Below are 576,716 nucleotides of genomic sequence, written 5' to 3'. Positions count from 1 at the left end.
CCGCTGACATCAGCCAAGCTGAATTCCGGATGCTGCTGCTAGAATGAATTCTGCAAAGTCCCTCCTTTTTTTTTTTTTTTTTTTGCATCCCTAGGTTTTGCCTCCATGTCCAGGCCCCATGGCTGATAATAACCACAGAGAATACATCCTGCAAAGATATTGGAGGCAACACCATGTGCTGAACAATTATATAACCTCCAAAAAATAAAGTAATTTTTAATTTTTATAATGTGTCACCACTGAGAGGAATTTAAAGTCACCAAGAACATTTCAATTAATTAGGCCCAGTCAAGCTGTAGAGATAATGGCCAACAGAAGTGTTTCCTCAAGGATGTATTTTCCATTCAGATCAGCAAAAAGTACCTTGAAAATTCTCACAGGAAGTGAGGCAATATCTACTGTGTCTACATCTTTCTTTGCACTGCAGAACGTTTCGCCTCATATGACGCTAATGGAGAAAAAATAGTTTGTTGTTTGAGTGAAAAGACTAAATAATGATAAATTGGCTGCCTGAAGTGCAGTAAAGAAGAAACAAATGGATGTGTGGCATTAGCAGAGTTAATTATAGATGCAGATTAAAAGGCAAGATTAAGTAGTGGAAGAAAAGCAGAGAGTCACCTTCGGCCCAGACCCGCCAAGCAGCGGCGGTCAGTCACCTAGCAACAAGTTTCCTATCCCTGCTGTGCTCTTTAATTCAGCAAATCTGCTCAGGATGGCGGGCTGTTCTCCTGACAAAACGCATTATGTAGGAGACCGAGGGATACAAAAATCCACTGTACACAGCACTCTGCTCCCTATTGACCACTGATCCTTTCTCTCAATCCACAAAAGAGGCTCACATAATGCCCTGAAAGGAGAAGAGTCTCCACAGAGAAAACATTTGCTTGTAATTGAGATTGACTACATAATGAAAATGATGTTCTTTTTAAAATTCTGCTTGTTGAGGCCACACTTTTTGTCTCCTGGCACTCAAAACACATCCCTGCTGGGAAAAGGGGCAAACATTGTAAAAACTCAAAACTGTGATTTTTTTTTCCTTTGCATTGAAAACACCCATTCTGTAACAAAATGGCCAGGTCTGTCTCCCTAGAACTTAAATAAGTGATAAAAAGGTAAACAGGAAAACTTCTATTCAGAGTTGCAGTCACAAATGCCTGCTTTGCTGAAGGCACACAGGCGATGCATGCTCATTGATTTGCACAACAGCTGGACAAAAATGACAGACAGGATTTTGATTTCTTGATTATGCCCTCTGTGACGAGGCCATAAATTGCTGGTCAAAATTCAGTCACCATTTCAAAGATATGCATTTAAATACCCATTAAAATTTTAACCTGGCAGAGAGGAAGGGGTAACGACAAGAGAGGGCAGAATAGCTCATCTTCTTAATCTAGAGGACACAATTAAAGTGACCTGCATGGGGCTTAAGTTGATTCCCTATAAAAAGATTATGCTGGCGTCTTTGTTAAGAAGCATCCAACATGGTCACACTTGTTTTAAAACCAGATCATTGGATTTATTAATTTTTAAATAATACTTAAAATATTTTTAAATAGATTAGTAAGCATTACTATATGTGTGAGTTTCTACACTTCAAGGATTTTATAATACAAAATGATTTTCACAAAAAATAAATGGTTTCCCACATATTAACAACATACTCTCACTGAAACATGCATTCAACAAATATTCACAGGACACCCATATGTGCCAGACACTGTTCTAGAAGTTGGAGATCCAGAGATAAAAAAAATATACAGCCCTGGCCTTCAAGAGAACAGAGGATTATCATACAGTTGTAGCACATATAAAGGGTACTGGGATAGAGTTTGGCACAGGGTCCTAAGGGAACACTTAGCATGATATATGGCCCAGAATGTAGGGGAAGGGTTATTAAGCTTGCAGGTAAAACTTTCTGGAGGAGATGACACCAAAGCTAATCCCTAAAGGATGTGTAGTTAATAACTGCCTAGATGAAAGGGAAATTCTTGGCAGAGAGAACATCATACAAGATTCTAAAAAGAGAAAGATCATGGTACTTTAGTGACTGAGAGTAGGGCAATATGGTGGGGGGTTGGAGGTCGGAGAGGTATTTGAGCACCAGACTGTACATAGCCTCACGTGCTAGGATAAGGACTTTCCTTGAAGAGCATGGGGAAGATATGATAGATACTACTCAGGGATGATTAGAATTGCAGTGGCATTAACAGGTGTTTGTGATTTTTATTTCCTCTTGCTGGGGAAAGCTCCCAGGTAATGAAGGAATACAAATCCCCTACTGTCAATTACAATTTTAGTTAGATGTAGAGTTCAGATTTTGCTAACAAACCTGATGGGAAAACGGCATTGTTGGTTTTACTGAGGAGTTGGAGGAGAAAAATACTTCAATTTCCAGGGTAGAGTCAATCCTTGATATCACTGAGGTTTTACCAGATTGGCACAGAGGATGAAACAAAGCAGAAAAGCAGTTAAGGCATTTGTCCATTATTATTATGCTTATTAATGAAATTGTGCCAGTGACTAAATCTGAATAACAGGGCAAAATGAGTTAATTTCTGGCTTGAAAAGTCTTAAAAATGAAAGTTGCTACGCCCCTGTGATTAAAACAACCAACACTGTTATTTGATTGGTTATATGCATTGTGCATCTGGAAAAATGTAAGAGTGTATGGGACACAAAACAGATCCCAAAAGACTCATTTATTACTTACACAGAGACATGATTAAAGACATGTCAATACCTAATATAGCAATTATCTAGTAGGTGTCATAGGAAGGCAGGCATATGTACTGTTTGCAATCATAAGCACCTACCTGCCCTTTTTACCTCCATCTCTTCCCACACCTGCTGGGCAGTTTTGTCTAGACAAGGCACAAGAGGGAGAGCCTGGTATATCAGAACCAAAGATAAGCCAGTTCTAAGTGATGATTTTATATCTCTGCTAGATGACATATCCCTATATTTGCCACATTGCTGATGGCACCCAATATAAGGCTCAGCACAAGGCATTCCAGGCACAGGACCTCTTGCTTGGATGGTCTAATGTTTTAAAAGGCATGTCAGAACTCAAGAGGTAAAAAGATCGTGGAAAGGTAACAAAATTGAAATATTGTGTGCTATAAGGACAGGAGCTGCTTTAATAGCCTACTAAGAGCCCTTCCATAAGCAAAGGAGCTCACCCTGTTTCCTTTGCCTGAGGAACGTTTGAAAATATATTCTGTGGTATAATTGGCCTAGAATTTTTCAGTAGGACCTTCCACCATTATATTTCAGCAGAGACACCCCTGGGATCAAAAAATTTTTTTATCAAAATAGAATTCATGTTTTAGGTTTTGCTCCTGTTCCCTTCTAGGGCCCAGTGGTACATGATTTTGTTGTTTTAGTAGAATTAAGTGGTTTTGAATATTTACTTACTTATTAAAATCAGAACTAGTTTCTTGAACAGGAAGAGGGTCCATTTTTATCCTTTGCTATAGTAAGTGGTTGCTAAACTGATGCTGATGGGCTCAACAAACTTCAGCATTCCCCTTGCTCCCTTTTCCCAAAGCATATCTTTGCAAAAGTGTCATAGTGGGTATTTCACGGGCTACTCCACAGTAGCTTTCTTCTTTATTAGGCAGAATCCACTGGGAAAACAGGGTCACAACCATGCTGACCTAGGGGAAGATCAGCTCCCTGGAAAAGGTAAGTTTAAACTTCCAAATAAAAATGGGCCATTTCAAGTGTGCATGATGAGCCACGTGGAATTTATGAAAGAGAATTATGTAAAGGGCTGTGGAAACGTAAGAGGTAGGGAGTCTCACTCCAGTAGTTTCTTTCAGAGAGCACACTTAATAATTTTGCAAATATTATCTTCTCACATTTATGTCTAATCAGTTAAACAACATTATCCACCCTCTTAGCTTTCTCAAAGAAGATTATGTGACATGTAGCATTCACCAGTTTTTCTGAAAAGGTTAATAGTTCACCAGCCGAACTTAGAACTAAACGGACTTGATCATTCCTAAAACCCTTGGTTGAAATGTGAGGGCTTTGTGTTGACAGCCTATGGGTTGTAATGAGTTTCTACTACATTCTTAAGGCTTGTTTCTTTTGCCCTGTGAATGGAGAGAGTAAAATTATAGTCTCTAGGTGTTTTCCACGGTTCTTTCACATGCAGGCTTCCCGACACCAATTAAAGAGATTATGTCATCAAGTGAAAGGAAAGCTATAACTTGTATGTTAATGCTGTGATTACTTGAGACAGGGTCACAGGACCCAATAGCATAGCAGCTGACCTTCAAAAAATTAACTTTGAGCTCAATTCCTAATTAACCTTTTTCAATACAAGAAAGTAGAATTTCAGGCCATTGGTCCTAAAAAATATCCACCTTTTCTTATACAATGAAATGTGTTACCAAAATCAACTTGTAATTGTCAAAAGATGTTTACCCTTGATAATGTTATTGTTAAGGATATATTTTTATTTCCACTCAAAATATATTCTCTGTATCTTCACAGTTAATAAAACTGCAGGGAACACACTTAAACCTACAAAAATTTTAGTGTTATAATAAATTAATGTTGGTGCACAAAAATGACAAGTATTGTTCTTTCCCACTGCATCCCCAAGAATGGGGTTATTAATCAAGCGGACATAAATAAAAATATGTAAATTTTAAAAGACTATGTTGAAATGAAAAAATTTTATCACTTTAAGTTAGTGTTCTCTGTAATTCTTAAAACTGTGTTCCTACTATATGATGTATATTTTATTCCAGAAATTGCTCTCTGATAAAAGTGTTCCAATTATATTAGCTGTTATTTAGTCAGGCCTGAAGTTAATAGCTGATGGACTTCACATTTCTTATAATCTCTAGTACTTCTGGCTGAACAAAAGAGTAAGTAATTTTTAAGGTAATGCTGTATGGTTGAAGAGTTTGGTCCTCGTAGTCATGCTTTGCCTCTGGAGATTATAAGGATTATCTGAATAAGTGATTTTTACACCATTTTGTAATTTCACTCTTATGACTTCTATATTAAAGCAGAACTTATCAAATTTAAAATCAAAATTAGTATTTTGTATACCATATAGTCATATTCTTTTCTGGGGGGTGGGGCCTCAATATGTTGCCCAAGCTAGTCTCAACTCCTGGCCTCAAGAGATTCTCCTGCTTCATCCTCCCAAAGTGCTGGGATTGCAGGCATGAGCCACCACCACATCAGGCCTATGCCACATATTTAGAAAATACTTTAAATGCAACTTGGATGTAGGTTCCACTAGCTCACTCATTTCTTCACTGCTTTTAATCCAGGCTGTAGATAACACAAGCCAAAATGTTGCTTTATTAATAATTATTCTGAAACTATAGTAACATATATACTTTTCCATTTTAAATTTTCCCTAGTTTTGCTATACCAGCACTTTTAATTTTGTTAGTATTGAGCACTGATGCACAAAATGCTATAATATTTAAAGGAAATGATTCATAATTATTGCCCTTCTGGCTAAATCAGCCCAATAGTCAGATTTGAAGTGGTACTGTGGTAGAAACAGACCAATGGATTTTTTTAAAGGGCCTCCCAAAATGCCCTGAAGTACACTGGCAAATATGAATTTTTCACATATTCATTGCTTCACAAACAATGTATAGAGGAATATACTGCTGTTTTGTTTTATTGGTTGTGTTTCTCTTGGGGCATTCATACCTATCAGGATTGAAAAGAAGAGCAAGAACCGGTAATAAGACACAATTAATGTCTTGCATAGGTTTCACTCAAATCAGAAAAATGACACCAAGGACATGGTAAGGAGCACAATAGAGAACAGTTAGGGCACAGCTGGAAAAGTTGCCTTGATATCTAAGTATACAATTGGCATTGATCCTTACGCTTTTAGGATGAAACAGGAAAAAAAAGTCTTCCAGCTCTCAACCCAATCTGTAAAATAAACATGTAATGTTGGAAAAAGCAAACAAAAGTGCACATTTTTAAAGCAAATTTTATGTGGGTATGACATTGTTCTTAAAAAAATAAGGAAATAAATAATCCTGGAGGGGATGGTTCAGGGTCTATGAAAAATATGTGTGTGTACTTGTTGATGGGGAAATTGGCACAGAAGGGAGTTTAACCTGGTTATGAAATGGAATTTGCAATTTCAAGGAAAGGCAAAATGACTTCTACAATTACCGTCAACACACTTGTTCTATTACTGGTGGATTCTTATACCGTTTAGTTCCTTTGAATTCATTTAAAAAGGAATAGTGTTATTACATGATTTGAGATATTCTAAATAAGCTCCATTCTTCAACTGCTGACTGCAGTGAATTAGAGAGCAAGTAGACAGCTAACTTGCACTATTAACATTTACCTTTATTTGGTCAGTTGAAATATATATCAGCTTGAAAAGATATTATGTCATTCTAGAAGCATCAGTTAATACATTTTTAATTAAATCTTAGCAGCTAATTGTGTAAAAATATTTGTAACCTGTAATTCTCTAAGTCCTTTTGAAACCTTTTTTTCTGAAAAAAAGACAAAGCATATATAATTAGATATTTATATGTATAATCTCAATGTGCTTTTTTAAGATCAATTGATTTATGGATGCCTATGAACATATGGCAAATCTCATATCAAAAAATTAAATTCAGATTAAACATTTTCAAGTTCTTAAGTTATGTGATAGTAGGTGGTATAGTTTCTACAACTTAGAACCTAATTCCTTTAATTTACTTAAAACATATTTGAAGCAGCAAAATTCCACGATAATATGGGAAATTAGATAATCCAATGAAATTCATTGTAATGAGATTTGATCCTTGTACAAATGTATGTAAATATATATACATGTAAAGGCAAATGCATGTATGTATGGAAATGAATGTATACGTATGGATACACTATATGAAGATTGTATTTTAAGTAAAAATCTCTGCAAATGTTTGGATGGAAACCCCTTTTAATCATTATTGGTCCTTGCTAAGAATGCATGAAAGCAGCTGAAGAAGGCATTAAACAAAGCATTTGGGAGCCTCAAGGTTTACAGATCCTTTAAATTACGACACCATGAAGTAAGATGCTATGAAGGAGAGGAAGGTTTTGATGAAGAGAGTCTTCTCTAATTCGCCTCCCTTTAGAGCCGCCCAGGATACAGCCAAGGAGTGCAATGTAATTTGAGCAGTTCCTCTGGGTTATCTCCCCAGAGCACCAGGCTAGGAGGAGTTGGAAAACTGGTGCTTAGTAACGAACCCTTAATAAAGACATTCCTGGACCTAGACAGAGCTGTACTGTTCGTGGATTCATGCCACATGCAGCTATTAAAAATATTTCCTTAATGAGAAAAGGAACTAAAATGAGTAGCAAGCCAGCATTTCTCTCTCACTAAGTAGCACAGTAAGAGGAAAACAGAACTAAAAACAAAAAACTACTTTACAACTGTGTTAGATTGCTCAGGGGGGAAAAAAAGCAAGCCATGTGTTAGAATCAGCTTTTAGTTTGACAGTGGTCTTAGGTCTCTATATTACATATTATAATTGCCGATATTTTAATGAAACCTTAAATGCTAAGCTTATTTGAACTGATAATGAAGTTTTCAGCTGTTAGTTTCAAATGATTTAAAACTACTGAAATAGATTTGGGACTAGGATTTACTCTGCCACCTGCTGGCCATTTAAAATTAATGCTGCTCTCAGGAGCTGGCCACTTTGAACAGTGAGCCTCAACACTGGTTTGTGAAAAGGCAGTGCTATACTGGAGAAGAATTCACCTGGCCTGGGTGGTGGTGTCAATAGCACTGGATCTGATGTCAAGAAACCTGGGGCGAGGGATGGAGGTGGTCTTGCAGGAGCCCAGTTTTACCACTTCCTGTATAGGCGGCCAGTTGCTTAAGTCCTCAAAGGTTCCCTCCATAACCGGAGATGCTCTCCTTCCCTCTCCGTGACTGCCTCGATCCAACACCTTAGCCACCTCGTTTCCAGGACAGGTGTTATGAGACCTGCCTTACCTCAAATGAGAAAATACTTATAAAACCATCAGGCATTATAAAAAATATACATTGGTCAGAATTATGGACGAAATTAACAGTATGTGGTAATCCATTCTCTTCCTGCAATGTATATTTCATGTGGGCATTGTCACAAAGCTTTTACTCAAATCCAGAGTCTAGCTGGACCAGTCACCTTAGATTATCTTTGAAAAAATGGAAAAGTGTAGGTGCATGCATATTTACTTAAATACTGAACTAGTTTCCTAACTCTGGCAGGTCCTCTGGCCTGTATCATCCTTGTCTTCCAAAATCACATGTTCCAATTAAAATGCATAAAGCTTCTTAAATTTGTGTTTGAGGCCAGGCACAGTGGCTCACGCCTGTAATCCCAGCACTTTGGGAAGCCATGGCAGGTGAATGGCTTGACCTCAGGAGTCCGAGAGCAGCCTGGGCAACATGATGAAACCCCGTCTCTACAAATAAAATAAAAAAAAAAAAGCCGGATGTGGTGGCGCGTGTCCGTAATCCCAGCTACTTGGGGGGCTGAGGTGGGAGGATCGTTTGAGCCCAGGAGGCGGAGGTCGCAGTGAGCCGAGATTGAGCCACTGTACTCCAACCTGGGTGACAGAGTGAGACCCTGTCTCAAAAAAATAAAAGCGTTTGAATAGAGAGGGAAAGTGCCAGTAATCATAAAAACAAAACTATCTTCACGATCTTTCCGAGTTATGCCAAATAGTATTCAACAGTTGCTTTAATGAAACTCAGGAAAACAAAACTGAGATACACAAAACATCATGGCCAAAATTGAATCAAATTGCCACATTGAACTTCCTTTATTTTTAAAAACAATTTCTTGATTTCCTAGCTATGGCCTATTTCATTTTTAAAAGTCCCAATAAAATTTCCACAATTTACCCTTGGGAGGGACTCTGTTGTTGAGATTTAGTATAAATTTGCAGGTATTCACAAAAGGCAGGTCAGGCAAAATTACAGTCTCCCCAGTTGCTTTATTTCCTCACATAAATATCCCTTAAATAGCTTTTTTCATGCTCATGAACAGCGCTGCAATCACTTTCACAAAACAAACATAGAATTCTGAACTTAAGCAAGCCACTGAGTTTGCTTGAGGGAAACAATGTCTTCCTTGTCACTTGGTTTTGTCTTTTTTTTTTTAAAGAAGAGGAAAGGTTTTTTCCCCTCTCCTGTTTTTAGACCACCCATGAACCTTTTTATTTTTCTCATTTAATCTGAGAAAGGGGAGAAAAGGAGACTTGTTGCCCTTAGCAGTGCTTGGGCTTTTCTTCCGATAGCGTCAGTTAATTATTTTAACCTACTGACAAGGGTGGCCAGGGCAGCAGGCGTGGGAGGGAGGGGAAACAGGTGTTTCAAACACCTGCATTTCTAGGCTTAATTGCTCTGAAATCTTCTGGGCTCTCAACTGCGTTCTCCTTTCTTCACAGAGGCTCAGAGAGAGGGGTTCATTTGTGGAGTCCTTAACTAATTGTGGCATAAATATGCAACCACTTTTGGCTGAACAAATTATTGTCTTTAAAATGAACTCCAGGTAAATTTAATTAGAGAAAAAAAGGTGATTGACAGGTATTACTCTGAATGCAATGATTAAAAGTCCTACTGTTGTTAAAAGAAAAAGGCTGAGTCAGGAGTCAGCCATATTCTAGATGTTTTCTTCTTGTGCCGGTGAGTTCAGGTAAGAACACCCAGATCAATGATTCTGGAATTCCTCATACTATGGGAGATGTCTACCACAATTAAGTACCAAAAACTGTTTTTTTAGTAGAATGCATGGAAAAATCTGCTTTTAAGAAATGTTGAGATAATTTGTGTACCAAAATGGGTATTTAATGTGGTATTTTATATTTAAATGTTTTCATAAACATAGCTTATAATAATTGAGTGCTTACCACATGCCAGACACTTTTTTATATGTACTGTCTCATTTAATCCTCACAGTAACACTGTGGGATAATTCTCATTATTAGCCTCATTTTACAGGTGTGGGAGCTGAGGCAAAAAGAGGTTAATTAACTTATTCAAGGCAGACAGTAAGTGGTTGAGTCAGGATTCAGACTCAGGCAGCAGAGTCTATGACCTCTGTTTGTCATTCAGTCAACAGAAGTCAGTAGCTCATAAGTCTCCCAATACTGAACTATTCTCTAGGAGGTTTGCTTCTTGATTCCTGAGGGTGGCTGAGATAAGAGAGTGATTAGAACTTCGGTACTGAGCAAAAATCTCTAAGAGATCCGTTGTCAAGCCCAGAGTTGTGAAAATAGCCCTGGGTCACACACTGTGTTATTTAATAAATGGTGTGGGAAGATTCTAGAAGCATGGGTGTCAGGTCAGGAAATCTTGATTGCAGTTCTTACTAGAAAAACTGATTATTCTGTAACTAGTCCTCCTGCTCAATGAATAAATAATCTGTGGTTCAGAGAAATTAATGGAGATTTGGTCAAGCTTTCACAATAGGGTCAGAGTCAGGTGCAGTATTATAACCCAGAAACAGTGCTTCAAGGACACTGACTTTTTATTCCCAGTGACCAATTTTTCTTCCTTAGGGGAGGATAATTATAACAATGAGTTAGACCAACAATTAATTGACCTTGCCATATGACTTACTTCTTGTATATTGGTGAAAAGGGCAACTGAAATGGAAATATAATCTCTTGCTGACATTAATGTTTCTCATTGGGCAGCAGCTAACACATGCTCACTTGGCACAGGAAATCAAGATCAACACTGGCTGACTCTGTCAAGTAAATATTCTAGCCTCAGACAAGGGAGCTTTAGTTCTTGCTTCCGTTTTCCTTTCTGCCTATCCATTTTCACCTATGCATTTTCAGGGCCTGGAGGTGTGGAAAGAGGGAAATGGGGTTGCCCACTGGGAATGCCTGGAACTTCCCTCTGCTTCCTGACAGCTGCCAGACACGGCCTTCTATTAGGCCTGGCTCAACAACCATTTCCCTTCTTGCAGCCTGTTCCCAGACTCCTTTAGAACCACACTGTCACATGAGAATGAATATCAATGACACATATTAGATTATGAAAGGGAAGAGGTGCACACTTGCAGCATGAATCGTGTGTCCAGACTTCCACTGAGACACACCAGGTCTTAATGTAGGAGGTTATAATACAGATTAAACGGGAAATTTCAGAGAAAGCCCTATGTTGCAAAGAAAGAAAACTTACGTGATTGGTTGTATCTCATCTGAAAGCCAGATGTCTGGTGTGCCAGACAAAATTTGAGAATGGAAAGAACTCACTCTAAGAGCACCTAGTTTAGTCTTGGGAGGTCCACCCAGGAGTTTTAATTTCTTTGACCTGTTACAGTACAGAGTTGTCACCTAATTGCCTTTTCCCACACTTGTATTACCGTACTGAGTATTGGAAATCAGTGTTCCTCAAATGTTAGATGTGCCTGCAAGCCACCTGGAGATCTTATTAAAATAAGGATTCTGACTTAGGAGGTTTCGGGTGGGCCTGAGAATCTGCATTTCTAACAAATTCTTAGCTGATTTTGGTGCTGCTGGTCTGTAGACCATACTTTGAGTAGCAAGGTGATAGAGTAACCTCAGTGGGTTTAGGAAGGCAATTCTGTCCTATTTTTTTGTATGAATAAATTTACAGTCTTAAGAAAGGTATTTTTAAAAATTATAATTACACTTTTATATACTAATGAGTTCTACTATCATTGTGTGCTCTTTGTTATGCTTGACCTGTGGTTTTCAGATAAAATAGTTAAGAGAATTTGAACTGCAGAATTGATGTCTAACTTACTAGATTTACATACTTAGGAAGCTTTTGTTGATTTTGATGTATAAATCTGTATTTTGGGTGTTTGAAGTATTTGAGATAATTAGATATACTCAACTTACAGTTGTGGTTTGAAAGGTCTAAGGGACTGTGAGTATGCAAATGGTATAAAAATTTAGGGGAATTTGATCTTTTAAATATGAGTTAACTGAACATTGAAGAATAAAACAAAGAAAGAAACACACTTAAATAACTTATAGGCCAAGTAAGAAATTATAATTAAAATGAGAAAATATTGAAAATGGAATGACAACAAAATACTACATTTCAAAACTTGTGATATAAAGCTAAATTGATAATTATGGGAAAATTTATAGTTTCTAACACTTATTCAGAAAAGAAGAAAGACTGAACATTAGAAGTCAGAAAAAGCAACAGAATAAATTGAGAAAGTAGGGAAAAATATTAAAGAGCATAAATTAGTGCAATCAAAAACAGATGGAAAAATATAGAGAATCAACGAAGCTGAAACTGACTATTTGAAAATACTGGTAAGTTGCAAACTTCCACAAAGATTGATAAAGTGAAAAAATGGAGAACACATGTAAGCAATATCAGGAATAAGAAGGAAACATAGCTGCAGATGCTGCAGAGATTTTTAAAAAAATATGAGGACATTATGAACAACTGTTTGCAAATACATTGGAAAACTTAGGAGAAATGGATCGGTTCTAAGGAAAAATATAAGCCATAAAACTGACTTAAGAAAAAATAAAAACATGAATGGTTCTATACCCATTAAGGAAATTGAATTAGTAGTTTAAAAATTCCACAGAGATTAAACACCAGACTTCCTCACTTTTAACAGTTTACCAAACATGAAAGGAGTGTAGAAAAAAAAGAAAATACTCTCATACCTACATCTAAATGAAATTTCAGGTGGATTAGAGACTTAAATGTGAACGGCAAAACTATAAAGCTTTAAGAAGATAAATATCTTCATAACGTGGTGATGGGAAACTGTTTCTTAAAGAAGAGACTAAAAGCATAAACTATGGAGGGAAAAGACCCACAATAAAAAGAACTTCTTATCTCAAAATACCATAAAGAAATGAAAATGTGAGATAACATTTCACATCCCCCAAGTAGGCAAAAATTTTAAAGTATGACCAAACCAAGCATTGGCAAGAATATGGAAAAACAGAAACTCATGCACTGCTGGTGGGGTGTAAATTGTCACAACCACTTGGGAAAATGATTTGCCCTTATCAAAAAAGTTGAAGACATGCATGTCACACGACCTAGCCATTAGATATATATATATACACAAGGGGAAATGGTATATATGCACTAGGAAACACATAAAAGAATATTCACAGCAGCAACATTCATAATAGTAAAAAAACTAGGAAAAAAGCCCAAATGTTCAACCATATTAGTATAGATAAATTGCGATATAGTCACACAATGGAATATTATATAGTATTAAAAATGAATGAACTAAAATTACACACCACATAGATGAATGTCAGGAACACAATGTCACAGAAGAATATCTAAATCATCAGCAAGCATTAGGCCCACAGTTCTTTGCCTGGCACTCGAATCGTTCCATAATCCATAAAGCCTATTTAATCTGCCCAATCTCATATCCTTCCCCAAAGCACATTAAGTCATTGTGTCTACTAGGCACTGCTTTTTTCACGGTTCCTCTGGTATGCCATGATCTTTCCTCCTCCCTTGACTTCCTTTAGGTGATCTCCACATGTGGAGTAGACCCTCCTTTCCTTCTCACTCACCAAATCCACCCAGGTAATCAAAGCCTAACCGAGTTCCACGTCCACATAAGCCTTCTGTAACTGCCCATGGTCTCTGAACTTCTGAGTTTACTGTCAAGACCATGAAGTTTTGTGACTAATTGTTTTCTAGGTAAATTTAATTTAACAAGTATGTACTGAACTCCCATTATGTGAAAGGGCTAGTGTGAGGTGCTGCAAGAGGGCATTGAAATTAAACAGAAAATAGTCTCCACTCTCCGGTTCTAAAGTGTGATCTGTAAAAACCGGTTGGGGAATGAAGCAAAGCTGTATGGCTAAGATAGCTCTTGAGAAAGGTCTAAAGCAGCACAGTGGTTTGGGCATGGAATCCACAGATCTGGGTTTCAGTCCTGACTCCAACCCACACACCAGCAGCGTGACCTGGTGCAAATTTACTTTTCTCTGCTTTAGATTCCCATCTGTAAAATACATCGTGGTATTTCCCACTTCCTAGGTTGTGGTGGGGATTACACAAGATGATGCACTATGATGTGCTAAGGACAACACCTGACACAGAGTAAGCAGAGAAAAATCGTGGCTCTTAACAAGGAAGGTGGCTCGGATCTTCACAGATGGAGATGGGGGCAAGGTATTCAAGATTTAGAGAGGAGGCAGAGCTTGTAGCAGGGGAAGTTGCCTCCTGTTCACAGTCCACTTTGCTGTGGTACAGAGCTGAGACAAAAGGAGTCCAGGTAAGGGGGGTGGTTCAAGATATGTCGCACAGAAAGAGACTGGGTCTGAGAAGTGTATGCTTAATTCTGTGGGTAAGTGTATGGGGCAGGTTGACAAATAGAACCATGCTTGCCCCTAAGAAGGCCCTGAGAAGTGAGAAGAGCCGGGGAAACTGATTGAAATCATGTAAAATTTTACGGTTTGGGCTGTGGTACAAAAATAATAATGCCATTAATGGTCAAAACTTGTAAAAATATTAAGTTTACATTTTGCTTCTATGAAAGCATAAAAAAGAATAAAAATGGACACAGGCCTATTGGAAATCTGTAGCTTAAATATTCACTTAACTAAAACAACAAACTTTTTTTTATTATACTTCAAGTTTTAGGGTACATGTGCATAATGTGCAGGTTTGTTACATATGTATACATGTGCCATGTTGGTGTGCTGCACCCATCAACTCGTCATTTAACATTAGGTATATCTCCTAATGCTATCCCTCCCTGCTCCCCCCATCCCACAACAGGCCCCGGTGTGTGATGTTCCCCTTCCTGTGTCCATGTGTTCTCATTGTTCAGTTCCCACCTATGAGTGAGAACATGCGGTGTTTGGTTTTTTGTCCTTACGATAGTTTGCTGAGAATGATGGTTTCCAGCTTCATCCATGTCCCTACAAAGGACATGAACTCATTTTTTATGGCTGCATAGTATTCCATGGTGTATGTGTGCCACATTTTCTTAATCCAGTCTATCATTGTTGGACATTTGGCTTGGTTCCAAGTCTTTGCTATTGTGAATAGTGCCGCAATAAACATACGTGTGCATGTGTCTTTATAGCAGCATGATTTATAATCCTTTGGGTATATACCCAGTAATAGGATTGCTGGGTCAAATGGCATTTCTAGTCAAGAACCCTGAGGAATCGCCACACTGACTTCCACAATGGTTGAACTAGTTTACAGTCCCACCAACAGTGTAAAAGTGTTCCTAAATCTCCACATCCTCTCCAGCACCTGTTGTTTCCTGACTTTTTAATGATCGCCATTCTAACTGGTGTGAGATGGTATCTCATTGTGGTTTTGATTTGCATTTCTCTGATGGCCAGTGATGATGAGCATTTTTTCATGTGTCTGTTGGCTGCATAAATGTCTTCTTTTGAGAACTGTCTGTTCATATCCTTCACCCACTTTTTGATGGGGCTGTTTTTTTCTTGTACATTTGTTTGAGTTCATTGTAGATTCTGGATATTAGCCCTTTGTCAGATGAGTAGATTGCAAAAATTTTCTTCCATTCTGTAGGTTGCCTGTTTACACTGCTGGTAGTTTCTTTTGCTGTGCAAAAGCTCTTTAGTTTCATTAGATCCCAATTGTCAATTTTTGCTTTTGTTGCCATTGCTTTTGGTGTTTTAGACATGAAGTCCTTGCCCATGCCTATGTCCTGAATGGTATTGCCTAGGTTTTCTTCTAGGGTTTTTATGGTTTTAGGTCCAACATTTAAGTCTCTGATCCATCTTGAATTAATTTTTGTATAAGGTGTAAGGAAGGGATCCAGTTTCAGCTTTCTACCTATGGCTAGCCAGTTTTCCCAGCATCATTTATTAAATAGGGAATCCTTTCCCCATTGCTTGTTTTTGTCAGGTTTGTCAAAGATCAGATGGTTGTAGATATGCGGCATTATTTCTGAGGGCTCTGTTCTGTTCCATTGGTCTATATCTCTGTTTTGGTACCAGTACCATGCTGTTTTGGTTACTGTAGCCTTGTAGTATAGTTTGAAGTCAGGTAGTGTGATGCCTCCAGCTTTGTTCTTTTGGCTTAGGATTGACTTGGCAATGTGGGCTCTTTTTTGGTTCCATATGAACTTTAAAGTAGTTTTTTCCAATCCTGTGAAGAAAGTCATTGGTAGCTTGATGGGGATAGCATTGACTCTGTGAATTACTTTGGGCAGTATGGCCATTTTCATGATATTGATTCTTCCTATCCATGAGCATGGAATGTTCTTCCATTTGTTTGTGTCCTCCTTTATTTCATTGAGCAGTGGTTTGTAGTTCTCCTTGAAGAGGTCCTTCACATCCTTTGTAAGTTGGATCCCTAGGTGTTTTATTTTCTTTGTAGTAATTGTGAATGGGAGTTCACTCATGATTTGGCTCTCTGTTTGTCTATTATTGGTGTATAGGATGCTTGTGATTTTTGCCATTGATTTTGTATCCTGAGACTTTACTGAAGTCGCCTATCAGCTTCAGGAGATTTTGGGCTGAGACGATGGGGTTTTCTAGATATACAATCATGTCATCTGCAAACAGGGACAATTTGACTTCCTCTTTTCCTAATTGAATACCCTTTATTTCTTTCTCCTGCCTGATTGCCCTGGCCAGAAATTCCAACACTATGTTGAATAGGAGTGGTGAGAGAGGGCATCCCTGTCTTGTGCCAGTTTTCAAAGGGAATGCTTCCAGTTTTTGCCCATTCAGTATGATATTGGCTGTGGGTTTGTCATAAATAGCTCTTGTTATTTTGAGATATGTCCCATCAATACCTAACATATTAAGAGTTTTTAGCATGAAGGGTTGTTGAATTTTATCAAAGGCCTTTTCTGCATCTATTGAGATAATCATATGGTTTTTGTCGTTGGTTCTGTTTATATGCTGGATTATGTTTATTGATTTGCGTATGTTGAACCAGCCTTGCATCCCAGGGATGAAGCCCACTTGATCATGGTGGATAAGTTTCTTAATGTGCTGCTGGATTCAGTTTGCCAGTATTTTATTGAGGATTTTTGCATGGATGTTCATCAGAGATATTGTTCTAAAATTCTCTTTTTTTGTTGTGTCTCTGCCAGGCTTTGGTATCAGGATGATGCTGGCCTCATAAAATGAGTTAGGGAGGATTCCCTCTTTTTCTATTGATTGGAATAGTTTCAGAAGGAATGGTACCAGCTCCTCCTCATACCTCTGGTAGAATTCGGCTGTGAATCCATCTGGTCCTGGACTTTTTTTGGTTGGTAAGCTATTAATTATTGCCTCAATTTCAGAGCTTGTTATTGGTCTATTCAGAGATTCCACTTCTTTCTGGTTTAGTCTTGGGAGGGTGTATGTGTTGAGGAATTTATCCATTTCTTCTAGATTTTCTAGTTTATTTGCGTAGAGGTGTTTATAGTATTCTCTGATGGTAGTTTGTATTTCTGTGGGATTGGTGGTGATATCCCCTTTATCATTTTTTATTGCATCTATTTGATTATTCTCTCTTTTCTTCTTTATTATCTTGCTGGCGGTCTATCAATTTTGTTGATCTTTTCAAAAAACCAGCTCCTGGATTCATTGATTTTTTTGAACGGTTTTTTTGTGTCTCTATTTCCTTCAGTTCTGCTCTGATCTTAGTTATTTCTTGCCTTCTACTAGCTTTTGAATGTGTTTGCTCTTGCTTCTCTAGTTCTTTTAATTGTGATGTTAGGATGTCAGTTTTAGATCTTTCCTGCTTTCTCTTTTGGGCATTTAGTGCTATAAATTTCCCTCTACACACTGCTTTGAATGTGTCCCAGAGATTCTGGCATGTAAAACAACAAACCTTTATTGAGACTGCACCATGAGCTGCCACTGTTCCGAGTGCTTTATCTATAAGTATTACTCTCATTTAAGCATAACAATCCATAACAATTCCATTAGTAGTCACAATTTCCAATAAAGTTGGCAACAACCATTTTTACTGCTAAAACCATTCAATACCAATATAAGAAGGAATTTCATCACCAAGGAAGCTGTGTGAGTGACTCACTGCTATCAGTGACAAACCTGGGTAGCATTTACTGACTCTCATCTCTATTCCGGGAGGTGGGCAGGGAAAAGGGGGATGTTTAAAAGAAGGACTTGAAATGCCACTTGGAATTGAAAATGGTTTCTTGCTTTCATTTTTAAATTATCATAGCAAATAGTTAATCATGTAACAAATTATAGTTATCATCTAACAAAAACATAGGCAAATTGATTTAAAGGGTAAGCTAAGTGCCTCCTAGTCTTTGCAGTATCTGAAAACCCAAACATGCTTCCAATCCACTTGTGTACCTAAACTAGATGAGAAAATCCCTTAAAGATCTTCTGGGTCTTATCGGTCAAAGACGTGGAAATGGATTTCCTTCCATCACATGTTCTTTACTTTTGGCCTTGAGTCCCTATGTGACTCTGCCAAAAAGTAACAATTCTAGCTAGAATATATTGCCAGGAATTCTGCAATAATGTAAGGTATATAGCTTCATTGACAAAGAAAAAATCCCTTCCTAAAAATAAGTTTCAAAAAGAGTTCTTACTTTTACAATACACTGTGATGCTATAAAAATAAATAAATAATCGCCATGGTTTCCTTTCTTTAAAAGAAATAATTTCTAGGTATTCCAATTTTTGCCGTCAAATGCCACAGCTTATGAGATAGTTCAAAATGCTGTGCAATTACTTGACTTCCAAAAATGCTTCCTTAAAATGGAAATAATGGGAGTTAATATTTCCTATCGAGGCAGGATTCTCAATACCACTGACAGCAGCTTTCATGTGTGTTTGAGAAGTGGGTGCTGGTCAAAACCATAGACAATCTGGGCACAGAAACATGCTGCCCTGTGAGAAAGGCTTTATTACTAATGGTGATAGCCCTGTTTGTCACTCTAACTTAAGAAGCACATATATATTATGAGAATATAGAAGTATTACAGTCTGTGTACATTCACTTAACTAAAACAGCAAACATTTATTGAGACTGCACCATGACCTGCCAGTGTTCTGAGTGCTTTATCTATAAGAATTTCTCTCATTTAAGCATAACAATCCAATGAGGCAGGTAATATTATCATCTGCATTTTACAAATGAGGAAACTAAGGCTTATGCAAAAGAATTGTCTATGGGTGACAGGTGAGTAAGAGGCTCACTCAGGGCATCAAACCCAAGTTTGCTTCTCTGATACCTAGACTCCGAACTATTGTGAGGCCCCACGTCCCTGAAAGCTCAGGTGCAGTCATCTTTGTTACTGCCAAATGCTGGCCTGGAATGCACCTTTACTTGGCATGGTAATAAGATTTCAGCATAAGCAGAGCTCATTCCATCCTGCTCCTCTTTCTAGAGAAGTGGGGTGCAGAAAGGTGAGGTGATGGAGTTGGAACTACATCTCCTTCTTTTCTCTCTGCTGCTGTTTGCCCAATACTATGCTTCTCTGGGCCATTTACAAACTTGCTGAGTTTATTGACAGCTACTCTAACAGCTTTACACTGGCAAATCTATCAGAAGGGGAGCTTTACTATTAGAGGTCTCAGCCCAAAATCTCCTTAAGCCGATAAGCAACTTGAGCAAAGTCTCAGGATACAATCAATGTGTAAAAATCACAAGCATTCTACACACCAATAACAGACAGCCAAATCATGAGTGAACTCCCATTCACAATTGCTACAAAAAATAAAATATCTAGGAATCCAACTTACAAGGGATGTGAAGGACCTCTTCCAAGAGAACTACAAACCACTGCTCAAGGAAATAAGAGAAGGCACAAACAAATGGAAAAACATTCCATGCTCATGGATAGGAAGAATCAATATTGTGAAAATGGCCATACTGCCCAAAGTAATTTATAGATTCAATGCTATCCCCATTAAGCTACCAATGATTTTCTTCACAGAATTGGAAAAAACTACTTTAAATTTCATATGGAACCAAAAAAGAGCCCTCATAGCCAAGACAATCCTGGGCAAGAAGAACAAAGCCGGAGGCATCACACTCTCTGACTTCAAACTACACTACAAGGCTACACAGTAACCAAAACAGCATGGTACTGGTACCAAAACAGATACATAGACCAATGGAACAGAATAGAGGCCTCAGAAATAACACCACACATCTACAACCTTCTGATCTTTGACAAACCTGACACAAACAAGCAATGGGAAAAAGATTCCCTATTTAATAAATGGTGTTGGGAAAACTGGCTAGCCATATGCAGAAGAAAACTGAAACTGGATCCCTTCCATACACCTTATACAAAAATCAACTCAGGATGAATCAAAGACTTAAATGTAAGATCCAGGACCACAAAAATCCTAGAAGAAAACCTGGGCAATACCATTCAGGACATAGGCATGGGCAAAGACGTCATGTCTAAGACACCAAAAGCAATGGCAACAAAAGCCAAAATTGACAATTGGGATCTAATGAAACTAAAGAGCTTCTGCACAGCAAAAGAAACTATCATCAGAGTGAACAGGCAACCTACAGAATGGGAGAATAATTTTGCAATCTACCCGTCTGACAAAGGGCTAATATCTAGAATCTACAAAGAACCTAAACAAATTTACAAGAAAATAACAAACAACCCCATCAAAAACTGGGCAAAGGATGTGAACAGACACTTCTCAAAAGAAGACATTTATGCAGCCAACAGACATATGAAAAAATGCTCATCATCACTGGCCATCAGAGAAATGCAAATCAAAACCACAATGAGATACCATCTCACACCAGTTAGAATGGCGATCATTAAAAAGTCAGGAGACAACAGATGCTGGAGAGGATGTGGAGAAATAGGGACGCTTTTACACTGTTGGTGGGACTGTAAACTAGTTCAACCATTGTGGAAGACAGTGTGGCGATTCCTCAAGGATCTAGAACTAGAAATACCATTTGACCCAGCGATCCCATTACTGGGTATATACCCAAAGGATTATAAATCATTCTACTATAAAGACACATGCACAGTGTGGCACTATTCACAATAGCAAAGACTTGGAACCAACCCAGATGTCCATCAATAATAGCCTGGATTAAGAAAATGTGGCACATATACACCATGGAATACTATGCAGCCATAAAAAGGGATAGGTTCATGTCATTTGCAGGGACATGGATGAAGCTGGAAACCATCATTCTCAGCACACTCTCACAAGAACAGAAAACCAAACACTGCATGTTCTCACTCATAAGTGGGAGTTGAACTATGAGAACACATGGATATAGGGAGGAGAACATTACACACTGGGGCCTGTCAGGGGGTGGGGGGCTAGGGGAGGGATAACATTAGGAGAAATACCTAATGTAGATGACAGGTTGATGGGTGCAGCAAACCACCATGGCACGTGTATACCTATGTAACAAACCTGCACATTCTGCACATGTACCCCAGAACTTAGAGGATAGACAGATAGATAGATAGATAGATAGATAGATAGATAGATAGATAGATAGATATATGTTGCTATATATATATATTTATATATATATAATAGAATGATTTATAATCTCTATATATATATGTTGCAAACTAAGGGCTTCCTAAGTTCAAATCCTCCTAGGTCAAGCATTAGTTATCAAAGGCAGCGTTATCACACCATGACTAAGTAAATCACAGACCTTCTGTTTTGAAGAGTAAGACTGCATTATCAACCAGTCTCTCTTTCACTGATATTGGTTGGAAGAGGAATTGAATTGTTTGCTAAGATGGTCCAAAGCTTCCCAGATTGGCTGTACCACAATTTGGCCATTTTGCTCACATGAACATGACTTAGATTAGAAGAAGATGTCCTGCTCACACAGCTATTTCTTTCCTCTATGACACGGAAGATTTCTGGAAAGTGGAGCTAAGCCACATCCACCATTCATTCAACAAATGGCAGTGAAGTTTCTGTTGGACATTAGGCAAGTGCTGGCTTTTCACAGTTATAGTTTCCACGCTTATGGGATGAAATCTTCCAGGGGAGAGAGACCATCAAACAAGTAAGCGCAACAAAGTATAACAGTGAGAAGGGACAGTTGAGAGGTTTCTGTGAGAACAGACGAGGAGCACCCAGTTCATAACTGGGGGGCAGCAGGGAGACCTGAAGGAACAATAAGAATTACTCAGTAAATGGCCTGAGGAAGGGAGAGGGAAGAGATAAGACAGGCAGAGGAGACAACATGGCAAGGCTCAGAGATGAGACAGTATGGTACATGCATAGAACTGGAAGAGGTAGCCAAGTTGTTTGTATTCACTGATTTACATAAGGGCTGGGGATCCTCCTGTGAAAAAGATTTTATCCTTGTCCAACTTGGGTTTGGAAGTATACAGCTATAATCAAAACCAAATTGCAGGAAATGTGGTGGGAGCGCCCAAGAAAATTGATCACCTCCTCACCAACTGGGGAAAGCTGAGAAATGTGGGTTACATACAGAAGACATCACTAGTATGCTTAAATATGATAAACTCTTGGAGCACAAAGGTGGTGTGTGGTTGAATCCTCTGTACTGTTTACTATATGTCTTCCCCAAAATAAAGTTTAATAAATATTTGACAATTTAATGACTGACTCTATGTCTTTCTATTTGATGTTCCTGGAAGAAAACCTCCAACCATGAAGGCATGAGAATTGTGGTGACCTGGAATGGGTTATGACCTCCAGGTATGCGCTTGGAGAGAAATATGGTGACTCTCCCTGGATACCAATTTTCCTTAAAGATTTTTTTGGACAAAATTTAAACATTTGACCTGCTATATAATTTAAAGCATTTTACATGGAAGGAGACATGACTATATTAAGGAATAGCATATTAAAAAGCACATCTAATCTATAGTGTATAAATGATTTGTGACATAATATAAAACAGAGGAAAGCAAGTGGTTTCAAAGAAATTTCAGGATTGCACAAGGACACCTGGAACCTCCCCTCCCCTTGATCCTTCTGGAGTCTGCATCTTTACTGCCTTCAGCCAGCAGAGGAACTTGAATGGAAAAGTCTGAAAAGCACTCAGAGTGGGGGTGAGGGTAGTCAGGAAATAGAAGCTCTAAACGTTCTACTTAATAACAGTATTAACAACAACCACTTTCTCTTTAATAATAACAATAGCAGCAACAAAAACAACAGCTAATGTTCATCAAATACTAAATGCTAAGTACTTTTAAAAAATAATTGTTTTTATTGATACATATTAGATGTATGTATTTTGAGGGTACATGTGATAATTTGATTCATATAATCAAGTCAGGGTAATTGGGATATCCATCATTTTAAATATTGATCTTTTCTTTATGCTAGAAGCATTTGAATTATTCTCTTCTAGCTATTTTGAAATGTACAATCAATTAATGTTAACTGTGGTCAACCTACTGATCTATCAAACACTAGGTCTTATTTCTTCTATCCAAGTGTATATTTCTACCCATTAATCAACCTCTCTTCAACTCCTCTTCCACTCTCACTGTCCTGGCATCTGGTAACCACCAATCTACTCTTTTTTTTTTTTTCTGAGTTGGAGTCTCTCTCTGTTGCCCATGCTGGAATGCAGTGGCATGATTTTGGTTCACTGTAACCTCTGCCTTCCCGGGTACAAGCAATTCTCCTGCCTCAGCCTCCCAAGTACCTGGGACTACAGGTGCACGCCACCACACCTGGCTAATTTTTGTATTTTTAGTAGAGACGGGGTTTCACCACATTGGCCAGGCTGGTCTCGAACTCCTGACCTCAGGTGATCTGCCTGCCTTGGCCTCCCAAGTGCTGGGATTACAGGCATGAGCCACTGCATGCCTGACCCCAATCTGTTTATCTTCATGAGACCCACTTTTTTAGCTTCACATATGAGTAAGGGCATGCAGTATTTGTGTTTCTGTGCTTGGCTTATTTTGCTTAACATAATGGTCTCCAGTTCCGTCCATGTTGCTGCAAATGACAGGATTGCATTCTTCTTTATGGCTGAGTACTATTCTACTGTGTGCATAAACCACATTTTCTTTATCCATTCATCCACTGATGGATACTTAGGTTGATTTCATATCTTGGCTATTGTGAGTAGTGCTGCAGTAAACATGGTAGTGCAGATATCTCTTTGATATATTTATTTCCTTTATTTTGGATGTAGACCCACTATTGGAATTGCTAAATCATATGGTAGTTCTATTTTTAGTTTTTTCAGGAACCTCCATGCTGTTTTCCATAGTGGCTGTACTAATTTTCATTTGAACTAACAATGTATGAGTATTCCCTTTTAACTACATCCTTGCCAGCATCTATTATTCCCTGATATTTTTTTCGTGATAGCCATTCTGTGTGAGACATCTCATTGTGGTGTTGATTTGCATTTTCCTGATTAGTGAGGTTGAACACTTTTTCATATACCTTTTGGCCATTTATATATCTTCTTTTGAGAAATGTCTATTCAAATCTTTTGCTCATTTTTAAATAGAATTATTGGGGTTTTTTTCCTATTGAGTTGTTTGAGCTCTTTATATATTCTGGTTACTAATTCCTTATCAGATGGATAGTTTGCAAATATTTTCTCCCATTCTGTTGGTTGTCTCTGTGTTGATAGTTTCTTTTGCTGTGCAGAAGTTTTTTAGCCTGATGTAATCCCATTTGTCTATTTTTTTTTCTTTTCTGCCTTTGAAGTCTTATACAAAAAAGTCTTCACCCAGACCGACGTCCTGGAGCATTTCCCCAACGTTTTTTACTAGTCGTTTCATAGTTTCAGGTTTTAGATTTAAGGCTTTGATCCATTTTGCTTTCATTTTTGTATATGGTGAGAGATAGGGATCTGGTTTCATTCTTCTGCATGTGGTTATCCAGTTTTCCCAGCACCATTTATTGAAGAGATTGTTCTTTCCTCATTGTATGTTCTCGGCACCTTTGTCTAAAGGTGGGAGTGCAGATATTTCTTTGATATACTGATCTATCTTTTTTTTTTCTTTCTTTCTCTCTCTCTTTCTTTTTCCGTCTCTCTTTCTTTCTTTCTTTTTCTTTCTTTCTCTCTCTCTCTTTCTTTCTTTCTTTTTCTTTTTTTATTTTTTTAAGACAGAGTCTCACCCTGTCACCCAGGCTGGAGTGCAGTGGCATGATCTCAGCTCACTGCAGCCTCACCTCCTGGGCTCAAGCGAGTCTCTCACCTCAGCCTCCCGAGTAGCTGGAACTACAGATGGACGCCACTACACCTGACTAATTTTTGTATTTTTTTTGTAGAGATGGGGTTTCACTATGTTGCCCAGCCTGGTCGTGAACTCCTGGGCTCAAGTGATCTGCCCACCTCGGCCTCCCAAATTGCTGGGATTACAGGTGTGAGCCACTGCACCAGGCCTTAATTTTTTTTTTCTTTTGGATACATACCCACTAGTGGAATTGCTCAATCATATGGTAATTCTGAAATGAGCTGTCTGTAAATGCATGGGTGGTATCTGAGTTCTCTATTCTGTTCCATTGATCTATGTGTCTGTTGTTATGCCAGTACAGTGGTTCTACATAAATTTTAAGAACGACAAAATAATTTGTTTTTTCTACTTGTATGAAGATTGTCATTGTATTTTGAGTTATTTTTAATGCCTTCTCATTTAAACTTCCTTCCCCTGCCAGCACACATAAACACAAATCTTTTGAAGTCATTTTATTATTAATGTGTCAATTTACAAATGAGAAACGGAGGCACAGGCAGCTGAAGTTACACAGGGGCTTATGGAGCTGGCTTTCAAACCCAGGCAATCTGACTTCAAAGCCCACCTTGAGTAGTGAACCTCAAGATGCCAACGAGCGATGCTGCCCCCTGCTGGAGAAAATAAGCTGTTGGCTCTAGCCCAAAGCAGCCTTGGATGGTACCAGCGGCTTCTCGGGTAGCCTGGCAAAAAAAACTCCGTTCCAAAGGGATTCTGTGTATTGGTGATATTTAATGATTCTGTTTGTATTTTCTTGAGGAAACTGTGAACGTAAAACAACCAGAAAGAAAGGAGTAGGGACAGAGGCAGTAAGGAAACAGTTTGAGGGGAAGCAAAGCAGAAAAAATAAGGCAGAGGGCGATGCAGTCAGAAGGCGGGATCTCCGGGGCCTGTGAGCTTCCGGCACGGGTGACAAAGCGGCCAAGTCCCCAGAGCAGCCCCTGAGACCTCACATCTGCTGTTGAACTTGCAACAGTGAGAAAAAGTCTTCTTCTTCTCCATTAGGCCTGGCTGGGAGATCCCTGAAATGGTTTTCTGGGTCTCCTCACCACACACCCGCCAGCCTGCACCGTGTAAACTTTCTATAATCCCCCCACATCTGAGATGGTCTGAACGCTTTCTTCTTTGCAGCCTGAAAGCCGAACACAATACCAGTTTGGTGTAGGTCTTGGGCAAATCCCTACTGCCCTTCTCTTCCCTGGGTCTCAGGTTTCTTTTCAGCATAAGGCAGTTTGGGTTCTCAAGCGAGGGCAGTACTGCCCCACTGAGGGCAGGTAGAGAGAGAGAGAGAGAGAGAGAGAGTGTGTGTGTGTGTGTGTGCGCTAGCGCGCGCACGTGCATGTCAGGGAGCAACGTTGGTTGTCACAAAGACTTGGAGGAGGGTGCCACTGGCATTTAGCACCCAAGAACCAGCGATGCTAAACATTCTGCCAATGCCATTAGCAACCCCGTGGAGAAACACTGGGTGATTAAGAGTATATACCATTGTTTCTTCATAAAAAATGTAAATAAATCCACTTTCAGTTTTGAAGTTCTGTTAAATGGGGCTCTTGGAGTAAAATGGTAGTGTATTAAAGGAAAGTGATAAATAGCTCATGATTTGTATGGAGCTTTTTAAACCGGGTTTTCAATTCTGTGTGATTTTCTAAAAAAACAGTTTTGCTGTGAGTAGATTTCTGGCATGTTTCTAATGCTTGTAAGCTCTGAAGATCTAAAGCCATGATCACATTAGACACAGATGTCCAGAGAGTGGACAGAGGGTGTCCCGCTGATAAAATTGTTTGGTAGAATTTTCCTGAGTTGTAGAAAAATAATTTTTTAAGTCATTGGTACCTGTTTTGATATGTCTGCTAGTGAGCGCTAATGGAACGTTGGGCAAAGGCAGACTGGAGCATACTTCGTGAAGGAGCCTTTCTCTAGGGCCAACCGCAGTGGACTTTTTTGGTCCCCCTGAATCATAGATGAATCTGCAACTTAAATTGTGGTCATCCCTTACCACTTAGGATATTTTTAATTTTTATTATTAATTTTATTATTTATTATTGTTATTCCTTGTGTTATTTTTGTTGTATCTCAGTACAATGTGACTTCATGTTTTTATTAACCCATTTTTAAAAACTTGCTTGCATCCTACTTTCTGTGAAATGATAGTCTGATAAACTACATATTTTTTCAAATATGTTTTAAAATATATGCATAACAATTTAAAAGTTTTAAAGTTCATCCATATGCTTACTACCCTAAATCATCTTGAGTAAGTGTAAACACAACCATAACTGTACACTGTAAAAATGATATGAGAGATTTTTAAAAACCAGGATCCTACATAGGCAACAGATGGCTTAAAAGAGAATGCAAAAATCCATGTTTGTAAAATGAGTGCACATGAGTTTATAATAGAGTTCATTGACTTAAGCACGAGTGTCAATTTGTGAGCTTGTATGTCTATGTGAGAGACAGAACAGTCAACTACACCTACTATTCATTGTGGCCTTATGTGGCATTCTTGTATGAACTTCCAAATACTCCTTAATGTAGTTGGGTGTGGTGGCTCACACCTGTAATCCCAGCACTTTGGGAGCCTGAGAGGGGGCAGATCACTTGAGGTCAGGAGTTCCAGACCAGCCTGGCCAACATGGTGAAACGCTGTCTCTACTAAAAATACAAAAATTAGCCAGGCGTGGTAGCAGAGGCCTGTAATCCCAGCTACTCAGGAGACTGAGGCAGGAGAATTGCTTGAGCCCAGGAGGTGGAGTTTGCAGTAATCACGACATTGCACTCCAGCCTTAATAAGCAATTGGTAAAATACTTACCCACTGTACCATAATAAATTACTATTGCTGTAGCCAAAAGCAAATAAATTTGAAAGGTAGGTTAGTTTCTTCTGGCTTATCTAAGGTGGATATACAATGACTTTCAGGCTTTGGAAATCATTGAAACATAGCTCTTGGATCCTGTGGCAGAGATAAGGGAATCATTCCAAAACCTGGCCACAGAATTGAAGCTGTGTAAGGAGGGAAGTGAGGACATGATGAGGGTGAGGGAGAATTTAAAAGGTGGTAGGGTTAACAGAACATGGTCCCAGGGAAGTTGAGTACCAGAGGCCCTGCATTTTCCATGTGACCTAAGGGTTCCCAGAAATGGAGACAGGAAGTCCATGTTTCTTAATGCCTCACAGTCAAACTCCTACTTTACACAAACCCACGTTACTGGGGAAAGGTTCGCATGTGGCCAAAGCACCCTCCACCAGATAAATGCATAAAAAAGGAATTAAAACTTTATTCTATTCTTTCAAACATAAGGGTTCCTCCATCAGGTATGCCTTTTTCTTGGCAATTACTGAATAATCACAATGATAGCTTCACATGTATGGAGGACCCTCAGTGTGTCAGAATTCTTGTTAAGTCAAAAGGAATAATTCTATTTACAGGAAACAAAGGCAGCCCATTGTCAGGCTGACACTGTCCACAGATTTTATCCATGTAGCTTGCTTCTTGCAAACTCCACGCAGGCAGGGATTCTTACCTGTTTTGTTCAGGTTCCAAGCACCTGGGCTTAGCACATAGAAGGCTCTTAAACATTTGTTAAATGAATGAATGAACCTCAACCTTTCTCACCTTCAGTGAAAAGCACTGCAAGGTGATTGAGGAGAAAATAAGGAAGCCTTAGTCCCTGACATTTGTTGAGAAAGGGGTCGAGGAGATGATGAGGGGTGGGGAGAGGAGGCTTTTCCCATGGAACTCTCCAACACTGCTGCAGAAAGCCAAGCACATGACATGCACCACACGACCCCTAGGTGGTGGTCCTTGCAGCCGATTTCAGAGACCATAGCCCCAAAAGTGCAGAGGGTTCCTCTGTTCCCTCTCCTTGGACAGTTCCCATTAGTCTGTCTGGCCTTACCTTTCTAAAGAAATTTGCCGCTTGAAAATCACAGTGATGTACGTTATTGAGTCCCCAGAACTCTCAATCCCCTCTGTTTTTGCCCATCCCAAGCCCAAACTGGCAAGCTCTCTTTCTGCCCGATCTTCCAGGAAGCTTCCCCAACTGCCACAGTCCTGTCCAATTTCACTGAATTTTATTATTTTCAATAGACATATTTTTTAAATGTCTCTCTAAAAGCGACTTAAGATTATTATGTAAGATTTTTATAAGATTATTAACTTTGTAAGATTTTGCCCATCTGAATCAATCTCCAAATCATAGAAAAAATGTTATTGACCTGATAATCGTGTTTCAATCCGGGGTTTGGAAAAGATGTTCACCACATGGAAATCATGGCTAAGACCCATTTCGCACAAAATGCACACTCAGGCATGGTTCAGTATCACGGTGCAGTGTGTGCGTGTCGGGTACCTCACCAGCCACACTTCGGCTTTGTAAAGGTGGGTTGGGGAGCCGAGTCCTCCCATCCTTTCACAGCCCCCGCAGGCCCTGGGTGAATGCTGGTCTAGTGAATTCACAGCTCCCGGGCAACTCCCAGCCGCGAGGCGGGGCGGCAGGGTGGAGGGAGCCACCCGCGGAGAGGCCTCGACCCCCACCCCAGCGAAGCCTAGGGCCGGGGAGCTGCACCTCGGCGCACCCCGCCTGGCGCCCTGAGCCCGCGTGGGCCCGGGCCGGGTTTGCGGGGAGGCAGCTCGGCTCCCGGAGGTCCTCCCGCAGGCGGCGCCCTCCGAGCCAGGCGCGAAGTGCACCCAGGCCCCGCAGCCCAGCGCCGCGTGGCCATCCAGAGGGATTTGTCAGCGCGCCCTATATAGCCGCAGACAGCTGCCATCTGTTATGTTTAGTAACACCACCACGCCGCTCCCCCTTCCTTGAGAATAAACCCGCCTTGGTCATTAAGCCACGAGGATATTTTTTTAACGACTCCCACTCCCTCTTGCAAGCAGTCTTAGCTCATCAGTCCGGGTCTGAGTCTTGAGCGCCCAATTCTGCTTCCTCACTGCGTCCTGGGCGCTCTCTGAGCTGGACGAGCCATCCACTGTGGGCTTGGGCCCCGGGCAGGTGCTTACAGGAAAAGGCGGAGACAGCGCCTCCCTCCATGGGTGCAGCGAGGAGAAAAATCCGTGGTGTGTGACCATTTTAATGCATCGCATTTCAGTTCTGCAAATGCAAAGTGTAAATTAGGCTAGAACATGATTGTGAATCAGACCAGACGTCATGATTAATTTATCACTGTGCTCCAGATACATCAGCTAAAATAATATGAATTTAAAGTAACGGTTCCTCCCGCCTTTGTGTTTGCTGGTGAACTCTAAAGAATAGATCACTAGAGAAATAAAGGAACTTAAGAGTCCACTCTATTCTCGTATTAGCGGAGCATGAACATAATTAAACATTCTCAATAAGGTTTCTTCCACCGTTTGAAATTAAATTTGCCCACCCACATTTTGTATCCGTCTGTGTAACACTCACTGATGCACCCTGAGCTGCTGATAAACATTGAGGCGGAGATTAGCTTTTTCATATTTCAGGTAACATTTATGATGCCTCAAGTTCTGGTTCCCAAACTGGCTGATTATCAAAATTGTCTAGGGCCTTGCCACTAAAAGTGTGGTCCATGAAGTAGCGGCACGGTATCACTTTTGAGATCGTTAGGAATGCAGAATCTCAGGCCCTACTCAGACCTGTTGATGGGAGTCTAAATTTTTTACAAGACCTGCCCTCACCACATCACCACCCCCATTAAAGTTTGAGAAGAATTGATGTAGTTTTTTAAAAACCACAAATACCTTTGCTCAGACATCTATATATGTTTAGTAAGCAGCCGAGTTGATTCTTATAAGTTGAGTTGTCAAGTTTGGAGGTCACTGGTCTTTGAGGCTCAAGGTTCAGATGACTTTTATGCTGATGACATGAACCAAATTTATTAAATCAGTGGAACTCTCTCTGAAAGTTTGGTACAGGTGAGTTTATCTGTTTAGTCATCCATGAATTACAAGAAAGCTTATTAATTATTTAGTTAAATAATGACACATTTAGTCCTCCAATTAGGAAAGCTCAACACTAGGAAGGAGGATTTTCTCCTTATGTAACTGGCTCATTCACTCCCAGACTGAGTGTAGGCATGAGGAAATCTTTTGCTTGGCCATCAAAGCCGCCCCCACCCCCTTCGAATGTTCTGACTTTCTTTATAACAGTACCTTTCATTCAGAAGAATACAAACATCCCTTGTGCTGCTGTTCAGTGATGTTGAGGGCTGTACTGGAGGACTGTGTCTAGTTCTGGACCTCACAATAAAAGAGGGATGTGGGGACCTTGGCAAAGGTTCAGAAGATATTTGTAAAGGTTATTTTTTAAATTCAGAATGAATCTTCACATTGTGTGGCATTATCTATAAAATGGACATGAAATGAACTTTGACTGTAGCTTGAGATTTTTACTTTAAGAGAAAAGCAATTGTAGAAATAAGTGGAGGAAGAAGAAAGAATGTCTCTTGAGCACAAGTTCTCACCTTGTGCATTAGTTACAATGACCTGGAGAAATTTTTTAAAACCCCAATGCCAGTTAAGTTGGGGGAGTCTTTGTGGTTGGGACCTGAGCATCAATAGTTTTTCAAGTACTCCAGGTGATTCCAATGCACAGCTCCTGAGCAGTGCTGCTGCAACTTTAATGTCATTGGCACCACCTGGGAAGTTTGTTAAAATGCAGATTGTGGCCGGTGCAGTGGCTCACACCTGTAATCCAAGCATTCTGGGAGGCCAAGATGGGCAGATCACTTGAGGCCAGGAGTCTGAGATCAGCCTGGACAACATGGCAAAAACCTGTCTCTACTAAAAATACAAAAAGTAGCTGGGTATGATGGTGCATGCCTATAATCCCAGCTACTTGGGAGGCTGAGACACCAGAATCACCTGAATTCAGGAGGTGGAAGTTGCAGTGAGCTGAGATTGTGCTACTGTACTCCAGCCTGAGAGAGCAAGACTGTGGGGCAAGAGATTCTGCAATTCTAAGAAGCATCTAAGTGAAGTCAAAGCCCTGGTTTTATGAACCAGGCTTTGAGTAGCAAAGGCTAGCGGGGTTTGAAAGTAAACTAAACTCTCTGCCAGGAAAAATCCATGATCTTATTTTCAGGCCATCTCAAAGTCTCCTATGGCTTTATGACACCTGTCAACATGCAAAAGAGATAACTCCAACCACCACATAAGCCAATGAAAAGAAAACCAAGCCAAGTGCGGGTGCAGTGGCTCATGCTTATAATCTCAGCACTTTGGGAGGCCAAAGTGGGAGGATTCTTGAGGACAGGCATTTGAGACCAGCCTGGGAATCATAGCAAGACCTCATGTCTTTAAAAAAAAAAAAAAAAAAAAGTTTAAATTAGCCAGGTGTGGTGGTGTGCACCTGTAGTCCCAGCTACTTGGGAGGCTGAGCCAGGAGGATCACTTGAGCCCAGCAGTTTGAGACTGCAGCTGCAGTGAGCTATGCACCACTGCGCTCCAGCCTGGGTAACAGAGTTAGATGCTGTCAAAAAAGAAAAGAAAAGAAGGAAAGGAAGGAAGGAAAGAAGGCAGGCAGGAAGGCAGGAAGAAAGAAAAAAGAAAGAAAGAAGGAAAGAAAGAATAAAAGAAAGAAAGAAAGGAAAAGAAAAGAAAAAAGAAAGAAAGGACAGAAAAGAAAAGAGACAGAAGAAAAGAAAAGAGAGAAAAGAAAAGAAAAAGAAAAAGCAAACCGGAAGCCAGGGTGAGGAACACTGCTTTGGATGAAAACATTTAACAATGAACAGTATCTCCTTGAATTGGAAAGTATTTATAGGAGAACTTAAAAGAGAGAACTTTTTCTGGACAACATTACCATCCCTATTCTCACAATTCCATTTCTTCAAGATAGCTTTAGTAGTAAACAGAGTTGTCATATGTGTAATGGGGCAGATGATCAAGTGCAGTGGCAGCTGGGGTGTAAGAGCTGCTATATCTATGCTAGTAACATTTGGTCCAAAGCTGAGCCAGCTCAGAACCTAGATGTTTCTCTGAATTCTGGAGATAGTGAGAACCAGCCACTTTGTCAAGAGATTCCATTCAGCTGTCAACATGATGGCACAAGTCGGTAAAGCAAAATTTAAAAATGTTTAAACTTGAAAATGTCCACAGTAATATTTATAGTTAGCCTAAATGAAAAGGCTTTACATGTACTATCTCATTTAATCCTTGCAATAATCTTATAGATAATTACTATTATTATCCCGATTTTACAAATAAGACAACAGAGCTCAGAGAAGGCAAGACACTTGCCCTACTTTGAAACTAAACTAGAAACTAGTGTTTCTAGAAACACTTTCTAGAAACTAGAAAGTGGCAGAGCCAGGATTGGAACCCATTCGTTTGATTCCAGAGTCCCCACATTAAGCTCAACAGTGTGATAACAAAGCTAGTTTGCCATTGGGGATTTTCTGTCAATATTCCTGCTGCTATAAGCAGTGTGTTCATGTTTTCCTTAGTGTTTGGTCTAAATATTTTTCAAAAGCAGTCTTTTAATTTTTTAATTAGCTTGGTTCCCCAACAATAAAGCTCTTTAAAGGTCAGATGTTAACTTAATCCTCTTTGGGTTATCGTTGAAAAAGATCAGCCGAATTGACCTTGACAAAACTGCCTCCAAGGCTTGGGGACAGACAGTCTCTTTGATATCAGTGAACATAGTTAACTGCTGTCATGGTAAGGGGCATTTTCTATGCCTTTGATAGCAGGCAGATTTGTTTTTCTTGACAAGACCCCGAGTAAAAAGACTTAATATCCATCTTTAATGTGAATCGAATCATGCCCTGCTGACATTAGATCCTCAGCCCCAGGGAACACCAGGCTGGCTGCTGAGGGGCTGCATTAGGCCGATTCAATGGCCAAGAGCATGACAGGAGCCGAATTGCACGGCCAGCAAGGGCGGGCTCATCACATGCTCATCTGCCAGCCTGCACCGCAGAGCCAACCCAATGAAAAAGACAGCCAGGTCCGTGGTTCACATGCTCTTCCGTGAGGACAGCCAGGACTGCCAAGGCAGCAACCTAAACCGCAGTTTGCCTGAGAACAGAAATGTATCAGCTTTGAGTCAACACTGTAACAAATAGCTTTATACATAAAAAACACAAAAAGGCATTGCCGCCCAGGGCCTGTGCTGAGACAAAGATGAAGGTGTGCAGAACCAACCTCAGGGGAAATGCTGAGGCGAAGGACACTCAGTGATTGATGTCTGTGCCTGCCGCCTCCTGTCCAAGGGGCTACGGCAGTAACAGCCATGACCCCACCCCTCAGCCTGGCTCCCATTGGCTGGGTATACACATGACTACAGCAGAGCCAGTCAGAGCCCTTCCCTGGAATTTTAAAAACTGGAAGTGAAAAAAGGAATCTGTCTTACCAGTGGCAAGGGTGAAGGGATTGAGGCTTGGGAGCCGTCAGCAGCCATTTTCCCTCCCATGTGGAAGAAGCTGATCTGGACAGTGCTGCAGAAAGGAAGGACAGGGAGAGTAGGGAGAGCATTCAGATGCCCGGCTCCAGTTGTTTCTGAGGCCCAGCCACATTCCTGACCAGCCACAATTTAGTTGTTCAGCCTTAGATACTCCAAACTAATAAATTCCCCCTTTACCTAACCTAGTTTGAATTAAATTTCTATCACTTGTAACCAAGAAAGTCGTACAGAGGAAGTGGGTGTAATTTTATTTTAGCCCCTCCCACTTCATATTTAGTATTCTCTCCTCTAAAGTGGACAAGTAGTACTTTTTTACAGGGGACACTTTTCTCCCATTTTAAAAACTGACCCATGATGGTCCCTCTCCTTAGGATCTGGGCCCTGGCTTTCTGTCACGTGGCTTTAAGAAAAAGCGATGAATTAAAAAAATGCTTCTTCGGGGAAAATCTGCATTTTTTCATAACAGTGGAAAAATAAATGCATTTCAACTCAATAAGTCGGAGACAGAGTTGGTCTTCTAGCTGTTGCTTGAATGACATCAGTGTTGATCCTAGAGGTACAGGAATGAAAGAGTGGGCATTTATTGAACGTTCGTTGTGTGCCTGACAATGTGTGAGGCACAGTTTCCAAAATACTGATTTTCATTAATTTTCACAATCACAGTTTGATAAGAATGTAGTTGAGAAATACTATGATTTTAACTATTTTCTAATTCTTTTATTTGTATCCTTTCTGCTACCATTCAAACATCCATGGAGAGTTTCTACGTGCCCTCTCTTTAGGGCACCACTAATATGCCTAGAAGAAAGAAGAAAATTCTTGGTGTTTGAGTTCAACAGTAGACTTTAAAAATCTATAGTAGATTAAGCTGATTTTCACAGACAGGAGCTTTTTTTTAAATTCTGAAAACTTGTTTCTAAATACTAAGGGCAAAGAGAACCTGGATCCCAACTTTATACTATTAATATAAACCAGAGGTCAGCAAACTACAATCTTTGGAGGTAAAGTTTTTTTGTAATTAAGTTTTACTGAAGCACAGCCATATCCATTTGGTTACCCATTGTCTATAGTTACTTTTGCACTTAGAACAGTGGGCTGAGTAGTTGCAACAGAGACCATATAGCCTGCAAAGCCTAAAATATTTGCTGTTTGGCACTTTTCAGAATTTGTGACCTCTGCATAGGGATGAAGAACACAAGAAGAGAAGGGAGATGTTTTGTCTCCCTAAAGGAAATAAGCATTTGACCTGCAGCAGATAGAGAGAAATGTAAGAATGGGTGACTAGAGCTTAGAGTTTTCTGGGCTCTAGAGAATGGGTGCAGAGACCACCATACTGAGCTAAGTCAAAGAGAGGGAGTGGGAAATAGAAACCACAGATTAATTTGAAGGGAATTAGAGAGTGAGGGAACTTTAGCTTGGAGGCAACCAGACAGAAGGGTCTGAGACCTCAATGCAGAGTAGTCTGAAACTTCAATACAGAGTAGTCTGCAGGAGTATCCAGAAGCTTTTTTTGTTCCCTGCAAAGTGCCAAAGGTGACTAAAAGGGCCAGCAGACTGAATGAAGTCTCTTAGTTATATGACATGTCAATGCCATCAACAAATAGGCTAGACCATACATGTCAGAGATCCCAGCTGGCCCAAGGACATCAGCAGAGATAGAACCAGCATCCAAATGCCTACAAGAACAGAGGATGTCACATGTCCCAGAAGCTAAACCCTTAATGCCAGGGCAATTCTTGGAGCCCGTATTTCACCCTCAGAACTTAGATTACCTTAGAGAGAAGGAAATAGAAGACAGGATCATTCACTAAGTGGTTTCCAAAAAGTGTTGAGTGAGCTGCTTGGAGGGTTTATATCTATCTTACTGTTAACTGTGTGTTTTAAATATCCCTTAGAAGTTCTGCCCCAATGAAGTGTCATCAGCATTAAGACTATAATACTGGTGTCTGAGACAGCACTGTCCAGTAGAACTTTCAGCTATAATGGAAATGTTTTGTATTAGTCTGTTCCCGCATTGCTCTAAAGAAATACCTGAGACTGGGTGATTTATAAAGAAAAGAGGTTTAATTGGCTCATGGTTCTGCAGGCTGTATAGGAAACATAGTGGCTTCTGCTTCTGGGAGACCTTGGGAAACTTACAATCATGGCAGAAAGCAAAGGGGAAGTGGGCACGTCTTACATGGCTGGAGAAGTGGAAGGGGAGCTGCTATACACTTTTAAGTGATCAGATCTAATGAGAATTCACTCACTATCAGAAGAACAGCACCAAGGGGGAAATCTGCCCCCATAATCCAATCACCTCCCACCAGGCCCTACCTCCAACACTGAGGATTACAATTCAACATGAGATTTGGGCAGGGACACCGATCCAAATGATATCATTCTGCCCCAGCCCCTCCCAAATCTCATGTCATTCTCACATTGCAAAATACAATCATCCCTTCCCGACAGTCCCCAAAGTCTTAACTCATTCTAGCATTAACTAAAATTTCCAAAGTCCAAAGTCTCACCTAAGACAAGGCTAGCCCTTCTGCCTATGAGCCTATAAAATCAAAAACAAGTTAGTTACTTCCAGAATACAATGGGGTATAGGTATTGGGTAAATACTCCCATTCAAAAAGGGAGAAATTGGCCAAAACAAGGCCCCATGCAAGTATAAAACCCAGCAGGGCAGTCATTAAACCTTAAAGCAACAAAATAATCTCCTTTGACTCCATGTCCCATATCCAGGACACACTGGTACAGGGGGTGGGCTCCCAAAGCTTTGGGCTTTGCAGGGTTCAGCCCCCATGGCTGCTCTCACAGGCTGGTGTTGACTGCCAGAGACTTTTTAGGCTGAGGGTGCAAGTTGTCAGTGGCTCTATCATTGTGGGGTCTGGAGGAGGGTGGCCCTCTTCTCAAAGTTCCACTAGGCAGTGCCCTCAGTGGAGACTCTGTGTGGGGGCATGAACCCCACATTTCCCCTCCACACTGCCCTAGTTGAGGTTCTCCATGAGGACTCCACCCCTGCAGCAGGCTTCTATCTGGACATCAAGGCTTTCCCATACATCCTCTGAAATCTAGGTGGAGGCTCTCAAGCCTCAACTCTTGCATTCTGTGCACCTGCAGGGTTAACACCATGTGGAAGCCACCAAGGCTTATGGCTTGCACCCTCTGAAGCAGTGGCCTGAGCTGTACCTGGGCCCCTTTTAGCCATGGCTACAGCTGAAGTGGCTGGGATGCAGGGAGCAGTGTACTGAGGCTGTGCAGAGCAGCAGAGTCCTGGTTGTGGCCAGGGCTTGTGATGGGAGAGGCTGTTGAGAAGTTATTTGAAATGCCTTCAAGGCCTTTCCCCCATAGTCTTGGCTATCATCACTTGGATCCTCATTACTTACACAAATTTCTGCAGCCTGCTTGAATTCTTCCCCTGAAAATGGGCTTTTCTTTTCTACCACATGGCTGGGCTGCAAATTTTTTTTTTAAACTTTTAGGCTCTGTTTCATCTTTAAATATAAGTTCCAGTTTTAGGTCATTTATTTCCTCACACATATGACAGCATAGGCTGTTAAAAGCAGCAAGGCTACATCTTGAATGCTTTGCTGGTTAGACATTTCTTTAGCCAGGTACCCTAAATCACGACTCACAAGTCCAAAGTTCCACAGATCCTTAGGCCAGGGGCACAATGCCTCCAAGTTCTTTGCTAATGCATAACAAAAGTGATCTTTACTGTAGTTCCCAATAAGTTCTTCATCTGCATCTGAAGCCTCCTCAGCCTGGGCTTCATTGTCCATATCACTACCAGCATTTCAGTCATAACAATTCAACAAGTCTCTAGGAATTTCCAAACTTTTCATCATCTTCCTGTCTTCTTCTGAGCCCTCCACACTCTTCCAATCTCTGCCCACTCCCCAGTTCCAAAATCCCTTCTGCATTTTTGGGTATCTTTATAGCAGTACCCCACTCTCAGTACCAATTTTCTGCATTAGTCTGTTCTTGCATCACTATAAAGAAATACCTGAGACTGGGTAATTTATAAAGATAAGAGGTTTAATTGGCTCATGCTCCTGCAGGCTCTACAGGAAGCATAGCAGCTTCTGCTTCTGGGAAGCCTCAGGAAGCTTACAATCATGGCAGAAAGTGGAGGGGAAGCAGGCACGTCTTAACATGGCCAGACAAGTAGGGGGGCCAGGGAGGTGCTACACAGTTTTAAACAACCAGATCTCATGAGAACTTACTCATTGTCAGGAGAAGCAAGAGGGAAATTAGCACCAAGAGGGAAATCTGCTCCGAGATCCAATCACCTCCCACCAGGTCCCACCTCCAACACTGGGGATTACAAGGGATCAACATGAGATTTGGGCTAGGACACAGATCCAAACCATACCATGTCTATATCTGCACTGTTCAGTATGAGAGCTGCAAGCCACATGTGGCTACTGAGCACCTGAAGTACAAGTAGTGCAACTGAGGAATTAAACTTTATTTTTTTTGAGACAGAGTCTCGCTCTGTTGCCCAGGCTGGAGTGCAGTAGCACAATCTCGGCTCACTGCAAGCTCTGCCTCCCAGGTTCACGCCATTCTCCTGCATCAGCCTCCCAAGTAGCTGGGGCTACAGGCGCCCGCCACCACAACTGGCTAATTTTTGTATTTTTAGTAGAGACAGGGTTTCACCTTGTTAGCCAGGATGATCTCGATTTCCTGACCTCGTGATCTGTCCGCCTTGGCCTCCCAAAGTGCTGGGATTACAGGCATGAGCCACCGTGCCCGGCCTAAACTTCTAATTTTATCTGATGTTCATTCATTTTAATTATAATTTAAATAGCCACAGTGCAGTCCTGAGAGATCAGATTATTTTCCAAGTACAAAATATACTAATTTCACTTCAAAATTAAAAGGAGTAACTGAAGAAGTCTAGTTTAAGGGATAGTGGACATCATGACTTCTGTTTTCTAGTGCCCTCAGTTATTGTCTCTGGAGTAAATTCTTGGAGTGTTCTGGTATGTTTTCAGACATAATACAGATCAGAGGACCCAACTGAAGAAGCAAAACACAGATTGACTTGAGGATGCCTCAAGAGCTTTTATTTTGATCATCACAGTTCATCTGGTGCTGTTATGGGAAGATGGACAAAGAGATCTTTGAGATCAGGAAAAACACAGATCAAAAAAAGAAAACCAAGGTAAGGAGCAGAAGGTGGGAGTGCAAGACTGGGGTGGGATAGAGGGAGATTAAAAGTACTTGCTCTATAACATCCTTCCGTTTCCTAGTCCTCTCAAATCCCCTCTGAGCCAGTCTCCCACACCCAGCTGTATTTGGCCTGCCTTCATCCCTTCTTTCCTCCCTCATTCAAGCCTATAATTACGGACACCAGGTGCATTGCTTCCACTCTTCTCTTGTGACTTTATCATTCACCAAGCTGTGAATGGTAATTTGCCAACCTCCATCGAAGTTTCTTTTTAAAAGCAGGATATGCTTGGTGTAATGTTACATCACTAAGAAGCCTGAGACAATAGAAAAGGAAATGGAATTTACCTAAGGAACAAAAGTGTCTGCAGCTCACTTCTCTGCAGCCCTAGATTACAGTGTAGAATTGGTTGCAGGGCTCTGGGGGAACAGAGGCCGTGCCCAGAACAGGGAAGGGGCTTCCTGCAGAAGCAGCCCATGGGGTAGGTGTTTAGTAGCCATAAGTGGGGCTTATATATTATATGCCAAATAGAGATTAGGGTAAGGAAGCAAAAGACTGTAATTCATCCATTCAACAGATTGTAACTGGGGACCATGGAGTGGTTAAGGCAGACTTTCTGGGTTCAAATCCTGCCTTAACCAGTTAGTGATGGCACACCCTTGGGCAGGTCATGCACCTTCTCTGAGCCTCAGTTTTTCATCTAAGTAATGCTGATGACAATGATGATGCCTACATCATGGTGTTATTTTGAAGATTTAAATGAGATGCTACACGGGAAGCACTTAGTGTGGTACCTAGCATGGGGTAAACACAGAGTGCCAGCCATGTGGTAGTATTAGTTTTATTTCCTTTGCTTAGCCCTATGCAAAGTGGCTGTGGGAGAGAGTAGCCACGTTCTTCTGGGCATATTCCTCTAAGCCTGTTATGTTCTAAGTCTTGAAAAGAATGATGCACCTGAGGCTGGTTTTACATGTCTCTTGTGTCTACGGGCCTCCATGCAAGTCTCTAGCCTTCAGAACATGCACTGAAAAAGACTGCTTCCTCCTTTCTCATCCTTACCAAGCTCAGGAAACCTACTGGCCTGAATTGAGAGGTTAGAAGGGCCCCTCCGGTGAATTAAAAGGGACGAAAAGGGAGTCATTAGTAAATAACTTTCATCTTGGATGACAGAGAGATGAACAAATTACGTGGTGACTCTAACACAGGGAGCCCTAAGCTCTGTGTGTTCAGGTGGGCACAGAAGTCAGCCAGAGCAGCAACAAATCCCAAGTTCCCCTGGCAGGGGAGGGTGTCCTGTCCTTTTGAGGTCAATGCATTTTCTAAGCAGCCAAGTCTGGAGTATTTAGCAACCCTGTTTTAGAAATCAAGTTTCCCTGCCACCCCTCCCCACCAGCTCTTCTGTGGCCTCCACTGGCTTTGAAGATTTGGTGGGAATGCTAGTTCCCTGGCCATGTTCCTTTCTCTCTCAGAGAAGGGGCTCAAGCCAAGAATTAGGAATAAAGTGGAGTGGCAATGTGGGGCCCCTGGGAAGGAGAGGGGCCGTGAAGGAGGATCAGATGCCTTCCCTCAGATAAGGAGTATGATGCTCAGCCACAAGCCCCTTCCCTGACCAGCCTCTGCAGTGGCTGAAAACAGCACCCCTCCTCCATTAACAAAATAAACAATCAGCCATGGTTTGCAAGTTAGAAGTTAAACCAAATTTAGTCACAAGGATACAATTCATATTCACATCCTTTGAAGTGAACTCTCCTGGCCAGTAGGAAGCAATTCCTGAGGACGGCCACCTCTGTCTAGCTCCTGCCTCCATCAGGGCTCTAAGCAGCATTGCTGGTGGGCCTGGTGGGCTGGTGGGCTGGCTTCTGTGCTCCTTAAAGGCTGAGAACCTGCCTGGATATATTTCAAAGGTGATTTTTCAAAAGTCATGGTGATCTTTTTTGCAGTGAAAAGATTAACTGGCCAATTGGACGTTGAGACCCAAATGAACTTTAGGAGCAGTGTCTGGTGTGCTGCATGAAATATTCCTTGCTATTCATTCAACTTGACTCACACGTATCTGGGGGGAATCACAATGTCTAAGAACAGAGGGTCACCCTGCCTGCAAAGCAGTGGGCGGGGGCCTCAACATGAGCCCCCCTGCTGCTCACAGTAATCACAAGGCCAGCTCTATAGGGGCTGGGGACAAAGAAAACAAAGCCATTTGCTGTTCAGGAAAAAGCTCAAGCAACCACTGTGGTTTATGGCTTTGAAGAAGTTGAAGGTGCCAGAAAGAAGCCAGCAAGAGTTCATCTGAATCCACAAATCCCAAGACTGCCATGTGAATCGGGCCCTGTTAAAGTATGGTGCCAGCTGGTTTTGCTGACACACCAAAGGACTGAGGGCACTGGAGATGTGAAACCACTCAAAGCTTCCCCAAGTTCTTGTTCCCAGGAAGAGAGGAGGAGTCCCACGTTGCGCTTCCCAAGGCTGCTCAGGGCAGCCTTCGGGGAATAGTTAAGAACTGTTTGGAATGACAGCAGCCCCTCTGGACCTTTCCCCTGCCTTGCTCTCCCTAACTTTACAAAAGCATTTGAATCACTACAGACTGGCTGTGCCATTTGCCAACGCTTCTTGATTCAGCATAACTGGGTGGGACTCAAGAATATGCCTGGGAGGCTCTGGGATGGGGGTTTATCTTCTGTCTCCATAGTAACAACTATCACTTACTGCGCACTCACTGTGTAACAGGCCCTGAGTTAAGCAATTGACCTGCATGTTTAACTCAGGTGGGAACTAACATTCCACATCTGCTTGCTCTGCCATTCTTCCACCCTGCCGTTCATTCTCTGGCTTGTCTCCTAGCTGTACAGCATCTATCACCATTCCTCAATGACATGACAGAAATCAAGTCTTTCCCATATCTTTATCTCCTAAAAAGATTAGCTCAGGGACTCGTGTGTACTGTTGAAAATGTTAAGTAAAATCTTCCACTTTTGTACTGGATGTGGGATACCGAGCACCTGCCACACTCACAGCCTCTTTTGGTGGCCTGGATGGATGATCTTGCTTTATCCCACATGACCTTGCTGCCCTATGTCACAGGTTGGCACCTGAGTCTAAGGTAGCCGTCTCACTGGCTGGCCCAACAAGCACACTTGCTAATGGATGTTGACTAGCCAGCTGATCAGATCTCATCTCTTGGGGAATTTGGTTAAAGATCCATGGAGGGAATCCATCAGTTGGTGGCAGCAAAATAGTAGAATTAAGTCACAAACACAGTGGAATCTTGAAAGTGAGCAGCAACAGATGCCCACGTGTAAGAGACTAGGCTGTTATATCCTTGAATGATATAACCCCAAGGCTTTCTTTGTCTAGCTAAAATTACATACAATATTCAGAAACACATTTATTCTTCTAACCATCATCCGAATGTATAAGTACTGTAAAATAGTTTGAGAACAAAACCAAAATGAAAAACAGCCAAACTGCTAGTTCTTAGTTGAGCCCATTGTTTTGAAATTCAGGATAAGACCAAGCACTCTCCATGGCCTGAATCCTCCTTCTCCCCAACCCCTCTTCCTTATCTACCTCCATCCTCCATGGTCCCCATTGCTGAGTGTGGAATGGGATCTCTGATGACTATATCTTTTTATTTTTATTCTTATTGTTTCTTAAGACAGGGTCATGCTTTGTCACCCAGGCTGGAGTGCGGTGGCACAATCATAGCTCACTATAACCTTGACTTCCTGGGCTCAAGTGATCCTCCTGCCTTAGCCTCCTGAATAGCTGTGGCTACAGGTGTGCATCACCATGCCTGGCTAATTTTTTAAATTATCATTTTTGTAGAGATGGGGATCACTATGTTGCCTAGGCTGGCCTCAAACTCTTGGCCTCAAGTGATCCTCCCACCTTGGTCTCCCAGAGTGCTGGGATTACAGGCATGAGCCACTGTGCCTGGCCCACAATGTCTAGACTGTAATCCCCTGTTTTGTTTTCTAGATGGGCTGTTGGCTGAGAAATCAAGGTCTTTTTGGAGAAGTTGTATCTCTAGTTGCTTGGAGAGGAGCATGTGGTCTGTCTACTACTATGCAGTGCCAAACGATAGATACGTTCCAATATGTAAGTATTTTTTTTTTACTCCTACTAATTTTTTTCCAAAATATCTTTTTCTATTCTCACTATAGTTTACTTATCCCAAGTTAATGGGAAGTTGAGTATACTCAGTGAATCCACATATATTCATATATAGCTATGTAAGATGGAAACGTGTTTACCTGACAGGCATTGTCAACAAATGTGACATGACAATGAACAATAATGACTATATTCTAAAAAATAAGTCTTAGGTTCAGCTTATAACATGAACAGCCTGTATAAAATTTTCCTTTTCCAAATCATTGCAGATTTGAGGACATCCATCCAGGGTGCAGTTAGAAAAAATAAAATGTCATTGAGCTTCTAAAATTATATGTTTATATAAATGTTGCCTGGAAGACACAGTGGTTCCTAAAAGTTTCTGATCACAGATTGGTGCCTTCTGGAGGGCAGCCTTCAGAAATCCCTGGTGGTCCCAGGTGGGCTAGGACTTAAAGGTGTGGTGTTGTTGAGAAACAAGGGACTTTTGATGCCACTCGGGATGGAGTATCAGGGACCAGATTAACTCTTCCACATGAAGCAACTAAGGAAACACACAAATTCTATGAAACACAGGTTTTCAAGACATTGCACAATCAGGCAGCGAGGCACAGGGATGCCTTTGAGAAAGGAAGTGTAAGCCTGATGAGCGCTTTGCTTTCCTGCCTGGGGAGATGTTCCAGGCGACAACGGCACAGCGGGAGGGAAACAGATAAAGCCTAGTGGTTTGTTGAACAGAGAGACTTGTGGGTCCAGGGAAGGCAAGGCCACTCAAGTTCTCAAAACAGAGTCCCTGAGAAAGCTGAAGAGGGAAAGAGCTGTGGAAATCTGCAGAGGTTCCTCCAAGTCTTCAGCTGAGTTCCGATCAGTATCACAGGAAACTACTTAAGCCTGGGATAGAACCACCCAATGCCGGGTAATGATGGAAACATGCTTCAAGTGACTTCGGTTTAACTGGGGGAATTTAAACAGTATCACTCTCTATTTGGTGAGGAAAGAAGACCAGTTAATGATAAAACTCTCTTTTGCACTGGCTGCTAGAAAGACTGAAGCCAAACGAAGCTCGCGTGACATGCATTTTCTATTCCACCCTTATTTCAGGCTTAATCTTACTTTTGCTATCCTTGCTTCCCTTAATTCTAGTCCTCTCTCTTAACAAAATTACTAGATTGTATATATTTGAAAAGTACTTTCTAGAATAAGGTGTAAACAAAGAGTAAAATCAGGACTCGTTTTAGGAAGAGAAATTCCAGTTTTGACTTTGGAAAAGCCAATGAGATAAAGATTAGGAATGGAAATTTGTCTAAACCTCTCAGAATTGATGAAAAATAGTAAAAATCTACAAGATGTAAAAAATAGGATAAAATGCCTACCAGGAGAGGAAGATTAATGTTCTCTCGGAGATAAAATGCTTTCAGTAGTACATTACCAACATCCGCGCTATTCTCCAGGGCTCATTGCCCAGACTCAAAGCCAAAGACAGAGTGGGGTAGACGGAGACAGGAAATTAGGATGGGTGAAGCTCAGAGATGGAGTAGGAGTCAGAATGGGAAGGCAGTGATAAACATTATTAGTGATAAACAAAATTATCTGGAATGAGGACCAACATCAGGTTGAGGTTCAGGATAGGGGAAGCCCGGGATGAGTGAAAATATGTTAGGCACATTTGTTAATTTTCAAAAAGCTAAAAGTGGGCAGGGCATGGTGGCTCACATCTGTAATTCCAGCACTTTGGGAGGCTGAGGCTGAGGCAGGGGGATCACTCGGGCTCAGGAGTTTGACATCAGCCTAGGCAACATTGACCCCATCTCTACAAAAAATAACAAAAATTAGCCAGCGGTGGTGGCACATGCCTGTAGTGCTAGCTACCTGGGAGACTGAGGTGGGAGGATCATTTGAGCCCAGGAGGTCGAGGCTGCAGTGGGCAGAGACCATGCCACTGCACTCCAGCCTGGTTGACACAGCAAGACCTTGTCTCGAAAAACAAAACAAAATAAAAAACCCAAAAATCTAAACTTTGGAGAGAAAAGGGAAAGCCCTTCTTTATAGTAGAATATGGAAAGAATGGAGTCAGAAAATAAACTGATGCTAAAACTGGTGGGTAAGAGTTTAATGAAGAAGGCTATTTACACAGTCTTGAATAATCTCCCCATTAATTACATGTTAATTGTAAAGAGAAAAACATTGACTTCACAGTGGAGAGAACCGGTAGGCATCACCTTAACTGAGGGAGCAAAGATAACATCACCAGTAATGGGACAAATAGATAACATGTGCCTCCCGATGTAATGTATTAAGGATGTGACGTCAGTTCTATTGGGTTCCTGCCAATGCTGCATAATCTGAAACTAATCAGAGAAAGCACTAGACAAACCCCAACTGAGAGATATGCTCAGACTAACTGGCTTCTGTGCCTCAAAAATGTTAAATGTAATAAAGACAAAGGCAGGCTGAGGAACTGTTCCAGAGTAAGGAAGCCATAGAGATATTACAACAGAATACATTTGCATAATCCCAGATTGAACCGTGGAGTGGAAAAAAATAGCTACAATAAACATTTTGAGGCAATTGATGAAATTTGAACAGATTATGGATAAGGTAACAGTATTTTATCAATGTAATATTTACTGGTTGTGGTAATTACACTGTGATTTTTATGTAAGAAAACACCTTTGTTCTCAGGAAATATAAATGAAGTATTTAGGGATAAAGAAGCATAATGTTTCCAACTTCTCCAATGGTTCAGAAAATTGTACGTGTGTGTGTATGTGTGTGTGTGTGTGTGAGAGAGAGAGAGAGTATGGGAGAAAAATTTTTAAAATGAGGCAAAATTTAAAAAATTGGTAAATCTAGGCAAATGGTATTGGGAATTCACTGTACTATTCTTTCACCTTTTTTGGAGGGAGGTATAAGAAAACATTACCCAAGTTAAGTTGAATTTTTTTTGGGGGGGGGGCACAAAATAATTGTAAAAATAAGAGAGTTTAGTGTCAAGATGGCAACACCAAAGCTCATGTGCCTTTTAGGAATCTCCAGAGCCCTATCTCTTGACCAAGCTGTTTTCAGTTTCCTTGAGGAAAACTACATGCGCTATACTGAGTTAATGATTTGTGTGTTCTGCTATGCCAGTGACGCTTTTACAGAGAGAAACAGAGGCAAGAAGGGGTGAATGAACTTCGGTAGAGGTACAACAGAAGGCTTTGCGGGGCCCCAAGATTCAATAGAGCTGAAGAATTAAGATCAGAGACACAGCCTTATCTACCTGACTTGGATGTTTTTATACAAGTCATTTACCAAGAACCCCCTCCCCAGAACACCTAGCTTTGAGTGGGGCCTAGGTTAAGAGAAAGATAACTTTGCTAGCTGGTCTCAGAACTCAGCAGAACTAATGGGTTTGGAGTATCTGAGATCTGCAGGGGTTTGCAGCAAAACCAAGGCCTCTTTGACAAGCATCTGCTCTCATGTTACAGCATAAAGATGAGCTAATGCTCTTGGATTCACTGGCTTTAACACACATCCAACAGCCAGAAGCATCTAGCCTTACAGAAAAGTTGATTGGCTTATTGAAGACCAGTCCCAGGAGCACCTGTGAGGTAGTGAGGTAGGAGGTAGTAATTGACTCAGGAGGTGGGACTCGGACACAAGGCCAAATTGAGAACAAGCTAAAACAGGGACAGGGCAAAAGCAGCTTTCCATAAGACACACCCACCAGCATGTCATATCAGTTACCATTGCCATGGCAACATCGACATTACTGCCCTGTTTCATGGCAACAACCTGATGACCCAGAAGTTACCACACCTTTTCTAGAAATTTATGCATAATCTGCCCCTTAATTTGCATATAATTAAAAGTGGGTATAAATAGAACTGCCTTTGAACTGCTACTCTGGGCACACTGTCTATGGGGTAGCCCTGCTTCATAAGGAGCAGTGCCTCTGCTGCTGTACACTGCATTGCTATCTAACACCAGCTCACCCTTGAATTATTTCTTGGGTGAAGACCCAATTTTACGGCTTACCTGGCCTGCATCAGAAGTACCTTAAGAATATAGGATGCTATCTTGCAGGATTCTATTTGTGTTCTGAACCAGTGACTGAATATAGTGCTCTTTTTTCCAAAGAAGGATATGAGGGTCTAGAACTGTGCTGTCCAATATGGTAGCCACTAGCCACATGTACCTATTTGAAAACTAAAAGTTAAAAATACAGCTCCTCACATTAGCTACACTTTTAAGTGCTCAGTAGCCACATGTGGCTAATGGTTACCATATTGGATAGTATTACAGAAATTTCTGTTGGACAGTATTGGTCTAGAATCAAAGTGGTTGATCACTTGTAAAAATTTTGCTTTCCATTCTCATGACTGCTGGTTTAGAAGCTTTAGTAATCAAAAGAGGAATGCTTACACCAAGGTAAATATATCATAGTCCCACTAGGTTGGAAGTTGACACTGCCACCTATTTGGAGCACCTTCTTCCAGTGTGCAAAATGAAAGGCTGGGGTGGGGGTGTGTGTTATTATTGGCTGATGTATTAGTCAGTAAAGACTTAATTGTGCTTTGACAAGTGCCTCCCAACTTTCAGTGGTTAACAAAGGTTTATTTTTCATTCACACTATTTGTCAATCATGAATCAATAGGTGCAGCTCTGCCCATGTACTCTTCTTTCTGGGACCCAGGACAATGGAATATAGAGCAGTGCCAAGCTCATGGCAGAACCATATGATTAAAGCTGCCTCATAAAAGTCACTCACATTCAATTGGCTAGAGCAAACCACATGGCCAGCCTGATAGCAGTGGGATGGAGATGTATAATCTTCCCAAGGAACTGTCCCATAGAAGTGTCCTTTGGGGACAGCCAAGGACTATTTTGAACAAAATACCATAGCTAGGATGATTGACCCAGACCATTAAGGGGAAATCATATTGCTGATACAAATAGGGGTGTGCACACATCTAAATTTTCAGAGAATTTACCTTATCCCCCTCCCCAACCCCCACTTGCCCACAAGCTACAGCAGGTTGTCGATTAAATTCACCATTTAGTATATAAGTTGCTGAATGGCAAGATGGGACTGTGACAGGAATAGAGTAGACATCACAGAGATATACTGGACTGGGAACAGTAACTGACAACATTTTGTGTTGTCTTCCCCTGGGGATGGGCTAATGCATTTTCGAAAACTATGTTATGTGAGGCAGGGGCAATTGGGAAAGTACACGAGTGAAAAGGATGTGGATATGGATACTGGGAAACCAACGAGTTGAGTTATAGCAGACAACTTGCCAGAAATCATTACCTAGCATTCATCCCCTCTTCCTAATTGCACTCTATTTTCTTTGGGAAGTCTCTTATACAGCATTAAGTATTGTCTTGGTGTTTGGTGCATCACTAAATTTTGGTGTCTGCCACACCACAGAAGCTAAGAAGATAGCTTCTTCCTCTAATTACCTTGGCTCCTTCCCATTTTCAACCTGGTTTTCAAGATTTTTTATACATCTGTGAGCTCCTAATGGGCTTGCTATAAATTTCACTTTTTGCTTAATTTAGTTAGAGTCCGTATCTATTGCCTGGAAACACAGTGCCCTAACTGATCCATCCACTGTGTGGTAGGCACTGTGCTAGGTGTCTTGTATACTTTGTCTCAACATTTCTCACTATCTACCAGCCTTATGGGGAAGACAGGCATGCGAAAGGCCAATTGCTGGTAAACAAGAACCACAGAACTTCTTTGTCTTGGCTACTTATTTTAAATGGGGAGTGCAAGAACCATTATTACTGTAGGAATCAGGGTTGATCCTCACCAGCCAGGTAACAGGGAGGGGAACGAAGCAGTTTGCAAGCTGCCTCAAACCTTTGCCCAGTGTTGTGAGGCAGAAAGAGAAAACCAACAACTCAATCTATCATCATAAGTAAAGCTGGAGATCTTTTCAATAAATGGTTCTCGGAAAACCGAGCATCCACATGTGAAAGTCTAAAGTTGATACCTTACATTTCACCACATACAAAAATTAACTAAAAAATGAATCAGAAAAAATGGATCAAAGCCCTAAATTTAAGAGCTAAAATTGTATCACTCTTAGAATAAAGTATAGCTGAAAAATCTTCATGACCTTAGATTAGGCAATGATTTCCTAACTATGACACTAAAAGCACAGGCAAGAAAAAAAAACAGATAAATTGGACTTTGCCAAAATTAAAAACTTTGTGCATAAACTGATACTACCAAGAATACAGTGGAGGCCAGGCATGGTGGTTCATGCCTGTAATCCTAGCACTTTGGGAGGCAGAGGCAGGCAGACTGCTTGAGCTCAGGAGTTTGAGACCAGCCAGGGCAACATGGTGAAACCCCATCTCTACAAAAAATACAAAAATTAGCCAGGCATGGTAGCACGTGCCAGTAGTCCCTGCTCCTTGGGAGGTTGAGGCAGGAAGATGGCTTGAGCCCAGGAGGTTGAGGCTACAGTGAGCTGTGATTACACCACTGTACTCCAGCTTGGACAACAGAGCAAGACCTTGTCTGAAGAAAAAAAAAAAGAGTACAAAGGCAATCCACAGAATGAAAGAAAATATTTGCACATCACATAACTGATAAGGGATTAATATTCAGAATATATATATGAAGAACTCATAACACACACACACACACACAAAACCCCAATTCAATTAAAAAATGTGCAAAGAACTTAAATAGACATTTCCCCCAAAGAAGATATACAAATGGCCGATAATGAAAAGATGCTCAATATCATTAGTCATCTGGGAAATGCAAATCAAAACCACAATGAAATACCAATGAAATAGAATGGCTATTATTAAACAAACAAAAAATAAGTGTTGTCAAGAATGTGGAGAGAAACTGGAATCCTCATGTATTGCTGGTGGAAATGTAAACCAGTGCAGCCACTGTGGAAAAGAGTTAGGCAGTTTCTCAATAAGTTGGACATAGAATTACCATATGACTTGGTAATTCCACTGCTAGATAGATACCTCAAAAAACTGAAAACATACTCAAACTTATACACCAATGTTCACGGCACTATTATTCACAATAGCCAAAAGGTAGAAGAAATTCAAGAGTTCATCAATGTACAAATAGATAAACAGATGTACATAGGATGGAACAGGTACATAGGATGGAATATTATTCTGCCATAAAAAGTAATGAAATTCTTATACATGCTACAACATGGATAAACTTTGAAAACATTATGCTAAGTGAAATAAGCTAGACAAAAAAGACCAAATAGTATACAGCAGGTCCTTGAATAACACTGTCTTTTTCAATGTCATTTTGTTATAATGGTAAGAAAAAAATTGATTCCTTGGCTGGGGCCACTGCCTGTGGGGATTGTCTCCAGGTGCTCCAGTTTACTCCTACCTCCCAAAGATGCACACATTAGGTGAATGGGCGTGTCTACATGGTCTCAGTCTGGGTGAGTGCAGGTGTGTGTGCCCTGAGATGGGATGGCATCCTGTCCAGGGTCAGTTCCTACCTTGAGCCCTGAGCTGCCAGGAGAGGCTGTGGCCACTGCAGCCCTGAACTGGAGTCACTAAGGATATCATGACCCTACTTGTTTTTATTAATCTTAAATGTATGTATAGCTGATATGGTTTGGCTCTGTCCCCACCCAAATCTCATCTTGAATTGTAGCTTCCATAATTCCCACGTTATGGGAGGGACCAGGTGGGAAGTAACTGAATCATGGGGGCAGGTCTTTTCCATGTTGTTCTCATAACAGTGAATAAGTCTCATGAGAGCTGATGGTTTTATAAAGGGGAGTTCCCCTGCACATGTTCTCTTGCCTGCCACCATGTAGGACATGACTTTGCTACTCATTTGCCTTCCGCCATGATTGTGAGGCCTCCCCAGCCATGTGGAACTGCGAGTCAATTAAAACTATTTCCTTTATAAATTACCCAGTCTCAGGTATCTTTATGAGCAGCGTGAGAACAGACTAATACAATAGCTCACATTTATTTCAATTTGCAATAGTATTACTGTTTGGGGCCTTTATTTACAAGTTTGATGATGTTTTTGTGACCAGAAATATGCCATAGGAACTTAACTGTTATTTATGTCAATTAGCCTGTGGTATAACTGGTTTCTTTATATGTTGTTTTGCTTAAAGTCGCAGTTTCCAAGAACCCGTCGATGATGTTAAGAGGACTTGCTGTATTATTCCATTTGCAGGGGATATGCAGACTAGGGAAATTCCTTGGGACAGAAAGCAGAATAGAGGTTACCAAGTTCTGAGGATAGGGGAGAACAGGGAGTTGCTTCATGGGTACAGTTTCTGTTTAGGATGAAAAAGCTCTCTTTATAGATAGTGGTGATGGTTACACACATTGTGAATGTAATGAATGGCACTTAATTGTACATTTAAACATGGTTAAAATGGTAAATTTTGTTATGCATTCTTTACCACAATAAAAAATTATGTAAAAAAAAAAATAAAGCTGGTGCGATCTTCCTTGAGAAGTTAATTCAGGTGGCTAATGCTGATCACAGTTTGGAAAAAAGGTCCCCCCCCCACCGCCAGCTTTTATATATATATACATTTTGTACAGGTTATTTTCAATTATGGTGGGAGATAAATCTAGTAAATTTAAATTAATCTTCATTTTATACAACAATCCATATCACTGACTTTTTCATTTTGAGACAGAGGCTCACTTTATCACCCAGACTGGAGTGCAGTGGTGTGAACACGGTTCGCTGCAGCGTCAACATTCCGGGTGCAAGCAATCTACCAACCTCAGCTTCCCAAGTAACTGGGACTACAGGAGTGTGCCACCAGCCTGGCTCATTTTTGCATTTTTTGTAGAGACAGAGTTTCGCCATGTTTCCCAGGCTGGTCTCAAAAGCCTGGGCTCAAGCCGTCTGCCCGCCGCAGCCTCCCAAAGTGCTGGGATTAGAGGCGTGAGCACTGCGCTTGGCCCACTTACTGATTTTGTCTTTCCCATGTATCACAAGAAAATGACTGGAAATACTGTCACCAAATTTGGAGGTTTAAGGTAGTCAAACTTAAAATATAGGCTCTGTGGCAAACATAAAATCCAGTCTACTGTGGCAGTACCAGAAGCACTTCAGAGATAAGGAGTCATTACCTAGAGATGAACCCACGGCTTGTGCCTCGGCTGATGCACAGCAGAATGCAGTAGATACAGCCAAGTTCCCCAGTTGAACTGCCTGCCAAGTCTAAAGGCAGAAACTCCGAACTGCAGGTGTGGGTGGCAACGAGGCCTTGACAGGAGCAGCTTCAGGGTTAGTGACAGCAGGGGTTTATTTAAGATTGGTTAATAATTCTCCCCAGCAGCTTTGGGTCGGAGCTGCAGCGGTAGCAAGACAAAGTATCTAGTAGGGAACAGAGCCCGCTGGGATGGGTTTGGTTTTTGGTGCTTACCACTTATATTCAGAGAATTTCTACTCCAGACTTACAGTCACCAAGAAGACATCACTGTTTTACCTCACGTCCTAGCCACAACTGGTGTAGGTTACTGTTTTAGAATGGAAGGAAGGAGAGCACATGGGGTGGAGGGAAGCTTTCTGATAAAACTAAGGGTTTGGCAATGTTTTTGTCCAAATTACCGTATTCTGAATGAATGGACTTTGTGTAATAGCTTCAGAAGTGGCTCAAAAATAGGCACATAAACATCTTACAATAGTTTCGTCAGAAATAAATTACTGATAAATTGGAGGCATTGCTTTATAATGTTTTAAAAATTATAAAATGTATGTTTGTCCATTGTGAAAAACTTGAAAAATGTGGAATATGACAAACTACCAAGTTCCTGAATGGTTTTTGCTCTAATTCCACCTTCTGAACATTAATGTTATTTTGCTTTGATTGGAGGATGAGAGGATGATGGTAGCGTCCAACAGCAGCACTGAAGCAAAAGCAAACGGGAAGCCTCAAACAGCCTTATGTGGCCCCAGTCTCTCTGCCCCCACGCACGCTCTCAAAGTGCAGTTAAAATTAGACCACTTCTCCTGGCACGTGCTGGCCAGATGCTAGCCAGGCCAGCTACATGGTACTTAGCTATGGTCATGAAGACCGTTTCCTATTGTGGACTCACAGGTCCGTCAGAACCACTGCCAAGTCTCTCTGCAGCCCAGAACACTCCACTCAGGTGAATCTTCCTGACTGGACAATCAGCCAAAATCATTTAAAGGCTGCTAGGTTTGGGGCATCACTGTACTGGGTTAGAGAACAACTTTTCCATGTATTATTAAAATGCCACTGGAGAGTAAAGCTGATTTGAGATAAGCAGCATCTATTCATAACTGGGATGCCTACAAACAGTGACAGCTCTTTTCAAAAAAGCAAAGGAGATAAAAAGCAGGCTTTTTCTTAGGGACGTACTTTATCTAAACTTCTCTCTTGACCCCCTTAGGGAACCTGAGTGCAGAAAGTTCCTGGCAAGAACACTATCATCACTGGCCTCTGCTGCCTTCTCTACGTAATGCACACCTGTTTCCTCTGCTGGAAAACTCTTTGTACTTAGCTCTGCATATGCAAATTTAACCTTACCTTCAAAGCTGGGTGTTCCCACTCCCCCACAAATGCAGGAACATGGACCTCCTCCTAATTATCAGTATTTATAATGAGACCATTTCATGTGGTCCCAGCCTCTCTACCACCAGCACTTATCTCAAATAGTCCAGTTCAAATAAGACTATGTCTCCTGGCAAAAACAGAATGCCTATCTCATCTTCTACAGATGCACACAGATGCACAATCTTCTTCAGTCATCAAATACACATTAGACACCACAGTAGAGACTAGGCTTGTTCACAAATATTCTGATTTGTTCTTTCAGGCCCTCCTGAACTGGCAATGTGACTTGCTTTGGCCAGTGAAATAATTCAGGTAGGGGGAACAGCTAGAGCAAGTGCCTGTAAGACCCTAGGGCTTGAGTGGGACAGGCATGTTCTGAGGTCAGCTATAAGACCAGAACATCTAAAGCAGACTGAAGAAGGTGAGTTCAAGAGGTCACAAGGACCACATAAGATACGGGGCTTTGCAGGCCACTATAAGGACACTGGCTTTCTCTGAGTGGCAGGGATTTGAAGAGAGGAATGACAATGATCTGAGCAGGGACAGGGAGGATGCAGGGATTCACTGAGGATGAGGGGAGGGGTAACTTTCAGTTGAACCTTCCAACTTAACCTTCACTGCTAAAGGATTTTTAAAGCTTCCCAGGTCACTCTACCTTGCTGGCAGGTTGAAAACCACTGCTTCAGAGAAGCCAGGGAACTGATAACAGAAGGGAAATCTGCAATCCTTTATTTTAAACCTCGTTTTAATCGCTTTCCTAATCAAACCTATGACAGGTGACAATCAAAGCTGCATTATTCCCTCCTCCCCCTAACTCACCCCTCTGGAAGGGAGAGTTAAAAACATAATGGGGGGATGGGGGGTGGGGAAGAGACATGACTAATTTTCCAACCAGTAATGCATTAGAGACTGCTATAAAACATAAGGATGATTTATAAGGTGCCTAATTTCATAAAAATATGATTTTCCTTTTAAAAAACACACCTTGTTTTTCACTTTAAACAACCCTCCTTTCTTGCCCTTAGTATTTATCTCCTTTTCTTCCCCTCTTCCACCTTCCCTTTTCCTCTTCCTCCCTTGCCAAACAGAAAAATGCCAACTTCATTAAATGACTTTAAGTCCAAGAAAATCACATTCTAAGATTAAAAAGTACATTTTCACATATCCAAATTTTTATACCCAAAGGATTTTTGAACAAAAGTGACATTCAGTCCAAGAAACTAAAATATCAAAGATAGTTCCAAGAGATTCAGAGAACTGACCACATGATCTTCAAAAATTGCTACTGTATTCTTCCTTATCTCAAATTATGGAGATTTGCCCTCCAGGAAGTTTCCTTCTTGGAACCCTGCTCCTCTTGGGATGAAGCTTTTACTGACACTGCGGTCCTGTCAGATGCCAAATCCATTTGGTCGTGAAGCAGGGAAACCTCTGAAGGTCAAGTTGAACCAATAACACTACTGACAGTCACTGTAGAGTTGACCCCGAACAAGGATATTTATACATGCGTATGTAATACACTTAAAACCAGATTGTCATTCAACAGTCTGGCTTATTTGATATGTTGCAAAAATCAGGACAGAGCACATGGCAAACAAATCCTTTATGAAATTCGAGGAGGCAGAATTTCATGACTTACTTTCCTAAGAGTATTTACAGAAGCCCTAAAACAGAATGTGGTCTGGGGACCTACACATTTAAAACAAAAACAAAGAAGACAACAAAAAAAAGGAAGCATCCTGATTTCAGACATAAAAGTAAATTCTAAGGAAGGATACCCAGGGAGCTTCTTTTCTGTGATCTGGGCACAAAAGCAGTTTCATTGGTCTTACCAAATGCTAAGATCTCTTTCATTTTATTAAGGATCATTGCAACAGGATATGTCTGTTAAAATACATCAGGAAAGGTGAACAGTTATAAAAGTCAAATTTATACCAAGTACATAAAGACTTATTTGCTATGCCTAATAAGTTTAAAAAGTCACTTATATGCCTCCACTGTATCCAATCACTAGAAAATTTTTTTGTTAGGACTGTTCTGGAAACTTTAAGTTAAAAAAAACCCTTTCAGCATTGTTAGTAAGCAGTTAAAAGTTCAATGGCTAAAATAATTGAGAATAGCTCTGCTCTTATGATATACAGTGGCTCTTCACAAAAATATTTTCATTAAATATTAATAGAATCAAATATACATTCAAGACTGTCACACTGAGAATTAGAAGAACAATCCCTGAATGGTTTCAGTATGCTAATGTAAGGTACACATCTAATCCCGTTGACCCAGAACAGTTACACTCTTCTAGCAAATGCTTTGCCTTTAAAATACTAGGTAATTTTTAGCTGTTACCAAGGCAGACACAAATAGTAAAATAAAATACAAAAAATATATTTAGAAAAGGTGCAGCATGGCCGTAGCCTAAGTCAGAGTTTGAGTTGACACCTAGAACAAAGTTAGAGCCCTCAGCCACCTTTAACAAAGACTGCACTTTAAAGAACAATTGTTTTCAGAGAATTACTCACTGATGTCTCTAAGTCACAGACTAAATTGGATCCACGTCAACATCCCAATAAAATATTAGAAAGGAGCTCTCTACTCACCTCAATTATGTAATTCAAAATAAATCCTTAAAATCATTTCCCCCATCTTTAGTCTCTATTATATTCCTCCCTGAACACTTAAATTCGGCATCCTTTCCTTTCCCAGTCACTGCTGGAATAACATTTCTCATACTGATGTTGACCTAATGCTAGAGCATCTGTATACATTTGTATATTATCCAGCCTCACATTTGGAAATTTGTCCAAATATGTATAGCTTTTCTTTAAACCTCTCATCCAGTTCTTAAAAGACTTAAAATATAAATAATGAGAGAAATACCAAATACTGACTTGCAATCTGATCATTCAAGAATAACAACTAATTTCAGAAACAAATTAAGCTAGATAAAACTGCCATTTTTGTAGATCAAAAATCTAAATATTGTAAATTTTGCTAGTTCAAATTGATTTCCAGAAAAACTTTTGTACAGCTATAGAGAAGTGCTTTGGTCTGGAAGACACAAGCCTGTATCTAAACTATCACAGAAACATGTTGAATGTTTAGCTAATTCACTATTTAGGCACTCTGAATCACCTTAGATAGCATATCAGAAGAAATACATATAATGCTCATGTAAACAACAGGCAGCCATCAGAGCAAAATCTTTTACCAACATCTGGTAAGTTGTTGGTTTTGTGGCAAGTAAGCAAAGTTCTATAGAGGGCATGCAAACCAATTTCCCAGGGTAATTTATCAAAAAATATAGCACTTTTCAACTAGAATAAAATTTGACTTGATGAGAAGTTTAATCTGAGCTATTAAGTGATGGGAAATTTAATTTGAACTATTAATTGATAAAAAAGGAAAAAGAGAAGGGCACTCCAATGTAAGTTTCTCAGTAATAAATTAAGAAAAAAGAAATAAAACAACTTAAAGTAGCTTCAACATTCAAAAGAAAAGCTCCAAAGCGGGGTGGAGGGGGAACCCAAACCCAAAAAAACCCATGAACAAAACTGCATGATACAATTTGATGAGTGAAGAGGTTCCACTTACATATAAATAAAATAAAACCTTATTTGCCTTACTTTACCTTACTCAGTTCTAAGATATTTTACCTTTGGTTATGAAGCTTCATTACTGTTTTATTACACATTTTACAATAAACAAAATGAGCTCTTGCGGCTCACAGAATTTCACTTTTATTAACAGTTCAACTCTAAAAATTCTCTAATTATGGAAGCCATGACTAGAATCAATTAAACCTGTTTAAGTCACTTTCAGACATGAATGAACACAGGATATAATATAGCCAATGATCAGAATTGGCAGAGGAAATAAACACCTCCTTTCTGCATCCTAGAAACACACACATTTAAGTGCCATTTTGAAGCAGGCACTATACCACAGATACCAGGTGAGGAAGTCCTTTCCCAGACCACTCCCAATTCCCAATTTCAACTCTTCAAGGGAGTAATCATCTACTAGAAGACAGACAAATGGGAATGTTCTTACCAAAGAGAAACTACTCTGGCTTCTTTATTTCTGGAATGTTTCATGACAATAACCATCAACTCAAACTTCTTGGCTTTCAGTAAACTTCCTAAAATTAGGAAGGAACAAATCTAGTTCAAATCCTATCAGATTTATTTCTCAGCTGAAAAAAACAATTCTTTTAAGGTCTTCCAACAGCTAATTTCAAATTCTCCACGTTTCTTGGAATAAAAATGCTGCTTGCAATATTAAACAATCATAAATACACACACATTATGTAATTGCCTGTTTATTTAGTGGCACCAGTTTTCCAAACTAGAAATTATTTCTACTTTTCATCTAACATACAATCTGCAACCATTCGCAGGCTGAATGCAATTTTTCAATGAACTTGAAAACAAACAGTACATTCTTAAAGTTAGAACTGAATTCACATATTTTCTTTGGACCAGGAAATAATACATAATACAAAATATACATTTATGGAATTTCTTTAAAAGTGTGGATCACATAAACTGCAAAGTGGGTGAGTTGCTACGGAGAATTTTGTTACACATTGTATTTAAGAAAAATATTTCTGCAATTATATTATTCTTAACATTTATAGAGTTTAAAAAATGAATATATAATGCAACATGCTTTTAACATGTACATGTCTCTCCACTCATAACATTTATACAAATTAAGTGATATAACTCATTTCAAGAGTGAAATCAATCACTATTGGGGCATATCACTACAAACAAGATATTTTCCTGCAGATATGCTATTTAGTCAAGGGATAACCAGGTAAGATAATGGTTTCTATGTTCCAGAAGTCCCACAAATGGGAATTAAATAAGCTGTCATTAAACATCTAATTTTGGCAACAAATGCAAAATTCTATACGTTTGTTACATTGTACTTATTATATTTTAGAAATCTCATTAACTGTGTGCATTGGTGGTGGTTGTCCGACTTGGATGTTATTTTAACATCCTGAATTAGTAAGTAAATAACCTAATTCCTTAGAATATGAAATGAATTGAACATTTAATGAATCCTAATACTAGAAAGCTCAAAATCTTAAAACCTGGAGATCTGACAGGTAAATAAATGTATTACTTGTTAATATAGTATATCTGCACTATGGAGGCCAAAAATGTTCCAGATACATTCCATTTCTGTTTTACCTCTTTTCTGTTGAATTTCTAAAGTGGCAAATCTTAGAGAAAGACATTAACCTCCAAAACTTCTGAATACTATGTTTTTTTTTCACCTTTTAATCACTTTCCCCACCCCAAATATAATATTTTTTAAAAAGTATATTTTAATGTCAGATTCTAGCCAGGTCCCCTATCTACCTCTAGAGTGAAACAATTCCTTAAAATAGACTCAAGTTATTTTCATGCCCTAGAAATATACTTTTGGGCTTTGCAGGAAAAGGGATGATGCCCTATTGTACTTTAGAATGGGCTCTTAACCAGGGGGCCCATGAACCACTACAATATTGTAAACTTTAGGGAGATATGTATGTTATATACGCATTTTCCTGGGTAAATAAGTCCCTAGGATTCATCAGTCTCAAAACGCCTGTGACCCCAAAAGGTTAAGAAGCATTGCTAAAATGATTTTGTGTCATTCACTGTACCTAATTAGGATATAACTAATTTTGTTCCGCAGCTACCCGATCTCTTACATCAATCTAACTTACTTTAGATAGTACCATACAAATGCACGTTACTAAATAGTCTTATACTGGATCAGGAGGACTATGTAAAAGAAAAAGAAAAACTCTAAACAACTTTTCTAAACATTTAGTTTAATGAGAAAACCATTAGTTGAAAACTGGGTTTTGGAGCAATGAAAAGAAATGAAGGGTTGGGTTTTCTAGTGAAGAAACATTGCATTAATTCTTCTCAGTTGTTTCTATGCTGAAGAATCAGTAACTTATTAATTTCCTTGCTGGAAAAATCAAATTATCTGAAGCAGCAAAGGTTCATTCTTGTTGGTTTATGTGACACAATAGTTCTTATAAATTTACAGCCACGTACAAGGAAGACTTTCCTATGGCTTTTAAAACAATTAAGAGTAATCCTTCCCTACCTATCCCACTGCCATTTCCCCATTCCTCCATCTCCCAAGTTTTCTCATTTTCAGCCCGGTTTAACACAGTATTAGCTGGCCTTGATGAAGTAACACACTAAGCTTTCTTGCTCAAGAAAATGGAATTGGCCTGTTTCTGTTTGAAAAAAAGAGAAAACACCAAGAGGAAAGTAGAGGAAACAAGGGCAATATTTCGTGCAGGATAAGGAAGAAAAAAAGTCCACTTTGTTGTTATATCAACTTAATCTTTTTTCTCCATCTCATAAAAATATAAGTTGTCAACTGTAATTTCAATACCATCTAAGTTTTTCTAATTAGCACTCCTACCTGCTAGTAATATAAATAGGAAAACAGTGAGAGCAGAAGCCACTATCTTAACATACAGAACAATCGAAAGGGAAAGAATCTGTGAACAAAATTAGAAAACGTTCATTTGACAATGAATTGGAACCAATGCCTCTCATCATTTCTATTGAGCATTTTGACTATCAGTAATAACAAACATTTAACTGAGACTTATTATTCTGATCAACAAAACAATACAGTATTATACATTTTGAAAATGTATTCTTAAATATTTCAAGCATATTCCAAGGAAATATACAATTTAAAACATATACAAACCAAAACACATGGCACATAATTGAAGGAAGTAAGAGCAAATTAGGCTTCTAAAATTTTGAACTCTAAAGAAGGCTTCCTAATGCCTAAAAGAAAAACTAGAAGACTAGATACTCAAAAAATGGTAATCTCACCAGCAGTTTCTGTGAGCAAAAGTATATAAAACTCTTTAAGGTCCCTTAGAAGAAAAACCTCAAATGAGAAACAATTATATACTAAGATATTTACACATCTTTTCTAATACCAAATCCTAATACAATACTGTACAAACAGCTGAGTTTGAACTAAAAGTATATACCATGAAATTCAAAATTAAAACAAAACGAAAAATGGAGAAAAAAAGCAGTACCCAATTTCATCAGTTCTTTCAGAAATCACAAGTTGAACTCCAAATGAGTTTGTCCAGTAAAGATGGGCAGTGAAATTATTTTAAAATATTAAAACACATAGTAATAATTTGGCTAAAATTTGATATTAACACTGGCAGTGTGTTACAAAAACACAGAGTTCTACTTAAGATAAATTTAGCTAGAGATATTTACATTTTTAAATGCCTTAAACTCAAACCCCACCTACATTTCCATGGCTGGATAATTTTCAGAAATCTACTACCTATTCCTCTGAGTTACTGCTGTCAGCAGGAAGAATAAAGGCCGTTGGATAAATGCAATCAAGGATACTGAATGGGCTTAAGCCTCTTCAGTCCAATTTTATTCTTATGCTAAGCAAAATTTTCTTCTGAATTACTCTTTAACTTTAGAGAGAAGAAAATAAACTGGAGAACAGTTTTCAGGTGAGTAAAGGAAGTATAAACAAGGTCTTTAGGGCAGGGGCCTGCCTTGATCAGCTAAGTACCTGGTAGATAGCAGGTGGGCAATAGATATATATATATATTTTTTGATGAGTGATCCAGTTATAATACTAACATACACTAGATTATAAATTGTCCAGATGTAAACTTGAAGCCAAGGATCTACTCATTTCTTTACAGTCCCAATGTGCTTAGCCTAGAACAGTGTTTTACCAATAATACTCGAAACATTTTGTAAAAAAACTGAGTTATTAGCTGGGTTAATATATAGTCCTATGAATGATCACTAAAAGTACTGCTGTAATTCAGATTACTTGAATTACATAACTAATTTATTACTTAATCCAAATTTCTTAATGTTGAGATTAGTATAAAAAATTAAGTGGCTAGAGCAGTTGCATTAAGTACTCTAGAAGCAAGTTAATGCACTATAAAGTAAAAATATGTTTGAGATACTTCCAAAGCTGAATTAAGTTATCACTTTGATTTTTTAAAGTATATGCTAATATTGAGAACTGCTTCTATTGTCTATAAAAGTATATTCCCAAGAAAGTGGAAATTAGGAGATTCTACCCTGTTAATGAAAGAAAGATCAGTGAAATTTTTTAATGTTAGGGTAAAACAGAGCCTGCTATACAAAATGTTATTTCCTATTCATAGCAGCAAATAAGACATTTAAATGATAAAAGTATATTTTGAGTACTATATTATCATCACATAAGAACTTTTTCCCTCCAAAGAACAGAACACATCAAACATTTTTGAGGCATTGCCCTGAGATGCTAATTAGCACAAAAAAAGGGGATGGGGGTGAAGAATTTAAGTGGTACAAGAATGAAGTGCACAATAGAGGTGCAAAAGTGCCTTTAAAAAGTATGGTTGGTTTCCCCCCACTATTACCTCCAGGAATCAGGAACACACACAGTCTGCTGTTATAATGTATACTTCCTTCCTGTATTTTTATAGTAAAAAAATTATTAGTATGGCAGTGCTGACTCATGTGGAAAAGATTTAGTCTTCTCACATCACTCAAATACGGTTCTCTCTCGTGTCCAAGCCTAATTTCAATACTAATAATTTTGACAGGAATATTTTAATTTTCTCTTGTTTAAAGACTCAAAAAAAAAAGGCTCTAAATATGCTGTTATGGTTTGAAATACAGCTTTCCATCACATACTCTACTTGTGACTTAAGTTTTGCATCTCAAAAGATTACACAGTCCAGTTCAAAGTTTTGCAATTTCTGGAACTAAAGTTGTCAGTCTACTTAAAATATTAAGGAACTGGTTTGTTATAATAGGGATTTAGCTTTCAGTACCAGTATGTCTGGTAATTAGTCTATACTAGAAGCACTGGTATTCATTAAATGCACATTTAGATGCTTGCAAAGCCATAACTTAGAACATTATCATACTTCGCACTCTACCACAGATTTAGACATTAAGTATTTATTGTAAGTATGGAATTGGTTCTGTAATTTCAACTGATATGAATTTCTAAATATAAATAGTACTTCAGTTTTTCCTCATTCATGCTGGAATAAGATATAAATTAAATACAATTAAGTTACATTTAATCACCTCACAAAATAAGAGGGATAATGAAAAGATTTTGCTGGTATTTAACTACTTAAATCTGAGACATTTCACATTACTTTCCCCACTACTCCCCTAACTTTACATTAATTTTAAGGCTATATATACAAATATGTATATTTCCAAGTTAGGGAAAAAACAAATATAACAAAATGGACTATACTGGTTTTTATACACAAAATTTTGATTTTGTATTCAATGTTGTATTTTAGTCTTACATTTCAACAGTTTTCTAGTGGGAATCTGCCTACTGAATGATTACATGGTGATAAATACAATATTCAACCTAAAGAGACAAAAATACAGAAGGGCACGGAACAGTAATCTTTTCAATGCGACAGATTTTAAAACTTACTTTCACATGCTTAATCAGAGGAATTTAAGCCTAAATTAAATTAGGTTATTTTTATATCTACAATTCCTTAAGCTTTGAAAGTTATTTGTAAAGGCCAACAGCTAAATATTATCAACATGCTATATTTCAAATCACAAATACATCTTAACCACTTGGATTCTAAAGACATGGGCCAATTAAAAATCACAGGCAAACACACACTCACAAACACACACACACACACCCCTACCATAGAGTGTTAGATTGTCAAACTTTGACAATAAATATTTTAATTAAACAGTAGGCAAATCCAAGCTGATACACATCTTAATGAAAAATAAGCAGCCTGAAAGAAACCTATTTAAAAAATAGATTAAGGTACAACCAAGAATTAAATCTTTTAGTCTTTCTAATGGAAGGAAAGTTTCATCTATGCCTTGAGTGACAGTGTTGTCCAATTAAAAGAGACTAACATCTTTCCCTATGAGAAACGTCTCATTACAACGGCACAGTGTTTTAAAAGGCCAGGGTAAAAGAGGAATTACACATACATGATTAAGTTTCTTGTTTGTTAAATCAAGCTTTATTGATAAAATGGAATTCAGAATATCTTACTAGGAACAGCAGCAGGCCCAGCCAATCATGATAGCAAAAATGTGGCAGTTTCCTACTATATGTAGGAAGCTGCTGCTTATCAATTAGTAATTAAATGTAAGGACTTGAAAAGAGGTGCAAAGAAACAAGGCATTTAGCCCCAAGATTGAGATTCTTATGAATACACTGTATTATTACCTGCAATACTCATGGAAACAACGAAGGAACATCCTGAAAGACAGTTAAATGAAGGGACTGGCTTTATCAACAATGCCAACTCCCCTACCAAGAACATTTAAGATAGTTTTCAATAACTCCTTGGATGTTCAGCTTTGTAAGATTTTGAGGTTATTTTCCATAATCATCTGCACATTTGAGCGTGTAGCTGACATGGCTGCTGCTCTCCCTGTTCCAACCCCAAGTCCAAACACAACATGACTTGAAAGGGCTATATATCTGTTGCATCACACAATAAGCCAAACATTTCTTGTAACTTTGATAGTGATTTAAAGCAGTTCATAATTAAATATGAGCATTTTGTACAAGGACAATTACACTTTACAAAAAAACAAAATCATACAACAAAAATTGCTGGAGTCTGATTTACAACACGAATTATGGTTTGAAATCACGCTTACATAAGTCTCAAATTTACAAAAAAAAAAAAAAAAATCAGTTCTGGGCTAGCTGTTGTACTGCTGAAGTTCTCTGATGTAATCATTCTCACCCATGTCATATCCCCTTCCTTAAAGTTGAGGATGGATGTTAAAAGTTTCAACAAAGTTGAGCTGTACTCTCCTTTGGAGGTGAAGGTAAACTCCATGGCTAGATGAGCAGTTTTACCACATATCATCTGTTGATGTAGAGTCCTTTGTAAAAGGAAGCAAAATAAGGAACAACGTTAAAATTTAGCGGTGCCAAAATACACCATACTTTCTGGATAATGGAGAAAGATAATGTTCTGTAAAGATGACTTTTAGAATATAAATGTTTTTTAAAGTATATAAGTATATATGTGTACATATGAAATAGCAATGTTTAATCTGTTCAAAGAATTGTTAATCCTTTGTTTTGTTTTGGAAAATATTTGAAATGCGGTTTTATGATGAGGCTGTCCAAATGTATTACTCAATCAATAAATCTACTAAAAAGAATTTTTTAATGAAATCCAATACAGTTTTAGAATACCACTTTTATAAACCTTTAATGCATCAGAAAAGATTAAGAACTCAATATGTGAGGAAGCTTCATAATGCAATACATAAAATATTTCAGAGCTGTGCCCACATGATCTTTAAGTTATCACTTTTCTATAAACATCATACAACAGAATTGCAACAGAACACTTAACTGGAGAGTATGGCATTCTAATGTCTATTTATGCAAACAATTCTCTAATATTTAAGTGAAGTATATACTTCAGGATTCCTGACAAAGGTATTTCCAACCATAAGAACTATTTAGTTGAGACAGACATTCCGAAGTTCTGCTGCAGCTGCTTACAAAACTCAGAATAAGACAATATTCTGAGTAGAGATAGTCCCAACTTCGGGAAAAAAAAAAAAAAAAAACCATGTAGTGGAGGCAAACCTTCTGAAGTTGATTGTTTGTAAAGACTTAAAAAATCTAGAATAATTCAAAAGGACTTTCTTCTTTTTTGAGAGAGGTGGCCACTCACCATGATTATGTCCTCAATCACTAGAACTGTGGTGCAGGCAGAGATCAGAGCAAGCAGAGTTCAGAGCAATCAATCAGGGGTGTGTGTAAGAGAATGGGTACAGTGAACAGCTCTGCAAAAACAGGTAGGAAGGATATGCATTTAGAGTGGAGGGGAAGGGAAAGCAGAGGGAGCTAAAATGCTACTTACAGTGTCGTCATTTTTGTAAGGATTCAGTCTATTGTAAACGGCTTCAATAACATTCCTCCTAAGTGTAAAAAAATGCAGAAAATTAATTCTTCAGAAAGCAAAACATTGCTTAGTAACTCATAGCCAGGTGTTTATTAAAATTTCTAAGATAATCTTATACTCAGATATTATTTTAGTTCTATTTCTTGCTGTCAATAGTGAGCCTCACTTTTAAGATATTTGGGCTCCTATGTTAAAGCAGAGGTGAGTCTACTCTAAAATGTGTTATAACACTCTACCAACCCAGTTAATAGAAGGCTAAAAATTACAGATTAAAAAAAAAGTCTATATAGTCTACTTCCATTTGAATTGGTTTAAATGGTTATGAGTCATCAATGGCAATGCCATTCTTAAGATATAATACTAACATAAGCTAGTTGAGTTGCATCGTAGTTTTGAAGTCTCAGATTATACTTTATATTTAAGCTTCTACTTTTCTTAATGCCCTTTTCAAAAGTTCTATTAAAACTGAAATGTCAAATAAGACATTTCCATGACAAGTCTAGGAATTAGTTTTGAGTAACACTTTATTAAAAATCTGTAGTATATTTATAAGTTATAGTCTCCCTACTTCCAAAATTGACTTGAAGCAATTTTATAGATCGTTTCATAGAAAGTCATATGGAAAAAAAAAGTTTCCAAAAAATAAAAGCTTCAAACAGGAGCTTTTACAATCACTATTTAGTGATTACAAAGAACATGGTCACACTTGCAAAACACAGTAGAGAATCGAGAAAATTAGTCAATAATATATCTTCACTGTAAGTACAAGAAGTCTTCACTTGTAGTTTTAGCACATTTACTCTATATCCAAATTCAAGCTAAAGGTATTTGCAAGTTTTATGTTTGTAAGTCAATTATATGGATATTTGAGGTAAAAATGTTTTAACCCTTGGAATTGCTTGAATTTTCCACTTTATTATGTAAAGGTGTAAGCTTAATATTTAACACAAAGTAGTCCAATTCTATGAACTAAAGTGGAAAGGGAAAAGACAAGAAATATATTCTATCTTCTTCCCTGACACCTAAAACCAACTAACCAGCAATCAACAACCAAAAATACTGGGAAAATCAGGCATAGAAACATGGTCCATATGAGGAAGGGGAATTTTCAGGGTGTTAAGTTACTCAGGGATTGACCAAATCAAATTATACTACTACTAACAACGACACTTAGAATTTTGTAAATTTTTATGTAGTGCTATGTAATTTAGTTTAAAAAGTTCTTTCAGTATATTATCTCGTTTATGCTCTATGAGGAAATCAATGCCAACCAAGCTTCCAATAAAGACAACCCTCACTGCAATTAGTTACAATGATACTGATACCTATGTCTAAACAAACTCTAGATATTCTAATACTAAAAAAAAATTGAAATCACAGGTTAAAACACAGATAACTGCATCAGTTCAGAAATTAGGCAAACAAACATTTTATCAATGAATACCTAACATTTTCATACACTGACATAAAGCATAAGAGTGTACAGAATGTAACTTACTTGCTTGCCAATTCACCCCCTGGTGGGAGGCTGGGGATGTTCTCACTCGCTAATGTGCGCATCACATGGACTAAGTCGGGGACGCCTTCCCCCTGCTTCTTTATGATTTCTGGGAATCAGAAGTACTTTTTTTGTAAGTGTTATCCAAATTTAATTGAAAAGAAAACCGAAACAAAGATAACCTAGCTTTTTAAAGATGGCATTTACCACATCTGAGATTTTTCTAATCTGGTATCATTTAAAAAAAAAAAAAATCAGGTTGACCTTTGAAGATTTATGACAAAAAATGCACAAAATGACATATAAGATTAACTTCAAATCAAAATTAAAATGTGAAAAAATATTTCATGTTAAATCAGCATATTATATAATCAAGGATATGTGTGCACAAGTGAGAATACCCTTTCTTAAGATGTCAACTAGTTTCTTCTTACATCACTCCTCTCTTTAGACTGGAAACATGTTTCCTGAACTTTGCCCTATATAATACACTGCGTGGAATTTTAAAAAATAAACAATTTCAAGATTTGAAAATAACAACCCTTAATTATAGGGGAATTTATAGATTATATACTAACTCAATTATTTTTATGTATATATTTATATTTGCAAAATGATACTTAAATAGCATGCACAGATTATGTACTTGAACATCACTGTCTCAGTTTAATTCTTCTCTAAAGTACCTTTAAACAATATACTGTATAGATATATAATACCATTTCCTTCACTGATTACTTCAACAAAGCCTTGAATAGAAAAGGTCTAAATTTCCTTATAAAATGTTTAAAAAGAGAACCATTTGATAAACCATACAACTGCATTTAAAATAATTTTAAAATATCCAGTTATTAAAAGGGCACAGCAATATGATCTGCAGTGTTGTCATGCAGATGCATACTATTATTCACATCACAAAATATAAAAAATTATGAACAAAGAACCTTACAAAGAACTCTACAACTATTCCTCTAAGTATAAAAAGTCTTCACTTGCAGTTTTAGCACACATACTCCACATGCAAATTCAAGTCAAAAGTATTTGTAAGTTATATGGTCAAGTTTTGTTCAGTTTGTTTTTCAATGTTTATGGTAAGAAATGGTATTTTATTTGTCATTAGTGGGGCAAGAAATCATCATTCTGCTTCTCAATTTGTAAATACCTTTGAAAATAACAATGTGTATAAAGATTCGTCCTTTGATCAGGCCTCAAAATTTTTAAAGACATGGCTACCCATAATATTTCTTTAAATGGTTCAAACTGTCCTTTTAGAATAAAGGCCAAATTTTTACCATCTATTATTTTTTGCCTTAAAAAAAAAAACAGTCTTAAATCTGAACAAAAAGCAAGGATCTCAGATTTGGTTTGCCAAGTTCCTTTATTGTGTAATCTTTAACATCTAGTATATTTGTTCTACATGGTTCTAATGCTGGAAATCTGCTGTACAAAAATAAAGGGATTTGATGTTTACCTAAACTGCACAATTTCACAATCTAAAACTAATACACTTAACATACAGTCTCCGCTAAGCCAATACAATTATTTGGATAGATAACTAGATACAATAGAAATAAACACTGATGATAAATTGAATCAATAGTTTCAGGTCTAAAAAACATTACCTTGAATCATCTATATTTGATGTATCTTACATCTCTTTTGTTAAAATATAAATTAGGATATTTTAACTGTGAAGAAAATTACAGGAAAACAAATTCTTGTAAAAAAATAATGTAAAGCTTTAAAAACAGTTAATATCTCCTGTTCCACGTGGGACAACGCATTTAAACTACCTGACCATTCATACTATACTAGCCTTGCTTCTGTCTGCTTTCAAAAAAGAAAAATAAATGAATTTTAAGAAATATTCCTTTAATTTCTGTTGACCTATACGTTTTACTTAGAATTGTAAAAAGACTGAACGCTTTTTCTAAAGAATATTTATATATAGAAGATCCATGTTTCACATACATATACACAAACACATTCTGCTCCTTTCCACTCCCCTCCACCAAGTTTCAGGGATTCTATCAGTCATCTCCAAATTAGCAACTTTAAAGCTAAGGTAGTCAGTAGCAAAGATTTTGAAAATATATACACAAAAGTATAATTTTAAATTGGCTTAGAAGGACCACAAAATTAATAGTAGTATAAATTATGAGCTGAATCTTTTCACACCCCCAGAGAGTCAAGTATTTAGAAGGGAACAAATAAGAGAAAAGGAGAGCTGGAAGGCCTTTGTCCTTTTCTATGGTGTGGACAGAGAAGCCAAAAATGTTCCAAGCAAATAAAATGAGGTTTAGTAGGTCACAGCAATCTAGTGAAGGCATGTATTTAAAGAAAGAAGAGAGAGAGAAAAGAAAAAGGCATTCAGGTGCCTGCTTTGGAAGCTGAAGGCAGTATTTTTCACTGAGGACACACAACTTTTACAATACAAACAGTTACATTCTATGTTTTAAAATAGCAGCAATTTTAATGTAATATTTATTCTCTAGTTGCAGTCTCATCAAATCTGAGTAAAAAATACCATATTTAATTTATGACAATCTCCAATTGAATGGTACAAGTATAATAACACTTTAACATATCAAAAATATTGAGTATCAATGTAAACTCTGTCCAGGTGGCAACTCTTGCTTGATAATAAGAAATATAAAACTTATTATTGTAACAAAATAACGTAAAGTGAATATTTCATAATTCCATCTAAAACTTAAAGTGTACACACTAAAGAGAAAAGTAGCAATTCATTTCTAAAATTGGATCCCATTTCATAGTAAAAATATTAAAATACTTATTACTTCTTTAAACCAATAAGAAAACATGTCTGCCCAAGTTAAAGTGCCAATACATTAAATATCAACTTATCCCTATACATATTATTCTTATGAATTTAAATTTTCCCATGAATCAATAGTTTGAACCAATGATTGTAGCATTCTAAATATTTTAAAATTGTACTATACCTATAAATAACTTATATTGAATGATTAATTTAAAATATAAAAATTCCAAGACCCTTGGTAACAGTAAGGAGACAAATTCGTTGAATAGTACGTCCAATGAATGCAATACTAAATAGTACAAACACATACTAGATGTATGACTATCAAGTGGCGGACAGCAATAAAAACAAAATAGTAGCTCTAGACAGTACTAAAGAACAAAACCAATCATGATTCTAGTATCAGACTGATTATGATTGGTATCAAACAGTAAAAAGGGGAAAAAAAATTAAAGTGAGTAGTAATTTCAATAATGCAGGCACAGTGGGATGTAGGTGTGGTAGGTCAATGCTTGCATGCGATTAGAGGTCTTTAACGTGCAAATTAACGACATTAGGAGCCTAAAATGCATTTTAACGCTATTTTTAAAATTTTTTTCTTGTTTTTTTTCTACCTCAGCTCACCAGCATTTTCATGTTTTAACACTATTAAAGTCATGTCAAGTTTTTCCACTTAGAGAAACTGCATAATATATACACTTTACTGCATATATGCAATAAACTGGAAGTCTCTGCAGAATTATGAGAAATATACTCCAGAAATGCTCAACTTATTTCTTAATCTTACTTGGCAGTTACTTTTCTGCCAGGTGGAGAAATATTATGTCTTTTATTGAGGTCTATCTTGTTTAGGTGAGACAGTTTATGGCTTAGGGAAGAAGCTCTGAAACAGTTTAAAGCAAATTTTTTAAAGCTGTGTATATAAAGTTGCTAATGATGAGGCTGTGATTTTCAAGTTATTGAAAAAAGGCCCTAGAGATTAAAATTAATATACACAGCTTTTCATAGAAAGATGGTATTCAAATTATCACCATCACAATCTCTTTGTAATTAAATAGACCACAAATCAGATTTTCCCGGCATAAAATTACTCATGCCAGTGAATTCATTAAGAATTTTAAAGCACACAAACATTTTAGCCTTTTAAAACAAAAGTATCCTGAACAGAATGTGGGTTACTTTCCACACTAGTTGTTATTTCTAATATAACTGTGATAGGACAACTGCATACATCTTAACAGCTACTACAGAAATGTCCTTTTCCACTTTCATACACTAGACACTAGCTGTCAAAGACACATAAAAATCTAAAAGCTAAAATGTTAAAGTTTGATTGTGTTGAAGATTTTTCTTTAATAAAGCTACTTATTTTTTGTTAAATGATCCACCTTCTACTCTGCATTCCAGGTACTTGTCCAACTCTGCCTCCTTCTTCACTGCTTCTGGCGATACTTTGGGTGCATTTGGAAAACAGATCAAAATCACACTCATGTTGTCTCGACTTCCCTGGGAAGAAAAAAATTTGAGAATATTTTAGTTTTCTTTTTGCTCTTCAAAGCCTTGAGAACCTTTACAGCTGTGCCAATTACAGTTATACTTGTTCTAGTGAAAATGTTACTTTCAGGGAGAAAAAAATACATATGTGCACGCATGCGTGCGTGTGTGTGTGCAATGACTCCCCCTCCCCCGAACAGTATAGAGAGAATACAGTATAACCAATACTCCAAAAGACAGGAGAGAAACATTACAGGTTAATCTCACTGTAATAATAATTTTTTATAATTCTATAAAACAATACTATTTCTAAACATTTACTGGTGACTTAATTTGAAGTGATACCTAATACAAATATACATGTGTACACACACTCCTTCCATACAACATGACAGAAAATTTTAGTGGCATTGTTTACAATAGGATTTGACCTGTAGTTATATGTACCTGATAAAATTACCTTTAAAATAAATTATAAATTGTGGGGCTAATACATTCGCTTCATAAGTAGAAATATGAAATAAGAGGTAAAACTACCTAAGGTTTATAAACCAGCTTTTAACTTGTATTAATTTTAAAAACTGACAACTTTTAGGAACTACATTCATTTTTAAAGACATCTAAGTATTCAAATGCTATAATTAAATATTTGAGTATCAAATATATACCCTCAGAAGAATTTTAAAAAGTCAACATTTGTTTAAAAAAACATCAAAGAATAAGTTAATAAGCATTATTGACAAAACAGAACAGAGTGTGGCAGAAAGAACACTGAACCCAAGTCAAGGGCCTTGATTTTCTAGTCTTAATGCTGTTAGCAATGTATAAAACCCTGTACACGTCATTTATAATATCTGTAGGAAAGGGTGTAGCATGTATTATATGCTAAACTAGGCATTATATATATATATATGTATATATATATATACACACACACATATATATATATATACATACGCTCATTAATTCCTCAACAGTCTTTTTTTTTTTTTTTGAGACGGAGTCTCGCTCTGTCGCCCAGGCTGGAGTGCAGTGGCGCGATCTCGGCTCACTGCAAGCTCCGCCTCCCGGGTTCACGCCATTCTCCTGCCTCAGCCTCCCGCGTAGCTGGGACTACAGGCGCCCGCCACCACACCCGGCTAATTTTTTGTGTTTTTTAGTAGAGACGGGGTTTCACTGTGTTAGCCAGGATGGTCTCGATCTCCTGACCTCGTGATCCGCCCACCTCGGCCTCCCAAAGTGCTGGGATTACAGGCGTGAGCCACCGCGCCCGGCAACAGTCTTATAAGATACTATTATCTCCATTTTAAAGCTGAGAGAGGTTGAACAATTCGTTCAGGAATGTAGAGTACAAAACTAATAGAGGTAAGCCTTGGTCTCAGGTCTGTCTGACTCTTAAGTTTGTAGAACCTTCTCTGGCTTCAGCTTCCTCATCTGTAAAATAAAGGGGCTGAGCTAGCTCACCTGTGTATATTATCCCATTTGATCCTCCTGACAACGCCATGAGACAAGATAATAATGTCTTATCCTTTTTATGATGAAAAAAACTGATTAGAGTTTAAATAGCTTACCTAAAACCATACACAGTCTCAGAGCAAGTTCTTCTGACTCCATGTACAAGGCTATTTCTATTACATCACGTCTAATGATCACTACATTCCTCTTTCAAGTGCTACAGACCATTAAACCTTAGTTTCAAAGGATTAGGATATCATAAATGTACTGAGATATCACATGGTCAAATATTAAAACTCTAAAATGCTTTTCATTTATAGACACTGAGGCCTAACCCTCCCCACCCTCTTTCTTTCAAAACATGCACTCTGATAAAATCTTTTTACCTTTGATAATCTTCCACATTATTACAAAGCTCAAGTAGTAAGACTAAACATTCAGCTTATAACTCTTGCAGAGATGGTAATTGGGTAATTTATTTCTACATAGTGGTCCTATGATATATTTTCATAATTGGTGAACAGTATCCTACAGTTGTGCCAAAAACTGGTTTCAGAATTACAGATTCTAAGATGATTAAATACTAGAGTAGTGATTAATATGGCATAAAATCATTTTATGTTTTTAAAAAAAGTCTAGCTACCTTATACAAACAGGTGTCGACTACTTCATTGCAAACTTTCTCAAGGTCATCAGTGACTTCAAGTCTGGATCTTACAAAATCACAGAGCTCTTCATTTCCCATAACATCCCAGATACCATCACATGCAAGGATAATGAACTGATCATCTTCTTCAGATCTTTCAATATCATGGACTTCAGGCTCTGGTGAGACAAGCTGCTCAGTAGGACCTTTTCCATGGACACATTTGTAATCAAAATCCCCAAGGGCCCTCGATACAGCCAGAGAGCCATTCACACGCTGAATCATTACAGAGCCACCTGCATTCTGAATTCGTTCTTTCTCCAGCGGATTACTTGGTTTGTGATCTTGTGTGAAGAAATGAACTTTCCTGTTCCTACAAAGTAAACCTCTTGAGTCTCCACAGTTAATGAAATAAGTATGTTGGGGAGAAATTAAGACACCTACAGCTGTTGACCCACTTCTATCTGCACCATGTTTCTTCTCTGACATAACTCTCATGTGTTCATCAATCTCCAGAAAACCTGTTCTGATTCCATTCTTTACATTTTCCACAGAAGGTGCTCCTGCAGACCCTTTAAAATCCTGGTTATTGGTGATGTGATCTAACAAATGCTCACAGCAGTATTTGGCAACCTGAGAACCAGCATGCCCATCATACACAGCAAAGAATGACCACGATTCAAGTCCACTTGGCAAACCGATCACAGCCGTATGTGCATCCTCCATTTCAACACGCCAGCCTTGCATGCTGCTTAGCCCATATCGCAACCCATTACCCTGCCCCTGGGCATTATGCTTTTCCATCTTTGGCTTGTCTAAAAATGCTCCCATTATGTCTTGATCCTCTAGGTCTGCAAAGGAAGAGAAACAGGAAAGTCAATAACTGTCTTATAAACAAAATATGTACCAAACAATCTTTTTAATAAGTGAAAGAGATATGCGGGAATTCACAACTCGCGATAAGCAGACATTCATTGTGTTGCTGACTTGGAATCTGGAGATTAACAAGGAGGAACTGGGGGAAAGCCTGATGAAGCACAGATCACAACAGACAAAAAGGCAGAAAAAAACTAAAGCATTGGGATAAAGGGGAGAAGGCAGAAAGGAGACCTGGCAGTGGCCATCAACTTAAACCAACCAGGCTAAATGTTTAATGATACAATGAACATGTGTAAGCTCAGGACTAAGTTGTATGTATATCAATTAAGAAAAGCCAAACGAATTCATGACATACCCAAAAAATCTACTAACTCAAATATATCTTGGTTGAACATTCAGGAATTTTCAAGCTTGATTCCAAACTCCCTAGTTTTATTCCCACTGCATGAACTCTGAAAAACTAAAAAATAATCTACTCACAATGCTCCAAATTTGCATGCTCCTTCAAGCCTTTGCTCATGTCAGTTTCCTTAACTGGAAACTCTTGCCTCATCCTATTTATAGAAAAAAGTATACCTATCCTTTTAAGTCTACCTTACATTCTACCTTTTCCATGAGGTTTTTCAGTTTTTGATAAAGTCAGTTAAGTTATTAAATTACTGTAAATGTTGTAGCCTCAAATTTCAAGTTGCAAGCAATTATATATATACATAACGAAGTGTACTGTATACATATATAACAAAATTACTACTAGTAATCTATTAATCATATAGTAATAACATGTACCATTATTATTATACTCTATGACCATTAGGTATATAAAGAAGATCAAAGGGTCTAGTGACAGCCCTGCTGACAAGCCTGAAGGCTCAGCTAATCTAATCCTTTTCCAATACTCAAAAGTTAACACCCGCTGGTCTAGAATGGGCCCACACAAGGCAAAGAGACAGCTGGTTAGAATTTACCTTGGCCCTTACTTGAACAATAGCTTAGAAATGTAGACACCTGGGTTCAAGTAATCAAGTAAGTCACAACTGAACTAAAGGCAATCCAAAAGAAGGATAGCATGATGAACAGAGATTTAATGGAGGTGAAGAGGAGTTAGGTAGTAGGGAATAATGGTGGAGAAAAGTATCTAGGTAAATCACTACGCAGCTCTGAAACTAGGGTATTGATGATGCTAATGATACTCAGCTCAGAGAGGAAACTGGGAGAAAAAGGGCAAGAAGAAAATCCTCCTAGGAAGGAAAGAAAAACATTTGTTTTCCCCTTCATTTTCCTTATAGGTCCAAACTGATACATAGGCAGAAAAGACTGGCTGATTGGCGTGATAAAACCATCTGCCTACTCCTCTGCCTCCTAGTACAGTTCAACTAACGAAAGGTAAGTAATGAAAACTAGCTATCATCCATCCCTTATGGTGATATTTATCAGATTATTTTTCTGACATCAAGTTGATACACACTGCAAAGGTGAGTATTTTGATTGGATAAAGGATAACGTAATAATGACACCTTATTAGCAGGCAATGTTTAAGAAGTATTCTAAGTCCCTCTGGTAAGTGTTTTACAAGCATTACTTCATTTAATCTCTTCAACAACTCTCTAAGGTAGATAATAATATTATCTCCAATTTATAGATGAAGAACCTTAGCCAAGATTAAAGAACTTGGCCAAGATCACTCAACTAATAAGTTTAAAGGAATCAGGGCTCTGATTCAAGTCTGCGTGACTCTAAAGCATCATTAACCCCTAAGAAAATGGGTCTCTACCATGGCTGTGCAACAGAATTATCTGTGGACTTTTTGAAAAATAAATATTTCCAAATCAGAATTTCCAGGGTAGGGTTGGAACCTAGGTATCTATGATTTTTAAATTTTCATATGTGATTCTGAGGCACAGTAAGGTTGCAAACTGCTGGAAAAGATTAGATGGAATGCCTAAGGCAGAAGATGGGGGCACATTAAGGGCCAACAAGAAATAATCAACCAAAATTGCAGTAACCAAGACCACTATCCTAGGTTACAAGACCACTATCCTAGACTAGAAACAACAAGGTGAAGTTTTACAGAGGAAAGACTCCACTACCTTGAGAAAAGGAAAGAAAAAAAGAGACGTGAGTGAAACTCAAAAAATTAAACACATTTAAGAGACAAACCAACAGAAAAGAATAGTAATGACAAACTTCCTTCCTCTACGAATTCACCAATAGCATGAAGTACTAAAGAAAATAAGTTATGAAATTAGACCAATGTGGGTTTAAATTCTGGCTCTACTACTTAGTAATAGTGTGACTACTGAACCTTTCCGAATCTCTTTCTCCATCTGTTCCTGTATAAGCATATAAGAAGGCAGCCAGGTGTGGTGGCTCACGCCTGTAATCCCAGCACTTTAGGAGGCCGAGGTGGGTGGATCATGAGGTCAGGAGTTCTAGACCAGCCTGGCCAATATGGTGAAACCCCGTCTCTACTAAAAATACAAAAATTAGCCAGGCATGGTGGCGCATGCCCGTAATCCCGGCTACTTGGGAGGCTGAGGCAGAAGAATGGCTTGAACCTGGAGGCAGAGGTTGCACTGAGCCAAGCTGAGATCACATCACTGCACTCCAGCCTGGGCGATAGAGCGAGACTCCGTCTCAAAAAAAAAAGTATATAAGAAGGCACTAACCTTACAAGATTCTTATGACGATTAAATAAAATAATGTATACAGTGCACAAAGTATAGTGTCTAGCAAATTATAAATACTCAATATAATATAGATATTATTATATAATTTTTACACCATTTTTTCTGCCAGAGGAGGCAGTCAATCACAATAATATTTCCTCCTTGCCGCCAGCTCTGATTACCATTAAATTAAACTTCTATGTGATATATTTTAAAAGACACTTTAAACACTTCATTAGTAAATAGGGGAAGGCACATTTAAAACAAATGCCATTTCTCATCCATCTGGCAATATCAAGAGTTGGTCAGAATGTGGAGAAACAGGAACTCCCCTAGAGTGCCGATAGGAGTTTAAATTGGTTCAACCACTCTGAATTGCAACTGGCAACAGCTAGTTGAAGAAGTTGAAGATACACTTAAGCAACTACTCAGCAATTCCACTTCTAATTATAGATCTCAAAACAACGTTTTAAAAATAATGAACACGGGTGATAAATCAGTTTAATCAGTATGGGTTACACACAACCCAATCAGCTGGGTTGTGTGTAAACTGCATTTGAAAAAGATAAAATAGGCCGAGCGCAGTGGCTCACGCCTGTAATCTCAGCACTTTGGGAGGCTGAGGTGGGTGGATTAATTGAGGTCAGGAGTTCGAGACCAGACTGGCCAACATGGTGAAACCCTGTCTCTATTAATACAAAAAATTAGCCGGGTGTGGTGGCTGGCGCCTGTAATCCCAACTACTCAGGAGGCTGAGGCAGGAGAATTGTTTGAACCTGGGAGGTGGAGGTTGCAGTGAGCCAAGATCATGCCATTGCACTCTAGCCCGGGCAGCAAGAGCGAAACAACGTCTCAAGAAAACAAAACAGAACAAAATAGAGTGCATCCCAGGTGATAAAAGTAAGTAAATACTGTTTCTTGAAGTTTTTGTCCCAAGTGTATATTTGTATTTACTAAGCTGAGGTGCACATAATTCTTACTGTGGTCACAACAAAAAGTCTGAAACATGCTGTCTTGAAGAAACTCTCCCATCCATCCATCCAAGGTGACATATTCAATGATCTTTTTGGAGAACCATAATAGTCAATGTTGGAAATAACCTAACTGCTCATTAGAAGGTAGGAAGGATAAATAACAGAATACAATTTATCAAAAACAGATCTAATTACATAAACAGATATTCCTAAAAAACAAAAGAAGACAATATGCTGAACAAGGCTGCAAAACAATTCTATACACATATTTGCTAAAAGTATAAAAACAAGGACAGGCAGAATACAGACAAACTTTAGAATAGTGGCTGTAAACTCCATGAGAGCAGGGACTTTTTGTTTTATTCACTGGTGTCTTCCCAGCACTTGGAGCACAGCCTAACACACAGAAGAAGTTCAATCTTTGTCGAATGACTAGTTTCTCTCTGGGAAGACAAAGAAAAGAGGATGGCTTCAGGAAAGGGTCTAACAATGGGATACAACTGTATCTGCAGGTGGTGTTTCCTGGACTTTGAAGCAGAAAGAGGGAATTTAGGAACATAATCTCTGCTTTAGTTTTTCTAAATTATCTCGGCTTTTAGCTTTCCTTTGGTTCATCTAAGGTAAGCTGAATTCCTTCAAAAGTTACCTGTACTAAGAAGTCAAAAAAAAAAAAAAAGAAACTGGGAGCCAAAGAAAAGCAAACCGCAAACCATGAAATCTTTTAAAAGCACATAGGATTATCTTAAAACTTAACTAAGATTCACTTCTATCTTAGACAGATTAGGAGCCTGGCTTTCCTCCTTATTCTTTCCTATAGCCTACATTTTTATCTCTGAACAACTACATGAGATAACAGGTAGTCACAGGCTTAATAATAACATCTAACATTTATGGAGAGATTACTACTAGCCAAGCACTGTTCTAAAGTTTTGTATATGTATTAACTTCTTTAATCTTCACACCAATCCTAAAAGATAGGTACCCTGTTTTACTCATGAAGAAACTAAGCCACGGTGAGGTTAAGTCATCTGCTGAAGGTCAATAGCAAATTGCCTTATCTCTGTGTCTCAATTCCCTTAACTAGGATGAGGGAGCAAGGTTGAGGAGGGAGGTATTATGCTTAAGACACTTCACACCTACTAATAAAGCATTCCTCAACTTCCTCATCTGTACAGTGGGCATATTAATACTTTCCTCTGAATGCTGCTGCAAGGTTTAAATGAGGCAATGCCTTGCAAGGCACCCATACAGAGCCTGGCAAAAATGAGGCAGTCAGCAAACAGGCACTGTTTAATTACTAACTCCTACATAAACAGCCACGTCTAGATTCCAGCCTCAACTAGCAGGGACCTCACTCTCACTTTTATAAAGAAGTACAGTAGTTATTTTCCAGATACACACATGAAACTACCAAATAATTCTTTGAAGATAGAATATACTTTCTAAAAACAAACCCCAGACTTTAAAAAATATATACAGTATATTATTATAGTATATAAATTAGTATATAAAAATGTAACAAACCAAGTAACCATCTAACAAAATTTTAGGTTCAGCTCCACAGCAACTGTAAAAATATAGTCAAGGGTAAATTAATAGTTTTGTGGCTGGACTTTTACATACTGAAAACAGGCAATATAAAAATCTTACCTCCTTGGGTTCTGAGCAATTTGTAGAGTCCTGGTGAAGCAGCCAACTATAAGCTACATGGATACAAGAGCTGATTATATAAATATAATACCAAAAAGTACTTACTTGCAAATACTATGTTTACACAGTCATCTTCCATAAGTGGACTAATAAAGAGTATTTTATTTAGTCCAATAATTAAATTGGCGTATATCCATAAATAGTAAATCCCAAGGGGATTCAATTTGTCCATGAAAGTTTTTAGTTAGTTTCTGAGAGAAATTTTAGTTCTCACCTAGTCATAAATCTGTTCTTGAGTACAAGCTGAGTCTCATCACAGCACTAGTATTATCAGTTGATCTGAACTTTTCAAAACAAAGTACTATGACAAAAAACAAGACTGAATTAATATTTGATATAATCAGAAAATTTCATGAACATTTTGTACCTTTTAAAAACCAAACTAATCCCTAAACTGAAAAATTCTAAGGCTGGGCCAAGAAGTCATTAATTAATGTTCAGTCTTGCCTTTTATTAAGCAAAGGTGAACTCATAGTAGAGTCTTGAACCCGGTCATTTGGTTTAATCCACTCAGAATTATAGTGAATAATTTTTAAAATGCTCTATATATTTTATTGTTAAAATCCCTATGCAACATGTTAGCCCCAAAGTAACAAGAGTTATTCAACTGACAATTTGAGCAGAAACCTTAAAAAGTTGAGTAATAAAACCCTACATATTTTTCTATTTACGTAGGGACACTTAACCTAATAGGGAACGCCCCCCAGGCTTTATAAACAAAGGACATAGATACATACAATGTGGAGAAAATTATATTCTCTTAGCAAATACCAGAGTTATTCTTACTCATATAACAAAAGAACATTGCTAAACAGGCATTCCAAGAAGGGTGGATACTGGTAACTAGAGGACCTTTGATGACCACTGAGATAATAGGTTTGGTTTTAAACATTTGGGAGAAAAATCTAGAGTAGACTTGCATTAGAGATAAGAAATCTAAAGGCTGAAGGGAAATCCAAAGAGAAAAAAATATATAGTGAGAGACTACAAGCTCCTCGGGGAAGGTGGGGAAAAGGAACGTTAACAAACAGCACAGGTCACAGTGGATAATATGGCAATATTCAAATTACTTGCAGTGGGATGTAGAGCGTAAACTCTCTACTGCTACCAAATCTTTATATTCTACATTGCTCACTAATGCTTACATATGTACGGGCTTTGTCCTCAAAGATAAGGACAAATGGTCAGCTGACTTCTGGAATGCATATTTATGGAACAATAGAGTATTAAGCAATATACTGCATACCTGGGGTTCAAAGAAGAAATGCTAACCCTTGCAGCTACATCTCTATAAAGGATAATTTAGGCTACACAAACTACACTTAATTTCCCAAGCTATGTGAAATAGTAATAAATTCTAGTTTGTAATCCAAGGCAGCCATCTCAAAGTTATCTATGGTAATGAGAAATAAGCACATTAACAAAACTGTAGCAAATCTGTAAAAAAAAAAAAAAAAAAAAGGCTAATCTTTGGAAATTTTTCTCCCATTTGGAGCTGAAATTTCCCACTGATTGTTGCTTTAAAAATGATTAGAGCCACACATGGTGGCACATGCCTGTAATCCCAGTGCTTTGGGAGACTGAGGTGGGAGGACCACTTGAGGGCAGTTCAAGACCAGCCTGGGCAAAATAGCGTGACTCTGTAAAAATGATTAGCGGGGCATAGTGGTGCATGCCTGTAGTCCTAGCTACTCAGGAGGCTGAGGAAGGAGGACTGCTTGGGCCCACGAATTTGAAGCTGCAGTGACCTATAATGGTGCCACTGCACTCCAGCCTGGGCAATAGAGTAAGACTCTGTCTCTAAAAAAATAAAAATAATAAAATATTACTCATTTATAGTTACAAATTTGATTTTGATAACTTGCATAATGAATCAGAGCCAAAATGCAGAAATGATTTGTGTAAACCTATTTTACAAATGAGAAGGTGCAGAGAAACAGAATAACTTGCCCAAGGTTACAAAGCTGGTTCATCAGTAAGGCTAAGAATAAGACTTAGGTTTCTGGACTTACACTCCAATTCTCCTACATGTGCTATCCTGTATCCTTGCAAATGAGGTAATGAAAATCTAAATGTGTAGGCTTTTTAAAGACAACATACAAGATAAGGAAGACTGTCACAGAACAAAACTAAAACTTCCCTCAGTGCCATATCTTCTTCTGCCTACAAGTCTATATATTTTCTTTTCTAAATCTCTAAAACTGCCAAAGATAAATGACCTTAAAAAAAAAAAAAAGGAAGAAGAGAAAAGAAAGAAATCTAAAATTTTTCTTTTTTGTCTGGGACTGAAAGAAAACAACAGTGAACTAATTGTAATTTCTAGCAAAGCCAATTTCAGATACTTAGGCTAAATAAAGTGTAAAAATGAACAGAGAAAAATAAGATGACTTTTTTTTTAATTCAGAAGTTGAAAAGAGGGAGACTCAGTATTCATTAGCTCAAAATTAGAAACTAACCAAGATATGAAATGACATTGAATGAATAAAACAATTGCAGACTGTCAATTAAAAAAGAGGTACTCTGAAAATAGTTTCATGGAAATGAGAAGCAATTTACTGAACTGAAAATTGCAATAGAGACAATGAATGGCAGATTGGATACTACAGAAAAAAAAGATCAATAAATGAGTGAACCATTTCAATGAATTCTTTCATAACCCTCCCCTCCTACTTTTCTGCTGTAATAGGACTCTGTCCTCTCACTGATAATAAATCCTCTACTAGACTAGCTTTGGTGCCCATGTTTCAAAGGAGTCTTAAATGACAGTTTTTTCAGGAATGTTACACTATTTTCCTTTTTCTCCTTTTTATCAACATTTCTCAGTTGGAGTGTGACTTTTAAAGCCACAAGTGTCACCCATGTTACCCATTAAAAATAACTTTTCATGTGACTTATTCCCCTCGAGCTACCCATGTGCCTCTCTTCTCTTTACAGTTAAACTTCTTAAAAAAAATGTTGATGCTCCAAAAGGCTGTCTGGCCATTTTACTAAATCAAGTTCCTCCAAGTCACTTAATCTAAGGGACATTTTTAGCCCTCCTCTAATTGACTGCTCACAGAAGCATTCAACTATAACACTCCCTCCAGAAACACTCTTCCCATTGGCCTTTCAAGATGCTACACACACACTCCCAGCTTTCTTCCTACCCCTAAGCTTTTCCGTCGTCTCCTTTGCAGGCTCATTTTCATCTCCCAAGCCATTAAACATTGGCATTCCTCAAGGGTTACATGTAGGCCCTTTTCCCATTCTATGCTGCCTCCCTGAGCACCCTCACATATCTGCAGCTTTTACCAGTGAATGGCACCATCACCCACCAAGGTGAATACAAACCAAGAACATTCACTGGGTGCGGTGTTGCATACTTGTAGTCCCAACTGCTTGGAGGCTGGGGCGGTAAGATTGCTTGAATCCAGGAGTTCAAGACCAGCCTAGGCAATATAGCAAGACCCCAACTCAGAAAAAGAAACAGAAACTAAGGATATCTTTGATACCTCTCTCTACCTCATCTCCCATCAGTCCATCATCAAATCCCATGGGTTATATGCTTCCTAAGCATTCTCAAATCTGTCCACTTTTTTCTACCAATGCCCTGGTCTCAAGTTACCATCATTCTCACTGCAGAATACTAGCGTCTTTAGTCTCTTCACGTGGATCCTGGCATCCCTCTAATTCATTCTCCAAACTGCAGCCTAAGTAAATCTTTCAAAATACAAATTTCACCATATCACTTCTGTACTAAAAGTTTCTCAATGGCTTTCCACTGCTGGGGGTAGGAGGTGGATAAATAACTGCTTAATATGGCTCACATGAAGGCCCTGGGAAGTCAAGCCCCTACGTACCTTCTCTAGCCGCATCTCACTTCATACTGTCCCTTCTCCTACATTCTCTACTCCAACCACAAGGGTTTTCTTACAGTACCTAGTACTCATCATACTTCCTTCCTCCAAATATATAAACAAATGCTACTTTCCCTACCTTAACAGCTGTTCTCTCATGTCTTAGATAATTCCTACTCATTCCTGAGATCTCAGCTCAAGCATCAATTCTTCAAAGGAGCCTCCTTTGAGTTCCCTAGGTCAACTCCCCAAGCACAGAGTATACAGTAAATCATTAATAAATATTTGCTGAATAAACTCAAAATCAGATGCAAATAACTCATTAACAAGGAGAGTGCACCCAAAAAGTAAATATGCATATAAAAAACAAGACTTTCTGAAGGAGAAACAGAGAAGCTATCATCAAAGAAATGAGAAGAAAGTGTTCCTCAGTTGAAGCCTTTTCAAAATTAACAAGCTCACTGAATTAATTGCTAAAAACCCACTCCTAGTTGTTCACAACTATAGAAATGCAAGGAAAAGAAAAAAAAATACTATAATGCAAGGTTCTAGACAAAAACATGAGCAATCATAAAAGGAAAGAGTATCAAATTGATATTAGCCATCTCAACTGCAAAACTGAATCCAAAAGATATTAGAGAATAAACCAAGTTCTAAGAGTAAAGGTTCATGAAACTAGAATAACGTATCACCAAACTGATAATGGATATGGATATAAAGAGCATCTGAGTGTACACTTAGGGTCTTCTGTGTCTTTTTTTTTTTTTTTTTTTTTTTTTGAGACAGAGTCTCACTCTGTCGCCCAGGCTGGGATGTGGCGGCATGATCTTGGCTCCCGGCTTCAAGTGATTCTGTGCCTCAGCCTCCCAAGTACCTGGGATTACAGGCATGTGCCACCACGCCCAGTTAATTTTTTGTTATTTTTAGTAGAGATGGGGATTCATCATGTTGGCTACGCTGGTCTCAAACTCCTGACCTCAAGTGATTCCCCTGCCTTGGCCTCTCAAAGTGCTGAAATTACAGGCATGAGCCACCACACCAGCCTCCTGTGTGTCTTAAAATGTCTTCCACCCTCATCCCCCCAACACTCCCCCTAGTGTACACACATTCCTGGATACAAAGTATACACTCATACCATCTTTATAAAAAACTTGTGAGAAAAAATTCCAGCCAAGCAAGTATCTACTCATTATATTTCAAAACCAAGTTCATCTCTATATGATTTTTCATTAGTTTAACTCTAATAACATGATTTAAAAAAAGAAGTAACCTGAATCTGTAAAAATAACACATCTAGAAAAACAAAATCAGGAATATAAAGTAAAAAGAACTTAGACTTGCCCAATTATCCAACAATAGGGAGACACTTCATGTCACATGACACATCAACATCAAAGCACATATGAAACATCAAAAAAAAAAAAAAATGGAAATACCTGTCACCACAAGATTAAAGTTAAAAATTATAGGTCTATCCAATATGCGATACTGGACAAGTCCTTTGGCTTAATGTCTAACTTTCCTCATCAATAAATAAGCAACCTTGATTATTTGTCAATTACCTTGTTCTGAGAAATGTATAAAATGTTACATGAGAAGACTAAAGTTCTAGGAATACCTAGGTAAATATCATTAGTAAAGTAATACTTTAAAATCATGTGGATGGAATTCCCATTAAAAAAAAAACCTCTTATTCTCAATATCAAGATTATAAGAGACACACAAAATTATTTTACTACAGCAAGACCAGCTTGTAAGAAATGAAAAGAAAAAAGCAGCTACAAACTAGGTTACAAACTGATAACCTGATAACCTGAATTTGACCTTCACGTATTTCCTCTCCCTAGAACAACATGCATTCTCGAGTCCCTAGCAATCCTTATTGACCACATCCAATTCAATTCATATACTTTTCCACCATGGCATCAGAGTTTGCATCATTCGGTAAAGAGGACAGTATCTGTGATTCTAACAAACAGCACAATCTATGAGGCTTTACTCTAATCCAATTTTTGACTAATATGTCTGCCTCACTCTAAAGTAGCAAAACAAAATGATACCTAGTAGGCTGAATAATGACTCCCAAAGATACCAGTCCTAATCCTATAAATGTTACCTTATTTGGAAAAAAAGGTCTTTGCAGATGTGATTAAGAATCTTGAGATGGAGAGAGGATCCTGGATTATCCAGAGACCTCTAAGTGAACCCACATGTCCTTAGAATAGAGAGTCAGGGGAAGATCTGACACACACAGAGAAGGTGATGTGAAGACAGAGCAGACACAGATTTGAAGACGCTGGTCTTAAAGATTCGAGTGATGTGGCTACCAGGCAAGTGATGAGGCTGACAGCCACTGGAAGGTGAAAAAAAGCAAGAAACAGATTCCTCCTTAAAGCCTCGGGAGTGAGCACATTCTTGGTGACACCGTGATTTTGTCCCCGTGAAAATGATATTGAACTTGTGGCCTCCAGAACTGTGAGAATAAATCTGTATTGTTTTAAGCCACCAAGTTCGTGATAATTTGTTATAGCAGCCATGGAAATTAGCAGAATGCCCAATAGTCAAGTTCTTCTGTTGGGAAAGAAAATCTGCCAAACTTGTAAAGATGAAAATGTGCAGTAATTTCAACAAGCATCAAGAGACAAATCAAGAAAGACAAAGTTTCTTACCTGTAACAGGTTAATAGGACAAAATCCCTATCATTTCTCTCAAAAATAATGAAATATGATAACTAAAATAATCAGTAATTTCAACAAGCATCGAGAAAAATCAAGAAAGACAAAGTTTCTTACCTGTAACAGGTTAATAGGACAAAATCCCTATCATTTCTCTCAAAAATAATGAAATATGATAACTAAAATAATTTAATATAATTCAGCCTGTTAAATTCCAAGGGGGAAAGAGGTAATGGTATCCTAGTATAATGACAGAACAGGCAAGGAGTAGCTAGTTATTTTTGGGCAAACAACAGAGAAAACTGCCACCCTTTAAGTAAAAAAGCAGAAAAAAATTTATAGAACCCATACAAAAATTCTGAAATAAAAAAGTAACTAAAAAAGTACTCAAGAACATGATGTCACAGTCTAAAAGATTTACCTTAGAAAACTAGGTGACAACTTACATATAAGAAAATTTTAAAAAACCTAATTTGTGAAACAGGGATGAAAAGAAACCAGAATATAAAAAGTATCAACAGAGCTTTTAAAAAAAGATATTTCAGAGAAAAAATATCATTGCAATATTTTAAATGTCATGAAAAGCAATAATGAGGAATGAAGACACTACAGCAAACAATCTGCAAGGGGTAAAAACGAACAGGACAAAAATCATCCAGTATGCAAGTAAGCATAAAGAAACAAAAACAAGTAGACTTGAGAAAAGATACAAACAATGCAGATCCAACAGCTCAATTAGCACATTGTAAATAAGAAAACCAAATAATGGAAGAAAAATTAAATTTCAAAGGCAGAAGAAATAAATCATAAACTAAAGACTGAACTTGGTGATTGAATGGCGTTTATCAAGTACTAGATACATTTAGTAGAAACTGACCAATACCGAAGCATAATTTGAAGATTACAAATTTTAAGAATACAATTCAGACAAAATAAACATGCCATCGGCTGGGCACGATGGCTCACGCCTATAATCCCAGCACTTTGGGAGGCCAAGGCAGGAGGATCACCTGAGGTCAGGAGTTTGAGATCAGCCTGGCCAACATGACAAAACCCCATCTCTACTAAAAATATAAAAATTAGCCGGGCATAATAACGCACGCCTGTAATCCCAGCTACTCGGGAGGTTGAGGTAGGAGAATCACTTGAACCCAGGAGGCGGAGGCTGCAGTGAGCCTAGATCGCACCATTGCACTCCAGCCTGGGTGACAGAGCAAGACTGTCTCAAATAAAAAAAATAAAATAAACATGCCAAAAAAGAAAAAGAAAAAAGAAATCAGGCTGGTCCCAGACTTCTTTGCAACATCAGATGATAGGCAACGAAGTAATGCCTATAAACGTTGAGGATAAAGAGGTTTTATTCCAAGAATACTACGACCAGCAAGGTTGTCATTTATATGTAAACGCAATAAGAAGACATGAAGAAGACATGATCAAATATGCCAGCACTAAAGTAGTGTTATCCATGTTTCATTTCTGAAAAAATAAACTATTTAAAGATAGATTCATGCAATCAAGAGACTAATCAAAACCAAGAAACTCAAAAATAAAGATGTCAGTATAAAAGTACTTTGTTGTGGTCGAAATACACTAGGCAAAAAAGATACCAAGAATTGCAATTTCAATTTCAGACAAAGTAAATCACAAGGAATAAAGCAATAAACAGAATAAGAGCCATGTTTTAAATTGGTAAAAGATGTGGTCCAAAATTTCAAGACTATATATTCTGTTCAAACACACTTAAAACATTAATTGAAAAATCAAATAATTATTGGATTATATGTTGGAAAGAAAAGCTTATAGATTTCTAACACACTCCCCCATCCTACCCCACAGACCAAAAAAAAAAAAAAGAAAATGAAATAATGAAATGACACATCTGAATTATACATTAATAGTAGATATTGATAATGTGTAAAGAAAGAAGAAAACCTCAAACGTGGAAATTGCTTAAAAAGTAAGCTCCTACACCAGTTTTTTGCATTGAGTTTACATATTTCTACAATTATAGAATATTTAGAAACAATAATGAGAAAAATCTCCTATCAAATTCTGAGATGTGACCAAACCTTATTAAGAAACCTCACCTTTAAGCCAGCAATAGTGTGTTGAAAATAGAAAAAAAAAAATTCACACTTAGTTAAAAAAACCAGTATACTAAAGAAAATCAGTATACTAAATATTCAACCTAAAAAGAAAAATGAACCACACACACATACAAAATAAAATAAAAGCTGAAGGAATATATTACGTAAAATTATAGTACATGTTATATGTGAAAAAAATAAAATAGGTAAGCCACTAAATAGTCTAACTAAAAAAATTATTTAAAATTAGAAGCCAAACAGGCTATACTCACCTCACAAATAGAATTTTATTGTTGTAAAATAAATCACTCTGTACAATTCTCTGTTAATAAATTTGAAAATATGGAGGAAAGTAACAGTTCTCGGAAAACAAATTTTTTTTTTTTCAATTAGTGCTAGAGTGAAGACCAGAAACCTGGAACAATATGAGAAAGTTATTAAAGAACTATCCCTCAAAAAACTTCAGAGCTCATGAAAAACAAAATGCAAAAAGACTAAAGAACCACTCCAGGTTAAAGGAGACCAAGGAGGTCACAACAAACTGTAATATGTGATTATGGACTGGCTTGGATGAAGGCAAAGGGTGAAGGAATGGGGAGGGGAAGATTGTTATAAAGGACATTACTGGGACAACTGATAAAATCTGACTATGGATTGTATATTAGATAATAGTATTGTATGAATGTTAAATTTCCTAAATTTGATAATTGAACTATGGTTATGTAAGAGAAAGTGATAGTCCTTGTTCTTAGGGGACACACATTTAAATATTTAAGAGTAAAGGTTCATGATGTCCATACTGAGTCTTAAATGGTTCAGCAAAACTAAAAAATAACAAAATGTGTGTGTGCATGCCAAGAGAATATGAATACATATATGCACATACACAGGGAAAAAAGTCTGTAAAACTAATGTGGAAAAATGTTAACAATTGGCCATTTAAATAAATATGGAAGTTCACTGTATTATTTTTGCAAATTTTAAATTTGGATTGTTCTCAAAATAAGCTATTAAAAATAAAAGTGCATCAGGCAAGACTATTTCAAAACAAGATCCTTCAAGCCCTAAGGAAACATGTAACTCTCAAATTACCTAAGTTATCTATAGATTACAGGAAAAAAATTTCCAATTCTTTTTACAAACCTATCATAATCCTTCTATAAAATTTGACAAAGACAGCACTAAAAAAATAAAACTATAGTCCAAACATACTTATTAATACAGATGCCAAAAAGTCAGTAAAATATATATTACAAATCACCAAATAGGGATCATTTTAGGAACGTAACAATGAGCCAACATTAGGCAGCTGACTAATGTAAGTCATCTTTTTAAAAGTTAAAAACAATCCATATGATCATCTCATCATATTCTGAAAGGGATTTGATAAAATTTATTCCTTAATATAATACTTACTTCAAGCCAAAGAGGAAATCTCAGTACTAGAACAATTCCCAGGAAAGAAAAAAGAACAAGGACACCAACTCTTATCCCTGTAACTCAGCAATGTGTAGAAATAATGGTTATTGAGATAAGCCAAGGCTAACAAAAAGAGGCATAAAATTATAAGGAGATCAACTATTTGCAGTTAATGACATGATGGCAAACTCAAAACCTGAAATGATAGGGAAAAAAATACTCAATAAGATTATTTGACTATAGAAAACCATATATGAAAATGATTAACAGTAATCACTTAGAAAGTTAAAACAGAAATAAAAGTATATCTAAATAAATAACAAGAAATAGAACCTTTTTAAGAAGAGGGCTTCAGAATAACACACACTTCTTTTTCTTGGATAGGAAGATTCAAAATTGTGAAGATGGTTATCCTCCCTTTATTTAATCTATAAATTCAATATAATCACAACTGGACCTTTTTGTTCCCAGACCTTGATTAAATCATTTCAAAATATATATGAATAAATGTGAATAGCCAAAACATTCTTAAAATCATGAGAATCTGCAATACCTGATATTTAAACTTGATTCCAAATTATAGTATTTAAGAGGCAATACTAATGCAGGAATAAATTTATCAGTGGAATAGAACTGAGAATCCAGAAAGAGCTCTCTGGGAACAGAGAGATTCAATAATGGGTGCCTGAAAGCTGATCTTTTCCACTCCTGCCCTCCAGTGGTGGGTAGCTGAATCCCTTCAACATCACACCTTAAAATAAATACCAAGAGATTAAAGATTGAAGTCTGAAGTATTAATAATAAAACAATACCAGTAGATGTATGCAAATATTTCTGTAATCTTATGGTAGGAAAGGACTTTCTAAGGATGACAAGAAAAGACTGATTCCAAAGGAATAAGAAAAAGTGACTCCAGAGAAAAGAAACTCCTACACTATAAAATAAAGCTCATTAACCTGAAAAGCAAACGTCTTTTAAGCATCTGCAATATATACACAAAAGTTAACATTACTACAATATACAAACAGCTATTTTAAAAGACAATAAAAATGAACACCTTAAAGGAAAAGAAATGGGCAATGAATGTGAACAGGCAATTAAATAAATAAAAGAATATAAATGGGTAATAAATATATGGAGCAATGACCAATCCTGCTAGCTATTAAACACAAATTTGTTTTTTATACATTACCTTCTCAAAGATTAAAAAATTATTACACCCAATATTGGCAAAGGAATAAAAAAATATACCTCTCATAAGTAGGAGAGTCAACTAGTATCTTTCTGAAGGGTATGTAGGATATACATTGATTTTAAACATTGACTTCTGCTATGATTTGAATGTCACCTCCAAAACTCATGTTGAAATTGAATTGTCATTGTGACAGTAATAACCAGTGAGTCCATAAAAAGTAACTGGGTGATGAAGGCTCTGCCCTCATGAATTGAGTAATGCCCTTATCTTAGGAGTGAGTTCCTGGTAAAATCGAGTCTGGCCCCGTCTTGCCCTTGTTTGCACTTGTGCTCTCTTGCATTCCTGCCTTCCATCTGGCAAGAAGGCCCTCACCAGACGCAGCCCCTCAATCTTAGACTTACCACCCTCAGAACCAAGAGCTATATAAACTTCTATTATTAATAAATTACCCAGTCTGTGATATTCTGTGATAGCAACACAAAATGGACTAACTTCCAACCAAATGGATTTGTATATTCACTTTTGAAATGTATCTGTTCCAAACATTTTAATGTATGTTAAATATTTATTAACTATACAAACAAAATATTAAAAAAGACCAAGCCACTGAACTCTTTAAATACAAAGCAGTTTTTGAAGCTAAAACTGTGAGCCTTCTGGGCTCAAGTAACAGAGATGGCCAAAAGTCCACATCCTGTAGGGATAGTAACAGGGACTAAAAAGGTACCCATGCATGGCTGGGATAGAACTCAGGCTCACTGCTTGAAACCAATACCTAGGGTGGAGAGGCTCTTCCAACCAATGAAAGGAGCCAGAAAAAGCTACTACTAACCATTGCATGGGGCTACGGTTTAGATGAAATTATGTGTCCAGTGAGAAGAAATATAGATCTTAGTTTGTGTCTTATTCTTGGAAAGAGAAGCCTGATCCTGATGTTACCAAGAATCAAGGGAATCAAGCCTCCAATATAAAGATGTGGTTTTAGACAGAGATGTAGGTGCATGTAAAAACACTGGATAAGAAGAGTGAAAAAGAAAACACAACAAAAACTTCCAGTCAATAGGAGACTGCAAAAGCAAACTCAAAACACACAAAGAAAACTAAACTAAGATGGACAGCCAATAAAATCAACAACTGTAATTCATTCTAGAAGAAAAAATGACAATCTGAAAATAATTTCAAATGTTAAAAGGAAGCCACAATAGTCATTAAAGGAAGAAAAATTAAAAATAGGCAGAAATCAAACCAGAATAGGTGGCTATTAGAGAGACAGCCTGAATATTTAAAAAAAATTCACTGGAACTGAGGCCACATAAACTCTAGCTGGACAAAGTCAAAGTGTGAATTAGTAAATTAGAAAATGATACTGAGGAACCACCTAGAACATAATACAGAGACTAAGAAGGAATATTGGAAAATGAATATTCAAAGATATGAAGGCTAAGGAATTTTCTAGAAACAAAGAAAGATATGAATCTTCCCATCAACAATGTATTTCAAAGAGGAGCTATGGATAAAACAACATACTTAAGCATATCATAGAAATGTGTTTAGAATATCAAGTATGGCAAAATAAAACAAATATTAACATGTCACAGTTATAATATGCAAGGCTCTGTTCTAAGTGCTTTAAAACTTAATCCTCATTACAACCCTATGACACAGATACAATTTTATATCCATTTTGAACTTGCCCAAGGTCACACAGTAAGTAGTGGTGACAGAATAAAGAAAAGAAATCTTTTAAAAAACTACCAGAAAAAAAAAATTACATACAGAAGCATAACAATTAGGCAGAGATCGAACTTCTCAGAGATCCAAGTTTGCCAAGTTTCACAAGACAATGAAATAATATACTGAGGTTGCTGATGGGAGGAAACCTATCAACCAAGAATTCCCTATCTAGCTGAAAAACAAAGTAATGCATAAAATATACTTTCACACAAAAACTAAGGACATTTACAAGCCAGCCTCTTACTAAAAGGATTACTAAAGGATGTACTTCAGCAAGAAGAAAAGTGGACTCAGAGAAGATGCAAGGAACAATAAGTAAAGAAACTGGTAAAAATACTGGCTAATTAAACAAGTTATTGAGTATAAAAAGGAAAATGAAACTCTTTTATGCTAAAAAAAAAAAAGTAGAAATTACATTGTAGGCAACTATACAGAGGATGGAGAAATATTCGGTTTAATCAAATATTAGCTCATAAAAAAAATCACCAAATACAGAAAGAAACAAACTACCTTAAGTACAACTTCCTAAGGACTTCCGATATTGGAATTAGCAAACATAAGATAGTACATCTATGGACAAAATGCCCAACAAGGTATTTTTTGAAAACTAACGAAAAATAAGAAACTATAAAAAAATTATCAGGCAGACCAAGAAAGAAATATTACTTTCAGAAATAAAAACAATTGGGTGGGAGAGGGTGAGGGTTGAAAAACTACCTATTGGGTCCAACCTTCAGTATTTGGGTGATGGGTACACTAGAAGCCCAACCTCCACCATTATACATGCTATATCCATGTAACAAGCATATGCACACCTTTGAAGCTAAAAAAATAAAATTTAAAATGTTGATATTAAAAACTCAAAGGATGAGTTAAATAGATTAGATACAAATGAAGTAAACTAGACAACTGAGTTGAAGAAATAAAATAATAAAGTTGCCATTTGGGAACTGCTCAATAAATAAGTAAATACATAAAAGTATGTTCACTTCAAAAAACCTACAAAGGCCAAGGGAAAGGGGAAGATAAAAAAGAAAATCAAATTCTCCATCAACAGTAACATAAATCGTCCATAGAAGTAGGCTCTAAGAATTTAAGATGTGCACATTAGAGTGCCCTTGAAGCCCAGGAACTTTTTTTTTTGAGACGGAGTCTCCCTCTGTCACCCAGGCTAGGAGCAGTGGTGCCATCTTGGCTTACTGCAACCTCCACCTCCCAGGTTCAAGCAATTCTCCTGCCTCGGCCTCCTGAGTAGATGGGACTACAGGCGTGCACCACCACGTTCGGCTAATTTTTAAGTTTTTTATTAGAGATAGGGTTTCGCCATGTTGGCCGGGCTGGTCTTGAACTCCTGATCTGCCCACCTAAGCCTCCCAAAGTGCTAGGATTACAGGCGTGAGCCACCGCACCCAGCCAAAACCCAGGAACTATTCATGTCAATTCCCTGCAACATGGCTAAGGTAGTAGTAAAGTTTAACATTTATTGCACTAAGAGAATCAGAAAATACCAGCACAATGATAGTGCCTTACTTTATGCAGCACAGCTTAGTCTTGTTTAACAAATACTCTTCTGTTCTCATATTTTCTATATTCATGATTTATATTTAAATCATAGCAATCTTTAAATCCCCACATGTTCAGAGGTAGAAGGGTTTTTTTGTTGTTTGTTTGTTTGAGGTAGGGTGTTGCTCTGTCACCCAGGCTATAGTGCAATGGCACGATCACAACTCAAACTATAGCGTGGAGCTCCTGGGCTCAGGTGATCCTCTCGTCTCAGCCTCCCAAGTAGCTGGGAGTATAGATGTGCCACCACGTCCAGCTAATTTTAAAAATTTTTTTGTAGAGACAAGGTATCACTGTGTTGCCCTGGCTGGTCTCAAACTCCAGGGCTTCAGCAATCCTCCCGCCTCGGCTTCCCAAAATGCTGGGATTACAGGCTTGAGCCACTATGCCTGGTTTTCTATTAGTTTGCGGTTCTAGAAAGTCCCTCCAATTTCCCTCAGCACTAAAAATATTTTCACAGACTTCTATGTTTAAATACTCCTCTAATAATGCTCAGTCCTGTAGATTAGCCAGTTAAATCAACAAATACTCATTTCTCCTATAATACAGATCATCTATAAAACAGGAAGATTTATATAGAGGAAATCTTTTGTAAAGAAAGAATCCTTGGTTATTAAAAACAAATTATATATAGACATTTTGTAAACTTGGTTTCTACTACTATAAACATTCAGATAACACATTTTATCTATTAAATAATGAATATCAATTATTCTGAAGAAAATATAACCTATCTTTATCACCTGTTCCTTAAAAAATTAAGTATAAGATATTGTAGGCAGTATTTCTGATAAGAAACTGAATACAGAATTTAAAATATATAATCATCCTAGTAGTCAAATATAGGTACCAACAGTCTAACAGTGTGTATTCCCCTCCCCCTAAATTCCAGTCTGCTTACTATAGGACTTTATTGACTTTACACCTATATGTGATTTATCACTCTTCTTGGGGCACTTTAACTGAATGCCCCTAAAATCTCAGGAACAATTCTGATCTAATCAGAAAGGCTTTGATCTATAAAATCAAGGTATGATTTTCTTTGGAAGCTGCAATTTCTCATTTAGCTCCATTTTCTGGATAAAAAGTGAACTAAACAGCCCACTGAATCTGACAGCACCCAAAATAGGATTCTTCCCCTCCTACTTGGACCTGACGGGGATGGTGCCATTTAATCCTCTGGAAGATTTATCTGAAAAATAATCCCAAGGTGATATGGGTTTCCTACTCTGTACTGGTTCCAATCCAAAGATGTTGGAACAAACCAAAGAGAACACATGATTATGGTCAGCTGTAAAATTCCTACACAAGGTTCTAGAAAGAAAATATCTTAAGGATACTAAAGCTCATCAAAAAAGGGGGCTATCCTTTGTGCTTCACTGACATATGCCTAAAATTCAAAATTCAGGACAAAATATTTTAAATATTTTACCTATGTTTTATAACATCTTTGCCTTTTATTCCTTCCCTCTAGGTTTTATTCCCTCTTAAAACAGCCTCCAAGATTTATTCTGATGCCAACAAACTCAGTATCCTTGAATTTTTAATGTCTCTTTCTAATCCTGCTCTTATCACTTTGCCCCTCCTCAGCCTGAGCAATCTCTTCTTCTGTATCTCCTTTCTTGCTTTTAATTCTTCCTCATTCTGGACTTAGTAGGGTAGTAAGAAGGTAGACTCTAGGCAAGCCAGCTGCAAAGGTAAACATATCTCAGTAAACTCATGCAAGTCTGAGTTTAAGACTTAAGTGGTATTTTCGGGAAGTTGAGAGGCTGCTGAACAATTCACAGTGAAAAGCACCACCAGAGGTAAGGGCTAATGGTACACATTCTTTTGAGTTATAATACTAGTAAGGAGTCTGGTTCTTGGTTTAAATTGGGATGCAGTCTCTCAATAACTTAATACTTTTTCCCGGTCAGACAAGAATTGTTATTTAAGTTGTAAAAGAAGGCTAACTTATTCATAGCTATCTCATGAGACATGCAAGACACATGTAAGTGAAAAATCACTAATAAAAAGTTACCTGTATTCCATTTATATAAAATACCTAAACTAGACAAATCTATAGACAGAAAATGGATTAATGGTTGATAAGGGCTGGGAGACTGGTGAATGGGGAGTGACTGCTAATGAGTACAGGGTATCTTTTGGAGGTGATGAAAATGTTCTAAAATTAAATTGTGTTAATCGTTGCATAAGTCTGAATATACTAAAGACTACTGAACTGTAAACTTTAAATGGGTGAATGTTACGCTATGTGAATTATAAAGCAATTTTAAAAGATTACTATGATTGTATGGTTTTCTGTATCAGTATTTTATATAAAAAGGTTAAAAAACGTGACTATGGATTATACATAGCAGTATAAAAAATACTCATGCTATAGTAAATTTTTTTCAAAGGTTAAAAAAGTTACCTGAAAATTTCTCAGCTGACAAATATTTCAACTTATAGCCTTAAATAAATATTTACTTCACTTTTTCAGTTAAATATTTACTTACCCTCCTCCAACAATAAACTTTACCCAAATGAATTATAATGCAACTGAACTGTTATTGAGTTCAATGTGCCCCAAATTAAGACAATACAAAATTTCAAAAAGCAAACCAAAATCAACCAATTGAACCAACTAAAGTAAGTCGGGTAAAGCTCTTCTACGCTAAAGACCATTTTTTTTACCCCAAAATTTTTAAAAAATAATTAGTCTTTGCTAAATTAAAAGTACTCAAACCATAGTTTGCACAGATAATGGCAGCAGTTTCAATCTCACAAAGTGCAAGTGAACACACCTTGCCACTTTTGATGTTCTTCATAGGTTTCCTGATTTTTTATGTAATGTATCAACATCTTCTAGTTGTGCTGTGATCTGAAGTACATAATCCATAAGTCGTTTTCTTAAATTTCTATAAAGGCATGTATTACACAATTTTTAAAAGTAAACTTTGTAAGTATATAATTGCTAGAAAAACATCTAAGCTAAATTTAGTTGGAGAGCTCTAGTGACTATAAAAATTAGATACTGACCTATTTTCACTACAATTATAGTACAAGCAAAATACTAAAAAGACATGGCATAGAACTATTTAGTTTATAAAGTTTTCTAATAATCTTTTAGCATTTACAATCTCAATTTGCCTCATCTGTTAACTAATTCAGATTTATCAGTTTTGGATAACTTGTCTTATCCAAGTTATCTATAGACAGATCTATAGACAGAAAGTGTCTTATCCAAGTTATCCAAAACTGAAGTGGATTAAATTCCTAGTTTGCTACTTATAAATCGCCGCATATTTGAGGATTTGGACTCAAACTAACCCAGAAAACAATAACTGACTTCCTGATCCAATCCATCCTTTTTTCTCTTCCTTAAAACTAATAAACAAAACACCTCACATAGAGCATCTACAAATGTTTGCTGATAACCTTGTATACTTAAGTTGAAAGAAAGGAAAAATATAACTTATTAAACATTTAAGATGGTAAAAGATTCATTTATATATAAATACATGGGGATTCTAAATATTTTACACATATGAAATGTCCCTGCTGAAAAAAATGACCAAAAGCATTTGCCTCTAACAGACTTCAGTTGATATAATCTAACATTTTTCAAAATAGAGTCACTCACTGAGTTCATGAATTGTGACATGCAATTTTTTTGTGTATGTAGGGAGATAGATGCTGAGGAAAGAGAGAAAAAAACCTTTTCAAGTGAAAGTTCTATTTAATAGCTTAAAAAATGTGTAACCACCTACCTCCTATACTTGAATAGCCACACCTCAAATCGCATGGCCCAAAATGAACTTCTCAACTACTGCCACTTCTTAGTTCCACATCTGAGGAAACAGATCTATCCTTAGTCATAAGCTCATAGAATCCTCTATTTCCCTTATCGCAGCATTTATCTGGTGAATTATCTCTCACTTTAGATTTTAAGATCCAGGAGGAAAGAGATTATGTCTTTTTTGTTCATATTTAACACATGACACTTGACGAATACATGAGACAGATGAATAACAGCCATTATACCTTGGCTTCTCCCTTGTCAACACTGATTATCTTCTATGCAGGAAAAAGTATTTTCAGAGAAGTTGGCCGGCCAACAAACTGTATCCTACCATTTTCCATCTATAGAATACATGGTTGTCTTTTATCCCTACAAAAATATCATAGTGGATTTCTAAAAAGAAAATATTGGACCCTAAAAGAAATCTACGGCTTAATCAAAACTTGATTTTCAGATTACTGTTCATCAATGACTTTAAAAAGTTTATCAACATCATTAGATACACACTCCCATTATTGAAAAATGGCACATAAGGAAGGGAACAAAAGAGAAAAAACATAGTTATGACTAAAAGCCCACACATTTTCTTTCCCTGAGCTATTTATTTATTAATCTGCTCATTCATTCAACATTCATGGATGGATGAACTTTTTCTAAAGTTTTCTCTACACAATAAGCCAAGTATAAAGTAATTCAGACACAAACGAATTTCTGGGAGCTGGGAAATCCATTGTCAATGCATTCAATGTAGTCTAGCCAAAAATATCTCTAACTTAATCTTGGAGTTTTACTACATAAAACAAGTAATACTATTTACACTTATAGAGCTACTTATTTTACTGACTGTAGCAAACCAGAAAAGATCACACTAGATGGCTGACTAGTTGAAACACCTGCTTACTGTATCAAGAAGCATTTACGCAGAAAGAGAAAATGAAGATGACAGATATGGACTAACAAAGGGTAAGCTGTGGGTTGGTCACAAAACAAAAACTGCCACTTCTAAGATTGGCCCCTTGGCAACCAAAACAGTCTTACAGGCTGTCAGAAAGGATAATACCCTACTGCTTTACAAAAAGTGAAAATTTTATTTCCTATCTACTTAACATTCTGAGGTATGATGGCATACTGCAAAGATGTTTTTCTAAAGCCTGGTAAGTTATGAGATTCTGTTTGGAAAAACAAAAACAAAAAAATATATAGCCATCCCTTATCTTTTATCATTCACATTTTCATTTCTGAATTTTGGTAATAAAGGTAAGCACACTTCATCTTTATACACACAGTACCAAATTATGATGTGATCCTACTAGTCATGATAAAGAAAAAGGTAGTACTAAGAATCCAAGACATTCAAAGTTGGTAATGAATTATATTCTTATTCTTTAAAACAGTACAATAGACAATTCTTGAATAACATATTCTTTAAAATAATTAAGCCACCTAAAGTATAACTAAAAAAAGAATGTTTACTTACATCCCTCCCTGAGGTGGTCATATTATAGATGAATACAAAACACCAGCCTAAATTTAAAGTGATTATACATGACCCATGCTTTCTCATAGTCTGCTGTATTTCCAGCTCACATTCAATTTTCTGTCATGTGTTCATCAGAAAATGAACAGGGAGACTATAAAAATTTAACAGTCATATATTGATAATCTCTTTAAATGAATGAAACAAGACCTGTTTTTAAGGAATTTATTTTCAATAAACATTGAAGTTACCATTTATAGTATAATCTCTATTGTAAACTCAGCTAGCTTGTGTTTAAGACTATCTTCTCAGACTCACTGAGAATTTCATTTGAATAAAGGATCTGTGAAATAATTTATATCAGTGGGTTGCAAAGTAGTAAACATGAATAAAATTTTAAGCCATAAGAAAAAAGTGTGTATGGCTTGTGGAACTAATTGTATTATGGCCATATCTTATGCTTTTTTAATATTAAAAAATGTAATAGCTCTTCTTGGGGAAAATTTCTAAAGGGAGCTAACATATGATAATATACTTTTCAAACTTAGTATACACTGCCACCTCAAATCCCAACTCAATCACAAGATTCACTCTCTGGATACAATGGAACAACAGTCATACCCTTCATGTACAAAGATTTTGACCCATCACAATGGCCAAGAGACTTACTTTCCGCAGTAGCAATGAAACCGCATGGATCAACAAATTATTTCTGCAAAGTCCAAGAACATGTATTAGGCTTCTGTTAATAGCTCTGAAACTCTTGGCAAATAACTGCTCTGTTTCAAATTTCCTCATCTGTTAAGATATAGGTAGTAACAGTATCTAGCTCATAGGGCTGCTATGAAGATTTAATGAGATAATAATTGAAAATCTATTGTAATAGTCCCTGGCACATAAGAGCTCAATAATGTTAGTTATCATTGTTAGTTGCTAACGTCAAGGCTAGGAAAACATAAGAGGAACACAAAGTATCAAGAGGTCTCATTAGCATTGTTCTCTAACAAATGGATCTAAGCCGGCACTGACTGACTATATGAAATTATCCATTTAAAAAGCCAATAAATTTTACTATGTATTTTCTTTTTTCTTCTTCTTTTTTTTTAGACGATGTCTTGCTCTGTTGCCAGGCTAGAATGCAGTGATGCAATCTTGGCTCACTGCAACCTGTGCCTCCCGGGTTCAAGCAATTCCCCTGCTCAGCCTCCTGGGTAGCTGGGACTACAGGCGGGTGGCCACCATGCCCGTGCCACCACGCCTGGCTAATTTTTTGTATTTTAGTAGAGACAAAGTTTCACCATGTTGGCCAGGATGGTCTCCATCTCCTGACCTTGTGATTCACCTGCCTCAGCCTCCCAAAGTGCTGGGATTACAGGCATAAGCCACCACACCTGGCTGGTATTTTCTAAACACTGAAAATAGTCTAGCATTTTGATAAGCTTGAAAGTCTAGCTTAGAGGTTTATTTGAACACAGAGTATGCATATTATTAGATACTTGTTGGGTTCAAATTAAATCAGCTGATAGTTATCTCTCTTCTTTAACACATCATCTAATTCCTGTGATTCCACAATTCCTCTCTGGTTAAAAGGACACAAAGTTCATGATAATATTTGCAAATGTAAAATACTCTGAAAAGAGATATGTGATTATAAATGTCCTGTTAACCCTCAAAGCCAAAATGTAGGAAGTTAAAATGAAGCTTGTAGGTCCAGGATCAGTCAACCTAGTCTTCTACATCAATATAAGAACACTGCCACACTTCAGATTTGTATAATCTTCACACTTAAATATCCAGGTTCAGAAAAAATAACATTCAGGAAGAGAGTCAGAAACGTCTGCTACGATAAAGCTTGTAACTACTTCTACTACCTCCTCCTACAACAATCACTTTCACTCCAGGTAGATTTTGCTTAATACTTACCAAATATCTGAATGTCTACTATCCATAAAGCACTGTGCTAGCCGCTAGCCTTTGTGTAAAGTAAAAATTTATTTTTCCCTTTAGAATTAACTGAATGCAATTATAATTTAGACACAAATATCTAAAGGTAAAACATATGATAGGCCGGGCGCGGTGGCTCACGCCTGTAATCCCAGCACTTTGGGAGGCCGAGGCGGGCGGATCACGAGGTCAGGAGATCGAGACCATCCTGGCTAACACGGTGAAACCCCGTCTCTACTAAAAATACAAAAAATTAGCCGGGCGTGGTAGCGGGCGCCTGTAGTCCCAGCTACTCGGGAGGCTGAGGCAGGAGAATGGCGTGAACCCGGGAGGCGGAGCTTGCAGTGAGCCGAGATCGCGCCACTGCACTCCAGCCTGGGCGACAGAGCGAGACTCTGTCTCAAAAACAAAACAAAACAAAAAAAAAAAAAACATATGATAGAAATAATACACAGACATTGCTTTAAGTACAGAGAAAGGAGAGATTAAACACTCTGGGGGTCAGAGATGACTTTGTGGAAGAAGAAATATTAGAAATGAGCTTTGCTAAAAGAGAAAACCAAAGCTGGAGAAGGAAAGACACAAATTCCAGACTGCACACTAGCATGAGCAAAGATCCATGGAGAGAAAAGAGCGTGTTCCAGAGATAGCAAGTGTACTAGTTTGGTTATAACAGACTAATGTCTTGAGGTCCAATCATGGAAAGTGTCAAAAGCCAAACCAAGAATTCTGAACTTTATTCCAGAGGTAAATGGGAGTCACTGAAGTATACTGAGAGAAATGATATAATGAAAAACCATAGTTTAGAAAGAATTTTGATGGTTTATAGAATCAGGGAGGAGATGCAGTACAAGATGCTAGCAGGAAAGAGACCAGTTGGAATGCTAATATCTTGGTTTGGGTCTGCAGTAGTAAGACCCACACTATTCCAAGACAATTTTTCAGACTTAACCTAGAACTCACATATAAAGCCTTAACGCCTTTTATAAAGACTCCATTTTTAAAAAATGGTAATAACTGAGTTAATCAGAATGATTTAGTTTCCTTACTCTTTTGCATCCTTTCCTGTAGCAATGATATCTTCCTGCTCATTTCTAACCATAAACTGTAACTCCTCTTCAAAATACCAACCCTTGTCCTTCCTTACTGACTGATCATTCTAGCCTGAACATTCACCTTTGCTTTATTACTGTTACTCTTTATCCGCAATTTAACCATCTACTCCCACCTAATCATTAACTCCAAACCCTTGACATCTTGCCAGCTTTGCAGAGCCAAATAAAGCTACTCATACTCAACTTTCTCTTTCTTCTATAACTTTTAGTCTATTCAAATGCAAGCTCTCTAAACTCACAGAGTTTACAATGTCTTCTAAATTCTCTACTCAATCTCTAGTTTGGCTTCCAGGCACACTGCAAAAGCTATACTGAAAGACAACCCTCTCATACTAAGCAAGTCTCTATACCCCTAAGTATCTCAAGATTTCATATACTCAATAATAACAGCTACCATTTATTTGGCACTTTCTTCATGGTAGAAAAGATCTCAAATGCTTTATATAATTATTTCATTAAATCTTCAAGATAACCTTACGACAAAAGTATTTCCACTTGACATAAAAAAAAACAGGTTTAAGAAATCAAGTAGCTTACCCAGGAACACCTGGCTACGAAATAGGAGAACAGGGACTCAAACTGTCCTTTCTTTCAAAGGTTAGTTTTATCACCATGTCCACCACGGGGCCCTTCAATGTGGCTCTACTGATTACATCTGTTCAGAAACATTTCCCTAGATCCTTCATTAAGGATATCAACCACTTGAGAATTAACATGGATTCCATTCCTTAACCTAAACAATGGTACTTGAAGACATAAAATGTTTAGCTTTGTTAACTTCTGAAACTTTGGGAATGAGAAAATGAACTTAATTTCTTAAATCTTTTCTGAATGTTTTAGAAGAAAACATTAGTCTTGCATTGGAAGACTTTACATAAACTAACATGGACTTGCTTAACTCTAGGAATCTATGAATCGTAAGTGTTAATGTTTAGCTTTTGAAATTTTGGTTCCTGGTAATAAGGAGGTTCATCTAATTGGGAAAAATCCACTCAGTAATATCTTGAAAAATACTTTTATATCTACCCAGATCTGATCCTGGCACGTTATTTAGGTTCTCTGACCCTGTATTTCCTTATTTATAAAATGAAGATAACATCACATATTTTAGAGGGTTATGGCAAAAAATTAAAGCCTAACACAAATAAATGGCCAAGAAAGTACGGCTTTCATGACGTTCTTCTGTATCTAGAAGTAGTTTAGTCTCAAAAGATCTTAATTCTAAATCGTATCAGCCACAGAAACTAATCACTTTTAATCCAGATCTTAAATATGGATACTACATACACTTGGTCAATGGATTCCAAATAAACATATTAAGAATTATAAAAACTCAAGATCCCCCCTTTATCACATATTTACTCAAGGAAGCTTAAAACATCTCTAATATTATAAAAACTGTATAAGAGTCTAGTTTACTGATACACATTAAAAGCCTGTACCTTTCCTCAGTTCCTTACAAAAATTATAAAGTCTATTACATTTTAGATACAGGTATACAGAAACTTGCCTCTCTCAATTGCTTACTTTCTCTAGCTCTGACCTGCCTCAGCAAAAGAAAAGCCTGGTAACGAGATTATCTAGGTAGTACATGGATAGCCAGGACATTCAAAGGTCAAAATCATCAAAGAATATATTCTGGAGACTCAGAATGAAGTATAAAATTGTTACGTAATATGGAGAACATAAGACATTTGAAAGAGTGAAGGGTAAAGAATATAATCAATCTTTTGATTTTGATATAGGTTAACCCAAGTTTATTTCATATACAAATGGCTAATAATCCCAGGTCAGTTAATTTATATATCTTGGCTAATAGCAAAATAACAAACACAACTTAATTTTAAAATTTGTTATTTGAGATGGAAGACAGGACATATTGTGACATAAAATTACTTAGAGGAAGACACAACTTTTACCCAGTTGCCTCACTATACCTTCTCCTCTTCTCCAAGGTTTATATATTTCACAGGGCCATGTGTTGTTTTATCTTCTTGCTTAACTCTTATAAAACCCTGCCGTGGCCAATTTTCTTACATGGCCATCTCTTTCTCCTGATTTGATTAAGGATGGAAAGTATTCAAGAGTATACTGACTCAGAGTCAGGTGCCCAGGCAAGAGTTAGATAATCATTTGAGAGGATCATCAAAATATCACCTTGTTATATTATTTCTACATGAGCATAGATTTACATCTTAAAAAATTAATCCAGCTCTCATGGGTGAGTATTTCAGAGATAACAAGTTCCTTGTGGACATATGCCACTTCTTGGTTAAAAATTACAAATATGCACGCACAGTTAAACCAAAATCAGCTGTACATTCTATTAGCTATTAGAGTAAACAAATGGCCTAGATGTAATCTGAACAAACTAAAAGACTATAGGTATTTAGTGACTGCTCAGCAATATTTACCACATGACAAAATGATGTTGCTATAGATTTCTTTCAAAAACAAATGAGGTATTAGAGAATTTTCAAAGGTTTAACAAGACCCAGCTTGAAGTGACAGAAAAAACCTTCATAATGTGTTTTTATAATGTCCTTCACATCAGACTACCAAGGGTCCTGTGCTTGTTCAAACCTGTAGTCTCAACCACCCTTTGTCTCCCATGAAATCTCCATCCTCCTTCCTCTCAAGAGTTTCCCTACACATCCCAATCCCAAAAGAAAAATCAATAGCTTACAAGAACACAAGAACAGCTTTTCTAAAGAACCATCACCAACTTAGAATTTGTTAAATAAAACAGAACCGAGAAAGAAATCCAGCCTTAGAACACTGAAACATCTAAGTGCCTGACACATAACAGGCATTTATTTGGCAACGGTATGTTGACTAGACACACAATATTGATAAAAAAAAATTTTTAAATGTAGTAACTGGACAGTACATGTGATAATATAATCTGCCCAACTGGCTTTACTGATTTGGAAGCTGAAACTCAAAAGGTTAAAGGACTTGTCCATGGACACAGATATTTTGGAGCACAGCCATGACTAAACAATCCTTGTCTCCTACTGCACTGTTCCCTTCAACAGGTCATATACCTCAGCCCCTCATGTAAAAAGATACAATATGTACACAAAATACATAAAAAGATACAAGCCAAATAAAAAGCAATTTGATGACTATTATTTCTCAAATATAATTGAGGTAGTTAACTTCAAACATTATCAGTCTTAATACACCTTTCCCATAATATAATTACTTCACCGATCTAAAAATGTTTTATGATATCAAATTAAAATGTCTTAGGCAACTGCCATGTGCAGGAAGTTCATTATAGTTTCAATAATGTGGTACTGCTGTAAACTTCCAGGTTAAAAGTAATCATCCTTACATGACTGAAAGTTTAATCAGATACATATAAGTTACACATAACAAGAACAAAACTATAACACTAGGAAATGTTACTTTGTGCTTCAAATTATTTATTGGTAAAGAAAGCATTAAGTCAGTAAAAGCAGCATCTAAGAATAGAGAATCTCCTTATTTTCAATTTTCTCATTTGTAAAATAAGGAGTTACAGAAATACAATCTTTGGAAAAGGCCCAATATGTAGCAAGATAAAAGTATAAAAGTAAAGTGTTTCAAAGAGAGTTGGGGACCAAGCTATGCTAAATTCCCAAGTGCTCTGGAACCCTAAGTCTCAGCAGAGTAGTGTTTCAACAAATCCCTCCACTTTTCGGAGCGCAACACATGTAAAGTGGTTGTGTTTAAAACCCCAACGTGCAAGTTTGAAAAGACTGTTTTACAAAACAATTGTTAAAATGTCTAATTTCTCTCAATAATGTCAAAATCATTTCCTTTGAGAAAATGATACCTATCTCTCATACTCTTCCAACCACTTCTTAAAACACATTCAGCTCATTATTCCAATGAGCAGGAAACTTGCGGGGAGGTGGGGCTAGCACACAGATCCCATGGCTTGGACAACTGAAGCATGACTTTTGTGGATTTGTACCATGTGGTGTTTCAGGAGAGAAGAAAAATACCTCAGGTGATGAAATTTTCAAAACGTATCTAAAACTGCAGTTGGTAGAAGGCTCTCCACAGCCAGCTGTCTTTCAAGAAAAGGCTCCAAGTTTATTTAAAATCTACAAGCAGAACAGAACCATACCTCAACCAAGCTCTAACATCAAGAAGTTTTACCCGATTTACGTAGTTAAAAGGATAAGAAATCGGAATTTACTTCAATGGATTTGTTCGATGCCTTAATAATGAATGAACTAGAGGCATCACTCACTGACTTGAGTTCTGAAGGAGTCTCTCAGCCCTGCCCCCTGTAAAACCTTAAGCAATTTCTACAGAATTAGGTTTTTCGAGGCTAAGCCCGGTTCAAAGGAAGTCTCCCCGCCTCCCTCCCAGGGGCTGAAGCCCAGGACAGCCGGGGCGGCGCGCCCGAGCGGGTGGGGGCGCGGGGACGCCCCCTCCCCGCTCGGGAAAAGTTCTGCAGGCCGCTCTCCGGCCAGGCCGGCCTGCGGCCGTCGCCTGCTTCGCCGCCACAAACACCCATCTCGGCCGCGGACGGCCAGAGGGTCGCGCCCCCTCCCCGCGCCACCGCAACTAACACCCCGCCCCCGCCTCCCCGCCACCGCCCTCGCCGAGCGTTAACCCCTCGCCGTCCGCCGCCCGGCTCGGGGGAGGAGGCCGGCCAGGGGGTGGAGTTGTCGCGTCTCCTCCCGGGAGCGCCCGGGCAGACGCCCGGCTTGTTTACAGGCCCCAGGCCTGCCCGCCGCCGCCGCCGCGCAGGCCCGCACCGCCCGCCAGCCCGCCGTCGGCCCGAGCGCCGCACTTACCCGGAGCAGCCGCAGGCGGGCAGGTCCCTGGTCGGCCGAGGCGGCGGCGGCGGCAGCCGGGGAGGGGGTCACCGCGGCGGCGACGGCGGCAGCCGGGGGAGGGGTCACCGCTGCAGCGGCGGGCCAGGTCAGGCTGGGGAAGGGGCGGAGGAGGGGAGGAGCCGGGCTGCGTCCGGGCCCCCGGCTGTCGGCGCCCTCGCGGCTCAGATCATCCGGGCGTTGGAGAGGGAGGCAGAGAGCGGGTCCCGGAGAAGGAGGAGGAAGAGCCGAGGACTCATCGCTTTCGCGCCTCAGCTGTCTAGAGTCCCCCCACCCCCCCCTCCCCAACCACCCGTTCCGGAGCAACAGCCGCCTGAGGACCCGAAGCTGCGGGCCGGACGAGCGCCGAGACCACTGCTCTCTAGCTCCCGCGCGCGCTCCCGTCCCTAGCGCCGCCACCGCCGCCGCCGCCGCCTCTAGCGCGGCCCCGCGCAGGCGCGCTCACGACCGCGTCGCCCCTCCCCCACCCCTCCGCTCGCCCCGCCCCGCTGGCTCCGCCGCCGCTACAGCTGCGGCGCGGCGCGCAGCTACAGAGACCCGGATGTCGTTGGGCAGGAACTGCGGTGAGGGCTGGCGGGCGGGGGAGGGGCCGCCACAGATGACGTCACTGCCTTACCCAGCTTCTTTCTCTGCCGCTGCTGCTGCCGCCGCCTTTGCCTTACGGCCTGGAGCACCAGGCCGAAGCCGAAGGGAGCGTCCGGATCCCGGATAGCAGCCAGGACCCGGGCCTTCACGTTCCGGCGCCAGGGACTGGACAGAATGTGCGGCTATTAGGTGCCCAGTAGATCGACAGCCCCTCCGTGCCGGCCCTTGGCCAAGTAGGGACTCGGAAGCTACCCCTACGGCGTCCGCGCCCGGAGCCCTGGCTCTTCTACCTGCCTGCAGATACAAACCCCACTCCCTGCGAAGATGGTGTACACGCAGCCCCGAGCACAGACCCGAAGCTGTCCACCCTTCTTGGGCGCCGTCGCGGTCTGGCCGCTGCCCTTCGAACCCATGGTGGGTCCCAGGCAGCTGCCAGACCCCCCTACCCCAGAGTCCCACTCCTCCAGAGCCTTCCTCTCCCAGTGACCCCAGGAAGCCCAAGCAGGTGCCACGGCCACACACCTCGCGACCCAAAGGGCAGAGACACAAGCACGCTACCACCGCCCACCAATGTGCGAGTGCAACTGATTCACGCACGGGGCACATGCTCTGAGTTTCTGGCAGGTTTTCCCTCTATAGTTCAGGGGATTCCACATTGTATTTATTTGCACATGTTAGATAATCACGTGGTTCTGTCCCAGGGGACCTCCAACGACCTCCAATGAGGTAGGTTAAGGGAACAGGATTTTTCAAAATCAGGAGAATAATCAGAAACATAACAGCTGCTTCTATTAAGAGGTAGAGATGAGCTAAAGTTAATAGAAACTGCACGTGCCAGCGGCCAAAATCCAGTTTAGCTAGCTGGAAAACCCGACCCACGCTGCTTGCAGACGCCGGGGATAGAATGACAAACCCTAGGCAGCCAATGAATCGCAGCCTAGGAGCAGTACATCACCAGCACGGGTTCCCATTGGCTGGGGTGCCCTTCCCTCTCTTGTCAGCGGCTTAACCAGTTCACGAATTTGACCTACACCACATTCGCAGGAAAAGAAGTTAGAAGAAAAGTCCGTATTTTTAAAAGATGTTCTGATGCACACACAAACCAAAGACTTCATTGTAGAAGGCAGGTTCTTTTACTGGCCAAATTGAGTTCTGGCCAGTAAAAAAGGTAAATTTATGTTGAAGGCCTCTCTATTTTACTTGAGGAGCTCACTATAGCAATTTGCACCCTACTACTTTCTATCTCCTAAACCATTTTGTTGCCCCAACTCTTAGATCAAAAGCAACCTATTTATTCTTTCTGGCATTCAGCAAATATTTAGCTGCTGCTTTTAAAGTTGTAAAAAGCCATCTCTAATTTTCTCAACATGACTTTGGGGAAGGTTCTGTTTCCTTCACTTTTTTTTTTTTTTTTTTTTTTTTTTTTGAGACAGAGTCTCGCTCTTTCATCCAGGCTAGTACAGTGGCACAATCTCGGCTCACTGCAAGCTCCGCCTCCCGGGTTCATGCCATTCTCCTGCCTCAGCCTCCCGAGTAGCTGGGACTACAGGCGCCTGCCACCACGCCTGGCTAATTTTTTTGTATTTTTAGTTCAGACAGGGTTTCACCGTGTTGGCCAGGATGGTCTCGGTTTCCTGACCTCGTGATCCACCCTCCTCGGCCTCCCAAAGTGCTGGGATTACAGTCGTGAGCCACTGTTCCCGGCCAGAATTCCTTAGAAGATGATCGTGGATCATTTCCACATATACAAAATAAAAATAAAATTCACTATGCATTTGGTCTCAGTATCATCTGAGGATACATTTCCTAATTCTCCACATATCTCCCCGACCCCCCAAAAAAAGAAATTAGATCAGAGATCTTTGAAACGCTACCTTCTTGGAATCCTTAATACTCCAGGCAAGTAACAGCATGAGTAGCATGCTGGTGGACTCATTAACATTCTGAACTACAAAAGCTCATATGGCAACCATTTAGAGTGCTCTTAAAAGACAAATTTTCTTATTTATAAGCAGAAGCTGGGTCACTAGTGACGGTAGTGGACCATAGAAAACTTGAAATGCCTGCCTATCTTTCTGCTTCCTTCCTTTAGGCTTCCACACCTTTCTTCTCTCTGTTCTGCACTTGGAGAATCTGGGTCAATTGTAGAAGAAGAGGGAGAGAAATAGAAAATATGAACAGAAAGAAATTTTTAAGGAGTCTACGCATTGTACAGACTGCCGATAAAGCAGCACCTTCCTACTATTTATTTCTGAATACAGCTTGCAGGGACATTTTGGTATGAACTAGGAAACTCATGGGTTATAAGATTAATATTTTAAAAAGATATCAATATTGTCTGATTAAATATGTTTAATATCATCATATCCCCTTTTATTAAACCTTATGCTAAGAAGGGGGGACAGATAGAAGGGGAAAATAACATTGAAAAAAGAGGATTGAAAGTTCTCTTCTGAACTGTAAGACTTTGCCGGGCCTCTACACATATTTGGGATGTTCACAGTAAGATTTTAGTGGGAATATATTGCCATGATGATGACATTTTAGTAATTTTTATAGGTATATTATAAAACTATCCTGCTCTGCTTTGGAAATCTGTTTATATTTCAATTAACAAAGAAAAAGATTATCTACAAGATTGGCTTTAAAGTCCTGAATTTAGTGTGTGTTGATAGCCTAGTAATTGGGAGGCTTGGGGTGAGGACAGGGGCTGTAGTGTGGAGTCTAAAGCTTAATCTGATCAGCAATACTCTCTTTCCCTTTCCACCACAATTGTGACTTAAAAAAAGGTTTACATTCCTGCTCCCAAATTACTCTCCAGGAGAGTCACCCTTGAGGCAGACTTGCCTGGGCCTCTCAAAATATATGCAGTAATGTAAATGACCCCCTCAGGAGGCTAGTATTTGAGAATACCCCTCACCATCCTTTTCCACTGAAGCCAGTCACTACTCAAGAGTTAGAAAGCCAACCAGAACATAGGTTCAACAATTCCTTCCTCCCTCACTACCTGTTTCATATTTTTTTCTCTCACACATCCTCTTCATTTGGTTTCCTCTTTTCTCATTTCTCCTTCTCTCTCCTCCCTTTTTCTTCTCTTCTCTTTTTGCCTTCTTTGCCCTTCTCTTCCCCATTCTTCTTTTCTCTCTTTTCATTAGCTTAGTACAAATTGTAGCTTCTGCTACCCATTTTCTCCCAGAACAGAACATGCGAGCAGACAGTGCCCCTAAATGAATTTCATTCAGGGAGAGGGTGTGCCCCCTACCCTGGCCCTCCTTCCTCCCTCCCCTACATCATAATACATTATGAGAAACTTAGCTGCTTAGAGGACTGTTACAGAATCAAAAGGATTAGAGAATCCTGTCCTGTGTGACATCACTGGGCAGCCCCATTAGGGAGGGGCAGAGGGGAGCAGCCAGCAGTCTTATGCTACCACTGTGGCTCATCCTGCGACCTGAGAGAAACCTGGGCAACTGTGAGCACCAGAGGCCAAGTCCTGGACAGTCTTTAGGGTAGGCTTTCACCTCAAGATAGCCATATATGGCCACAGCCTTACAATACTAGAGTGGATCTTGTCAGATAAGTTCATCTGTTCATGAGATAGCTATTGTGCACCAAGCACTGTGTGGGACACTGGAGGTAGATAATGACATCAATGGGCAAGCCCTGCCCACAAAGAGCCAACATAATAATAAGAGGCATAGACAAATAAGTCAGCAGATAGAAAGGAAATTGCATACTGTTATCCATGCTGTGAAGAAAATAAATAAGGAAACAGATCCGGGAGACGACTTGAAACAGGTGTTCAGTGCAGACCTCTCTAAGAAGGCAGCATTTGATCTAAAGGATGAGAAGGAGTCAGCTTCATAATCAGGGGAGAACTTTCCAGGTAGAGGGGTCAGCATGGGCAAAGGGCCTGATGTGGAAAAGAGCTTGGCAGAAAAGAGTTTCTTACAGCCCAAAGACAAGTTCAGCAAACTCAAGGCAAATAGTTTATGGTCATTTAAGTTTCGAGAGTGTTTCAACGTGGACATTAGGGATATTTAATTTATAATCAGGAAACTACATTATGTGCACGGGTATAATCCATAGAAAATAACTTGGTGAGTTGGTCTGGTGCAAAAAGCAAAGCAACTTTTTTAAAAATTGAAATTAAAAATAGTCTGGGTGCAGTGGCTCACACCTGTAATCCCAGCACTTTGGAAGGCCAAAGCGAGTGGATCACTTGAGGCCAGGAGTTCAAGACCAGCCTGGCCAACATGGGGAAACCCCGTCTCTACTGAAAATACAAAATTAGCCACACCTGGTGGCACACGCCTGTAATCCCAGCTACTTGGGAAGCTGAGGCAGGAGAATCGCAGGCAGGAGAATCACTGGAACTCAGGAGGTGGAGGTTGCAGTGGGCCGAGATCATGCCCCTGCACCCTAGCCTGCATGACAGAAAAAAAAACACCTTTATTCAACTATTGAAATTGAGAAGTATTCCATAACTCCAGGAAAGACCCGTCAGACAATCCAGCAGCAGCTAGAAAAGAGTGAATTATAAGCTTCAAATAAATAGTTTTCATCCCAATATAGGTACCTATTTGTGCTAAGTAAAGACTAGCACAGATTTGAGTGGGCTTCTTCAGAACAATTCTTCTGGGTGTTTACTGTCTATCCTGGGCATTACAGAAGATCTCAAACTAAACCATACTTTTGAAAGCAGCGACACACTGCATCCTTAACAATGGTGGCCTGGTTGAAAACAGTAATGAAATTGTCATCATCATAAAGCCTTTTATCTGAACCTGACTCTGCAGTTTACAAAGCACTATCATACAGACTAACCAGTTTAATCCTCTCAAAAACCCTTGCAGGTAGACAGGGCAAGGACTCTTAATCTCCTCCTTTATAGAAGAGAAAACTAAGCATCTGGTAGTAACTACCCAGGGTCACAGAAATTAATGACGGGTACCCAGGTTTGTCCCCCGTACGATACTGAGCATCATTGCTTTTACATGCTGGTAGTAAAGGCAGCAGGAGTGGAAAGAGTGCTGAACTTAGTTCCAGTCCGTGGTGTGGAGAGCTGGCCTATACTGGCTCATGACAGCAGATTATTAAATTTTCAGAAATTTTGCCTGCTGTTTGTTAAATACTCATTATTAAAAATTAAATGATATAGGCTGGGTGCAGTGTCTCATGCCTATATTCCCAGCACTTTGGGAGGCTGAGGTGGGTGGATCACCTGAGATCAGGAGTTTGAGATCAGCCTGGCCAACATGGTGAAACCCCGTCTCTACTAAAAATACAAAAATTAGCCAGGTGTGGTGTCGGGAGCCTGTAATCCTAGCTACTTGGGAGGCTGAGGCAGGAGAATTGCTTGAACCCAGGAGGCAGAGGTTGCAGTGAGCTGAGATTGCGCCATTGCACTCCAGCCTGGGTGACAAGGTGAGACTCCATCTCAAAAATCAATCAATAAATAAATATAAAAATAGAAATAAAAATTAAGTTAGATAAACTTCCAATGAAATAAATTTTAAACAAAGGTAGTATGTGATAAAAACATCACTTCCAAATTATGTTAATACATTTTAATATTGTCTTTGTTCTTTAGGCAATTTACATGCATTGTGTCTGCATGGTGGAAATTCCCTATATGTAATTGTACATCTCTTCCCAATACCACATTTAGTGAGTTTTCTTTGGTAGCTTGATCAGCGGACACCACAGATGAGGGCTTCACTTATTGCTTTGCTGGTTGTGGGCTAGACCAGGGTTGTCCAATCTTTTGCTTCCCTCGGCCACATTGGCAGAAGAAAAATAGTCTTGGGCCACACATAAAATACGCTAACACTAATGATAGCTGATGAGCTAATACAAAACAAAACGAAACAAAATCACACACACACACAAAATCTCACATTTTAAGAAAGTTTACGAATTTGTGTTGGGCTGCATTCAAAGCCATCCTGGGCTGTATGCGGCCCACAGGCCCAGGGTTGGACAAGCTTGGTCTAGGCTTAAGTGACAGAGAAAATGTTTTATGCAGATTAAATGTAAAAGACATGTCGTGTCTATAACTGTTACATGGTGAATAGCATAAAAACATTCAATTTAGCAATGAAGTCACATCATTGACTAATAAGCTCTAACATACATTTTTGTTGTTTTATTTTTATCTTAAATGAAAATATTAACCAATAGCCATGTTGGAACTACATTTGGAAAGGTGGTTGTTAAACATTTCCCAGCACACACCTGGATCTGCATCTGCTGTGTCAATTGAACCACTCACTGGTTCTGTGACCTCAGGCAAGTCATTTAAATTATAAGCCTTGGTTTTATCCTCCACAGAATACTTCCTCCTAAAATGTGTTGTGAAAATTAGAATAGATGAAGGCACCCTTGAAAAGATGACTGATGCGGTTGGTTGCCCCACCACTTCCTACTACTTGGCAGAGCCTCCTCGTTGGCAGATCCTTCTCTCACTAGAGCATGTATATGGATGCATGCTCTCTCACCCTCCCTTGTAGCTTAGAGCAGAGCATACCAATCTATGTGCCAGCATACCCTGGTATGTCTCAGATGGGTCATAGATGTGATAAGGTATGGATCCCTTAAGCCCTTGGGACATTCAAGTGAGGCTGAGCTGCTGAAGCCCTGGGATGGTATGACTGGCCACAAGCAACATTACCCAGGTACCCCTCTGTGTCACAAAAACGTTATCTTTGTATTTGTGTCATGGTGTGAAAAAATTGAGAAGCACTGCCTGGGGACATAGTGAGGTAGCCCAATTCTGGATAAAGGAAATTGAGAAGTCTTGAGGGGGTAGAGAGGTTTTCTTCCCTAATAAGAAGAATCACAGGAGAGAAAATGCCTTCCTCAGCCATATGTTGTTATTTCTATATGTGAGCCTGGAATTTCAAGGTTATCTTGCAAAGAACCAAGGCAATGTAGAGAAAAGAATTGATAGCAAGTGGCTGGATCTTTCACATTGTAAAGCCATTGAGCCATCCGTGCAATTGCCCACCTTGGGAATTTATTTTTAAGAGTGATAATAAATGCTCCTCATTGTTTAAACTACTTTGATTTTTGTATTTGGTTATTCATAATTAAAAACACCCAAATACAGTAGAAGAACTGGTACATCCCTGACACCTAATGAGTGCTCAATATGGTTAGTTAATCACCAAATTAGATCCTTTGCCTTTAGAAAAGCTGCCATGGTCAAATGTGTGTTGATCTTATTTTTCGTAAATATTTAAGAAATTTGTTCAGTAACTAGCTTAACTTTTAATATTTATCTTGAGTCTCTTCTAAATATGTTTTTACTGTATAATAAAAGCAATAATTGAAAAATGACATCATTTTAAGCTTGAGAGCAACTAGATACAAAGATGTTGATATGCATTTTCTCTTCTTGAAGGATCTAGACAAACTGGAGCACCATTACATGAAAAAGGTTAAAGAATCAATGTTTTGCAAAATAGAACTGGAATTAATTCATGGGAATTACAGAGAAGATCATATTAGTTCAATATAAAAAGAGGGCCTAGAATGTGCCAAGCTCCATACAATGCCCCTCATGAGTGTTATTTAATTCTCACAACAACTTTGCAAAAAAGAAACTATTTTTTTTTCCATTTTACAAAGGAGGAAGCTAAGGCTGTGAAAAAGAGCTCTTTTGCAAGCCTAGGACCTGATTCCAAAATTCCCACTCTTTCTGTTGCAAATTCTGGCTAAGCTTTCCAGAGATGACTTGCTTTCCCCTTGAGGCCCTTTCAGTGCATTGTGCCATGGAAAACAAAAAGCCCAACAATGACATCTTTACCAAAGATGCCTTGGGGAGATGGGAGAAGAGTTACAATGCACATTACACAGCAAAATCTTTTTTAAGCTCCAAGTAAAATTGGTTTTTTCTTAGAGTTTTGCTTCCAGCAGTCACTTCCTCCATTCTCCTGCTCTCTCCACGTGAGGAAAACTTCTATCCTGCCTTCTCCTAATACACTTTCCTGTTTTTTTTTTCCTGCACATTTCTTAAAAATCCCACATAAGGCAAAAGCCAAGACAATATCCATCAACACCTCCACCCCCACCGCATGTCCATGGAGAGCTTCAAGTCATCCTGCCGCTGGTACAAACACGGCAGAGGCCTCTTTGTAAAGAAGTGGTAGGTAGAATTCAGGTTAGCACCAGAATCTGAAAACTCCAGCTCCTTTGACTGGGACCAGGCTGGTAATATAAATGTTAGATCAGGCTGGGTCTGACACAATGGGGATCAGTAGAGCATACTTGTCACATTTGAAGGCATTCAGAAAAATAATAACCTTAAAACATTCTAAACATGTTGCAATCAAAGAGGATACCCCTTGACCACTGCACGAATTGGAGTTCAAAGATCATCTCTCTTTTGCCTAGGCTGTAGACTAGTTATTTAACCTCTCTCAGACTTGGTTTCCTCTTCTGGAACAGGGTATATCAACTACCTTGCAGAAATAAATGACATCCTGTACACAATGCACCTACCACGTTGCCTGACCCAATAATGTGTACATACATAAGAAAATGTTCATGCCCTTTGCTCACTTTAAAATTTTTTTTTCTTGTATATTTGTTTAAGTTCTTCGTAGACTCTGGAATGGAGCTGGAAGCTGTCATCCTCAGCACACTAACGCAGGAACAGAAAACCAAGCACTGCATGTTCCCACTTATAAGTGAGAGCTGAACGAGCAGAACACATGGACATATGAAGGGGAACAACACACTCTGGGGCCTGTGAGGTGCAGGGAGAGCATCAAGAAGAACAGCTAATGGGTGCTGGGCTTAATACCTGGGTGATGGGTTGATCTGTGCGGCAAACCACCATGGCACACATTTACCTATGTAACAAACCTTGACATCCTGCACATGTACCCCGGAACTTAAAAATAAAAGTTGACAAAAAGAAAACATAACTTACTTTTAAGCACATAGTGTGTGTGTGTGTATATATATATGTATATATGTATATATAAGTATATATGTATATATGTATATATAAGTATATATGTATATATGTATATGTGTATATACATGTATATATATGTATACATATATGTGTGTATATATATATATATATTTAGATGGAGTCTCCCTCTGTCACCAGGCTGGAGTGCAGTGGCACGATTTCGGCTCACTGCAACCTCCACCTCTCGGGTTCAAGCGATTCTCCTGCCTCAGCCTCCCCAGTAGCTGGGATTACAGGCGCCCACCACCACGCCCCGGCTACTTTTTGTATTTTTTGTAGTAGAGACGGGGTTTCACTATGTTGGCCAGGATGGTCTCAATCTCCTGACCTCCACCCGCCTTGGCCTCCCAAAATGTTGGGATTACAGACGTGAGCCACTGCACCTGGCCCATGTATTTTTAATAATACATTGTAAATGATTTGACATTATCCATCCCATATTTTATATGGGCTTAGTTATAGATTCACTCTAGAATTGCTGGTTATAGGGCAAAAATCATTCTTTTCAAGACTTGTTTTAACTTCTAGTCCTTCAGCTTTGTGAATGGAACATGTACGTATGACCTACAAGGGATCAAGGGAAGACAAGGATCCTCTGCTGGAAAGATCTGCCTCCCTTACCATTGCTGGACCCCTTTTGTGTGAGTTTTCTCCTTCATGCCATCTGTACCAAAGGTGACCATTTGGTTCTGAATCCAAACTCTAGATTGTTCTTCTTATAGTGCTTCAAAAGAAAGACTGCAAGCCCTATTTCTATATTTTATATAGTATTTGTAATTTTATGTTATAGAACTTGAGTCACCATGTATTTCATTCATTCAGTAGATGTTGAGCCTCCGGAATATGCCAGGCACAGCTGTAGATGAGGGAGATACTGTGAAGAGAGGCAGCGTTCATGGTGTTTACCCGAGGTCAACAGAAAACAAACAAGGTCAATGCAGAGAGGGATAAGTACTGTAAAGAATGCAGAGCAGAGTATGACATGGGCAGGCAAGGTGACAGAGGGGCTGAAGGAGAGGTTACTTTAGATGCTCAGGGAAATCCTATGAGAGAAGGTGGCACCTGGGCAGACCTGACTGACAGGAAGAAGCCACCTTAGAAGATCTGGGGGAAGAATGTCCCAGGAAAGGGCAGAAGCCCTGGGGTGGAAGCGAGCTGGGCATGTCCATGGAAGACAATTCTGAGATGTCTCGGCATGCTGAGGGAAGGAGAGTATGATATAGGCAGGGTGCCTATAGGCCACAGTAAGGATTTTTAAGAATTTTATTCTAAGTGTGATGGAAAACCACTGGCGGTTTTTATGCAGAGTAATGACACGATCCGATCTATGTATTGCTCTTGCTGCACTTTAGAGAAGAGATTTTAGGAAAGCAAAAGTGGAGGCAGAAAAATCCTTTCATGTCAGTTTAATATATCCTTAAAGAGAAGGTGAAATTTGCTTTCAGCTTTAAATGACACAGAGAGATTACATTCTGGTGGTAGGAATGTGGTCTTTTACAGAGCTTTTGTTACCGGGGTTCATGTTTCCATTTTCTGGAAACTATTAATATATATGGATATTTTTGCCAGTAACTCAAGTAACCTTGCTTGGTAAATTTCATAAAATGTTGCAAGAAGTATCTTGTGGGAAGGCCAGGTTAAGTGTAGGTAAAATAAAAGCTCACTTAAGTGGTTCGATTTCAGGTCAATACTTGTTACCCCCAAAATAGTCTACAAGAACCTCTCAGTACTCTCCCAAACACATCTGAAGTCTGAAGACTAATATTCTATAAATTAATTTATGCCTTGTGCTATCCAGTGAGGATGATAATTAAGGTGGCTTTACCTAAGGCAGTTATTTTCATCTTGATATGAAAGTCTCAAGATCCTTTGCAGAGACAAGTTTTAATACTTGGGAAGCAAGCTGCTTTGACATGTATTGATGAGATAGGGTAAAATAAATTAAGAAAGGATTTAGTAAAGACCTCAATAATGCCAAGGATGAATTCAACTTCTTACATACTGTATTCAGATTTGTTCTTGCTCATGGACCTATGAAACAAATACATACACTTCATATGTTGAGTCTTTGTTGCTATTAGATCTTTTTTTTTTTTTTTTTGAGATGGAATCTTGCTGTTGTCAGCCTGGGCTGGAGTGGAATGGCATGATCTTGGCTCACTGCCACCTCTGCCTCCTGGGTTCCAGCGATTCTCCTGCTTCAGCCTCCAGAGTAGCTGAGATTATAGGCGCCCACCACCACGCCCTGCTAATTTTTTTGTATTTTTAGTAGAGACGTGGTTTCACCGTGTAGGCCATGCTGGCCTCGAACTCCTGACGTCAGGTGATCCACCCGCCTTGGTCTCCCAAAGTAGTGGGATTACAGGCATGAGCCACTGCTCCCAGCCTAGATTTTCTTTATTTCATTTAATGGTCTTAGTCTGGGTTCTCTAGAGGGACAGAACTAATGGAATAGATATACACATAAAGGGGAGTTTATTAAGTATTAACTCACATGATCACAAAGTCTCACAATAGGCCATCTGCAGGCTGAGGAGCAAGGAGAGCCAGTATGAGTTTCAAAACTGAAGAACTTGGAGTCTGATGTTTAAGGGCAGAAAGGATCCAGCATGGGAGAAAGATGTAGACTGGGAAGCTAGTTCAGTCTCTCTTTTCACATTTTTCTCCCTGCTTATATTCTAGCTGTGTTGGCAGCTGATGAGATTGTGCCCACCCAGATTAAGGATGGGTCTGCCTTTCACAGCCCACTGACTCAAATGTTAATCTCCTTTGGCAACACCCTCACAGACACACCCAGGATCAATACTTTGTATCCTTCAATCCAATCAAGTTGACAGTATTAACCATCACAGTCTATATTGGTCATCTTCAAGGTAAACCCAGAATAGCCCTTTGGAAAAGAACTATAACTAATTTTATTTTTAATTTTATAACTAGTACATTTTAGCCACCTAATAAATATTTCATAATAAAAGTTATTATGGCCATTATATTATAGCTGCAGGATCTGTAGACTCTATATGAATGAACCAAAACAGCAACTTTCATGACACTGTCAAATTCAGCCTATGCATTAGATGGTGTAAATCATAAGCCACCAGAAAGAATAATCCATCAAACCAAGTATTGGTTAAGAATCTACTATGTGTCAGCGGGCGTGGTGGCTCATGCTTGTAATCCCAGCACTTTGGGAGGCTGAGGCAGGTGGATCACTTGAAGTAAGGAGTTCGAGACCAGCCTGGCCAACATGGTGAAACCCCATCTCTACTAAAAAAAAAAAAAAATACAAAAATTAGTCGGGTATGGTGATGGGCACCTGTAATCCCAGATACCTGGGAGGCTGACGCAGGAGAATCGCTTGAATCCAGGAGGTGGAGGTTGCAGTGAGCTGAGATCATGCCAGTGCACTCCAGCCTAGGCCACAGAGCAAGACTCCATCTCGAAAGAAAAATAAAAAAGAATCTACTCTGTGTCAAACATCATCAAACGTAGATGGGAATGTAAAAAATAGACAGTAGTCCCCCCTTTATCTGCAGGGATCTGTTCCAAGACCCTCAGTGGATGTTTGAAACTGTGGATAGTACTGAACCCTCTATGAACTATGTTTTTACCTATATATACATACCTATGACAAAGTTTAATTTACAAATTAGGCATAGTAAGAGATTAACAACAATAACATGATAAAGTCAAACATTTATAACAACATCCTGTAATAAACGTTATATGAATTTGGTCTCTCTCTCTCCCTGTCTCTCAAAATATCATATTGTACTGTACTCACCCTTCTCTTGTGATGATGTGAGATGATAAAATGCCTACATGAGAAGATGAAGTGAGGTGAATAACACAGCATTAGGCTACTATTGACCTTCTCATGATGCATTAGAAGGAGGATCATCTGTTTTGGGTGATTCTAGATCATCAAGCTATGACAATGTCAATGGTTGAATATCAGGAGCCGATGATGTCTGGAACTTTCTATTTAATATTTTTGTACCACAGTTGACCATAAGTAACAGAAACTATGGAAAATGAAACTTCAAAGTGGGGGACTACTATATTGCAAACTATTTACCAGGCTCTTATATATATCATATAAATGCTTTTATAAATATCTGTTGCAAATAATTTGTTGTTCAAATGATACTTATGACAATTCTAGGTTCTTAAAAGAAATAATAAAATATATGCATCCAAACTTTTAAAGAACTGTATGTATGTTTCTTGGGGGACATAAAAGTACTGACCTTTGTCCAAGTAGGCAAGATACACAAAACTCTTTTGTGTTGTCAATCACAATAAAAGCATGGAAAGGTTAAAGGGAACAATGTGAGTACTTGAAACATGCGATGCCAAAAGAAAAATCTTGGCTTGATATAAAATACCAGTGACTTATATGGCCTGGTGAGTCATGTGTATCATATCTGGGTTATGTAGCCATAAATATTGGCTTAAAGGCAGTCAGACTATTTAGACTGTCATCACTAAAATCATCATCACATGTCGGTTCTGCCTAAATTGAAAAGCAAAAACTGAAATACAGTAATACATTGAATTGACAACATATAAAATTTCTGCTGTCCTACACTTAAATTCCCAAAGGCAATGTTACAAGAGGGTGTTTAAAAGCCCATGAAGTACTCCTTGTAATTCTATCTCATTTGGATATATCTTTCTTGGTTATTTAATGTTAGTTGGAAGCCTCTAAGAGCAAGAATTTTCACTGACTTCTCAATAAAATTCTCTAGATGATGTAAATCATAACCCACAACATCTGAAAATAGCCAGGTTAATCAAACACCACATATACAAAGAAAACATAGTGTGTCAAACTCTATTAAACATGGCAAGAAATGTAAATAATAGTTACAATTTATTGACCAATTGCCATTTGCTAGAATCTTTATCAATCCTGACAATATCCCTTCAAGGTAGGTGTCATCACCTATATTTTACAGATGAGAAACAAAAGCTCACAGAGGTTAAGCCACGCGTCCAAATTTGTAGAGAAAATGAGTAGATAGAATTTGAACCCTGTCTGATTCCAATTTTTGCTGTTTTTTAAAAAATATATAAAGCAGATAAGATTTTAGAGGTTCTTTAGAGTTGGGAATTTTGCCTATGGGAGAGTTGTAAATTATTATGGCTAGAGGGAAGACTGTGACAAACTTATTTTCCCAAAATGGCCACAACAATATTTCTAGTCTCGTATGCTCTTCTAGAACACGTGTGTTCTAGAACATACGTGTTCTAGAAGAGCAATTCCGTTTCCCCATGATGAGTTGGAATAGATGCCCATTTTCCTTGAAGTTAGGTATGTGTTTGTAACTGCTTTAATAATAGAATAAGGCAGAAGTGGCACTAGGGGACAACTGAGGTTAGGTGTTAGAAGGTGCTAACTAACAGAAGACAGAGAAAATTGCAGACTAAGGATGTTAGAAAATCTTATTCTTCATAAAAGCAATTAGAACACTGGCAAAATGGTCACAACCAGTTTTTTTTTCATAACTCTGAAAATTAGCTATAGGCTTGTGGCAATATCAGAAACATTTATTCAAGAAAAATCATTGAATAATGGTAAGAACAGTGAGCTTTTTGTGTTTTAACTTATCTTATTTCCATACTCCACACATGCCCTCTCCCAGTTCCATGGTATGCTTGAAAATGAACAGCCTGCAATTACAGCAAAAATTAGCAGCCTGACAACCACTGGAAGGTGCGGAATAGGACTGGGGCCCCTTCAAAGCCCCATCTCCAGAGAACTGTCATTGTTTGACCTGCCTGATGGTTCCCTAGAAGACCCCATTCTCAAGGCTGCCTTTATTGACATGACTCAGAGCTTGCTCAGCACAAACAGCCTTTATCCTGGGAATACTTATCAAAAATGTTCAATGATTGTTTAATGTCATGGAAATCTGAGGCAATAGATAACAGCTGAGGCAAACAATAGGCTAACCAAAAAGCTTAAAAATAAAAGTTGGGGAATGATGTGTCCATAGGGGCTTTGAAAAATGCCAGGCACATTCCTGAGAATCTAGAAGGCTATGTGCATGTTTAATGCTGTGTGTATGCCCAGGGATGTGTACATGGTAGTGAAAGACCTGAGAAAGCCCTAAGCTGTCACCTCTGGCTAACTTTAAGGGTCTACACAAGCAGGAAATAAAACCTAAGGCAGAGTTGTATACTGCCTGGCTGAGTGTGTCCCAATATGCACACAGAGCCCCTTTACAAACACCAGGAGACTTATTGTTTCTGGGCATTCAAGGAAGTTTCTGTCCCAGGATTAGCACTACTAAGCTAACTAAGCAGAGACTTCAGTGGTCACACATGACAAAGAATGCAGACTTTATAGAATTTGTTCAGAGAAGTTGCTAAACAAACAACAACAACAAACAGCAGCAACCCCCTGGGAAGAAAGGAGAATCTGATTCCTAGAGTTGCCATGTTATGTCATTTAAAATGTTTATTTTCAACAAAAAGTTACCAGACATGGTGTATTCGGGTTTTCCAGAGAAACAACCAATAGGACGTGTGTGTGTGTGTGTTTAGCCTAAGAAAATGGCTCATGCTATGATGCAGGCTGAGAAATCCCATGATTTCTGCCATCTACAGGAAAGCTGATGCTGTAGCTCCAGTCTGAGTCCAAAGGCCTAATAGTGCTGATGGTGTAAGTCCCAATGTGAAAACAGCAGAAGACCAATGTTCTAGCTCAAGCAGTCAATCAGAGAGAAAACGCTCTCTTCAGCTGTCTTTTTGTTCTACTCAGGGCCTTGACAGATTGGAGGATGCCCACCCATATCAAGAAGGCAATCTGCTTTACTCAGTCTACTGATTCAAATGCTAACCTTATGTAGAAATACCCTCACAGACACACCCAGAAATAATGTTTACTAAATACCTGAGCGTCTCATGATCCAGTAAAGTTGATGCATAAAATTAACCATCACCTATGAAATAAAACCAGAAGGTATAATTCATACATCAGACAAAAAAACAAAAAAAACAAAACAGCAGATAGAAACCATCCTGAGAGAAGATCAGATATTGGACTTACTAGACAAAGGCTTTAAATCAGCTATTTAAAATATGTTCAAAGAATTAAGGAAACTCATGTCTAAAGAACTGAAAGAAAGCATGAGAACAATGATTCACCAAAAAAAGAATATTAATGGAGTTAGCAATTATAAAAAAAGAAACAAATTGAAATCCTGGAGTTGAAAGTATAGTAGCTGAAATTAAAAATTGACTGGAGGGCTCCAGTAGCATATTTGACAATCAGTGAATTTGAAGATAGATCAATTGATATCACCCAGTCTAAGGAACAGAAAGAAAAAAGAGTGAAGATAAACGAATAGAGCCTCAGAGATATATAGGACACCATCAAGTGGACCAGTATATTCTTAATAAAAGTCCCGTTAAAAAATGGGAGAAAAGAGTGAAAGAACGTTTGAAAAAAAGCATAAAACCTCCAAAATTTGATGAAAAACTTTAATGTTTGCAATTAATAAGATTAATGAACTCCAAGTAGAAAAAACTCAGATAGACACAACATAATCAAACTGCCAAAAACCAAAAGCAAAGAGGGAATATTGAAAGCAGCAAGAGAGAAATGACTTACCACATACAGCAATGCGCAGTAAGATTTACCACTGATTTCTTTTCTAAAAATATACAAGCCAGAAGGCAGTGGGATGGCATATTCAAAGTGCTGAAAGAAAAAGACTGTTAACCAAGAGTTCTATATCCAGCAAAACTGTACTTCAAAAATAAAGGAAAAATGAAGGCATTCTCAGATAAAAAGAAACAAAACTTGAGAGAATTTGTTGCTAGAAAGCCATCTTTACAAGAAATACTAAAGGGAATTCTTCAGACTGAAACAAAAGGACACTAGAAAGTAACTTGAGTCCATGTGAAGGAATAAAGAGCCATAAGCACCTGTAAAAGGTAACTGCATAAGTAAATATAAAAGACAGTATAAATGTATTTTTTGCATATAATGCTTTTTATCCTGATTTAAATAACAATTGCATAATGCAATAATTATGAACCAGTGCTGATCAGAATATAATGTATAATGATTTAATTTGTATAATAATAACATTGCAAAGGAGAAAGGATAAATCACTCTCTTCCACACTGTAAAAGCATCCCTATTCCTCCACAGCCGCACCAGCATCTATTGTTTCTTGACTTTTTAATAATCACCATTTTGACTGGTGTGAGATGGTATCTCATTGTGATTTTGATTTGCATTTCTCTAATGGTCAGTGATGCTGAGCTTTTTTTTCACATGTTTGTTGGCCACATAAATGTCTTCTTTTGCGAAGTGTTTGTTCATATCCTTTGCCCACTTTTTGATGGGGTTGTTTGTTCTTTTTCTTGTAAATTTGTTTACATTCCTTGTAGATTCTGGATATTAGACCTTTGCCAGATGGGTAGATTGCAAAATTTTTTTCCCATTCTGTAGGTTGCCTGTTCACTCTGATGATAGTTTCTTTTATTGTGCAAAAGCTCTTCAGTTTAATTAGATCCCATTTGTCGATTTTGGCTTTTGTTGCAGTGAAGCAAAGTTTTTCTATACAATTAAAAGTGAGATGCTATTAATCTGAATTAGATGTTATAATTAAGATGTCAATTGTAACTTCTGAGACAATCACTAAGAAAATAACTCAAATAACATATGTAGTAAAGGATATGACAAAGGAATTAAAATAGTATACTAGAAAGTATCTCTTTAATATTAAAGAAGGCAATGATGAAGGAATAGAGAAATAAAAGAGACGTAAGACATGCAGGAACCAAATAGCAAAATGGTTGGCATAAATCCTATCTTTTCAGTAATTACATTAAATAAGGCAGAGATTAGTAGCATGGGTAAAAAACCAACAGAATCAGATTGTATTCTGTTAACAAGAGAGACACCTAAGATTCAAAAACACGAAAAATGTTGAAGGTAAATAGATGGAAAAATGTATACTGTTCAATCAGTAAGGAAATTAGACTTGGGGAGGGTATATTAATATCAGAGAAAATAGACTTTAGGACAAAGATTGTTACTAGAGACAAAGAGGAACATTTTATAATGATAAAAGAGTCAATTCATCAATAGGATATAACAGTTACAAACATATTTGCACTTAACAACAAATCCATAAAATATATGAAGGAAAAACAGACAGAATGCAAGGGAAAAATTAACAGTTCAACAGTAATATTTGGGGACTTCAATACCCCACTTCCAACAATGCATAAAACAACTAGACAGAAGATCATTCAAATAAACATAAATAACACTATAAATTAAACCTAGAAGACTTGAACAAGAAGATAAACTAAGTAGACTCAACATATATTTATAGAACACTCTACCAAACAACAGCAAAATAGACATTCTTCTCAAGTGCACATGAAACATTGTCCAGGATAGAACATATGTTAGGCCATAAAGCAAGTCTCAATAAGTTTAAAAGGATCGAAATCATGCAAAGGACGTTCTCTGATCACAATATAATGAAATTAGGAGTCAATAATAGAAGAAAATATAAAAAAAATCTCAAATATGTAGAACTCAAACAACGTACTCTTTTTTTTTTTTTTTTTTTTGAGAAGGAGTCTTGCTCTGTCGCCCAGGCTGGAGCACTGTGGAGTGATCTCAGCTCACTGCAAGCTCTGCCTCCCGGGTTCACACCATTCTCCTGCCTCAGCCTCCCGAGTAGCTGGGACTACAGGTGCCCACCACCACGCCCAGCTAATTTTTTGTATTTTTAGTAGAGATGGGGTTTCACCGTGTTAGCCAGGATGGTCTTGATCTCCTGACCTCGTGATCCGCCCGCCTCAGCCTCCCAAAGTGCTGGGATTACAGGCATGAGCCAACGTGCCCGGCCTCAAACAACATACTCTTTCTTAGTCAATGGTTCAAATAATAAATCACAAGAGAAATTATAAAATACTTTGAGATTATTGAAAACAAAAATACAACATGCTAAAGTTTATGGGATACAGCTCAAGCAGTGCTTAGAAATTTGTAGCTTGAAGTCTATATTAAAAATTAAGAAAAATCTCAAATCAATAACCTCCTTTTCCTCTTAAGACTCTAAAATGAGAAGAGTAAATGAAGCCACAAATAAGCAGAAGGAAGGAAATAATAAAGACTAGAATGGAAATAAGTGACTAGGGAATAGAAGAACAAAGGAGAAAATTTTTTTAAAAAACCTAAAAATGGCTCATCAAAGAGATCAACAAAATTGAAAACCTTTAGCATGACTGGCAAAAAAAAGAGAGAAGACTCAAATTACTAAAATCTGAAATGAAATAGAGGATATTACTAGCAATTTTACAGAAATAAAGAGGATTATAAAGGAATACTATGAACATTTGTATGCCAACAAATTCAATAGTTTAGATGAAATGGGCCAATTTCTAGAAAAGCATAAACTATGGAAACTTATCTAAGGAGAAATATAAAATCTGAATAGATCTAGATCAAGTAAAAATATTGATTTGGCAACCAAAAAACATCCTATAAAGAAAAGCCTAGGAACAAATGGCTTCATGGTTGACTTCTACCAAATATTTAAAGAAGAATTAACACCAGTCATTCACAAACTCTTCCAAAAACTAGAACATTTGGAACACTTTCCAAGTCATTCCATAAGCCAGTATCACTGTGATACCAAAAACAGGCAAATATATCACAAGGAAAGAAAATTACAAATATATATTCCTTATGAATGGAGATGAAAAACCCTAAAAAACACAGCCATGTGCTGCCTAACAATGTTTCTATCAACAGTGGACTGCATATAGGATCGTGGTCTTAGCTGAAAAATTGTTATTGCCTAGTGACCATGTAGCCATCATAATGTTGTAGTACAATGTATTACTCACATGTTTGTGGTGATGCTGGTGTAAACAAACCTATATAGAGCCAGTCATATAAAAGTATACCACACGTACAGTACATAATAATTGATAATGACAATAATTGTTACTGGTTTATGTATTTACTATACTATATGTTGTATCATTATTTTAGAGTGCTCTCCTTCTACTCATAAAAAACAAAAACGACAAAGTTAGCTATGAAACGGCCTCAGGCAGGTCCTTCAGGAAGTATTTCAGAAGAAGGCATTGTTATCATAGGAGATGACAGCTCCGTGCATGTTATTGCCCCTGAAGACCTTCCAGTGGGACAAGAGGTGGAGGCAGAAGACAGTGATATTGATGATCCTGTGTAGGCCCAGGCTAACGTGTGTGTTTGTGTCTTAGTTTTTAACAAAAAAAAAAGTGTAAAAGTAAAAACTAAAAGTATTTAAAAATAGGAAAAAGCTTATAGAAAAAGGATATAAAGAGAAAACATTTTTGTTTGTAGGATGTGTTTGTGTTTTAAGCTAAGCATTATTACAAAATGGTCAAAAGTAAAAAATAATTTTATAATGTAAAAATGTTACAGTAAGCTAAGGTTAATTTATTATTAAAGAAAGAAATATCTTTAAATAAATTTAGTATAGCCTAAGTGTACAGTGTTTGTAGTCTACAGTACTGTATAGTAATGTCCTAGGCCTTCACATTCACTCACCACTCACTCACTGACTCACCTAGAACAACTTCCAGTCCTGCAAACTCCATTCATGACAAGTGCCCTATACAGGTGTACACTTTTTTATCTCTTACTGTATTTTTGCTATACCTTTTCTATGTATATATATGTATAGATACTTACAATTGTGTTACAGCTGCCTACAGTATTCAGTACAGTAACATGTACAGGTTTGAAGCCTATGAACAATGGACTACTTCATATACCCTAGGTGTGCACTAGGCTATGCCATCTAGGTTTGTGTATGTACACTCTATGATGTTCACACAACTAGGAAATCGCTGAATGATGCATTTCTCAGAACATATCCCTGTTGCTGAGTGACACATGACTGTGCTAACAAGCCAAATCCAGCAGCATGCAAAAATGGTTAGAGTCATAATCATTATAGCTGTAATTATTTGGAATTTATCACAGGAATGCAAGTTTGTTTTAACATCTTAAAACCAATCAATGTATGACACCATGTTAATAGATTAAAGGACCAGAATCATAAGGTTTTTATTCATTTGTTTGTTCAGTCATTTGGTCACAAATATTTATTGAATTCCTACCATATGCCAAGGCCAGAAAACAGTCAAGAACAAGACAGATATGGTTATAGCCCAACAGAGTTTACAATTTAATAAAGCGTTTTTCAAACTTTTTTTACTATAACCTAGCCCAAACAAATATGTTTGGTGGTGGTGTGGGAATTGCTTCACTTTACACATACATAATATTTGTATATTTATAGGCTTATAAACATACAAAGTTGAAAATGAAACTACATAGACACCCTTACTACATGGTATATACACTGCTGTTTTATATTATTTCACTGTTTTTAAAACTTTTGGTTATAATTTACAGTTTGATTTTACAACTCACTAACAAGTCACAACCCACAGTTTGAAGAACTCTTCTGTAGAGGAGAAACTGATGAATACATGAGCAATTACAATGTGGTGTGATAAGATGAGAAAGAGCCAAGTGCTAAAAGAGCATTGTGAAATAAACATACAGACTCCTCTGAGATCAGAATAAGGCAAACAGTCACAAAGCATACAATCATTATATAAAGTCCTATGATATAAATATGCATATATGACTATGAATTGAATCAAAGTTAACAGGGAGGACAAAGTTGGTGGTTGTGTCCGGGGATAGATTTCAAGCAGAAACAGCATATTGTACAAAGGATTGGGAAAGAACTTATGAAGTCCCGGAGCAACTTCAAATAACTCAATAATCCCTTGTTATTTTATGTAGGAATGGGAGGTAAAGTAATAAAAAAATTATGGGAGATAGGTGGGTCTTAGTAACCGAGATTCTTGCTTGCCATATCAAGGTTTTAGTGAAGACCGTCAGTAGGTTATTTCAAGAGTAAGCCAGGAAATGATAGGATTAGATAAGCATTTTAGAAAGATTACACTGATGGAAATGTGGAGTTTGGACTGGAAGGCAGCAGTCATAGAGGCATAACATTTTGCACACAGTAGGAATTCATTGCAGAGTATATCAGCATCTAAAAACTTATTAGAAATGACAGGATCAGAAAGCTAGCTGCGTCCATTCCTGCAGCAATAATGACAACCCCAGTGTTATGGACAGATAGAATTTAGGAAAAAGAGGGGAAAGTGTCATGAAGTAATAGAATAGGAGGGGCCCAAGAGGTCGTCTGGAGTAGACTCTTGTCTTTCTATTTAGCACCTGTAGTAGACAGCCTTCTAAGATGGCCACAACCATCCTCATCTCCTGGTATTCACATCTTTGTGTAATTCCCCTCCCCACTGAGTGTGTGCTGGACCTAGTGACTCTTTTCTAACAGATAGAATATTGTGAACTTGATGGTACATTACTTCCAAGATTAGGTTACAAAAGATTGTGGTTTCTGTGTTGCTGAAACTCTCTACCCTCTAGCTTGTTTGCACTGATGAAACAAGCCAGCATGGTGTGAACTGTCCTATGGAGAGGTCCATTTGGCAAGAACTAAGGGTTGCTTCTGGCTAACAGCCAATGAGGAACTGAGGCCCTTGGTGCAACAACATGGGAGAAACGGAAGCCTGCCAACAACCACCTGAATGAGCTTGGAAATGGACCCATCCCCAGTCGAGCTTTGAGATGACTGCAAGCCATGGCCAACACCTTGACTGTAGTTTCATGAGAGCTCTGGAGGCAGAGGAGCAAGCTAATCCACACCCAGATTCCTGACCCATAGAAACTGTGATGTAAGACATGTTTGCTTGGCAATATTATAATATACTGATGCTTGAAAATTTTTTTGCAACACAGTTCTTCCTACCCCCAAAATATATAGGTAAAAATAAGTTTCATCATAATATATTTTAGAAAATTTAACAGCATCCTTTGAAATAGTTAGAAAATTCCTGCAGCATTCGAAACTCAGGTTCTGTAATTCTGAAAACAAAAATGGACTAAAAGATTCTGCTCTCTTTTTTTCCAAAGACATCCAAATACTAGTAAGTTTATTCTAAAATCATTACTTTAAAAATGCTAGTTCTTAACTGAAAATTAGAAAAGTAGAGAGGATGGGCCTATAAATGACCAAAGGTCCAAGAGTCCAGAATTGCAAAAAGGATGTAAACCTCAAAACAACAATAATCCTTCTTTAACTCAGAAAAAAAATAAAAAATTTAAAAAGCAACTTTCTTGTACCATGGTAAACAGAATAATGATCCTGCTCAAATGTTCGCATTCTAATCCCTGGATCCAGTAAATATGTTACCTTATATGGCAAAAGGAACTTTGTACATGTCATTAAGTTAAGGATATTGAGACACGAAGATTATAATGGATTGTCTGAGTGGGCCCAATATAATCACAAGTGTCCTTATAAGAGGAAGGCAGGAGGATCAGAGTCAGAGAAGGAGGCATAATGATGGAAGCAGAGGTCAGAGAAATTTAGGGGTTGTGGGGTAGGTCAGAAGCCAAGGAGTGCAGGAGTCCTCTAGCAGCTGGAAAAAGCAAAGAAGTCGATTCCTCCTTAAAGCCTCAAAGGAACAGGGTGCTGCAGACAGATATTACTGCTTCCGTCCTCTGGAACTGTAAGATAATAAATTTTTGTTGTTTTAAGCCACTAAATTTGTGGTAATTTGTGACAGCAGCAATAGGAAACGAATCCATATACTTTACTTCTCTAGGGTCTTGGTTTGCTGTTTATTGCAATCAGGTGATATTTTCAAATGTAATTAAATAATGTTATTTTTATTCTAGAAAACCAGCTGATCATGAAAATCACTTGAAAAGCTTTCCAAAAATACATTTTCCTGAGCTTCATTCCTAGATATTCTACGTTGAGAATTATTGCTCCAGAGTAAGCACCGATTGAAGGGAGAGCCCACTCTGAAAAGATGGACCATTAAAGCACAAATGGCAACTTTTAGCTCATTTCTGATTAAGGTATAATTTTAATTAGATCTTTATAATCAGATTGATTTTTTTTAAATCTAGGATTTGGACTTCTCCAGCGCTCATGAATTTCCATTTTGAGGACCTTTCTCTGCTCAATAAAGTTGGATGAAAGAAAGGGTCATAGAGGGCAGCTGATTGCAATGGTAAAACTTCCGTGGAACTGTGAGTAGGCACTGACATCACCAGTGCCACACTGAGTAGGGGATTGTATTAGCTTCCTGGAGCAGCTATAACAAAGTACTGCAAACTAGGTGACATAAACAACAAAAATTTGTGTGTCACAGTTCTGGAGGCCTCATTTTAACCTAACTAATTACATTTGCAAAGACCTTATTTCCAAATAAGGTCACATTCTGAGGTGGGAATTAGGGCTTTAACAAATAAATTTTGGGGGGCACAATTTAACCTACAATGTGGATCCAATTTGACCTGGAGACTAAAAGCAAGGCTTGTCAAGGGCATGGGCAGGGTAATAATAATAGCAGTTATCTTTTATTCTTGTAGGGACTGTCCAAGGTAGGTGTTTTTATCCCCACCTGACAGATGAGGAAATGGAAGTTGAGAGGGGCTAAGCGATTTCTCCAAGTTCGCACAATTAAGAAGTGGTAGAGCTGAGTGCACACCCAGGTTTGTCTGGCTCCAAAGCCCAAGCTTTCAACCACTTTGCTCTGCCACCTCCAGGAATAGTCAAAAGAACAGAAGACCTGGTTTCTAGGCCCAGTTCATCCACATAATAAACATTAGACATTCAACAAATCATTTAGGTTCTCTAGGGCTTAATTTTCTCTCCAGTAAAATGAGCCTAATAATAATATATGAGCAAGTACAAGTACTTCATAAACCACAAAGTGCCCTGGCACCGTAAGGAATATTATTAAGAGCAACATCAGCATAAAGCAAAGACAATTAATATACACAGTGGAGAATGACAATATATTTGTGCTTCCCAGGTTTTTAGGAGTTTGTGTCCCTCCACCCTCCTCTCGTCAGTCCACACACCTATCTTCTGATCTTTCCCCCAGTTCAAAAATCCTGCCCTGGGTGGACACATGACTTTTGGGTTACCTTTTAATTTTTTAAAAATTCAGTTTCCTAAGTTAAAACCGTTGTTTTATTGAGACACTTCTTTGGGTTGTTGTGAAAAAGGTACAGCAAATCTTCCCTTTCCTTTGCCAGTTGAAGATCTATTACCGAACTGCGAAAAGCAAACATGCAACTAAACAAAAAACCAATTAGTCCACTTGACAGTTTCAGATAAATCTATTTTTTCTAATATAGCTTTTGTTTACTTTTTTGATAAAGGTAAAAATATATGCTCATTATGGAGGATTAGGAGATACAAAATAAGTATAAAGAAAGTAAAACTTACCATATTCAAGAGAAAGCAACCATTAGCATTTTGGTTATTTATGAAAAATTAGATGATTGTTGAACATTTTCCTTTTTAATTTTATATCATATGAGTATTTTAACATGTCTTTTAGTATCCTTTAAGAGCAAGATTTTAATTGCTATATAATATTCCATATTATAATCCATTTAATCAATTTCTTATAGGACATTCAGATTTTTTCCTTGTTCTTGGTACTCTCAACAGGGCTTTGAAAAATATCCTTTTATTTAAATGTGCACATTTCACACTATTCAGGGAACGGGTACACTAAAAGCCCAGACTTCACCACGATACAATTCATCCATGTAACCAAAAACCACTTGTACTTCTAAATCTTCTGAAATAAAAATAAAAATAAATGTGCACATTTCTAATGATTTACGTAGGGTATGTCCCAAGAAGTAAAATTACTAGGTTGGAGAGCTTTCTCTTTATATTGCTTTATCAATCAAGCAACAGACACCACCACAAGAATTTATTTATTCAAAGTATTGGGCAGCCCACAGGTTTGTCAGGAAAGCTAGAGCCTCAGACTTAGAAAATGGGCAGGAATGCAGGAAGCCCGTGCAGCCAGAGCCCCAGCCAAGTCTTTGCTGCAGATCCAGTTCAGCGAGGACTCCTCTGCCATTGCCACTGAGGCCTAATGAGAGCCTGCCACTGCTGGCACTGGGCCTGGTTATTGGACACTGGACACCATACACCACGCTGGCAGCTCTGCCCTGGCAGCTCCTGGAAACTGGATGTTGCTGCTGCAGCCAGAAAGAGTTCTGTTGTCTTCCAGTTTCTCGGCATGACTAGCAAAAGACACACAATCTTAGATTGTCACATCTGAGTGCCCAGGCCCAGGAGGTGGGAATGAAAGTATCTGGTGTTTGTCCCTCCAGGGACATGAGCCCTGTCTATCTTACCACCAAGACTCACAAGATAGGAAAGCCCACTCACTGTTGGTTTGATAGGCAAAAATAGTGCCTTACTCTTACTTTAATTTGCATGCATTTGTTTGCTAGAAAGGATGAACATTTTGCATAGGCCTATTGGCAATTTGTGATTCTTTTGTAAATTACCTAATCATATATTAGAATGACTTTTCTATTGGAATAGTGAGCTTTCTATTGGGGAATTTATCTTTATCTTTTTGGTAAGAGCTCTTTTAACAGTAAGGCTAGAAACACTTTGACCGATACATATGTTTCATCTTTTCCCCAATTTGACCTTTGACTTCACGTAGGGATTTTTAATTTTGGCCTGCAGAAGTTTACCTATTACAAAATAGGTAAACTTTATGTTTTCTTAGTTTGCTTTTAAACTTAGGCCTTCTCTAGTCTGAAGTTAGATAAATAAACACCTAGATTTTCTGACTAATCTAAATAAATCTAATTTTCTAATCTTCAGGTGAACTGATTAAATGGTCATAAAGCTGCAGAAGGAAGATCTACATCCTAAAATATAGGAGGAAGCCACCACAATTCAGTTGATGCAACACAGGAATGATGTTCTTTTCCCTTCATGGCTCCTGAGGGCATGTCAAGGCCTACTGCAGAAACCGAACATTAGAAGTAGATTGATCAGGCCAGATACCGTGGCTCACGCCTGTAATCCCAGCACTTTGAGAGGCCGAGGCAGGCGGATCACCTGAGGTTAGGAGTTTGAAACCAGCCTGGCCAACACGGCGAAACCCCATCTCTACTAAAAATACAAAAATTTAGTAGGGCGTGGTGGCATGTGCCTGTAGTTCCAGCTACTGGGGAGGCTGAGGCAGGAGAATCGCCTGAACCTGGGTGGCGGAGGTTGCAGTGACCTGAGATTGTACCACTGTACTCCAGCCTGGGCAACAAGAGCAAGACTCCATCTTAAAAAAAAAAAAAAAGAAAAAGAAAAAGAAAAAGAAGAAGTAGATCAATCAGTTGATAATGTACTCTACCATGAGCACATTTTAGTCAGCTTAAGCATTGCAAGAAAGTGAAAAAAGTAAGTGGCCTCTCAGAGTAGTGGGGTTTTTTTTTTTTTTTTGTAAAGGGCTACTACTAGCTGACTATCCTTTTGACAGACAGTTGAGTCACCACAGCAAAAACTCTCTTTACTCTCAGAATATGTGTGGATAACCCTCAGAGTGGCAGGGTAAATGTAGTAAAATATTAAAGAGGACTTGGAGAACATTAATGTTGCTAGAGAAGGAAAGTGATCATTTCTTTTTACTGACATTGAAGAAGTTGTTTCTGAAGCTTCCCCTCACTGTCGGTGTTGGTAGAGTAAGAGGTGGTGGTCTCTTGCTAAGTGTGAAGAACTGGAGGTGGGAAAGTGTGGGACATGCAGCACCTAGCACTCCAGAAGGGCAGCAGAAGCAGTGAAAAATTTGCAGGGAATAGGTGCAGCTTAGGGGTGCTAAAGAAGGGGCACAAGAACTAATACTCGCAGGATTCACTTTAGGAACAGTGCGGCCATAGCTGTTTTAATCGCCTCCTCCTCACCTCATTGACGAGGGAGGGTTTTTTGCTCTAGGATCACGGGAATGCGAAACACCCAACCCCCAACACCAGCCTGATGAGATCAGCAGCAGTATGTTAGTCACATATGCTTACAGCCCGGGAGGACACTGGATGCCATGCAGGGCCGCATATGGGGGTTGCACTTGGGAGCAGAGTGAACAGAGAGGGGCTGTTGGAGGCAAGCTTTCTAAGATCAAGAGGATATGGTGCCTCCCGATTCCCACAGGAGGACGTGATTTGCTTTTTTGAATACTGTGGACTGAACCCCACTACTCAGGGATAAGCAGGAATGGTTCTTGGCCACTTTAACGAAGACTGTTTAGATAGGAGACCTCATCTACAAGAGCAGAGTGAGGAGGGGAACTTGCAGTTAGGCCATTCAAGTACCTCCAGATTTTACAAGATGTCAAGGTAGCACACAATATCGAGTGCCTTGATTTTTGGCCTTGTACCACAATGACACTTAAGGGATTGATTGGTTCATGCTGGGTTCCAGGGGCTATAAGGAGAGAAACTCAGGTCTTGGGCAGAAGTAACTTTCTTCCTCCAGAAATCAGGGATCTCAAAACAAAATGGCAGAAACAAAATAAATGATTAAGACAGGTTTGCGTTCGAAGGATTGCTCTGAGAAGGATCCTGCCAACAGTAGCCATCAAGAGACTGCTTACTGCCCCAGATCTATACCTGGTCAATTGAGTAAATAGAGACACCACCTATCTGCAATTTAACTCACCCTCTATAAAAAGTATTTTTTCAGCCAATGTTGTACATGTTGCACTGCAAGGAAAAGGCAAAGAGAAACTAAATCCCATGAGCCTTGTCTCTAGAGACCCACATAACCTGTCACTTAGGTAATGGGAGTGGAAAGTTACCTTGGTAAGCAGAAAGAGAAACTTGGTAAGCAGCCAGAGAAACTTTTGGGGGCTTCCCAGGGTTGTTTTGTCATAGTGTGGCAAAAGGTGCTGGGGTGGTAACTTCTAAACAGGCCAGCCCTATCTTGGATCTAGGTTTAGCAACATAAAGTACAAGTTCCACGATATTTAATATTTCATCAAGTGTTTGATGAGTACCTTCCAAATACTCAGAATGCTGTGTAAGTTTGCATCAGGACTGATCCCTTCCCTCAAGGAGCTCTCAATCTCCTAGGGAAATAACATAATTTTATATAAAATGGCAATGTGTAAATACATTCCAAGATGAAGAGCATGGAAAAAGAATGTAGTAATAGAAGTCAGTATATTTTCCTTATAATTGTATTGCTTACATTTTATGCTTTAAATAACTTATTGTACAAAACACATTATAGGACAAAACACATTATAGGGCAAAACACTTTCTTGACCTGTAAGCTGAATGTCTTATGTACCCACAAACTAAATAGTGGTTAAAGTTTCTTTCTGCTTTAAAATGTGCCCATTTTAGTACAAGTACTTGCAGATACCAATTAAGGTGTGTGTGGAGGTACACGAGGGAAGTCTCCTCACTCACTCTTCACTGTTTGTCACTGTTTGACAGCCCCTGAGTCTGAAGGTGTACAATCTCTCTAATCCTTCAGCCAACCTTTCTGTGGCCATTCTCCCTGTTTCATCTCAAGTCACTTAGGAGATACCTGGGGGTGACAATTGGAGGAATAAATTAAAGTGTGGTCATTTGGAGAAGTCAGACAAATCCAGAAGGTCTAAGCTATTTGGAGATTTTCCTAATAAACTTTCCTAAGTGGGACATTTCCCACTTTAGCCAAACTTCTATTTAAGCGTACAGTTTGAATCAGGTTATGTTTCTGTCCCTGCTATCCACAGAACTTGGTCACATTAGTGTCAGCCCTGGAGAGTTCTGCCCCAACTCCAGGTCATTCTTGGTCCATAGTCCGGTGGTGGGCAGTCTTGGCTTGTCACAGTTAAAACTGGGGCTTTTAACTCTACAAGTTCAGGCCCTGTCCCTCAGAAATTCTAATTTAGGGATCTGGAGTTTGTCCTATGAAATCCACATGTGTCAAGGTTGAAATGAACAGATACCCATTTAATGTAAAGGGAAAACCTTAAACAATTATAACTGAGTAACAATGTAATCACCTTTCTGTGAACTCATTGTTACTGGAAGTTTTCTAGCAGAGGCTACACTTTTGAACTATCAGTCCTCTTTCTCCATCATAAAACATAACTATACCCTAAGCACCCTTTCTACATTATCTCATTAATCTGCACAAATTTCCTGTAGGGAGAATGTCATTACTATTCTCATTTTACAAATGAGAAAAGTGAGATGCAGAGTGTAAATGATTTGCCTAAGATCAAACAGCCAAGAAAAGATGAAGAAAGGACTACCGCGAAGGTAATTCCTGATCTACTACCCTATGTGTCCTCAATCCTGTAGATATGCCCTGGCCCAAGGAGATGGCAGAGAGCCTAGGCCACTTGTCAGTTTATTCGAGGACCCTTAGATTTGATTGAAGATCAGGGTGGGAAGGGGTGGGGTGGCCAGAGCCAGAGATTACACTGCTGCAGGTTTTCCCGCTAGTCCCACCTGCTTATGTACCTTGAGCCCTTGAGTTCTGCTGGGCAATCTATATAGAAATAACTGCTATTATTTACTGAGAGTTTACCATGTGCCCAGCACTGTGTGAACTGCTTTACTTATAAGAGCTTATTTAGTTGCTGCAACAACCCCATGAAGAGGGAATTAGATCTTCATCTTGTAGATGTGGAAACTGAGGCTGAAAGTCTTGCCAGGGTCATACAGCAAGGCCATGAATCAAATTCAGGTATATGTGTGCTCAAAAGCCTGTGCCCTACAAAGGGATTGTTTTGGAGACAGTGATGTTCTGAAGGGCAGGGAGGACCTACCGAGAGTAGTTGTCCCCCTCGGAGTCTCTCAGTGTAGGCCAGTGAATATCCACTTGGTTAGACTGAGAGTGTACCCTGGGAGCTATTTCATCCCCCCAGATGACAGTTCACTGGGACATAGCGACCCCGAACCGTTATCAGATGTAAGAGACTCCAGGATTTCTGAAATGCAGACACAAGTTATAGTAAGTTTTGTGTGGAGATGGAAAGAATTGTGTGTGTGTGTGTGTGTGTGTGTGTGTGTGTGTGTGTTTTGTGTGTGTGTGTGCATGCCTGTATGTATGACATGTACATACACACATGTAAGTGTATGGTATAGAGAATGTCAGGAGAATGGGGTTCTAGCCCTGTCTGCCACTCTATATTCAAGAAAGTCCAGAGAGGAAGTAGGGCAGATCCAGGGCTTTTTGAGGACACGCTTTCACTCTGCACATGAAACAGGATGCCAGACTCTAAGAGCTTCTAAAAGGCCTTGAAACCAACTCCCCGGCTTCCAACCTCCAGCTCAAGTACTCTTTGGCAGCTGTGAATTTCTCAGGCCTCACTGGTATCACCAACCCATCTCCCTGGGGGTCCCGGAACTTCTCAGGAGTCTGGGGTCTGGGGTGCTGGCACAGAGGCCCATGGGGGCCACAGGCTTGTGCTCCTGGGATATCTAAAATCCACTACCACATCTCAGGACTCAGAGCCCCAGGAAACCAGGACTTCCAAAGGCTGCTTTGGCTTTCCCTGCTGTGCTTAGGACAACAGGCTAGTTCAAAGCATGAAAAGGAAAATTGTGTCCACACTTGGTACTCAGAATGGCTACCTTTTGGTCCACTGCTATACTTTCTGACACGAAACATTACACTTGCATTTGTCATTTCCCTGCTACACCCTCCACCAGAGTCTGGAATCTCACAGAAGCGCCAGCTTTGGGGAGGGAGTCAGTAATGTCAGACAGCAGTCTTCAGCAGCTTGTTAGTTTGGCACATGGCTTTGGACTCAGACGGACTTGGATTTAAATTCTGACTCTGCCCCCAAGGAGCTTGATGGTCTTGGCAGGCCACGTGCTTCTCTGACCTTTGTTTCCTCCTCTGAAAAACAAAGGCACTAATGCCTGTCTGTGTGGTGACCTGACACAGCCCCTACCTGGGACCTGGCAAGTGCCCAACACACAGAGGTGCTGCGATTTCAGCTGCACTGAGAAAGGACCCTTGGGCCAAAAGAAATCTTTCCCCGACAATTTTCTGACATGATCTGGCTTTTATGCACCTCTTTAGCCTCAAACAGGAATGGTACCCGCACTCTGCTTCCTTGAATACCACCATGATCTTTGTCACTGCTGTTCCCTCTTCCTAGAACGCTGTTCCCTTCAGGCCTCCACTCTGTTCATCCAGTTAGCACCAGCTTCCAGGTCTCCTCAGTTACCTTGAAGAGAACCTTTAAGGGCTCCCCTGGCTCAGCTTTGTTCTCACTTGTGCGATTATTTTAAAGATGTTTGTTAATTAATTAAACAACAAACCATGGATGAGACAAACATTAAACAATGTAAACTCCATGAAGGTGCCTGTTTTACTCACCAGTGCCTGGTACATACTAGGTCTCAGTAGCTATTTGTTGAAAGAAGGAATGGATGAGAAATGCAATCATTTAACTGAAAGGAGTACAGTTGTCACAATGCTAGTGCTCCCCAAAATATTAGTAGTTATTCTGAAGTCAAAAAGAGGTACATGGTCAAATTGGACACTTCGGGCAAAACAAAATTAGACAGGTTTCTTCTCAGTAGAACTTCTCAACATCTTAATATGCTAATGTGCATTATGAATTTCTAGTGGGAGGAGGCTTAACACCAAACAAGGAACCTCCTTTGTCATTTACACCTCACTGTGAATGAGTTTAATCAAAGCTTAGCCAGAGAGTAAGTGACGGGGAAGTAGAAGTTCCAGGCTCTGAAGGCGAGGAACTCTGCCTGTCTTCAGCCTGCCCCCAAATGCAGAGCCCCTGGGCTTCTGGGAGCAAAATCCACTTGAATACATGAGCAGCTGGCCTGTTCATAACTCACCCCTACAACTGAATCTTGGCACAGCAATCTAAACCTGGACCTAAATCTAAATGGCAATCTAAAGTTGTCATTACTGCTATTTTTACCAAAAGACCTCTTTCTTACATCAGCCATGGAGGGATTTCATCTAAAAAAAAATTTGCTGTTTATCTTCTTCAATAAAAAGTGACTTTGACAATGTGGTGTAAGGTTGATGTGTCCCAAGAAACAGACCTGTTCCCTGTCTGGATTTGTTTTCTTTTATTGCTTTTTAAATCCAGCATTCCTCTTTTCATTTCTGGCTTAAGCTACAGGGCAGTACTGGTTTTGCTCAAGAGGAGTCTCTATTTGGAGTTGATTGAAAAAACAAAACTGGCTAAAAGAAGGATCAGGACAGTCCTAAATATAATTAAAATAGAAATAAAAGGGCGACACATAAACCAGATGGGTATCCAAACCTGGATGGTTTCTGTGTTCCAAACATTGACTCTGAGTAGCTGTATTTGAATGCAAGAATGGAGCAATGCCTGATGCCTCACAATGGATGGAGAATGTGAATGAGGTTGGATAGAACAGAGCTGAAATGTTGACTGCTGTGATTCATGGTGCTTCCAAGATGGCGCCATCATAACAGAGTTAGTATTTACAGGCAGGGCAAACTGCAAAGCAGGGAGAGTTTATCTCTAGTTCTTCTTTCTTCAGTTTCAGCAGGGAAACTCAGATTGCCCTCTCACTAAAGGTGCCGTTGTTGCCTCTTGGTTTTCTTTGGCCTAGCATGTCAATTATTTTCATCTCACTCATTCAAGATCCTGATCCTGGTTTTAAAACTAATCCAATAAACCAATTCACTAGCTAATGGATGATAGTTTAAAAATGTGACTTCCTCCTTTTACCTAAGATATTTGTATTTTAACAAGGGTCATCTGGTTGATATCAAACAAGTCACTCTAATGGTGAAAAGTCAGGCAGTAGGGAGATGCTTCTGCGTAGATTGCCCTGCAGTTCCTTTCAAGATCTACACAGAGGCAGCTGTCTGCTCTGGCTGGGTAGGATTGGCTCTGTTACAGATCTTTGCTGTGCAGTAAAGGTAGGTTAAAGGGCAGCACCGAATGGCACAAGAATAGAAAACAGCACATGGAGATGGTATTTTGTCCATGGATTGGGGATTACTATCCTAAGCAGCCAGGATTTTTCCAGTAGAGTTTTATACAATAAAATAAATGTGTTCTGCACTTTTAGTGTTTAAATAAACATGGAGGATTTATTTCTAGCTGTAATGTAAATTGGTGATGTAGAAAGTTATGAAAAGAGAATGCATCCAAAAACTTAAGACCTCCTGGTTTCTGTCACTGCTCTGTGTGCTTAAACAACACTGATTTCTACATAAATAACTCACCCCTTAGAAAATATATGTAAGATAATTTACTCTAAGAATTTTCCCCTTAAAAAAGTACGTTTACTGTGAGCAAAAGTTTATGGAAACTAGCATGAGTAAACCAAGAGCAAAGTGCAATATATGTATGTATAAATATATAATGTATTCTCTGAATCTTCTAATTTTCTATATTTGTGTTTGAAATTATAATCAAAGGCCATGACCCAAGATATCCATTCCTAAAATATACCCTGAATTAGTGGCTTTCCAACCTTCTTCTACTTTGACCTGCAGTAATAAATCCATTTTACCTTGTGATCCAATACACACACACCCTGAAATAAAAATGTCATAAAACAAAGCTAATGCTTGTTACATGCAATAGCTCTAGTATTTTTATTCTATCTTCTTCAATTTCTTTTTTCCTTCTTGTTTTCTTAAAAATTGATATTACTAGTTCACCAGCAAATTGGGACCCACAGTTTGAAAAGCACTGCCCCAGAAACTCACACATACATAAAATGTTTATAGCAGCACTGTTCGAAATAGCAAATAAGTAGGGAAATGTGTATGGCTAATGATAAACATTGTGTATCAAAATGGAGCATGACTTGGATTGGGAGGTTAGAAAAGGACTTTTGAGGAAATGACACTTACATTTAGACTAGAGGGTAAAGCCTGGTAAAGAGTATTGGACACTGAGCAGGCTTTGAGTAAGCAAAACCTTGGCACCCTCCAGGAACTGAAGAAGGCTAACGTGGTAGGGCCATAGCCAAGGAGAGAGACATGTCATAAGATTGGGATAGTAGGGATAAATTGTGCAATGTTTTGTAGGCAATATTGAGGATGGAGGATTTTTATTTATCTAAGTGCAGTGGGTAGTCATCGAGGGGTTTTAAGCTGGGAAATAACACAATCAAATTTATCTTTTTAACCATTGCCCTGGTTCCTATGTGAAGAATGGATTAGAAAAAGGATCAAGGGGCCAGGCACAGTGGCTTCTGCCTGTAATCCCAGCACTTTGGGAGGCTGAGGTGGGAGGATCACTTGAGCCTGGGTGTTCAAGACCAGCCTGGTCAACATAGTGAGACCCTGTCTCTCCAAAAAAATTAAAATATTACCTGGGTGTGGTGGCATGCACCTGTAGTCCCCTCTACTCCAGACGCTGAGGCAGGAGGATTGTTTGAGTCCAGAAGTTTGAGGTTACGGTGATTTATGATCATGCCACTATATTCCAACCTGGTTGACAGAGCAAGACCCTGTCAAAAAAAAAAGAAAGAAAGAAAGAAAAAGCATGGAGGAAAACCAGTTAAGAAGCTATTGTAAAAGTCTGATGGCTTGGATTGTGGTGACAGTGGAAACAAAGATAAGTGGATTACAGGGAATATTTTAGAGAGATACATCTATGAGACTCAGTGATGGCTTAGTTAGGATTGAAGGTAGGGTTGAAGGAGGGAGGTGAGGTTGAAGGTAAGGGCTATATCAAGGATGACACACCCAGTATTCATGCTAGAGCATCTAAGTAGGTGAAGATCTTATTTATTGATGTAGAAGACCAAAGGAAAGCACATTTGAGCAGGCAAGGATTAAGAATTTGGTTTTGTAAATCTTAAATCTGAGATGTCTCTGAGACCTCCAAATAGAGAATTCAAGTTATCAATTAGCTACGCAAACCTGGAGCTCTGCAAGGAGACTAGATTAGAGATATATATTTGAATCAGCAGCCTATGTAAATGTGATCATCCTGGAATGACAAAACAGAGCACGAGGAACAGATTGAGCTCAGGACAGAGCCCTGAGGAGCCCCAACATTCAGAAGTGGCTTGAGAAGAAGGGATCAGGACAGGAGTCTGAGGCCACAGGGGTGGTAGGAAACTTAGAGTGCATGGTCTCATAGGGGCCAAAGGAAGAGAGTGATTTGATAATTGGTTAGTAGTTGACAGTGTCAAGTACTGCTAAGAAGTTAAAGATGATGAGACTGCTCTTCCCCTAAGTGACCTGAGGTGATCTGTGAAAATAGTTCACTATTCACTTGACCCAGAAAATCCCACAAAATTATGCAAATCAAGAGGTTCAAATCTTTGTGTTCACTTTCAGAACACTCATGAAACTGCCCAGGCCATCAGGGGTATGCATATACAAAAAGCCCCAAGTATCTGAAAGACGTCACTTTACAGAAGCAGGGTGTACCATTCCGACATTTCAGGGGGGGAGTTGTTGGGTGTGCCCAGGCCAAGCAGTGGGGCTGATGGGGTTGGTGGCCCAAAAAGCTTGCTGAATTTTTGCTGCACATGCTTAAAAGTGCAGAGGGTAATGCTGAGCTTAAGGGTTTAGATGTAGATTCTCTGGTCATTGAGCATATCTAGGTGAACAAAGCACATAAAATGCATTACTGGACTTACAGAACACGTAGTCAGATTAACTCATACATGAGCTCTCCCTGCCACATCGAGATGATCCTTACTGAAACAAATTGTTCAAGAAGAAAAATAATGAGTGAAGTGTCCAATTATTAAAGAAGAACCTGTTTATTTTTTAAATGAATAACAGTAGGTATTAAATCACTACAGTATTTGTGTTCTACTAGCTACATTTGAAAGAGTGGTACAAGAGTTTTATTATTTAATAGTAATTTCAATTTTATCAGTAATTACCTTTTTATTAACCATTCAAACTTCTGATAAAAGTGGTTAGATGTTGATTTAAAAATATGTGAGGAGTTGCCTAACTTTCAAAATTCTTCTCTGCTATCAATAGTTAGAAAAATCCCTTGATTTAGGCCAAATGCAGTGGCTCATGTCTGTCATCCCAACACTTTGGGAGGCTCAGGCGGGCAGATCACCTGCACTCGGGAGTTCGAGACCAGCCTGAGCAACATGGGAAACCCTATGTATACAAAAAATACAAACAATAAGCCAGGCCTGGCGACACATGCCTGTGATCCCAGCTACTCAGGAGGCTGAGGTGGAAACATTGCTTGAGCCCAGAAGGTCGAGGCTGCAGTGAGCCAAGATCACGTCATTGCACTCCAGCCTGGGTGACAGAGTGAGACCCTGTCATACACACACACACACACACACACACACACGCACACATACACACACACACACACTCCCTTGATTAAGTACATCAGAGCTTTAATGTACAATGCACCACAGTAAGATTTAAGAAGGGAGAAATGTATGAATTTCTTCTGTAAGGTGGAAAAGGGTAATTGTGAAAAGGAAGATAAGAACCAAAAACTGGCAGGTGCATTTTCAGGTGGATAGGTTTATAAAAATGTACAAAATTGTTTTAAATTTTGCAAAAGGTAGTTGAGTATCTCTGCCCATATTCCCTTGGAAAGTCTTTGTGTTCCACTGGGAGTTCACATAACACAGGTTAAAAACTGCTGGTTTAGCCCAAACTTCATTCTGCATCACTCAAATAAAATTAGGATTCTGTAAACAAAGACAATTCTACAATATCTGCAATAGGTAGTCTTCTGAGAGTGAGTCAGAGAAACAGCAGTGGCAGAGAATGGGAGCTCAAGCTTTCTAGAGAACAAAGGTAAGATTGCTGGGCTATGTAGACCACCTGCTGATATCTATAATTAAGATTTTATTGTGATACAAATCTGGATTGGTTTTGTGATTTTTACGGCCACGCTCAGCTGCTTAGGCATTGACACAGGGGAGGACTGGGGGTTCTGTAGGCAGATGCTATGAAAGGAGAAAAAGCCAATTAAGCCTAGCATATTTGCGATAGGATGATTGTAATGATGGGCTCAGGAATCTAAGCTGGTGTGGGAGAAGGGAAGGCAAAAGGGCATGATGGCAAAAATGTGGAAAGGATCATAGATCAAAAAGCCTGACCCAGGCACAGTGGCTCATGCCTGTAATCCTATCACTTTGGGAGGCTGAGGCAGGAAGATCATTTGAGCTCAGGAGTTTAAAACCAGCTTGAGAATTATAGCAATACCTCCATCTCTACCCCCCAAAAAAAAAAAAAAAAAAAATTAGCTAGGCATGATGGCATGCACCTGTTGCTTGTGAGGCTGAGTGGGGAGGATAGCTGGAGCCCAGGAGTTCGAGATTGCAGATTGCAGTGAGCCATGATGACATTACTGCACTCTACCCTGGGCAACAAAGTGAGACCCTCTCTCAAAAAAAGAAAAAAAAATCTAATGAAGCTAAGCAGGAAAGCTGGAAGGAAGAGATAATGGATGACTGATATGGTTTGGCTGTGTCCACACCCAAATTTCATCTTGAATTGTAGCTCCCATAATTCCCACATGTTGTGGGAGGGACCCTGTGGGAGATCATTGAATCATGGGGGTGGTTTCCCCCACACTGTTCTCCTGGTAGTGAATAACTCTTACAAGATCTCATGATTTTATAAGGGATTTACCCTTTCGCTTGGCTCTCATTATTCTCTCTTGCCTGCTGCCATGTGAGACGTGACTGCTCCTCTTTGCCTTCCACTGTGATTGTGAGGCCTCCCCAGCCTTGTGGAACTGTGAGTCCATTAAACTTCTTTTTCTTCATAAATTACCCAGTCTCGGGTATGTCTTTATCAGCAGCATGAAGACAGACTATTACAATGACAAATGGGATGTTCGAATTTATGATTTGTTTTAAAAATGTCTGTTCATGCCCTTTGCCTGCCTTTTAATGGAATTATTTGTATTTTTTGTTGTTGAGTTGTTTGAGTTCCTTGTAAATTCTGGATGTTAGTCCCCTGTCAGATGCATAGTTTTCAAATATTTTCTCCCATTCTGCAAGTTGTCTGTTCACTTTGTTGATTATTTCTTTTGCTGTGCAGAAGAAACTTAAACTTTTTAGTGTAAGTCCCATCTGCCTATTTTTGTTTTTGTTGCCTGTGCTTTTGAGGTCTTAGTCATGAATTCTTTGACTAGACTAATGTCCAGAAGAGTTTCCTGTAGTTATTCTTCTAATATTATTAAAGTTTCAGGTCTTACATTTAAGTTTTTAACCTATCTTGAGCTGATTTTTTTTTATTTGGTGAGAGATGGGGGTCCAATTTCATTCTTCTACATACTGGAATCCAATTTTACCAGCACCATTTAGTGAAAAGGATGTTCTTTTCCCAGTGTACATTCTTGCCACCATTATCTTCAGTGAAACAAGTAAGACACAGAATAATAAATATCACCTGCTCTCACTCATATGTGGGAGCTAAATAATGTTTACACATGGACTTAGAGTGTGGAATGATAGACAGTGGAGACTCAGAAGAGAAACGCAGTGGGAGGAAGATGAATAATGAGAAATTCCCTAATGGGTACAATTTATGTGAATTGGGTGATGGATACCTAAAGGCCCTGACTTCACCACTATGCAATCTATGCATGTAACAATATTGCACTTGTGGTCCATAAATTTAACAAAAAAATGCCTTTGGGTTGTAATGTGATGAATTTTTGGGGGTGAAAAGCACAAGGGGGTGACCATGGCCATGGGTAGCTGTGCAGGAATGGAGATCATCAGGAATTAGGAGGGTAGGTAACTGAGATGCAAGGCTAATGGATGAAATTCAAGGGTAATAGCAGGAGCCATGTAGAGAAGATGGCTGTCAGTCAGGCTCTTCAGTGAATTTGAGTAGGAAGCAAAAGGGAGATCGGCAATTTGTTATTCCATGGTGGGTGGGGCGTGGTGTAGTCCATACAGTGCAAGCCTAAAAGGAGAAGAGGTTTTTATGAGAAAATGGAATGAGGAGGAATGTCTGAAAGTGGCTCTGGAGAACAACAAACAGAACAGTTCTACTTCTCAACCCTGAGGGGTATGGTGCTTATTAGATTTCAAAGCTCTTCGTGCTGAGAGAATACCACTTTCCTTTCTACACATGAAGTACACTGTGATTATAGCTCTCATGTGTGGGTGGGTATAACCCTGAAACTTTGCATACACAACACTGAGAAATACAATCAAACTGGAAAATATATTTTAAAATTTGTATTTTCCAAATATAGGGAAATGTATAGATTCTTGCTTTTAGAGACTACATGAAGAATTTCCCACATTTTTCAGTTTTCAGCTACCTCTTTGGTATCCTTATTTTCCCGAATTTAGGCCTTCTTACTCTATGGAAAGATATTGAGATACAATTTATTTGCTTCAAATTCTATCAACAGAGTAATTTTTGGTCCAGTGGCCTGTACTGCTATTTATTTTTCCACTGCTTTCTATACTTACATGAACACCTGGTAAGTGTCAGGCACTATGTTAGGCACAGATGCAGTAGTTAACAAGACCTATCCCCTCCCTTTAAGGAGCCTAATCTAATGGGGAAGATAATGTAGATTATCATTAGATACCTCATTCATTTATTTGTCCACTCTGGCATTGACTTATCCATTCATCCATCCATCCATCCATCCATCCATCCATCCATCCATCCTTCAGCAAACATTTATTAGGCACTCAACTTGGGCATAGCATTACCTTAGCAACCTTGACCACTGTGCATTTGTGGAGATCCATGACCCATAATTACGGGTCTGATCAGTAAAAATAAATCTGGAATTCCTTAAGGTAAAAAGCACATTTTACTAATACTTGCTATTGGATAAAGGGCATATGGATGGTCACAAAAAATACTCTAACAGTCAGTATAATGTGTCTAAAAGCTTGGACTTTGAAGTCAGATCAACTTGAATTCAAATTCTGGTTCTATCACTTTTTAGCTGTTTGCCTTCAGGCAAGTTTAATCTCCAGGCTCCTTAGTTTTCTCAACTGTAGAATGGAAATGATACTTATCTCATAGAAGTGTTGAAATTGAGCAAGATAATATCTATATAGCTTAGAAAATAAGTGCCTATTAAGTGACATGATGCCGTCAAAAAATTATTAAGGCAAATAGAAACAGACAAGACTATATGGCCACACTCCATCACCTCTTTCTTTTTTGGGTCAAATTTGGTAATAACCACTTTGAAAAGAAAGGACATGAAAACACACACACACACATACACGCAAGCACACACACACATGTGTGCACACACACAAGTGTGACACAAGAATCTGGACAGTGGAGAGCCCTGATAGCCCAAGGGTTCCATGTAACTTCTGTGACACGAGACCTTTTCCACTTTAGCAGGGAATGAGCTGTTCACAGCACCGGCGGTAAAATCCAGTTATCTAACAGAATTAGGTTTACGCTGGCAAGATGCTTTACCTGGGGCTGAGAAAGCCACTGGTTCAGATCCAGCAGTGTCAGAATTTTGCCACATTTCTATTGGTGGGGGCTTTGGCATAAACCATCAAGGCTCCCACCTGATAATGATAACAATGAGTGAGAGGTCATTAATTCTAGCAGGTTAACTAATACATTAACTTCTCCTAGAGAAGAGGGTTTCAACTTGCCTGCACCTTGGAATTGCTATGGAGCTGTTAAAAAGGAATGATTCCAGGTCCCACACCCAGAGATTCTGATTTAATTGGTGTGGGATTCTGTCTGAGCATGGGGATTTTTAAAAACTGCTCTAGTGATTCTAATGAGCAGCTAGGGTTGAGAAACCCTGCCCTAGAGCCTAAGGTCCCATTTCAAGTCATAGGGAAGTTCCCATCTATATTGCGTAAAGCCAATGGTTCCTATGCACACACGAATTCATTCTCTCTCTCTCTCACACACACACTCATACACATACACTCTAGCCACTTTCTAATCTTTGAAACCTCACTGAGAAACAAGAGTGATAAGGTGAGTAGATACTAAGACAGTTTTAATTAGAAAATAGTTGAAGGAAGAAATACTTCAGAGAGTTTGTAGGCAACAGAGAAGACATTCAAAGAAAGAAGTAATATAGGTCTCATTTGCCAATGGATTTCCAGCAACTGGGATGAGGGGAATGAAGGAAGGAAAGGGAAGAAGCAAGAGAAAAGAGAAACAGGGGAAGGGGAGAGAGAGAGAGAGAACAAGAACACAAAGATGCGCAGATTTGGAGCGTCAATGGGGGTTGGAGGAGGTTTAAGAAAGTCCCTGACAGGAATTCTGTGGAAAGTCCACAGAATATAAGCACAAGGTCAGCTGAGGAAGAGAAAAGACTCAGTCGATGCTGGGCACGTATTTTATTGAGTTCCCATCAGTTGAATTTGTGCTTTCTTCAGCAGCGACACCCCAACCTTGTCATGGATGACCATGACCCCAGTTTGGGAGATTTGAAAGACCCTCCTGCCCTGACTCGGCACATTTTCTATTTCTTTCTTTCTTTTTATTTCTTCTCCTATTGATCTTCCAATAGTCACTATGGCCCGATTCTCAGTGCAGCCTGCAGTCTACGAACTAAGTGTAATGTGTTCTAATCTGCTCGGACGTTGTGCTCTGCTCTTTGACTGGTGCCAATAGATCTGCCCTGATGTCATGCACGTGGTCTTGGTTGGGCTTCTTATAATCTCAGCTCTCATGTATTAATTCTGGCAGGGAACAATATGTGCTGAGGAAGAAAAATGCAGCCAAGTGGCCCCGGAAGAGATTACACCCAAACTTTGATCTTCATATATATTGTTTGGTTCAAAGGGTAGTCATTGGTCTCAGCAACTCCTTCCCAGGTACTCTCATGTGATCCTAGGTAATCAAGCCTAAAACGGTACACTTTTCTCCCTGACTCATTTTTACCAGAACAATCATAATGAAAATGTAATTATATGACAGAACACCGAGGACATAGAACTTCACTCCTTTGTTGAGGTAGTCTTTTCACATAGAATTTTCATTTGCCAGTAGCTTGATGTCTGCTACTCCTAGAAAGATTTCTTTAAGATCTAAAGATTACACGATGCCCCAAATTTGAGAACCTTTGAGCTCCCTATTGACCCGTGTTCTACCAATTGTGAAGTGGAACAAAGAACAAAGGACAAATTTAAGAGGTTTCTACAAAAGAGCTGGATACCAGCAAAAGACATGAAAAAAGATATAAACAAACTGTAGAAATAGGAAAATGTATAGTAAAATTTTATACATGTGTCATTTAGTTCCTCTTCCCTTAGGAAATTATGATACATTGGGAACAATTAATACAAGGATGATATATAATAAAAAATTATCATGACCTAAATGTTTATCAGCTTGGTTTGTTGAATAAATTATGGTACATACATATAATGGAATACTATGGACAGTAATAGATGAGATGGAATGCTACAGTTATTGTATATGTTAAGTTAAAATGCCAATTGCAGAACAGTGTGATCCAATTTGAAAAAAAATCTGGAAGAGACACACTACAATGTGGTAGGGTGACAGAATTTCTCTTCTTTGTGTCATTGATTTTTTTTTTTAGAGTAAGCATTCACTGCTTCTATAATCAGCAAAAACACTGAAACTTTTCCACCCACACCCCCATAAAACAAAAAAAAAGAAAGTATTTGTATGAGCAAGTAAGAATTTACATAAAAGGTGATACTATTTCCCTCCTCCCCCCACCACACACACATCTTTTTCCCCTGGTACTGGAATTCAAAAGTCAGTATCACTGTGGCAATGACGAATAGGCAAAGGTTTGGTAGAGCCATGATGTTCCGAGATTTTTATTAAAGAAATTCACAAGCCTGATGAGTTGAAGAAAGCCTAAAAAGCTTTCTCCTTTTATGGTGTTGTGTGTATATGTTTGCATGCCCTTAGATGCAGCTTCTCATGCATCTTTTCCAATGACTCGTGGAGACTCTGGGTCAATGTCAAGAGGGCAGACTCTTTTCATATTCCCTCTCCCTTCCTGATCCCCAGAGGAAGGCCTTCTTTTAGAATCCTTGGCTGCGCCCAGCACCAGCGCTGGGAAAACTTCAAGTAGAGGAGGCTCTACCCACATTCCCTCCACAGGACCATCTTCCTCCTCTCAGCTTCCCCTCTCACCACTCTCTGTCACCTGAGATACCCAAGCTACTCCCCATAGCCTGTTTCTGTCAGCTGTGGTCCCTCACCACACATACCTCTCACAGCCTTTCAGCCTCCAGAATAACATTGCTTTCTATTCCTGGCTCCCTGTTGAACCATGACAACTCCTATCTTGTCAGGGCAATGTTCCTGATTAAGAGGAATTAAAATCTCAAAACAGGGCAAATAATCAATACTCTGACAAGTAGTACGTCACCAGGGCTAGTCACATCTCAGAAAGAGAGTTAACCTGAAGGAATGAATCTGTAATATTGTAATTTAGCCAGGGTTACAGACTAATAAGGACAATATTTTGGGTGGGTGTATGTGTCCGTGTGGGGGTGGAGGCAGGAAGCTAATTAGCAACACAACAAGGACTAGAACTTTTGTTTCCCTGTTGCTCAATCCAGGGCTCTTCTGGCAATAGTTTGCTGCCTTTTTTTTCTCCTTTATTGGAATTTAACACTTTAAGTAGTATTGTATAATTTGAAGAAAATTTCATCCTTCAATACTTTAAAGAGGAAAAGTATTACATTGCTATAGAATGTGTGTAAAACGCTGATTTGAACAGTGTTTGTAGTCATTTTGGCATATCAAACGATTATTAAATTACAGTATCTCCAGTTTAAAGCAAAGAATCAAGATAGTATTAACCCCTGCCATACTGTTTGAGAGGCAGTGAGCTCTGAAATCAGATTGCCTGGGTTGAGTGGGCAGGCAGTCTTATTTACATGCAACGGCTAGTTTAGCCACACGCCAGCTGTGTGACCTTGGGCAAATTAACCTTGCCTCTCCATGCTTGCGTTTCCTCTTTCATAAAACATGAGCAATAAAGGTATCGATCTTACAGGGTTGCTGCTAGCATTGAATGAGTTGATGCATATAAAACATTTAGAACAGAGCCTGGCACAAAGTAAACACCCGATAGATGTCCCTTGTGCAATTAGCAGTTGATGAAATGAAAGTATAGGTCACAGCTACATATATATTTTGTTGGATGCTCAAGTCAGCAAAAAATATGTTAAACATACCAGTGAGAATAGTCAGGAAAACTTAAAAAGAACAATGATAAAATGAAGACTTGCATTTCCAGGCATTACTATCTTTTATACCACCTATCAGTACAATCAGTGAAATAAAATGAGACTGTAGTAACAGTAAACAGAACAATGGAACAGAATAGAAACCTCTAAAAGCAACCCCAAACACACACATGAATTTAGTACTAGCAAGATTGACATTTGAAATTTGGGAAGAAAAATTGAGCCACCCAATAAATAGTAGTAAGACAAATGGTGAGACATTTGGAAAAGTCATCAAATCTGTTTTTTATAATTTATACCAAACTAAGTTACAGGCGGATAAAGGTTAAATGTAAAAACAAAATAAAAATATGAAAGGATGAAAAGTAAGGATAGAGTATAAAGATAACTATAATCAGCTATCAAGGAAAGGAAAGACTTCACTTAAAAATAAAGGAGAAGCCATAAAGAAACAGCTAAATAGACTTTAATATGTACAATTATTAAAATTCTGTATATTAAAAAATTAAAGAACGGGGGAAAAGTTGAATATGGGGTCAAGAGCATTACTTGATAAAGCTCATTTATAAATCAGTTAGAAAATATGATGCCCACTGAAACAGAGAAATGGGTAAAGGACATGAAAGGTAAATTCCCAAAAGATACTAAATGACCAAAATAAAATAAGAAATTTCAGTTAGATTAATATTTGAAGGAATGCAGTTCCCTTAAAATGAGATACTATATCTCTTTTAATGAATTTACAACTTTTAGTAAATTATAATCCCCAGTATTTGTGAGAGTTTGGGGAATGGATATTTTCAAGTACTGTTAATAGGAGTGTATTTTGCTACAACATTTCTTCAGAGTATTTTAGTGGTGTGTCAAAAGTCTTAAAAATGCTTATAGCCTTTGACTAGTAATTCCACTTCTTAAAATTTGTCAGAGGGAAATAATTGGGAATGTAGCCAAAGGCTTATCTTTAAAGATACTGAACATTTCTCATAGTAGGAAAAAACAGAACAAAACAAAGGATTGGATAAATAGATTGGATTTTCCATATGAAGGAATAATATACAGTCACTAAAAACAATGTGTTTGGCAGGGAGTGGTGGCTCATGCCTGTAATCCCTGCACTTTGGACTTTGGGGAGGCCAAAGCAGGAGGAGAGCTTTAGGCCAGGAGTTCAAGACCAACCTAGGCAACACAGTGAGACCCCCATCTCTACCAAAAAAAAAAAAAAAAAAAAGAAAGTCAGACATGGTGGTGCACACACGTAGTCTCAGATACTTGGGAGGCTGAGGCAGAAGGATTTCTTAAGCCCAGGAGTTTGATGCTAGAGTGAGCCGTGGTCATGCCAATGCACTCCAGCCTGGGTGGCAGTGCTAGACGCTGCCTCTAAAAAAAAAGTTTGTTTAATAACATGGAAAACTTAACAGAATATACGATGTTAAAAAAAAACTGGCTTATAAAACAGTTCAATACCAACATTTTAAAATATGAATTCTTAAAGGGATGAAAAAATATGTTTCAAAGTCTTAGCAGCTGCTTATTTCTAAGTGGTGAAATTGAGGATTATTTTGATTTTCTTCTTTTTCTCTTTTTTTTTTTTTTACAGAGGGCATGTATTATCATTTTAGTTAAAATTTTAATTGAGACAATTATAGATTTACATGTAATTGTAAAAAATAATAGAGAGATCTCTGTACCCATTATCTGGGTTCCCCCAATGGTTATATCTTGCAAAACTATACTATGATATCACAACCAAGATATTGGCATTGATACAATCTGTAGATCTTATTCAGATTTCCCAAGTTTTGCTTGTACTCATTTGCATATGGGTGTGTGTTTAGTTCTATACAATTTTATCACATCTGTAGGTTTGGTTATTCACCAGCATAAGCAAGATACGGAGCAGTTCCTTTACCATAAGAAAGATCTCTCCTGTTACCTTTATACCCTCACCTACATTCCACTTTTTTAAATTTTTAATTTTTATGGATACATATTAATAGAAGTTATATGTATTTATGGGGTACATGAGATATTTTGCAACAGGCATACAATGCATAATAATCACCTCAGGGTAAATGGAATATCCATCACCAAACACTTATCATTTCTTTGTGCTACAATCATTCTAATTATATCCTTTTAGTTATTTAAACATGTACAGTAAATTATTGTTGACTGTAATCACTCTGTTGTGTTATCAAATAGTAGCTCTTATTCATTCCATCTAACTATATTTTTATACTCATTAACCATCCTGACTTTCCCCACCGCCCACAATCGTTCCCAGCCTCTAGTAACCATCATTCTACTCTCTATCTCCATGGGTTCAGGTGTTTTAATTTTTAACTCCTACAAATGAGAGATAACATGTGAAGTTTGTCTTTCTGCGCCTGGCTTATTTCACTTAACATAATTACCTCCAGTTCCATCCATGTTGTTGCAAATGACAGGATCTCATTATTTTTTATGGCTGAATAGTACTCCATTGTGTATATGTACCATATTTTCTTTATCTGTACGCCTGTTATTGAACACTTAGATTGCTTCCAAATCTTGGCTATTGTGAATAGTGCTGCAATAGACATGGAAGTTTATTTCTTCAGACGTTTCTTCAATATACTGATTTCCTTTCTTGTGGATGTATACCTAGCAGTGGGATTGCTGAATCACATGGTAGTTCTGTGAGTTATTGAGGAAACACCGTACTGTTCTCCATAGTGGTTATACTAATTTACATTGCCACCAACAGTGTATGAGGGTTCCTTTTTCCCCACATCCTCCCCAGCATTCATTATTGCCTGTATTTTGGATAAAAGCCACCTTTTAACTGGGGCGAGATGATACCTCATTGTAGTTTTGATTTACATTTCTCTGATGATCAATAATGTTGAGCATTTTTCATATACCTGTTTGCCATTTGTATGCCTTCTTTTGAGAAATGTCTTTTCGAGCTTTTGCGTATTTTTATCACTTTTAGATTATTACAACATTTTTTCCTATTGAGGTGTTTGAACTCCTTACATAATCTGGGTATTAATCCTTTGCGAAATGAAGGGATAAATATTTGTTTGCAGATATTTCATCCCATTCTGTGGGTTGTCTCTTTGTTGATTGTTTTCTTTGCTATGCAAAAGCTTTTTAACTTGATGTGATCCCATTTGTCCATTTTTGCTTTGGTTGCCTGGGCTGGTGGGATATTACTCAAGAAATCTTTGCCAAGACCAATGTCCTGGAGAGTTTCCCTGAAATTCTCTTTTAGTAGTTTCATAGCTTGAGGTTTTAGATTTGTCTTTAATCCATTTTGATTTGATTTTTGTATATGACAAGAGACAGGAGTCTATTTTCCTTCTTCTGCATAAGGATATCCAGTTTCCCAGCACCATTTATTTATTTTTAGTAGAGGCAGGGTTTCACCATGTTGGCCAGGCTGGTCACAAACTCCTGACCTCAGGTGATCCTCCCGCCTTGGCCTCCCAAAGTGCTGGGATTACAGGCGTAAGCCACCATGCCCAGCCTAGATGATTTCTTACTGCTCATTAACATCCTCTTCTTTCAGATTGAAGAACTGTTAGCATTTCTTATAGGATAGGTCTAGTGTTCATGAAATCCCTCAGCTTTTGTTTGTCTCAGAAAGTCTTTATTTCTCCTTCATGTTCAAAGAATACTTTTACTGGATATACTATTCTAAAATAAAATATTTTTCCCTTGAGAACTTTAAATTTGTCATGCCATGCCATTCTCTCCTGGCCTGTAGGGTTCCCACTGAGAAGTCTGCTGTCACACATATTGGAGCTCCTTTGTATGTTATTGTTTCTTTTCTCTTGCTGTTTTTGGGATTCTTTCTTTATTGTTGGCTTTTGGGAGTTTGATTATTAAATGTCTTGAGGTAGTCTTATTTGGGTCAAATCTTCTTGGTGTTCTATAACATTATTGTACTTGAATATTGATATATTTCCCTAGGTTTGGAAAGTTCTCTGTTACTATCCTTTTGTATGGACTTTCTACCCCTTTCTCTCTCTCTACCTCCCCTTTCAAGCCAATAACTCTTAGATTTGCCCTTTTGAGGCTATTTTCTAGATCTCGTAAGCACGCTTCATTCTCTGTTATTCCTTTTTCTTTTGTCTCCTCTGACTGTGTATTTTGTTTCTTTTTTTTTTCCTTTAAACTTATTTTTGAGATGAGATCTTGCTCTGCCACCTAGGATAGAGAGCAATGGTACAATCATAGCTCACTGTAACCTCAAACTCCTAGACCCAAATGATCCTCCCACTTCAGCCTCCCAAGTAGCTAGAACTATGAGCATGTGTTGCAATACTCAGATAATTTTTAAATGTTTTTGTAAAGGTGGGGCCTCACTATGCTGCCCAGGCTGATCTCAAACTTCTGGCCTCAAGCAATACTCTTGCCTTGGCCTCCCAAAGAATTGGGATTACAGGCATGAGCCACTGTGCCTGGCCTGACTGTGTATTTTCAAGTACCCCATCTTCCAGTTCACCAATTATTTCTTCAGTTTGATCAATTCTGTTGAGAGACTCTGATGTATTCTTCAATATGTCAATTGCATTTTTTAGCTCCAGAATTTCTGCCTGACCTTTAAATTTCATTTCAATGTCTTTGTTAAATGTATGTGATAGGATTCTGAATTCCTTCTCTGTGTTATTTTGAATTTTTTGAGCTCCCTCAAAACAGCTATTTTGAATTCTCTATCTGAAAGATCACATATCTCTGTCACTCTAGGATTGGTCATTGGTGCCTTATTTAGTTCATCTGGTGAGGTCATGTCTTCCTGGATGGTCTTTATGCTTCTTGATGTTTGTCAATGTTTGGGCATTGAGAAGTTAGGCATTTATTATAGTCTTCACAGTCTGGGCTTGATCGTACCTGTTCTTGGAAAGGCTCTCCAAGTATTCAAAGGGAATTGACTACTGTGATGTAAGTCTTTGGTCACTGCAACTGTATCTGCATTAGGGGCCCCCACCAAGCCCAGTAAAGTTGTGACTCTTGCAGTGTTATAGAGGTACTGCCTTGGTGGTCTTGGGTTAGAGCTGAGAGAATTCCCCAGATTACTAGGCAGAGACTCTTGCTCTTTTCCCTTACTTTCCCCCAAACAAATGGAGTCTCTCTCTGTGTCTGTGCTGAGCTTCCTGGAGCTAGGAGAGGGGTGACACAAGCCCCCTGTGACCACTGCCACTGGGACCATATTGGGTCAGATCTGAAGCCAGCATAGCACTAGGTCTTACCCAACACCTGCAGCATCCACTGCCTGGCTGCTGCCGATGTTCACTCAGGGCTTACGAGCTCTTCAATCAGCAGGTGGTGAGTCCAGCCAGGTATGTGTCCTTGCTTTCAGGTCAGTGAGCACCCACCCTCTAGCCTAGGGTGGGCCCAGACATGCCATTTAGGAGCCACGGCATGGAGCCAGGAACCTTGGAATTTACTTGGTGCTTTATCCTATCGCAGCCAAACTGGCATCTAAGCCATAAGACAAAGTCTTTCACATGCCTTCCTCTCCTTTCTTCAACCAGAAGGTGCCTCTGATGAGTACTGCCTGGCTACCATCAATATTCACTCAAGGCCCAAGGGCTCTTTGGTCAGCTTGTGATGAATGCTGCCAGCCGGGGTCTCTTACTTCAGGGCATTGGGCCACCCTCTGGCCCAAGGCAGGTGCGGAAATGCCGTCCAGGAGCCAAGGCCTAGAATCTGGGACCCCAGGAGCCTGCCTGGTGCTCTAGTCCAGTGTGGTCAAGCTGGTACCCAAGCTGCTAGACAAAGTGCCCTTTGTTATTTCCTCTCCTTTTCTCAGGCAGAATGGGTCTGTCCCTGTGACCACCACACATGGGAATGTGATGGGTCACACTCGAAGCCAGCACAGCTCTGAGTCCCACCCAAGGCCTATGGTGAGAACTGCCTGGGTGCCACTGCTTATTATTCAGGGCCCAAGGGCTGTTTAGTTAGCAGGTGACTCATCCTGCCAGAACTGGGTCCTTCCCTTCAAAATAGCAGGTTCCCTTTTGGCCCAGAATGTGTCTAGAATTGTCATCCAAGAGCTAGAGCCTACAGTGGAGGCATCAGGACTCTTTCTGGTGCCCTATTCTTCTGTGGCTGAGCTGGTATCCAAGTTGCAAGACAAAGTCCTCTTTACTCCTTCTTCTCCTCACACAGAAGGAAGTAGTCCTTCCTGGATTTGCAAGCTGCAGTGCCTGGGGTTGGGGGAAGGGTGGTGTGAGCACTCCCTTGGCCACCCTGGCTGCTGTCTCACTAGGTTATATGCACCCCCAGACCACTGACTTCAAGCCCAGCACAGCAACAGGACTTGCCCAGAAATTGTAGCCCTTGTGACACAGATGGCCTTTCAAGTTGATTTAGGACCTCAGAGCACTTTAATCCATGGTGGCAGAGCTTGCTGGAACTCAGATTCCAACTGTTGGGATGGGCAATTCTCCTCTGGCTAAGGCTGGTCTGAATGCTTTCTACATGGGCTCCAGGTGAATTCTGCCTCGTGTTGCTTTCCTCTGTGACAGAGCAGCACTGGGTTCCAATGCAAAATCCCACAGTCACTTTGTCCTCCCTCCCCCAAATGCACAGATTCTCTCTCAGCACTATGTAGCCGCTGCTGAGGATTGGGGAGGGGTGGTATTGATAATTCAAGACTGTCTTTCATGCCCTCTTCAGTGCCTCTTTCCTTGATATGGTGTTAAAAGTAGGTACTGTGATTATTGACCTGATTTTTGGTTCTTATGAAGGTGCTTTCTTCTGTGGATAGTTATTCAATTTGGTGTTCCTGCTGGGGGGATGATTACTGGAATGTTCTCTCTGACCATCTTACTCTGCCTCTCTCCTCTCTTTTGCCCCACTTTCCAACTCTGGTTCTTAACTCTGGAAACCACTAGTCTGTTCTTCATTTCTGAAATTTTATGTTAAATATGTGCTTAAATTTGTTAAATAATTTTAAATATTGAATGTTAAATAAAAGAATATTAAATGCTCAAAATGTTAAAATATGTTAAATCTTAACATTGAACTGTTGTTAAAGAAATACAGTAGAATCATATAGTATGTAACTGTTTAGGATTGACTTTTTCCCCCACTCATCATAATTCCCTGGAGATTCATCCACATTATTGCACGTATCAATAGTTTGTTTCTTTTTATTGCTAAGTAGTATTTCATGGTATAGATATGTCACAGTTTATTTAACCATTCATTCATTGAAAGGCCTCTGGACTGTTTCCAGTTTTGGCCATTATGAATAAAGCTGATATGAACATTTGTGAACAACATTTGTTGTGGGTATAAGTTCATTTCTCTGGGATAAATGCTCAAGGGTACAGATGCTGGGTCATATGAATATTTGTGTGTTTAGCTTTTAGAGAAACTACCAAAGTATTTTCCAAAGTGGCTGTACCATTTTATATTCCCATCAACAACGTATGAGTGATTCAGTTTCTCTTCATTCCTCATCACCGTTTGGTGCTGTTACTATTTTTTTTATTTTCCCCTTCTGGTAGGTATAGAGTGATTAGTCATTGTGGTTTTAATTTTAACTTCCCTGATAGCTAGTGAACATCTTTTCATGGGCTTATCTACCATCTTCAGTGAAATGTCTGTTCATGCTTTTGGTCCATGTTCTAACTGAATTGTTTATTTATTTTTTTTAGTATTAGGTTTTGAGTTTTAATTTGTTGGATATGTAGTTTGCAAATATTTTTCTCCCAGTCTGTAGCTTGTCTGTTTATCTTCTTCACAGTCTTTGTTATTCACATGGTCTTTCACAGTGGAAAGGTCTTTTTTTTAGCCTATGGATGTCAAGTTGAGTTTCAAATCTGTCCAAAGAGCATTTAAGAAACTAGGTGTCTTTGACAGTGCTGGCATAAGATTGCTGGCTTATATACAAAACTGGTTAATGTCCAGTAGGGCCATAACTATAACTTTTGTGGTTATCTCTTCTATCAGAAAGAAATTATCTGCGTCTCTGCCAGATGAGAACTTTTAAGTTCACTTCTACCCCCACAGAGTTGTAAAATAACTGAGTCAATAGGAAGTTAAGCTCAGCACTACATCGCAAGAGCACCAAGTAATCTCTTTTGTTTCTTTCCAAGTTTCTAGTTTAATAGTATGCCGGGAACACAACACTAAACTTAGGCCAGTGAGAATCTTCAGGTCTTGAGCTTTAAATGACAGATTTCAAATTCACAAGTAATCAACACAATCTTTTGGTTCTTGGTAAAATGTTTAGTATGGGGCAGACCGCCCAGGTTGATCAATCAACTGAAAAATTGCTAGGTATTTTGCTATCCATGTCAGTTTGAAGAGGGCTCGATAAGACTGAGCTTGAAACTTTCCTGGGCAACAGTTTATAAGCAGGAGAGTGAGTCAGGTAACCTCACTGGCCATAGTACAATGTAGTAAGTACTGTCCACTCTTCACGACTCTGCTGTTCTGGGTTCCGTTTAAGATTGTTGGAGTCCTGCTTTCAGTCTAACAGTTCCTGAAATGCTTTTCCCCTTCATTTCAGAGCCCTCTCATGGGCCACCATGCCCAGTGTGGATTGACCAGTTAATAAACACCCCTGTGTTCATGACTTTATGACAGTGATGGATAACCCTAATTTGGATCTAAAAACTGTAACCTTGACTTCTCTATTGGCAGGTCCATGCCTCCCTCTTGAGTTTCTCAGTCAATACTGCATGAGATGAAGAGGCAGAAGCAGGAGAGGATACAGGCATAAACTAAGCGAGGACTCCTTCCCATGCACCAGCCTCTACAACCTACAGAGCTCTCCTTTCCACTGCCCTGGAGTCTTTCAAAGACATAATTCCTGATGATCTAGACTTCCCATGGAGGAATTCAAAAGATCATATTTATTCATTAAGCAGTGCTTCTGAACCCTGCTCCTCACTGATAACCAAATCCCTGAGGTGGCTCTGTTTTATTAATCAAGATCTTAAACTAACTTCTTCAACTCCCACTTCAGTGACCTGAAGAGGGTTTTTGTTTCTAGAAATGTGATTTCTCCACTGCCTAACTCCTGACATACAGACCTTTTTGTTAGAGTCTCCTCTTTTTATTTTTTAAAAATAAACTAGAGACTGGGAGCCGTGGCTCACACCTGTAATCCCATCACTCTGGGAGGCCGATGTGGGCGGATCACCTGAGGTCAGGAGTTTGGGACCAGCCTGGCCAACATGGTGAAACCCCATCTCAGCTAAAAATACAAAAATTAGCTGGGCATGGTGGCATGTGCCTGTAATCCCAGCTACTCAGGAGGCTGAGGCAGGAGAATTGCTTGAACCCAGGAGGTGGAGGTTGCAGTGAGCTGAGATCATGCCATTGCACTCCAGCCTGGGCGACAGAGTGAGACTCTGTCTCAACAACAACAACAACAAAACTATAATATACACATAAAAAAGCATAAAATACAAATGTCCCACTGTTTAATGCAAAATGACGAATGTGAAAAAAGAAAACCTTGCCTAATCAAGAAAGAGCATTGCCAGGCCAGAAGCCCCAGTGTTCCCCTTTCCAAACACAGTTCCCTCTTTCCTTCCCTCCTCAGAGGTACCCACTATTTTGACATTTGTGATAATCATTTTCCTACCTTATAGTTTTACCAATTTTATATTCATACCTTAATAGCATAGCTTAATTTTGCCTGTTTTTAAACTTTTTACAAATGGAATCATACCATATATCTTGCTGCCTTCATTCATCGTTATGTTTCTGAGCCTCGTCCATTTTGTTGAGTCTAAATGTAGTTTATATATACACTCATTTTTGTATAGCATTACATGATTACCCTATATATTTACCCATTTTTATCCATCCTACTAGTGACGAACATTTAAGTTGTTTTAGTTTTTGTTGAATAGGAATAGTGCTATTATAAACATTCTTGGGCATATTTACTGATGCATATGTGCCTCTAGTTTCCCCAGGATAATTCTCTTGGAGTGGCATTTCTGGGTCATAAGGTATGGATAGCTCCGACTTTATTAGAGAATGCCAAGAGGTTTGCCAATTTATTGTCCCTCCAGCACTCCCCCATTCCCCATGCGAGCAGGTGCATGTTTACAATTCTGGTGGAAAGGCCTATGTGGCTGGAGATTTTACATAGTGATTTCTCTTCCCTTTGGCCCTGTGGATCCATGAATACCCAAAGAAGCCATACCACCTAAGGCTCAGATTGAGTCTAACTCTGCCGAAAGACAGTAGGTGTCAAAGTCATCCTCACTGAGCAGGTAGCGATATCACCATAACATCAGTGAGACATTGCCAAAGAGAAGATATAATTTGAACACTTACGATAATTTTGCAAAGCACAAAAATATTCATTGCATTGAAAAACCTTGGCAGAACACTATTTCAATTTTTTACATAACAGTAGTAGTCACATCATAGATATAATTTTGGGTTTTGTTCTATTCCTTTAACAACATATGAATATTTTTCTATATTGCTACAAAAACTTCCTTGCAAATCAAAACACAATGATATATCATCTCGCCCCAATTAAAATGGCTTTAAGCCAAAAACCTTTTATTCATTATATCAGGCAATAATGAATGTCAGTGAGGATGTAGGGAAAATGGAACACTTGTACATTGTTGGTGGGAATGTAAATTAATACAACCACTATGGAGAAAAGTTTGGAGGTTCCTTAAAAAACTAAAAATAGAACTACCAATATGATCCAGCAATCTCAATGCCAGGTATACACCCAAAAGAAAGGAAATCATTATATTAGAGATATCTGCCCTCCCACGTTTATTGCAGCACTATTCACAATAGCCAACATTTGGACCTAAGTGTCCATCAACAGTTGAATGAATAAAGAAAATGTGGTACATATACACAATGGAGTACTATTCAGTCATAAAAAAGAATGAGATTCTGTCATTTGCAACAACATGGATGAAACTAGAGGTCATTATGCTAAGTGAAATGAGCCAGGCACAGAAAGACGAACTTCACATGTTCTCACTTATTTGCAGGAGCTAAAAATGAAAACAATTGAACTTACGGAGATAGACAGTAAAAGGATGGTTACCAGAAGCTGGGAAGGGTACTGGGGGGTCAGAAGGGGAAAGTGGAAATGGTTAAGGGGTACAAAAAATAGAATGAATGAATAAGACCTAGTATTTGCTATCAAAACAGGGTGACTATAGTCAATAAAAATTAATTATAAACTTAAAAATACCTAAAGCGTATAATTGGACTGTCTGTGACACAAAGGATAAATGCTTGAAGTGATTGATACCCCATTTACCCTGATAAGATTATTAAGCATTGCATGCCTGTATCAAAATATCTCAAGTAACCTATAAATACATAAACCTACAATGTACCCCCCAAAATTAAAAACTTAAAAAAACCCAAATACTTCCTGGTAGTTATTTTATTCACTGTGTAATAGTTTGCCAATAGAGAGATGGTTGTGGCAGGTTTTAATGCCCTCCAGTCCCGTTCTTCATTACCCACAAGCAACCCCAAATAAATATTCCATCTAAGTAAAAAGAGCATATACTCTATCTAAATGCAGATTTAAGTCCCTGGTCCTCCCTCTTACAAAAGAGTGTATCCCAAGCCCCTACCATGTAGAAATGCTGGCATTCTACTGACTACCAAGAGTATGCCACGACTGACTTAACTCCTACCCTGTTGGTGAGCCTGCAGGTTGTTTCCAATCCTTTGAAATTTTAAATTGCCCACTCATATTGCCATTTTTCTTCTTTTGGGCTATTTCCTTGGCACATATTTTTATAAGAAGGCTTAATAAATGCAAGGTAATTTTTTTCTGGAACTTGAGATACAATACTGAAGTGGCATTCCTATTTATATTTGCACCCAGGATATGCAAATGAACATGCTGTATTTAACCAGTGTCCTTAGGAATTAACTGGTCCTCTGGAAGTCCAGAGAGTAAGTCTTGGAAGACTACACAGCCATGAAGGATGCTCACATCACCCTCCAGGACTGCTTTGGAGAAAAGCGTGCTGCTGCCATCAGGAAATACCACCACAGCTCATTTGCTGAGTCTGGGCACTGGCTGGTGCCAGGAACTCTGCTGTCACTTCCATCAGAAAATAAACTCTGTGAAGCATCTGCATCCTCCCTTTTCCTTCTTCTCTAACAAAATCTCAATTGGCTATATTTGATTGGTGGAGCCTAGGTTACATGTCTACGTCTCTGTTGCAAAGGAGGTTGGGAAAATAAGTTATTTATTTTTCCTTAAAAGGCAGAACTCATAAGAACTTCTCCAAATATAAGAACATTGTTCAAAAGATGCCGTTGGCCACAAACATGACATATGTCTGCCTCACTTTCCATAACTCTGCCAGCATTAAATGATTAAATTGTTTTGCGAATCAGTTATAAAATAGTTTTTTAATTTTTCTGATTATTAATTAAATTCCCCTCAAGTTTTTATGAACTAATTTTATATTCATTTACATAAATGATCAGTCCACCTTCCTTGCCAATTTTTCTGTTAGAAATATCTGTAAATATATTTATTAATATATTTCTTAGGGATATACAGGAACTTTTCTGTACTATAGAGCTTAAACTTAGTTGTCAATGTTTTAATATTTCAACATCTATCAACATCTAAATGCCACAATCATTTCTGTGCAGAGTGAAGGTCAGGTAGCCTCAGCTTGTCCAACTCTGGCCTTTGCATCTTTTCATTGCTGTGATATTGTTTATTCCAAGAAGCAGCTGGTCTCTGTTCCCATGCATTGACATATGCCCAGAGAATTTCAAGGCACTCCAGAAAGAGAAGGAAATATGAATCCAAAAATCACAGTATTTGTTTGTTTTGTGTTTGTACACATTACATGAATCAAGTTTTGTAGGAAGCATAAGGACATTATCCCTTCAAGTGGCTAAGATAGATGCTCTCGGCTCAGATGGTATTTTTTAAACAAAAACAACAGACTTGACCTTGATATTTTTCTCTCATCTTCATTGTGGATTGATGAGACAGGCAAGGGAAATACTATTTGTTCTTTATGCCTAGATCCTTCATCCAAAGGATTCATTAGTTTACAAACATTGACCTCAAACTGAACCCAAGTCCTATTCTCTACTCCACTCTACAAATGGCCATTTTACATTAAAAAAACAGAGCTAAGTAATTTTATTGAGCTTATAAATACCTTAACAACAAAGCCAGGAATTGGATATTTCTGTTTTCATCCCTTATTATTATTATTTCATATACCATTTATACAGAAGTGTACAACTACTATCCACTTACATTCTCCAGAACCAGGGCATTAGGCAGCATTCTTTGGGGCACCAGTCTGTAGTCCTTTCTCCTACACAAATAACATTTTTAAAGGTGCAGGTTATCTCCTAGACTGTTGGGCAAAGGCCCAAATCCTTCTGGAGCAATCTGCCCGTGTTTTCTGACACATAAGGATTTGCTCGCTAATGCCGCCCATGTCTCTCTGGAAGGACTTTGATGAATGAATGGCATTTTCCACTACTTGGTGAATTGTGTGCTCCTGTGGATAATAAAAATAAATCCAACCAACATGATTACATTTCAGAGAAGAGGTGACAGAGCAGGGAGCAACCAATCAAAAGTATCTAGAGCACCAAATTATGCCCCAGAGGAGTCATCTTGCATATCCTTGGTTCTGTTTCCATGGTAGTAAGCATTGCTTGGTATATTCAAAGGCAATTTAAATGCATTTAGGCCGCAGCTTACAAGGGGATAATCTTGGGAAAATCAGAAGTGAGTAAACATTAACAGCTAGTAAAATAAGCAGTTTTGAAAATTGCACTCCATCTTGCTTGCTTTTCTGTTTAGGGAAAAATATTTTTTTTGACATCTGGAAATTATGTCTGCTTCTAACTTGGGCTTCAGATGACTCATTTCAAGACAGTGCCACAGTTGCCATATGCTAGACTGCAGAAACTTGAGGCTGCTTATTTTTTAAATTTAATTTTTTAGCTCAAAGGTATGAATTTGCATTACTGTTCTCCCCAGGGCCAGCCTGAGGAGTGTGCAGACCAGGCCTGGAGGGTCCCCCTCTCTGAAAATACAACTCCTCACTTATGCTGCAGGGCTAGAGATTCACTTCTTTAAGTTCTGCGGGCTTTTTAGCTTTTCAGAGTCTCCAGGGGAAATTCAAAGGCACCTCTGCGAAGGAAGCTTAGACTGGCACCTTAAGCATCACCAGTTGTTCTCTGCTAACACCCTGGTAGGAACCTGGAAAGAAGACATGAAATAGACACAGAAAAAGGAAGAAGGGACTGGAAGAAGGAAGTGACAGTAGCAAAAACAAAAAGCCTGTTTTCTCATTTTTCCCCTAGAGCATTTCATGATTGTAATAATGGGACAAAGGCCTTGTGTTGCTCTATTTATTGTATAATTTTGTTTAACAGATACCTTTTTAGCACTTACTGTGTGTTAGATACCAATCTATGCGCTTTATAAATATTGACTCATTAATTCCTTATAACTACCTTAAGGTATGAACACTTTTATTATCTCCACTGGGTAGTTGAGGAAACAGGCACAAAGAGGTTGAGGTGGAGGGTCTCAAGGTCACAAGCTAGTAAGTGGCAGAGCCAAGATTCTGCATCGAAGTCATTGGGTGCCAGCATCCCAGCTCTCAGCCGCTATACTCTGCTTATATACTAACCATATATGTTTTCAATTCTTTTTGAAAGTGTTGGTATTAGAAAATGTGGATGAGAAGTCAGCTTAATGGTAACATAGCCAGAATTTATAGCCAGAATTTGGCTTTCAGTTGGAGAATTATAATAATGTCTATAGCGGACTGGGAAGGCCGAGTCCTGGAATTCTATTCTTCGTCTGTTTTATGTAGCACTTAGAGAGCTAGAGCAACTCATAACCTCTGTATTCATCTTTGGATGGAGATTTTGAAGTTCATCAGATAAGAATTTTAATTTTCAAATAAAAGAGAAGTTGAACTTTCCCAAAGGGCATTTGGGCATTAGCCCAAAAGTGAAGGAAACTTCACTTTTTGATCATTCAAAAACAGAGAATAATGGGATGGGAGAATAAAGGAGGGGGCTCAAAGTATTTTGTGGAATCTGAAACTCTTCTATGTGGCTTAGATCATGGGAATTTTCTTGGCCTGCGTTGTGAAGGTAGCATGACCCTTTCTCTATGAGGGATGTGAGTTATTCACTATTTCAAACTGTACAATTGCTTCATTATGTCCACACCCACATTTTTCTGTTTATAGCCAAAGAAAAGGCCTGTTGTTGATACTAAATTACCACCTGAAAATAAGAGTATCATAATTCTTAATTAATTCTTATTCTAAAATATCTTACACTGTCTGGGGAACAGTATATTTTATTTGAGATTGAAAAACAATCTTCAATCATCTTTTATATGAGAAAAAGTATTAAATATTTCTAGGTATTAAAAAATCTAGGTATTTAGAGGTATTAAATCTTTAAAAATTTTTAAATAGCCCTTCACAACCATCAAAAATTGTGTTTTACTTTTTAAGATGTTATGCTTTTTTACACATTAGTGAATTTATTCACAGAACCTGGGTTTTAGGCCTTTGAGAGTTATGGAATACCTAAATGGTTATAGGCCATTGTTCAGAAGCCATTGCACTCCGAAGTCTCAATGGAGAGCTATTTTGGTCCCACACAGGACATTTGGCAATGTCTGGAGACATTTTTGATTATCATAACTTGTGATGGTGGGAGGTTGTTACTGACATCTAGTGGGTTAAGTCCAAGGATGCTGCTAAATGTCTTATAATGTACTAGACAGCGCCCACAACCAAGAATTATCTGGCCCAAAATGTTAACAGTGCTGAGTTTGAGAAACCCTGCAATAGAGATTTTCAAAGCCCTATTTGTAGGACTTTTTACATAGACCCTTCGTTTTATGTTGCTTGCTTTACAAGCCCCCTCATTTACACAGCCAGTCCACCTGGGAGTTTACTGGCTCACAAAGGTACCCAGTGGGACTCGATGATCAGAGAGAATCAGGGAAGCTCTATCTCAGGGGTTAAGGGTCCAAACCACACTAAAAACAATTTTTTGAGCTAACTCAGGAAAGTAATCTTTATTTATAACTTAGAAAAAATATTTGCTAAGCATTAGTCTTGAAGTGAACTTTTGGAACACACCTGTCTAAAAACTTGATCCTGCCTGGCTTGTGTTTCTCATTGCAGATCATGGGATAACAGTTGTGTCTGTATTGTTCAGCGCCATGCTCCTCAGCTCCTGGAAATCTTAAAGAATAGTCACTGCCAGTAGGACTTTTTGTTGAAAGAGTACAAAGTACCACAGAGTGGTAGTAGATGATGGACTTTGGATTCAAGTGTCATCACTTTTGGATGTGTGGTCTTCTTTAATGTAATCTTCAAGACGCTCATCTGAAGTATCAATCTTAACACACTTGGTCAAATAATATGAAATGGCTTATCCATATCACATGCTCTCCAATGCCCGGCATACAGTATGTGTTCAATTAACGCCAATTCTCTTCTCCCTGCTTATCTGTCTTAGGTAGAACTCTTCCCTTCCTTTCCTAGCTCATAAAAATAAAACTTAGGTTCTTTTGCAAGTATTCGGAAGGGAAGTTCTGGCCTTACTTCCATCTATGATGTTCCTCTACAAGGGAGTAGAAAAGATTCATTTGATTGGTGAGATTTGGGGAAAAGAACCCCATGAGTTCACATGGAGCTTTTGTACAGATGACACAAAAGTGCTCCCTCTGGGTGGACACAGCCCTCTGTCCACAAGGCTTGATGGACGGATGGTATCTTTATGTAACATGGATTCAAACCAGTGAGTATAGCTTGGCTAGTGAAATGTGGACTGGATTTCAATCCCCACCTGCTCCTTGGCTGGCACCCTGTGCAGGGAGCAACCCGCACTGATGTAAGCATTCTCATTTTCAGAACTGCCCTGCCTGCAAAGGGCATCTTTTTTCCTCTGTTCCTGATTCTATGGGGTAATCACAGCTGGATCAAGGTCCAATGACAAGCTTCCAGAGGCAGGCTTGTTTTTCACTCCGTGCTGGTAGGTATGGGGCAGGTAGCTGTTTCCCCAGTGGGAATGCGGCTGTTGAGCAAATCTTAGCTGATTTACAGGGTCAAGAAATCTAAACCTGGGGGAAGGAATAGGAAGCCTGGTCTTGCCTGAAGGTCCGGTCCATGTAGCATTCTTTTTTTTTTTTTTTTTTTTTGAGACGGAGTCTTGCTCTATCACCCAGGCTGGAGTGCAGTGGTGTGCTCCCAGCTGACTGCAACCGCCTCCTCCTAGGTTCAAGTGATTCTTGTGCCTCAGCCTCCCGAGTAGGTGGGATTACAGGTGCCTGCCACCAAGCCCAGCTAATTTTTGTATTTTTAGTAGAGGCGGGGTTTCACCATGTTGGCCAGGCTGGTCTCGAACTCCTGACCTCAAGTGATCCTCCCACCTCAACCTCCCAAAGTGCTGGGATTACAGGTGTGAGCCATCTCACCTAGCCCATGTAGCATTCTTCACATCACTCCTGACTGTTGTTCAATTGGTTCAGAATCTATAGAGGAAAGGGATGAGATGAACATTTAAGAAACTCCAAGCCAGGCACCATGACACACGCCTGTAATGCCAGTGCTTTGAGAAGCCGAAGTAGGAGGATTGGAGGCCAGGAGTTTGAGACCAGCCTGGGCAATGTAATGAGATCCTGTTGCTACAAAAAATATAATTTACATAATTAGCAGGGGGTAGTAACATACTCCTATAGTCCCAGCTACTGGGAAGGCTGACCTGGGAGAATGGCTTGAGCCTAGGAGATCCAGGCTGCAGTGAATTATGATGAGGCCACTGCACTCCAGCCCAGCGACACAGCAAGACCCTGTCTCTAAAAAATAAATAACAAATACATACATATAGCTAAAATAAAACAAAAGAAACTCCAACACGTTTATGTGGTCATTGATTCATTTATACTACAAATGTTTTCCAGCATTTTCATGTGGCAGGTACATTGATATAACTTAGGGATAAAACTTTGAATCATATATAATTCTCTGTTCTAAAAGTACTTACAGCCCAGTGGGAAAGAGAAACAAGTCACAACAATATGGTATAACTAGCTGTCTAATAGACATATATATGGGGCGCTTGGGAACATGGGAGTAGAACAAGAACTTAGTCTGTGAGGGGCAAAGAAATCCAGATTCTTCCCAGGAGAGGTGACACCTGAACTGTCTTGAAGACAGAGTAGAAGTTTTGCAAGCATATATGGAGGTGAGCAGGAACATGGAATCTGGGGTGGTGCTCAAACTTATGGCTTGGACAACCATGTGAATAGTGGGGGTAGTAATTAGGGACGAAGAGGTAGAGAGAGAGAGAGTTTTGGATGTGTTGCTTGGAAATGATGGCCTGTGTGTGTCACCTGGAGTTGTGTAGTAGCCATATATGGCAGATACTGTATTAAGTGATTTCTATGCTTTATTTCATTTAATTTCTCCCAAACTGTATGAATTATATACAATTACCTCCACCTTACAGATAAGGAAAGCAAGGCTTTTCTCAAGGCCACACAGTGGCAGAGCTGCAATTTGAATGCAGGTGTGTCTATGCCAAAGCCCATATTCTTTCCAGGATCTGAAGCTGTTTCTGGGCTAGATGATAGAGGTCGGGGCTGAAGAGTCTGGGTTGCAGATGCTTAACCCAGAAATGATGACTCACTCATTTGCATTTGCATTTGCCTTGTTGCAACTGCGACTAGATGTTCTTGTTATAGTAATTTACATCACATGATTTAATTTATACTTGTTATTCTTCTTTTTTTGTAATGTGAGAGCTAAGTGTGCAGTGGTATCTTTTTATTACTGTTTATTTTTTCTTACCTTATATGTCGAAATTTAAGCCGCAATTCAGTCAGTTTTAATGCTATTAACAGTTTGCTGGCTGACTCCCAACCAACCACAATTTAATCTGCTTTGATAGGAGCATACCATTTTCACAGGCAGAAGAACCGATCATTGTAGTCAACCCAGCTCACAGCTTAAATGTGGTCTCAAGAAGATAAAAAGTTTATTCCATGAGCTAGAACTAGCATATGCATTATAAAAACTGCAGCTAGTGATGCCACAAAGAAAGCATTTATTTGAGTTTATTTTTGAAGCTGCCAAAGTAGAAAAACAGTCTGCTTTCACTCTGACCAGAATTGTCCCTCTCTTCTAATATCTCTCTCTCTAGCTTTTCCTCATCTCTATCTGCATCTCTTGGTTTCTCTGACTCTGTCTTTTCCTTCTTTGTTAACATGTTGGAATTCATTGTTTAAACTTATAATTCTCAAAACTAGAAAATCAAGGCCTCTTTTGGAAGAGGAAAATGTTATCCAACCAGATTAATAGGCATAGGGGAATATCCAAACAGCTGGAATGTCCTGGTTTTCATGTACCTTTCATTGAAATTAAGAAAAAATATCCAAAATTCTACATAAATCATGTTGGATGCAACGAATGAGTAACAAATACAAATCATCCAGTAGAGGGCGATGCTGACTTATTTATGGGTGCCTTCGGTAGAAAATGCAAATTAAGTAATAAAAGACTTTTCTTGACGTAAATTGTTCAACCAACATGCAGATCAGATGATTCTTAATGCAGTAAAATCATATAAATTCACATTTAATTGAATCAGATCTTGTGATAATTTGCTCAAAGACTGAATTAAATAATAGTTTTTAAATGCCCTGGGGTGAGAATTAATGAATCTGCTTTCACTTTTCCTTTAAACCTGGGGCTCTGTGGCCTTTAGAAAGCCTTTTAAGCTCTCCGAGCCTCATTTTTCTCACCTAGAAAATGACACATTTGGCCCAGATAGAGGGTAAATTCCCTTTTGCTTTAAGAAGCACTTATTCTGTGAACCAGTATGTTAAGCACATTAATTCTGTAAAAGAGATTTTCTGGGGAAGTTTAAAGTGGTAATTTCCAAGTCTTACTCCTCATCAGAATCACTGAAGTAGTCTCATTCCAAAGCCTTTGCAGGACTTTCCAGGAAATAAAGGGGACCAGATTGTGAGTGGTGTGGGAGAACACATATATCACTGGCTCTCCTGAGCCTTCAACTTTTATACACTTAAGAAGAAGTTCTGATGTCATACCAAGAAAGCAGTTTGAGTTCAAAATAGACATTTGATGTACATCAGGACATCAGAGGGCAGTAATTGTCTAGTGCTCATGTAGCTCATCTAGTTACTAGTGCTCGTGGAGCTGGTTCTTCCCTCCTTTCTGAGTCATGGAAGACTATACCTGCCAGCCTCCTTGCTTGCATTCTCACACAGAACTTTTTCTGTAAAAAGCCAGATAGTAAATATATTATTCTTTATGAATCATATGGTCCCTGTAACAATAATCAACTCTAGTGTTGTCATGCAAAAACAGCTGTATCAGTTGTCTATACCTTGTAACAATTTACCCAAAGTTTGGTGGCATAAAATAGCACACATTTATTATCTCAGTTTCTGTGGTTCAAAATCCTGGCATAAACTAGCAGGGTTCTCTGCTTCATGGTCTCTCACAAGGCTATAATCAAGGTGTAGGCCAGCCGTATGGTCTCTTAAGAAGGCTCAACTGGGAAAAGATCTGATTTGAAGCTCACTTATGTGGTTGTTGATTGGATTCATAGAGTGTTTGAGTGAGAGCCTTGATTCCTTGTTAGTAGAGGCCACTTTCAGTTCCTTGCCTGTGGGCCTTGCACACATGGCAGCTTGCTGCATCCATGCTTGCAAGCTGAGAAGGCGAGAGTGAGAGAATAATAGCAAGAGGAGGTCACAGTCTTTTCAAATTGAACCACAGAAATGACACCCCATCATTTTTTTCCCCGAGATGGGGTCTTGTTATGTTTCCCAGGCTGAAGTGTAGTGGCTATTCAGTGGTGTTATCATAGTGCACTATAGCCTTGAACTACCTGACTCAAGAAATCCTCCCACCTCAGCCTCCTCAGTAGCTGGGACTACAGATGCATGCAACCATATCCAGTTTCCCATCACTTTTGCTCTATTGTATTTGTTAGAAGCAAGTGACTAGATCCAGCCCCCATTGAAACAGGAGAATTGCATAAGGACGTGAATATTAAGGGAGAGGGATCCATGTCAGGAGATACCTAACACAGCAGCCATGGACAGTATAACAATGAGTGGGCAAAAATGTGTTCCTATAAAACTTTATTTACAGAAAAAGGCAGCTAGAGTAATGTCAGCAAAAATGGTAGAGTAGGTAGCTCCCAGAGCATGTCTCTCCACAGAAAAATCAAAAACTGAAGCAAAAACTCTCAGAATCAAGTTTGTGAGAATTCTGTAAAACAGACAAAAAAATTTACATCTCCAAAAGTGAATACTGAATGAAGAAAAAGGGAACTAAAGTGGTAAGCTATCAAACAGAGTAAAAATGTAACCAGCAAATGGAAGAAAATATTTGCAAATCATATATCTGATAATGGATTAATATTCAAAATATATAAAGAATTCTTATAACTTCACAATAGCAAAACAACAACAACAACAGCACACACATAAAACAGCTCAAATATAGGCAAAGGGCTTGATACAGCATTTCTTCAAAGCAGATGTAGAAATGGGCAATAAACACATGAAAAGATGCTCAACATCACTAATTATTAGGAAAATGCAAATCAAAACCATAATGAGATACCATCTTACATCCATTAGGATGGTTACTATCAAAAACTAGAAAATAACAAGTGTGGCTAGTAATGTAGAGAAATTGAAACCCTTATGTGTTGTTCATGGGGCTGTAAAATGATACAGCCACTGTGAAATACAACATAGCAGTTCTTTAAAAAGTTAAGCATAGAATTATAATATAATCCAGTAATTACACTTCTGGATCTATACCCAAAAGAACTGAAAGCAGGAACTTACACAAATATTTTTCCTTTTTAGCTGACATGTAGTAATTGTACATATTTATGGGATACAGAATAATATTTCAATACATGTATGCAATGTGCAATGATCAAATCAGGGTAATTAATATATCCATCACCTCAAACATTTATCATTTTTTGTGTGGGGAATATTCAAAATCCTCTCTTTTAGTTTTTTGAATAATTAATACATTATTATTAACCATATTCAGAATATAGTTCTTATAGTACTATAGAGCACGATAATTTATTCCTCCTATCTAGCTGTAATTTTGTGTCTGTTAACCAACCTCTCTCTGTCATTCTCTTGCCCCTACTCTCCCCAGCCTCTAAGAACCATAATTCTACTCTCTACTTTTATGAGCTTACTTTTCTGGCTGCCACATATGACTAAGAGTATACAATATTTATCTTTCTGTCACACAAATATTCACCAATATTCATAGTATTATTCATTAAAAGGTGGAAACAACTGAAATTTCTATTGACAGATGAATGGATAAACAAAATGTAGAATATACATATATAGGAATATTATTCAGCCTTAAAAAAGCAATGAAATTCCAAAACATGCTACGACATGAATGAACCTCGAGGATATTATGCTAAATGAAATAAGCTAGACATCAAAGGACAAATATTATATGATTTCATATATGTGAGGTACCTGGAATACTCACATTCATAGAGAAAGAAAGTAGAATAGTGGTTACCAGGGCCAGGGGAAGATGATAGGGAGTTATTGTTTAATGGGTACAGAGTTTCAGTTTGAGATAATGAAAAAATGTTTGCAAATTTGGATCACATTTGCACAACAATTTGATTATACTTAAGGCCATTGAATTGTATATTTAAAAATAGTTAAAATGGTAAATTTTGTTATGTATATTTTACCATGATAAAGAATAAATGGAAAAAAAGAGTAATCTCTAGCTACAGAGATGAAATACAGCACAGTGAGAAAAAGCACAGATTCTAGAGTTCCACCTCCTACAAATCCCAGCCCTGCCATTTACTAGCTGCAATGACATTAACTTCTCTATCCCTCAGTTTTCTCACTTGTAAAATGAACATAATAACAACACTATCTCACAGGATTGTTCAGAAGACTAAACGATTTCATATTTGTAAAACATGCAGAAAAATACCTGGCTATAGAAGAGTTTATTAAATAAATATTATAATACTGTTCTTTATCTTGCTTTTAAGTTTCCATTTTTGACAAAAAATTATAAAGCATGCAAAGAAACAAGAAAGTATGGCCCATTCACAAAAGAAATGAACAAAAACTATCTCTGAGGAAGCACAGACATTGGACTACCTAGTCAAACTGTCTTAAATATGCACAAAGAGCTAAAGGAAACCATGGAGAAAGTGTGAGAGAAAATCAGGGAAATGATAAATGAATAGAAAATATCAATAAAAAATAGAAATTATAAAAAGAAACCAGACAGAAATTCTCGACCTGAAAAGTAGAGTAACTGAAATAAAAATTTCTCTAGAGAATTTTAATAGCATATTTGAGCAGGATGATAGAAAGAATTAGCAAACATAAAGATAGGTCCTTTGAAATTATTCAGTCAAGGAATGCAGAAAAACAAACAGTGCCTGAGAGACCTATGGGATGCCATTAAGCAAACCAAATACACATATTGGGAATCCCAGTAGGAGAGGACAGGACAAAGTGGTCAGAAAAAAATATTTGAACAAATAATGGCTTAAAATTTCCTGAATTTGATTTTTAAAAATTAAAACATGAATTTAAGCATTTAAGGAGCTCAATTAACTCCAAGAAGGATAAATGCAAAAGGAATCATGCCAGGACACATAATCAAATTATCAAAAGACAAAGATGGAGAAGCAACTCATCATGTACAAGTGATCTTTAATAAGACTGATGGCGGGTTCCTCATTAGAAATCATGGAGGCCAGAAAGTAGTGGGGTAATATTTTTAATTTTTAAAATTATCTTGTTGTTGTTTCTGTTTTGTCTTTTACAAGATGAAAATTTAATAAAAAATTGGTCAGTGGGTATGTGTAATCCACAGGGCTATATAGTTACGCGGGATTGTAATAGGAATTTAACATAGAATAGATACTGGAGTAAATTTTACATATTATCATCATCTGACCTGTCTTCTTCACTCAAGGATTCTTTAGCATATTTATCTGCTTATTCCCTTATATCTTTTGAAACAATTTCATGTCTTCCTTTAGTTAAACCACTAACCCAGCTGAGTTCGTAAACTTTATCCTTAGCGTCATCATGTACTATGTAAATTACTTGAGCAACTTCTGTAACAGTATCATAGCAGGTCATTTCTTTCATCTGAAGCTTTTCTATTTCTGTTTTACAGCTTGCCTGGCTTTGCCAGTGGCACAGGCCCAATAACCATATAAAACACCTGATGAGTCAATCATGGAAAATTGTGCACTGTCATTCATACTGTAAGACCCTAACATGAAACTGAAGGCAAAAGATCTAACAGCACTGTAGAGTGTATATGCATGTACATACATGTCCACTCTGTTTGCAAGATGTTTTAGTGGAGTGTTATAACCAAAGTCAGATTTAAAGTTGGAAACTTCTTCTCTTGCTATGTCTGCTAAAGAACAAGCATCTGCCTACAAACCTGCTGCCAGCATTCCAACATTCCGATCCAATGTGCTGATCAACATTAATAAGTCGTTTGTTGGAAACTCCTTCATAAAGTTTAGAAAGCACTAATTTTTTAGACCCCAAAGACATTGCTATGTTTATATATGATTTCAATCACTGTACGATTTCCCACAGCCTTCATAGCCCCATTTATATTTCTTATAGATGAAACAAATATGACAAATTGCTAATAGTTAGTGGGTATATGGATGATCATGTACTATTCTTTTAACTTTTGTATATTTGGAAAGTTTTGTAGTAAAAAATGGAGGGTAAAAGAAACAGAATATTCTTCACCTAAAGATTCTGCCTATCTATCTATCTATAAAAAACTTCAGCAAACATAATCCTAAATCAGAAAAATTTTAAGCTTTCCTAATAAAGTTAGGGACTAGGCAATGTTACCCATTTTATCACTTCAAGTCAACACTGTATTAGAAATTCCTGACAGTGCAAAAAAAAAAAAAAGAAATCAAGACATAAGTATTGGAAAAAGAAATTAGACTATCATTATATTATTAATAATAGGTTTAATTACATAGAAAACATATAGAATTTAAAAATAGGATAATTTAGCACAGTGCCTTGTTATCGAAGCAATTTATAATAGTTAATTTCATATTCATATACCAGCAGCAAGTAACTAGAAAACACAATTTAAAAGAACACAAAATTTGAAATAGCATGAAGTAATACGGAGTACAAAGGAACAAACACAGCCATGTGTTGCTTAATGATGAGAATACTTTCTGAGAAATGGGTTGTTAGGCGATTCTGTCATTATATCAACATCGTAGAGTGTACTTAAACAAACCTAGATGGTATAGCTTACTACACACCTAGGATAGATACTATACCCTAGGCTACAAACCTGTATAGCATGTTACTGTACTGAATACTGTAGGCAATTAAAACACAATGGTAAGTATTTGCATATCTAAACAAACCTAAATATACTCTTAATTCGGCAATTTTACTCTTAGGAATTCATCTCATAGAAATAACAGCATCAGTATATAAGGAACACAGATACACATGGATATAAACCATTGGTTGTAGTTATTTAATACAAAAAGGAAACAGTTTTAATGCCCATCAGTAATGGATATGATTGAATAATTGTGGTATATCTATTCAATGGAATAGTAGACAGTGATTAAAAAGAAAGTGTCAAATCTACTAAATCTATCTGGAGGGATGTTCATGATATTGGTAAACTGGAAAAGCAAGTCTCAGTGTGAAGTGTATAATACAATACTGTTTTTATAAGTTCAAGCAAAAAACCATAGGGATATTGCTGATATTTGATCATTTTTAAATGAAATGAAAATGGAAATTACATAAAATTAATTATAATATTTGGGAATGTTTATATGAGAAAGGGAATGTTGTAGGAAGGCTCATCCCAGGCTCTGAGCTATGGTTAGCCTACTGTGGTAGGTGAGAGTTCACACAGGGAAGGTCATCTACTTTTCCTTATGCCTTCCTGCATCATTTATTTACATGGATTGCAATAAACTTTTGCTATTTTTAATTTTAAAAAAATCTATTAATGTTAATTTATAAAAATGAAAAAGTTTTTTATTTGAAATCTAATTTTCATCATTTCAAAGCAAGTGTTTCATTATACTGGCAACTGACTTCTGAAAAGGTAAGTTTCAGAATGTAACATGCACTTCCTAATTTAATGCCTAATGGATAACTAAATGAATAAATGAGTTATAGCATTTTGATACCTCCCCCCCCCCCACATGCATACTTCACAGCATTATTTTAATCTAATCATTAAAGTAAAAGGCCCATTCACCAGAATGTAAGTTCCATGAGGGAAGGAATTTTTGTCTGTTCTATCCATTGTTGTATTTACAGCTCATAAGCTGTTATATAGTGAGTGCAATTGTTTTTAAATGAATAAATGAATGCTTTGGTAGGGAGTGAAAAGGAAGATGAAAATTCTCCAGTAGTTTGTGTGATTCTGTGAGATGGCAGACAGTGGTAATGATGGTTTTGTATCAACTTGGGTGAGATAAGGAAATTGGTACTTTTACAATATGGTACCAAATTTTCTGTACCTAATCAACAAAAGGCAACAATATTTTTCTTTTCCTATTTGAATTAGATTTCTCTTTAATTACTCATCACTGCTGATTAATATAATAGGTTACTGATACTCTAAAGAAATACAACACACCAACGGCTGCTCCCTTTGGCAAAGTTCAGGGGTTTTATTTGTTTGTTGGGGACAGGATGTTGCTCTGTCACTCAGGCTGGAGTGCAGTGGCCCCATCAAGGCTCACTGCAACCTTGATCTCCTGGGCTCAAGTGATCCTCCCACCTCAGCCTTCTGAGTAGCTGGGACTACAGTTGCATGTCATCACACCTGCCTAATTTTTTACTGTTTTGTAGAGACAGTGTCTCACCATGTTGCCCAGGCTGGTCTCTAACTCCTGGGTTCAAGTGATACTCCCACCTTGGCCTCCCAAAGTGTTGGGATTACATAGTGTGGACCACTATGTTCAGTGAAAGTTTAGGTTTCATTCCAAATATTTTGAGTAGGTAACTGACTTTTAGGCTTTTAAAAGAGAACTCTAGCTATTGAGTAGAAAATAGACATGGGGGAGGAGGAGCGGAGAGTGACAGTCGTGGGCCCAGTGAGGAGGCCATGGCAGTGATTAAGCGGAGAGGTGGTGTTAGCTTGGACCAGGATAATAAGAATGAATGGGGTAAGAAATGGCAGGATTTGGGATGTAGTCAACTAGAAGAGAAGCACATTTAGAGCTAGAAATAGTAACTGGCTTATTTGACTATTTCAATCTACAGGGGTATACATTTGAAACAGTTTCATTTTATTCTAATTACTATTAAATCTTCCTTTCTTGTCCCTTTACAGTATTTCTGACAGGTGGCACAGTTATCTGATCATGTTCAAGCATTATAATGCCTGATCTAGCCTATTCCAGTTTAAAACTTTATCTCAATTTTAATTTCATGTTCATCTCTTCTCTACCCCCTGTCCACACATGCTCACTCCCCATCTCCCATTGCTACACATGCAGGCCAATTTTGGAATGGCAGAGGGGAGATGAAAAGGGACAAGTCACTTTTTTTTTTCTTTTTGAGACAAAGTCTCACTTTGTCACCCAGGCTGGAGTGCAGTGGCATGATCATAATTCCCTGCAGCCTCTATCTCCTGGGCTGAAGCCAACCTCATGCCTCCCCAGTGTCTGGAACTACAGGCACACACCACCTCGCTGGGCTCATTTTTAATTTTTTTTGTAGAGACGGGGACTTGCCATGTTGCCCAGGCTGGTCTCAAACTCCTGGGCTCAAGCAATCCTCCCACCTTGGCTTCCCAAAGTGCTGGGATTGCAAGCGTGAACCGCCGCACCCGGCCTTCACTTTCATTTAAGTGGTTGTGCAATTGCAAACCTCTCCACTTTGTTGATGCCTTCTGTGCAGCGGACATCCCAGTTCTTGGGTCTTTTCAGTGGTCATATGGAGGCTCTCAGAACAATTCCAAGGAGACTTCCCTCTGCCTAGTTTTCTGCCAGGGGAGATCGGATTCCAATCCAATCTCTTCTAATCTCTCAGCTCCATCCCCATGGTCTTACTGTTGGGTTCCCTTTGACATGCTGCCAGTCCTCTGATGTGGTGACATAAGTCTTGTTACCTCCCATCACTTGGGCCTCAGGAAATTCTAGAGTCCTTGCCACACCCAGTAATGGTCTTATAGGCAGCCCCACTGTGGTCCCTCTGTCTGCTTTGCCATCTCACTTCTCACTTCTCTTTTCCCTGCTTAATTAAGTCTGCTGCCTGAGCAAAAGCTAACAGCTGTCTCCCTTCTCGCCAGTCTCCCTTCTTTCAGGTGTCCCAATTCCTGTGAGCTTCCCTGCGCTTGTCTTAGAGGAGGGAGCACTCACTTTCCCTTTGCATGAGGAAGGAGGAAAAAGCCATGGGCCTTCCCTGAGGCTGTTGACTCACTGCCTCATTTCCCACAACTCTCTCTGACATCTCCTTCCAGGACAGGTTAAAAATGGGAGAGGGAATCATTGGGGTCATGTTGAGGAGTGGCATGACAGGTTCTTTTCCTATGAATAAGCCCAAGGAGATGACTGGCTCTTTTTAGAATATGGATTGTGCAAGATGTATCTTTTTTCTCAGAGCTGGATTCTAGTGGCCAATTCTGAGGCCACAAGAAAATTTCCACTCAACATCCTATTAGGGATGATTCTGAGGTTTGGGGGCTGCACAAATAGAGTATCATTTACTAAGATGGGAGAACACTGCAGGTACGAACAGTTTAGAGGTAGGAATCATGAGTTCTGTTTTAGATATTTTAAGATTGAGATGAGGATTAGGCAACTAGTGAGGATGTGAGTTTGGACCTGACAGGAGAGGTCAGTGCCAGAAACACACTTTTGCAACTCATGAGAGTACAGAGAACACCAGCATATATGAATAGATGGAGGAGAAAAGGAAGGTCGAAGACTGTCCTGGGGTACTCCAAATTCAAAGGCTAGGAAAAGGAAAAGGAGAACCCAGCAATGGAGACTGAGAAGGAACCAGCACCTATGAGCTAATGAAGTAGCACCACTGTCTGGGGTACACACCTGGGGCTCGTTGTCTCACGCCAAGGAAATCAAGGACACCAACACAAGAAGTCAGTTTAGGAGCGGAGGTTTAAAAGGCAAAAGAAAGAGAAAGAACAGCTCTGCCTCTTGCGAGAGAGAGGGGCACCCAAATCAGACTTCCAGTCCACAGCTGAGTGCACCAGATTTTATAGACAGGCTTGAGGAGGCGGTGTCTGATTTACATAGGGCCCACAGATTGGTTGGACCAGATGTGACATTTACATAATATGTGGGGAAGCTGGCTGCCCCACCCTAATCTTACTATGCAAATGGGGTCTTCACCTGGCCATTGTCATGTTTTCTCCTCCTTACTGTACACGTGGTTTGTCAAAAAGAAGGGAAGATGGGGCCGTCATTCTGATCATGCCTAGTCCCAAGTCGCCTTTTCCTATTGACCCAACTGCTGGCATTCACCCATGCAGGCTTCCAGCTTTCTTGTCTCTGTCTGCAGCTTGATTTTACAGGCTACTCTGCGTTAGAAAAGAAAATGATTTGGGGACTGCTTTTCATTAAAAGGAAAACCTTACCCTATCTGCCTAAATAATTTCTTTTTAACTTCTATATCAGTAAGAGGGAAATCACTGGAAACCAAGTAAAAAAAAAGAGGGTTTGAAAAATAAGGAAATGACCAGCTGTGTCGAATGCTGTTGAGAGGTTGAGTAAGATGAAGACTGACCACTGATCATTTAATATATCAAGATGGGGATCACTGGTGACAATAAGAAGAGTGGTTTCAGTGGAATAGTAGGGACAAAAGCCTGACCGGCATAAGTAGAAGAGAGAATGAAGATGATGAAGTGGAAACACTGCACATAGATAACTATTGAATTTTGATTTAAAGGGGTGCAGAGAAAAATGAAACAATAACTGGAGAAGAATGTGGGGGATCAAAGAAATGTTTTTTCTTTAAGATGGAACATATTGTGCATGTTTTATGCTGATGCAAATTTACAGAGGAAAAAATTTATGATGGAGGAGAGAAAATAACATGAGTAAAATTGCAATTATAATTAAGGTCAAAATTATAATAAAGTCATAATTATGATGATCTTTATAAAATAAAAGTAAAAAGCACTATATTGTGTAGGACTCTTGGTTGCAAGTGACAGAAATTCAATTTAAACTAGTTGAAAAAAAACTAGTTGAGTTAAAAAAAGGAAAGAAGTTGTTGACACAAATATCAATGGGAAGAATACAGAATGGGTCATAGAACTAGGGGAGAAGCCTCAAAAACTAGGGATTTAACAGTGACCAAGCTCTCCTCATTCATCTTTCATGTCTGTTTCTGCTTTTCTTTGCATGTTGTTCTCATTCTATCATAGTTCAAATGTGCCTCTTCCACCTGGTCAGTGAGTTTGGTCACATTTTCCCAAAGCAACAGAAAATCTCCCCCAACAGCACTAGCCAGTGAGTCCTTGGAGGGATGCTGAGTGGTTGGCTGGGCTCATGTGTCCATCCCAGAACTCATCAGTTAGACTGGGGGAATGAGCATTCTTTGGCCAGGTGTTGGTCACATATGCAGCCACTGGCTGACTAGTGCTTACACACTTTTCTTCCCTTATTATTTTTTAAAGTGCCCCTTAATGACAAAATGCAACTCTTCTGTATATAATCCATGCATTGCTTCCCAAAGAAAGACAACCCAAAGTCACTGGCATTCACCTTCAAGTCTGGTACCTGTTGATGTATATTCCTTTGGTGCAGGTGTGGTCCAAATATATTTAAATATATTAAATAATACATGTAAAAACCTCCAACACACACAATATCCAATGTTAGAGGGAAAGACAACTACAATGAGACCTCCCACTGATCCATGGCATAGTCATGTCCTGCGCTGCAGGGACAGGAAGGCCTCACTCCTTGAGAGAAAATTGCCAGTCTGGTTATGGTAAGCTCTGCACACCAGAAGGAACAAAGGTAAGGGTTTGTCTTCCCTTCCCTGCACTGTTATTGGAGCCAGTGAGGGGTATGAGAACTGCCTCAGAGATTGTGCCATTTAGGCCCAAAGTTCTCTGACAACACAACTCCCTTACCAGGCAGTCCACTCTGTTTCCTGGGAACCCTGTGATTGGTGAGGAATCCTGATGAGGGAAAGGGTGCAGACCTGGCCTAGCTAAGGGGGTGTTTCCTGGAGACACAGGGGGAGACATTACACAGAGGGCACAGCCTGTCATGTGTGCTTTTCAGCAAAACTCCGTTAAAAAAAAACAAACTTTTTTTTTTTTTATTCCCTCAATCCACCTGCCCAAGGGCAACTGTCCAGGGCGTCCTCTTTGCTACATGCCAGGTAATGAATTTATCCACAAATTGTGCAAACAAGACGTATTGTTCCCTGGCTGCTTGTACTTTTGTCTCTCTCTTCACCCTTTTAAATAATGCTTTGCCTTTGTTCCTTGAATCTTCTCTTTCATGTATATAAGTAAGCTATCTACTTGCAATAACTAACTCTTTCTGAAGTATTATTTTTTGAGACAGGCTCTTGCTCTGTTTCCCAGGCTGGAGTGCAGTGGCACAATCATGGCTCACCACAGCCTCCTGGGCTCATGTGATCCTCCTGCCTCAGCCTCCAGAGTAGCTGGGACTACAGGTGTGTGCTACCATGCCTGGCTAATTTTTTTGATTTTTTTATAAAAATGAGATCTTGCTACGTTGTCCAGGCTGGTCTCAAACTTATGAGCTCAAGCAATCCTCCCACCTCTGCTTCCCAAAGTGCTGGGATTAGAGGTGTGAGCCACCACGCCCAACTTAAGTATTATTTTGACACTAGTGAAAACTTTAAAAAGTTCCCACACTCCTAGGAAAAATTTACAGCCAGGATACAAGATCAACCACCAGAAATGATTTTAAATCTACTTAATCCGTCAACAACTCACCTCTGCAAGCATGATTCTGGAAGCCAACCCAGCAGCGAAAACCCCTTGCTTGTGAAAGCAAACCACCTGGGAATGGACTGCTTCAATGAACACACCACTGAGTGCCAATCTACTAAAGTCTCACTCAAGTAACTACAGTTCTTCAGCTGACATCAACCTACTCTGCCAGTCACCAAACTCCATGCTTCTGCAGAGCTGTATTAAGATCAGTTCCCTGATCTGCTTAGAGAGACTGGGCCTGGTCAGCATAGCTCTCCCTTATATACCTAAGCAATAAATTCAGCTTTATTTTTTGTTTATTGTGATGGTCTGAATTGTGTTCTCCTGAAATTAATATGTTGAAGTTTTAACTCCTAGTACCTCAGAATGAGACTGTATTTGGGGATGAGCTTGTTAAAGAGGTGGTTAAGGTAAAACGAGGTCATGTCAGTGGGCCCTGATCCAATATGATTGATGATGTCCTTATAAGAAGAGGAGATTAGGACACAGATGCACACAGAGAAAAGACTATGTGAAGACAGGAAGAAGACGACCATCTGCTATAGCAGGACGAGCCACAGACAAAACTCCTTAGATACCGGGTTAAAGAAGGAAGGAGCTTTATTCAGCTGGGAGCTTCTGCAGACTTGCATCTCAAAAGCCGAGCTCCCTGGGAGAGAAATTCCTGCCCCCTTTAAGGGCTTACAACTCTAAGGTGGTCTACGTGAAAGGGTTGTGATCGATTGAGCAAGCATGGGGTATGGGACTTGGGCTGCATGCACCGGTAATCAAGACAGAGCAGAACAGAACAGAACAGAAAATTTCACAATGCTTCTTCACACAATGCCTGGAATCTATGGATAATACAAGCAGTTAGGTCAGGGGTTGATTTTTAACTACCAGGCTGGAGGTGCTGCAGTGGGCTGTCTGACTATTGATCTTATTTTTGCCTTTCTGTAACTTTTGAATTCTCTTTCTTTTTCTGAGGTATGAGACAAGGAGAGGGGGTGGTCTTCAAGTCAAGGAGGGGGACCTCAGAGGAAACCAGCCCTGTCAGCACCTTGACCTTGAACTTCTAGACTCCAGCACTGTGAGAAAATAAATTTCTGTTGTTTAAGCCATCCAGTCTGTGATATTTTGTTATGGCGGCCCTAGAAAATTAATATATTAATGTTTATTTTGGATATTGAGGTCTCTAGACACTAGAAATCAACATCAAAATTCTTACCAAATGAAGGTAATGACCCTGGACTCTGCCTGAGCACTTCTGTCTCCAAGTAACAGGCCTCAGTGCTGTGCTTGGGCTCCTGGCCCACAGGTTAGTGGTTTTCACCTGGACCTCAGGTTGGTTGCAGAGGCAGGCCACATCCTTAGGGTAGGGGATTTACCTATGGGGGCACAAATACATTCCTTAACATTTCTCGTAAGCTAATTTTAGTGGGTCTCTGCCATTTGCGATTGAGAGTACCGACTGATTGAGACATTGGTACCCAGAAGTAGAGTGCTAGAAATGAAATATCCTAAAATGTGAACTACTGTGTCAAGGTGGAGTAGGAGGCAGTGAGGCTCTCTCCATCTCCCTCCATCCCTGGGTGGGAAGTGGGCAGTCTTTATGATATGGTAATGAAGCAGCTCATTAAGATGTTATTGTAGTTTCTTTGGGATTCAGACCTGTACATACTAAGGTAGAAGCTTCAGGGAATCCAGCAGAACAAAATTAGGCTGCTCTGGTGTGAGAGGCAGTATTATATGGTGGTTCAAGAGCAAAGACTGAAATTAGACTACCTAGGTTCAAAGACCCTGTCTCCTAGCTGTGTGACCTAGGGCAAGTTACTTAATCACAATTAAGCTTCCTCATCAGGGAAATGGGAATTAAAATAGTACCTAATTAACTGGATTATTGTGAAGATTAAGGGATTTAATATATATAAAGCACTTAGAATAGGCCTGGCAATTAGAAAGCATATGGACAGGTTAACTCTTGTTGTCTTGGTTACTTCTTGTGGCTCCTGTCAAGATCCTACTAGAAAGAGATAAGCCTTGGTCTTAGATAGCTGGGAACAGCATACGGCTTTGTTAAAAGAGATCACGCTCCTCACTGCTCTCATGCCCCATCTCAGCAGACAGCAATCCAAGACTGCTTAGGGTTCGGAATTACAAAACCAAATTCCCTGCTAAGGCTAAAGTTGATCTGAACAAAAGTAAGGGCAAGGCAAAGAGAATAGACATTAGACAGGGACCTGAAAGGATCCAGAAATGGGACTTTACATCCCACAGAGGAAACAGGTAAGGTGTTTCCATACAGTGACAGAGAATAGATCAGTGGCTGCCTAGGGAAGGGGTGGAGGATGGGTGGATTTCAAAGGGTCACCCCTTTTGGGGGTGATTGAAATGTTTACCTTGATTGTGGTGATGGTTTCACAGGTGTATATATTTGACAAACTCATCAAGTTGTATACCTTAAATATGTGCAGTTTCTTGTACTCGAATTATACTTTAGTAAAGGTATAAACAAGAGAGAGCAAGAGGTAGAAGCTGCAATAGCTTCTGTGACCTATCCTTGGGAGTCACACACTCATCATTTCTGCAGCATTCTGCTGGTTACAGTGATCAACCCTGATACAACCTGGGAGGGAAATACATGGTGGTTTGCACACAGGAGGTGAGCATTGTTGGATCCATCTGGGGGATTTCTGGCCATCCCTCTATGTGGAGAGAACAGTATGTACAAGGCCTTGAGGTGGGCTGGTATTCCAGAAAGCCTTAACTGATTAACTCTACTCACCTCTGCTGAAAAGTTGACTGTTACTTGGTGCAATGGTTTTTTTTTTTTTTTTTTTTTTTTTTTTGGTTTCTTTTGTTTGTTTGTTTTGTTTTTTTAAGACAGGGTCTTGCTCTGTTGCCCAGGCTGGAGTGCAGTGACACCATCAGTCTCGGCTCACTGCAACTTCTGCCTTCCAGGCAGTCTCAAGCAATCCTCCCACTTCAGCCTCGGTGCAATGTATGTTAACATATCATCTGTCACATCTTCCAAAATTTGAGTCCCAGGTTCTCCAAAACTTCAATGGGTTAGTTAGACTAACCACTTTCAATGCCTAAGTGTTCTAATATGTCAAGTTCTCCTCTGACCTTATGCTTTGGTTTATGAAGAGTGAAATTATGAGGAGTGTCAGCATGTTTGCAAGCCAATGGGATGGAGTATGATTTAAGAAGCAAGAAAGAATTTTGTTTTTCTTAAATCTGAGACCATAAATTTCTGTTCACTCTGCTTATCTCCAAGGCTGGTCCTGGCTGGAGAGGGGAGAAAAAAGAGAAGGAGAGGAAAAAGCATTGATCAGTTTTAGAATTTTAAGAAAATATTTGCATATTTTAAGAAATTTAACCTAATTTTTTTAACTTTTTACTTTAAAATGATTATAGATTCACAGGAAGTTGCAAAGATGGAACAGACGTGTACTCTGTACCCCGTTCTCCCCACTAGTAAATTTTACATAATTTTAGAACAATAACAGAACCAGGGAATTGGTATTGGCAAAATCCACAGACCTCGTTCAAATTTCACCAGCTTTGCATGTACTCATGTGTGCATGAGTGTTTGAAGTTCTAGATTAGAATAACAACCACCACTACTAAATCATGGACAAGATATATAAAGGGAAGTTTGAAACAGAGCATTTAAGGGAGAGAGAATGAGAGCTATAAACTGCTTATGTTTAAGAGACCCAAGATACTGTGGAAATTGGCTAATCTAAACAAAATATCAATGCACTGATATGGGGAACTGCATGTGGTGAACAGTGCAGTGAGATATTCCTATTGAGGGATCCCATGAGATTACTAAAGGTAAGAAAGTAAGTTATATTTTCTTATAAATAAGACTCTAGGTAAGACCTTGTCTGCCTGAAGAATATCAGAAAACTAGACCATGACCTGAACGCTTGTAGCTGGGGTACAGCCAGGCAGGTGTAAGCCAGAGCTTGTGGAGGGAGGCTGCTAATAGATTGCAGAGCTCCTCTCCACCGTGGCCAGGTTGCAGGATTTCTGAGTAAGGGTGCTGTGAGCTTTTGGGGCAGGGCAATTCTTTGTTGGGTATGTCTTTACATAGTGCCCAGATCGTTAGCACTCTGATGACACCCTGGCTAGCTGGCACTATGGCCACTGTTCATCCAACACATTTCCAAAAGCATCTAAGGGATGTGAAAACATCCTCAATCAAAAACCACAAACCCCTTATTGTTCTTGAGGAAGAATATTCCCTCCCTAGATTCCTCAGTCCCTGTTTCCACTCACAGTTTCCACTCACTCTTTTTTTCCCCCGCCTAGGGACTGCCGATCTTGGAGGATCTGGATTTTTAAAGTTATTTTTGTATAATGCTTTTGTTATGGAAGATGGCAATTGCTTACGCACAACTGCCTTCATCTTAGCTGACCTGAATGGGCCTTAGCTGCCATGAATGGGCCTTAGCTGCCATGAATGGGCCTGACCCCAGACCATCAAAAGTGACCATTACTAAAAGGAGGGAAGGCAGGGTACCATTCTATTACATCTGGAATTAAAAATGAAGGTTACCAGTTATAGAAAAGACTTTCGGACTTTATTCAAAGCATTTTAATAATACTTAGAGAAGATTGATTTATTAAATGCTAGCAACTCTCATTTTAACATTAACTTCCGAACTTCAAGGAGGTTTTAAAAAATTGAATTTTAATTTTTAATTTTTGTGGGTACACAGTAGGTGTATATATTTATGGAGTACATGAGATACTTTGATACAGGCATACAATGTGTAATAATCACATCATGGTAAATGGGGTATCCACCCCCTCAAGCATTTATCCTTTATGTTACAAACAATCCAATTATACTCTTCTGGTTGTTTTAAAACATACAACTAAATTATTATTGACTATAGGCACCCCATTGCACTATCAAATACTAGGTCTTATTCATTCTTTCTATTTTTTGTATCCGTTAACCATCTCCACGTCCCCCCCAACCCTCCCACTACTCTTCTCAGCCTCTGGTAACTATCCTTCTACTCTCTATCAAGGAGGTTTAAATTTCAAGGAAAGGAGAATTCAATCAACGTGGGCTTATTGCTTCTCATGTCAACACTAAGCTATGTATTCCAGACTCTTCAAAAGAAGCATCAGATTTGCTACTTTATTTCAAGGATTCTAAAGTTCCATTGGAACAATACTATATTAACCCTGAAAATAATTAAAAAACAATTTCAGATATAGTTCAGAAGTAATTGTGAAAAGAGGTGAGATTAGGGAAAGATGACTCTGAGTCCAGATAACCCCAAAAAGCTTTTTAGAGAAGGATGAGGGTGGGGAGGCAGGTAGGGGGTTTATAATAGGATTTAAAAAGAGAAGGAAGAGCTATTTAAGGAAATTTGATTACTGCAAGTAACATTCTTCAAAACATTTAAAGAAAAACAAAAGTTTGGCAGGCAAGACTAGAAAAAGAAAACAACACTGGGGAGGGAAGTCACTGCTTCTTTTATTTCCATGACTGTTTTAAAGTCATATTTAGTTTCAGCCAAGGAAGAGCCTTTGACATCAGAGCACACAAAGTACTCTAGGAAATGAAGAGGATGAAAGTTCTACTGCATCAACGCCCAGAACTTTCTCCATTTGGCCACAGGTCGTTCTCATACATGGCCTAGTTTCTATGCACTCTAACTGGGTCCCTCTGAGGCTTGTGAATGGAAAACCCTCTTGCTTTCAAATGCTTGAAAACAAGAAAGATGCTACTATTGATGCCTCAAATACATGTAGGTATTTAGTGGGAAGCAATTAAATGTTTTGAAGGTCATTTCAAACGGAAATTAATCAAAAACAGTATTTTACTCTTTTGTGTATTAGAGTAGGCAAGACCTTGGTGTTTTCATTACATTCTCTGTTTTTATTTGCTGTTTACATTAGGATGTGAATAATGGCTTGGGTAAGGGGAGGATTTGGTACCAACCTAGGCTTTGGTTGCCAAACAGACACCAGAGTAAATTTGTGTGTGGTCAGAATCAGGTTGTAAGGTGCCAACACAGCACATGGCTTCAGTCTTTTTTTCTCTAATTGTAAAAGGACCTTGTCCCCATGGAGGGACCATTGCCTTGGCTTGTGGGGTCTTGAGTGATAGCCACAGTCTTTCTTCAGCACTTTCTCGACCTCATGAAAAGATACTGAAGCTTGAAAAGGGGATGTTCTTTCTGAATAGGAATGGAGAAGAGGGGCCAAGCAAGAATGATTCTATCTGTCTCCTGGCCGTTGATAGTGTCCCTGTACAGAGAGGAAATAACGTAGTATAATATGTAGCTTATGTTTGAATCAGCTTCTTTAAAAATACTGGAATTTTATTTATTTATTTTTGGTAGACACAGGGTTTCCTCATGTTGCCCAGGCTGGTCTCGGACACTTGAATTCAAGCAATCTGCCGGCCCCGCCGGGTGTGCCGCATGAGGGCGCGGGCCGCCCAAGGACCGCGAGTGGGGCCGCGAGTGCTGAGCCCGGCGCGCCCGAGCCGCTCCTCCTCCCGGCCTGCTCCCTGGGCGGAGCCGGGGCAGTGCGGCTCTGGGCTGGCCGAAGGGGTGGCGCTGCGATCCCGCAGGGCAGCGACGCGACTCTGGTGCGGGCCGTCTTCTTCCCCCCGAGCTGGGCGTGCGCGGCCGCAATGAACTGGGAGCTGCTGCTGTGGCTGCTGGTGCTGTGCGCGCTGCTCCTGCTCTTGGTGCAGCTGCTGCGCTTCCTGAGGGCTGACGGCGACCTGACGCTACTATGGGCCGAGTGGCAGGGACGACGCCCAGGTGAGGACCGGCCAAAGCCTCTCCCGAGTGGGAGGCCGGGCTCGGAGCTGCCGAGGCGTGTCCGGGTCTCCGGGGGTTCTGCAGTGATCCCGGGTCCTTTGTGGGTTGCGTGGAGCTTCCCGAAGGCCCGGCTGCCCCTTACGCAGGGGCTGCGGGTTGGGGAGGAAGAGGCGAGGGCTAAAAAGCCCCTTTGTCTTCTGTACTGGTCGGAAGATGGCATGGACTTGCCATTCAGGCTAGGAAACCTCTCCAGGGAGTGCCAAACTGTTAAGAGAGCACTGGAGTCGGCGGTGCTCCTGAGGACTCTGACATCTTACGCAGGACTCAAGGGATTCTGGTGTTGTCTCAGAGGACGATACTTTGAGAAACAGTGAGCGTCCCCCTGCGTTTGTAAGGGAAACTCCTTTGTAAGTACCGGAAGCCCGGTCGTTCTACTACCTGAAGTAGTCTGTCCTCCACTTCCCACTCCTGCAGTTTTGAAATAAAATCTGAGATAATCCGAAGTCCTTCACCTACTTACTCATTCTAGTCAAACACTAGAAAGAACTAAAAATGGCAGTTTGCTGGAGCGAGATCATTATTGGCATACTGCCTATCTCACTTTATCTGTGTCTTGCTTAATATTTGACATCGTGTACATTTGCTGTATGTTGGCTCAGCGCTTTACACACATAACATTTAACTTTTACAACAACTCTTACAAGGTAGGCATTATTAATCTTATTTTCCAGATAGGGAAACTGATGTTCAGAGAAATTAAATGACCTACCGAAAGCTAGGCTTTGGATCCTTAAGGACTTGGGGAAATGGGGTTTCCCTGGACCAAGTTTCTGGTATAAAAATACTCAAAGCATGTTACAAAGTTTGCTTGGAAGAGATAGTAGCTCGAAAGATAGACTATGTTTGGGGGGGGCGTTATGGGTTGGGCGTTGAGGGGGGTGATATTGATCCCAAGGTGAGAATTGGTTCCTGTGGACAAAAAAAAAAAAAAAAAAAAATCTGGTAATACAGTGGTTTGTGCCCCTCCAAAGCTTAACCCCACCCGAGAAAATATTATTCCTTAGTATTTCATTTTTCTGGTTGGGTTTTCTTGGGTATAGCATGTGCAGCACTGACATTGAGTTCACGAAAAATACACAACATGGACGCCACAGCAGTGCTACAAAACTATGGCAAGTGATTGGGCTTTCTCCTTTTAAAGCAGGAATCCCAAATACTGCACAACTTCATTAACCAAGGGCTTTCTCTTGATCGATTGTTCCACCTCAGCGGGGGAATATGTGTGCCTATTGGCTGCCATTGGCTGCCTTGCAGACGTTGTTTGTGTTTGATCTTTAGTGCTTTTGTGTTCACTTGGACTTGGAGAATTAAACGAAAATAGATTATATTTTATTATTTAATCCTACAAAAAATATTCAACCCATCAAATTATGTCAAGTGCTAAAAAGCAAAATTATTGACAACATCTGAATGAATATCTCTAAGCTACTAAGTTAAAAGTTATTTTCTCATATTAAGGAAAAGTTAAAAGTTAAGATCATTGAAAATTTTAAGAAATTCATTTAATATTTTCAGTTGTGTTTTGTCGGAAAAGAACAGTTTGAAGGATTTTAAATTTAATTACATTGTTATCATTATGTAGTTATATAATTTGCAAATTTGCACATGTAGTTTGATAAATTGCTATTTATCTAAGTAAGTTACATAAAAGTTATTCAGCAAAAATCTGGCGTGGTGGCATGTACCTGCAATCCCAACTACTCTGGAGGCTAAGGTAGGAGGGTCATTTGAGCCCAGGAGTTCAAGACCAGCCTGGGCAGCATAGTGAGACACTGTCTCAAAAACCATAAAAATGTTTTTCAGCAAATACAGTTATAAAGTTAGAAGTTAATAACTTTTAAATTTTAATTTAACATTTAACTTAATTTTAAAATTTAGTCATATGCTTATTTAGTCATATGCTTATTAACTAAGGAGTAAGCTTTTTTTCTTTTTCTTTTTTTTTTTGAGACAGAGTCTCGCTCTGTTGGCCAGGCTGGAGTGCAGTGGTATGATCTTGGCTCACTGCAACCTCTATCTCCTGGGTTCAAGTGATTCTCCTGCTTCAGCCTCCCTAGTAGCTGGGATTACAGGTGCGTGCCACCACGCATGGGTAAGTTTTGTATTTTTAGTAGACCTGGGGTTTCGCCATGTTGGCCAGGCTAGTCTCAAACCCCTGACCTCAGGTGATCCACCCCGCTCTGCCTCCCAAAGTGTTGGGATTACAGGCATTAGCCACTGCGCCTGGCAGGAGTAAACTTTATAGAACTCCTTTTATGTATAAAGCACAGATATATGTACAGTACATAAATGATATACAGTATATCTGTGGAATTAACATTTCACAGGAGAGTTTTAGGGGAAAAAAAAGTCTAAAAAGACTCCTGGTGGAGGTAGGGAGTGAGAAAGAAGAAAAGATTAAAGGAAAATTGAAATAGACTCAGATTCCCAAAACAGCTCAGACTGGAGAGATGGGCAGACTCTATCAAGATGAAAAAAGAAAAAAAAATCCTTCTTGACTTCTCTGTAGGTTTATTATTTTTTGTCACTTAAAAAAATAGCACACTCACATAATACAAAAGTAAAAATACAAAAAGATATATAGTAAAAAGTAAAGAGCTTTCTCTGACCCTTGTGCCCTAGCTACCTAGTGTGCTTCTCTCGAGGCAGCCACCATTTCCTGCCTCCTCTGTATCCGTCTAGAGAAATTCTGTGCATTTCCAAGCATATATCTCACATGGTGATTTTTTTTTTTTTTTAATAGAGAGACAAGGTCTTGCTTTGTCACCCAGCCTGGAGTGCAGTGGCATGATCATAGCTCACTGCAGCCTCGAACTCCTGGGCTCAGGCAATCCTCCCACCTCAGCCTCCCCAGTAGCTAGGACTACAGGTGCAAACCACCACACCTGGATATTTTTAAACTTTTTGTAGAAACAGGCTCTCACTATGTTCCAGGCTGGTCTTGAACTCCTGGCCTCAAGTGATCCTTCCACCTTGGCCTCTCAAAGTGCTAGGATAACAGATGTGAACTGCCAAGCCCAGCCACATATGGTGAAATTTAAGGGTGACTAATTTTAGACATTAAAATGGTCCAGAAAAATCCATGGCACAAGTCTAGAGGAGGAAAAATTTCAACAGCAGCACATGTGAGCAAAACTCAGGTTTTTGTTAACAGTAACCTCAATAGGAGTCAACTGTGAAGTGGCTGCCAGAAAAGATCAGGCAACCTTGGGTTGCATTTGTAGACCTCAGTGTCTGAAGCAACAACTGCAAACAACAGATGTCTCCTGACTAGCTGCTTGTATGTGCCGGCCTCTGTGCTGGGGCACTGGGGACACTGCAGTGACTGAATCAGCCACAGTCCAGGCCCTCATAGACCCTACCTTCTGGGGGACAAGGGAAGTGATTTTTGACATCTCATCCTGCTCTGCACTGTCCAGACCCTACCGAATCCTGTGTCCTGCCCTAGCCAGCTCCCTTTAATAAAGAGGAACATTAACCAACTAGAATTGGTGCAGGTGGGTGTGAGCAGAAGAGTGAGGAAACCTGATACCATGTCATGTGAGGGAAGGTGGCAGAAATTGGATAGGTTTATTTAGCCTTAGAGAAGGTAAGAGATGAAAGGACTTAGGGAAGACATAATGGCTGTCTTCCCTAACAGCTGTGAGGGATTGTCATTTAGAAGACAGGTTTCATTTCTTTTCTTTTCTTCCTGAAACAGCTTTTTGTAAAACAAGAAAGCAGAATTGCAACACAATTTAAATGTCTGTCTAGGTCACAAAAGGGATGCAAAATGTTTGTAATATGATTAGTATGTATTCATATAGTGAGTCATTCTTACACCTATACATAAGATTATTCCATGATTAAAGGTAGCCCAGCTCTAATAACCATAAGCTATATTAGTGGATCCCTTTTCCTATTATAACATTTTAGTATTACTTCTGATATTGATTCCCTTAACAAATGGAGTCTACAAACTGAATTTTAAAAAATTGTTAAAAGTGACTAAAACTCTGTAAACAGAGGAGTTGAGTTTACAAAAAATTCTGGGAGAACAAGCAGGATAAAACTGAGCAAGATTATCAATAAGTGTACATCTGAAACTCCCATTTTTCACAGTTCTGATACTAATACATTCTTAAGGAATTTTGCAAAAGTTAATCTGCTGAGTAGAAATATACCTTGAGACCAAACTCTTTGTAACTGTTCTCTTCCAGATGTGGTACATAAGATTAGTCAAAGTTGGCCAGATGCGGTAGCTCACGCCTGTAATCCCAGCACTTTGGGAGGCTGAGGTGGGCAAATCGCTAGAGCTCACAAGTTCGAGACCAGCCTAGGCAACATGGCAAAACCTCATATCTACAAAAAAATACACACAAAAAAATTAGCCGGGCATGATGGTACACGCCTGTAGTCCCAGCTACTTGGGAGGCTGAGGTGGGAGGTTGGCTTGAGCCTGAGCCGTGGAGGTTGCAGGGAGCCAAGATCATGCCACTGCACTCCAGCTTGGGTGACAGAGCCAGGCCTTGTCCCCTCCCCCCGTCCCCCCGCCAAAAAACAGGTTAGTCGAGCTTAATCTACTCTCATATATTTCCCAAAAGATCTACTCTGTGCCAGAGATAACAAAAATCTGGAGTGAAAATATTTGGAGTTGGTTACTAGTATTTTCCCAAGTACTTTTCCATCCTATTTCTATTTTCCCTTAAGCTTTTCTATTTTAAACACACACGACCATAATTTATATCTTTTCAGATACAAAGTAGGTAATTTTGTAAAAAAAAAAAAAAAAAAGAAGTTTTTTTTTTGTTTTTTGTTTTTTGAGATAGAGTCTCACTTTGTTGCCCAGGCTGGAGTGCAGGCTCACTGCAAACCCCACCTCCTAGAGGTTCAAGCAATTCTCCCTGCCTCAGCCTCCCAAGTAGCTGGGATTACAGGCACCCACCACCACGCCCAGCTAATTTTTGTATTTTTAGTAGAGATGGGGTTTCGCCATGTTGGCCAGGCTGGGCTTGAACTCCTGATCTCAGGTGATCCTCCTGCCTCGGCCTCCCAAAGTGCTGGGATTACAGGCGTGAGCCACTGTACCTGGCCAAAAAGAAGTTTTTGACAACAAAAAATTATCTTCCCAGATTGACAATTCAGTTTCAATGAAAAATCTTCATTTTTATAGTCTCTTTTTGTTTTCAATTGATTAAAGAGAAACCAGCAATTCTATCTTAGTATTAAATATCACAAATGAGAAGCTCTAGCTGAGAAAATGTCTTCATTTGGTTAAGTTTTGACAATTAAAGTTCAGGTTACTCTCAGAGATGATTAAGTATTAAAATTGCTTTTACAAATATGAAACCAGTTTTTCCCTGGGGGAGGGGAGATAGGAAGGAAGAAGCCAGTGGAGAAGGGGCCCAAGAAGATGGATAGGGTACATGAATCTGTGCAGTCAGTACCTGATTGGGGTCACTTTTTCACAGCATGATGGTTATTTTCTTGTATATCTTACTAAGCCTATAATAAAAGACAGGGCTAAACCCACAAATCAGAGCAAATTTGATAAAACATTCATCTTAAGTTTCATAAATATGTGCTATTCTAAATTAAGTTTCCAATACATTTGCACATTCTCATAGACTAACATAATACACAAACTTATGGAAGTTTCCTGTTATGCTATGAATGTTGCCTACATCTGACATTAGCTTCATAAATATTCAATGAAACCACAAACAAAGGTACTATCACTTTTGAAATCTGTCCAACATATAAAGAAAGGTCAGCAGCAATTCCATAAAACAGAAGGGCTTCAATTCTGTATTTTCTTTTGCTTTTTGTGTCAGTTGTTTGAAAAACACTAGAAGCTGACATGAAATTTTCTGTGTATTGTCTAAGAAACTTGGTTTTCTGATTTTAGCTTGAGATTTTCTTCCGTAACCGCATCTCCTCTGACAGGGAGATCTTGAAGTGTATGTTGGGGTTCCAACACTTGATTAATAAGCTGTGTTTTTCCCTCCAATTCCAAATGATTTTCAGCATCAACTGCATCCATGTCAATATTTGTCGTCTTGGGTAACAAACTTTTGGGCCTTGGATACAAAATCCTTGATGAATGTTTGAGGTGCTGGGAGAGGAAGGGATGGGGAGGATGCCTCAGGCTGGACACTTGGACCCACCGACACCAGAAGTTTGATTTCTTCTTTGTCAAACCACAAGGCAGGATTACTGCCCACTGCTACTGGTTGATAGCATTTAAAAGCTTATCATATCAGTATAAAAAAGATCCCTGGAATGATTAGACTTTCCCAAAAAAGGAGCTGAAGCCTTCAGAGATAATTAGCTTCCTCATCCTGTGAGGGAATTAGAGATGGGTCAAGGGCTTGAGAAGAGAATTCTCAAACTGGAGTGGGGGTTGAACTATCACTTTCCTTTCAACTCTTAAGAATCTACTTTCAGGGGCTCTTAAAGGGAGGCCATTATGTATACCAGATTCTGTGGAATCGGGAAACAAACGGTGCTAAATAAAAAAGTTTCTTCAGGGTGGGAGGAAGAGGCCAGAATTGTGATTGTATTAAAAGTTTACACCATCAGCTTTAAATATTTGCTTATGTGTGTAAATATCAAGAGGTCTTTGTTAGCTCGACACTAGTTAGTAAATCCTGTGTTTCTAAAACAAATGATATTCACTCTAGAGTGTGATGATTGCAGAACTTGGGAACAACAAGTAGTCAATGAATGAATAAATGATTATCTGAATAGATGTTATGTTGTTCTTGATAAAGTCCTATAGGAAGGTGGCCCAATTGTGCCTTTTCACAAAAGTACGTTATATGACAGGAAAGCATTGTAGCCCAGACATAGTATTTGGGATGTTTCCATCCTTAGTTGAGATTTTTTTTTTTTTTTTTTTTTTTCCGACAGAGTCTCACTCTGTCACCCATGCTGGAGTGCAGTGGAGCAATCTTGGCTCACTGCAACCTCTGCCTCCCAGGTTCAAGCAATTCTTGCACCTCAGCCTCCTGAGTAGTTGGGGTTACAACGATGCGCCACCACACCTGGCTAATTTTTGTATTTTTCATAGAGAACAGGTTCCATCATGTTGGCCAGGCTGGTCTCGAACTCCTGGCCTCAAGTGATCTGCCCGCCTTGGCCTCCCAAAGTGCTGGGATTACAGATGTGAGCCACCGTACCTGGCCTTAGTTGAGATATTTACATGGAACCTTTTTCTTAAGGACAAGTGGTATTTTCTTGAATGTCTAAGAAACAGTTGGGTTTTAAAATATTGATCATATGTAAATGTGTATATCATGAAATAGTGGACAGTGTGGGCTTTGGAGCTAGATATACCTGGGCTTATATCCCGGCTCTGCCAGGGTTCTTGGGTGTTTATTCAGTAGTTATTTATGGAGCCTTTTCAATATTCCAGTCTTTGCTAAGCACTGAGGCCACAGCAATGAACAAGGTAGACAGGGTCCTACCCTTAATGGAATCTATGGTCTAGTGGGACAAATTAATCTCTGTAAACCTCAGTTACCTTTTCTGTAAAACTGAGATAATAATACCTTTCCATACAGTTCTGGTGAGGCTTTTAGTAGACAATGTGCTAAGTACATAGGAAGTAATGTAAAAACGTTAAGCCATTAGAATTGGTAACTCTGTTTTCCTGGCTGGAGAAGTTAGGAGACATACGTTATTAAGTGACTGTTCTATGTTTTGCTGTAGTAAAGTCCATCTGTTAAAAAACTTGAGCAATAATTATAATTGACGTTTATTAAACACTGAGTATGTACTAGATACTGCCCTGAGTGCTTTCCATGTTTTAACTCATTTCTCAACAATCCTGTGAAGGATGTGTTCTTATTCATCACATTTCCAGTTGTGGAAAATTAAGGCACCAAGTTCTCACCTGGGAGCATTTCAGTGCTGTGTGTGATGGAGCTGGCATTTGAACCCTGGCAGTCTCCAGGGATGGTACTGTTAACATCACAGTTAGGATTTAGAGCTGTTTAAAACAGTACAATCATTTCCTGATTTTAACTTTTCTGATCTAAAATCGGAAATGTGATGTTAAGTGATACGATATTTGATATTTTTGATAAATAACATATATTTTAGTAAATAAGTCACCCAGGAACTTTGCATAACAGTGACTTTACGGGTTCAGAGAGACAGTGAATATCATCTCCTGAAGTGCTAATAAGTTTTTCATTGGAGAAAAGAATAAACCATTTGTCATTGCTTTAGTACTGTAACATTTGTAGTCTTTTAAGAGGAACATAATTGGAGAAGCAGAGTACAATATTTCATCTCTCTGTAATATGCATTTGTTCTTGGGTGAATTACTATATTCTCCTAAGATGAAAGCTCAGGCATCTGGGGAACATTTTTACAAAATGACCTTGAGCTGATAGGCATCAGGCATTATTGGCAAATGGGGAAAATACTACTTTAAAAATCTAGGATGTTTCCATCAACAGCACAGAACTTGGTATATTTAGATTCTTCATCAACCTCCATTGCAAAATATTAGAATAATAGAATTAAAAACTGGATGTGACCTTCAGCCATCATCTAATCTGAATGCCTCATTTAATGGCTAAGGAAAAGTGAGTCCAGACAGTGATTTTTGTATTTACTTAGCCTGTTTATCTTATCTATCATATTTATCTTACCTGTTTGTGTTAAATAGAGCCTTAGAGTGAAACCATGAGGTTATAAGGCTTACCTTGAAGTAAAGTCTGGAAAAGTCATGAAGGTTCTGTAATATACAAATACTGTGTTGATAACTGTTACTAGTATGATTTGTATTAATGCTTTTTTTTTTTTTTAGTTAAGAAGGAGATGCTTTCTTAGAATATTTCAAATTTTAACTCTATACATCATGCCTTCATATTTAGTGGTATTGTTTAAGGCTTTCTTTTTTTTTTCTAATCTTGGATTTATGAGCGTAATTCATTGCTTATTTTCTTCCTTCCATTTACATTCCTTCCATAGAATGGGAGCTGACTGATATGGTGGTGTGGGTGACTGGAGCCTCGAGTGGAATTGGTGAGGAGCTGGCTTACCAGTTGTCTAAACTAGGAGTTTCTCTTGTGCTGTCAGCCAGAAGAGTGCATGAGCTGGAAAGGGTGAAAAGAAGATGCCTAGGTAAGCGGATCTGAAATAGCAGCGGTGCTTCCTAGAAATAAATCAGTCCAAACTCAAATACAGTTTTGGGACTTTTAGAGAGGAGTGAGATTTCCCCCCGGCTCCAAATGTTCTACATGCTTCATCTCAGTTCCTCTCCTTTTTGCCTTAATTGGCTGCCCTCGCCTTTTTCTTCTTTTCTGCCACCTTTCTATGCTTTTTTTGCACTGACTCTTGGCATTAGGGAGTGACCAACAATTATATAAAATGCTGGTGGATTTTTAGTGACCAAGTATCTTAGATTTTTGTCTTAGAGAAAAAACAGTTGGGTTCTTATCCATGACATACATGTATCTGATCATAGAAATTAGGAAGAATCCTTACTCATTTTATTAAAGTATCAGATATTAAAATCATATGGGATAAGACTTATTATATAGGATAAAAGAACAGGAATGGAATTAGCTTTAAAAAATACAACTTGAGGTAATACTTTCATATTCACATAAAGGGCAACAGTGTTAATATTTTTGTTTGAATTTTGGTGTAGTTATGTTTACTTTTTTCTTTTTGAGATGAAGTCTCACTTTGTTGCCCAGGCTGGAGTACAATGGTGTGATCTTGGCTCATTGCAACTTCCGCCTCACAGGTTCAAGCGATTCTTGTACCTCAGCCTCCTGAGTAGCTGGGGCCACAGACGTGCACCACCACACCCAGCTAATTTTTGTATTTTTAATGGAGACGGGGTTTCACCATGTTGGCCATGCTGGTCTCGACCTCCTGACCTCAGGTGATCTGCCTGCCTCGGCCTCCCAAAATGCTGGGATTACAGGTGTGAGCCACCGCACCCAGCCATTATGTTCACATTGAAAGCAACTTCAAGTATAAAGTTATTATTTTTCATGGAACATTTATTAATAGTACCTAAACTGAGATAATTTTGAATTTTCCAACAGACCATTTTTTGGGCCATCTCTCTACCTGTCATTCTTTTAAATCTTTAACTTTGCTGATCGAGCTAACCACCCAGAAATGAGAGTTAGTTGCCACAGTAGTGCTCAGCAGGGCAACAGGCCTCTTTCATGATACTGCTTTCAAAGGCCTCTTGTGTTTTTGCACTGGGCCACTTCTTTTGATAGTTGTTCCTCTACTGCTGTGACTTGCAAGTCCTGTACTGGTGGAGTAGATGAACCAGGTCAGCATTTCTTACCTGGCACAAGGCTGTTTCCTTTTATCTTGCAGATCTGTAGTGCCCACTTTTTCATTTAATACAGTTGATGTTTCACGCTTAACTCTTTTGCCCATGAAGTCTTTTTACCTCTTCTATTTTCTATACTTGCTTGTTTTTCTTACTGATGTTACTTGTATTTCAAGGTTAGAGTCCAGGAAAATTAGTTTCAGTTGTTCTTTTGATGAACAGAAAGCCAATCACAAAGCAGCAGCATGTTTCTTGGTTGGGAATTTCAGGCATGTGTCCTTTTCCCTGTTTACCTCCAGGAATCCTTAGCCTCTGGAGAGAAGCTTCTATATGTCATTTGACTGTAGGACTCTGAGCTTCTTACTGATTTTAAGCACAAGTAGTTGTTTTGTGTGTAGAAGAGCAACTCATCTTTGTGAGCCTATCACAAAACAAAGGTACCTCTGTACTTCTAAAGAAATTGCTCTAAAATATTTGCTCTTTTCTAGTTTGTAGTATAATCTTGATTTCTATCAGAAATCAAATTGTAAAGTTAGACTGCATATTCAAGTTGCCATTCTACTTCCTGTGAGGCCAGCCAGCTTTTTGTCTGATATAACCACTAGTCCTCTTCCTGACCACCGAGAGGAACTTTCACAGGGCCACCCAGAAATGAGTTTGTTGCCAAGTCCTGTTGCAGGGTGGGTGTTAGTGGGAGTAGCAAGGAGCTTGACTGAACTATGGCATGACTTCCACACAAATTTTTGTCTTTATTTAGAGAATGGCAATTTAAAAGAAAAAGATATACTTGTTTTGCCCCTTGACCTGACCGACACTGGTTCCCATGAAGCGGCTACCAAAGCTGTTCTCCAGGAGTTTGGTAGAGTAAGTAGCATCTTATATTGATATAGTCTTGCTTTGAAGTAACTGCAGAAGAGATTCCCATCCGTGGTGCTGTCATACAAAGGGCTTTAGGCAAGTGGGGTCCATGCAGTGAGATCGGGCCCATGAGTTGGGCCCCTTAATCTCTGAGCCTTTGTCATTATGGAATTAGTACTTTTCATGTCTTAACAAGTACAAATTCCTCCATGTAGAACAAAAGAAGCTAAAAATTCACGGCTGCTTTTATTTATTTATTTATGTATTTTGAGACAAAGTCTTGCTCTGTCGCCCAGGCTGGAGTGCAGTGGTGTGATATCGGTTCACTGCAATCTCCGCCTCCCAGGTTTAAGGGATTCTCCTGCCTCAGCCTCCTGAGTAGCTGGGATTACAGGCATGCACCATCACGCCCAGCTAATTTTTATATTTTTTAGTAGAGATGGGGTTTCACCATGTTGGTCAGGCTGGTCTTGAACTCCTGACCTCATGGTCCACCCTCCTCAGCCTCCCAAAGTGCAGGGATTACAGGCTACTGTGCCCAGCTGGCTGCTTTTATTTATTTTAATGACAATTATTAACTTTCACAAAAAGTCACCTAAAACGGGAATTTAATTCCACAGGTAAATTCAGGGCTTTATTTTATCTTTTTAATTGCTGACTTCTGGAAATATACCATTGTTCCATTGATTCTTTAAGTTAACAAAATAACCAACCATCCATAGGAATTCCATCAATCTATCCACAAGACATCCCCCAAACACCCCTTTTCTGATTTTATTTAACTAGATCGACATTCTGGTCAACAATGGTGGAATGTCCCAGCGTTCTCTGTGCATGGATACCAGCTTGGATGTCTACAGAAAGCTAATAGAGCTTAACTACTTAGGGACGGTGTCCTTGACAAAATGTGTTCTGCCTCACATGATCGAGAGGAAGCAAGGAAAGATTGTTACTGTGAATAGCATCCTGGGTATCATATCTGTACCTCTTTCCATTGGATACTGTGCTAGCAAGCATGCTCTCCGGGTAAGGCTGCTCAAACTCAACTCTGATAGAACTGACTTAAATGTGTATATGGGGGATATGGCCATCACTGTGTGAGGTCCTTGGAACTGGAAGTGATGTGGGGAGACAGAGAGACCCAAGGAGACTTTTGGTAGAGGACACCCCCAGTAGATGCTAAAAAAGACTTGATCCACACATGCCTCTAACTTGTTGAACAAATAAATATGTATCAAGCACTGCATTGTGCCATGTACTACAACAGACCCTGGGGATATAAAGATAATAAGATGTGGTCTCTGCCCTCAAAAAGTGTATCATCTATTTAACATGTTACTCTTCACCTTATCCTTATTCCTACTAAATCTTCATGGAAAATTGGGGGTCCACTTCTCCTTTCTTCTACATACACTTCAGGATGTACTTTTTCCTCCCCATTTCTGTGACTTCTTTTCCTTGCCCCTTGTAGTTGGTGTTTATTTTGCCTGGTCTAATTATATATGCATGTCAGAAATAGGTACTTCCCACAGGATGATTAGTCCTGGTCTCATATCCTTACTGGGAAAAATCTTGACTGTATTCTCTCTGGTTTCATTGGAAGAAGAAAATCTAGTCAAGGCAGAGGCAAGGAGAGAAGCTTGATTTGGACTGCATAACTTACGATGTATAAATATTAGAAATGGATGAATTTTTAATGGTGGCTTAAGACTGGATATAAAGAAATTATAAGGCCAATAGGAAAAGAATGATTAAGGAAGACACAAAATTTATATTTAAAGCTGTTGAAGTCAGTTTAAGTAGAATGTTTCACTGTTGGAATCATGAGATGCAATAGCTACATGGTCATCATGGTTTCATGAAAATTTGAAGCTTTGGTTCTTTAGGACATCTTTTTTCTGCTGCAAAGTGCAGACAATTGCAGACAGTGATGAAGCGGAATGCTATACTGATGATTTCCTCATATTTAGTAACAGGCATCAGTCACTTCCTGTGGAGCAGTTGGGCAAGCCTCAGGCAGGCAGATGAGGGAGGGCGGCCACCCATCTGTTTGGCACCACGTGTCTCATAAGATATGCTGGATGCTTTCAGTAAACACAGATGAGCTGTCTGGCCTGCCCTCCAAGACTCATTATTTTATTACTGGATTTGATCCTATGATAAAATGTGGCAGGTTGAGACTGTAGTTACCAGGAAGCTCTTTTTGAAGAGCACATTTCCTTCTCAGATTCTCAGTAAACTACAGAATTAACTTGTTTATCATTGAAAAGTTTACACACAATACTAGATGTGATTTCAAACAAGGAGAGGTTTTAGTGTTTGATATATTGGCTTGCTTGGTGTCCTCTCTCCTCTTTTGCTACAGAGAGGCAGAAGGTTAAAGTTATGGGAGTTTTCCATTCAATTAGCAAGCTTTTTTTTTTTTTTTGGGTTCATCTCTGAGTCTGGCACTGTATTGGTCTCTGATCATAAACCCTCATAGCCCCTCTGTTTGTTGGGGTCAGCATTTCAGAGCTGATAACTGTTTAACATTTTTGGATCATATACAATGTACTGTGGGTTAGCTGTTTAGGCTTTTCAATAGATAACCCAGCCTTATAACAATGTAGTCTTGGAACATTTCCTAATTTAGGAAGAGATGAGAGGCAGTAGATTTCTGTTTACTCCCCATTGGTTTAGAAATGGTCAGTATCTTTTTAAGTCTAGAAGGTCTAGTCTGTTTTACACAAGTCATTCAGTAGGCAATCATATTACATTTTTAATTAGCCACATACCCTCTTATTACCCAAAAAGATAAATGTTTGCTAAAATGAATTAATACTGTTAAAATAGAAATATAAATGGAAAAAGTTGAATTCATTCTTTCTGATACTTTCTGTGAAGTACTAATCCCATCTTCCTCACCTTTGCCCCAAAAATTTGCACTTTAGACTACTTTGGGGAATAAATAGAAACCTGACCTCAGTGATTCTCAGTGGAGGACATATACCCCTTTTGGAGTGGGGAGAGGAGGACTGGTATGAAGAGCATATATCAGAATCTATAGGGATAGTTCTTTTTACCTATCCAGTGCATGCCTACCATAAAAATCATTGATGGGAAGACCCCTCACTATCAAAGGGGGTGAACCATTTATACCTGGAAAGAGCTGAGAATGTCTGTTCTAGATTGCCTCCAGTCTACTGTTAAAAGTGCCTTATACACTATTCACAATAGCAAAGACTTGGAACCAACTCAAATGTCCATCAATGATGGACTGGATTAAGAAAATGTGGCACATATACACCATGGAATACTATGCATCCATAAAAAAGGATGAGTTCATGTCCTTTGTAGGGGCATGGATGAACCTAGAAACCATCATTCTCAGCAAACTATTGCAAGGACAAAAAACCAAACACTGCATGTTCTCACTCATAGGTGGGAATTGAACAATGAGAACACTTGGACACAGGAAGGGGAACATCACACAGTGGGGCCTGTCATGGGGTGGGGGGAGTGGGGACGGATAGCATTAGGAGATATGCCTAATGTAAATGACCAGTTAATGGGTGCAGCACACCAACGTGGCACATGTATACATATGTAACAAACCTGCATGTTGTGCACATGTACCCTAGAACTTAAAATATAATAATAAAAAAAAGTGCCTAATAAGCTTGCATGATTACACTACCTGTCCTTTACTCACACATTTTAGAACATATTTTGATAAATCATGAGATATGTGTCTGTATTTATTTGCCTTTTTCCTTTTTTTTTTTTTTTGTCTGTTAGGGTTTTTTTAATGGCCTTCGAACAGAACTTGCCACATACCCAGGTATAATAGTTTCTAACATTTGCCCAGGACCTGTGCAATCAAATATTGTGGAGAATTCCCTAGCTGGAGAAGTCACAAAGGTAAAAATTTCTAGTTGGGAATAATTTGAATGTTTACTAGTTATATATTGGCATTATATATTGGTGTTGTATCACTGTATATCATAGTTTTTGCCTTAGAAGTGCTTTTATGTGAATTATTCACAAAACTCCTGCCATTATGAAAATTGTTTATGGAATTTCATTTGCTAAATGCATTGTCTTAATAGTTTGATTTTTATTACAAAAGTGATAATTGTCATTAAGCACATTAGGGTGATGCAATTCTAATTAAAAGCAAAGAATCTTCATCTTTTAGTTAGCCTGCACTATATTATCTAGTAAGCATATGGTTTCTGTTAGGCTTTTTGAAATATTACAAATAGTTTATAAACTCCCATTAGTACCTATGGAGACTCCTAAGGGGCATGAAGCTCCACTAAAGGAACCACTCAACTAGACGGCATTTGAGTCCTTTCTAGCTTAAAGTTATGTGAAATCGCTTGGATAAATTCACTTAATTTTTAACTTTTCTTAGACTATAGGCAATAATGGAGACCAGTCCCACAAGATGACAACCAGTCGTTGTGTGCGGCTGATGTTAATCAGCATGGCCAATGATTTGAAAGAAGTTTGGATCTCAGAACAACCTTTCTTGTTAGTAACATATTTGTGGCAATACATGCCAACCTGGGCCTGGTGGATAACCAACAAGATGGGGAAGAAAAGGATTGAGAACTTTAAGAGTGGTGTGGTAAGACCAATTTCTAAGTTTCTTAATAGTATGTACCAATCTTGCAGGAAGGTACAGAATTTTCCAGTGTTTAAAAAACTTTCTGGCTGGGTGCAGTGGCTCATGTCTGTAATCCCAGCACTTTGGGAGGCCAAGGCAGATCACTTGAGGCCAGGAGTTCAAGACCAACCTGGCCAACATAGTGAAACCCCATCTCTACTAAAAATACAAAAAGTAGCTGGGCATGGTGGTGCATGCCTGTAATCCCAGCTACTCGGGAGGCTGAGGCATGAGAATTGCTTGAACCGAGGAGGCGGAGGTTGCAGTGAGCCAGGATGGTGCCACTGCACTCCAGCCCGGGTGATAGAGCGAGACTCTATTTCAAAATCAAAAAACCTTTCTAACCCTCCACCAATCTCATGATATAAAGAAAAATAAATAAAAAATATTTTATCCCCATGCATATATTTTGGTTTACTATAAATTATTACTAGTCTTGGAGAGAGAAGTTTCTTACAAGGTAAAATCAAATCAAAGATTGCCATGTTTTTCTTCTATACATATTGTTTGACCAGTGTGTGTGTCAAAATGCTCTTTCCCTACTGTTTCTCCCCACCAACTCCTACCCATCCTACCAGTCTCAACTCCCATGTCACCTCCTTGGAATGGTACCTGGCCTTCCCTCCCACTTCTCCCCAGGACCAAGTGCACCTCAGCCCCTATGCTTTCCTGTCAAAGCACTTACTGTGTTGTTAAAACAGATGCATGCAGTTTTACCTCATTCCCGAAGTACTCAGCACATCTAAGATGTGCCTATTCCCCTGTCTAAGGAAATATGCTGATTATCATTCTTTCAGCACTCATTCTTTATAGCAATTAGTCAGGGAATACTATTAACCATTTCTGAGAAATTGTGACCCTCAAAAGAATTTAATTTATAGACAGTACAGGAAATGTAATGAAGTAAACCAAAAATTATAGATGATTATGCAGCAAAAGATTATTGCTGAGGATGGTTTTTACTGTTAGCCTTTGATATACTTTGTTACCACCTTCTTTTAGAAATTAATCAATGGGGATTGACAGATAAAAAAAGAATTATAAAACAAGATCATACTATATATACCTGCAAAAATTTAAGCAATCCACTAATTGTTAGACATTTAATTTATTCCAACTCTTTGCAGGACAGTGAAAATGAATTAGGGGGTAAAAAGTTACAAACACAACAAAATGCTTAAGAGACATAAAAGGTTATCAGACTGGGTCATGACACACTAAAATGTCCAGAGTGTGAAAAATCAAAAAGGAGCTTTTCGTTTTCTACCAAGTAGTAATGTGGAACAGTTTGCTTTGGGCCAGATCCCTTATGAGTGTTTTGGTATTGTTGGGACTTGGTAGTGTGGGTAGAAGCTCTAAAGGTAGAGTTTCATCAAAGAGTATACCTGAGTTTTAAATATGGAGGACAGCTGATGCAGTAGCTTTGTGCCCAGTGATGGAAAGAGTTGAGAGGGACAGGCCACCTTACTACAGAGGAAGCACAGCCTCCTGGCAGAGCATGCAGCCTGGTGCTAGGCTACCTGGGTTCAAATCCCAGCTCTGCCCCATGCCCTTAAAGCAAGTTACTTCTCTATCACTCAGTCTCCCCATCTATTAATATAAGATGGAGATTAATGATGATAATAGTGCCCAGTCACAGGATTGTTATGGGAATTACATGAATTTAATATATGAAAAGCACTTAAAACACAACTTGGAGTGTTCTAAGTGTTAGCTATTGTGCTTTTTCCCCCTTCTCAGCTTGAGTTAGATATAGCAGGATATTCAGCTTCCTTAATGATCAAAGATTTTCTTTATAATTGACACATAAAAATTATATATATTTAAGGTATACATTGTGATGATCTAATATACACTGTAAAATGATTACCACAATCAAGCTAATTAATACATGTCACCCAGTTACCTTTTTTTGTGTGTGGTGAGAACACTTAAAATCTTCTTAGCAAATTTCAAATATGCTATACAGTATTATTAACTGTAGTCACCATGCGGTATATTAGATCCTTAGAATCTGTAAATTATAATAACATAAGTTATTTATCTTATAACTGAAAATATCTACCATTTTTTTTCTTTGAGACAGGGTCTCGCCCTGTCACCCAGGCTGGAGTCTGCAGTGGCGTGATCATGGCTCACTCCCATCTCTACCTCCCAGGCTCAAGCAATCCTCCCACCCCAGCCTCCTGAGTAGCTGAGACTATAGGCGCACACCACCATGCCTGGCTAGGTTTTGTAGTTTTTGTAGAGACGGGTTTTTGCCACGTTGCCCAGGCTAGTCTCAAACTCCTGGGCTCAGGCGATCCACCTACCTTGGCCTCCCAAAGTGTTGGGATCATAGGTGTGAGCCACTGTGCCTGGCCAAAATGTGTACCTTTTGACCAAGATCTCCCCATTTCCTCCATCTTCTGGCTCCTGGCAACCATCATTCTACTCTGCTTTTGAGTATGACTTTTTAGATTCCACAGAAGTGAAATCACATAGTACTTGTTTTTCTGTATCTTGCTTATATCACTTAGCATTAACGTCCATTCATTATCCATGTTTTCACAAATGCCAGGAGTTCCATTGTTTTATGGCTGAAAAATATTCCATTGTGGAATAATATTCCATATATATATATACACACACAGACACACACACACATTTTCTTTATCCATTCATTCACTAATGGACACTTAGGTTGTTTCCATATCTTGGCTATTATGAATAATGCTAAAATGAACATGGGAGTGTAGGTATCACTTCAAGGTACTGATTTCACTTCCTTTAGATTTATACCCTTAAGTGGAATTGCTGGATCAGATGGTAATTCTATTTTTAATTTTTTGAGGAATTTCCGTATTTTCCATAATGTCTGTACTGGTTCACATTCTCAATTTAAATAATAGGGCAGAGAAAGAATATATTATAGAAGTGATTTTTTTTTCAAAGGGGAAAGAGGGACCAGGGACTAGAGAATTTCAGTCCCACTGTAGTAGTACTTCCAGAAATGTCCATATGAAGGATATTTTGTTTTGTTTAGAGAATATCTAACTGTAAAATATAAACATCATTTAGCAAATCTCGCATTTTTTTTACATCTAGGTTTTTCTAAAAAAATGACAGCCTTTTTCTTCCTACCACCATCTTTGAAATATTGCTTATTATATAGTCTTACTACTTTGTCACTCTTTATTATAAGCTGGGCATTCTGTCATTTCTCAAAGCAATTTTTAGGACATAATACCTCATTCTTTATAGTCTGTACTCTTCCTCTCTCCCACTATTTTATATTTTATATATATGTATATATATAAATTTTCTTATTGATAAGCGTCTAAGTTAAGAAAATGCTAGCATAGCTTATTTCAAGCTAATAGTACTTGTTAACTAGAATTTGCTTCTTTAGTCTGTATGTCTGGAACTTTGTTTTTATGAATCTTTATTATTTTTAGGGATCAAGAACAGTGGCTACACTGAATTTTGTATTATCATTATTATTATTTTGTCTTTCTTAGTGCAAAGTTTTGAAAGTGGTAAATGCATATCTTCTGAAAAGAAACATCACATCTTGGGGATTATCAGGTTGCCTTGTTTTATTCCTTAAGCAATATACAAAAAGTTCACAAATAATTTTTTTTTCTTTTTATTTTTTTTGAGACAGAGTTTCCCTCTTGTTGGCCAGGCTGGAGTGCAATGGCGCAGTCTCAGCTCACTGCAACCTCCGCCTCCTGGATTCAAGCAATTCTCTTGCCTCAGCCTCCCGGGTAGCTGGGATTACAGGTGCACACCACCACACCCAGCTAATTTTTGTATTTTTAGTAGAGATGGGGTTTTGCCAGGCTGGTCTCTAACTCCTGACCTCAGGTGATCTGCCCACCTCGGCCTCCCAAAGTGCTGGGATTACAGGCATGAGCCACAGTGCCTGCCTGGCCACAAATAATTTTAAAGAGTTATCTTCCATATATCTCAATTCTACATAATCTGACTCATTGTTTTTATTTATTAGGGCAAGTCAGTGTAGGTATGATATGCTGATCCAGAAAAGTCATTATAGAGAATTTAGCATTGCAGTCCAATGCTATTTATACCTCCTCTAAACCAGAGATGATGCTAAACTCATTAGAAGTACTTTTGTGTACATCTAGAATTTTGGCTATGATTTTTAAATTCTAATTTAAGCAGTTTCTGAACTTTTGTAAAGATTCTTAATAGTGAATCATAATGATACAGCTCCTCAAAACAGAAGGACTTAAATGTTAAAAACTGGAGTAAATAGGAGTAGGTACTGATCCATGTTTCTGTCCCTCTTTTACAGGATGCAGACTCTTCTTATTTTAAAATCTTTAAGACAAAACATGACTGAAAAGAGCACCTGTACTTTTCAAGCCACTGGAGGGAGAAATGGAAAACATGAAAACAGCAATCTTCTTATGCTTCTGAATAATCAAAGACTAATTTGTGATTTTACTTTTTAATAGATATGACTTTGCTTCCAACATGGAATGAAATAAAAAATAAATAATAAAAGATTGCCATGAATCTTGCAAAAAAGGTATTAACTCATACTATATTCTTGGATAAAATAACCTTTTAAAATACTTTAGCACATATGCTTAAAATCTAAGTTAACAGATTTGTCTTAGTCCATTTGTGCTGCTATAACAAAATACCACAGATTTGGTAATTTATAAACAACAGAAATCTGTTTTTCCTGGCTCTTGAGGCTGGGAATTCCAAGACCAATGCACCAGCAGAATTAGTGTCTGGTGAAGGCTGATCTCTGCTTCCAAGATGGCACCTCATTGCTGCATCCTCCACAGTGGAGGAATGTATGTCCTCACATGGTGGAAGGGACAGAAGGGAAAGAGGAGCAAAATGCTTTCAAAAGAGCATTTAATCTCATTCATTACTCAGTCACCTCTTAAAGGCCACATCCTTTAATACTGTTGCTTTGGGGATTAAGTTTCGACATGAATTTTGGAGGGGACAAAAACATCCAAACCATAGCAACATAAATGTATAGAATATTTCACACAAAGCAGAGTGCTGGGTAATGACCAGATATAAAGAAGTATTTGAAATGACCTTACCTCCAAGATGCTTATACTCTTAGAAAAGTTGACAGGTACAGATGGCTGTAATTTGAAGCAGCAGGTAGGATTCATTGCACCTATTATTCATTAAACACCTGTTGTATGTCTTCTACTGTACTGGAGTGCTTAGTATTAGTTAATTAACTCATTCCTCATAACAGCCCACTAAGATAGATGGTATTACCTACCTTGATAGATGAAGAAAGACCAACAAGGTTTTACTTTTCCAAGGTCAAGGTCACAAAGCTAGTAAGGGGTAAAGCCATGATTAGATTCAGCTCAGGAAGATTCCACTGGCAACTCCTTACTTCTACTATTATTAATTTTACTTTAACATTTAACACCTTACAGCAGAAAACATGCACAGGCACTAATAGGAAATCAGCAGGAGTAACAGGTAAAGAAAAACATGGTCCTTATCTACAAGCAGTTCACAATTGAGCTGGAGCCAAAGTAACATACATAAAATAACTGTAGAATAGTTGTTGGGCAAGTTGGAAGCCACCCAAGTGGCTGTCCTTGGAAAAGGGGGAAGATGACATGTGGTAGAGGTACACGATGAGGTATAGCGGGTAGAAGCAATGGAATAAATGCATACATAACAACATGGATATGTACTAGAGGCATAGTCATAAGTGAAGAAATAAAGAAGCAACGCTAACACAATACTGTTCACATACACAAATATATGTGCACAGAAGATAGTGCTCATTTTGCAAGAAAACATACAACCTAATTAGATATATATTTAGGTATGGTAATAGTTACTTAGGATGGGGAGGAAACGGGGTGAACTATGGGGATAAAATATAATAAAGAGAGGACTCTTGCGTGACCAGTGATGAAAACTGGAATAACAACATTATTTATTGAATACAACACACCAATTATAAGAATGAAAAGATTGGAATAATTCTAGAATGCCACAAAATAACATATGTCATGTGGCCTGGTACAGACTATAAGCATAATAGTTCAGAAAAGGGAGATTTGCAGATAGAATCATGTGGAAGCCCTTCCTGATGAAGGTGTCACTTGCACTGGGCCTTGAAAGAAAGGAATTTAGACAGATGAAGAGAAGCTTCAGGAGGCCAGGTTCCAGGTCAGTTTTGTTTTATTCATCACTGAATCTCCAGTGCCTGCCTAGCATTGTGCCTGCTGATGTCTGTTCAACTACTCCAGCCAATGAATGGTAGAAGAGGTATATATAAATTAAAATCTTTAAAGATTCATCTGTATGGCATTTTTTTCTTTCTTTCTTTCTTTCTTTTGGAGATGGAGTCTTACTGTGTCGCCCAGGCTAGAGTACAGTGGCACTATCTCAGTTCACCGCAATCTCTGCCTCCTGGGTTCAAGCGATCCTCCTGCCTCAACCTCCCAAGTAGCTGGGACTACAGGTGTGCACCACCATGCCCGGCTAAGTTTTGTATTTTTAGTAGAGACGGGGGTTTCACCATGTTGGCCAGGCTGGTCTCAAACTCCTGACCTCAAATGATCCACCCGCCCTGGCCTCCCAAAGTGCCACCGCTCCCGGCCTGTGTATGGTATTTTTCTATGGCATGTAATTTTCTGTACACACCCTCTTTCTTTCTTAGGCTTTTTTGTCAGCAGCCCAAGATGGAAAAGGCAGCTTTATGTCAAGGTTCGCCAAAGACAGTCAAGAGCTGTGAAAGCCAAATGTTCACATTTAACTTTTTTTAAAGTATTTATTACTCGGCATCAATGTATTTCTTAATCATTATCCTGAGTGGACTTTTAAGTAGGAAGAAAATGGTGTGTTCATTACTCCAAAGCTGAAACACAGTTGGGGTTGTGTAAGGTGACAGCAGGTGAGTTGGTAAAAGAGTTAGCAGAAGTGACGGCTTTCGTTTCCTCAACTACTGGATTCACCAGTAAGCCACATGAGACCTCAGTCACAATCGGTAATTCAAAGGTAGATTTAAATATAAATATCCTGTTATTTCTGACACCTTTACTGAGGTATAATTGATGTATGATAAACTGCATATATTTAAAGTGTACAATTTGTTAAGTTTTGCCATATGGCTACACTTGTGAACCATAACCACAATCAAGAGAGTAAACACATATATCAGCCCCAGAAGTTTCCCTTTGCCCTTTTGTAATCATTTCCCCTCGCCCACCCCATTCCAGGCAACCAATGATGTGCTTGCATTATTATAGATTAGTTTGCATTTTATAGTTTTACATAAATGTAATTATACATTTTGTACACATAAACTGCTGGCGGGAATGTCAAAAGGTACAATTAACTTGAAAAAGACTTTTAGCAGTTCCTTAAAAATTTAAATATACACTTATCATATGATTTAGCCATCCCAGTCCTAGGTATTTGCCCAAGAGAAATGAAAGCTTATGTCCACATAAAGACTTGTAAATGAATGCTCATAGCAGCTTTACATAATAGCCCAAAACTGGAACCAACAAATGTCCATCAACAGGTGAATGGTATAAACAAACTGTTATATTCTATACCATGCAGCACTACTCAGCGATAAAAAATAATGAATGATTGATACATAAAACAACATGGAAGAACCTCAAAGAAGCCAGGGCATCTGGGTCTGGAGATTTCTTTTATCAGGAGATTTTAAATTATGAATTTAATTCTTTAATGGTTATAGGATATTCAGATTATTTCATCTTGGTTGAGTTTTAATAGTTTGTGGTTTTCAAGAATCAGATTATTTCTTCTAAGTTGTCATGTGTATAAGCCGAAAGTTACAGTATTTCCTCATTATCTTTTTAATGACTGCCTGATTTATAGTGATACTCTTCATTTCATTCTTGATAATAATGATTTGTGTTTTTTCTTTTTGTCAGTCTTTCTACAGGTTTATGGATTTTCTTGATTGTTTTTTGAAGAACCAGTTTTTTGTTTATGTATTTTTCTATTTGCAGTTTCATTGATTTCTGCTTTTGGTTATTTCCTTTCTTTTGCCTGCTTTGGGCTTATTTTGCTATTCTTTTTCTTGTTTCTTGTGGTGGGAACTTAGGTTATTGTGCTGAGACCTTTCCTCATTTCTAATATGCTATCTTCCTAGGTATTCCCTGGGATGTAGGAGACAGCTCTTGGAGACACATGGGGTTGGCTATCTGGCTTTTGGAGAGACTTTGTCTACCACAAGAATAGAGTAAAAGCAGACTCTTTCAGGAAGGGAAGAGGATGGCTGCCTCTTTCATCTTTATAAGTAGGGAAAATTAATTTTCCCTGTCCCTTGCCTATGCAGTATTTGGCCACTTACATAGCCAAAATCCCATGAGTTTCTTATCAGGTTGCTCTGGGGGATATGGACGAGTGCAAAGGTGGGCAGGTGCACTTGTTTACCCTGAGTAATAAGAAATCTATCTCTGACTCTGAACATCTTATGTGCATACTCAAGATAAGAAAAATAAAGATGAATATTAAAAAGCAAACTTTTTATGAGTGGATACTGGTTTATCAAATACTTTTTCTGGATCTACTGAAATATTATTTTTCTCCTTTCATTCTGTTAATGTGTTGAATCATATTGATTGATTTGCAACTATCACACCAACCTCACTTTTTCAGGAAGAAACCCAACTTGATTGTGATTATTCTGTGTGTGTAGGGGTGTGTGTGTGTGTGTGTATGTGTGTAGTTTAGTTTGCTAGTATTTTGTTTGGGATTTTTGCATTGATGTTGGGGGGAATGAAATAGGTCCCTTTCTCATAAAGTTTTTGCCAGGTTTTGGTATCTAGGTTTTCTGGCATCATAAAATGAGTTGGGGAGGGTTCCTGCATTTCTACTGCTCTTTGTAAGAATTTAAGATTGTCTTTCCATTGACGAATCAATCCATCTAGGCTTGTTGTTTCACTATGGAAAAGCAAATAAAGTAACTATAGGTTCCACTTCTTTAGCAGATAGGGAACTACTCGAATTTTCTATTTTTTCATTTGTCAATTTTGGCTCTTCCATAGTTTAAAGAATTTATTCACTTCATCTAAAATTTCCAACTAATTGGCATGAAGTTGTGCACATATTTTGTCAGATGACTCTAGGATTTGTAATATCCTTTCATTCCTGATATTGGTTGTTTGTGTTTCTTCCTTTTTCAGTCTACCAGACACTTATCAATTATCTTTTCAAAGAATCAACTTTTGGCTTAGTTGATCCACTTTATCTTCATTTTCTACTCCATTAATTCTTGTTCTTTATTATTTCCTTTATTTTCTTCAGGTTTAATTTGCTATTCTTAGAATATTTTAACTACTAGGTTCATTTTCAATCTTTTTTTTTTAATGTGCGTTTAAGACTATAAATTTCCTTCTAAGCATGGCTTTAGGCGTCTACCATAAGTTTTGACATGTAGCACTTTCACTACTCAGTTCAAATATATTCTAATTTTCATTGTAATTTATTGTCTGATCCATGAGTTATTTAAAAGTGTATTTCTTAATTTATGAACTTAATAGAATTTTTCTATTTTTGAAATTATTATTGATTTCTAAGTGAATGATACATGGCCAAAGAATATATTCCATTCCTATGACTTGGAATATGGTCAGTTTTGATAAATATTCTATCTGCATTTGAAAATAATGTGTATTTTGCAGTTGTTGGGTATTCTGTTTCATATATGCCAATTAGGTTAAGTTTTAAAGTATTATTCCAATCTTTACATATTTACGTATTTTTGCATGGCTGCTGTTCTGTTACTGAGTATATTAAAATCTGGGAATGCAGACTTGTCTTTTCTCATTTTAGTTCTGTTCATTTCTGCTTATATATTTGAGGCTATATTGTTAAATCATTAAAATATTAGACCTGTTGAAACTTTCTGGTGAATCAAATCTTTTATCATTACAAATTGTCTCTCTTTGTAATACTTTTCACCTTAAGGTCTACATTGAATAATGTTGCAATAGCCACCATAGTCCCCTGCCCTATCGTTTTTGTTTTTTGTATTTCATATTATAATTTTTCCATTCTTGTTTACTTCAAACCTTTGTATTCCTATACTTAAGACATCTCTTGCATAAAGGTACTTTGTGGGTTTTCTTTCTTTTCACTTTGATGATCTTTGCATTTAATTGGTACACTGTCTATTCATATGAATGTTGTAACTGATATTTAAACCTCCTAATCTACTGTTTGATTTCTATTTGTCCTATTTGTTCTATATTTTCTCTACCTTTTTGCCTTATTATTCCACTTTAGCCCTGTATTAGCTTTGTAGTTCTACGATTGTTTTATTTTGCTTTTTGCTGTTCTTTTAGTGGTTACCCTATAGATGACACAGCAGTCTTATTTATACTTTAATCTTCTTTCTGATAATTCTGACCTTAGAATTCCTGCACCAAATTTGTATATTATTGTCACATTTTAACATTATTTATTTTAACCTCGAAGACTATTTTATATAGTTAATATTCACTTAAACTGTATATATATATTTTTAAATTACTGTTCATTCCTACCTTTATCTCTAACCTTTTTCTGGGATCTTTTTCCTTCTGTCTGAAGAATACCCTTTACTATCACCTTTAATGACAATCTGCTATTAAATTTGTTGCGTTTGAAAGTGTCTTTGCCTTCATTCTTAAGAATTGTTTTTGGGGAAAGGCTGGGTATTGAATTCTAAAATTGCAGATATTTTCTTTCAGTAACCTGAAAATATCATGCCATTGATTTCTGCTTCCCATATTTTCTGTTGAGAAGTTAGCTGTCAGTTTAATAAAATTGTGCCTCCTTTAAAAGTAATGTCTTTTATCATTGTCTGGCTCCTTTAATGATTTTCTTTTTGTGTTTTATTTTTTCTTAGGATGTGCTAAGTTGTAATTTTGTTTTTATTTATCATGCTTTGATCTTGCAGGTCTTCATGTCTTAAAAACTTGGAGAATTCTCAGTCATTATCTCCTCACAGGTTGCTTCTGCCATATTCTCTCTTCTCCTGGAAATCCAGTTACGTGTATGTTAGATCTTCTCAAGTTAACTCTATGTCTCTTATACTCTCTACTATATTTTCTATTCTTTTGTCTCTTAGTTTTTCACATCTGGTATTTACTTCTGACATAACTTCTAGTTCACTAATTCTTACTTCACTGTATGCACTTTCTATCAAATCTATTCACTGAATCCTTTTTTTTTTTTTTTCTTTTTGAGATGGAGTCTCGCTCTGTCGCCCAGGCTGGAGTGCAGTGGCATGATCTTGGCTCACTGAAACCTCTGCCTCCCGGGTTCAAGTGATTCTCCTGCCTCAGCCTCCTGAGTAGCTGGGACTACAGGCACCCACCACCACACCCGGTTATTTTTTTTTTTATTTTTACTACAGATGGGGTTTCATTGTGTTAGCCAGGATGGTCTCGATCTCCTGACCTCATGATCCACCCGCCTCAGCCTCCCAAAGTGCTGGGATTACAGGCGTGAGCCACCGCGCCCGGCCTATTCACTGAATTCTTAAACTTGATTAATGTACTTTTAAGTTGGGGACTTGTTGATTGATTCTTCTATATAGTTTCTGATTTTCTGCTGAAATTCTCAATCTTGTGTTTTAGATCTTTAAACACACTAAACATAGTAATTTTAGACCCTGTGTTGTATAGCTCATTATCTGGGTCCCCTGTGGCTCTGTCCCATCATCTGTCGCTTCTTTCGGATTTTCATCATGTTGTCTTGTTTCCTCAGATACCTTAAATAACTTTCCAACACTAAACATGAAAAGTTATAAAAATAACTCAAAAGATCAGTCCAGAGAGGATTTACATTTGCTCTGGGTAGCGGCTGCAGCAAAGGGTCACCTGAATCCAGTTTTGGGAAGTGAGAAGATCCTAACTGCATCTGGTTTTTCTTCACCCTTACAATTTGGATATGGTCCTTGGGGTCACAACCCAATGTATGGTCAGTTAACTAGGATTCCTTTCCCCTCCCCTACTTCCTTGGAGAGTCTTGGTCTCCAGTTTTTGTCCCTCTAACTCAGCAGCAAGGCTGTTATAAGTGTTACTTAGCGTCTCAGACTCTCAACCACCTTATCCTGAATTGGCATGTCTCCTATAAGAAAAGCAGCCCAAATGCTGAGCTCAGGTCTCTAAGTTTCATTCTGTCTTAGATCTTAGTGATGTTATTCTTCACTGTCTTTTGGTTCTCTAATGCCTTTAAGCAGATTTTAAAATACTATTTTGCCTGGCATTGCTAGTTCTCTGAAATAGTTGGTATGAATGCACCACTAAAAGTTAGAAGTAGAAAAGTAGGTTTTAGGGAAAATTCAGTAACGTTAGTGTTAGTCCAAACTGCACCATTTTGTAAGCTCCCCGCTATTTTGCAGACCTTGATCAAAGTAAAACATTTCACAGGGGTTCGGGCAGTGAGAAACATGCTGCCTAACCACCTGACCACAAGGCGGAAAAAGGCCCAACCTAAGAAATATCCCTATCATATCTTGCTGGGCAAAGTTCCAAGGAATACTATGATGACATCCCACCACAACAAGGGCCAGAACCACCTCATCATGGGAGCATCTTATCAATATCCTGCCGAGCAGCAAGCCATACTGCCCAGACCCCTCTCACCCATGCCTATAAGTACGCCCAGCCTGTAAGCAGCGGTGGGCTCTGGCATTAAGCTGGTCCCCCACTTCTGTAGGTTTTATGCTAGACATAAAGTCTGCATTTGCTGTCAAGCTGCCCTCTGTGTGTCTTTCTTTAACTCTCACCTTCCCTTCAAAATCTAACAGTCAGTTTTTAATATACCAAGTGAAGATACCAAATAAGTGATATATATAGGTTCAGTGTAAGAAGAGAGGTTGGGTTAGGTACATATATTTGATCATCATCAATTTATTGATGATATTTCAAGTCTTGAAGTAGATGAGATTATCTATGGTGATTGCAGAAACACAAAGGGGGGCCTAGAATCAATTGTTGAGAAATTCTAAAATTTAGAGGTCAGGTAGAAGAGGAGAGGCAGCAAAGATGTTTGAGGAGTTGCTAGGAAGATAAGAAGAAAACAAAGATAATGTAGTGTCAGGAAAGTTCAAAAGAAAACACAAAAGCTGCTTCAAGGAATGGTCAAATGTGTCAATTACTACTAGCTGGTTTGACAATAAAAAGGTCAATAGTGACCTTAATAAAAACTTTTTTTTTTTTTAATTTGGGAGAGTCATGGAGATGGGATCCAGATTGGAATGATTTGACAAGTAAATGAAAGAGAAAACCTGGCTATGAATGAAATGGAGATATGGGAGCACTTTGAGGAGGATGCAAGGTTAAGCGAAGGCATAGCTTGACATTATTATCACAGTGAAAATCTCTAAACAACTTAAAATTCACATTATTTGGGGGACAGTAGTCCAATAAATAATATCTATCAATGGAATTTTATGCTGTCATTAAAAGTGATAATTATGGCTGGGCACGGTGGCTCACGCCTGTAATCCCAGCACTTTGGGAGGCTGAGGCGGGCGGAGCATGAGGTCAAGAGTTCGAGACCAGCCTGGCCAACATGGTGAAACTCTGTCTCTACTAAAAATACAAAAATTAGCCGGCGTGGTGGCATGCGCCTTTAATCCCAGCTACTCAGGAGGCTGAGCCAGGAGAATCGCTTGAACCCAGAAGGCGGAGGTTGCAGTGAGCTGAGATCGTGCCACTGCACCCCAGCCTGGGTGACAGAGCGAGATTCCATCTCGGAAAAAAAAAAAAGCTGATAATTACAAGTACTTTTAACGACATGAGAAAATATTTCTACATGACAAAGATATAAAGGTGTACAGCTAGCAAATCTCAATCATGTAAATTAAATCATAAGTCTGAGATGTAAACTCAGAGTAATACAAAATCCTATCTTAGTAACTGTACTATATTACCTCCAAAAAAAGAATAACATACAAATCTCTTGAATTCATTAACTGAAAATTGGTCCAAAAAGTTTATCCTTTAACATTGTTAGAGTGAACTCGTCCACATACTAAATAAATGGAATACTAATAACAACTTAACTGGTACATTTCATATAATTTGAATGATTTCTAAGGAGAATACATTATTATAAATCTAGGGGGCTCCTACTGATTTCATTGGAAATTAAGTAAGAATTAGAGGAAACTGATCTCTCAACTGATGTGGATTCATTATTAATCCCCCTTACATGTATCTGTAAAACGTTCCTAAGCAAGAAGAGAATGAAAATAAAATTCAGATCGTATTATAAAAATTTTCTTCCATCTCCTTCTGACTTTAGTTCATATACCTTAAGACACTAGTAACTGGTAGTCCTGTTGGGTAAATCATTTTTCAGAAGCAGTAAATTCAGTTGAAAGAAATACATAATGAGTCAGATATATGCTTTAGTAGTCATATGCAGATTACCCTAACATTGCTCTTCCTGTGAATATTCACATGATGAATGGGATGAACCCCGCTCCTTTCACATATATTAGAAGGATATTTGAAAAGGAAGGAAAATATTTTATTAAAAGTTTTTTAAAGTTTATGAATTGAAGTCTATGAAAACAAACTACTTGATACAAAAACATTCAGATATTAGATGTCAAAATAAATCAGCACATTTGAAAATACTATAAATTATATTTCAAACAAATATATACACATTATGTTAACCTTCAACAGGATCCATTATCACTACTTAGAACACTGATATGTTTATCTCTTAAGTATGTAAAAATTACATAGCTGTTAACTTTGTATGGCAATTCACCTATAACACATTTAAGAAAGCATTACAAAATTCATTATATGATAATTCTACAAAAGTTTTCTCACATTTACCAAAGCCTACTAAAGTCCAGAGGGCACAAATATTGGCCAAATAGTTCTTTTATCTTAGACATAAAGATGTTTTTGCTGTTTTTTAGAACCATTAAGATGGCTAAGAGAACCAACTTTACGGAGCTTAGCTGTTCTCAGGCATCTGAATGGGGGTGTGGAGAAGTCCTCAAGTTACAAGAATCACAGTTACTTTTTTAGGATGAAAAAATAAAAACATTGCATTTGATGACATTACAGTCAAAATGAGCTCTAATACAAATGTATGTGGAGAGGTTTTGAAGAATAAATCGGATATCCCAGGGGAGGTTCTGCTGCTTGTACCGTAAGATTTCTTAAAAGTAGTGGATGAGCTTGTATACTATAACGTTCTTCATCATCGTTTGTGGCATAAAGTAATTCCCATGAAAGATTGGCCCACTGACCTCTAACAGCTTCAGGATTTAACTTTCCCACTTGGATCAATAATTCTTGAAGGCTAAGCACTCTCCCAGTGTAAATTCCCTTTAAAGTAAAAAGGGTAGGAGGAGGAGAAAAAGAAAAGAGATTCCATTTAGGTCTTTATATTTTATTCATAAACTTAGAGAAAAATTGCATTGTAATTAGGCAAACTTTTCCCAAGTTCAAAAAACAGAAAGTAGTGTTTAAAAATGTACACAAGTTGCCTGTATTCAGAATCAAGAATTACCTCTACTTCCTTGGTTCTTTAAATAAAAGTTTCCTGGCAGCCATCTCAATCACCATTAGGCAAAATCTTAGTCACTTCTCTTTGTCTGCCTTTTCTGATCTGTTGCCTCAGCGATGCATAGTCATAAATACTATTTGGTGGTGAATGATACAATAGGCTCTTTTTAAAGAAACAGCTTTGTTGAGATATAATTCACATTCCATATAATTCACATTTACTTACTATATGCAATTCAGTGGCTTTTATTATAGTCACAGATACGTGCAACCATCACCACAGTTAAGTTTTAAAACATCATAACCTCAAGAAGCATCCTTGTACTCTTTAGTTATCACCATCCTATCTCCTCACTGACCATTCCCTAAGCAACCACTAACATACTTTCTATCTTTATAGACTGGCCTGTTCTGTAAATTTCACTTGAAATGAATCACATAATATGTGGTCTTTTGTGACCGATTTCTTTCACTTAGCATATTTTCAAGGTTCATCTATGTTGTAGCATGTATCAGTACCGTATTCCTTTTTATGGCAGAATAATATTCCATCATATGGATATAATAAAATTTGTTTTCAGCAATTGATGTACAGTTGGTTTGTTTCCACCTTACAGCAATTAAGAATAATGTTGCTATAAACATTCATGTACAAGGTTTCATGTGGATTTATGTTTTTATTTCTCTTAGGTATACATACTTAGGGATAGAACTGCTAGGTCACATGTCAACTCTATGCTTAACTATTTGAGAAACTGCCAGAATGTTTTCCAAAGTGGCTGTACCATTTTACATTCCCAAGAGCAGAAGAGGGTTCCAATTTCTCCACATCTTGTTAACACTTATTTTCAGACCTTTTGATTTTAGCCATCCTGTGTGTGTGAAGTGTTATTTTATTGTAGTTTTGATTTGCACTTCCCTGATGACTAATTATACGGAGCACTTCTCATGTACTTATTGGCAACTTGTACATCCTCTTTAAAGAAATGTCTATATAGATCCTTTGTCCACATTAAAATCTATTTATCTTTTTATTATAGAGTTGTAAGTTTTTTTTTTATATATTCTAGTAACAGTCCCTTATCAGATATGGGCAAATATTTTTCCCATTCTGTGAGTTGTCTTTTTACTTTTTTGATGGTGTCCTTTGAGGAACAGAAGTTTTTACTTTTGATGAAGTCATATTTATCTATTTTTCTTTTGTTTCTCATGCTTTTGGTGTCATATCTAAGAATCTATTGCCAAGTTTAAGGTCATGAAGATTTACCCTTATGTTTCCTTCTAAGTTTTTTATGGCTCTTATGTTTAGGTCTTTGATGTATTTTTGAGTTATTTTAAAAATACCGTATATAAAGTAAGGTCTGTAGTGGGTTAAATAACATCTATTTGAAGTTACCTGTGAATGTGACCTTATTTGGAATGGGTACTTTGCAGATGTAATTAAAGATTTAGAGATGAGATCATCCTGGATTTAGGTGGGTCCTAAAGCCAGTGACTGACATCCTTATAAAAGAAAGTAGTGGTAGAATTGACACATGAGAGTATAGAGAATAAGGCCATGTAAATACGGAGACAGAGACTGGAGTTACTCAGCCATAGCCAAAGAATGTTAAGGGCCACCAGAAGTTGGAAGAGGCCAGGAGAGATTCTTTCCTAGAGCCGTTAGAGGAAGCGTGGCTCTACTGGCACCTTGGCTTCAGCCTTCTAACCTTTAGAACTATGAGAGAATAAATTTCCATTTTTTAAAAAGTCACCCAGTTTGTGGTAATAATTGTTGCAGCAGCCCTTAGAAACTTATACTAGTAATCCAACATTATTCTTTTGAATGTTGCTATCGGAAGATGATTTCCCCAGTGAATGGTCTTGGCATCCTTGTTGAAAATTAGCTGGCTAAAGACCCATGGGTTTATTTCTGGATCCTCAATTCAATTCCACTGATTTATATGTCTATCATTATGCCAGTACCATACTGTTTTGATTATTGTTTCACGTAAGTTTTGAAACTTGGAAGTATGAGTCGGCCAATTTTCTTTTTCAAGATTGTTCTGGCTATTCAGGGTCTCTTGAAATTCCATATAAATTTTAGAAAATCAACTTGTCAATTTCCACAAAGAAGCCAACTGGAATTCTGAAAAGGACTGTGTTGAATCTGTAGATATATTTGGAGAGTATTGCCATCTTAACAATATTATTTTGATTTATGAACACTGGATGTTTATTTATTTAGATAGTTTTCTCTTTTAACAATGTTTTGTAGTTTTCAGAGTGTAAGCTTTGTACTACTACTGTTCAATTTTTCCTAAGTATTTTATTCTTTTTGATGCTATTTTAAGTGGGATTTCCTTAACTTCATTTTTGGTTTGTTCATTGCTAGTGTGTAGAAATTCACCAGATTTTTGTATGTTGATCTTATATCTTGCAACCATCCTGAATTTGTTAATCAGTTCTAAGCTTTTTAGTTGATTCCTTAGATATTCTATACATTAAGATCATGTCAGCTGTGAATAGAGACAATTTTACTTCTTCCTAATCTGAATGCCTTTTCTTTCTTTTTCTTGCCTAATTACTCTGGTGTCTTAGCTCAGGCTGGTATAACTAAATACCATAGACTAGGTGACTTAAAGAAGAGACATTTATTTCTCATAGTTCTAGAGGCTGGGAGGTCCAAGATCGGGGTGGTTTCATGGCTGGGTTCTGATGAGGGCTATCCTCCTAGCTCATGGATAGCCATCTTCTTATTCTGTTCTAAGCAGAAAGACAGGAAGCTGTGGGTGTCTCTTCCTCTTCCTATAAGGGCACTAATCCCATCATGGGGCTCCATGCTCACGATCTCATCTAAGCCTAATTACCTCCCAAAGGCCCCACCTCCTACTACCATCAGGCTGGTCTCAAACTCCTGACTTCAGGTGATCCGCCTGCCTCGGCCTCCCAAAGTGCTGGGATTACAGGTGTGAACCACTGCGCCCAGCCTTATGTTAACCTTAAAAAAAAAAAATGCTATTTCTCTTTCTTCCTGTAGATTCAAGAATCCAGAAATGAATTATCTGGATTCATTTCCTTTATCCAGTACAGCTTTGCCTCTACTGGCTTCCTTTGTGCAATTATTAGCAAATTACATTCCTATATGTTATAGGCCCAACAATACATGAATACATATTGTTTTAGGCTTCAACATATAAATTCGGGGCGTACATAAACATTCAGTCCATACCACCTGGCTAGAAGTTCTAGTACAATGTTTAATAGAAGTGGTAAGGGTAGACATTCTTGTCTTCTTGATCTTAGGGGTAAGCATCCAATCTTCACCAATAATGATGATGTTCACTGTGAGTTTTTCATAGATGTTCAGGTTGAAGAAGTTCCCTTCTTTCCTATTTTGTTTTTACTATGAAAGGGTGTGGGATTTTGTTAAATAGTTTTTTTATATCTACCGAGATGATCATGTGGTTTGTGTCTTTTATTTTATATATTACATATTTATATATTAATAAAATATTATATATTTTATATATCATAGCACTTCCTGTGCTCAAGCAATCTTCCCACTTCAGCCTCCAGAGTAGCTGGGACTACAGGAACATACCACCATGTATGGATAATTTTGTTTATTTTTTTTAAGAGACAAGGTCTTACTATGTTGCCCAGGCTAGTCTTGAACTCCTGGACTCAAGTGATTCACCTGCCTTGGCCTCCCAAAGTGCTGGGATTACAGGCATTTTCTTAAATCCAATCCGATAATCTCTGCCTTTCATTTGGATTATTTAATCCATTCCCATTAATTTTATTACTGAAATAGCTGAATTTTGCCTGTCATTTTCCTTTGTTTTCTTTGTCTCATATCTTTTTTATCCCTTTTTCTTGACTTTTATCCCTCTTTCGTGACTTTCTCTCGTATTGACTATTTTGTAATATGCCATTTAAATTTCTTTAATGATTGTTTTCACTTTTTTTCTCAGTTATTTCCTCAATGGTTGACTAAAGCTTACTATCTCTGTCTTACAAGATTCAGCCTCAGATTTACACTAATTGTGGTGAAGCAGAAATATTACTCTTACAACGTTCTAGTTCCTTTTCTTCCCTTCTGTGGCACTGTTATACATATCACATTATAAACGTTACAAATCCAACAGTACATAGTTATAATTATCACTTTATATAATTTTATGCCTTTAAGAGAAGCTGAGAGAAAAGGGAGCAAGTATACATTTATTGTGTTTGTTATATTAATTATTTTTCAGAGACAGGGTCTTGCTCCATCACCTAGGATGGAGTGCAGTGGTGCAATCATAGCTCACTATAACCTGAACACCTGGCTCAAGTAGTCCTCCCACCTCAGCCTCTAAAGTGGTAGCTAGGACTACAAATGCACGCCACCACACTTGGCTAATTTTTATTTTTTGTAGAGATGGGCTCTTGCTATGTTGCCCGGACTGGTCTCAAACTCCTGGTCTCAAAGCAATCCTCCTGCCTTGGCCTCCCAAAGTGCTGGGATTACAGTCATAAGTTACCATGCCCAGCCTTGTTATGTTATCCTTCTTTTTTTTTTTTTGAGATGGAGTCTCGCTCTTGTTGCCCAGGCTGGAGTGCAGTGGTGCAATCTCGGCTCACTGCAACCTCCACCTTCTGGGTTCAAGCGATTCTCCTGCCTCAACCTCCCAAGTAGCTGGGATTACAGGCGCCCGAGTAGCTGGGATTACAGGCACCCACCACCACACCCAGCTAATTTTTTTTGTAGTTTTAGTAGAGACAAGGTTTCACCATGTTGGCCAGGCTGGTCTCAAACTCCTGACTTCAGGTGATCCGCCTGCCGCGGCCTCCCAAAGTGCTGGGATTACAGGTGTGAACCACTGCGCCCAGCCTTATGTTAACCTTAAAAAAAAATGCTATTTCTCTTTCTTCCTGTAGATTCAAGAATCCAGAAATGAATTATCTGGATTCATTTCCTTTATCCAGTACAGCTTTGCCCCTACTGCCTTCCTTTGTGCAATTATTAGCAAATTACATTCCTATATGTTATAGACCCAACAATACATGAATACATATTGTTTTATAGAATTGCTTTTCAAATGAGTTAAGAGAAGAAATATGCCTTTTTATTGTTTTTTATAATTACACAGTTACCTTTATTGGTGCTCTTTGTTTTTGTGTGTGAATTTGAATTATTGTCTGTGGTCACTTACTTTCAGCCTGAAGAACTCTAGTATTTCTTGTAAGGTGGGTCTGGTAGCAACAAATTCTGTTTTTGTTTATCTGGGAATTTCTTTATTTTGCTTTCATTTTTGAAAGATCACTTTGCTAGATATAGGGTCCTTGGTTAACCTTTCTGTTTTGGGGTTTTCTTTAGGGGGCACTTTGAATATGTCATTCCATGCTTCTGGCCTCCATTGCTTCTGATGACAAATCAGAATTTTATATGACTTTCCTTAAAATGTACAAGTAGTTTTTACTTGGTGCTTTCAAGGTTTTCTCCTGGTCTTTGGATTTCCACATTTTTACTATGATGTATTTGCCTGCGGATCTCTTTGCATTTATTCTAAAGTTCACTGAAGTTCCCGGATGTGTGGATTAATGTTTTACAATAAATTTAAGAAGTTTCAGCCATTATTTCAACAAATAATTTTTTTTCTCCCTTCTCTCTCTCTCCTCTCCTTCCGATACTAAGTGTATGTTGGAGCAGTTAATGGTGTTCCACGTTTCTCTGAAGCTCTCTTCCTTTTTATTCATTCTTTTCTCTTCTTTGGATTGCATAATCTCTATTGATCTAGAATCTTCAAGTTCACTAATTCTTTCTTCTGCCAGTTTAAATCTACTGTTGAGCCCCTCTAGTGGAATTTTTCATTTGGTTCTTTTTTATAATTTCTATCTCTACATACATTCTCTATTTGATGTGATTGTCACCATACTGTCCTTTATTTCTTCAACCATGATTTCCTTTGGTTCTATGAACATATTTATAATGACTACTATGAAATCTTTTATTAAATCTGACATCTGTTCCCTCTTACAGGCAAGCCTGGTTGTCTGCTTTTTTCCCCCGATATATGGGTTAGACTTTCCCATTTCTTTGCATATCTCAACTTTTTGTTGAAAATTGGATATTCCAGGTAACACTGTAGAAATTCTGGGTGCTGGTCCTCTTCATTCCTAACTCCAGGGCTTGTTATTATTATGTACTTGTTTGTTTAGTGATTGGCTGGCTTATTGTAGTGAAGTCAGTATCTGTCTGCTCCCTACCATACCCTGCCCAGTTTGAAGTCTCAGATATGACCTCTCATAGAGTACAGCCAAACTGTGAATGCACACAGCTACCTTGGGATGGTTTTGGCACGGCTATCTTGTCTGTTAAGTGTTCATACCCAGCTATTAAGCTCCACTGATTGCCAGCTGGTTACTCTATGTTTTCAACAGAGACCTGGGGCATAAATTGCTCCACAGACTGATCCAATTAAACATGAACTCCTTGAAAGGAATAGCTTTTGATGTGTTTGAGATTTGTTCTGATCCCAGGAAGGCTCTTTGCTCTTTCTTCCCCTGAAAAAAATCTAGCCAGTTTACAGTTTAGCTTAATGAACCTACCAGTCTCCTAAACATTAGTTTGCACCACAACCTCCACCATTTATGTTGTTTTCTTTTTTTGACACTATCATAAAACAGCAAGTCCTCCATTGTTTTCAAGAACATTTTGGGCTTTAATGTGTCTACACTCCGTTGCAGATAAATCAGTTCCTCTGGGAAGAAGAGATTCAGAGCTTTTGTTGTTGTTAATAATAATTTGCTTCTCCCACTGGGCAAAATCTCTGAGCCAGAGTTCTGGGCGATAGCATGCTTCTCTCTTGAGCGACACTTCTGCTTTAGGAGATAAGCATTTGGTGGAGGGAAGGAGTAGCCTCAGGTCTCTCTAGCTTGCCTCTCCCAGCATAAGACCTCCACATTATGAGTGGGCAAGAGTGATCAAGGCCCCAGTATTTTCAGTGGCATCACACCCAAGATAAAGTCTCCATCCCGTAAGTGCGGTTGGCCAGAAGGGAATCTTTACTTGGACATCACATGCCTGGAATCCAGCCTCAGCAACACATAGCTGGGACAGGATTAAAAACGTTGAACTCCTGCCCTTCCTAGGAAACAGTCCTCCAACTGGGAGCTGACAGAGAAGAGAGCCTACGTTCTGGGTTGTACCAGTCTGAGGGGAGATTCCATCTTGCTGAGGTTCAGGTAGGGTAGGTCTTGGTTCAAATACTGCAGTCTCTTGCTATTCTCACTGGGTTTTAGCAGATTTCTTTGAATAAATGTGTGTTCATTTGCTGTATGCCCTTAGGAGACTTTCTAAGACTTTAAATGGTTACTTAAAAAAAAGAATTTTCATCAGTTTCACTAGGGAGTGCATTTGCAGAGCTCCTCAAACCATAATGCCAGACAGACAAAACCATGATAAGCTCATAACATTGAATCTTTCATGTTGTGTACACTTGACAACATTTTAAATGCAATAAGAACAAGTACTAAATCTTAAAGAGTCATCCCCTATTTTAAGTCTCTGGATTTTCACAGGTTAGGTTTGCTTCAATACAGTATAAATGTCAGCAAAATACTTTGCCACTTACAGATAAATTTTTCTAGGAGTCAAATCCAAGTGATGATTCATACACTTGAACACAGGAATACAATCCATTTAATCAAATATGTTATAGCATACTACACATACTTAGCTCTCTTATAGGTCAGGCATTGCACTATGGCTACACAACATTTTTAATTGGCTCCTCTTCAGTTGGCAAAAGTAGAGAAATCAGCTATTCTAGAGTTCATCTAGCTTAGCCAAAAAGTCATGATTACAAATGCCTTAAAACTATAATTAATATATCACAGCTATAACGTTATATCATTTATCACTTAGTTCAAATACTTTATAACTTATATCCATTCTTTAAGGTTAGTATATGTAAGTTTAAAAATTTTTTAACCTTACCATATTAGAATCATACCCCAGAGAAAACAAGTATGGCTTTTCTTGTAAAATTGCTTCCTTCCACTTTTCATCAGATACCAAACCAATGTACCAGTCACGTTCATATTCTTCAAGGTACTTAATCAGTTCTCTAAAGTCTTCTATTGGACCTAAACTTGCTTTATCAATCATTAGTTTCAGAGTATACCTAAAAAAAATGGAGAACCGAAGAATTTTAGAATATTTGCTGTCAACTTTAAAGATCAAATAGATTTTGTTAAACCAATATTTTAAGACATTGAACTGAAATCATATCTATTTCAGATAAAAAGTGGAGGAAGAAATGATGCAGTTAAGGTGAAGAAATCAGAAAGCCATAAAAAAACCAGGTTTTCCATATAAACAAAACCAAAGGAAGCACAAATTAAAGTGTACCCTTGATACAATCACACTACACATGAAACATTTTTTTCATTTTGAAGAAAGTAAATTTTAAAAAACTAGAAACGAATAACTGTCTTCTTGTACGTGATTTAGAAAAATCAGTATTTTTCCAACAATGTTATAACTTACATATGATCAAAATGGATTACCTGAATGCTTTCAGTGCTAGTTGAAACAGTTCTGGCTTTTCTGTGAGCCAGTCCAAAGCAACAGACCAAGGCAAAACACCACCGTAAACTCTCAATATATGACCAGGACTAGGAGCCATATTGTCTATTCCAAATAAACTAAAATAACAAGTCATTACTGTATGAACATAAAAGTCTTTTAAAACTTTGTCCTTGGCAATTTCTTCCAGTACATTTGAGGCCTTCTCTTCTGAATGATAACATTCCAACTGCCTTAGAACAAATTGGTACCAGTCTTCTGGAAATAACGAGCTCATCTCCTTCATTTTGGAACTGGGCATACAGCTAGTCCTCCACTCTGCGGGTAAGCATACTAAGTGAGAATGTGAACAACTGAACTCCATGAGAGGAATATATGGCATGTCCTCTTGTTTTCCTTTGTCAACAGCAGGGTATCCTAATAGAACTGCTTTGTAAAGATCGTTTTCAGGAACAGTGCCTGTAGAATGATCACCAACCCTCTGTGATTCTACTGATCCTGGAATAAACAAATTTGTACCTGGCAAATCTTTCAACTGATGTTTTTCTTCTATTACTTTTTTGATAGTTGGCTCATCATCAAAAATATTATCATCAGACCAGTCATTAAAAGTTTCTGAATTTAAACTGTCTATGTCTTCTGGGGATTTGGGAGGTGGCAAAGTGTTCAAAGCAGGCAACATTAGAGGTGCTTTCCCTTTATTTTCAGTGTTGTGAACATTCTCTTTCATGCCAGGCCTTTTGGAGCAGTATTGAACAAGTATCCACACAAGTACTTTAATGAGGTCACCTTTAAATTCTTTTAAGTTTTCATGAGAATCAATTATGCCTGATAGAACATTCCTGGCATCAGAATACAATTTCACAGGCAAAACAGTACAGGGTGTCAAGACATTTCCAAAGTGTTCATTAAGGGAACATACTCTTGTGTATTCTTGCTCAAAAGCATCTTCAAAAACTTCATCAACTCTGCGAGCTTCTGCAGTATGACAGGATGTTTCCTGCAATTCTAACCCCTAAAGAAGAAATAAAAAGTACTTGAGTTTATAATCATTTATTACATAATATACAGCAACTAGTCATGTAAATGCCCATAGATTCTCATCACAAAAATATGGAAAATGACAAAAACAATTTCTTTAACTCAAGAGCAACATCCTGACTTAAAGTTAATGGCACTTAACACATTTGATTCTGGATAGAGATTAAAAATAATGCTACTATTATTTTTTAAAATATTATGGAAATTCTACTAGAAATTGAGCAAATTTAGTAGGTATGAATATAATTTTAAAAGACTATAATGATAGTTAAGAGTGAGCCACACAATAAAAACTTTTAAATTATAATCCTGGAGGAGAAAAAAAGCAAAATTAGAATTATACAGTATATACAGTAGTATTATATGCTTTCCATCCCACTTTATGAGACTAATAGCATTATTCAGTGTATGGATGTGCCAGAATTTATCAGTCTCCTGTTCCAGATTTATAACATCAGAATGCAGATTTACTTCTTTGATTACTTTGGTTACTGCTATGTCAGTAGTGCCTAAACCAGTATCTGGTACACAGTGGGTATGCAACAAATATATGCTGAGTGAATATCATCAATATATCCTTACATAAATTTTAAACACCTTTTGATTACCTCCTTAGAAGGAATCACTTGAAAAGGAGGTATCAGGTCACTATTTACTATTATAATTGCTACTGCTTATTTAAATATTGCTTATTTATATATTTTTACAAAGGTGTCAGTGCCTTCAGAACTTGTTTTTCAGTCACAGCTCCACCAGGTGCTGGCAAGAACTTGAGCAGGTCACCTACCCTCTCTGAGATTCCTTTTTCCTGTTTCAAAGGAAAATAATCCTAGTGTATATGGTTGTGAAGGTTGCATGTTTTGTAAATTTTAAAGTATTAATATAATTGTTAATAGATGGCATGGCCTAACCCAGCTTGTGTCAAAAAAAGACAGACAGAAAAAAAGAGTAACACCAAAAAGTATATTTTTAAACCACATATGTCACAGAGCACAAAGGATCAATCAACATTATTAGGTATTATTAAACCATATCATTTTTAAATAGAATAAAATTAAGTAATCAAAATGTCCTCAATATTTTTTGTCTTCTGGTATGGGTTAGACTAGAGCAGAGGTTCTCAATCTGTAGGTGAGTCAGCATCACTCGGAGCGCTGTTTGAAATACAGGTTGCTGATCCCACCCCTAGAGTTTCTAACTTAGTAGGTTCAGGGTAGGGCCCAAGAATTTCCACTTCTAACAAGTTCTCAGGAAATATTACTAATACTAGTCAGGGCACTGCATTTTGAGAACCACTGGACTAAAGAGACAGCTTTTTAGTCACTAGCGATTTTATCCAATCTGTGCTAGTACAAAAAATTCACTTACTATTCATTATATAAAACAAAACAAAACAAAACATTTGTTAAAGGCCTATTCTGTGCCAGGCACTGTTTCAGGGGCTTAGGATGTATTCCTGAATAAAAACAAGAGATCCCTGTGCTTATGATACTACTTATAAAGTGAGGGACATGGGTAATCACCAGTAAAACTAATAAGTAAATTACATAGTTTGTGAGAAGGTATAAGTACTATAAAAATAAGGAAAAAGTAAAGCAAGGCAAGGGGGGGTTGGGAGTGCTGGGATAAGAGTGGGAGTGTAATTTTAAATATGATGGCCATAGGAAATCTCACTGAGGAGGTGACATTTGAGCAAAGACCTGAAAGTGGTGAGGGAGGGAGTTAGGTGATTATATGCAAGTAGAGTGTTTTAGGCAGAGGGAATAGCCAGGAGGCTGGAATAGAGTGAGAGGGTTAAAGCAATAAAGGCCAAAGAGGGAATAGGAAGCCTAGCCATTTAGAGCCTGGCTTTTACTCTAAATGAAAGAAGAGATCCACTGCAGGGTTTTGACTACAGAAGTGACATGGTTTGACTTAGATTTTAAAGATCATTCTGGCTGACAGTATACTGTAGGGGCACATAGGTGGAAGCAGGATGACCAATTAGGAGGCTATTTCAATTATCCAGGTAAGGGATCAAGGTGGCTGGGACCAAGGTGGTAAAAAGAGATGGGATACAGAATATGGTTTACAGGTGGAGCCCATAGGATTTCTTGTCGGACTGGGCGTGGGAGTATACAAGTGAAAAAGGAGTTAAACATGACTCTAGAATTTTTGGCCTGAACAACCAGAAGGACAGAGTTGTCAGCAAGGACTACTAGGCTCTGGGACACCCTTGTGTTAAAAGGTCAAAGAAAAGAGAAGGAACCACAAAGTAGAGAAGTAACCCATGAAACAAGTGAAAAGAAGAGAATAGCTGTGTAAAATGCTGCTGATGGTTCGAATAAGACTGGTTCTGAGAGTTGATCACTGGACTTAGCAATGTGCCAGTCACTAGAGACCTTGACAAGAGCAGGCTGGGTGGAGTAGTAGGGTCAAAAACCTAGAGTAAGTTGAAGATAGAATGAAAGAAATTAAATTGGAGATACAATTATAAACAGCTCTAATAAGGCCATTTTGCTCTTCAAGGAAGGAGACAAATAGGGTATAGCAGGTAGGGGCAGTAGGATTAGAAGACAGTTTTTATTAAGTTGAGAATGCTTAAATGATATAGGAGTTAAAAAAAAATTACTGATTCACACTTTTGAGATGCTCAACTTGACAGAGATAACAAGAATAGGACTGGAAGAAAAGGAAGCAGGTATATTTTGCTACCATGCTCTATTATACAATTAACATTAGTCCACCTATCAACATGTGCTTATTGAAATATACTTTAAAAATCCCTAGGTGTTTTCACAGGTAATTGAAAAGATATTCTTCTTTCAAATTGAGTGTTTGATGTGAACATAACAGGTAAAATTTTACACATGAACTATAAAAATACTACAGATGTTTTATATGCACACTGACCTTAATGTTAATAGAGCAGTAAGTATAGCCACATTCCAGAATCATTATCCACATTAAACGATCCTGAAAACGGCCCAAGTAATGAGATCCAGGTAGGAGGAGACCTACAACAAATTAGAAAAAAAAAAAAAAAAAAAAGAAAATCATTTTCAAACTTCTTTTATTTTGCCATGTGAATCTTCAAAACTAAAAAGACATCTAGAACTGATTCACGACTCCTACCCTCTCATTAGGTCAAGAACAGAAATAACTATTCATGTGTATCAGGAGGCATTAAATTAACTCTTTACAAGAGCAGTTGGAACAGATAATCTACAGGTGATACTACATAAAAACTCAAGGATTTTCCAGAAAAACAAATTAGAAGTTGTTGTATACAATCTTAAATACATGTTAATTATATTAGGAAAAGTATTGAGTTTATAAAAGGCAGCTTGACAGTCATGACTTAAAATATTTTTGACATTTTTATACATGGATATAAACATATAAAAAGTGTTTTGTGGTTTAAAAATGTACATAAAATGCTACATACCATACAAATACTTTTTAAATTTAGTTTTTCTCTAAATACTTTTATTAATGAGATTTGCCCACATCTATGGCAAACAGCTAAAATTTATAACTGCTGTCGAAAATACATTGTATCAATTTAACTGAATTTGAGTATTCATTTCCTTATTGATAAACTTTTCAGATGTTTCCAACTTTTCACTATTGTAAATAATGTTGCAGAAATTATCTTTGTGCAAGTCGGCTTGTACAATATGTGGTTCAGAACAGTGTTAACATACCAGAACCAACTACTATCCTTCAAAAGGTCTGCTTATATGGTTGGTCCTTGCCTGGCATCTGGGAACCCCCTACCTGATAAGACTCTCGTATTGTGTCTAACTGTACAAACAATATAGTATATACTGAACATCTGCTCTCCTTTTGGGATTCTGGAGTATTGGTATGTCCTAGGCAGACAGCGCCTGCATGACCAGCCTGCAGTAAAAGCCCTGGGCATTGAGTCTCAAATGAGTTTCTCTGGCAGTCAACATATCACACATCACAACTTGTTGCCAGGGCATTAAGCACATTCTGTGCAACTCTGTGCAACTCCTGGAGACTTGCACCTGGTCTCTTTTACTCCTTATGATTTTTCCCTTTGCTGATTTTGCTCTGCATCCTTTTGGTGTAATAAATCTTAGCTGTCAGTCCTCCTAGTGAACCATCAAACCTGGGGTAGTCTTGAGGACCCCCCAAAACACATGTACTAGAATTTCTCTAGAACTGGAATCACTAAATCATGGAATCTAAAACTGGAATCCCTGAGCCACGGGATATATACATCTTTATTACAGACTACCATTTAACTCTTCAAAGTGGTTGTACAAATTTACATTTCCTTCCAGAAAGGTCTGAAAGTTCTTGTTCCCCATGCCCTAGCCAATACTTGGTAGTGTCAAATTGTTTACATTTTTGCCACTCTGATGTATGTGAAATATTATTTCATTGCTTTTTTCCCCACCAGAAAATACTTTATAACGCAATTCTTGGTTGAGTATAATTGGTTTGATAATAAAGTATAATTTTTATCTAATTACTATTTCTGATGGGAGTTTAACCCCACAGGTGTTTTAAAAAATAAAACAGCATTACATAATGAAAATTAATTAACACTGGATAAAAGTATTGTAAGTATAGACTATTTTCTATAAGACAAATGACTATTCACAAAACATCTGTAGTACAAAGATAAAATATTTTTTTCTCATAAATCATCTCACATAATAATTAGAAAAGTTCAACCTGAAGTAAGCATTTTATTAAAATTCTAATCTTAAATTGTTACTCTGCCTAGAATGAGTTTGTCAGAAAGTTATCTGTCATTTTAAAAACAAGTTTCAGGGGTTAAAGCACATGGCAGGAGATGACACACTAGTGTCATCAAATTATACCTTATCTAAAACCAACCTTGAGAAGTACAATACAGTTAAAATTTACAGTTAGTGTTTGACAAAAGCATTAAAACTCATAACATTAGTTTACTGTCATCAAAAACCTATTATCTTGCTAGTAACTGAATAGCATTTCATTTTGGGAGGCTACCGTACCTACTGATCACTGACCGAAGTTTTTATGTTATCTTGTCCAGACTGCTTAAGTCTCTGTAACTCATAAAGCATGAACAAAACTCCATCTGCTCCTCAAGCTGATATTATGTAAAGCTAGTTTTCACTAAACTTTATGAACGTATGCTACTGCATTTACTTGACATGAACTCATTATAAATTCATGAAAATCTTCGGGGAAAGGTGTTTCCATGTTTCGATGGTGCATTGTAATCTGAATTTATTCAAGAAAATGTATTTAAAAAATTATAAAATCACCTTAATAAAAATTTCCCTGAGTATTTTTATTTTGTAACTTAATTTAGATGAAAACAAGGAGCAGGAGATAAACTTCTAATTTCATATTTAGTCTTTCTGCCTACACATCAAATTGTTATGGTTGTTATGCTATCTTATGGTTGGATAAAAAGATTGTTTTCCTGTTTGTTATTTTTTTGTACTTTAAATACATTAGTGAGAAATTCTTGAGCACAACCCATTTACTTACCTAAACTTCCAGCTGCCATTGCAGTCTGCAGTACAGCAGTCAACCTGGGCACCATTTGGTAGTAGTACACTGTATCTGCACACACACAGGCTGTGGTGCCTGCTGCTCCTGGCCAACTCTGAATAGGTCGGGGAAACCCCACCAAGAACACAGGAAGGGTGAAAAGAGGGAGTAAGGGAGAAGAGAGTAGTGTAGAAAAAACTATGATGACCAACACGAATGGAGAAAAGACAATGTTGAGTATACATAAAGTGGCAGTTGTTTTTCGACGTTGTTTTTTCTCTGTCCATGATGTCAAAAGCACAGTCACGGCAAACTGCAATTTAGAGATGAACTGAATCAAACGATCACGTATGATACCAACCTGTAGAAATGTAAAAATTATTTTTATTTATCCTTAGAAGATTTTTCATGAATTTTCAAGATCATATAAGACAGACTATACAGTAATTTTATTATTGCCCCAGTATTTTTGAAGAAATAAATCTTATTCTTTGATTTTTTTGTTAATTTTCTCCAACCTCATAATTAATAAACAAGACTATATTTTAAAGTTTGTTCTTAAAAAAAAAAAACAGTAACACTAAAGAGAGCTGACAGTGTACTAACTATGCTTTAAGGCTGAACCACTGTAGGCCACAAATTAGATAATGCAGAAATTGACAAGTTCCTAGAAAGACACAAATTACTAAAACTGGCTCAAGAAGAAATAAAAAATCTGAATAACCTACAAAAAGTAAAGAGATTGAATAATTTAAAAACTACCCACAGAGAGAAGCTGAGGCTCAGATGGCTTCAATACTACAAAATATTACATACCACAAAACATTTCAGATACATATTGAATACTACAGAACATTTACGAATAATCAATACCTATCCTTCACCAACTTCTACCAGAAAATAGAAGAGTATGGAACACTTCCTAACTCATTTTAGGGGACCAGGCAATGATATCACAAGGAAAGAAAACTAGATAAACACACCCCTCCGCCCACCTCAGCCTCCCAAAGTGCTGGGATTAAAGGCGTGATCCACCGTGTCTGGCCAGAGAAGGATATGTTCTAAGAAATGTGTTCTGCAGTATCTTGAAGTATTAAACATGGAGTTCCTATATACAACCAGAAATTCCAGTCCTAGGTAGGTATACCCAAGATAAATGAAAACATATGTTCACTAATAACGAGACTCATCATTGAGTGAATATTATAGAGCGTACATACACAAACCTAGGTGGTATAGCCTACTACATACCTAGGCTATATGTTATAACCTATTGCTCATAGGCTACAAACCTGTACTGAATGTTACAGTACTCAATACCATAGGCATCTGTAACACAATGTTAAGTATTTGTGTATCTAAACATTGAAATTGTACAGTAAAAATACATTATAAAAGATAAAAAATGGTATACCTGAATAGAGCACTTACTATGAATGGGACTTGCAGCACTAGAAGTTGCTCTAAGTGAGTGAGTGAGTGGTGAATGAATGTGAAGTCCTAGGACATTACTATACACTACTGTAGATTTTTAAAACACTGTACTCTTAGGTTACTCTAAATTTATTTTTAAAATATTTTTCATTCTTCAGTAATAAATTAACTTCAGCTTACTATAACTTTTTTATTTTATACTTTCTTTTTTACTTTTTGACTGTTTTGTAATGACACTTAGCTTAAAACACATTGTACAGCTGCTCAACATTTTTTCTTTATATCCCTATTCTATAAGTTTTTTTCTATTTAAAAATTTTTAACTTTTAAAACTTTTTTGTCAAAAATGAAGATACAAAAACACGTATCAGTCTAGGCCTACAGAAGGTCAGATCATTAGTATTACTGTCTTCCACCTTCACATCTTGTTCCACTGGAAAGTCTTCAGGGGCAATAACATACATGGAGTTGTCATCTCCTATGATAACAATGCCTTCTTCTGGAATACCTCCTGAAGGACCTGCCTGAGGCTGTTTTACAGTCAACTTTTTTTTTAATATGTAGGAATATACTCTAAAATAATAAAAAGCACAGTAAGTACATAAACCAGTAGTTGCTTATTGTCAAGTACTGCATACTGTACACAATTGTATATGCTATACTTCTATATGACTGGCAGCCCAGTAGGTTTGTTTACACCAACATCACCACAAACACGTGAGTAATGAGCTACCCTACAAGGGCTATACCACTAGCTGATAGGAATTTTTCATCTCCATAATAATCTTATGAAACCACCGTTGTATATGTGGTCTGTCATTGACTGAAACGTCCTTATGCAGTGCATGACTGTACTGATACATGCTATAACATGAATGAACCTTGAAAACATAAAAGTGAAAGAAGCCAGATGCAAAAGATCACATGCTGCAGAATTCCATTCATGTGAAGTATCTAAAATATGCAAATCCATAAAGACAGAAAGTAGATTAGTAGCTGCTGGGACTACAGTGGGTAGTAGGCGAGATGGAGAGGGGGAATGGGAAATAACAGTTGAGGTTTCTTTTTGGGATGTTGAAAATGTTCTAAAATTAGATTGTGGTGATGACTACAAAACTGAATATACACCACTAAATGGACAAATATTATAGTATGTAAAATATATTTCAGTAAAGCTGTTAAAAGACACACTTACCAGTAAGAGTCTGAGTCCTGTATCCAGGCTTCTGTTCCACCATATGTCTGTACTGGAGATCAAGTGTACTGTTGATACAATGACTGTCTCCAATAAAGCATTTTCTGTATTCTGCCATACCTGCAGTATACAAATTATCCATTTTTATCAGGTAGAATTAGATAATCTAAGCAAACTATTAAACAAAATTACAATAAAACTTAGCAATAGGAAAATACTATTAAACACATATTAGGATTACCATTCTAAAGGCTCTTGTGAATCCAATACAGACAGACACTGAGTGGAGCCCTTGTAAGGAACTGTCCAATGAAAGAAATGCTATCATGGCAAAAGGTGATACTAAAACAAAACAAAAAGAGAGAAATTTAATTAAGGCAAAATAGCTCCTTCTACCATATTTTATTCTGGCAAATACACATTTTTTATGAGCACATTTAAGCGATGAACTAAAAAGCCAATAAACAAAAAACCATAACATAAAAGAACAAACACTTGTATATGGTATAATACCACACAAATATGGGAATTGAGTAATATTTTTGAATACTTCCAGGATATGATTTGTAACACAAGGTTAATAGACTTTATCTTCCTACCTAAAGTTAGCAAAATCCGTCTGACAATACCAATCTTCATGAGCCTAGTTTGCTTCTCAAAGAATACAGTCACAGTTTGCACATCCTTCGGATAAAAGGGATTTCGGAAAATTCCAATGATATATACGCTTTGAATTTCTCTAAGTATCCACAGTATTATAAGTAATATCATCAAACCATAGCCCACAATAGCCTGGGAATTGCTTTTAGAAATCTGTGAGAAGCCAGCAAAGTGATGAAGCAAGCTAGTTTCTAAAAGAGCCAAGACTAATATAATGATGTAGAAAAGGCATTCCTTCCATGAAAAATGTTTTTCCGGACCACTGGGTAAATCCTTAGATTTGGTTCCAATTTTGTGACCCATATCACTTAAGTTCAGACTCAGCAAGAAACCAAATCCAGTCATGAAAAGAACCACACCAACAGTGCTTGGAATGAAATATGATGCTATAGCTGTTCCAGCAGACATGATGAACATTACTAATAACCTGTACAGAAAAAAAAAAGAAAAAAATATTTACTTGAAAAGAAAAATGTTCTTTAAGAATATTACATATAACATCAATATTTAAAAATAAATACCGTAAGTGGGTTGACATAGATGAGCCTCCAAGGCCGAACTCTAAAACCTGCTCCATTGCCCATAAGAGAAGTGCATCGGGTGGGGGCAGAGTCCCAAGTGCCCACAGAAAGGGTAAAAATACAAACAAGATGTGTAAAATCTGATTCATGTGTTCTAGAGCTGGCATATTTACCACAAACCTATATAAAAAAAAAGAACATTTAAATCACACGAAATATATAGAAGAGGATCTTTTAAGAAAAAGCAAAGCAACACAGAATAACAACACACTCCCTTCCAAAAAAAAACCACACACACACACCACAGAAAAGTCTTAGTCCCAACTTACAAATGATCAATACATACAAATTGTGACAAGTGTCCTTCTACATCAGCAACTACCCCTATACAATTGTGTACAAGCTTAGCATTTAGAGAATATGTTAATTCAAATGTGCAAAGGAGGAGGAAGTAATTAAAAGCCATCACTGAGTAGTAAGAAAATTGAATACAGGAATTTGTAAAACTGAACAACTGAGGCCAGAGCAAAAACATTTCTCCCCTAAATGTCTAAACTACTACATTGGCTGAAATTCTACCAATGATTCTTCAGAGTTTTAAAATTTTATAATTTAAAATTTCAAGTAACTTTGGAAAGTCAAAGCCTTACCCACATTCATACATTAGCAGCTAAGAAAGAGGGAAAGCTCTTCTCTTCCTCTTTGTCTTGTACTGTCCCGCTCCCAGGACCCAGAATTTAACATTAGAACGGTTAATATCAGAAATGCGCAACTCAGGTTATGACTGTATCTCTGCAGCTTAACCTAAGAACTTAACTAGCATTTACAACACTTCCATTTTGTATAAGCAGTGGTATGAATCTGAGAACACAAACTTGCACACTACAATTTCCTCATAAAGTAGTGACTACTTCTACCTTAAGTGGAGAAACTCAAACTTGGCACAGCACTTAACAGTTAAATGTACCATCATCAAACTGCTTCAAATAATTTAATTTTAAAGCACAGAGTACAAACATTATCAATATATTACTAAATTTTTAAAAATAATGCTAGTAAACACTGTGTCCAGAGACCAATAAGGTCAGAGTACTTCTGGGGTACCAAAGATAACATTCAAAAGAGACAACTAAATCCCAAAACTTATAGCATAATTGTACTTGAATACCCAAACTACGGGAAATCCAAGTTGAGGAGAAAGACATTTCTGGGGCCGGGCGCAGTGGCTCACACCTGTAATCCCAGCACTTTGGGAGGCCAAGGCGGGCAGATCACCTGAGGTCAGGAGTTCGAGACCAGCCTGGCCAACATGGTGAAACCCCATCTCTACTAAAAATACAAAAATTAGCTGGGTGTGGTGGTGGGTGCCTGTAATCCCAGCTACTAGGGAGGCTGAGGCAGGAGAATCGCTTGAACCTGGGAGGCGGAGGTTCCAGTGAACCGAGATTGCGTGATTGCACTCCAGCCTGGGCAACAAGAGCGAAACTCTGTTTCAAAATAGTAGTAGTAGTAATAATAATAAGACAATTTCTGAAATAATTATCCACTTAAGAATATGTTGACAGCCCCAAAGCAAATGTATAGCAATTATGGATATAATATAGTAACGCCATTTTATGTTTGCTCACATAGATGTCAGGACTATGCCAACTAATGTGCTCTGCCTCATAATGTATGCCCTTCAAATTTGTTTTGTTTTTGAGACGGAGTCTCGCTCTGTCCCCAGGATGGAGTGCAGTGGCGCAATCTCGGCTCACTGCAACGTCTGCCTCCCGGGTTCAAGCGATTCTCCTGCCTCAGCCCCCCAGTAGCTGGGACTACAGGCACACGCCACCACGCCCAGCTAATTTTTGTATTTTTAGTAGAGACAGGGTTTCACCATGTTGGCCAGGATGGTCTCGATGTCTTGACCTCGTTATCCGCCTGCCTCGGCCTCCCAAAGTGCTGGGATTACAGGCGTGAGCCACCGCGCCTGGACCAAATTTTTATGAGCAGAGAATTAATGAGCAAAACATTAACAATGTGATGTTAAATTAGAGGACAATACTTTGTTAAAATAAAATTCATTTCATTCTGAGTAGAAACCATTCAAGTAACAGAAAATCAAGAAAATCAAACCACACATAAATAGTAAGCCGCAGGAAGGTCAAGGAAAACATGTAGATTGGTACACTTTTTTTTCCCCCAAGACAACACTCCTCTATCAAGGATAGGATAATTTGTGTAAAAATAATGTATGCTCATAAAATCTTTTATCAAAACTAGATTCTACCCCTAAATCTCTTTTGGTCCTTTAACAATAAGCAATGGCAAAGTAAAGTATTCGTATACAAGGATAACATAATTGAAGTAATCAAACATTGTGATTATTCTCCTGTATATAGGACTTAGCTCCAAATGGATCATTATTGTGGTTAATTCTTTAATATGGAAAAACACTTAAATTATAATACTTCTGATAATTTAAATTCTAATACTTATGATAATGTAATAGAAATTTTCTAAGGTAAAAAAAAATCTCAGTTTTTAAGATGAAAACTTAGTTTGGAACCTAACAGCTATAAAAATGTTTCAAATTTTGCACACTCACTAAGATCCACATGCCAAGAAAAAAGATTTTTTCTACAGTGGCTAAGATGATATAAATGTGTATCATTCATTCAAACAATTCCTGAGTGTCTGAGCTAAGCATTGTAGATTTAATGTCTGTCTTTGATAAAAATTAAAATGCACAGAAGAAGTCATTTAAAAGTATTATTATACAACTGTACTAGGTAAAGAATGGGGAAGGAAAATATTACTACACTGCGGGGTTCGCCTCTTCTGCTCCCTTTCATATCTTCTGAAATAAAATTAAGAAACAATTTATCTGACAACTGTCCAAATTTGAAGAGTCCATGCATTTCATACATCATTTGGCAGCAGTATCACACCTATTGTCTAGAGATGATCTCAATTCTATTATTTTCTTAATCAAAAGTGAAACTGGAGGTGATTTTTCTGGATAAACTAGTCATTTTCTTCTTTAAAAATAGATGTGGGGACTGGCTTTGTCTTTTTAGTTACAGATAAACAAAAACAAAAAACTCTTTGTAATTATCAAATCTTAAACATTAAAACTATATATTAAATCCAACAAGATTTTAGTAAAAAACCTTTTATGTACTTTTAGAAATGAATAATGCAGAATGTCGGGAAAACCAAATTAAAAGATTCTTTTTTAAAATTAAAGAACCTAGGATTCACTTTGAATCCAAAGATTACATCAGGCATTCAATTTCTGATCTCAGAAATGGGATACGGAGACAGTAACTCAAGAATTTGTATTCTGAAAATAACCACCTTATAAATTTAAATATTTTAAAGGCAATCATGTGTATACACACATTTAAACTCAATTTTAATGCTAACTTTTCAAAATCAAGTATTTAACTGGAATATATTTTATAGTCAGTAAATGGTAGAGGTATTAAAAAACCAATTATAAATGGATTTCCTGTTGATTAATCCTCCCCTTACGTTTTCGATTAGGTGAAGAATTACATGGGCATTACATTGTCCTCTGGTTCATAAATGTAGTGTAACTAGAAGAGACTAAAAGTTAAGAAATTGCAAACAGACACCCAAGGACAGGTCAGTTTCAGTGCCCAAACTGACTAAATATTTTAAAATGCCTTGTCTTAATCAGCTTGGGCTGCCATAACAAAATATCATAGACTGAGTGGCTTAAACAACAGAAATTTATTTTCTAACAGTTCTGGGGGCTACAAGTACAAGATCAGGCTGCCAGTATAGTCAGGTTCTGGTGAAGACTCTCTTCCTGGCTTACACATGGCTGCCTTTTTGCTGTGTCTTTTTGTAGCAAAAAGAGAGACATCAAGCTCTTTGGCATCTCTCCTAAGGGCACTAATCCTATCAGACTAGGGTCTCACCTTCATAAACTACCTCCCAGAGGCCCATCTCCAAATACCAACACATTGGGGGTTAGGGCTTCAACATAAACATTTTTGAGGGAACACAATTAGTCTATAACATTCCATCCCTGGCCCCTCAAAACTCATGTCCTTTCCAAATTCAAATGCAAAAGACATTCATTCCATCCCCATATCCCCCAAAGTCTTCACTCATTCTAGCATTAACTCTGATGGCTAAAATTCAAAGTCTCATCTAAATCAGATATGGATGAGACCTAGGTACAATCCATCCTGAGGCAAAATTCCTCTCCAGCTGTGAATCTGTGAAACCAGATGAGTTACGTGCTTCCAAAATCTAAGGGTAGGGCAGGTATAGAAGAGACATCCCCACTCCAATAGGAGAAACAGGAAAAAAAGGGTGATGATCCCAAGGAAGTCAAAACCTAGCAAGGCAAATTCCATTAGATCTTAGAGCTTGAGAATAATTCTGTTTGGTTCCATACTCTGCCCACCAGGCCACTGGGGTGGCAGGTCACCGCCAGTGCTCTAGGTGAGGGTCCTGCTTCTGTGGCTCTGAAGTTCAGTTCTGCTCCCGAGGCTTTGGGTAGAGGCTAGCTGACTTGTTGAAACAGGTGGTAGCCCTCAAGACCCTTAAATCACCTTTGGCATAATTTTCCCCTTTTCTTGAAGAATACTGCACTTTTGTAGCTGAACAGTTCTATCATTACATCCTGTCAAATCCAAGAAGTTCAACTGTCGGCCTTCATTACTTCCTGTCTCCAACCACTTCAATTCAAACTGGCAGTGTTTCTACTCACATAATGCCAAAAGCTCTTTACTGAGGGACAGTCCAGCCCCACACTTTTGGTGTTCTCTTCAGAATATGCTTTCTCATGTTTTACAATATGGATAATCCAGGCTGAAAATTTTCCAAATCTTCAAGTTCTGGTTCCTTCTCTTGCTTAACAATCCCTTCTTCAATCCATCTCTCTCCTTTCACATTTTACTAGAAACAGGAGAAGCCAACTGCTCCTTTCAACACTGCTTTGAACTCTCCTTACGTAGGTATCCAACTTCATGGCTCCACAAAACACTAGGACACAGTTCAGCTAAGTTCTTTGACGCTTTGTAACAAGGACTGCCTTTCCTCTGGGTTCAGGGGACTTCAGACTTCATCAGAATCACCCTTAATGTCCATATTTCTAGCATGCACATCAAAACCCTTGGCTGGGTGTGATGGCTCAAGCCTGTAATCCCAGAACTTTGGGAGGCCGAGGCGGGTGGATCACTTGAGGTCAGGACTTTGGGACCAGCCTGGCCAACATGGCGAAACCCTGTCTCTATTAAAAATATAAAAATTAGCCGGGCATGGTGGCGCATGTCTGTAATTCCAGCTACTCAGGAGGCTCAGGGAGGAGTATCACTTGAAGCCAGGAGGCGGACGTTGCAGTGGGCCAAGATTGTGCCACTGCACTCCAGCCTGGGCAAGAGAGTGAAGACTCCATCTCAAACAAAACAAAACAAAGAAACAAACAAAAAAACCTCTTTCAGCCTCTACCCATTACCAACAGTTACAAAGCCATTTCCACATTTTTAGGTATTTGGTACAAAGGCATCCCACTTCTTGGTAGCAAAATCTTAATCAGCATGGGCTGCCATAAAAAAATGCCATAAGCTGAGTGGCTTAAACAACATCAATTTACTTTCTCACACTTCTGAAGGCCGAAAGACCATGATCAGGCTGCCAGTATGGTCAGGTTTTGATGAGAGCTCTCTTCTTTGACTTGCAGGTGGCCACATTTTTGCTGTGTCCTTAGATGGCACAGAGAGGGACAAATCAAGCTCTCTGGTACCTCTTCTCATAAGGGGACTAGTCCCATCATACCAAGGACCCACCTTCATGACCTAATTACCTCCCAAAGGCCTCATCTCAAAATACCATCACATTGGGGTTTAAGACTGTAATATATGAATTCTGGAGAGACACAAATATTCAGTCCATAACATGCTGAACATTTCTACCTGGACACTAACCTAAGAAAAGAAAGCTGCAATCTACGGAGACGGAGAAAGAAAAGTCAAACTTGAAAAGGCAAGTAAAAGGGGTTATCAAACAATTTTGTGAACAATTATGTCTGTTAAAAAAACTATTTTCTACTTTTCTTCTGTAACAAGTTGGTTTTTAAAAAATCAATATTACTTCTACTATTGTTGCTATCATAAAATTAGAAATAAATTTTGTATTTGTCTTAAATTCATTCAATCTGTATATAATATTTATATGTATAAATTTTAATTTCTTCTTTCCCCCCACAGGAAAGTTCCATCTCCTTACACAGGTTTTAGCCAGGCTATCTTAAAAACTCAAAGCTCCTTATTTAAAGTGAAACACAAAATTGAAAAGTTCCTTATCTCAAAAAGGGTTTTTTAAAAAAACTCTTTAATAAGTTTTAACTATTGCTTTAGTATGTTTTACAGAGATTAATCCTAAAAGAATAATTATCAAAATAACCTGTCACCCAATGGTTTGATGATTTTTAATCCATGGATTCATTTTTTTGTAACACTAAAAGGAAAGCTCTCTTACTCTGTATACTTAAAAACAAAGTTAGTTACAAAGTATTTGGTAGGTTTTTACCTGTGTGCCAGATCCACAGAAACAAAGAAAAAAATATAAAGAGGTCTCATAAGAGGAATAATTTCATAAGTATCCTGTGTTTGGAAAGTCGCAGTCTCTGTAGCTGTGTTTACAATTAAAGAATATTCTGCTATACATAGTGTCATCCATCCAAAGAAGAATAGTAGAGCAGTGCCTCCTGTACTGCCATACAGCAAGGTTATTCTATTTGGGAGCAGATACCATGTTCCAAGACCACACGCTAATCCAGCAAGAATAGAATGAAAAACTGTATTGGCTACATATTTCTTGCCAGGAATGAGAAATTTGACAGTCTCAGCACCAGTACAACTGGTAAATTCATGCTCATCCTCCTCTGCTAAGATATCCGTGGTTAGTATTCTTTCTACTGTTGTTGATTTGTTTTTGGCGTATAAACTTGTGAACTGGATGACAAATGCAGTAAAAAGCATTAATCCACCTGAAAGTGCTGCTGTATAATAGTCTTTCAGGATGCCTAACTGGTATAAAAGTGTTCCGACTCCACCCCAAACCCATGGCATTAGAAAAAGAATAATTTGATTAACATATATGTAAGGAGGGGCACAATAGCCTAATTTGAATCGAGGGCCTCCAAGAACAGTCTGTGGAAAGCGCTTCAGAAAGAAGTCCTGCTTGTAATCATTCAGTAGAGGCACATCTGGACTCATCCTCACTCGGGATTATTCTGAAAGTCACATGCTTTTCTGTAACACAGCAGTTTCTAAAAAATAAAAATTAAAAAAAGTCACTGTTTGAAAATGTCATTTAAAACCTATGAGGAAAAACCTCACATTACTATTTCATCTCCTCACTTCCTTCAAGGGTAGGATTTATAACTGTACTTCTCAGACCCCTTTCTGGCACATACTTGACACTAAGTTGCTAGTTTTTATAAACAAAACCAATATGCTCAGTTATTTTATTTTTTGAGAGAGGGTATCACTCTGTCACCCAAGCTGGAGTGTACTGTGATCACAGCTCACTGCAGCCTTGACCTCCCAAGCTCAAAGTGATCCTCCCACCTTAGCCTCCTGAGTAGCTGGGACTATAGGCACATGCCCCTATGCCTGGCTAATTTTTTATTTTTTGTAGAGATGGGGTTTTGCCATATTATCCAGGCTGGTCTTGGGTATCTGGGCTCAAGTGTTCCTCCTGCCTTGCCTCCCAAAGTGCTGGGATTACAGGCATGAGCCACTGTGCTCAGCCTTGTTTTTTATTTTTTTAAAAATCATATTCTTTATTAATTTATAATCTAACCTTTGGAATTAGACTTTAACTCACATATTTAAATTCTGAGGTCAACAGAACGTTCAAAATGCCAATACTTTCAACTCAAATCAATTTAGGCTACTTTTATTCAATAGCCATATAAATCTAAGTATAAAATAATATAGGTTATCTTCAGTTCAACTTTTCCCTATTCCTTGCAACTTATTCTGAAAAACAGTTACCCTACACAAAACCAGCTAGCAAAGTATTACTTTGTGGATCATGTTAGGCTAGAAAGGAAAAATTAAATTTAAAGCCATCTTAAATTAAATAGCCTTTCTTCCAGTCAGTTTAAAAATAATCTTTCCTCTAGTCAGTTCTACCTAACCAATATCAATTCTGGAGAGAAATTTGGGGCAGCATGCAAAGTTTGGGGGTCACCTTTAAGAATTAGTACCTTAGATCACCTCTTTGTTATACCTCTATGGAGTTTTTAAAATTGTAAACATCTATCTTCTTACATCTTCCAGTCATTGGTCTTAGTTCCGCATAGAATGAATCACAGCTTTAACTCACATGACAGCCCTGCAAGTACAGCTGGCCCTCCGTGTCTGTGGGTTCTGCATTCATGGATTCAACCAACCACAGACAGAAAATAGTCAGGAAAATAACTGTATCTGTACTGAACATGTACAGATTTTTTTCCCATTATTATTCCCTAAATAATAAAGTATAGCTATTTATATAGCATTTACATAGTATTAGGTATTTTAAGTAATCTAGAGATGATTTAAAGTACAGGGAGGAAGTGTGTAGGTTATACGCATATATGATACCATTTTATATCAGAGACTTGAACATCCTTGGATTTTGGTATATGAGGGAGGTCCTGGAACCTATTCTTCACAGATACCAAGGGATGACTATACTCACAAAATAACAGAACTACAGGGCCAAATCGAACCTTAGTGGTCTACAGGTCAATCTCAGGGAATGGAAAGAGTGCCTCCTTCCCCTCCGTACGAGCTTGTCTCCTGCACTGACGTCAGGCTCAGTGTACGATATTCCACTGTAATTGTCTTATAGAAGCCAATGGGTAAGGAAGGTCACACTCTTGTGGGAGGGGATAAGCATTCTGACACAAGTTATCTATGGAAGATGCCATCAGACAGGAAAATGAACTTGGAGGGATAGACTGGATTTTGAAGAATGTGGATGTGCCTGAAATTTCCCCAAGGAGTTAGGTAAAAGTTGGCCCTTCTGGCTCTACTGAGATAACTTGGAAACAAGGTAGGGTGGCTTGCTGGGAAGGAAAGTAAAGATATTTTATAAACCAGATTATCTATCTGAATGTTAGTATCCCTATTCATTTCCCTTTTAGTATTTCTGGGTCTTTTGTAAAGTTTTGTTTAAATGTTTTCATTCATTTGATGAAATCATCTATGATTATATTCCAAACAGTGCAGTACCTGAAGTGTTATTATTGTAGAAACATGGAAAGCTGCCCATGATATACTGAAAAATAAACACCCTACTGATTCCATTTGTATCCAAAAAAAAGAGTACACACACCTATATATATAGATGGCTGTATATGGTTTGCGTATGTATAAAAAGTTTCAGAAGGAATATTAACTAAGCTATGTGTATTTTATCTGTAACATTTAACATCTCTTCAAATTACCAAATGTCCTTCAGAACTGTCAACCTCACACCCTGTAAATACATTCTGTGTTTTTCTTGCTGGGTACCACTGAGCTCATGCTCTCTCCTTTGCCTAGGATGATGTCCTCTCCTCCCTTCCCTAATTGGTAACTTTAAATAACTTTTAAGACATTTCTGAAAATTTTGCAGAGCAGTTTGGTCTAGCTGAGTATCTCTTCTCTCTGTATACCAAAACCACTGCTTGTTCTACATACTACAGGTTAGGCATCACAAATCTGAATATCCAAAATTCTCCAAAAGCTGAAACTTTTTAAGTGCCAACATGATGCCCAAAGGAGATGCTTAGTAGGGCATTTCTGATTTTTGGATTTCGAATGCATAATTGGTATAATGCAAACATTCCAAAATCTGGGGAAAAAAAACCCAAATCCAAAACACTTCTGGTCTCAAGGATTTTGAATAAAGGATACTCAACCTACACTCACCTTGTAACACGTATTAGTATACGGCATTTCTCTGAGTAACTTCTACTAATAATATGTTATTTGGCATAGGGGCTGATACGGTTTGGCTGTTTCCCCACCCAAATCTCATCTTGAATTGTAGCTCCCATAATTCCCATGTGTTGTCGGAGGGACCTGGTGGGAGATAATTGAATCATGGGGGTGGTTTCCCCCATACTGTTCTTGTGGTAGTGAATAAGTCTCACGAGACCTGATGGTTTTATAAGGGGAAACCCCTTCCACTCGGTTCTGATTTTCTCTCGTCTGCTGCCATGTAAAACATGCCTTTCACCTTCCACCATGATCATGAGGCCTCCTCAGCCATGAGAAATTGTGAGTACATTAAACCTCTTTTTCTTTATAAATTACCCAGTCTTGGGTATGTCTTTATCAGCAGTGTGAAAACAGATGAATACAGAGGCCACATCTTGAGATTCTTGATTCCCCATATTTAGCAAAATACCTTTCCATGGAGAAGCATGTAATACTTTAAAGACATAGCTTAAGTAAGACAATTAAAATTGGAAAATATGACATATTGCTGTCTTAAACGGAAGCTGGGAGTATTTACCATTTTAGCTCTTTTTTTTTTTTTTTTTTTTTTTTTTTTTGAGATGGAGTCTTGCTCTGTCACCCAGGCTGGAGTGCAGTGGCGTGATCTCAGCTCACCACAACCTCCGCCTCCTGGGTTCAAGCGATTCTCCTGCCTCAGCCTCCTGAGTAGCTGGGATTACAGGTGTGTGCCACCACACCCAACTAATTTTTGTATTTTTAGTGGAGACGGGGTTTCACCATGTTGGTCAGGCTGGTCTTGAACTCCTGACCTCATGATCTGCCCGCCTCGGCCTCTCAAAATGCTGGAATTACAGGCGTGAGCCACTGCGCCAGGCCGTATTTACCATTTTCAAAAACTTGCAGCATATCCTACTCTACTCAAAACAGTAAGCCCATAAACTGTTTATTGAGTTTTAAAATGTTTGGAAAGTATCTATACTTATTTTTTACGGAATAATGCTATCTATTCATAGTATTACTGGCTCAGGGAAGATTCTGCCTAGATCAATATATCACAAAGCAACACAGGAGCAGGATGAGCCTAAGGGAGAAATATGGCTGTGTTTCTCCTGTGGAGGAAATGACTGGAGAATTTTAAGATGTCAGAAGTCCAATTTTAATTTGCTCCCTGTCCCTTACTATGCTTTAATCTCCATCATCAGCAAAGCAGGAACTAGTTCATACTGAGAAAGAAGGGCAGAGGTAGAACAGTAGGCATAAGAAGCAAAATAAAGTGGGAGAAATCAAGAATTGAGTGAAAGCAGACCAAGAAGCACAAAGAGAATGTATGTTCCCTCAAGAAGCCTAAGAAGCATGGGAGAGAACACTGATATGGTGATTTATTTTAATGAACTATTTTTAAAAGGCTGAAAGATACAGGATCATATATCCCACAGAATATACCTTGAAAAGGGGTCTGTGGTCAGGGCAGTTTGAAAAATTATAGACTATACTGTCATCTTGAAGAGTCACAATGGATATCAGCAGACTAAAGCCTTTGAGATCTTTGAAATTAAAAAACACTTCTGCAAGTCTGCTTAAAATGTGTCATTTGAGTTTTCCAAACTTATTTGACCTTGGAACCCATTTTTCCCATGATATCTAGTAACAGATCATGTAACTAATGTTTTATGGAAACTACTTTAAGAAACACTGGCCTGGGTTTCCATCAGGATCTTAAAGATTGAGCCAAACCAAGAACTGAAAGGGTATGCCAGTTAAGGAGGAATGTCATGAACAGAGGTACACAAGGAAAAAACTATCAGAGAAATTTGACAGGTAGCAAGCATATCAGACCTAAAAACTGATTTAAAGTATGGGTGTTTCTATTTTCTTTTTAAGGATTAAAGAGTATTTAGCAACTCATTAAGGAAGTATAAAGACAATTACGATTCACTGGTAACCTTTGACATTTAAATTACAGATCCTGGAACATTTAAAAATATTTAAGAATTTGAAAATACTTTATTTGTAGGAGGCAACAGTTTCATTTATACAAAGAAATCTTCTAAATGCCAAACTGAATTACTAGCATAGAAAACAAATTCACAATAACTAAAATGTACTCCCCAAGTGAGAATTTGGCACATAGTTCTGAAAGACTATTAATTCCCAGAAGAACTGATGCATTGGTATGGATGCCACCTCTACAATATTCAAATAAAAAACGGCTGAAGACTTAGGAAAAAAACAAAACTGTGAAAAGAGAACTTAAGGGATAAAGATGACATCACAACACTAATTTAAGCCATAGGCTTTCTTCACATACTACTCTGAAAGTGGGCCAACAAAATAGCCACAGAAATGCTGCTTTATTTGGGAGTCATATTTGTTACACATTACTCACAAGAGTAAGAAACAGAGATCAATCTGGCAACGTACTGAGAGGAATTCTTAGTTACCAAAACTGTATGTAACTCAGACATATATAACACCATACTAAAAATCTGTTAAACAAAAAAACAACAAAAAGTGGCCACATTTTTGGATTAAATATATATTTCTCTAAGTTCAACAAAAAAATTTTGAGATGTTGTAGTGATTGAAGTTTTTTTAAATCTATCATATTATTTTTATTGATTGGTTGATTTCATTTATTGAATCCCTCTTTTTTCCTGTATTGTTAGGATTTTGATTTTTCATTGTGGTAGGAACACTAACATGAGATCTACTGTTAAACATTTAAGTGTACAATACAGTATTGTCAGCTGCAGGCACAATGTTGTAGAACAGATCTCTAGAACTTGTTCATCCTGCATAATTAAAACTTCATACCTGTTGAATAGCAACTCCCTATTTTCCCTCCCCCCATTCTCTGGCAATCACCATTCTACTCACTGATTTAGAGTTAGTCTATTTTAGATACCTCACATAAGTGGAATGTAGTAGTTGTCCTTCATGTGACTGGCTTACTTCACTTAACATAATGCCTTCAAGGTTCATCTGTTGTTACATATGGCATGGTTTCCTTTTTTTAAGGCTGAATAATAGTCCGTTGTATGTCTATACCACATTTTCTTTAACCATTTATCTGTTGATGGACATTTAAGTTGAATAATGCTGCAATAAACATGGGAGGGCAACTATCACTTTTATCTTGATTTCAATTATTTTGTATAAATACCCAAAAGCAAAATTGCTAGATCATATGGTAGCTCTTTTTTTAATTATTTTTTTTATATTTTGAGAAACCTCCATACTGTTTTGGCATAGATAGTGGCTGCACAATTTTGCATTCCCACCCAGCATACAAGGGTTCCAATTCCTCCATATCCTCACCAACACTCTTTTGTTTTTTTGATAGTAGTCATCATAACAGGTGAGGTGATATTAAGGAGTACTTCTGCACTGAGGCACTTGTCTCAACTATATTTTTGTTGTACTTTCAGGAGACTAATAGATCTGTGGAAATTTATCAAATCTTTGCTCATTTTTTTAACTTCTGAGAGCTCTTCTTTAATCTGAGTGTTCCTTTTTATGAAATTGTTGATGAAAAAAGCCGAACAAGTGTAAAATATTTTAAGAGATTTATTCTGAGCCAAATATGAGTGACCACAGCCCATGACACAGCCCTCAGGAGGTCCTCAGAACATGTGCCCAAGGTGGCTAAGGTACAGCTTAGTTTTATATATTTTAGGGAGGCATAAGACATCAAATACATTTAAGAAACACATTGGTCTGGTTTAGAAAGGTGGGACAACTCAAAGAAGGGGCTTCCAGACTATAGGTAAATTTAAACATTTTCTGGTTGACAATAGGATGAGTTTATCTGAAGACCTGGGATCAACAGAAAAGAAATGTTCAGGTTAAGATAAAGGATTGTGGAGACCAAGTTTCACTGTGCAGAGGAAGCTCTCAGAGAGCAGACTTCAGAGAGCAGGTGGTAAAATATTTCTTATCAGACTTAAAAGGGTACCTGACTGTTAGTTGATTATCTCTTGGATCTGGAAAGGAAGGAAGGAAAACAAAGGGGAAAGGGGACTCATTATAGAATGTGGATTTTTCCCACAAGAGACTTTGCAGGGCAATTTCAAGGTATGGCAAGGAAATATATTTTTGGGTAAAACATTTTTATTTTCTTCCTTGTTATGCCAGAGTCAGATTGGAAAGTCAAGATATACAGGGTTAAATAAAACCCACCTGATGAGAATTTATGATTTGTAGGGCATGACTCTCTAGGCCCCTTAGACAGGAATTTGGGCAAGATTTAACAAATCAGAGCTGAGTCCTCAAAATCCTATTATTGTTTCATGAATATGGTTTAAGAATATTAATTACGGAGGGCACGGTGGCTCATGCCTGTAATCCCAGCACTTTGAGAGGCTGAGGTGGGCAGATCACCTGAGGTCGGGAGTTCAAGACCAGCCTGGCCAACAGGGCAAAACCCCATTTCTACTAAAAATACAAAAGTTAGCCAAGCATGGTGGTGGGTGCCTGTAATCCCAGCTACTTGGGAGGCTGAGGCGGGAGAATCACTTGAACCTGGGAGACAGAGGTTGTAGTGAGCCAAGATGGCGCGATTACACTCCAGCCTAGGTGACAAGAGTGAAACTCCGTCTCAAAAATTAAAAAACAAAATTAATTACAAGTATGTATATATGTTTGGGGGCGTGTGTGTGTGCAGAAAAATGGTATTTTTTTTTTGTAAATTGGCTCATGTCCTTTGCCTATTTTTCTATTGAAGTGATCATTTTTGAACATTTTTCTTACGAATTTGGAAGAACTTTTCATATATGAAGGGCATTAGCTCTTTGACATGACGGTTTTCTTTTCTTCCTGTTACTTTGTCCTTTTCTTTCATTTTCTTTTTTGAGACAGAGTCTCAGTCTGTCACCCAGGCTGGAGTGCAGTAGCATGATCTTGGCTCACTGTAACCTCTGCCTCCTAGGTTCAAGCGATTCTTGTGCCTCAGCCTCCCAAGTAGCCGGGACGAAAGGTATGAGCCACCACCCCTGACTAATTTTTTTTTTCCCCAGTAGAGATAGTGTTTCACTACGTTGGCCAGGCTGGTCTCGAACTCCTAACCTCAAGAGATCTGCCTGCCTCAGCCTCCCAAAGTGCTGGAATTAGGGATTACAGGCATGAGCCACTGCACCTGACCATTACCTTTTTCTTAAAGCACTGTTAGAAGATGCTAGAAAAGATTAAATATTTAAATTTTGATAGTTGTTAAATATAGGCCAAATGTGTTACTCTTCCTTCTATGAAGAAACAGCTAAAAGATAAATTATTACTTCCCACAATTTCAACTTTTAGTTACAAACTTTTGGGTACCTACAATGTGCTCAGTGATAATACTGCTCTCTCTAACCCAAAGGTTACAATCCAGTAAATCTCATTTTCCCTTCAAATAACTGTTTTTGGTAGAAGCAATTCTGGAATTCTTTCAATTTTCATTATTAAGCAAGAAAGATAAAGTTAATTTATAAATAACCTAAACAAAATTAAACTTATCAAGAAAAACTAATTTCTGCTTGTTTAAAAATGATTAGACAAACTTTCAGTAATAAATACAATGTATTCATCCATATTCCTAAAAAGTATTTTACAAAATCTGCAAGGAAATATACCAAAGTTTTACATTTCCAAGCATTACCAAATTTAGTAATTTGGAAAACGGAAAATTTTATACCTGGAAAAGAAAACAAACTGGCCTACACCTAAGTACTCAAAAGCATGATATGAAAGAACTTAATTTTCAGTTGCTCTGGATAAAAATCACTTGCTACTACTAGAGCAATTCTAAAAAGTATGCATACATGAAGTTTTTTTGATAGCCAAGTGCTATCTGTTGAGGGTACCAGTAGGAATCCAGAGATGCAAAGATAGCTACCATTATAATCCGGAAAATACTCTATGGAATCTTAACCGAATGCCATGCCATGGATAGACAGCTAAATTCTGGAGTCTTTTCTTTCTTTTTTTTTTTTTCTTTTTGAGACGGAGTTTCGCTGTTGTTGCCCAGGCTGGAGTACAATGGCATGATCTCGGCTCACTGCAACCTCCGCCTCTCGGGTTCAAGCGATTCTCCTGCCTCAGCCTCCGGAGTAGCTGGGATTACAGGCATGCACCACCACGCTCAGCTAATTTTGTATTTTGAGCAGAGAAGGGGTTTCACCATGTTGACCAGGCTGGTCTTGAACTCCTGAACTCAGGTGATCCACCCGCCTCATCCTCCCAAAGTGCTGGGATTACAGGTGTGAGCCACCGTGCCCAGCAAAAGACTTTTGATGTTTAAACAGAAACATATATTTCATGCTTTGGTTTACAAGTTATATGGTAAGCACCCCGCTCCCCAACCAAAGGAAAGTCTACCCAAGTACTAGAAAAGAAAGACTGAAAAGGAACAAGCACGTTAACATCTCTTTGGATCTATAAAAAGGTATTCACTCAAATTCAAGACTTTTGGAGGGTTTTTGAATAAGAGTGTTTTGTAAGGTCACAGTGTAAGTTAAAGAGGAAAGAAATACAAAGTGGCTCAACAGTCAAAGACAGGTTTGTTTTGGAGAATAAACCTGAGAGAGGCTTCTGGCTGATTTCAGTCAGGAAAGCTCTCTCTTACAGACTTACAGTATTTATTGGTGACAGAACTTATTACAGGTTTGGAATGTTTCTGCATGGGGGAGAAGCTTATGGTAGGGTTGGAATGTCTCTGGTCAGAAGGGAGGTTATCTTGGGGCTGACATCTCTCCAGCCAGGGGGAAGGTTATCTCGGGGCTGGCATGTCTCTGGTCCGGGAGGGGTTTCGAATGTTTCTGGTCAGAGATGTTGTGTGATTTATGTTCATGCTGACCTTAACCATAAGGCTGATGCCCTTTGGATTTTGGTGGGTTTTGATCAAGGTGAAACTTAAAATGATGGTCCTCGTCGAAGTCGAAGAGGGTGATGCTCCTGCTCTGTCAATCCAGACCCTGTAGTTATAAAAATGACGAGGGGCAGTGTGTTCTTTCTGGCTACTTCCTGCTGACAAGGGGACAGACAGTTTTTGGGTCTTGGATTGACTGCAGAAATAACACTGTAGATGTTTTTGGGTAGTTGTGTGTGAAATGGTCATGAGTCTGTCAGCTAAAAATCTTTGAAAAAGGTTAATTAGGCAGGGTAAGAACATTAGTCCTAGGCATATTATTAGGAGAGGGCCCAGGAATGGGGTGACCCATGCTATGATTCTGCTCCCAAACCAAGAATCTGTCTGGTTGTTTTGGTATTCCCTTAGCTTTTTAGACCTTTAAGTTTTTCAGCAGTCTCTTACTAGGCCTGATTGGTTGAGATAGAAACAACATTCCCTACCTAATGAGAGGCAGAGGCACATGTTTGGAAAGGCCCACATATTATCTTTTGTTAGTAACAGTTATTCCTGCTATGAGGATAATAATTAAGCAAAATGCTACAGCAATTGAGATTCCCTGTCAGATATTCCACCCTGAAGGTGCTATAGTATATAGTCCTACTGCAAATAGTAGAGTAAAGCAATTCCCACAAGGCGTAGTAAATAATTTCCATTATATTTAGGACGTTCCTTTGGGCTCTCAGGGGTTGCTTCCTCAGCTTTCCAGGCTTTGACTCAAGTGTGATGTATCCAGGAGTTGATTCCTGTAACAGATATTGTCTCAATTACCCTGGTTCCGTAGACTCACTAGACATGGGGTGAAGGATTCCGGGCACCCTCAGTTATTAGTTGTCAATGCCAGCAGTGAAGAGATTTCCTTCTGTGATGGTTGGGGGGTTTAGAGGCAGCGCCTGATAAAACATCTAGTTTTCAGTTCATAGGACTTTAAGGAAGCACAACTTATTTTAGAAACTTGTAGCCAGAAAAATCAGAATTTAAACTGTAGAAAATACTAAAAATTGGAAAACATGAGGCAAGACTAGAATTTAACAACAGGTGTGCTACAGTTTTTGAAACATAATTTTCTCTCTCCAGTTTCCCACTTATTAAAAGACAAGTCATGGTAGGACTGGTTTGCTTTACTATACTTGGCTTAATTATTTGGATACAGTACAGCAAGAATAATTATTTGTTACACAGGCCTTTTAAATTGGTATTGATTTATCTGGCTCACCCCTTCATTTGGCCAACTCAGCCAAAATGCTTTGTGTTGGGAGCAAAGAAATCACACCAAGGACCTATGTCCAAACAGTACGAGAGATATGGGGTGGATACCTGGAGAACGCTGTGACCACACTATCATATTACAAGACACTGAATGGCTTGCCACCCATTGGGTGCCAATGATCAGTTATTTATTGGCTAGCTCCAAATGGGACATATTGGCTATGTGGCACTAACTTATGGCCGTGGTTACCTCCAGAGTGGTTAGGACAATGTTCCCTATGTTATGCCTGGGCACAAGGACGAGTAATTCAGACCTGCCAAAACCAGCAAACCTTTTTCATTTACAATCTTGTTGGACACATTTGGTATTCTAATGGTATGACCACTTAGCTTCAATCTTTGTACCACAGATAGGTACTGAAGATGTTATATGGCATATAGAGGCTTTAGTGAATTACTCCCAAAAGGTCCTGAATGATAGCTGCATGAGTATTTCCTTGCTAAACAAGGAAGTCATGCTTATGAGGAAAGCTGTGCTGCAAAACCGTATGGCTTTACATAGACTCACGGCAGCACAAGGGAGGACCTGCACCATCATAAAAATGGAATGTTGTGTTTATATTCCAGATGAATTGAAGAACATAATCTGACTTATGACTGATATGAAAACCCAGATATCTGTCACACCCAAAACCTTCGTTAATCAATCAGTTGAGTGGTGGGTTTGGATCCTGGGAAACTTGGTGACAGAAGCTTATTGCTTATATTAGGAATAATAGTTTGTGTTGTGTCCTGTTTCTGCTTACAGTGTTGTTATGGTTATGTGCCTGCAAATATGTCAATGAACTGAAAGGGCTAGGGTAATGATTCCCTAGAGAATTGCTCTAATTGAGAAGGCAGTAATATAGCCTGACCCAGCTTCCAGGTGTGATTTCCTTTTGTTGCTATAAATCTGGCCTAGGTCCCTATATATTTTTTCTTTTTTTTTCCTTTCCTTTTTTACTTCTTTCCTCTTCCTATTTTTTTTTTTTAACCTTCATGGGACATGACCTCTTAGAAATGAGCCTTCCTAGAGACTGGGGACCTGAACTTCTAGGAATAAACCATCCTAGCAATAAGAAAGCAGCTCAAAAAAGGGAGGAAAAACCAACCTGAGGCCAGGAACTCGTCTTCCTTTTAAAATGCTTTCTCCAAAAGATTTTACAGAAAAAAGAAGGGAAATGTGAAAGGAAATTAAATTTTGGGACCCCAAACTCATTTAGCCAAAGGGAAGAAGTCAAGCTGGGAACTGGGTCATGCAAACCTGTCTCCCCCCTTTTGGTTTCTAAATAGGATGGCTACAAGATGAAAAGCTACACACCTCCCCTATATTTTGCCCACAGGGAAATTCCCAGTGAGCTAAAATTTCATCCTGGCAATGTCAATTGACAGCTTACAGGTGCAGTTACCCCTGGCCCACCAGACATAAATGCAAATCTGATTGTTCCCCTACCCCATTTTGTCTGTTATCTTATGTAAAATGCAGATTCCCCTAATATTTTCCTCTGCCCCTTTTATGTCATCTTATGTAAAAAATGCAGATTCACTGAGCCAAAGGCATAAATAACTATTTGCCCCTACCCACCTCTTACATGACAATTGTGTACTTCTCAACATCCTGCCCTTTCCCCTTTAAATTTGGAGACCTCAAAATCATCTTCGAAGAAAGACATAGACTTGCCTCCCGGGCACGTCCTTAACTTTGGCAAATAAATCTCCTAAAATGATTGAGACTTGTCCCATCATTTTTCTCGACTGACACCCACTATAAATTCCCTGGGTTGAAAAACTTTTCTTTTAAAATCAAGTATCAGGTGAATGAAGTCTGCTACTCACATGAATTACTAGAAATAAATTAATTTATTTTACAAAAAAACCTGAGAACCAGTGATATTAAGTGACTTAACCAAGATACAATGTCAGTTAGTGGCAAAATGAGTTTTTGAATCATACCATGCTATTGCTGTTAGGTTTTTTTTAAAGGGAAGGTGGGAGTTAAAGAAAGATGGGGGTGGGGGGGGGCTCTACAGCAACACAAGTATATTGCAAAAACCTGCAGAGGTGGGGGGTGCAGCTTAATGCCAGAGCCCACTGCCGTTCACAGGCTGGGGACTTATAGGTATGGGCAGGAGGGGTCTGGGCTGTCTGGTTTGCTGCCCGGCAGGATATTAAGATGTTCCTATGATCAGGTGGTTTGGCCCTTTGTTCCAGTTGCAGGGTATGATAGGGACGTTCCTTCAGTTGGGCCTTTGCTTAGCAGGGTATGATAAGGATGTTCTTGTGTGTTGTGGTCAGGTGGTTAGGCAGGATGTTTCTCACAGCCCAAACTCGCCTGGAATGTGTCACTTTGACCAAGGTCTGCAAAATGCTGGGGGACTTACAAAATGGTGCAGTTTGGACTAACAACTGCCAAATGAAAGCGAATTTTGTTTTGATGCTAGAGAACTGGAAGGATAACTTGGGGGAATAGGGTTCTTTGGAGAAAAGTGGGTCCAAGAGGAATCTACAAAGTGTAAAAATGGGACGCTTTTGATGGCTAAGCCAGCATGAGGGGGTTGGTATCCAGTACCCTTTCACAAGACAAGTGAGAAACTGTTTAAAAAACAAGGTTCTCACCATCATGAAAGTGAGAACAACCTATAGAATGGAAGAAAATTTGTGCAAATCATATATATATATGACTTATAGCTAGACTATATAAAGAACTCTTACAATTCAATAATGAGAAATCAAATAATCCAATCTTTAAAAAATGAGCAAAGGATATGAACAGACATTTCTCCAAAGATGATATACAAATGGTTAATAAGCACAGAAAATATAAAATGATACTCAACATCATTACTCATTAGAAAAACACAAACTGAAACCATAATGAGGTACCATTTCAAACCTCCTTGACTGGCTAAAATAAAAATGGCAGACAATAATAAGTATTCATGAGACTGTGGAGAAATCAGAACCCTCAAACATATCTGGTGGTTATGTAAAATGATACAGCTCCTTTGGGAAACAGTCTAGCAGTTCCTCAAAAGGCTAAACATAGAGTTACCATATAACCCAGTAATTCTACTCTCAGGTATACACCCAACAGAGATAAAAACATATATGTCTACACAAAAATCTGTACACAAAAGATTCATAGAAGAAATATTACTAACAGCCAAAAAATGAAAACAACCCAAATGTCCATCAATGAATGGATAAATGTGATATATCCACACAATGAAATTAGACTATAAAAAGGAATGAAGTACTCATACATTCTACAACATGGCTGAACCTTGAAAACACACTAAGTGAAAGCCCGTTACAAAAGGCCACATATTGTATTTTCCCGTCTATGTGAAATGTCCAAAATAAGCAAATTTATGGGGACAGAAAACAGATTAGTAATTGCTTATGGCTGGTGGGGTAAGGATAATGGGGGGAGGGAGGTGGTGACTGCTGAGGGTAAAAGGTTTCTTTTTGGGGTGATGAAAATGTTCCAAACTTGACTGTGGTAAGGGTTGCACAATTCTATAAATGGGTGAATTGTATTGAATGTAAATTACATCTCAATAAAGCTCTTAAAAAAGAAAAAGCTTCCCTGATTGGTATTTTCCACAGCAGTTAATAATTAGAAGGCAGCTCTTTAAGTAGGAAATTTAGGAGCAGCCAACAGATGCTACAAACAGTTAAATTCGTGAAAAGGCAACATCTGAACTGGATGCTATGCTAAAGGTCTGGGGATTTGGCGTGAGTGGCGGTGGATACCAAATAACATGAAGGGCAGTCTTTGCCCTAACTGCAGGAATGATTTAATGAAGAAAACAAACACCTAAAAATAGTAAAAAATGAGTAAGTGAAAAATGATGGATACAGAGCAGATAACCAATTCAGCGGCATGGAAAACAACTTCCGATTCACTGGAGTAAATTCTGGTCCTGGAGAGACAAGAGGTTGTGGGGACAGAGGTCGAGATCAGTGGGGAAGGAGCGCTTCACGTTCAGGGGGCCATGAGTTGAACAATTCGGACAAAAGAGGTTTAGTTGGAGATATTGCGAGAGTACAGTTCTACCTAACGGACACAGCTCCGGGTGGGTGTGCCATATTCCATTTCGTACGAGTCTCTTAGAAACAAAATGCTACAATTCAACAGGCTAAAGTAGTCTTTCAAAGGAAAGTTAAAATCACACTGAATTACTATCTCTAATGACTGAGTTCATTAAGCGCAATAATTGCACTTAAAGGTTTTGCAACGAAAAACGAAAAATATGTTTCTTGTGGCAATGAAAGCCCCTAGAACAACTTGGCTCTCCGCACAGGCTTGGACATTAAGATGCCGAAGAAGTCCCGAGGTGGACGTCGGACAACGAACGTACCTCAAGTCACCCGAGGGAAGAGAAGACGCGAAGGCATCCCAGGGACCGCATTTTTGCAGGTAAACTCGGGCTGGGCGCTCCCGCCGGGAGGTTGGTTAGTGCCCGAATGCGGAGGCAGAAAAGCTGCGGCGGCCGAATAACGAGCTCACCGCGGCCCCGCCCGGGCCAGCTCTCGGTTTCCATGGCTAACGTCTACTCCGGCGGCCGCCACCCGGAGCTGAACGGAGCGCGTGCGCGTTCGGGGACCTCGTCGGCGCCTGGCTGGCCTCGCTGCCCCGGTCTGTGCTCGCTCCCGAGGCGGGCCCTGCCGTAAAGCAGGCTTGGCCTAGAGGAAGCAGGGAAATAGCGCGCTTCGTTCGCGCCAGGACTAGGCCAACATCTGCCTGGCCGGGGACGACGGGAGTCGCTCGTGCTCTGGTCTCGCACTGGGCCTAGCAGAAGCAGCAGCGGGGAAAGCCGAGACGCCCTGAACGTTCCCTTGGGCCGGGCCTTTACGCAAGAGCGTCGTTGCCCTGGTGACGTGACGTCCTTCCTCAGGATTGTGCGCCGGGGTGGGGAAACAGACGTGCAACCGCCATTTTGCGCATTAATTTACCAGAGGTCGGGTCAGGCTGTCTTAACGCAGGCAGAGGGGTGTGGCAGATCTCCAACCGCTCGGGGTCCCGTGATTTCCATTAATGAATTCGCACACTGGCGTTACCACTCAACACACCGACGGTAATGAATGTTTTTGAGTGATACTTCATGCAGCCTATTCGGCTTGGACGATTGGGGACTGCATAACGTGATCGCTATCGCCTCAGTTTGTGGCTGCGTTTTAAAATACAAGGAACCAACATGTCCATTATAGAAACGTGTTATTAAGATATTAATAAAACAAGGCAGAGTTCCGGCGTTCCAATTAAAAGGCCATGGCTGATTCATATTAGTGTGGCGGGAATCTTTACAGCCTGGCCGCAAAGACCCCAATTAACGCTAGTTAAAAAGTTATCCCTATACCCAGGGCTCACCTCCCCCATTCTCCACGAAATATGATCCCCCCCCCGCCCCACCAAGTTCTGGACACGTTCCAGATTGCCAACTGGGAGTCCTCAAGACGGCCCCGGAGAGCGTTAACAATGATTGGTCTCAGCTGATTTAGAGGCTCGGGTAAGGGAACTTTGAAGCTAACTTGTCGGTATCAAGGTACCCGCAATTCCCCCATGTGATTGGGTAGATGCCCTAGCAGTTCTGCACACTTCAGCGTCCAAGATGACTTGTGGACTGTTTTGTTTGGATCTCCATTCCTCAAAACTATAAATGCGGCCTTAATTTTTTTTTTTTTTTAATTCTTGGCTCTTGGCTGTCTTGGAAATGCTGACTTTGTATTTAAGTATTTAGGTTTTCAGGTCGTAATAGAAAAATAATTACTGTGTTCATATTAAAAGCCAAAGCTTTATTTATTTATTTTTAAGATATTGTGTCCAGAGCAAAAGTGTAGTGTGTTGAAAGCATGTGGAAGAAAACCCCGGATATACATATACTTGTCTTCAAGGACTTAATTTGCAGGTAGACCCTTTCATAGTTTGGTATCTTCACGATTTGATAGAATATGGGAAAACGTGCTGTTGGTCCATCCATAGTTTTTCTCATTGAAGCTCACTCATTGCGGGTCAGAGTACCACATTAAGCATCTCGGAAGCATCACTTACCGCCAAGAAGTCTGAGTTTCATGTAATTAAGAGTGGAGGCTCCAGAGTCAGGAAGTCTGGGTTGAAACCCTGGCACTACTGCTTACTACTTGTGAGATCTTGAGGTTATGTAATTTCTCTAGTGCTCAGTTTCCCCATATCTTGTAAAATAAGGCAAATAATAGAACTTAACCCGCAGAGAGTTATGTCATTGGATTAAATCAAATAATTGTAAATTGCTTAGCAGAGTAAATGGCACAGCTTAAGTGCTTAGTAAGGATGAGCTATTATCTTTATGTAGAGAGTCTGTATTTATGCTTGTTCTTCTCATGGGCATTACATATGACCCAAGCAGAATTAACATGTTTATTGTTGAAATATCTGCTGTTTTTCAAATATATTTGAACATCGTGCTTTCTTAGAATAAAATTAGTAGGGCATATGGTACAAGCCCTTTGGTTAGCTGTGTATAAAATATTCATTCAACATTTATTGAAATAGTGAAGGGAATAGTGGTTCCTATTTGTCAGGAACTACACTAATTGCTGCAGATATAAAGTCAAATAAAACATGATCCTTAAGGAATTTACCAAAATATAACTTGGACATCAAGGACATAACTTGAACAACAAGGACATCAGTAATTACAGTGTATGTGATAAACAGGTATGCGCTGAGCTTCAGAAACAAAGTGGGACACATAATTCTGGGGAAATTAAGGATGGTTGCAATCCATTTTTAAAGGGTGAGTGGACAGCTGGGCCAGGCGTGGTGGCTCTTGCCTGCAATCCTAGCACTTTGGGAGGCTGAGGTAGGAGGATCGCTTGAGCCTAGGAGTTTGAGGCAACATGGTGAAACCCTGTCTCTACAAAAGATACAAAAAATTAGCCAGGTGTGGTTGTGTGCGCCTGTGGTCCCAGCTACTCAGAGGCTGAGGTAAGAGGTTGTTGCAGTGAGCCGAAATTGCACCACTGCACTCCAGCCTGGACAACAGAGTGAGATCTTGTCTCAAAAAAAAAAAAACAAAACAAAAACAAAAACAGAGTTAGCTGGGAGAAGAGGTATTCCAGGTAGGGGAACATTTATTCTTTAATTCATTCAACACATACTTAGAGCATACATAGAATCAGTACTTTGTGTACCTCATTTAATCTTAACCTTATGAGGTAGCTTATTATTATTTCAAATGTAAGGAATCTGAGCTTGAGAAAAGTAAAATAAGTGATGACATCTGGAGTTGAGTCCGTATCTGTATGTCTTCAAGATTCGTGTATTTTTTCCTACCCTGCTGATTCACATAAAATGAAACAAATTGTGAAAAATCTGGAACTGCTGCTTCAGCCAGAGAAGATGTTTAGCCAGGCATTATCATGACATACGTGTTATTGTGTAATGGTAATGCCCGTTTTCAGTTCATACCCAAGTTAACTTCTCTTGCTAAAAAGTAAAACAAAAGCAAAACCCACACCATAAACCCTCACTCTGCCTTGTTCCCAGAGACCACTGGCCAGAAGTCTCTGAAAATAATGCAGAGCTGCAGCACTAGGTATGGGCCAAAGAGAAGGCAAAATCATGCTCACAGTTCCGGGTGCCTTTAAAGAAACACAGGAGGAATAATAGCTTTGGGAAGAAAGATAATGAATCTACTTTGAGACCTGTGTGTAAGGGGCTGATGCGATATTCAGGTGCCTATGCCCAGTTGGAAATACAGAATTGGACCTATATTACATATTGACCTTGGGAGAGAAGTTAAGATGTAGAATATTCAATAATTTTTTTTAAAAGATTGTTGAAGTAATAAGATTGGAAAAGAATGTCAAGGTTTATATCTTAATGGGACAAGAAGAAAACCGAAGAAGAAAAGGACTATAAAATAAAAAGATTGACTTATATGGCTTATTGAAAGTCACTGTATCATAGATCATGATATGCATCAAACATCATGTGAAAGGACATGTGATGAGTAGAAATTTTAGAGTGTCTGAGCATGTTCGTGAGATTTGGGTTGGGCAAGTTATGAGTTATGAGAATATTAAAGACAGGACGTGCCCAATAGTTAATTACAGTGTTTCATATTGAAACTTTCTTTAATATAGAAACTTTCATATCCCATAAACAATCATAAATAGAACCATCAAATAAACAATATATAATGTAATCATAGCTTTGCGATTGGTTGGTCTCAAGCTTTACTCTAAGATACAATATATTTCTTTTAAATTGCAGTTCTGAAAAATTTACAGTAATTACTGATGGGGAGTGTATGATAAAAGAATAGTTTCAAATTTTGGTTATGATAAAGAATTTTTAGTTTTCTTGTATAGCTCTTAAATTTCACTATTATTCCACAGCAATAACTTCACAGATGAGACTTTATTTTAGAGGTGTTCCAGTTGATATTATTTTGGAACATTGTAACTACTGGAAACTTATTTTGGATAATTGTTTAAAAAAACACAGGTGTTTAAGAAAGAACACAGTAGAATTATTAGTAGACTGGAAATCAGTAAATTGGAATATTTAAAAAGCTAGACTTTAATTTTTTAAATTATGTTACATTTTGTAAAAATTTTAACTTCACTGAAAGATCAAATTTTAATGGTAACAAAACTGTAAACATCTGTCATGCCAGACCCCATTCACTTCAGTATGGATGGCACCAGGTTCAAGAGGCCAAATAGAGACCCAGAGCCAGCAAATGAGATATATAGGGTTTATTGAAGGGAACTTACATACAGAGCACTACAGTGGCAGTGGGCTGGACAGAAGTGCAACCAAGTGCAGAAAGCATGCAGTTTAGATAGCGTTTGCACTTAACACCCTCCCCCTAGCAATCTCCATCTGGCAACCTTCCTTTAACCCAAAACAAAGGGCCTCAATCTCCTGTATGGCCCAGGTCCCATAGGATGGGATGGGGCTCAGATGTTCTCATAGATAAGGATGAATCTCTGGGCTGGCCATGCTGGGAAGACCAAACCTACACTGAGGTGTGTCTGCCATATGGGGTCATTCTCAGGACATGCTTACGTTTTGTTGTCTGGTGTGTCTGCCAAACACCAACCACAGGCGTACTTAACAATTTGATTCTACAAAAATTAAATTACACACATCTGAATTAAGTACAATGATTCTCCTTTATTTTTGCAAACATTATTGATAGTTGATGATGCAGATTTCATAGTCTTTTTCCCAGCATTTTACACTAGATTGGAGCATCAGTTAACCTGCTGACAGTGACCAAGGATATGATGCCTTATTAATTTCTAAAGCTATAACTGAAGTTAGCAACCTCAAGTAGATGCCCCTTTCCTGGCATTTGCCTGCCAAGTTCTCTGTTTATAAATGTACTAACCATTTAGAATTTTGTGAATATTATCTTCACTTTCCTTTAGAATGAATATATAAATGGAAGTGCCATGTGCAAGTTAACTGAGAGAATTTCTACTGGGTAGGATAGTTGTGATTACATAAGAGTAGGGGGGAAAAGTTAGGTGTAATTTGCCTAATGTTGGAGGAAACCCTGTTGACCCCCCTGCAATCCTTCCAGCCTTATTGTACTGTTGAGTGGAAAAGTCCACATTTGTTACAATTACTTCCTGCAGTTTACACTGTGATGCTCTCTTTAGGTTAATATATTTTAAAACACAAAAACTAGAGGTTACTCATATTAAATAATTATTAATGGGAAATGAAACCACATTTAGCAAATAACAGTTTATGCATAAAATAACAAAAACCAATTTTGGTGGGATGGTAGATTAGAGGAACATTTTTGAAACTTAGCTTGGCTGTGTTTAACAAAATTTAAAATGGAGTTCCCCTTGACGCAGGATTTCATTTAAGTTTATTGAACCTATTCCTTATTGAAGACTGTTTTGTGTTTTTGCTACTACAGGTGTTTGTACTAGAAAATTTGTAATATCAAAGAAGCACAAAACAGTCTTCAATAGGGGACTGGTTAAATAGATTATATAAAAAGGAGATATATCAGCATGTACACCTATGCAAAGATGTCCAACTTATGTTAATTAAAACAATTAAAAATTATGATTTGCATGGTATGATTTTATGTTAAACTGAATGTAAGCATGAGCATGTTTTATATATGCATATTTCTGAAAGACACATAAGAAACAGCAGATCTTAACCTCAAGAGATTAACTGGGATTTGACCGGAAGGGGAACTTTCACTTTTTACCTTATACTCTTTTGTGCTGTTAATACATTTTTAAAATAATATATATTATTTTATAATCTTTAAATAATAAAAAAATAAAAACAAAAACATTAAATTGGCTGCAATACTCCTACCCTCCAAAAAATTCACCAAGCCATTAAGTGATTTAGCCACTGTATAGCCAGTATAGAGGTGTAGTGGATTTTTGTTTTTATAGTAGTACCTTTATCCAGAATATATTTGGAAAAATTGTTTTTCTGAATAAAGAAATTAAAGTATTGATGCTTTCATAGGAAGAGAAGGGCCATATTATTTTTTAGAGTTGTATTACAGTTGAAAATTACTGTGATTTGTTTGGTATATTGGTAAATTTTGAGCTTTGATAATCAGACAGTAGGATACTAGACCACTGCAGTATTAGATTAATAGGTCATCTTTTGAAATCTTTAAAATTAGTTCATTTTATATAGTAAATGAGAACATTTACTGAATTTATGTATACATTCTGAAGCTTATTTGATTTTTTCAAATGCATGTAAAATATAAATTTTAGCATATGTGTAAAAATATATTAGTGTATATATACAGATATTTATGTATACAAAAATTTGTACATATGTAAAGTATATGTTATATATAACATGCAAAATAAAATACGCTGTGTTTTGTCGAATCAGCAATGACTAAGTATTACTGTAGGAAATTTTTAGGTGTTGTTTGTTTTTAACAGTATAGTTTTAAAGTGTAATGATTTTAATAACATTTATGCTGGTACTTTAAAATATTTTCATTTTACCAGAGCTGTGTTTTAGACTCTTAGTTTAAATTAAAACCAATATATAGAAATAAATATTAGAATAATTATTAATCCCACGGAATTTTTAAAATTCTGTTATTTATGAATCCCAAGCCAAATATCTGATTCATGTTTTTATTACACAGCAGTTTTACTCCTACAAGACTTTGTAATTGGTAGAAAATTCATACACCTTTAAAGAGCAGTATGCACAAAAGAGATGCATATACTTGTAGAGATAACCATGTAGTAAGAAACAATGGATTGTTTTTATTTGTGGCTTTTATATAAAACTAGCCTATGCATTATTTTCCCTGTGAATTTTTTCCCTGATAATTTTTCTCCTGGCATCAAAATAATGAAAATAATAAAATTTTAGAGGCAAGCTTTAAGAGCATGTATGCCCTGCCTAATACAGCTAACAAAACCAAAAAACTTACTCATACTATGTACTGCAAAAATTCAGTGACAGTTTTTTTATTCTGAGTGGTCAAATTCATGTAGAAACATACACCCTGAATTGCACAATTCAGTATCCCTGGGCAACTTGTTTCTGTATCATTCATATTCCCAAATGTACTCTGGGCTATAACAGTAGGCTGTGAAAACCTAAAACTTATATTTACTCTTATGAGAAGACTTCCTTTATTTATGTTTGCCTTCTTTCCCCAATGTACAGATTCTTTAAAAATATAGTACATCTTAAAAGTACTAACCTGAATATAGTGTGGATTCTTCTAGAATTTTTATTCCATTTCTCCTGATGCACAGAACGAATAGCATTTGCTTTATGAGTCAGTAAACAATCTTTAAGAACCAGGAGGGCCTGAAGCCCATTTCCCCTCCTTTTGATTATATCCCAAATACTGCATCCACTGATGCCTCCTTCCAAAGACAATGGAATGATTCCTTCCTTTCAGAAGCAAAAGCAGCCCTACCTGAGAACACTCTGAAATATGTTGTCCTCTTTGCAAGATCTCCATTTACTAGACCAGTTATTTTCCTCATTCCTCGTCAAAGCATGAACTCAACAACTGATTAAGAAAACAGTGTTCTTAGTGTGAAAGAAAAAGATAATGATGTTCATAAGGTGATGGAAAGCATATTTAACAAGAAATAATGAGATCTGAATTACCATTTGAGCTCTGCAAGAAACTTGATAATTTTATGTTGGGCAAGTCAATCTCTAGGTTTCCGTTTTCTCCTCAGTAATATTAAGGATCGGGCTGTCTCTAAATTTTCATGTAAGTGTATATTTCTACTTCTATATTATTTTTCTGTTAGTTTTATCATGCTATTTGTGGAAATAAAGATAGTCTATACAATTTTATTTTTTATGCAAATACATTTTTTAAAGTGCATAAATTTTTTAAATAACAAACTTAAGAGTGAGCTTTATGCTAAGCAGACCTAAGCAAACATGGTTATCATTAGAAAACGAACTCTCTTTACTTCAGTATTGACCACTTTTCTTGGGACAGTGATTTCTGTGAATATTAGCATCCAGTAATGTGTCACGTTAATCAGTATTCATTAAGTACCAACAGTTTGCCTTCTGAGGGCTCTTTCTTTAAGGTCAGTTAAGTAAAAATGTTAAAGCCAGTTATTATGAGGATTTCTGCCATGTAATAGTCAAATTATTTTATACTTAGCCTCTTTTTGATTAAAAGTAGTAGTCAACGTTGTTGAAGCCCTCAAAGGTGATTTTGAACATGAAGTGCTGGAGCTACCCAGGCAGCAATCAGAAACAATTAGGAAAAATGTACCAAATGCTTCGTTCTTTTCTCTAGGCTGCATGGCAAATTACATTTAATATTTCAGGCTTGTTGCATTTTAAAATAAGGCCTCCTGACTAAGCAATTTTCAAGACAACTCCCATCAAAAGATATTGCTTAAAATTTTCTTATTGCTATAGAAATGAAAAGAGTGATTGTCTATGTTGATTAGCCTTGAAGATTGCTTTGGGGAAAATTTGATAATTCTAGTACCATTACCATTATAATTTACAATCTGTAAAGAATTGAATACTACATTGACTACCAGGATAGTTTAAGCCTTCCTTTCTATCTGCTAATTTTATTCTTCTACCTTAACATAAAGAAATCCTTGTAATATGTATTTAATGCATATATGATTTATTTTTATCATGATTCTTGAAAATTATTCTCAATTAGATCAAACAAAAATCAACTGTAGAGCATAATAAATATGCCTGAAATATTTATTGATGCCTACTATGTGCCAAATTTTGTGCTAACCAATTTGGCAGATAGAGATGAAAAAGAAAGATTTAACTTCAAAGAGCTTTCATCTTAATGGGTAGAAAATTCACAATAAAAAGAAATGAACAAAATAAGAAAAATTTAGAACCAATTGCGTTTCAGTTATGATGAGTTGAGTGTGGCTGATACAATTTCATTTTCTTATACCAAATGCTAAATAGAGGTTATAGTTACCTGATATGGCAAAACCTGGCAAGTTAGGAAAGTGCTCCCATAATAATATTTTTGTGTTTAGAAAGAAAAATTATAATAGAATGAAATTACATTACACTTGGCAATGTATAGAAAAATGTTTAAATACCAAGAAAGACCTTTATGCTGGCAAGGAGATTCATTTTTTATGGACCTTCTGATTCAATGGCCAAGTTTTTAATTATTTTAAACAGTTTTAAAATAGCCTAAAATGTACCAGCTGTCTTAAACTAGCAAACAAAATAAGATTCAGTGATATTGAGGTTTCAGTAAAATGGCATTCTCATTTATTCACTCATGAACTCAATTAGTGAACATTTATAGATGATAGACAATTTGTTAGAGGACTAGTGATGAACGAGTACCAGTACCTCTCGTTATGGGCCCCACTGGTGAGAGTGCTGAGGTAATACAAATATATATGATCACTTTGAAAATAAATTTAATCATATTGGCAACTCTAAAAATGTGCATACTTTTAACTGATTAATACTTTTCTGTGCAAAGGATTCAAAAGAAGTAAAGATTTATGTACATATGTATTTATTGCATATTTCTAATACTGGAAAATTGGAAGCAACTTGAATGTTCAATGATTAAGAAAATTATAGTATTTCCCCTTGGTTGACTATAACATAAACATTAGGATGATAATTATAATAGCTTTGTAATGCCATGGAAAATGCTTAGATATATAATATGAAGAAAATCAAAAATATATAAACTTAAAATTCTGTGAAAATATACAAATGAGAAAACTTAGAATTTTACAAAATGATAGTTGTATTCGCATGGAGGTGTTCCAGATGATCATCTCATTGTGTTTTTGAAATATCATGTACTATTTAACAATGGTTAATAAAATATTTTAATATATAAAAGTCCTGAATAGCATACAACCTTTATGCATTGCTGATGAGAATGTAAAGTGGTGTAGCTGTTGTGGAAAACAATATGATGGCTCCTCAAAAAGTTAAACATAGAATTACCATATGATCCAGCAGTTCCACTTCTAAGATACCCAAAAGAATTAAAAGCAGGGACTCTAACAGATACTCGTATACCCATGTTCATAGCAGCATTATTCACAATAGCCAAGAGGTAGAAGTAAACCAAGTATTCATTAACAGGTGAATGGATATGCAAAATGTATGTACATACAATGGAATATTATTTAGCCTTAAGAAGGAAGGAAGTTCTGACACATGTTGCACCATGGATGATAAACCCTTTTTTTTTTTTGAGACAGGGACTTGCTCTGTTGCCCAGGCTGGAGTGCAGTGTTGGGATGCTCACTGCAGCCTCAACCTCCTGGGCTCAAGCAATCCTCCCACCTCAGCTTTCCAAAGTCCTGGTGTTATAGGCGTGAACCACTGTGCTCAGCCCTGGATGAACATTATTCTAAGTGAAATAAGCTATTCACAAAATTATTGTACAAATATTGTATGATTACACTTATATGATGTATGATGTATCTAGAGTAGTCAAATTCATAAAGACAGAAATTAAAATGGTGGTTTCCAGGGACTTGGGGGAGGAAGGATGGGAAGTTATTGTTTGATGGGTACAGAATTTCAGTTTTGCATGATAAAAAGAGGCCTGGAGATGGGTAATAGTGATGTTTGCATATCAGTGTGAATGTACTTAATGCCACTAAACTGTACACTTAAAATTAGTTAAGATGGTAAATTTTATGTGTATTTTACCACAATTTAAAAAATAAAGGTTAAAATGGTAGATATGTTTTGTATATTTTGCTATAATAAAAAAAATTTTAAAAAGTAGTTCAGAAGCTGTGGATGGATTTCTATATATGTATCAGAGGTTGAAAAGGGGGCAATTTATAGAGTAACAGTATAGTACAAAAAAAAAAACAAAATGCATAAGGCAGTTTCAAAAAGAATTCCAAAGATAAGTATCACAAAATTATATTCTATGTTAAACTGAAATCTGTGATTTGAAATGTTTTGCTCAAGTATTTCTCCTGCCTTTTTTTGTCTAAGCTCATGACTGTAGATAGTAGCAGAAAATGTAATTGTTAGACTGAAATGAACTTTGAATATTGTCACAATTTTAGAAGTGAAAGAGATGCTTGCTGTATTAGAGTTCTCTAGAGGGCCAGGACTAATAGGGTAGATGTATATCTAAAGCAGAGTTTATTAAGGAGTATTGACTCACAAGATCACAAGGTGGAGTCCCACAGTAGGCCATCTGCAAGCTGAGGAGCAAGGAAGCTAGTCCAAGTCCCAAAACCTCAAAAGTAGGGAAGCCAACAGTGCAGCCTTCAGTCTGTGGCCAAATGCCCTAGAGCCCCTGGCAAACCACTGGTGTAAGTCCAAGAGTCCAAAAGCTGAAGAACTTGGAGTCTGATGTTTGAGGGCAGGAAGCATCCAGCATGGGAGAGAGATAAAGGCAGGAAGACTCCACCAGTGTAGCCACGCTGGCAGCTTATTAGATGGTGGCTACCCAGATTGAGGGTGAGTCTGCCTCTCCCAGTCCACCGATTCAAACGTTAGTATCCTTTGGCAACACCCTCATGGACACACCCAAGAACAGTACTTTGCATCCTTCAATCCAATTAAGTTGACAGTATTAACCACCACACTTGCTTTAGAGGTAAGACACCACAGGTTCAGATAAATTGATTATATAGATACGTAGTGAAAGATCTGTCTCGAATGGATCCTTTGACTTTCATTACAGTATTATTTAGGCTTTGTATTAAGCAGGCTAGATTCTAATCTTTTAAAAAATAATGAAACATTTGATTATTTCTTCTCTATTAGGAAATTCCTATATTTTTTAATTTAAAAAATTTATTTCAATAGTTTTGGGGGTAAAGGTAGTTTTGTTACATGGATAAGTTCTTTAGTGGTAAAGGAAATTCTTAAACATGAATTTTCTGTGGTATAGTTTACAGCTATGTGTTCTACTCATGCTTTTGATGTTTTTTATATTCTCAAGGAATTGTTAACTTCACAGCTCTCTTCTCAAGCCATTGTTCCTTTGATTCTAAGAGAGGTTGCATTGTCTTAGCTTTTAAAAATAATCTACATTATGAATTGTTTTTCAAATATCTTTCCTATCCCACTCTTATCTTGAACTGTATTTCTTCAAATATTTGTAATTTTGGGACTCAAATGATACTGACCTTATTAACTCCTAGATCTTATGATTGCACAAAGTCAGAATACTTGGTTGCAAGTGACAGAAATTCAACTCCTCCAAAAAGGATTTATTGGTTCATGTAATTGGGAAGTGCAAGAGTGCATCTTATGGCAAGAGTGCATCTGGAGACTCAAATACTGCTGTGAAGACTCTCTCTGCAGCTCTTTGTTTGCATTGCTTTATTCTTTTAGAGTCTCCCCTAGTGGCAGACAAATGGCTGCCAGACAAACTCAAATCTCCCAGTTAAGCAATTGTAATGTAGGAAATAAACCAAATAACTCTCTACCAATGTCCATATCTCAATTTCAGGTTCTGTGTGCATAATCCTATGATTAGCAGCCCCAGCACTAATGCATAGAGGAGATATTTCCCAAAGGATTCTGAAGAAAGGGGGGTGGGAAAATTAGGCAGAAAAGAAGAACAATTCCCATAGTCTATTATACCAATGTTTCCCCACCTTATAGTGAAGCAACTTTTTAAAAAATTCTAGGTACATTACAAACCAATGTTTCTGTCCATTTAAAATCATTTGATGTACTGCATGTTTGTCTCTTTTTGGCTGTGCAGCATTTGAATCCCTGTCCTTTCTGGAATTTTCCACTGTGAGAGCTTTAGTGGGAAGGCAGGCCACATCCCCCATCACAGATGTTAAAAAATACATGTGCTTTTATTTAATTATTTTTTTGCTGTGAAGGTATTATTATTGTTATATTTTTTAATATACTGTAGTTCTGGTGCAGGTTTGTAACATAGGTATACATGTGCCATGGTGGTTTGCTGCATCCATCAACCCATCATCTACATTAGATATTTCTCCTAATGCTATCCCTCCACTTGCCCCCCACCCCACAACAGGCCCCAGTGTGTGATGTTTCCCTCCCTGTGTCCATGTGTTCTTATTTTTCAGCTCCTGCTTACGAGTGAGAAAATATGGTGTTTGGTTTTCTGTTCCTGTTTAAGTTTGCTGAGAATGATGGTTTCCAGTTTCATCTGTGTCTCTGCAAAGGACATGAACTCATCCTTTTTAAAGGCTGCATAGTATTCCATGGTGTATTTGTGCCACATTTTCTTTATCAAGTCTGTCAGTGATGGACATTTGGGTTGGTTCCAAGTCTTTGCTATTGTGAACAGTGCCGCAATATGTGCATATGTCTTTATAATAGAATTATTTATAATCCTTTGGGAATATACCCAGTAATGGGATTGCTGGGTCAAATGGTATTTCTGGTTCTAGATCCTTGAAGAATTGCCACACTGTCTTCCACAATGGTTGAACTAATTTACACTCCCACCAACAGTGTAAAAGCATTCTTATTTTTCCACATCCTCTCCAGCATCTGTTATTTCCTGACTTTTTAATGATCACCATTCTAACTGGCATGAGATGGTATCTCATTGTGGCTTTGATTTGCATTTCTCTAATGATCAGTGATGATGAACTTTTTTTCATATGTTTGTTGACTGCATAAATGTCTTCTTTTGAGAAGTGTCTGTTCATATCCTTCACCCACTTTCTGATGGGGTTGTTTTTTTTTTTGTAAATTTGTGTAAGTTCCTTGTAGATTCTGGATATTAGCCCTTTGTCCAATGGATAGATTACAAAAATTTTCTCCCATTCTGTAGGTTGCCTGTTCACGCTGATGATAGTTTCTCTTGCTGTGCAGAAACTCTTTAGTTTAATTAGATCCCAGTAGTCAATTTTGGCTTTTGCTGCCATTGCTTTTGGTTTTTTAGTCATGAAGTCTTTGCCCATGCCTATGCCCTGAATGGTATTGCCTAGGGTTTCTTCTAGGATTTTTATGGTTTTAGGTCCTACGTTTAAGTCTTTAATCCGTCTTGAGTTAATTTTTGTATAAGGTTTAAGGAAGGGGTCTACTTTTAGTTTCCTGCATATGGCTAGCCAGTTTTCCCAACACTATTTATTAAATAGGGAGTCCTTTTCCCCATTGCTTGTTTTTGTCCAGTTTGTCAAAGATCAGATGGTTGTAGATGTGTGAAGTTATTTCTGAGGACTCTGTTCTGTTCCATTGGTCTATATCTCCGTTTTGGTACCAGTACCATGCTGTTTTGGTTACTGTAGCCTTGTAGTATAGTTTGAAGTCAGATAGCGTGATGCCTCCAGCTTTCTTCTTTTTGCGTAGGATTGTCTTGGCTATACAGGCTCTTTTTTGGTTCCATATTAAGTTTAAAGTAGATTTTATAATTCTGTGAAGAAAGTCAATGGTAGCTTGATAGGGATAGCATTGAATCTACAAATTATTTTGGGCAGTATGGCCATTTTCACGGTATTGATTCTTCCTATCCATGAACATGGAATGTTTTTCCATTTGTTTGTGTCCTCTCTTATTTCCTTGAGCAGTGGTTTGTAGTTCTCTTTGAAGAGGTTCTTCATATCCCTTGTAAGTTGTATTCCTAGGTATTTTATTCTCTTTGTAGCAATTGTGAATGGGAATTCACTCATGATTTGGCTCCCTGTTTGTCTATTATTGGTGTATAGGAATGCTTGTGATTTTTGCACATTGATTTTGTATCCTGAGACTTTGCTGAAGTTGCTTATCAGCTTAAGGACATTTTGGGCTGTTGATTGGGTTTTCTAAATATACAATCATGTCATCTGCAACCAGAGACAATTTGACTTCCTCTCTTTCTATCTGAATACCCTTTATTTCTTTCTCTTGCCTGATTGTCCTGGCCAGAACTTCCAATACTATATTGAATAGGAGTGGTGAGAGATGGCATCCTTGTCTTGTGCTGGTTTTCAAAGGGAATGCTTCCAGCTCTTTCCCATTCAGTATGATATTGGCTGTGGGTTTGTTATAAATAGCTCTTATTATTTTGAGATACGTTCCATCAATACCTAGTTTATTGAGAGCTTTTAGCATGAAGGGGTGTTGAATTTTATCAAAGGATAAATGCACCAATAACAGACAAACAGCCAAATCATGAGTGAACTCCCATTCACAATTTCTTCAAAGAGAATAAAATACCTAGGAATCCAACTTACAAGGGATGTGAAGGACCTCTTCAAGGAGAACTACAAACCACTGCTCAGTGAAATACAAGAGGACACAAACAAATAGAAGAACATGCCATGCTCATGGATAGGAAGAATCAATATCGTGAAAATGGCCATACTGCCCAAGGTAATTTATAGATTCAATGCCATCCCCATCAAGCTACCAATTACTTTCTTCACAGAATTGGAAAAAACTACTTTAAAGTTCATATGGAACCAAAAAAGAGCTCGCATTGCCAAGACAGTCCTAAGCCAAAAGAACAAAGCTGGAGGCATCACACTACCTGACTTCAAACTATACTGCAAGGCTACAGTAACCAAAACAGCATGGTACTGGTACCAAAACAGAGATATAGACCAATGGAACAGAACAGAGCCCCTGGAAATAATATCACACATCTACAACCATCTGATCTTTGACAAACCTGACAAAAACAAGCAATGGGGAAAGGATTCCCTATTTAATAAATGGTGCTGGGAAAACTGACTAGCCATATGTAGAAAGCTGAAACTGGATCCCTTCCTTACACCTTATACAAAAATTAATTCAAGATGGATTAAAGACTTAAATGTTAGACCTAAAACCATAAAAACCCTAGAAGAAAACCTAGGCAATACCATTCAGGACATAGGCATGGGCAGGGACTTCATGTCTAAAACACCAAAAGCAATGGCAACAAAAGCCAAAATTGACAAATGGGATCTAATTAAACTGAAGAGCTTCTGCACAGCAAAAGAAACCACCATCAGAGTGAACAGGCAACCTACAGAATGGGAGAAAATTTGTACAAATCTGACAAAGGGCTAATATCCAGAATCTACAAATAACTTAAACTTACAAGAAAAAATCAAACAACTCCATCAAAAATTGGGTGAAGGATATGAACAGACACTTCTCAAAAGAAGACATTTATGCAGCCAACAGACACATGAAAAAATGCTCATCATCACTGGCCATCAGAGAAATGCAAATCAAAACCACAATGAGATGCCATCTCACACCAGTTAGAATGGTGATCATTAAAAAGTCAGGAAACAACAGGTGCCGGAGAGAATGTGGAGAAATAGGAACACTTTTACACTGTTGGTGGGACTGTAAACTAGTTCAACCATTGTGGAAGACAGTGTGGCGATTCCTCAAGGATCTAGAAGTAGAAATACCATTTGATCAAGCCATCCCATTACTAGGTATATACCCAAAGGATTATAAATCATGCTCCTATAAAGACACATGCACACGTGTGTTTATTGCAGCACAATTCACAATAGCAAAGACTTGGAACCAACCCAAATGTCCATCAATGATAGACTGGATTAAGAAAATGTGGCATATATATACCATGGAATACTATGCAGCCATAAAAAATGATGAGTTCATGTCCTTTGTAGGGACATGGATGAAGCTGGAAACCATCATTCTGAGCAAACTATTACAGGGACAGAAAACCAAACACCGCATGTTCTGACTCATAGGTGGGAAGAACAATGAGAACACTTGGACACAGGATGGGGAACATCACACACAGGGGCCTGTTGTGGGGTGGGAGAAGGGGGAGGATATAACATTAGGAGATATATCTAATGTAAATGACGAGTTAACGGGTGCAGCACACCAACATGGCAGATGTATACATATGTAACAAACATGCATGTTGTGCACATGTACCCTAGAAGTTAAAGTATAATAATAATAAATAAAAATAAAAAAATTTTAAAAAATCTCTCAGCATTTGCTTGTCTCTAAAGCATTTTATTTCTCCTTTGCTTATGAAGCTTAGTGTGGCTGAATCTGAAATTCTGGGTTGAAAATTCTTTTCTTTAAGGATGTTGAATATTGCCCCCCTAACCCCTTGTAGGGTTTCTGCAGACAGATCTGCTGTTAGTCTGATCGGCTTCCCTTTGTGGGCGACCTGACCTTTCTCTCTGGCTTCCCTTAACATTTTTTCTTTCATTTCAACCTTGGTGAATCTGAAGATTATGTGTCTTGGGGCTGCTTTTCTTTGTGGTGTTCTCTGTATTTCCTGAATTTGAATGTTGACCTGTCTTGCTAGGTTGGGGAAGTTCTCCTGGATAATATCCTGAAGGGTGTTTTCTAACTTGGTTCCATTCTCCCCATCACTTTCATGTACACCAGTCAAATGTAGGTTTAGTCTTTTCACATAGTCCCATATTTCTTGGAGGCTTTGTTCATTCCTTTTTATTCTTTTTCCTCTAATCTTGTCTTCATGCTTGATTTCATAAGTTGATCTTCAATCTCTGATATCTTTTCTCCCGCTTGAACAATTCAGCTATTGATACTTGTGTATGCTTCACAAAGTTCTTGTGCTGTGTTTTTCAGCTCCATCAGGTCATTTATGTTCTTCTCTAAACGGTTATTCTAGTTAGCAATTCCTCTAACCTTTTTTCAGGGTTTTTAGCTTCCCTGCATTGGGTTAGAATATGCTCCTTTAGCTCAGAGGAGTTTGTTATTACCCACCTTCTGAAGCCTACTTCTATCAATTCCTCAGACTCATTCTCTGTCCAGTTTTGTTCCCTTGCTGGCAAGGAGTTGTGATCCTTTAGAGGAAAAGTGTTCTGGTTTTGGGAATTTTCAGCCTTTTTGTGCTGGTTTTTCCTCATCTTTGTGAATTTATTTACCTTTGGTCTTTATCTACCTTTGGTCTTTGATGTTGGTTACCTTCAGAGGGAGTTTCTTTTTGTTGATGATGATGCTATTCCTGTTTGTTTGTTTTCCTTCTAACAGCCACACCGCTCTGCTGTAGGTCTGCTGGAGTTTGCTGGAGGTCCACTGCAGACCCTGTTTGCCTGGGTATCACCAGCGGAGGCTGCAGAACAGCAAAGATTGCTGCCTGTTCCTTCCTCTGGAGGCTTTATCCCAGAGGGGCACCCGCCAGATGCCAGCCAGAGCTCTCCTATATGGGGTGTCTGTCTACCCCTGCTGGGAAGTGTCTCCCAGTCAGGAAGCACAGGGGTCAGGGACCCACTTGAGGAGGCAGTCTGTCCCTTAGCAGAGCTTGAGCACTGTCCTGGGAGATCTGCTGCTCTCTTCAGAGCCAGCAGGCAGGAATGTTTAAGTCTGCTGAAGCTGCGCCCACCATTGCCCCTTCCCCCAGGTACTCTGTCCCAGGGAGATGGGAGTTTTATCTATAAGCCTCTGACTGGGGCTGCTGCCTTTCTTTCAGAGATGCCCTGCCCAGAGAGGAGGCAGTCTGGCTACAGTGGCTTTGCCGAGCTTTGGCAGTTTTGACTTTCTGACAGTTTTGTTTACACCGTGAGGGAAAAACCACCTACTCAGTCCTCAGTAATGTGTACACCACTCTCCCCACCAAGCTTGAGTGTCCCAGGTTGACTTCAGATTGCTGTGCTGGCAGCGAGAATTTCAAGCCAGTGGATCTTAACTTGCTGGGCTTCATCGGGGTGGAATCCACTGAGCTAGATCACTTGGCTCCCTGGCTTCAGCCCCGTTTTCAGGGAAGTGAACGGTTCTGTGTCGCTCTCATTCCAGGCACCACTGGGGTATGAAAAAATAACTCCTGCAGCTAGCTAGGTGTCTGCCCAAACGGCCTCCCAGTTTTGTGTTTGAAACCCAGGGCCCTGGTGGTGTAGGCACCCAAGGGAATCTGCTGGTCTGAAGGTTGCAAAGACTGTGAGAGAGGCCTGTATCTGGGCTGGAATGCAGTGTTCCTCAAGGCACGGTCCCTCAAGGCTTCCCTTGGCTAGGGGAGGGAGTTCCCTGACCCCTGCGCTTCCCTGGTGAGGCAGTGCCCCACCTGCTTCTGCTTGCCTTCCATGGGCTGCACACACTGTCTAACCAGTCCCAATGAGATGAGCCGGGTACCTCAGTTGGAAATGCAGTAATCACCCACCTTCTGTGTTGATCTTGCTGGGAGCTACAGACTGGAGCTGTTCCTATTTGGCCATCTTTCCAGCCACCCCCTGCTTTTCTTTAATAACTAAAGTTTGTGGCGGGCAACCTAAGTTTAGCTATCTTCTTCCTGGGCCTTTCAGTGTAGAACATGGGAAGCAAAGAAGCAGGAATATTTAGAATTCATTTTGATGGCAACAGAAACATCAAGGCCTTATTGCACTCATCTAGTGGCACCCATGCCTGTGGCAGCAGCATGGCACTGGCACCATAATTAAGGTGATCCTGTGACATGATACTGTCTGGGGTATTGACCACTATACTCCGCTTGTTCTCATTCTATGAGCCTGGTTTTTCAGCCTTTCTGTTCTGTGAACTATCCTATGAGCTATATCCAGAGTAATGTTCTTTTGCTTGCAACAAAAGCCACTGAGTGATACTCTCCGCTAATAATTTTTAGCCAAGATATTTTGAGGTACAATTATTTTCTCTAAGATGCTAATAATTGGTGAATTTAAGTATGATTTCTTTTTCATCTTAATGTATTTAACAGCTTCAAATTCTAGAGTTTATTCTTTCATGACCTCCTTTTTATACTGACATTAAACCACTTTCAGTGACTTTCTTTTATGACTCATTCAGAACCAATTGCTGCTTTCATTTTGCCATTATCCCATTTATGCTCTTCCATAAAATCTACTTTTGTTCTTTGCTTTTTCATTTCTCGTTAAGTTGTATCTTTCTGCTATAATTTTAGTACAAAAGTCCTTCACATCTCTTTTCTGGGAACATTCCTGTATCAGTTAGGATTAGGTTGTACTTCTTGTAACAGAGAAACCATAATAACAGTGGTTTAACCGATATAAACTTACTTCTTGCCGTATAAGTTAATTATTCGAGGGTCAGAATGGCAGTTCTATGGGCTAGTGGGACAGTCCCATTTATTATGCTGTCATCTTTAAGGTCTTTTTCCTCCTGGTCCAGCCAGACTTCCTCCATCATAATCTTTTCCCAAGCTACAGTATGAATGGAAGGGAAATTTTTCTTCCTTTCCTTTTTAAGAAGACTTCCAGTAAGTTTCCATACCACACTACCACATATAAGTCATTTGCCAAAACAAAGGGCCACATTTGACTGCAAGAGAAGCACTATTCCTAGCTAATAATCAGGGTTCTTTTACTAAGGGAGAATGACAGAACAGGCCCGGGAGGCAATTGGCTGTCTCCTCCACAATTTCTACTTCTTTTGACTATCTCTAAGTAATTTACCATCTTTCTAGATAAAACAGTTTATTTTGTGTTTTGGGACTAATTTGTAAATTTTTAGTTCAACTAATAAAAATTTAGTTCAACTAGTAAAAATTTGGAACAAAAATGATCCTAATATAATACATATTTTATTTAATAATTATACAGTTTTTATCGTATTGTTACACTCATTCTAATTGCCTGAATAAAGTGGTTTTCTTACAAAAATTCCCACTTAGTTATTTTCAAGATATGATGGCTTCAAAATGAGTTTAAATTCTTACTTATAAAAGGAATGTATATTTTTAAAGTAAACTAATTTATATTACTTTTAGATTGTGATATCAAAATAAAATATGGAAGATTCTGAAGACTTTCCAGAATTTGTGAAGAATGTGTGAAATAAAATGGTGGTTGGGCTCACTCCCTTATACTTTTGCTTCTACACCAGTAAAATAACCCTTGAATCAGGATCATTGTCAATAATTTATATTTCAAAATTTAAATTCTTGTTTTTAAAGAAATAATTTTGAACATGCAGAAAAGTTTTAAATATGGTGATTTCCTCACCCAGCTTTTCCTAATGTTAACATTTTATATAGCAATGATTGAAACTTAGCAATTAACAGTTATACTGTTAACTAATCTATGGACTTTATTTGAATTTCAACAGTTTTCCCACTAATGCCCTTTTTTTGGTTCAAGATCCAATCCAAGATCTTGTATATTATACTTAGTTATCATGTTTCTTAGATTCCTCCAATATGACTTCCTCAGTCCTTATCATGCAATGCCCTTGATCTTTTTAGACTCCTTTTGGCCAGACTTATTGGCCGATTATATTGTGGAATGTCCCTTAGTTTGGGTTTGTCTGATATTTTCTCATGATCAGATCATTCTCATTCTCATGATCATGTGGTATTTTTGGCAGGAATACTACAGAATGATTTTGTGCCCTTATCAGTGCATCATATCAGGATATTGATATATCTTATTTTTTGGTGATATTAAATTTGATCTCTTGGTTAAGGTGTTTATCAGTTTTTTCCACTGCACAGTTAATATTTTTTTCTATTTGTAATTAAAAAGTATCTTGTAGGGAAATTCTTAGAGACCATGCAAATACCCTGTTTATACTGTCATCTACTAATTTTAGTATCCATAGATGATTCTTAACCACAGCAATTATTACTTTGGTGTTTTCCATAGTCATCAATATTCTTTACATGTTTATTGAATACAGAAGAAAATTATGTTCATTAAAAACATCTATAAATGTGAACTTGAGGAAATTCTTTTGATTAGTAGGTTAAAGATACAGCCAAGAAGTTCTGTGAAAGTTACAGGAAAAAAAATGTGTTTAAATGTTAAATTATTTGTGGCATTTTTAACGTCAATTGAGAAGAGCACAGTTATATGATCCAGCTATCTCTATTTATTTGTGGGGTATGATTCTTAATGGGACCAAAGACCTCCGGTGTTCTAATCCCACTTTTCTCTTTGTTCAGAATAAATCTTCTTGGCCCATAGCCAGGTATAGGGAGTGCTATCTAAGCAACGATAAACTAGAACTCTCTCAATCCCAGTTGTTTTGTTTTGCTTTGCTTTTTTATGAAACTAAAAATATAGCTCCCAGAATTCAAGTCTGTTTCCATGTTGCACGTCACAACTCTAACCTGACATTAACATCTTGCTGTAAACGAGGTGTCAGGTGTCTAGGCTTAAACCAGAAGACTAATGGATTATAAAAGAAAACAATTAGATATTTCAGTTTTACATTGCTAGTTTTTCCATTTTAATTTAAAATATAATTCCCCAGTATTATACATTTGTGTCACATAGGCGTTGTATGTACTAGGGTATCAGCAGGAAACAAGTGGCAGAGTCAAATGGGGCCATTGAGGAGTTTAGTGAAGGGACCACTTCAGAAGTGTGGATAGAATTAAGGAAACAGACCAGGATTAGTGAAGCATTTTATTTTTTATTTTTTGAGAGAGAGTCTCATTCTGTCACCTGGCTAATTTTTGTATTTTTAGTAGAGATGGGGTTTCATGTTTGCCAGGCCGTTCTCAAACGCCTGGTCTCAAGTGATCTGCCTTCCTTGGCCTCCTAAAGTGCTGGGATTACAGGTGTGAGCCACCGTGCCCTGGCAGGTGAAGCATCTGAACTTGCAATGCCTGTAGGCCTGAAGGTGTAAGGGAAAGAGAGTTCACCAGAACCCAGATACTTTAGGAAAGCCCAATAGAAGCTGTAGTTCTTGTAGAATGCAGCTGCTACTAAAGCCCAAATCTCACTCTTTTACTCTTTGATCTACTTCTAGTGTCTTGATTGGCTACAGCCAACTGCCAGCTAGAGGGACAAATGACTCTAAGTGATGTTGTCCTTAAAGGTGAGTCTTTAGAGTCACAGAGCAGGAGGAGAAAGGTAGAGAATAGATCTGGAAGGGCAAGTGGAGGCTATCTAGCAAATTGTATTTCAGAAAAAGTGCACTTGATTATATTTCTGGCTCTAGTTTTTCTTATGTCTGGCCTCCTTCATTGAGGTTATGTGACATGTTCCTGAAGACTTTTTCATTCTTTATTTTATCTTTTTTTTGGTGATGGAATCTTTCTCTGTCTCGCCCAGGCTGGAGTGCAGTGGCTCGATCTCGGCTCACTGCAACCTCCACCTCCTGAGTTCAAGCTATTCTCCTGCCCCAGCCTCCTGAGTAGCTGGGATGACAGGTGCCTGCCCACCACCACACCTGGCTAATTTTTGTATTTTTAGTAGAGATGGGGTTTTGCCATGTTGGCCAGGCTAGTCTTGAACTCCTCAAGTGATCTGCCCGCCTTGGCCTCCTGAAGTGCTGGGATTACAGGCCTGAGCCATGGCGCCCGGCCCATAATTGAACTGTTAAAGGATGACAATTATGTGACTGACATTCTCATAGTTATACTTCTTGTGAGTTAACAACGGCCCAATGTGTTAGCATTAACACATGTTTGGGCTTTAGTTTTATTGTATTGTTTCCATTTATAGACTTTAGCATGTTTCCATAAATATAATCATATCTTCATTCAAAGCATAATTTAACAATATAGTAATGGCTCCATTAATATTGGAATCTTCAACTAACTAGCAAAGTTATTTCAGCATCATAATAATTGAAGGGACACACAAAAAAAGTACATATAAGGGAATTTGGCCTTAAGCAACTGCCAAGGTTATAGCAGAAGTTCAAAACACATTCTAAACACTTTTCCTCAGCTGCATTTCTCTAAAATGGTAAATCATGCACACTATGACCCTGAAGCACTATAAATCATTGAAAATAAAATTTTGTTTAATGTATTCTGTTTGTTAAAGCAGGAAAATACATCAATACATTTAAGAACAATTTCCCCAAAATGTATAAAATAAGCCTGATTGATTACAGCTAATTAAAAAATTAAACAATTTTATCTATTTGTACATTTGCACCTTTGCCACTAAACCTAAATTAGCCTTTTTTTTCCTAAATGACAGGAAGTTTGATATACTGTACTGATTGCTATAGACTAGAATATTAAGTTGTTACAACTATATGAGATCTACATGTATTTCTACTTCCATGTATATATGTGTATGTTTGTAAAATTCACATATTTATACTATGCTGTTTAAAAACTCCAATTGTGGCAGTTTAAATACTGCTTTGTTGCTAATCACGGCTTAATACCTAAAACAGAACAGAGTCCTTCACAAGGTAATCAGGGAAATATGCCAATTTTGACTTCATTGCCATCCTGTTGAATGACTGTATTCATTCTCTTTAGATTTAAAGCTCCTCATTCTACTGTTCCTCAACACTCTTTATAGAATTCCAGCTTGCTTTTCACCTATCTTTTAACAGTTTAACATAGATGGCTGGATCAAGTCCATTGTTCCAATTGTATGAACCTTAAAAAGCTCTGCAGTATTTTACTCTTTCCATTGTATCTGGTTTCCCTGAGTGCTCTGCTCACTGCATTTTACTCGTACTCTGATTTCTAAACCCATTTATGGCTGATTCTTTCTGAAGACACTTGTTTGTCTGGGAGCTCAAATTGACTTACCCCCATTCTATTTCCTTAACTAAAAATGCACCATTAAGGTTGATTGAACTCTTTTAAAGCACTTCATATAAAATCAAAGGCCTTAGGAAAGTAGGCTACCAGTGTTTATAAATACCTGTTTTAAACCAAATTGATAGGGGAATAAGAAATAATTAGAAACTTTAAAATGTTTTATATATATATATATATATATTTTACTGATTAGTCTTTTTTGGTTGTTCTTTGAGAGACACACTTGTAAAACATTCTGAGAGGGAAGGGAGAGGAAGAGCTATGCTATAATTAAAGATGGAACAAATAGTAGAGCCAAACCACTAAAATTATTGAAAACATTTTCTAGAAAAAATAATGTTCTACAATAAGCAAGAAGAAAAACGTGCAGCTCTTGATTAAAAGCTATAGCTTTTAAATCACTCCAACCCCACTGGAAACAAACAAAAATCATATCACCATATCTTTTTTCTATTTAAACTATAGTCATTGTTATTTTTGTGGTTTACAAAAATAGTAAGATTATCACTAATTCTTTTCCTATTTATAATGTTTAAAATTAACTGCTGGTATAAAATATTTTTAAACATTTAGAAGTTAATTACAATTATAAAATTAAAAACCAAATGAAAATATAGAATGCTATTTGTTAAAAATTCTTCGCATCCCTTTCTATTTTAATGTTTGATCAAAATGTAACTATTTTGAAAAAACAAACTATGTTATCTCAATGGATTTTTATTTAGAGCATATAGAAATACTGTTATTTTTAATGATATTAGAAAAAATCTGTTCTAATTTAAAATTTAGCATTTCAGAATCTTTGGAATCTTATATGGAAAATGACAATGTTGATAAACTGACTTTTTGATTTACCTAAAAGAGCATATAGTTAAGGTAGTGCTTAATAAAATATAAAAGATAAATAATTTGACTTCAGCTAACTAATACCTTCAAAGCTACTTCTAAGTTCCTTTGAATGTGCTATTCTATTTTTATATTACAACATTGTATGTCTTTGCTATTAAATCATTCATTTTAGCTTAATTTTAAGGAAAAATCATTACCAAAACAAAAATCTTAAGATAAAAATGCGTAAATTAAGTCTGAGAAATGTCTTTTGAGTAGTTTACAAAACAATTTTATTCACAATGGAAAGAAAAACAGTAACAGTAGAATGGTATAATTTACATATTTGTAAAGTAAAAACTTGCAGAAATAATATTACTAATAAAATAGCTGTGGTATTTCTTACTGACCTAGTTCTAAAAGGCAACTGAGAATTTAAATTGCAGTTCAGCGTAGGTTTTTCTTCAAAAATACTTCAATAATGGAGAAGGGAGGAAAATGTAGAAAAATGAACACATAGTTAGCACTTGCAGGTGGTCCAGAAGCTCTAAGTTTTATAGTAAGGCATCAGAAAAACCAGCCGGTTTCTAGCCCATAACCAAAATGATTTGGTTAGCTTCACTGAATAACCAAAGGAATTTGGCCGTAAGTGCTTGCTTCTACTAATAGAATATTATAATAATCTTACCTCCCTTTATGTAAGTAATATTTAATTGAAGCCAAGAGCCTAGAGCATGACTAAGAGTGAGATCTAATGTTTTAAAACATTAAACACTTTTCATAATGTAAGATAGCTTATGAAGAGTGAAATGGCATGTTACTTAAATATAAGGGTTATTTGTAAACTAGTCAGGAGTGCCTGCAAACACACATACATAGTGCACACTAGATATTCTAGGCAAAAATATATTCACAATCAGTTAATTTTGTGTCAATAGTCAGAAAAATCTAAGACTAGAAAAATTAGAAGTAAATGGCCAGGCATGGTGGCTCATGCCTATAATCCCAGCACGTTGCGGGAGCCGAGGCAGGAGGATTACATGAAGCCAGGAGTTTGAGACCAGCCTGGGCAATATAGTGAGACTCCATCTCTACAAAAATTTTTTTAAAAATGGAAGTAAATAGTAAAGTTTGTATTGGACAATTAATCGCAGTTAATTTTATATATAGAAATCAGACTAATTTCACACTGCCTGTATTCGGTTCAGCTTTGGAGGCTTCTAATCTATAAAGTGCCTTAATTTCTAGCTTACCAGGTTGTTTGTGGAATTGTCTTTAATGAAAACAAGTTATATAATCATACATTTGCTTGCAAAATAAATCAAGACATTTGCTGGGAGCAAAGACATAATAACTTTACTGGATAAATTATACATTTTATCTAAGTGAAATACCTTGATGAATAAATAGTTTACTCTCTTTTACAGTTTTTTTTTTTTTTTTTTTGAGAGGGAGTCTCACTCTGTCACCCAGGCTGGAGTGCAGTGGTGCCATCTCAGCTCACTGCAACCTCTGCCTCCCTGGTTCAAGCGATTCTCCTGCCTTAGCCTCCTGAGTAGCTGAGATTACAGGTGTACGCCACCATTCCCAGTTAATTTTTGTATTTTTAGTAGGGATGGGGCTTTGCCTTGTTGGCCAGGCTGGTCTTGAACTCCTGACCTCAGGTGATCTGCCCACCTTGGCCGCCTAAAGTTCTGGGATTACAGGCGTGAACCACTGCACCTGGCGTGGTGGTGTAATTCCAGCTACTCAGAAATTTAGATGAAAAAAAAATTTTTTTTTGAGATGGAGTCTTGCTCAATTTGTCTGCCTCAGCCTCCCTAGTAGCTGGGACTACAGGAGCACACCACCACGCCTGGCTAATTTTTGTATTTTTAGTAGAGATGGGGTTTCACCATATTGGCCAGGCTGGTCTCGAACTTCTGACCTTGTGATCTGCCTGCCTTGGCCTCCCAAAGTGCTGGGATTACAGATGTGAGCCACTGCGCCCGGCTCAGATGACATTTAATTAACAATTTTTAAGAATTATAAATAGCTCAAAATTTAACAATGTGTACATAAAAATCACATGAAGATCTCAAATGTATTAAAAGTCCATAGGAAAAATGGCTAAAAGAAAATATGCCAAAATGCTAAGTGAATACAGTGTAAGTTATGTTTTTTCTGCTTTATATATTTCTATTCTGAACATTTTTCTCCAGTGAAACCTATTACATTTATTTTCCCACTTTGTTATTTTAAGACACTTTTTATTATAAAAGTAACATATATTCAGCATTTAATTTATACATAATCATAAAAGAAAAAAAGAAGATGATGCCAATTTAGTAATAAATAGTGAAGAGTAGACTGTCACAACACTATAATGAAAGCAGTTGTCAAAACTAAAGGGCAACAAAGACATCTTCTGGACATCTTAAGAACTGCATAGTTGTTTTTAAACAAAAGATCCTATTTCCACCTAAATGTAATAGTTGTTTAAAAACCACACATTACAAAGAGCAAAATCAATCTGTAATTAGGTTTGAACTTTTAAATATTACATGATTAAAGTAAAGACATACAGCATTTAAAAAGAAAAATACAAAATTGTTGCATAGACATTGGAATTATATCATTTCCAAAGTACCTTTAAAACTATTTCCAGACAGATTATAAAGTCTACATATTTTAGTTAAAATAATTTATTTTCGTGTAAGGAAAGTATAAAATATTATGAAACTATGTGTACTGTTGAGCCAATAACTTTAAAATTTTGAATAGAATACTTCATGAATGATGGAGCTCATTTATATCAAAATATGATTGGCAATTTGGTTATCAATTTTAGTAACTGTAACAAGCAAATTCATAACCACATTTGATTAATCTGTGATACGTCCTAGTACTATGCAATGTAATAGTTTAGAAAAGTTCAGTGAAGTATAATTATTGAAGGTCATATTTTTAAATGTGTCCACTCAGTTTGAATACATGTTCTCTTCAGCCTGAAACTACTTGTAAACTTGTATCACTGTAGGTGTAATTAAATGATTTGTATTTGAAATCGGACGCTTTTTTTATTCTTAGAGCATGAAGGACTGGTTGCACCCACGGTTAGCCACATTTAGAAACTACTATTGATGCCCACAATTTGCATCTCTAAACAATTTTGAGGGCCGATCTGGTTTGAGGGTATTTTTTAAAAAAATACAGTCCTAAAAACCAATCTGTAGTTCAACTAGCAAAACTCATCTTGCTTTAGTAATAGTTGTGTTTGGTAAGAAATGTGCTGTAGTTTTGTGTAATCTCAAATGAATAGATACTCTACAAATGAAAGTATGCCTATTTCCTAAAGTTATCTTTTCTCAATATCTTCCTATGACTTTTCATAATGACATTTCATGACTAAATGTTTCTAATACTAGAACTAAGCATTCAGTTCTCTGGACTTTGTTTCATGTCACTTTTGTCTTTTCAAATTGTAGTCTGATGTAATAGTTGATGATTTTTATGATATAGAAATTCAAACAAATAACTAAAGATAACCATAAAGAAAGTTTAAGAGAGGTGATATTAAATCAAGTTCATGAAGGGTAATAGATTATCTTCATATGGAACTGAAGTGCTTCAGTAACTTAAGTAACATGATTATCTTTTTTTTTTTTTTTTAACTGACCACTGTCCGCTAGTTTTTGTACAACTACTAAACAGGTGAGTTTCTTGGTGTATGCTCATTTCTCTTTAGGCAGTTACATTCGATTTGATCTTGGAAAGTTGCTCCCAAAAATTCTGTAAGAAATAAGATTTAATTAGTCAAATAGTGGTGACTTAATTTTGTAATGGATCAGCTAACTTAAGGTAATTCTGCAATAAATAATTTCTGTATTTTAGATGTGCGCAATTTCAAAAAGACAAAATTATCCCATTGGTGGCTCACACCTGTAATCCGAGCACTTTGGGAGGCTGAGGCAGGTGGATCACCTGAGGTCAGGAGTTCAAGACCAGCCTGGCCAACATGGTGAAACCCTGCCTTTACTAAAAATAAAAAAATTGGCCGGGCATGGTGGCGCATGCCCGTAGTAATCCCAGCTACTCGAGAGGCTGAGGCAGGAGAATTGCTTGAACCCAAGAGGTGGAGGTTGCAGTGAGCCAAGATTGTGCCACTGTACTCTAACCTGGGCAACAAGAGTGAAACTCTGTCTCAAAAAAAAAAAAAATACTGTGGACTCAGTGGGACATGGCTGATTAAAGCAGGAGGAGTCAGTGCAGCAAGAGCCAAGCCTAAGCTAGATCTGCTGCTGAGGTAGGTCATTTTAACAGATGAGCAGGAGCAGGGATGCCAGGAAGATGGGGGACAGGTAATACTTGGGAATCTAAGAAGTCAAGTGTTGAGCAGAAGAGTGTATTCTTAATGAGAACTAGCAATGTTCTTAGGCTTTGAGCTAGGCTCTAGGGCTAGATTCAGACTGGAGAAGGAGGCAAGTAGGAATTTTAAAGAAAATTCGGAAGAATTTACAAAATTCTTAGCCTTCACGGTTTCAGAAAGTTGAATTTATCTGCTGTTTACAGTATAAGTGAACTGCTTTGCAAATTCAGTGAGTAGAGTGAGTTGGTAGAGGATACAATTAAAGTAGTTCCCATGTAGCTATTTCATTGTTCCCTCACTAGTGAGCACTAGTACTCTGAATTATTTGACCTTGATAGCCATTTCTCAGCCTTTTTGAATTACTATGTAAATACACTGGACTTTGGGAAAGGTTTGGTGAACGTGGGAATTAAGAAGTCTTATGCTATCTGACAGTTTTTTCTAGTTCCCAGAGTAAATATATAATAGTACATAACAATATTTCCTGTTATACATGACTAGCAAATATGGAGAGTACTTTTTTAATGATGAGAAATGATATTAAAACACAGAGAAAATAGCTTTACCTTCTCTTATCTTGGTTGCTCTGGTATATTTGTGCAGTAGGAGATGCAATATTCTGATGTGATAAAAGAGATGGAGAGATACTTATCCCTCTGAGTTGCCGAAAAGCTATTTCTGCATGGATGCTCCGAGGATTATTTGTCAGAATCCCAGCATTCTTGTTTTTTTTGTCTGAAATTAGAAATTAGAAATTTGAAAAATTAAAATTATGAAACAATGAGAAACATTAATTAACATAAGCATTAAGCAATATAGTTTGGTTGTCCTTCAGCGGAATGTATGCAATACATGTTTCATAAAGTGAATTTAAAATTTCAAATAAAAATATAGAATTATAATGTATTTTTAGCACTTGATGTGGCTTAAATTTCTGTGAGCTAGTGAATCAGTTTGATTTTTCCTAGATAATGTTTTAAACATATAAATATCCAAACCTGCATGCTGTAATAAATGTACAGATAAAGTGATTATACTTTTAAAAGGTGGGGCAGCACAGTCAAAAAATAGGAAAGAGATTGTAGGACTTTTTCAGCGCATAACAAATCTTGAAGAAACTAACAGGCATACCTTGAAATATTGTGGGTGTGGTCCCAGACCATTGCAATAAAGTGAGTCACACACATTTTTTGGTTTCCCAGGACATATAAAAGTTATGTTTACAACTATAGTGTAGTCTATTAAGTGTGCAGTAGCATTATGTTTAAAAAAACAATGTACATACCTTAATTTAAAAATACTTTATTGCTAAAAAATGCTAATGATCATGTGAATGTTCAGCGAGTTGTAATCTTTTTGCTGTTGGAGGGTCTTGTCTCAGTGTTGTTGGCTGCTGACCAGTCAGGATGGTGGCTGCTGAAGGCCGGGGTGGCTGTGGCAATTTCTTAACATAAGACAACAATGGAGTTTGCTGCATAGATCAACTCTTCCTTTCATGAAAGATTTCTGTGTACAACATGATGTTTGATAGCACTTTCCCCACAGTAGTTCTTTCAAAATTGGAGTCAGTCCTCTCAAACTCTGCCACTGCTCTATCAACTAAGTTTGTAATATTCTAAATCCTTTGTTGTCATTTCAACAGTGTTCACAGCATTTCACCAGGAGTAAATTTCATCTCAAGAAACCACTTTCTTTGCTCCTCCATAAGAAGCAACTCCTCATCCATTCAAGTTTGATCATGAGATTGCAGCAATTCAGTCACATCTTCAGGCTCCACTTCTAGTTCTCTTGCTGTTTCCACACATCTGCAGTTACTTCCTTCACTGAAGTCCTGAACCCCTCAAAGTCATCCAAACTCCCATTAGGGTTGCTATTTTGACCTCCTCTGATGAATTACAAATGTTTTTAATGGCGTCTAGAATGGTGAATCCTTTCCAGAAGGTCTTCAATTTACTTTGCCCATATCCCTCAGAGGAATCACTAATTTTATTTTATTTTATTTTTTGAGATGGAGTCTTGCTCTGTCACCCAGGCTGGAGAGCAGTGGCGCGATCTCGGTTCACTGCAAGCTCCGCCTCCCAGGTTCATGCCATTCTCTTGACTCAGCCTCCCGAGTAGCTGGGACTACAGGCGCCCGCCACCATGCCCAGCTAATTTTTTTGTATTTTTAGTAGAGACGGGGTTTCACCGTGTTAGCCAGGATGGTCTCGATCTCCTGACCTCGTGATCTGCCCACCTCAGCCTCCCAAAGTGCTGGGATTACAAGCGTGAGCCATCGCGCCCGGTTAGGAATCACTGTCTATGGTAGTTAGAGCCTTACAAAATATATTTCTTAAATCATAATACTTGAAGTTACTCCTTGATCCATCAGCCACAGCATGGATGTTGTGTTAGCAGGCATGAAAACAACATTCATCTCCTTGTACTTCTCCATCAGAGTTATTAGGTGACTAGGTGCATTGTCAGTGAGCAGTAGTCTTTGGAAAGCAATCTGTTTCTCAGCACTGGGTCTCAACAGTCAGCTAAAATACTTAGTAAACTATGCTGTAAACAGATGTGCTGTTATCCAAGCTTTGTACATTGATAGAGCATAGACTGATAGAGCATAGACAAAGTAGATTTAGCATAATTCTTAAGAGCCCTAGGAGTTTTACAATGGTTGAACAATGGTTTCTTTAAGTTGAGCAATGTATTCAACTTAAAGTCACCAGCTGCACTAGCCCCTAACAAGAGAGTCAGACTGTCCTTTGAAGCTTTGAAGCCAGTCATTGACTTCTCCTCTCTAGCTATGAAGGTCCTAGATGGCATCTTCTTCTGATATAAGGCTGTTGCATCTACATTGAAAATCTCTTTTTTAGTGTAGCGACTTTCATCAATGATCCTAGCTAGATCTTCTGGATAACTTGCAGCAGCTTCTACATCAGCACTTGCTGCTTCACCTTACACTTTTATGTTGCCTGATATAATAGTTCGTGATTCTTTCCTTAAACCTCATAAAGCAGTCTTTGCTAGCTTCAAACTTCTCTTCTGCAGCTTTCTCACCACTTTCAGCCTTCATAGACTTGAAGACAGTTAGGGTCTCTGGATTAGGCTTTGGCTTAAGGGAATGTTGTGGCTGGTTGATATCCTATCCGGACCACTTTATCCATATCAGCAATAAGATTGTTTCAATTTCTTATCCATGTGTTCCTTGGAGTCGCATTTTTAATTTCCTTCAAGAATTTTTCCTTTGCATTCACAACTTGGCTATCTATTTGATACAAGAGGCCTACCTTTAGCCTATCTTGGCTTTCAGCATGGCTTCCTCACTAAGCTTAATCATTTCTAGCTTTTGATTTAAAGTGAGAGATCTGAGATTCTTCCTTCCTTAGAAGTCATTGTAGGGTTATTAATTGACTTAAAAAGATTACTGATCACAGATCACCATAACAAATATAATAATAATGAAAAAGTTTGAAATAGAGAATTACCAAAATGTGATAAAGACACAAAGTGAGCACATGTTGTTGGAAACATGGCACCAATAGACTTGCTTGATGCAGGGTTGTCACAAACCTACAATTTGTAAAAAACTCAATATCTGTGAAATGCAATAAAGTGAAATGCAATAAAAAAAGGTATGCTTTTACCTGAGAAGGAAGTTAGTATCTGAGAAGGAAGTTATGAAGATGAATCCAGGGTTAAACTAATAAAAAAATATAAAAAGATAATGATATTCCTGAAGATGACTTTGTTCTGTTAAGGAGGTAATAACAATTTGGTATGCCCAATTTTACTGACAGTTGTAGACAAAAGCATGACAATCTTCATTATTATTAAAACCTGGAAGTCATAATGCCATATAAGTATGAAAAATGAGAAAATATAACATCTTAATGGAGTAAATTATGCTGGTTTGTTTTTCAGTGGGTTTCTTTAAAAAACTTTAATCACATGGAACAGTCTACTTTTTTTTATAGGAGGCTCTTAGATCATTTTATAATTATTGTGATGTTCAGTTTTATTGTCTAAGAGTGGTCTGAGGACAAATGGGAAGTCAGAAGGACTGGAAGAGGTGAGCCCTCAGAGAAGGAGTACTTACCCCCAGTTTTGCCAAAATGATAACCAGAAAAGATGTGGAATTAGGGAACAGGCTTATTCTAAACTTGAACTAAAATTTATATAGCAGAATAAACCACTTCCATGCTTGTTCTTTTAATACACTCCCTCTTTTAAAACTCTACCTCTTGAAGCCCTTCTCTAGTATTTGCTTCATGAATATTTTCTTATGATTTCAAGGGGAAAGTGAGATATCTCTGCAGAATATCCTTTGTACCCCGGGATTCTGTTATGCTTTTACATCTCTGATTTCCACTTTTAGCAGGATGCACTAATGAACTGGTTTTAGTAGTTGTTTGCTCTGACATCCATGAAATGAAATAAAAGCTTTGAAAAGATATGTCAGGAAATAATTGTTCAAGTATCACAAAGTTCACATTGCAAGTGAGCAAATGTTTAGTCACAACATGCTAGTAGCTGAGTACAAAAAAAGCTATAATAAAACTAAAAATAATAAAACTATAATCTCTGAAATCAAAATGGCCATAGGAAACTTGAGCAAACATGCAATTTTAGGAAATGTAAGTTAAAAACAAGGAATTTTAAGTACTATTAGAAATTAAAGTGATATTTTTATTTCAAATTAAGTGATTCTTTTACATTCTATCTGAAATTGTCAAAATACCTTCAACTTCAGGAGTTAAAGTGACGTCAGATCCCAAGTAATGGCTGAATCCACTAGGCAGAAGTACATTTGTTATCTCTATGGGAGGAGTTTTCACTTGGCCAAATGATCTGCCATCCATAGGAGAGTGGGTAACAGGAATAAGCTACATAATAAAATAAAACAGTTAATAACATCTCATCTCCAAAACTCAGATCAATAGGCTTAATCCTTATAACAAGTCTGAGTAGACAATCAACATTCTTTTTAGTCAGGAGCTACCTGCTTGCCTAAACTCAGAATTGGTACTAGGTAAAACCTGTAAAATCAGCAGAGCTTTTTGGGGAGTTAACCTCCCTCAGAACCTTGTGTTCTTTTTTTTTTTTTTTTCAGACTGCATTGTACCATCACTAGAATCTAGTGCTTAATGGCAACTCGCCCTTTCCAAAGGGTCTCAACAAGGTAAGTATGGAAATAAGAAAATGAGAATTAAAACTTCCCCATTGTAATGCTTTTTCTTTTTTTGTGTGTGAATAGAATTTCTGGGAGGTAAAAGTTATTTCTCAAAATCTTTGTATTCTTCACATTACCTAATCAGATGACTTGCAGTTAATTAGTTTTCAGAACAAACAGTAAATAAAATGGGAGTTAAGAAAAGCATCTTATAATAATCAATTTTAGTGAATGTAGTAAAACTCTCTAAATAGTATTTACATTTTACACCTGCTGAGGATTAAGGGGCTTTTGTAAGAATTTCAGGAATCAGCAAATAGAGGAGAAAAATATTTTAGGAAGGGGACTCTTGCTTCCCCTAGAAATTTATGCCTTCTCTGCTGTTGTTAAGACTGACCTTGTTTATATGTGTGAATTCTGAACATATGATTCAGCTTATTTAGAGATGGAGGCCTTTTCTGTTTATCTAAAATTACCTATTTAACCTCATACTTCAGTAAGTGTTACCAAGAATGCTGCTTTATAATGAATGCTAAGGTATTGGTCCTTTTACTAAAGCTGCTCAGTCCTAAATTCCCTAACGAATTCCTTTATGGGAGTTTCTTCCCATCACTAATCTGGAATGCTGTCAAATTTCCTTCTGAAACTAAACCCCCAAAATGTTTTGGTTTAAAAGAACTTTAGATTTCATTTATTTCCTCCTTATTTGCTGTTAAAAAGAAAGGCCAGTAGCAACTAAGACAAAGACAAACACATTTGACTGATAAACTTCAGAAGTTTTCTGTACTTGAGTCTCCTGAACAGCTAGTTAAAAGAAATAATGGCTTGATTTTGTTCTAGTCCTGAAAATAATTGGTGTTGAATCTAAAAGAAAATTTCTCTAAAATAAAGATTTGAAATACCCCCTTTATTTTACTAACCATATATAGATAAAAAATAATATTTAATAAAGTATTTACATACGGAATAACTAAGTTGAAAGACAGTTAAATTCCTATGTATAGCACTGATTTAAATGGCAAGAATATGTATCTAGAATAACTCAAGATGACATTATAGTACTGTAAGGGGAAAATCTGAGTTCACTATATGATAAATAGAAAAGAATAGCCAACAAACAAACCCTTTAGTAAAGTATTCATTATTGGTTGAATTTTGAGTTATGCCAAATTAAATGCTTAATTAAACCAATGTTTAAAGAATTTTATATGAAAATTGGGATCTTCAAAGTTCTAAGTGGTTACTTTATGTCTTTTCAATTTAGCCTGCATTACCTTAAAACAGAATTTATGAATTTTAATATGGTAATTTTCATAGGTCTTTCACTGGAGCTCTCACATATGTGGTATGGCAGGAAGAATAATGCCCCTCCCCTAAAGATATCTACATCCTAATTCCCAAAACCTGTGAATACCTTGCCTTACATGGCAAAGTACTTTGCAGGTGTGATTAAGGATTTTGAGATGGTGAAATTATCCTGGATTTTCGAGGTAGAAGGAGGCAGAAGGTCAGAGAGAAGGGGAAGTGATCATGGAAGCAGAGGTCTAAGTGATGGCATTACTGGATGAGAGCCATGAGCCAAAGAATGCGGATGGCCTCTAGAAGCTGGTAATGGCAAAGAATAAATCCTTTCCTAGAGCTTCCAGAAAAAATGCAGCCCTGCCAATACTTTTTTTTTTTTTTTCCAAGACAGGGTCTTGCTTTGTCACCCAGGCTGGAGTGCATTGGCACGATCTTGGCTCACGGCAGCCACCACCTCCCAGGCTCAAGAGATTCTCCCACCTTAGCCTCCTGAGTAGCTGAGACTACAGGCATGTGCCATCATGCCTGGCTAGTTTTTTTTGTTTTTTTTTTTTTTTAAATAGAGACAAGGTTTTGCCATGTTCCCCAGGCTGCACTCCAACTCGTGGGCTCAAGTGATCCACCTGCCTCAGCTTCCCAGAGTGCTGGGATTATAGGCATAAGCCGCCAAGCCTGGCCCCTGCCAGTATTTTTGATTTAGTCCTTTAATACCGGTTTTCAGACTCCTGACCTTCAAAACTGTAAGACAATATGTGTTATTTTAAGCCACTAAATTTGTGGTAATTTGTTATAGCAGCAATATGAAACTAATACAGGTGGCATACATTTTTCAAGAAGTGACTTGCTTCGGGAATATAAAAAAGGGAAAAGGAAAGAAATCATCTTAAGTCACTGAACTAAATTTTATTTGACCATTTGCTCTCTTTTGAAAGACTGGGGCCTGTGACAAAGATTTGAGTAGATGACATTAGATGATGCACTTGTTTTGTTACATCATATAGATCAATGGCTAAATTTCTTTTTGGAAACCATAGTTTTTAGAAAAAAATTTGTAGATATAGTCCATGAATGAATCAATTTCCTTTGCCTAAACTAAATAATCTTTTTTAAACATTGTAAAACTTTTAAAATCACAAGTCTTTGTAGCTACTTTGACCTATAATAGAAGCCCTTTGGTTAATCAAAAAATGTCAAGATTAATTTTAAAAGAGTTAATAAAAAAGTAAGGGGGCCGGGTGCAATGGCTCAAGCCTGTAATCCCAGCACTTTGGGAGGCCAAGGCGGGTGGATTGCCTAAGGTTAGGAGTTCACGACTAGCTTGGCCAACATGGCAAAACCTCATCTACTAAAAATACAAAAATTAGCCTGGTATGATGGCACATGCCTGTAGTCCCAGCTACTCGGGATGCTGAGGCAGGAGAATCAACTGAACCCAGGAGGCAGAGGTTACAGTGAGCCAAGATTATACCACTGCATTCCAGCCTGGGCAGCAGAGCAAGACTTCGTCTAAAAAAAAAAAAAGTAAGGGAATCATTGTCTAATTGATATTCATCTTAAAAAAATAAAATATTTAAAAGTACATGCATTCATCAATCTTTTGATGAAGGACCAAAGCTGCTCTGTAGGCAAGGGTCCCTTGATTGGTATTATTTATTTGGTTGTTTTTGGAGACATGATACCCTTATTTTGCCTACAATTTCCAGTTTTGGTTTCTTTAAAATAGCAAGAATTTAAAGGCATGTGGAAAAAATCTGAACACAATAATCTGTCTAGCTTTTAAAAATAATTTCCTTACATGTTTTCTCTGCATTTTTATCATTTTCTTCATATTTTAGTTTTTTCTCCCACATCTAATTTGAACCTATGGGGGAGGGCGTTGGAAGGGGTGGGGAGAGAGAGAGTGCCCTTTATCCAGACTTTCCAAAGTATTCCATTTGGTTTTCATAGACAAATAGAAATAATAATTTAAAATTTGCACTTAGAGTCCCTGTGTTTATTTAAAATAACAAGAACTGACATACAGTTAGCTCTTAATAAGTATATGAATGTACTGCTGAAGGGAGAAGTGGACTAGAGAGGAGCCTACAAGTATCAAAAGTTGAGTATGTTCTGCAATTGGGAGTGTCACCGGAATTAATCTGGTGAGTTCAGTGAAAGCCTGTTAGGAGAGTATGTATGGTAGTCCTATCTCTTTCCTATTCAGTTTAATGTTTTTAAAGTCACCTCTGTTCATGGACTCTAATGTCCTTGGTTTCTGGTTTTCACTTACATCAAAGATTCATTTATATTCTCTACCGTGGTCCAGGTCTTCATAACATCTCTCTTGGATTATTCTAAAAGCCTCTGAGCTGGTTTCCCTTCTCCCTCCAGCCTCTTTTTTTCTCAAACCACAGCATTCTAATAATGTTACTTCTCTGTTCAAAAACCATAGATTTTCTGTGTTAAATTTAGTCTTTAGAAGATGGTCATGAAGAAACTAGGTGGTCAAAGACAGAATTTTCAAATGACATGCTTTTATTATTTCTTCCCTTTTTAATCTCTTTCCTACCATGATCAGATACATTTTAGGGCTCCTGAGTAAAAAGCCCAATTATCCTAACAAAACACACAGATAGAGGCACACATCTCCTTTCTTAGATAAACTACACAATCCAGAGAGTTGAGTTCAGAATTCCTTCCTTCCCTTTCTGTGTGCCTAAAGGGAAATAGTTTTATTGTTAGTTTCTATTTATGAAAGTGATATGTTATAGTTTCCTATGTTCTAGCATCATCTGACATATTGAGCATACAAATATTAAATAACTTTCCTTATGTCAGAGTATGAAGTATGCTATTAAGAAAAGGATGTTCCCTGACTTACATATATATGTGTGTGTGTGTGTGTGTGTGTGTGTGTGTGTGTGTGAGCACGCATGCTCTATTCACCAAATCCAGCTGCCTTTGATAGTAATCACTAAATAGATACTAAGATCATCCTTATCAAAAACGCCATAGGTTTAAACATTTAAATCAAAAGATATAATGTTCATTTACTAACCATTAATGTGCTTCAAAAGGAAAATTGTAAATAATATAATTATTACCGAGTTTTTCTTTGCTTGTAGTTCAGCGAGGTGAAATTCAGCTTTTGCCCTATCATCTGAATTCACAGGACTTCCATCTAACATCTGTAAGTTAGGCAGTCGAAATATAAGCATGTGGCGATGTAGCATTTTTCTACAAATCTGAATAAAGTTAAAAATAACAATTTATTCCTACAAAACTTTTATTTCAAAGATTAACCTGTATAGAGAAGGAAATTTAGCATAGGCAACAAAGAGGACAAATAATAGCTAACTTATAGTAATAGATGCTACAGATAATGAGCTACCTTTTTGAAAAATTACTCAATTTCCTATTATGCCAAATAAAGACTATGACTACCATTTAGAGGTTCAGCCTCCTTTTAAAGTAACAGTATTGTTCACTAACTACAGGCAATCCAAACTCATGAATAGGATTATATTATGGAAGTTCACTTAAAAGTAACTATTTTGAAACTTATATTTTCCCACAGGCACTATCTAATTAATTCAACACACACCTACTGAACTACATGATCCATCTCTTCATAGTATCAACCTACTCTAAAAATTTGAGAGGGATTTAACAAAGTTGGTTTGAGGTTGTTAACTTCAAAAGGGTCTGCTTGCAAGGATAGCTATTGCTGGTTTTAGGTATTTGGTGTTTTCAGTGTCCCCACCATTCCTTAATTGGTAAGAGGAGTTTATTGTGCCTAGACTGCTAATACGAACAATATGATTTATGCTGCACCTCATTTCCTTCTGGGGTCTGGAATTTTGGTACATGATAGGAAGAGTGTGCCTATGTAACCATCCCCCAAAAAAATCATTGAATGCTGAGTCTCTACTGGGCTGCCTTGGGCAAAAACATAACATACAAATTGCAGCATTTTAGGATGTTGCTAAAGCAGCAGTTTATAACCTAAAATGTATTGACTGATTCTGAAAAGAAATTGAAAATTAATGAGCTAGGTATCCTACTTAAGAGTTCCTTCCTTCCTTCTTCCCTTCTTCCCTCCCTGAATGTAAATGGTCTCAGTGTTCCAATTAAAAGGCATACAGTGGTGGAAAGGATATAGAAAAAAGACCTGAATGTGGGCCAAGATGGCTGATTAGAAGCAGCTGCAGTCTGCAGCACTCCCAGAGAGGAGTGAAAGCAGTGAGTGAACTCAGCACCTTCAGCTGAAATATCCAGGTTCTCACATTGGGACTGACTAGGCAATCAACTGGATCCATGGGGAACAAAGAAAAGCAGGGTGGGGTGACAGCCCACATGGGAGTGGCACAGAGCCAAATGAACCCCCATCCCCAGCCAAGGGAAGCGGTGAGTGTGCTATCGTGCCCAGGAAACCACGCTTCTCCCATGAATCTTTGCAACCCACAAATTGGGAGATCCCCTTGTGAGCCCATGTCTCCAGGGCTTTGGGTCTGATACACAGAGCAGTGTGGAGTCTTGGCAGAGTAGCTGCTCAGGCACAGAGACCCAGAAGTTTTATATACTCCAGCGCCGGGATTCTGGCAAGGCAGTAGATCTGTCTGTACATTCCCCTAGGAAGGGGGTTGAATCCAGGGAGCCAAGCAGTGTCGGTCTGCAGGCCTCAGTTTCATGGCACCTCATAAGTTAAGACCCACTGGCTTAGAATTCCAGCCAGCCAAGGGCAATAGGCTGAGTCTGCCTGAAACCAGAGGCAGTTCCTGGGGGAAGGATGAGTCTGCCTGAAACCAGAAGCAGTTCTTGGGGGAAAGGGTGGCAGCCATTTCTGTGGTTCAGTCAAGTCAGCGTTCCAGCCTGCCATCTGTAGAGAGTCCAGGTGGTCTGGACGAGGAGGGTTCCCCCTAACTGCAACACACCTGCTTTGCAAGATCATGCTCAGACTGCTTCTTTAAGTGGCACCCTGATCCATTCTTCCTCACTGGGCGGGGCCCCCTTGTGGGGGGCCTGGAGTCACTCCAGCCAGTCTTATATGCACTGAACCCTGATCTCTCCCTGGGATGGAACTCCTGTGGGGAGAGGCAGACAGTGTCTCTGTTGTTTGGTTGACTCAGCTTTTCCAGCCTGCTGGCTCTGGAGAGTCCAGGAGGTCCGGACTAGGAAGAGTCCCTCACCAATGGAGCACACTGGCTCTACCAAAAGCAGCCAGACTACTCCTGTAAGTGTGTCCTTGATCCTGTTCCTCCTGACTGGGTGAGAACTCTTAACAGGGGTCTCCAGACACCTCCTACAGGTGCATTTGGGCCAGCAACAGGTCAGTACCACCCTGGGATGGAGCTTACAGAGGAAGGAGCAGGCTGCCATCTTTGCTGCTTTGCAGCCTTCACTGGATATACCTCCAGGTATGGGAAAAATGGAGGCAATTAGGGTCTGCGGTGGACCCCCAGCAAACTGCAGCAGCCCTATGGTTGCTAATAATTAGTGGCCTGATTGTTAAGAACAAACAAACAGACAAGAACATCAACAAAAATGACCCCACAAAAGCCCCACTCAAAGCTCAGCAATCTCAAAGATTGAAGGTAGATAAGCCCCTAAAAATGAGAAAAAAATCAATGCAAAAACATTGAAAACACAAAAAGCCAGAGTGCCTCTTCTCCTACAAATGACCACAACACCAAATAACCAGCAAGGGCACAGAACAGGGCAGAGGCTGAGATGGCTGAATTGATAGAAGTAGGCTTCAGAAGGTGGGTAATAACGAACTTCGCTGAGCTAAAGGAGCATGTTGTAACCCAATGCAAAGAAGCTAAGAAACATAATAAAACAATACAGGAGCTGATAATCAGAATAGTCAGTTTAGAGAGAAACGTAACTGACCTGATACAGCTGAAAAACACAACATGAGAACTTTACAATGCAATCATAAATATCAATAGCAGAATAGACCAGGCAGTGAAAGGATCTCAGAGGTTGAAGGCTATCTTTCTGAAATAAGACAGGGCCGGGCATGGTGGCTCATGCATGCAATCTCAGCACTTTGGGAGGCCAAGAAGGGTGGATCACCGGAGGTCAGGAGTTTGAGACCAGCCTGGCCAACATGGTGAAACCTGTCTCTACTAAAAATACAAAAATTAGCTGGGCGTGGTGGTGTGTGCCTGTAATCTTAGCTACTCAGGAGGCTGAGGCAGGAGAATCACTTGAACCCAGGAGGTGGAGGTTGCAGTGAGCCGAGATTGTGCCACTGCACTCCAGCCTAGGTGACAGAGTGAGACTCTGTCTCAAATAAAATAAAATAAAATAAAATGACAGATAGAAAAGATTAGAGAAAAAAGAACAAAAAGGCATGAACAAAACCTCCCAGAAATATGGGATTATATAAAAAGATCGAACCTATGACTGATTGGGGTACCTGAAAGAGATGGGGAGACTGACACCAAGTTAGAAAATATACTTCAGGATATTATCTAGGAGAACTTCCCCAACCTAGCAAGACAGGCTAACATTCAAATTTAGGAAATTCAGAGAACCCCAGTAAGATACTCCATAAAAAGATCAACCCCAAGACACATACATAATCGTCAGATTCTCCAAGGTCAAAATGAAAGAAAAAATGTTAAGAGCAGCCAGGGAAAAAGACCAAGTCACCTACAAAGGGAAGCCCATCAGACTAACAGCATACCTTTCAGCAGAAATCCTAAAAACCAGAAGAGACTGGGGGCCAATGTTCAACATTCTTAAAAGAATTTCCAACCTAGAATTTCATATCTGGCCAAACTAAGTTTCACAAGTGAAGGAGAAATGAGATCCTTTTCAGACAAACAAATGCAGAGGGAATTTGTCACCACCAGGCCTGCCTTGCAACAGGTCCTGAAGAAAGCACTAAATATGGAAAGGAAAAACCATTAGCAGCCACTACAAAAACACACTGAAGTACACAGACCAGTGACACTATGAAGTAACTACATAAACAAGTCTGCAAAATAACCAGCCAGCATCATGATGACAGAATCAAATTCACACATAACAATACTAACCTTAAACGCAAATGGTCTAGATGTCCCAATTAAAAGACACAGAATGGCAAGCTGGATAAAGAACCAAGACCCCAATATCAGTATGATATTGGTTGGGAGATTGTAATATATGGCTCTTATTATTTTGAGGTATATTCCTTCAATAACTAGTTTATTGAGAATTTTTAACATGAAGAGATGTTGAACTTTATCAAAGGCCTGTTCTACATCTATTGAAATAATTATGTGATTTTTGTCTTTAGTTCTTTGCATGTGATGAGCCACATTTATTGATTTGCACGTGTTGAACCAACCTTGCATCACAGGGATGAAGCCAACTTGATCATGGTGGATAAGCCTTTTGATATGCTGCTGGATTTGATTTGCCAGCATTGAGGATTTTTGCCTCAACAGTCATCAGAGATAGTGGCCTGAAGTTTTCATTTTTTGTTGTATCTCTGCCAGGTTTTGGTATCAAAATGATGCTGGCCTCATAAAATGAGTTAGGGTGGAGACCCTCCTTTTCAATTTTTTGGAATAATTTCAGTAGAAATGGTACCAGTTCTTCCTTGTACCTCTGGAATTAAGCTGTAAATTTGTCTGGTCCTGGGCTTTTTTTTGGTTGTTAGGCTATTTATTACTATCTCAATTTCAGGACTCATTATTGGCCTATTCAGGGATTCAATTTCTTCCTAGTTCAGTCTTGGGAGGGTGTACCTATCCAGGAATTTATCCATTTCTTCTAGATTTTCTAGTTCATGTGCATAGAGGTGTTTATAGTATTCTCTGATGGTTGTTTGTATTTTTGTGGGGTCAGTGGTGATATTCCCCTTACAATTTTAGATTGTATTTATCTGATTCTTCTCTCTTTTCTTCTTTACTAGTCTAGTTAGCAGTCTATCTATTTTATTAATTTTTTCAAAAAACCACGTCCTGGAGTTGTTGATTTTTTGAAGGGATTTTCATGTCTCTTTCCTCCTTCAGTTCTGCTCTGATCTCAGTTATTTCTTGTCTTCTGCTAGCTTTGGTGTCTGTTTGCTCTTGGTTTCTAGTTCTTTTGGTTGTGATGTTAGGTTGTTAACTTGAGATCTAACTTTTTGATGTGGGCATTTAGTGCTATAAATTCCCCTCTTAACACTGCCTTTATCTGCCCTCAGAGATTCTGATACATTGTCTCTTTGTTCTCATTAGTTTCAAAGAACTTCTTGAGTTCTGCCTTACTTTTATTATTTACCCAGCAGTCATTCAGGAGCAGGTTGCTCAATTTCCATGTAGTTGTGTGGTTTTGAGTGAATTTCTTAATCTTAAATTCTAATTTGATTGTATTGTGATTTGAGAGACTGTTTGTTATGATTTCAGTCCTTTTGCGTTTGCTGAGGAGTGTTTGACTTCCGATTATGTGATTAATTTTTGAGTAAGTGCCATGAGGCAATGAGAATGTATATTTTGTTGCTGGGGGGTAGAGAGTTCTGTAGATATCTATCAGATCCACTTGATCCAGAGCTGAGTTCAGGTACTGAATGTCTTTGTTAATTTTCTGTCTCAATGATCTGTCTAATACTGTCAGTGGAGTGTTAAAATCTTCCACTATTATTGTGTGGGAGTCTAAGTCTCTTTATAGGTCTCTAAGAACTGCTATGAATCTGGGTGCTCCTTTATGGTGTGACTATATATTTAGGATAGTTAGCTCTTGTTGAATTGAAACATTTACCATTATGTAATGCTCTTGTCATTTTTTAATCTTTGTTGGTTTAAAGTCTGTTTTGTCAGAAGCTAGGATTGTGACCTTTGCTTTTTTCTGTTTTTCATCTGCTTGGTAAATTATCCTTCATCCCTTTGTTTTGAGCCTATGTGTGTCTTTGCATGTGAGATGGATCTCTTAAAGACAGCATACTGATGGGTCTTTCAAGCATTTCCCTTGAAAACTGGCATAAGACAAGTTGTCATGTCTCTATCCTCCTTCAGTCTCTCACCACACCTATCCAACATAGTATTGGAAGTTCTGGCCAGGACAATCAGGCAAAAGAAAGAAAGAAATAGTATTCAGATAGGAAGAGAGGAATTCCGACTATGTTTGTTTGCAGATGACATGATCCTGTGTCTAGAAAACCTGATAATCTCATCCCAAAAGCTTCTTAAGTTGATAAGCAACTTCAGCAAAGTCTCAGGATACAAAATCAATGTGCAAAAAAGCTAGCATTCCTATACATCAACAGCAGGCAAGCAGAGAGTCAAATCATGAATGGAACTCCCAATCACAATTGTTACAAAAAGAATAAAGTACCTAGAAATACAGCTAACAAAGAATATGAAGGACCTCTTCAAGGAGAACTACAAACTACTGCTCGGGGAAATCAGAGAGGACACAAACAAATGGAAAAACATTCCATGCTCATGGATAGGAAGAATCAATATTGTGAAAATGGCCATATCAGCAAAAGTAATTTATTGATGCAGTGTTCTTCCTATTAAACTGCCATTGACATTCTTCACAGATTTAGAATGGAAACTATTTTTAAAAAGAGCCCAAACAGTTAAGACAATCCTAAGGAAAAAGAACAAAGCTGAAGGCATCATGCTACTTGACCTCAAACTATGCCACAAGGCTACACTAACCTAAACAGCACGGTAGTGGTACAAAAACAGACACATAGACCAATGGAATAGAATAGAGAACTCAGAAATAAGACCGCACACCTACAACCATCTGATCTTGGACAAACCCAACAAAAACAAGCAATGGGGAAAGGATTCCCTATTTAATAAATGGTGCTTGGAGAACTGGCTATCTCATATGCAGAAAATGGACACTGGATGCTTTCCTTACACCTTATACAGAGGTTAACAAAAGATGGATTAAAAACTTTAATGTAAAATCCAAAACTATAAAAACCCTGGAAGATAATCTAGGCCATACCATTCAGGACATAGGCACAGGCAATGATTTTGTGACAAATATGCCAAAAGCAATTGCAACAAAAGCAAAAATTGGCAAATGGGATCTAACTAAACTAAGGAGCTTCTGCATGGCGAAAGAAACTATCATCAGAGTGCACAGGCAACCTACAGAATGGGAGAAAAATTCTGCAATCTATCCATCTGACCAAGGTCTAATATTCAGAGTCTACAAGGAACTTAAACAAATTTACAAGAAAAAAGCAAACAACCCTATTAAAAAGTGGGCAAAGGACATGAACAGATACTTCTCAAAAGCAGACATACATGAGGCTGATGAACATATGAAAAAAAGCTCAACATCACTGATCATTAGAGAAATGCAAATCAAAATCACGCTGAGATACCAACTTGCACCAGTTAGAATGGCAATTACTAAAAAGTCAAAAAACGACATGCTGGTGAGATTGCAGAGAAAAAAAAGCTTTTACACTCTTGGTGGGTGTGTAAATTTGTTCCAACATTGTGGAAGACAGTGTGGCAATTCTTCAAAGACGTAGAACCAGAAATACCATTTGACCCAGCAATCCCATTACTGGATGTATACCCCAAGGAATATAAATCATTCTATTAGAAAGATACATGAACGCGTTTGTTTACTGCAGCACTATTCACAGTAGCAAAGACATGGACTCAACCCACATGCCCATCAGTGATAAACTGGATAAAGAAAATGTGGTACATTTAAACCATGGAATACTATTCAGTCATAAAAAGGAATGAGATCATGTCCTTTGCAGGGACATGGATAGAGCCGGAAGCCATTATCCTGAGAAAACTAACACAGGAACAGAAAACCAAACACCACATGTTTTCATTTATATGTAGAAGCTGAATGATAAAAACAGACGGACACATAGTGGGAACAACCCACCCTGGGGCCAGTCAGGGGTGGGAGTCGGAGAGGGAGGCCATCAGGAAGAATAGCTAATAGATGCTTGGCTTAATACCTAGGTGATGGGGTGACCTGTGCAGCAAACTACCATGGCATATGTTTACATAAGTAACAGACCTGCACATCCTGCACATGTACTCCTGAACTTAAAATAAAAGTTGAAATTTTTTTTTAAAAAAGAAAGAAAGAAGACCCAACTATATGCTGCCTTCAAGAAACTCATTTCACCTATAAAGATACACATGGACTGAAAGGGGTGGAAAAAGATATTCCATGCAACTAGAGCACCCTGCCCCTTCAAATAAAAGAGCAGCAGTAACTATACTTATATTAGATAAAAGAGTCTACAAATCAAAGACCTTCAAAAAAAAAAAAAAAAAGACAAGGAAAGGCATTATATAATGACAAAGGTTTCAATTCAGCAAGACAATATAACCATTATAAATATCTATGCACTGAACACTAGTGCTCCAAAATATATAAAACAAACATTAATAGACCTAAAGAAAGAGACAGACTGCAACACAATAATAGTAGTGGACTTTAATATCCCATTCGCAGTCATGAACAGATCATCCAGACAGAACGTTAATAAAGAAACAGTAAAGTTAAACTATACACTAGATCTAACAGGCCTAACTGACATTTATAAACATTTCACCCAACTGCTTCAGAATACACATTCTTTTCAACAGCACATGGAACATTTTCCATAATAGACCATATCTTAGGCTACAAAACATGTTTGTACAAATTCTGAAAAACAAATAATATCAAGTATCTTCTTGGATCACAATGGAATAAAACTAGAAATCAATAACAAGAGGAACCTTGGAAAATACACAAGCATATGGAAATTAAACAACATGATCCTGAATGACCAGTGGGTCAATGAAGAAGGGAATTAAAAAATTTATTGAAACAAATGAAAATGGAAATAAACCATACCAAAATCTATGGGATTATGGCAGAAGCAGTACCAACAGGAAAGTTTATTGCAATAAATGCCTATGTCAAAAAAGTTGAAAGTCTTCAAAATAAACACCCTAATGATGTGCCTTAAGCAACAAGAAATGTAAAAACAAGCCAAGCCCTAAATTAGTAGAAGGAAAGAAATAATAAATATCAGAGCAGAAATAAATGAAATTCAGACTAAAAAACAGAAGATCAACAAAACAAAAAGTTGCTTTTTCAAAATATAAACAAAATTGACAAACCTTTAGCTGGGCTAAGAAAGAAAAAGAGAAGACCTAAAAAATGAAATCAAAAATGAAAAAGAAGATGTAATAACTGAGACCTCAGAAATACAAAGAATTATTGAGACTATTATGAACTATACTCTAATAAATTGGAAAACCTAGAAGACATGGATAATGTCTTCTCGAATGCATACAACCTACAAAGATTGAATCATGAAGAAATAGAAAACCTCAACAAACCCAATAACAAGTAATGAAATAGAAGCTGTAAAAAACATGTCCCATAAAAGAAAAGCCCAGTACCTGATGAATTCACTGCTGAATTCTACCAAACATTAAAAAAGAACTAATACCAACTACTTAAACCCTTTAAAAAAATTGAAGAGGAAGGAATACTTCCAAACTCATTCTACAAGGCCAGCATTATTACCCTGATACCAAAACAAAGCAAGGCAAAAAAAAAAAAAAAAAAAAAAGGAAAAGAAAACTACAGGCTACGCTCACTGATGAATATAGATGCAAAAATCTTCAACAAAATACTAACAAACTAAATGTAACAACACATTAAAAAGATCATTCACCATTATCAGGTGGGATTCATCTCAGGGATGCAAGGATGGCTCAACATATGCAGATCAATAAACATGTTATACAATATTAACAGAATCAAGAACAAAAACCATATGATTATTTCAATAGATGCCAAAAAGGCATTTGATAAAATTCAGTATCCTTAATGAAAACTCATCAAAATGGGTATAGAAGGAACATACCTCAAGATAATAAAGGCCAACTGTGACAAACCTATGACTAGCAGCATAATGAATAGGGAAAAATTGAAGGCCTTTGCTTTAAAGACTGGAACAAGACAAGAATGCCCACTTTTACTGCTGTTTTTCAATATAGTAGTGGAAGTAATGTCTGGAGCAATTAGACAAGAGAAAGAAAGAAAGGGCATCCAAATTGAAAAGGTAGGAGCAAAATAAGCCTTGTTTGCAGACACTGTGATCCTATGCTTAGAAAAACCCAAAGTTTCCCCAAAAAACTGTTAAGAGCTAATAAATGAATTCAGTTAAGTTGCAGAATACAAAGTCAACATACAAAAATCAATAGCATTTATATATGTCAACAGCAAACAATTTGAAAAAGAAATCAAGAAGGCAATCCTGTTACAATAGCTACAAAAAGTATAAAATACCTAGGAATCAATCTAACCAAAGAAGTGAAAGATCTATGCAAGGAAAACTATAAACCTCTGATGAAAGAAATAGAAAAAGACACACAGAAAAAAGGAAATTTATTCTATGCTCATGGATTGGAATAATTAATATTGTTAAAATGACAATACATGGGAGGTTCCAAGATGGCCTAATAGGAACAGCTCCAGTCTACAGCTCCCAGTGTGAGCGACACCGAAGATGGGTGATTTCTGCATTTCCAACTGAGGTACTGTGTTCATCTCACTGGGGCTTGTCGGACAATAGGTGCAGCCCACGGAGCATGAGCCAAAGCAGGACAGGGCATTGCCTCACCCGGGAAGTGCAAAGGGTGGGGAAATTCCCTTTCCTAGCCAAGGGAAGCCATGACAGGCAGTACCTGGAAAATCGGGACACTCTCAGCCTAATACTGTGCTTTTCCAATGGTCTTAGCAAACGGCACAACAGGAGATTATATCCCGCGCATGGCTTGGAGGATCCCATGCCCACGGAGCCTCACTCACTGCCAGCACAGCAGTCTGAGATCGAACTGCAAGGCAGCAGCGAGGCTAGGGGAGGGGCATCCGCCATTGCTGAGGCTTGAATAGGTAAACAAAGAAGCTGGGAAGCTCGAACTCAGTGGAGCCCACCACAGCTCAAGGAGGCCTGCCTGCCTCTGTAGACTCCACCTCTGGGGGCAGGGCATAGCTGAACAACAGGCAGCAGAAACTTCTGCAGACTTAAACGTCCCTATCTGACAGCTTTGAAGAGAGTAGTGCTTCTCCCAGCATGGAGTTTGAGATCTGAGAACGGACAGACTGCCTCCTCAAGTGGGTCCCTGACCCCCAAGTAGCCTAACTGGGAGGCACGTCCCAGTAGGGGCTGACTGACACCTCATACAGCTGGGTGCCCCTCTGAGACGAAGGTTCCAGAGGAAGGATCAAGCAGCAACATTTGCCGTTCTGCAATCTTTGCTGTTCTGCAGCCTCCGCTGGTGATACCCAGGCAAACAGGGTCTGGAGTGGACCTCCAGCAAACTCCAACAGACCTGCAGCTGAGGGTCCTGACCGTTAGAAAGAAAACTAACAAACAGAAAGGACATCCATACCAAAACCCCATCTGTACATCACCATAATCAAAGACCAAAGGTAGATAAAACCACAAAGATGGGGAAAAAACAGAGCAGAAAAGCTGAAAATTCTAAAAATCTGAGTGCCTCTTCTCCTCCAAAGGAATGCAGCTCCTCGCCAGCAACAGAACAAAGCTGGATGGAGAATGACTTTGACAAGTTGAGAGAAGAATGCTTCAGATGATCAGTAATAATAAACTTATCCGAGCTAAAAGAGGGTGTTCGAACACATCACAAATAAGCTAAAAACCTTGAAAAAGGATTAGACGAATGGCTAACTAGAATAAAAGTATAGAGAAGTCCTTAAATGACCTGATGGAGCTGAAAACCATGGCAGGAGAACTGCGTGACATATGCACAAGCTTCAGTAGCTGATTTGATCAAGTGGAAGAAAGGGTATCAGTGATTGAACATCAAACGAATGAAATGAAGTGAGAAGTTTAGAGTAAAAAATGCATAAAGCCTCCAAAAAATATGGGACTATGTGAAAAGACCATATCTACGTGTGATTGGTGTACCTGAAAGTGACGGGGAGAATGGAACCAAGTTGGAAAATGCTCTTCAGGATATTATCCAGGAGAACTTCCCCAACCTAGCGAGGCAGGCAAACATTAAAATTCAGGAAATACAGAGAATGCCACGAAGATACTCCTCAAGAAGAGCAACTCAAAGACACATAATTGTCAGATTCACCAAAGTTGAAATGAAGGAAAAAATGTTAAGGGTAGTGAGAGAGAAAGGTCGGGTTACCCACAAAGGGAAGCCCATCAGACTAAAAGTGGATCTCTCAGCAGAAACTGTACGAGCCAGAAGAGAGTGGGGACCAATATTCAACATTCTTAAAGAAAACAATTTTCAACCCAGAATTTCATATCCAGCCAAACTAAGCTTCATAAGTGAAGGAGAAATAAAATCCTTTCAGACAAACAAATGCTGAGAGATTTTGTCACCACCAGGCCTGCCTTACAAGACCTCCTGAAGGAAGCACTAAACATGGAAAGGAACAACTGGTACCAGCCACTGCAAAAACATGCCAAATTGTAAAGACCATCAATACTAGGAAGAAACAGCATCAACTGATGAGCAAAATAACCAGCTAACATCATAATGACAGGATCAAATTCACACACAACAATATTAACCTTAAATATAAATGGGCTAAATGCTCCAATTAAAAGACACAGACTGGCAAATTGGATAAAGAGTTAAGACCCATTGGTGTGCTGTATTCAGGAGACCCATCTCACAGGCAGAGACACACATAGGCTCAAAATAAAGGGATGGAGGAAGATCTACCAAGGAAATGGAAAACAAAAAAATGCAGGGGTTGCAATCCTAGTCTGATAAAACAAGACTTTAAACCAACAAAGATCAGAATAGACAAAGAAGGCCATTATATAATGGTAAAGGGATCAATTCAACAAGAAGAGCTAACTATCCTACATATATATGCACCCAATACAGGAGCACCCAGATTCATAAAGCAAGTCCTTAGAGATGTACAAAGAGACTGAGACTCCTACACAATAATAATGGGAGACTTTAACACCCCACTGTCAACATTAGACAGATCAACGAGACAGAAAGTTAACAAGGATATCCAGGAATTGAACTCAGCTCTGCACCAAGTGGACCTAATAGACATCTACAGAACTCTCCACTGCAAATCAACAAAATGTACATTCTTCTCAGCACCACACCGCATTTATTCCAAAATGTACCACATAGTTGGAAGTAAAGCACTCCTCAGCAAATATAAAAGAACAGAAATTATAACTGTCTCTCAGACCACAGTGCAATCAAACTAGAACTCAGGATTCAGAAACTCACTCAAAACCGCTCAACTACATGGAAACTGAACAACCTGCTCCTGAATGACTACTGGGTACATAACAAAATGGAGGCAGAAATAAAGATGTTCTTTGAAACCAATGAGAACAAAGGCACAACATACCAGAATCTCTGGGACACATTTAAAGCAGTGTGTAGAAGGAAATTTATAGCACTAAATGTACACAGGAGAAAGCAGGAAACATCTAAAATAGACACCCTAACATCACAATTAAAAGAACGAGAGAAGCAAGAGCAAACACGTTCAAAAGCTAGCAGAAGGCAAGAAATAACTAAGATAAGAGCAGAAATGAAGGAGATAGAGACACAAAAAACCCTTCAAAAAAATCAATGAATCCAGGAGCTGTTTTTTCAAAAGATCAACAAAACTGATAGGCCACTAGCAAGACTAATAAAGAAGAAAAGAGAGAAGAATCAAATAGACTCAATAAAAAATGATAAACAGGATATCACCACCGATCCCACAGAAATACAAACTACTGTCAGAGAATACTATAAACACCTCTATGCAAATAAACTAGAAAATCTAGAAGAAATGGATAAATTCCTGGACACACACACCCTCCCAAGACTAAACCAGGAAGAAGTTGAATCCCTGAATAGACCAATAAAAGGGTCTGAAATTGAGGCAATAATTAATAGCCTACCAACCAAAAAAAGTCCAAGACCAGAAGGATTCGCAGCCAAATTCTACCAGAGGTACAAAGAGGAGCTGGTACCATTCCTTCTGAAACTATTCCAATCAATAGAAAAAGAGGGAATCCTCCCTAACTCATTTTATGAGGCCAGCATCATCCCGATACGAAAGCCTGGCAGAGACACAACAAAAAAGAGAATTTTAGACCAATATCCCTGATGAACATTGATGCAAAAATCCTCAATAAAATACTGGCAAACCGAATCCAGCAGCACATCAAAAAGCTTATCCACCACGATTAAGTCGGCTTCATCACTGGGATGCAAGTCTGGTTCAACATTCGTAAATCAATAAATGTAATCCATCATATAAACAGAACCAAGGACAAAAACTACATGATTATCTCAATAGATGCATAGAAGGCCTTCGACAAAATTCAGCCCTTCATGCTAAAAACTGTCAATAAACTAGGTACTGATGGGACGTATCTCAAAATAATAAGAGCTATTTATGACAGACCCACAGCCAATATCATACTGAATGGGCAAAATCTGGAAGCATTCCCTTTGAAAACTGGCACAAGATAGGGATGCCCTCTCTCACCACTCCTATTCAACATAGTGTTGGAAGTTCTGGCCAGGGCAATCAGGCAAGAGAAAGAAATAAAGCGTATTCAGTTAGGAAAAGAGGAAGTCAAATTGTCCCGGTTTGCAGATGACATGATTGTATATTTGGAAAACCCCATTGTCTCATCCCCAAATCTCCGTAAGCTGATAAGCAACTTCAGCAAAGTCGCAGGATACAAAATCAATGTGCAAAAATTACAAACATTCCTATACACCAATAACAGATAAACAGAGAGCCAAATTGTGAGTGAACCCCCATTCACAATTGCTTCAGAGAAAATAAAATACCTAGGAATCTAACTTACAAGGGATGTGAAGGCCCTCTTCAAGGAGAACTACAAACCACTGCTAAAAGAAATAAAAGAGGACACAAACAAATGGAAGAACATTCCATGCTCATGGATAGGAAGAATCAATATTGTGAAAATGGCCATACTGCCCAATGTAATTTATAGATTCAATGCCATCCCCATCAAGCTACCAACGACTTTCTTCACAGAATTGGAAAAAACTACTTTAAAGTTCATATGGAACCAAAAAAGAGCCCGCATTGCCAAGTCAATCCTAAGCCAAAAGAACAAAGCTGGAGGCATCACGCTACCTGACTTCAAACTATACTACAAGGCTACAGTAACCAAAACAGCATAGTACTGGTACCAAAACAGAGATATAGACCAATGGAACAGAATAGAGCCCCTGGAAACAATACCACACATCTACAACCATCTGATCTTTGATAAACCAGACAAAAACAAGCAATGGGGAAAGGATTCCCTATTTAATAAATGGTGCTGGGAAAACTGGCTGGCCATATGGAGAAAGCTGAAACTGGATCCCTTCCTTACATCTTATACAAAAATTAATTCAAGATAGATTAAAGACTTAAATTTAGACCTAAAACCATAAAAACCCTAGAAGAAAACCTAGACAATACCATTCAGGACATAGACATGGACAAGGACTTCATGACTAAAACACCAACAGCAATGGCAACAAAAGCCAAAATTGACAAATGGGATCTAATGAAAGTAAAGAGCTTCTGCACAGCGAAAGAAACTACCATCAGAGTGAACAGGCAACCTGCAGAATGGGAGGAAATTTTTACAATCTACCTATCGGACAAAGGGCTAATATCCAGAATCTACAAAGAACCTAAACAAATTTTCAAGAAAAAATCAAAGAACCCCATCAAAAAGTGGGCAAAGGATATGAACAGACACTTCTCAAAAGAAGACATTTATGCAGCCAACAGACACATGAAAAAATGCTCATTATCACTGGCCATCAGAGAAATGCAAATCAAAACCACAATGAGATACCATCTCACACCAGTTAGAATGGCGATCATTAAAAAGTCAGGAAACAACAGGTGCTGGAGAGGATATGGAGAAATAGGAACGCTTTTACCCTGTTGGTGGGACTGTAAACTAGTTCAACCATTGTGGAAGACAGTGTGGCAATTCCTCAAGGATCTAGAACTAGAAATACCGTTTGACCCAGCCATCCCATTACTGGACATATACCCAAAGGATTATAAACCAAGCTGTTATAAAGACACATGCACACATATGTTTATTGTGGCACTATTCACAATAGCAAAGACTTGGAACCAACCCGAATGTCCATCATTGATAGACTGGATTAAGAAAATGTGGCACATATACACCATGGAATACTATGCAGCCATAAAAAAGGATGAGTTCATGTCCTTTGTAGGGACATGGATGGAGCTGGAAACCATCATTCTGAGCAAACTATCGCAAGGACAGAAAACCAAACACCACATGTTCTCACTCATAGGTGGGAATTGAGCAATGAAAACACTTGGACACAGGGTAGGGAACATCCCACACCAGGGCCTGTCGTGGGGTTGGGGGAGTGGGGAGGGATAGCATTAGGAGATATACCTAATGTAAATGACAAGTTAACGGGTGCAGCACACCAACATGGCGCATGTATACATATGTAACAAACTTGCACGTTGTGCACATGTACCCTAGAACTTAAAGTATATATATAAAAATAATAATAAAGTACATGAAGCCACAGAAGGCAAAAAAAAAAAGAGGCAAAGAGTAACTTTACAACAGAAAAATCTGGCAAACACCACTTTAATCAAGTGATCACAGTGAATAGGACAAATTAAAATTGTGTGACAGATACATGGAGAATGCAACATCCAGCTTTGCAATATACCTCCCCAAAATGCACAACCTGAGTCTATTCATAAGATGTCACCAGATGAACCCAACTTGAAGGACATTCTACAAATTAACTGGTCCGTAATCTTCAGAAGAGTCAAAGTCATCAATGTGAAGGAATCATCATGCCCTTTGGCTTCTCTGGTCTGGAAGATTCCTCAGTCTGGAGGAGGAATCTTCTAGACTGGAAGAGCTAAAGGGACATGACCACTAATGCCTCTTAGCAATGCATGATCCTGGCTGAATCCTTTTGCTATAGCAGACATTATGAGAACAATAGGTGAACCCTGAGTTGAGGCTAAGGATTAAATGTTGCTATGGACTGAATGCTGATGTGCCCCCAAAATTCATATATTAAAGCCCTAACCCCTAATGTAATGGTATTATTAGGAGTTGGGGTCTTGGGAGGTGATTATGTTTAGATGAGGTCATCAGGATGGGGTCCTTGTGATGGGACCAGTACCCTTATAGAGGAGTATAGAAGAGACCAGGAGTTTTTGTGCCCTCTTCACATCCAACCCTTCCCACCAGAGCCATGTTAGGATACAGTAAGACAACTATCTGCAAGCCAGGAAGATGGTCCTCACCAGGAACTGAATCAGTTGGCATTTTGATCTTGTACTTTCAGCCTCAGAATTGTGAGAAATAAATATCTGTTGTTAAAAAAAATGACAATACTACCCAGAGCAATTTACATATTCAGTGCAATCCCTATCAATATACCTAAAACATTCTTCACAGAAATAAAAAAACAAATCCTAAAATGTTCCCGAATAGCCAAAGCAATCCTGAGCAAAAAGAACAAAGCTGGAGACATCACACAATGTGACTTCAAATTTTATTACAAAGCTATAGTAACCAAAACGCCATGGAGCTGGCATTAAAAACAGACACATAGACCAATGTGACAGAATAGATAACCCAGATATAAATCCATGCATTTACAGTCAATTCATCTTTGACAAAAGCACCAAGAACTTACAATAAGAAAATGACAGCCTTGTTAATAAATAGTTCTGGGAAAAGTGGATAACTCTGTATATGAGAATGAAAATTGACTTCTGTCTCTCACTATATACAAAATAAAAATGGATTGAAGACTTGAATCTAAGACCTGAAACTATGAAACTACTAGAAGAAAGCATTGGTGAAATCCTCCAAGACATTGATTTGGGCAAATATTGTGTAAGACATCAAAAGCACAGGCAACCAAAGCAAAAATGGATAAATGGGATTACATCAAGCTGAAAAGCTTCCGTACAGCAAAGTAAATAATCAACAAAGTAAAGCTACAACCCACAGAATGGGAGAAAATATTTGCAATCAATCCATCTGACAAGGGATTAGTAATCAGAACACATAAGAGCTCAAACAACTTAACAGCAAAAAATAAATAAATAATCAAATTTTAAAACTGTTAAAAGATCTGAAAAGACATTTATCAAAAGAAGACATACAAATGGCCAACAGGTTTACAAAAAAAAAAAAATGCTCAAAGTCACTAATAATCAGAGAAATGCAAACCAAACCACAATGTGGTATCATTTTACCCCAGTTAAAATGGCTTATATCAAAAATACAGGCAATAACAGATGCTGGTAAGGATGTGGAGAAAGGGGAACCTGTGTACACTGTTGGTGGGAATGTAAATTACCATTATGGTAAACAGTATGGAGGTTCCTTAAAAAACTAACAATAGAACTTCCATGTGATCCAGCCATTCCACTACTGGGTATGTATCTAAAAGGAAGGAAATCAATACATCAAAGAGATACCTGCACTCCTATGTTTATTGCAGCATTATTCATAATAGCCAAAATATGGAATCAACCTAAGTGCCCATCAGCGGATGAATGGATAAAGAAAATATAGTATAGCTACACAATGGAACATTATTCAGCCATAAAAAGAATGAAATCCTGTTATTTGCAGCAATATGGATGGAATTGGAAACCATTATGTTAAGTAAAATAAGCCAGGCACAGAAAGACAAATATCACATGTCCTCACTCATATGTGGGAGCTAAAAAAGTGGATCTCATGAAGACAAAGACTAGATTGGTGGTTACCAGAGTCTGGGACGGGGAGCGGGGATGAGAGATGGGAATGAAAGGAATAATAAAGAATATAAATATATTTATTTCCACTAAACTGGACATTTAAAAATGTAAAGATGGTAAATTGTATATGTATGTTTTACATCAATACAAATTTTTAAAAATAAATGAAAAACAATTCATGAAAGTACTATGACAGCAATACATTAAAAATTTACAGGCTGAGCACGGTGGCTCACTCCTGTAATCCCAGCACTTTGGGAGGCCGAGGCAGGTGGATCATGAGGTCAGGAGATTAAGACCATGCTGGCCAACATGGTGAAACTCTGTCTCTACTAAAAATACAAAAAATTAGCCAGGCATGGAGGCACGCGTCTGTAGTCTCAGCTACTCGGGAGGCTGAGGAAGAATTGCTTGAACCCAGGAGGCAGAGGCTGCAGTGAGCTGAGATTGTGCCACTGCACTCCATCTTGGGTGACAGAGAGAGACTCTGTCTCAAAAAAAAAAAAAAAAAAAAAAAGAAAGAAAAAATTACATAAAAAGGCCAATTTTCTAGATAATACAACTTCTCAGAATAACTTTTTAAGAAATACAAACGTGACTAGCTTTATAGCCATTAAAGAATTTAAGTAGTTTAAAATATAACCTCAAAAAATATTAAGCCCAGAGTTCTAGAGATAAGGTTTAATTATCCTTCCAGAAGAATATGAGACATTGAGTATCAAAACTCCATAGATTGGAGAAAGAGGGAATGCTCCCAAATTATTTTATGAAGCAAGTAAAACTTTGAGAGAGTTGAAAAGAATACTAAAAGAAGATAAAATTATAGGATAATTTTACTTATTTCCATGGATACAGATATGCTACATAAAATATTAGCAAATTGAATCCAATAAAATATAAAACATGACCAAGAAGTATTCATCCCAGGAATTTCAAGATGGTTTAACACTAGTCTATTAACGTAATTTACCATATTAACAGATTAAAGAGAAAAACTATATTACCAATTACTGAAAAGGCAATGCCCATTCAAGACAAAACCGGTAGGAAACTGGAACTAGAAAGGAATTTCCCTAAACTTTTATAGGTTATCTTCCCATAACCTACTGAAAACATCATATTAAGTAGTGACAACTTTAAAGCATTCTTTTGAAATTAGTAACTTACTATAAGTACTTCTAATTCAACACTGTACTAGGGGTCCTAGATAGCACACTAAGAGAAGCAAAGGAAATTAAAAATATGAGAATTGGAAAGAAATGATAGTCAAATTTGCAGATAATAATCTATACAGAAAATCCAAAAAAATTTACAAACCATTAGAATTAAAAAGAGGGTTCAGCAAGATTCCTAGATGAAAAGCAATATACAAAAATCAGAATGTATACACTCCAGCAACAAACAATTAGGAAAATATAAAAAAGACACTATTTTAAAAAGCAATTAAAACAACAATAAATCTAACCAAAGATGATTAAAATCTTTATGGAGAAAATTACAAATATTTATTCAAAGACATGAAATAAATGGAGTGATATATATGTTTATGAATGCGAAGGTTGAATACTATAAATATTAGGGGATACTGTTTATTGCTATTTCCTTCTTGGTGGAAGTAGCTCTATGATGTGGCCCTCCTGGGTTTTCTCAACCCCTTCACTTCCTCTCTACTAGGGGAAGTGGAGTGATTTAACTCCCTTCTTGGGAAGAAAGTGTTCTGGAAGAATGTGTTTTGCTCTCCAAGAGAAGCTCTCCTCCTGTGCGGAAAAAGCTCAGTGTAGTATTTTCTATATCTGGGTGATCATGATTGACTATTTCTGAGATCTGATAACATGCTCCTTTGACTTCTCACTAAGCTAAGCTGATATTTTTGCCTCTCCATTGTCATATTTCTCAATCTGTTTAGAAATTGGGTGAACAAGGGTGCTACTTATTGGGTTCCCTCAAAGATTCCAACAGGAAAGGTTGCAAATGTCTCCCCAAACTAATTTATAAATTGAATGTCATTCCAATTAAAATATCAACAAGATTCTCATGTAACTTGAGGAGTTAGTTCCTAAAATTTATAGAAAAGTGTAAAGGGCCAAGAATAGCCAAGGCAGTGAAGAAAGAGAAAGAAATAATGAGAAAGAGAAGGAGGTGAAAGAGGAAGAATTAAAGGTGCTTATTCTACCAGACATCAAGGCTTACTACAAAACATCAATTAATTAACACTATATAATATTGGCACAGGGATAGAAAAATAGGCCAAGGAATACAATGTTGAAACCTGAAACAGACCTTCTTATTTATACATGACAATAACAGTTTGCACTGTAATTAGTTGGAAGAAGTCAATAAATTTGGGCTGGGATGACTGGCTATGCATACAGAAGCATAAAACTAAATCCCTTTCTAATACCATATAAAAATAAATTTTATAAAACTACCAGTAAATTAACTAATAAATTAGAATGGTAACATACTCACTGGATTGCCATACACTGTAAGCTCCCTGAGAGTAGAGATAACGTCAAGTTTTTCCAGTTCTGTGATATCCTATTCAAAAGTTAATCAGTAAGTTATTATTTGGTTAGACTCAACATCTTAAAATATAGACTAATTTGAAGTAATTATATGTAAGTGTTAGTTTGCAGCTAGCTCATGATTGAATTCTCTGAAGTGAGCTTGAGTGACAGTATTCTGTATTCTTGAATAAAGGCAGAGCTGTGTACTGTAGATTTCAAATACATGACTGGCAAAGATAACAGCCTAACATGGAAAATTGGCTATATAGCAGCACTTGCAAGAAAAGATCAAATTTTTTTCTCAGAATTATGATTTATTCTAGGACTCATATTATATTTGGTTAATTCCTCCAGCACATTGACCAGAAAGTATGGAAAAGGTGAATCAAATCTAAAAATTTTAAAGGTACATAATTAAACACAGCCTTAACCATAAAGGAATGTGTAATATTGAGTGGATTGCGTCTTGATGTACTTGCTGGGAATATATATAGCTGAAAAACTATTTCTCATGTTAAATAATTTGCCTTCTCTATTGCATAGCATTATTTATTAGCTTCCATTTAACATTGGTGAAAGTTTGCAAATACATTTTAGTTTTTGCAAAATTATTTCTAAAATGCTATTTCTGACAAACTTTAGCCAACAAGCTCAGCCTAAGGTTGTTGCTAGTTCATATAACACAACAAAGTTATTGACATGCCTGTATTCCTTTGTGGAATTACAAGTGGACATATAGCAAATTCTTCTAGTAACTGTAAAAATATTTAGACCTATTTTAGATCATGTGGAAGTGAATTTGATTTTTAAAATGACTGATCTTTACTATTTTAATTTTGGAAGTATCATAAATGAGGGCTTTGAAAAATCTGTAAATCTATAGAGATATTGTGCATTTTTACCCACAAGCAGTTTCTATCTGTGGAACCAAAGCCTGATCAGTAATCATGGACATGCGAAAAGTCTTACATTATTTTCTCAAATTAAACCGAACACAACAGTAGTCACTAGTGAAATATTCCTAATCAAAATGTCTGTTTTTCACAGAAAATGTTAATATGGGAAATAGACTATTAAATCTGTAGAAGATAATGATGGCATAAACTTTTAAAGAGACATCAGGGAAACTAATATGTCCATAATTGTGGGGAAAGGGCTGATGGCTTCCCATTTTTAATATGCAGCATTTTTTTTTACAGTAGTGTGCTGCTACTGGCTCACAAAAAGTCAATTGGTAAATTTTTAGGAATTTTGTGAGATGGTGTGTTAGCCTGAAATTGGCTATGACAGAAGAAATTATACCACAGAAATTGGCAAATGTTACTAATTAGGGATTTTTTTCCTCTTGGAGAGCCAACTGTTAAGCATTAACCAGGATACCAATGGTTGTTGCAATGTCAGCATAAGTACCTAAAGCAGTTATAATAATAATTGTGCCTGGATTGGGGCCTTTGCTGAGGACAGGAAATAGCAATAGACTATTCTTGGGGTTATTTTCAGCTTCAGGTGATTAATTATATGTTTAAAAGTAGACAGAGTAGCTGGATGCCAGGTAGGGGAATCATTTACACACAGGGATCAAACAGGACTATCAAGGTGAATTAAATAATGAATCTTTCAATTGTGTTTCTGTGATTCTTCCTTTAGAAGCAAGACGATAGACAACAATTAGCTAAATCTACATTATTGGACATGATGGCTAAGTAAAAAACATCACACCAGAATCAAGGGTATGTATTATATTTTATCAAGGATATAGCTTCTGAAGGATGTTAAAGTAGGTCAATGAGGGGCTGCATATACCTTCACTTGAAATATTGTTCCTTTGTTAATTTTTCTAGGCTTTCTCCCATCTATCAATCTTTATCAACCCAAAGTTTGCAATCTGATTGTCCCTTTGTTGAAATTAATGCTGGTATCAGCCTGCCCATGTTGGTATGAATCTACAGATAGAATCTCTCTCAAAAATCAAATTTGAAGTGAGAGTTCAGAAGTTTGAAGACAATATGTTTTCAGTAGAATTCAACAGAATTTCCAACATAACCTTCCTATTCCTCTGAGTTCATTTTTTTTTCTCAGCTAAATGTATGGTCACATTAAGGTACTATAATATTAATGGTTAGAATAAGCTTAATGGCAAAATGATCAATCTAAATTCAATGGAAAATACCATTTCAAGGATAAAAACAAAGAAGAGCTGGTCATTAAATAATCAATAATGCTCACTTCTTCATTCAATGATATGTAGAATCTCTCATGATATATAATTTGTCATTTAGCTATATTAGATTTTGAAAATAAATAAGCTTGACTAAGTATGGTTGTTATACCAGCTGATCTCTATCCATTCATTTGCTTAAGAGGGATAGAGGAGTAGAGAGGTGGGGCAGGGACACTCTTGTGGAAAAGCAGATTACCAGGTCTAATCTGGTAACTGGACATCCTGTCAAATAAAGCAATGATACTTGCTAGGAAGAAGGTCCTCATTTATGATATTCTCTTAGCAGATCTTCTTGATTAAGGACTGCCTGTAATAAATAAACCTAGAATCTATAGAATTATAAGGCATGGATCCCTATAAAATGTCACGTAATTTCAAGTTTAAAATGGAGATGTTTCATAAATGAAACACTCCCCTACTATATAAGATCACCTCATGGAATCTCACTTGAAGACCTCACATTTTATTCTAAGCTCGATGGCGTGTGTGATGTGGGAAGGAAGGGCCTGAGAAGGCACTAGGCATGTCCTGGGCCCTGTGTGTCATTGAAATTATTTATAAAGCTTGATACCAGGTAAGATCTGTGATGACTGTTAAGTCTGATTTGACAGTCTTTTTTGCAGTTCAGTTGCTGTCACTGGAAAGATCTCCATAGAAGGGCAATTTTCCTAATTTAGATTTCTTCTGGATAAATCTTAGGAAGAATCATCCCCAGTTTTGGCAGGCTTTTCTCAGATGAATGTTTGAATCTGTATAAATTAGTTGTATACTATTTTTATCTGTATGTACATTCCCTAATTGCTTTGTAGAAAGGAGCATGGCTCATGATTTCCTTCTAACCTTGTCCAGGGCTTTAAAAAAATCTCCCCCAGAAAAGGCTTCCTGAACTCTATAGCAAACAGAGCCACAAACAAACATTTATGGAGTACCTATTATGTACCGGGTACTATGCTATATACTGATAGAAATGTGGACAAGATAGACTTGGTCTCTGCCCTTGGCGGGTAGTCCAGAGTTCAGTCTGTCTTTGAGGCTATCTTAGAGGTATTGGCAGAAGTAGAAAAGTTGGTAAAAGGAGAGCTAACAGACCACCACAGAAATGCTAAGAGAAATGTGAGGGCTGTATAAGGTTATGTCTTCAACTCTTATCTGTATGCTATCTCAGGAGAGAGTCTGAGCAGTTCAGTTGGGGCAGTGACCTAAAAGTAACAGGTTAAATTCTAAGCAGGTAAAACTAAGCCAGGATCCTATCTAAGGAAGCCTTGAGTGGGGAGAGATAAAATATTAAGCCAAGTCAAAGTCCATTATCAGGAGTTGATTCAAATGCCGGGTAGAACAAGTACATATGACAAGTTTAAGGGGCCAAAGGAAGTCCGGAATCGAGATTCAGAAACAACTTGGACCAAGAGCAGTCAAGGAACAAATGAGAACTCTCAGAGAGGACTGATGAGAAGAGCCTTAGAACACGTAGAACTAATCTTTGTTAATGAGCTTGTGCATGTTGCTTTGTCCAGTTCTGAAGTCTAGAAGTAGGGTGGATATTTCTGCATCACAGACTATTTCTATGACTTGAAATATAGATGGTATATAGGTGATAAATAATATACTAGCAACATTTTCATTGATGTGTTTGGAAGCTTTATGCTCAGAACTCAGAGAAACTAAAGCTTGTAAATCCCATAATAAAAAAATAATAATGTTACCTGGATTTTATTATATCCTAGGAAGAGTTTCTCTAGTTTTACCAAAGATTGTAATTTGCCCAGTTCTCGTAGTCTGTTTTCCTCCAAGTGAAGTGCCAATAAAGAACTTGGTTTGGCAAAAGCACTGTCATTAAATGATCGGATGCGGTTATGGTCCACTACCAATTCTTGAAGGACTACTAAGTTGTCAAGCCCTTCAACTTGGCTGATTTCATTACCTAAAAAGAGATAAGTCATGATATATCAAGTGAGCCCAAACTTCCTGAAGTAAAGGATATCTACTTACATTTAAATATTTTTTAATCAGATGATTTGTCAAAAGAAGTAAAGGATTCAAGAAACTTATTTCCAAAGAGAAATTGAAATGTAATTTACAGGAAGGTAGCATCATCATAAAATAATATTTGCTAAAATTTCTCATTTGTGAATTTGAAAGATCAGGATGTGATGTACAGAATGTACTGAATTGATCTAATATGTCTGTTTGGTAATTAAGTGTTAAAATAGTCGGTATTGACAAAAGTAGATATAGAAGACTGCTGCAGAAGATACGCTTCCTGAGTATATTAGTACTCTAATAGATATTACAATAGTATATTTAATTATTTCTTAAAATAGACTAATTTGTTGTATTATGTTAGAAGAATACACATTAATTATGCTGTTCTTTCTCATATTTTTGCACTGCAATCATATTAAACACATCAAAGTTCATTTAATTCTTCAAAACTCTAAACCTTATTTATAAACCTATGATTTCTCTCTATTGTAGCTATCAATAGCTATATAAATATTAATGATAACTTATATGAAGACTCTCCAATTTACAAAATGCTTTTATATGTACAGTATTTTCTATTAGAGTCTCAAAATACTACAGGGGAAATATTTTATCTCTTTTTTCTAATCAGAAAATTGAGGGTCAGAGAAATTAAGTGGCTTTCTCAAAGACATAAAAATGGCAGTATCAGGCCTAACTTAGACCTTTTACATTTTAAGCTCAATTATCTTTCTAGTATGCCATACTACATTTCAGTCAATATTCATTCTCCTTGATTATTATGTGCTGAATTGTGTCCCCCTCCAATTCATATGTGAAAATCCTAACCTCCAGTACCTCAAAATGTGACTGTATTTGGAGAAAGTGTCTTTAAAAAGATAATTAAGGTTAAATGAGGTCATTGGGATGAGCATTAATTTAATATGGCTAGTGTCCTCTTAAGAACTGGCATAAAGACAGACACATAGACCAAGGGAACAGAATAGAGAACTCAGAAATAAATCCACACATTTACAGTCAACTCATTTTTAACAAAGGTGCTAAGAACACACATTGGGGAAAAGACAGTCTCTTCAATAAATGGTGGGTGGAAAACTGGATATCCATATGCAGAAGAAATGAAACTTGACCCCTATCTCTCATCATATACAAAAATAAAATCAAAATGGACTTGACAAAGATTTCTTGTGTAATACCTCAAAAGCACAGGCAACCAAAGCAAAAATGGACAAATGGGACTGCATCAAGCTAAAAAGCTCCTGAACAGCAAAGGAAACAATCAACGAAGTGAAGAGATAGCTTACAGAATGGGAGAAAGTATTTGTAAACTACCCATATGACAAGGGATTAATAACCAGAATATATAAGGAGCCCAAACAACTCAACAGGAAAAAGGTCTGCATAGACATTTCTCAAAAGAAGAAATACAAATGGTCAACAGGTATATGGAAAAATGCTCAGCATTACTAATCATAAGGGAAATACAAATGAGATATCATCTCACCCCAGTAAAAATGGCTTTTATCCAAAAGACAGGCAATCATAAATGCTGACAAGGATATAGAGAAAGGGGTAGAATGTCTTCAAAGCTCTTCTCAGCCTTTCATTCATCTTTCTGTGTGCTTACTTTTAAGTAAGCACATACATTTTTGACTTCTCCTGTCACTTCCATTGTGATCATTCTAAAATAATGTATCTCTAGTCCTGACTTGTGGTCCAGTACTATTGCTAGAAAAAGTTTCTATTTTTAGTGCATCAAAATTGTTATAACACAAGCTGATCTTTCTCTACTCCCAAATGAGCAACATTTCCCAATGACTTTAGCTTTAGTACCTCCTCTTGCCCAATCTCCCAATGAAATTATAAAAACATCTGGGACAGTTTTTCTCTTTATTTTACATCTAATTAGCCACTAAGTCCTAATATTTATTCCTTTTAAACTGCCTTTTGGATTCACCTCTTACCACTCCCACTGCCAGCACTCTAGTCTATGCCCTTATTATACCATTCAAGCTGGATAGAAACTGCATGTGCTTTGGAGGTAGATAGATCTAGGTTTGACTTTGTACCATAACACACACTGGTGCAAACTTGGCAAATTATTAAACCACACTGAATGTCACTTTCTTTTTTTTTTTTTTTGTAAAATATATGTAACAATCCTTACCATGTAGAGTTGCTGTGAAGATTAAATATGACAATCTATGTAGACAAACACCTTGCCTAGTGACTCCATAAATGGCAGCTGTTATTGTCAGAGTAAACTGCCTCACTTCCTGAATAAGGCTGCCCTACTCTAATTTGCCATGCTCGCCATGGCATCAGAACATACTCCTCCATTACATTATTAGATTGAAATAGACCTTACAGGGTTAGGTGGTCTGCTTTTTTGTATGTCAGTGTATCTTTTAAAATATCTGGGCAGGGAGTGGTGGCTCACGCCTGTAATCCCACCATTTTGGGAGGCTGAGGTGAAAGGATCTCTTAAGGCCAGGAGTCTGAGACCAGCCTGGGTAACAAATTGAGACCCCTTATCAAAAAAAAAAGATAGAAAAATTAAAAAATTAGCCAGGCATGGTGGCACAAGCCTATAGTCCCAGCTACTCAGGAAGCTGAGGTGGGAGGATTACTTGGGCTCCGGAGGTTGAGGCTGCAGTGAGCTATGATTGTGCCAATGCACTCCAGCCTGGGTGATACAGAGAGACCCTTTCTCAAAAAATAATAAATAATAAAATAAAAAATAAAAAAAAAACCAAAAACAAAAAACCAACCGAAAAAAACACAAAAACAAAAATCAATCTGTCACAGCCATAAAAAAGAATGAAATCATGCCCTCTACCACAGCCTGGATGGAGCTGGAGGCCATTATCCTCAGTGAGCTAACTCAGAAACAGAAAATCAAATACTGCATGTTCTTACCTACACGTGGGAGCTAAGCAATAAGTACACAGTAAGTACGCTCCAACAATAAGTACACCGCAAAAAGGGGGAGAATGGGAGGGGGGTGAGGGTTGAAAAATTACCTATTGGATACTATATTCATTATTTGGGCAATGGGTACACTAGCAGCCCAATTCCCACTAGTACATAATACCATGTTAACAAACATACACATGTACCCCTTGAATCTAAAATAATTATTTTTTTAAAAAAAGATCTGTCATTGTGCTGAATTTCTTGTTTTTAAGGCCAGGTCTCCAGGTTCTTGATCCAAATCACAAGTGCTTTTGATAGATGCATTCAAATTTTTAAAAATATGGTCTAGAAAGGCCTGTCTTTGAGAAGTTACCATACTCAGATCAACTACCTCGATGTCTCCCCACATGTCCCACTGATGGATATACCTGCCTTTCTCCTATGCCATTAAAAATTATTGTTAGACTAATGTCCCAAGCCCTGTGTTTTTCTCACGCTACTTCTCTAAAAGTTTCAAGCTCCTATCTATTGTTGACTACATCCTGTACAAATTTCTCTGCTTGGCTTTCCCTACTTTGGTCCTGGCTCTATATTTTCAACCTCAATTTTTCACTATTCCACAAAATTTAAAAATTACTAATTGTTGGTGGGAGTGTAAATTAGTTCAAACATTGTGGAAGACAGTGTGGCAATTCCTCAAGGATCTAGAACCAGAAATACCGTTTGACCCAGCAACCCCATTACTGGGTATATACCCAAAGGATTATAAATCATTCTGCTATAGAGACACATGCACACATATGTTTATTGCAGCACTATTCACAATAGCAAAGACTTGGAACCAACCTAAATGCCCATCCATGTTAGACTGGATAAAGAAAATGTGGCACATATACACCATGGAATACTATGCAGCCATAAAAAAGAATGAGTTCATGTCCTTTGTGGCGACATGGATGAGCTGGAAACCATCATTCTCAGCAAACTAACACAGGAACAGAAAACCAAACACTGCATGTTCTCACTCATAAGTGGGAGTTGAACAGTGAGAGCACATGGACACAGGGAGGGGAACATCACACACTGGGGCCTGTCAGGGAGTAGGGGGACAAGGGAAGGGAAAGCATTAGGAGAAATACCTAATGTAGATGATGGGTTGTTGGGTGCAGCAAACCACCATGGCACATGTATACCTATGTAACAAACCTGCACATTCTGCACATGTATCCCAGAACTTGAAGTATAATAAAAAAATTACTGTAAAGTAATGAGGCTTATTTAAACAAAAACTAAATAAAATGATCTCATATATTGAAATGAGGATTATTTATCAAATTAATCATGTTTAGAGGATTTATAACTCTTAGAAAAGTGCATATTCTTTGTTCTCATCAGGTTGTTCCCTTTTCAAGTCTTGGCCCATAGACACCACAGTCATGTCCTGTGACTCTTTTCCTCCTCCCCCTGCTTGCAAAGCACTCAGTAATGCTCACCTTCAATCTAGATTCTATCACTCCTTTAAAGAGTTCTATACATGCCGACGAGCTAATCTTTTAATTTCTCTTCTCTCTGAACTTCTATTGCACTTAAGTTAGTAATACATAGTCTGAACTTCATCTTTGGCCCAGTACATCTCCACAGATAGATCTTAAGCTACTTAGATCAAGGATTTCAATGATACATAATTATAATAACATAGTACTTCCATATCTTTCATAGTACTTACCACAATTCTGGGTTTAATAAATACTTGTGAATTATCCACTGTTTTTTTTATTGTTTTTTAAGTTGAATACGATATACAAGTAAATTATGATGTAATACTATATATATTCTCAGAATACTGCATTGACCTTTAAAAATGGTTTCTAAAAAATGTAAGTAACCAAGAAAAATCAATTTGTGATTATTAAAATATTTTTGTCTATGAATGTTTGAGTAAATACTGATGCTTATATTTGCTTATCAAAACAGAATGATGATAAAATCAGTTTTTAAAAATAAAGACTTATACAGTAACAGTGTTTCTACTCACCCTGTAGAAAGAGGAATTTTAAATTTCTTAGTCTGTTAAGTTGTAGCTGGATCAAATTACAAATTCCATTGTAGCCCAAATGAAGAACTTCTAAACTGTGCATTATTGGAGGCAAATTTTCACTGCTCATTATATCTCTGAAACACATAGGTAAGTTTGAGGCCATAAACTTAACTTCAAACCAGCTATATTATAAAAAGACAGTTCAGTATGTGTTTACTATAAACTGAAGTTAAGAAAATATAAATTTATTAATATATCAGAATTAAGCTTAATACAGTCTGTTTATATTTTATATAATAATACTTATTCTTTAAAAAGAATGGTCTAGAATAAAGAAGTACATAAGGTGTTACAATGAAAAGCATTAGAAAATGCAATCAGGCAAGAAAAAAATGCATCCAGATTGGAAAGGAGTAAATAAAACTGTCTTTATTTTCAGATGACATGATCCTGTATTTAGAAAATCCTAAAAGATCCACCAAAAAACTACTTGAAGCAATAAAGGAGTTTAGCAAGGTCACAGGATAAAAGATTAATGTACAAAAATCAACTGAATTTTCTACCTACCAGCAATAAATAATCTGAAAATGAAATTAAGCAAAAATTCTTTTCACAAAGTATAAAAAAGAATAAAATACTTCAGCATAAATTTAATAAAAAGTGGAAAATCTGTACACAGAGAACTACAAAACATTACTGAGAGAAATTAACAAAGATCTAAATAAATAGAGAAATATTCTATGTGTATGGATTAGAAGATTCCATATTACTAAAATGGCAATTCTCCCAAATTGATCAATAGATTCATTTAATACAATCTCTATCAAAAGCCCAGAAGACATCCCCCCCACTCACTGCGAATAAACATCTTATCCTAAAATTTATAAAGAAATGCAAAGAATCTAGAATATTCAAAACAATCTTTTAAAAGAACAAAGTTGGAGAGCTTAAATCACTGATTTTAAAATTTTTTATAAAACCACAGTAATCAAACCAGTCTAGTACTGGCACAAAAGGACAGACATACAGATCAATGGAACAGAACTGAGTACATAAATAAACTCTTACATTTATGCTTAACTGATTTTTAGCAAAGGTGCCAAAACAATTCAATAGAGGAAAGGAGAGTGTTCTAAGGAAATGGTGCTCAGACAACTGAATATCCACATACAAAAATAGATTTAGACCTCACTCCTACCTCACAACATACACAAACATTAACTCAAAATAGACCATAGGACTCGATGTAAGAGTGAAAACATAAAACTTTTTAAAGAAAACAAGAGAACATCTTTGTGACCTTAGGTTAGGCAAAGAATTATTACATATAACACCTAAATTGCAATCTGTAAGAGAAAAGATGGTAAATTAGACTTTATCAAAATTAAAATTTCTTCAAAGACATCATTTAAGAAAATGAAAAGAGAGGCCACAGATTGAGAGACAATATCTGTAAATCATTTTTTAATAAAGGGCTTACCCCCAGTATAAAGACACTTAATAATGAAAAGCCAAGCAACCTAATTAAACAATTAGGTTTATTAGGTTTCAGATTCGAATAGAGATTTTACCAAAGAAGATATATGAAGGATTAATAAGCATATGAAACACTGCTCAACACTATTCGTCATTAGGAAAATGCAAATTAAAACCACAATGAGATACCACTTCAAATGTATTAGAATGGCTATACTATAAAAGATGGGCAATAACAAGCATTGGCAAAGATGTGCAGGAATTAAAATCTTCACATGCTACTGGTGATAATGAAAAATGGTGCAACCATTTTGGAAAACAGTTTAGCGGTTTCTTAAATAGCTAAATGTTAAGTTACTGTATGACCCAACCATTCCACTCATAGGTATCTACCCAAAATAAACATAATGAAAATATGAGTGCATGCAAATATTTGTACACAAATGTTTAAAGCAGTGTTAGTCAAACCAGCCAAAAAATAGAAACAATCCAAATTTCCATCAACTGATGAATAAACATTATGTAACATATCCATACAGTCATATCCATACAGTGAAATGGCCAATATATTCAGCAATAAAAAGGAGGGAACTACTAACACATGCCATAATGTGAATGAACCTTGAAAACATCATGCTGAGTGTAAGAAGCCAGAGGCAAAAGACCGTCTATTTTATAGTTCCATTTATATGCAATGTCTAGAAAATACAATTCTAGAAAACAGATTAGAGGTTGTTTGGGACTAGAGGTGGGAAAGGAAGTTGACTGTAAATGGACATGAAGGATCTTTTTGGTGAGATGGAAAATGTTATAAAATTGTATTGCAGTCATGATTATACAACTCTATAAATTTAGTAAAATTATTGAATTATACACTTAATATAAGTAAACATGATACATTAACTGCCACTTCAATAAAACTATTAGAAAAATCAAATATGAATAGGATCCAAAAAAGTATGTATATAAATGAAATGTTCATAGTAGCTTTAATCGTAATAGCCTAAAATTAGGAACAACCAAAATGTTCATCAATGATAAATGCATAAATAACTTGTCATATAATACATATAATAGAATACTATTCGGCAATAAAATGAAATAAATTACTGACACTTGGAACAAAATGAATGACTCTCAAAAGCATTATGCTAAGTAAAAGGAGCCAGGCACAAAAACTACTTACTACATAATTCCAATTATATGAAATTCTGGAAAAAGGCAAAATTATAGCGAGAGAGCAGATCAGTGGTTGTTGCCAGGTGCCAGGGTGTCGGGGGAGAGATTACAAAGGAAGTTTCTGGAATGGGAATACTTTGTATTTTGATTGTGGTAGAGGTTTTATGATTGAATACATTTGTCAAAATTCATTAAACTTTACACTTACATTGGTGAATTTTGTTGCAAGGAAATTATACTTCGATAGAGGTAATAAAAAGCACAAGGAATGTTCTTTATTGGGAAAACTGGAATGAAAGCATTCTGATTTGGAGATACACGTTATAAAATATATATATCATATATATGATATGTATTATATATGATGTATATATATGTTCTGTCAAAAATGTGTAAGGAGGTAGAAGGTTTGTTGTCATTTTTTGCATAAAGTATCTATTCCATTGGTGCTGAGTCATTAAGTGACCAGATAAATAATTTAGAAATAAAAGCAAAACAAATGCTGAAAAAAAAGCCCACGTCCATGCTACTGTGTATAGGGTTCCTTTGTGAGTTGATAAAAATGTTTATGATGAAGAAACTAAAAATTGCTAAATTGTACATACAGGGTGAGTTTTATGGTATGTGAATTGTACCTCAATTTTTAAAAAAGAAACCCAAGGTCATTAAACATGCAGTACAAGGCCTTTTGTTTGTTTGTTTTTTGGTTTTTTCCCTTTATTCACAATATAGGTTTGAAATGGAGAAGGCAGAGAATAAACAATGAGAGAAATATTTTGAGTACCTTTTTATTATGAAGTTTATTTTTGGCATGTAGCTATTAAATAAAATAGGTATTACAATAAGCTAAATTTTATGTACTGGAATGTGTTACTGCTATCATTAATGTGATTAACTGCTTTTAAAATTCCCAGCCAAAATTAGTTATAATCATAAAAATAAAGAATACTACCTGTTTGTTTTTGAAATTCCTTGCTGTCCATAGCCACTTGAAGGCACTTTCTGGTACAGTAGTTGTCTACTGGTTAAGTGAGTCTGAGGCTTTAGTCTGGGCATGATTGATTCAATATGATTATAGTTAAGGCATAAGACCTACAGAAAGAATATCTTATTAATCAGAAATCCTAGAAATTATTAAAAATTGTATGGATAAAACTTGGAATATACCACATAATTTAATAATATATTAGTGCTAAAACAACAAATGTTTATATCCTAAATAATCTAGATTTAGTTTTCAATGTGTTTTTAATCTGACATTCTGGGAAATTACAGTACTTCACATGGAGACCCTAGAAAACTCCTCAACTTTCTCAATCTGTTCTCCTGATTTCTCCAAACCTGACAAGGATGAAATAATTTTTAGTCGAAAAGACAGCTATTTACCTATGTTTAAAAGGCCTTAGTAGATGCCTGAGTCAAGTAAATAATAACGGAGGCAATAAGGCCGTTTAAAGAACCTTGAAGCTTCTTTCCATATCTGCCTTCAATCCCATCTCTGACTACAGAGGAAAATTTACTAAATATGTGACAATCACATAAAACTGAGGTCAAACCAAAATCACTTTGGAAGGTAATAGTTTTTTCTTGCTTAGTAAAAAACAAAAAAAAACCCAAAGAAAATTTAGGAATAATTTATCTACTTTAATAACATGGAAATACCATTTAATCCAAAGCAAAGAATAATTTGCATTGGAAACCTTGAAAGAAAGAAAAATTTGTGAATGACTTACCTTCACATTAGGTAGATAGATTAATCCACTGAATGAGGTAAGATGATTGTTCTGTAGATTCACATTACACACATTTCTAAATTGGTCGACTGGAATCAAATCCACTGTTCTGAATTTAGACAAAGTAAATACAGCTATTATTTTAATAGGACAGGAAAATATAGGAAAAGGTGAGTTCCTTCACATACAGCCACCAAAGACATTTAAAAAGTCTCACCTGACAAGTATAAAAATAATTACTTTAATGTAAAATGAATTGGTTAAATGATCGGCTGAATATACATTTTTGTTGGGTACATATGCAAGAAAGTGACATAGAATTTGGTTGCTTTCAAAAAAAACACATCTATTACCATATAAACATAGCACTATTATAGAAGAAACTTATAAAAGAGACATTTCCACTTTCTTTATAAATTCACATATATGTTTATGAAATCATAGTGAAGTTGATATTGTAAATCATAAGCTTTTCAGGTTATAAACTTCAGATGATATATATTGAAGTAGGTCATTTCTGAAATACCAGGAAGTGGTTAGGGATAGGAAAGGAAAGGAAAAGCAGGTAAGGTCTTTGAAAATAGAGTTTCTGTGGTATCTTCTGGAAACTTTTATGGCATTCCACCCTGTGTGAACATTTTGGTAATTAAACAGAATGCTTGATTCCCAGTCTATAGCTATATCTTCATTTGAGCCATGACAGAGAAGAGCATAAAACTACATCCCTTTCCCTAACCAGTTCTCTAAATAAATCCTAAACTTGAAGTTACAATTATGACATACTTTTACCCACTAATAAGTCATTCATTCAGTCAACATATTTCCATTAGTATTTCCTAAGTGCAGCGGATGTGTTTGGAAAGGCTACAAGAAAGATGAAAGAAATGTTTCAGCCCCCAAGAAGTGGGAGCCAGAAAAATAAAAATAAAGAGGAGAATTGCTGTGATAGAGTTAGCATCTCTATCATACCAATGTAATGGCATTTCAGGGAAATAAAATCTATTTTAAAAAGTCAAGGATGACAGCATGGAGGAGAAACATCTTGAGATGATATTTGGAGGAGTTATAGGTATTTGTCGAGCAAATTAGCAGAAAAGAGTTCTAGGCAGTGCAACAGGAAAAACAAAGGGAGAAACAAATATGAAAGAACATCTTATGATTGAGATTCAGTAACTAGAATATTTCAGAATTTCTGAAGTATGAAGTATCATGGGCAGTAAAGAAAAGGACTACAAGAGATAATAATGGACAGATAATAAAGAGTCTTTTATGCCATACAAAGGAATTTTTAATTTTAGGCTGGGCACAGTGGCTCACACCTGAAATCCCAACACTTTGGGAGACTGAGGCAGGTGAACCACTTGAGCCCATGATTGGAGACCAGCCTGGCAACATGGCATAAATGCTGTCTCCACAAAAAATACAAAGAAAATTAGCCATGCTTGGTGGTGCGTGCCTATAGTCGGAGGATCGATTGAGCCTGCAAGGTTGAAGCTGCAGTGAGCCATTTTTTGAGACCCCATCTCAAAAAATGCTCATTACTTAGCATGAATCTTTTCAGTACAGTAGATAATTTTATGAATTATTGATTATATTTAGGTAAGTTGTATAAATGTAAGCTTCAGAAAAATGATAATAATTACATAATGTAATTATAATGTAAAAAGGCATATAATAAAATGATTGTACCTAATAGATGATGAAGTCCAATTTAGTTCTTGCATTTGTTTGAAGTTGGAATGTCCTTGTCGTTCTGCAATCATGTCAGAAGTAAGTCTACCACCAAACAAATCTTTTGCACTGTCAGTCTCTGATGGTTCCTATATGAAGATATTTAGAAAATGATGTCCTGTCTTACAGATGACTAAATTACATAGTTCTCTGGTTTTAGGTAAAAATTCAGTGGACTCATTTTTCCAGATTCCTCCTACTAAGTAGAGCTAAATCCTGTGCATTATATATGAAACAAACATAGGCAGGGCAAGGTGGCTAATGCCTATAATCCCAGCACACTGGGAGGCCAAGGTGGGAGGATTGCTTGAGTCCAGGAGTTCAAGATGAGGCTGGGCAACAAAGTGAGACCCTGTCTCTACAAAAAACAAAAAAGAATTAGTCAAGCACAGTGGCACATGCCTCTAGTTGTAGCTATGTGGGAGGCTGAGGCCAGAGGATGTCTTGAGCACAGTTCAGAGGCTGCAGTGAGCTATGATCATGCCACTGGATTCCAGTCTGGGTGACAGAGTGAGATCCTGTCTCTAAAAATTTTTTTTAATTAAAGAAATTAAAACCAAACATAAGAATACTGAAAGATGTGGAGAAGAAGGCAGACCAGGTAGGTACCTCAGGACCTGAGGAATGACACCCTGGATTTTCTTTTTGCCTCATAATCTCTACTGGGTGTTAGAGAAGCTAGAAACCCAGAAATGACAGTAAGGAAATAACAAGACAAAGTCCACAAAAAGCCTGCTCTCTCTAATCAAAGGATCGGGAAAGGGGAAGCCTAGCACAGCAGAAAACTTTAGACGATAACAAGCCTACTCCTGCTAAATCCTACAGAATAAACTGTGGCCCCCAACTTCATGCCCACAAGTAAAAGCAGAATGGGCTGCTTAGACTTTCACCAGTGCTCATCTGTAACAAGGCACTTCTTCATCATCCACCTGCTGAGTGGGAACCTGTATTTCATCCCTCCTCAGCAGTAACACATGTCCCCACTCCCTGCATGCAAGTGTTATTGTAGATAACATGGGGAGTTTGGATTCCCACTTCCACCCAGTAATAATGAGTTATCTGTGGAGCATCAATTAGGTATTCTTGTCTCTCCCAGCCAGGATGAATCAGTGAAGGGTTCTGGGTAATAGTAACAAGGAGTTCCTTCCTTCCCAGCCAGAGTAAATCAATGGAGGCCTGGTGGGGAGCATGAACTCCAACTCTAGCCTAGCAGTTAATGAAGAACACACCTCCAGGTTGTCAACAGAAGCCAAATGGAGGAATTTGAACTTCTATCTCCCACCTGACAGCAACAAAGTTGTTCCTCGTCTTCTCACTGGTATAGTGCCAAGGGAGGCTTGCTAAAATAGATTTAAATAAGACCCACATAATACCCCAAATGTCCAGAATAAAATAAAAAGTATGTTATGCCAAGAACCAAGAACATCTCAACTTGAATGTGAAAAGACGATCAACGGATGCCAACTTTGAAATGACACAAATATTTTTTAATTGCATTTCAAAGCAGTCAAAGGAAAAATGCTCAACAAGCAATTATGGACATACTTGAAACAAATGAAAAAAACAGAAACCCTTAGCAAAGAAATAAGTGATAGCAAAGCAATAGAAGATATGAAGAATGAAATGAAAATTTTAGAATTGAAAAATACTGTAAACAAATAAATGCAATGGATAGGGACTCAATAGCAGAGTGGAAAGAAAAGAGAAAAGAATAACTGAACTTGAAGACAGAACAATAGACATTACCCAGTATGAACAAAAGAGAGAAAATAGACCCATAAATAAATGAGCCTCACTTTACCAAGATGGGCATATCCTGTATTTGTGGAACCATAAAAAAGATTTAATATTAGTATCACTGGATTCATAGAAAAAGAAGAGAAATAATGTGGGGCTGAAAAAGTATTTGAAGAAGTTATAACCAAAAATCTTCCAAATCTGGCAAAAGACATAAACTAAGAAACTAAGTAAGAAGCTAAGCAAACCTCAGACAGGAAAAAAAACCCAAATCCATGCAAGGACACATAATAATAATCAGAATCAAATTTCTAAAAACTAATGACAGAGAAAAAAGGCATGAAAACAGTGACAGAGGAATTAAATCTTACCTATAAAGGAAAAACAATGTAAGTGACAGCAGATTTCTAATCAGAAACTATGGAAACCAGGGAATGTGGCACGACATTTTCAAGTGGTGAAAGAGAAACATCAACCCAGAATTCTATATCCAGAGAAAATATCATTCAGAAATAAAAAGAGAAAGCAAGACATTCTCATAGGAAGGAAAACTAAGCAAACTGTTACCAGCAGAACTACCCTAAGAAATGACTAAAGAAAGTTTTTGAAATGGAAAGAAAAAAAAAAGGAATCTTGGAATGCCAGGAAAGAGGAAAGCACAATGGAAAGAGTATTAATAAACTTCCCTTCTTTTCTTGATTTTTCTAAATTATCTTTGATTAGTTGATGTGAAAAAACTATAATATTGTCTCATTGGTTCTCAATGTATATGGTGAAAATATTTAAGTCAAATATTAACAGGAGAGAAGAAATAGACTGGAAGGAAAGTAACATTTCTACACTTTACTCAAACTGGTAAAATGTCAACACTAACAGACTATAGTAAGTTATGTATATGCATTGTAATAGAACAACCACTAAAAAAAACTATATGAAGAGATACACTAAAAAACACTATGGATAAATAAAAATAGAATTTCAAAATGTGTTCAGGAAGCTCACAGGAAGGCACAAAAAAGAAAACAGAAGAAAGATAAACAAAGGAAACAAATATAAAACAAGAAAACAAAATGGCAGACATAAGCCCTAACAGGTCAGTTGGCTATAGTAAATATAAATGGTCTTCGTTCATCAATTAAAAGATAAAAATTAGCTAAAAGGTAAAAGAACATGATCCAACTGTATGTTGTCAACAAGAAACTCACTTCGAATATAATAATATATGCAGGTTGAAAGTAAAAGAATGGAAAAAGATATCCTAAACATTAATCAAGAGAAAGCAGGAGTGGCTTCATTAATCTCAGATAAAGTAAACTTTGAAGCAAAGGAAATTACCAGAGTCAGACAGAACATTACCTACTGATAAAACGGTCAGTCCACCAAGAAGACATAACAGTCCTAAACGTGTATGCACCAACAACAGAGCTGCAAAATATTTGAAGCTAGAGTCCCCAGTTATTTTAGCCAATGATGTAGGTATTGCTGTGAAAGAATTTTGTAGACATAATTAAAGCTCCTAGCAAGTTGACTTGCAATAAGGAGATAATCTTGAATAATCTGGATGGGCCTGATTCAAACAATTGCAAGGCTTTAAAAGCAGAGGTAAGTTTCCTGAAATAAAGAATTTTCCTGAAGAAAATCTACTCATGGACAGCAGCTTTCATCTATCCCTGTGAGTCCCAGCCTGTCCATAATCTTCCCTTCCTGATGGCCTGTCCTATGGATGTCAGACTTGTTTAGGCAGTCCCCTCAATTATTAAATATTCCTTGATATCTATATTTCTATATATAGACATAGATATCTCTATATGTATATCTATCTTACTAGTTCTGCTTCTCTTGTTGAATCCTCAATAATAAAATCTCAAAATAAGTTTTAAAAACATATTAAGCCTTGGGGGAGGGGGGAGGGATAGCATTAGGAGATATACCTAATGCTAAATGACGAGTTAATGGGTGCAGCATACCAACATGGCACATGTATACATATGTAACGAACCTGCACATTGTGCACATGTACCCTAAAACTTAAAGTATAATAATAATAAAATTAAAAAAATAAATAAATAAATAAAATTGTACAAAAAATAAATAAAAAATAAAAACATATTAAGCCTTAGAAATACCATTGCTTTTGTGTTTTTCATAATTATACAAGCAACATATGATTAATGTCCTCCTAAATCAGGGGCTGACAAATGTTTTCTACAGTTTTCCTGTAAAGAGTCAGTCAGTATTTTAGCCTTTGGGAACAATAGCTTCTCTGTTGCTATTTAATTTTGCCACTGCAGTGTGAAAGCAGTCACAGATTATATATAAACAAACAGGCATGGATGTGTTCCAATAAAGTTTTATTTACTAAAATAGGTGGCAGGTCACATTTGGCCCAATGGCTATTGTTTGACAATCTATTTCAGACAAATGGTTTGAACTTGATCTAAATTAAACTGGTAAGTCATTTGATCTACTTTTACTCAAACTCCCTTCTTTTTTTCTAATCTGTTAAAACTTCATATCTAAATTGAGAATATGTATCCTTAATGCAAAAAATAATCTTTTACAAATAAAAGTACATAGGAACAAAAGATAAAATGAAAACACAACTACCCAAATTGTTCTTTGGGTCTTCCTAGTCTATGCCCTCCCTTGGTTTCTACTCCCACTCCAAAGAAGACAATGTAATTATATGTCTAGAGAGTGTTGGACAGAGAATGAGGCTCAGGTGCCCATGATTTACCATTAAAGAGTCACATAACTTGAAAGAAGTCATGTAACTTCTCTAGAGTTCCTTGTGTTCATACATAAAATAAAGGATTTGAACTATGCCATTTCCAAAGTTTATTTATATCTCAGACACTCTAGCATTATATATTACTGTACTACCTACCTCTGCACCCACTTTTCATGACTTCTTTTTCTACATATGTTTAATAAATGAAAGTATTAGAGCCTCACTTTGATTTCTTTACTTTCTCTACTCTCTTTCCTTAGACAATATTGCATATGCTTTTGGTCTTAACTGTTAACTCTCTTCAAATTACTTCCAAGTCCAAACATATGTAAAGTAAATTTTCATATGCATATTTAATCCTGTGATTTCAGCTGCCTGCTTGACATCTCCAGTCAGATGATCTTCTGTCATATAAAACTAATGTCTAATACTAATCATCTTACACCCCCAAATTGCTTTTCTTCCTATATTCATATTCTGTTATGGTGTCTTTTATTGGCATAGACTCAAGCCTTGTAGAAATCCTTTATTCTTCCTTTCCTTTGCCCTTCAAATCCAATGCATTCCCATTACCTTGCATTTAAAATCTAAATTCTTCAGTCTAGTCTTCATGTCCAATTATTAATTCATACATTTATATTCTGCCTTATTCCACAAATAATTTGTGGCAGCTTACAGGAAACACATATAATCAAATAGTAAAATGCAAACCATACATAGTGAAAATCACGCTCACTAGGATTAGTGACAAAAAGACTGTAAGATCCTATAGGGTTTATATTATTGAATCATAAATTTGGTCCTGAGCTTTTAGGCAAAGTGAAAAGGAATATAATTAAATAATACTCATTGATATGGATTGGCTCTGTGTCCCCACCAAAGTCTCATCTTGAATTGTAATAATCCACTTGTGTTGTGGGAGGGACCCAGTGGGAGGTAAGTGAATCATGGGGGTGGGTTTTTCCTGTGCTGTTCTTGTGATAGTGAATAAGTCTCATGAGATCTGATGGTTTTATAAAGGGGAGTTCCCGTGCACATGCTGTCTTGCCTGCCACCATGTAAGACCTGCTTTTGCTCTTCCTTCATCTGCCATGATTGTGAGGCCTCCCCAGCCATGTGGAACTGTGAGTCCATTAAACTTCTTTCCTTTATAAATTACACAGTCTCATGTATGTCTTTATTGGCAGCATGAGAACAGACTAATGCAGTAAATTGGTATTGGTAGAGTAATGTGCTGCTGTAAAGATACCCAAAAATGTGGAAGTGACTTTGGAACTGGGTAACAGGCAGAGGTTGGAACAGTTTGGAGGGCTTAGAAGAAAATAGGAAAAATGGGAAAGTTTGTAACTTCCTAGAGACTTGTTGAATGGCTTTGACCAAAATGCTGATAGTGATATAGACAATAAGGTCCAGGCTGAGGTGGTCTCAGATGGAGACAAGGAACTTGTTGGGAACTGGAGTAAAGATCACTCTTGCTATGCAAAGAGATTGGTGGCATTTTCCCCTGCCCTAGAGATCTATGAAACTTTGAACTTGAGAGAGATGATTTAGGGTATCTGGTGAAAAATTTGTAAGTGGCAAAGTGTTCAAGAGGAAGCAAAGCAAAAAAGTCTGAAAAATTTGCAGCCTGATGATGCAGTAGAAAAGAAAAACCCATTTTCTGGGAAGAAATTCAAGCTGGCTGCAGAAATTTGCATAAGTAACGAGGTGCCAAATGCAAATCGCCAAGAGAATGGGGAAAACGTCTCCAGGGCATGTCAGAGACCTTCACAGCAGCCACTCCCATCACAGGCCTGGAGGCCTAGGAGGGAAAAACGGTTTCCTGGAGTGGTCCAGGGCCCCCATACTTTATGCAGCCTAGGGACTTGGTACCCTGTGTCCCAGTCACTCCAGTCATGGCTAAAAGGGGCCAATGTATAGCTCAAGCTGTGGCTTCAGAGGGTGCAAGCCCCAAGACTTGGCAGCTTTGACATGGTGTTGGTCCTGTGGGTACACAGAAGTCAAGAATTGAGGTTTGGGAACCTCCACCTAGATTTCAGTGGGTGTATGGAAACGCCTAGATGTCCAGGCAGAAGCCTGCTGCCCTCTGCTAGGGCAGTGCCAAAAAGAAATGTGGGGTTGGAGCCCCCACACAGAGTCCCCACTGGGGCACTGCCTATTGGAGCTGTGAGGGGGGGACCACTGTCTTTCAGACCCCAGAATGGTAGATCCACCCACAGCTTGCACCGTGCACCTGGAAAAGCCACAGACACTCAATGCCAGCCTGTGAAAGCAGCCAGGAGGGAGGCTGTATCCAGCAAAGCCACAGGAGTGGAGCTGCCTAAGGCTGTGGGAGCCCGCCTCTTGCATTAGCATGACCTGGATGTGAGACATGGAGTCAAAGGAGATCATTTCAGAGCTTTAAGATTTTGCTGCCTCACTGGATTTTGGGCTTGCATGCGGCCTGTAGCCCCTTTGTTTTGGCCCATTTCTCCCATTTGGAATGGGTGTATTTACCCAATGCCTGTACCCCCATTGTCTCTAGGAAGTAACTAACTTGCTTTTGATTTTACAGGCTCATAGGCAGAAGGGACTTGACTTGTCTCAGCTCACACTTTGGACTGTGGAATTTTGAACTAATGCTGAACTGAGTTGGGGGACCATTGGGAAGGCATGATTGGTTTTGAAATGTGAGGACATGAGATTTGGGAAGGGCCAGGGTTGGAATGATATGGTTTGGCTCTGTGTCCACACCCAAATCTCACCTTGAATTGTAATAATCCCCACGTCATGGGAGGGACCCAGTGGCAGGTAATTGAATCATGGGGATGGGTTTTTCTTACGCTGTTCTCGCGATAGTGAATAAGTCTCATGAGATCTGATGGTTTTATAAAGGGGAGTTCCTTTGCACATGCTCTCTTGCCTGCTGCCATGTAAGACATGACTTTACGCTTCCTTTGTCTTCCACTATGATTGTGAGGCCTCCCCAGCCATGTGGAACTGTGAGTCCATTAAACCTCTTTCCTTTATAAATTGCCCAGTCTTGGGTATGTCTTTATTAGTAGCAGAGTTCAGACTAATACACTCATTGTCAGTGAGCAGAACATAACTTTTCCTTAGCGGTAAATGTTTTTTCTACATTTATTTCTATAAGTGCTTTTTCATGTGGCCCTTCAAATGAAGGCACAGAGAGATAGGACAGATAAGATCCTCAACAACATCTTTAGAGTAAATGCAGTACTGGTCTCATAGGACTATTTTAAAAAACATTTTTCAGTGAAAGCTAACAAATAAATAAGTCACAGTATACAAGGTTCTAGAGAATTTGTATGTGTTGGAGTGAGAAAGTTTTAGTGACCCATTCTGAGGATGGGCCAGAAAACAGAAGGGCTAGGATTAGTAATCTTCTTGGAGTACCTCAGAATACTAAATGATCATGAACTATCTTTCAATTTTCTAGAAAATTTGATGTGTTTTCTTTTCTGACAGGAGCTAGGCAACATTACACCATAAACCTTTTACTCTTTACACATTTGTCATGCATTTACCCTGCTATGTGGAAAACAGGAGCCCTATGAATTTGCTTGTTATAGAATCCAGTATCCAAATGTTGCTTTCACATTCAGTCCTAGGGTCTGTGTCTATTTTTCTTTACAGCTTACTTAGTAATGTTGACATACCACATGTTGGTTCAAATATATTTTTCTTAATTATTAATATTAGCAACTATATTTGCACTGAAAATAGAAAGCTGCTTTTAGGCTTAGGAGGATGCTAAATCCCCAGTGCATAATTTTCTATCCTGTCCCATAAAATTGTGTTCTTTACCTTTTAGGCACTGAATTCTGTGGGTTCTATTGTAAGCAGCACAGCCCTCCCTTTCCACCACAATTCAGACAATTAAGAATTGACCAGATGACAAAATTAAAAAACCCAGATCTAAAATAAGCTTTGGAGACCTAGATTTAATAAGTATAGTAAATTTGGCTATAATGCTAGTGATAAAGCAATGTTCAAAATGACTATGTCCTATAAATATGTGACTATGCAGCTTAGACCAAATGTTGTGAGTCATAAATCAACTTACAATTGGTATCCCATCCAAAGCTTTCAGTTCTGGAAGATGAAATATTACAAACAACCGGTAGTTTTCTTGATTCCATATAATGATGTTCCCACACATGTCTAGAATGACCAAGTTGCATAAACCCTAGGTAATAAAATACATATATTCATCTATATGTATATTTAAAGCACTCTAGTAAGAGGTTAGCCATCCTCAAATTTTAATATTGGAATTATCTATCATTCCATGGGATTTCAGTGCCTTTAAGTATACTTTTTTTTTTTTTTTTTTTTTTAAAGACATGGTCTCGTGCTGTTGCTCAGGCTGGAGTGCAGTGGTCTGATCATAGCTCATTGCAGCCTCAAACTCCTAGGCTCAAGTGATTCTCCCACCATGGCCTCCCAAAGTGCTGAAATTATAGACATAAGCCACCACGCCCAGCCTCAGTGCACTTTTAAGTGCAAGGGTTACCCTTTCAGACCACTTAGGTATATTTTGTGCAGTATTTCAATGGTCTATGTTATATAATCAGAATCCCTTTTAGGATACTAGTGCCAAATGTATTATCTATTAATGGTAAGGGCTTAGAGGGAACTTCACTATGTTTAAGACAAATATACTTTGTTTATGGAATAATGGCTTAATAAATGGATGTATGTGTCTATATAGATATAACAGGAATAAAAGACACTGCTATTTGAAAAGTGATGAAACTGAAGTGCTTCTACTTTCTGAGAGGGTAGTGGAATTCATCCTAAGGGAAATGTGCTGTTTTATTAGACAAGACACTTTGATATGCCTTTGTTGTGAAGGAAGGGTCTTGGCAGGTATGGAGGGGAGAGGTGAAAACAAGAGGGAGTAAAACTACTGAAAACAAGAGGGAGTAAAACTACTGTGCATCATAATGTGAAATGGCTTATTGTGTTGCTGGTGTTGTTGATTAGGTTGCCTCCCTAGCTCTAGAAGTAGTAATTATACTGGGGGAACGGAATGGGGAGAAGTCTGAACTAAGAAAAGACAGGAAATGGACACAAGTTTTTGGTAGGAGATAAAGTCCTAGTAATATTGTATCAGCAAAAGGACAGGCCAGTGTAAGACCCATAGTGTTAGAAAATGGCCACTGAGCTTTAGAAACAATGAAGTCACACATGACATTTGAAGTAAATTCCTGTTCTGTGCTATAGAAACCCTCTGTTTTGTTCAAACCTTTAGTAAATCCTATTACACAACAGCCTTAAATTAGTGGTTTTTTGGGGGAATTAACAAAAGCAAATCTGAGCAAAGGCGACCAAGTTTGAGCCACTGGTAAGAGAACAGTGAAAGATCATCACGAATTGTACTGAGAACAGGAGAATGCTAAGGAATAGGTTTGGTTTATCATACTTGAGTATTTAAAAAAAGTTACCCCAGAAGGATAGCAAATGGGGACATTATGTATACACAGATATATTTTTGTATGTATACAACATTGAATGCAAATACATTTTAATAAACTTGTTATTCTTATTTTTATTTTCTTTATATTTTCCAAATTCTGTGCAATAAACATGCATTACTTTCATAATATAAAGAAACAATACATGTTAAAAAACAAAAAAATTACTACCCAGATGATTACCTTTAAATTGTGCATCTCCTGATTGACAGCAATATAGTTATTGCTTATGTATAACTCAACAAGAGTAAAAGATTTTTGTAAACCACTCAATGAAGTGATTCTGTTGTTCTCAAGAGAAAGCGAGTGAAGATGAAGCATGTTATCAAAGGTATGCTCTTCCCAACCAGTGAGAAGATTATTATTTATGCTGAGGCGAGTTAATTTAGTCATCTTGGAAATACCTAGAAAAATAAGCAAATTCAAGAAAAGATTCAGATAACACTAAAGGTTTAATTTAAAAAATAAGTGGCTGGTCATTTTATTGTAATTAGATAGCTAGGTTCAAATGGCTTTAAAGATTCTGTAATACTAACCATCATTGCTTTAAGCCTTTGTTTTGGAAGAATATAATCTTGTGTATAAGCCCCATCTCAAACATTAAATTCAAATTTTGGATTTCTAAGTAGATTCCTTCTTCTTAGGAGTTAAGGAAAGGCATTACATGAAAATATTGAATTTCTCTTTCAAATAACCTTAAAATGATGTAATTAATTAAGATTTTCATCATTTTGAAAACAAAAAGCTCTACACAAAGCTCAAAATAATCACCAGCCCTCATTTTTAAATATTAAGGGTAAGGAACCACATTCTGGAAAGTGCATCGTTTGTATTAAAATGAACAATCTAGCCTACTTTTACTTGCTTATGCCTAAAAGTACTCTAAGATGGAAGTTTGGAAAATGGAACCAGTCTAACTCCTGCATACATTATGTACTGCAAGCACTTTATAAGTATAGCCAGGACAGTGCAGTTGAAAGACAAGAACTTCGGAATCCTAGTTGGCTTCAAATATATCACTACTAGGTTTGTGGCGATACATAAATTGTGTAACCTCTGAGCCTTAATTTCCTCATCCATAAAACGGGCATACTAAAATTTACTTCCAAGGAGTTATGAAATTAAATGGAATAATGTTTGGAAAGTATCAAATAATTATCTGTGCTCCCCTTTCACATCAGTTCCTATTGTGGGACTGTACAATGTTGAAGGTGAATCAATCCAGGGCAAGATAGGATCAAAGCCATCAAAGCAAAAATCATTAAATGGATATGGAACCTACCCATGTCTGAAGAAAAAGGAGAAATTCCTGTTAAAGTTTAGAGGGGTAGCTATCTTCTCCAAAATATAGGTGTAAGAAAAATATAGATTGGAAGATTCTTCTGTTTAATAGGTTTATGGAAGGAAATGAAAAGGAAATAGGGTTTTTAATTGTATGTACAAAGCAAAACTAATATCCAGTTGTATGGGAATGGGAGACTAGTGATAGGTCAAGACACAGGTGCCTGAGCTACCCCTAGGTTTACTCTACTGAAATCTACAGAAGAGAGGCCTGTGAATCTGTATCTTCAATAAGTGTCCTAAGTGATTCTCATGATCAAGAAAGTTTTAGAAACATATTGTTAACAGCCATTAAAATGAAATATGTCACAAATGTTATGTATGCTTTCTTAAATATATTTAATACTTGCTTTTATATATATAATTTTGTGAAATCAAATCTTCTATTTTATGAAAAATGCAGTATATACACATGATAAAAATAATCCAATTCAAAAATGAATAAAATGTAAATTCTGTTTCCCAGCCGTGATTTCTAATTCTTACCTTCCCTCCTTGACAAACACAACCATGTTACCAAAATGCACATACAGAAATATTCTTTATTCAGATAAGTGTGTGTGTGTGTGTGTGTGTGTATACACACATATACATATTTCTCTTTTCAATCAAATAGTGCACACTTGTGGACATATTTTTTAATTTCTAGGAGTTAGTTACTCTTTTGAGTAGATGGAGAGGGAGAATAAGAGAAAGTTGGTAGCAAGTCATGGAAAGCTTCTTTCAATTTCTTTCTAATGAAGGTAAGAATAAAATAAAGCTGGGGAGGAGTCAGAAAATACTTGACTTAGTAGTATATATTCTAGGACATGTTCTCTAAACTCATGATTTTTAGCTGTAGATAAGCATAAATCCAAATGAAGTGAAGAATCTAAGAAGCTTGGAAGGGGAAAGGGAGGAAAAGTCTTTTTTATTCTCTCTGGTTCAGAAAAATATGTTTTAATACTGAACTTTAAACAGTCAAATAAAATATATTATATTGGTATCATTATTATTAAGATATTACTAAAGCTGCTTAATTGGACTTGTATGTGGATCCATGGAAAATGTTACATATAGTATATTTTATTTTCAACCTCTAGTGAGTATAATTTTCATTTCTTGTTAAAGTATTCAAATTTCCAAATATAACCTCAATTTTATATTTTCAAAACAGAACTAGTCTGCTTTATCTTTTTCAAAAGCATACCTCATTCATTTGTTTACTCAACTTTACAGACATTAATGACTAACTAGTTGGTATGTGCTAATGTTTGGTAACAGATTATAAACTAGCACAGAGGAGAGGGGAGAGAAGGCACAGGAGGTGAAAGCTTGCTCGGGCTCATTATATAAAGTAAAATAGTCACGAATTCCACTAATAGGTATGAACTCGTTTTAATTTTTTATTTATCTTTTATTTTTTAATTTGACAGATAATATTGTATCCATTTATCTTGTACAACATGATGTTTTGAAGTATATATATACATTGTAGAATGGTCCAATCTAGCTAACTAATAATTGCATTACCTCACACAGGTATTTAGAATACCCTGCCACAAAAACTTGGAACTTTCCTAGAGATCTTCCTCTTCAGAAACTCTGTTCCCAGGGTTATTTTTTGCTTTGTTGTTTAGACATCCCATATTTTGAGACTTCAAAGTTCTTAAGTACCTTACCTTCTATCTTTGAGATGCAGTTTCCATCTAATGTGAGCTCTTCCAAGTTAATACAGGATTCCAGACCCTCCATTTTAGTGAGATTATTATTGCTGAATGATGCCCATTTCAAATTTTCCAATTTTTCTAAATTTGTGATTTCAAAAAGATGTTGTCCATCTAAATTTAAGGCAGTTATCTGTAGAATAATTTACATTGTATGTTATTTCTAAATCTTATAAATTCAGTCAATGTTAATAACATTTTAAAAAGCTAATGAAATAATTCAAATGTGATAAATAGATATCAAAAGAATTCCTTCAGGAGCTAAAGATATTGTGAAGCTGTCAGTTTACAGAAAAGTAAAATTTGACGAGATTATAACTCCAAGAAGGACTTATATGGTATTAAGGACACTGCGATGTGCTAGAGTCCCATTACAGTAATGGACTTGTCCCAGCTGCTGGGAGTGCTTCTGGCAGAGTCTTCAGCTGTCAGTCCCTGCAGGGACTGCCTTGCTGTAGACAGCTGCCAAGGTCACTCTCCTTCCCAGGTTGGCCCTCAGCCAGTGATGGAAGCCTATAAAGGCCTGACCATCTCAGCCCAACTTAGGACAAATTTAAAGGGCCATTCTAACTCCACTAACTCCAGAACTGCCTGTGGGTCAGCCAAAGCTGTCACTGGGCCTTCATTTGCAGCTCAATATCTATATATATCTTGTAATAAAAGTAATGCCAGTAATGTCTCCCATTTTCTGGGAGCAGCTTCACTTAGCCCAGTTTCTATGTTTGGCAAGAGGTATAAGGACACCTAATGTAGCAAGAAGCTGCAAGTGTTCTATAACCTTTTCCCTTATCCTTGGCTGAATTCTGACCAGCTCCCCTACTCCCTTGTCAGGATACCTGACTCTTGCTGTCTGAATTTTGGCTTGATCTCTGGCTCTGAGCCTTTAAAGTTTGCTTTCCTATTCTGACATGTTATCAGAATCTTGCCTATTCTGACATGTTATCAGAATACGGAATTAGAATGGCCCTTTAAATTTGTCCTTAAGTTTTAGTGCACCTTTATCTTAAATTTCCAATTCTGTGGCGAACGCAGTCAAGGCCCAGCCCATCTGACGTAGCCATTCATGACTTGACCTCCCTGTTTTTTATTTTTTGGAATATGACAAATGTATTACTTTTTACTAATAATAACAATGTCTTTCTTATTTTTATTTTTTCCAACTCTGTTGAAGTGTAATTGACAATTTAAAATTGCATATATTAAAGATGTATAACTTGATATAAGCATACATTGTAAATTAAAAACTGTATAATCTCAATTATATATGAACTCTAAAATAGTCAAACTCATAGGAGAGAGTAGAATAGTGGTTGCCAGGGGCTAGGGGCAATGGGAAGTGGGCAGATGTTGGTCAAGAGGTACAAGGTTTCAGTTATGCAAGACGAATACTTTCTAGAGACCCTAATGTACAACATCAAAGTTAACGATAACTTTAACGACTAAAGTTAATGACTAAAGTTAACGATACGGTATTGTATACTTGAAATTTGCCAAGAGGGTAGATCTTAAGTGTTTCTTCCCTATTTTAATTAATCTCTTCCAGCTTTCTGTCCCTTACCTATCTGTGCCCTCTTTATGATACACAGACCAACACTGACTTAAAAATAGATTTAAATTAAGCTTTATATTAGGTTTAATAGAATTAGCCTTTACCTTCAAGTAGCAGTTTCCACTCAGATGTAAATGAGGTCCTAACTTTGAAACCTGCGTCAGAATTTTGGCAGAAGGCCATATACTAAGTATCCGTGGTCTCTCCTCTTTAGTACTAGAATGCCGTAAGAGAGATAACTAATAAAATTTAAAAAATACAGTGAAAAAAGGAAACAGTATACAGAGGTTAGTTGATATATAGTTAAAATTATTGTTTCCAGGGAAGATGAGTGGCCCAATAAATAATTATAAAATGTAACATTTCCTTTGCCTTAAATTGTTTTCAATATCTAGATACATTTTAATTACATTGTTTCTTGTTTTAGCAAATGTGGAACCATTACAAGATAATATTTATAAGACTGTAAAATGATTACTATAATATGAACACACATAGAATCCACCCATGAAACCAGTTTAAGAGCTAGAATATTATGAATAGATTACAAGCACCCTGTGGGCCCGATCCTAAGCCCTTTTCTTTCCTTTTCTTTAGAAGTGATCATTATCTCAAATGTTTTGTCCACCATTCCTTGCTTTCTTTATAGTCCTATGTCTGTGTCCATAAACAATATATCATTTAGTTTTGCACATATTTGAAATTCATGTAAATTGAATATGTATGTATTCTTTATGACTTGCCTTTTTTGTTCAATATCATATTCATCAGATTCATCTAAGCTTCTCTATGTAGCTGTAGTTCATTCATATGTCCTATGTATAGTATTCCCTTAATGACTCTCCTGTCAATGAACATTGGGGTTGATTCAGTTTTTGCTATTATAAACACTGTCATCATGAATATTCTTGTGCATGTTTCCTGGTACATACATGCAAGAGTTTCTTTAGAGTATATGCACCTAAGTAAAGTAAAATTGCTGGGTTGTAGAATACACACACACACACACACACACAAATATACATCAGCTTTACTGAATAATGTCAAATTGTTTTCCAGAGTGGTTGTACCACTTCAGAAAAATTACACTTTTACTTCATATTCTTGCAACAACTTGGTATTGTCAGACTTTAAAGTTTTTGCTCATCTATAAAACTGGCAAAAATTGGTAGGTCATTGTGTTTTTAATGTTCATTTTCTTGAATGCTAATATGGTGGAGTATCTTTTCCTAAGTTAATTGGCTGTTCTGATTTCCTCTCCAGTGAAGTGTATGTTCAGATCTTCGGCACATATTTCTGTTCGGCTGGTTGTCTTTTTCCTTATATATTCTGGATATATAAAGAATATCTTTTGACAGTTGTGTCGCAAATTTCTTTTCCCAGTATGTAGCTTGTCTTTTCACTTTCTTTGAAAAAAGATATATTAATTTTAATGTAGACATGTCCAATTATTTATGGTTTATGCTCTTTGTTTCTTGCCTACTAAATTATTCACAAATTCAAGGTCATAATGATAATCTTTCATATTTTCTTCAAAAAAATTTTTGGTTTTGCCTTTTACAATAAACTCCTTAATGCCTTTTATTGAATAATCTCCCTGATCTACAAAGGCAGCTCTGTTATTTATAAAGTTTCCACCGTCTATATTAGGTTGTTATTCTGTTCCATTGGTCTATTTGTCTAGCTCTGTGCCAATACCACATTGTCTTAAAGGATTTTAGCAGGATTTGATTTCTTTTTAAAAAACTAATTTTCTTAATTTCATTTTAGATTCAGGGGGTACATGTGCAGGTTTGTTACAAGGAGACATTTCGTAATGTTGAGGTTTGGGGTAGGATTGAACCCATCATTCAGGTAGTGGGCATAGTACCTAATAGGTAATTTTTCAGCTCTGCCCATCTCCCTCCTCCCTGTCGTATTCTCCAATGTGTATTGTCCCCATCTTTATGTCCATGTGTACCCAATGTTTAGCTCCCGCTTATAAGTAAGAACTTGTGGTATTCGGTTTTATGTTTCTGTGTTAATTCACTTAGGATAATGGTCTCCAGCTGCATCCATGTTGCTGTGAAGTACATGATTTCATTCTTTTTTATGGCTGTGTAGCATTCCATGGTGTATATTTACCATGTTTTCTTTATCCAGTCCACCACTGATGGGCACCTAGGTTGATTCTGTGATTTCGCTATTGTGAATAGTGCTGCAATGAACATATTAATGCATGTGTCTTTTTAGTAGAACAATTAATTTTCTTTTGGTTATAGCCCCAGAAATGGGATTGCTGAGTGGAATGGTAGTTCTATTTTTAGTTCTTTTCTTAGGGTAAATTCCCAGCTCTTCTTTAGGAGTGTTATTATTATTTTTTATCAATAAAAAATTTCTTTTCAAAATTTTGAATAGATCCAAAACTAAACATTATATTGCCTAAGGAATTAATATTCAGATACTCCACAAAAAGTAAACAACTAGAAAACTAGAGTAGATATATTTAGGATGTTGAAGCTACTTTGGCTAAAGTACAGCATTCTTAATATGGATAACAAAGGTATTTCCCCTCCTTCCATGTTAATGGATTTTGTTCCTTTCAGCCAAACAAATATAATGTTAATATTAAGTAGATAGATAATTCACTAATGCTTTCTGAAGGCCTCTAAGCTTACCTTATCCTCAGACAGTTGCTTATTTTCATGTAGGCTCTAGAAAGGGCTCTGGTGAGTTCAGGTGACTGGTAAAAAAGCAGTTACCCTAGAGGTATTTTTGGTGTAGTGTTCATGGATAGTCAAGAGAATCCATACAACGATTTGGTATTTAAATGAGATACATTTAAACAGAAAAAATACCAAGTGGTATGATTGCTCTATATTAATTTTTTATTAATAGGCTAAGAGGGACTATAAAATCTTAATGACAGAAAAAGAGTATGCAAAATATTATCTGTATGTTCTAAATAGCACAATGAATAGTAAACAGTAAAATCCAACCTGAGTAATCCTTGTTCCTGCAATAAATTTCATAGCTGCTGTTGCTTCTTCTTCAGAAATGAAGACTCCATTTAAATGGGTAAGAGTCTTTAATCTGCCAATAACACTCAGCCTCAATGTGGCTGGCTTGGGAAAAACAAAAAAAAAATTTTTTATAAACTGTTAAATATGTTATGGCATGAAAATGACTGTTTTCATGTCTTTCCATATAATTCAAAATCATACATTTCCTTGTTCATTACATATACCTAAAAAAAGCTTAATTATTTAAATAATAGTTGAAATTATGTTGAATAATTAATCTGTTTGTTTGAAGGTTGATGATTCTACTCTGATGAGGAAGGGAAATCCCATAAGCTATTGAAAAGTGACTGCGGTGAAAAGTGTTAAAAGAACAACTGTAGTGACTCCTGTTTATCTAGATCAGCAGTAAGCTAGTCATCTCCATGTGTGATTCAATATGGATCTTTAGCCCTTGACAATCCAATTTGGCAACAGAGAGATAGCTGTACTGTGATCATCCAGGAAATATGCTTTGGCAAAAGAAAAATATTCTTCACTTTTACTGAGCAAAAAAGAAGAAATACAATAATATAAACTTAGTAATATGGTCAATTTAATAGAACCTACTGTGCTTAGTTTCCTTTTTAAAGGCTGAACACAGCCTGATATACATCTTTTAAAGGCAGAGAAAGGAAGATTCTTGACTTTATAATCTTGGGACTTATTTTAAATACTTGAAGATATACTTAAATATAGTCATGGAATATGGAAATTACCTAGCATTAATCTACATATTTTTGTAATGAGAAAAAATAATGTTCAGATTTCCTTTTTATAAGAGAACATAAGACTTTATAATGCAAGTTTATGAGGGGAGATGATTTCTGGACTTAAAACAGAAAACAAGTAGTGAATAATGCAAAATGCAAAATAAAATTGTAAAACATGTTGTTCAACCACAGATTAGGATATATTATAAATCAAATTATGTTTCTTCCTTAATAGTGTGCCCCTCTCACTGTATTATATTATTCTTGGTTCCTATGACTCATTAAAATAGAGTTCTGGCACACTGAACTATATAAAATATCTGGAGGTTTGCAAATGGCAATGACATCAATGACTAAAAGCAATAATGTTCTCAATCTATTAGAGGTTACAAAAAATCTGTTTTGAAATTATAGTCTTTTCTTATAGTAACATCTGATTCATTTGATCAGTACATTAAATCCAATTTATGAATGACTTCAAGGAAGGAAGTCTAGAAAAACGAAGATACTTTGCCTATCTCTGGCTATTACTAAATAGTAAAGTTAGTAGGGAAATGGCTCTGAAAATAAAAATGTTTGCTTTTTAGTAACATGTCTGTGGCATACCTTTTGCCATGGATTATGTTGAATATCAAGAGTGAGAAGGCTTGTGGTGTGTTTGCATAACATATTTATTTCATTGCCAGATTTTTTCAGTTGATTCCAGCTCAAGTCTAAGTGCTTCAGTTTCATCAGACCTCTAAATCCCTCAAGGGTTATCACATGGTTATGGCTTGCATCCAAATATTCAAGGTTATACTGCAACACATATAAATAAAAGTGATGCTAAGAGAATCATAATTTGTATTTACAAAATAGTTTCTCTGTGGTTCTTTACATACTTTACACACTTCCTGGTAATCCTCACAGGACACATAAACAGTAGTTATGTTGCAATGATGGTATCAACATATGCATTTGTCTAAAGAGCTACAGGTATTATGTTTTAGTAATTCTCTTTCAATTCATATTTTACCCTTGTAACACCGAGTGGCAATGTCTGTTTTCATAGGAGAGAAGACATAAAGAAACTGTCAAGATAATTTATCCCCAACAAACAAAATGTACTTTTTAATATATAGGCTTCTTGTTTATACTGTTGAGCCCCATAGCCTGCTTTAAAAAGGTTCATCTTCAGAGTTAGAAACTAAACCTGTTAACTTAATACTAATAATTTTCTTTTTAAAAAGTGCATACTTTTAAATAATAATTTTCTTAAATCATAAAAGTAACACATGTTCCTTGTTGGAAATTTGGAAAATATAGCAAATAAATGAAAAGAAAAAATAGAAAACATATATAATCCTATTGCTCAGAAAGAACCACTGAAAGCATTGTTTTTTATTATATGCACATATTTTTTCTTATGTAAAACATATATAATTTTGTATCCTTTTAACATTTTTTCACATTATTAGATCTTCTTAAAGATGATTTTTTATGACTGCATGATATTTGACTATGTGATCATAATTTTTAAAAACATTTTACTATAGATCTTTATGTTTCTAACTGTTGGCAACACAGCAACAAACATCCGTGAGAATTATTCTCTAATTGCAGCTCCAAAATATTTTTCAGAACAGGTTTTTGGAAACAGGATCACTGGTTCTTAGACTTTCTGTATTGTTAAGACTCTCGATAAATACTGCCAAGTAGATTTCAAGGAAGTTTGTACCAACATTTTCTTCCAACAGTAGACAATGAGAATACCCATTTTCTCAAATACTCACTGATCCACCTGCCTTATTTTAATTTACATTATTACTGGTGAAGTTGAACATTTTTCTATGTGTTTATACTGGTCATTTTTAAATTCTTTTTTTGTTTATTGCCTTTCTTGTCTTTGGCTATTTATCTATTCATATCTTCATCTTACTTGTTTGTAAAAAATCTCTAAGACTTTAATTTGTTATGTTTGATTTCTCTACAACTTAATTCAAACAACTCTTTTAATCCAGAATGGAATTAGTCATTCCTTTATAAGGTATAATTCTTATTGTTGGGATAGAACTTCTTATAGTGGTTCAGGTTTCAAGAGTTGAATTAAAACCTAAAAAAATTTCTGAAAATGAACAGAGTTACTGACTTTTTATTATCAGAAGCAAGCATTAGCAAAACAAAACAAAAACTATCACTTCCTATCATCATTTCTTGAACGAAAGGATATTTGGCAGTAAAAAACTATTAAGGCCATAACTTTAGAAAAAAAAAACACCTTTAAGTAAAGTGAATTAGGCTTTATAAGAATTTACTATATGGCCCTTCTGTTCCCAATTTTCATCATAAGCTGGTGAAAACTTGTCCCACATTGTGGCACCTGCCTGTAGACCAGCATTTGGGAACCACACATCATAAAAATATAACTGTCTTCTGCCCGGGCCCGGTGGCTCACGCCTGTAATCCCAGCACTTTGGGAGGCTGAGGCGGGTGGATCACGAGGTCAAGAAATTGAGACCATCTGGCCAACATGGTGAAACCCCATCTCTACGAAAAATACAAAAATTAGCTGGGCATCGTGGCGCATACCTGTAGTCCCAGATACTCCGGAGGCTGAGGCAGAAGAATCGCTTGAACCCGGGAGGCGGAGGTTGCAGTGAGCCAAGATCATGCCACTGCACTGCAGCCTGGCTATAGAGCAACATTCCGTCTCAAAAACAAAATAAAATAAAATATAACAAAAAAAAAACCTGTCTTCTTCCACCCCTTGAAAACAGGGGGGGAATCTTTATTTCTGTTATCTTCAGGATATAAAACAGATTCCAGGAACTCATTAAATAGTCATGAAACAGTATTTCAGTTTTGCAATAGCATTTTGTTTTAATATTTCTTTTGATTCAGTTTAAAAATCTCTCAAGTTACAGTACAGTACAGTACAACTTACAAAGATTAAAACTCAAAACACCTCTTAAATTTTCTTGGGATACTGGTTTATTCTCTAAATGTAGCTTAGCTATCTCTAGACATCAGGAACAACTTAACAACAGATTTCTCATTCAGAAAGATAAGATATTCAGTATTATTTCAATAAAAAATTAGAATTGTAATTGTTATCTAGATCGAGGTTGCAAATAGCCATTTATCTTTGTCTTTCCCTAGTCAACACTAATTATGGTGGAGCTATTTTCAGAGAAAACATCTCTATTTCCTTCTCCCAGATATTCTCTTTTCCTGATAGTGAATGACAGACATGCAGCTTATTACATTTCAATTTGCCTTATGTGGATATCTTGTTTAGATTTTTGAAAAATTCCATACAACTATATGATGTATTTATTTTCTATGACTTATGAATCCCAGTCCTTCCACTGCATAAAGAAAGCCTTAGTTTAAGTACACTGATACACAGGCAAGGCCAGGAATGATGAACACTGTAACAACGATACATTTATTTTCTTTTTTTTTTATTATACTTTCAGTTTTAGGGTACATGTGCGCAACGTGCAGGTTTGTTACATATGTATACATGTGCCATGTTGGTGTGCTGCACCCAGTAACTCATTTAACATTAGGTATATCTCCAAATGCTATCCCTCCCCCTTCCCCCCACCCCACAACAGGCCCCGGTGTGTGATGTTCCCCTTCCTGTGTCCATGTGTTTTCATTGTTCAATTCCCACTTGTGAGTGAGGACATGAGGTATTTGGTTTTTTGTCTTTGCGATAGTTTGCTGAGAATGATGGTTTCCAGCTTCATCCATGTCCCTACAAAGGACATGAACTCATCATTTTTTATGGCCACATAGTATTCCATGGTGTATATTTGCCACATTTTCTTAATCCAGTCTATGATTGTTGGACATTTGGGTTGGTTCCAAGTCTTTGCTATTGTGAATAGTGCTGCAATAAACATATGTGTGCATGTGTCTTTATAGCAGCATGATTTGTAATCCTTTGGGTATATACCCAGTAATGGGATGGCTGGGTCAAATGGTATTTCTAGTTCTAGATCCCTGAGGAATCACCACACTGACTTCCACAATGGTTGAACTAGTTTACAGTCCCACCAACAGTGTAAAAGTGTTCCTATTTCTCCATATCCTCTCCAGCACCTGTTGTTTCCTGACTTTTTAATGATCGCCATTCTAACTGGTGTGAGATGGTATCTCATTGTGGTTTTGATTTGCATTTCTCTGATGGCCAGTGATGATGAGCATTTTTTCCTGTGTCTTTTGGTTGCATAAATGTCTTCTTTTGAGAAGTGTCTGTTCATATCCTTTGCCCGCTTTTTGATGGGGTTTTTTTTTCTTGTAAATTTGTTTCTTAATCCTGAGTTCTAGTTTGATTGCACTGTGTTCTGAGAGACAGTTTGTTATAATTTCTGTTCTTTTACATTTGCTGAGGAGTGCTTTACTTCCAACTATGTGGTCAATTGTGGAATAAGTGCAGTGTGGTGCTGAGAAGAATGTATATTCTGTTGATTTGGGGTGGAGAGTTCTGTAGATGTCTATTAGGTCCGCTTGGTGCAGAGCTGAGTTCAATTCCTGGATATCCTTGTTAACTTTCTGTCTTGTTGATCTGTCTAATGTTGACAGTGGGGTGTTAAAGTCTCCCATTATTATTGTGTGGGAGTCTAAGTCTCTTTGTAGGTCACTAAGGACTTGCTTTATGAATCTGGGTGCTCCTGCATTGGGTGCATATATATTTAGGATAGTTAGCTCTTCTTGTTGAATTGATCCCTTTACCATTCTGTAATGGCCTTCTTTGTCTCTTTTGATCTTTGCTGGTTTAAAGTCTGTTTTATCAAAGACTAGGATTGCAACCCCTGCCTTTTTTTGTTTTCCATTTGCTTGGTAGATCTTCCTCCCTCCCTTTATTTTGAGCCTATGTGTGTCTCTGCACGTGAGATGGGTTTCCTGAATACAGCACACTGATGGGTCTTGATTCTTTATCCAATTTGCCAGTCTGTGTCTTTTAATTGGAGCATTTAGCCCATTTACATTTAAGTTTAATATTGTTATGTGTGAATTTGATCCTGTCATTATGATGTTAGCTGGTTATTTTGCTCGTTAGTTGATGCAGTTTCTTCCTAGCCTCGATGGTCTTTACAATTTTGTTATGTTTTTGCAGTGGCTGGTACCGGTTGTTCCTTTCCATGTTTAGTGCTTCCTTCAGGAGCTCTTGTAGGGCAGGCCTGGTGGTGACAGAATCTCTCAGCATTTACTTGTCTGTAAGGTATTTTATTTCTCCTTCACTTATGAAGCTTAGTTTGGCTGGATATGAAATTCTGGGTTGAAAATTCTTTTCTTTAAGAATGTTGAATATTGGTCCCCACTGTCCTCTTCTGGCTTGTAGAGTTTCTGCCGAGAGATCAGCTGTTAGTCTGATGGACTTTCCCTTTGTGGGTAACCCGACCTTTCTCTCTGGCTGCCCTTAACATTTTTTCCTTCATTTCAACTTTGGTGAATCTGACAATTATGTGTCTTGGAGTTGCTCTTCTTGAGGAGTATCTTTGTGGCGTTCTCTGTATTTCCTGAATTTGAATGTTGGCCTACCTTGCTAGATTGGGGAAGTTCTTCTGGATAATATCCTGCAGAGTGTTTTCCAACTTGGTTCCATTCTCCCTGTCACTTTCGGGTACACCAATCAGACGTAATTTGGTCTTTTCACATAGTCCCATATTTCTTGGAGGCTTTGTTCATTTCTTTTTATTCTTTTTTCTCTAAACTTCTCTTCTCGCTTCATTTCATTCATTTGATTTTCCATCACTGGTACCCTTTCTTCCAGTTGATCGAATTGGCTACTAAGCTTGTGTATTTGTCACGTAGCTCTTGTGCCTTGGTTTTCAGCTCCATCAGGTCCTTTAAGGACTTCTCTGCATTGGTTATTCTAGTTAGCCATTCGTCTAATTTTTTTTCAAGGTTTTTAACTTCTTTGCCATTGGTTCGAACTTCCTCCTTTAGCTCTGAGTAGTTTGATCGTCTGAAGCCTTCTCTCAACTCATCAAAGTCATTCTCCGTCCAGCTTTGTTCCATCGCTGGTGAGGAGCTGCGTTCCTTTGGACGAGAAGAGGCGCTCTGATTTTTAGAGTTCCCAGTTTTTCTGCTCTGTTTTTTCCCCATCTTTGTGGGTTTATCTACCTTTGGTCTTTGATGATGGTGACGTACAGATGGGGTTTTGGTGTGGATGTCCTTTCTGTTTGTTAGTTTTCCTTCTAACAGTCAGGACCCTCAGCTGCAGGTCTGTTGGAATTTGCTGGAGGTCCACTCCAGACCCTGTTTGCCTGGGTATCAGCAGTGGAGGCTGCATAACAGTGGATATTGGTGAACAGCAAATGTTGCTACCTGATTATTCCTCTGGAAGTTTTGTCTCAGAGGAGTACCCGGCCATGTGAGGTGTCAGTCTGCCCTTACTGGGGGGTGCCTCCCAGTTAGGCTCCTCGGGGGTCAGGGACCCACTTGAGGAGGCAGTCTGTCTGTTCTCAGATCTCCAGCTGCGTGCTGGGAGAACCACTACTCTCTTCAAAGCTGTCAGACAGGGACATTTACGTCTGCAGAGGATTCTGCTGCCTTTTGTTTGGCAATGCCCTGCCCCCAGAGGTGGAGTCTACAGAGGCAGGCAGGCCTCCTTGAGCTGTGGTGGGCTCCACGCAGTTCGAGCTTCTGGGCTGCTTTACCTACTGAAGCCTGGGCAATGGCGGGCACCCCTCCCCCAGCCTTGCTGCTGCCTTGCAGTTTGATCTCAGACTGCTTGGCTAGCAATGAGTGAGGCTCCATGGGCGTAGGACCCTCCGAGCTATGCGCGGGATATAATCTCCTGGTGTGCTGTTTGCCAAGACCATTGGAAAAGTGCAATATTAGGGTGGGAGTGACTCGATTTTCCAGGTGCCGTCTGTCACCCCTTTCTTTGACTAGGAAAGGGAATTCCCTGACCCCTTGCACTTCCTGGGTGAGGCAATGCCTCACCATGCTTCGGCTCACGCTCGGTGTGCTGCACCCACTGTTCTGCACCCACTTTCCGACACTCCCCAGTGAGATGAACCCAGTACCTCAGCTGAAAATGCAGAAATCACCCATCTTCTGCATCGCTCATGCTGGGAGCTGTAGACTGGAGGTATTCCTATGTGGCCATCTTGGCTCTGCCCCGATACATTTACTTTCTACAACTTAGTAGAACCAACTTACCTCATTTATATGAGAAGCATGCAAGAAGGGCATAGAAATTGTCCATTTTAGTACACACTTAAGGAAAATGACAGTAAAGATGAGTATCCCAAAGCAAATTTAAAAACTTAAAAGATAGGAATTATAAGTGAGTGATTCAATTAGATCATAACTTTTTACAATACTGGAATAAACATAATAGTACACATGCATATAAAACCAAGTATTAGAGAATATAGAGGCAGAGGCAACAGAAGTTTTCAAATGCTGTGAATCCACACATAAAAACAGAGCAAATAGATAAAACCAAATTTTCATGGACAATGTTTACAACAAAACTACATGACAAGGTTGCTCTATAGGCTCCAAAAGAAGTTGGTAGAGATAAACCACCATCAACACAAGACCTGCATGGTATTCATGTGGGAGAAGAAGGAAGTGTCAGGGCAGCATCTGATGGACCTGAAAACAGGAGAGCCCCAGAACAGTCAACAAATATTCACCGGAATGTGTGGAGACCAATTTACAGCAATTGAAATAGGGAGGAGTTTTGTTCTCTTCAATACCAGATGAGTTCATGGGATCCACAGTAAAAAGGTCTGAAGGGGCCTGGTACAGTGGCTCCTGTAATCCCAGCACTTTGGGAGGCTGAGGCAGGAGAACTGCCTGAGACCAGGAGTTTGAGACCAGCCTAGGCACCATAGTGAAACCCCATCTCTACAAAATTGTTTTTTTTTTTAATTAGCAGGGTGTGGTGGCATGCACCTGTAGTTCCAGCTACCCAGGAGGCTGAGGCAAGGGGATCACTTGAGCCCAGGAAGTTGAGGCTGCAGTGTACTCTATGATTATGCCATTGCATTCCAGCCTGGGTGACAGAGTGAGACCCTGTCTAAAAATGAAAAAAGAAAAAGAAAAAAGAAAGGTCTGAAGAAAGCAGTCCCTGGAGCAGTCGAGCCCCTGTGAATCTAAAAACTATTCCACTAGGACTCTCTTCAAGACAGAATCCTTCTCATAGAAGAAACTGTTGGGGCTAAACTCAAAATGAAACAGGATAAGGACACGAGAGGTGAATAAAAAAGAAGATCTAGGCTGGGCACAGCGGCTCATGCCTGTAATCCCAGCACTTTGGGAGGTCGAGGCGGGCAGATCACCTGAAGTCGGGAGTTCAAGACCAGCCTGACCAACACGGAGAAACCTCATCTCTGCTAAAAATACAAAGTTAGCTGGGTGTGGTGGTGTGCACCTGTAATCCCATCTAGTCGGGAGGCCAAGGCAGGAGAATTACTTGAATCCAGGAGGTGGATGTTGCGGTGAGCCGAGATTGCGCCACTGCACTTCAGCCTGGGCCACAAAAGTGAAATTCCGTCTCAAAAAAAAAAAAAAAAAGGAAGGTCTAGACTAAAGTGGAGGATTGGAATAGAGCCAAAAAAATCTCAGAGTAAGCATTACAAATTTTAAACAGTACATATAAACAACAGAAGAGGAAGATCTGTGAAGTTAGAAAAACTTTCCTGAACCTTACCTCATTTTAAAAGTTAAGAAAAACTAATTTCATTTACAAATGAGCAGAGAAAAGTACTGAGGTCAAATTCAAGACAAAGCTATGGTGGGAGTGTGGAGAGGGGGAAGACAGAGGTTAATATTACTGGTAGCAAAAAAGTACACCAGAAAAATATGCTCAAGAAACATATCATGACTATTAACCTACCGTTTTAAAACAAACTAAAAGATGTTAAGAATGATATGAGACATAAAATAACAATATAAATCTGAATTACAAAAACGAAAAAAGTGTTTTAAAACGTGGAGTGAAAGGACCCAGAAACAATGAAATGAAATAATAAAATAATTTAAGAAATAAACACTAAATTAGTCATATCCAAGAGTGAATAAAAAATAGATAACACTTTTAAGAGAAATACAAGATGAAAAAGTGAAAAAAATTTAAGATAAGAAATGAATGAAGAGACAAAAAGGATTCAAGAGAAAGTGACAAATACTGATGATAAAGAAGATTTCACATATGGATAATGGGAGTCCCTGAAGAAGAAGACAACAGCAAGGAAACAGAAAAATTGATTAAAAAATTCAAATTTAAAACATCTTTCCTGAAAGAAAAAAAGATTTTAAACTACATATTGGAAGATCATACTGTGAATCTGAAAAAAACAACCCAGAACAACCAACACCAAGACAAATGCTAGTAAACTTATTAGACTTTAAAGAAAACTAAAAAAGTTATTTGGCCATCTAGAAGGAAGAAAAGCTTGTGACTTATAAAGGGTAAAAAAATCATACATTCTCATCAGACTTTCTACAACAATACTTTGTGATAGAAGAAAATGAAGTAACATTTAAGATGCCCCAGAAAAATAAATTGTGAGCCAAAGATTTTATATCTTGCAAAACCACCTTTCAAGTATAAAGGACATAGCTAAACTGTTATTAACATTCAGTAACTGAAGGGATATTATTCCTATGATCTATAATAGGATATATTTCAGACAATCAAAATGTTTAGAAAGATACCAAAATAAAGACTGGTGATGAGAAGTAAATATACAATTACCAATGAATTAAAAGGGAGAGTGTACAGAGCATAAGGCTACATGCGGTGACAATATAGTTATAGTATAATTATTTTAATTATTTTTTAAAATGGGGAAGAATGGGAAGAACATACACAAAATTTTTAGAAAATCTTTCCAGTAAATGATATTGATAATAGTATAAGTACTGTCATTATGACACTGTTGCGTGTACAACAGTAGATAAAACAATGAGTAATTATTAAATATTCTATCATCTTGTATCCTTAAGAATCAGGATTCTTGGTATGAGAAAAGTATATATATGTAAGTAATAGAGAAGAAGTTGAAAGCTTTGTGGTCTTGAACCTGAATTGGAAGTATAAAAAATTCATAAGGTTATTTATACACACGCATGCGTGCACGCATGCAACACACATGCACACATATATTCATATCCCTTCCAACAAGTTCAGTCCAGTTTCCAGTCAGTCATAATTTCTAATACCTAGAAATTATGACCAACTGGATTGTGTTTCTGAAGGACCACTTCTCTCTAAAAGAAACTAAGGTTTCTTGAAGACATGGCTGATACTGTGTCTGCAACAGAAAATATATAAGATGTGTATGGAACATCTTTTTATACCAATGTCAAATAAGCTATCAAAGGCCATTAGGGTCAAGGCAAAAGAAGTTAACTTTGAAAAGCTCCCACTGGTTAAAGATGAGACAATCTGAGCTTCAACCATGATAAAAATTACAATGGATTGAATATAATCAAATATTGTTAAGTCCCTGCATTCATACTGTTATTAAAACAAGAGTTGCTCACTTTGGGAAATGATAGGGAACAAATTCATTATCTTGAAAACTGGTGGATAAGCATCTATTCTGTACTTTCTATGTGAATGCTACCACTGGGAAATAAAATAATAGATAATGAGAAATGTCTCTTTGTAAAAGTATTCCAAATAATAAATGAAATAATGATAGAATAAGAATATCACCATTTTGTAATCCCCAACTGCATTAAGTAATAATGGCTTTTGGCATCACACAAGTGAGACAATAAGATATCACGTGTCTCCTACAGTCTTGTCAAACATTAGTTTTGCCAGAAAAATGGAACCTGGGTCTGATCCTATCTGTGGATCCACTTGCCAATTTGCAGGAAATATAGAAGATGGGAGGCATATAGCGATGTATCTTAAGTAAGCAAATCCCAGGCTGCTGGAAACTCTTTGGGTCGAATGGCTCAAGTATTTCTAGAGATAAACTATGGGAAATGGAAGGGAAATCTATCAATTAAAAGAGATTTAAAAGACAGAGTACAAAGAAGTTAAGGTTGATCTCTGGGTGGTGAGAATGTTTTGTTGTTGGCCTACATTTTCTGTTTTTATACAATGCATATAAACTTCCTCTGTAATGACAACAAGTTGTTACAAATAATGTAACTGGTTGCCAAAAGCAACAAAAGAAACGCAGTTACATTTTTTAAAAATGGCAAAACCAAACTATTGTGCTAGGGATGTACATTTGGTTGACAGAACTATCAGGAAAAAATCCAGGAAGACGATTACTGCAGAGGTTAGGATAATGATTTCTTGTGGAGAGAGGAAGGCATGGGGCACATAGAAGAGGCTTTTGCCCTAGGTGGCAAAATTTTCTTTCTTGATCTGGGTGCTGATTACAAGCATTTTCACCTTACAACAATGTACTAAGCCATATATATAGCATGTAATTCTCTGTATCTGTGTTTTATTTTATAATAAAAAGATGAAAAAATACACATAGACATCCATGTAGAGTTTCTCCTCTCTCTGGCCACCTCTAATATCCTTAGAGTCATTTTTAGAGACTTGACATTTGAAAGGTCTATAGCTAGCCACCTTTACTCATCCTAAAATTTGAAAATACCACTTTGGCATAAAACTTACCCAGTTCCCTTATCTGTAAAATGACTAAGGTTATAGTCATTTAACAAGTAGACTGTGAGGCTATGATAATGAAAATAATTTTTGTATTAAAGTTGAACACCACCACCACATGGCAAAATAAATGCTGGGCAGCTGGCTAAGCTCACTCTCTATCTAAGTGTCTTGAATGAGTTTACTCTTTAAATCTGTGCCTAAGCAAAATTATAATGACTGTCGTAATTTTGGAAGTGCTGGCAAATAAATAGAAAAAAATAAAAATACCAACAATCTACATACAGTCCTGAGACCTCTTCTAAAATACCTTTTTCCCTCAGTTGCATACTGAATCCAGACTCTCAGGGATTCTACTTACTTAAAAGGGCTTGGGCCTACCAAAAGAAAAAGGAAGTGAGTTTAACACTAAATCTAAACCTAATGCCAATAAGTAAAAGAAACAGCTCCCATTACAATGGTAGAAGAAATAATGTAAAGGCTTTGATATAGTAGCAAGGAGCTGGAATAAAGAATGAATAAGAGCTGAAAATGATGATATATTCTGAAGAGATAAGTGAGTGACCTGGAACCCATGTAAACAGGAGATGCTGGGTTGCAGTTCTGGAACCACATATGTAATTATTTTTGTTATATGATGTATAACAAAATAAAAGCCAGACAATATCCATGCCTATGTGTACATGTGCATTCCTGTATTGTCCTATGATATACAAGAAGGCAAACACAAATTCAACAAGATCTATGCATGTGATATTCAGGTCAAAGGACAAGACAGAAAGAAAGAAATAATAACCTGGATGAGCAGATGGGAGGAACTGACCATCTTAAGATGTGAAGTGGTAAACTACAAAATGAAAAAGAAATAGGGATTCATGAGAAAGAAAGAAAGAAGAGTGGGAAAACAAGAGTAGAAAAAAATGGAAATTACACCAAAGTACATTTTAAAAGCAAATTTGAGAAGTTATTTTAATATATTCATTTTAAAGTAGATAGAAATGAGATATGACCACTGGTACGGATTTGGTCTGCTAACAAAAGTTCAACCTAAGACCTGTTTTAGAGAAAGTAACATAATACAGTATATGTATTTAGGCTGATTTAGGCTGTATAATCTTGTAAATGGTAGATATGAAGCCGTAATTACAAAAATAATTTATCCATTAATTATTTTATTTTACATTAATGTTTTCAAAAGGACAGCTCTTTTTTCAAATGCTTATTCCAATTTATCATTTGTCCTCTGACTTCATGATCTTTTTTCTGCACCAAAGTTTTTTCTTTTTATTTTATAGCTGTTCCTTTGAGAGCAGGCCTAACTCCTGGGCAGTGTGCCCAGAGTCAGCACAGTTTTTAAAAAATATTAAATTGGCAGAATAAATTTGAATATGTTCAAGGTGTACAATGTAATGATTTGATATAATTGTGTAATGATTACCACAATCAAATTAACACATCCATCACCACACTTGCTGTGCATCAGATACCTAGAACTTGTCTAATTTATAACTGAAAGTTTATACCCTTTGACCAATATCTCCCCATTTCCCCTAGCCCTTAGGCCCTGATAACCACCATTCTACTTCTGCTTCTATGAGTTTCACTTTTTTAGATTCAAAGGAACAATTCTTACCAAGTGGTATACATCATCTAAACAGGTAAATTCATTAAAGCTAATGTTTAGTTTTCGAAGTCCTGTTAACTTGGAGAGATCTCTCAATTTACTCAAGCTGTTTCCATGTAGATTCAGACTCTGAAGCAAAATAAAATATACATTAAAAAATAATACAGGTTACATTCTACATCAAACTGAAGTGTGGATATGTAAAATGTTTAGAACAATTATTTGAGCCAATATACTACAAAATAAGAAAGCAGTTATTTTAAATAGCATTAAGAAACAGTCAATAAGAAAAAAAATCTAATCTATGATGTTAAAAGATAAATAATTTGTAATAGTATCACTAGACCTGGTTCTTGATTAATATGATTTCTTACTTGGTCTAAGTTTGTCAGCAATTGGCGTGAAATTCTTTTTAGAAAATAAATACATGTGTTAAGATACTTATTAGGGTAGATCTGTTTCTAAGGCTAACCAGTGAACAATGGAGACCCTAAAGATTTGGGGTATCAGGTAGGGTACCTCACACAAGAGAGATGGCAGGAAAATGTATGAGGGCACCGAACCAAAGAAGAAAAGCTGAGGGTGCTGAAGTAGGAGGACAGAAGGTCAAAGGAGGAGGTGGGAGATTGTTTAAGACAACACCTACATCAGAATTTGGCCCAGACTTTTCTTGTCCATTTCATTCTAGGCTATATAAAAACAAATATTATTACACATTTATACTAAAGGAGAGATCCTGATGCCTATATGTTTTTCTGTCTTTATACCATTATGAGTGGTATCAAGTAAAGACTGTATTTATGTATAGCTTGCAAAATAAACAAGGGCACAAGACAATGTATTAATGCAACTGACTACAGTATCAAGTATCTATCTCCCAGCTATCTTCATTCACCACCACCATCTTATGCCTTATATTGTGGACATAACAAAATTCCTAGAAGGGAGAAACAATTAAATTTCTAATAGCTGTCAAAATTAGCTAAAATTGTTAAGGGCCAATTTATGCAGACTAGTGATTTTACAAGTCACATATGGGTATCATCCATGATATATTCTACAGAAACCTCACATTTAACATGTCCACAACTGATTTCATCTTCCCTATGTGTCTGATAAAGAGCTTCACTATCTAACATACTGTTGATCACCTGCTTTCCCTCTTTTCTTTATACATTTGATTGTAGAACTGTTTCTCAAACAGGCCACACCGTTATATCACCACTATCAGTGCCTTAGCAGACTTAGGCAGTGGTAGTGGTGATGTAACGGTGCAGCTGGTTTTCTGGTTATCCAGTGAAGAAATGAATGGATTTTTCCTTTGGATAGTGCAATAGTTTTCTACTGAATTTCCATACCACCAGTCTGATTTCAGTTAATTCCATGCACAAGCTGTCAAAGTTAGGGTCTTTAAAGGGAGTCTGTTCCTTAAACAGAAGAATATAAACTTTTAAATTTTGGCTTCCAAAATCCATCCTAATTTGGCTACAACCTCATACTCTTCCAGCCCTGGCTTCCTGTGTCTTTCTTGAATTCCAACCTACATCTTTACCCTCCACCATTGTAACACTATATTCTAGGCATACTAAATTTTTCAGTGTTCCCTGAAGACATCTGGATCTTTCAAAAGCATGTTTCTACAGTAAGAATATTTTCTCTCTCTGGAAGATGTAAACAACTAAATTTCTCATGTCCTTCAAAATCCACTCAAAGCTCACCTCTTTCTATAAATCTCTCCCAGTAACTCTGAGCTTCCTACATGTGTTCACATATATATTTGCTCCACTAAATTGATGTTTTTGACTCAGGTAAACTAATTTCTTACTAAAATAGTAAATCTAGATATTATAGTGCAGAAATAATAATTTCTCAGTACTGTCAGCCAGAAGATTGCTCTTATTATGCTGCACATTTACAGACACAGGACAGGGCCTCTGTTGCATAACTCTAGAGGCATCCTACTCCCCTTATCTTGTATTGAGTTCTATTCAGTTATATAATGAATAACACCCAAAGGGCACACTAAAGAGAATATAATGTGAATTTTGCCTTCTAGAGTTGTGCAATATTGCAATAGTAGAGTACAGAGAGTCTGGTTGGAAGGCTGGGGTAATAGTCTAGGTCAGAAACTATAGTAGTTTGGATAGAGTGGTAGCAGCAGATCTGAAATGAACACATCTAAAAGTCAGACATAGAAGTAGGCCTAATATCTCAGTAGAATTGTCTCGGCATAAAGTAAGTCACTTTAATAAGTAACCTGATTTCCATTGATTAATTTTGTAAAGATCCCATATTCTATGTTGATTAATTCTAGAAGCTTATTTAAAACTTATCTGCCTTTATCTTATTGAAGAGAGCTGATTGGTTATTCAGGAATAAAATCCCTTGCTAATTGGAAGGCCACCTCAAATGGCTATTGAGCACTTGAAATGTGACTAGTCTTAATGTGCTCAGAGTGTAAAATATACTTCAGAATTAAGAGTTAGGATGAAATTACCTTATTAATGAATATTCATACTGGTTCCATGTTAACATGATAATAGTTTAGATATGCAGGTGCTATAGTTTCAATGTGTCCCCCAAAAGTTCATGTGTTGGAAACTTACTCCCTCTGCCTTCATGAATGGATTAATGTCACTTTCAGAGGAGTGGGTCTATTATCTTGGGAGTAAATTTGTTATAAAATCAGCTCTCTCTGGCTCTCTTGCTCTTGCCTTCTTGCCATGTGATGCCCACTGCCATTTTATGACACTGCAAGGCCCTCACCAGATGCAGGCACCATGCTCTTGGATGTCCCAGCCTCCAGAACGATGAGCTAAATAAACGTATTCTCTTCATAAATTACTCAGTCTGTGGTATTTTGTTATAGAAATAGAAAACAAACTAAGATATTTCAGTTAAATAAAATGTATTATTAAAATTAATTTTACTTTTTAAAAAAGCTTTTAAAAACATAGCTACTAGAGAAGTAAAAATTACATATGTGGTTCACATTATATTACTACTAGAGAGCACTGATTTAATCCAAGTAGAAAAAGAGAAATGGACGCTTTAGGTAGCATTGTACCTGGCATCATCAGACAGGCAGTTTAGTATCTTTTGACTTCATATGCTAGATTCTGATTCCAAATTCAAGATTCCTGTCTCAAAGCTGTATTTCTCACAATACTCACCACAATATGACTGTAAACGCTAGTCTTTGCAAGGGAAAGTATTGTTTTATCATCCAAACTAATCAGTTTTGGTCGGGCCTTGATTCTGGGCTCCATTTTTATAACTTCATCATCAAATTTCAAATCCTTGGAAAATACTGATACTTCTGGGTTTTTTTTGCTTTCTTCTAGAATAACATTGTTGAATACAGAAAATAAAGAGGGTGCCTTGACCTAAAAAATGTATTAAAAACATTGCAAAATCAGTTGCTGTATTTATCATTTTGAAAAACAAACAAGCTATGTAGAAAAGATGAGTTGACATTTTTAGTTATACAGTCATATCTGTGATTATCAGAATCACATTAGGACATCTATGAGAGCAGATTAAAATTGTAGGCTATGCATGGTGTATCTATTCCCACCCACTGAACATTTCTTAAAACTGGCAGAAGATAATTTTAAAATATTTCATAACAGTGAAGAGGGTACCTACAAAAGCCTAGAAATTGTGACACATGAATCAGAAAGGACTGAACTGACAGGTAAATAGGATCAGAAATGTAACCTCTGGCTAAAAAATATGCAGGAGATAAACACTTTTAAAATCAGATCCAGAGAAACTTGAACAAAGAGCAATTAGTTACCTTAATTATCAGGTAATTCAGTAATTACGGTAAGAATTGTGGATGAATGAGCAAGAGCCACATGAACAAACAGAACTGGCTCTAGAAAAAACCAGAATACTTCATCAGAGAATTTTTAAAAATCTAGGACAATAAAGTACCTATGATAAAAGAATAAGCTGCTATGGAAAAGAAAAGGACACACACTTCAAAGCTAAAATAAAAACAATTATTAAAATAAAAATTTAGTAAATACCCTGAGAACCAAGTGGATATGGTAGCAGATCAAATTAGCAATGTGGAAGCTAAGATTGAGAAAATATTTCAAAACAAATAATTTAAAAATAGAGTATAAAATAGAAGAGAAAAAATTAAAAGGCATGAAGGATCAATTTGGAACACCCGATATTTAACTAATCAGGGTATTCCAGAGGGCCTAATAGAGAATGGAAGAGAAGAAATAACCAAGAAACTAAGAGAAGCAAACTTTCCAGAAGAGAAGAAAGAATTGAATCATCACATCAAAAGAGCTCATAAAGCGGCAAGCAGGAGGATGATGGAACCAAGGTCTTTGCTGACATCATTGAATGGTCACAACTGCCAGGTATTGCCCATCTCTTGAGTTGTTATGTGAGTTAAATGAACTTCTATCTGTTTACTGTTTGTCTGGGTTTCTGTATCTTTTGCTAAAGGCATACTTGACTAATATAATCCCATTCATTATAGCAATATAAAATATAAATGTCCAGAACTAAACAAGAAATGTTGGAGACCTATATAAAGAAAACTGTAAGAGAGGACCTGAGTAAATGGAGTAGACAGATTATCATGTTCCTAGAACAAGAAGTCCAATACAGCAAAGTAGTCAGTTCACACCAAATTAAGTTTTAAATTCAATATAATTTCAATCATATTTTAATAGGATATTAAAATAGAGCTTGACAAGCTATTCTAAATTTTATTTGGAAAAAGATACTGTTTAAGAATAGTCAAAAAAAGTTTAAAAAGATGAGTGGGGACAGAGGAAGGGGATTTGCCCTATCACACATCAAGATATATGAAGTTTGTAATAACCAAAACAAATATGATAGTGATCCAAAATTAGATGAAAGAGTTCAATGGAACAGAATAGATTCATATAGACAGATTCCTCATATATGCAAATAATTTTAACAATAAAGGTTGTATTTTGAAATAGAGCAGAAAAGATAATGCCTAAGTATTTATTCATTTAAAAAAATTGACCACCTTTCTACCTCACACACCATAAAACAATTTCTAGATGGATTAAAAAAGCTAAAGGCTTTAAAACAAGTTATATAAGTATTGTAAGAAAATAAAGAATATTTATTACAGGCTTTTTGACATAAGACATAAAATTCAGAATCCATACAGGATAAGATTGAGAGAGAGAGCTGACCTCTTAAAAATTAACTTGTGAATTACAAATTAAAATGATGAGTTTTTCTTTTTTTTAATTTTATTATTATTATACTTTAAGTATTAGGGTACATGTGCACAATGTGCAGGTTAGTTACATATGTATACATGTGCCATGCTGGTGTGCTGCACCCATTAACTCGTCATTTAGCATTAGGTATATCTCCTAATGCTATCCCTTCCCCCTCCCCCCACCCCACAACAGTCCCCAGAGTGTGATGTTCCCCTGCCTGTGTCCATGTGTTCTCATTGTTCAATTCCCACCTATGAGTGAGAACATGCGGTGTTTGGTTTTTTGTCCTTGCGATAGTTTACTGAGAATGATGATTTCCAATTTCATCCATGTCCCTACAAAGGACATGAACAAAATGATGAGTTTTTCTTTTCTTTCTTTATTTTTTTTTGAGACGGAGTCTCGCTCTGTCGCCCAGGCTGGAATGCCGTGGCGCGATCTCTACTCACTACAAGCTCTGCCTCCCGGGTTCACGCCATTCTCCTGCCTCAGCCTCCCGAGTAGCTGGGACTACAGGCGCCCGCCACCACGGCCGGCTAATGTTTTGTATTTTTAGTAGAGACGGGGATGGTTAGCCAGGATGGTCTCGATCCCCTGACCTCATGATCCGCCTGCCTTGGCCTCCCAAAGTGCTGGGATTACAGGCGTGAGCCACCGCACCTGGCCGAGTTTTTCTTACAATTAAAATTAAAAGGCAAGTGACAGAAAATATTTGCAACATATATAAGATAAATGATTTTTAATTTTTTAAATTTTTAAAGTTTTTTGTAGAGACAAGATCTCACTATGTTGCCCAGGCTGGTCTCAAACTCCTGGGCTCAAGCAATCCTCTCACCTTGAACTCCTGGGATTGCAGGCATGAGCCACCATGCCTGGGCTAAGATAAAGTACTAAAATCCAGAATGTATGTAAGGATTTTCCCAATTAATACAAGAAAGACAGAGTTTAATAGAAAATGGTCAAAAGATATAACATTTGGTTCGTACAACTCTAAATAATTTTAAGCATATGAAAGAATAAAATATAATGTTTTTTGCCCACCATAGTGGCCAAAAGAGACTGATAACATCTTGTGTTGGCAAATGTAATGAGACATGCACTGTCACACACACTTGGAAATTTGTAAAACAGTCAAGTCTTTGTGGAGAGAATTTGGCAAAATCTAACAAAATTTAAGATGCATATATCCTTTGACTCCCAAGTTTTCTACAAATCTATCCTGTAGAGAAACTTCCATATTTGTATAAAGATACATCTACAATGATGTTCACTGAAATATTATTTTAAATAATAAATATGGACACAGTATATCAACAGGAGAATAGTTGAATAAATTAGTATTACTGAATAATATGCAGCCACCAAAATAATGAAATACCCATCTATATGTACTAAAGTGAAAATATGTTCAAAACATATTGTTAAAGGCAAAAAAATCACAGAATACTTAGACCTTGTTTCTACTATGTCAAATGGTATCTGTTATTATATATGTAAATGTGTAGAAAAAGGATTGAAAGCAAACCCATAAAACTGTTAACAGTGGATTCCCTGGTGAAAGAGAATGGCAGTGAGGTTAAAGTGAGGGCACATTTTCATGTTTATTCTTCAATGTAGTTTCAATGTATTTTGAATCTTCAAAGTAGACTGAATCTTTTCCAGTGGGAGTACAGCCATATATTAATCATTTGATTATTTGCCTAAAAAATATTAGTTGACTTGTTTTGAAAATTAAGTTATTCACAAAATAACAATTATACACACATGCACATAATATAAACTTGACATAGCATTATTCGACTTCAAATTACTACTTTGTTCCCATTTAAGGAATTAGAATTAGTCTTTAAGAATATGTAACAATTCATACCATTGTAATATACTCAAATTCAACAACATATTCCGGCAAAACAAGGTCATGATCAAAGACAAACCACTTGCACTGCCGAACACTGCAATCACAGTTTCTTTGTCCCATGACAGAATCTAGAGTAAAAGCAAAAACAAGCAAAGCAAACACATTTTCTCAAATTGAAACATACTTTTTCATTCTTACATAGTTTAATAATTAACAAACTCAATAAGTTGCAACAGTTATATTATTGAAGATTTTTTCTTTCATTTTTAAATAAATAACAAACTCAGTAAGTTGCGACAGTTATATTATTGAGGATTTTTTCTTTCATCCTTTCCACTCCAGCTTTTTAATTATATAAATACTTTTTAATTATATAAATCCTTTCACTACATAGACTAGTAGTGCTTAATTTTATTCATATCCTTTTCCTTTTCATACTTTTTCACTTTTCTATTCAATGTGTGGCCATGCAATTTTGACAAACGTATTTCTCTAAAACTCTTGTTAAAAGTCGGGTGCTTTTTTAATTCTTTGAAAATGAACACACACACACACACACACACACACACACACACAAATACATAATTACATTAAAATTTGCCAGATTATCTACCCACACCCATATATAAATGTCTTTGATGTAGGGAATATAAAAATTATTAGTGGCTAGTAACAGATTTTTGTAGAAAATTCTACAAACTTTGTTAAGTAGAAATAAAATTGTGAGTATCCGTATTAAACACAAACATTTTTCATTCAGAGAGATAAAACCACATTAATCTTTATGATAGACATACTTAGTAAATATTTCCGAGGAATGAACACTGAATTAACCATTGGATAGTTGGATTGACTGATGGATTCTTTTTCATGGGCCTGAACACTCTGGCCAAGGAAAACTTTTGTAATGAGGAGGATGCCTAAATATAAAAAAACAGAAGTAATTCTTAAGAATAATTAACTTTAATAATTTTCCAACATAACCTTCTTTATTGGCCCAAGACTAAACTGTATGTTCTGTAAAGGCAGAGATGCTGGCTCTCTTGTTTGCTACTGTACAGCGCATAACACATTGCTCGATCCAAAATAGATGCTCAACAAATATTTGTTGAATACATGAAATAATTATAAAAGAGGTGTTGTGTGATTATATCAAGCAAAGCTTTACAGAAGAGGGAGAAGGAAAGAACACATTAATTCGGCAAGGTTTTTTAAGTAGTTAAAAATAAATTTTGGTTGTTGTTAACTGGGTAAAAGTTCAGTAGCACCTAGCACATAGCTTAGATGGTAGGAGGCACTCAATATATGTCTACTTAATGAATAAACATTTCATTTTCCTTTAGATTCTTAAGGATCCTTGGGATTCATTAAATCCTAAAGTCAAGAAACTAAAAACGTAATTTATAATCATAATACATAAAATGTTCAAAGGAATTTTGTTTGTTTTTACTATGTACAAGATATAAAATGTAAATTAGGAGAACCTAATTGTTTTGGAAACATTCCAGAAGGATCTAGCAGAACATCGTGAGGCATTTCTTAATATGAAAATGGAGAAGAATGATAAAGAATAAAAGGTTTTTTCAAGTAAGGAGTTAAGGAGTTCTTTCTAGACTCAATAACCTGCTTAATTTTATAATTATTATTAACTGGATAAAAAACTGCAAAACACGTATCGTTTAGTTCAGAATGATTCACCTTAGCAATCTGGAACCTAGAATGTCATTCTTATAGAATTAAGTTAACCCAATTTCTGACTACCCAATCTTTAGTACAGTGGTCTCCAACCTTTTTGGCACCAGGGACTGGTTTCATGGAAGACAATTTTCCCCCAGACTGGGGATGGGAGGATGGTTTCAGGATGATTCAGGTGTATTATATTTATTGTGTACTTTATTTCTATTATTATTACATTGTAACATATAATGAAATAATTATATAACTCACCATAATGTAGAATCAGTGGGAGCCCTGAGCGTGTTTTCCTGCATCTAGATGGTCCCATCTGGGGGTGTTGGGAGACAAGTGACATATCATCAGGCATTAGGTTCTCATAAGGAGCGCACAACCCAGATCCCTCGCATGTGCGGTTCACAATAGGGTTCGCGCCCCTATAAGAATCAAATGCTGCCACTGATGTGACAGGAGGCGGAGCTCATGCGGTAATGCAAATGATGGGGAGTGGCTGCAAATACAGATGAAGCTTTGCTCACTTGCCCCCTGCTCACCTCCTGCTGTGTGGCCAGGTTCCTAACAGGCCACAAACTGCAACCAGTCTGTGGGCAGGGGTTGGAGACCCTGCTTTAGTAGGTCGGATGGTTGAGACTAAAGAATAGGTGTTCCTTACTCCCTGACCTGATCTATTCTCCATATTATACATTCTTTGGTACCACGCATTAATACTTCATGTTTATAGCTCCTATATGATAACTATGATTTTATATTTATGTGATTATTAATATTTATAAGCACCATAAAGATGAAACTGTCTAGTTTGCATAGACTGTATCCCTTCCAGTGCCTAACACACAATAAGCATTCAATAAATACTTGTGGAACTAAAGAATGTACAGTGGAAGAGGGTGAGGCAAGAAGGACATGATGAGCTATAGTCTTTTTCCCCAGTCCATGGGTACCAGGGAGTTTCTCCCAGAAGTGTCCTATAAATTGGTTTGTGTACTTATATTTCTACATATTCAAGCTGCAAATGAAGTACTGGTAACTATGAATGAATTATCAAAAAATTATCTTATATAAGACAAGTTATAAAGCAATCCATACACTTTACAATTTGTCTTTAGCTGATTTTAACTTAAACCCAGGTTTTCTTATCATCTTAAATTATGATGATTCAGGACAAATAAGGCCTATCTTCCGGAGTACTTTATATAATTATTATATAATTATCACATATATGGGCCAAATTCTTTTCTATTTCCTGTGAATTTGGTGTTCGTGTGTGTAGTGTATATATATATACATATATATATATACATATATATATGTATATATATATACATATATATATATACATATATATATGTATATATATATACACTACACACACACACACACACATAGTTTAGTTCAGCATATATATATATATATATGCTGTGACACATATATATATATGTGACACAACATAATAAACAAAAGCAGACTGTGAAAAATGTCCCTGAAAAGTTGAATTAAATATCTGAGTAACAAATGTTCCTCTTAATGCTGACATAATAATCACTCAGTAAGTATCTGTTAAAAGTGTGGCTAAATTAATGATGAGAAAGTCATGTATTACTACACTGGTAAATATGAAATAAAATGGTTTGAAGAACATCTCCTTGGTTGATAAAACCAAGTATCAGAAACGATATAAAAATAATTAATGAATTTGAAGACAGAACTTAAAAGTTCAGAAACATGGCATATTTGTATTTACCATGTCTGAAGAGCTCATGCTTAAGAGAGATTTTCTTCTCATCTTTGTGCTTTTGCTGTAAAAATTCAATTCTGGGACACTCACTTATACTTAGACTGTTAGAAACAATGATGGCTTCTTTTTTGAGAGGCAGCTGCAAAGAAAAAACAAAGTCTGAGTATTTTTATAAAATTGACAATACTTCAACTTCAATACAGAGGGTTTATTATTTTATTTTTATGTGTCTGGGCAAAGAAATCTGCAGGCCGGACTCACTGAAAAGAAGTAGATAACCTTCAGGTGCAACTTCATTTGGCAAAACCATTTATTTATCTTAAATTCATATGCAAATAGGTTAATAAAAGGTGATGCAGAACAAAAATTGTTCCTGGAAAAGCAGCCACAGTCAAGACTGATAATACTATGTGGAGCAGGAGCAATAGCTTTCAATGAGTACTCCACTAGTAATCTTGCTAACTCCAAAAAGAAAATCTAATGGAATGAGGTATTATATCAGTGAAGATTCTTGTTTATACTATAATTTTTGGGGCTAATAATCTACATTGTTTTCTAGAAACAAAACACTTTTCATGTGTTAACCCATGGAAATCCTAGTTTGTATTGTGACTAACTTTATTTCTTGAAAGTATTCTATCGGTAATGTTCACATTACTTGCTTGCCGTGAAAACAGCTCTAAAAACCAAAAATCTCTATTTTTAGATTTTAGTAGTAAGAAAACTAGAGCTAAAAGAGATTATATGATCTGTCCAAGGACAGAACTAGTAATTGGCAAAGTCACGATTTGAACTCAGGTCTATTTGTCCTTGTCACAATCTCAAAGGTTTGAAATTACTATTTGTTTAACATTAATAGCCAAATTATTTAGAATTATGTCTTATCTGTAAATGCCAAATTACTTATTTTTTTAATTGAAATCTGCAATCCAAAGACATTCTGAAAAAATAAATACAGTCAGCCCTCCACATCCACAGTTCCCACATCTGAGGATTCAACCAACCATGGATTGAAAATATTCAGGAAAAAAATGCAATACAAAATAATACAAATAGCAAACAATGCAGTATAACAACTATTTAAATAGTATTTACATTGCATTGTAAGTAGTCTAGAGGAGTTTTAGAGTACACAAGAGGATATGTGTAGGTTATATGCAAATACTGCACCATTTTATATAATGGACTTGTGTATTCACAGATTTTGGTATCTGCATGAGTCCTGGAATCAATCCCCCAGAGATACTGATGGGTGAGTATACTCTAATAGGGCTTATCCGACCACAAATTCCACACCCCAGTAAGTAACCTTTTTAGACTTTCAATGAACATCACTAAATATCCATTCGATATAACCCACGTGCAGGGCATTGTAAGGCTACAGTGTAGTCTTGGTCCTCAGTTAAGAAAGGCAAATATAGAAACTATATATGATAATTTAAAAAATACAAGGCACCACAAGATGTGTCAAATAAGATATACTTTTTAACTGAAGGGATTAGGAAGGAGTTTATAGAGGCAATGAAATCATGGGTAGGCTTTGAAGATTGGACATAATTCAAATAATCAGAAATTTAAAAGGAAATTATATTTTAAGAGGAGGAAAACATGAAGGTATACAAATAGGTGTGATTGCTATCCATCCATCTGACATCAATTCCTTCACTAGATTTCTACTAAGAATCTACTCTATAAATACAGATCCTGCTCTTAAGAACTAGTAGAAAAATGCACACAAATGGTTACATTTCAATAAAACAAATGTGTTATAATAAAATTTTTCAGTTGTTCACCACTTAACTAACACTTAACCAATTTGCAGGATTAACCAGTATTTTCTGTTGTCTATATAACTCATACTATGATGGCAGTTCAGGGATAAAATGGAACTTTTAAAAAATGGATGTACTTCTACTGTATCCAGTTGTGTTGTATGCTTACCAAGAGTCAGTTAATTTTGTTCCCAAGCTTGTTTATGCCAGTTGTAGTTGTTATGAAATTATGCATATTATTTAAAGCTATAAAATAGAAGAGGAGTTGTTTCTTTGAACAATTTTGGAAAATTTAGTAAAATTCAATAGAAGATAATCATTAAGAACTTCTGGCAAGGCATGTGTAGATAAAGCAAATGCAGAAGTTTGGGGTGGTGGGGGGAATCAGACAAACTAGAAGGATTTTTACATTCGAGTTACTTTGCAAGAATCTTTAAGTGCATGCTCAACTTTAAGGAAAACAAAACTAATATGAAACATGGTTACGGCTGATACAAGAAAGACTACTTAGAGTTCCAATTTCATAGTCAAAGGCTTTGGACCTGCACAGAAGATTGACACATGAATGTAAATTTGTATTTTAAGTTATATTAAAGGATTTGTTAAGTAAATCATCTGTTTACAGTTCTCCATTTTAACTGACTTTTTGGATTAACCTGCAAACTAGGTAAAAGGGCACCTACTGTTTGAAAATTCAGGAAAAGCCACACAAAAGAAGAAACCCTTGAGTTGGGACTTAAAGGATCAGTAAGTCTGTTACAGGGTAAAAATAGAAAACAGCATTTCATCAAAGGGTGGTATGAGCTGTACTTAGGAGAATCACAAGTAGACTACATACTTCATTAGGGTCACTTGGCATATTTGGTAATGGGGAGTTAGGTTGAAGATAGATTGTGAGGGTTGTCAGAGGCCTTCAATGCCAGGCAGAGGAATGTGGACATCATCATTACATGTAATGCGAAGCTACTGAAAGTTTCTCATCATGGACACAGTGCAATGTGCACTATGAAAATAATGTTTTAAGAAAGATTAATTTGTACTGTGAAAAATGGAAGAACTAGAGGGCATGACCAAGGGCAGTGTTGCCTATTGGGAAACAATGGCAGAGATTAGAAGGAAAGTTCTAAGGGTTGAAAGTGGTCGCAGGCAATGGGATTAGGGAGAGAAATGAAGAGCCACTGGAAAATGATTAGATGTGGGGATAATGGAAAAGGGAGGGTTGAACATAATTCCAAGGCTTTGAGCATGTTCAGTGAAGGAAATGACAGTATTGTTATGGAAATCAGGAAAGAAGACCAGGAGAGAGCTGCTTATGAGCAAAAGATTAAAGCCTGGTTTTAAAATAAGAGATGACACAAACAAATGGAAAAACATTCCATGCTCATGGACAGGAAGAATCAATATTGTTAAAATGGCCATACTGCCCAAACCAATTTATAAAGTCAATGCTATTCCTATCAAACTAACAGTGACATTCTTCACGGAACTAGAAAAAACTATTTTACAACTCAAATGGAACCAAAAGAGAGCCCAAATAGCCAAGCCAATCCTATGCGAAAAGAATAATGCTGGAGGCATCAAACTATCCAACTTCAAACTACACTACAGGTCTACAGTAAGAAAACGGCATGGTACTGGCACAAAAACAGACACATAGACCAATGGAACAGAGAATAGAGAGCCTGGAAATAAGGTTGCACACCTACAACCATTTCATTTTCAACAAAGCTGACAAAAACAAGCAATGGGGACAGGAACCCCTATTCAATAAATGGTGCTGGGATAACTGACTAGCCATATGCAGAAGATTGAAACTGGGCCCCTTTCTTATACCATATATGAAAAATCAACTCAAGTTGGAGTTAAATGTAAGGACTTAAATGTAAAACCCAAAACTATCGAAACCCTCACACAACATAGGCAATACCATTCTGGACGTAGGAATGGGCAAATACTACATGATGAAGACATTGAAAGCAATTGCAACAAAAGCAAAAATTGACAAATGGGATCTAATTAAATTTAAGAGCTTCTGAATAGCAAAAGAAACAACAGAGTAAACAGACAATCTACAGAATGGGAGAAAAATTCTGCAAACTGTGCATCCAACAAAGGTCTAATATCCAGATCTATAAGGAAATTAAACACATTTACAAAAAAAAATCACCCCATTAAAAAGTGGGCAAAGGATATGAACAGACACTTTGCAAAAGAAGACATACATGTGGCCAATAAGCATAAGAAAAAAAGCTCATCATCACTGATCATTAGAGAAATGCAAATCAAAACCACAATGAGACACCATCTTATACCAGTCAGAATGGCTATTATTAAAAAGTCAAAAAATAACAGAGGCTGACAAGGTTGTGGAGAAAAAGGAATGCTTATACACTGTTGATGGAAGTGTAAATTGGTTCAACCATTGTGAAGAACAGTGTGATGATTCCTCAAAGACCTAAAAACAGAACTACCATTTGACCCAGCAATCCCATTTCTGGGTATATACCTAAAGGAATATAAATCGTTCTATCATAAAGACACGTGCATACATAGGTTCATTGCAAACTATTCACAACAGCAAAGACATAGAATCAACCTACATGCTTAGACTGGATAAAGAAAATGTGGTACATGTACACCATGGAATACTATGCAGCCTTTCCAGGAACATGGATGGAGTTGGAAGCCATTGTCCTTAGCAAACTAACACAGGAACAGAAACCCAAAATACTACATTTTCTCACTAATAAGTGGGAGCTAAATGATGAGAACACATGAACACATAAAGAGGAACAACAGATACTGGGGCCTACTGGAGGGAGGGGGTGGGAAGAAGGAGAGGAGCTGCAAAAATAACTAATGGGTACTAGGCTTAATACCTGGGTGACAAAATAATCTGTACAACATACACCCATGACACAAGTTTACCTAATAACAAACCTACACATGTAACCCTGAACTTAACAGTTTTAAAAGGCTGGTTTTAGACACACTATATAAGAGAATAAAGTATATTAACCATGCAGGAATGGCAGCTGTAGGTGGCAGAGCAGAGAGGAAGAGATAGCCTAACTGAAGATGTACATTTTGGAGAAACCATAAGTGAATACGTGATACTCTTTGCGTTTATTGACCAAGTCCTTGATTACAAACAATATTCGGTAGGGAATGAACTCAAGCTATGTGAGCAGATTTACTTACGTACTCTCCCACCCTTACTACTGAACACTTCATCCTGAATTGATAGAAAGAGATCCTTCCTCTTCCAACTAGAAAAGTGGACTTAACCTTAGATATGTTTGCTAGTCAAATAGTTTCTTCTTCCCCACTATGGCCAGCCCTCTGCCTGTAGATACTGCCAACCTTAGCCAAACCTCTCTTCTAAACTGCTTACACGGCTGTCTTTTAAATCAGAGCCCATCTCTTAAACAATGCGGAACATAAATATTTATCCTGACCCATTATGTACACATCATAGCACAGAAATGTAGCTCATCTGATCTTTTACATGCTACACACTGATGTTTCTTCCATTTCTAGGATCTTAACAATGACAGTAATTGATGGTGTGTGAAGAAAAAAGGGAAGATCAGGAGACTTTAACCTGTGGTATTCCCATGTTTAGAAGCAAAATGGGGAACAAAAAGGAAGCGAATAACAATCAGAAAAATAGGAGGATAACAATAGTGTAATATCATGGATGCCAAAGGAGAGTTTCAAAAAGAAGAAGGCAACCAATAGTGTCAAATGTTTCAGACAATTGTAAAAATTCAAAAATAAAAATATTTAAAACTTTCAAAATAAAATATCAAAATATCAAAATAAAATATCAAAAACTTTCTTGATGCCAGGCATTGGTCCAAGAGATCTTTTTTTGGCAAATCTTAATAAAATATCTTATTTAATCTAATACGTCCAAAATACTACCATGTCAACATGTACCTAATATAAAAATTATAGTGTTTTTTTTCCATACTCAGTCTTTAAAAACTGGTGCTTGTTTTAAACTTTCAGCATACTCAATTTGGACTAGCCACATTTCAAATGCTTAATAGTTACATGTGGGTGGTGGCTACTCTTTTGGACAGAGCAGCACAGAGAGCTGTGGGAGAATTAAAGGAGGTGGTTCATCTCTTTTAGGAGATGCAGAAGATAAAGTACTCAGCACAGGGCTGGTAGGTGGAAAACACAGAAGTGTTAGCCTCATCCTTCCCTTACCCTCTCCCGATAATGGTTCATAGTTCTCTGGACCGAATGTGAGCAATTCACTCTGCCTTGTAAAACCCTGAATTCCTCACCTCCTTCTTACTTCTCCATAAAGTACAATGAGGGCACTCTCACCACCACCCTGCAGTGACAGTACCAACCTCTATGGCCTGAGCTGCTGCAATAGCTCCCCTACATAGTGCCTTGTCATCTGCTTCTACTCCCACCAACCCATTCTCCACTGAGTGGATGGAATGCTTTTTTGGGGAGGTGATATTTTTATTGTGGCAAAATATACATAAGATAGAATGTACCATTTTAGCCATTTTCCAGCATACAATTCAGTGGCATTAGGTACATTCACGTTGTTGTGCAACCATCGCCACCATCCATTTCCAGAACTTTTTCATTATTCCAGACTGAAACTCTGTACCCATTAAACAGTAACTCCCTACCTCCTCCTCTCCCAGAGCCTTTGGTAACCTCTATTCTACTTTCTGTCTCTGAATTTTCCTATTCTAGGTACTTCACATACATGGAATCATACAATATTTTTCCATTTTTGTCTGGCTTATTATTTCTCTAGCATAATGTTTCCAAGGTTCTTCCATGTTGTAGGAAGTTTCGGAATTTCATTTCTTTTTATGGCTGAATAGCATTCCATTGTATGTATATTCCACTTTTGTTTATCCATTCATCTGTTGATGCATATTTGCATTGTTTCTAGTTTTTTTGGCTATTTGAATAGTGATGTCATGAACACTGGTGTACCAATATCCAAGAAATTTTTAATGCATTATCTCACTAAATCCTAACAACAACTCTGCAAAATAGATATTATTATTATCTTCATTTTACAGATAGGAAGAAACAGATTAACAGAGAGGTGAAGTCACATAGCTGGTGAGGAGTGAAATCGGGATCCAAATGCAGGAATATTATCATTTTATGTGTGTCATGATGTGAAAAAGGTTGGGAAGCGCTGCTCTACACCAGTGTGCTACAGCTGCCTTGTCAAGATGGTGGAGGTCTGAGAAAGATTAGTTGGATACTTGGGGCATCAGAAGTGACCAATGATAAAGCAAGATCAGCAGCAAGATGGAGATAGTGAAGTAGAGAATAAAGAAATGGTAGCAGTAAAAGGAAAGCAATAGCTAGAAAGTACAGTGGAGTTAAGTGACTGAATTGCTTCAAGGTGAAGACTGGAGAGTTTACAAAAGATTAAAGATTTATAACCAATTTAAAAAGCAGATTTCAAAACCATCAACAAAAGGAACACAACATAAAAATAAGATGCCTAGAAGGATTACGTAGGGTCAGGCAGTAGTAATTAATGGGCTTACTTTGGTATAATCCAAAGAGGAAAGATGCTATACTTTCCATGATAACACTAAGCTTTTTGTGAAACAGCAGTAGAAATTTACTATAAATATGGATAAAAGGATTGGGAAATCATGCTTAACCAGCGGCAGAGCTCCACTTGCTAGGAAGAAAGCATTATTCTAAATGACATTTTATGCTACCTTGCTTGTTTCACTGTCTTTGAATCCTTTTTCAAGTATTTGTAGAAGATGCTTTTTCTTCACTGAAACTTCAGGATCAAAAACATAAAAAAGGCATTCCAGCATCCTTCGGTAGCTCCTTAAGAATAATTGAAACAGAAAAAGTTTGAGGATTGATTTCACAAAAGCTTAGCCATAGATAAGATAACCATATGTCCTGCCAGGGATATTTGTCATTGACATGCAATGTTCTAGTGTCATTATTAATAGCTCCCCTGCCTTCAACCTCAAAAACAGGCTCAATGTGGATAAATTATGAGGTCATCCTGGCCATGGGAGATGCATAAAAAGGAAACATTTACTAACAAGGTATATGTATATTTTTAATGCTGTAAACTTTTAAAATAGAAATTTTACAAATACAGTCACACTTTTGTAAAGTTGTTCCATAAAGAATTCAGCTTCTTACTCTGAATCATGCATATCTTCATTCTCCAAAAACTTTTGAAATTTCTCTTCGAATTTTAGTCTCAGAATACGGTTGTTAACTTTAATGATGCGTTTTACTTTTACTCCTGTAATACCGTATGTTCTGAAGTCCCAGGCACAAAAACGTGACAGAATTAATTCATAGCAGAAATTAAACCTATGTGGGAATACATACAGAATATACATGAAGAAAATAATAGATTTTCCTTAAAATGTTTAAGAACAGAAAACTACGTGATAAAAGTTATAGCTCATATTTTGTGTCTTTTGCTAAAGATACAGTAATCATATAGTGGCTCCGTTTATTTATTCATTTATTGCACATTTGTTCTGCCTGGAAGACAGGTTGGTTGAGCAATCTTCACTTTCTGAAACACTTTCTTAGCTTCAGGGAAACTTCATACGCCTTCCTCTTATTGGCTGCTCTTTCATAGTTTTCTTGCTGGGTCTTCTCAGACAGACTTTTAGATGTTGAACTGCCCAGGGATCAGCCTTTGGCCTTCCTCTTGCTTCCACGAACACTCTCCCTAGATGATTTCACGTGGTTCCTTGGCTTTATATACATCCTGATAAATTACAACATTTTATTTCTAGTCTTGATCTCTACTCAACTTAGCTGGTTATACCCAGACTTGAATATCCAACTACCTACTTGGTATGTCCATCTGCATGTTAAACAGGTGACTCCAACCTAACATAACTAACACTGCACCCCAAACCTGCTCCTCTGAGTATTTTCCATCTCAGTATATGGCACCACCATTTAACTGATAGCTTAAGTCAAAACCGTAGGAATAATCCTCTCCTTTCTTCCTCACCAGTATCTTTTTTTTTTTTTTTTTTTTTTTTTTTTTTTTTTTTTTGAGGCGGAGTCTCGCTCTGTCGCCCAGGCTAGAGTGCAGGGGCGCCATCTCCACTCACTGCAATCTCCGCCTCCCGGGTTCACGCCATTCTCCTGCCTCAGCTTCCCGAGTAGCTGGGACTACAGGCGCCCGCCATCACGCCCGGCTAATTTTTTGTGTTTTTAATACAGACGGGGTTTCACCGTGTTAGCCAGGATGGTCTCAATCTCCTGACCTCGTGATCCGCCCACCTCGGCCTCCCAGTGCTGGGATTACAGGCGTGAGCCACCGCGCCCGGCCCCAGTATCTAATTCTTTAGCAAGTCCGCCTGGCTCTACATCTAAAATCCATCCTGAATGTGATCGTGTTTCATCATCACCACTGTTACCATCCTAATCCAAATCACCACGATCTCTCATTGGACTACTGAAATAACTTCCTGACAATGAATACGGATGTGAAAGAGGCATTGTCTGCTCTAATGAAGCCTAAACAAGTAAAGCCAGAAATAAAATTTCTAAACTGAAAAAGGCTCTGAAGAGAAGCTTGGGGTAAGGAATGCAAAGGGGACCTACTTAAGATAGGGCCTTGGGGACGACCTTTCAGAGACGTTAAGATATTTGATCTGAAAATTGGAGGAGGAGGAGCAGGGGCCAGCTGTGTGAAAATAACACTGAAGTGCTTGTTTGCTCTCTGCTGCCCTCACCTGGCCATACGCATAAAATTCCGGTCCTGTCTAGCACAGAACCTAGATTAAGATGAGATTGAAAAACGGATCATTTTGAGAAGGAAGTAAATGGTCTTATAAGGAATACATTTGCCTTTAATGAAAGATCTAGGTCCTCACCTACATAATCAACCAGGGTCTGAAATGGGTGTGAGCTAAGGTCACAGAGGTGAGCTTCCTGATGGGTAGTCTCTCCTTGAGCCTAATAGCTGAGCTCCTAACTTAGGGCATCTATATTTCTCACAAGCAAATACTTAATCAATGCAGCCAGGATCTTATAAATTACTTCTCCCTTAGAGTTGAAAGGAGAGCTGCCTAAACCAAACTAATCCCAGAGGAGCTCGCAGTCTGGTAGAGGAGACAGATATGAATAGTGTTGCAATCAAGCATGATGCCTGCTAACCAGTTTAGAGTACCTACAAAACAGCCACATTAGCATCTGAGGTGGGGAAGCTACTGCCCCTCCTATAGAGGGATCATTTGCTGGGCCTAAATCTGTCAAATTTCCCCTAAGTAACATGTCCTGGAAGCTTTCTGCACTCTGATAGAAACTAGGGCTGTAGGCGTTTTAGATAAAGTTTTTGCTATATAGGGGATATTGGGCTTGAGGCGTCTCATGAATGGGTGGAAGGAATGAATAAACAATACCTAGCTCCTAGGCTGGTTCCCCAGGAAGGCAGGAGCTATGAAGTGTGATTTTTTCATGGAGATTTTATGTTGCCCAGGAATTCAGCAGCTGAGCAATGATGAAGTAAGTGTGAGGTATGCAAAAGCATTCTGGGTGAAGGAAACAGAACAAACAAAACCACTTATGTGGTGGAGTACTGCGTTTGCTTCAAGAGCAGTGCGGTACACAGTTCAGCTGACTTTAAAAGAGTTGAACAGAAGTTATGATAGTCTAAAACTATACAGTGGAGAACACTGATCCTTTACTGTAGGTGAAGAGTCTGCCAATAAAACAAAACAAAAGCCTTTGCAGCCATTTGTTACCTTCCAAATTACATTCAGACTCTTCACCTACAGTAGAGGATTCAATATTCTCCACTGTATGGTCTCTAAACTAATCATAACTCCTGTTCAAATCCTTTAGAGTCAGCTGAACTGTGTACCTTACCCTCATTCATTCAGTGGTACTTGAAGGTATAAACATTCACAATGATATATATCAATGACTAATATATTCAGTTACACAGAAAGATGCCTACACATTTTGTTAATATACAATAATGTGCTCATTTAGCAAATGTAGGCTACACACGTTTTTAAATGTTTGAAGCTTAATGTAATCTATTAAAATATACTTTATAATCCTATATAAAGGTTTAATAAATACTTTTACAGGCTTACTGACTTAAATCAACAGTTTCAAAGCCCTGTAAAACAGAAAGTTTCTGCTTATGTAGCTCCTTGAGATAGTATAGCATGAAATCTTTATAAAGAGGCAGATTAATTACTGAAAGTCATTATATACACCAAAGCAAAACTGTTGTGTATCTATAAAGTGATATGGAAGCTTCAACTAGTAAATATGTACTGGGCTATTAATCCAGTCCCATGCTAGATGTTATGTCTTATAAGACACAAAACATCATATCTTCCCCAAAGGAACTTACAGAGTCACTTATATATTGTTTTGTCGTATTTTAAAGGTGTTTTTTTTTTTTTAGTTGTAAATACACTGTATCTATGACCAGGCTGACAGCTTCTCAGGCACAAGGACAGCATCTTTTATGCTTTGAAGTCCCTACTTGATAAATGTTGTATGATGTCAATGGGTAACTCAATTGGCAACACATCGGTAAATAATACAAATCTATAATAATAAAGGTATAGTAGCAACAATCCACTCAACTAGCATGTCTCTATAAAATAAGATTTTTGTAAACTGGAAAATATAATAATTTTATTTCATAAAAGAAATGAAGCTAAGAGATAATGACATACAATTAGAAACATGCAGTGTTTTGTTGTTGTTAAAGACATAAAGATAATTTTAACAGAAAATCTTTCAGTCCTAGTTCTACTGAAATACTTTTTATTTAAATACTGAATCCTTAGCCTTAAAAATATTAATAGGAGAAGTCAGTGTTTAAATAAAACAACTAGAAATGTAGCATAGCAATTTAAAGCACTTAGTAGTTATTTCTTAACATACATAAAAGATCAGAGGAAAAGTAGCCAAGCTTGCAGTATGCTAAAACTAAAAAACAGTACTTTAAATTCTGCTAACATATATTTGATATATTCCTTAAAACAAATCAAAGTTACTCTTATTAAAACCAAGTAAACAGGTTAATGCTAATCAAAATCCATCAAAGCTATCTAATTTACTATCAGGCTGACATAGTTATCTAAATGGCTTTTTGGTCATTTTGCTTTTACATTTTTTTTTTTTTCACTAATCCACTTGTTGCAAAGAGTTTCCTCTGCAATAATTTAAAAAGAAACAAATAATTTTTAAAAATCCTGTTTGGAGCTGGGCACAGTGGCTCATGCCTGTGATCTCAGCACTTTGGGAGGCCGAGGTGGGAAGATCACTTGAGGCCAGGAGTTTGAGACCAGCCTGGCCAACATGGCAAAACCCCGTCTCCACTAAAAATACAAAAATTAGTGGGTGTGGTGGCATGCACCTATAATCTTAGCTACTCGGGAGTCTGAGGCAGGAGAATCGCTTGAACCTGGGAGGCAGAGGTTGCAGCGAGCTGAGATCGGGCCACTGCACTCCAGTCTCGGGGACACAGCGAGACTCTATCTCAAAAAAAAAAAATCCTGTTTAGGTTGAGTGAATATAAATGTGCACCCAGTAGAGACACACCATTCAGTTTTTGCACTTGAAAAATCAAGGCCTTTACTTGTTTACATGGGAGCTGGATGAACACCTTTTATATCTTTGTATATAAAAATCAAAAAATGTGGTTAAGCAAACAGTAGTAACTGCTGGGCAAATGGATGTACTAATACAAAGGAAAGTATTTTCAAAGGCCTCTTTTTCCCTTGCGAAGAGCTTCTTACACTTTTCCATCAGAGTTCTCCCAAGACCTTTGAGAAGCTTTTACTCACAGAGGTGAGAAAAAAGCCATGTCTAATAGAAATCAGGGGACTTGGTTTAAAGTAACCCATAACAATAACAGTTTTTTTTTCTAAAAAGTTAGTGTAAGTTTTACATTCTACACTATAAAAATTAGTATTTATTTTGACATTGACTTCAAGTAAAATCATGCTCCAGGGTTATGTGCCAAGTCCATTCTATAGTTTGACATGTCTCCTGGTGTATTTCCATGTACCCAGTTCCTATTGTGTGGCTCTAGAGCAATCTTTCTCTGTTTCACAGGCTCTTCAGTTCTGAAAAAATGACTCAGAAATGTGAAAGTGATACTTAACAATATTTTTCTTCAAGACTTTTTTTAAGGGTAATTTGAAATTGTGCCCCTCTAATTGAAGCAACACAACCACTTCCTAGTATCTACTAGTAGGCCTTGGTTCTAAAGCCTGGCTGTCTGCTTTCTGCTTGATTCTGGTGTCTCTCCATTTTTGTTGATACAAGCTTTTGACCTGAATTCCTGGTATAAGCATATACTTTATGCTAACATGTAGTGTTCGTGTGCACCCTGACTGTAGCTATCTCTAAACAGTGGGTTCCACTCTGACCACAGACCTACAGAAGATTTGCTAGACAGTCTCCTCCCATGTTGGCAACCTGCTGTTGCCAATCCTGCTTTGGCATTCCTGCTCTCTTCCAGTTTCTCAACCAATATTCAGAATCATGCACTATATCCAGTCAGGAAACAAACAGTATAAACATATTTTAAAAATTAAAACTTGATTATAAATTTTTTTTTCTAAATTATATTCTGCTCTTGGGCTAAGAAAAATTGGGTAAAGAGCAATGATAAACCATTAGGATGTCTTCAAGGTTGGCTCACGGTAATGGCATAAACAGAAATGTATAGGCGGAAAGTAGGTAATTTTCAGTTTTCAATAGATGCCTGCCAATTTTCAATAGATGAATATTCTGCATGAGAAATGTTTCAAAAATGGGACATTTTAAGATTTTATAAGTTGATATTCTGGTTGATGATCCTAAGTACTTAAGTTATTTTTAAAGCTATACTAAATTTCTAACAGATTTACCAGTCATCAGATCGAGTGCCTTCTTCAAAATGGAAATTTCCCACAGTCTCTAACTCAATTAACAAAAGTGGGATCAATAAGCCATGACTTTTCTTCTTTTGTTTTACTTCAATATGATAAATTGCTTCAATTCTATTGGAGAGAAAAATACATACAGCTATTAGAATGATCTAAAAATCGCAACATTAAAACTTATGATAGATTTTTTTTAACTGATGTTAAAACACAAGGCTTCCTTTCAATGGATAAAGAAAGCTTGGTGTTAACAGTTAAACCATGTCAAAGACATTCTATTTTTGGCAATTAAAATCACCTTTAATTTTGCTGCTCTCAGAATATGTGAAGGCTAGAAGACTATCCTTGCTCTACCACTTACAGCTTTCAGATCTCAGACATGTCACTTGGACTTTTTATGCCTCAGTTTTCTCAGTAAAATGGCAATATTCGTAGTCCTTATTCCTAAAATGGTTGTTTTGAGAGTTACATACAAAATACATGTACAGATCTTAGCACAGAGTCTGGCACAAAGTAAAAACCCAATATATGTTACTATTATTGTTAGCATTATCACAGGGCACACTAATTTATCCACTTAGTGCCTTAGTAAATAAAAAAATTCACAGTCCTTGCTAAGCCTTCTTGCTTTACATTTCTAATTGATAACTGAGCCTGAACTTGTTTCTACTGTGTTTGGGCTTTGCCAGGTCTCATCTATTTGGTGAGTTTATCCACCAGCAGAGGCTCTATTGTTTTTAGTTTGCAGACACTAGAGCAGTGATAGGACAGGAATCCACTGGGGGGAAGCTTACTGTTCCTAATTAAGAACTGCCTCTGCAAAAAACTGTAAGCCAGCTTTTATCCCATGATGCTTATATGTACTAGGAACTAGTACTAAGAATATATTTCATGCTTTACTTCATACTGTAATTGTTCATACTCCTGAAGAAGGGAACTAGGGTCAACTGATGGCCCAAAACATTCTGATTCTCTCCATTTCAGATCAGAACAACTAGATAATTAATTAAACATACTCATCTAGTTTTTTGTTCCAGAATGTTACCCTTTCATTCAAGGCATTTAGTTTGGCCAATATCTTCTGTTGAAGACTTGGTTCTTCAGTGACAGTTTCACAACTCTTCAGTGTTTCAGGATCAGTTACTTTACTGTTATTGGATCCATCACTGTGCCCTTTGCCCGAGCCCTTGAGTTCAGCCAGTTCTCGTTCCAACTGTGGAAAACAATGTGTCAGAGAGCAAAATAAAAATAAAACATGGTCTAGGCAAAGTCGGAATTCAGATGTTAAGTTTTAATGGGATCTATTAAACAAATGTCTAATTTAAATGAACAAAGTGGAAATCTAGGTAATAAACAGGCCAGATGTCATAAAAACATGCCAAACATGTGATTTCAAGTTGGGTGCAAATTCAGTCAGCCAGTTTCTCTTGACCAAGTGCCGACCTTAACCACTTCAAATAGGGCAGTCTCCCAATTGAAAATAAGCAAAGCAACAGATTTTCAAATCTTTTTAATAAGTTCGCCTCTATTAAAGCCAAAGTAAAATTAAAATAAATACTGATTTTAGTACAAATATTTAAAATTCAAATAATGTAATTTTTAACACACATACTTTTCAATTTTTCAGTATTTTTCACCACTTTGGTGTTCTGGAAAAAAATAACTATTAAAATTACACGAAAGCATATATATAGGGGTGCACATTTTTCCTTTTGTTTTAGTCTCTTACATGACTCAGCACAGCACTGGTCTTAAGATTTTGTTATTTTGGGGTTTTTAAATTTATCATAATGAACTTTTTGCATTAATTTGGATATTTTAAAAATGTTGCATGGAATATTATTTATCTTGATTACTTAAGGTTTTTGGGTACTCCCTTAAATTCTGGGCCCACAGCAAGAACCTCTTTTGTCTAACTCTAATCTCAGCCTTATGTAATTTAAAGATAAATTGTACTGAGGAGGGGCCAAGATGGCTGAATAGAAACATCTCTGGTCTTAAGCTTCCAGTGAGACCAATGCAGAAGGTGGGTGATTACTGCATTTCCAACTGAGGTACCCTGTTCATCTCAGTGAGACTGGTTAGACAGTGGGTCCAACCCACAGAGGGTGAGCAGAAGCAGGGTGGGGTGTCACATCACCCAGGAAGTGCAAGGAGCAGGGACCTCCCTCCCCCAGCCAAGGTAAGCTGTGAGGGACTGTGCTACCCAGCCGGGTTACTATGCTTTTCCCACCGTTTTTGCAATCTGCAGATCAGGAGATTCCCTCGTGTGCCTATACCACCAGGGCTCTGTGTTTCAAGCACAAAACTGGGTGGCTGTTTGGGCAGACACTGAGCTAGCTGCAGGAGTATTTTTTCGTACCGCAGGGTAACCTGGAACCCCAGCGAGAGAGAACCTTTCACTCCCCTGCAAAGCGGACTGAAGCCAGGGAGCCAAGTGGTCTTGCTCAGCGGGTCCCACTCCCACAGAGCCCAGCAAGCTAAGAACCACTAGCTTGAAATTCTCGCTGCCAGCACAGCAGTCTGAAGTCGACCTGGGTCGATTGAGCTTGGTTGGGGCAGGGGTGTCCACCATTACTGAGGCTTTAGTAGGTGGTTTTTCCCTGACAGTGCTAAGGAGTTTGGGAGGTCTGGGCCCGGTGGCAAAGCAGCTGTGGTCAGACTGCTTCTCTAGATTCCTCCTCACTGGGCAGGGCATCTCTCAAGGAAAGGTAACAGCCCCAGTAAGGGGTTTACACACAAAAACCCCACTTCCCTGGGACAGAGCACCTGGTGGAAGGGGTGGCTGTGGGCACAGCTGCAGCAGATTTAATCGTTCCTGCCTGCCAGCTCTGAAGAGAGCAGCTAATCCTGACAAGAGGGATTCGCCCAGCACAGTGCACCAGCTCTGCTAAGGGACAGACTGCCTGCTCAAGTGGGTTCCTGACCCCCGTGCCTCCTGACTGGGAGACATACCCCAACAGGGGTCGACAGACACCTCATACAGGAGAGCTCTGGTTGGCATCAGGCCAGTGCTCCTTCAGGATGAAGCTTCCAGAGGAAGGAGCAGGCAGCAATCTTTGCTATTCTGCAGCCTCCACTGCTGATACCCAAGTGAACAGGGTCTGGAGTTGACCTCCAGCAAACTGCAGCAGACCTGCAGAAGAGGGGCCTGTTAGAAGAAAAACTAACAAACAGAAAGCAACAAGATCAAGATGAACATAAAGGACCCCCACACAAAACCCCATCCAAAGGTCATCAGCCTCAAAGATCAAAGGTAAATAAATCCATGAAGATGAGGAAAAACCAGCACAAAAACGCTGAAAATTCCAAAAACCAGAATGCCTCTTCTCCTCCAAATGATCGCAACTCCTCTCCAGCAACAGCACAAAACTGAACAGAGAATGAGACTGATGAATTAATAGAAGTAGGCTTCAGAAGGTGGGTAATAACAAACTCCTCAGAGCTAAAGGAGCAAGTTCTAACCCAATGCAAGGAAGCTAAGAACATTGATAAAAGGTTACAGGAACTGCTAACTAGAATAACCAGTTTAGAGAAGAACATAAATGACCTGATGGAGCTGAAAAACACAGCATAAGAACTTCATGAAGCATACACAAGTATCCATAGCTGAAATCTATCAAGCAGAATAAAGGATATCAGAGATTGAAGATCAACTTACTGAAATAAGGCATGAAGACAAGATTAGAGCAAAAAGAATGAAAAGGAATGAACAAAGCCTCCAAGAAATATGGGACTATGTGAAAATACCAAATCTCTGGTTGATTGGGGTCCCTGAAAGTGATGGGGAGAATGCAACCAAGTTGGAAAACACACTTCAGGATATTATCCAGGAGAACTTCCTCACCCTAGCAAGACAGGCCAATATTCACATTCAGGAAATACAGAGAACACCATTAAGATACTCCTCGAGAAGAGCAGCCCCAAGACACATCGTGAGATTCTCCAAGGTTGAAACAAAGGAAAAAATGTTAAGGGCAGCCAGAGAGAAAGGTCAGGTTACCTACAAAGGGAAGCCCATCAGACTAACAGCTGATCTCTCTGCAGAAACCCTACAAGCCAGAAGAGAGTGAGGGCCAATATTCAACATTCTTAAAGAAAAGAATTTTCAACTCAGAATTTTGTATCCAGCCAAACTAAGCTTCATAAGCGAAGGAGAAATAAAATCCTTTACAGACAAGCAAACGTTGAGGGATTTTGTCACCACCAGGCCTGCCTTACAAGAGGAAGCACTAAATAGAGAAAGGAAAAACCAGTACCATCCACAGCAAAAACATAACAAAATATAAAGACCAATGACACCATGAAGAAACTGCATAAATTAATGTGCAAAATAACCAGCTAGCATCATGATGACAGGATCAAATTCACACATAACAATATTAACCTTAAATGTAAATGGGCTAAATGCCCCAATTAAAAGGCACAGACTGGCAAATTGGATAAAGAGTAAAGACCCATTGCTGTTCTGTATTCAGGAGACCCCTCTCACGTGCAAAGACACACATAGGCTCAAAATAAAGGGATGGAGGAATATTTACCAAGCAAATGGAAAGTAAAAAAGAAGCAGGATTTGCAATCCTAGTCTCTGATAAAAGAGGCTTTACACCAGCAAAGATCAAAAAAGACAAAGAAGGGTATTACATAATGGTAAAGGGATCAATGCAACAAGAAGAGCAAACTGTCCTAAATATATATGCACCCAATACAGGAGCACCCAGATTCATAAAATAAGATCTTAGAGATCTACAAAGAGACTTAGACACTCACACAATAATAGTGGGAGACCTTAACACCCCACTGTCACATTAGACAGATCAACAAGACAGGAAGTTAACAAGGATATTCAGGACTTGAACTTAGCTCTGTACCAAGCAGACATAATAGGCATTTACAGAACTCTCCACCCCAAATCAAGAATATATATTCTTCTCAGCAACACACAGCACATATTCTAAAATCGACCACATAATTGGAAGTAAAATACTCCTGAGCAAATGCAAATGAATGGAAATCATAACAAACAGTTCCTCAGACCACAGTGCAATTAAAATAGAACTCAGGATTAAGTAACTCACTTAAAACCCACACAAAAATATGGAAATTGACAACCTGCTCCTGAATAATACTGGGAAAATAACAAAATTAAGACAGAAATAAAGAAGTTCTTTGAAACCAATGAGAACAAAGAGACAACGTACCAGAATCTCTGGGACACAGCTACAGCAGTGTTAAGAGGGAAATTTATAGCACTAAATGCTCACAACAGAAAGCTAGAAAGATCTAAAATCGACACCCTAACATCACAATTAAGAGAACTATAGAAACAAGAGCAAACAAATTCAAAAGCTAGCAGAAGGCAAATAACTAAGATCAGAGCAGAACTGAAGGAGGTAGAGACATGAAAAACCCTTCAAAAAAATCAATGAATCCCAGAGCTGGTTTTTTGAAAAGATCAACAACATAGACAGACCACTAGCTAGACTAATAAAGAAGAAAAGAGAGAAGAATCAAATAGAACAATAAAAATGATAAAGGGGATATCACCATTGATCCCACAGAAATACAAACTACCATCAGAGAATACTACAAACACCTTTACACAACTAAACTAGAAAATCTAGAAGAAATGGAAAAATTCCTGGACACATACACCCTCCCAAGACTAAACCAGAAAGAAGTTGAATCCATGAAAAGACCAATAACAAGTTCTGAAATTGAGGCAGTCATTAATATCCTACCAATCAAAAGAAGTCCAGGACCTGATGGATTGACAGCCACATTCTATCAGAGGTACAAAGAGGAACTGGTACCATTCCTTCTGAAACTATTCCAAACAATAGAAAAAGAGGGACTCCTCCCTAACTCATTTTATGAGGCCAGCATCATCCTGATACCAAAACCTGGCAGAGACACAACAAAAAAAGAAAATATCAGGCCAATAACCCTGATGAACATTGATGCAAAAATCCTCAATAAAATACTGGCAAACCAAATCCAGCAGCACATCAAAAAGTTTATCCACCACGATCAAGTCAGCTCATCCCTGGGATGCAAGGCCGGTTCAACATAAGCAAATCAATACACATAATCCATCACATAAACATAACCAATGACAAAAACCATGATTATCTCAATAGATGCAGAAAAGGCCTTTGATAAAATTCAACAGCCCTTCATGTTAAAAACTCTCAATAAACTAGGTATTGCTGGAACATATCTCAAAATAATAAGAGCTATTTATGACAAACCCACAGCCAATATCATACTGAATGGGCAAAAGCTGGAAGTGTTGTAGAAGATAAGGATGCCCCCTCTCACCACTCCTATTCAACATAGTATTGGAAGTTCTATTCAGGGAAATCAGGCAAGAGAAAAAAATAAAGTGTATTCAAATAGGAAGACAGGAAGTCAAATTGTCTCTGTTTGCAGATGACATGATTGTATATTTAGAAAATCCCATATTCTCAGCCCAAAACTCCTTAAGCTGATAAGCAACTTCAGCAAAGTCTCAGGATATAAAATCAATGTACAAAAATCACAAGCATTCCTATACACCAATAATAGATAAGCAGAGAGCCAAATCATGAGTGAACTCCCATTCACAATTGCTAGAAAGAGAATAAAATACCTAGGAATACAACTTATAAGAGACATGAAGGACCTCTTCAAGAACTACAAACCACTGCTCAAGGAAATAAGAGAGGACACAAAAAAAATGGAAAAACATTCCATGCTCATGGATAGGAAGAATCAATATCGTGAAAATGGTCATACTCCCCAAAGAAATTTATAGATTCAGTGCTATTCCCATCAAGCTACCATTGGCTTTCTTCACAGAATTAGAAACAAACTACTTTAAATTTCATATGGAACCAAAAAGGAGCCTGTATAGCCAAAACAATTCTAAGGAAGAAGAATAAAGCTGAAGGCATCATGCTACCTGACTTCAAACTATACTGCAAGGCTACAGTAACCAGAACAGCATGGTACTGGTACCAAAATGGATATATAGACCAATGGAACAGAAGAGAGACCTCAGAAATAGCACCACATATCTTCAATCATCTGATCTTTGACTAACCTGACAAAAACAAGCAATGGGGAAGGGATTCCCTATTTAATAAATGGTGCTGAGAAAACTGGCTAGCCATATGCAGAAAACAGAAACTGGACCCCTTCCTTAAGCCTTATACAAAATGTAACTCAAGATGAATCAAAGACTTAAATGTAAAACCCAAAACCATAAAAACCCTAGAAGAAAACCTAGGCAATACCATGCAGGACATAAGCATGGGCAAAGACTTCATGACTAAAACACCAAAAGCAACAGCAACAAAAGTCAAAATTGACAAATGGGATCTAATAAAACTAAAGAGCTTCTGCACAGCAAAAGGAACTATCATCAGATTGAACAGGCCACCTACAGAATGGGAGAAAATTTTTGCAAGATACCCATCTGACAGAGGTCTAATACCTAGAATCTTAAAGGAATTTAAACAAATTTACAAGAAAAAATTTACAAATTTGCAAACAAATTTACAAGAAGGATACGAACAGACACTTCTCAAAAGAAGACATTTATGCCACCAACAAACATATGAAAAAAAGCTCATCATCACTGGTCATTAGAGAAATGCAAATCAAAACCACAATGAGATACCATCTCATACCTGTTAGAGTGGTGATTATTAAAAAGTCAGGAAACAACAGATGCTGGAGAGGATGTGGAGAAATAAGAACAGTTTTACACTGTTGGTGGGAGTGTAAATTAGTTCAACCATTGTGGAAGACAGTGTGACGTTTCCTCAAACATCTAGAACCAGAAATAACATTTGACCCAGCAATCCCATTACTGGGTATACACCCAAAGGATTAGAAATCATTCTACTATAAAGACACATGCACATGTATGTTTATTGCAGCACTATTTACAATAGCAAAGGCTTGGAACCAACACAAATGCCCATCAGTGATAGACTGGATAAAGAAAATGTGGCACATATACACCATGGAGTATTATGCAGCCATTAAAGAGAATGAGCTCATGTCCTTTGCAGGGACATGGATGAAGCTGGAAGCCATCACTCTCAGCAAACTAACACAGGAACAGAAAACCAAACACCACATTTTCTCACTCACAAGTGGGAGCTGAACAATGAAAACACTTGGACACAGGGAGGGGAACATCACACACCAGGTCCTGTTGCGAGGTGGGGGGCAAGGGGAGGGAGAGCATTAGGACAAATACCTAATGCATGCGGGGCTTAAAACCTAGATGACAGGTTGATAGGTGCAGCAAACTATCATGTCAAATGTATACCTATGTAACAAACCTGCATGTTTGCACATGTATCCCAGAATTTAAAGGAAAATAAAAGCAACAACAACAACAATAACAACAACAGATAAATTGTACTCTATAAGGGAAAATATATATAAGTGGAAATTTAATAGTTATCTGTACTCCTCTATAATAGATATATCCAGCTGTTAGAAAATAGATTGGAGGAGCCAAGATGGCCGAATAGGAACAGCTCTGGTCTACAGCTCCCAGCGTGAGCGACGCAGAAGACGGGTGATTTCTGCATTTCCATCTGAGGTACCCGGTTCATCTCACTAGGGAGTGCCAGACAGTGGGCGCAGGCCAGTGGGTGCGCGCACCGTGCGCGAGCCGAAGCAAGGCGAGGCATTGCCTCACCTGGGAAGCGCAAGGGGTCAGGGAGTTCCCTTTCCGAGTCAAAGAAAGGCGTGACGGACGCACCTGGAAAATCGGGTCACTCCCACCCGAATATTGCGCTTTTCAGACCGGCTTAAAAAACGGCGCACCACGAGACTATATCCCACACCTGGCTCGGAGGGTCCTACGCCCACGGAATCTCGCTGATTGCTAGCACAGCAGTCTGAGATCAAACTGCAAGGCGGCAGCGAGGCTGGGGGAGGGGCGCCTGCCATTGCCCAGGCTTGCTTAGGTAAACAAAGCAGCCGGGAAGCTCGAACTGGGTGGAGCCCACCACAGCTCAAGGAGGCCTGCCTGCCTCTGTAGGCTCCACCTCTGGGGGCAGGGCACAGACAAACAAAAAGACAGCAGTAATCTCTGCAGACTTAAATGTCCCTGTCTGACAGCTTTGAAGAGAGCAGTGGTTCTCCCAGAACGCAGCTGGAGATCTGAGAACGGGCAGACTGCCTCCTCAAGTGGGTCCCTGACCCCTGACCCCCGAGCAGCCTAACTGGGAGGCCTACCCCCCAGCAGGGGCACACTGACACCTCACACAGCAGGGTATTCCAACAGACCTGCAGCTGAGGGTCCTGTCTGTTAGAAGGAAAACTAACAAACAGAAAGGACATCCACACCGAAAACCCATCTGTACATCACCATCATCAAAGACCAAAAGTAGATAAAACCACAAAGATGGGGAAAAAACAGAACAGAAAAACTGGAAACTCTAAAACGCAGAGCGCCTCTCATCCTCCAAAGGAACGCAGTTCCTCACCAGCAACGGAACAAAGCTGGATGGAGAATGATTTTGACGAGCTGAGAGAAGAAGGCTTCAGACGATCAAATTACTCTGAGCTACGGGAGGACATTCAAACCAAAGTCAAAGAAGTTGAAAACTTTGAAAAAAATTTAGAAGAATGTATAACTAGAATAACCAATACAGAGAAGTGCTTAAAGGAGCTGATGGAGCTGAAAACCAAGGCTCGAGAACTACGTGAAGAATGCAGAAGCCTCAGGAGCCGATGCGATCAACTGGAAGAAAGGGTATCAGCAATGGAAGATGAAATGAATGAAATGAAGTGAGAAGGGAAGTTTAGAGAAAAAAGAATAAAAAGAAATGAGCAAAGCCTCCAAGAAATATGGGACTATGTGAAAAGACCAAATCTACGTCTGATTGGTGTACCTGAAAGTGATGCGGAGAATGGAACCAAGTTGGAAAACACTCTGCAGGATATTATCCAGGAGAACTTCCCCAATCCAGCAAGGCAGGCCAACGTTCAGATTCAGGAAATACAGAGAACGCCACAAAGATACTCCTCGAGAAGAGCAACTCCAAGACACATAATTGTCAGATTCACCAAAGTTGAAATGAAGGAAAAAATGTTAAGGGCAGCCAGAGAGAAAGGTCGGGTTACCCTCAAAGGGAAGCCCATCAGACTAACAGCAGATCTCTCGGCAGAAACCCTACAAGCCAGAAGAGAGTGGGGGCCAATATTCAACATTCTTAAAGAAAAGAATTTTCAACCCAGAATTTCATATCCAGCCAAACTAAGCTTCATAAGTGAAGGAGAAATAAAATACTTTACAGACAAGCAAATGCTGACCGATTTTGTCACCACCAGGCCTGCCCTAAAAGAGCTCCTGAAGGAAGCGCTAAACATGGAAAGGAACAACTGGTACCAGCCGCTGCAAAATCATGCCAAAATGTAAAGACCATCGAGACTAGGAAGAAACTGCATCAACTAACGAGCAAAATCACCAGCTAACATCATAATGACAGGATCAAATTCACACATAACAATATTAACTTTAAATGTAAATGGACTAAATTCTCCAATTAAAAGACACAGACTGGCAAGTTGGATAAAGAGTCAAGACCCATCAGTGTGCTGTATTCAGGAAACCCATCTCACGTGCAGAGACACACATAGGCTCAAAATAAAAGGATGGAGGAAGATCTACCAAGCAAATGGAAAACAAAAAAAGGCAGGGGTTGCAATCCTAGTCTCTGATAAAACAGACTTTAAACCAACAAAGATCAAAAGAGACAAAGAAGGCCATTACATAATGGTAAAGGGATCAATTCAACAAGAGGAGCTAACTATCCTAAATATATATGCACCCAATACAGGAACACCCAGATTCATAAAGCAAGTCCTGAGTGACCTACAAAGAGACTTAGACTCCCACACATTAATAATGGGAGACTTTAACACCCCACTGTCAACATTAGACAGATCAACGAGACAGAAAGTCAACAAGGATACCCAGGAATTGAACTCAGCTCTGCACCAAGCGGACCTAATAGACATCTACAGAACTCTCCACCCCAAATCAACAGAATATACATTTTTTTCAGCACCACACCACACCTATTCCAAAATTGACCACATAGTTGGAAGTAAAGCTCTCCTCAGCAAATGTAAAAGAACAGAAATTATAACAAACTATCTCTCAGACCACAGTGCAATCAAACTAGAACTCAGGATTAAGAATCTCACTCAAAGCCGCTCAACTATATGGAAACTGAACAACCTGCTCCTGAATGACTACTGGGTACATAACGAAATGAAGGCAGAAATAAAGAGTTCTTTGAAACCAACGAGAACAAAGACACAACATACCAGAATCTCTGGGACGCATTCAAAGCAGTGTGTAGAGGGAAATTTATAGCACTAAATGCCCACAAGAGAAAGCAGGAAAGATCCAAAATTGACACCCTAACATCACAATTAAAAGCAAGAGCAAACACATTCAAAAGCTAGCAGAAGGCAAGAAATAACTAAAATCAGAGCAGAACTGAAGGAAATAGAGACACAAAAAACCCTTCAAAAAATCAATGAATCCAGGAGCTGGTTTTTTGAAAGGATCAACAAAATTGATAGACCGCTAGCAAGACTAATAAAGAAAAAAAGAGAGAAGAATCAAATAGACACAATAAAAAATGATAAAGGGGATATCATCACCGATCCCACAGAAATACAAACTACCATCAGAGAATACTACAAACACCTCTACGCAATTAACTAGAAAATCTAGAATAAATGGATAAATTCCTCGACACATACACTCTCTCAAGACTAAACCAGGAAGAAGTTGAATCTCTGAATAGACCAATAACAGGAGCTGAAATTGTGGCAATAATCAATAGTTTACCAACCAAAAAGAGTCCAGGACCAGATGGATTCACAGCCGAATTCTACCAGAGGTACAAGGAGGAACTGGTACCATTCCTTCTGAAACTATTCCAATCAATAGAAAAAGAGGGAATCCTCCCTAACTCATTTTATGAGGCCAGCATCATTCTGATACCAAAGCCGGGCAGAGACACAACCAAAAAAGAGAAGTTTAGACCAATATCCTTGATGAACATTGATGCAAAAATCCTCAATAAAATACTGGCAAACCGAATCCAGCAGCACATCAAAAAGCTTATCCACCATGATCAAGTGGGCTTCATCCCTGGGATGCAAGGCTGGTTCAATATACGCAAATCAATAAATGTAATCCAGCATATAAACAGAGCCAAAGACAAAAACCACATGATTATCTCAATAGATGCAGAAAAAGCCTTTGACAAAATTCAACAACCCTTCATGCTAAAAACTCTCAATAAATTAGGTATTGATGGGACGTATTTCAAAATAATAAGAGCTATCTATGACAAACCCACAGCCAATATCATACTGAATGGGCAAAAACTGGAAGCATTCCCTTTGAAAACTGGCACAAGACAGGGATGCCCTCTCTCACCACTCCTATTCAACATAGTGTTGGAAGTTCTGGCCAGGGCAATCAGGCAGGAGAAAGAAATAAAGGGTATTCAATTAGGAAAAGAGGAAGTCAAATTGTCCCTGTTTGCAGATGACATGATTGTTTATCTAGAAAACCCCATCGTCTCAGCCCAAAATCTCCTTAAGCTGATAAGCAACTTCAGCAAAGTCTCAGGATACAAAATTAATGTACAAAAATCACAAGCATTCCTATACACCAACAACAGACAAACAGAGAGCCAAATCATGAGTGAACTCCCATTCACAATTGCTTCAAAGAGAATAAAATACCTAGGAATCCAACTTACAAGGGATGTGAAGGACCTCTTCAAGGAGAACTACAAACCACTGCTCAAGGAAATAAAAGAGGATACAAACAAATGGAAGAACATTCCATGCTCATGGGTAGGAAGAATCAATATCGTGAAAATGGCCATACTGCCCAAGGTAATTTACAGATTCAATACCATCCCCATCAAGCTACCAATGACTTTCTTCACAGAATTGGAAAAAACTACTTTAAAGTTCATATGGAACCAAAAAAGAGCCTGCATCGCCAAGTCAATCTGAAGCCAAAAGAACAAAGCTGGAGGCATCACACTACCTGACTTCAAACTATACTACAAGGCTACAGTAACCAAAACAGCATGGTACTGGTACCAAAACAGAGACATAGATCAATGGAACAGAACAGAGCCCTCAGAAATAACGCCGCTTACCTACAACTATCTGATCTTTGACAAACCTGAGAAAAACAAGCAATGGGGAAAGGATTCCCTATTTAATAAATGGTGCTGGGAAAACTGGCTAGCCATATGTAGAAAGCTGAAACTGGATCCCTTCCTTACACCTTATACAAAAATCAATTCAAGATGGATTAAAGATTTAAACGTTAGACCTAAAACCATAAGAACCCTAGAAGAAAACCTAGGCATTACCATTCAGGACATAGGCGTGGGCAAGGACTTCATGTCCAAAACACCAAAAGCAATGGCAACAAAAGCCAAAATTGACAAATGGGATCTAATTAAAGTAAAGAGCTTCTGCACAGCAAAAGAAACTACCATTAGAGTGAACAGGCAACCTACAACATGGGAGAAAATTTTTGCAACCTACTCATCTGACAAAGGGCTAATATCCAGAATCTACAATGAACTCAAACAAATTTACAAGAAAAAAACAAACAACCCCATCAAAAAGTGGGCGAAGGACATGAACAGACACTTCTCAAAAGAAGACATTTATGCAGCCAAAAAACACATGAAAAAATGCTCATCATCACTGGCCATCAGAGAAATGCAAATCAAAACCACTATGAGATATCATCTCACACCAGTTAGAATGGTGATCATTAAAAAGTCAGGAAACAACAGGTGCTGGAGAGGATGTGGAGAAATAAGAACACTTTTACACTGTTGGTGGGACTGTAAACTAGTTCAACCATTGTGGAAGTCAGTGTGGCGATTCCTCAGGGATCTAGAACTAGAAATACCATTTGACCCAGCCATCCCATTACTGGATATATACCCAAAGGACTATAAATCATGCTGCTATAAAGACACATGCACACGTATGTTTATTGCGGCATTATTCACAATAGCAAAGACTTGGAACCAACCCAAATGTCCAACAATGATAGACTGGATTAAGAAAATGTGGCACATATACACCATGGAATACTATGCAGCCATAAAAAATGATGAGTTCATGTCCTTTGTAGGGACATGGATGAAATTGGAAACCATCATTCTCAGTAAACTATCGCAAGAAGAAAAAACCAAACACCGCATATTCTCACTCATAGGTGGGAATTGAACAATGAGATCACATGGACACAGGAAGGGGAATATCACACTCTGGGGACTGTGGTGAGGAGTGGGGAGGGGGGAGGGATAGCACTGGGAGATATACCTAATGCTAGATGACGAGTTAGTGGGTGCAGCGCACCAGCATGGCACATGTATACATATGTAACTAACCTGCACAATGTGCACATGTACCCTAAAACTTAAAGTATAATTTAAAAAAAAAAAAGACAAAAAAAAAGAAAATAGATTAAGCATATTCATTAAAATATATATATTTGTATATATCTATAGCCATTATTTTTCTCATTTGCAGATTTTACTTAATACATGCATTTGCACATGAAAATAGCAGATATAAAATGATATCCATTTATTGATCTCTTGTGATTTTTATGGAAATAATCTTTTTTATTATTAATTTTAATTTTAATTAAATTTTATTAATGTTTTACTTTAAGAATATTTTTCTAATTATAATAAGAACTGCTCACTTTAAAAAAGCATTAAATATATTTCAAAACCTTGGTTTTTAATATTAATAGCTACACACTATTCTGTCTTGAGTATATAACTCTTCTCTTATTAAACATTTAGATAGTTTCCAATTTTTTAATTATTAATAGTGCAATGATATATAAATATTTTTATATATATCCTTTTATATACATATTTACAATAGAGTGCTAGAAGTAGATTTACTGGGTCAAAAACTCAGCATTTTTATGCTGTTATACATATGACCAAAGTTACACTTCCATAAGTGGTATCTAGTGTGTCACATCCATCTTCACCAGCCTGAGTACTGTCATGTGTCATACTTTGACAGTTTATAGGTGAAACAGTTTCTTGTTATCTTAATTAACATTTGGAAGTTAATCATCAAATTGAGTTCTTTCAAATGCTTATTAGTCATTTTTATTTCTACTCTTGTAAAATTCTAGTTTATGTACTTTGCTCAATTTTTCTATTTAGACATTTACCTTTTATTTTGTTTTACATATGAGCACCTTTTTATACTAAGGATATTGACTCTTTGTCCATCATGTTTGTTGAAGACATTTTTTCAGATTTTCATTTGTTGTTTACATTTATTATTTTAAATACAAAAGCATTTCACTGGTTTTTAAAAAATCAATTCTACATTTTATTCCTTTGTGATTTCTAGTATTTCTTTCATTTAGCAGGCTGAGATCAGATAAATATATCCATCTATATATTTATTCTTCAATTTTTCATGTTTTCATTTTTACATTTAATTCTTTTTTTTCCTACTGGTATTTACATTTGGTAAAGTGCAAATGAAGGAGCCAACTCTCCAGCTCCCAAATAGTTTGACTATTTTTGTAACACCATTTGTTGAATAATCCATTATTTCCTCATACTGAAAAAAATACAGGAATTACTATATATACAAGATTCCGTTTTGAGTTAAATAATGCTTACTTTTTCAGGGTCTACTTTTAGTAAAAGAAATCCAATTTATTCTAAATAAAAATGCATACATACTACTAACATATAGCTTGATTTAAAGTTCCCACTTTGTTGTATACCTTAGTGTTATTAGGAAAGGGTTTTTTTTTTTTTAGCACTTTAAACAAGAAAATGAATTTTGAGCACAGCCTACTGGCATCTAATAAAAACACAGCTGAATAAGTCTAATAATTTTTGTAACACTCTAAATCATATTGAAATACACAGTTTTTTTAAACAAAATTCATAATTTAATAAGCCTATACCTTTTTTGAATTGCAGATTTCTAAGCACAGAATGTAGCTTAGTTAAGTACCTGGAATCAGAACTTTTTTGGGGGCAAGCTTAACTTGAAATTCAGTAGTAATTACATATGTGTGTGTGTGTGTGTGTGAGTGTGTGTGTGTGTGTATTATATATGTGTGTATATACATAATTTAAAAGATATTGCTTGCTATCTTATCTAACGGTTTTCTTAAGGTATGGCCACTGGGATTTTACATTATTAAATCTTACAGTTTTCTTCACAAAGCTGAATAATTTTACTCGTTCTTCTGGCAACTTTTGTAATTTGCATTTTTGATCATTCAGTTTTTCAAGGTCTTCTTTAAGATGCCTCTGAAGAGTTTTTATACGCATATTATAATACATTATTTTTTTCATTGCTGTGGTCTAAAAGTAAGAAAGAAAACAACAAAAAATTAGCTAAAACAAATTATAGGCAATTGTTAGTGGTATTATATAAATACAGTATGTTCTATATAACAATTTAGATGATTTGCATGCTTAGTTACTAATAATGATGACAGCTGGAGTGACAATGGCTACACAGAGTTCTATATTTAAACTTAATACAAAATATAAAATTCCAAAGATTTCCTTTGTGAGGCATAAAGTGTGAGGCGTATTCACATTTATTTCCAGGATAACAACAAAAAGAGACTACAGATAAAATTTAATGTATAAACTAGTGTAGGTAATGAGGTAGTACAATTAGAGCAAACATATAACTCATTATTCCTATTTGATTAACTCAGGGAATAAAATAAATTAATAAGAATTAAAAGCAAATACAACATTACTCAATTCGTTTTTTAAAAGCATGGCTAAGGAATATAATTTTTTTTCAAATGTATAAAAGAATGTTAGGCTGAGCAAATTACTAAATGTCTATCAAATCCATTTATCTTGCGTTCCTTAATAACAATGCATCATTCAGTTATTAATAAATTTATCATGATAAATTGATTAATTCCATAATTAAGATATGCAACAGCTAAATGGTGTTTGAGAGTTATGTTAGTTAAAAAGAACTATCTGAGGAGACCATAAACAAATTTGAGGCATTATAAAAAATCTGACATGGTTTTGTTTACCTGAAATAATGAAAGCGAATAAGTTGGAAGGCTTTTACACTCTTAGACATATATTTTCTACAGATGCAGTCTTTTCTTATGAAATTTACTTAGTATGGAGTGGATAATCAAGATCCTAATATAATTATCTGGCATAAAAGACAGAATAGGAACAAATACATAGTATGATGAGAGGCCAAAATAATCCTCTTTCCCCATGCATATTATGAAGTACTGCAACTGAAATCACCAAATTCCCCTGCCAGAAATAAAACAATTATAACAAAGAACAGTTAAGAAAAAAGTTTGTTTTAGGATCATGATAAACTGATTAAGTATATCTGATAAAGAAAAGCTTAATTTCTGAAGTGCAACTGAGTTAAAAGAAAAAACCGTAACTTAAGAAATGGGAAATGGTGTTTCTTGTTTTTTTTTCTTGCCTATTTGGAGACAATAGGAAATCCAATACAAAATTCTGTGGGTCAGTGACAGCTAAAAATAATTCTAATAAATTCTGAAAACTAAAACAACAGGATATCCACATACAGAAGAATGAAACTAGACCCCTGTCTCTCAACATATACAAAAATCAACTCAAAAAATGGACTTAAATGTAAAACTTGAAACCATAAAACTACTAGAAGAAAAGAGAGAAAATACTTCAGGACATTGATCTAGGCAAATACTTCAAAAGCATGGGCAACAAAAACATAAATAGACAAATGGGACTATATTAAACTGAAAAGCTTCTGCACAGCAAAAGGAAACAATCAACAGAGTGAAGAGACAACCTATGGAAGGGAGAAAATATTTGCAAACTACTCATCCAATAAGGGTCTTATATCCAGAATATACAACGAACTCAAACAACTCAACAGCAAAAAAACAAAATACAAAAAAACCAACACATACGCACACACAAATGAAACACACACACACAAATAATCCAACCAAAAGGTGGGCAAAGGAACTGCATAGACATTTCTCAACAGACCATACAAATGGCCAATAGGTATATGAAAAAATGCTCAACATCACTAACTAACCATCATGGAAATGCAAATAAAAATCACAATATAATCTCACCTAGTTAGAATGGCTATTATCAAAAAGACAGAAAAAAAAAAGAGAGAGAGAGATGCTGGCGAGGATGCAGAGCAAAGGGAACTCTTTTTTTTGAGACGGAGTCTCACTCTGTCACCCAGGCTGAAGTGCAGTGGTGTGATATCGGCTCACCGCAACTTCTGCCTTCTGGGTTCAAGTGATTCTCCTGCCTCAGCCTCCTGAGTAGCTGGTATTACAGGCACCTGCCACCACGCCTGGCTAATTTTTATTGTATTTTTAGTAGAGATGGGGTTTCACCATGTTGGCCAGGCTGGTTACAAACTGCTGACCTCAAGTGATCCGCCCACCTGGGCCCAGAAAACGGAACTCTCATACGCTGGTAGTAGAAATGTAAATTAGTACAGCCACTATGAAAAACAGGATGGCGTTTTCTCAAAAAATTAAAAGTAGAACTTCCATAGGATTCAGCAATCTCACTCCTGGGTATTTATCCAAAACAAAGGAAATCAGTGTATCAAAGGGATACCTGCACCCCCACGTTTACTGCAGCACTATTCACAATAGCTAAGATTTAGAATTAACCTAAATGCCATCAACAGGTGAATGGATAAAGAAAATGTAATATATATATATCACATTACACACACACATATGTGTATACACATGATGGAATACTATTTAACCATAAAAAAGAATTAAATCCTGTCATTTGTGGCAACATGGTTGAGCCTGGAGGACATTATGTTAAGCGAAATAAGTCAAGCACAGAAAAATAAAGACTGCATGTTATCACTCACGTATGAGAACTAAAAACATTTTTTGAGCTCATGGAAGTACAGAGTAGAATTGTAGCTATTGGAGGCTGTAGGCAAGGTAGTGGGGAGGAAAGAATGGGGAGAAAGGTTGGTTAAGGGTACAAAATTACAGCTAGATAGGAAGAATAAATTCTGGTGTTCTGTAGCACTGCAGGGTGAATATGGTTAACTATAATGTGTATATTTTCAAAAATCTGGAAGAAGGGATTTTGGATGTTCACGACAGAAAGAATAAATGTTTGAGGAGATGAATATGGTAATTACCCTTATTTGATCATTATACATTGTAAATGTGTATTGGAACACCATTGGGTATCCTATAGAATACATAGAATTATTGTGCATCAACTGTAAATAAAAGGGAAAAAATAACACAACAAGAGAACTTGGGATGGAGTTAATTTGGTCAGATAAAATACAAGATGCCAAATTAAATTTGAATTTCAGATAAACAACAAATAATGTTTTAATATACATAATACTTACTAAACTTACTTATACTTATTTAATTATCCCAAAACATCTTTATTATCTAAAATTTAATAGATATTTTATTATTAAATATCTATTAATAGGTTATCTAAAATTTAAATTTAACTTGGAATCCCCCTAGGTGGGATAAAAAAAAAGATTAAAACATACTAGTTTTATTTTAATTTTTTTGAATAAGCAATATATTCACATTTCAAAAACCAAAAAATTTGATTTATACAATGAAAAGTGTACTTCCCACTTATGTTTCCCATCTTCTCAGTTGCCCCATCTTCCACAAAAAACAACTGATTTTAGTGTCTACTATATCTTACCATAGTTTCAACTTTTTCTAATTTATTAAGTATGTACCTATATCTTCATATAGAAACAAAAATTATGATATTTTACTATTTCTAAACTTTTTCAAAATCACTTAGTATGTCATAAAAATAAATAAGAGTTATCAATAAGGGTTTTTTTTTTGTCCTTGTTTGAGAGTATATAGTAAGATTTTGGGGAAAGAGGGAAGACTATTTTATAAACTGTAACTATATAGCAAATCAACTTTGTAGGCTGACCACATGCAACTTGCTTTTTGTATTTGGACTTTAAAAAACTAATGTCAAAGTCACGTTCAAAGACTTTGGTAGAATTCCACACCTGTTAAAACAAACTTTTAAGAAAAAGAAATTAGACTAATTATAATGCTAAATTCAGTTGCATGTTTGTACTAAGACAAAATTTGATCCCTTTGCATCTTAGGTGGCCAAAAAAGAATTCAAAGTCATAAACAGAATTATATTCAACTATAGTTTCATAGCACTTATTTTTATACTACTTAACAATTAAAATGGGCTTTTATGTACATTAACTCATTGGCTCCCCCAAAACAACCCTGTACTGAAAAGCAGATACTATTTTCATCATCTTTGTTTCAGTTCAGAAAACTGAGCTCTTCAGTAGTGGCACATTCAGTTGGGGGCTTGAATCCAAGTCTTCTGATTTGAATCCATATGTTCTTCCCTCTGTCTTGCACTAACTCTTTGGTGGTCCTCCTGGTAGGTTCTGACTTTACCTGACACTTGTAGTTTACACAAACTAGTTCACAGTCATAGGTGAAAATCTGAAGAATCAATAGCACTCTGTTCAAGAGTTTATCACAAAGAACTGCCACAATTTGTCTCATGCATAGTAGGGAAGAAAGCATTTTATAAATCTATATCAATCCATAAATTAAAAATACTTTGAATTTGAAAATCATTTTGGTCTGAATCAAAAGTTGGACTATAGTATATATCCTATTTGTGCCTTAAAAGGTAAAGGGAGGATAAATATTTTACGATAAGAAAATGAAATATAATGACTTAATTTAAGATGTCAGAAACTGTCTAACAATTCCTTTTTTTGTTCTTTATGCTACTCCTGACGTTTACAAGACTGAACCAAATGTATGAGAATCTCAGTCAGAATGAACCTGCCTCTCTTAGTTCTCCTTTTCAGTCTCCTCTGCAGGCTCCTTCTCTTCTACCCAACATTTAACACCCAAGTGACACACTTTCTCTTCTATACCATTCCCTCGGTGACTCATCCAGTCCACAGCTTTAAGTACCAACTTTCTGCTTTCAATTCTCATATTTTAATTTATACCCCCAATCTAGGAAACTCTCCTACATAGTAGACTCATATATCCAACTACTTACTGAGCATGTCCCCTAGGATATTCAAAAAATTGTTCAAACTTTACATGCCTAAAGTTATCATGATTCTAGAATCATGATTCTTCCTCCTAAACCTACACCTCCCATACTCTTCCTCATGTCGTCAAATAGCAACTTACTCTTTGAATTGCTCTTGCCAATATCTTGGAATTATTCTCTACTTCTTTCCTCTGTACTTAATATTCAATCCATCAGTAAACCCATATAGGTTCCATCTTGTAACTGCTACCAGAATCTGACTTCTTACCACTTTCTCTATGAACATGCATCGAACCATCCACATGGCTCATCTAAGTTACTGGAATAATCTCCTAACTGGTCTCTCTGCTTTCAACTTTCCCCCTCTAACTCTCTATTCTTAATCCATTATTCAAAAGGATCCTTTTAAAACATAAGTCATCTTAGTCCCTCCTCTGATCAGAATTTTCCAGTGGACCCCATCTTCCTCAAAGTAAAGACCAAAGTCCTTACAACAGTCTACAGTCTCACATAATCTGGCCTCTACCACTCCTGTCTTCATCTGTTACTTCTCTTCCCCTGATGTCCTCAGCTACTTAAACTTTCAGAGAATCACAAACCATCTTTAATTAGATTAAAATCTACCTAATCCTTGGTAGACTACCATAAACCATAGATATTTTCTAATTTTGATATGTAATATTCCAAAGGAGAAGTGGTTGTTACATTTCTGTTATTTAAGCTTTAATTTATATATATGTATATATATGTGTGTATATATATGTATATATGTGTATATATGTGTATATACGTATATATATGTGTATATATGTATATATGTGTATATATGTATATATATATGTGTATATATGTATATGTATATATGTGTGTATATATGTATATATGTATATATGTGTGTATATATGTATGTATATGTATATATGTGTATATATATGCATATGTGTATATATGTATATATATGTGTATATATGTGTGTATATATATATGGCACTAGTCTATTTTTAACACTGATTTTTTTTCAATTTCCTTCTTGTTTTGTATAGATTAGAAACATTATTATTCTATTATTTCACCTTCCAGTACTGTCATCAAAATTAAGATTCTAGTATTAATATTATTATTTATATACTTTTATGTGTAATATCCAGTTCACTAGGGCAAAAGCAGACTTGGCAACAAGAACTGAACTGATAATCCTACCTACCGTATGTGGACATGGCCAGAAAGAAGCCGTTAACTAATAAAACTGAAATCACAGATGCCTGATTAGGGATGTACTTACATCTGCCAGTTCCTTGATTTGCTTTGCTGACACATCCAATGTGTCAAATCTTTGAAGGCAAGGCAAATGATATAATACATGTGTGGAATAATTACACAGAAGACAAACTGGATTGGTTGTATATTGAGGGTCATTCAGACATAAATCCTTTAAGCAAGGCAGCCTGGTTAAGTTCGTGAGTTCCTAAAATGCCAGCAAAGATAATGTTCAGTTAATTGTGACTGTCATTTCTAAAGGCAGTATTTGAACACCTAAGATCAGCCATAGTCTAATGCATTCTAATTATGCGCTTAAATACATTAAAGTGATTTAGATGCCTAAAATGTTTCTCTCTATTGAAAAGCTAAATTCCTGAAGAAAATATCAACAATAATTAAACAACATGCTACACCACTATGCCTTTTAAATATTTACTAAATCATGTATTCCAGCTGGAACCTTGAAGCCAGTGATGTGAGCACATTTATTCATTAATAAGTTGCTTCCCCTACACAGCCCCTCTTGCTAATTGCCCCCAGGATACCTGTAGGTCTCTGATTTCTTCACCCCTATTTCCTGTACTTATCACCTAGAAACACTCCTCTTCATCCTCGCTGCCTCCAGATCTGCTCTACTCATTAAAGGCTATGGGATCCCCTGTTCATTACAGTCACCATGGAATTCCTGATTTTTGTTTTTTTTGTTTGTTTTGTTTTTTCCATAAACACCTGTTTTACCTATTATGGTCAACTAAAGCCTAACTTTCTTTTGAGGGCCTCAGTTTTCTCACAACCTATGGATGAGGAGGGATTGATATGCACTCTCAGTCCAATGTTTCTCCTTAACATATTTTATCCTGATGTTTAAGTCATTGTTTATACTTTCCTTTATTTGTCATCTGGCTCTTGATTAACTCTTCAGTCTTGCCTCTTCCTGTTTAAACCCTAATATTTTATGATTTAGCCATATTGAACCAATTGAAGTTTTGGAATGTGCCAAGCCCTATCTTGTCCTTAGACCTTTACTCATGCTGCTCCTTTTGAGTGGCCTGAACTTCACCCCAATTTTACCTTTTAATCTGTCAGAGCCCAACCCAGTGTCATATTCCCTGGGAGCCTTGTTTCATCCCCCAGCGTTGGGATAGATGTTCCTCCTATGAGCTCTTTTAGCCACTGAGCTTAGTTTTGGTATGGATTTTATTATACCCTATTGCCAAATGCTTGTGTCTATAAGCCAAGGGTCTATATGGGCTTTGGTCCCCAGTCTACAAAAAAAGAATGTTATTTACATTTTTTAAGTATTCAAAAAAAACAAAGAAGAATATGCAGTAGAGGCTACATGTGGCCCACAAAGCCTGAAAGATTTTCTATTTGGCTTTTTTTTTTTTTTTTTTTTTTTACAGAAAACATTTGCTAACCCTGTGATAAACTTGTGAAGAACAAGGTTTGTGTCTTGTTTAACATTGTATTCTCAACACTCAGCACTTAGAACACAGCAGGCACTAAATAAATATGTAAAGTAAATTAATTATTACTTTCAGCCAACTTCGAGGATATCCTCATACCTTTCTCATTACCAGGATGGTGCCTGAGGTAGGAGGGTACTGTGGTGGGGTCAAACTTGAAAGGATGCAATGCTAGCTAGAAAAATCAGAATCAGAGTTAAGGGAAATCCAAAGGAAGAACTAGGAAGCATTAGGTCTAAAGCTACAGTAAAAATGGAATGGAAAAGGGAATAGTGAAGTCAGGTTGCTGGAAGCAAGAGTAATACAGGTTGAGGCGGTTAATGTATTTCCAAACTCTCTCTGGACAAGTGAGAATGTGGCTCACTGGTCTGACCTGAGGCTTGGGCTGAGCCTATGCAGGGAGGAGGACTAAGCAGAGTTGCTCTAAAAGGAAGATTTATGGACAGAGCTGTGCAGAGAATTATTTGGTCAAATTCTGCAGGGGCAAGAAGGTAAACCACTTGATTACTGGGTTGCTATGTTTCATTTGACCATTAGTCTGAGCTAGCAGATGGTGGGTATAAACTCTGAAGTCCTACACAGAAATCCCCCAACTACATTCCAAATTCAGGTGACACTGGAGTTTACAAAGGCACAAAATCTCACTGAAAATTAGTGCTCTGGTGCCTGGTATGGTTGGAAGGTGGGCACAGAATTGATTCAATCACCACCATGATAAGATAGTTATCTTCTTAGGGTAGGAGGAAAGGTTAGAGATAAAAATCTAAGATAATAGTGTTCCAGGAACATTTTTAATATGAAGATAGTAAAACTTCCTGTGAATCACGTTCAATGTTTTTATGATAGTCATAATGCCATAAAAAGCCTTTTTAAATATTATGTCACACAATGAATTTTTATAATAATCCTGCTATCATCATTTTTAAAATGAAGATACTGAAATACAGCAGTTCAATGTAATTAAAGTAATGGTAATAAAATAATAAAAACAATGGATCTGTTGAGTCCTTACTATGTGCTGGTCACTATTTAGGTACTTTACATTGTTATTTCACCAAAACTTCATGTTCCACCGTATTATGCTGCCTCTAGTATGAGGCAGAGCAAGACCTGAGAGGTCTTTCTGTCTATGCAGCCATGGCTTATAACCACCATAAGGGTGCCATGGCTAGCCAGAGTAAGTTAAACTTCCATATAGTTTCTTGGCAGGGCAATGCCTTATTTTCCCAGAACCCTGAACTAATCTTCTTCAGCCTTATGTCATAATTGCTTCCCTTGCTGTGATCAAGTCACACAGTATTTCTAGTTCCTAGAATCTGCCATACCCCTTTCAACCACCTTGAGCCTCCACACATGCTCTAACTTTTGCCTGGAAGGGTCTTTGCCTGGGCAACTCCTACTCACGTCTGATATCATTAGCTGTAACATTAGCTCCTCAAGGATGTCTTGTCCTGACATCCCAAACAAGGCTAGGTCTCCCTTTTATATGTTCCCACAGCACTCTGAATTTAATGTTCATAGCTCTCTCTGATCTCTTTTGGAATTTTAGCCTATTTTAAGTATAAAGCTTTATGCACATTTCACATTATTTTCTTGGAATAGATTCCTAAAAGAGGAATTGATAGGTCAAAGGATAGAAGCCTTTTTAAAGGACTTGGTACACATTATCTAAATGCTTTCTAGAAAAGTTCTATCATTTTAATGATTACCAATGTCGTATAAATGCCCATCTTATCCTTATCTTTCTAGCACAGAGTAACATGTTTATAAAATGTTGACTATATAAAATATTATCAATTTATTATCAATTACAATTATATCTTTTTTTTTTTTTTGAGACCTAGTCTCACTCTGTTACCCAGGCTGTAGTGCAGTGGTGCAATCTCAGCTCACTGCAACCTCCGCCTCTCAGGTTCAAGTGATTCTCCTGCTTCAGCCTCCTGAATAGGCTGGGATTACAGGCGCCCACCACCACGCCTGGCTATTTTTTTTTTTTTTTTTTTTTAGTAGAAACAAGGTTTCACCATGTTGGCCAGGCTGGTCTCAAACTCCTGATCTCAAGTGATCCGCCCGCCTCGGCCTCCCAAAGTGACAGGATTATAGGCGTGAGCCACCATGCCCGGCCTTATATCATGTTTTATTTTTCATTTTATTCATTCTTAGTAGGATTGAAAATTATTTTATGAATCTACTAGTCATGTGGAGTTCAATTCTATGAATTATCTGCTCACTTATCCTTTATTCTACTGGGTATCTTAGATTATTTGTTTCTAATTGATTTAAAAGAGCTCTTTTAAAAGTAAGAATTATTTCAAAGGTTTTTTGTTGGTTTGTTTTAATTTTATGATGTGTTTACCAGCCTGATAATTAGAATTTCCATATAGTAAGTATGATTTAAAGATTTAGTGTAGTATCTTAAGCTGGCAGAACTAGAAGGGGAAAGATACACATGTGTGCACGTGCATGCGTGCACACACACAATCTTGTTATCTATCTTACTGCCTGTCCCTGTCACAACTGTTACCATCCTCTCAGTGTCTCTGATTTCTATCATGGCTTCTTTTCCACATGTTTAATCTGATCCCTTATCTGATGGTCTCAATGTTGGTAGAGACAATTTGCCATGGCCCTAAGCATCGCTTCACACTCTTGCTTGTTATGCCAAGATTGTAAGGTATGACTGCTCTTTACCCATTTCTCAGTGTTGTGTGTACAGATCTTTACCTGGATGGCCCCACTGGTATTCTAAACTCAACATATCCAGAACCAGATACATTCTCTTCCCCTCACCCCCACCAAACTAGCTATTTTTTTTCTGATTTGTGTATTTTTTGAGCTTGCTAAGAACTGTAATCACGGATTCATTTTGGACTCTCTAGCTCTTCACATTCTACTAGCTGTGAAATTCTGCAAATTCAACAACCATAATGTCTCTTGCATCTATTTCTTCCTCGTCTTTCCTCCTCCTCCTCTTCTTTTTTTCTTTTTTTTTCTGTTAACACTCCAATTCATAGTCTCATAATTTCTCATTTAGATTATTCCTGGAATCTCCTGACTGGGTTTTCTTCTTCTAGCTGTTCCAAATCAATAAACACTAACTCCAGATCACTATCCCTAAAGAACATTTCTGATCATATCACTTTCTTGCTCAAAAATTTTACAGCTCTCTGTTGTCTATAAAATACAGTCTATATTCGAGACCCAATTGACCTTTCTAGTGTTAACTTCCAATATTGCTATATATACTCTATACTCCAGTCAAATGACAATGCTGGTGTTATTCAAATATACCCCTTGATTTCTCACTTCCCTGCCTTTGTACATATTGTTTTCCCCGTCTTAGAATGCCCACGCCCTGCTACCCAGAAGATCCTCCCACCAATGCTTGTTCAAATTCTGTTGACACTTCAAAGTTCTTATCAAATATTTCCTCTTGAATTTGACTAATACAATTTTGTTTACATTTCTTTTTAAGGGACTTAATCTGCCTCATTCTATAGCTTTTTGGTATTTTTATATTTTTGCCTGAGTAAAAGAATGCCTACTTTAATACTTATGAACTCAAAATTATTTCTATAGTAAATTTACCTATCTTTCTTCAGTATTTTCTAGAGGATGTGTTTGAATATGCACCTTCAATCTTACACTGGCAAAATTATAAATGCCACCTTTTAACCAACATTATATGTGATAAACATTAAGTCCCTTTATTTGGTTGTTTCTCTTTCATTCATGTTCTTGACAAATGTTTATTGAGATTTACTACATGTCCAACACTGTGTTAAGGATTGTGGATACAGCAATGAAGAGAACAGGCAAAGTTCCTGTACTCAGAGAGCTGGTATTCTAGTAAGGGATGTGCCAAAAGGAAAAATGAAACAGTGGCACTGTGATAGGGAGTGCTGCAGGTTGGGGAGGTTGTGACGGTTTTCCTATTACACCTAAATTGGGAGGGAAAGGTGTCACTTACAACACAATATTTTGAAAAAGACTTGAAATAAACGATGAAATGAGCCATGCAGGTATATGAGGAAAGAAAATTCCAGCAAGTGCAAAGGCCATAAGATTACTGTGTGCTAGGTGTATTCAGACCAGTGTGGCTGAAACTGGACAAAGGAGAGAGTGGTAGAAACTGTAGTCAAAGAGATAGGTAGGGGTGGTGGGGTGGCTAGATTAGGTAGTCTTATGGCCCCATTATATGAAATGTCTTCTACTCTGAAATAGATGAGAAGGCGACGGAGGGTTTTAAGCAGAAGGGTGATTTTTATCTGACAGATTTTTAAAGGTTCCATCAGGCTTCTGTGTGGAGAACAGATCTATAGTAGGGAAAGGACAAACACAGGAAAAATTGTTAGGAAGATATTTTTCATTAATGCAGGTTAGAGATGATAGTGTCTTGAATCAGCTTGGTAGTGATGCAGATGGTAAGAAGTGATCAGACTCTGGACATATTCTGAAGGTGCACCCAGTTGTACTTGCTGATGGATTGGATGAGGGTATGAAGGAATAAGAAGAGTCACAAATGACTGTAAGGATTTTGGCTTAAGTTACTGCAAGAATGGAGACTCCATTTAGAGAGGTGAGGAAGACTGCAGGAGAAGGCCTGGTAGAGGAAAAATTAGTTTGCATTAAGATATGTGTACAGTTCTGGAGAGTTGTTAAGGAAAGTAAAGGTACTAGTTTAAAGGGTAGATAAACGGTATTTAAAGTCTTAAGGCATGATGAGATTATTTAGAGAATGAATGCAGACAGAAATGAGAAAAGATGTCAGTACTGACCAAGGGCAGTCCATATCTTAGATGCTAGGAGAGGATGAAAGAACAGAAACTGAAGAGATGTAGCCAGAAAGATTGGAAGAAAACTAAGAGAAAATGGTATCCTAAGAGCCAGGTAAATAGTTATTTGTTTGGTTTTAATAGTGTCAGATCATTAAGGCCAATGTAGTCAGATGACTTTCAAATTTCCTGGAGCATCAGCCCAAAATAATGAACTTATTCCTTAATGGGGGACTTTTTAGTACAGTTTCTGCAACACAATGGTTCATGATTCAGGATGATAAATAAAAATTAATTATTCCACTTAAACATACCTTGAAAGAACATATTTGGTTACCAGAAAGGTTTAATCTTTCCAGTTGTTCATTGGAGTCAAGACATCGACCTTTAAAAAATAGACGAAAAGAATTCAATTATTTTACCTTCTGTTCATATTCTGTCATACTTCTGAGTTGTATGTAGCCATCGTTTCTTGCATATAAATAGACTAATGGTACCATTGTATAATTAGTAACCACTGATTAATGAGTAATATTTTCACAGGTTTCAATATGCTTTGCAAATATGTCACAGAAAAAAGCCTAAAAGAAAAAAAATCTAAGCATGTACTTTTTATATTGATAAAAAATGATTATAGCATTATCTCAGATTCCAAATGAAATAGTACATACCAATGCTATTTATTAGATTTCCAGCAAGGTTGAGATCTTTTAAATTCTTCAAAGTTTGCAAACCCTAAAAATTTAGACAACATATTATTTAGAACAGATAATTAAAATTAACATTTACAAATCATCTCTGATTAATCTGGTTAGTTCTGCAGGTGCTCTGAGCACAGGGTACTTTGTACTCCACAAGCACAGAAGGAAATGAGTGCCTCCAAGAAGCCACCTTTGTTCTCTATACTGGAACTCAGAATTATTGGAGGAGGGAACAGGAAGCGGAGTAGAGAGGAAAAAAGGAGGAGTAGGAGGAAAAAGAATACATCACACAGAGTATATTTATAATCTTAGGCAAGTTATGTAACTTATCTAAACCTCTTTTTATTTTTAAACCTTCAAAGAAAGAATAACAATGCCCTACCTCTTAGCCTTGTAAAGAGTAAAGAAAGTAATGTACACAATGCCCTCTGTACCTTATAAAATGCTATATACATGTTAGTTCTTTTTGACAACAATAATTGTACTAGTCAAGAATAGTTTGGCCTTTAACCACAATATGATCTTGAACATTGTGGTTTAAACTCTACAGTAGTAACTGGCTTTACATATAGATAATTGAAATTATTATCTTACCTCAATATTTTTAATTGTATTGTGGTTCAGCCAAAGAACCTTCAATTTGATTAATTTCTCTAAATTTTCTATTTTGGAAATTTTATTAAAATATAAATATAGTTTTTCCAAATTTCTACATTCTTGAAGACCTTCAATTTTCTGTAAAAGAAAAGGAGACTGAATAATGTTAGTTTATGTTTTGCTATTAATCCTTCCAATGAAGTAGGTTTCTAAGTATATTTTCTTTTAAATATCATATTTTATTGCAAAATCAATATCCAGCAAAATGAACTGTTTTAAAAGAAAAAAATATATTCCATGTTTTCCATTTAAATACAACTATTTTCAATTTTGCATGTTCTCTTTAAATTTTGATCAACCCTATATCTATTTATATATGGTTATAATTGTAATCATATATATCACATATCATATTTCTATATGGTTATGATTATAATCATATAGAAATGATTATGATCATATGGTTATGATTATAACAATGTAAGCACTTTATAATCCTAATGCACACACAATTTTGTGGGACTCTTTAAATTAAGACTAAAATGTTTTCATAATCCTTCAAATTATATTTAATAATTATGAAATATTTCAAGTTTATAATAATTTTCTGAAAAATTACCTGATGTATGGCATATTTATGTTTCAAATTTTTAGTTATAAATAATGCTGCAACAAGTAGCTTCGTGCATATGGTTGTTTTCTGCTATTGAGTTAACTTTTCTAGGATAAAATCTTAGTGTAGGGACTTCTAAGACAAAACGTATGCCCTGTGCATTTCTGTGATGGCTCTTGATGTTTTGCAATATTTCTTTTCAAAATAGATGTTATAATTTCAACACAGCCAATAGTGTCTAAGTGGACCAATTTTATTACTACGTAGTACTGGTTATGATTTGATTACTAAAAAGTAGAATATGTTTATGTTTTAATCCCTTATTTCTGTTTTTCCTTTGCACAAATCAATTTATTTATTTATTGAACTTATATTTTAAGTTCAGGGGTGCATGTGCAGGTTTGTTATTTAGGTAAATTTCTGTCATGGGGGTTTGTTGTACAGATTACTTTATCACCCACGTATTAAGCATAGTACCCATTAGTTATTTTTCCTGATCCTTCTCCCACCCTCCACCTTCAGTAGGCCCCAGAGTCTGTCGTTCCCCTCTATGTGTCCATGTGTTATCATCATTTAGCTCCCACTTCTAAATGAGAACAGGTGGTATTTGCTTTTCTGTTCCTGGGTTAGTTTGCTAAGGACAATGGCCTCCAGCTCCATCCATGTTCCTGCAAAGGACATTATCTTGTTCTTTTTTATGGCTGCATGGTATTCCATGGTGTATATGTACCACAGTTTCTTTATCCAGTCTACTACTGATGGGCATTTAGGTTGATTCCATGTCTTTGCTAGTGAATACTGCTGTAATGAACATACACGTGCATGTGTGTTTATGATAGAATGGTTTATATTACTTTGGGTATATACCCAGTAATGGAATTGCTGGGTTGAATGGTATTTCTGTTTTTAGGTCTTTGAGGAATCATCACACTGTTCTCCACAATGTTGAACTAATTCACACTTCCACCAACAGTGTATAAACATTCCTTTTTCTCCACAACTTTGCCAGCATCTGTTATTTTTTTTTTGACTTTTTAATAATAGCCATTCTGTCTTAGTGTGAGATAGTATCTCAGTGTGATTTTGATTTGCATTTCTCTAATGATCAGTTATTTTAAACTTTTTTTCTTATGCTTGTTAGCCACATGTATGTCTTCTTTTGCAAAGTGTCTGTTCATGTCCTTTGCCCACTTTTTAATGGGGTTGTTTGTTTTTTTCTTGTAAATTTGTTTAGGTTCCTTATAGATGCTGGGTATTAGACCTTTGTCAGAGCATAGTTTGCAAAAATTTTCTCCCATTCTGTAGATTGTCTGTTTACCCTGTTGATAGTTTCTTTTGCTCTGCAGAAGCTCTTTAGTTTAATTAGATCCCATTTGTCCATTTTTGCTTTTGTTGCAATTGCTTTTGGTGTCTTCGTCATGAAATCTTTGCCTGTTCTTATGTCCAGAATGATATTGCCTAGGTGGTGTTCCAGGGTTTTTATATTGGGTTTTACATTTAAGTCCTTAATTCATCTTGAGTTTAATTTTGTATATGGTATAAGGAAGAGGTACAGTTTCAATCTTCTGTATATGGCTATCCAGTTATCCCAGCACCATATATTGAATAGATGGTCCTTTCCCCATTGCTCGTTTTTGTCATCTTTGTCGAAGATCAGATAGTTGTAGGTGTGTGGCCTTATTTCTGGGTTCTTTATTCTGTTCCATTGGTCTATGTGTCTGTTTTGTAACAGTAACATGCTGTTTTGATTTGATTTGCTTTGATTACTAAAAAGTAGAATATGTTTATGTTCTAATTCCTTATTTTTATTTTTTCCTTTGTACAAATCAATTTCTAGCCTTTGTTCATTTATCTGTCTTAACCCATGCCTTATGCATATATTTCAATGAATTATTTTTCTAAAGCCAAATAATTCAGAATAAAATACTCCATGTGAGGTTTTATGTTTACACTTACCTCTATGCAGCACTCAGCAATCCAAAGTTCTTTAAGTTGTAAACAAGGCTCTAACCCTGAAATTTCTTTTATATCTTGAGCAACAATGGTAAGACTCGTTAAATTAGGAAATAATGATAATCCAACTATACGAGGATACCCTAAGAAAAACATCTCCAACTTTGATGTATCTGATCCTTCTTGTCCAACCATCTCATAAGATAAGCCATTGCACAAACACTGTTTTAAAGGAAAGAAATTTGGTCATTACCTATTTTAAATAATTAAAAGATGACTTTTACCATTAGAAATTATAAATTGTCAACTGCACTGATGCCATTTTTATAATCTCACAAGAGAGAAAGTTATATCACATATATGATTATTCTCTGCTTCCCAAAGTCACTAGGTAGAGGAAATGACTAAGTAACCCTTCCAGCTCTAGAAAGGAGCATAAAAACTTTCCATTTTATATTACTGCAAATGTTATTTAAAAGAAATTTGACTTTGACTCACCAGTTCTTTAATTATTTCTTCTTGGTTTAGGTTTTCACTTTCAATCATCTTCCATTAAAAACAGTGATCATAATATTATAACTTTTAAGGAAAATGAAAAAATGAAATAAATATTAAAGTCATTGTCATTCCAAGTTGAAATAGACCTTAAAGCTACTGAGGTTGAACCACCCAACTGTAGTTTGAAATCTTCACATAGTATATTACCAAGTATCTGTATAAACTCTGAGGGAGTTTTCTGTTAGGAGGTTATTTTTTATTTTAATTTTAAATCTCTCTCTCCATAATTCCTTCCCTTTTGTTGTCAGTATACCTCCTCGGTATAACTTTTTTTCCACACGATGAGCCTTCAATACTTGAAGAAAATGGTCATCTCTCATCTACACTCTTATCTTACTCCCAGTTCAAGTTGTTAGTTCTCTCACTATATACTCATGTTTCTCTCCTTTGAACAGGCTCTAGTTGTCCTTTGTATTACACTGCGGTGTCTAAACGTGAACACAGTTCTCTAAGTATACCTAGACTGCAAAGAGAAGAATCCTTAGGGCTTAGCAACATTTTTGGCATAGTAATAAGTGTTTATTAAAATAAATACTCCAACTTCTCCTTCATTCTAGAGAATATGAACCAACTAATACTTCAGTTGGATGAAACTTAATCCAACTTTCATAATTTGTAATATTTTCTGTATATTATTCCAGATACATACTATCTAAAAAATATAAGAATCCTGCCTTTAATATAATGAACTGACAAAGCGAGATTTAGAAAATGGTATACAGTATAATCCCTTTCTTTACAATAACAACTCCCCCATAGGCATGTGTGTATACATGTGTATATATGTAAATGCATGTATATGTATAATTATTGTCAGGAGAAAATATGGAAAGATATATACTAAGTTGTTAATATGAGTTTCCTTAGATGCAGGTGAAAGCCTTTGTGGCCAGAATACAAATGTAAAGCTGGATGGGAGAGATCTAGGCAAAAATGGAAAAGAAAAAATGATACTTTTAAAAAAGCATGTTTAGAATTGCCTAGTATGAATGTATAGACATTTATTTATTATTTCTACTATGGGTACACATTTTGACTGTTTCCAGTTGGGGGTTAAATAGTGCTTCTCTGAACATTTTGTCATACAGGTCATAGCTACAAATTTCTTTGGGGTTTCTACCTAAAAGTGGAATGAGAAAGAAACAACTACTGTTATTTGCAACATAAGTGAGTTTCACGTAAACAAATGTTGAACAAAAGAAGAGACACACAATGAGTAATACTCATAATGAGTATGACTCAATTCATGTAAGATTTTAAAACAAACTGTAGTGTTAGAAGTTAGGATATTGGTTACCTTTCAGGGAAGAGCAACTAAGAGGAGGCAAAAAGAGGGGCTTATAGAGTGTTCATAACAATGTATTATTTGATCTAGGTGCTGGTTATGTTCAATTTGAAAATAAAATTAGATACCTATGATGTGTGTGATTTCTGGATGTATGCTATACTTCAATGAAATTCTACTTAAATTTTTATTTTAAAGGCATTTATATGCTCATTTTTATTCATTTATGCTAAATTATGTACATGTGCTGGCATATACATAAATTAAAATGTTAAGAAAAAAGATGATGATTTGAGTCCATGTATTTACCTATCTTCCCTCCCCAAATCTCACTAGAATGACTACAGAAATATGAAAACAAGAAAAGAATATAGCAGTGCTACAAAAAGAGCAATGATTGCCAGAAATATTGAGAGAAGTCTTTAAATATGACACAGACAACATCAGATTGAGAAAAAAGCCCATTAACACAAACCAGAGTCTGTTCTCACATTGCTAATAAACACATGCCCGAGACTGGATAATTTATAAAGGAAAGAGGTTTAATTGACTCACAGTTTCATATGGCTGGGAAGGCCTCAGGAAACTTATAATTACAGCAGAAGGGGAAGCAAACCAACCTTCTTCACATGGCAGCAAGAGACAGAATGAGAGCTGAGTGAAGGGGGAAGCCCCTTGTAGAATCATCAGATCTTGTGAGAATTCACTATCACAAGAACACATGGGGGAAACTGCCCCCATGATTCAATTATGTCCACCTAGTCTCGCCCTTGAAATGTGGGGATTATTACAATTCAAGATGAAATTTTGGGTGGGGGCACAGCCAAACCATATTACAGACCAAAATTCAAGGTACCAGGGAAAGAAGTTTCACCAAACAATTCTAAAAAATCTTCAAATTGAGAGAAGCAGTGGTTGGGAAGGGGTAGCTGTGTATTATATATAAGGGACCAAATCAAAGGAGTTTGAGAAATGCACCAGAAAATTGCACACAGTCTGTATTTGTACTCATGCTTTGTAAATTGAGGACATTGCCCTACCATGCTGAATGCTACGGTTTGAATGTGTCCCCTTCAAACTTCAGGTGTTGCCAATATGATAGTATTAAGAGGTGGGCCTTTAAGAGGTAATTTGGTTATGAGGGCTCCTCCCCTTCCAAATGGCATTAGCTGCCCATTAGCTGTGCATTTAAAGGGCTTGATGGAGAAAGTTCATCCCTTTTTTGCCCTTCTGACTTGGCCATGTGAGTACATACTGTTCCTTCTCTCCAGAGGAGGCAGACTTCAAGGCATCATCGTGGAAGCAGACACCAGATGCTGATGCCTTGATCTTAGACTTCCTAGCCTCTAGACCTGTGAGAAATACATTTCTGTTGTTTTTAAATTGCCCATTTTCAGGTATTTTATTATAGCAGCACAAAATGGACGAAGACACTGAGTCAAGAAGGAGGGATGGGACCCAAGCTAGCACCACAAAGAAAAATACAGCCAGCAAATTATCCTAATACATTGGACTCTTTGTTCATTCATTGACTCTTTGTTAATATTCATATTGAAGGCATAAGACAGAACCCCAGACAGAGAATGACAGCGGTGGGAGGAAAAAGAAGATCAGGACCTTATCAGATGATAAGGTGGAATCTGGGCAAAGAAATGAAGGACATAAGGGAGTGTGAGTGTGAGCCATGCGGGAATCTGGAGAAAATGCATACAGGCAAAGGAAACAGCAAATGGAAAAAAAAAAAAAAGCTGGGATGGGGGGCAGTGAGAGTATACTTGGTATGTTTGCAGAATAGCAAGGAAAATTATGTGCCTGGAGTACACTGAGAGAAATAAATAATGGTAGGATGTGAGGTCAGAGAGGTATTTCAGGGCCAAATCATGTGCTATCTTGTAGAACTCTGTGAGGATTTTGTATTTTATTATGGTAAGATGAAAAGCTATATGAGGATTTGAGTTGAAGAGTAACAAGAACTGTCATAAGTATTGAAAAAGATCACTCTGGTTGCTGTATTTAAAATAGATTGTAGGGTTTGGAGCAAAAGCAGGGAGACTAGTTAATGGGCAGTTGTAATAATGTAAGTGGGAGAGGATGGTGATTGGAGTAGGGTGGTGGTAGAGGCAGTGGAGACAGTGGTTAGATGATGGGTCTATATTGAAGGAAATGCCGCGCATTCCTTCCCTGCTTCCCATTGGCAATTTCATCTTTACTCCATTCTTGGACAACCTCAGGATATTACAGCATAGGCTGCAAGAGAAGCCAGTCAAGAAAGCAACCTGAAAGAATTTGGAAGCTCCATCAAAGGCCCATACATAGATGCAGGCCATAGTCTTACCTCTCCAGGTTTATTTGAATAGTGCACCAAGCTTAAAAAGTGTTTTGCAGCACCTCTACTCGTGGAAAGAGAAACCCTTATATACTGGATTAAAGTCTGTGATTACCAAAGGATAGCCTAGCTGCCCACCACCACACAAAGGACAAACGCTTCCCTTCAAAGCTCCAAATTCACCAAATGGTGTTCTAAGTTATCTTGCCTTTGTCCAAGATAACTATTGTAGAAGGAATTAAATCATTCTCTTTGTTATATTCTAAATGATCACATACACTGGGGCCTAATTTTGGACTTTCTAGTCTGTGTTTTTCATTAGCTCTGACTATTCCTGCACGAGTATCTGTTTTTTGTTGTTGTTATTGTTGTTTTAAGACGGAGTCTTGCTCTGTCTCCCAGGCTGGAGTACAGTGCAGTGGCGCGATCTCAGCTCACTGCAAGCTCCACCTCCCGGGTTCACGCCATACTCCTGCCTCAGCCTTCGGAGTCGCTGGAACTATAGGCGCCTGCCACCACGCCCGGCTAATTTTTTTGTATTTTTAGTAGAGACGGGGTTTCACCGTGTTAGCCAGGATGGTCTTGATCTCCAGACCTCGTGATCCACCCACCTCAGCTTCCCAGAGTGCTGGGAGGCGTGAGCCTACAGGCGTGAGCCACCTCGCCTGACTGTATCTGTTTTAATTACTGTGATTTATATTTTAAATTCCCACCTCATGTTCTTTTTTGGCAGTTTCCTGGATATTCTTCCATATTTATTTTTCCAAATAAAATTTAGGATTATTTTGTATTTAGTTTTAAAAAATGCAGTTGGGATTTTGGTTGAGGTTGCATTGTAAAGATTAATTTAGGGAGAACTTCCATATTACAGTTTTGAGTCATCCTCAAGAACAAGGGATAGCTCTCCATTTACTTGAGACTACTTTTCCTTGGAAGAAAAATATGCCTATTTGGGATACAAATCTTACCTCTCACTTCAACTTATTTTCTCTTCATCAATGCACTTATTTAGCAGAAAATCTTATTCTAATTCAACAGCTAATTAGAAAAATACAATTTAATTTAAAAACCCCAAATTCTATAAGTTGTATAACTATTTCTGAATCACAAGGATGCTAGGCCTTCCTGGTACTTACAAGTCTTGTATGTTTTCTCCAGTCACAAATGGACTCAAGGGTTCCAGATGAAGTTACTGAATTCATCAAGAGGTGAATGTCCTGTTGGCCAGCTTGTAACTACTCTCCTGCTCTTCGAAGCTCTTTCAGGGCTGGCCCATTTAAGAGGCTAAAGGTCATCTCTAGTTCCCCCACAAAACCAGAAGCCACCAGGAACTTCTATAGCTTTTACACCTCAAACTGCATAGGATTAATCTTTCCACTTTGGATTGCTACTGGAAAATTTCACCTAACCAGCATGGAGCTGAAGTCACTACAAATGCATTGCCTCTAACTTCAGTTAGATCTTCAGCAACAAATGTTTTATATTTTCCTCAATTTCCTCTCCTAGGAGAGTGGGACTAGAGACTCGAGATTCATGACATTACTATTCTAAACTTTCACCACTCTTTTCAAGGTCTCTCTCTCAGTAGATGATCTTGACCCCATTTTCACAGAGAACAGTGGTGCCATCAAATGTATGTTTCTTATTTCCCTCCTCTCAAAGACGTATTTTTCTTTCCCTTCTGACTCCTGTCTTAGTAGGTGTTCTTCCTTTTGTCCAAAACAAATCCCTTTTCCTATGTATTGATCCTATCCTTATCTGTCTCTTTCAGAATACTGCTGTCAAATTTTCCTCTTTCATTTATTGCCAAATTTCCTTGTCAACGGTCTCCTTTATTTCTGTATATAAATATTAAGTCTTTCCTATCTTAAAAAGTCTCTCCTATATTCTTCTATGAATAGCTGTTTTTAGATACCTTTATGGTACACCTTTTAGATAATCATTAGCAACACATCACTACCTGCTTTCAGTCCTGGATTCACTGCCATCTGGACTGAGAACACCTCAAGCCACTACAAGGTCAAAAATAACCTTCTAATGGCCAAAGACAGCGGACATGTTTTGATTCTCAACTTGACCTTGACATGGCATTTGACAATGCTGACGACTCTCTTCTTCACGTTTTCTTCTTTGGTTCAACTTTTCTCCTTGGCTTCTCTCTACTTGTTATTTCAAACTTACTTTGTGCTTTTCTTCTTTTCTTTTTTCTTTCTTATTTATTTATTTATTTTTTTTTTGAGACAGAATCTCACTTTGCTGCCCAGGCTTGACTGCAGTGGCACAATCTGGGCTCACTCCAACCTCTGCCTCCCAGGTTCAAGTAATTCTTCTGCCTCAGCCTCCCAAGTAGCTGGCACTACAGGCGCGTGCCATCACACCCGGCTAATTTTTGTATTTTTAGTAGAGACAGGGTTTCACCATATTGGCCAGGCTAATCTCGAACTCCTGACCTTGTGATCCACCCGCCTCGGCTTCCCAAAGTGCTGGGATTACAGGCATGAGCCACCGTGCCTGGCCTACTTTGTGCTTTTCAAACCAATTGTTTTCTTCATGGTGAAAAATCCTTATCTTCTTTTCTGTGCAAAAAAAAAAAAAAAAAAAAATCCAACTGCCCACATGAAAAAGCTCCATCTGAATGTGCCACAGGCATCTCAAATTCAGTGTGTTCAAAATTGAACTCATTATATTTTCCAACCAGCCTCCTTCTCCTAATGTATGCCTTCTCTTGAAAAGTAACACCACCATTCTTCTATTGGTTGAGCTATTATCCTCAACCAATCTTTGACTCTATCCCCCTATTTTCATTCACTCATTAAATCCTTCTGCATATACCTCTTAAAGGTCTTACCACATTTTTTTTCCTCCTCCTCATTCCAATTGCCTCTGCCTTGGTTCAGGCCCTCATCACCTCCCCTTAACTTGATGTCCTCCCTGTAGTCTGTCTTCCCTCAAGTTCATCCTCTACACTACTGTGACAGCCTCCTGAAAGGTAAATCTGCTCATGCTTTACCCCTTTGGAAGGTATTAATGGTTTCCATGCTCTGACTCCTGCCTACCTCACATGCTCATCAGCCACAACCTCCACAGAGGACCCTAGGTTCAGGCCACAACTATAGTTCTCTGGAACTGAATGGATGTTTCTGTACTTTGGCATGGGCTGTTTCCTCTCCCTAAAATGTCCTTTTCCCTTGGCTGTATGGCATACTCCATACTTCCCTAAAGATTTAAATCAAAGATCTTCTCTTTGAAGACTTTCATTCTCTCTGGTAGTATTATAAGCATTCTCTTTCTTGTGATTCTGGTTAGGGCTTGCACATACTCTTTGTATAGCACTTGTCACACTGTAAAACAATGTTTACGGGCCTTTCTTCCCTACTAGGTTACATGTTCATTGAAGGCAGAAACTGTGAACCTATCACAGGTTCACTGTCTGGCACATGCTAGTTGTTAAAAAAATTGTTTAATGGGTTAATTGTCATGCCACAGGCATATGGTATAATTTAAAGACATAATCGTTCTCCATGACCAGAGTATAATGATAGAGTAAAAAGGACCATGGTTTCTGTCTGCCGTGAGAGTTGGTTAGGATGTCATTCTGAGAAAACTTTTTTTTTCTCTGCCCAGTAGAAGTCCTGTATGGGTCAAATTATTTCCTCCTTTGGGTATAAAAGGATCAGAATCCATCAGTTACCACTGATGGTCCAAATAAACCCCCTACACTCTCTAGATGAGCAGTGTCAGGTTTGGTTAGGGAGCACTTGGTTTTTCCAGCCCAGAATCTTAATTGGTGCAGTAAAATCTGCATAGTTGGCTGTAGGCCACCCTCCCTTTCCTTCTCTTGAACTTTGTTCTGGTACCCTGACTGCCTCAGTAAAGCCACCTCACTGTCTTTCATCATTATCATCACCATTGCACCATTACGGAGTTCCCTTGACCTCAACTTTGCTTCACTGGCGTCTTCCCCTTGGTATGGCTTGGAAGGAAAAAGAGGGGATCAAAGACTCCCGGTGATGTACGCCCGAAGGCCACCAGGTGACGGATTCTGACCTTATCACAGAGAGAGGGTGGATTCCGGGGCAATCCGATTCAAGTCCGAGTCCACTCCGATTTCCCAATCCCTGTCTTGCAGCAGAAGGTAGGAAACCCTCTCCCGCCCCAGGCCTGGTGTGTACAGACTGCCTGTGGCGGTTGCCTAGGTAACCTGATCTCCGCCTCCGGCGACCTCCGGGTGGGGAGGAGGAGAAAAGGGGCGGGGAGGGGGATAAAAGGGTGGGGGGGAAGCGGAGGCCGACCCGGGTTTGCATCACGTGGTGGCGACCTCCAACCAATCAGCGGAAGCAGGGGTCCAACCGGAAGACCCCACCTGGGGCTCCTGGGAAACGGCGGGAGCTTCTCGCTGGCAGGTTTTTCTGTACCTGCGCTTATCTTTTCACTTACCTTCGCCAGTTCGCGGAACGTGACTGAAAGCAACGCGTTATGGGCAAGGTGGTGGGGACTTATTCGTTACCTCCTCCAGTCTCGCTCTCTCCCATTCATTATCTTTAGCTCTCGGGTCCTGGAAGCGCGGAGCCTCTCTGGCCTTGAGCCCCGAGGGCATGGCCCTGTGATGTCACAAGGTGGCGTGACAGCCGGGACGAACCCCGACCCCCAGCGCGGCATCCTTCCCGCGGCCAGCGACCACCGCCTCCCGGGAAGGTGGCTGACCACAGCCGCAAGCCGCTGCGCGCCCGGCAAGCCGAATGGAAGGACGGCGCGGGCAAACGAACGCCCAGTGAGGTCCAGAGAAGAGAGGGACCTTCCGAGGGTCTTCTAGTCGATCTCGGACAGGCTTTTGAGTGCCTTTTAAGCATTCCAAAATTTTCAGGAGACAACAGTAATTTACAAAATAGAGTAGAATTAAAAGGGGGGAAAGGGGAGACTTTTCAGAGTGGGCAGAGAGGCTGAGAAATGAACTTAGTAAAAGGCAAACCAAAGCAACCGCAGGTCTCGTGTCGTTCTCTGGATCTGCGCAGTCCAGCAGGGTGAGCCGCTACCCACAGACTCGCAGGGCCCATGATCGCTTGAAATGTGGCTTGTCCAAATTGACATGTGCTGTAAGGTACGCATTGTATTTTGAAGGCTTAGTATGAAAAAAATAAACTCTTTCGTTATTAATCTTCATATTGATTAAATGTTGAAATAATATTTTTGATACATTGGGTTAAATAAAAAATATTGTTAAAATTATTGTTTCTATTTTGAAAATGCGGCTGTTAGATAAATTTTAAATTGCATGTATGACTTGAATTATGTTTCTTTTGGACTGTGCTCTCTTTTATGTGGTTCAGTCGGTTTGTGTAGAATAGTTGTGATGTTAATGCAAAATATTGTCTGTAGTGCTTCTTTCTGTCACCAGATGGCCACCTCATTAAATAGACTATAGTTTTGAACTGCTTTCCCAAGAAAAAGTTCAGATTTTAGGAATATTCTCATTTAACAATTGTCAACAATTTCAGCATATTTGCCTTTATTCAATTAACTTTATCTGTAATATAGACCGTTTGTAAAGATACATAAACAAAAATTAACTGGTTTTCCCTCTACATTCTTATTTCACAGAAAATTGTTTCTATCTGTCATTAATAGATAATTCGAAATAAGCTAATTAAAGTTATTTGTGGCTTAGGGGTTTCAAACTAATGCCAGAAAAGTCAGATTCATAGTTTTTACTTTTACTATTATCTTCTCTGAAATGTAGTTGAACAAGGTGACCTGTCTTTGGGGAAGTTTTCTTCATAGAGTATAAAGATGAATTAGAACATAATAGTTGAGATTTCTACACTTCTAGACATAGAAATTTGAACAGAAACCAGTTCAGCGAATTATCTACACTAAGTTTCTTAATTTGAGGGGTCCAGCTCTGGGATGAAAGTATAAACATTATCAAAGTATATTTTTAGGAATCTATTGGGATTTTCCTGACCAGTGAAAGACTAGGAGAGAGCTAACAGTTTTCTTTACATGATATAAACAAATAATTTTAAGATTGTTATTATTCTAGGTAAAGCTCAAGGATCTGGCCAGTCAGCAACTGAGTCTGAGTTCTTGCATAGCTGTAGACTTAAGAACTATTGGTGACTTGCCAAAATAAAGCCTTTGTCCACAGGGTAAGTCTTAAGAGAATCACCTTCTGTTCACATATTCGAAATGTTGTTTGAAGCAAAAGATGCTTACAGTTAAAAGCCATAGAAGCAATGCAAAAAGAGTGATCATTTTTGTTAATCTCCTTTTCTCACTTTAAAGTAGCTTTATTATAAGGTTTTATGTCTGAACAAAAAACGCTGGAAATTGAAACTACTGAAGAGTCAAGCAAATTAAGTAATCATCTAATTGAAATAAGACTTCACTTTATTCACCTCTGATCATACTAGACAAAGGCCAAGCCATATTAATTTAAATCTATTTATTTATGGGTAAAGGCATCTTGAATCTGAAAACAACTGGAAAGAGATATTACCACTAATTATAGCAAATTTGCTATATCATATCCTGAATTAAAGAATCACTTATTTTAACAAAATAGAGGTGACTTTGCAGACCCAAATAAGAAAATCTTGAATTACATAGTTATTTGTTAATTAGAACCTTTTAAATAGATTGTTAAATTTATTTTTCAAAGCAGCCCTATCCTTATTGGTAGAGAACTGTGGAGACATCTAATTTCAATTCTCCCTTTTAATAGTGCCTTTACTTCCAGAGAACCAAGTCTGGAGGTTTTAAATGCTAATTCGATTTTTATATTTGTGTAGACATTTGATCCTTATGTAAATGAGTCCTTTCCAGCTAATGATTTTATCTGTAAAAATTTACTGTTTCACATTTAAATTTGATATATCATAAAAATCACAAATGCATCACTACTTAGGGTTTACTTTGTCACTGGAAGATATAATTATGTGGTGCTTATAAAGTCATCAACAGAGGCCCTCTTGTTATTGATGCCTAGCAACACATGTGTATTAAGATCCATTTAAAAGTTAGGGATTATTCTGAAGTAAAGTTTTAATTAGACCAACAGAACGCTATTTCTAATGGGTCTACCTAAAAATGCTAAATAGCCTTTGTTCATGATTTGTTGATATATAATTAATGGATAAGCTTTTCTTAAAAGGCAGCCAGAATGGAATTTTAAGAAGACATTGCCTCTGTTTCAGATATATTTGTACTTAGCTCTAAGGCAACAAATTGAGGATAGTGAATTTAAGTGGGGGTAGTAGTCTTAATTCCTTGGAGAGCTCACCAGTTCTTTGTGTCGGAGAAGTCTTTCCTCTCTTCCTCTTTTATTTTCTGTCCTTTAGACCTTAGGCTTATAACGTTGATTATATTTCTCAGGTTGAAGCACATCATCATCATTGGTCTATACAAAAGCCTTCTCTTATTTTTTCTCCAGTTTTTTTTATCCAGCCCCCACCCTTATCCCAACCATATTTAATGTTTCTTATACACTTTTAGTTATGTATTTATCTTTGAAAAACAGGCAGTGTTATTTGTGTGTCTATTTTTAATTTTCATAAGTGGTATCACGCTATAAATTTTATTCTGATCCTTTTTTATTCCATGCTATTTTAAGATCTATCCACATTTTTATATGTTCATCTAGTTCATAGATTCCTATTGTCAGCTATGAGAGCTAGCTGGGGTGCCAGTAGGAATATAGCACATTTTCCATTGTGTACTCTAGGTCCCTGTCTCTGTTGCTGGAGGTGAAGGGTAGAGCTAAATGGAGGGAATAAATGGAAGCAGAATGCCACAGGACTGATTACCTCTAGATGGCTCTAGAAAGTGATCTTCAGGGTGTTTTTGTTTTTGTTTTGTTGTTGTTGTTTGTTTTTTTAGCAGTGCAAGGATTGTGTGTATGTTGACAGGTTGTCAAATCATTAGTTAGGGTCTCCTGAGAAGTAGATAGGATTTGACTGGCAAAAGATATAATGGGCAGAGGAGCAGGAGAAGGTAGGAAGAGTCGTCAGACCACAGTGCAGACCTGATACCTGAGGAAGGAGAGGAGGAAGGAAGGATTGGATAGAGAGAACCTCAGACTATGGTACAGTTCAAAGAAATGTTCTGCCAGGTTGGTGGGGAGCCCTTGAGCCAAAGTCACCTGTTGGAGGAGTTCTGCATCTAACTCGTATTGTGTTTCCCTAGTGTCCATTGTCAGTCACTGAAGGCTTTGCTCTGCTCCCTGACACATTGGAAGCTGTCCCAGAGATCTTCCCTGTACAGACCAAAGCAAAGAGTTTGCCTTTTGATTCACAGGAGCAATATATGTGGAGGCTATATTTTCTGTTTTCTGTGCAGTGCTTTGTTTTAGGGGAAGGAATTAGCGAATTGTTATGATGAGATAGATGGGTTAGTAAATTGTCATTAGGAAATGTAGCAAAAGAACTATGCATCCAGGTTAGTATATTCTGTCTGACAATTGACCTGTGGATGATGAGCAGCAAACAGGTCATTACAAATATAGAAAGGTTTGAACAAGTGCTTCTTCAAATAAAAAAAATTGAAGGCCATAATTTGAAATAAAGTGTAACTTATAGAGGAAGAATACATTTTTAAGACAGGCAACAATTGGGATAGATGAAGTTTGGTGTAAGTAATAAAATGCACTATCCTGTGAGGGAATCAAACAGTTGAACAACATATTGGCATCTTGGGAAGGGACTGGGAGCATTATACAATTAATAATGATCATTTTAAGCCTGGGCAACATAGTGATATCCTACCTCTAACAAAATGAAATACAAAAATTAGCCAGGTATGTTTGCACATGCCTGTAGTCCCAGCTACTCAGGAAGGCTGAGGCGGGTGGATCACTTGAGCCCAGGAGTTTGAGTTTACAGTGAGCTATGATTATGCCACTGCACTTCAGCCTGAGCAACAAAGCAATACCCTGTTTCTAAAAAACAAACAAACAAAACAATAATCATCTTAAAGGAGCATTTGGGAGTTGAGAAGGAGTATGTTTTATTCCATTTGAGTTGCTATAACAAAATATCATGGACTGGGTAGCTTATAAACAACAGACATTTTCTAACACTTCTGGAGGCTGGGAAGTCCAAAATCAGAGTGCCAGCATGGTCACAGATTCTTGTGAGGGCCCTCTCCTGAGTTGCAGACTGCTGACTTCTTACTGTGTTCTCACCTAGGAGAAAGGGTAAATGTGCTTCTTTGGGCCTCTTTTATGAGGGCACTAATCCCTGTGGAGGGTTCTACCCTCATGATCTAATCACCTCCCCAAACACCCCACCTCCTAATCACCTTGGGGGTTAGTATTGCAACATATGAATTTGGGGGAGACACAAATATTCAGCCCATAGCATTCCACCCCTGGCCCTCCAAAATTTATGTCCTTCTCACATGCAAAATACATTCATTCCATCCCCGTAACCCCCAAAGTCTTAACTCACTCCAGCATCAATTTAAATCTAAAGTCCAGAGACTCATTTAAATATCTAAATCAGAGATGGGTGAGACTCAAGGTATATTTCATTCTGAGACAAATTTGTCTCCAGTTGTGAACCTGTTAAATCAAGCAAGCTATGTGCTTTCAAAATGTAACAGGACAGACATAGAATGGATGTTCCCATTCCAAAAGTGAGAATATGAATGAAGAAATAGGCCCCAAGTTCAAAACCCAACAGGGCAAACAACATTAAGTCTCTATATATAATCCTTTGGGTATATACCCAGTAATGGGATGGCTAGGTCAAATGGTATTTCTAGTTCTAGATCCCTGAGGAATTGCCACACTGACTTCCACAATGGTTGAACTAGTTTACAGTCCCACCAACAGTGTAAAAGTGTTCCTATTTCTCCACATCCTCTCCAGCACCTGTTATTTCCTGACTTTTTAATGATCGCCATTCTAACTGGTGTGAGATGGTATCTCATTGTAAAGACACATGCGCACGTATGTTTATTGCGGCACTATTCACAATAGCAAAGACTTGGAACCAACCCAAATGTCCAACAATGATAGACTGGATTAAGAAAATGTGGCACATATACACCATGGAATACTATGCAGCCATAAAAAATGATGAGTTCATGTCCTTTGTAGGGACATGGGTGAAGCTGGAAACCATCATTCTCAGCAAACTATCACAAGGACAAAAAACCAAACACCGCATGTTCTCACTCATAGGTGGGGATTGAACAATGAGAACACATGGACACAGGAAGGAGAACATCACACACTGGGGTCTGTTGTGGGGTGGGGGGAGGGATAGCATTAGGAGATATACCTAATGCTAAATGACGAGTTAATGGGTGCAGCACACCAACATGGCACATGTATACATATGTAACAAACCTGCACAATGTGCACATGTACCCTAAAACTTAAAGTATAATAATAATAAAATTAAAAAAAAAAAACTAAGTCTCAAGGCTTGAGAATAATGGAGGCAGGAGTTGGGCACTTGAGAATTAAGATGGCCCAGCCCCATGGCTTTGCTGGACACAGCCCATGCTGTAGCTCTGATGGGTTGGAATCACTTGCCTGCTGCTTTTCCAGGCCAGAGTTGCACATTGGTGGCTCTACCAATCTGAGTTCTAAGGTACCCTAACATCTCCTCTGGGCATTGCCCTAGTGGGGGCTTTCTGTGTACCCTCAGTCTAGAGCTCTTGAGAACTAACCCATCCACTCAGCAAATGCCAAATTGTATTCTCAATGTAGGTGCATCTTTGTCAGGAATATGTGGCATTCTTAATGAGGTTCTAGTGGCTAGGAGTGGGGAAGGACGAATAGGGAATAATAGGAAAGGAAGCATAAAGAACACTATTTGTCTAGAGCAGGGATTGGGTAGCCCTTGAAGTCAAATCTAACCTGCCACCTGATTTTTAACAAAGTTTTTATTGGAACACAGCCACATCCATTTGTTTGCACATTTTAATGGCAGAGTTATGTAGTTGCATAACAGAAACCATATTGCCTGCAAAGCCTAATGTTTATTGTCTGGACCTTTAGAGAAAGTTTGCCAACCCTAGATCTAGAGCAGCACAGAATGCAGAAAACCAGTAGCCAATTTATGAGCTTTAGCTAGGAATGTCCACAGCTAAAGACCTAAAGGGCCAGCATTCAGAGTGGTTCCCCACTCCGAATATGTTATTCTTCTACTCAACAAATACTTGCCACTTACAGTTTTAGATTATGGAAATATAGCAGTGAACAAACAAACAATTCTTGGAGTTTCATTTTATTGAGGGACCTTCAATTCCAAACTTCTTTTTCAACCCTGTTATTACTAGCTTCCAGATTAAAGGTGCTCAGACAGAAAGCTGAGGCCTCATGATCTAATCACCTCCCCAAACACCCCACCTGAGGTGAGGTCACACACATGCTTATGCTGGGTGAGGGAAGGAAAGATCTGGTGGGAGGAGTCTTTAGGCTTCCCATGTGGGAGAGCAGCAAAGGGACAGATAATTACCAAAGGGAAATTGGGTACTACACTGGGTTGAGTAGTATCTCCCCAAAATATATATCCATCTGGAACTCCAGAATGTTACCATATTTGGAAATAGGGTATTTAAAGATGTAATCCACTAAAATGAGGTGATACTAGATTAAGGTGGGCCCTAAATCCAATGGCTGGTGTCTTTGTAAGAAGGCCATGTGAAGACACAGACCACGGAGGGAAGAAGGTCACGTGATGACAAGAGGCAGCAATTTGGACTGATGCAACTGCAAGCCAGGGAACACCAAGGATGAACACCAAGGATTGCCAGTCACCACCAGAAGTTAAAAGAGGCAAAGAAGTGTTCTTCCTGAGAGCCTTCAGAGGGAGCATGGCCTGCTGACCCTTGATTTTGTATTTCTAGCCTCCTGAACTATGAGAAAATAAATTTCTGTTGTTTTAAATCCCAGTTTGCGGTAATTTGTTACAGCAGCCCTAGGAAATGATTACAGGTACCGTTAGGAAGGGGAAAGTATTTTACCCCAAGTTATACATATAGCAAGTGATCCAGAGCAGAACCTGACAACCAAAAGCTAGAAATAAGATTCGAGTTGAGGGCCAAAGCCAAGAATTTGAAGAATTGGGCAGTGACAAGAAGAGGGGGTAGTGCAGGTCAGGAGAAGTGAGAAGGGTGTCAGTAGTTGCCACAAACAGCCATTGGGCAGAGGCAGGGAATGTCAAAAAAAGGATTCTTGAGTGATACTACATATTTTCATGCCTTATCTTATTTACACCTAAGGTATGTATTGCCATTATTCCTATTTTACAAACAGGGAAACTAAGTAACTTGCACAAGGTCATGCCAATAGTGGCAGAGTAGAGTTCAGGCCTTCTGACTTGAGAGCCAGACTCTCAACCAGAAAATATTTTACAGCTTCCAGTGAATAAGTCTGTTTGCCACTTTTTGACCTCAGGATATTGTAAAGGCTCCCCTGTAGGATTCTTCCTTCTAATTTAATAAGTTGCAGCATCTGTTTAACAGTTGTTAAAAATCAGGTAATAGGAACCATAGATTTTTAGCATAAGGAAAGGTTGCAGAATTAGGATGCAAACAGGACCAGAGACTCTGTGGCATTTTTAAAACATCAAATTGATGAGGAACAATTCCAGTTTAGGCCCTCTAAGTCAGGGCCCTGATAACCTGGAAAGTACCTTTGTAGAAATGGAAAAGGTCTGGAGAGGCGCAGCATATGGACAGCATCTCTGAGCAAAGAAAAGGGGTCTCCTCCTGACAAAGATCAGAGTGCATGAAGAGGGATTGCTGAATGCAGTTTAGCTGGGCCCCCTTTGCTAGTGCCCTTTTACAGTGTTCAGACTCCACTCCATGGGCAGTAGCCCTGTCCAACGTGAAATAGAGGAAGGTGACTACTGCTAACTACTGCAGGGCTCATTAGGGCTTCTGACAACTTAAGAAGAAAGTGTATGGGAAAGCCCTTGAGTAGTACAGTTTAGGCCAGAGGTAGCCCCAGAATTCACAGGGCTTTCCGCATGGACTTTTTAGGTGGGATTTAAGACGGGCAGAAGGAAGGAGTAAGGTTTGGGAGGCTGGCATCTATGACAATGAAGCTGACCAGCTTCTTTTGGCTCTAATGGCAACTTTCACACTTTCCATAAATGTAATTTTTTTAATCCATGAATGTGTATACTATATATGTACTTTGATATGCATATTCTTTAATAAAATAGTCAAAAGGAATTTGAACGTTCTTCTACATCAGTCTAGATTTATTTTGTTTTTCTCATTTCCAGCTTCTAATAGTTAAGTAGCTCCTATCACTTCACAGTTATGGCTAATAAGTAGAAGAGTAAACACAATCTGAAACCATTTTTACAGTGATATGTGGATCTCAGATGCTCTTCTTTCTTGTTTGTCTGGCATTTACCCAGAGGGAAAGGAGTGGGGATAGTTACAATAGCCATGGAGGCTGAACTTCCACTTTTAGGTCCCTTTTTCTACTCCTTAGCTGGCCAAACTTTTCTGCCCACCTCTGGCATAAGATTAAGTAGTATTAACCCGCAATCCTCACACACCCTTACTACCCATTGACTTTCCTAGTCCCTATCCCAACTAGTCCAGCTCATGTACTTCTCTCTGTTCTTACCACCACAGTCTTAGTTCAGGATGCAACATCTTTTGCAACAGCCTAAACTATTTGCAAAAGCCACTAATCTCTTTTCACTAGCCTATCCTCCTTATTATTTACCAAAAACCAAATCTGATAAAGTCATGCTTTAATATACCTCTATTGGTATATTATTGTACATGATATATTATCAAATATGGAACATAATCATTTGCATGTTCATCTTTTGTACATTCATTCACTTAACAAATATTTAGTGAACTTCTTAGTATGCCAAGCACTATTCTAGGCACTAGGGATACAGCAGTAAACAAAACAGATAAAAATGTCTGCTTTTACGTAGTTTACATTCCAATGGAGAGATGATAATAAAATATATGTAGCAGGCTGGATAATGATAAGTGCTAAGAACAAAAGTAAAGCAGAGAAAGATAGGAAGTGTGTCTGTGTTTCTGTAACTTTAAATTGGATGTCCAGGAGGAAAGGCCACAATCAGGAGATGATACTTGAGTAATAACTGGGAAGAGGTGAAGTAAAAGCCATAATGATGTCTGAGGGAAGAGCAGACAGGAAGAAGGAAAAGCAAGGGTAAAACCTCTGTAACAGAATAGAGAACCCAGAAATAAACCCAAATACTTAGAGCCAACTGATCTTCAACAAAGCCAACAAAAACATAAAGTGGGGAAAGGACACCCTTTTCAACAAATGATGATGGGATAACAGGCTAGCCACAAGTAGGAGAATTAAACTGGGTCCTCATCTTTCACCTTATGCAAAAACCAACTCAAGATGGATTAACGACTTAAACATAAGACCTGAAACTATAAAAATTCTAGAAGATAACATTGGAAAAACACATCTAGACATTGGCTTAGGCAAAGGATTTCATGACCAAGAACCCAAAAGCAAATGAAATAAAAACAAAGTTAAATAGCTGGGACCTAATTAAACTAAAGGGCTTTTGCATAGCAAAAGGAACAGTCAGCAGAGCAAACAGACAACCCACAGAGTGGGAGAAAATCTTCACAATCTATACATTTGGCAAAGGACTAATATCCAGAATCTACAATGAACTCAAATCAATAAGAAAAAAAATACAATCACATCAAAAAGTGGGCTAAGGACATGAATAGACAGTTCCCAAAAGAAGATTCATAAATGGTCAACAAACATATGAAAAAATGCTCAACATCACTAATGATCAAGGAAATGCAAATCAAAACCACAATGCAATACCACCTTACTCCTGCAAGAATGACCATAATCAAAAAATCAAAAAACAGTAGATGTTGACGTGGATATGGTGAACAGGTAACACTTCTACACTGCTGGTGGGAATGTAAACAAGTACAGTCACTATGGAAAACAGTGTGGAGATTCCTTAAAGAACTAAAAGTAGAACTACCATTGGATCCAGCAATCCCACTACTGGGTATCTACCCAGAGGAAAAGAAGTCATTATTCGAAAAAGAAACTTGCACATGCATATTTATAGCAGCACAATTCACAATTGCAAAATCATGGAACCAACCCAAATGTCCATCAATTAATGAGTGGATAAAGAAACTGTGATATATATATACATATATATATACACACACATATATATGTATATATATATACACACATATGTGTATATATATATACATATATATGATATATATATGTATATATATATACACACATATGTGTATATATATATACATATATATGATATATATACACATATATATGTATATATACACCATATATATATATATACACATATATACATATATGTATATATATACACATATATACATATATGTGTATATAAACTGTGATATATATGTGTATATATATATCATATATATGTGTATATATATCATATATATGTGTATATATATATCATATATATGTGTATATATATATCCATATATATGTGTATATATATGATGGAATTCTATGCAGCCATAAAAAGGAATTAATTAACAGCATTTGCAGTGACCTGGATGAGATTGGAGACTATTATTCTAAGTGATGTAACTCAGGAATGGAAAACCAAACATCATCGTATGCTCTCACTGATACGTGGGAGCTAAGCTATGAGGACGCAAAGGCATAAGAATGATATAATGGACTTTGGGGACTTGAGGGGACAAGTGGGAAGGGGATGAGGGTTAAAAGACTACAAATATGATGCAGTGTGTACATGGGTGATGGGTGCACCAAACTCTCACAAATCACCACTGAAGAACTTACTCATGTAACCCAAAAAAAAAAAAAAAAAAACCAACAAACTCTGTAATAGGAATGTGCCAGAGCAGCAAGTTTTCAAGTCACAGGAGAGTAGGTCAGAGGAGAAATTGGAGGCCAGATCACATAGGTATTTATAGGCTGTTATACAGCTCCTATATGGATTTTATCTTTCACTCTGAGGGTAATTGGGAGTTACTGGAAGATTTTTGAGAAGAGGAGAGACTTTATCTGACTTGGTTTTCAAACTATTGCTCTGACTTGTGTGTAAAGGACAGTTAGAAGCAGGGCAATAGCAGAAGCAGAGTTATGAGTAGAGTGGTCATATAATGTCGTTTAAGTAGGACATCTTTTAAAAGAAAGGAAAGCATTGGGCCAGGTGCAGTGGCTCATGCCTGTAGTCCCGGGACTTTGGGAGGCTGAGGCGGGCGGATAACCTGAGGTCAGGAATTCGAGAGCAGCCTGGCTAACATGGTGAAACCCTGTTTCTACTAAAAATACAAAATATTAGGTGGGTGTAGTGGCGCACGCCTGTAATCCCAGCTACTCAGGAGGCTGAGGCAGGAGAATCACTTGAACCCAGGAGGCGGAGGTTGCAGTGAGCCAAGATTGCACCATTGCAACAAGAGCGAAACTCTGTCAAAAAAGAAAGGAAGGAAGGAAGGAAGGGAGAAAGAAAGAAAGAGAAAGAAAGAAAGAGAAAGAAAGAAAGAAGGAAAAAAAGAAAGAAAGAAAAAGAAAGGAAGGAAGGAAACAAAGCATTAATCCAGGGCAAAAAAGCAAAAACAGGGACTTTACAGGGCAACCAAGATATGTGGTCATCCTAGGTCATGAGGCTATTGCAGTACTTGAGTTCTTGGTAGCTTGGACGAAGATGGTAACAGCAGAGGAGGTGAGAGGTGTTTGTATTCTGCATCCATTTTGAAGATGCTGTCAGCAGGTTTTATGAGGCTTTTGTTGGAAGGTGTGAAAGAAAGAGGATTCTAAGGTTTTGGTCAGAGCAATTGGAAAAAGGAGTTGACATTTTCTGAAATGGGAAAGCTGTAAAGGGAACAGGGTTTAGTGGGTAGGATGACAGTAGAGCTTGCTCTTAGATACGTTAGGTTTGAGATTCTAATTGGAATGCAAGTGGAGATGGTAAGTAGGAAGTTGAACTTAGGAGTCTGGAGTTCATGGGAGAGTTCCAGGCTGGAAATATATATTTAGGGTCATTAATATAAAGATTAATAAGACTGAACGAAATTGCCAAAAGAATTAGTGTGGGTAGAAAATAGAAGAGGTTGAAGACTGAACTCTGGGGAACTTGAATATTTAAAGGTCAGAGAGATGATAAGGAACCATCGAAGACTGAGTCCTAGCCAGAAAGGTGAGATAAAATCCAGGAAAGGGTGGTGTTCTAGAAGCCAAATGAAGAAAATAGAGTGATAATAGGTCAAGGAAGATGAGGACTAAGAATTGAAGTTACTGATGCTGCTGAAAAGAACAGTTTCTATAGAGGGGATTCAAGAAGAATGGAAGAAGATGAATCGGAGACTGTGGGTATTATAGGCAGCTCTTTCAAGGAGATTTGCTCTAAAGGAGGAAGAGAAATGGGGCAGATGCTAGAGAGGAGTAGGGTCATGGGAGTATTTTTTAATATGGAAGAATAAGAAGATGCTTTTATGCTAATGGGAGTGATCCAATAGGGAACAAAAATTATTCATGATAGAGGGAGAATTGTTGGAGCAATGTCCTTGAGGAATTGATAGAAGATGGGTGTGCACAGGTCACAGGGTTAGCTTTATCTCAGAGCTTGGGCAGGAGAGAGGGCAGTCAATGGGCACAGAAGCAGATAGGTAGATATATGTGGTGGTGGTGGTGGTGTGTAGAAGCCCTCTTGTGGCCTCAGTTTTCTCAGTGAAGTAGAAAGCAAGGTCATCTGAGAGTAAGAATATGAAGGGAGGTGGAGGTTTCATGACAGAAGAAAAAGTATAATTTAATGGTCCAGGAAAATGGGAGAGTGAATGGACTAGGTAAATAGAATATGATTGCCTGGCTGCATTACTCTCTAGTGAGTTTAACGATCAGGAATGTAAGGTGAGATCAGTCAGTATGGTTATGATTTTTCTCCATCCACCTTTAGCTGTGTGTATGCCTAGTACAGAGGACTGGGAGAGTTAGATTTAACCAAGGATGGGATTTAACCAAATGTATGCAGCAAAGTAAAAAAGGGGGAGAAGTATTGAGGATGTATCCATGTGGAGGTCAATAATGGCCTTGGAATTTAAGCTGGAAAGGAATGTGACTTCATGCGGAAAGTAAGAGAGTAACCTGGGTTGATCAGTGGATGATACATAACCAGTGGAGACAGTGTTTTAGTCTGTTTAGTGTTGCTGTAAAACAATACCTGAGGCTGGGTAATTTATAAAGAAAAGAAGTTTATTTGGCTCATGGTTCTGCAGGCTGTGTGAGAAGCATGGTGTCTGCATCTACTCTTGGTGAGGGCCTCAGGCTGCTTATGGTGTAAAGCACAGGGGAGCTGGCATGTGCAGAGACCATGTGGTGAGAGAGAAGCAAGAAGGAGCGTGGGGGTTCTAGGCTCTTTTTTAACAACCAGCTCTCATGGGAACTAATAGAGAACTCACTTACCTTCCCCATGCAGGGAAGGCATTAATCTATTCATGAAAGATCTACCCCATGACCCAAACACTTCACATTAGGCCCCACCTCCAACACTGAGGATCAAATTTTGACATGAGATTAGGAGGAGACAAACTATAGGAGGCACACAAGAAAACCCAAATTCTGAGCATTTCATAGGTCAAAGGCCTAATTACCTCTTACTTCCTCATCTCCCACATCCCACTTTGCAGAAATTCCTTCATTCACACCAAACTCATCATTTTCAGAGCATTCCAAGGCTTTTCACCACACTATCCTTTCATATCCACTAGTCCCTAGGCCTCAATGCTTTTCTTTTTCCCTTTCCACCAGCCTATCTCTATAACTAGTTTTCAACTGTCTCCTCTTTTTCAAAACTTTCTCTCAATATATCCCAGCAGGGTGAGCCTTTTTCCCTTCCCAACTTGTCCACTCAGATCTTGACTCATGCTTCCATAGAGCCCATAGGGTCAGTCTCTTGAACCAGGCTGTGAGCTCTTTAATGAGTCAGGGCCACGTGTTATTCATACTTGCATTTCGGTGGCATTTAGCAAAATAGAAACCTAAAAGTAATGCCTTAATGAATTAGTAAGTGAATGGATACTATCAGGGTGCATTATCATCAGCTCAGTTTAGACCAACATTTTGCAAACCTGTCTGATTATTTAATCACTTGTAACTTGTAGAAATTTGTTTAAGTTTCTAAGAATATAACCCAGAGAATATCATTTAGTAGATTTACAGAGAGGTTTATAAGCTTCTGTTTTAAAAATTCCCCAGATGCGTTTAGTAATCAGTCCTATTTGAAATATCCTGGCTAATTATCAACCTTTAACTAGAAGCTGATTCAATGAAGAAGAAATTAGCCTCTTTATCCTTTAACTTTACTTAGAAAAATACAAGTATGCTTGATAAAAATGTTCATTTTCCCACTGTTCTTTTTTCCCCCGAAGCTGGTAAATGACTTTACAGTTAAGATGTCCTAATTGACAATGTGTAACTTCTAGGAGTCCTCTTATGGCACAATTTCCAGCTGTGTGACAAATCTGTGAATGAGGGGTGTGTGTGTGTGTGAGAGAGAGAGGGAGAGACAGAGAGAGAGAGAGAATTTATTTATTAATCTAGATTTTTTGAAGTTAAGTGAAGAAAACCCAATTCAAAAAAGCTTACATTTTTAAAAAATCCATTGGCTTTCATAAGCAACAGGTTAATTTCCAGGGGTAGGATTGGCTTTGGACAAAACTGTAGATCTAGGATTTATTCAAGTGAAATATTGGGACTCAGAAGGTTTCCATCATTCTGATTTATTTTTTGGCTTTATTTTTGGAAAGGAACATCTGCAGGTAGTTCCAGGATTACATTCTGCCTTTTTTTAAACCCTAAAGGAAAGAGGATGCCCTTTTCCCAGTAGTTTCAAAACAAGTTCTAGGATTCAGGCTGATTGGTCTAACGTGGGTCAGATACTCAATAGAATGCTCTGATTGGCTTGGGCTGAGGGGTGGGGTCAGTGCCATCAGACTCCTATGTACTATAAGAGGAAGAGGGTGAATTTCATGAAGGAGAACTAAGGTGTTCTCACCAGAAATGTGGAGTGCTACGAAGGCAAAAACAACAGATGTCCACTGTAGCCAACCTTATTTAAATCACAATGTGTAGGGAGGGTATTACCCCACAGACCCCTAAACCAGTACTGCTTTGACTTTGTAGAGATTTATCCTCATCCTTTTTCTATCTGTAGCATTTTACTATAAAATATTTGAGAAATTAACAGAGTGAATGTGAGACTTCATTGGCCCACATTTCTTGACTTGGAGAAGCTAATCTACTATAAGACTAAAAATACTGGGGATTTTCTTCTGTTTTCATCTGTTTGTGCCCCGAACTAGTAGTGGGAGGGAGCAATTTTGCCTGAGTGAATCTCCTGCACAAACCCGGACTTTCTCTCCTGTGGGTTGTTGCAAGTTCTAGTGGGAGTAGAGAATGTTAGTGAGCCCTTTTCTCTACAGATTTACAGTCATATTTTCCCAATGGCTTTTTCAGTAATAAAGCTGATTTTTAAAAATCTCAATTTATCTGCCTCATGTCTTATTCCCAGTTGCTTTCAAGCTTGGAGGGAAAAAAGGAGGGGAGGGGGTTATTATTTGCTTTCTAAAGCCTGACTCTGTACTTGAGTTAACTGTATTTTTATATAATCCAAATGTTGAAACTTGAAATGCATATTGACTTTCCAAAAACCAGAATATTCCATTAGTCAAAATAAAGAATTCCCTTTCCATTTGGAAAAAGTAAAAGTTTGCAATACTTTACTGCACACCCATTTCTTAGTCATATGTATATAAAAATGACAGTATCTGTAGAAGTTAGAGCCAGCCTACATAGAAACAGTTGCTTTACAAACCATAGCTCATTTGTATATGTGTGCACTTGACAAGAGGTCTTGGGAAAGAGGTGCATCACTGTTATTAAATATAGAGAGCTTTGAAACAATTATTAGTGTGGTCAGCCCCATTTTGCTAGCTATGCCAGAATGATCATTTTGCTAGCTATGCCAGAATGAGCCAACCTGCAAATTCTGCCATTGAGAAATAGAATTTAATTGTGCAAATACAAGAGGAACTTAGCCAAACAGACTACTAAGTTCCAAATAACTTTAGATAACCTTCTTAAATCAGACCGATGACATCAAAAATAATGCCATTAATGCCCTTGAAAACAATAGTAAATACAATAAAAGCTTATTTTATATATGTATAATAGAATGTATCATATGTATTTGCATTTGTATATGTGTATTTATATATACATATAAGAATTTTACTTAATATAGTGGGTTTTGTATTAGTTATCATAGTTTTAAAATTGTGTTTTGGAGACATTGTACATTAATTTCATTTTTGTCTTAAAACAGAATTACAGTTAAAATCATCCAAGATACACTTTCTTTGGAAGATATATTAACAATCTTCTATTCTTGTTTAAAAAATACCTGCTGGCATGACATTCACCCCATGCCTGACCTAAATCTGAAATGCTATAGTGTCTGCCTTCTTTGTCCTTTTTGATCTTCAGTGAAGACAACTACTGACTTGATATCTATATTAAAAAGCTTATATTCTAGATCAATGTTCAATAGAAATAAAATGTGAACTATTACATGTAATTCTAGATGTTTTATTAGCCACAATAAAAGTAAAGATAGATGAGATTAATTTTAACAAATATTTTGACCCAACATAAGACAATATTATTTCAACACATAATAAATGTAAAAAGCTATTAATTAGCTATTTTTGTCTTTTTTCATACTAAGCCCTCAAAATACAGTGTATATTTTATACTTACAACACACCTAAATTCAGTCTAGCCACATTTGAAGTGCTAAAGACACATGTGAATAGTGGCTACCATATTCAAGTATGCAGTTCTAGGTGATTGTTTTTAATTTTTTCATTTAGAATTTAAATTAATATTTGGTTTTAATTTGGTGACAGAAAATCAGAAATAATCATGACTTTATAAAGATAGAAGTTTATTTATATCTTATACAAAGTTGGGAGGTAGTGGTCTGGGTTAGCAAGGTGTCAGGAACTCAGACTTAAAAAAAAAATTCTTATTGCTTTGCTATATGTGGCCTCTGTTAAAAAGGTCACCTTATGGTCCAGCTCCAGTCATCACATCTGCATTTCAGCCAGCGAGCAAAGAGGGGTAAAGGAAAGGAGGAAATTTCATATATAAGTATGTCCTGTGAGCCAGAACTTAGTCAAAAATCCACAGATAGCTGCAAGAGAGGCTGGAAATTTTAATGTTAATTTAAGGCAGCCCTATATTCATTTTTAAAATGAGGGTTTTATTACTACAGAAGAAATGGAAATGGATAATGAAGGGGAAACTAGTAGTCCTTATTTCAATATGGTCTCTGAAAACTTGATCGATTTTTGAGGAGGTTGCCTTAAATATACCTGTCACTGTTTGGAGGTGAAATGAGGCATTTCTAGGGTTATACCCACTTTAGAATTAACACATGAATGTGTTAGTTTATGGTGAATCTGCTGATATTTAACATTTCCACAAGCTAGAGAGTCCATGTGACCTTAGAACTATGATAATGAGGATGACTGGAGCTATGCTTGTGGAATTATTCAGAGGGATTTCTGCCACAGAAGAAAGGTCCCCTCAATCTTGGTTTATAACCAGATCTTCTGACATGACTTTTTTGTCTTCAGACATGCAAACATTTAAATGCTTAGTTTTAAAATTTGTGTTGCCATGTGTCCAAAAATGTTACACTGTTGAATTGAGAGTTTTTCTAAATGTGGAGCTATCTTCTGGTGAAACAACTGGCTAAGCGGAGGGTAGACCCCATTTATTTTCTTTCTTTCTTTCTTTTTTTCGATGGATTGCTTTGTTTAACCATTTTGTTAGGTATCTTTTTTTCCTTCCTAAATATCTTCAAATGCCCAGAAGGCAAAGGCCTATATTTTATTGCTTTTTGTGTTTTCCAGACACAACTTTAGTAGAGCATTAGAATAAATAGATATTTAATATCTCTAATTAAATGTACTACTATGTTAAAGCTATGAAATCTAAGGCAAATAAATATCCAAGGGTTACTATTAAAGATGGTACAAAAAACTCAAAGCTATACTCTTCCTGCTTTTCTTCAAAGCCAGTTTTTCTACACTCTCAACATATATCTGTTAGGTTGTGAAGGGAAGGGAAGGGTTAAAGAAAGAGAGAGAGAGTTGGCAGCTCTACGGTAATGCAGGTTTTTTGTCCAGCACAAGACCTGCAGAGGTGGGGGAAGCCAGTTTTTCTGTCTCTCAAGATATACCTGTTATGTTTTGAAGGAAAAGCAAGGGTTAAAGAAAGACACAGAGAGAGTTGTTAGCTCTTCAGCCACACAGGTTTTATTTCCAGCACAAGACCTATGGAGGTGGGGGACCCATTTAATGCCAGAGCTCACTGCTGCTTACAGGCTGGGGTAATTTATAGGTCTGGGGTAGGGAGACAGCGGTCTGGGTGGTATGGCTTTCTGCCCAGCAGGATATTGGTAAGATGTTCCTATGATCAGGTGGTTTGGCCCTTTTTCTGGTGGGATGTGATAGGATGTTCCTTGGACCTTTTCTCAGCAGGGTATGATAGGGATGTTCCTTCAGTTGGGCCTTTGCCTGGCAGGGTATGATAAGGATGTTCCTCTGCCTTGTGGTCAGTTGGTTAGGCAGGATGTTTTTCATGGCCCAAATCCCCGTGGAATGTTTCACTCTGACCAAGGTCTGCGAAATGGCAAGGGGCTTACAAAATGGTGCAGTTTGGACTAACACTATCCTAACAGTTGAAATAAAAGTCCTCTCATTCTCCCTCCCTCAATCAATCTTCTTAATTTCTGGTCCAACAAAAATCATCACTGTCCTCAGAAAATTACTTAAATTGTGTGGAGACTTGAAGACTGGTGATAAGCAAATGGCTTTCCAGCTCAGGTTTTTTGTGTTTTTTTTGTTTGTTTGTTTTGTTTTGTTTTTCTTTTTGAGATGGAGTTTCGCTCTTGTTGCCCAGGCTGGAGTGCAATGGCACGATCTCGGCTCACCACAACCTCTGCCTCCCGAATTCAAGCGATTCTCCTGCCTCAGCCTCTGGAGTAGCTGGGATTACAGGCATGCGCCACCACGCCCGGCTAATTTTGTATTTTTAGTAGAGATGGGGTTTCTCTATGTTGGTCAGGCTGGTCACTAACTCCCAAACTCAGGTGATCCGCCTGCCTCGGCCTCCCAAAGTGCTGGGATTACAGGCGTGAGCCACCGCGACCAGCCTCCAGCTCAGGTTTTATGGCATCTCAGAGTGACTTCTATAAACTAAACAGGTGTAGTAAAATTTTCAAAATGAACTCTTTTTATTTGGTTTTAATTTAGTAAATGAACACTTTCGTAGACTGTGGGCTTTTTGGTTTGTTTGAGAAAGGGAAGGCAGAGAAACCAACAAGGGGAAGTAAAATGGCATACAATTAAATCAATGGGAAAGATTCACTCTGTCAGTCTGAGCCTCACCGTTGTCTTCTCCGCTAGACTGGGCAGCTCCCAGTTACAGGGCCGCGCTCTCAGTCTTCTCCGGGCCTCAGGTCTCAGGAGTGCTCCTTCCAAAAGATACTTGAGCAAAAATGATTTTAAAGAAATTACTGTCGCCCTTCTCACACGAAACTCTTTTTTAACAAGTTTAATCATGGTTACAATTCTCATTTAAACTATTTCAGCAGCCCCTTGACTGAGTTCAAAGGGAAGGTAGACTTTAGAAGATTTTAGGCTCTTCTAAAGTTGTAGATCAGAGAATGGAGAGGAGAAAACAAATGAGATGATTGCACATGAGATCTTTGTGTTCTTCAGTTGTAGATGTTTCTCATTCCCCCAGATGCACTTTATATCTTTAATTCCTCACTTGTCATGTTTACTTATTCCTAATTCAACTGAATTGATTATTTAATTCATCTGCAATCCTTGTTTTGAATGCCTCAATTCTTCAGATTGTCATTAAGAATTTTCCAACTGGATGTTCCATTTAATGAAATAAAGGTTTATTTCTTCAAGACTTCCTAAACATTCTTTGCCTTGCTCACTAATTTTCTTCCTATTGGTGGTTTCTACCTCTAATTTAAATGAGTTGCTAAGCATCAGTAGTGCTGCTTGAGCCACGAATACAGGGAGTCAAGTGTGAGCTACAATGTATGTTGATGAACAGCCATGAGTGACTGACAGGTGTTTCTCATTACAAGTTATTGGGTTTTTTTGGAGATAATAATATCGAAGCATATTTAATGGTAGCTTTTAATTTAGAATTTCACCACAAAGATCTTTTGATTAGAAACAGCTATTCTCAAACTTTTTGGTTTCCTTCATACTTTTAAAAATTATTGAGGACCCCAAGGAGTTTTTGTTTGTGTGAGTTACAATTGGTATTAATCATATTAAAAGTTAAAATTCAGAAATTTAAAACATTTATTAATTTTGAAATAATAATAAACTCATTACATGTTAACACAAAAACATGTTTTTATAAAGATAATCGTATCTTATGAAACAAAACTGTAGTAAGGAACACGACATGGTTTTACATTTTTTTAAAAAACCAATGTCTGACTTAAGGGAAGACATTTAGGATTCCCATACTCCTTTTGCAGTCAATCCATTACAAAATCTTAGATCGTGTAGCTTCTGGAAACCTCCACTGTGCATTTGTGAGACAATGAGAGTGAAAAAGCAAATAACATCAACATTATTGTGAAAACAGCTCACAAACCCTGAAAGTCACTAGCCACACACTGAAGACTACTTATTTAGAACAATATTTGGTTCATGAGGGGAAATTGTGTAATATTCGTAACTGAAGTTGAATCAATGTAGAACTATAGGGCTAGAAGGTGTTAGTTACTGGAACATAGTTTAAAAAATATGTCTTAAAATAATTTATCTACTGTTTAAATTGTAGTAGAAATTAATTTAAAAATTCTAAAAAGCATCACATATTTGAAATTATTGAGTGGCAAAAATATGAGGATATATATACATTGAGCAGAACTTTAAAAAATAATAGTCTTTAGAAGTTACCATTTGTGACCTTGCTACTAGAACTAGTTACTACCATCATATTACCTGATCAAGTCATCATGGTACAGTAGAAAGAGCTCAAGAGTGTGAGTTCTAACTTCCAATTTGACTGGTTTTGTGAACTTGGGCAAATTACTTCACTCCCCTAAGCTTCAGCGTCCTCATTTGTGAAATGGGAATTAAAGTACCGACCTTGCAGAATTGTAAGATAGGGAAATGGGGGAGCCGTGAGTATAAGGATTAAGCTCCCACCTCAACATTTAGCGCAGATTTTGATGGACACCAATATTGAATTCCACCTAGAAACAGGTGGGGGCAGTGGTGAACTGCGTGAGTAGGGAGGCATTGGCAAATCTTAGCTGCAAATAGCCGCAAACACCCTAGTGAAAGAATATCAGGCCACTGGACGTGGTGGCTCATGCCTCTAATTCTATCACTTTGGAAGGCCAAAGCAGGAGGATCCCTTAAGTCCAGGAGTTCAAGATCAGCCTGGGCAACATAGCGAGACTGTGCCTCTGCAAAAAATAAAAAAATATTAACTGGGCATTGTGGCACACACCTGTGGTTCCAGCTACTAGGTAGGCTAAGATAGGAGGATTGCTTGAGCCTGAAAGGTCAAGGCTGTAGTGAGCTGTGATGTACCACTGCACCCTAGCCTGGGTGACAGAGCAAGACCCTGTCTCAAAAAGAAATAACAATAAAATATCAGGCCAAATCCAAGCTTGATGCAGCAGTGGCATCAGAAGACCAGACAGATCACAGTAACTATGAGGTAAAGAGACACAGAAGCCAGAAACCAGGGTGAGCACAGGAATGAAAGCCAAAGAGCAAGCTACCAGGTCACAGAGGGGAGAGTCAGATCAAGGCCAGGAACCAGGAGTAGGTAAGGTCCAGGAGGGGGTACAAAGAATCCTGAGAGAGAAACCTCGGGCCCTGGGTGAACTTGATGAGGAGTGAAGCACTAGGAAGTGGTAGCCCTGGCTAGTCACATAGGCCTAGCCTGATCGAAAAGACAGTCAAGAAGTGGGCAGGATGGGGCTTTTCCCACACATCTACCCAGGCATCACATAGATCTGGCCTGGGCGAAATGAATACTCCCCCTGCTTCAGCCCGTCTCACCTCTTCATCTTGTAACAGAAGTGCTCTTTCCTGTGGAGAACTCATTCCAGACAAAAAAAGTAAGGCTGACTCCACCTAGGGTGACCAGTCTTCCTGGTTTGCTTGGAACTGAGGGGGTTTCCTGGGACCTTGGACTTTCAGTTTTAAAACTGGACAAATCCCAGGCAAACTGGGATGAGCTTGTCACCCTGCCTTACACTATAACCACCGCTACCCTAAATGAGTGCACATATGCCCCAAGTTGGGCTGATGGAGAGGATCTCCAGGACATTCGTCTTAGAGCTGCCATCAAAGATGGTTCTATTACTTCTGGGTGGACTAAGTCGGTGGAATAGATGTTATCTGCCAACTGTCATTTCATCCACTACAGGAAGAATGTCTGTCTGAGAGATGAGTATAAATCCCTATCTCTGATGAGCATCTCAATCCTGCTGAACCTGAAGCAAGGACTGCCCAGGAAACTTTTGGCGACATGAGCTTATGAATTCTTTCTTCTGAAGTTTGGATTTGGTTTCTGGCCTGGCTTAATATAGTGGGTACTTTGAATAGAAGGCAGATATAAATCATGGTGTATACTTACAGGCATTTTAACTATCAGAAGACTCCCTCACTTAGTGAGACATTATAGCTCACTGGGTTAAAAGCTATAATACAGGACTGCCTAAATGACAAACTCCTCTGCCTTGATCAGTGTCACACAATTGCCTGTATTATGGTGTCTTGATGTGTGTGTTAATATAGCCTTCTTTTTCTGTGTTAGCCTGTTCTTTGAATTCTTCTGTTCCTTGAATTCAGTGCCTTCTTTCTGCCCTAAACTGCCCTCAGTGTCTCTTCATTCCTCTGTCTCACCTCCTCTAACACCATTCCTTGCTCTAAATACCCAATCACATTTTCTCCAGCTGCCTGCTGGTATTAAATACTCCCAGCTCTGCCAGTCTTTCTGGGTTCCTAGCTACAAAGAGTTCTGTCTGCCTTACCTAACTGTATGTGGCACCAGGAGGGACTTAGAACCAATGAGTGGACATTTGGCTTAATCTTTGGGTGATTGGATGTTGCTCTCAGTTGCAAAACCTGTTGTTGTCATTATTGGAAACATGGCCCTCTTCCAAATAATGCTTTCAGGATTTGTGATGCTTTAATGTTCAAGAACTTTCCCTCACATATGATATAACTGACTGGGTAATTGGGTAGGGGTAGGAGATAGAGTGTGGTGAATTTGCAGAATAAGCTTGTGAAAATGCTGAGTCAGAGCTGGTTTAGGAAGGATGCTGCCACAGCTACAGTTTTCAAATTTTACTGCATATAAAAATAACTTGAGGTGCTTATTTAAATTGCATGTTCCTGAGCCCATCTCCAGTGAATCTGATTCAGTAGCTCTGGAGTTGAGCCCAGGAGTAATCATGTTAAACGAGAACTTCAAGTGATTCTGATGTAGTTTGGTCCCCAGACCATACTTTGAGAGACATCCCTCCACTGTGTGTTTAGGAAATATGCTTGGGGGAGCAAAGACACTGAAAATCAGGATGTGTTAGAATAAATACAGGATAGATCATTTTTGTGTGTTTTTTTTAATGCCTTTTGAGTGTTTTAGAATGTTTGGCTTGTTTTCCTTAAGCAGTTTGGTAAACTTGGAAGGCAGGCTAGGGAAATATGGTGGAAACTACATATATGTTCCATGTCTATCCCATAATATTCCACATACCCCAAAAATGTTAAGGACTGTTGGAACTCAGTGGCCTGCCCAATCACACATATCATGGAATGTCTTGAGCGGGGGTTATTCTGCAGAATTGACCTTTACAATCTCATATTTTAAATTATTCAACTCAGCAAAGAGCCAGCATTGCTAGCAGCAATTTAGGGTTATAAGGGAGAGCAGGTCAGGTGCCTGAAGTTGTGAGGCAATCATCTGGAATATGATGCATACTCCAACTCAGTATGTATCAAAAGATGCATATCCTCAGTTGGAGCACTGTCATAGATTGGTTAGAAGGAAGTCTCAGGGTACCTGGATCTCTTATTCTGGGATGGATGGAAACATCCCATCAGAAATGCAGCTCTTAGCACCAGGATGATAGTGTCTATGGTACTACTAGTGTACTGGGAGCATTGGTACTTCCCACATATGTCAGGAAGGCTTTGCTTGGCTGCTGGCTTCTGGGTAGAGTCCAGGAATCCCACAGGCCTTACTAGGCGAGCAAAATACTAGCTCTGGGACAGACTACAAATTCTGAGACCTATAGGAAAATTGTGGGATATATGATACATTCAGTGTGACAGTCTTTTGCTGAAATTAAATATTTATCATAAGTAGTTTATTCTCAAGTTTGGCTACCAATGGTTTCAATGCCAGTGGAGCAACAGAGGCTGCTGCTGTGTTTGATTCCTAGGGATATTATACACATAGAGTGCAATGGGCATGGAGCGTCAAGGAATATTTTTAATATGATAACATTAGGAGAAACATTGAGTAGAAATGTATATGGTCATTGGTTATCAGCCCAAGTTTATAGTTCTTGAGGCTGCTGAGGTTGGTAGAATGTGTTAGGGGAACTGTAGGGCGATAGATACATGTTCTGGTGGCTCGAAGATGAGCCAGACTTTGGTAATGACCTCAAAATTGACCAAAGGACCTCAAAATTGACCAAAACTGATTTTTTTCTGCTCCCCCTCTCCACTTGGGGCTTGTAAATGGTGTAGTGACTGTAAATAAGCATATCAATGGAAGATGGTCCCTAAGGAGGCCATTAAGTCCGAGAATAATTATGTAGACCCCTGAGCTGGCATTTAACAGGTGCTATTGCCGTTATTATGTATGTTATTGCTGAGTATTATAAGAGAATCAAGAGAAGAATGTGATAGACATCAGTTTTCAAAATATTTAAGAGTGCTATGACCATCCTCCTGCATGGCCTTGGCTGGGGGCTGTTTTCCTCTGTGCATAATGGTGTTAATGGGTAGAGAAGGCATGGACTGACAGGCTGAGAGGTTAATCTCAGAGCCTGCAGGTGCCACAAATGTACAAGAGTCTCTATCCTGCACGTAATGAATGTAGAGAGCAGAAAGCTTAGGAGTGGAGACCTAGTCTCTCAGACTTATCTGGGAAGCAGGGGAGAATACTTGCAGGTGAAAAGAGGTTGATGAGGCAAGGCCAAGTCATCAGGGTGGAAGCCATATCTAAGGGAGAAACAGGGAGCCAAAGTCTAAGCCACACCATCTCCAGAAGGAAAATATGGGTCAAAGGACCCAGGATATCACAAGACCTAGAGGTGCCCGCTGGAAACCCTGGGCTGATATCCCAGGGCTCAAAAGGAGGAGCAGTGGCCCTTGGAGGAGTTAGGCTAAGGGTTCTGTGATCCTGCTTAGTCTAAAGGATCCCCAGTGTGTCTTCTTATGGAATTCCTCATACTTCATTCATTTATTCAGTCATCATATATTAAGTATCTACTATATGCCGGTTACCTTTATAAATATGCATGCAAATTAGTGAGATAAAACTCAGTGATACCCTGTTTAACACAACATACAGGAAGAAGTTCATTTGTACAGGACCAGAATAACTCTTTTTGTTATTTTTTATTTTTTTTTATTATACTTTCAGTTTTAGGGTACATGTGCACAATGTGCAGGTTTGTTACATATATATACATGTGCCATGTTGGTGTGCTGCACCCATTAACTCATCATTTAACATTAGATATATTTCCTAATGCTATCCCTCCCCCCTCCCCCCACCCCACAACAGACCCTGGTGTGAGATGTTCCCCTTCCTGTGTCCATGCGTTCTCATTGTTCAATTCCCACCTATGAGTGAGAACATGCAGTGTTTGGTTTTTTGTCCTTGTGATAGTTTGCTGAGAATGATGGTTTCCAGACTCCTCCATGTCCCTACAAAGGACACGAACTCATCCTTTTTTATGGCTGCATAGTATTCCATGGTGTATATGTGCCACATTTTCTTAATCCAGTCTATCATTGTTGGACATTTGGGTTGCTTCCAAGTCTTTGCTATTGTGAATAGTGCCACAATAAACATACATGTGCATGTGTCTTTAAAGCAGCATGATTTATACTCCTTTGGGTATACACCCAGTAATGGGATGGCTGGGTCAAATGGTATTTCTAGTTCTAGATCCCTGAGGAATCACCACACTGACTTCCACAATGGTTGAACTAGTTTACAGTCCCACCAACAGTGTAAAAGTGTTCCTATTTCTCCACATCCTCTCCAGCACCTGTTTTTTCCTGACTTTTTAATGATTGCCATTCTAACTGGTGTGAGATGGTATCTCATTGTGGTTTTGATTTGCATTTCTCTGATGTCCAGTGATGATGAGCATTTTTTCATGTGTCTGTTGGCTGCATAAATGTCTTCTTTTGAGAAGTGTCTGTTCATATCCTTCGCCCACTTTTTGATGGTGTTGTTTGTTTTTTTCTTGTAAATTTGTTTGAGTTCATTGTAGATTCTGGACATTAGTCCTTTGTCAAATGAGTAGATTGCAAAAATTTTCTCCCATTCTGTAGGTTGCCTGTTCACTCTGATGGTAGTTTCTTTTGCTGTACAGAAGCTCTTTAGTTTAATTAGATCCCATTTGTCAATTTTGGCTTTTGTTGCCATTGCTTTTGGTGTTTTAGACATGAAGTCCTTACCCATGCCTATGTCCTGAATGGTATTGCCTAGGTTTTCTTCTAGGGTTTTTATGGTTTTATGTCTAACATGTAAGTTTTTAATCCATCTTGAATTAATTTTTGTATAAGGTGTAAGGAAGGGATCCAGTTTCAGCTTTCTCCATATGGCTAGCCAGTTTTCCCAGCATCATTTATTAAATAGGGAATCCTTTCCCCATTTCTTGTTTTTGTCAGGTTTGTCAAAGATCAGATAGTTGTAGATATGTGGCATTATTTCTGAGGGCCTGTTCTGTTCTATTTGTCTGTATCTCTGTTTTGGTACCAGTACCATGCTGTTTTGGTTACTGTAGCCTTGTAGTATAGTTTGAAGTCAGGTAGCATGATGCCTCCAGCTTTGTTCTTTTGGCTTAGGACTGACTTGGCAATGGGGGCTCTTTTTTGGTTCCATACGAACTTTAAAGTAGTTTTTTCCAATTCTGTGAAGAAAGTCATTGGTAGCTTGATGGGGATGGCATTGAATCTATAAATTACCTTGGGCAGTATGGCCGTTTTCACAATATTGATTCTGCCTACCCATGAGCATGGAATGTTCTTCCATTTGTTTGTATCCTTTTTTATTTCATTGAGCAGTGGTTTGTAGTTCTCCTTGAAGAGGTCCTTCACATCCCTTGTAAGTTGGATTCCTAGGTATTTTATTCTCTTTGAAGTAATTGTGAATGGGAGTTCACTCATGATTTGGCTCTCTGTTTTTCTGTTATTGGTGTATAAGAATGCTTGTGATTTTTGCACATTGATTTTGTATCCTGAGACTTTGCTGAAGTTGCTTATTACCTTAAGGAGATTTTGGGCTGAGATGATGGGGTTTTCTAGATATACAATCATGTCATCTGCAAACACGGACAGTTTGACTTCCTCTTTTCCTAATTGAATACCCTTTATTTCCTTCTCCTGCCTGATTGCCCTGGCCAGAACTTCCAACAGTATGTTGAATAGGAGTGGTGAGAGAGGGCATCCCTGTCTTGTGCCAGTTTTCCAAGGGAATGCTTCCAGTTTTTGCCCATTCAGTATGATATTGGCTGTGGGTTTGTCATAGATAGCTCTTATTATTTTGAGATACGTCCCATCAATACCTAATTTATTGAGAGTTTTTAGCATGAAGGGTTGTTGAATTTTGTCAAAGGCCTTTTCTGCATCTATTGAGATAATCATATGGTTTTTGTCGTTGGTTCTGTTTATATGCTGGATTACGTTTATTGATTTGCATATGTTGAACCAGCCTTGCATCCCAGGGATGAAGCCCATTTGATCATGGTGGATAAGCTTTTTGATGTGCGGCTGGATTCAGATTGCCAGTATTTTATTGAGGATTTTTGCATCGATGTTCATCAGGGATATTGGTCTACAATTCTCTTTTTTTGTTGTGTCTCTGCCAGACTTTGGTATCAGGATGATGCTGGCCTCATAAAATGAGTTAGGGAGGAGTCCCTTTTTTTCTGTTGATTGGAATAGTTTCAGAAGGAATGGTACCAGCTCCTCCTTGTACCTCTGGTAGAATTCGGCTGTGAATCCATCTAGGACCAGAATAACTCTTAATCAACATGTATCAGTCTTCACAATGCTCTTTCACAGTAGTGCTCCTGGCAGCATGCCCAGCAGGTCTGCCCAGCACTGCTTTTTCTTAGCATTTTGTAGCCAAACTGCACATCATTGCCTGTGGCTGTGTATCCATTGATTTTTATGCAGTTTCTTCAGCTTGCAATTACTTCATTTTTTTTTGTTCATGTCAGAGTAGCTACTTAAAATCTTGCAGCCGTTTGTGCTTTATGTGTGTTCTGCTCAGGTGCTGTAAGATAATTTAGTTCTCAGAAGCCCAGCTTACTACAACTATGTAAAGATGCCTTTTGTTAATGGTGTTTGAAATACTGGCATTGTCAAATAGGCTTGATAGTCAAATATTTAATACTGGATCAAAATCATCTTGAAGAGACACTAAAAACTTTATTTTTAGAAAAATTTAGAACTGTTAATTGAGGGTGCTGTGTCAGGCATTGTGCTGAATACTTTACATACTAATAATACATAGTATTTATTAAATACTATATATCAGACACTACATTAAGTGCTTTCCATTATTTCACTCAACCTTCACAACAGTCCTGTGAAGAACATGCTATTACTCTGATCTTGCAGATGAGAAAACTGAGGTATAGAGAGTAGTTTACCTAAGGTCTCACAGCTAGACAGTGGTAGAGCTGGTATTCAACCCCAAGCAGTCTGTTTGCAGAGCTCATGCTCATAACCCTGTGTTATGGTTTATTTATGCTACGGCTCATTTTATGTGACCTTCGCAACAGTACTGTAAGGTCTACATTGTGACTACTCTTTAACCAGCTATATTATTATTATAGATTTTATCAGAAACTGAGGCTTTTCGGATTAATTTACCTACATTGAGTAGGTTGAATAGTCACAATCTGAACCCAGGAAGCTGGTTGTCACAATTCTCTTCTACTAAACTATTCTCTAGCAAGTGGTGCAACAGGTTTTCAAATCCTGCCTGACTTCAGAATTCCTAACCAATCCAATACTGATACATCTGGAAAGTCAATCTCACATGGTTTTCTTTGTCAGTTTGTTTTGGTTAATGATTTGTACTAAGGTCTAGAAGTAGTGGGATTACTACTGTGGCCATTTAAACATTAAACTCCACTGGAGTCACTGAGAACTTTTAGAAACAGAATATCTTAAAATGTTTTGTATATGTTCAAGTTGATTATTCATTTCATTATTATTTTCTTCTATAGAGAACACATTAGAATGCTTAGGATAAAGAGCATTCAGAAAGCTCTTTAATCATATTGGAATTCTCCATTTGAAGATTTAGAATCTAGAAGATCTGAGTAAGAATGTACTGTAACGTTATAATGGAAGTCAATTGGAAAAAGCAATACAAATTACATACATTAGACTTACACGCAACCTTTCTTCTTCTCCTGAAACCCCACCGTTGCCAGCTTCATGCTTTGCAGATGACTCTGCCTTATACTTCACTGAAAATTATAAGCCATAGGACACAAACCTCCCTTATCTCCAGCTTGAATTTTTCTCAGTCTTCATCTGCCTTGTGTTTTTTTCCATCTATGGAAAAGAATTAAATTTTCTACATCCAAAATTTAATCTTTGCCCTCAAATGCTTGTACCAGGTGTGAGGTCTCACAGTGAGACTAGATGGGGTAGGGAGTTTTGCTAGTTAAGATGGGAGTTGCCAAATTTCAAAGGATTACTGTGAGGTGTGGACCAAGAGGGAGACCAAAGTTATCACTGGAGACAAGTATCAAGCATCTATTGCACAAGAGAGCTTTCAAAGCTACAGGGAAGGAGTCAGAATCTAGGATCTAAGAAAGGCAGAAACATATCAGAAAGTGTTTATTCAAATGAAATGGCTTACGATCTAGGCAAGGACAAAGGGAGTGAATTGGTATCTGCTTCTTTTTGGTGATGAGTATGTCAGGTGAGGAAAATCATGTGCTTGCTCCACTCTTATCCACTGGCTTCATCATTTATCTCCTCTCTTTCTTGAATCTACAGTTTTCCCCTTTCCAATGTATTCTCACCCCCCACTCCTTTAGGTTATACACTTTCCTCTCCCTTTCCAAAAACCCACTTTACCCCTTTATGTCTTCAAGCAGATGTCATCTTTTCCCCACTCCATACTCCCAACCCCCAATGGCTAAAATCAATGGTTTTGATCAGTCATAATGCTCATGAGGCTCTTTGTGGCATTAAACATTGTTGAACATGCCCACTTTTAAAACTCCTCCCTTCGTTGTGCCCTTCTCCTGCTTCTTTGGGTGTGTTTTCTTTCTCCTTTCTCTTTGGGTTTTTAAATATGTATTTTTATAAGGATATGTTATTGGCCTGCTTCTCAGCTCTATCTGTACTGTCTTTTCTCTGGCAGACTCATCTAATTTTATGATTTGGATTCTTCTCTCTACCCAGGTGACTCCTAAATCTGAATTACCAGCTTTGACCTTGATCTCCCTTTCACATTTCTAGTGGCCAGCTAGCCACTTGCACCTAAGCATCTCATCTGCATTATATTCTACATGGATAAACATAAACTCATTATTTTTCTAAAACCAGCTTCTCTTCATGTTTTTTTATTTATGTTAATAATATTTATGAACTCCTAGTCTCCTAAATTCTAGGCCTTTGGGTCAAGTTTTACTCTTCCTGAATTCAATTGGGTACCAAGTTGTGCTGATTGAAGTATTTCTAATATTTATCTCCCCTTTTGATTATTATTTCTTCTTTCCCAATGCACTTCATCAAAAATAACTTCAAGTAGCCTGCTAGCTGGCCTCCCTACTATTAGTTTTCTTTTCCTTTAATCCATTTTAATTATTTGGTTCTATCAATTTCCAAATAATATCTGTTATATCTGTCATTTAAACTCTTCTCCACAAACAAGTCAAACACCCTAATCTAGCATTCTAGGTTCTTCACATTTGACCCAACAGATTTTTCTATTTTTATTTCCCACTTTGCATACCCTTTGCTGTAGAAATAATAGACTGACTTACTCTTCTCTGTAAATGCCTCAGAATTTCTCTCTCCCATGCCTTTGCTGTTCCTTTAGACCAGAGTAAGCTCTGTTCATCAACTCCTTATGTACAAATCCTACATCATTCAAAGCCTAATCTGTTACCTCTTATCCCATGAAGGTTTTCTTGATCTCTTTAGGTGGCAGTAATCTCTATAGTTTCTTACCTGCCATTGCACTTTTTCTCTGACTTTTTCCTAATTCTTATGACTTTAATTTGCATTTCAATTATTTACAGACACATTTTATCTCCATGGTTTCATTGTAAACATCTTGAAAAATGGTTCAGACTCTGATTCATTTTTGTATTCCCAAAGTGCCTGGTATAAATATTTGAACAAAGTTGATAAGACTCACCAAATATTCCACAACTTATTTAATTCCCCAGCATTCCTTGCTGTTCAATTCAGGGCACATGATTAGCCTTGGCCAATAGTTTATAAAAGTTATGTGTAACACTTCCAGTTTGAGGTATTTTAAAATGAAGGAGAATTCTCCATTCTTTCTTCCCTCTTCCCCTTCTACAACACTGTGTGTTCCAGATGGCCTGTCTACAAGTTGGTGGAGTTTCTACAAGCCTGAGTCCCTGATTGCCCCTGTCGATCAGAGCTCCCCCTGAACTTTACTAGATGTGGGTCTAAGTGAAAAATTCCGTCATGTTAAGCCACTGAAATTTCAGTGTTAATATGTTTCTGCAGCATAGCCTATCCTAAGCTGACTAACAGAGGAGGTATCTAATAAATTCATGAATATGATCAAATGGCAATAATAACTATTAAATAAATTGTGTTGCTGGAACTGTTCAAGAAACTTGATCTAGTTGTTAGGAAGTTACAGTTTCATATCTGAACATCCCAAAAGAACAATATCATCAGATTGTAAGTAGTCTACCATTTGATTACATACCTCCCACAAATCTTACAAACCTGTTGCCTTAAAAAATTCATTTGGTAATCTATCACATATGTAGTTTCATGTTTTGTTTTCAAGTAGTGGAATTTAAATTTAGGCACTAGAGCTGCATTTCTCATTAAAAGGTATAAATAGTGTTTTCTTGACATAGTCAAATGCCTAATCTCTATTGTCATTGGCTTACTGATAGACTGCAGTGTTCCTTTCATGAATTGATTCTTGATGTCTAAGATGACCTTACAGGTATAATTTATCAGCAAAATGTATTAATATTTAAAGAATGCTGGCTGATTAAGACATCTTTAGTGTAATTTATTTTTTCTTCAAGAATTCAAGAAAGAAGAAAAAGTTTAAAGAAAATAAACTTACTCACAACCCTAGAGATAACTTCTGTTACCCTATTACAGTCTTCAAGGATTATTGAGCATGTTTACAGTTTGTCAAAATGTATTCAGCCCTGAGGAAGTTGAAACATTTTCCTCTGGCTCTCAAGGGCTTGTGATTACAGTTTCTCAGGCTGTTTTCCTTGCATGGTGTGAAGTGCTTTGGATCTAGCTTTCTCCCCTTACCAAAATCTAAACACAGCTTAGTACAGCTGCCTGATAATTTACTATGAGATATTAATACTACGAATGCTGAGTTACCTTTCCTGAGGAGCCTGCCATTTATAACAGTACCAATTTACCAAATCTATACAGTCAAAATGTTAATTTCCATGACAAATGACAGGCTAGAGTAGGAGCAACATTTGGCAGGGAGATCCTTCTAAAGTCCCCAAAATTAAGTTACATGGAAGCCATGACTGTTTTAAAACAATATTATTCCAGAGAGTCATCTAGATGTTTCGCAGATCAATTGTTTCCCTACATAGCTGGCCTAGCACTTTCAAAATGGAGAGCTAGCCTCTGGACTGAGGTTCTAATATGCTATGCCCATTTCAAAGAGACAAAGTTCAAAGTTCTCTTTCCTTTTATTTCTTCAAATTGAATGAAACATACTCAAAGTGTTTCTGCTTATTACTGACTGTGCTAGGTCTCCTGGACTATCTTCATGCTAAAGACTTTTGTTTGGAACTTTCTGCTACCATCAGGACTTTCACAGAGGCTGTTTCCCCACTTGTAATAGGCTTATCCTGATTTATTACTGTCTTATATCTGTAACCAGATAGGACCACTGTGGGACAGATGACCAACTATTCAGTATAACTCATAAGGGCATACAAGCACAGAGTTTGAGTGGTCCTATCTGCTCTATGATACCAGTAGACAAATTATAATATATTCCATATGTATTATGGTGCATATGGAATTATAAATACATCTTGACTCTGCCCTTTTATATCAGTGTTTACCCCAACTCTCACTGGCACTCTAAACTTAAGCTTCAACCAAGTATTGTTTCAGGTTCCCACTTACAGTCCAGTCTCTAAATTCAGATGGAAAGGCAGCTTTATGGATAAAGGGATCCAAGAAAGAGGAGAAAGAAAACAATTACACCTTGGACTGGCTTAATCCCAAGAAGCTCTAGGGACCCAGGAGTTTCTAACATATTTGTTAGGCCCAAAGATGAGGGAGGCCATGTCACTTGACAAAGACTACAAACTCTTAGATGATGGTATGGCATTTTCCCCAGGAGAGGTTGGAGCCCTATAAATAAGGTCAGAGCCCTTTAAATTGGGATTAACCCCATAAAGTATGAGATTTTAACCACCAGTCTGAGGTTTCAACCATTGCAGTTTAAAGTTAGATGAAAATTGTTTTTTTCTCCCATGTTAACTCAGAACTGCCCGGGGTTCTGACTTCTACACAGGACACTGGTATTGTTTCTATCCCTGGTCTTGATGCTGGTGTTTCGCTTTAAATTCTGCATACTTTGGATATGGCCTGTGATCACAAATCTTGACTATCTTTTTAGTTTATTGTGAGCTTTGTTAAGCTAGACTCTTGTTAACGGCATACTGCATAAAAACTGAAAAAGTGATTACAATAGTTCAAGATTTTTAAATTGGGGATCAAGAGGCATAGCCAGAAGACTTAGACTTTAGTAACAGGTATATTAAGCATGTGACTTTGGAGAAGTCTCTGAATTTTTCTGATAAGAATCTAGGTTTTCTTATCCCTGAGCAATAAAAGATGAAAAATATTTGCAACATAAATGACAATATTCAATACAAAGAACCTTTAAAATATAAGAGAAAAATAACACTTGTTTGGGACAATAAGCACAGAACACAAAAGGCAACTCGCAAAAAGAGAAAGACAAATTACCCACATGATATACACAAATTAATTTAAAATGGATCAAAGGCCTAAATGTAGATCTAAAACTACAAAACTCTTAGAAGAAAACGTTAGTGTAAATCCTAAACATTGGTGAGATTAGGCATTTTTTTTAGATATGACACCAAGCCTATAAGCAACAAAAGAGAAAATAGGTAAATGAGACTTCATAAAAAATTAAAGACTCTTGTGCTCCAAAGGACACCATCAAGAAAATGAAAAGACAGTCCACAGAATGAGAGAAAGAAATTGCAAATCATATATCTGGTAAGGATTTATATCCAGAATATATAAAAAAAGCTCTTATAACTCAATAATAAAAAGACAAGTCAATTTAAAAATTGGCAAAGTACCTGATAGACATTTCTCCAAAGAAAATATTCAAGTGGCCAAAAAACACATGAAAAGATACTCAACATCATTAGTAGTCAGGGAAATGCAAATCAAAACCACAATAGATACTACTTCACCCCACTAAGTTATTTTTTTAAAAGACAGAAAATGGCAAGTGTTGGCAAGGAAGTGGAATAATTAGAACCTTCATACACTAACAGTGGGATTTTTAAATGGTACAATTGATTTGGAAAACAGTCTGGCAGTTCCTCAAATGGTTAAACACGCTGTCTCCATACAACACAGCAATTGTTATCCTAGGTTTATGCCCAAGAGAAATGAAAACATGCCACAAAAAACTCATGTATACATAGCAGCATTGTTTGTAATATCCAAAAAGTGGAAAAACCTAAATGTCCATCAACTCATGACTGAATAAACAAATTGTGGTATAATCATACAATGGAGTATTATTCATCAATAAAAAGAAATGGAATACTGATACATGTTACAACATGGATGAACCTTGAAAACATCATAAGTGAAAAAATAAATTGTCTGATTCCATTTATGTGAAATGTCCACAATAGGCACATCTATGGAGACAGAGAGTAGATTAGTGATTGCCTAGGACTGGACTTGGGGTTGTGAGGTTGGAGAATGACTATTAATGGGTATGAGTTTCTTTTCGGAGTGATGAAAATGTTTTAAAATTAATGGTGGTGATGATTGTACAACTCTGAGAACATACTAAAAATCATTAAAGTATATGCTTTAAATTGTATGTAAGTTCTCTCAATAATACTGTTATTAAAAATACAAATTAACAAGAAACTCATGAAAAAGCTTCTAATTCATTGGTCGTTAAATAAATAAAAATTAAAATTAGCATCAGACACCATATCTCTCATCAAATTATAAATGAAAAGTGTGTGTGTTAAATGAAATATATATGTGTGTATACTTTGTAAACTGCAAAGAAGTATTCATAAGCAATTTAATTCTATCATATATATTTTGGTTCTGCTTCTCAAGCTCAGAATATCTTAGACATTTTTATTGTGAGCCCAAAGCATGGATAATTCAAATTACAGATTTCCTAATTAATATTTTTTTGCCCAAAGAAATAAAAAATATTTACAGTTGTACAGAAATGTACAAATTAAGTAAAGAAAAAAGAAACTAGGTTCAATGAAAAGTGGCCAACTTTCTTCTTCCCACCCCCTACTGGAGGACATTAGAAGCGTCTATGCTTTATCCCCTCAAATGGCAAATTAAGTAACAGCAGCCACTGTCCATAGACAGAAGGAGCCTGGTGTGTTCCAAATGTGTTGTGTGGCATTTATGAGTGCTGTAGTGATGTCCTGGAGAAAACACAGCTGTCTCATGCACCAGCCTGTAGCCTCTATAAATTAGTGTCAATCTAAATATTCTTTTCTTGCACTGGGAGATGGAGAACTCTTTTCTGTATCAAATTCAAGAGCTTCCACACACTGTAGAAAGTGAAAACTATGTTGCAAAATGATTTGGATGCTACATAGACAAATTAAGCCCTAAAGCAACTCCACATAGATTGATTTCAGAGAAATTTGAGGCACCAGAATGAGTCTCATCTTAAGTCAAACATTTATCTTGCTAAGTCAGTGGGAGTGATTCCACCGTTGCATTCTCTCTTAAAAGGTTCAAAAGTAGGGCCTTATTTTGGATGCTGATAAGCTTAAATATAAGCCAGAGAAGGAAAATATTTGGCATGTGTTGTTGCTTGACTCCTTCACTTACCTGAATGTAGCTAATACTTATCCTTCTAGACACATCTATGGAATCTGAATATGGTCCAAGATTCTTTCTTAACACAGCCCTCTCAGCATTCATTACTAATTAGTCAATGAACCCTGTTTGCCATTCCTGTTATAGGTTATTCAAAGTTGAAATGTATCTGTATATATTTTTGACTCAACTACTTAAAATAACTTTAAAAGTATATTTGTCTTTATATAAGGTTTACCTTTTGGAATATAGGAATTTTAAGTAGAAACAGTCCAGTGGTTACTCAATATAGGGAACATTCCTCATCTAATTTGCTTTAAGTGCCTGAAGTGGTTATCATTGACTCTTTGGTCTGTAACAAATGTAAATACCCAAGTAGAACTTTCAGCATTATAAACCATTTCCTAGAAATGATTTGGCATGTGCTATTATCATCTTAATTAATAATATGCTTTACATATGTCAACCCATTTAGTACTCTCCTAAAGCCCCTGCAGGATGTACTGTTAAAATCTCCAGGGAGAGGCTGGGGGCGGTGGCTCATGCCTGTAATCCCAGCACTTTGGGAGGCTGAGGCAGTTGGATCACCTGAAGTCAGTAGTTCGAGACCAGCCTGGCCAACATGGTGAACTCCCACCTCTACCAAAAATACAAAAATTAGCCAGGTGTGGTGGCACGTGCCTGTAATCCCAGCTGCTCAGGAGGCTGAGGCAGGAGAATCGTCTGAACCTGGGAGGCAGAAGTTGCAGTGCAATTCTGCCATTGCACTCTAGCCTTGGCAACAGAGCGAGACTCCATCTCAAAATAAATAAATAAATAAATAAAATCTCCAGGGAGAAAAAGCAGAGCAAGATGGCTGAATAGAAGCCTCCAGCGATTGTTGCACCTCCCACAGGAACACCACATTGAACAACTATCCACATAAAAAAGCAACTTTATAAGAACCAAAAATCAGGTGAGTGACCACAGTACCTGCCTTTAACATGATATTAAGGAAAGAGGCTCTGAAGAGGGCAGGAATGACAGTCTTTAATTGCCTACACCAACTCTCCCCAATTCCCTGGGAGTGGCCACACGGCGTAGAGAGAGAATCTTTGCATTTAGGAGAGACAGCAAAGTGATTGTGGAACTTTGCATTGGAACTCGGTGCTGCCCTGTCACAGCAGAAAGCAACATGGGGCAAAATTTAGCCAGGGCCCATGGAGGAAGTATTTAGGCCAGCCCTAGCCAGAGGTGAATCATCCATCCCAGTGGTCAGAACCTGAGGTCTAGTAAGCCCCGCCACCATGCACTAAACAGCTCTGGGGTCCTGAATAAATTTGAAAGGCAGCATAGGCCACAAGGCCTTGCAGTTCCTGGGCAAGTCCTAGTGCTGTGCAGGGCTCAGAACTTGGGGTGCATGTGACCCAGTGAGGCACAAGCCAGGGTGGCCAAGGGATGGCTTACATCACCCTTTCTCCAATCTTAGGCAGCACAGCTTGCAGCTCTGGGAGAGACTCCTTACCTCTGCTTGAGGAGAAAATGGAGAGTAAAGAGGACTTTGTTCTGCAACTTGGATACCAGCTCAGCAACAGTAAAATAAGGCATCAGGCAGAGTCCTGAGGCCCCAGTTCCAGGTCCTAGCTCCTGAACAACATTTCTAGACACACCTTGGGCCAGAAGGGAACTTACTGCCTTGAAGGGAAGAACCCAATCCTGGCAGGATTTATCATTTGCTGACTAAAATGCCTTTGTTCCCTGAATAGTCACCAGTGGTATACAGGTAATAGTCACTATGGGCCTTGGGTGAGACTCAGAGCTATGCTGGTTTCAGGTGTGATCCAGCATATTCCAAGCTGTGGTGGCCATAGGGAGAGAGTGCTTCTGCTTGAGGAAAGAAGAGGGAAGAGTAAAGGGGACTTTGTCTTGCAGCTTGGGTACCAGCTTGGGTAGCAGCTTCACCGCAGTGGGGTAGAGCACCAAATATCTCCTGGGGTTCCTGCCTCTAGGCCTTGTTTTCTGTATGGTACTTTGGGAACTACCCTAAGCCACAGGAGCACCCACTTCCCTGAAGGGACAGACTCAGTACTGGCAGCATTCACCTCAGACTGAACGAAGAGCTCTTGGGCCTTGAGTGAACATAGGTAGTAGCCAGGCAGTACTTGCTATGGGCCACTGGTGGTGATGGCCATGGGGAGAGTCACCTCTGATTGAGGAAAGGCGAAGGAAGAGTGGAAAGGGCTTTTTCTTGCAGCTTGGGAGCCATCTTATATGCAGTAGAGTAGAGCACTGGGTAGATTCCTAAGGATCCCAACTCCAGGCCCTGGCTCTCAGATGACATCTCTGGACCTTCCCAGGGCTGGGGGAACTCACTGCCCTGAAGGGAAGGACACAAGCCTGGCTGGATTTGCCACCTGCTGATTGTAGAGCCATTGGTCCTTGAGTGAACATTGGTGGTAGCCAAGTGGTGGTAACTGCGGGCCTTGGGCAAGAGACAGTACTGTGCTGACTTCAAGTCTGATCCGGTAAAATCCCAGTGGTGATGACCACAGAGTGCTTGTGTCACCCCTCTCCCAGCTCCAGGCATCTCATCACAGAGAGAGAGAGAGAGACTCTGTAAAGTAAGGGAAGACAATAAGAGTATCTCCTTGGTAATCCAGGGACTTCTCTCAGATCTTACCCAAGTTCAGCAAGGCAGTACTTCTATGAGTCTGCAAGAGCCATAGCATTACTGGGCTTGGGGTGCCTCCTAATGCAGACATGGCTACAGTGACCAAAGACAGATTACAACGCCTAATTCCCTCTGAATACCTGGAAAGTCTTCCCAAGAAGGATGGGTACGAACAAGCCCAGACTGTGAATATAAATATTTAACCCTTCAATTTCAAGACAACAACATACATCCACAACCATCAGGACAATCCATGAGCTCATGAGATGAACTAAATAAGTCACCAGTGACCAACCTTGGAGAGACAGAGATGTGTGGCCTTTCAGACACAGAATTTAGTATAGCTGTTTTGCGGAAGCTCAACAAAATTCAAAGTAACACAGAGAAAGAATTCAGAATTCTATCAGACAAGTTTAAAAAGCCATTGAAATAAGCTTTAAAAAGTAGAAATTCTGGAGCAAAAAACATAATTGACATACCGAAGAGTACATCAGAGTCTCTCAACAGCAGAATTGATCAAGCAGAAGAAACAATTAGTGAGCCTGAAGATGGGCTATTTGAAAATACACAGTCAGAGAAGACAAAAGAAGAAATAATAAAAAGAATGAAACATGCCTACAAGATCTAGAAAATAGCCTCAAAAGGACAAATCTAAGAGTTATTGGCCTTAAGGAGGAGAGATAGAGAGAGAGAGAGGGGTAGAAAATTTATTCAAAGAGATAATAGCAGAGAACTTCCCAAATCTAGAGAAAGATATCAATATTCAAGTACAAGAAGATTATAGAACACCAAGCAGATTTGACCCAAATAAGACTGCCTCAAGACATTTAACAACCAAACTCCCAAAGGTCAAGGATATAGGATCGTAAAAGCAGCAAGAGAAAAAAAAATAACATGCAAAAGAGTTCCAATACATCTGGCATTAGACTTCTCAGTGAAAATCTTACAGGCTAGGAGAGAGTGGCAAGACATATTTAAAGTGCTGAAGGTAAAACAGCCTTTATCCTAGAATAGTATATCCAGTAAAAATATCCTTCAAGCATAAAGGTGAAATACAAATGTTCCCAGAAAAAACAAAAGCTGAGGGATTTCATCAACACCAGACGTGTCCTAGAAGAAATGCTAAAGGGAGTACTTTAATTTGAAAAAAGTCATCTGAAGGTACAAAACTCACTGGTAGTAGTAAGTACACAGAAAAACACAGAGTATTGTAACCCTATAATTGTGGTGTGTAAACTACTCATATATTGAGTACAGATACTAAAAGATAAACCAATAAAAAAAATTACAACAATTTTTCAAGACATAGTATAATAAAATATAAATAGAAACAACAAAAAGTTAAAAAGCAGGGGGGATGAAGTTAAAGTATAGTTTCTGTTAGTTTTCTCCTCGCTTGTTTGTTTTTGCAATCAGTGTTAGATTTTCATTGGTTAAAAATAATGGGTTATAAGATAGTATTCACAAGCCTCATGGTAACCTCAAATCTAAAAATATACGATACACACAAACAAAAGCAAGAATTTAAGGCATACCACCTGAGAAAATCACCTTCACTAAGTGGAACACAGGAAGAAAGGAAAGAAGGAAGAAAAGACCACAAAACAAGCAGAAAACAAATAAAATGCAGGAGTAAGTTCTTACTTATCCCTAATAACACTGAATGTAAATGAACTAAACTCTCCAATCAAAAGATATACAGTGGTTGAATGGATTAAAAAACAAGACCAAATAATCTGTTGCCTACAAGAAACACTTCACCTATAAAGAACTACATAGACTGAAAATGAAGGGACAGAAAAAGATATTTTATGTGAATGGAAACAAAAGCAGAACTATACTTATACCCGATAAAATAGATTTAAATACAAAAACTATAAGAAGAGACAAAGAAGATCATTATATAATGATAAAGGAGTTAATTCGTCAAGGGGATATAACAATTATAAATATATATGCACCCAACACTGCACCCAAATATATATAGCAAATATTAATTGAGCTAAAGAGAGAGACAAACTCCAATACAATAGTAGCTGGACACATGAACACCCCACTTTCAGCACTGGACAGAACATATAGATAGATAATCACAAAAGAAATATCAGAATTTATCTATAGACCAAATAGACCTAATAGGTATTTACAGACTATTTAACCAATGGCTGCAGAATATACATTCTTCTTCTTAGCATATAGATCATTCTCAAGAATAGACCATATGTTAAGCCACAAAACAAGTCTTTAAAATTTCAAAAAAATTGAAATCATGTCAATGATTTCTTCTAATTTCTTCATTGAAATTAAGAATGAAAAAATGTCTTGAACTACATGAAAATGGAAACACAATATACCAATACCTGTGGAATACACTGAAAGCAGTATTAAGAGGAAAGTTTATGCAATAAGCCCTACATCAAAAAAGTAGAAAAACTTCAAATGAGCAACATAATAATGCATCTTAAAGAATTCGAAAAACAAGAGCAAATCAAACCCAAAGTTAGTAGAAACAAAGAAAGAATAAATATCAGAGCAGAAACAAATGAAATGGGAACAAACAAATAAAAATAAATGAAATGAAAAATTGTTTTTTTTGAAAAGATAAATTAACTTGACAAAGCTTTAGACAGACTAGTAAAAAAAAGAGAAGACCAAATAAATCAGAGATGCAAAAGGAAACATTATAATTGATACCTCAGAAATGCAAAGGAACATTAGAGACTACTATGAGCAACTATATGCCAATTAATTCGAAAATCTAAAAGAAATGGATAAATTCATAGACACATACAACCTACCAAGACTGAACCATAAAGAAATCTAAACATGAATAAACTAATAACAAGTAATGAGATCAAAGTTGTAATAAAAGTCTCCAAGCAAGAAAAGCCTGATGTGTTCATTGCTGAATTTTACCAAACATTTAAAGAAGAACTAATACTAAACCTCAAGCTATTACAAAAAATAGAACAGGATGGAATACTTCCAAACGCATTCTACCTGGCTAGTATTACCCTGATATCAGAACCAGACAAAGACATATCAAATCAAGAAAACTACAGGCCAATATCCCTGATGAACATTGATGTAAAAATCATAAACAAAATAGTAGCAAACTGAATTCAACAACACATTAAAAAGATCATTAATCATGACCAAGTGGGATTTATCTCAGAGATGCAAGGATGGTTCAACATATGCAAATCCATCAGTGCAGCGCATTGTATCAACAGAATGAAGGGCAAATACCATATGATCATTTCAGTTGATGCTGAAAAAGCATTTGATAAAATTCAACATCCCTTTGTGGTAAAAACCCTCAAGAAACTGGGTATTGAAGGAACATACCTCAACACAATAAAAGCCATATATGACAGATGCAAAACTAGTATCATTCTAAATTGGGTTTTCTGAAAACCGAAAGCCTTTTCTGCAAGATCTGAAACATTACAAGGATGCCCACTTTCACCACTGTTATTCAGCATAGTACTGGAAGTCTTTGCTGGAGCAATCAGATAAAAGAAAGAAATAAAGGACATCCAAATTGGAACAGAAGAAGTCAAATTATCCCTGTTTTGCAGATGATATGATTTTATATTTAGAAAAGTGTAAATTCTCCACTGGAAAACTCTTAGAATTGATAAAAAATTCAGTAAAGTTACAGCGTTGCAGGATACAATATCAGCATACAAAATCAGCAGCATTTCTTTTTTCTTTTCGTTTCTTTTTTTTTTTTTTTGAGATGGAGTCTCTCTCTGTTGCCCAGGCTGGAGTGCAGTGGCGCAACCTCGGCTCACTGCAAGCTCCACTTCCTGGGTTCACACCATTCTCCTGCCTCAGCCTCCCGAGTAGCTGGGACTACAGGTGCCCGCCACCACGCCCGGCTAATTTTTTGTATTTTTAGTAGAGATGGGGTTTCACCATGTTAGCCAGGATGGTCTTGATCTCCTGACCTCATGATCTGCTTGCCTTGGCCTCCCAAAGTGCTGGGATTACAGGTGTGAGCCACGGCACCCGGCCCAAAATCAGTAGCATTTCTATATGCAAACAGCAAACAATCTGAAAAAGAAATCAAGAAAGTAATCCCATTTACAATAACTGCAAATAAAATAAAATACCTAGGAATAAACTTAATCAAAGAAGTGAAAGATCTCTACAATAAAAGCTATAAAACATTGCTGAAAGAAATTGAAGAGGACACACAAAAATGGAAGGATATTCCATGTTCATGGATTGAAAGAGTCAGTATTGTTAAAACATCCCTACTACCAAAAGCAATCTATAGATTCAATCAAATATCTATCAAAATACCAATGATACTCATCACAGAAATAGGAAAAATAATCCTAAAATTTATGTGGAACCATAAAAGACCCAGAATAGCAAAAGCCACCCTGAGCAAAAAGAACAAAACTGGAAGAATCACATTACCTACTTCGAATTGTACTACAGAGCTATAGTAACCAAAACCATGCCAGCATGGTACTGGCATAAAAAAAAATAGACCAATGGAACAGAGTAGAGAAGCCAGAAACAAATCCATTAATCTGCAGTGAATTCATTTTTGAAAAAGGTGCCAAGAACACACACTGGGGAAAGGACAGTCTCTTTAATAAAAATAGTTCTGGGACAACATTACATTCATATGCAAAAGAATGAAACTAGACCCCTAACTCTTGTTGTATACAAAAATCAAATCAAAATAGATGAAAGACTTATACTGAAGACCTCAAGCTAGGAAACCATTAAAAGAAAACACTGGGGGCCAAATAGATGTGGTGGCTCATACCTGTAATCCCAGCACTTTGGGAGGCGGAGATGGGCGGATCACTTGAGGTCAGGAGTTCAAGACCAGCCTGGCCAACATAGTGAAACCTCGTCTCTACTAAAAACACAAAAATTAGCCAGGCATGGTGGCAGGCACCTGTAATCCCAGCTACTCGAGAGGCAGAGGTAAGAGATTTGCTTGAGCCTGGGAGGTGGAGGTTGCAGTGAGCCAAGATCACGCCACTGCACTCCACCCTGGGTGACAGACCAAGACTCAGTCTCAAACAAACAAACAAACAAAAACAAGAAAACATTGAAACATTGGGGAAAGTCTCAAGGATATTGGTCTGGGCAAAGATTTCTAGAGTAATACCCCATAAGCACAGGCAACCAAAGCAAAAATGGACAAATGGGATCACATCAAGTTAAAAATCTTCTGCACAGCAAAAGAAACAACTAAGTGAAGAGACAACCCACAGAATAAGAGAAAAAAATTGCAAATTATCCATCTGACAAGGGATTAATAACCATAATATATAACGAGCTCAAATAGCTCTATTAAGAAAAAATATAATGATCCAATTAAAAATGGGCAAAATATCTAAATAGACATTACTCAAAAGAAGACATACAAATAAATAGCAAACAGACATATGAAAAGGTGCTCAATATCATTGATCATTAGAGAAATGCAAATCAGAACTACAATGAGATGTCATCTGACTCCAATTAAAAAAACTAGAGCTACCATATGATCCAGCAATCCCAGTTTTTTATATATTATGGTTATTAATCCCTTGTCAGATGGATAATTTGCAATTTTATTCTCTTATTCTGTGGGTTGTCTCTTCACTTAGTTGTTTCTTTTGCTGTGCAGAAGATTTTTAACTTGATGTGATCCCATTTGTCCATTTTTGCTTTGGTTGCCTGTGCTTATGGGGCATTACTCTAGAAATGCTTGCCCAAACCAATATCCTGGAGAGTTTCCCCAGTGTTTCAATGTTTTCTTGTTTTTGTTTGTTTGTTGGGTATATACCCAAAAGAAAGCAAAAGTATATTGAAGAGATATCTGCACTCCAACGTTTATCACAGCACTATATTATTCACACTAGCCAAAATTTGGAAGCAACCCATGTGTTCATCAAGAGACAAATGGATAAAGAAAATGTGGTACATATACACAATGGACTATTATTCAGTCATAAAAAAGAATGAGATCCTGTCATTTGCACAACATGGATGGAACTGGAGGACATCTGTTAAGTGATATAAGCCAAGCACAGAAAGACAAACTTCTTATGTTCTCACTTATGTGTGGTAAATTAAAATTAAAACAGTTGAATTCATGGAGATAGAGAGTAGAACGGTTTCCCAGAGGCCAAGAAGTGTAGTGCTGGGAGGCTGGCAGGGGCCTGAGGGGCATGGAGGTGGGACAGTTAATGGTAGATATAAAAATATAGTTAGATACGAGTGAATAAGATCTAGTATTCACTGGCACAATGGGGCACCTACAGTCAACAATAATTTATTTTATATTTCAAAACAACAAAAAGATTATAATCGGATTGTTTGTAACACAAAGAAAGGATAAAAGCTTGAGGTGATGGATACCTTATTTACCATGATATGATTATTATTCATTGTATGCCTGTATTAAAATATCTCATATACCCCATAAATATATACACCTACTATGTACCCACCCACAAAAATTTTAAAAAAAATCTCCAGGTTACAGTTGAGGAACCTGGGTTGTAGAGATGTTAGGTAACTTTAATATTGAGGCTGGAAAGAATTTCATCTTGGTTAAAGCTTGTTACTTGTGGCGCTCTTCCTGCATGTCCCCACACCGTGTTTCCCCATGATATATGGTTTGGACTAAGTTAAGAAGCTAGTGCTAAATAAATGCTCCTCATTTCTTCTTTTCAAATGATGAACAAAACTTCTTTTCCAAAAAACAAAAGCTGAAAACAAAACGTGACAGTTCTTTTGTCTCAACTCTTCTTGCTAAGAACCTTTTAAAAGTGACAATCCTATTTTCTCTGTGTCTGAAAAGCATTTTAGAGTAATTCGTAACTTAGAGCAACTATGTAAGCCCCAGAATCCCATTGCCGACTGTGTGTTTTGCCCATAAATCTTCAAATTAGTCAAGCTTTGTCAGTTCAGAGCGGTGCAAAATAAATAATATTAATAAACATGAATCATTTCAAGTCATAGCATAAACCTGAAAATTTCTTCCCCCAAATAGATAATTTTTATACATCCAAAGGTGGAGTCTAATAAGGAAAGTTAGTAATGAAAATTGCTAACACTGAAATCTTGTGCTCATCTCTTTTCAGCAGTGTAAAATAGAATACTTTATCAAAATGGAACTGTCAATAATGTTCAATTTCCTTTAACAACTACACTCTAAATAGATTTAACTGGCTATTTCCTTCACACATTCTCAATGAGAGTATTGATTAGTATGAAAGAAATTGACAAATAATTAGAATCATATCCCCAAACTTCCTATCTATTAATCATAAGGAAACACAGAGGCTTGCTTAGGTCTCCCAGTTTTTTAATGATGACTTTCATTCATGTTTCTCAGAGAAACAAAAGAATATACTTCATATTATTTTGTATGTAACTCCTTTGCATAGCAATTCTCAAATATTAGTATTCATCAATAACCACTTTAAGGTTATATCATTAGAATTGTCTATGTTCTTGTCTTGTTATCAGTAATAAAACCATGAGAAATTCCCATCTAGTATTTCTGATGCTTTAGGGAATACTAAGTAATAGATTTGAAAAAACTTACAAGTGCCCTCTAATTACAAGACAGGATTAAGCTCCATGGAAATACAGCAGTGGAATAAGCTTTTCAACTTAACGGTTTTTTAAATACACTCTTGTTTTCCCATGGAAAGATGTTTAAAAATCATTATGATTCATGATAACCAATTATTTTGTTGTTTTTGGATGAGATTATTTTTATAGATTTATTGAGTTATAACTGACAACACATTAAATTGTTCATATTTACAGTAAACAATAAGTTTTGACATATGTTTGCACCTGTGAAGCTATAACCACAATCTAGATAGTGAATATTTCCATCATGAGACATAATTTTGAGTATGTCAAAAATGTAAAATTTTGGTGACCATCAGATTTCCAGGGATATCTGGCTTCAGGAGGCCATATTTATTGTTTAGTGAATGATTTTTCTCTAATTTATTGTCATCTTTTGAACATTAGTGCACTAGCAGAACAAAAGATTAGGCAGACTCTGGGCTTTTTCATTTTAGCATTATTGAGGAGCACCTGAATGGTCCTGAAGTTGGCCTTTGAATATACCAATGGACAGGTATGAAATCCTCAAGATGCGCATGGTGGCCAAGAGTCCCACAGTCTCACAGTGTGTGCGGTACCGTCTGCGCCCACCTTTCCTAGAGAAGAAACAGCAGAAAAACCTATTCCTTCACCCTGTGTGTTGTGGTGAATCTTAGTTTTTAAAGGCACATTATTTTATTATATAAACAACTTGGGAACCAATAAAACACAAGACATTTGAAAAGATGGGTCTTCGTATGGGCACAACATATGATAAGGCAAGTCACTTTCCTCCTCTGAGTTTGGGTTTATTTGCTGACTATCTTCCATTTTATCACAGTGAACTGTAAAGAAAAAGATGCAAGCTTCATGGAATGTCCAAATTCTGAAATACAACGGACTGCACAGACAGCTTATGATTAGGATGGCCTTGGCTCAGTGTTTCTGAAAGCAAATGTACAGCTTTTGTCCTTGCCTATTGACACCCTGTTTGCCCTCAGGGCTGGTCAGGGTGAGATCTGTTAAGCTTTTTTTGGAGGCTGTCCTGATAACTCATTTCTTTACTCCACTATTTTCAGGCCCATTCTGGAAACGCAGGATTTAACCGCGGGGTTGCAGCTTCCCTGGTCTCCATCTGCCATCAGAACCCATCTCCACCCCTTCCCCGTTCAGACCTGTGTCCCCTCCACAACTCATACTGGTCACTCTCAGAACTGTGGCCCTGAGTTCTCTAGCTTTCCCTCTTTGCCTCGGGACCCAGGACACCAGTCGGGGCTTAACTTTCTCAGTTGGGAAGGCGACGCTGCTGGTGGCTGCTGCTACTTGCTGGTTCTTCCTTTTTTTTCCTCCCCAAACGAGAGGAAGATTCGAGTGGATTTGGCACATCCCCTAACCGGGGCCTGCCATTTGCAGGTTGGGGGCTGACGTGCCCAGGAGGACCCGGACCAAGCAGGCCATTTTCACCTGCGTAATAACAGGATTGGGAATAGCGAAGCAGCGGCGGCAGCAGCGAGTGGAGTAGGAGGAGGAGCGCAGGCAGCGGCCGCGGCGGGGCCGGAGGAAGAGGAGGGGGGAGAAGGAGGAGCTGAAGCGGGAAGAGCGGCAGGCAGCGGCTCGGCGGAGTTGCAGCAGAGGCGGCGGCGACGCTGAGACACCGCAGCTTCCCTGAGCGCCGAGTCCCTCCGGGGACAGCAGCAGGGAGCGCCCGCGCAGCCACCGAGCCTCTGCCCAGCCAAGCCGCCGTCGCCGCGCCGGGGGACCGCCAGCCATGGCCGCGCCGGGGGATCCGCAGGACGAGCTGCTGCCGCTGGCCGGCCCCGGGTCCCAGTGGCTCAGGCACCGGGGGGAGGGGGAGAACGAAGCGGTGACGCCGAAAGGGGCCACGCCGGCGCCGCAGGCTGGGGAGCCCAGCCCGGGGTTGGGCGCCAGGGCCCGGGAAGCGGCGTCGCGGGAAGCCGGCTCGGGCCCCGCCCGGCAGTCGCCCGTTGCCATGGAAACTGCATCCACAGGTAAGGCGGGCGCCGCTGCCCCTCAAATGGCGTCGGGGACCAGGGCCCCCCAGTCAGTCCCCTTCTGCGCGGCTCTCCTGGGCACCTGCCTCGCGCTTTCTGCCTTGAGCGCCGACCCCACCCCCGCGTCGCCACGGGCGACTGGGAATATTCGCGGGCTGGTAGAAAACAACAATTTTATTTTTCCCAAAGGCTCAGAAAAAGTCAAGATGCTTTTGATCCTTTTATTTCATTATCATGATTATTTCCGCTTTAAAAATTGTTCTCATAGGCAAACAGCAGCATTCTGGCTGCTGGCGAGTCTGGGTACAAGTTTCTCCCTCCTGCCAGGAGGCTCCGAGCTGTAGGGCCCGTTTGACAGGTTGTGGGGATTTTGGGGGGCGTGTTTGCGCGCAGTGTGCGCGCCGGCTACAGGAGATGCTGACAACCGAGCGGCGGGCAGGCCCGCGGCCCCTGGACCCGGCTCTGTCCAGGGCAGAGATGTGGCTGTAACTGCCCCTTACCCTTGCCCTCCACGAATCGCCACCACACCTTACTCCCCCCACATCCCTCCGCCTTTTCTCCCGCAGAAAACAAATCCCAGGGAGTTTGTCCCTAATTCGGGAGGCACAGCTTTGCAAGAGGGTTGGGTGCTGTGGCTGCCCCCGCCCAAAACCTGTATTTCGCCGCTGCCCGGATGGCCCCACCTTGCAGGGAGCATTGAAACTTCAAGTCCTAAGTGCGGCGGGCCTGGCTGTGGGTTGGAGGGCTTGGGTGGTGGTGAGTGGACGTGGTACAGTTTACCAGCAGTCTAAGCGCCCCCCCCCCCCCACCCCGGAAATTGCCCTGGGTTTGGCCATTCTTCGCCTGACGCCCTATTCAAAGTCTGAGCGCGCCAGTGTCCAGCGGGAGCCCAGGCCCCTGGCGCATCCTGGTCAAAGGATCCAGGAAGCGCGCTTTGAGGCTGCCGGCCTGGTTAACGCTGTTTCCAGGGAGAGGAAAGGGGATGCTGTGTGGTGCTCTTTCCTGAGAAAGCTTTGCTATGGTGGAGTGGGAGTTGTGTAGTTTTGGCAATGTAGAGCTAGAAGGCCTGGGGTGGGGGGTGCTCCCAGAGGAGGGGAAGGGGAGTGGGACTGGTGTGTGTGCTCTTGGTGGTTGATTTAAAGAAACCCCTTTTCGTAAGCTTCTCTTAAGGGTTATGTGGAATGTCTAAGGTAATCGTAATTAACTGCCCTGGTACAGAAGATCTGAGCTGGGGAAAAGAGGTTTGGAGAATGCGTTGAATAAAAATTGTCAATATCCTGAAAGGAAGAGAAAAAGTGGAGACCCTATATAAGAAAAAAGAAAAAGAAAGAAAGAAAAGTACTCAAAAGCCCCAACGCCAAACGCCAAAGGTTATATATTAATTATTATATCCCTAGGAGTGGGGGAGGATTTAAATCTAAGAATGGCTGCTCAGTCTCTCTTTCAACTTCTGCATCCAAGTGAAAACAAAACTCTTTATAATTGCAAAAGAAGATGGCAAATGATAATAGACAAAGGAAGGTAGTTTTTGTCTTTACCATTCTTTGTTGAGGATAGACTGCTCATAGTTCAGAATCTTTATCCACTGTAATCAAAGTAAATTGTTTCTTTATGAAACATTACCCACCTCCTATTAGTGCCACTAAGATTATGTGAACTAGAAAAAGGAAGCTAAGTGCCCCATGCTCAGTAACATATCCACAAAAGTTATTATATAGGAAATGCTTAGAATATATATTTGTGGGGTACAGTGTGATGTTTTGACATATGTCTGCATTGTCAAATGATTAGCTAACAAATCCATCATCTCATGTACTTTTTTTTTGTGGTAAAAGCGTTTAAAATTTACTCTTTTAGCAATTTCAAAATGTACAGTGCATTGTTACAGAAAGGTGGCTGTAGTAAATAACAATGCATTTTGCATTTTTAGTATTATTATTATAGAAATACCTTGCTTTATTGAATGTGTTTGGGGTTTTCTATCCTAGGCAACAAATATAGTAATAAAATCAAACATGATACTACGTTTGGATGGGAGAAGAATGAAGAAAGATGGAAGGAGCACATATTTTGCATATTTATATAGAAATTTTTTAGTTTATGATTGTGGCTAGAAGGAATTTCTGATATAGTTGTTGATTGGTTAATGTCTTAAATCTCTGTGTTTCTTATTAAGTAGACCGGATGTGCTGCTATAAGAGACTCAAACGCCAGAAATGCTGTATAAATAAATAACTAGATCTTAAAATTCCAAACAAATCTTGTCCAGCTTCCTGGTCTGTTATTTTGGCAGTTCTATTGCTATAAGCAAAGTTAGCAGGTGAGCCCTCAATTGTATCAGAGATGCCTATTAAGCACACTACTTTACACTGTATTTCTTAATTTACTTTTTTTTGGCTTATAAACAGAAATTTATTTTCTCACAGTGCTAGAAGCTGAGAAATCTAAGATCAAGGTAGATTTGGTGTCTGGTCAGGGTCTGCTTCCTGGTCCACACACAGCTGTCTTTTCACTGTGTCCCCACATGGCAGAAGAGTGCTTTATTTTTTTAAAAGAGTGGTGCTTTTTTGGGACTCAACTCAAACTAAGAAGTAACTTAGACTTTGAGTGTGATGCACTGTAAACAGATTTTGTTTCTTTTTTAGATGGAAATATAAGACAGATATTGATGTTTTAATAACTGTTTTTCTGAAAAACATCACCAATCATGCCATCTGGACAGATATTCTGTTATTTATTTTTATACATTGATGGTAATTAAAATTATCCCAGGAACATTTCCAAAAATATGTCTCAGCAGTGTCCTGGAATGAATATAAGTTTAAACATTATTAAAACTGCACCATAAAACTCCATCAATCCTCTATTTTCAGGTGTTCTCATTGCTTCTGTCCCTTTTGTGGCGTGGAAATAGTCTCATCAAAATAACACTGTCTTCTAAAGTTACAACTTCATGTCTAAACTGATAATGGACATGTGAAATTATGTGTGTTGACAAGGGAACATTTAATACACCGTAGGTAGGCTACGACATGTTAGCGTTGTTAATCATAAAAGTGCCATCATCTAATAACTTTATACAAAGAATGTTAAGAGCAACTGTTCTGTTTTTTCATGATCAGTTATTTTATTACTGGAAACTATTCAAAAGGAGCATACAATAACAAAAGGAAAAAAGAATGGTCCTTTGTTTAAAGAAAGAATTTTAAATAGAACATCTGAACAAAATGAAATAGAGGTTAACTCATTGCCTGCTTTGGAAATTAACTCATTGACTGCTTAATATATGGAAAGCAAAATCAAGAACATGATGGAGAATGGTCAGGAAAAATCAGTCCAATATGATTTGCTGCAGTGATATCAATTTATAAATAATTTGACTTAAATTTCAAGATAATTACAAAAAGCATTTTCCAATTTACTTTACATGGACCATATTGTTTATATGTCCTCATTTTTCAAATGCTAAATGTGATGCTGTATTGGAAAAACATCTTCTAAATTCCATTTGGAGGCTAGATTAACTGTCTTCACTTTTGGATGTGTTTGACAGATGTGTAGACATTTTTTATTTGGAGTCATTTCCAGGTAATCCCCTTCAGAAGGTATAAATTTCCATCTTCTTTCTTTTGAGAAAGCTACAGTTCTATTGAAATGGTAAGGAACATTACACTGTGCCATTACTATCTTTAAAGAAACATATAAGATGAATAAAAGAGTTTGGAAAACTAATGCAATTTATTTCTGTGGGCATATCCTCTGGATACAATCAATACCATTTCTGGAAGTAAGTACAATATATGTTCTTTAATATAGGGAATTCAAATTAGGTTAAATTAAATTTAGGATGCTTACATACTTTTAAAATACATTGATAAATATTATAAAGGCTTTCAGGTTAACTTTCCCTTCATGAACTTACTGTTCCAAGAAAACCACCCTGCTCATTGCCCTGCTCATAGGCTCTCCTCTCTCCATCTCTTTTTTACTTCTGATTCTGAGGGTTGAGAGAAGCATTATTGGTTATCTTGCCCATTTTATTGTCTATCCCTGGGAGCATGGATTGCAAGGATTACAGAAAGCTTTTATTATCTTTTGTAAAGTGAGAAACCATTGCGGTTCAATTCAACTTAGTAGACTTATGTTAAATGCCTCCTTTGTGTAAGGATCTGTGCTAAACACAGGTCAGTCATGACTTCCTAAAACATGTGCACCTTTCTGATTCACAGTATTTAATTTAGCCAAATAGTTCCTTTTGTGTTATTTTTCATTTTCTTCATTCCCAAGTTATTGCTGGAAGCTTGACTAGAAGGGAATTATAATAATCTAACCCCATGGGCACAAGGGTATGAGTTAGTTTTCTGAGATCAACACAGGATAAGTAAATATGAGCACAGCTTGCTCAGACTGTGAAAGACAAAATCTGTCTTTTTGTCTAGCTGTGAAAAACAAAATCTTTCTCTCCCTTTATTTCTATCATCTATCTCATTCTCTACATCTTCAAAGAAATAACTGGCTAAATGTTACATCAAGATCTTTGGATTAGTTAGTTGTGATTTTATTCAACAATTAGATTATTTCAGTGGTGACTAAGGGAGTTTTGAAAACGATGCTGGAAAATTTAGAGGGCAGTGAAAATAAAAGACATTTCAAGAGACAAACGTATCTACATAGGAATGCTCTAGGCTAAAGTCATTGTAAAGAACATGGTCCAAAAATGAAAGACAACCAGTTTTGTTTGGTTAAATAATATTTGAGGGCAAAGAGAACAGTGAGAAGAGTGTGAGCCAGAGAGGCCCACTGTTTGTGGAAGATGCTGTAGTGATAGGGTATGAGAAAAGGGAGGGAAGGGCTTCTCAATTCTTATTTGAGCTCCCTAATTTAAAATGGACAGTGATTCTTAAGTTGGAAAATTGAAACATACAGAAAGAGATACTGGGATCCCAGGATAAGTAAACAGAAGGTAAAATCTTGTATTACTACTTTGATGAGATCAGTTCTTCACATCCAACTACTTTACATCTCATGGAATTGAATGAGTGTGCTGAGCAGCTTTAAATTCATTCCCAGTATCTTTGGAGAATAAGACTAGGGCTAGAAAAGCTGAAATTGATAAGTGATTTTCAAAAAGGGGAAAATGGTGGATTCTTAAAACTTATAAACCAATATATTTGACACTGACTGCTGGTAGAATCTAAGAATGTGTTATTATGCTAAATATTCATAGACCCTTAGAAAAGAATGAATATATTGTTCAGAAATTCCCTCTAGTTCACTAAAAAATAATGCCTGTACAACATTATTTCCCTCTTTTTCAGATTTTGAATTACCAACATGTATGTAGCCCTTCCTATGTCTAGGAACTCTGCAAAACGCTCAACTGACATAAAGATATAGAAAGCATGCTCTTTAATTTATAAACTGCACAAAATTTCAAAGGATGGCTGATATGCTACAGGGTAGCATTGCGATGAAAAAAATCTTGATTTTAATGTTTATTCAAAAGCAACAAGATAAATCTGTTTATTAAAATTATTTTTGTCCCGATTTAAAAATTGGGGGTGGGTAGAAAATACATACACATGGTATTAAAATCTAAAAGGTACAAAAGGGTAAGTAGAGAAAAGGAAGTCTTCACACCTTACCTTTCAACAATCCATTGCCCCTCTCCAGAGGTAACCATTGTAATTAGTTTTAGCAAGAGAGCATTACTTATGATTATACTACTATTTATTGAACTCTTGCTATATGTCAGGCTTTGTCTAAGCACTGAGGATTATAGTACAGAAAAGGACAGATAAAAGCCTCTCATCCATAAACTATACTTTTTTTTTCTTGGTGGGGGCAAGGGGAGAGAGTAAGGAAGGGCAACAGAGACCAGAACATCTATATCAAGGGATGATTAAGTATTGTGAAAAAGGTCAAAACAGAGTAATGGGAATGAGAGGGATAGTCAAAGAAGACCTCTTTGATAAGGTATCTTTAAAGCACAGACTTGAAGGAAGTGACACAACAGTCTTGCAGATGTCTGAGAGAAGAACATTTTGGGCAGAGGGAATTTCCTTTGCAAAGGCCCTGGGTGGGAGTGTGCCTAGCACATTGAAGGAACCACAGGAAGAGCAGTGAGGTGGAGTAAGCAAGGGGAGAATGATAGGGGATGAGCAAAGGGTCAGCGGTAGAGAGGAGTGGATAGATTAGGTCCTATAGGCCCTTGTAACAGCTTTAAATATTACTCTGAGTGTGATGAGAGCCACAGGAATGGGAGAGGTGTTAAATAGAGAAGGAACATATTTAGAGTTCAGTTTTAAGTTTAATGACTCACTCTAGTCACTGCGTTGAGAATCTAACATGGGGGTGGTGGTGGTTGGTGTGGAGCAAGAGTGACCTACTAGTAGGCCATTGCAATAATCTGAGAAAGAAATCATGGTGGCTTGCACCAGAGTAACAGCATTGGAAGAGGTGAAAAGTGGTTGGATTCTAGATATATTCTGAATGTATGTAATGTGTTAGAAAGAACACAAGGGACATGCCATGATTTTTGGCCTGAGTAAACACAAGAATGAAGTTGTTATTAGCTGGGGTTGGGAAGACTTTAGGAAGAGCAAGTTTTAGGGAAAAAACAGGAGTTTGGTTTTACACATGTTAATTTTTGAATGTCTGTTTGGTGTCCAAGTGGAGATGTCAAGTAAGCAGTGTAGAGTGGGGCTGGGGAGTGATCTGATCTGCTTATATACATTGGGAGTTGTTGGTGTAGAGATGAGATCACCAAGGGAGTGAGTGTTGACAGTGATGAGGTCAAGGAGTCCTGGGTCACTCAAATATACAGAGGTCTTTCAAAGAAAACTGAGTAAAAGTGGGCGACGAAGTAGGAAAACTGAAAGAGACTCCAGAAGAAAAGATAAATATATGTCAAGAGGAATAGAATGATTGATTCCGTCAAATGCTGCTTGTGGTTAAGATAGAGACTGAGAGCCAGCCACTGGATTTGACAATGAGGAAGTCATTCAAAGTGCCGGGAAAAACATCTCGGTTGAAATGGTTTTAGAGCAAATGAGAGGGGAGAAAATAAGAGATGGTATTTGTAGACTTGACTCTTTGGGGGAGTTTTGTTATAAAGGAAACTGAATAAGAGGTAACTGTATGGAGAGTGAGATGAAAAGAAGGGAAAGTATTTTTTTTTTGCTATGGAGAATATTAAGGCATATTTGCAAGATGATGTAAATGATGCAGTAGTCAGGGAAAGATTGGTGTTGCGGGAGGTGGGGGCATTTCCTGAAACTGTGTCTCTGAATGAGTAAGCAGGGATGGATCCAGCACACAGACAAGGGCTGATATTGGATAAAGGTGAGGACAGTTCATGGCTATAATGGAGGAAAGACAGAGGAGAGGGCACACCTGCAGGGAGTGGTTGGAGATGGGGCTGAGAACAGGTGGAAGTTTTCCATTAACTGCTTCTATTTTATCAATGAAATAGGAAGCAGGGTCAACAGAGTGAAGGCAGGAGTGGAATTGTTGAAAGTTTGAGAAGAGGGGAGAAGGTATAAAATTGTCGTTTGGGAAAATGAGAGAGTGAAAGGACTAGGGCAAACTGAGGGAACACTGAGTAGCCCTTGGGGCTCACTTAGAGCTTAAAGTGAGACCAATCACTGTATATGTTATCTTGTTTTTGGTTTAGAGTGCAGGGTTAGTTGGATTGATTTTTGTTTTCCAGTGATCCCAGTGGGAACAGATGGGAAATGGATTTGAGGATATATGCAAGGCAGTATATAGATGCTTGGTCTTGGAATCTGCTGAGGAGGAATGAAGCATAGTAAAAAGATGACATAAGCAGTGGATTGTATATGCTGGCAGGGTTGCTAGAGTAATGGTACTAGAGTAAGGGAGATGAAAGGATAAGAGATGATGATTTGGTAGCTGGGGTGTTTGAGGTAGATAGTAGGAGGGGTACTATTACTGAGAAGCAGTGGAAAACTGAGATGGAGTGGATGACAAGGTCATTGGAGGAGTCCAGAAGAAAGGTGAAAATAGGAGTGAAACAGTCACCTACATGATTACTGACATCACAATGAACCATGACAGATCCTGGGAATTACAGTAAACCAGACGCTAATGGATATCTTTAGGAAGGGACATAATGGCCTAGGATTCTGCCTAGGGGCTTTTAGGGGGAAGGAAGAACAGTGGCCTGTAACATTATAAATGTAAAATGTTGACTATAAGTTCTGAAAATTCTATTTAATATGTATAGAACGTAGGAGATGCAACTTAAAATAGTTCATGGTGGGGGTTGGGAATTTTGTAATTAGCTAAATATGAGCTAGTGGTATGGTGAAATTACTAAAATATCTTATGTAATTTCAGATAGTATTAATAGAAAGTCTCAGGTGCACATTATACGAGGTAATAGCTCCCCTAGATTCTGTTCTAGGCAGGCCAAATTTGGATTCTCATACTAAAGGGTAGGTGCCATGTTTTGAGAGACATTGACGAGCTATAATACGGTGAGAGCAGGGCAATTGGGAGGCTTTTGGAAAACATGCCATTTGAGAGATAGTTAAAGAAATTAAGAATTTTTATCCAAAAGAAAAGAATGAAGATCTGAATGTTAAATACTAGAAGAACTTTCATGAAGCAAAGGAAGAAGACTTGACCCAGCTGATTTCACAGAGCAAAATTAGGACTAGTGATGTGGAGAAGTAGATTTCTTCTGAATGAAAGAAAATGTTCTAATAATTAGAACTGATCAGAAAAGACAGATTCTCTCCCAGTTAGTGATGTTCAAGCAAAAGCCAGGTTGCCATTTTAATGTGGGGAAAGCAGAAAGGAAGTCATTAGTTACACTAAGATGTTTATATCTTCCTAAAAGACAACAGTGCCCCTAACTTGACATTGTTATTGTTACATTATTACTTGTATTAGTCCATTTTCACACTGCTGATTAAGAGATACCCGAGACTGGGCAATTTACAAAGAAAAAGGTTTAATCAACTTACAGTTCCATATGGTTGGAGAGGCCTCACAATCATGGCAGAAGGCAAGGAGGAGCGAGTCATGTCTTACATGGATGGCAGCAGGCAAAGAGAGAGATTGGGCAGGGAAAATCCCCCTTATAATACCATCAGATCTTGTGAGACTTATTCACTATCATGAGAACAGCATGGAAAAGACCTGCCCCATGATTCAATTACCTCCCGCTGGGTTCCTCACATAACACGTGGGAATTCAAGATGAAATTTGGGTGGGGACACAGCCAAACCATATCATTCTGCCCCTGGCCCCTCCCAAATCTCATGTCCTTACATTTCAAAACCAATCATGCCTTCCCAACAGTCCCTCAAAGTCTTAACTCGTTGCAGTATTAACTCAAAATTTTATAGTCCAGTGTCTCATCTGAGACAAGGAAGTCTCTTCTGCCTATAAGCCTGTAAAATCAAAAGCAACTTAGTTACTTCCTAGATACAGTGGGGGTACAGGCATTGGGTAAATATAGCCATTCTAAATGGGAGAAATTGGCCAAAACAAAGGGGCTACAGTCCCCATGCATGTCTGAAATCCAGCAGGGCAGTCAAATCTTAAAGCTTCAAAATGATCTCCTTTGACTCCGTGTCTCACTGATGCAGGAGGTGGGTTCCCATGATCTTGGGCAACCAGGTCACACTGATGCAGGAGGTGGGTTCCCATGGTCTTGGGAAGCTCTGCCCCTGTGGCTTTTCAGGGTACAGCCTCCCTCCTGGCTCTTTTCATAGGCTGGCATTGAGTGCCTGTGGCTTTTCCAGGCACATGGTGCAAGCTGTCGATGGATCTACTGTTCTGGGGTCTGAAGGACAGTGGCCCTCTTCTCACAGCTCCACTATGTGGTACACCAGTAGGGAGTCTGTGTGGGGCTCTGACCCTACATTTCTCTTTTGCACTGCCCTAGCAGAGATTCTCCCTGAGAGCCCCACCCCTGCAGCAAACTTCTGCCTGGACATCCAGGTGCTTGCATACATCCTCTGAAATCTAGGTGGAGGTTCCCAAACCTCAATTCTTGATTTCTGTGAACTTGAAGGCTCAATACCACGTGGAAGCTGCCAAGGCTTGGGGTTTGCACCCTCTGAAGCCAGAGCTTCAGCTTGTCCCCTTTCAGCCATGGCTGGAGTGGCTGAGAAGCAGGGCACCAAGTCCCTAGGCTGCATACAGCACGGGACCCTGGACTCACCCATGAAATAATTTTCTCCTAGGCCTTGGGGCCTGTGATGGGAGGGGCTACTGTGAAGACCTCTGACATGCCCTGGAGACATTTTCCCCTTTGTCTTGGGGATTCACATTTGGCTCCTTGTTACTTATGCAAATCTCTGCTGCTGACTTGAATTTGTCCTCAGAAAATTGGGTTTTCTATCACATTATTAGGCTACAAATTTTCCGAACTTTTATGCTCTGTTTCCCTTATGAAACTGACTGCCTTTAACAGCACCCTAGTCACATCTTGAATGCTTTGCTGCTTAGAAGTTTCTTCTGCCAGATACCGTAAATCATCTCTCTCAAGTTTGAAGTTCCACAAATCTCTAGGGCAAGGGCAAAATGTTGCCGTCTCTTTGCTAAAGCATAACAAGAGTTACCTTTGCTCCAGTTCCCAGCAAGTTCCTCATTTCCATCTGAGACCAGCTCATTCTGGACCTTATTGTCCATATTGCTATCAGGCTTTTGGTCAAAGCCGTTTAACAAGTCTCTAGGCAGTTCCAAACTTTCCCACATTTTTCTGTCTTCTTCTGAGTCCTCCAAACTGTTCCAACCTCTGCCTCTTACCCACTTCCAAAGTTGTGTCTTTTCAGTATCTTTTCATGTTTTCCAGTATCTTTTCAGCAGCACCCCACTTTACTGGTATCAATTTACTATATTAGTCAGCTTTCATAATGCTGATAAAGACATACCTGAGACTGGGCAATTTACAAAAGAAAGAGGTTTAATGGACTTACAGTTCCATATGGCTGGAGAAGCCTCACAATCATGGTGGAAAGCAAGGAGGAGCAAGTCATGTCTTACATGGATGGCAGTAGGCAAAAAGAGAGATTGGGCAGGGAAACTCCCTTTTATAAAACCATCAGATCTCGCTATCACGAGAACAGGATGGGAAAGACCTGCCCCATGATTCAATTACCTCCCACTGGGTCTGTCCCACAACACGTGGGAATTCAAGATGAGATTTGGGTGGGGACACAGTCAAGCCATATCATTATTTTAAAATTATTCCATATTTCTCAAAAAATAAACCACATACTAATGAAACTGGAAACTGTGTGCATCACAAAAACCATAGTTACCCCAAATTGACTACTTAAAATGTGCTCTTCACAGACTTGTGGCCTTTTAAAAATCCTCCTCTAGTTCTCCCTTGTCAAGAAAAGTCCATAATGTGACATATTTGCTTCTTAAGAACTATATAATTTTATCCAGTTTTGGATTATTAACATAAATATAAAATATGTTATCTGCAAGTATCTCTTTTATTCTTTTTGCTGAATTATCTTCTTCATTTTTTACTGAATCTAGTTTCATAAATATTCAACATATTTTAAAATGTTTTGGAAATTCATTAAATAATTTTGTAATGCTAAAAGCATCATACGATCCTTTCCTTCTTTCTCTGCCTCACTATCTGTATATTTATGGAAGATTATTCATTGGAAAACTATGTTTCCTGGGTTGCTTAATGAATTAAATTTTTAGCTGGAAGAATTCTCCATTCTAATTTCCGTGTCCAATCCCCAAATGCCTTTTCTAATTCATCTATTGCATGAGATTTTTTGTAAAATCTGTTATAGACCAAATTCTTGCTTTCTGAGTTTGGAAAATTTGTTGACGCTCACATTCTCCAAAATTCCTAGAATTTTGTTTTATGCATAGCAAATCTTTGGCTTTCTAAAAAAAAAAAAAACTACTCTTGAACAACAGAAAATTATGTGTATTTGAATGATTCCTGATCTAGTTGACAAGCAAAGGAATAGAAAACAATGTCATGTCTGCCTTTGGCATGAATTTTTCAGCTCACTCTGAAAAAATCAGGGCTTCTCAAAATATGGTCTATAAACTACCTGCTCCAACATCACATGGAGTGACCACAGACCTCATCCTAGGGAAGCAAGCCTACCAGGTGCATGTTAAAGCTGTAAGAAGCACTGATTTATTGGCTTTCCTGCTCATGCTTGGCATTTTGTAGGAGACGTGGGGAATAGAGGAGCATGAGCCATGTACCCTTTCCCCATTTCCTCCTGGGCGTATTACCATCCAGTTGGGAGATATGGCCAACTCCCACAAAGCAAAGATGAATAACTCAGGTCAGCATGCAGCTTGTTGCTTGGATGGATGGTACAAGCTATATGTGTGACACGAATTTCATGACTGTATGGGTTCCAATGTACCTGGTCTCTTGAAGGATGGATAGAATTGGAAGGGGGCAGAAGTGAGCAGAAAGGCAGTCTGAGTATGGGGATGATGACAAGGAAGTGAGCAATGATGAGCCTAGTTTCATAGCTTATCCAGATGAGGAGAAGGAAGATTCTGGAGGGCTTGAGGGCTACTCAGAACTCTAGTCTCCTTTCTTATGGATTCTGGGATCTTTGCAGGCTTATATGTAAGGGAAGTAATATCACAGAGCTATGTTAAGGAAGATTAGTCTGACAGTAGAATAGAAGATGAATTCAATGAGGATAATTCTAAAACCTGCGAGTTTTGCTGGAAGAAAGCCAACCCAGTAACATCAATTTCAGGGCCTCTAATAAGTAACCATGGGAATAAAGAGGGAGGTACATGGGAAGAAAGATGAGAGGCTTCACAAGAACAGTCAACAGGACTTTGTGACTAACACACATTATCTGGGGACGAGGGGAGGAATAAATAAAAAATGGCTGCAGTTTTGTGCCCTATGGCTGGGAGAATGTTATGCTATAGAGGGTGGGAGGGGGAACTGGCTAGAGGAGAGAGGATAATGAATTCACTTTTAGTCATATGAGGCTTGAAATAATGACAAGCCATTTGAATGGAAATTTCTACTTGGCAACTGTAGATAAAGAAATGGATTTTGTAGGTGACAACAGGATTGTTGATATGGATTTAGAAAATTAGAAGAGAAGCCATAGAGATTATGTAGTATGGAAAGGACAGAGGACCAGGGACAGAGCAAATACTCCTTGCCCCTCATTAAAAAAGCTTAAAGCTTTAGCTTTAAGCTCCCTGAGCCTCAGATTCTATAGTTAGGTATATATGGTATTAGGTCTTGTGGAGTGCCTGGCAATCATATGGTAAATACAGGTACTCCTATTATTATAGTATCACAAAAGCCAAGATGACGTGGTACAGAATGAGCCCTGACTGAGAGATCAGATTTATCTAGTCTTGGCTTTGGTACCTAATATCATGTCAATGTGGGCAAGACATATGACTGCTTTATGTATCAGTTTCTTCATATATGACATTGCATGAGCACAGTACTGTTCTGGCTATCTTACAGGGTTATGTGAAGATAAAATGGGATAACACAAGAAGATGCATGGAAATGGCAGATAACTCTGTATCTATAAGGTACTATTAATAGGAAGCCTGGTCAGTAGCGTCAGATGCCATAGAGAATGAAGATTGAGAATGAACCTCAACCTTAGATGTTTTACTATAAAATGCTTGCTGTGCCAAGCTGGACCTCAGCCAAATAGCAATGGGGAAGCTCAGGAGAGCAAGGAAGGATTGGGGGTGGAGAGAAGTCGGTTTTGGTAATCCACATGGGAAGACATTTTGGAGGAGGGCAGTAGGAGTGGTGATCTGCTGCGTTTCCCATGTCCTGATGAGTGATCTGTGAGTACAGGGCTGAGGTGTGCCCGTGGGGACCAGCTGGAATGAGGGAGGACAGCAGATGGAATCTATTCTGATTCTCCTATTCAGTGGAAGGGCAATAAGCCTAGGAAGCTGTCCCAGGTATGTGTGGGAGTTGGTCTGGAAGAGGCTGCTTCTCTTACCAGAGAAGGCAGCACAGCGAAAGCTAGCTCCTGCTACCCGCCAGTACAGGGCTAAATCAACTGGCCCTGTGGGCTTGTGGGAATCTGCAGGCTAGTCTTATAACTCAGTAGATTAAAGTCTTATATAAAAACATGATTGCTCTAGAAAGATGGAGTCTCTATCCCTTCTGCTAAATACAGCTAAAAATCCTGGACATTGCATATAAAATAAATAGAAAGGGACTCTGAAAGGTGAATGAAGAGAAGAAGACAGTCTTACTAGAGATCATGGGACCTGTGGAAGGACACAGCAGTGAGTTCTCGGGGTTTTCTGTTTTCATCCTATATCTCAGGCTGGATACTGGAGAAGCCAACAAGCAGGAAATGCCAATGGGCACAGACAAAAAACACCCACAAAAAAAGCCTGCTGTTTCTAGCGAAAGGACCAGAAAACGGCATCCTAGCAGGATAGAAAACTTTTAGACAGTAATCACTGTATCCAGCCAAACACCATGAAATAAACTGAGGTCCCACCTCCATGCCCACCACAAAAGCCAAGGAGGGAGCCTAGACTTCCACCTTTCTGAGGATGTAAGAGACACCCAGCACTAGTAAGGCTTTGGCACTTAATTCACCTGCCAGCTAATGTGGTGTTAGAGGAAGCCTAGAGGAGAGTCAGGAGTTTCATCACTGCTCAGTGATGAGACTGAGTGGAAAACCTGGACTTCTATTTAAGCAATATATATAGTCTCAAGACATAATACCAAAACTGTCCAGATTTTAATGGAAAATTACAAGAACCAGTAGGATATGAACTTGAATGACAAAAGACAATCGACACCATATTAACACAGATGGTAGAATTATCTGAGAAGGATTTTAATGTAGCCATCACAAAAATTATTCAACAAACAATTACAAACACACTTGAAATAAATAATAAAATAGAGAGTCCCCAGCAAAGAAATAGAAAGTCCCAGCAAAGAAAAAGAAAGTCTCACCAAAGAAATAAAAGCTATAAAGAACTAAATGGAAATTTTAGAAGAAACACAGTAATCGAGATAATTTTTATAAAAGCCTCAGTAGGTGGGCTCGACAGCAGAGTGAAGAGGAAAGAAGAAAATGTTAGTGAATTTGAAGAGAAACAATAGAAATGACCAATCTCAACAACAGAAAGAAAACAGAAAATAAAAGGGGATAAATAATAAAATCCCTGTTCTCTGTAGCACAGGAATGTTTAGACGACATGTTCCCTTTTTCAAATGTTCATTGAGTATTCATATTAATAGGGTACAGTGAAAACAGACTGACAGGTATATTGCCTCATGTTTGCTAAATGCACAAAATCTAAGCCATATTGGTCCAGATGGGGGCTTCAGGGAAAATAACCATATAGTACTACTTTTAGTTGTTGAGATGTTTTCCACATTTACAGTACTTACTGATTTCTGATCTGTACTTATATGCACACATAAGCTAAGTTACTTATGAAACAAGCATTTCTATAACACTTACAATGTGTTCTGGGCTGTTTACATTTAATCCTATCCTTAATCTCAATAAAGTAGGTATGGTTATTTTCCCCATTTTACAAGTAAGCAAACTGAGATAGAGAGAGATTGAGTGACTTACCTATGATCATATAGCTAGTAAGTGAAGCATCCAGATTTGATGAACCTTGGCAGTCTGGATCTAGGGTTCATGCTCTTAATTATTTCACTCTGTTGCCTATTTTAGGCTTTTCTTGTGCAGCATCTATTTTTTTTTTTTTTTTTTTTTTTTTGAGACGCAGTCTTGCTCTGTCTCCAGGCTGGAGTGCAGTGGCATGATCTCGGCTCACTGCAGCCTCCACCTCCTGGGTTCAAGCGATTCTCATGCCTCAGCCTCCCGAGTAGCTGGGATTACAGGCAGGTGCCACCACACCCAGCTAATTTTTGTGTTTTTAGTAGAGATGGGGTTTCATCATGTTGCCTAGGATGGTCTTGATCTCCTGACCTTATGATCTGCCCGCCTTGGCTTCCCAAAGTGCTGGGATTACAGGTGTGAGCCACCGCGCCTGGCCACAGCATCTATTTTATGATCTGTGCAGTAAAATTTGCACATTAAATAAGGAATTAGCTTGCATGAAAACCTATCTGAACTACAGTGAGCATAAATCTGAATGGGGAAGACGGTGGCTAAAACTTGAGTTGACAGAACTTGAGAATCCTTAAGAACCTCAGCCAAAAGCAACAATTAATTGCATTTAAAAAGTTAAAAAGTTTGGCTGGGTGTGGTGGCTCACGCCTGTAATCCTGCACTTTGGGAGGCCGAGGTGGGCGGATCACCTGAGGTCAGGAGTTCAAGACCAGCCAACATAGGGAAACCTCGTCTCTACTAAAAATACAAAAATTAGCCGGAGGTGGTGGCTCATGCCTATAGTCCCAGCTACTTGTGAGGCTGAAGCAGGAGAATGGCTTGAACCCAGGAGGCGGAGGTTGCAGTGAGCCGAGATTACACTTCTGCACTCCAGCCTGGGCGACAGAGCAAGACTCCCTCTCAAAAAAAAAAAAAAAAAAAGTAAAAGTTTAATAGGGATAATTGCAAAACCCTGCAATAGAATCCCCAAACTAACTGTATGGATAGAATGGGAGGGCCATGCATGGTGGAACTGCAACATAAATAGAGAAAAAACAGGGATTTTTTGTTAACTTTAAGTTCACTTTAAGTCAGTAGAGTGAAGCAGCTGTCCCTGACATGATAACTGTTAAGTCTCGTTAACTCGAGATGCCCAAAACAAGTAGGAGAGAGCTGGGAATACTTGTTTCAACCCTTAAGATGGGAAGGTTGGAACATGTGAAGGTCTGGGCAGAGTTCTGGGTGCACTGAATGCCGGGGTAGAAGTCATAGTAGAAATCTTGACTCTGGTTGAAAGAGCTGAGGATTTACAGACTGCTTAAAAGAAGATAGGATGGGTTATGACAGCTGTCTAAAAATACATGAAGGGTTGTCAAGTGGCATAGGGTCTGGGCATGTTTATGTGACTGGCGGATGGATCTGTGGTCAGTCAGAAGTTACAGGGAGAGAATTAGAGCTCAGTATTCATCAGAGCTATGAAAATAGCCTAGACTTCCTCATATGGTAGTGAGTTTTTTGTTACTGGAGATATGTAGCAGAGTTGGGTTGATCATGCCTGTGACAGAGGGGTTATAATAGAGGAGATACATTAGATTAGTAATTTAAAAAATCGTTTCATGATCACAGACCCCCACTGGAAAATCTGTACAAACACCCCCAAATTCTGGAATTTTTCAGAAGTCTTTTATGGATGGGGAAATGAAATAACTTTCTAACTCTTAGAAATCAATGATTCCAGATACTCTCATAGAGATCACTGTTTACACAGGGGCAATAGTTTCATGGTTCAATAAAATCTCACTCAATCATCCTTTATTCAACAAATATTTATTAAGCGTTTAATATATATATGTACACAGACACAAAGTATGAAGTTGGATAGATGACACAAATACATACTAAGAATATATAAATAAATTCAGTAAAATAACAATATGGTCAGACTATGAGGAAGAGCAGTCTAAATCAGGCAAAAGATCTGCATTCCATAAATTTTGTTGTATTAATTTCAAGAATATACTCTAACTGAATTTGTGGCTCTCAGAGGATTACTAAGCCATACTCTTTCCAGATTGGCTATGGAGAAATGAGAGAAAGAGAGAGGATTTGGAGATTCCATATTGGATTCCAGTCATGGCTCTACCAGTAGACAGTAGCTAATCTCAGCCTCTGAGAAGGGCTTAATGATGGGTCTATGTGAATCTTCATTGCCCAGATAAGTGATGCATCATCATTTGTGTATTTACTGAGTCTGTGTACACTTCAGTCGCTGCCAACGTTTTTGGAACCAAATGGTATTTTAAGTAGATTAGGCAACAGTCTTTTACCATTATTATTAGGAAATGCTTGGGGGTGGGACTAGGAGATGATGTTAATTCTCCCTCTAAAAATCTCCATCAGTCATCTAATGCCACCCTAAATAAATATGTATTCTTCAATGTGGAAAATCAGTTTTTTTCTCAATTTTATGTAAAGTGTGCATATGATATTTTAAAAAGTCTGCTCTACTTTTATTTATATATGAACATACCATCAAAGTAAAATCAGAGTGCTTCTCATGCAAATGCAGCTTCAAAATAAGTCAACTGACTTCTCTAACTAGATTGTAGCCCCTATGTGCCATTATACGTAGAAAATTTGGAGTGGCCACTACTTACTATACTATCAATTTGTTTAGCAAACCTTTTATTATAGATAATACAAGAGTAAATTGCAGCCCATTATGTTTGAATTACCAGAATTGAACTTCTGTGAGTTTATTTTAAATTGAATCCGTGGTGTTAGAGAACTGTTCCTATTTTACCAAAAGTCTGGAAAGAGCAAATGCCTAATACTGCTTTCTAGAAATTGTACAGTATTTTAAAACCGAGCAGTTCTGTTTACAGTTTGGATGTTTGCATATCAATTCTCAGAAATAAGAATTGGTTTATTCTTTTTTTTTTTTTTTTTTGAGACTGTGTCTTGCTCTGTTGCCAGGCTGGAGTTCAGTGGCACAATCTTGGCTCACTGCAACCTCCACCTCCCAGGTTCAAGCGATTCCCTTGCCTCAGCCTCCCGAATAGCTGGGACTACAGGCGCTTGCCACCACACCCAGCTAATTTTTTGTATTTAGTAAAGACAGGGTTTCACCATGTTGGTGAGGATGGTCTCGATCTTTTGACCTTGTGATCTGTCCGCCTTGGCCTCCCAAAGTGCTGGGATTACAGGCGTGAGCCACCACGCCTGGCCAAATTGGTTTATTCTTATGAATAACATTAAGGAACAAAAAAAAATCATATTTTTAAGAAGAGAAGTAATATACTTTCTAGAGAAATAAGCCCCAGACATCCCCTGTTTTGAAAGTGAATGTGCTGTTAAGGCTCTTTGTGTTGCTTTTATTTTTTAAGTATAGTAATCTGCTCTGTGCTTATTTAACCCCTATGTGGTATAATAACTCCCAGGAGCATTGGTTTCTAAAAGGAGTCTTTAACAATCTGTTAAAATGAAATTCTCTGCCATTCTGCCAGACAGAAGACATCAAGGTCAACCTTTAAGTGTATTATTTAACACATAATGATTGTGTTTCCTAACAATAATGATTATGTTTCCACTGTGATCATTTGTGTGAAAATGTCACACAACGTTTATTGAAAGATATTGAATGATATGCTCCATGTATTATCACGTCAATATGAATCTTTGGAAGCATTATTTTCTGTTTAGAAAAGGGAAAGTTGGTACATAGGTTGATCACAACAGCCTGGAGTTTTTTTGTTTTTGTTTTTTCTATGAATGACCCTGCACTGCAGGGGGAAAACAATCAGTAGACAACTGTATATAAATAAAACTGAAAATTCAGTCAACTTTCTTAGTGAAATGGAAATGCTCAACTCCACAGCCTTGTTTTAAAATTGTAAAAACAGTGATAAAAGAAACTTTTGCAAGAGAAAAAAACCTACCCATGATCCCACCCCCTTTGCACATTCTTAGTGCCCATGTGATGGTTTGAGGATTCAGTGAGCTTCTTTGAAGTGCTTGGAACAGTGTTTGAGACATAGTAAGGACTGTATAAATATTTGCTATTTTTATTGTATTCTCTATCAATTATTGTTATTTGCATAATAACCACTAACCTCCTTCAAGTGGTTTAGAATGGATGGAACACTGACGTCATTTATTGAGTGACCCCCATTTTTACATTTGTAGAATCTGAGCAAGGCCAAAGCCATATCTCTGACACCTGAGTCTCATGCTCTCTTTATTATACTCCCTGGCTTTCTGTCTTCGAAATGTATATGGTCCTCAATTTAAAATAGCTTAAGATTTTTAACTTTACAATGGTGCAAAAGCAATATGCATTCAGTAGAACCTGTACTTTGTGTACCCATACAACCATTCTGTCTTTCACTTTCAGCACAGTACTCAATAAATTACATGAGGTCTTCCACACTTTATTATAAAATAGGCTTTGTGTTAGATTATTTTTCCTAACTGCAGACTAATGTAAATGTTCTGAGCATATTTCAGATAGATGAGGCTAAGCTATAATGTTTGAGATACATTGTGTTTTCAACATATGATATTTTTAATTTATGACTGGTTTATGAGGATGTAACCCCATTATAAGTTGAGGAGCACCTGTATAACATAAGGGAAAATAGAAGTGTCCTACAAGACAACAAAGCCAGGACATGGAATTCAGCTTTACTTTGCAAAGAGGAAGAAAGTAATGAGTGTCAACTGAAGAGACAGGAGAAGAGACACCAGAAGCAGAAGTGAGGGTGAAGAGAGGAGCAATGGGGCTGGGAAGAGGTGGCGGTGAAAGGAGAGGCTTGGCCCCTGGAATGGACACAAATAGACAAAAAGGAAGAGGAAGTGGAGGAATTCAGAAAACAGGAAAGAGAGTTAACAGAGAAGTACACAGAGAGGGGGAAGCCCTTTGAGGAAGCAAAAGTAAAAAAAGGAATGGATTTATGAAGAAGAGGAAAAGAGAAGTAGTTAAGAAGACTTGGCTAAATTCTAGAACCTGGAGTAAGTGAGAGTGGGAGTTCTTGGCTTTACTTCCCTTAGAAATTGTAATTCACATGTTTATGATTGCTTAGATCCTTAAACCAGGAGAAACTTCTATAAGTGGGGTGACTCCAGCAGGCCACTGGGGCTCAGGAGTAGGAGCCATTCTTGGGGTTCTGTACAGGGCCACCCAAAGCTTTCTCACCCCCAGCTGAATGAAATCAATCAGTGGGCTGAGTCAGGCCTGTGGGCTGAAATGTTCCTTCCTCAGTATGGGGATTTTCCAAAAGACTCATATTAACTTTATCTAAATGGAGAAGAATTTAGCTGAGGGTTTTCCCTCAGATATAGGGGTGTATTTATATACTTTTTCTCTTATGCATGACTAGCCTGGAGATTTGCAAATGCAGTGTTTAGATAGCAATATCAGGGAGTTAATTGGTTTTTCTTTTACCATGCTCAAATATGAAAATGTACTCTATACTTTGGGGAACAGGGAGTAGTTAAGGAAAAGAGAGGAAATAGATAAAAGAGAAAGAAGTTGACATGTATTTAGCACCTAGTGCTAGGCAGGCAGGTACTGTGATAAACACTTTATATACCTTCTTAGATTAGCTTTATGATCTAATGGCCTATTGAATATATAGCAGGGTATTGAACTATGATTTGGTTAATCTAAGTAGGGGTGACAACTAATTTGCATAATTCTATTGTTTCCAACCAAGGCCATAAACTACATATAGAAAAGGAGTCTTCCAGCAACTTCCTGCTAAGTTGATGAGGGGGATGAGATATTGGGGTTCAAGTTATAGCTGGTAACAAATGTGCATTTTCAGGAAAGTAAACCACATATTCTTCCCGGGGGGGTGGGGACTATTGAAATAGATAGCTAAGGATTTGGAGTCCTTCCTATCCTTTCATCAGTGACGATTTGTGTACATGGACTTCGTACTGTATCAAGTGAATTAATGTTTGATTTCCTTGTCTAGGCAGAAATTCCCTTGAGGTAGAGGTTGTGTCTCCAATAGTCTCTATAATTCCTTGCAGACAGCCAAGCATATAAGCACCAGAGTTTTATAATTTAGTGGTGTATTTTTTTCTTTGGTTACATAAAATAGTCTTAATACCATATTGGGATCATAGCACATTTTCAAAAACTTTCAAAGTTCACAGAATCAATGACTATTCAAAGCCTTTAGAAGCAGGATTTGGATCTTTTATGTATGACTCATATGGCCAATCTTAAATCAATTACAGTGTAAATTCTTGCTCCTATTTATATGAGTTATAAGAATAATCAGCAAAAACCTTCATATGTTATATCACTTTGAATTTCTTTTAAAACTCTAGCATGCTAACTTAAAAAATAAAACAATTCTTGACAGTTATGATTAAAACTATCTGATGATAAAGGAATTCTGTTAACATTTTAAAAATTAATTGGATGAATGTCCTTGATATAGCATTCAATTATCTTGAGAATTTATATAATAAAATGCAGTAGTTTGTGCTGAGATTAATTTGACACAATTGCCATTAACAACCCTTCCTTCTTAGCACCTAGCAGTTCACCTGCATGCTCTGCCCTCAAAAAGGGGATGCTACATTCAGGTGGTGACCATTACAAGTTAGATCCTACTTTTCTGTAGATAAAAGGCATAATAATGGTGAATTGATGTTTCATTAGTTTGTGGAGAGGAAGACTTTATGGTCTCTTCAACTCTAGGCCTTCAAAATCTGAGCCATTACTCAGATGAAAGATGAAAGTGGTTGCTAAGATGAAAGAGGCTCTAATGAAGTGGGGCTTAGAAGCAGGTTTGGGCCTGGTGAGAAAAATTATTTCAGGTCTCCAGCAGAGTGGCCTGGCTAAAAGTCTTCACGTGGGATTTGTAAACAAATTCGGGCCCTGAGCCCACTTCCTGACTGCTGGGCTGGGCAATCTGTGCCAGCTTCCTCTGCAGTCTCTTCATATGCAGGAAAGGCTGTGGGTTCAGGTGTTAGAGCTATTCCAAAAAGCATGTAGCATGAAGCAGGGCGTTCTCCATCACTGGAAGGGTCCAAGCAGAGACTTCATGATCACTTACCAGGGAGGTTTAGAAGGAGGCATATTTTTTAAGTGGGAAGTCGAACTTGATCACTTCAAATGTTCTTTGTATTCCTTTTGTCAGGATTCCATGATTTTATGATAGAAAGCAGATAATTGTTTTGCACCAAGTCCTGTGAATGACTAGAAAATGACACACATTTTAAATATTGGGGTTTTACACCTTTAGCTAAAACTTGTATGAGCCCACATGAGCAAAACAAAACAGCAACAATCTAAATTAACAAGTAATTTTAACACTTAAAAGGATTTTCCATTTATTATGTTTATGGACATGCTCAGATAAAACATCTTTTATTAGTCAAATGGAAACATTGGTTAATCATTATGTACTTTAAAATACTATTGGTAGATAAAAATATTGTATAATGTAGGGCTTATGGGGAACAATACTAAAGAGATAGGGACTATTTTTCATTGTTATACACTTACCTGCCAGATACTATTATGCTACATGTTTGTGGATATAAAGGTTTAAGAAAGTTATAGTCTAATGAAGGAGATAAAGAAACAATGATATTTTATGTGAAGAAATACGATAGAAGTATGTACATGATCTACATCAAGCATCTAAGCAGATGAGAAAGTCAGAAAAAGCTTTTTACTGGAAAAGGTTCTGGAAGTGAGTTTTAAAGCATGAGAAATTAGCAAGATGAAGCATAGGGAAGGCTATTCAGAGAGGGACAGCACCACTTAAAACTGTTATTTCTCCCTTTTTGACTTTTTCAATTAGGAATTTTGTTTTTCCTCTCAGACACTAGGTTTCTAGAATGGTGATGAAGGGGTACAGAGCTCTTCATTTGCATTTATCTTTAAGCCTCCAGATTATTCCTGGTTCTCAAGCAAAATCAGTCTCATCAAAGTGGCTGCTTCTCTGAGAGTGCATATGGCTGTCAGAGTTGGACAGACTGTGCATCTCAAACAGGTATGCGGACACCTGGCTACGAACCAAGGGGCACTTGGAGCCAGACTACACAAAGTCCATTTTCTCCAGTAGTAAGCCATTCAAAACACTGTTTTATTACAAATAAATGTATGCATCAAGGAGTAAAAGCACACATAGTTTTAAAATGTGAAACTTTAAATAAACTCCCTGTGTCATGGGTGTAGGCTACACCCAAAGGCCCTTGGGATACACACTTACTCTTCTTTTTCCATTATGCTTACTTGGTAACCACTGAGAAACACTGAACAGAAGGGTGTCTGGGTAGGGACTCTGAGGTGAATACTGAGACCTCAGGAACAAAGTGACAGATGAGTGTGGATGTGTGTGGTACACACGTGTGTGTGTACACACGTGTGCATACATCAACTCTGATCCATGGGCTGTGGCTGCACAGATATGGGTGCTGGGATGAGAAGAGTGCTGTGGAAAGAATGCCGGGATTAATGAGTGATGTCTGCTGTAGGTGAGCAAGGAGGAGGGACACAAGCAGCAGATGGGCCAGGATTTATCATCTCAGTTCATTCTGTTTCTTCTTCCACAAAAAAGCACCAGTGGGGTAAGGAAGAAGTCACAGCTGTGGTACTGGTTCTCTTCTTGCATCATCCTCATTCTGTAACATTGTTGACCTTGTCTTCAATTCCTACCTGGTTGACATCCTATAATGATCCACCTACCCCTGGCTGTTTGCTTACAGACATCAGGGTTGTTATTACTGTTTTTCTGCAATTGTTCCAAGCTCAGGTTTTTAAATACAGAGCCTTCATCAACTGTATGTTTAGAGTTCAAGCTTCTGCTGTTCCTAATCTACTATAGTGCGGATATGTATGATGCTGGAATTTAGGATTTTTTTTTTCTCCTCTAGCATGTTCTATGTAGAATTGTCCATGGCAGCTGCCTAAATAGCTTCTTTTTCTGGGCCTTGAATGATGTCATATGCCAGAAAATTGTGGTAGGGGTTTGGGAGATTCTTCTAGGGAAAGGGTTCAGTGGGTCCAAAGGAATAGACTTGTAAAGCTGGCATAATCAGATATGGACAAGTAGTAGTTCTATGCATGACAAGATTTTCCTGGGGAAGGGGTAGCTGAGAATGGGTTGGTGAACAGGCCATAGTAGGAACTTTAGATTTTATTCTCTGTTAACAATAGAGAGTAATTTGGTATTTTTGGTGATATAAAAGCCCTCTCAGATTTGTGTTTATAAAGCACTCCAGCAATGTGGAAGGTAGGAGTAGAATACGGTGAGGCATGGGAGGTTAAGGAGACTTCCACATTGAGACACAGTGGAGCCGAAACTGTGGCAGTGGAGAGCAAGAGGGATTGGGAAATACAGTGATTAGAACTTGGAGATGAAGAAGACTTAAGAATTATTTAAGTTTCCGGCTCAGACATGTGGGTGGATAGTGATGTTGTTAAGTGAGATGTGGATACAGGAAGAGAAAATCAATGTAAAAACACTTTCAAAGATAATAGCACTCCATTGCAAATGTAATGTATTAATATTAAAATCATATTCACTGAACTTACCTTTTGGTTTAATGGTTATAAAGAGTATTGATTAAACAGATATAGAGAAACCATTAGGAATCACAAAGCTAGTGCTTTTGCAACACTGTACAAAAGATGCAAACTATGAACCCTTTAGATTTTAAATTTTCGATTGCTGCAGGAAATCTACAATGTGAAGTTCATTTATAAAGTGATTAAATTTTACTTTGGTTATAGATTTTACTTTATTAGCACTTTATGATATGGAGAAACATTAACTAGTTCTACTGGTTGACTATAAGTTGATTGCACAGTTGCATTCTTATAATTTCATTATTTGTCATCCGTAAATATTAAGTGAAATTTTAAAGTCTTAACTACAGCAGAAAATAAAGTTTGCCAAGAGCTAGTAAGATGTATTAGAAAGACCCCTGATCATCTATTAACTCATTTAACAATTTATTAATAAAACAATGGAAGATTTATTTATATGTTTTCCCTAAGTCGTTATCTTTTTTAAAATATTTTTAATTGTGGCAAAATGCACATAACATAATATGTGCCATCTTAACCATTTTTTAAGTGTATAGTTTGTGGTGTTAACAACACACTTGCTGTTGTGCAACCATGGTGACCATCCATCTCTAGAACTCACTCTGTAACTATTAAACATTAACCCTGCATCTCTCCCTATCTTCCTGCGCCTGGCAACCAAACCACCATTCTACTTAATGTCTTCATGAATTTGACTACTCTAGGACAACTCATTATTTAAGCAAAAGGGAATAATAAAGGTTCTCTAGAACCTCTTGTTGGTTCTGTGTTGGCTTACATGTAGCTAACTATATTGTCAGAGTAACCTTTTAAAGGTTTTAAAACAGCAGAGTGCATTGGCAAGCAAGCTTTCGAGACAGTGAGAAAAAATTAGCTGAACTCATCCTTTTATCAGAAGCCCACTCCCCACTAACTAACCCACACCTGTGATAAGGACATTCATTCGTTCATAAGGGCAATCACCTCTTTAAGGTGCCGCTTCTTAGTATAGTCACAATGACAGTTAAATTTCAACGTGAGTTCGGGAGCGTACATTCAAACCATAGCACATTTGTCTCCCTTCTATACCCGAGGCTGTGTTTATAAGGCCTGTGCCTACAAGAAAAATCTTTTCTTGTTCTTTTTCCCAGAAAGGACTCACTCCTCCATTGCTAAACCAGCCTGTATTCTCACAAAGAGGCAGGGAGCAAGGGAATCCTAAGAGAATGCCGAGATTCTCAAAGCAGCCTTTTTCATGGAGCAAATTAAGGACAAATACAAATCATTTTGGGATTTTGACCTAAATCTTAACCCATTTATTTTCTTAATATAAATCTCTTTTTTCCCCTAGTGCCTTTAAAATGTTTATAAAAAAGCACCATGCTACAATTGTTGCTTACTAAATTGAAGGCTTTGAAAACAAATGACATTAGTGACAAAACTCCAATGGCTGTATAATTTATGAACATTTTCTGAAGTTCATCAAGACATTTATAGGACACAGGCTTTATGAGTTTTGTGTTTCTTCCAGTGCCTTACCTTAGATAAATTGTGCTCAAATTTCTCCCACTCTTTCACAAATGCACTTTTCAAATCACGTGTGCGTTCCTTTTTAAACTTTTTTTAGCTTATTTTTCCAAGTGTGTGCAGTTACACGTGCTTAGCAGATGTTAGTAACAGGTATATAAGTTGAATAACAATAATAGCTATAATGTATTAAACATCATCCACCTGTCAGACTGATTCTGTGATTTAACTTAATTATACCATTTAATCTTTTAAAAATGCTGAGATGTAATTAACATACAGAAAAGGAAACAAGTCTCACTTATACAGTTTGGTGGATGTACACCTTGTAACCACCCAGATCAGGCCAGATCAAAAAAGAACACTTCTATCAGTAGGGATCCTCATTCATACCACTTCTCCTAGTCAATCTCCCATTCCCAGAGGCAACCGTTATTCTGGCTTCTATCACCACAGAGTGGCTCTGCCTGTCTTTGGACAGCATAGAAAGGGAATAATTTTGTGTCTGTCTTCTTTTGCTCAATATAATGCTTTGCTAAACATTCATGTTATTGTGCATATTGAGAGTTTTAAAAATTACTGTGCAATATTCTACAATAGAAATATATCATAATTTGTTTATCCCTTCACTTGTTGGTGGATATTTGGGACTTTTTTAAAGCTATTGTGAATACAACTGCTATGAACATTCTTGAACATATTTTGTGAACCTGTGGAAACATTTCTCTTGAGTATGTACCTAGGAGTATACCTTGGAGGTTATAGGGTAGGCTAATGTTTAGTTTTATTAGAAACTCCTAAACAGTTTTCCAAAGTGCCTATACCATTTTGCATTCTTATTTACAGTACATGAAAGTTTTAGTTGTTTTCCATCCTCACCAGAACTGATCAGACTCTAATTTCAGACATTCTAGTGGATGTGTAGTGGAATCTCAATCCTCCCCACCAATGAGGTGTTCCAAGATGTAATTTACATGTAATAAAATGCACTCATTTTAAGGGTATAGTTTGGTGTGTTTGTGAAAGTGTTTAAAACCACATAACTATTCATACCACCCCAATCCATTTTTAGGTATAAATGTTCTATAAGTGCCAATTAGGTTAAGTTAATAGATAGTGGTTTTCATATTTTCTCTACCAACCCTTTGCAACTGGGCTCCTGCAGATAATTAAGCCCCAGTGCCCTAAGATGTGCATTGTATGGATCTAGAATGGTGCTAGCTATGTCCATCTTTGGGGAAAATTGAAAAAAAAAGTCATTCAAATTATTTTCCAAGTGCTTAAATTTCTCCCACAAATCCAGTTCATGAAGGCTGTTCTAGATTCTTGTTTTTTGTCTATTTATTTTGTCTATTATTGAGAGAGGGATTTTTAAATATCCAATTATGATTGTGCATTTTTCTATTTATTCCATTAGTTTTCTTAGGTTTCCTTCAAATAATTCTAGTTTTTTTATTAGATGCATACACATTTATGAATGTTCTTCCTGGTAAATTGACTCTTGCATGATTATAAAATTATGCTAACACTCCTTATTGTGACATGTACCTGCTCTACTTGCTTTCTTTTTTTTTTTTCTTTTTTAAAATTTTTTTCAAGAATGGAGTCTTGCTCTTTCACCCAGGCTGGAGTGCAGTGGCCTGATCTCGGCTCACTGCAACCTCCACCTCCCGGGTTCAAGCGATTTTCTTGCCTCAGCTTCCTGAGTAGCTGGGACTACAGGCACGCACCACCATGCCCAGCTAATTTTTGTATTTTTAGTAGAGATGGGGTTTTGCCATGTTGGCCAGCTGGTCTTGAACTCCTGACCTCAGGTGATCTACCCGCCTCGGCCTCCCAAAATGCTGGGATTATAGGCATAAGCCACTGCCCCTGGCCTTGCTTTCTTATGCTTATTGTTTGCAGGTGTATTTTTGTCTACTCTTTAACTTTCTAGCTATCTAAGTAAATATTTATAAAGCATGTCTCTTATCAACAGTCTTCTAGAGTCTGCTGTTTTTTTTTTTGTTTTTTTTTTTAATGGAGTCTCGCTCTGTCTCCCAGGCTGGAGTGCAATGGCACAATCTTGGCTCACTGCATCCTCTGCCTCCTGGGTTCAAGTGATTCTCCTGCCTCAGCCTCCCAAGTAGCTGGGATTACAGGCTTATGCCACCATGCCTGGCTAATTTTTGTATTTTTGTGTTTTCTTTAGTAGAGACAGGGTTTCACCATGTTGGCCAGGCTGGTCTCGAACTCCTGACCTCGAGTGATCCGCCTGCCTTGGCCTCCCAAAGTTCTAGGATTATAGGTGTAAGCCACCACACCTGGCGAGTCTTGCAGTTTTATCCAGTCTGACAATTTCTTCTTTTTAATTGGAGTGTTTAAACATTTATATTTGTGTAATTATAGATATGACTGAGCTTAAATCTACCATTTTTCATTCTTATTTGTCTCATCTAGGTTTTATTCCTTCATTACTTGCATCTTCTGTCTTTTCAGTTAATAAAAGCATTTTTTACTCTCCATTTTACTTCATCTATTGTCTTTTTAGCTATTGTTCTTAATGATTGTTGCATGGCTAACATCCTTAACCTATCAAATTCTACTCAGAGCTGATATTCAGCACTTTTCACTCTTTCATCTTCACTTCTGCTTATGAGGTATATATTATTATCCAGACTTTTTAAATAGATGAGGAAATGGAGATCCAAAGAGGGTAAGCTGCTGAAGGTCACATATGGAAAGGGATGGAGCAAAGATGCCACTTGAAGAATGCTAATTACTTAAATGACCCCGATATTTAATTCAGTGGTTCTCTCCATATAGTCATTGCTTGTGCAAATTACTTTTGTGAATGGCATGAAAAAGTATTTGTGCTAAGGACTTGGTGAAATTTCCACGTAAGTTATCATAAAAAACCTCTAATGAAAGAGTTTGGCATCTCAGAGCCTATCAGTTTGGCTGCTTTCTCATGAAAAATTTCTTTAATTATGAGAAAATATTATTGCTAAGGTTCCCCAAAAGGGCACATCCATGAAAGACGAATTACAATGGGAAAATGTTGAATGTTTCAAAGAAGAGAGATGGGAGAATATTTTAGTTTTGGAATTATTATACAAGTGAAAGTCTGAAGTGATATAAGATATAGGGTAGCAAACATTTCTTGATCATGTAGTATATACTAAGTGCTTTTCAGACCACATCGCATTTACTCCTACGACAACCATACGTGGTAGATACTTCTTTATCTCTAACTTGCAGATGAGGAAATTGAGGCACAGAGAATATAAGATTGTGCCCAAGATCACACAACTGAAAAAAGAAGGAGCTAGTCACTTGAAAGCATGTGCTCTTAGCCACTATACAAATTGATGGTGGAGAGGACAGGGTGGCTTTCCATTTACAGCTCTTCTGGACTCTATTTTATGTAAGCCTCACAACAACTTTCTGAGTGGATAAATGTGATTCTTGTTTTTATGGATGGGAAAAAAGAGACAGTGGCTAGTGAGCTCACCAACATCCAACTTCACTATCAATAAAAGTCTGCTGAGTCCAGGTCTCCTGGACTAACACTAAACACTAAAAAATGAGTGTTTTAAACCAGGATAGGCCCATCCTAGAATGGAATAGAATCAGAAATAGAACTGCATTGAATAAAGGGCAAAGCATATGATGGGCTCTGAAAGCCAGAAGTGGAAGAGTAAGAAAGTGAGTCTGGAAATCTGTCTGGAAAAGTTTGGGACAAGGGAAAAAAAAGGAAAAGATGGAGAGAAAAGTTAATTATGGAACACCAAGAATTGAGGTAATCTTAGAACAGAGAGGACAGGTTAATTTTATGAGAGAAAAGAACCAATTTAAATGATTTTTTTCTGTATGTGTAATACTAAAAACATACTGTATGAATGATATTTCTACAAAGGAAATTCATTGTCTAAAATGAATTAGATATATTAGAGAGAGAAAAAAAAACACCTGAGTTATCTCTATGGGTCAATTTGAGTTGGTTAAATTTTAGCCCAAATTTATGGAAAAGATTTCCTCCATCAGAATTGGAATGGTTAAAGGTTTTGAATTACTTTTGATTTATTTCAACAGATTTTTTCATATATAGAGTAATACTTTGCAAAACCAGAATAAATTTTGCTAATGGGCATAACTTTTGCTTTTCTCAAACTAAAACAAGTAGATTAGAGGGTGCCAAAGGATAATAGTCAAACAGTTAACCTGAGTTCCTCAGGAGAGTGGGATCTGGATGAAGGGAGGAAGATTATCAATGCTTAATATTCCTTTGGGTTGTTTGACAGGTTGCAATAGGCATGCATGACTTTGAAATAACAATGATTATACAGTAGTAATAATAAATGAAAGTCATTATGTATTGTATTAGCTGAAGCTAAAGACAGGCTAATGAGTGTTTTAAACGTTTTTAAAGGAAGATAGGGTTCCTGTAATCAAAAAGTATTTTTGTAGTAATACAGAACTTTGATTTCTAGTTTAAACTGAGTTACATCTGCATATATTTGTTAGGAACATGAAAAAATAGTAGAAAGCAAAAAAATATCCTAAAGATTATCTATTCAAATGAATTCACTTGATAATCTAATTCTATTGATCATTTGAAGCCTCTCTTTTTGATTCATAATGAAGAATTTCAACTTGAGAGAACTCTGGAAGATTTTGCTAGTAAAATAGTTTTTGGAAAGCGTCTCTTTCTTTTGGTCTGATGCTGTTTCCTTATGAAACTTTGTAATATGTACTATACTGGAGAGTCAGCAGAAAGGGCGAAATAAATAAAACTGGACCATTCTGGAGGGAAATTGCAATATTTAAAACAAGAAGAGACAAATTCATAGGACATTTTGTAGGACAGAAATACAACTATATTTCAATGATCTTAATCTTCTCAATTATGTGTGCCTTTAATGGCCAAAATATTACATATGGTTTTTTGTGCCCTCTCAATTTTCACGTAGTATTAACTCTTATGGTTGTGTTGCCTACAGTTATGTACCCTGGAGAACTTCAGTAGATGAAGTAAATTGATATTTTGGTATGTGTCCTTTATATCTTAATATACAGACATATATACGTGTGTGCCAAAAACATTTGGGATCATCTTCTGTGTACTGTGTAGTGGCTTAATTTTTTTCAGTTTTCTGGGTATTTTCAACATCTTCTGACATCATTAACTATTTTTCTTCTTCATGGTTTTAAAGTCTGCCTAGTATTCCATCCTATAGATGTACTACAATAATCAAGTTTCATATTACTGAGCCTTCAGATTTTTCCCATTTGAAAAAAATTATAATACCCCCTGATACTGAACATTCCTATACGTGGTTGTTTGTACACTTTTCTAGTTATTTCCTGTGAATTCCTGGAAGTGGAAGTTCTGGGTCAAAAGATGTGAATGTTCTTCAGGCTTTTGATGCAAATTGTCAAATGTCCTTTCGGAAAGGTTGAACTGACCTTTGCAGTAGCATAGATGCGGCTGAAGGCGATTACCTAAACCTGAGAATTAATGCAGGAACAGAAAACCAAATACTCCGTGTTCCCACTTATAAGTGGGAGCTAACCATTGGGTATACATGGACATAAAGACAGGAACAATTGACACTGAGGACTACTAGAGGGGAGAGAGAGGGATAGGGGCAAAGGCCGAAAAACTACCTATTGGGTACTTATGCTCACTACCTGAGTGATGGGATCATTTGTACCCCAAACCTCAGTATCATGCATTATACCCATGTAACAAACCTGCACATGTACCCCCTGAATCTAAAATAAAAATAGGAATTATTTTAAAAAGACCCCAAACCCCCCAAATCAAGGCAAGACCATCCACCAGCAAAAAGATTATGACTTGCTGAAGACTCCGGTGATCATTAGCATTTTTTCAACAATAAAGTGTTTTTAATTAAGGTTAAAAAAAAGGTTGACCTGATATGTATTTCCAGCAGTACTGTATGAGATTGCCTGTTTGTCCTAAAAAAAATGGATATTATTATTAAAATAATTTTTATCAATTTGATGGTCAAAAACATATTATTTAATTATTTGATTACATGTGAAGCCAGTTTTTTTTAATGTTTATTGCTATTTGCATTTACTTATGAATTCTTAGTTCAGATCACTTACTTGGATTTCTATTGGAGTGTTTCTCTTGATAAAAGTTCTTTACATTTTAAGGATATTAACTTTTTTGTTATATACATTTATGTATATTTATCAGTTTGTTATTTGATGTTTTTAATGGTGTTGACATATTAGAAATATTATCGTATGTGGGTGTGTGTTCAAATGTATTATTGATTTCCTTTCTGTTTCTTCCTTTTGTTTTACATTTAAAAACCTCAGTTTGAGGTTAAACAAATTCACATTTTTTCTATTTCTCTTAAATATTTTATTTTTTTACATTTTATCATTTAATCAATTTTGAGTTTGTTTTGGTTAATGAATGTAGAAACCCATGTTTTTTTCAAATTAACCAATCATCAACACCATTTACTAATTATTTATTATCCTGTAATTTGAATTACTACCTTTACAATCTACTAAATATTTGCTTTCGTTTAAGTCTGTTTCTAAGCTTCCTACTCTGTTACATTGATCTGTTTAGTACTATACTCATTGTATACTATTTTAATTATTGTAGCTTGATGATATGTTATATTATGAGGTAGTCCTATTTCTCCTTTTATATATATATGGCCATACTTACCCCTTATTCTTCTGTGTGGGAAATTATTTTTCTTAGGCTACAAATAAAAAAAGTCAGCAAAGCATTTGATTAAAATTTCAGGGGCATGATAAGCTCTCAATATATTCATAAAACATGTCTTTTTATGTTTTTCAGAAGAGTTTGACAGCTTTTATAACATAGGTTCTGTAATTTCTCCCTCTTCACTCCCTTCCTTTTCACCTAGAACCTTTTGGATTGGTTTGTCTAAGCACCCCTGCGATGTGTCACCCCGCTCAGCATTGGCTTTCTTCCTCCTTGACCCATCTTTGCCTGTTGAAGTCTGGCTTCAGGACCCTGTTTCCCGCCTTCTCTCTCACTACTCCCCAACACACCCTTTGCCCTGTCATTCTGGATTCCTTGCTGGTCCTCAAAAATGCATTTTTGCTTTCCTGCTGCCACTATTTTGTTCATATGATTTTAAAAATCTGGGATGTCCTCCCTCCTGGTTTCATCAATTTTTTCTAATAGCAACAAATTTTAGCCCATCCATAGATGAAAGCAAGAAAGCCAAAACCTCTTAAAAGCATGACTTACAAAGAAGATGTAAGAACTGGAAAAATTAGTTGTGTGATGTGGGGAGTTCCTTAATCTCTCTGTGCCTGAGAGTCCTCATCTCTATAATGGGGACAATGGGACCAACCTCATAGGATTGTCAGAATGATTCAGTGGGATGATGCGTGTAAAGCCCTTGGCAGCATGCCTGGCACATGTGAATCCAAAAATGCTAACTGCAGTGGTAGGCAGAATAATGGCTCCCAAAGGTGTCCACGTCTAATCCCTGGAACCTGTGAATATGTTACCTTATCTGGCAAAGGGACTTTGAAGATGTGCTTAAGTTTAGGATCCTGAGTTGAAAAGATTAGCCTCGATTATCCAGGTGGTCCCAGTGCAATCACGAGGGTCCTTCTAAGAGGGAAGAAGCAGAGTCAGAGTGAGAGGAGATGTGATGATGGAATCAGAATTGAAGTGATGGGAGGGAAGAATAGAGCCAAGGACCTGGAAAAAGGCAAGGAAGCAGTTCTCCCCTAGAACCTCCAGAAGGAATGCAACCCTGTCGACACCTTAATTTCAGCCCAGTGAGACCCATGTCAGACTTTGGACCTACACAGTTGTAAGATAATAAATGTGTGTTATTTTAAGCCCCTACATTTGTGGTAATTTGTTATAGCAGCAATAGAAAAATAATAACACCTGTTATCATTAATTGTATCACCATGGTCATAATTATTATGAAACCTAGAAAAGAGAAGCCTTAGGACATAATCACAGCCTTAACATAATTAAATAATTTTCTGGTTGGTTCAGGGGGTAGAACCAAAATCAATGGTTAGAAGTCTCATTTGGAGACTTACAGGGGTTAAGTAAATAATTTTATGTATAAAATGCAGATAATATTTTTATTATATTTTGTCCAGTTTGATCACTATTGAATGCTAGTGCCTACAACAGTGCCTGGAACAGAGAAGTTGCTGAACAAAGTTTTGCTGAATAAATGAATGAAATTATTATTGTCTTTTAAAAAAGTTTTATTGAAGTAAAATCAACATAAAATAAACTACACAAATTTAAAGGGTACAATAACTTTGACCTGTGTACAGACCTGTGAAATCATTACCACAATCAAGAAATGAACACACCCATCACCCACAAGTTTCACTGGGCCTGCCCTCTCCCCGCCCCTTTTCTGTCACTTTTCATTAGTTTCCTTGATTTTTATAGAAATGGAATCATACCATATATGCTATTTTTTTTTTGTCTAGCTTCTTTCACTCCACATAATTATTTTGAAATTCATTCATGTTGTTGTGTGTATCAGCATTTCATTCCTTTTTAATGCTGAGGGGTACTGCATTGTATGGATACATCACAATGCGTTTACTCATTCACCTGATGATAGTCATTGGGGTTGTTTCCAATTTGGGATATTACAAATGAAGCTGTTATCAACATTATGTACCAGTGTTTGTATTAACATCTGCTTTCAATTTTCTTGGATTAATACTTGGGAGTAGAATGGCTGGATCATAAAGTAGGTATACATTTAACCTTCCAAGAAACTGCAAAACTGTTTTCTAAAGTGACTGTACTATTTCACATTCCCACCAGTATACAAGAGTTCAATTTCTTCACATCCTTACCAAGATTTGCTATTGTCAGTCCTTTTGATTTTGGCCATTCTAATAGGCATGTAGTGGCATTTCACTGTGGTTTTAACTTGACTTTCCCTAATGGATCATCATTTTGAATTTTTTGTTTGCTACTTGCTTTTTCTATGCAACAAATGCTGTATATCTTCTTTGCTAGCTATATGTCTTCTTTCATGAGATATCTGTGCAAAACTGTTGCCCATTTCACTATTAGATTTTTCTATGCCACTTGCTTTTTCTGTGCTACAAATGCCATATATCTTCTTTGCTAGCCATATATCTTCTTTCATTAGGTATCTGTTCAAAACTGTTACCCATTTCACTATTAGATTTTTTTCTTATTATTGAGTTTCAATAGTGCTTCTTGTATTCTGCACACAAGTCCTTTATCAGGTATATGATTTTCAAATATTTCTCCCAGTCTGTGGCTTGTCTTTTCATTCTCTTAACAGTCTCTTTTAAAGAGGACAAGTTTTAATTTTTGATCAAGTCCAATTTATCAGTTCATTCTTTTATGGAATGTGCTTTTGGTGTTGTATCTAAGAAATCTTTGCCTAACCAAAGGTGACAAAGATTTTTTTCCTGTGTTTTCTTCTAGAAATTTTATAGTTTCAGGTTTTATATATAGGTCCATATTTTAAGTTAATTTTTGTATATGATGTGTGATATGGTTATAAGTTCATCTTTTTTTTCCTTTTTGCATTTGGATATTCATTTTTTCCAGCATCATATTTTGGAAGACTATCTTTTCTCGAATGAATTGCCTTTATTGAAAATCAGTTGTCCATTTATGTTCGAGTCCAATTATGAACTCTCTGTTCCATTGATCTTTCTATCTATCTTTAGGCAAACACCATATGCTCTTGAGAACTGTAGCTTTATAAGTTTTGAAATTAGGTATTAATAGCCCTCCAACTTGGTTTTTCTTAAGGAAATGATTTTTGAATCAAGGGAAAATTCTGAATTATTGGTTGTTTAGAAGAATCTTGCAATGTTTCAGAGATAGCATTTGCTTTGGGGAGTAAAATGACTGTGTGACCTTTCTTATTGTTTGTGCACTGAATAAATGGAAATTGCCATATCATTTACTAGAGCCTGCATATTCTCTAAAATTAGTGTACACAAAGAAGGGAACAATAGACACCAGGGCCTACTTGAGGGTGGAGGGCGGGAGGAGGGTGAGGATTGAAAAACTACCTATTGGGTACTATGCCCATTACCTGGGGGACAAAGTTATATGTACACCAAACTCCCAGGACACACAATTTACCCATGTAAGAAACCTGTACATGTACCCCCTGAATATAAAATAAAAGTTGGAAAGAAAAAAAATTTTTTTCAAATAAAATTAGTGTGTAAACCATGTCACTTTTTCACAATTATTTAATATTTTCCTATAATTGAGTTTTATATATTACTATATTGAATATTTGTCAATCACCATGAGACAGTCAAAATTTATTTTTTGTTTTTCATTATTTCTGTCCCTCTTAGACTTATATCGCCCATAGGAATTCATTTGGATATAAATGTCCCATTTTCAGACATATATCTCTGAGTTATGAGCTGTTTCTCTAAGCTTGTAAGTTCTGCTTCTTGGAAAGTATTTATTCAGGCTTCAGTTTGACAGTTAACCCAGATGTATCTTATCACTATTTTTTCTCCTGAGGCTGCATTGTCATATTACTTTCCAGACATGCTGGTGTGCCTCAGTTATAAAGATGCTTCCTGATGTGTAATCATTTTAGAGTGCTTTCTTGATTTGAGTTATTTTCTTGACACCCTACACTGTAAGGAAAGGAGGAGAAAAGGAAATGGATTCAATGACCATTTATCGCCTCTGGGAATTCATAAATAAATAAGGCACAATCTTCATGCTGGAAGAGCACATGGACTCCACAAGGAGGAAACAGTAATTATAATACAGGGCACTGAGGGATGATAGGGGTGTTTGCAACATGCTGGAGCAGTGAGGAGAGGAGGGAGTTTCCATGACCAACAACAAGATCATAAATCTCCGGAACCTGTCTAAGGCAGAGGTCACTGTAGAGCCTTCACAGAATAAGGATGCATTAAAGGTTTGGTAAAGAGTAATGACACCATAGCATCTCTGTGTATGTTAGCACAAGAGGTTAATGTAAATGGGAAAAGCATCCCCTGCCCCCAATCTAAATGAGGAGAGCAGGCCTTGGCAGAACTGTGCTATTATGCCCAGTGTAGTGGTGAGGCACCTCCACTGTGTATTCTGGGGAATGTCCTCAAGACATTTCCTCCAAGCTTTAGAAAGATGTTGGCTTTCTTACAGATGATGAGGAAAAATAAATAAACAAATGCATTGTCCTCTGGAACATCAGGCCTCTGGCCTGCTGTAAGGGAGAATTGCTGACAGGTGCAAGTGGAAGCCCCTTCTGAGGAGTATTCCCTGGCACCCCTGCACCCTGTGAATGGGTAGGTGGGAGCCACTTGGGCTTGGACCATGGATCCTGCACCACAGCCATATTCTAGGACTGCAAAGGGAGTAATAGAAAGAACGAAAAAAAAAAGATGTAGGGAACTTTATTTTTTCTTAAAATATTGGAGCTCATGCAACCAAATTGTTCTTCAATATGGAAAAGAGTGTTGGTTATTTGTTTATCATACTCTAGCTCATTCCCACAGGTACAAGGATCTGAAGACAATGTGTACTTCCTTACACTGGGCCTTCATTTTTTTGGTCCATATCCATTTAATTTTGGTGGTATAACCCCTCAGGGACTACATAACCAAACTCAGAGTTGGGGGAGGTGTTTAATGACCCTTTTAAGATCCTTGTAACCCTAAATTCAGATTATAATTTGTTCCATCTCTGCCCTTCTGGAGCTTGGCATGTATTGTGACTCTCCGAAGCCCATTGTCTCCAGTCTAAGTCAGTTTTACCAGAGTGTGGAGAGATCATCAGTGTGATGCTAGAGACATGTTGCCTCAAGCTGCCTTGACTAGGAGGGTCGTCTTCTGTGCCACAGAGAGTGAGGGGGGAACAAGGCAGAGTGTCAGCTGGTAAGTTCGTGAGTGTTCTCCAGAGAGACAGAACCAATAGGATGTATATATATATATGGATTATATATATGGAATATATATATATGTCCTGCCCTACTGCCATATTCTGGGACTGCCAAGAGAGCAATAGATAGAATGAAAAAGAGATGTAGGGCACTTTCTTTTTTCTTAAAGTATTTTCTTGAAATCCATATTATACATACACACACATACATATGGAGAGAGAGAGAAAGATTGATTTATTATAAGGAAGTAGCTCACACACAGTTATGGAGGCTGACAAGTCCCAAGATCTGCAGGATGAGTCGGCAAAACCTGAAGACCTGATGATGTAGTTCCAGTCTGAAGGTTGGCCAGCTTGAGCCCCCAAGAGAGCCAATGTTTCAGTTTGTGTCCACAGGCATGAAAAAGCCAGTGTCTCAGGTTAAAGGCAGTTAGGCAAAAGAAATCCTTTCTTACTTGAGGGAGGGTTAGCCTCTTTGTTCTGTTCAGGCCTTCAACTGATTGAATGAGGCCCACCACATTAGGGAGGGCAATCTGCTTTACCCAGTCTACTGATTTAAATGTTAATCACATCCGAAAACATCTTCATAAAAACACCAAGAATAATGTCTGAGCAAGTATCTGGGCACCCACTGGCCCAGTCAGGTTGACACATAAAATTCACCACCACAGGTGGGTTGAAGAGGTATGTCCTTCTTTCAAGTGTAGATGAAGAGAATTGGATTTTTCTAATGTCCAGAAGCTAGCAAAGTAATAATTTAAATTTTTTTCTTTTGACTCATAACTGATACCTTTAACTTTTATCTTTAAACTCATTCTCATTGGGAAACTGATCTAAAACATACTTACATCTTTTCATGAACTGGTCCAGGACACAGAGCTGAGAATTTGGAGCATTGCTTCTCTGTCTTCCTCTTAGATTAATAATAGTAATAACAAAAATGATAATATAGATAATAATTATTTAGCCTTTGTCACATGCTAGGCACTGTTATCAAGGCTTTACATATGTTAACTCATTTACTCCTTAAAACCACCCTATGAACTAAATCCATTACCATCCTCATTTTGCAGATCAGAAAATTAAGGCACAGAGATGTTAAGTACTTACTGAAGGTCACATTGCTAATTAGGGACAGAGCTGTTATTCAAGCGCAAATGATCTGGCTCTTAATTTGAAAAGGCCTAAGGGATGACCTGAGGTAATCTCCTGATTTTAAAGATGAAGGAAAGAAGGCTTGGAAAAGGTAAACTGTTTGCTCGGAGTCACACAACCTGTAGGAGGCACCTCTCTAGTAGGCATCTGGTTCTTTCTCATGATGCTGCCCTGACTTATAGTCACCTTACTTTTGGGCTCCTCAGTCCTTATTCATCACTTTCCCTATTGCTACCCAGATAGAGACTTCCCTAAGCTTCCTTGACGTTATGAAAGGATGCTAGTGTTGCAGACTTTGTGAGTGAGAGCACTGGTTTAACTGTGGCTTGCTGTTCGATAATCTTACAGAAAGCACTTGAAGAGTCAGCACAAAACATCTTTAATGTTGGCACTGAAGATCTTTGGCCACTTTAAAATTCAGATTCATATCCGATGTAGTTAGGATTGCTTTCCAACCAGCATTATCCACAATGATTCATATTCTGTGTAATGCCTCCAGGAAGGAATTGTAACAGCAGGGTGCTGCTGGTGGGCAGAGGGCTAAACAATGGGGAGAAGGCCACGTAGTTATTCCACAACTAACCAGTTTGGGTGACTGTGTTCTAGATTAAATGCATTTCAGAGTATACCTTGTCGTTACAAGAAAGTCACACAAGACTAAACCCAAAAATACATGCTATTTTTTTAAAATAAAAAACTCTCAAACCCCAATGACTCAGCATACAGTTTGTGTCCTTGGGTACAATATTCATGAATGCTATTTGAGAAATATTTTTGGTTTCTCTCTGGGTACATTCCTGTCCCCTGGAAGTTAGGTATGGCCATATGATTTGGTTTGGCTAATGAAACAGGAGTGGAAATGTTGTGTGCCTCTTCAGGGTAAAAGTTTTAAGAGTGAGTATGTGCTTCACCACATTTCCTTCCTCTTGCTTTGTGGAAGCACAGGAGTGGGGCCTCCCTCTGCCTGCTCCCTGTGTGAGGACTGTGGAGAGCAGAGTCCCCAAGCCAACCTGCCTGGACAGGGAGCATGAGCAGGAAATGAAATGTTGTTTGGTGCCCTGCCCTCCACCTATGTCTAGCTGTCTGCCATCTATTTATATTTTTAATGTGCAGTAAGTATAGATTTACAGGAAGTTGCAAAAATAATAGAGAAAAATCCCATATAGCCTTCTTCAGTACTTCCCCCATGGGTGTTACTTACATAACTATAAAATATTTAAGTCACTGAGATTTTGGGGTCACCTCAGCATTAACTATTCTATTTTGACTAATAGAGGTGTTTTTTAATGCATACCTTAATTACAGGGGCATGAAACTCCTCCAAACACCCATCACATTTTGATTCCCCCCACTTTTGTGCAACAGCATGTTTTTCCCTGTATTATACTCATGTATATTTTTATTGCTCATCTGCCAGATCACAGGCTCCCTAAGAGAGTACATCTTATTCATCCTTAAATCCCTCCCAAAACATTGTTGTAGAAGGCACTTTAAAATGTTAATTAATGAACGGTGTATTGCTGTGTAGTTGCCTTTTAAGTATAAATGATGGGAAGTAAGCAGCTCATCTGGAGACTTAGAGGGGTTAAGTGTCCTAAAGTCCATCATTATTCAGCTGCTTCAGTATTGAGCAGTGGGATCATCCAAGGATATAGTGGAAGCCTGGGAGGTTGAATAATAATAATAATATTTGGCAGAAGTGTGGCAGGCAGAGAGAGAGATTCCATTAGGCATAGAATTATTTCTACCTTGCATTTACAGGCCACATTCCTTATTTGCCAAACTATAGACTTTCAGTGCCTTGGAAAATTTATCTATGAGTATATGTATCTTTTGAGTTAAGATTTTCATTCTGAAATCATGTTACTTCCCTTTCCCCCACTATGAGATTTTCGTAGCCATCTACCTTTGGGAGAAAAATCATACCCCAATTGAAGTTGAAGTCAGCAGTGCATGTTCCCCTGTGGCCAGGTGTTTTATGATGGGGACACTTTTGTAAGGACCTCTGTAGTGGGCTATTCCCTGAGACAAAAACTGGAAAACAGTTGGACCACTGACATCTGGTTTTGGGGCTGCCCATTTTTCCTGTGCTGCTGGTATGTAAATAGAAGTCTGCAACCTTCCCTCTGGGCCCCATAATACCAGCTCATCCCCACCGATTTCTTCTTTCAGATCTCTGTCCAGTCTTCCCTCTGTACTCTAGCCAGCATTCTCCACAATCCTCTTAAGGTGGGCTTTGTCCAGCCCAGAAATGAGCACAGCACTCTAGGGACTGAACATTGTAAATCCCTGGCTTCTGTTCAGGATTTACACACGGTCTCAGGCTCTCTCTTCCTCTCTCCATTCTAATGATGTATAGTTAACCCAATACTTCAATATTGAGAGAATGATTAGATCATGGAGTAGTTGTGATCATATTTTAATTCTTTAGCTTTCCTTTGAGAATAAAAACTGAGGACAAATGTTTGAAGGTCTTCAGAAGATGATTTCAAAGATACACGAGGGAATGTCAGTGTCAGGAGAAATGATTCTGAATTATCATTCAAGATGTAAGATTGGCGCTTGCTAAGCCACATTCCAATATAAGGTGAATAAAAGTAAACAAGCCTCACCTGAACTCATTTCCTGGGAGCTAGATAGGGTGGCAACTTATTTTGGTCTTACATAGCTCATTAAACACAGAAACATTCTGCTTGTCCTCTTGTACGGGAGAACTTAAATTAGATACCAAAGATGAGTAGAAACAAACTGTACATAGGCTGCAGCTTCTGGGAGTATATTTTACAGAAATATTTGAAATCAAAAGACTTGCCCTGAATGCAGATATATCCAGAGTGAAAATAGGAGAGTTTGACTACAAAGGGTAGATAAGAATATCATCTGGTGTCAGACAGGGCTATTATAAGTGACTTGGGTTGGCTGACCTGAGCCTTTTCTTGCAAGCAAGATAGAAACTGGCTTGAGGAGGCCGAGCTAATTATTTGTGAGGGATAGGCAATGACTGAGGATTTCTCCTGGGACAGGGCTTCCTGATTTATTATCAGTTACAGCTGAATAGTTCTTGGAGCTGATGCAGAGTTATGGACTCTATTGTTTTCTAAATAATGTTTCCATGACTAGTTGCTAGGATTGGGTATGAGCAGAGTGTGAGCTGAGGAGTGACTGGGTGGGCAAAATAAAATGATCTGCCCACGTTGTTATGGCAGCCAACAGGAGGGCAAACCCAGTGAGAAAATGAACCCAAGCGATGCAAAGAAAAAAACTGCAGTAAGAACCACATACAGCGGGGCGCGGTGGCTCACTCCTGTAATCTCAGCACTTTGGGAGGCCGAGGCCGGCGGATCACGAGGTCAGGAGATTGAGACCATCTTGGCTAACACGGTGAAACCCCATCTCTACTAAAAATATAAAAACTTAGCCAGGCGTGGTGGCGGGCGCCTGTAGTCACAGCTACTCGGGAGGTTGAGGCAGGAGAATGGCGTGAACCCGGGAGACAGAGCTCGCAGTGAGCCGAGATCACGCCACTGTACTCCAGCCTGGGTGACAGAGCGAGACTCTGTCTCAAAACAACAACAACAACAACAACAACAACAAAACACATATACACATGTCCTTGTTGATGCATTTGGTGTCCTCAAACTGTCACCTGGCTGGATGCTTCTTGTCATCCAGCTACCAGCCCAAATGCTGCCTCCCTGGATACCCATTCTAAATACTCTGCTCCCACCTTCCATCTCTCTCTAGCAGTCAAGTCTATTTTATTTCATTTTTTTTCTGCACTCATCACTGCTGATATTATATTTTAGTTATTTTTCATTGTCTTCCCTACACTAGAATGTAATAACCATGAAAGCAGGGCCCTGTCTTTTTTCCATGATATCCTAGAGACTGATATAGAGCCTGGCACAGAGTAGGTACTCAATAAACATTTGCTAGATGAAAACCTGTGTGCTGCCTGGGTAGAAACACTATATTTTCTTCATATTTAAAGTTTGAATTTCTGGCTAAAAACATTTGTTTAGCAAAAGTGGGCCTTTGTGAAGCAGTGAGATTATCTTTGCGATCTTTGTCTTTCTCATAGCTTGTTCACAGGAGCCATTAGTCAATGCAAAGTCAGGGGGAGGAATTCTGGGGCTTCCAATGAGCTTCTGTAAATGACAGTCACATAACCAGACTGGGACTGGAAATATGGCAGTCTGAATATGGAGGTGACATAGACATAGCTCACTGGAATCCAGGACAATACTCATTAACAGGTATGGAGTGCTTACAATGTGCCAAGTATTCTGCTGAGTGTTTTATATACAGTGTCATTTAAGCTCCACAACTACATAATGAGATATAGTCTATCACTTAACCCATTTTATTGATGAGGAAATAGGCACAGAGAGTTTCACTTTCCAAAGGTTATCTAGTTTAGTGGTACAGCTGGTCTACAAATGCACTTCATAGGATCATGCTGAAAAGTACTGAGATCATTAGTCTGAAGTGTTTAGTTTGTGCTTAGTATAGTTTGTGCTCAACAACTGTTTCTTCTCTCTCTCTCTTTTTTCTTGTTGGTGCTTTTCTAAACTCCTGATATTGTGGTTTCTTGCTTTCCCATGGACTGCTCTTTTTGATCCAGGTGTTGGGGAAATGTAAGTATTCTATGATATATTTAATAGTGCAAAACACACAAGTGCAAATAGGAAAGCCAATGCTAATGAATGAAATGTCTGAACTAGGGTACTGGGAATGGGTACCACAAACTGTTAGGTCCCTCCTCACACCATTCCTGGAGTGAGTGGCCTGTAACGAGGTTATAGGCTCCTGGTCTGAGTTCAGTCACTAAGTAACTTTGAGACCTTGGGTAATGCCATTTAGTTTCTATGGCATACCCGAGGTCTATGTTTTATTTTCTCTAAAATGGAGAGTAAGATGGGGCACTGAGGAAGGTAGACTGTAAAATTCTGTGTAACTCTAAGAGCACACAGTAACACTATTCCTTGGCCACCGTGCTTTGTGTGGACTCCGTGGTTTGATGTGGCACTAGGCTGGCCTTCCAGCAGGGGTGCTTCTGGGAGAAGGCCCTGCTGTGGCCAGCTGGAAGTCCAGAAAGCCAGGACACAGCCGCCTTCCTCTCATGCTGCTGGCTACACCACAGGCAGCTTCCCCTCAGGCTGATAAAACTTTGACAAAACAGAAAACACATTGTAACTATTTTTAAAACTATTTTATAGCAACTTTCCCTGAATCAGAGCATTTTCCTGTGTACCTCAGCCTGCAGGAAAGGGCTGGGAGAAGCAGCAGAACAGTTGTTGCCTAAACCATATTGGGGCTGGTAAACAAAGGCCATAGACCAGGTAACCCAGAGGTCAGATACAAGATGGTGAGCTAAGGTTCTCAGCTGGGGTTGGGGAAGCAGTTTTTCTTCCCAGGGGAAATTTGTCAATGTCTGGAGACATTTTTAATAGACATGACTCGGGTGCTATTGGCACCTAGTCGGTAGAGGCTAGGGATGTTGGTAAAGATTCTACAATGCACAGGACAGCTCTCTAGAACAAGTTAATTTCACGTGTACGCTATAGTATTATTAACTGGAGTCACTATGCTTTACATTAGATTTCCAGAACTTATTTATCTTGTAACTGAAAGTTTTTACCCTTTGACCAGCATCTCTCCATTTCCTCGCTCCCCCAGCCCCTGACAACCACCATTCTACTCTCTGCTTCTATGAGTTCAGCTTTTTAAGATTCTACATATAAGTGAAGTCATGCCATATTTGTCTTTCTTTGCCTGACTTGTTTCACTTAGCATAATGCTCTCAAGATTCATCCAATGAGAATATTAACTTTAATGACACCTTGAAATTGGAGATCTAGATTTCTTAGTTGGCAAATAAGATATTAAAAAGTAAAATGCATTGTAGTAGCTTTTTAAACTAGTTGTCAACCCTTTTTGTGGCTGCAGTACCTAAAACTATTTGGGAAAAAACCCCAGCGACCTCTTGAATAAAAGTGAAGGGCTCCAGCATGGGAGCTGTCACCACATTTTTCTTCAGGTGTTGCTTGGCCAAAGGGAAGCAAGGGGAGTATTTTCCTGTAAATCAGATTTCTAGAGTCACATGAATACAAACATTTGCAGGGTAAACACTATGTAACATCTTACTTTTCTGAAGATCACTTTTTGGGCAATTTTAGGAAATGATTGTGAATCAAAGAGTGAACTCTCCACCCTCTACACATTTTAACCACCAAAATCATTATCACAGAATTCAGAAAATAAAGCTACAGTATTAGCAAAGGTCCACAGACCCTCTTTCACAAATATTTATTTTATAAAGCCATCCATACAGTAAGAACAAGCAAAATTAAGATAATGAAGAACATGGTAGAATGAGAGAAAATATTTTCAATCATTTCATCAAGTTTATGTTTATTAGAATACATAAAACTTAATAGGAGTACTTACAAATCTGAAAGAACACTAAATTGACAATGGATAAGTAGATATCATAGTTATCATCTATTGAATCTTTACTACATCCAGGTATTGGGTTCAGCGTTTTAAGAACATTATTTCATTGATTCTTAAATAACACTGCAGAGGTGGGTATGTTTGACATATGAGGAAACTTAAGCTTAGAGGAGGTAATTGGTTTAAAATGACATACAAGAAAGAAAACTCAGTAAATTGGCATTTGAAAACTATTTAATAACAAAATGAACAAAATCTCTGAGAAATACTGGATCGTGTAAAGATACCAAGCTTGCAACTCATTGGTCTTCCTGAAAGAGATGGAGAGAGAGCAAGCAACTTGAGAAACATAGTTGAGGATATTGTCCACCAAAATTTCCCCAACCTTGCTAGAGAGGTTGACGTGTAAATTCAGAGAACCCCTGTGAAATATTATATAAGACAACCATCCCCAAGACACACAGTCATCAGATTTTCCAAAGTAAATGTGAAAGAAAAACCCTCAAAGGCAGCTAGAGAGAAGGGGCAGGCCATGTGCAAAGGGGACTTCATCAGGCTAACAGTGGACTTTTCAGGAGAAACTTTGTAAGCCGGAAGAGATGGGGGGCCTATATTCAGCATCCTTAAGGAAAAGAAATTCCAACCAAGAATTTTTTCCAACCAGACTAAGCTTCATAAGTGAAATAGAAATGCTAAGGGAATTTATTACTACACAACTGCCTTGTAAGAGGTCCTTAAGGGAGTGCTAAACATGGAAATGAAAGACTGATATCTACCACCACAAAAACACATGCAGTGACACCCATAGGCTCAAAGTAAAAGGATGGAGAAAGATCTGTCAAGCAAAAGGGAAACGAGAAAGAGCAGGGGTTTCTGTTCTTATTTCTGACAAAACAGTCTTTAAACCAATGATGATTTAAAAAAAAAAGGGGACAAGGAAGGACATTACATAATGACAAAGGGCCCAACCCAACAAGAAGACTTAACTCTCTTAAATGTGTATGCACCCAACATTGGAGCATCTAGATTCATAAGACAGGTTCTTAGAGATCTATGCAGAGAATTAGATAACTACACAATAATGGTGGGAGTCTTCAACTCTCCAGTGACAACAGTGTTAGACAGATCACTGAGGTAGAAAAATAACAAAGATATTTGGGACCTAAACACGACACTTGACCAAATGGACGTAATAGACATCTACAGAATACTCCACCCAACAGCAACAGAATATACATTCTTCTCATCAACACACAGCACATACTCTAAGATGGACCACACCCTTGGCCGTAAAGCAATTTTCAACAAGTTAAAAAAAAAAAAACCCAAATTATACCAACCATACTCTTGGACCACAGCAGAATAAAAATAGAAATACCAAGATCACTCAGAGCCATACAATTACATCGAAATTAAACAACCTGCTCCTGAATGACTTTGGGGTAAAGAATGAGATCAAGGCAAAAATTAAAAAAACTAATGAAAACAAAGGTACAAACTTACCAGAATCTCTGGGATACAGCTAAAGCAATGTTAAGAGGAAAGTTTATAGCACTAAATGCCTACATCAATAAGTTGGAAAAATCTCAAAATTAACAAGCTAACATCACACCTGAAGGAACTAGAACAACATGAGCAAACCAACCCCAAAGCTTGGAGAAGAAAACAAATAACCAAAGTCAGAGCAGAACTGAATGAAACTGATATGTGAAAATCCATATAAAAGAACAGTGAAACTACATGTTTGTTCTTTGAAATATTAAACAAGGTTGATAGATTGCTAGCCAGATTAATAAAGAACAAAAGAGAGAAGATCCAAATAAACATATCAGAAATGACAAAAGCAACATTACTACCAATCCCACAGAAATACAGAAACCCCTCAGAGACTACTACAAACACCTCTGTGTACACAAACTAGAAAACCTAGAAGAAATGGATAAATTTCTGGAAACATACAACCTCCCAAGACTGAACCAGGAAGAAATTGAAATCCTGAACAGACCAATAACAAGTTTCAAAACTGAATCAACAATAAAAAACCTACCAACCAGAAAAGGCCCCAGGCCAGATGGATTCACAGCCAAATTCTACCAGACATACAAAGAAGAGTTGGTAATAATCCTGCTGAAATTATTCCAAGAAACTGAGAAGGAACTCCTCCCTCACTCACTCTATGAGGCCAACATTAATCTGACACAAAAACCTGTCAGAGACACAGTGAATAAAGAAAACCTCAGGCCAATATCCCTGTTGAACATAGACACAAAAATCCTCAACAAAATACTAGCAAATTAAACCCAGGAGCAGATCAAAAAGCTAATCCACTATGATGAAGTAGGCTTTATTCCTGGGATGCAAGGTTGGTTCAACATATGCAAATCAATAAATGTGATTTCTCATGTAAACAGAACTAAAAAGAAAAGCCACACAATCATCTCGATAGATGCAGAAAGGCTTTCAATAAAATTCAACATCCCTTCATGTTAAAAACCCTCAACAAACTGGGCATCGAAAGATCATACCTCAAGATAGTAAGAGCCATCTATGACAAACCTACAGTCAACATCATACTGAACAGGCAAAAGCTGGAAGCATTCCCCTTGGGAACCAGAATGAGACAAGGATGCCCACTGTCTTCATTCCTATTCAACATACTATTGGAAGTCCTACCCAGAGCAGTCAGGCAAGAAAAAGAAATACATCCAAATAGGAAGAGAGAGAAGGTGAAACTATCTGTCTTTGCAGATTATATGATTCTATACTTAGAAAACCCTGTAGTCTGTATCCAAAGGCTGGGAGAATTGATAAACAACTTTAGTAAAGTTTCAGGATACAAACTAGAAACAACGTACAAAAATCAGGAGCATTTCTGTAGACCAACAACATCCAAGCTGAGAGCCAAATCAAGAATGCAATCCCATTCACAATATCCACAAAAGGAATAAAATACCTAGGAATACAGCTAACCAGGGAGGTAAAAGATCTTTACAGTGAGAACTGCAAAACACTGTTAAAAGAAATCAGAGATGACATAAACAAATGGAAAAACATTTCATGATCATGCACAGGAAGAATCAATGTTGTTAAAATGGCTATACTGCCCAAAGCAATTTAAAGATTCAGTGCTATTTCTATCAAACTACCAATGTCGTTTTTCACAGAATTAGAAAAAAAACTGTTCTGAAATTCACTTGGAACCAAAAAGAGCCCAAATAGCCAAAGCATTCTTAAGCAAAAAGAACAAAGCCAGAGGCATCCCACTACCCAACTTCAATCTCTACTACAAGACTACAGTAAACAAAACAGCATAGTATTGGTACAAAAACAGACACAGACTAATGGAACATGTTAGAGAACCCTAAAATAAAGCTGCATACATACAACCATCCGATCTTTGACAAAGTTGACAATAGCATATGATAAAGTTTGACTATATCCCCACTCAAAGCTTATCTTGAATTGTAGTTCCCATTATCCTCATATGTCATGTGAGGGACTCCATGGGAGGTAATTGCTAATACAACATGCAATGGGGAAAGCACTCTATTCAATAAATGGTGCTGGGATAACTGGTTGGCTGTATGCAGAAGACTGAAACTGCACCGACCCCTTCCTTTCACCATATGCAAAAATCAACTCAAAATGAATTAAAGACTTAAGTGTAAGACCTAAAACTATAAAAACCTAGAAGAAAACCAAGAAAATACCCTTCTGGGCATATGTCTTCACCAAGATTTCATGACAAAGTCTCCAAAAGCAATTGCAACAAAAACAGAAATAGGTAAGTGGGACCTAATTAAAGTAAAAAGCTTCTGCACAGCAAAAAAAAAAAAAAAAAAAAAAACTATCAATAAGCAGACAGCCTACAGAATGGGAGAAAGTATTCACAAGCTATGTGTCTAACAAGGTCTAATATCCAGAATCTCTAAGAAGCATAAACAAATCAACAAGCAAAAAAAAAAACCCCATTAAAAAGTAGGCAAAGGACATGAATAGACACTTCTCAAAAGAAGACATACATGTGGCCAACAAGCATATGAAAAAATTAACATTACCACTCATCAGAGAAATGCAAATCAAAACCACAATGAGATGCCATCTTGAGAGGTGACAACTTGCTAGCACCCCTCACTCGCTCTCGGCGCCTCCTCGGCCTTGGCGTCCACTCTGGCCATGCTTGAGTAGCCCTTCAGCCCACCGCTGCACTGTGAGAGCCCCTGTCTGGGCTGGCCAAGGCCAGAGCCGGCTCCCTCTGCTTGCGGAGAGGTGTGGAGGGAGAGGCGCAGGCGGGAACCAGGGCTGAGTTCTGGGTGGGCGCGGGCTCAAGGGGCCCCGCACTCGGAGCGGCTGGCTGGCGCTACCGGCCCAGGCAGTGAGGGGCTTAGCACCTGGGCCAGCAGCTGAGTAGGATGCACCGGGTCCCCCAGCACTGTAGGCCTCCCCGCGCAGTGCTCGAATTCTTGCTGGGCCTCAGCCGCCTCCCCACAAGGCAGGGTTCGGGACCTGCAGCCCGCCATGCCGGAGCCCCCAGCCTCCCCGACGGGCGCCGTCCCCTGCTCCGCAGCGCCCGGTCCCATCGACCGCCCAAGGGCTGACAACAGTGGTCGCGCAGCGCAGAACTGGTGGGCAGCTCCACCCACGGCCCTGGCAGGTGAGCCACTAGAGGAAGCCAGCTAGGCTCCAGAGTTGAGGGGGTGGGGGCTTGGAGAACTTTTATGTCTAGCTGGAGGATTGTACTCTGTGTCTAGCTGTGGCCGGGGGGGGGGGGTGGGGGGTGGGGGGGGGGTGGTGGTGGTGTGGATGCACCAATCAGCTCTCTGTAAAATGGACCAATCGGCTCTCTGTAAAGTGGACCAATCAGCAGGATGTGGGTGGGGCCAGATAAGGGAATAAAGACCCGCCACCCGAGCCCCAACTGCAACCTCCTAGGAACCCCTTCCATAATGTGGAAGGTTAGTTCTTTCGCTCTTCACAATAAATCTTGCTGCTGCTCACCTTTCAGGTCCGCGCCACTTTTGTGAGCTATAACACACACTGTGAAGGTCTGCAGTTTCACTTCTGAAGCCAGCGAGACCACAAATCCACTGGGAGGGATGAACAACTCTGGACGGGAAGAACCAACGACTCGGGATGCGCCACCTTTATGAACTGTAACACTCACTGCGAAGGTGTGCAGCATCACTTTTGAGCCAGGGAGACCACGAACCCACTGGAAGGAACGGACAATTCCAGACGCGCTGCCTTTAAGAGCTTTAACACTCACCGCGAAGGTCCGCGTCTTCATTGTTGAAGTCAGCAAGACCAACAACCCACCAGTTCTGCACACAATCTCACACTAGTCAGAATGGTTATTATTAAAAAGTCAAAAAATAGCAGATGTCGCTGAGGTTGCAGATAGAAGGAAATGCTTATACACTGCTAATGGGAATGTAAATTAGGTCCACCACTGTGGAAAGGAGTGTGGAGAATTCTCAAATAAGTTAAAAGAGAGCTACCTTTTGGTCCAGAAATCCCATTACTGGGTATATACCCAAAGAAATATAAATCCTCCTACCATAAAGACACACGGACTCATATGTTCATCATCATACTATTCGCGATGACAAAGACATGGAATCAATCTAGATTGAATAAAATATCAATTTAAATATTCGATTGAATAAAAATATTTATTAAATAAGTATTTTGAATTAATATTGAAATAAATATTAAGCCTCTGACTCTGTCTCAGGCACTGTGTGAGTGCTGGAGATATAGAGTTGAAGAGGATTCCATTCTTATTTCCTAGGAGTCCCCTGGGGATTGGAGAAGGCAGGCAGTTTGCCTTCTTACCATGTGGTCAGCTTTCTAGTGGTAGAGAAATGGACAAAGTGCTAGTGGAGATGGGTGAGAGTGGACAGAGGCCTCCAGAGAAATGGTTGTGCCCACCAATGATGGACTGGGTAAAGAAAATAAGGTACATACACATCATGGAATACTATGCTGCCATAAAAAGAACAAAATCATGTCCTTTGCAGCAACATGGATGCAGCTGGAGGCTATTATCCTAAGTGAATTAACACAGAAAGCCAAATACTGCATTTTCTTACTTATAAATGGGAGCTAAACATTGAATACACATGGACACAAAGATGGGAACAACAGACACTGTGGCCTACTTGAGTGGGGAATGTGGGAGGAGGGTAAGGGTTGAAAAACTACCTATCAAGTACTATGCTCACTACCTGGATGACAAAACCATTTATACACCAAACCCCAGTGACACACAATTTACTCGTGTAACAAACCTGCACATGTACTCCTGAACCTAAAATAAAAGTTGAAGAAAAAAAGAAAACTATTTGATCTCACGGTAAGGAAACAAGTGTTAAGCACTGGTTTATATCTATTTAACTAGCAAAAATAGAGAAAACGCAATGTGCTGACAACAAAGCTATGGACAAATGGGTGCACTTCGACATTATGCATGGCAGGACACTAGGGTGGCAGGGTGGTCCAAGAGTCGTGGAAATGTTTATACTATTCATCCAGCAGACTTGCTCTTCAAAATCTTTCTTAAAAAAAAAAAAATCAAAGGGAGGTAATGTGTAGATAGATGGATGCTTTAGTATATCAACAATTTCCCATTAATAAAGAAGTGGTGGAGGACACCGAAGCATGTTTATTAAGAGGGCTACATGACAGTCTTTACAAAGAAGAAAAATAAAGGGTGTCTTCTTCAGGACACCCCCTTTGTCAGGATCATGGACTGCAGGGCTGTTTTGACAGATATTGGAAGAGACAATAGGGCTGCTTGATGACTTTTGAAGAAGCTGATCCAGGTTGGTCTTGTTTAGTGTCTTTTTTAAAAAATGCAGTTTTCCCCCTATCAAGCATCGTCTTGGTCAGATCCTCCTGTAGATAGGCTCATGGCATCCTTTATTTTTTCTTCATAGCACTTACCACAGTTTGCAATTACATTTTCATTTTGCTTACTATTAGTTAATGTTATTTCCCCCACTAGACTATAAGAGGTCCTGTGAGAACAGGGACCATCACGCTCGTAACCCCAGTGTTTGGCTTGGTGCCAGTCACACATAGGCTCTTAGTAACAATTTCCTGAATAAGTAGGAAAAAAAAAAGCTGCATTAAGTGTTTTTTAAGATTCCCTCTCTTATTCTTCTGTAAGTTCACCAGGCACTATTTGTCATGCTTAGATTTGCCCTTAAGATGTACATAAAACAACCCTTATTGGTACTGTGTATTTTATTTATTAATTAATTGATTTTGAGTCACGGTCTCTTTCTGTCACCCAGGCTGGAGTACAGTGGCGCGATCTCGACTCACTGCAACCTCCGCCTCTCAGGCTCAGGTGATCCTCCCACCTTAGCCTCCCGAGTAGCTGGGACCACAGGCACATGCCACCACACCCAGCTAATATTGTATTTTTTGTAGAGGTGGGATTTTGCCATGTTGCCCAGGCTGACCTTGAACTCGTGGACTCAAGTGATTCGCCAGCCTCGGCCTCCTAAAGTGCTGGGATTACAGGCATGAGCCACTGTGCCCCGCTAGTACTGGGTATTTTATAGCATGATCCTCCCCACTTCTCATCCCTGAACCCCATCTTAATTTTATCTTGGATGTTGATCACAGCCTGATTTCCTGGTTTGAATCCTCCATCTCAAAACTCATTTCTATGTGCAATAAATATTTATTAAGCCTCCTACTGTGTCTCAGGTGCTGTGTGAGTGCTGGAGATACAGAGCTAAAGAGGATTCCATTCTTGTTTCCTAGGAGCTCTCCGAGGATTGGAGAAGGCAGGCAATTAGCCTTGTTACCATATGGTCAACTGTAGTGGTAGAGAAATGGACAAAGTGGAGATGGGCGAGAGTGGACAGAGGCTTCCAGGGAAATTGTTATTTTGTTCTTTACTAAAGGTCTGTATCAGCATTCATTAATCACCTGAGTAACTAGTGTGTGTGTGTGTCTGTGTGTGTGCACGCACGCAAGCTTGTGTGTGTGTGTGTGCATACTTTAGTCTCTAAAAGTATGCATGTAGCAGTAAAGATAATTATAAAAGAAACAGGACATAAGGATCCTACACTCAAGTGTTAGGGAGAGAGAAATTGTGTTTCTGTGTATTTGGTGATGTTGAATAAACTATGTGGTGTAGGGATTAATCCAGGAAGGCTGCATGAAGGCACTTCATATCTTGGACGAAGAGCAGGTGGTACAAGTGATTGGCATTTGTGATTGGCTAGCAGGAATAACACCCTGAGCAAAGGCATGAAGGGTGGAACTAGTAAACTACAGAGAAAACAGCAGATTAACTGGGCAACTGGGGACAGTTGCAGATATACAAGGGCCCAGTGAGACCTTCAAGGGATGGGAATCAGTAATATGGGAAGGAGAAATGGACTCTAGGAAGGGAGGTCAGGTATTGAAAAGGCAGACCATAGGATCCGAGTTGGGAAGGGAGGAGTGTGAAATCAGTTCTCCAACAGGACAGGAGAAGGCCTAAAGGTTGGAGAACTGGGATGAGCCAGGCACCTTTGTGTTCCTGTGAGGGCACAGAGAAGATAGGCTCCCCATGGAGACCTTCTGCAGAAGTGCCTGGCTCAGTGGAAATGGGTCATTAGGCAATGAGCTTTCGGTCAGACTGAGAAAGTAGGAGTTGAGGAGGTGAGGACAGCATAAATTACCATCTGAGAATCTTGTGAAGAGAAAGCACTAGAGAGACCATGGCAACTGTAGGGGGATTTGGGATTCAGGAGGAGATTTTTAAAGTCTGGGAGAGATTTAAGCATGAGAGGGAAAGGGGATGAGCAGTGAAGTGATAGCTCCAAGGAAGTGATAGAAGGAGGGCTCCTGTGCACAGGGACACTTGCACTGTGTGCTGTGGGTCCTCAGATGCTCTGCTTCACTTCCAGTGCTATCACCTTCCAAGTATAAAACCCAAGAGGGAAAATTCTATTTTTGTTTCAAGTTACAGAATGGAGCTTTACACAGTGCAGGAGGGCGTGATTAGGATGGTCATCAGTGCCTATGATAGTAACTCAAAGAAAAAGCTTTCTGAAATGAAATCATTTTTCAGAGTAAATAGGAGCTGTCTTTTTCCAAGTGATTGCATCTCAGCAGTAATATATTACATGCCCTGTTTGGAGTAAATGAATAATGCACAAGACTGTGAGTCTTGAGCAATATAAAATAGCTTGAACACACTGTTGTGAACAATATATAATCTTGGCTTTAAGTTTTACTACTATTTCTGCTGTTTTAACAAAGTAGCTGATTCTAACTACTGCAGAGCAAAAAGCCCAAAATATTATATATGAGAAAATCACACTGAACATAAATCAGGGTAACTTTTCCTTATAAGGATAAAATTATCCCAGAGAGAATTTGGCTGTCCTCCTCAGCTGTGAACATTTATACATTCTGTGTACATTTCCTTGTTTGGGTTGCTTGTAGTAGCCTAAAATCATGAAGGTTGATTTACATGAGTGAATGAATGAGATCATTTGAAGATTAACTTTCAGCATTTTTAATCAGGGTTTTCTCAAAGAGTATGTTGAAGTTGGCACCAATCTGTTTTGTTGAAGCCATAGATGACCAGATACACTATTGTTTGCAAAAATGAGTTAATGGATTAAAAAATGTGAGAGTGATGGAACTTGGAAGAATGTCATTTAGCTTTTCCTTTTCATAGTCTGCCTTTCCAGAGAAGCTGCTGGCTTGATCTCTTCAGAGCCTGTGCTTTCGGATGTAGAGCAGACTCCACTATACAACGGCCCTGACTCCAGTCTAGGAAATGGTTGACATCAGCCCTCACTGCCAATATGCAATCAGCTATCTATCAATTGAGCTTTTTGCTCACTTTACTACAGTGACTTTTGTGGATGTCCAACTTTCAGCGTCTGCCGTGATATAAATCCAGTAAGAGCCTTCCTGCTCTTGACCATGCTGGATCTTATTCCCCAGGTGCCTAGACCTGGGGTATTTTTCTGCTAATGTGTGTGTTCTGCCTTCTTTCCCTCACTTTTCTCTCTTCTGCCAGCCTAGAATGTGGACATGATATCTGAGGGTACAGCAACCATTTTGTGTGCATGAGAGCAAATCTATAAGTCAAATAAGGCTTTGTGGAAAGGCAGGACTCTGGGCTTCACAGGAGTCCCTGCCTGGGACTGCCTACTCCTAGGCATCTTTTTCATGAGAAAATTTAACTCTCTAAAGTGTTTCTGATAACATGCAGTTGAATGCAGTTCCAATTGTTTTATCTCCTCATCAATTCCAGCGATGGTCTCTAAAACTTTTTTGATCATGACGTCTATCAGTAAAAAAAAATTGAACACATCATATTTATATACATTCATTTGTATTTTATTTATTTATAAACTATCCACATGTTCTAATAATATCTTGGAAATAGAGAAAAAAGTAATAAAAATAAAACACATTAAAACTAATTTTGTATTTTATTCTATTTATTACTGATATAGAATCTTTTTTTACTCTCAGTACTGAGGAAAATAGAGCAATGTGAATGTGATTCAATGTACTTTGAATTTCTTTTTCAAATCACACTCTTTTTTCCGGAATTACACTTTGTGGTAGAATGATCTGAAAGTCTGTCTCTTAGGCTAGTTTAGCTCTATGCTTGGTTTTATTGGCAGTCAAATTTTAAAAAGCGGTCTTACAAAGATACACGTATTCAAATGGAATAAGTAGATGATTGGTTGAACTTATCAAGTCTACATAGTCATCTTTCAATCCCATCCATCAATAATACAAAAGTATTTTTTTAATTGAATTTGGCCAGTAAACTTTATTTCCCTTGATGACTTTCCCCACAAACTAATTGGGAGTGATGCTTTTAATACATTTAACAATTGGCTTCAAAACTCACAGAAACTTCTCGTGGAAGATTTTTAGATGGATTAGAAAATTCAGTTTCCAATTTAATGTGTGCAGATATGAGAGTTTTTATATATGACACACATCAGAAAAAATTATCTAATAATGAAATCATTTCCAACTGTTCATTTTCAAAATGTTCCTTCCACAACTCAAGTTTCTTTTAGAAAGCCCTTACTTTGTCCCTGTTGGTTGAAATGCCACCTTTACAATGAAGGGAGAGTGTGCATGTGTTTATTTTTATTTAAATATCTACTCAGTAGCATATTACAGAGGCATTTGTTTTTATTCTAGGAGAAGTCAGCATATTTAGGTTACTTGTCTTTTTTTGTAAAAGAAAAATAGGTAGTAACTCAAAGTTCAGCAATTCTTTTATTTACTTTGCAGTGAGATAATCAGCAAAACTTGATAAGATACAGAAGATTTTCTTGACCACTCTCCATTTCGTTGCAAATTATTGAAAGATTGTGCTATATTTCAGTGTGTTGTTTTTGTACTTTTAAGTGCAATAAGTTCTGCTATAAAGCTTGTTTGAGAATGTGTGTTCATTCCAATGCATTTGATATACTAGGGAATAGTTTTAGCATAACACAAATTTTGTGTTTGCTTATGCACACTTTCATACATGAGAAACACTCAGTGAAACTAGGTGAATGGAGAAAATAGCTGAATTGACCAACATGGGAATACACAAGGCACACATGCACACACATACCCATCAAATATCTACCAGCTACTTCAATTTACCATGTTATATTTGCATGTGTTATGAACCATGCTTGTTCACATCTAGTGAACTTTTCATACAATTTCAGATAACCCTCCTTCACCATTACATAATAACCTACAAGCTGCAACACTTTTAATACTTATTTTCACAAGCCTTCAGACCTTTTTCAAGGTACAGTGCCAAGTTTATTATATATTTATGTATTTCTTAACCATTTAACACATGGAAAACTGCTTCTGTTTTTATGAAATTTCTACCTTTTTAAAAAAATTCCATCACTTATGAAGTTTTTGAATGTTATGTCTTTTACCCTCATTTTCCCCTAAAATGCCCTGTGATTTTAATGGTAATTTTGCTTAGGGTGGTGTGGTGATTTTTAGGAATGCATATGTTATTTGATAGCAGAACTGACTGCACATTGAGGACCTCCAGCAGCTGTTTGTGCAATCCTGGCTCTTGGCTTTAACTTCTTTGTAGCAATGGTTTGCTTCTGAAGATTCAGTGAATGGGTTTCACAGTGAGGTGCTATCACACCTCAGTCTGAATAGCACAGTGAGGTGCTATTCAGTGAATGCTATTTCACAGTGAGGGAAGGCACTAACCTTCCCTCCTTTCCTCCTTCCTAACTAAAGAAGTATTTACAGTGATTCTGACTTAATTAGTCTGGGAAGGAATTAGTCTGGCTATGAGCATTTTTTAAACGTACCCAGTTAATGCTTATGTGTGCAGTTAGGGTTGAGAACCGCTGCTTCAGTTGTTCACGTAATGTAGCTCTTTGGATATTTTATCACTAAAACAGATACTAGCAAATACCATAAGTGGAGACATGTTGAAACTCCAGTGTTGTCTCTTAACTGTGTAGCAAACCTCCCACATTGTATAACTTATACTAATATGAGTCTTTCCAAATATGCGGTGATATTTTTAAATGCATCTTCCAACAATATTTGCTGCATCAAGGCATATAGAACTTTAAGCAGCCCTGAAAAAACTGTAATGTTTGATTTCCTGTTTAGGATATCCAGTTTTTAAATGCCTTGCTAGTTGTGATGACCTGACACCATTATTAGCTGATATTTCAAGAATTGATACGTACTTACAATGCAGTGCACATTTATCAGCAGTAGATATAGATCTATATTTCAATTAACAAGAAAACTAATTTCTGTGGTCAGATCTGATTAAATTGTCATTGATTTTAGCTTGTAATGTGGCTGATGAAATGATCAGACTAGAAGTGTCAGTTCATTTTGGGGTCATTTGCTTGTGTTTGCATCATCAGGGCTATCATCAACCTATAGTTTCTTTGCTGGGAATCTTTTTAAGCCACTTGCCCATTTGTGACAGACTAATACAACTCAGTGATACAGTCTGCAAACATTCCTACTGAGTATCCATAGACTGCAATTTTACAATATACTAAAAGTTCACCAATGATTGAGGAGGTTCACCCTTCCCCTGGGAATCCTTGAGCATCAAAAATATAGATCAAGTGAGAGAGTCTGTGCCAATCCATATATTTGATATTAACAATTATTTTCAATAAGACTTACACATATATAGAAGTTCCAGTATATTTCTTCCTGCACCACAATAGATTGCTTTGTTTGCTTCTCTTTGGAGAAAACTGGGCTGCAGCTACAATCCAGGGTCCTGTAATAAAGGGTCTCTAGGATCTGGCCTCTACCTACTGCTCCAACTATGTTTGGGGTCAATCCCAGGTTCACACTCGATGCTTCAGCATCAGGGACTTGTTTAGTTCTCTACACGCAACATATTGTCTTGCTGCCATGGCTGTACTTGTCCTTGTCCTCTTCACCTCGCTGACTCCTATGAATATTGAAGATTCTGTTCAGATATCATCACTTCCTGGTAACTTTCCTTGAGTGTTCCTCCCCACCGATGTCACAATATTCCCATACACCCTAAGCATATTTTTATCACTCCAGGCATCACATCTTTTTATAGTTGTTTATCGCTTTTAGTCTCCCAAAAGGCCATGAGCTCCTTGATGTGGAGAAGTGAATGCCCAAAATGTGAAGAGTCTTAGATTTTACCCTTCCTGCAAGCTAACAATTAGCCCACCATAGTTTCATGGATGCTGGTAGAAGACACAAGACTCCTGAATCAGAAACAGAGAACTCTATTACTTCTACAGTAGGCATATGTACTTCATGTTTGCATCAGTGTCTTAACCCCCAAATAATATGCAGGCAATAGAGCAGCCCACATGGACGCTGCACACACAGCAAGTTTGTGTCACAGCCAAGGAACCCTAAGCTTAGGAAAACCTCCCATCTTCTAAGAGGGTACTAGTGAACCTGATCAACCTTTGCTTCAGAGAGAAACATTATCATATCCAGATTGGGAAACAAACCTGCCTTTTGCCTGGAAAGGAGACACTCTCTCTACCTTCCAAGGCTGTTGCTATACAAACATTCTCAAAAAGATAGTCCAGATCAAAGCAGTCAATACCTTTCCATAAGATATATGGAATTGCAAGAGACCCAGGGAAAATCATCTCCCAAAATGAGTCTTTTCTTTCTCTTGCAGGTAGCACAGGGCTAGGAACGTAGTGGGTACTCTAAATATTTGTTGAAAGATGATTGAATGCAGCTGGGAATTTTTTAAAAACTTTGAGAGGAAATTTAAAAGTGCTTATTTCAGAAGTTTTCCCTTCAAAATCCTTGAACAGAGACCAATTTTTTTAAATATAAAAAAAGCACAAAAATCGGCCTGAAACACTCTTACTACCTCACTAGGGCATCTGGGGGTTCTGTTGTGTCTTAGGTATTCATGAAGTCCTCAGCCTTTGTTCAGCTGCTTTGCACGTGTGGGCCCAAGGTAGGAGACTTTCACATGAAAAGTCCTGTGACTAGACTTCCAAATGCCTTTGGGACTCTCTTATTTCCTGTCCAATGGATACATTAAAGCTAAATTCTGAAAGTTCATGCTTACAACAAGGAAAGACAGTTAGCAGATTAATTAGCCTTCTATTTACCTTTATATTTCACTGAGCCATTAATTTGTATAATTATGGCCTTTTGCCTTGTCTCAGTGATATTAGCATAAGAAAGTATTTGCTGAGCCTGAGTCCCTGGTGTGAAATGTTGGGAAATTCCAACATACTTATAGAGAGGAATACTATAGATTGTCAATCTAAAAAAAAAAATGACACTAGAAAGAATTGTCTCTAAATATATTGAGTTTATAAAGAAATAAGAATCATAATCTAGGATGCATGGAATGGCAAGCCACCAGTGTGATCAGTGAGGGAAGAGAAAGGGGAGCTTTTATTAGCAAAAAGAGATTTACATAGGATATACAAGTCTTAGAAACAGACTTCATTGGTTCCAGAGGTTCAAAGCTAGAGTTGTTATCAGTTCATTTGTGGAGATGTTGTTATGGGACAAGTGTTCTTCTCAGAGCATTTTATCTGACTTATGACAGTCTTACAGACAGTCTAGTGATAAGCCTTATCAAAGCAAAAGATAAGTGAAGGATGCAAAAGTGTTTTTAGAAAATCCTTGGAAACAGTTTTTGTTAGCCCGTTCTCAAATTGCTTTAAAGAAATACCTAAGACTGGTTAATTAATAAATAAAAGAGGTTTAATTCGCTAATGGTTTTGCAGGCTATACAGGAAGCATGATGCTGGTATCTGCTTGGCTTCTGGGGAGCCCTCAGGAAGTCTGCAATCATTGAGGAAGGCAAAGGGGAAGCAAGTCCTCTCACATGGTGGGAGCAGGAGCAAGAGAGAAAGTAGGGGGAGGTGCCACACACTTTTAAATGACCAGGTTGCATGAGAACTCATTTACTATTGTGAGGACAGCATCATGAAGATGCTGCTAATCTATTTATGAGAAATCCACCCCCAGGATCTAATCACCTCCCACCAAGCCCCACTGCCAACATTAAGGATTACAATTTGACATGAGACTTGGGTGGGGACACAGATCCATATACAGTTCTTACTGCAGCCTTGTAAACGTAAGCCTCCTCTTCTTCAGAGTTCCTAGCCCTGTTTTGTCTGGGTCTGACAAAAGTGAGTTCATCTTGGTATCTGCAACTTTCACAAAAGTAATAACCAATTAATAATGTGCTTGTCAACATAAATAATCAAAAGGGTCAGAATCTAGTTTAAAGAGAGCTTATTCAAGTGCAAAGTTTGAGGATGAGCCCACTGGGAAGCACAGATTCCAAAGAATGGAAATCAGCATTCCAAAGTGTAGCAGTTTGGGATTATTTATAAAGACAAAGTTAAGGGAATCTTAATAGACTTTCAGCATCTTTCTATGTAAGACTTAATGCATAGTTACAACAGTCTGATTTGTCAAGGTGGTCTTTTTCTTTAGGAAATGTATGTTTCACATTCCACACTGAAGATGTAACAGTTATGGGGTTTGGGGCATTATCTGGTCTGAGTTAAGTACAGAACAATAAGGTAAGCAGTTAATCTATAACAAAGATCCATGATTGGAAGGGAGAAGACCTGGTCTCTGGTCTTTCCTAATCATTTACAGAATAAGAACAATGAGGAAGAGAGATAATTTATAATCTAAGAAGCACAATTGCAAACATCCTGTATGACTCGCTTGGCTTAATAAATTTAGAGGGTCCTGAATTTTTATCTTTTGTATACTTTATGTATATTTTGTACTTTAGAGTATATTGAAAGAACAGGACCCACAGGGTTTAAATGAAAACAATTTTATTTTTATCCTCAGTGCTTTCTCATCCACTTTGTGGAACTAGTTTTTCCTTCTTTTTGGATGAATGCTGGAATAAGTTCCATAACTTGTCTGGTCATTCTTGGAAAATGTCCTCTGCCTACCTCAAGTGGCAAAAACAGTTACATTTTCCAGTTAAAATATTATATCCCTTGTAAACTCCATCCCAGTTCCATCTAAAGTTAAAGCTTTTCCCTCTTATGACTCAGGGTTACTCCTTGTGGGAAACCTCAGTGGAAAAGAGGAGCCAGTCATCTTTTATGTTAACTCTGCCATGTCCTAGAAGCAGCCTGTGACCTTCCAGAGTTGAGGTGGTCATCGGGAGAGGAAAGTCCAGAAAGGTTTCCCTTGAATGGCACTGATGTGAAAGGCTGTTGAATTCCTCTGAGTGAGGCAGATGTTTGAATCTTTTGTGGGGCATTATGGATTCTTTGTAGATTACACCCATCCCTAAAGAGCTTTCCTCTGCAGTTCCTTTACATCTCTAGTGGATTTTCATATCCTGCCTCATTTTGCTGAAGTCTTCTAGCAGTTCTAGACCGACCTATAGAATTGCATCTAATTCGACCCTGGGTCAACTTTCCTTTGGCTATAGTAGGTAGAATGCATTTACTTTACAAATTCAGCTCTTCACTCTGCAGCCACATGCCACCTCACTGTCACCACCCACCATGCTTCCTAGAAAGCCCTCTAATTTGACTTGAAAGTCATACTGACACCTTTCTTCATTGAAAAATACCTTTCAGTTCCTTTCACTCTCTCAGCCTCTCCAACTTTAACACTTTTATCACATTGAATGAGTTAGAGGTAAAGAGTTACAAAATTGGTTTTCCCATTTCCTTCGGAATATGGAAGTGCTAGTCTACTTTTTTGTTCTCAGCCTTTTGAGGGCGCAGCCAAATCTGAGACTTAAAATTCCATTTAAAAATGTTGTTTTACTATTTGCAATAGCAAAGACAAGGAACCAACCTAATTGCCCATTAATGGTAGACTGGATAAAGAAGATGAAGTACATATACACCATGGAATACTATGCAGCTATAAATAAAGAATGAGATCCTGTCCTTTGCAGGAACATGGATGGAGCTGGAGGCTGTTATCCTTAGAAAACTGATGCAGGAACAGAAAACCAAATACTACATGTTCTCACTTATAAGTAAGAGCCAAATGATGAGAACACATGGACACATGGAGGGGAACAACAGACAGTGGGGCTTACCCAAAGGTGGAGGGTGGGAGGAGAGAGAGATCAGGAAAAATGACTAATAGGTACTAGGTTTAATACCTGCATGATGAAATAATCTTTACTATAAACCCCCATGACACAAGTTTACCTATATAACAAACCTGCATATGTACCCCAGACCTTAAAATAAAAGTTAAAAAAATGTAGGTTTGAAAGGTAAAATATGAAAATATATTCTAATTTATGTTTTTTTCTGCTGCATTATAGTCAAACTTTTAGAAATAAAATAAACCAGTGATATTTCTGCACATCACAATTGAGAAAGATGTATGACAATGAGAAGCAAAAGAAATATAATTTAATGGGATTTTATTCACAATTGTATTAAGTCAAATATATATAATAATAATTATTATTATTATTATTTTTTGAGAAGGAGTCTCACCCTGTCACCAGGCTGGAGTGCAGTGGCACAATCTCAGCTCACTATACCCTCCGCCTCCCAGGTTCGAGTGATTCTCCTGCCTCAGCCTCCCAAGTAGCTGGGACTACAGGCACGCACCACCATGCCCAGCTAATTTTTGTATTTTTAGTAGAGGCAGGGTTTCACCATGTTGGCCAGGATGGTCTCTATCTCTTGAGCTCGTGATCCGCCCACCTCAGCCTCCCAAAGTGGGGGGATTACAAGCATGAGCCACAGTGCCCAGCCATATAATTATTTATGTTTGCAATTCATATCATTCATAAGAGACATCCTCTGGTCCCAATTTTGTGAAAGTCCTTCAAATAGGATTGAATTCAGTAAACAAAATGAAAGGCAGTCTTTCTTTACCTTTGGTTTGTGCTCTTCCCTTTTTGGAACTTCATTGATGTAATTTGGGAAAGAACCTAATAATGTAAAATTTATAATATTTTCTTTAAATTATAAAAATCAGAAGTTATCTGGAAAATCTAGCTGATGGATAATAAAGACTTTCATGAAAGAAACTTTTTTGACAATATTTTTAGGTCAAACTTCTGTGGAACAATCAAGGTTTATGATACTATACAAGCCTTTCAGAAAAAGATTTGTTTTATGTGTGTAATTATTAATTTGAATGTTTTAAGCTGTTACATGCTCCTAATGTTTAATTCTTTGATATAAATAAGGGCCTTGGACAAGTGGGCTGCCATGTCAGTGGTTCAGTTCCAATCAGAATATTCAGGGGCAGAGACCTGGCCAGACATAGCTAGGTTCTCAGGTGCTCCAGGCTGGTCACAACTCTCTCTTCCCCTGTTAAGCCTGTGAACCTGAATTCTGTGTCAGAAACTGTTTCAGAATTCAATGGTAGAGCAGTGAAGAAGGAAAGGTCCCTATTATGGAGTTCACATTCTGGTGGGGATGGAAGAGTATAATAAACAATGTCAGACTGTGAAAAGTATCAAAACAACCAGAATAAGGAGGTAGAAACTAGGATTTGGGGATGCTATTTTAGATGGAGTGATTAAGGAAGGCCTCCTTGTGGAAGGAGCTTTTGAAGAGAGACCTGAATGAAGGAAAGCATTGAGCCACACCAATACTTTGGTGAAGAGCATTCCAGGTAGCTGGAAGAAGTGCAAAGTCCTCAAGACGGGAATGTGTTTGGTGTGTTTGAATATCACCCCATGTGAATAATTCCTTTGCCTTCTCTTTGTGAAGACATTACTTAAGATCTGTGACCTGCTTGGGGAAGAGGGTAGGTCACTGTGAAAGTCACCATCTGCAAAATTCTCACTTTAACCTAAATACCATAATGTCTTTCATTCAACATTAAGCACTAAGCTAAATAGGCTAATTCATGCCAAAATAGTAGTCACTTGACCAATTCACCTTTCCTCATGATCAGGACCACTAAAGCATTTTGTATTCCCTTGGCACCCAAAAAACTACTGCATTCCCAGCAGCAAATTTACTTCCCATGCAGTTTTGCCAGAGGCTGGCTTTCTAGTTTTTAATTGCTTTTTGTAATAATTCTGATGACTGTCACCCGTACCAACCATTTATCAACATACTTTGTGAACCCAGGATGTGAACAATCTTTCATGCCCTCAGTGACTTTTTCGGACTCTAGGAGTCACCAAATGGGTGAGTATTCTATAATTCTATTTAAAATAAATTATGAGCCAAGTTTTAAAAATATATTTTAAAAATATCGATAGATTCAAATATGAATATAGATTTACAATCACTGTGGCATTAAGGGTTTCTATCAGTAATGTTGCAGTGAAGGCACCAGGAGAACACTACCTCAGGTGACCAAGGTTAATATCACCAGCGATGTCATGTCAGTGTCACCATATGGTGAGAATGGCACTGGCCTCTATGGTATTCATCCCCCATATGTACATCCCCAGTCTAATGATGAGGAAAAAAACACAATACAAATCCTAATTGAGGGACATTCTACAATATACCTGACCAGTACTTCTCAAAACTGTTAAGCTTATAAAAAACAAGGACAGTTGGAGAAACTGTCATAGCCAAGAGAAGCCTAAGGAGACATGACAATTAAATGTAATGGGGTGTCCTGGATGGGATCCTGGAAGACAGAAAGAACATTAGGTAAAAACTAAGGAGATATGAATAAAGTATAGACTTCAGTTCATAATAATATATCAATACTGATCTATTAATTGTAACAAATAGACCATGTAAGATGTTAACAAGAGAGGAAACTGACGTACAGCATGTGGGAATGCTTTGTACAATTTCCACAACTTTTATGTAAACCAAACCTGTTCTAAAATTAAAAGTGTAAACATAAATAAATAAATAAAACCCTAAATCACATTTAGACAATTAAGTATAGGATACTGTGGCCTCAGGTTTCTGAATCTTCAAGTTGAGAGGCCTAAACCACCTACCTGCATACTGCCTCATTTGCTATTTGCTGCTGTTTTTCCTCAGGTCACAGGTAGCGCAGCTCAGGAAAGGAAAGTGCTGTTTAGAATGAAAAGCAAAGTGTAACGTATCCAGGCAGAAAGAGCTGGATGATGAATAGAAGTGGGTCACATTAATACTTTTACCTCTTGTCTTCTCTGAGGCAGTAAATGATGCTGATTTCCCAGGTAGGAAAATTCTGGGAGATCTCACACCCCTCTGAATTATATGGGAGACAAGACCCTGCAAAGAAGGTTGTATTTAACTTGAATAATTCAGGCCAGAGTAGATTTGGGTGGCCTGAATTATCTGGATAGTTGCCCTAATTCTTTGCTTTGACTGTGGAGACTTGGCTTTTGAGGGAAGTAGGTCATTCATTCCCCGAGATACTAGTTCCCCTCCTGAAGGATGAAAACTTACTTAAGCGTGTGGAAACTTTTCACATCTGGATTGAATTCTTAGCTTGTAAAGGCATTTGTTCAATTGTGACCTCCGTGAGAGTCAGGGCAAGTCATACGCAGCTCGGTGTTGTGTACGGAACCAACTCTCCCTGTCTAATCAAAGCTCCAGGGACTCTGATTACAGGTGTACTTTTTCTAGCTGTGTTTAGTCACATAAGAATAGGAGACATCCTGTCCTTTTGATTTCATTTAGATAGACAGCGGTTTTCTGCATGGCCTGTGTGCTTATCCCAGTGCAAATGGCAAATGACTTTTTTAAATCAGTTTCACCAAGAGGATGGTGGATTGTTGTGTAGGGTTTTTTTTTTTCAGTGAAAGCTGAGAAAATTAAATGTCACCTGTAAATTCTCTATTTCTCCTCTTTGTAAAAGTCATCTCTTCTAGGAGGTATTTACATTTTATTGTTACCTTTAGACAGGCAAAAGGCTGGTACCTGGCCTGGCTCTGGCTTAGTAAGATTGTGACATCATTCTGATTAAAGAAAAATATTTGTTTACAATTAAAATTAGTTGCCATTTTAGCAAGTGAGATTTTGGTTTAGGTTATAGTCAGAGATCGGGAAAATAAAACCTGTGATGCTTCCCCAGTGGTAAAATTCTTGAGCTATCTGAGAAGCTTCCTTTGCTGTGGCTGCTTGAATATTGCAAATGGTAACTAAAGAAAATCTTAACTGCTAAATATAGAAATTCTAAATACACTACTAAATTCCAAATGCCATCTCATATAAAATCACATCTAAATATTAATTGTGAATAATGTGTATTAATGGCCAAAATTTGGATTAAAGGTTGTTTTCTAATAATCATTCAAGTTAATGGAAATTCAGATACTCTAACAGCTCAGATCAGATACACTATAAATTAAAATCACATCCCCCCACTGTTTAATGATACAAAGAAAGTCATATCAGTCTGTTGTAGCCTAGTGCCATGTATTTTTCTAGTACAGTATAGATTATGATTCAGGAAGTCTTTGGCTTAACCTGAAATTCTGCGTGTCAGGCAAGCTCCCAGCTGATGCTGGTGCTGCTGGACCACAGATCACAGTTTGAATAGCAATGTTCCAGCCCCTTCCTCTGAAGAAGTCACAGTTCTTTTTATCTAGGTTTCAATTACATTTTTATGACTTTATTTTTACTAATAAGTAAATAGAGCCAAAGAGAAAAATTAGCTCATTTTACACAGGTTTTAGTTAACATTAGTAACTCTACCAGTTGCTTCAAAACCTTCAGGTGTACACAATGTTCACAATTTCCTCTATCACATTAAATGGAACACAACTGAGATGAGATATTTCCATACTGAAATATACTTGGGGAGTAATTAATAAGGTGGAAAGACATATTAATATGTCTGAGAAGTGTGATGAATTTTGTTTGACCCCAAACGTATTTGACTGGGATACTTTTTTCCTGTGTTACCCACGAACACAGATTTTTACATGGAACAGTACAGGAAGAACTGAAAATTGTGGAATTTTCTCTAAGTATAGAAGACTTTAACTTATCATAGTCCATCTTCTAATAATATATCTCTCATGTATAGCGTTATAATCTTATAAGAGTATACTTCCATTCCTCCTTCATATCTTTTGTGCTTTTGTTGAGAATACAGTCTTGCTATTGTTCCTTCAGCCAGTTATCTGTAGTTACATATATATGAAATTTCATAATTTATCTTCTTCCTGCAGAACTGTCTATAACTTTTCTCCCATTGCCTAGCTGCTGATAGTGATTCTCCTTGCTATAGTTTGTCTGAAATGATGGCTTTATTATGCCATTATTTTTGAGATATGTTTTCACTGAGTATAGAATTTTATATTGACAGTTAACTATTTTTTTCTTTCAGTATGTTAAATATGCTATTCTGTTGTCTTCTGGCTTGCATAGTTTCTGATAAGAAGGCTGTTATAGTTCTTATCTTTCCTCCCCTGTCTGTAATGATTCTTTTTCCTTGTCTTGAAGATTTTGTCTATGTCTTTAGTTCTCAGCAGACTGACTATGGTGTATCTAGACATATTGGTTTAAAAAAATTGTTTTACCTGCTTGGAGTCTCCTAGGGTTCTTGAATCAGTGATTTTTTGTCTTGATTAATTTTGGAAAGTTCTCAGCCGTTATCATTTAAAATATTTTCTGCCTTATTTTTGCTCTACCTTGTATTTCTGAGATTCTAATTACATGTATGTTACCTGTTTGATGTTGTCCCAGAGAGCTTGGATGCTGTGTTTTGTTTTTTCCTCCCCCATTCTTTTTCTATGTGTTCAGCTTGGACAATTTCTAGTTATTTATCTTTTAGTTCACTGATTCTTTCCTCAGTTGTGTCCAGTAAGCTGATGAGCTTTTTGAAGGACTTTTTTTTTTACATCTTTTATTTCCAGCATTTACATTAGAATATTAAAAAAATTTTTTACTCCTCTGGTGAAATTTCCTTTCTGTTCATTAATCTTTTATATTTTCTTCTAGATCTTTTATTATATTAATCGTAGTTATTTTAATCTCTCTGTATGATATTTCTGACATCTGTGTCACCTCTGAGTTTGATTCTACTGATTGCTTTATCTCTTGACAATGTTCTCTGTTTAAATAATTATTTTAAGATGTATTTTTGGCCCGGTGTGGTGGCTCACGCCTGTAATCCCAGCACTTTGGGAGGCTGAGGTGGGCAGATCACGAGGTCAGGAAATCGAGACCATCCTGGCTAACACGGTGAAACCCTGTCTCTACTAAAAATGTAAGAAGTTAGCCAGGCGTGGTGGTGGGCGCCTGTAGTCCCAGCTACTCAGGAAGCTGAGGCAGGAGAATGGTGTGAACCCTGGAGGCAGAGCTTGCAGTGAGCCGAGATCGTGCCACTGCCCTCCAGCCTGGGGGACAGAGTGAGACTCTGACTCAAAACAAAAACAAAAACAACAACAACAAAAAGATGTATTTTTGTGTTTCCTTTTAGTTTTGAATAAATGCCAAACATCAAAAAATAATAGAGAAAGAGGCAAATAGCATTTATGCCCAGAAATGAGCATACCCCTAATCTTATGTAAGGCTGTTAGGGTGGGGGTTTGAGTCAGTGTCTGGTTGAATTAGGCTGGGATTTTGTTTCTAGAGTTACCTTCATTGCCTCACAGGCTTCAAATTCCTCTCACAATGGGTTACTGTTACCTTCTGCTTCTGTGGTCATATAATGCCAGAAGGCTTTTCTCAATTTTCCTGCCTCACTCTCAGCTTCCAGCAGGCTCTGTATATCTGTGCCACGGAGGGGTTCTCTTTCCTTGCCCATCTTTCACCAGTAAATTAATTTTGCTTATTACTTTTTGCCAGGCTTATGGGGGTGGAGATAGGAATTCTCCCCATCTAGCTTTAGTTTTAGGTGAGTTCTCTGTGTCTAGATCTTAAAGGGAAGTCTTTTTCAGTGTTCATGCACCTCTACCTCTTTGTCTGTCAAACTCTGCCTTGTGTCTCTGGAAGCTCTTGAAAAGTACGGAATCCTCTCCCCCAGCCAACCCCAGCCCAGTGACTTACAGCTTTTTTTCCTAGGAGAGAAGAGTCTGTCAAAGTGGGCAGTATTTTTTGTTTGCCTCCCGGCACCTGGTCACGACCTGAATGCCTATGCCACCAAAGGACACTCTGCTCTCCTGCCCTTTTCCAAATATTTCTTGTGAGCACCAAATGAGAATCCATGGAGAAGAATGTGAACTCTCCATGTGTCTGGGGTACCCAGTTATTCTAAAATTATGCATTAGCCCACATTTAAATTTGATTTATCATATTATGGTGGCTGTCTCTTTCTTCCATGCTCTATTAAAGGTGAAAGAATTCATGTGTCCCATCTCTCTAGGGAGGGCTTTTGACTTTGAAATTCAGTTCTCTTGGCTGCCTTATTACCTCAACTCTCTGATGGCCCTGAGAAAATTGATGATTTTGTAGATTATCCACATTTGCCTCAATGTTAAAAGGAGAGTGATGTTCTCCTGAAGCTTTCCACTTGTTAAGAAGCAGAATTCCATCCTACATGGTTATGGTGATGAGTGGAATTTGATGAGTATGGCTTGCCAGTTTATTCTCATTCTATAAGGTATTTTGTTTTTATTCAGACTAAGTGTACTATCCTTAGCCTTTTTTCTGAATGTCCTTTTAAAGAATTTTAAATCCTTTTCTTTCATCTCAAATCACGAGGTAATACCCTAACTTGCATGTAGCGAATCACGTGTTTAAAATAATACTACACTTGTTTGTGAAACCAAGTCATAATTCACTTGACCTAATTGTAGAGAAATGAATTAATACACTTTTAGAAAAATTCAGACATGATTGCTTGAAAAATCTGGCAATTGTTTTTCAAGAGATCTTAGCAAATCACTAACTGTTATGGGAGTGCTAAGAATCCTATATCATTTTAATAGTTTGAGTCACTTTTTAAGTCACTAATACTTGAAATAAATTTTTATCTGTAAATTTATTAACTTCAACACTGTGGTAAACAGAATAATGTCTCCCCACCCCCACCCCTGCTGTCACCAAATGATATCCATGTCCTAATCCCTGAAACCCGTTAATATTTTACATTATATGGCAAAAGAGATTTTGCAGAAGTGATTAAGCTAAGAATATTAAAATGTTGAGATTATCCAGGCGGGCCCAATGTAATCACAAGAGTCCTTAGATGAGGCAGGCAGGAAGATCAGAGTCAGGTAAGAGGATGTGACCATGGAAGCAGAGATCCTAATCAGAGAGAGAGAGAGAGATTGGGAGATGTTATGATGCTGGCTTTGAAGATGGAGAATGGGGCACAAGCCAAGGAATGTAGGCAGCTACTTTTTCTCTTAGAGCCTCCTAAAGAACCCATGCTACTAACCCCTTGATTTTAGGACCTTTTGAATTCCATAACTGTAAGGTAATAAATTTGTGTTGTTTAAGCCACTAAATCTGTGATAATTTGTTACAGTTATAGTAGCAATAGGAAATTAATATACAAGCTGATATAACTTGTATTAAGTTATAAGCTGATATAACTTGCCCAAATTCATGCAATTAGTCAGTGGTGAGCTATATCTGAACTCTGAGGCATATACCTCCAAATCTTAGAATAATATTGTACTTGTTTGTATAGCCAAGTCATAATTCACTTGACCTCATTGGAGAGAAATGAATTAACACATTTTTTGAAAAATTCAGACACATCAATTGCTTGAAAAACATAGTACAGTATATCTCTGGAATAAGGGGTGTTATATCCATTTGCCCAGGATAAGAGGATGCTAAGAATCATGACTCTGCTCTTTCTGTTAAAATGGATAATTTTTTATGAATCTATATCTGCTAAAATCACAAAATAAAATCCATTAAGCCCCTCAAGTGATATTATAAAGGACCAATGGCAGTGTTACTAACTAAACTCGTATTTGACTAAAAGTCTTTTAAAATGTTGGCATCACTGGGTCAACATTTCTTATGCTATGAAGACAAGTTGGATTTTAGCCTTTCAAACACTATAAACACTATTCCTCAATAGTGTTAACAAAGATGACGCTAGGCAAAATAATGAAACCAGCAGAATTTTATCTTTAATATGACTCTGGTACTTCTACTTCTTTATAAGGAATGAGTAAATAATGCTTTAAACCAAAGAAATAATTCTAATAATGAGAATTTCAGACTGTGAGTCCAGTCACAAGGGCAGATATTTAGTGGCATTCAGATGTTTTGGTATATCACCAATGTCCTGCCATGTAGGTAGCTACCTCTTTGACTATGCTGAGAAGCATCCCTGGAGTATTCTTTTTACTAAATAGTAGGTTCTGGTTACTGATTGCACAATGGACTTTTGAATAACTAAAGAGAAAGCTTTCTATATAGCTTTACAGGACAGAAGACTGCTAGATATTGCAGTGCCTTTTCAGAATCAGAATCCACTGGTTCCCCACTTTGACTCCTTTCAAAGCTGATCTTTTAATTGGCATAGGTTGCATTTGCAATACACATAACCCACTGGAATTAGGGAAACCAAGATTGTTGTTGGACAAAGGAATTTTTCCCATATTATTATCCCATACTCTCTGTGCTTATAGAAGTTGCTCAAAAATGGTGTACAGTGGTGGTGACGAAGATTTGTTTTGCATTTAGCAATAGTTTATTACATAGAATAAGAAGCTCAAACTGCTTCATAGAAAATAAATAATAAATCTTCCAAAGGAATCATCCATGGAAGCAAAGAGCTTATATTAATTCCAACAATGATGGAAGGAAAAGTTCTGAAAATTCATGTGATCCACTTGGAATTTGACTAAGTTATTCATAGATTATAATAATTTGCAATTGAGTTCATATATAACCTTAACATACCTGATCTTTTATTGATTAACTCAACAAACTTTTATTGAACCCCTACTTTGTGTGAGGCACTATTTTAGGCACTGTGGATATGAAGATAGACAGGATAAAATCGCCGCCTTCAGGGGCCCACAATCTAGTTGGTGAAAGAGATCAGTAAATTAACAGGTGGAAATAACATGATGAATGCAACCAGAGAATAATTTCTTTGGAGAAAATTGGAAGGAGTACCTCTACTGTTTACAGAGGTTGGGGTAAACTGTCTTCACAATAGAGGTGAAATCTGAGTTGAATTTTGAAGAATGAGTTCATTAGACCAGGAGGAGATGAATAATTCCAAAGTGAGGTAGGAGTTTATGTAAAGCTATGAAGGTGTGAGACAGCATAGAATGTTCATGCAACTACAAGTATTGATGTAAAAGGGTATAGAGTGTTACAGGAAAGTGTAAGTAAACAAGAGCCAATATATTATCAAAGTCCTATATTCTTGCAAAGAAGTAGGGGTATTTTCCTGCAGGCAGTGGAGTCACTGAAGGTTTTAAATAACAACAAAAAATGATATGAACAGTGCTATATTGATACATAGCTTATAACACAAGACTAAATGCAGTCATGCATTAAGCACGGGGCTACGTTCTGAGATTAGGTCATTAGGCAATTTTGTCATCATGTGAGCATCATAGAGTATACTTACCCAAACCTAGATGGTATAGTTCGCTACATACCTAGGCTATATGACATAGCCTATTGCTCCTAGGCCACAAACCTGTATAGCATGTTACTGTATTGAATACTGTAGGCAGTCATAAAATACTGATAAGTATTTGTGTATCTAAGTATAGAAATGGTACAGTTAAAAACATGGTATTATAATCTTATGGGACCACTGCTGTATATTTGGTTCATAGTTGACCAAAACGTCTTTATGGGACATGTGACTGTGTTTCACAGGGGCAGAGACCTTACCTCATTCTTTTTTATCTTCCCTAGTACCTCCCATGGTACTTGGGACATAGTTGGTGATTAATACATAATTTTTGGATAATGTAGATTATTTCAATTATTATATTTAATATAAAGCCCAATTCTGGCCATTTCCTCATCCCCAAAACGTATTACATTTCTGAGGAGAGGTTTTACTGGGGCATTGAGATGAGAAAATGTCTAAAATTCGTCTTCTGTGACATTAATCAGCAACAATTACATGTATATACATCTAAATCTGTCAGTCTAGATACTGATGTGCTACATATGTACCAAATATCAATGTCAAGGTTTGCCCCTTATCTTTTAATGAACTTCTTAATGAGATGTTTGTTTTAAAACTCTAGAGGTGAATGCAGCTTCCTTGGCACCGGCAACTTGTTCACAATAAATATGTAGATGAACACTAGCAGATAATACGGATAGATATTTTGATTTTTAATTTTTAATTTTTACTTTTATAAATAGAGATGGGATCTCACTATTTTGCCCAGGCTGGTCTTGAACTCCTGGGCTCAAGTGATCCTCCTGCCTCGGCCTCCTGCAGTGTTAGGATTACAGGCATGAACCACTGCACCCGGCCCAGTTAGATTTTATGTATTAAAAAAAGTTCAGAATTCTGGCTAGTGTTGCCATTGCCCACATTAGTATTTAACATTAATCTAGTTATTTTGAAATTGTTAAAAAAACCAAAGTATCTCCTCATTAGCTGGTCTTAGAGAATGATTGCTCACACTTGTTATGCTACTATTTTTTTTAAATCTTTAATGTCATCAAGTAAAAACAGTTTGGACAAATTCCAGTTTTGTCCTATCAAAGATTAAAATTAGTCACAGAATATTGAAATTAGCCAGAGTTTGAACTTCAGCTGGTATGCACACAAACATACACACAATGTGGAATTATTTTCATGTAGAACTCAGCAGATGGGATTCTGCTAAATTGGGGTGGATATTAAATAGGTTTAGAAGAACACATGGAAATGACTTGGTAGATCATAGAAGATAGATTATTGCACCCAAATCAAACAATCTGTGTAAAGTTCAAGGTACATAAGCTGCTAGGTTTCCTCCAGTATCTATTCTTTTCTTCTCCTGTAGTGGAAAAACTTTTTTGCTAGACATTTGGATACCTAGATAAAAATGACATATCTCAGCCTCCTATTTAGTTAAATATGGCCATATAACCATCCTCTGGTCAATAGACTATGACTACAAGTGATGTATGCTACTTCTGAATTGTTCCCTGAAAAGAAAAGGGTATGTTCTTTCCTTTCTTTTTCCTTTCTCTCATCCTTTAGCCAAGAACAAGGGTTTGGTGATGAACCACCTTCAACCATACAGATGACAACACATCCTGGGTGTGACAGGGCAACAAGATGGAAAGAACCTTGCTCCCAACACCATGGAGCAGACATGGATCTTTGTTACAGTAATTAAAACTGTATTCTAATATAGTTGGGAAGCAGGAGGAAGATGTTTCAGTCAAGTGTCTTTGTGTTGCAACTAACAGAAACTCAATTCAGAATGGTCAAAACAAAAAAGACATCTGTTGGCTGATGAAACTGAAAATTCTAGACGTAGACAGGCTTTGGAGGTGATTTGATCCAGTGGCTTAGAATACTTTCAAGTTTGTGATGCTTTTTGTCTATAATTCCTTCCATCTGCCTTCCTCTATAAGTTAACAATATACTTGGGTTAGACGTGTTTCTGTTAACACTCAAGGGCACAGAAAACTTCTTGTTCTTCAACCAGTGATTAAAGAGGGTTTAATTTCAACTGGAACAATTTTAAGTCACATGTCTATACCGGAATTAATCATTACGGCCAAGATAATACCATACACTTACTGACTTATCTTTGGGGTATTAGTAATTGTGGTAAAGGAGATGGTACCATTCTGATCAACTTAAGCCAGTCAGCATCACTAGGACTGGAGGAAGGGTCAGTCTAACTCAAGATTCATGGCCGGTACTCAGTGGGAGAGGAGTGTAATGGGTGCTAGGAGGCATCCAGACAATGTTCACTACTGAAGATAAGCGGATCTAAGGAAAGAGCATGGGGCCTTATGTGTTACAGGAGTGTAGTATATGCACTGTGGCATGGGGGCAATGTGCTTAGGGTTGGATGGAGCTACTACTGACAATGTTTGAAAGTTGGGGTCAGAATTTTGTATATATGAGTTGGGGATTTGGGCTGAGGCTTTGCTGAACATGATTTTTGATAGTAGCACAATAGTGAGTATATATTGGTATAACAACTCTTAAAAGAGTCTAAAGGAATAAAGGAAAAAGAATGTGTATCTGGGTAGCTTTTTGTTCTCATCACTCTGTGTGTGTGTGTGTGTGTGTGTGTGTGTGTGTGTGGTGTGTGCCTGTAATTGACAAGGTAATAGAATTTTTATGAATTCTCTGATAAAATTCTCTCTGGCGTAGAGAATGAAACACACACATACACATACTTACACACAGTAATTAGTCTTTTACTAGATTTCTATGATTACAAATTGGATATTTTTGTTGCCATTGCTCTTGTTTTGATTTTACTTTGGAATGGAGTCTGGTGCTTCTGTACTTAAGAAAAAAAGGTTGCATTTAGAATTCATCCCCACCTTTTATTCTAAGGACAGCTAAAAGTAAAGGTGGAGACCATAGTTCACATGTCCTGAGTCACCTGCCTGTGCCTAGGATAGAACTCTGCTTCTGTCCCGGGATGAATACCACTGGGTAATCAGTTTCTAGAAAAAAGTGTTAGTTTTGTCTGGAACAAAGTAAAATTCTACATATTGAATTCAAAATGTGTACTTGATGTTAATTAGTAAAAGCAGCTATGTGAATGCCAGGTCACTGTTTCTCTGTAGAATATGATGTATGTTCTTCAGATTTTGCTAGTTTCAGTAATTTGTTCATAAGGTTGTTATGGTTTGACCTTGGGGCCCGAGTATATTAATTGCTCAAAACAATATTTTTAGAGCCTTTAAAAAATATCAGGCTAAGTTTGTCACATGATTTCAGGGAAGTTTTCATTGTTGTATTACCTTGCTATTGGCACATGAAGTAATATAGATCATTTCAACTCAGCATGACACAATGAAAAACAAGTTTTTTTGTTCATTCTGAGGGCCGCAAACACAAAAAATTGCTTTTTAATAATTCCCTTCACTAAGAAAAATATTTACTAGAACTCCTAGGAAATCTGGAAAGAATTATTGACTATTTTTTGCTTCCTACTAGTATTTTCTGAAACATCCTGTTTTACAATGTGCTTTTGAGGTTGTTGAGGTGATAATATTTACCATTAAGTGTGACCGGGTTAAAGTACATAGACCTTGGCATTTCCAATGAAATTGGAATGACAGTAAATACCAAAAAAGTGAGAAATGGACGATTTTGACTCCTTTTTCAGAATTGAGCCATTGAGAATATTGTTGATGTTGGCCCTCCTTTAAATCCCTGATGATACTAAGACAGATGTTATCTTGGCATTTTTAAAAATAAACAAAGCTTACCCAGTTAAATGTGGCCAGTTTTCTATTTGGCTTTCCCATTTACTTATGCAAGCATGCACACACATCCATGCATGTTAGTGGATCTGTTACCTCAGAATGTGTGTGTGTGTGTGTGTGTGTGTGTGTGTGTGTGTGAAGTCTTTTCTCTTTTCTCTCAGACTGAATTGATACTCTGATGTTTTCACTATTGAAGAGCAAAACTTACTTAGAGCTGCTTCTGGGAGTACAGTCCTTACCTTAAAACCACTTCCAGGAGAAGAAGATGAAGTGAAGCCAAATCACAAAATCTCCCTCTCCCAAAACCCAATGACATGCTCAAAGACAGAATAAATTTAAAACCCAGCAAAAAGTATGCTGGCAGCCATCAAATAATGGCAGCGGTACAGCCCCATGCTATGTAGCAGCCAGAGAAAGAAGTGTAAGACTCCAGGAACCTCCATGACTCCTAATTCCAATCTCTTACATTCTGCTCTACTGAGGCAGGGGAGGGGGCAGGAGAGTGTGAGTAGACAAAATCTAAGAAGTCTCCCATTCCTCCTTGATTTAGAGAGAAGCAATCTGTTGCATATCAGGCAGCCCTGGGGAAGGATTTGGAAAGCTCCCCCTATGCCCTCGGTGTCTCATCAGAGGACCAAAAAAAAATCCAGGCTAACCTTTATAAAACTGACTAGGTGGAAAGAAAGCTGAGAGGGAATAAAGTGTGACTATAATTACCCAGAGCAAATTATGCTCAGTACTAATTGGTGATTTAGCGGAGTGGAGGACAAAGGACACAGTAGAGTGAGTGATGGAGGTAAGGGCCTACAGGAAGTGGTACATGGAGAGTTCAGTTGTTAGTCCCTAGTAGGATGTTAATGTGGCAGAATGCACATCTTCAGCCTCTGTCTGCTGGGAGGAGAGTGGGATCCACTGCTGGCTAGAGGAAGGTGAAACAGAGGAATAGGCACCTTAGTCTTTCTGAATGAAGTTTCCTTGGTTTTACCCTGAGCTGGGATAATGAGTCTAACACCCCTTGTCAAACGGGGAATGAGACAATGTGCACCCAGGTGCAGCACAGAAAGGAGAGCAGCATGCAGGTCTCTGCCACCCGTAACTGCTTAAAGTCCCAGCTGAACTCATCCCTGGAGGAAACCTGAAATTCTCAACTGTCAGACTGAACATATAAGAAGATGAAGAGGTGTCAGATAATATGGAGGAGAGCTGGGGAACAATTATATTGTCTTGACAGAACTGTTCAGGTTAACTATGAGCAAGGAAAAGAAAACACACGGAAACTAGGATAAAGAGTAAAGGAGCAAGAAGGGAAACAAAAGAGAGGAGAACAGAATGCTAAGGAGAGATGAATTTATTTTGGAAGAAAACGAGCTATGGAAATGGAAATATCTTACCTCAATGATTGCTTTTCGCTATAAAGAAATTTAAAAGAACATGAGAAAAGGAAAATAAAGACAAAATGATATGGCTATCGAATGAGATAAAAAAGGGAAATGCCAGAGCTAAAGAAATGAATTGAGGGCCAAAATGATATTGCTACCAAAGTAATAAATAATTAGAAATAGATAGGAGAAGATAGGCATGAAGAAAACCTGAAATAATGACTTGGAAGAAAGGCTTCAAATAATCAGTGAACATAAAAGAAAGGGCTTCAAATAACCAGTAAACATAAGATACTGAGTTAAACATCAGAAGGCAATAGATACAAAACTCAAAGATGATACAGCCAAAGAAAAATCAGTATATCTGGGGTAGGAAATAGAACAAATGAAAAAGAAAAAACATTAAAAAGAACTTGCAAAAAAAGTCTTGAAGTAACTGATTTTACACATCAAAAGAGTAAACTTTGTGCTAGGAAAATTTGATACAGAAACTTCAATGCCAAGACATATATTCTCTGGTTAAGCTTTGACGCCAGAGAATGAATTCTTCAGGCATCTTTCACACACAAAACCAAATCCCCTAGAAGAGGAAAAATCAGGCTTCTATCAGAATTTTCCAAGGCAGCAATCAAAGCCAAAAGACAATAAGGCAAAGTGGAGAAAAATTATGAATAAAAGGTGACACAAGAGTTTCATATTATTATTAGTTTTAAATTTAAACATTAAAAAAACCAAAAGGAACACAAACCTCTGTTGCTACCATTCAGAAATGACTACTGCTATCAATGTGTTGCCATATTTCCCACTACTTTTTTCCTAGAGGTGTGTGTGTGTGTCTGTGTGTGTGTGTGACATACATAATGAATGAGTAGATTGTTACCACTTAAAAAGTTACAAAATTATAGACTAGTTAAAATCTCCCAAGACACACGACTAGACTCTGTTATTTGAACTTGGACTGGTTATTTGAAGCCTTTCTTCTAAGTCATTATTTCAGGTTTTCTTCATGCCTATCTTCTCCTATCTATTTCTAATTATTTATCACTTTGGTAACAATATCATTTTGGCCCTTGATTCATTGCTTTAGCTCGGGCATTTCCCTTTTTTATCTCATTCGATAGCCGTAAGTTTATATATAATTCCATTTTCATTTTTATACTTTTATATGAAATTACCTATAAAAGCCATGTAAAATTTTGTGCATATAACACAATTTTGCAACTTGCTTTATTTCTTGACAAAATTTTTAGATTTGTTTTTTTGATACCTATCAGTTCTTTATTCTTTTTAACGTGTATTTTATTACATTATATGTAGATATTTAGATTGTTCCTAGTTTTGTTAGCTTTACAAATAAAGCTGCAGTGGACATCCTAGATGTCTCCTTGTGCACAAATATAAATGTTAAGGTAAGCATTAGATGTAGAAGTTCTGAATTGCAGGATTTATAAATTTTCTTGGTCCCAAGCATGTTGTTATACCCAGCCAAATTTTTGATGTCTAAGGAGGACAGAATATTTTCAAACGTGCAAAATTTTGAAGCATATAGTTCCTAGAAAAGCATCCATTTCAATGAGGCTTTCAAGCTCATTTGCATAAAAGTTTACAAAGTATTCATTATAATTAATTTTGTTTTCCTTTGTCGATTATTTTAAAGGATAAAAACACCTAATCATTTTAATAGATGCCAAAGAGGCACTTGATAAAATTCAATCTTTAAGAAAAGGAAGTAGTAACTTTTACCAGAATAGGAATGGATGATGGACTGACATTAAAAAATAAACATATATCATACAACATTAAATGTTCTCCCATTAGAATCATGAACAAATGCCATCTATTTTTATTAGCATTTTCCTGTTGGCAAATGTACTTAGACCAAAGAAAGAAATAAAGAAAGGAGGATGTAAAATACTGCATATCAAGAAAACTTGAGAGAATCAAACTAAAAAAAATCAAAAGAATATGGTAAGATGAATGATTACATAATTAAGCTAAAGAAATAAATAATAGAAAATATGAAGGAAGAACATACTTTTAATGATAATCAAATGCTTAAAAATATGTAGGGAAAAATTAACAATATTACATAATATACAAAAGGCTTTTGAAAAATTGAAAATCTACCAAATGGCATAAAAGTAGACTTACATAAATTTGTGCCTTATTCTTGAATAGGAAAATTATAAAATAAAGAGGTTAATTTTTCCTAAATTGACCTCTAAATAAATACCAACTGAAATCAATGCATCCTTATTGGAACTTGACAAATTGACAAGTTCATCTGGAAAAATAAACCCATGTAAATAGCCAGAGGATTACAGGGAGAATAGAATGATAACCTATCAAGGTATGAAAATAAATTAGGAAGCTATGGTAACCCAGACAGCTTAGAGCTGAAAAAGAAATAGATCAATTGAAAGAATAAACATTATTGTGAATGCAAATTCATATAAACATTGGGTATTTAAAAATGAAGCATTTCAAATTAGTATTAAAAACAATCGGATACATGACCAATGTATTTAACTGACTGACAGAAAGAAAAAATCCCTTCAAAATCGAGAACTAAATGAAAAATATGAACAGGAACTTCATGGAAAAATAAATACAAGTGGCAAACAAACATGAAAAACAAATATTATGATTATCTCATTCCTAATCAAAGGAATGCCAAAACAATGAGATGCTGCTTTTTGCATATCTGATGGCAACATTTGCAGTGTTTGCTAATTCTCAGTGTTGGCCAAGGTAAACGGAAGCAGGAACTCTCATGCTGTTGGTAGGAGTGCAAATCAGTGCATTCTTTTTCTGAAAGAAAATTTGGCAGGAATTCTCAAAAGAAAAAAAACCCAACATACTGTTCAGTTCAGCAGCCCCATTGCTGGAAATTTGCCTTCTTGATAAACTTGCAAAATACATCAATTTATGTGTACAAGGACATTTATTGGAGCATTGTTATAAAATTCTGGGAAAAAAGTTAAATTTCCACTGACAGCAGTCCATTTAAAAAATCAAAGTACATTCATACAATGAAATACCTGCGAATCATTACAGAGAATGAGACAGATCAATAATTGTAAATGTGAAGAGCTCAAAGATGTATTTATTGGGGAAAAGGGTAAGAAAGATCCCATCTAGTGCAATCCCTTATCAATAAAGTGTAAGGAGTTTAAATACAGGTATAGGGAAAGAAAAAGGTATAGAAATCGATTTAGGCTAATGTATGCATAAAATAATTTACCGAAGGATATATACAAGAATGAACGATGGGGACTCGGAAGGGAGAGGAACCATTTCTCTTTCCATCTTATGCCTTTTGTCCTGTTTGAATTTTTAACTTTGTGCATGTAGAAGTGTTATACAAATCACCCCAGTCTACATGAGACCCCAGACACAACAGCCCTGCCACCAGCCTCTTCCCCACCTCCCAGCATTGTAATTCTGCCCACTTTTGGCACAAGGTCCCCACCATTTTCTCCCTATGAGGTAAACACAATTTTATCACATTCATGGCCATTTCTTTAGTTCTGACTTCACACTGGCAAGTAAAAGCTGCATAGAAGAAAGACAGAGATCAGGCCTGCACTTCTGCTGCTAATACTAGCATCACTGCCATCTAATAAACGCTGACCAAGTGCTGACCAAGGGGGAGGAGAGAACACTGTGTGAAGCACTTCATATCTCTGGTCTCAGTTATTCCTCACATGGACCTATGAGACTGGTACTATTTTCACAGCCATTTGACAAAAGAGTAGACTGAAGATTATAGAGATGTGGTTGCTTGCCCAGGACTCTACATCTAGTAAGAAGCAGGTCAAGGATTCAAGCCCTAGTGAGCCCCCACCGCAGCAGGAGGGCTTTTGACAGCTGTTACACCACCTCCATAGCTCCCCTAGGGGGGCTCAGCTCCACAGTGAGTCACAGAGGGCTTCCTGGGCCAGTGCAAATCATCATTTATAACATTATTTTCTTGATGGGGAGATGTGTTTCAGGTTCAAAATAGTGACTCAAAATAGACTTTGGAAAATGAAGCTCCTGTTTTATAAGCTGAAGACCATCTGAACTTAATGTTTATTTCTCTTCAGTAATACCTGTATAGCAGAATTCCTTAAGTACTTTTCTGTCTCTTGATTGCTTTTCTCAAATAATTTCTGATTGCTTAATTTTATAATCATTAGGACTACTTTTGGTACTTCAAAGGTGTATTTTTGGTATTACTCATTCTGCTGCAGTTCGGTTACTAAGTTCTGACATAGTGACTCTTACAGCTAAACACAGTCCCAGGCAAGCCAATATTTTTTCTCTCACAATGGTATGTTGCTCAGACAGCAAAGGTGAAATCATTGGCCAGAAGTTTATGCCAATGATGACATGTTAGCCTGCGTATTCATCAGATTCTTTGAACAGAAATTAATGGTAACTTTTCTATAGGTTATATATTTTTGCCTCTTTGTCTTTTTCCTTCTTCCCCATCCTCCCTCTTTATCCTATACTTTTTACTCTTTCTCAAAACTCTTTCTGCCCTTTGTCAAAATGAAAAATCTGAAAAGGGTCTTACCAAGACCAATTGTAATCTTCTCCATTACTAGTAGCAATAATAATACTAATATGTACTGGGTGTCCATGAGCCATGCATTGTTGCAGGTACTTTATATTCAGTATAATTTATTTCTTCACATAAAAGAAAGGTAGAGGAGCTCAGGCCTGCACTTCTGCTACTACTCGTAATACTAATAGTCACTGCCACTTACTGGGTGCTGTGTAGTGGTTCCAGTCACTCCATTTTACAGGTGAATTAAGGCTCTAAAAGTTGCCCCCAAACTCACGTAATAGTAAATAGTGGCACATGAATTCAAACCTAGGCCTATCTGACTGCAAAACCTCTGCTGTTTCCATGGACTTCTGTTTGAGGTAGGTTTGCAGCTGGACCACCTTGGTGGTTTAGTAATGTCTAGCAAGGTGCTTGTCCCTCCTTCTACTCTATGCTGCCTGTGGTCCTCACTGGGACATTGACTTCTATGAGCTATTGTTGGGCTCTTCTACCTCTAAGTGGCTTCTTTCTATACCCTCCTGTTTTCTGATTGGAGGAGAGAATTTATGTGCCTTGTGGCCAAAATGAGAAAGCACAGAGACTTGGAAAGAAGAAGGAACTGCTTTTATGGATGGCTCCATTGTCTTGTGACTGTTGGGGTTTCAACCTTTAAAGCCTTCCTGAGATAAACTCTCTCAAGAGAGAACAGTGAGGACTCTAATCCTGGAGTCAGAGTCAAATAATAACACCATATTAATCTTCATGGGTGAATGGAAGGGTGGAAAGGGCAGGGGTGTGGAGTGAGGCAAGCTCATTCACTCAGCCTCTGGGGAAATATAATTCCAGCTCCATTGCTTAAGAACCATATGACTTTAAGCAAGTTGTTTTACCTTTTTCAGTGGCAGTTTTAAAAATCTGTTTAATGCAAATAACAATAGTTATGGCATAGAGGGTGTGGTGGATACTAAATAATAAAGTATGATTTCTTCAAGCAAAACTATTTGCCATTTGATATGCAAGCCAGATTAATTCTGGGAGAAATGTTAATTTGCTTAAATAAGTTTCCAAACAGATGGGAAAGAAACAAATGTATTTAGGTAGAGACAAAGTACCAGATGACAAAATTTACCTTGGCATTCAGATCTGGGAAGTTTTATTTTTGTTGTAATTTTTCTTATGAGTTTTAGTAATGTATTTACATTATGAGGCACTCAAATTAACTCATATAATGCAAAATGTGACTTTTTAAAAAATAGAAAATTAAAAATCAATGACGCAGGAAGAATTCAGATGAAACAGCTTGAGCACTGATGAGTTTCATGAATTAGATTAACATAAATGATTGGAAGACACAGTATTTTGGGAATGGAAAAGGTGTCCAAGGTGATACCTGCAGCATTAGGAGTAGTTGAAACCCAGCCTTTTGGAACACAAGCCAGGATATTTACAGTTGTAAGACAGAGACCTCTCTCCATTTGAAGCAACTACTGTGGGATTTATCCAGTGAGGTAAGCTCTGTATCATCTCTACAGTGTTGTAGGATCTATAAAAACAAGTTAAATTGGAAATAAAATATGACAAACAGATCAATTTAGATAGATACAAAGCTATCAAGAAGCTCAGGAAGCCTTTATGTTATTAAAATGTATCAATTCAAAAAGTGAAACTACATAGCTTGACAAGTTCAAAAAGTTTACCTGCTTCCACTCCTATTTTTCATCCTGTCTTCCCTATAATAGAAGCCCTGGTAATTACAGAAGCAAAAGTGTCGTTAATTACATACTCCTCAGCTACCAAGAGTTATTATACTTAACTACAACATAAAATATGAATTTGCACATGGCAAATAGTTTTCTTTTACAAAAGTATTCAAATAAAGAGAGAAAACATATTTCACAAAATGAATGTTCAGTCTGAAAAAGAAATACTGCTGAATTTCCCTCCCAAAAGGCTATACCAAAACATATTGACAAAGTATTTTCCAACAGTATTAAAGTAATATCTCCCTACAGTACCCAAACCCAAAAGACAAACAGCAAAAATCTGTAGATTTGACCACATACAAACTAAAACTTTCATACAGCCATAGATGCAATAATTAAAGTTGAAAAAATGATAGGACAATTTTTTTTTTTTTTTTTCTGAGACGGAGTTTCGCTCTTGTTGCCCCGGCTGGAGTGTAATGGCACGATCTCGGCTCACCACAACCTCCGCCTCCCAGGTTCAAGCAATTCTCCTGCCTCAGCCTCCCTAGTAGCTGGGATTACAGGCATGTGCCACCACGCCCGGCTAATTTTGTATTTTTTTTAGTAGAGACGAGGTTTCTCCATGTTGATCAGGCTGGTCTCGAACTCCCAACCTCAGGTGATCCGCCTGCCTTGGCCTCCCAAAGTGCTGGGATTACAGGCATGAGCCACCACGCCTGGCCAGTGATAGAAAGATTTTTAAAACATAAAGACAAGATTAACAATAAAAATATATAATGAGTTCCAAGACAGTAATATAAAAAAAGACAAATGACCTAATAGAAACTTTGCAAAGGATATGAAGAGTCAATCTGCAGAGGAAGAAATAACAAACAGCCAATAAGTGTTTCTAAGGATCCAAGCCCCTGTCTGGAAATCAGAAATATGTGCATTTAAACCACCAGTTACCTTTTTTTTTTTTTTTTGCCCCCAGATTGGAAAATTATAAGGTTATAAAATTCTATTACCAATTTTTTTTGTTTATACTACACTTTTAATTCATACAGGTCTATAGTGCATTTTGCTAGCTGTTGAGAAAAACATCCCTTCATTGTTTTTGTTTTACCTTGGGTTATCCTCAAAGAAAGGAACCCTCAGTGTCTGATACCCCTGTGCTATTCAGGTAACACTGGCCCCACTCCCTTCTCCCTTATTCTAGGGAAAAGCAGAAGGCTTGCTCTCACTATTTCCATTGCATCTTTGATTTCTGAGTCCAGAGGCCGCTCATCACTGCTCTCGACAAGGAATACCAACATCCAGAGCACTTTGTGAATTTAATCTCTTTGCTGAAAATCAGAGGGCCTGTGGTGGAGGAATCAAATCCCATGTCACACAATTTTGACCTCACCTACTCTTTCTGTCTCCCACGTTTCCACTTTCCCAGCTATTTTGTCTTCCATCCCTTCCAAAATTCAGCTGACATATTATTCCCTAAGCACCCAGCCTCTTGAGGAATGAATGTAATCCAAACCCCACTCCAACTGCTTTTCTCATAAGGTATAACCCCACCAGGGCACCTTTCTTGCTTCCCTCTCTACGCCCCACCCCACCCAAAATTTTGGTGTTTATATTCTTGTCCATTTTATTGCACATACAGTGGAAACTGGGAGATACTTGTGATGAACTAACCAAAAACCCATATACATAGGCATAGAGGGGTGTAGCACAACATAGGGATCAACATATAGATTTGATTAGAAACTTAGCCACTAACTGAGTGTTCTTGGACAGCTTTCCTAACCTTTTTTCTGTCTTGCTTTCTTCATCTGTAAAATCAGATTGATTGAGCTTTCCTTCTGAGGTGGTTGTGGGGAGTAAATGGGATGATATCTGCAAAATGTGCAAAGTGCTTATTAGCACAGCGTGGGGAGTCAACATAGTCAGGGCCCCTGCAGCCTCCACAGAATGATCACTCAACATAGACTGCATGGTAGACTTTTTCTCTAATCATCTTGAATGCCCTCCTGTAGCACTTTAAATAATCATTCTCAAAAAGAGAGAGAGAGAAACTGCACCAACACGTAACTGCTGCTATTCAGTAACATTATATAGCAGCTACCTGAAAAAAATGTTGGTGAAGTACATTACTTTTCTTGCAGCAATAGGGCAGCTATAAATCAGGTCCTAGATTATAAAAACAAAACATTATAGCCTCTTAGAAAATCATTATCAAGCATTGTTCTACCCTATCCATTTAGTTACATTTTGGCTCTTTATTGGCTCTTAATAATTAATTAGGTAAGAGACTTGGGATAAAAAGCTGACTTAACTTCTTTCCATTCTTGCAGCTGTGTGCAGTGAAGTTTTATTGGTGCTTTAAAATGTTTCAGGCGTTGTCAACCCAGGGGAAAAGTGCACTATCTAAATTGGCAGAAAGTTATTTAAACTTTTCAACTTTAATTCTGCTCCCAGGTACTTTTCACTGTAAAAGAAAAGTTCAAAACCAAGGATTAAAAAGTGAATCTATTTTCTCCTTCTCCAACAGATTTTGTTAGATAGTGTTGCTGGTTGACTATCTTCCAGTAACAATGCCTTCATGACCCACTTTTCTGTGAGTCTATGTACTCTTCTATCCTATGTCTTAATCTGTTTGGGCTTCTGTAACAAAATACCATAAACTAGATAGCTTATAAACAACAGAAACTTATTTCTTGCAGATCCAGAGGCTGGGAAGGTCAAGATCAAGGCAGATTTGGTGTCTGGTGAGGACCCATTTCCTGATTCATAGACAGTGCCTTTTCACTGCATCCTCACATTGTGGAAGGGACTAGCTAGCTCTCAGTGGTCTCTTTAAAAGGGCACTAATCCCATTCATGAAGCTGCCTTTATCATGATCTCATCACCTCCCAAAGGCCCTACCTCCTCATACCATCGCTTGGGAATTAGGATTTCAACATATGACCATTGGGGACACACAAACATACAGGTCACAGGATCATATCTTCATGAAATGTTTATCTTTTGTTCCAGAAATATTTCAAAAGCTGTCTGTAATATATTTTTGAAGTAATTCTTATCTAACTTATTCACTTTAATATTTTTGCAATTTTGTAATTTTAATCAAATCAAATACCCAGGGAATTCAATATACAAGAAAAGTAAATTTTAAGTTGTAGTTACTTTAGGATTTCTTATCATTTGTAAACATCTCAATGGCAAATAATAATGGAAATATGGGAAGAAGGGTACATGGAAACTATTCATGATTACTTGGAAGGAAAAAGTATTGGCCAGAATGGAATATTTATGGCCATTAAAATGACAAGTGGTGTGAACCATGCCAGAACATGGGGCTGGGTTTTGGAGTAACATTGAGTAGAAATAGCAGACACTGAGAATTATATCCCAATTAGAGCTAGGCAAACCATATTTTAAGTTTATGTTCCACTTACTGTTCTGTTCCAATTGTTGTTGCTGAACAGATTCACATTCATATATGCATATTCAGCAAGAACAATTGGAACAGAACACTAAGTGGAACATAAACAGTCAATGACTGACACTTTGGAGATTTTTGTTTCTATAACAGTATTAAATTCTACAATAAAGTTATTTTAAAACAAAGAAAATGGCCCAAGAGGTGTTGCTCTGTTTTTTGTTCAGTGAACAAGCAGAAGGGAGCTGGCCGAGTGATGGGGAGCATGGGCTCTGGCATCAGGGAGACTTGGGTTTGGATCCTAGGCCCACTTTTGGTCCAGACACTTCCATTTCCTTATCTGCAAAACAGGGATAAGACACCAGTTCCACATGGTTGTTGGGGTACTAAACAAGATGGTGGAAGTAAAAGGACTCTTTATGATTATGATATAATTA

General features: G+C 37.9%; 5 protein-coding genes, 3 long non-coding RNA genes and 3 pseudogenes across 64 annotated transcripts in view, besides 35 other annotated features; 5 read left to right on the top strand and 6 right to left on the bottom strand.

Moving 5' to 3' along the window:
- Positions 25,818-25,887: an enhancer, noted in NCBI's record as "active region_8478". NCBI's record gives its function as "activates an Ori minimal core promoter by ATAC-STARR-seq in GM12878 lymphoblastoid cells {active_cell/tissue: GM12878}" and the evidence as "EXISTENCE:reporter gene assay evidence [ECO:0000049][PMID:35858748]".
- Positions 25,908-26,147: an enhancer, noted in NCBI's record as "active region_8477". NCBI's record gives its function as "activates an Ori minimal core promoter by ATAC-STARR-seq in GM12878 lymphoblastoid cells {active_cell/tissue: GM12878}" and the evidence as "EXISTENCE:reporter gene assay evidence [ECO:0000049][PMID:35858748]".
- Positions 29,515-29,824: a silencer, noted in NCBI's record as "silent region_5811". NCBI's record gives its function as "represses an Ori minimal core promoter by ATAC-STARR-seq in GM12878 lymphoblastoid cells {active_cell/tissue: GM12878}" and the evidence as "EXISTENCE:reporter gene assay evidence [ECO:0000049][PMID:35858748]".
- Positions 29,935-29,994: an enhancer, noted in NCBI's record as "active region_8476". NCBI's record gives its function as "activates an Ori minimal core promoter by ATAC-STARR-seq in GM12878 lymphoblastoid cells {active_cell/tissue: GM12878}" and the evidence as "EXISTENCE:reporter gene assay evidence [ECO:0000049][PMID:35858748]".
- Positions 33,836-34,547, bottom strand: LINC02322 (long intergenic non-protein coding RNA 2322). Its single transcript, NR_146481.1, has 2 exons — positions 34,467-34,547; positions 33,836-34,132 (listed from the first exon to the last, which is right to left on the bottom strand). It is a non-coding gene; the product is annotated as a long intergenic non-protein coding RNA 2322 (long non-coding RNA).
- Positions 38,552-39,096: an enhancer, noted in NCBI's record as "NANOG-H3K27ac-H3K4me1 hESC enhancer chr14:60785365-60785909 (GRCh37/hg19 assembly coordinates)". NCBI's record gives its function as "activates a minimal SCP1, AML or CMV promoter by ChIP-STARR-seq in naive and primed H9 embryonic stem cells {active_cell/tissue: H9 hESC(naive and primed)}" and the evidence as "EXISTENCE:reporter gene assay evidence [ECO:0000049][PMID:30033119]".
- Positions 40,531-41,410: an enhancer, noted in NCBI's record as "NANOG-H3K27ac-H3K4me1 hESC enhancer chr14:60783051-60783930 (GRCh37/hg19 assembly coordinates)". NCBI's record gives its function as "activates a minimal SCP1, AML or CMV promoter by ChIP-STARR-seq in naive and primed H9 embryonic stem cells {active_cell/tissue: H9 hESC(naive and primed)}" and the evidence as "EXISTENCE:reporter gene assay evidence [ECO:0000049][PMID:30033119]".
- Positions 41,411-42,290: an enhancer, noted in NCBI's record as "NANOG-H3K27ac-H3K4me1 hESC enhancer chr14:60782171-60783050 (GRCh37/hg19 assembly coordinates)". NCBI's record gives its function as "activates a minimal SCP1, AML or CMV promoter by ChIP-STARR-seq in naive H9 embryonic stem cells {active_cell/tissue: H9 hESC(naive)}" and the evidence as "EXISTENCE:reporter gene assay evidence [ECO:0000049][PMID:30033119]".
- Positions 41,698-41,992: a silencer, noted in NCBI's record as "tiled region #902; HepG2 Repressive non-DNase unmatched - State 21:Repr". NCBI's record gives its function as "represses a minimal TATA promoter and a strong SV40 promoter by Sharpr-MPRA in HepG2 cells {active_cell/tissue: HepG2}" and the evidence as "EXISTENCE:reporter gene assay evidence [ECO:0000049][PMID:27701403]".
- PPM1A (protein phosphatase, Mg2+/Mn2+ dependent 1A) lies at positions 58,656-111,993 on the bottom strand. Of its 25 annotated transcripts, XM_047431507.1 has the most exons (12): positions 108,066-108,522; positions 100,877-100,919; positions 90,452-90,528; positions 89,308-89,450; positions 80,652-80,738; positions 80,378-80,430; positions 79,041-79,170; positions 74,206-75,059; positions 72,002-72,119; positions 67,829-67,937; positions 66,289-66,346; positions 58,656-65,290 (listed from the first exon to the last, which is right to left on the bottom strand). In XM_047431507.1, the coding sequence occupies exons 8-12, from the start codon at positions 75,037-75,039 to the stop codon at positions 65,261-65,263; spliced, it is 1,149 nt and encodes a 382-aa protein (XP_047287463.1). In that variant the 5' UTR covers positions 75,040-75,059; positions 79,041-79,170; positions 80,378-80,430; positions 80,652-80,738; positions 89,308-89,450; positions 90,452-90,528; positions 100,877-100,919; positions 108,066-108,522; the 3' UTR covers positions 58,656-65,260. The 25 variants fall into 25 exon arrangements, with proteins under 25 accessions (XP_047287463.1, XP_047287461.1, XP_047287464.1 ...); XM_047431505.1 differs by lacking the exons at positions 100,877-100,919; positions 108,066-108,522 and adding an exon at positions 111,697-111,993 and having other exon boundaries at positions 90,452-91,205; XM_047431508.1 differs by lacking the exons at positions 100,877-100,919; positions 108,066-108,522 and adding an exon at positions 111,697-111,993.
- Positions 74,263-75,462: an enhancer, noted in NCBI's record as "BRD4-independent group 4 enhancer chr14:60748999-60750198 (GRCh37/hg19 assembly coordinates)". NCBI's record gives its function as "activates an origin of replication core promoter dependent on BRD2, P300/CBP, MED14 and CDK7 cofactors, and independent of BRD4, by STARR-seq in HCT116 cells {active_cell/tissue: HCT116}" and the evidence as "EXISTENCE:reporter gene assay evidence [ECO:0000049][PMID:35650434]".
- Positions 107,539-108,278: a silencer, noted in NCBI's record as "silent region_5810". NCBI's record gives its function as "represses an Ori minimal core promoter by ATAC-STARR-seq in GM12878 lymphoblastoid cells {active_cell/tissue: GM12878}" and the evidence as "EXISTENCE:reporter gene assay evidence [ECO:0000049][PMID:35858748]".
- Positions 108,448-109,176: an enhancer, noted in NCBI's record as "NANOG-H3K27ac-H3K4me1 hESC enhancer chr14:60715285-60716013 (GRCh37/hg19 assembly coordinates)". NCBI's record gives its function as "activates a minimal SCP1, AML or CMV promoter by ChIP-STARR-seq in naive H9 embryonic stem cells {active_cell/tissue: H9 hESC(naive)}" and the evidence as "EXISTENCE:reporter gene assay evidence [ECO:0000049][PMID:30033119]".
- Positions 108,479-108,578: a silencer, noted in NCBI's record as "silent region_5809". NCBI's record gives its function as "represses an Ori minimal core promoter by ATAC-STARR-seq in GM12878 lymphoblastoid cells {active_cell/tissue: GM12878}" and the evidence as "EXISTENCE:reporter gene assay evidence [ECO:0000049][PMID:35858748]".
- Positions 108,679-109,028: an enhancer, noted in NCBI's record as "active region_8475". NCBI's record gives its function as "activates an Ori minimal core promoter by ATAC-STARR-seq in GM12878 lymphoblastoid cells {active_cell/tissue: GM12878}" and the evidence as "EXISTENCE:reporter gene assay evidence [ECO:0000049][PMID:35858748]".
- Positions 109,089-109,138: an enhancer, noted in NCBI's record as "active region_8474". NCBI's record gives its function as "activates an Ori minimal core promoter by ATAC-STARR-seq in GM12878 lymphoblastoid cells {active_cell/tissue: GM12878}" and the evidence as "EXISTENCE:reporter gene assay evidence [ECO:0000049][PMID:35858748]".
- Positions 109,719-109,968: an enhancer, noted in NCBI's record as "active region_8473". NCBI's record gives its function as "activates an Ori minimal core promoter by ATAC-STARR-seq in GM12878 lymphoblastoid cells {active_cell/tissue: GM12878}" and the evidence as "EXISTENCE:reporter gene assay evidence [ECO:0000049][PMID:35858748]".
- Positions 112,107-117,617, top strand: LOC101927702 (uncharacterized). Of its 2 annotated transcripts, none has more exons than NR_188027.1 (3): positions 112,107-112,198; positions 114,873-114,980; positions 117,289-117,617. It is a non-coding gene; the product is annotated as an uncharacterized LOC101927702 (long non-coding RNA). The 2 variants fall into 2 exon arrangements; NR_188028.1 differs by lacking the exon at positions 112,107-112,198 and adding an exon at positions 112,405-112,575.
- Positions 137,355-137,594: an enhancer, noted in NCBI's record as "active region_8472". NCBI's record gives its function as "activates an Ori minimal core promoter by ATAC-STARR-seq in GM12878 lymphoblastoid cells {active_cell/tissue: GM12878}" and the evidence as "EXISTENCE:reporter gene assay evidence [ECO:0000049][PMID:35858748]".
- Positions 144,630-144,709: an enhancer, noted in NCBI's record as "active region_8471". NCBI's record gives its function as "activates an Ori minimal core promoter by ATAC-STARR-seq in GM12878 lymphoblastoid cells {active_cell/tissue: GM12878}" and the evidence as "EXISTENCE:reporter gene assay evidence [ECO:0000049][PMID:35858748]".
- Positions 144,809-145,290, top strand: RPL17P2 (ribosomal protein L17 pseudogene 2; annotated as a pseudogene).
- Positions 150,021-150,090: an enhancer, noted in NCBI's record as "active region_8470". NCBI's record gives its function as "activates an Ori minimal core promoter by ATAC-STARR-seq in GM12878 lymphoblastoid cells {active_cell/tissue: GM12878}" and the evidence as "EXISTENCE:reporter gene assay evidence [ECO:0000049][PMID:35858748]".
- Positions 167,724-167,843: an enhancer, noted in NCBI's record as "active region_8469". NCBI's record gives its function as "activates an Ori minimal core promoter by ATAC-STARR-seq in GM12878 lymphoblastoid cells {active_cell/tissue: GM12878}" and the evidence as "EXISTENCE:reporter gene assay evidence [ECO:0000049][PMID:35858748]".
- Positions 177,610-178,419, bottom strand: PSMA3P1 (proteasome subunit alpha 3 pseudogene 1; annotated as a pseudogene).
- On the top strand, positions 187,854-213,624 carry DHRS7 (dehydrogenase/reductase 7). Of its 4 annotated transcripts, none has more exons than NM_001322280.2 (7): positions 187,854-188,046; positions 201,591-201,743; positions 203,678-203,784; positions 204,565-204,804; positions 207,556-207,678; positions 208,175-208,390; positions 212,730-213,624. In NM_001322280.2, exons 2-7 carry the CDS (start codon positions 201,608-201,610, stop codon positions 212,775-212,777), a joined length of 870 nt encoding a protein of 289 aa, NP_001309209.1. In that variant the 5' UTR covers positions 187,854-188,046; positions 201,591-201,607; the 3' UTR covers positions 212,778-213,624. The 4 variants fall into 4 exon arrangements, with proteins under 4 accessions (NP_001309209.1, NP_057113.1, NP_001309210.1 ...); NM_016029.4 differs by lacking the exon at positions 187,854-188,046 and adding an exon at positions 192,345-192,566; NM_001322281.2 differs by lacking the exon at positions 187,854-188,046 and adding an exon at positions 192,345-192,566 and having other exon boundaries at positions 203,678-203,791.
- Positions 192,112-192,381: a silencer, noted in NCBI's record as "silent region_5808". NCBI's record gives its function as "represses an Ori minimal core promoter by ATAC-STARR-seq in GM12878 lymphoblastoid cells {active_cell/tissue: GM12878}" and the evidence as "EXISTENCE:reporter gene assay evidence [ECO:0000049][PMID:35858748]".
- Positions 192,582-192,631: an enhancer, noted in NCBI's record as "active region_8468". NCBI's record gives its function as "activates an Ori minimal core promoter by ATAC-STARR-seq in GM12878 lymphoblastoid cells {active_cell/tissue: GM12878}" and the evidence as "EXISTENCE:reporter gene assay evidence [ECO:0000049][PMID:35858748]".
- Positions 192,822-192,881: an enhancer, noted in NCBI's record as "active region_8467". NCBI's record gives its function as "activates an Ori minimal core promoter by ATAC-STARR-seq in GM12878 lymphoblastoid cells {active_cell/tissue: GM12878}" and the evidence as "EXISTENCE:reporter gene assay evidence [ECO:0000049][PMID:35858748]".
- On the bottom strand, positions 196,318-198,732 carry SCOCP1 (short coiled-coil protein pseudogene 1; annotated as a pseudogene).
- Positions 209,522-265,832, bottom strand: PCNX4 (pecanex 4). Of its 4 annotated transcripts, none has more exons than NM_001330177.2 (11): positions 265,324-265,820; positions 249,416-250,157; positions 242,864-243,043; positions 242,282-242,769; positions 241,924-242,024; positions 241,683-241,802; positions 239,051-239,414; positions 236,444-236,547; positions 232,492-233,525; positions 231,920-232,106; positions 209,522-223,773 (listed from the first exon to the last, which is right to left on the bottom strand). In NM_001330177.2, the coding sequence occupies exons 2-11, from the start codon at positions 250,102-250,104 to the stop codon at positions 223,522-223,524; spliced, it is 3,519 nt and encodes a 1,172-aa protein (NP_001317106.1). In that variant the 5' UTR covers positions 250,105-250,157; positions 265,324-265,820; the 3' UTR covers positions 209,522-223,521. The 4 variants fall into 4 exon arrangements, with proteins under 4 accessions (NP_001317106.1, NP_071940.4, XP_047287655.1 ...); XM_047431699.1 differs by lacking the exon at positions 209,522-223,773 and adding an exon at positions 223,958-224,087 and having other exon boundaries at positions 265,324-265,832; NM_022495.5 differs by lacking the exon at positions 249,416-250,157 and having other exon boundaries at positions 222,929-223,773; positions 265,324-265,832.
- Positions 262,751-263,335: an enhancer, noted in NCBI's record as "H3K27ac hESC enhancer chr14:60561126-60561710 (GRCh37/hg19 assembly coordinates)". NCBI's record gives its function as "activates a minimal SCP1, AML or CMV promoter by ChIP-STARR-seq in primed H9 embryonic stem cells {active_cell/tissue: H9 hESC(primed)}" and the evidence as "EXISTENCE:reporter gene assay evidence [ECO:0000049][PMID:30033119]".
- Positions 262,751-263,412: a biological region, named in NCBI's record as "Sharpr-MPRA regulatory region 1153".
- Positions 263,118-263,412: an enhancer, noted in NCBI's record as "tiled region #1153; HepG2 Activating DNase unmatched - State 1:Tss". NCBI's record gives its function as "activates a minimal TATA promoter and a strong SV40 promoter by Sharpr-MPRA in HepG2 cells {active_cell/tissue: HepG2}" and the evidence as "EXISTENCE:reporter gene assay evidence [ECO:0000049][PMID:27701403]".
- Positions 263,118-263,412: a silencer, noted in NCBI's record as "tiled region #1153; K562 Repressive DNase unmatched - State 1:Tss". NCBI's record gives its function as "represses a minimal TATA promoter and a strong SV40 promoter by Sharpr-MPRA in K562 cells {active_cell/tissue: K562}" and the evidence as "EXISTENCE:reporter gene assay evidence [ECO:0000049][PMID:27701403]".
- Positions 264,993-265,626: an enhancer, noted in NCBI's record as "H3K27ac hESC enhancer chr14:60558835-60559468 (GRCh37/hg19 assembly coordinates)". NCBI's record gives its function as "activates a minimal SCP1, AML or CMV promoter by ChIP-STARR-seq in primed H9 embryonic stem cells {active_cell/tissue: H9 hESC(primed)}" and the evidence as "EXISTENCE:reporter gene assay evidence [ECO:0000049][PMID:30033119]".
- Positions 265,590-265,779: an enhancer, noted in NCBI's record as "active region_8466". NCBI's record gives its function as "activates an Ori minimal core promoter by ATAC-STARR-seq in GM12878 lymphoblastoid cells {active_cell/tissue: GM12878}" and the evidence as "EXISTENCE:reporter gene assay evidence [ECO:0000049][PMID:35858748]".
- Positions 265,870-265,999: an enhancer, noted in NCBI's record as "active region_8465". NCBI's record gives its function as "activates an Ori minimal core promoter by ATAC-STARR-seq in GM12878 lymphoblastoid cells {active_cell/tissue: GM12878}" and the evidence as "EXISTENCE:reporter gene assay evidence [ECO:0000049][PMID:35858748]".
- PCNX4-DT (PCNX4 divergent transcript) lies at positions 265,997-388,650 on the top strand. Of its 5 annotated transcripts, none has more exons than XR_943918.4 (5): positions 265,997-266,040; positions 300,093-300,161; positions 304,559-304,623; positions 327,365-327,447; positions 388,341-388,650. It is a non-coding gene; the product is annotated as a PCNX4 divergent transcript (long non-coding RNA). The 5 variants fall into 5 exon arrangements; XR_007064197.1 differs by lacking the exon at positions 388,341-388,650 and adding an exon at positions 346,483-346,518; XR_943916.4 differs by lacking the exon at positions 388,341-388,650 and adding an exon at positions 335,315-335,441.
- On the bottom strand, positions 290,926-438,030 carry LRRC9 (leucine rich repeat containing 9). 19 transcript variants are annotated; one of them, NR_075071.3, is made up of 33 exons: positions 437,860-438,030; positions 429,752-429,832; positions 429,257-429,475; positions 426,685-426,825; positions 426,061-426,124; positions 425,704-425,774; positions 419,171-419,353; positions 412,999-413,154; positions 397,729-397,925; positions 396,698-396,829; positions 390,978-391,154; positions 390,530-390,647; positions 383,035-383,167; positions 380,396-380,518; positions 379,611-379,726; positions 375,683-375,895; positions 372,519-372,638; positions 359,896-360,087; positions 358,517-358,642; positions 355,643-355,777; positions 353,945-354,122; positions 351,126-351,346; positions 349,529-349,651; positions 340,953-341,083; positions 339,264-339,397; positions 338,483-338,622; positions 334,873-335,009; positions 329,642-329,859; positions 325,676-325,748; positions 304,538-304,678; positions 299,721-299,865; positions 295,564-295,732; positions 290,926-294,420 (listed from the first exon to the last, which is right to left on the bottom strand). NR_075071.3 is itself a non-coding variant. In NM_001355272.3 (33 exons), exons 2-33 carry the CDS (start codon positions 429,797-429,799, stop codon positions 294,381-294,383), a joined length of 4,485 nt encoding a protein of 1,494 aa, NP_001342201.1. In that variant the 5' UTR covers positions 429,800-429,832; positions 437,860-438,030; the 3' UTR covers positions 290,926-294,380. The 19 variants fall into 19 exon arrangements, 16 of the variants coding, with proteins under 16 accessions (NP_001342201.1, XP_024305334.1, XP_024305331.1 ...); NM_001355272.3 differs by having other exon boundaries at positions 325,680-325,748; positions 339,264-339,372; XM_024449566.2 differs by having other exon boundaries at positions 304,538-304,621; positions 325,680-325,748; positions 339,264-339,372.
- Positions 365,154-365,385: a silencer, noted in NCBI's record as "fragment chr14:60459076-60459307 (GRCh37/hg19 assembly coordinates)". NCBI's record gives its function as "represses an EF-1alpha promoter that drives an FKBP-Casp9 reporter gene in an ReSE screen in K562 erythroleukemia cells {active_cell/tissue: K562}" and the evidence as "EXISTENCE:reporter gene assay evidence [ECO:0000049][PMID:32094911]".
- Positions 392,397-392,456: an enhancer, noted in NCBI's record as "active region_8464". NCBI's record gives its function as "activates an Ori minimal core promoter by ATAC-STARR-seq in GM12878 lymphoblastoid cells {active_cell/tissue: GM12878}" and the evidence as "EXISTENCE:reporter gene assay evidence [ECO:0000049][PMID:35858748]".
- Positions 417,765-417,844: an enhancer, noted in NCBI's record as "active region_8463". NCBI's record gives its function as "activates an Ori minimal core promoter by ATAC-STARR-seq in GM12878 lymphoblastoid cells {active_cell/tissue: GM12878}" and the evidence as "EXISTENCE:reporter gene assay evidence [ECO:0000049][PMID:35858748]".
- Positions 417,865-417,914: an enhancer, noted in NCBI's record as "active region_8462". NCBI's record gives its function as "activates an Ori minimal core promoter by ATAC-STARR-seq in GM12878 lymphoblastoid cells {active_cell/tissue: GM12878}" and the evidence as "EXISTENCE:reporter gene assay evidence [ECO:0000049][PMID:35858748]".
- Positions 437,240-438,439: an enhancer, noted in NCBI's record as "BRD4-independent group 4 enhancer chr14:60386022-60387221 (GRCh37/hg19 assembly coordinates)". NCBI's record gives its function as "activates an origin of replication core promoter dependent on BRD2, P300/CBP, MED14 and CDK7 cofactors, and independent of BRD4, by STARR-seq in HCT116 cells {active_cell/tissue: HCT116}" and the evidence as "EXISTENCE:reporter gene assay evidence [ECO:0000049][PMID:35650434]".
- Positions 486,959-487,058: a silencer, noted in NCBI's record as "silent region_5807". NCBI's record gives its function as "represses an Ori minimal core promoter by ATAC-STARR-seq in GM12878 lymphoblastoid cells {active_cell/tissue: GM12878}" and the evidence as "EXISTENCE:reporter gene assay evidence [ECO:0000049][PMID:35858748]".
- The window catches only part of RTN1 (reticulon 1), a 274,801-nt gene continuing 185,051 nt past the window's right edge, over positions 486,967-576,716 (top strand). For all 4 annotated transcript variants that reach the window (XR_007064042.1, NM_021136.3, XM_047431674.1 and 1 more), the window contains exon 1: positions 486,967-487,353. Coding sequence is in view for 3 of the 4 variants with exons in the window: in NM_021136.3 (NP_066959.1) it covers positions 487,113-487,353 (241 nt within the window). In the remaining variant the exon portion in view is untranslated. The remainder of the gene's footprint in view (positions 487,354-576,716) is intronic.

The sequence above is a fragment of the Homo sapiens genome, chromosome 14, assembly GCF_000001405.40.
Source record: "Homo sapiens chromosome 14, GRCh38.p14 Primary Assembly".
In the NCBI taxonomy this organism is placed as follows: Eukaryota; Metazoa; Chordata; class Mammalia; order Primates; family Hominidae; genus Homo; species Homo sapiens.
Note: the sequence above shows the minus strand (reverse complement) of the source record. Positions and strands in the feature narration are given on the sequence as shown.

Excerpts from the sequence above, each read along its gene's own strand:
- PPM1A (NM_177952.3), bottom strand. The coding sequence starts at position 111,895 with ATGTTCTGTTCTGGGAGAAAATGGGTAGCAGAAGCTACAATTTGTACT. Across the intron at positions 75,060-111,696 it reads GAGAAAAAAATATGAAACAG|ACCTAGAGGATCAAGACATA; the intron begins GTAGTGAGGGAG and ends CTTCCTTTGCAG. Across the intron at positions 65,291-66,288 it reads CTTACAAAAATGACGACACT|GACTCTACATCAACAGATGA; the intron begins GTAAGTAGCATT and ends CCTTTTACAAAG.
- DHRS7 (NM_016029.4), top strand. The coding sequence starts at position 192,434 with ATGAACTGGGAGCTGCTGCTGTGGCTGCTGGTGCTGTGCGCGCTGCTC. Across the intron at positions 192,567-201,590 it reads GTGGCAGGGACGACGCCCAG|AATGGGAGCTGACTGATATG; the intron begins GTGAGGACCGGC and ends TTCCTTCCATAG. Across the intron at positions 208,391-212,729 it reads AGAACTTTAAGAGTGGTGTG|GATGCAGACTCTTCTTATTT; the intron begins GTAAGACCAATT and ends CCTCTTTTACAG.
- PCNX4 (NM_001330177.2), bottom strand. The coding sequence starts at position 250,104 with ATGAGTCCAGATGTGCCTCTACTGAATGATTACAAGCAGGACTTCTTT. Across the intron at positions 243,044-249,415 it reads TCTGTGGATCTGGCACACAG|GTTTGTGGTAAATATGCCAG; the intron begins GTAAAAACCTAC and ends TTTTTTATATAG. Across the intron at positions 236,548-239,050 it reads AATGGCAGCTGGAAGTTTAG|GTCTCCTCCTACCTGGATCT; the intron begins GTAAGTAAATGG and ends AATTTGTTGTAG.
- LRRC9 (NM_001355272.3), bottom strand. The coding sequence starts at position 429,799 with ATGATTGAAAGTGAAAACCTAAACCAAGAAGAAATAATTAAAGAACTG. Across the intron at positions 426,125-426,684 it reads ATACAATTAAAAATATTGAG|GGTTTGCAAACTTTGAAGAA; the intron begins GTAAGATAATAA and ends CTAAATTTTTAG. Across the intron at positions 397,926-412,998 it reads TCAGCTTTGTGAAGAAAACT|TTGGAACGAGAACTGGCTGA; the intron begins GTAAGATTTAAT and ends TGTTTTCCACAG.